Source organism: Miniopterus schreibersii (assembly GCF_964146895.1).
Source record: "Miniopterus schreibersii genome assembly, chromosome: 4".
NCBI lineage: Eukaryota > Metazoa > Chordata > Mammalia > Chiroptera > Miniopteridae > Miniopterus > Miniopterus schreibersii.
Genome location: NC_138105.1, coordinates 29,205,938 through 29,782,653, shown reverse-complemented (window position 1 = coordinate 29,782,653; position 576,716 = coordinate 29,205,938). Strand labels below are relative to the sequence as shown.

The following is a 576,716-nucleotide window of genomic DNA, read 5'->3' as shown; positions in this document are numbered from 1 at the left end:
GTTACAGCAGAAGTTTGCTACATTCCTGGCATAAGGCTCTTGGAAAAGCTCCTCCCCCTGGGACGTTACTATGCTGAACAAGTAGACAGGACCCCAAATCTGTCAACTATGACAATAACTGGCTGTCTTATATGTACAGTTCTCATCACATAAGCTCAACCAAAGTGGTGCCAAAACAATCCATCATTTTGTTTTATTTGGTATTTTAATGCAAAACAGGTCTCCCAAAAATCTATCCAAAAGTTGTGTTTTCCAGCCCTTGGACAAAGAAACTTCTTAGTTGTTTTGTTTTTATTTCTTCTGGAGCCCCGGTAAAGTGATTGCAAGCATGTATTATCTTGTATCTTTTATCTTTACAGGGGCTTTTTCAAAAATTAAAACCTCTTAGCTTTATAAAGTTTGGGCAAACAATCCATAGGCAAGAAAAAGTAAAGTTCGACCACATCTGACACCAGCTATTACTCAAAGAGAAGGTGCCATATACTGCCCAAGACAGATTTATTTCAAAAAGCTCTCATTGGCTCCAACCATTTAAAAGTATGCAAGCACTGAACTCAATGCATAAAGTTCTACAAGCCCATAAAAGTAACCCTCAAACAGAGGCTCCATGAGAAAGGGCCATCCTTGGAGGTTCACTGACCAGAATCCAAACATTATCTTGGAATTCCTGATGCACTGCTGAGCCACTCAGCTGCCGAGGAGGCAAAAGGAGTCCGGCGGGGATTACTGCAATTTTTATGTCCATGAAACCTGCCAACAGTGACAATATAACAGCCACAGCCCTTCTCGGAAAAATAACTCTTTTTGTCCTCTTATGGCAGCCAATAAGTACAAGATATTGACAGGCGCTGGTTCACAAGATGGTTTCCCCAAAGCAAACCATCCTACAATGTGATCTGGAAGTCACTATCACCAGCATTAAGGGGTCTCCCTCTACATCATCAAGGAAAAGGCCACCTGAAACGCAATCAATATAGCCGGTGTGTACTGAGTGTCTGCATGCATGATGCTTTACAAGAAGACTAAGCCAACACAAGGCCAAGAAGTCAACCTTGTCCTAGCTGGTTTGGCTCAGTGATTAGAGCATCAGCCCTCGGACTGAAAGGTCTCAGGTTCAATTCTGGTCAAGGGCAAGCACCTTGGTTGTAGGCTGGATCCCCAGCCCTGGTCAGGGTGGGTGTGGGAGGCAACTAATTGATGTGTCTCTCTCACATCGATGTCTCTCCCTCCCTTCCACTCTCTCTGAAAGGCAATGGAAAAAATACCCTCAGGTGAGGTTAAAAAAAAAAAAAGAAGTTCATCTTTATTCAGCACCTGGTACCAGGTATTCAGCCCAAAGTGCTTTCTCGTCTACTTCACTCAATCCCTATGAAATCTTTGAGTTAGGTATTATTATTCATATACTTACAGAATAAGAAACTGAGGGTCAGAGCAGCTATCCCAGGTCACATAGATACAAATTGTGGTCAAAAGTGGCCCATTTGAAGCCAGGCCTCTCTGTCTGAAACACATAGTTTTCCCAGTGCACCCTGACTTCCCTGAGGCAGGAGGGCAAGCTTCCTCCTTGCCCTGGAGGAATTTATCATGTAGGAAATCTGAAACCTTTAGGATCATAACATGTAGAGTGTTGGAATGAAACGGTTTGGTGATAGGATATAAACAGAGGAGCAGTACCTTAAATATAAAAGAGAGAGAAAAAGAGGAAAGAAAGAAACTCAGTGCTGTGTAGCAAAGAAGGCAGCCTTCTCAAACCTCCCTCAAGGCCTATTAAAATAGATCGTCTACTTGGCAAATATTTCTTTTTAGTGGGGAAAAAAATTCCAGAGAATAACATAGTGAGAATAAAATGTATTTTTAAAACCATCCAATGAAACTTACTCAAAGAGTGTTCACCATATTTCTGTTCTAAGTGGGATCTTCAAACAGGAATGCCCTCGCTGGCCAGCTGACCCAAACACCCAATTCATCAACAAGTTAGAGTTAGCGCAGTAAATTCATAAATTGGCCTTTAAAAAAGTAATACACAGTTTCTTTAAAATTATATAAATAAGATTCATATGCCCTACCCCATTATCTCTGGATAAAATAATAAAATCAAATATCTGAATCTGCTCAGTGGTGACCCCTCACCAAGGTTCAGAACTCAGTGCCACCACCAGCCAGAGGGCAGGTCTGGACGTTGCTGTGCCCCTCGAATCACCAAGGTCTTCTATGGAATCTAATTCTTCCCCTGCCAGGGACACACTCATGCACAAAGGGTCAAATCTACTTCTAATTAATAGCTAAGAACCTTGAGGAATGGGGCCCTACGACTCTCAGTGAGGAAACAGACACTAGGAAACCACAGGGTTGTGACTGAAATCAGGATATTAAAATTTTCTTTCCCAATAGAGTGCATTTCCTCACCCTCCCATGACAATTTCTCTCAATTTCACATTCAGAAAGACTTGTACACATTGATGCCAAGGATGGCTGCTGAATATATCTTGATTATAGAGGTTGAACCGTATGAAATAGTCAATGGTTAACCATTTTTACATGTGAAAATAGCAAGTTTCTATGTACACTAGAATGAAAAATCCCAAGAGTTTCTGGTGTGCTAAGACGTCTTTAAGCAGGACCAGTTCTTTCTCTGGGGGATCCCAGTGTTCCCCTGAAAGATGTCTCTAGGTCCTTCCAACCCACGGTACCTGTCGAGTGTCGATCCTCTGTCTTGGGAAGTTCTGTTTTGGAGAAACTATAAGGCAAAAAAATCCAGCCTTCTTTCAGGGGATAATTCTGAAACCATAGGAAATAACAAGGGGTAAAAAAGGCCTTTTAACTTGGGAAGGCAATAAAAGCGTGTTCCAAAGTGTAAACAGTTTAAGACTCTGTAATACCTGGCTCTTCTACCTCAGCGAAGGCGTTTGTTCCATCTCCGCTGAGGAAAATCTCCGTCAAGACCTTACAGGTGATTTAGCTTCTGAACTAGCCTGGTCCTGTATGAACTCCACCACATTGTATTTATGGACTTCCATAAAGTGGGAGCATCAAAGACGCTTCGCCAGGTCCCCAGGCTGGGCTGGCACCCGGGCCAATGAAAGCAAACGCCTGATCCCGCAGTTCACAGGCCCAGCTGCTCCCGTGCCCCTTCCTGCCGCCCCTCCCGGCCTCGTGGCCCAGGGGGATCTGGTTTTATCCCCAGGAGGCAGAGTACAAAAGCACAGTGTAAGAAGAAAGGAACAGGAGAGGCTGCTCGCCCCCCCGGGCTGTGATGTTTCCAACACTCCGGCTCCCCACAGATCCTCCGCTTCCTACACGCGCTGTTCCCAGCTGGCCTCCTCCACGCGGACGGAGAAGGTCACCTAGGCCCTCTCTTGCCATCGCACAGAAACAACGCATCCTGCCGAGGACATGTATGCGGGGATGCATGCATATGCAGACGTGCTCCCGAGAGCGTAGGTGCCCGGTCCTGCTGCTCTGGGCCGCGCCTGTTCTGCCCAGGATTGCGAAGGTTTGGTTGCTGTTCGTACAAAGGGCAACAGCAAAGAGGGTGCGAGGTCTGGCTTTCCCCGATGAAGGGCTGATCATCGGTGGCAGTAGAATCACAGAAAGAGAGAGAGAGAGATGGCAATTACTAGGCACGTTTTTTAATTACTCTCTCTTTAAAAAATTTGAATCTGAATTAAGATCAAGTCTCTAAATCTAACTGCCAATTCACAGAAAATGGAGAGACATCAAGGAACAGTGCCCAGGTTCGGACCTGGGTAAGTGAACGGATTTGATGGTGGCCACTGTGGAAGTTCTTTTTACCCTTTAGACAAACAGACTACCTGGGAGCACTAGGATCCACTACAATATCCCTGCCATGTCGGCGTCCCCAACTATCTCCAGAGGTCTCACAGTCGGACAGATTTAAAACCATCCCCTTATTTCTTCCTTTTTCCTGAGGAAGAGCCTGCCTCTTTCTGAGCTGGGTTTGGTAGAGTCAGTGCGGTCAGGCTGGCAACATTTCCTGGGATTCCCCTCCCTCTCGGTTCTGGGTTAGAGTTGCCAAAAGAGGAGCTCGAGTAAGATTGGAGAGGCAGAAGTGATGTGTCTCTTTTGCAGTGTAAGTCCTGCTGACCAATGGCCATCCACCACCGTTGCCTGGTCACAGAGGCTACTCAGGGGCAACAGCTTCCCAAAGACACTCCCCCAGCTCCCCTCACGGTCCCACGTCAGCGGCCACATGGGATCATCTTCTCAGATCTCCCTGCAAGCTCCGACCTGCCCACCTAGGCCAGTGCTTCAGTCATTTCTTTAGGGGATGACTCCCTCTCAGATCCTCCAACTCCACTTTCTGGACCTTCCTGCCCCCTGATCCTCCCACAATTGTGCAAGGTTTAATTCCTATAATAAATACCTCAGCCCACACTGCTGCCCTGTGGAACCCTGTGTCATGCACCTCTACCATCTCCTGGACCTGCCCCTGGTTCCCAGGCCTTCCAAGACGGACAGCTCTGATCCTTCTACAGCAGAGACTGTCGAGGATGGGAGAGGCGTCATGATTCCCCACTATTGACCTCGTTTCTCTGGCTATCACCTATTGCACCTCGGTGTTTGTCCTGCAAATGGGTTTCAACCCCTCTCACATCAGATCACTATCTGTCCTAAGACTATATGGGGCACTTACCATTTTCTTTTGTTTAACTGGAGATCATTTACTTCAGCTTTTAAAAACATTTTTCCTAGTACTTTGTTCTACACATTCAGTGTGAATAAAAGATATTTGTAAATTATACAGCCAGTAAGGGGTTAATATCCCTTATATATAAAGAACTCACATGACTCAGGAACATAAAAAATAAACAAAATTTAAAAATGGGCAGAAGATCTGAATAGACATTTTTTCCAAAGAAGACATACAGATGGCCAACAGGCACAGAAAAGATGTTCATCATTGGCAATCAGGGAAATGCAAATCTAAACCGCAATGAGATATCACCTCAAACCTGTTAGAATGGCTATTATCAAACAGGCAAGAGCCCAGCCAGCATGGCTCAGTGGTTGAGCATCGACCTATGATCCAGGAGATCGAGGTTCGATTCCCTGTCAGGGCACATGCCCAGTTTGCAGGTTCGATCCCCAGCGGGGGTTTTGCAGGAGGCAGCCCCCTCCTGCAAACACCACTCATCACTGGTGTTTCTGTCTCTCTCTCTCTCCCTTCCTTTCTCAATAAAGACATGTTTAAAAAAAAAAAGACAAGAAATAACAGGTGTTGGAGAGAACATGCAGAAAAGAGAAGTCTTGTGCACTGTTCGTAGGAATGCGACCTGGTGCGGCAGCTATGGAAAACAGGATGGCGATTCCTGAAAACAATTAAGATTAGAACTATAATATGACCCAGCAATCCCACCTCAGGGCATGTATCTGAAGTATACAAAAACACTAGTTCAAAAAGATACACACCTCCCTATGTTCATCGCAGCATTACCTACAACAGCCAAGATATGGAATCGACCTAAGTGCCCATCATTGGATAAATGGAAAAGAAGAGATGATACACACACACACAGGGATACCAGTCAGCCATAAAAAGGAAGAAAATATTACCTTTTGCAATAATATGGGTTAACCTTGAGCGCATTATACTAAGTGAGTTAAGTCAGACCAAGAAAGACAAATACAGATTATTTCACTTATACGTGGGATTTAAAAAAAAAAGTGAACAAAGCAGAACAAAAACCAAGTCATAGATACAGAGAAGAGACTGGTGGGTCCCAGCAGGGAAGGGGGTTGGGGGGCGGGTGAAGTGAGTGAGCGGGGATCAAGTGTATGGTGGCAGACGGTAGCCGACTTACAGAGGTCACTGCGCAGTATTATATATTTGCACGTTAATACATGTGCAAATATTGAATTACGAAGTTGCACAACTGAAACTAGCAAAAAAAAAAAACGAGGAAGGTGATTGTAAATTTGGCATCTGTCTGGCCTTCCCTATGCAAATTGCACATCAGGATAATCAAATACTACAAGGAAAGTATTCCCGCAAATAAGTGAAGAAGCAGCGTTAGAATTAGAACATCACAGGTCTCGACAATAATATTCACAGCTGCTAATGTCACAAGAGAGACATCAAGTACTAAGAGCATCTTATGAAAAAAAAAACCTGCGTTTTTTAAAAGCCAGTATTATTTTAGCAATACTTATTGAAATATTTATTGATATGATCGGATGTCTGTGTGTTCTTGAAGACAATCCATGAATGGGAGTGGGAGACCGTGAAACAGATAGAGATACAGATAGAACAAAATTGGCCATGAGTTAACGACTGTTGTGGCTAGGAGATGGGTAAATGGGGGTGCATTGCTCCATTCTCTCTACTTTTGTGTTTGTTTAAAATTTTCCATACTAAATTTTTTAATTGATGAGTCTTTGAAGTGAAACGGCCTGGGTTTAAATCCCAGTTCAGCTACCTAATAGCGATGTAATCTTGGGCGCATTCCAGCAGATGTGTGACATCTCTGTAGCTCACCTTCCCCGTCTGTAAAATGGGGATGACGCAATCAGTCATTGCCTCAGTGGCTTGTTCTGAGGAATCAGGGAGGTGATATAAGTACGGTCCCTAGAATAATTCCTGATATACTGTGAACTCTTAAAAGTTAGCTGTTATGACTTACGAGGTCCACAAAATTGGATAAAGCCCCAGCTCAGAGTTTCTGAGTATTTAAACCTGTAAGATTGGCTCCTGAGAAATTGTCATCTTCTTAGGGAGGAGAATAATATAAATCCACTCATTTGTTTCCTTCCACACACAGCAACTAAACAGACTATAAACATTGACCGATCTTTGGGTTTTCACCATTTTGATACTATCTGCTGCTTCCAAAGAAGTGGAGGGGCAGGTCAGCAGCACCCGCGTATCCCCACTCGCCGGGCCTGCTCACTCTCTCCCAACACCACCCCTCAGTCCCTCACTGGGACCTCTAAGGGCCCTGCAGGTCAGCGGACAACACAGTGGACTGGGGTCAACAGCCCTGGATTCTTCCCTTGTGTCTGTCCCTGAAAAGCTAAACCGCCTTGAATAATGGCTTGGTCTTTCCAGAATGTGGGTATAAAGATATTGTTGAGGCTTTTGGAAATCTTGTCTTGAAATTCTGAAGACTGTTAGAAAATTCTCTTGTGCATCCCTTGCTAATAGGAAATCTTCAAGCTTTGAGGGTTAAAAAAAATCACACACAGCCAAGATGATTTGAGTGAGTAGAGAATAAAGCTGTCTGCCTTAAAACCAGATGTAACTGTTAGTAAGGGAGGCTGGTTTTCTTTTAGGAGGCATACACTGACTTTTAAAAACATTCCGAAAGAAGGGCAGTGGCAGAATGCTCGGATTCAACGTAAATAGCTCCTTCAGAAAACGTCTGCCTTAGAAAACTTTCCTTGGGGTATGTTTGCTAACTTTTCTTTAAACCAACTCTATTACTTTTAAATCCCGCCTTAAACGGGATCATAGCCATGTGATCTACAACGTACTTGAGTGTACGGGTTCTGTCCTTCGCGCAGATGTAGCTATATAGGTGAATGTACAAATAAAAAATCAAAATTATTCATATTTCAATTAAACAGCTTAAAGAAACTCAGTACAAGTAGGAGCTAATTCAGTGGTGTTTCATCCTGTGTCAAATGGAGTTAATGTATAGTGTGCCTACTTCATGGGGTTGTTTTAAGAATTAAATGAGTAGTCTGGCTGGCATGGCTCAGTGGTTGAGCATCGGCCTAGGATCCAGGAGATCGCGGTTCAATTCCCAGTCAGGGCACATGCCCGGGTTGTGGGATCGAGCCCCAGTCGGGGGCGTGCAGGAGGCAGCTGATCAATGACTCTCTCACTGATGTTTCTATCCCTCTCTCGTCTCCCTTCCACTCTCTGAAATCAATACAGATATATATATATATTTAAATTAAATAAGTAAATATATGTGAAGTATTTAGACAAACTAGCTCATAATAAATGCTATATAGATGTCCCCTTTTTTCCTTTGAACAATAAAGATAAATTTTTTTTAAAAAAGCAATTAGGCACAGATTTTCAGAGAGGTAAGGGAACAAAAGCTATAATCACTCTGCCTAGATAATCAGTTGTTTTATTAAAAATTATAAAAGTAATCATTGAATGTGTTTAGCAAATTGAAATGGTTCAGAAAGAAAAATAATAAATATCAAAACCTAAAATAAATAAATAAACACTATGTGTTAGCTAATATTATCTTTATTAATATTTCACTGTTTCCATTTCTCAAAAATGTCTCTCATTCAGCTTCATTTTTCATTCATCCTGTCTATGGCAGATGTCGATTCCTATCACTGAGTGCACATACATTTCCAAGGATTTGAAAGGCTTTTAAAGGGTTTTTTCCTATGTTTAGGTAGGCATTCTTATCTAGATAGATAAGCTCATAGTCAAATAAACTGGTTCTACACAAGGGCTCCAGCACATACATTAATCATGGGATAACTACATATTTTTGGTTTTCAGAAAATACCTATAAATACCTATCAATCAGCAAATATTTACTGCCTGTCAACTACACTCAAGTCAACAAGTTAGGAACTGTGGCGATATAAGGGAGGACAAGGCACACGCTTCATCCTCAAGTTTTCTGGTTGAAGACGAGAGAACATTCTGTAAAAGAGGCTGGATGACCTTTTAAGGGAGCACATGGTGAGTGCTAAGGGCCTGGGGGCAGTGAAGGAACCAATATACTCAGTGGAAGAGCAGGCTGGGAGGAGGCAGAGGAGACCCTGCGGACCAGGATAATTCAAATTCTTTCAGGGAAGATGGACTTGAGTCAGAGCTTGAGAGATGAGTAAGATTCAGAAAAGGGAAAAAGGAGGGAGGAGAACATGAACAAAGGGAAGGAAAGATGCTGAGCGGACACTGGGACCACCCTGGCTGCAGCAGGAGAGCCTTGGTAAAGAAATAGTGGTAGAGAAAGTTAGCAAAGGCATCCTGACCCTTGAAGCCCAACCTACAGATTTTCAACTATATCTACTAAGTGATACCAAGTAACAGGGGTTTTTGAGCAAAGCTTTGGCATGAGTAAAGTGGTAACTTAATAAATTTTCTGGATGTGGGATCCATCAAGCCTTCAGTGGTTGAGTTATTTGCAGATATGGGCACTTGTGACTCCCTTTTCTTCATGTTCAAGAATTTTGTGGTCCATTTGCCTGTGTTTACAACACCTTTGATTGGCCATATAGGTAAATTTACAAGTCAAAAATTTATAATCCCTTGGGTTGATATCACTATTTTCCTTATTTTATGGAAGAGAAAACTGAGACATAGAAGTTAAATACCTTTCCAGAAGCCACTCGTTATACATTTAATTTAAATACAGGGATTAAAATCCGGGCAGCCTGATGCTAGAACCATGCCATTGACACCTACACCAAGCAGTTTAGCCAGGAGTGGTGGGGCTCCCAACCAGCCCCTCACTGATGGGCATTCCTCTCTCTGAAATCAATAAAGATATATTAAAAAAAAAAAAAAAAAGATAAGCTTTTTGCCCAGCCGGACCTTGCTCAGCGGTTGAGCATCCACCTAGGATCCAGGAGATCGCGGTTCGATTCCCGGTCAGGGCACAGGCCCAGGTTGTGGGCTCGATCCTCAGTTGGGGGCGTGCAGGAGGCAGCTGATCAATGACGGCTCTCTCATCATTGATGTTTCTATCTCTCCCTCTCCCTTCCTCTCTCTGAAATCAATAAAGATACATTTTTTTTTTTAAATTTTAAAAAAAGATAAACTTTTCTAGTCTTCCTTTTTGACTCACTAAGAGAACTTTAAAAGAGTTTTCTTTGCCTGCTAACTATGCTGACCTATTTAAAATTCAACATCTACAGATGTTGATCAGCTAGAAGGCAAACATCAAAAATTACTTTATATCACGTCACAGGCTTTAGAAAACTGTATACATATAGGCGGCTATTCCTATTAAGTGGAGAATGTGGGTCTCACGGAACTCTCGCAGGGAAAACTCGCGCCCTGTGGGTGAGGTAGGGATGGGGAACTGTCTTGACTCATGTCCTTAATACCGAGAGTAAGAGTTAGCATTTTCAAATGACAATTGAACACAGTTGAGTTTTAAAATTAGCCAGGAAACAAGTCGAATAGGTTGAAAAAAGACTCCTATAAAGGAAATATTGATAAACATTAAAAAGCGAGCCTTGAGGACTGGGGTGTTTTCGGGAGCAGCAGTCAAAATAATACAGCGGAGCCCACCATCCACAGCCTGTGGAGCTAGCCTTCCCCCCACGGCCCCTTTCCTTACTGATAGGCTGGCCTGGTTATCACAAGTTCTCCAGACGGTCATTATTTAGAAGATTCATAAATATGCAACAAGCACTTAGAGGATTCATAAATATGCCACAGGAGAAAATGGAGCTGCATCACTTCCAACCGCCCTGAGATACAGAAAGGAGCGAGCCTGTCTTCCTGGCTCTCCCTGGTCCCGGGACCCCTTCACCCATTCCAAGGAAAGTGGGCAGCCTGAGACACCCCCTCTCTGCCAAATCACCCTGAGAGATGGCAGCCTCCTTGCCTCCATCCAGCCTCTCACTTTGAAGGGCTGCACGCTTTATGTGTGCAGGAAAGCAGGGCTTTATTTTAACCGCGTTTCACAAGCAGAAGCAATGGAAAGAATTCCCGGCCTAATCTTTTTTTTTCCCCTCCCTTGAAATTTGATCATATTCCTAACTTTAGTCATACTGCCTGGTTTCCTTTCCTTAATGGAGTGAAATTTATGTCTGTGATTAGAGAATTGGCTTGGGAAAACCATTTGAGTTTTAAAAGTTATATGTTTTAACAATAATAGATATGGGAACCCTGGAAGAAAACCAGTGTGTTTTGGATGTTAATTCAGACACCATAATGACTTGCTATTTCCATCCACAGTTAGTCGGTAATGGTGGTATTAGACATATTGGAGAGGGAAAAGAATTGAGTCGAAAGTTTTCCCAAGGATAGCACAGTGATAAATTTAAAATTATGGCCTAGATGTATAGCTTTTTGGCTAAGATGTCTGGGATTATTTTGAAAATAAAGAATAAGGTGACGTGCATTAAAAGAGTAGCTTTTCTGGAACTGCATTTACTACAAATATGACCCTTGAACTCTAGCATTCATAGACACATTTTTTAAAAGTACTCAGATGTTCCTTGCTTTATACAATAGATATGTTCCTTAATTCAACCATATTTTTAATGTATTCGGGGGAACTCACTACCAATGAGATGATGTAGTGAGACCTTAAGGGGAAGCAGAGCAAAACTACCCAAATCTGAATGTAAATCCCTCTACCTTCCTGCTGGGGGACTCAGAGTAAGTTATTTCAAATTTCTGAGCATCACCTACAAAGTGGGGTGTTATCAGTAGCTCATTTCAGAGGGTGTTGTGAGATTTAAATGAGATAATGTATGTAAAAGAGAGGAGACATTCATTACATTTTAGTTCCTTCCTCCTTCCCACTCAGTTGTTATGTCGACTTTGGGATCATAGAATGGGGGGGAAAGAGTCCAGACAAAAAAAGAAGAGGTGTGTGTGGGTGGAAAGGAAGAGCTGCTTGGGAGGGGTTTGTGCATACTCGGCAGAACAGCCTCAGTGAAAGAACCCAGGAGCACCACCCATGCCTGACGCACAACCTGCAGCCAGCTTCTCTTGCTGTGAAGGACGCTTTTGCAATACGGATAATTGCCTCCCGATGGTTTTAATTTTTCAATTTCTCTAATCACAGGATACCTATTCATTTATGGAGCTGCTCACAGTTTAGTAAATACATTTTAATTTAAATGCTCTGGGCCTGCAATAGTGCTTATCCCCAAAGAGTTAATAAATATTTATTAATCCATACAGCATGATAGTCTAAAAATATATTTCCAAGATATCCTAAGTATAGCAAAAAAGCAAAACTGAACCTGTGGTTCCTACCAGTTATTTCACATACAAATTCTCAAATCCTTACATAGCACTTTAGCCTATAATATCCTCCATCGTGCGTAGATTTCACAAGTCTAAGTGACTCTTTAGGCTTCTTAATAAGTTCATGAGGTTCAAAATACAAGGTTAAAAACTATTTTAAAATTTTTTCTGGCCCTGTGCAGTGGTTAGAGCATCAGCCCATGCACCAAAGGGTTACAGGTTCGATTCCCTGTCAAGGGCATGTACCTGAGTTGCAGGTTCGACCCTGGCCCTGGTCAGGGCACATAAGGGAGGCAACCAATCGATGTGTCCCAGTTTCACATTGACGTTTCTCTCTCTGTCCCCCTCCCTTTTTGCCTCCCTCCCCCCACTTCCACTCTCTCTAAAAACCAATGGAAAAAATATCCTCAGGTGAGGATTAACAATTTTTTTTTCTGGCAAAGAACTTTCATTTTCTTAAACCTTCACTTGTCACTTTCCTCAAACCCTCAGGTGACTGTGTAAAGATCACTGGCTGTACCTGTCGGAGGTGTGAAGAACAACCCAATCACGCTGAGGTCGTTGGGGCACACTCGCGCACACAAGATGAAAAGTGTATGTATCACGGACCTTCAGGATGCCTCACGAGTAGGTGAACCTGCCAGTGTTGTCTCCATAAACCCAGAGGCCAAACATCATCGACACGGGAGGCGCTCGGCTCATCATATCCCAATCCCGAGCACGGACAGGAACCCAGAGCAAGTAACACATGCTTTAAATCAACTTGAAAGCCAGGGTCTTCTGCAGGTGTACCTTCTTTTGAACAGAGACCTGTGATCATCAGATAAGTGGTGGGAAATCCATGCCCTGCCTTGAGAGAGCTGCCTGATGAGAGAACTGACTTGACTCCATTCAAGAATCTAACTCACCCCATCTCATTAGGCCGTGGTGTGAGGAGCCATCGGGCAATGGGGGGTTTAAGTTCATCCCTGCCTTCCCCTCCATTTCCCTGACACTGACCAATCCAGTAGCTGGGTGCCTGGTTTCCCAGACAACATGTCACAAGTTGTTTTTCATTGTAACTGAAGACTACTGAAGTATGTTTTATCCCACACTGCGAAAACAAATAATTCATTCATGCAAGTTAAAAAATTATAGTCAGTTCAGTAAAGAGAGGGGGAAATCACACCAACTCATTATTTGTGTAATACAAGTCCATACAACCAAACTGTCCCTCATCTTGTTTTAAACTTTTAACTAGTTCTCTTGGCACCATACAGATACATAGTTAGATGGTTTCAAATAGCACCAATCCTCTAAAATAAAAATATTTAAATAAGATTTCATACCAACATAGCTTTATGCTAGCATTTCTGAAACGAACACAGAAAATACCCGTTATGGTCAATTCTCTGCTCCCACTCTCACCAACATCCAATCCATCACCGCCAGCCCCAAATGGCTTTATTGCAGTGGGATCACGTTATAATGTTAACTCACTATAATCCAAGTTTCCAGGCTAGTGGAAAAGCAGCTCAGATAGTCAGTTTTTCTGAGGCAAATTAGCAAATGAAAAGATGCCTGTTGTGAGAGAGCTAAGGGAGTAGGGCAGGGACTGTGTGTGTGTGTGGGGGGGGGTAACTCCCAAGGGTTATTTCCAGACCCCCTTCCACAACTCTGTTTGTATTGCTGCGGGTTTGTCTGGTTTTGTTTCATGGACAAAGGGGTGTTTGAGGTAGTGGGAGGCTATAAAAAGGTGATTGTCCTTGATGCCAAGGCTAGAAGGTCTTGGAGAGTCCGGTTCTGCTCCTTCTGCTCCTGTCTTCTGTTCCTGATGCCTTCAGAGCTCCCCTGGGTCCTTTTCAAGAGTGGCCGGTGCAGGGAACAGAGCAAACATTCTGAACACAAGTCCTGTGGAAAAGAAGTTGTGGTCAATAGAATAGCCTTCCTATGAGCTCCACCTGACATAGAGATCACACTATCCTACAAATACTTCTTTGAAATGAGATTCCCCACTATCCATCCCGTGACTGAATAAGGGCTCATTCGGAATTATGATGGGTCAGGTCCTCAGACAGACACAGTGGGGAGACACAAAGATGCAATGACAGGAAGATGGGACCTGCCCTTGGAAGGGGGTGGCCGAGGGGGTGTAAAATCGAACTTCTCTTTGTAGCTTTTCCCCTTTAATCGAACCCACATGTTTAACGCCGGGGAACTTCCATGTGGCGGGGAGGGAAGGATTATAAAAATGTTCACTTTCATCCTATAGATATGAGAAAACATGAACACGTTGCTGTTACTCGACAACTTTATAGCTGCAAACAAGGCCAGCACGCAGTAAATCAACGGAGGGTCTGGCTGGCGGACGGGCACCTCGCTGCTGCTCCGGGAGGCAGCCGGGCCCCTCCAGCCCTGTGCCAGGCTGCCAGGGCCAGGAAGGCGGGGGGCAGGAGGGGCCCCCTCTGCTCTCAGAATCAACACAGGTTCTCAGCCCCCCGTCCCTCCACAACCTGCCTTCTCTTCTTAAGAAATGACAGCAATCAGGAAATATTACTTGGGCTTGCAGGCTTCTGTCCTGGCCTATCAAACCCACAGAGAAGGCCTAGCAAATTACTGGAAACTGCACTTTGAACTTAGCCCCTGGCACAGAGCCCAGTCAAACAGAGATGTAAAAGTTCCTTTCCTCCGAGGGGCCCCGCACCGGGGTGTCCCTATAGACACTCCAGAGCTGATTGCAACAGGTTGGAATGAGGCCCCGAGCCAGGAAAACAAGCCCTGACCAGTATGATTTCCTACTGCCTGTGTTGTTTCTTAAAAAGGTTTTTTTTGGCTTGTTCTCCCTCGTTTTGTTGGACTGGGTTACAGGCTCGGGTCCCATCGAGGAAAAGACTGGCACCATTTTCCCAAAATGCTTAGTCCATGTTTAGTTGGAAACCCCGCACCATCAGCCCCACTGGTAAGTTCAGTGAAGTTGGGGGGCCGCAGGGGGGAGGGGCCGGTCAGGCTGGTTGCTAAGCAAGTTCTCTGAACTCCCAGGGAATCCAGAAGTAATTAGCTTGTAAACCCAGCAGATCTTCCCACCTCCGACAAGGGAGGCGATATTTCTCTGCCCACTCGACTTCACTGCACGGTATTAAAATAAGCCGCCAACAGGGACTGTTCTGGTCTGAACAGCGTCTGTGGAGCCCGGTCCCATGGCTTTCTCCTTTTTAAGGGGAAACCATCAAAACATTGGCCTCTTTCTAGCTCTGTTCTGTTTCTCTCTAAGAAAACTCAATTTGCACAAGCAAATAAACTGACTCATTGTAAAACTAAGAGGTCAACGGGAGACAGATAAAACTAGAGGTTAGACAGCTGGAGAAACAGACCTGCCTCCCAGCCGCCGTGGGAGCCCCTTGGAGGAAGCAGTAAATCCCCTGGGACCCGTCACAACCTGTGAAGCGAGGGGGCACTCCAGGCCACTCTGTGGTAGATGAAACATTCCTTCCACGAGTACTAAAAGGGAGCTGAGTCCCTGCCAGGTCTGGCCAGCAGTGACCTGGCTCTCCTAGAGTGCAGTTCTTCTAACTGCTCTCTCCTGGGGGTTTTCCATGACATCGGTAGGGTTTCACATGCAGAGCTCAAACAGTGCAGTGATCTACTCCTCCCATAACTTGATAAATTCCCACAATGTGTTTCCTAAAGGCCCATGTCCTTTTTTAAGATCTCACACAGACTGGTAGAGCAGCCTGTTCCACCTCCAAGCCCCCAGCTTCCCCTGTCCCTGCCTCCCTGACCTCCAACTGACCCAGTTCTGCAATAATCAACAGCCAGTGAATGCCACACAATTCCCCCCAAAATGCTTTTGGGGGAAGTCTCAGCGAGGACCTCCTGGCTGGCCCCGTCATAATCTAGGGGTTTCCCACAGCGTTTCCACTTCAAATGTTAACGTTGAACTCTTGCCGGGAATTTGCCGATTGGTTCCCCTCTCCTTTCCTCCCAGGGCTCTGGTAGAAGTAACGTGAGAAAGAACAGCAAAGCCACACTTCGCCTCGCGGCTACAGAAACGGCGTGCACTGTCTCAGCCACGCAGTCCATAGGCAGTTATGATGGCTCTCTCTAAACACGCAGCCCTCGCCGCTCAGCTCCCTCTCAGGCCCGTGTCCTCAGCTCCAGGGATCCAGGAGAAAACACCTAACTCCAATAGACGGCGAGCGTGAGTGGCCACAGCCAGCACAGGAGAGTCCTCGTGAAAATCTGGAAATAGAAGATTTCCACATAAAGGTGCAGCTGGAGGGCAGCCTCTGGTGCTTTGCAGGAGAGGAGAGTGGCGCCTGCCAGTGTCTGAACTACCCAAGAGGAAGGGCCAAGGACGAGCAGCAGTCGGGCACTGGGTGTGGTGGCTACAGGGACGGCCCCCCGTGGGAGAGAATCCCTCCAGTGCTGGAGCATCAGACGGACCCCTTGGTGCACCCCCCCCAGCCCCAGTGGTTCTGATCAGCAGGCCGGGTCAGGCCCTACATGAATGTGACACTGGACATCCACCAGCCACACTGTGACAAGCACCAAGGTAGAAGAAGAGGAAGACGCTGAGAGGCAGGGAAGGCAGCCGGAGGCGGCCTAGGGGATCGCAGCAGCAAGATGCTGTAGCCGCAAAGAGTCAAAAGACAGGCGAGTTCGCCAAGGGGCTGGAGAGGAAAGGGCACCGAGAGCTCTGGTCAGCAGAAGGGGAATGTGGAAGATTATTGTGACTTATTCTGTTAAAATGCTCAAATTCTATTCAAAAATGCAATAAACAAGCACATGTTTTAAAACTTGTGTCGCCCAGCCGGGCGTGGCTCAGCGGTTGAGCGTTGACCTAGGATCCAGGCAGTCAGGGTTCGATTCCCGGTCAGGGCACATGCCCGGGTTGTGGGCTGCAGCCGATCAATGACTCTCTCATCATTGATGTTTCTATCTCTCTCTCTCTCCCTCTCCCTTCCTCTCTCTGAAATCAATAAAGATATATTTTTTAAAAATAAATAAATAAATAAATAAAAATAATAAAACTTGTGTCATGCCAGTACGCCGTTCAAGTGAAAGCATTCTAAGGCTCAGGTTAACCCAGGCTTCTGTCAGAAAAGCAGCTTCATTCAAGCAACCTAGGTAGTCGGCTGCCTGGAGCCAGACAACTAAATCATCGCCATCTACAAGAATACAACCTCTCTATGTACACACATTACAACAGGCTATTCCCTTGTAATCACCTACTTCTTCAATTTCTTAGTAACTTTACTGACCCGAAGCAGGAACATATGTCCTAAGCCACAGAGACACAGAAAGTTGCAAGAGCTGAGGTTCCATTCAGAAACTCAAGGAAGCAAAGAACCGTGGCTGGACCCATCACACCGAAGGCCAGAGCCACGTGGGTGATGACTGGCTGCAAGTGAGGGGGAAATGCAGCCCACTTCCCAGCCGAAGTCCTAGTGCCCAAATCCTCCATCCCTGCTCATTCAACTTGACTACCGTTTTGAGGACAACAGAAAAAAAATTATTTTAATTGCCTTATCAGGAAGGCAATACTAAGAGCCACAGAATAAAAAGGAAAGTAGAAGAGAAGTGATGTCTAGGATTTCCAACATGTGGCTAATAGGATTTCCAGAAAGAGAGAACAGAGACTACATCATGGAAGAAATTACCAAAGACAGAATATGAGAAAATGGCCCTACCTAAAGGACACAGGTGCGGGCCCGTTAAATGAGCAGCACACTGAATGATAAAAGATTTATAGCAAGGCCAGTGTCAAATTGAGAAGTTCCTAAAGGCTTCTGGATAGAGTAAAAGCATCACAAGTAAAGGAGGGATGCTCAGAACTGTTACCACACACCTCAGCAGCAACATCTTCAGCCAGAGACAGTAAAAGAATGCCTTTAAAATTCTGAAGTCTAGGTTTCTATGTCCAGGCATACTAATAACTAACTCTACACCATACGCAGGCTGAGTGGAGACTACTCTCTCTTCTCTCACTGAGCATACCTTTTTTAAGGCCCTCACTTGCAATTATCTGACCCAGGCTGTCTCTTTTAAGGAGCCGCTTTTACCCAGGCAAGATGCGCTATGAGCTTTCCCCATAACACTCTGTGCTCAGTGGGTTTCGGTTCTGCTCCCTGAGTTCAGGATCCCTCACCTTTGATGCCTTGACTTCCTTTACTATTAACCTTGCTGTCTGTGCCCAGCCCTCACCCAGTTGGGCCCTCCCCTCCACACATCATTATAAATTGTTCCCCTGGACCAGGGAGGCTGCATATGGCTCTACATGCGTCCCTCCTGCACACATGGGCAGTCTCCACTTAGTCTGTGCTCCCCTAACAGTAGGTTCAAGACAGGGAAGGTAAAGGGGGGCCACATGGAAACTCAGAGCAAAAGGGAATCAGGGAGTCTGCTGCTAAGAAATGCCTCTGGACTGGAACTGAAGAGTTTGTGCCCTGGCATATTTGAGCCCACCGTGATGGAAGACCACAGGGGCAATCTGAACAGAAACCCTTCTAAGAAAAGTGCATTTGCCTGGAATATCATCCTTGTCATAACTCACAGGATCCTTAAGCCCAGTGGTGGGAGACAATCTCTTTGGAGCTCGGGTTCAAATGAGAAGAGGTAGCCCCATTATGTTCCTCCATCATGTTCAACAGAATGTCCCTAAGTAACAACTTAGGAAGCCCAATAAAGCATCTGAGATGCTAGGACATCCTAGAGAATGGGATTTAAAGAATTAGGTGACCCTAGTGTTCACTTGGAAATGCCCCCAAGCTCCAGTCCTGGTGTATCACCAGCACCACAAACCCAACAGGTCCAAATTCTAATTCATGACTCGCATTCCTAAAACTCTCCTCCTCCAACTTCCTTATCTGTCACCAGCATCGCCCGCTTCCCTTTCACATGATTCTGAAACTGGGTGTGATCTTTGCATCCTTCCACTCCCTCACACTCAGCCGACAAAATCCTGTCAAGCTGAGACCGTCCTGCATGCAGGTTGCTGGCCCTCCTTTCCCAACCCGCCTTCCTAGCTTCACTCCAGCTCAAGCCCCCCTTCCCTCCTCCAAGTCCAAGGTGTCCCATCTACTACCACTGGACAGAGGAATCCAGAGCAGAGTTGCAATCATTTACTGTAACAGAGACCACTAGCTTCTCCCAACATCCATTTTCTCTTCTCTTTTAGTAACAGAACCTTGCCTTTTAGCAAGTCCCTCTTGCTGCTCGGAAGAAAGTACACACTGACCAGCCTCCCCTGCTGCTAGGTGTGACAGTGAGACTGCGGTCTGACCAATGAGATGTAGAAAAATGGGTTGTGCGGGACTGCTGGGAAGGTTGATGGAAGTGAGTTGACTCAGCTGGGATGAACGCCCCTTTTTCCACTCGATCTTCCTTCTTCTGGCCTGCAACACACACATAGTGGGTGGAGTCCAGCAGCCAGCCTGGACCAGGAGGCAACTGTAGAGATGAAAGCCTGCTTGACTAGAACAGGAAAAGCAGAAAGCCAGGAGGGGCCTGGACACTTGACAATGCACGGAGCTCACACGCCTGCCTTGAATTGCCCATCTCCAGAGGCTTTTATGAGGAAGTAACTCTTCTGTGCATAAGCCGTTATTTTGCAGGTGTCTTACAGCTGCATGCAAATCATAACTGACAAAACTTTGCTTTCAAACTCATTGGTGGCTCCTGAATTCCAACGAAACAATGTCCAGACTCCTTAGCCCAGCACCATGGCGATCCCAATTCCGGAACGAAACCTCATTCCCAGCCTTGTCTTCCACTCCTTTCCCTCATGCCACCCATCACCCAGCCAAGCGAAACAGCTGCAATTCCAGAAGCATGACCACCACCAAATGCCTTTAAGAGAACTGTCGGTGTTAGCGCTGAAGGCTCAGCGAGCCTCTGGAGCAGTGGGTATATAACAGTTATTAATCCCCTTTCCATTTCTTAAATATCTTACACACAATTCCCATCTACATGAGCTAAAGGCAGGGCTCCTCTGATGTGAAAAGCACTGGCCTGGTCCAATTTGCATTTTATTTCTCTTAAAGGTAAAGGAACTGAAGCCCGTATGAGTGGGAATTAGCATGCTCGATTGGTCCAAGCCTGGCTAGGACAGGCGGAACGTAGATTTCCCAGCACCCACTCTGTTCTTCCCATTATTTTTACCACTAAGTGATGCACACAGAGGTGCTCAATAAAAACAAAACTAAGTATAGCAAGTTTTCAGATCCCCATATTTCTGCTGAAGAGAAGATGGAATTATACTGAAGGAGGATCACGAGGCCTTCTCAATCCCGGTCAATTCAGGATACAACATAAATAACAGTGGGTCCAAGGTTAATTCCTATCAGTCTGGAATTTTCCAAACACCAGCATGTTTCCCATTCAGACCCATGCCCAAGGGAGCGACTATAATTAGCCCAGAGGCCAGAGATGTGGGATTGTCTACCAGGTCAAAGGATGTGTCTCCCATGGTGCTCATAAAATCCTATTTGCTGGTGTTTCATGCTATTAAAAAATTTCAAGATGTTGGCTTCGCTGGGAAAGCGCATTCTGTTTGGTCCTTTAGTCATCATGAGCTGCAAGTTGAGTTGAAGATGCTGGGCTGTCAGAGCTGCCTTTGGGAGATTGGTGAAACCTTGGCTGTACTTGACTGTCGTAGGAAAGGTCAAAACAAAGAGGAAAGGGCTCACTGAACGTTAGAGGAAGGGACTAAAGAGACTGACAAGTCTCACGCACTGAGGTGGAGTTCTCCCTTGTACATTTAACTGTTTTGAATCAGGGAGAGGGCAAGGAGAAGAGTCCGGGAACCAGAGCGGGGAGGCTGTGGCCAAAGGTGGGCTGACAAATGCAGCTGATTCCTGTGGAGTCCGCCCAAACTTGTGCACAGCCTGACTGCTGCACATGGTGTGACCTGGGGCAAAGGATCTCGCTAAACTGTCCATAAAACGAAGATGATAATATATTACACATTGATGGGGTGTTACATGGAATAAAGGAAGGTGATGCACAGAGCCTAGCACATGGGAAGCACTCAATAAATGTTAGTTATTGTCATGTTTACACCCGTGTCTTCCATTGCCCCTGCTAATCCGTAAGTAACTTAAAAGCAGAGACCATGCCCTTGCTTCTCCACACTGCATCCCTGGCAGAGGCCCTCAGAACTGGTTGATTGACAGGCGCTGTAAGAGGAGGCCCAGCTCATTAGATTATTTATGACAGCATGTTCCTTCCAGTGCTCGGAGAAACTCCCCACAAGCTCTTTATTGGGGAAGGAAGCCTCAGATCCCGGTGCCTTTTAAAGAATATCAGAGTGTCCTCTCTGTTCTCCCATTTTACATATCAAAGGCAAGGGAGGGCCTGCAGAGCCAGGGGTATGACCAGGGACCTAGGCCTGCAGCTCCACTCGCCAGGAGCTGGGCCCTCCCGGAGCTCCGGTCCAGACTTGCGTGGCAGCCCCATAAAACCCGCTCCGCCTGCCTTTTCCTCCCCAGATCTCCGGCTTTTGTCCTGCAGCTCAGTTCACACTAGAGAAGCCCAGGGCCAGCCATGCCTCTCATTTCTACTGATCAAAGTGGGAGCTGTCTGATGCAGAAGCAGGCGCCCTTTTAGCAAAGGTGTTTTTAAATTCGGGTTGGCACAGTCCTCTGGGCTCACCTGTCCCCTACTTTCTGACAAGGTGTGCATTTCCTGGGCGGGCAGAGACTGTCACGTGGCTGTGCAGCAGCTGCCACCGCCCCTGCCGGCTGGGGAGTCAGGTTACCTGGAATGTCGGGCCCCTTCTCCCAGGCCGGCTGGAGGCCGGAAGGACTGGGTGCGGGGAGTGGGGGACGGTGGGGAGACGGGGTGGAGAAACCAGAAACCTGGGAGGAGGGAAACAGGTTTCCTTTTTTAGGGCACCCGTGCTGCCAGTGCACGTGGTTGGGAAGAAATATGCCAGTTACTTTTGTATGTCTTGAAACAAAGAGAGAAGGGGGGGGGTGCTTTTTTTTTTTTTGGCCTGAAAATATATATGAAATGCATACCTGAAGTTGTACTGGGTGGGGACCGAGTCGTTGGCAACCGTGCTGTAATGGGGCAGATCAGAAGGGTCATTGTATCAGCCATGGCTACTGAGGATGCTGGTATAAAGGGCGCATTATGGACCGCACACCTGGCTCCTGCAAAGCCAGGCACTGAAAAATTGTTTTTAAAGAGCCATCGAGTGAGCAATAGGATGAAGTCTTCCGTTGGGTCAGAACAAGGTCGTGCACAATGTACAATTCCAGGTATTGTGCGAGGTGTTCACAGAGCCCCACGTCTGCACAAGTGTGCCTGCCAGCCACGTATGTCTTCGGAACAGCCATCCTTAAGACAAAGGAGGAACAGTTTCTGTCTGGTCTATATAGTGTTTGGAGGAATCAGACTCACAGGCAGGTTCCTCCGCAGCTTTCTTTACAGTCTGCAGTCTGGAAGAAGGGGATGGGAGAGGTCACCCTTGAGAAAGGCAGACACCTCAGAGGGGACGTGGGGCACCTTCAAGATTAAAACTTCACTGGAAAAGGAAGACAAATCAGATAGCCTTTCTGCCGTCCCCTAATACCTTGAGGAGTTCAAAGGTTTTCCAAGCCTGCGGCACTTGGCAATTATAATTACACAGTAAAATACCTAAGGTTAATGAATAACCTCTAAAGGAAGTTACTTCACATAATGACAGCAATTTCTCTGAACTAAATGTTAATAATAAGGCCTGTAATACTATGAGAAGGAAATGGTGGCAATTGGCAAATGGAACTCTGTTGCTTGGTAACGAGAGCGGAGGGCTGAGCAGTCTCCTTACCTCCCAGGAAAGGGGTGGAGTGGAAAGGCTGGCCGGCTGTGCAAGGCGCTGTCCCGACTCAGAGTGGACACGGATGTGGGAGCCCGGTTGGCGGAGAGGAATCTGAGTGGGAATAACTCCCTGAGAATTACTCTGCAGGATGGTGAAGAAGTGGGGTGTAACCTGTAAACACAGCGCAGCCTCCTTCACATTACCTGGTCCAAATCACTGCTACTCAGATAAAACATTGCAGCAAAGTCCAGCCAAGAGCCAGAGCCTCCCCACTCCCCCGCCTCTCGCTTTGGTTTGTTCCAGCAGAGACATACACTTTGATCCTCTGGTTTGTGTTTTCTGTTTTGGAGGAACTGTGGCATTTGAGAGATGAATTAGAAAAGGAATGCAATTAAGACAGCCTAAGAGTTTCCGAAATTGAACTGCAGGCGCATGTTTAGCTGGGTAATTATTGGCAGTGTGAATTGAGAGATCCTAGAGACAACTTCTTCCAGCTGTTAATCAACAGGAGACAGTCCACAGCAAGGGCATTATTACCTTACACCATTACAGGAGCATCTTCAGTGAGAGGCTAAGATAAGGCCCAGCGTTATAAAACCCTGTTTGTTCTGTGGCAGTGGTTCTCAACTCTGCCAGGGTATCACCTGGACAGCTTTTTAAAATGCAGATTCCTGGGGCCCCACTCCTGCACACTGATAAGGCAGATCTAGGATAGGTACCTGGGAATCTGTACTAACTTCTCCATGGTGTTGTGATCATCAGCCAAGTGTGGGACCACTGCTCTAAGCTATGTTAGAAGTACTTTGGGGGGTTAGACGAAAGATAAAAAGTGAGAGTGAATACTTTTTGGCACTTGGAATTTAACATAGTTCAATTATTTCCCTAAGAGAAACTAATCTACACATTTTAAGAAAGAAAACTAAATATATTCATTCGAAGTGCATTGTTTCATCATGTTTTATTTATTTTTTTTAATATATCTTCATTGATTTCAGAGAGAGGAAGGGAGAGGGGGAGAGAGAGATAGAAACATCAATGATGAGAGAGTCATTGAGCGGCTGCAGCCCGCAACCCGGGCATGTGCCCTGACCGGGAATCGAACCCCGATCTCCTGGATCCTAGGTCAACGCTCAACCACTGAGCGATGCCCAGCTGGGCTCATGTTTTATTTTTTAATATTGAAAAGGTTTAAAACGGAATGTCATACCAAAAACAATTGCCCTTCTGACTATACCATCACTTAATTTCAGCATCTTCCTAGGAAGGCAAATAAAATCATCTGCCACAAAAGGCTCACCCGCCCTGGCCAGTGTGGCTCAGTGGTTAAAGAGTAGGCACCAAAGGGTCGTGGGTTCTATTCCGGTCAAGAGTATGTACCCGGGTTGCAGGTTCAATCCCTAACCCCGGTAGGAACTCATGCAGGAGGCAACCAATCAATGTGTCGCTCTCATACCAATGTTTCTCTCTTTCTCTCTCTGCCCCCTTCCACTATCTCTAAAAATCAATGGAAAAAACATCCTCAGGTGAAGATGAACAAAACCAAAAAGAAGACTCACCATATGCAAAGCCACAAAATGGGTGAAGTTTCTTCCCTACTCTTGGTTATTTTTCATGGAGTTCCTTATTAAGAGTTGGCCAATGCGTTCTAGAAGCTGTCAGCAGACTTCCCAGTTTTCCTTCTTTTTGGTTCTCTGATTTTCTTTAAAAATAATAATAATCTTATATTATTTAGCTATGGGGCTTAATGGGTTAATGTTATAATGGCCAAATAACACAAACATATCTTTCTAAAAATGGTTGTGGAGGGACTTAATTCAAAGGAAAGACTCTTGAATAGTAAGATGTTTGGGCCAGATTCCGCTTCCGGCAGTAAAAACGACAATATCTTACACATGGACTGAGCACTGAATCGTTAGGATCTATGCATTTACTACACACAATGCAAGGAATTACACATTAATAAGACTTTCAAACTATGTTCCAAGAGATTAAAAGTCATCCATCAAAATAATTAAAAATAAACACTACCAAAATGTGTGGATTGCCTGAACCATAAGAAATGGTCCCTCGCTCATAAAGAGTGTAACTGACAACTCAACAAAAGCCACTTCCACTTCCCCCAAATTCCACAAGGGTCATTAACATGGTTCTTCATAAGCCAGAAGCAGGTTCATTTTATTTATTGGAAGGATCTTTGAAAGCGATCAATAGTCATAGATAGACAGCAGGTTGACAGCTGGGGTGAGGGGGGTGGGGGAGTTGAGCAAAAAAGAAAAAAAAAGAGAAAAAACTTGTGATTACAGACAACAGTGGTGATTGCTGAGGGGAGGGGTGGGTGGAAGGGTATAGGGAGGATGGTGATTGTTGGAGACTTGACCTGGGGTGGTGAACACACAATACTGGCAGGCACACCACAGCAAGTATGATGCTATTATCACATGCTCCGTAAATGCTCACTAAACGGAATGGACTCTTCCAATATAGTTGGAATCCCTCCAGCCCAGACACCACAGCCCATGGCTGACACTCCCGGGACACATGGCCCACTGTAAAGCCTCCCTTCTTAATGCACAAAAGACTGCAGGTTTTGCTAAAGGTTGAGTCTTCATAACATAAAAAGAAAAAGAGATTCAAATGTTCTTTCTGTTAATTTGATCAATAAACATGGTTAGACCACAAAATTCAAATTATTTCTTGGTTTGACTGGCTGAATATGCTCATGTCTGTTAAAGTGCTTCTGCTAGTGAGCGCCAGGGACCTAGTACTGAGAAGCCTTCTTTTTTAAATCATGCACCTTGAGAAACCTGGATTTCTGAAATCCTGTCAGGGATCATGGGACTCAAATGAAACAGCTTTAAGCTGAGTGGGTTAAAGCAGCAGAGCTCTGGCCCGAGAGCCCATCATTATTCCCCAATTCCGTTAGAGCTAATAAAGGGTTTTCTCCCTTCTGTTCAAACAAACCAAAACGCTCTATGGCCACGCAGCAATGAGTAAGTCCTGCTCAAGCAATCTTCAAGTAAACTGTGTTCCAATATTCCACCTCCCTTGCTCAACAGGATAAATTCTGCCTTTTCCCCTCAGAATTGACAATCTTGTTATTTCAACAGTAGAATTCATAGTATTTATAGTCTGAAATCTTATAAACAGAAACTTCATTTAAAATGGAGATAGGAGGCTGGAAGAAAGAACTCTCATACACCGGTCACTCAACGCACACACCTGACCCCAAGAGGAAGAGATGTACCTGCATCCCAGACAGAACTGATACTACTTTAGTACTCAACAGGAGAAAGAAAAGACTCCCCCCTGCCCAGTAAAGGCTCAGCCAATGCGAGACTGCCATGACTCAGCCACTATACTTTGAACTTTCAGTTTCTTCCACTGGACTCTTCCTTTACAACAGCCCCTCCCAAGTCCTCAAAAAAGCATCCCTCTCCTTTGTTTCTCTGGACTGGCAGGTGGTTCACCAGTAGACCACAAGTCCCGAATTGCAATGCTTTGTTGTTCCTGAGTAAACCCATTTTGCTGGAGAAATAGTTGGCTGTCTACTTGTTAAAGGTCAACAAGTCCTTAAAACCTCTGTGAGGAAGCTCTGATCTTTCAAATGTCCACTTTTAGGTCACTTTAGGCCAATATTACCTCAAGAATTGGGGTTTCTCCTCCATAGACCATGTTCCTAAATTATTCTTATGCCTATAGAGTACTTGTCCCTGCACATACGGTTGCTGCTTAGAGAAAACTCTGAACACTGAGTTAATTTCCAGGTATCTGGGCTTATTGAGCTTGACCTAGATGGACACAGATCAAGATTTTAATGATCTTATATAATTCCTATACCTAGTTCACTTTCAAATTTACTTCCCAAGGACTGGTAGTTCTCTCAGTTCTCTTGGCCCTGGGGTGGGAGTTGGATGGCAGAAGTGGGGGAAAGTGAAAGGAAACTCTTTGTACCTCAATTCCAGGTCCACCCCTTGATTGTGACTGAAACCATCTTCCAGCCACCTAAATCACAATTCTGTGGCTTCCCTGGAATCCACTCAGTTCCACTCCTTTTTTCATTTTCTGGGCATGAGCTCCAGGTCCGCCCTCCTTGAGCTGTCCCTTCTCCATCTCTTTCTCTTGCCATCTCTAAGGCCATCATGTTCCATCAAGCTCCAAGTCTCCTTCCAACTCTGTTCCCCATCCACCTTCCCAATAACCTGCCTCCAAGAAAGAATGATGGGGCTGGGATCACACTATATTTCAGTTATGAGGCATTTGTTGTGATTTAATCAAAATAATATCCAAATTGAATTGGTTTGTACAGGAATGCCTCATTCTCCCATCCTGAAACACAGTATTTGATGGTATTGCACAGAATCAGATGGGAAGTATGTTTTTCCTCCAGCACTGCCATGAACATACACTGCAATATAAATAAACAATGAAGTGATATGTTAAAGATACTTAAACGTTCAAATAAAACTCGGCAAAATTAAATAAACAAGGCAATTACTTTTCAATGGCTACTGCTTGAAGAGTTGTCTGAGCGAGATTCAGTGGCGAGAGGCAGAGTCTGTCCCTGTCACTGCTGCCTCTCAGAGGTGACCGCTGGTGAGGAGGAGTCAAGAAGCCTGCATCCCATGCAGAGCTTTGCTCATAAGTTCCGTTCTTCTAGACTCCTTGGGCTCAATCATTTTCTCAGAGGCTTTGCACTATCTTAAAGACATTTCACTTAATATAATAGAGAAGAGAACAGTGATATGCAACACGTTTCATCAACACACAAAGTGAGTACTGTGAAGGGAACAAAAAAGAGTCTTGCTCACACTCCAAGACAACCTAATGTTTTGCTGGCTTGTATGTGGAATCACCACAGCAAGTTGAAATTCAGATAGTGAACCTCTTCATGCAAGAAGTTCTTAATTCAGGAAACAGGGGTTGCTGAAATTGAAACCAATTTATTTAAAAATGGAAAAGCAGATACAGCCAAGTACTTAGAAGCTAGAACACTCCATTTTTAAGAAGGTTTGGAATAGGATAGTGAGGGAGCTACAATTCTTTGTTTTTTTTATGGTGTACTCTCACTTCAACACTTTGTTTTAATCCTCAAGTTGTTTAGAAAAAGTGCAACAGATATCTGGAGAAACCAACTTGACCCCTATTTTTAAACTTTTACTCAAGATTTAGCTATAAACATAAACATTTAATTGCATAAACATATTTACCTGCACAACACCATATTTTCCTGTCTTCAGGGACCAGCCACCCCCACTCCATACAAGGAGAAACTGTGCCTACCCCTGGATTTGGATGGATGTATAAATCCCATGTCCCTAACTGTCCCATTAAGCACAGGGAGGTCCATGACCCAGGCCCAGGCAGTAGGAGTAACACCCATTCGCTCAAACAATTGGTCCAGGAGTGAGCACCTGCCCAAAGGGGAACTTTTCTGAGCTTTTCTTTTCCAGAGGTCCCCCAAATTGAAGGTGAGAAAAAGAGCTTCCCTTTTTGTGGCATTGCTAAGCCTTGCTCTATAACTCCAGAGCTGCCTGTGGCCATCTCCATTCAAGAAGCCATCTGGAAAAAAAAAAAAAGAGAAGCCCTCTGAAGTGACAGAGAATGAGCTTTGACAACTAAAGAAACCAAGGCTTTAGGTAGAGAAATGGCCAGTTCTAAATCCAGGTAACTCTGAGGTCAACCCTGCCTCTTCCTTCCCTATCCTAAGAATCCTGAAACACTAATCAGAAAGGATATATGCACCCCGATGTTCATAGCAGCACAGCTTACAGTAGCTAAGATCGGGAAACAGCCCAAGTGCCCATCAGTAGATGAGTGGATAAAAAAGCTGTGGGACATTCACACCATGGAATACTACGCAGCTGTAAAGAAGAAGGATCTCGTACCCTTTGGGACAGCATGGATGGACCTGGAGAAAATTATGCTAAGTGAAATAAGCCAGGCAGAGAAAGACAAGCATCACATGATCTCGCTTATATGTGGAATCTAAAGAACTTAATAAACTGATGAACAGAGTAGATTCAATGACATGGAAGCATAGATCAGACTGACGAATGTCAGAGGGATGGAGGAGGGTGGGTGGATGGAGGGGGAGAGAGTAACCAAAGAATTTATATGCATATATGCACAACCCAAGGACACGGACAATGGTGGGGAGAGGAACTGGGGAGGGGGAAGGAACGGGGTGGAATGGGTCATTGGGGAGAAAAAGGGACATCTGTAATATTTTAAACAAAAATAAAATTTTAAAAAAAAAAGCGCCACCAAATTCCCCTTTTGGGACAATTTTTTCTGAGATCAGTCTCTATCACTGCAACCTAATGACTTCTGACCAATACACCTATCTCTCCAACAGGATTGGTTAAGCAAACATATTCATAGGCTCAAAATCATGTGGTCATTAAAATAATGAATGGCATGCAGAGATGATCTGATATATTAAGTGAAAAAAGCTAGTTACAAAACAATATTCACAGTATCAGCTAATTGCATTTGAAATAGCAATAACATTTTAATAGTAGATTTTTTTTCTGGGTGTTGAGACAGGTGATCTTTCTAACCATTTTCCATATTTTAACATTTTTACTTTTATAATAAGAAAATGATACCAAAAGCCAAGCCTTTGGTCCAATCTTTTTATAAGCTTATGTTCAAATTGAAACCTAATCACCCACAGATTCCCTTTGAATTTTACCATGCTCCTCTATTTCTAAATAAGTTTCCTGTGACATGGAGACACGTCCGTCCCTTCTCTTTTTCAGGCACTGGGACTCTAAAAGATGACATTTACAAAGATGGTAAATAATCAGCACCTTCCGCCAACATAGTTTCTGGCTCCTTGGCTAGTGGAGCAAAGCACAAAAGAAACATTTGACCTAAATGAAGTCACTCGGTAACTTTCTAATTATTTTTCTCCATAGTAACACATATAAAATATGAAAAAATGTTTATTCAAGTGTTTTTCTTCTCTTTCATAACTATTTCAAAAAGCCTAAAATGTGTTTTATACCTCCTTAAAAATTTCACCACTGAAGTCTGGGACTTTGCACCAAGAGCCTAACTCCTGATGAAAAGCACTAATGGCTTAAAATGTTGCTTTATTGAATTTTTTTCTAATGAAAATGACTCTGAAATCTTTGGAAGGCGTTTCTAAAATAGTGTCATAAGAAAGGTCAGCGTTTTATTAGACTTCAGACCACAGAAGAACCCCATGGACTTTTTTCCTAGTATAATTTAACCCCTTCATTCGAGAACTTAAGAGCTAGCTCATGGTTTAATAGGTGGATTTAGAGGCTTCTGTGCCTCCAGTAATCCTCCTTTCATCAAAACAATGGCTATAATTAATAGTTATGATTTCGCCTTTCACCTCAAAGGACTTCACACACTGTTACCACAGGACTCATGACACTCACTAATGACGTGCTGCTCAGCCCAGTGGAGAAATTTACAGTCACCTCCAGTGCAGCCATGATGATGTTGCTACAAAGGAGGGTTGGTGGTGACATGACCCGTTCCACTCCCCATCACCAAAGTAATGACTCAGGAACGGAACTCAGTCAGTCGGCTCATTCTGATACCCCAAAGGCTGCCCAGCAAGGTCACATCTTTTCAGTATGTCCCACTGCAGTGTCATCTAGGGGTAGGCCCAGGGCTCTGATCTCTCTGCTGCCTTGACCAAGTGAATGATTTTTACATTTTTGAAGGGTTGCTTAAAAAAAAATAATAATAATAAAGAATATGTAACAGAGATTGTGGTAGCCTGCAAAGTCCAAACTATTTATTATCCGATCCTTTACAGAAGAAGTCTGCCGTTCCCTTACAATCTAAGGCATAGTGACTAAAGTCCAACTGTACAACTTTGGCAATTCAAGCTATAAACATCATCGAGCATTCATGAGCATGTCCTTCAGGAACATGGGAGTACTGCACACATAAGGACACTCCATGGAAGTGCATTTCAGGTATCATCTCACTGTTTTCCAGAGTCAGCACACTGCTCTGGACCGCGAGGATGTGGCCCTAACACAGACCAAGTTCCTGTACTAACATGCATCTATGAACAGTATACATACACGGGTATTCAGCAACCATGGTAATCATCAGCTAGTCCTGTGGGACTAGAGCAGCCCCCACAACAACAGTGAAATGGGGCATAAAAAGGAACAGAAAACCCAGGTCCATATTTGGGGAGACCTACAGGCAAGACAGAACCCATTCAGGTCACGACTGGACCAGACAGAATGCCAGCAAAACAGCAACATGACCACCCAGCTGTGTACCTTCTGTCTAGCCTTTCGGCTGGTTTCATCAGCTGTGTATCTGATAGGAATTCACAAGCCCTACCAATCCTTACCGATAGTGAAGATAACATTAGCAGGTTCCTAACACACAAATGTTTTTTGTGTGAAACATTGTGCTAAATGTTCTCCATGGATTACCTCCTTTAAGTCTCCAGTAAGGCAGGCTTTGCTATCCCCATGTTATGAAGCCTGAGTGGCACACCCCTCATAATGAAAGCCATCTGAAGTCAATCTAGTGACTCTCATGGGAACAGCCTCTGATTCACGTCAATCTTCCTGCCAAGTTCATTGGACATAGATCCCATGTGACAAATTTTTCCATCAAGAATACAGAATCCTATTGGAAACTAAATCTAATAAAATTTAGAAATTGTTCTTGGTTATTCTTATCTTCGGCAAGGACAGTTAAAAAACTACTTAACTACAAAAATGTGCCCCATGCAGTAATGATGCTATTTGCATCATGACTTAATGACCTTTCTCCCCTAAGCCCCCATTGGGCACTTGAGCAGCCTACTAAAGGTGAATGGAAGTCAGAAGAAACTGAACTAAACCCAGGACTAGAACCAAACTATTGGGGCTGTACACACACTTTCAAGAGGGACCTAAGACCAATAGTTGGTGGCTCTGAATGAATGCCCACTGACCCGCCCATTTTCTGTTGTTTCTCCCACTCAGAAACACATCAGCATTCATGCATGTTTTCCCTGCAGCTGAACAATATGGCATTTGAAAAGTGTGGTCCATTTCTTCCTCTGGCGTATTGTCAGTCTTTGCGCTTCCCCATGCTCTTGATGTGCTGCCCAAACGTGACACCTACGACGGTGTTGGGCCTGTTTTCGGCTTCTACAGGGCAGCTTTGCAGTTTTCATGGGGAATTCATACAGGGATTAAGAGCACTTCAGGGACATGGGAGATATTGGGGTTAGCTCCCAAATTCCTATTTAACCCATGGTTTAGCTGTCCAAGGAAACTCAGAGTAACAGCATGAATTCTTGACAAGAAAAACAAACAAACAAATTTTAAAAGGGAAAGAGATTTTCCTCCACCCTCTTTTCTAGACATGAGGCTGGTTCAAAGGAAAATTCTAAAATGGAAAGCTTGCTTTGACAGCCACACCCATCCTTTCCCCACTCCTGTCCCACTTCCTGGTCCTGGAGTGACCCTCCGAAGGCCGTCGCCGCTCTCGGGTGCCCCACTGTCTCCCCACTAACCCACCGCTCCGTCAGGTGCGGGACCACGTCTCACCCCAAGGCCTTCCGCAGCCACTGGCGCACAGTAAAGCCTATGCGGGTTTCTACCCTCCACCATCAAAACTGCCGATCCTTCAGCACTATGGCATTCACCTGGACATAATGGAAGGGGCCATGGTTGCACTTCAGTTGTTTTGTATTAAAAATGGGATTAACACTTTAAATCATTATTTCATCTTCCTTTCCCCCCCTACTTTTTATTATGGAAAACTTTAAACACACACGAAAGTAGAGAGAATAGCATAATGAGCTTGCCATACCCAATAGTACCAACCTCCCGTCAACCGTCCTCTGTCCAATCGGATATGTTTCATCTGTCACTCACCCTCCCCACTCCCCTTCACAGCAGGGTATTTAAAACAAAATCCTGGATACCGGGTCATCTCACCTATATTTAATGTTCTCCCTCATTGTTTTGACACTGGTTCTTTCCTTCCAACTGTTATGGATTTCTAAATATAAATAGTACCTCAGTCTTTCTTCAGTAGTGAAAGATTAAGACATAAAATAAATATAATTAAGTTACATTTAATTACCTCACAAATAAGAGGGATAAAGATTTTGCTTTATGTAAATTACTTAAATCTGAAATATTTCACATTGCTTTTCCCATTACCACTCTAACTCATGCCTATTGCAGTTTTAAGGTTATTACACAAATATGTGTGTATACACACACACACATATATACACACACACATATGTATATGTTTGGTTAATCACAGGATGACACTCAACCAACTGGGCCACTCTGGTCAGGCTAAAAATATTTCTTAACAATATGACATTTTCTAATCTAAACAAATCTTTAACTTAGTGGAACCACTTTCTCCTCCCAAGTCAGTTCCTTTCACCCAAACCCACTTCTGAACCCACAGTTTTTCACCGAGAACACTGCTGTGGGGGGAGCCACGAGCTCAGGCGGCTGCGGCCGTGGCATCTGTGATGAGTGCGTCCTGGTGAGACAACGCACACATACACAACCCCACAGGTAGGAAGGAAGAACCCCTCAGGAAACAGCTGTAACCAAAGAGGACTCAAGAGACTGGGATTCACAATCCAAACTACAATTTAAGCAGATCATCGCAGTATCATAGCTGAAAGCTCTGAGGAGGGGGATTCGTCACAAAGAAACAAGGATCGTTTCAAGATCAGGTTATGTATGCATCTGATCTGAAGTCTGTTGCTTCCAACAAGCATTTGCTCCATGGTTAAACCATGAATCTTAGGCCAAACACTGGTAACATTCCAAATCCATAGACGGTAGAATGGATTAAAACATGAGGCATATTTATACTGTGGAATATTATATAAGTACCCACAACAAAATGGATAAATCTTATATAATATTGAGCAAAAGCAACAAATCAGAAGAATAATTCCTTATAACTTTCTTGAAAGTTTAAAAACAAGCAAAACTAAACAATGCTAGAACAAGAGGGAAAAGAAAGGAAAGGACAGAGTTATGTTGTGACAGTGGTTACCTCCCAATGGCAGGAAGATTGCAGTTCCACGCGGACTCGTGGGAGGGAGGGGCGGGGACTGGATGCTCAGGAGTTGGCCGTGTTCTATTTCTTGAGCTGGATGGTGATTACATAGAAGTTCCATTTTCAACCATTTGATAATACATATGTATTACGCTCTTTTATGAAAGTATCTTATAATTCACCACATAAACTGTTTAATTTTTTAAATTTCAAGATGTTTTCCCATAATTTAATTCTATAAAGCTATAGAGAGGAAAGAAACAGGAGGAAGCTACTAAAATTACTCCCAAGGCAAAAATAAGGAAACTGTGCGTCTGTTCTCTCCTTTAGATTCTAGGGTATACTGGGGCCCATGGTTGCAATTCTTAACCCACTGTAGATGTGAAATAAATATTTGATGATGTTGAGGGCTTAGGTAATGATTCATGTAAACACCAGAAACTGCCACAGAGAATATATTCTCATGGCACAGTTTTAACTGACCAGAGGGATCTCACCGTGATGCAGAATATAAGAAGGTCTCATTAACTTGTCAAGTTTACAGAGTGGGGGAGTTTGTTTCATTGTTGCAAACCCAGTGATTGCAAAATAAGCATTCTCCTATAGGATCAGTGGGTCTGCGAATTAGCACAGCATTTACAAAGGACAATTTGGAAAATTGCATTAAAAAAACCTTCAACCTCGTATCTTTTGACTCAGCAATTGCACTTCCAAGAATTCATCCTAAAGAAGTAGTTGTGGAGTTTGTATGCAAAGCTTTAGCTATAAGGATGTTTGGGACAGCATTGCTTGGAGGGGCAAACAATGGGAAGCAATGTAACTGTGCAACAACAGGGGAGTTTTTAAACAGACTGTGGCCCCCTTCAATGGAATTCCATGCAGCCATTAAAGCTGATGCTGTAGCCCTAGCTGGTTTCTCTCAGTAGCTAGAGCATCGGCCCACGGGCTGAAGGGCCCCAGGTTCGATTGTGACCAAGGGCATGTACCTCGGTGGCAGGCTCAATCCCCGGCCCTGGTGTGTGCGGGAGGCAGCCAATCTCTCTCTCTCTCTCTCTCTCTCTTACCCCCCCCCCCTCACTATCTCTGAAAAGCAATGGAAAAAAATATCCTCAGGCAAGGATTAAAACAACAACAGCAACAACAACTGATGTAGAGGACTATTTTAAAACATGAAAATATACCCATAGTATACTGTTATTTATTTTTAATCCCCACCCAATGATATTTTTTCCATTGCTTTTCAGAGAGAGAGAAACTTCAATGCAAGAGAGACACATCGATTAGCTGCCTCCTGCACATGCCCCTGACCAGGGCCAGGGATCGAGCCTGCCACCGAGGTACATGGCCTTAGTCAGAATCGAACCTGGGACCCTTCAGCCCGTGGTCCGATGCTCTAACCACTGAGAAAAGCCAGCTAGGGCTATACTGTTTTTAAAAATCCAATTATAAAGTTCCCTGTGCAATTTAATATAGATAAGAAATTAGGTAGGTAGGAAGGAAGATGATAGATGATAGATATAGATGATAGATAGATGATGATAGATGATAGATAGATAGATAGATAGATAGATAGATAGATAGATAGATAGATAGATAGATAGATAGATAGATAGATGATAGATAGATGATAGATAGATGATAGATGATAGATAGATAGATAGATGATAGATAGATAGATAGATAGATAGATAGATAGATAGATAGATGATAGATAGATGATAGATAGATAGAGATAATAGATACATAGATAGACAGACAGGCATACAGAACCAACCACCCCAAAACTTAGTAGCTTAAAACAACTATTTTGTTCTCTCTTCCATTTCTGTGTATTGCCCAAGAGACTGGGCTTATGTTAGCCTCGTTTTGGAGACAACCGTAGGGTGACCCTCACCCCACTTTGCCCAGCACGCTCTCAGTGTTAACACTTTGTGTCCAGGCAACTCCCCTCAGTTCTGGGCAAACTGGGACAGTTCTCAGACTGGCTGCCACCCAAAATGACACTCTAGGTGGTGGGATTATGAGGGAAATGTTTTATTTCAATTATCTACATTTTCAACATTGTATCATATCTATATATGCTTCTAAAACAAACAAAAAATTTTAACTCAAACTTCATCACCTATAATTCCAATCATTAACATTAGTTCAGTACAGGCGGAAGCTTACTTTGGTACCCCATATAAAGAACTTTAGTGATTCAAGTAAGATTGCCTGGAAGGTGTTTCAAGCCTCACAGTACGGGTCAGTAGCTCTCATTCTGGCTTCCTGCCCACCCAACTGCAGGCAGTGCTCCCACCAGTAACCTCGTTCACTTGGCAGTGACTTGAAACCAGGTGTGGAGCAGGAAGACTGTTGGGGTAAAAAAAAACCCCAAAAAACCAGCAGTGAGTCTGAGGTGTTTTGGCTCATGTCTGTTTAAGAATAATTAAAGCTGCCCGGCCTGGCGTGGCTCAGCGGTTGAGCATCGACCTAGGATCCAGGCGATCGGGGTTCGATTCCCGGTCAGGGCACATGCCCCTGGTTGTGGGCTGCAGCTGATCAATGACTCTCTCATCATTGATGTTTCTCTCTCTCTCTCTCCCTCTCCTTTCCTCTCTCTGAAATCAATAAAGATATGTTTTTAAAAAATAAAATAAAATAATTAAAGTTGTCAAAACCTAAAATTCAACCGAGCACATCTGAAGATCCAACTGGCTTTATTAAGTGATCATGAATCAGACAGCATCCTGTCCAGCAAGTAGAGGGCGCTCAGAGGGGGTGGACCATTTTTACAAGAAGGTGTGGCAGGGGAGCTAGAAACAAAAGAAAAGAAAGAATTCTCTTTTGACCAGGACACCTTCTTTTGGGGAGAAAGGGAAAGGCAAGGGTTTATCAAACACATTGCCTCTTCTTCTTCTTGGGAGGTGGGGGCTGTGAGGGAGGGGTGGACAGAGCCCATGTGACAGATTTTACCTCATTGGTGTCCACCAGAAAATTCCAGACTGTTTGATTGAGATTATGTTTCTAGTGAAGAGGAAACTGCCTTAATACCTGTAAGTAGATATTAAGTCTAGGTTTGGTATCATGAGCTTTAGCACAAGTGACACCATTTGGGGCCTGTGATTTTGCTCTTTGACAAAGCTTTTTTGGGTGTTTTTTACATCTAGGTTTTTCTATTTATTTAAAATATATTTTAAAGGTACTTTAAAATAGGTTTTACTATTCCATTCCAAAGTAATTCTTTCTTGGTTTAAATTTATGAAATTTTATTTCATGCTCTAGCACATTCGTTCTAAGGCTTCACGTCCTACAGTAGAAGTCCATTAAAAAATAGTATAATGTTTTAGGTACATGGGCTGACTGGTAGGGGCTCCAGATCTTTTATGTAGTCTGGTACCCTTGTTATATACATTCTGCTTTCCCCAATTTGAAATTATCTGTTTTTGCTATTGATTCATTAAGCAGCCACAGGCTACACTTATTTCCTTTCTATAAGGAATGTTCTCATAAGTTTAATAAGTCCAGAATTAAGATAATAAACTTAGCTAGCATCATCCTGTCTTAACAAACAAACGTCAGCCTATTTCTCCCCGCTTTCTGAGTCATAAGCACACGTGTGGGCTCACACACAGGAATTTGTTTTCTGGGGACGTGACTTTCTGCATAAAGATTTCTGCCATAAGAGATTCCCTACTGCCGTCAGAGAAACGTGATAAGAGGTGAACGAGAAGCTGCCCTGGAGATGGGGAGAGAAGCGGACATAATATTCTGGTTCTACCAGTGAACTAGTCATTTTACAGGGGGTGAGTGATTGGACGCTAAAGCCACAGCCTGTTCAGCATCAACTGTTTCTCTATGCCGGTCAATCCCCAGGAGTTCCTGTGCACTGATCATTTTTAAAATAACCGGTTGTTCCTTGCTAACAGGTTGTGGGATTTTTACTCATGTGGCAAGGACACACAACATGGCAAAGTGGACTATCCCCCCTCCAAGGTTCATGAAAGAATTTCATTCTGGACGCATCATTAGCTTCACTGGGGTCATATCCTTGTGGCCTGGGCAACAGAAGGTTAAAGTAGAAAAAGGGTATTTCCTTAAGTGGCATTTGCTCCCCCCTCCTGGAGTTACACTGTCACGTCTTAGAGATTTACTTTCCACTAATACAGAAAACAGGCTGGTCCTCTGGAAAGGAGCAAACAGAGGGACTGTATCTGGTTCCACGGGCCTTGGGAGGGCAGCCCGGGCTTCCTCAGGCCTGGCCCCTCGGCCTGCCCAGGTCTCTGAGTCAAATCCCCTGCCGTTTGCTATGGTTGTAACTAGGTCTGAGCAAGAGGAAACCGATACTTTCACAAGCAAGGAGCACTTTCTCTTTGTTTCACATAAACCGTCTGATTAGCTGTCAGGGGATCAGCCTCACCCCTTTTCAGGAGCGGGGCTGACACAGGAGCCCAGGGGGGCTGAGACCGAAAACACTGACCTGTTTTATAACTCTCATCTCATATGCCCTTAAACTTTGTACAACACATAGGAATCACAGGTAAGCGGGACAAACAGAGACTGTGAAGGGTGAGAGAGCCAGCGGGGAGAAAACTAGAAACCACGAAGAACGACACAAATGTTGGTTTTCTCTATATGAGACTTTCAAGAAAGTTTTATTTTCTTTGATTGAGCTTCGATATCTTGAGATATTTCAAGACCCATATATGCCTGTTTCATAAGCCCATGTAGCCTTAGAGTTGAAAAAGATCTTATAGGTCACCCAACTTAGTATTTCACAAATGTTGGTGCACGCCAGAATCCCCTAGGTGAGCGCGGTCAAAAGGCAGGTGGTCCCAGGTGATTTCATGGCACCCCAATATTTGGGACTCGCTCCTCTAGCCTCAGTTCCTATCGCAGGTAGGCACCTTCATACGGCTGCTGACAAACCAGTCGTTATCAGCTCTAGCGGACAAGTTCAAGTGATGTGAAACAATAGTGGGCAGTTGCTGAATAACAGAGGTTCACAAAGTACCCTAATGTGCCATTTTGCTATAGAAAATTATTATTCAAGTGCATAGGAAATGTATGAATTGTTTTCAGCTTTACTTTTACATTCAAAGCGAGTCTGTTGTTCCATGAGAACATATTCCCAGATCAGGGTTTGCTAAGCATGCCATACTTGGATAAATAGCAAGATTTGTGAAAATCACCCAGGCTTTTATTTACCACACATGCTTTTAATCAACTTGGGTAGTCTCACTTATGTGAATTAGCCTAACAGTAGAATCCTAAACAATTTGATACTTTTCCAACTATTCTTCCCACCTGTAGATACAGACTTAGGGTATTCAATTGAATACAGTCCTTGACTCTGTTAAGCCTTCTATGAATTCTAATAATTATGAGAATTACATTTTTGTTATGTAAATGAGCAATAGCTTATTTTAATAAATGTGAATTCAAGCACATAAAATGAGTGCAGGTGTTTTGTGGTTGCTACTCGCTGATCTTACCACAGTTGTTAATCATTTCAGCAGACAGCCCATCTGTGAATCGATGAGCTGAAAGTGTTTGTTAACATTTGTGCTACCTGGCTGCCAATTATTCAGGCCCCAAGACCAGCAGGCCCCCAGCTGCAAGGCTGTCTCAGAAGACACATATATACGTTGTTGACAAGAACATGACTCAGTGCTGACACTTGCCTAGCTCTTCTTTTGACAATCTACAAAAGATTCTTATTCATTTTTGTTGCTTTGGCTTGATATAAACACAGTAAAAACCCATATGAGACCCACGCCTGGCTTTTCAGTTATATTGCAGATTAAATCACGCCCTCTACCTGACCCCGGAATATGCAGTGGTTTCAAGTGAGCTCTTCCATTGTGACACTAAAAGCCAGTAGCACGGGTGTTTTTTCATCTCCGGACAATGGGTTACAATGGGATTTTACCATCTCAGCACTAGTTGCCTTAACACTACAAGTCCTGGTTAAGCACTGGCTTAGAGCCGAACCTTCTTTTCCTGACCATTGGCTCTCTGGGTGTGCCCTTATAGCTGTGGACCAGGAGAGCCTAGATGCCTGCAAAAGAGCAATGTATTTTTTTATAATGTCCATATAGGACAAAGTCTACTGGCACCAGTCCCCTCAGATTTCTGCCAACACCAGGTGTTGCCTCTGTCAACCCATCTCCTGTCCTCCAATGTGAACTTTGTGACAGCCAGGTATGGTCAGCAAAGCTGTGCTAATAGCCAAGGAAAAGCTCACACAGAAGGTGTTCTCCCAGAGCGCTGGCTTGGCTCTGAATGTGACCTTCTAGAGTGGATGCCTCAGCTTCTGGTGTCTCATGTGGGATACTGACACTAAATCGGGGCTCCTGGGCCAAAGCGTGGGGAGGGAAGCACCAAGCAGGTGAGTAAGGGAATGGGAAGATACGGGTAAAGCAGAGGTTTGTAATAATCCTCATTCATAACTCCTACCCTGGTGTTATGCCTCCTATTACCCTGGTCAAAGATAGTTATCTTTGGGGGGAAATGTAACAGCTAAATAATCAGGCTATTAAACAAACGCACTAACCTGTATTCATCTACTCAAATGCTGTCCTCCTTAGTGGGGGTGTCTGGAGGAGTTATTTGAACAATGCTACCACTGGTTTTTTTATAGTGTACTATCACTTCAACACTTTGTTTTAATCCTCTGAAGTTGTTTAGAAAAAATGCAACCAATGTCTGGAGAAACCAACTTGACCCCCATTTTTAAACTCAACATTTAGCTATACACATAAACATTTAATTGCATAAACATTTACCTGCACAACACCATTATTTTCCAGTCTTCTGGGAACAGCCACCAGAAGGCTCCATACAAGGAGAAGCTATGCCTCCCCCTGATTTGGATGGGTATATAAATCCCATGCCTTTGGCTGTTCCGTTGACCACAGGGAGGTCCATGACCCAGGCCCAGGCAATAGGAGTAACACTACCATTGGTCAAAACTTCATGGTTTTCTTTGGAATGACCTCCAGAGTTTGCCTTTGCCCAGCGTAGTTTCATCCAACCAGATCCTCCTCACACACTGAACTCTTAGTTTTTAAAAACAAAATCCACTGCTATGAGATAGAAATGTATTCTCAGGATATTCATCCATTCATTTATTCATTCATTTAATCAGCAACTATTTACTGAGTACCTACCAGTTGCCACACATTGTACTGAGCACACATACACGAGAAAGTTCCCCACCAAGGAGCACACAGTGCAATAAGAGAGACAGAGTGCCTACAGCTAATTAAAATAGGAGAAGATACATACCATATTCAAGGTATAAAATAAATTCTGCTTCTGGTAACACAAAGAGGGAGCAATAATTCAGGGTTGGGTATTAGAGAATGTTCATTGAGATGGTAAATCTGAATATAATCTTGAGGGCATTAATTCGTCAAATGTCAATAGAAAGAATGATATAATAATTCTAGGTCAAAGTAATGATATAAATAATTAAACCATAAATATGCATAGAGGTAGGGGCCAAGACAATTTAATGAAGGGAAAACAGTCTTTTCAACAAAAGGTCTGAGACAACTGAAAATCCACATGCAAAATATGAATTTGGACCCCTAACTTCACACCATACACAAAAACTAACTCAAGTGAATGGATAGTAGACCTACATGAAAGATCTAAAATTATAAATCTCTTAGAAGAAAACTCAGGAATAAATCTTTGTGCCCTTGGGTTAGGCAATGATTTCTTAGATATGATGCCAAAGGCACATATCCATCAAAGAGCAGATTGGCAAGTCAGACTAAATCAAAATGAAAAAAATATGTGCTTCAAAGGACACCATCAAGAAAGTGAAAAGGCAAACCATGGACTGGGAGAAAATGTTTGCAAATCATACATCTGATCAGGGACTTATACTCAGAATATAGAAAGAAGTCTTACAACTCAATAATTAAAAGACAAATCACCCAATTTAAAAATAAGCAAATGATTTGAATAGGTATTTCTCTAAAGAAGACAAACGAATGGCTAATGAGTATGTAAAAAGATGCTCAATATCATTCTTATTAGGGAAATGCAAATCAAAACCACAATGAGATACTACTTCACATATAAGATGGCTATAATAAAAAAGACAGACAATAACAAGTGTTGGTGAGGATATGAAGAAATTGGAACCCTCATGCATTACTAGTGAGAATGTAAAATGGTGCTGCTTCTTTGGAAAACAGTTTTACAATTCCTCAAAATGTGACACACAGAGTTCCTACCATATGACCAAGTAATAGCACCCACAGGTATATACTGTACTCAAGAGAAATGAAAACAAATAACCACACAAAGATTTGAACACTAATGTTCATAGTAGCTTTATTTATAATAGCCAAAAAGTGGAAATAATCCAAATGTCCTTCAACTGATGAATGGATAAATAAAATGTGGTATATCCATACAATGGAACATTATTCAGTCATAAAAAGGAATAAAGTGCTGACACATGCTACATGCTACATCAAAAACATTATGCTAAGTGAAGAAAACCAGGCACACACACACACACACACACACACACACAACCACATACTGAATAACATTTATTTTAACTATTCAGAATAGGCAAATCTGTAGAGAGAAAAGTAGATTCGTGGTTGCCTAAGGCTGGGATGTAGGACGGTGAGAGCAGAGGGAAGAAGACAGGTCACTGCTAATGGGTACAAAGTTTCTTTTTGGGGGGATGAAAATGTTCTACATGCTCATTACAGTGATAGTTTTACAACGTGTACATATACTTAAAACCACTGAATTGTACACTTTAAACAGGTGAACTTAAGTATGTAATTACATCTTAATAAAGCTGTTAAAAAAAATACAAAGGAGTGACCATATAATTTATCACCCAAACTGGGACACTTTTGAAAGTGCTAAAAATGTTAAACCAAACAACACCCCAGGACAGCAGGTGTAGACAGACCTAGGTTGTCCCAGGCAGGTGGAGATGCAGGGTCAGTCTAGGTTTTAACAACTGCCTGGAAATAGCACATAGGGAGGGGCTAAAAAGAAAAGGCTAGATTGTGGAAAGCCTTCAGCGATACAGTCAGAGGAAAAAGATAACTCTAGCAACAGAGTACAGAATTAACTGAAGGAGCATACAAACTGGGCAGAAAACCAGTGAGAAGATGCTTCCAGAGTCAAGATTAAGAGATGGTAAGCGTCTAAATTAGGACATAGGCTGTAGGGATGGGAAGAAATGGACAAATTTAAGAAATATTTGGGTTAGAAAGTCTGACGACATTTCCTAAAGGGGAGTTCCAAAAACAAAAAAAGAGAATCTTCAGTAATAGCAGCATCCCTGAAATAAGCACAGAGCTTTCCAAAGTCATTACTGCAGATCACATTCTGCTGGTTTTGCCCCCTGCCAACTGTGCGCGTGTGCTGACCGAGCCCTGCATGTGCTCACTGCTTTGTCAAGTTGTTTTGTGTCCAGGGCACTATTTTCTTCTGACAGAGAAATGGAGGAAAAGTAGGTAAACAGTCGTCTGAGTGGGTAAACTGGGTTTGTTTGTTTTGTTTGTTGTGTTGTTTTTTATTAACAGCAGTTTACAACTTAGTTGTCTCAGCAGTTTAAAAATAGACTGAGTGGAAGTTGAGATGGGAGTGGACTTCTGTAGCTATGGTTCTAGGTAATTTTTAAAAAACTGTATCTATTTTTGTGAAATTAACTGGGTTTAAAAATGAAATGATTTCATGATCATGCAAACCAAGTTCTGCCATCCTTATACACCATCGGTAACTGTACCTGAACTAAATTGTAGCTTTCGGCTCATGTAAGTGGCTCGTACAAACTTAAAACATGCCTTAAATCAGATCACCTGAGCACTTATTAATTGAAAGCCAGAGGATATGAGAAAAAATTATTAACTACTCCCCCGACAGATAGGGATCAGGGGCTCGGGAACTAGAAAGGAATGGACTCAGAAGAGAAATCAATGAACCAAATCATCTCCCTGCTTCCAACTTCAGGGCTTCGGAATGAAATCTTTGCCCCAGGGGCTCATGAACCCCTTTGCTTAAATTAGAAGGTTTAGACTCTATTCCCAGAAAAAAACAAAAACACTAGGAATTTAAATTAAGCAAAGTAAAAAACAAATGGACTGTGATTTTCATCCCTTAATACAAGCAAGGGGACAGGAAAGAGAGGTGATGCTGTGGACACTTAGCCCAGACTACCCAAAGGTCACAGCCCTTGTCTTCCTAATCGGAGTTCAGGACTCCTCTTTTCTTACCTTAAATAAACAATAAAGGAGTAATCATGTGCAGTGCCTGAATGGTTTGAGTAAAATTTATGGATATTTAGAAGGTCCCACAAAATAAATTTGCAGACAAACTGAGCTAAAGATGTATTTCACTGTTACTAGTTGAAAGTATAAGGCAAGTTTGCGGAAACAAGAAGGTGACTAGCTGATTTTCATCTCCACCAAGAAAATAGGCTGAATTTGTGTTTAAATATTAGGTTTGGCAAAAGGAAGAACTTTCCATCCGTAATATTCCATGTGACACCAAGTGGTACATGGGAGGCGCTGCCTCTCTCTGCTAGAGACTGAAAGACAAACATGCTAGCCCGCTGGACGGGCCGTCTGCGCATGGGAAGGGAAGGGCATCCAATGGCGGGAGGAACAGAGGGGTCTGAATTCCGTCATGAGGACGTGGAGTGATTAGCTTGAAATGTGGCCATCACTTGGCGCCAGCTTTTGTTTTTGATGTGATTTTTCTATTATCTGGTGACTCTTAACCTAGCAACTAACCAACTGCATGATGAAAAAACTAAAATGAGGAAGAGTTCTGTTTTCAAGGTTAACTTTCAGATTATTACTCTAATGAAAAGTCTAACTGGATTTTTTATTAAATTCAAAAAACAGTCAATGCCAAAATGTATTTTGGAAAATAAACGTGGACAAAGCCCAAAGAATATTCGGGGGGGGGGGAGGGGTTGAGAGAGTCTAGGCTGGTGTGTTACTGGTGCAGGAATGGATACCTAAATCAAGGGACAAGATGGAAAACGTCAACGATATCCAACTATTTATAAGAATGCGAAATATGACAAAGTCAACTCCTCACACAAGGGAATAAGGAAGGATTTGTTAAAATACTGTGGGAATAAATAGATAACAAGTAAGGAAAAAGTCATTTAGATCCATACCTTATCCCACAAAAATAATCTTTAGATGAATTTATGTATTCATTCAACAAACAATATGGAGGGCCAACTCTACACCGGATATGCAAAAATGAAAGACCTGGCACCCCAGCCCCCTCTTAGGATGCTCACTGTATCACAGGGAGGAGGGTAAGTAAACCCCTGGGTGGGCAGAGGGATGTTCAAGTGGCCCATTCCACTGAGGTTGGATGGGTAAGTTTAGCTGGACAGCGGAACAGCAGCATTTCAGAGAACAGATTACTCCAAAGTCCCAAGTGGTCTGTGACGAGCACAGAGTGTGTGCTGGGGGGGGGGGGGGGGGGGTAATGTCAGAAGCAAAAGAGAGGAGAGGGCGCAGCAGGACACTGGGAGGCGAGGGAGTCAGCAGACAGACAGCAGAGGTCTCTCTGGTATATGACCTTTGAACGGTATCTTCAAACCTATGGGGCTACAATGAAGAATTTTAAGAGAAGGGAGTGGCAGGGCCTGACGTGTGGTTTAGAGCTCGCTCGCCAGCAGTGTATCTGAAGTCCTGAGCAGCGCTGGACCAGCTATTCACCACGAGATCAGGGGGAGGGTGCTGGCAGTTTCTGGGCAAGAAGGGAGGAGAGCATGAATTGAAAGCAGGGCGGCAGGGAGGGAGATGAAAAAGGCAGGAGTTATTTAGGGAGTAAACGTGATAGGCCTGAGTTACCACACCTTCAGCATTTTGATCTGAGCGGGGTGGAGGTACCATTCATCAGAAAAGAGAATTCAAGTGGGAGGCAGGTTTGGGAGTGAAAGGTGATAAATGCAATTTTAGACACGCTGAGTGCTGAGTTTGAAACGCTGTGGAACATCCAAGAGACGAGGTTCATTTACAAACCTGTTTTTGTGCGCTTGGAAGTCATTGGGAATATGAGTCATTTATACATTATGTTCACTGAAATATAAATATAGAATGGATACCTCCTATGTTCTGAGATCTGTTCTAGGCTCTGGGCATTACAGCAAAACCCGAGACAGACAAGGGCCCCACATTCTAATGGAATGAGTGGGGTGAGCGTGAGGAGACATACAATTATCAATTATTTATAAGTTAACTATGATAACATATGTGAAGAAAAACAAAGTAAATTAAGAGACTGAAGAGTGACTGAGTACAGGTACAAGGCCAGGACAGATGAGGCAGGCGAGGTGCTCGGGGCACCAAGTGAAAGGAGGCCTGCATTCTTAGGTGCTAACCCTGAACTTGCCTCCTTCAGTTCTGTGTCTGGGGCACCTTCACTGCCTCACCCTAGTCCCGGTCCTGACTATTTATCTTCTATGGACAACCAGGGAAGAATTCATTTGAAAAGCGATGTTTGAGAAGTGAATAAAGAAAAAAGCCAGGTATCCCCATATTGGGGGAAAGAACATTCTAAGCAGAGGAAACTGTAGATGCAAAAACCCTGAGGCAACAGGGTACATGGTGTATTCAAGAAAGGTCTCTCAGAAATCTCACCAAGGGGTGATGTACAGAAGAGATGGGAACCAAGAGAGCACAAATTAAGGGACAAGCCAAGGGGCTGGTCTGTGAAAAAGGCTAAGAATAGGCCTACAGAGAGTGAGGAGGAAAACAGGGGGAGTCCTGTCGCCGATGCCAGGCGAGGAGCTCTCCAAAGAGAGCGAAGTCAGCAGGGGCAATCGCCACAGAGGTCAGCTAAGAGACAACAGGAATGTGTACAGCTGGCAACCGGGAAGCTGCCCTGACTTTGGGGAAAACAGTTTCCGTCTTGCAGAACTTTCCTACACGAAGCCAGTACCTGAATGGAAGTCTTGGTGCACGCTTGGAAACAATCGTCTTTCTGGTATGGAAGGTCATCATAATTCTTTTCGTTTTGGACAAACCCGAGCAATGCAGCAACTACGAATAACTGTTCAATTCTAACACTTTCCAACCAGACATGAGAGTCTTCTAGGAACTGACTGGTAGCTAAAGCCTCTGAATTGAAGTCCTGAGGGTGCGGTGGGGAGGGAGATGGAAAAGGCAGGGGTCGGTGCTGAAGTGGCTGTCCCCGTAGAAATACACAATCTTGTTCTCTGACCTCTACCAGAGGCTCAGGCTGCTCCCATATGATACACTGGAGTGAGGCGCACCCTGAGACTTCTTCGCCCAACAGAATGTGAATGCCCCCAACCTTATCCCTGGGCTAGTGAATGGGCATCATTTATTCACCATGAGCGAGCATGAGGCTGTGGTTCAACTAGAACCAAGACTCTTTGCCAAATGGGGTAGTTTCCTTTTAACTGCATCCCAGGGCTCTAGGGAATTTGTGGCTCAGAGCTTCATCACCGAAATTCACTTACCAACCAAGACGAAATGACAAATATCAGTGAGTGTGTGGGGTTTCACGGTTTAATCAGAATCAGAGAGAGAGACCATCACTGTAATGAATTCCAACAAAAGGCTCATTATGTAAAATCAACAGAAAGCCAAGAAACCAAATATGTTCAAGCTCACACCTGCCCATGGAAGAAGAAGAATAAAAATAATGGTAATAAATTTTATTCCATTTTTTACCATTTTGAAGGAAAACCTATAAAATTAAAAAACTCCAAGCAAAGCTGGCTTTCACGTTTGAATTTGTAAACAAATTTGTTAACTGAACAGCAGTTAAGTGTGTAAAAGCACGAATCCTCCCATTCTCACATTGTGCGTTAGAACAAGATAACTGGAACTCAGCTTAGATTTCTCTGCAAAAAAAAAAAAAATGAAAGCAAGGAAATGAATTATAAGCCACCCCTGCTGGCTGACACCTGATTCTGGCTCTTTTCTGCTCTACAATGGCTGACTGGAATGGAAATGAAGCAGGAATTCATAGCTAAGGGTCAGTTCATGGACTTGGGGCTGCGATGAAAGAATGTACTTGGATAGGAAACAGAAGATCCTTACACTTGGCCACTTAGGAAGCCTCTGGGTGGTAGCCTAGGTAGTAATTAATTCCCAGATCCAGGTGTTGTATGTGTTGTGTAGGTTCTTAGAGAGAGCATGTCAGGGCAGCTTGAGGGCAGGGAATCTGCAGCCACGTGGCAGGTTAGAGACAGTACCTTTTAAGAAAATAGAAGCAGACTATGAGCATTTCACATTGTCAGATGTTTGCATGAGAATTAGAGACCAAACAGACGTCTGGCCTCTTTATATAAATGTATTAACATGTCCAAGACTGAAACGCCTCAAGATTAAAATATTTCAACAATCTTATTTTCTAAAACTACCTTCAAAACCACAGGACAATAATCTGCTTCCTGTGTAATCTGGGCTGAAAATGGAAAATTGTCTGATTGTTATCAGACTGTTTGTCCAATCAGGTTTTTCCTTTGAGACTCGAGGCGGCCAGCAGGACCATAACCGTGGCGTTTTCAACAAAAGCTGGGGCGACAAAAATAGGTCCCGTGTGCCTAACAGTTGGTCGACCTCATTTCAGACTGACCTGGGGTGTGCCCCGTATTATGCAGTGCGCCCCAGCCCCACCGACAGTGGCGTCCTGGATAGGGCCAGGATAATCAGAGAGTGCTCCCGTGAGCTCGCTCGGGGCTCCGCGTGCAGAATCGCCCCCTCCTCCGGGATAGCACAAGCGCGCGTGGGCATCCCGCAGCCTGCTGCCGGACAGACTCACAGCCGCGGCCGCAGGAGCACGTGCGCGGCCCGGGACGCAGCGTCCTTCCCTGGGTGCGACGGTGGGTCCGTCCGTGGGAGCCCAAAGCAAAGCGGGAGGGGACCCTGCGGCCAAGCGCTTTCCCTTTCCCCCCGGTTTCACAGGAAGCACCCGAGACCCCGGAACTTAAGTTCAATGCAGAAAAGGCAAGGGAAGCGGCCTCTGAAAAAGAGATGTTGGCGAGACTTTTCAACAGATTCCTCCGCTGCCCTCCGCCTGAGCTCCGAAGGGGTCCCCGCTGCAACGACGGCTCACCAAAGGGAGCAGGCTCGCTTCCAGCCATCACATTTTTTTATTTTTTTTCTTTCTTCAGATTGCAGAGGCGCACGGGCAGGGCCGTCCAGACCCATTGGCATCTTGGGGTCTCTCCTGGGCCATGCGACCGGGCGGAAGAGCAACAGTTAAAAGGGCGGACGACCTGAAGTCAATGAAGCAGCGCATTTCCATATTTTGAAACAAAGGGGTTGTGCACCATCTGCCCGTGTCTGGGGGCCCCCGCCCCCACACGGAGAGGATTTGCGAGGGATTCAAGTGCACCTTACAGATTAAATAGTCGCTCGGCTGCCTAAGCCTGCGGCCCAGACAAAGGCCGCAGGAGCCCCTTCCTCCTTCCTTCCTGCCGCTGTTCCGCCTGGCTGCACACGCTCAATGCGCTCGGCTCCCCAGTGGCCAGAAGTGGACTTGACCGGAGCGAAAACCCACAAAGGCAGATTCTGGGGGGAGCAGCGGAAGCGCCGGCACCGAGTCAACCCGCGGGTCTCATGGAAATGCAAATGCCGCGGCGTCGCCCCGAGCCCCCCACCCGCCCCTGAACTGCTCGCTCCGCGCTCTGCGCCCAGGGCGCACCCGGGGCCCCGGGGGCCTGCGCCCCGCCCGCGCGCCCGCGGAGGCCGGGCCTGCAAGCTCCGCCGTCGGTTTAATTTCTTTACATCATCACCCCGTCACCGTGGTGTCATCCTCACTCTCCCCAGCGGACCTTCCAAGGTGTCCCTAGCCCTCCACGCAGGTTCCCGCTACTGGCCGAGGCACAGAAATATTCACTCCCCTTCTGAGTTTAAAACAAACAAACAACAAAAATTCCAAAGTTACACAGCGGCGGTTAGCTTTTCCCCCGAAGTATTTACTCACTTAACCTTAAGTATTTACTCACTTAAATCCAGTTCTCTTTCTTTTACCCAGAAAGAACCAGACAAATTTTTTCAGGTGCTAGATATTTTGAGCTTAGAAGGCAATTCTGGCTGATCTGCTGTAAATGCTTAAGTAAAAACAAACCCCACTGGCTTTGGGGTGCTGCCCACCCTCTGTCCCCCTCCCTGACCCCTTGTTTTGCTTTGACTAGATAACATCAGCTTGCTGTTTGTTGTCCACTTTCCCTAAAGGGTAAAGTCAAAGGCAGACTCTGTTCAAACTCCTATACTATACTTAACAGAGGAATAAAGATAAGTATTTTCTTTACAGAAGTAAAAGGCTTATTCAATTTCTTAAAGCAAACTAATGAGTTACTAGTAATAATTTAAGAATAAAAATAAATGGTATTTCAAGGTCACCTGCAAACATAAGATGACTTTCTACAGAATACATATTTGGCTGCCATTTCAGACTATTAGGAAGTGAGGATTGCTATAACTATAACAAATACAATGCAGTAAATATTTATTTTAAAATCCCTTGATTTTGAAAGTTTAAGAGTATATTCATATTTGAACATGTAATAGATGTGTAATTCACTTAAATACAGATTTTTTTTGCTAAAAAGAACTAAAGAAATATTTACACTCTACCATCTTTAATTTTACATGAGAATATTATAGTGCCTCCTTACCCACCTACCAACACACACACGCACGCACGCACGCACACAACCACGCAAGCACACTTTTTGGCCTATAATAAGGGATGGATAGTTGTAGCATTGGAATGAGCTGAGTGGAGTTGAGTTAAATTGGGTTGAGTTGGATCTACTGGACGACCTCAGAATTGCACTAATGGTATTAATGCAATGGCCTTCTGAGTAGTCATCTGACAGATCTCCCAGGGTCCATTTTTCCTCAGTATTCACACAGCACCTGATTTTCACCCAGAGGCCCACCCTCCCCCACTAACAGTCCACTGGTTCACATCCATGGCGCCAGGGCCACAGCTAGTCCCTAGAATGCCTCTGTGTAAATTAAATTTAAAAAACACACCTCTTCCACCAGGCAGATGAAACCCATGCCCAGCACCAGAGCAGCAGGCTTGCCCAGCAGATGGCCAGGGCTGCCCGGCTGTTAGTGGTGGGCCTGCACCATACCCCACCCATCTTGTTTCCTGTCATGCACTTATACCAGCAAATCACCCTATTCGACTTCTCAGGCTGCCCTGAAGAGTCCCAGGAACAGGCATACGAAGGAGTGGAGCTCATGAAAGTCTTGTGCCAGAATTCTTAGAGGTGTTCCTACCTTCTAGTGGAATTGGCTAACTAGCGGCATGTAGACATGGAGCTGCACTTGACCATTACCATCATTGATGTAGCAGAGTCGGCCAAAGGCAAGAGATAGGATCGGAGCGAGAGATTGTGCCTGGTAGCATGTGAGCGCCTGGGTTCAGCCTTGTCTGAATCATTCCCCTTTCAGTTATGTCAGCCAAAAATTCCTTCTTTGAGTAAGCCAGTTTAAGGACTTTCTGTTGTTTGCAATCCAAAAGAATTTTGACTAATACATTGCCACAGTGGGGAGAGGTAAATATCACAGGAGATGAGATTGAGGCCCACCCTCCCCCACTCACAGTCCAGTTATTTATATAACTGAATATATTTGGAGTTTGCTATCAGTGTGGTTCATACTTCTTTCAGTAAGAGGTAAGTCAGTGTAAATCAGCCTTATAAACAACCATTCCACTTCCCCTGGCTCTTCATTTTCAATATACAATACATTAGAATAAAATACAGGAATGGATTTTTACTTCCTTTAGGGGTTTGAAAACTCCTCCCTTAATTCAGAGTACTAAATGGGGGGTTAGGTAGGAAGGTTGGAAACTACCCAAAGGGCTAATCCTCTTAACATGTTTAAGTTTGACTGTAAGTAGAAGACATATGACACATGGAAGTTGGTTTTAAGAAATCTTTTCACACTTATTGAGAAGTTTAATAAATTTCTAACTATGTACCTTAATAAATAAAAGACGGCATAGATAGTGAGAATTTAGAAAATGAAAATCACTGAATAACAATAAAGCTTCACTAAGAAAAATTACAGGGAACCAAATGCATTTCTCACTTGATAACCAAAGGAGGAATTTGTTCTTTGTTCCCAGAAATGGACAATAGAAGATGAATCGTCTGTCAGGGACGTGGTAGGAAGAATCCTGCCTCGCAATGAGAAGTTAGACTGCTTTCCAGGTTCCTTTTAATTTTCCTACCCTGATTTTATGATTCTCACTTTTTAGATGTAGCAGATGTGAACTTGCCCCCAAATTAATTACTGTCTGACCTAGGATGTTATCATCCCTCCCACAGTTATCATTCCTTCATGGTTATCATTATATTACTTTGAATTGTGTTTATTTGAACGTGAAAAAATTACATCTTGTTTTCAATAAAGTATAACCACCTGAATTGTTTCCAGTTTTAGCCCTAAGCTAAGTTCCTGTTGCTGTTTTTATTTAAAAACCTAAGAACAGAGGATTCAGATATGAATGAAAATTAAGAGAAACTGCAGTTCGTTTTTTTCTAGTTCCTGTTCTTTGTTATTCTTGGCTGTGCCGTTGTCTTACCTTGGAAGATTGGGGGAAAGCCATTAGTTCTTTGTTTTGTAAATATTGACTGCTTTTCCTTCCTCACTGTAATGTTTGACACATCTGCTTTCTATTTTTATATCTTACTGCTAGTACACTGACGATAGCTCCATGATTGCTTCAGAATTCCTAGTGTTTAAGAAATGACTCACAGCTAATTCAAGCGCCTTGACTCCCACCTGTCCGGCCTGTGCTGTCAGCCGAGTTTAATCAAATGGAGAAAAGGGTCAGAGGTATGACAACTCCTTTAACAAGTGTGAACAATAACTATAAGTTGAGTACCTCAGCCTTTATAGAACCTCCTTGTGGCTGGACTTCCTGCGCTACAGAGGCCAGAAGCTGAATTCCACATTTCCCAGACTCCCTTGCAGCTTAGGACCTACAAGATCTAGCCTCTGCCAAGCGGACATAACCACTCAAAGGTGGAAGTTCATTAACAACGTGGGCAGTGGACATGGAGAGGGAGCTCAGATCTCCTGGAAAGAAGCAGCTGCCCATTCTTCCAGGGCAGCTGTTTCTAGAGTCCAGCTTCTATAGTTACAGGTTCCAAATGACAGAAAGGAATACTAGGAGTGTTTTCTTCAAAACATTTTTATGTTGGACTTAACATATTTCTCAAGGTTGCTCTGTCCCTATCTGTGCAGCAACCACCCAAGCCTGGTTCTCCGACCCTCCTGAAGATTCTCTAAACTACTTAGTATCTGCCAAACCTGATTAGAGTGAATTCTGATGAATAAAGTACTTGGTAACAGAGGTTGCTTTTCAGGTGAGAGGAATAGAAATCTGAGATTGGTTGTCTGACTTGGTTTGATCTGAAGGTCCTGAGGATATGACCATGATCAGAGGATGGGGCGCAATGGTGAAAGTTGCCTAAACATTGACCTGCAGTCACCAGAAACACCAGAATGCTCACTAAAGGCTAGGTCGTAGATGACCAAGTGCAGCCACTGTGGAAACAGTTTGACAGTCCCTCAAAAATATAGAATCACCATATAATCCAGCAATTTCGCTGCTAGATATAAACCCAAAAGAACTGAAAGCAGGGATTCAAACAGATACTTGTACACCATTGATAGCAGCATTCACAGCAGCCAAGAGCTAACCAAAGCACTGGAATCTGAATCTCTCTGCCAGTTATTTCTTTTCTTTTTTTTTAAAAAAAAATATCTTTATTGATTTCAGAGAGAGGAAGGGAGAGGGAGAGAGAGAGACAGAAACATCAATGATGAGAGAGTTGTCATTGATCGGCTGCCTCCTGCATGCTCACCACTGGGGATCGAGCCCGTAACCCGGGCATGTGCCCTGACTGGGAATTGAACCACGATCTCCTGGAACCTAGGTCAATGCCCAGCCGTTGAGCCACTCCTGGCTGGCCTCTGCCAGTTATTTCTTAATCTGAATTAATAAACTGACATTGAGGCCCTGGCCAGTGTGGCTCAGTGGTTAAAGAAAGCATTGGCCTGCGCACCGAAGGGTCTCTGGTTCTGTTCCCGGTCAAGGGCACGTACCTCGGTTTCGGGTCCGCTCTCTGCCCCTGGTCAGGGTGCCTGCGGAAGGCAACCAGTTGATATTTCTCTCTCTCTCTCCCCCTCCCTTCTACTCTCTCTGAAAAGCAATGGAAAAAATATCCTCAGCTGAGGATTAACAAAATGAAACAAAAAAATCAACTAATATTGAGATTATACATCCGTCTCTATGAGCTCGACTAAGGTGAGTCAGCTCCTATAGAGGGACCATTTCCAGCACAGTGAGGAAGTCAGGTTTCGGTCCTGAGAGTTCAGATTATTATGAATTCATGAAGGAAACACCATCTGGGGAGTCCACTTGATAGACAACCATGTGACCTCCTCAGGTAGCAGCTCTTCTCCTTTGCCACTTTTGAAGCTTTCTGTTCAAACTTGGTGCCAATGCCATGTTGATTCACTATCGTTTGGATTTCAAATCCAGCCTCTCATGTTAATCTATACAAAGTAAGATTATTTATCCATCCTGTACTACACACTCCAAAAAATTGCTTATGATGCGCTAGACACAAAATTGCCCTAAAGCCGGGGGGGGGGGGGGGGGTGTCTTTACACGCATCACAGAGAAAGGATCTCCTGGACAGCTAAGTGAGCATTGCCATTAGGGGTATGCTGTGGATTTCACAACAGCATGTGGCACTGTGCTTTGCCTGGAGTGGCACCCAATAAATATCTTGGTTAATTGGTTGTCACAGCAAACACAATAAAAACAGCATAGCAATCCATAATTTTTGGATATTCAAATTCCCCAGAATTGTCTCCTTACTATCTTACTTCCATCATATGCCTAGTAAGGACAAATTAAGTCAAGCCAATTAACAGGATAAATGGTTCGACATGGCTGAAGGAGACAGGCAGCCTGTGACACACCAGCTTATTCAAGGAACACTGCTCCTGTGTCGGAGCTGATTTTTTTCAGAATCATCAGCACATCTTAACGTGACACAGAGAGGTAATTAATGTACCTTGATCTAAAGTAGGGAGAAGGATTTGGGAGAGGGAATAAGTTCCTTTTTTCTGTCACAGTCAAAACATCTAAGAAAATGAGGGTTTACTGCTCCAAGACACTGCCTGGTGGGATGGGGGAGCTCTTGGGGTTCTCCAGGAACATCTTTCTCTTCTTGTTGCTGTGACAGACTTTCTTCCTTAAAGACACTATATAAATCACTACTGGAGAGAGAATTTACAGCCACAGAGAAGGGAAGGGGGAAAAAAGAACAGTCCTTTACAAATTACAATGAGAAGTCCTGCGTTTTTCAGCAGACTTAGTGATGATGGAAGCAGGAGGCAGCTGGGTAGGAATATGAAACAGATTGTCCCCAAACAGATTTCCCATCTTCATGCTCTGGCTGGGATCCATCTGTTTACCGTGGGATGCAACCCAGGCGGGGACAAAATGTGCTGTTAATAGTTTGGAGGAGGCTGTGAAGCAGGAGGGGAAAGTGAGCCACAGAAATGTCGCCAAGATCAGTTACCTTCTAACTAACCGCGTTTGACCATGTTTCCAGACAGCAGGCCATTCACAGCCCAGTCTTCCCAATCGCTCCTGGGTACCAAGGTTGTACCCAGAAAGAGAAGACATGATTTCGGGAGAGAAAGCCAAAAACACAAGAAACTTAACTCTTGGCATATTTCTGCTTTTGATGATCTCAACTGTGATAAAATACAAAAGAAGAGTAAGAGACTGTAAGTCTCATTTACGTTTGCGAGCAACAGGGAAGAAGAAATGATTGGCGTAATTCACCATGTGATCTGCTCCTTACGAAGTTGTGGGCTTTCAAAATTCTCCCCAAGAGGTAACCTTGAGCAAACCTACATTTCTTCTACTTGTAAGTTTCCCCCATTGGATCATTCCCCTAAGAAGTAAACAACGATTCCACTCGTACATGTCCATACTGCGTTCAAGATGTTTAACCTAAATTGTCCTGAATTTGTAATGAACTTTAATTTTTCACTTGCATCTTTTTGCAAAACAGCATGCTGCTCAGGGAAAACATCTCTGAGAAGAAAACTTTTACATGGAGATTGGAAAGATGCCAGGTGTAATGGAACACTGGTCTGATACATTAACTGACACTTTAATCTTAGTTTCTGTTACCTTTTCACACTGCCCCCTTTAGGCAGTTAGACCGGAGGAATCCACCCCTTTATCAGAAGTCTGAGAACCAGTGGGTCAAGGCTTAGATGCCAGGTATTTGGCAAAAGAGCCAAGGACTATATGACCCATCATTACCACATAGCCTTGTCTACATCAGGGTGTGACTCACATGAAAAACTAAAACATTTCGTCCATCTGGTCCACCTGGAACCACCTGACTCTATGGAATGCTGAACTGTGGCCCACATTTGTCCAACTAATATTTACTTACTGCCTACTCTCCTGTACAGACTTACTTATAATGAATAAAATTATAAGTAGGCTACTTTTCTGTCCTCTGGGAGTTCAGACCTCCCTGAGGTGGTAAGACATACCTCCAGAGAAGTCTAATACAAGCACTTTGTGAAAGCTCTGCCAGAGAAGCAGCATTCAAACTGAAATGCCACCCCCATCCACCTGACTCCCTCATACCATCAGATGCTGTCACCAATTTTTGTAGGTCTCCCTGGTGAGAATAAGCAGGCATTAATCTATCTCTGTTTGATATTTGTCCCAGCACATGGCACAGGGCCTGGCTATTCAAGGCATAGCTCGTTGAATGAATGAAGGACGAAAGACATGAACTCATGCCAGGGTCCATTTTTGTCCTGTGATTATATGAAATTTGGTTTTCGTGCAAGAGTTTAGAGAAGTAGGCCTTGTGGACCAGATGGTCCTCTAAGCCTGGGGCTGCCTGGAATCCTCCTGCCGAGTTTCAAGAGACTTGGGGTAGATGTGGAAGGTGAAGCCGATTCTCTGGTTCTCTAGAAGCATTTCCACACAAATGCACAGGCAAGTCTTTGAGAACCACCCCCTTGACCAGTAGACAGAGAAAGTTAGGGAGAGCTTCTCAGAGGTGCCCAGAAAGTACAGCAGATTACAGACAAGTGTTTGAAAACTACTCCAAGTGTTTGGAACTGTGGGCTCCATGTCAACTCCTCTGACCTTTCAGACAATCCCTCTGACCTTCAGGGGCAGCTTTACGACCTCTGCACTGGTGCACCTCACCCCCTTTACCCCCAACCTCTTCCAAAAGTTGTATAAGTTCCCAATTCTGAATTAAACTCTTTATATCTAGAACACAAAGACTGGCTTCTATTTTCCTGACCAAGCCCCGACTTTCCTACTCATCGAGAGAGTGTGGGTTTGCCCTGCCGCCCACATGACCACACTCACATGAGCAGTGTCTGTCTCTGGAACATTCCATCTCGGTGATTTCAGATTAACTTTCCTTTTATACACACAGAAAAAAGACTTTTTATTTTCGCATAAGGCAACTGATTTTCAGTCAGTGATTCTTTAAGATTCAAGCTGGCTCTGCTTGTAGAACCAATATTCTGTACTTCTGAATAATAATGCGTTTTCATTTCAGGATGAGGGCTTTGTGAGGCATCTCCAGTGACTTCAAACAAATCCATACCTCTTAGCAGCTTATGTTCTTATTCCCATTTCTCAATGGAAAAGCTGAGACATGTAAGAGCCTGTCTGATACATCACATTCCTTACTTTGGAATAACATTAAAAACCCAGTATCATTTGAAATAGAAAGTTTCAAAAATCATGGCAGTTTTTTTTAATAGCCAGCTTCATGGCTATTATAAGGGGCCACACTTTGGAACTGAACTTTCAACTTAAATATACAAGCCACATATATTCAAGTCATTAATTTTAACTATTAGGGATATTTTATTGTATTTTCCTGAAGAGTTTTACTCAAATTTTCCACTTCTGGCATTTCCCAAGGCAATGTTGGTCCCTGTGTCTGCTACAGCCACTAAGATTGTTCACAGATAATGCCAAGCGTACCTGCTCCAGGACCAACACGAAGACTGGCAGTGCTGAGAGCAGAGCGGCCCCTCCTTCCCCGGGTGCATGCAAACGCCAGCGCGTTCTGCACAGAGAGCAATGCGCTGCAGACAGCCTGACTCTCCTGGGTTCCCTTCAGCCTCTTCCCTTTGGGAGCTGCTGTACTGACCACAGATGGCCCGCCTTCCACTGTCCCAGGCCGCACGGTGGCTGCTGGGCTTCGTTTCCCATGTACGCAGTTCGGAGCTCCCCCTGAGCATCCCTGTGACAGCCAGGTCCCCACACTGCATTCACTTCCCTCCATCTGCATTATCCTGAAGCAGGGCCCACCCCACCCCACAGGTAAGGTGGGAAGGGGACGAGGTCTCACATTTAGAGAGACACACAACACAGGTGGGAGCCCCTGAGTGTGCCCTCTCTTAAAGAGCCTCGGAGGTGCATCAGGGGACCTGCTTCCCAATGAGAAGCCTGTCTGGGTGACATGAGTCTCAGATTCCTCTTCTGTCGCAGTTAATGCCAATCCTTAGGGCGCTGGTGAGTGTCCACTGAAGCCACATGCACGGAACACCAGGCACAGTGGCTGGTACCTGCCAACAACCACCACAGTGGAACCAGCACTGGTTGAGCAACAAAATGCTTTCTATGGAAACTGCCCACGGGCATCTTACTGGCTGTGTGACTTGGGCCAAAGCCCTGCACCTCTCTGAGCCCTGGAAATGGGAATTATCCCTCTTCCTGAGCAGCAGTGTCCCCAGTGATGCACACATCCCAATATCCCCCAAACTCCACCAGCCAAGCTTCCACCTTGCAATTCCAGAATCACACAGCTCTCCCTGTGCTTTTAAAACGTATGTATTTGACACACACACACTGGACTTAAGAACACTTTGTAGAAACTGTTCAGCCACAAGCTACCGCTGCTCTTTTAAACCACTAAGAAGACTCACAAGGGGCACGAGGAATGTCGTTGTGAAATCCGGGAGTATGCGGGGGTCAGAGAAGCACCGAGGGCAAACAGGCAGCTGTGCTCTCAGGCGGAATTTACACAGGTCGTCAGGTTTCTGAGTGTGGAAGGGAAAGAAGTTTCAATTGGACCCCGTTCAACAGGACGTGAGCCGGAAAGACTGCTTCGGCCTTGCGATATAAAGAGAAGTTATATAAGTTGAACAAATGCGTCTCTCTTTCAGGAATGTCTTTCACAAGCTGCACAAGCTGTCAGAAGCCTCGGGGAGAGAGCCAGTGGGTGAGATGTTTGCGCAGCGCTCAGCTGAGAGGCACGCGTGGCGAAAGCTCCCTGGACCCATGCCCCTGCCCTGCCCTGCCCCCAGCACACGCACCCTCACAGCGGTGCCCCTAGAAGAGACCACACCAAGGAGACCTCACTGTCCTGTGCTCCTGAGTTCCCCCCAGCCGGTCAGGCCTGGGGAGGGAGGTGGCCTCCGAGGGGCCTCGGTGCTCCCTGGGCCACACCTGTTTGAACAAAAACAGAGGCCCCCCATCTCCACAACGCTCATCCGATCAAAGCCGCATTGTTCCAAGCACACTGGGAAAGGCGGTCTAGACCCAACCCCAGGAATGCCTCCTCCTCAGCAGAAAGCCTGCTTCAGCGACCCGAGCATTCCTACCTCCAAGTCTGAGATCCTTTAGGACTATTCGAGGGAAGAAATTCCAGTTGGGCTGAAGAGATGGAAAGAGTGGGAGCAAAAAGGAGTAAAAATCTGTATAATTTTATTAACCAATGTCGCCCCAATAATTTTTTAAAACAGTAAGAAAAGATAAAGGTCTTTTCAAATCACTTGGCCTGGTATATTGCGCATCCCCACTCTAAGAACTGGATCTTCCTTTACTGAAAATCACTACTGCTTGTGCTTCAGGCGAAATCCACATCTCCCTTTCCAGCTGGTCTTAGTGCAACAAGACAGTTAAACCTATACTAATTTTTCCGTTATAAAAGTCAAGAAGGAATCCCACATTTCCCACCCAAATGCTGTCCAGGGTGGATCTGCAAGCATGTTATTTAAAGGTCGGGTTAATGAGACGAACGGACCGTTTACTGATCTAATTCTTAGCTCCTCCCTCCAAGGCTTCTGTCTCTGTCTGTGTGTCTGGGGGATCGGGCCCATGAAGAGAATTACACCGGTGATAATAAACCACCTGTACTGAGCGCGCCCCATGTGCCGGGCGCTGCTGGGCACCTGCACTTCGGAGGACGCCTCATGCTCACAGCGCTGAGGCTGGCCCTGTACTTCCTTCCTGAGCACGTCCCACAGCTGGCGGTGACACACAGGTCCCCTGCTCGGCTGGCATCTGTGGCCATTGTTCGCAGGGACTTCCACCACCGCTGCTTGGCCTCACAGGAAGTTGTGCCTCTCCTCCTAAAGCAAAAGCTCCACCGCCACGGTGTTTCTACACATTTCTATTTTTATACATAGACACAGATGTGCCTTTCTGGAAGCTGTTTTTCAAGGGATTTGTGCCTCTTTCTTTTCCTGGGCTGTTCTCAGAACACACTGTTGTCATTCATTTTCCAGCCGCATCTAGTGCAGCCTGATGAATGGGCTTTTGAACTGGTCGCCAACTGTGCTCAGGCAATGCTTCCTAAGCGCGGGGAGGGTGTGTGTGCGTGTCTCTGTGTGTATGTGTGTGCATGTGTGTGCATGTGTCTCTGTGTGTGCATACGCACATGCGTGTACCTGTGTGTGCATGTCTGTCTGCATGTGCATGTGTGTCTGTGTGTGCATCTGTGTCCTCCAAATGAAGCTAGGACAGAGGCTGCTATCATGTATAAAAGCACAGGCTTTGGAATCAAACAGGCCTCAGTCAGAACTCTGACTGGCTCCTCTGGGCCCTTTGAAAGAGCAATACTTAATCTCCTTTAAGTCTCATTTGCCTTATCAGTAAAATGGGAATAATGATAATACCTAGCTCAAAAAGCTGTTGTCAAAATTATAGTTTTATATGATAAGGAGTTATCATCACTTGAACAATGCTACCTGCTATTATTGCAATTTTTCAGAATTCTGCTGTGTGCCCTGGCAATTCCACACTTCCGTGGGTTGCCCAGGAAAATCACTTCTTTACACAAGGAGAACTTCACAACGTCTGGGAAGCACTGTCCGTAACAGCTGATCGGGGCTGAATTGCGCCCTCCCAAACTTGGATGTTGAAGCCCGAACCCCAGGAACTCAGAATATGGCTACTTGGAAGCAGTGTACTTAATAGAAAGAACAAGTATTAAAAAATCATGGTGAATATAAATTATCTAAATAACACAATCAATTTAATTAACCTAATTAACATTTACTGACCACTACTCCCAACAACTGCTGAATACACATTTGTTTTCCAGGCACATAGAATGGTCCCCCAGACAGACCATGTGCTGAATATAATATATAATTCAATGAATTTCAAAGGGTTTAAATCTTACAGCATATGTTTTCTGACCACAATAGAAAAGAAATAACATTAGGTCATTATGTGGGCAGGTAATGAAAAAACATTCAAGATAACTGTGTCTAAGAAAAACATGCCATCAAGATTAAGATAAGCAACAAAAAAATAATTCATGAGGAAAAAAAAGAATTTAAAAGATTGGAAATTTTTTGAAAGGGAAAAAATGATAGTAAACAAGTAGAAGGAGAGAAGTTGTATGAAGGAGATACAACAGCCATTACTTTTATTCTTCTCAAAGTGGCCCTAGAAGTGAGACAGCTGATAGCAGTGCAGCTCACTGTGTCCTCTAGATTCTTCAGGACCAATTTTCAGAATATCTAAGTTTAATGGATGTTCCTTAACCTTTTCATGCATGCAGAAGACCGAGGGCTCTTGTTAAACTGCAGATTCCTATTTAATACATCTGACTGGGCCCGAGATTCTGAATTTCTGAAAAGGTCCCTGGCGATGCTGGCCCTGCTAATCTGCACACCACATTTTTTGTAGCAAGTTCTAGAAGAGACCACGTCATAACAGTCTGCCCATCCAATCATGTAAAAATGTAAGTCACATGGTCAAAGCCAACAAGGTTTTCTCATTCCACAGCCCTTTGATCATTCACTCCAAGCTGGTTTTCAGAATGCGCAATTCTTTTAATGTATTTGAACCTTTAGAGTGATTTTTACCGCAAACAAACAAAACAACAAAAAAAAAAAACAGGAAAGAAATGGAGAGGAGATGAGCATGGTGCTGTCGGTTACACAAGGACAGGGCAGGGAGCTGGGGACAATGCCGTCTACCATACCTTCCAGGAGAAGACAGTTATGCGAAGGACATTGGGTTTTTCACATGGCAAATCCAATGTAACTAAAAATACTTAAAATTTGCTCTCATGAAATACATTACATCAAACACTCTTTAATAAAATTGTAAACAAAACGAGACCATAGAGAAAGAACTTATGCACATCTCCTGGAGAGGTATCTGAGGGCCACGAGGCTCCTTCAGGACTTGATGGCCAACTAAGTGAGACTGCAAAAGAAAGCCTTGGAAAGTTGGGGCGCAGCAAAACGCTACACAATAGGCTCTTCGGTCACTAAAAGGCTGAGCCAATGGATCATGCTGTTGTTGTTGTTAATCTTCACCCGAGTATATTTTTTTCCATTGCTTTTCAGAGAGTGAGTGGAAGGGAGGGAGGGAGGGGGAAAGAGAGAGAGAGAAACACTGATGCGAGAGAGACACATCGATTGTTGCCTCCCGCATGCACCCCAGGCTTGGAGAACCTGCAACCCAGGTTCGTGCCCCTGACTGGAAATCGAACCCGGGACCCTTTGGTCTGCTAACCACTGAGCCAAACCAGCCTGGCAACCCTGCTTAATTTTTAGGTTGGTTGCCATGGAATTAAAAAAATTTTTAAGTAATTGGACATGCCAATTGGATTCTTTCCTTCAGGTATAGATTCATTCAACCAATATGTGACAGCACCTCGTGGTGGTAGGCAAGGTATTTCTGCAACAGCATTTGTCTAATCAGAGTTCACGTTCCCCAGAAATCATTCCTTCGCAAGTAAGTTGATTTTTTATTTTAATTTTTTGCTTGTATTTGTAAATAAATTCAGACTTAGAAGTTGCACTAGTACAAAGAGCACCCATATACCTTTACCCAGAGTCTCCTATTGTTAACACTGTGCCCCGTCTTCTTTGTCATTCTGAACCATTTGCGATTTGATGGATGATATCGTGGCCCTTTACCCCAGATGCCTCAGTGTGTCTTTCCTAAGAATAAGGCTATTCTCTACATAATCACAGAGCCCTTATCACCTTCAGTAAATGTAGCAGTGATGCAATGCTTCTATCTAACCTACCATCTGTAGTCCACATTTGTCACTTGCCCCAATAACATTTTTTTTCTTCAGAGCTACATCAGTCTAAGGTCAGGTATTGCATTTAGTTGTCACGTCCCTTTAGTGTCCTTTACTTTGAAAATGCCCCTAGCCTTTCTTTGTCTTTTATGACACCGACATTTCTGAAGAATTCATTCTCTCTTTTTTTAAACAGAATGTTCCCTATGATTAAACTCTAGAGTATGCATTCCTGGCAGGAATTCTGATTAATGTTATCTCCTTCTCAAGGTATCACATCCAGAAAGGATGAGGCTTTTTAAGTTAAAAAATTTTTTTGCATAGCATCTTGGAAGACGTGTTCAACTTTTAAAATAAGCCTATTAATTTGATATGCTTTTTTCTAAATTAAGCAAAATGGTTCTATGACATAAAAGAATTTTTTTGTTTAAAACAAGCAAGCCATCCAATATTTTGTACACATATTTCCTGATCTTTTTTTCTGTGATCTTGTTTGATGATGGAGCATTCAATACATGTAGACTCTTCAATAACCTTCAGGGGTTGTAGAAGGAAAGTGTCCACAACCCACTCTATAATACTCATTCAATCACTTCCAATGAGTTTTCAAAGAGTGTCTTCTTTTTAAAATATATTCGCAATTAAGACATCCAAAGTGAAAATTTTGCATTTGCCCCGTGTCACTTGCTTATTTAATCATAACCTTCACTACATTAAATAAACCATTTAGTGCGTTTTCCAACAGACATTAACACTCATATCTCTGGACTGACACCATTAAGCAAGGCATGATTTCCTGAGACCGCTCTGGTGTGCCGCACGCCTGCATCGCAGAGGAATTCTGGAGAAACGGGCATCCTGACAGCTGCTTTCGGTTCATAGTACTTTTCCTTAAAGAACATTTGTTTTCAATTTGTCAATAAATAATGGAAGAAAACACAGCTGAGGGGCCCAGTGTGATTTCTGTGGAAGGTTCATTTTTGGAAATCTGATAAGCTTATAACCACATATGTTTAAAATCATTCTAGTATAAAATTCAGAAACTTGGAGTGGGGGAATCCTGTTTGTCAGGCAGCTCAGTGTTTATTTTATCTATCTATTACTTAGCACTATTTTCAAACATTTTGTGTTTTTATAAATTTTAGAAAAAAATTTAAGTACATGTTAAACTTGACAATGTTCATTACAAAACTTTAACATGTAGATGTTACTTATTGATAATACTTTAAGATTATAAGTACTTGGGCACATGGAAATGATAAATACATGTGTTCATGATGTCAAATGAGAGAATTTTGCACATGGACCTATTGGAAGCGCAGCAACACGTTAGCACATGTGGGCATATTGGGTGTGGGTATGTTAAGAGGATCTGTCTTACACTATTCGTCTAGAAGGGCACACACTTAGCAATACAAACCAAACACGATATTTTAAAAGGCCTTGAAGATAAAAGATACTCTTCTATTTGTCAATGATCTGGTCAACAGAATTTAATTTTATGTGTACTATAAATTCTCTAGTAGATAACAGTGGACCAGATACTTCTTTATGTCAGACATAATGCTCTGCTTGGGTAACTCAACAAGCAGATTCCAACTGGAAATGAGTTTGTTGTGTGTATTAATCATTCTATAAGGTAGTGTAAGCAACTCAAACCACAGTTTTCTTAAATTAGAATAGGCTAAATTTCAACCACTGGATGAGATATCTAAGAGCATTTGATAAGAATTTACCATAGCTTCAAAAAGTTCTAGAGAATTATCTTTAACATGAATTTTTATCACTATTATGCCTCCTACAGTCCAGTCCATAAAGATGAACTTTGACAGGCCACAAGGACAAAATACAAACTTCACATTAATGGAATCTAAATTTCTCTGAATAATACATTTAGGACTGAAAGGAGTCAAAAGAATCATTCCTTAGTCTACCTATTGTTGTAAGAAAGTAAGGATAAGATAGAAGCTCAGAACCGTCTGTCTTTTGGGCATACGGCTATAAAGAGAGTCCAAATGTATGATCACCCCAATTGTGATCCTAGATAAACATGGCATCTTTCACTAATCTTTTGATAAAGGGTCCCTTTTTGGTCAAAGGATACAAACTTCCAGCTATGAGATGAGTAAGTTCTATGGATCTAATATTCAGCATGGTGTCTATATTAACAATACTGTATTAGATACTTGAAAGTTGCTAAGAGTGTAAGTCTTAAATGTTCTCACCACACACCCCCACACCCGCACACATACCTTTGTGAGGAGATGGATGTGCTAAGTAACCTTATTCTGGGAATCATTTCACAATATATGTGTATCAAATCATCACGTCGCACACCTTAAAGTTACACAATGATCTATGTCAATTATCCCTCAATAAAGCTGGAAAAGCAAATAAATAAATAAAAATTACTTTACTGTGGTCATCAGATTAAATTCCTTTTTTAAAAAAGATTTCTCAAATGCCATTTCTAAAGCCAAGTGGGTGGATACTGGTCAAAATTGAGAGAAGGGAGAAATCAGACAACTCAGACCCAGCCTCGCTGTTATTCATGGAAAGACATATGAAGACATCCTTTGTCGTAGTAGGTATTTTTTTTTTTAGGTTTAGAATTTTTTTTTGCCAAAGAACCACTGAGATACAAATGAGTAAGAAAGAGGATTTCCTTCTGAACACAATTGAGGGAACAGGTGCTGGATAAGAGGGAATTTACCCAACCGCCAAGGAAGGACACACTTCAGATTTGTTAAGGGTTACTCATATTTGTCATCCAACACAAAGAAGCTGCTTGAACCATAAAATAGAAACTGTCAGAATTTGGAGAATGGTCAAGTAGTTAGGAATGTGGACTTAGGAGCCGACCATCAAGTTTAAATTCTAAATTTGCCGCTAATTTGCTACGTGTCCATGGGCACTTAACTTTGGCCTCAGTTTCCTCATTTGTATAATGGGAATCATAATACTTACCTCTAGGGTCACTGCGAGGATTAAATCCACTCGTACTTCCAACAACACCGGGGACAAGTCCTCAAAAATCTTTGTTATTATATTCGTCTTCCCTAGAGCAACACAATATAAGAAACACGTTTGTCAAAGTTTTATTTCACCAAAGATTGGCTATTTGATTTCTTACAGTGAGTCTGATCCAGGCATATCTATTCAGCCAAATTTTCCTTCATGAAGAGCTCTATTATTATTATTATTATTATTATTATTAATCAAATCACTGTTTGGCTTAATAGCAAAGCACACAGCTCCAAAACAGTGCTGCTCTCGTCAGCACACCGCGCCGTGTAGTCTCAGGCTCCACGTGTTTTATGCTGACCTGTCCACAAGTAGCAACTGCGTGTTGCTTCAGCCCTGAAGGCTTTGCACGGCACAATGAGACATTTCGGAGGCTTCCGATCTTGTTAAAGAGGCTGGATGAGTGACCTGAAATTATTCATGAACCACCCTTCAGCAGCATCCCTGGCCATATTCTCCTCTTACACCCTCTGTCAGGAGTTTCTGCGATCGCTCCCTCTGCCCTCACACAGCGCATTCTCTCCTAAATCACCTGAAACGTGCCTGCTGCCCGTGTCCTTTTCAAAGCCAAATGTGGTCTTTGCAGATTTTGTCTGCTTTGGCTCGTGTCAGCCTCCTTTCCGCCAGCGCCCCCTCTTTCCTTCAGAAGGCAACACTCACCCGGAGCCCACCTTCCTCTAACCTTTGCCCTTGCTTTCTTCTCTCCTTTCTCATCTTAGAAATAGGAGTAGTTTCCCAAATCCAGTCCTTGTTGTATGATCTCACTCATTTCCAAGGCTTTGAACAGCCCTCGATGAGTAAGATTCCTAAATCTACATTTCTATCCAGGACTCTCTCGGGAAGCCAATCTTGCATCCCAAACTATCTACAAGACATTTTCAATAAAGTGAATTGCAATCATTTCAAACCTCACCTTTAAAAGTTTATTACATGCACTTAAGTCCCCGGATTCCTCTCCTGGCCGCTCTCCTTCTGCTGGTCATCGTGCTTGAGACCTTAGAGCCACTTTAATCTGCTCCTTCATACCCATTTAATTTCTAAACCCTAAAAGCACTTCCTCTCCAGTGTCCCCACTTTTCCCATTGCTTTAGCTACCCAAGGCCTTTTCGCACAGCTTGATTACAGCGCCTGCCTCCCAACCAATTTCTCTGCCCCAACTATCCCACCCCAACCAGTCTGTCCTATATATTTCCAGTCAATGAGTCTTTCTAGATGATAATATCACTGTCCTGCCCAAACACTTGTCACGGCTTCCCAAACCTACAGGACAAGCATGTCTGAGCAAATCCCAACCTACTTTTCACAATCATCTCCCACATTCCTCCTTGCAAGTCAAAGTGCTGTCCCAGCTCCTCGCCAAAACACTGTTGTGTCCTTGATCGCGGTTCCTTAAAAGGAACACATGCTCCCTTTCCCTTCTCCTCTAGCTAATTCTCCCTATTTCTTCAAGGCTAGTGTCAAGCCCCACTTCGTCCCAGTGCTAGGGTCATTCCACTTCCAACGTCTACCACTCCACCACCTACCTTCTAACTAGCTCGGTTACTCCTTGTGGTCAGGTCCATTTTCACATTTCACTCTTGGGGTTGGGGGGACTTGGGGGCAGAGAGCCATGCTGTCCTTTAGGAAGACCATCCTTGCGGTGGTAAGCAGGATGGACTGGGTGGAGGAGGCAGCTCACAGGCCCGGAAACCAGTCGGTCAGTGATCAAAGGGTTAAGATTCAAGGTGGTGAGGGAAGAGCAGAGACACATTTGCTGAAAAGCTGCATCCTAAATGGGATTTGGGGGCATGGTACAAATTGAAAGATAAAATGTGTTTCTGTTACTGGCTTGGAAAAACACCAGTAAGGCTTTATTTTACAAGAAAACATGGAAATTCACATGGTTTTCGATAAAATAGTGAGAGCATTTGAACAGCCAGAAAAGTCGTTCACTTAGGTTTTTTCTGGTAAAGCTGTTTTCAGGTAAAACTATTGATATTAAACTTTATAGTTCTAGCAGAATTTCGGTGTGAACTCTGCTTTCCCCCTCTTAGTTAGCCTTAAAACAAATATAGTAAAATGACAAATTACATATTTAAATCTGGTTAGAATCCAACAGGACATTCTTTGTTAACGCCCTAGTAATGCCTGTGATGGGAAATTACGATCCAACCCGAGCACCGATTTTTACAGAACATTGTCTTTAAATGATAATAAGCATAAAATTACAATCCTTTTACCATTCAAGTCGTCTACGCTCATTTACTGCTTAATTCAGCTCACGAAGCATAATTATTCAAAATTCTACTTTGGGACGCAGGCAAACCAAACGCAGCGGCTCTGGAAATTGGGACTTCCTTGTTTATGTTTCCCACAGTTCTTCCACGTTAATCATTTCTTCCCCTGCAGGTGAAATGTCCATGACACTGACTTTAGCATCCTGCATCTGTGAGAGCTGGTCTTTTCTTAGAGCTTCTATTGAAAGGTTGGAGGGTGTGTCAGCCCTGACGTCTGTGGCAACGAAATGCAATGTTCTCGCACGTTTCATCTTTTCCTTTTTCATGTTTGCTTATTTTGGGGTTTACTTTCTCATGGTTTCAAAAGTTACTCTACCGAATTCCCAAGTCCGGAGTTATTTTCTGCCTGCGGTCGCTGAAGCGTAGTATTGTTCGTTTGCCATCCGGAACATCCTCCAGCTCTGGGCGGGGGGAGGGGGGAGGGCAGCAGGTGCAGGGCTGTGTTCGCGGGGCGCTGACCCTCAGCAGGGCCCGACAGGGCTTTAAAATAGGATTAGACACCCAGACAAGGAAAAGGTCACACTTGACATTTCCACTGGAAATACCAATGCAAATAGAGCTGATCCTGAGGACATTTTTCTCACCCCCCCCCCCCCCCACACACACACAATGTTAGATAGGCTTTATAGAAAAATGATGAGTTTCAATGAATAGTTCCCTAAAAGCTAAAAAAAAACCCCACAAGTTGGAAATAGGTCCCAATGCAATGACAGCAGCAAACATGAGTCAAAAAGTTCATTTGAGAAATCACTTCTCTTTTACTGACTTGTTATTTTTAAGGGTTCATCCTTTGCTTCTGCATGAGAAGAATGGAATGGATTATGTTGTAGTCAAACTCATTTTATTTATTTTTTTTAATTTAGTCCCTAATCATATCAACCTCATTTCTACTTGCAAATTTTCCCACTTGTCTCCTACATACCTGATGATAGATTAATGATAACTTTTTTTCTCTTGATTTTCTATTTCATATTCAAAAGTATCTGACCAAAGGATTTCATATCAAAGTAAAACTTGGAGGAGGCACCTGAAGGAGGAAAGCTGTCTCAAGCTGCTTCAAGATCTACCAATACCTATTGAAGATTTCCAATGGTTCACCAAAAAGAAGTGATTGCCCACTGAACTCATTGCATGATCCCTTCCACCTCTAAAAGTGTCCTTTTTTATTGGTGCTACCGAGACATGTATGCCCATTGATAATGTCCCCAAAGTCTGAAAGACCAACATAGGTTTATTTTCTCTTTTTTTAAAAAATTGTTTTTAGAGAGAGGAAAAAGGAGAGAGAAAAAGAGACTTGTTCACCTATCCATGCATATATTGGTTGATTCTTGTATGTGCCCTGACCAGAGATCGAACCTGCAACTTTGGTGTATCTGGAGGATGTTCTAACCAACTGAGCTACTTGGCCAGGGCTACACAGGTCTATTTTCAATACAAAGAAATTCTGCCAGGAATAAGTAAGCTGTAGAGGCCCACATGTATGCAGCCACACAAAGGGAGTCCAAGGAAAATGTACCTGCTGGAGAGAGTCAGACTTCAACATATTAGATACGCAGAAAGGGAGGTTCATCTGTACACAAGTCCTTTGTTAAGTTTCTTGAACATTTGACTATGAAAATCATCTAAGTTAATTCTACCACAGAGAAACTAAACCTTTAAGTAAAGAACTGCCCTGACCTGGTAGGGTAGGACAGGAGGGCCTGGGTGTGTCAGTACATCCAAACTCCAAGACCGTCCGATGACCACAGGCTTTGACATTGTCTCTCAGGCGGAGATGATGTAATTTTGCTGTCTCTTATGAGTCAAAGTCACATGGAGCTGCCACCGTGTCTAAATGGTATAAGATTACCTGGGTGAACAAACCTAGTTCAACTGAAAGCAAAAACAGAAATGGGAGTGGGAGGAGCCACCCTCCCCTGGGAAACTGTATGATTCCATTAAGTTATTTGAAATTATAAAAATAACTTCAAGGACGCTCATAAATACCTAAGTTAGCTCCTAGGGATCAGGGAACCCCTATCTCAACCTGCAAGAGCCTCCATAAACCAAAGCAGCACCACGAAGCTTGGCTGGACTTAGCCTGGAACATGACTTACCACATTCTCATCTCACAGCTTAAGTGTAATAATCTAAATTACCCCTTTATCCTTAATGAAATCCAAGAACCTGTCATAGAGAAAAACATTTTTTATTAAAGATTGGCTGTAAGGTCACAGTTGCAATCAAGATTGTTTTTAAACCACATGTGCAATTCAGAATCTATGGGCATTAACTGTAATGGAGACCACGAAGAAAGTGAGAAACAGACGTTAGATTAAGCTGAATTCTGGAAAGCTTCTTTATTGCAATTATTGGGATTTTCCAGCCAAGAGAATCTGTGTGAGTTACCTTTAAAAGTATTCTAATAGCAATATCTAATTTTACCTTTGGCTGTATGCCAAAATAATCTCACCTATTACTAGGTAGCTGTTACTGCTAGGATCCAGTTGAGTGTTGAGCTGAAGACACAATGTTAAACTGAAATGTGAATTGGGAACTTTTGATGATCATATTTTATAAAGCACTTAAAGCAAAATCTCCTAATTATGAGAAAGTCATTTATTTCTCTTTACTAAAGAGCTACAGGACTTTAGGAGAAAATGTAAAATGTGTCTTGGGAGATACGATGAGAGACCAGGAAAACAGGGCCAGATCACTCACAACTGTGAGATGACTTGGCATGGGAAGAAAGTATTTTTTAACATTTCAATATAATGTTTTATTGTTTTTCCAATTACTAAAGCAATACATGCTGATTATGTAATATTTGAAAAATACAAAACTTAAAATCTTAACCTCCATAAGCAACCACTCCTTCAGGACTTTCACTGTGCGTATGCGTGCATGTATAAACAAATATAAACATTCATTTATTGATTTCAGAGAGAGGAAAGGAGAGGGATAGAGAGATAGAAACATCAATGATGAGAGTCATTGATCGGCTGCAGCCCGCAACCCAGGCATGTGCCCTGACCAGGAATCGAACCCCGATCTCCTGGATCCTAGGTCAATGCTCAACTGCTGAGCCACGCCCGGCCTGGCTAAACATTCATTTTAAAAGGAGATTGTACTGTTTATACAATCTCATGCACTTTCCAGTCGGTCTCTAGTTATTTCCTTGGTATCGATTTTTAGAGAAGAAATTACTAAGTTAAAATATATATACATCTGTCATGTCTTGCTCCCTACAGCACAACTGCTTTCCAAAACAACTGTCTATGGTTGCTGCCACAAGCAATGTAGTTATTTTGCTAATATCAGTATTAGATATTTTATATAGACTTGGGCATATATAATGTATAAGTATTACATACATATATTTTTAAAGACATAGTATTGCTTTAATCTGTCATTCTTTGATTACTAATGAAGTTGAAATTTTTTGTTGGTTGAGTAGACATGATTTTCTTTTGATTTATAATAGCCCTTTAGTTTTTTACAACTAATCTGTGACAGTAATGCTTTTCCCAAATATTTTTCTCATTTCATCATTTTACATATGCTTTTTAAACAAATTTTCTTTTATAATTTATTCCACTGCATTTACTACATTGTTTTGTGCTTATGAAGTCCATCCTCATCTGAAAATTAGTTAAATACAATATTTTCTTCTTGGGTTTTTTTCTTCTAGGAGTTTTTGTAGTTTTAATCCTTCTAATATTTATTATAAGGTATAATAAAAGAATAAAACTTTTTTCCCCTCCAAGTTCTTGGTCTGGTCTCCCAACCAACTTGTCCTTTATCCAAGACTTTATTTTTACACCATGAACTGCCATTGTAAAAATGAGGAGCTTTTCCAGAGCTCTCCGTTCCACTGTGGGCTTCTTTGTCTACTCTCATTTTGGTCCCTTATTGAGATTTTCTTTATGGAGCAATAGAATCAGTTTCTGAAAATATGTCACATACATTTAAAAGGAGGGATATTCACTGTTTGAATTATACAAAGGTCAATAATTAGCTGTGAATTCAACTTTTTATTCAAATTTTCTGTCTATATATTACCTACCTGATTTGTCAAAAGCTGGGGGATGGGTATTATTTTCCACAAGAATTCTATGTGTGTCTATTGATGTATTATTTCTAGTATTTTTTACTTTATATACTGATTTTGATTCCCATTATAATGCCTATATAATGCCATGTTTGGACTTCTTTCTCTATAGTGTAAGTTATGATTTTATCAGTGTAAAATAACCCAAAATGCCCATTCTGGTTCTTCATTTTGCTCCATGGGTTTTGTAGTGTTTGTAAATTTCCCCCAGATTCCGACAAGAGGATGGGTATTAGTCTTATTTTTCAGTGTTGCTAAAGACGTTTCATTTTATTTAGGGCCTTTGGATACATGTTTTTCATCAGAATTTAGAAGAGGCTAAGTCAGGTTTAATTTAAAACAGAAACCACCCCAGAACAAAACATACTGGAAGCCCAAGGCCTACCGATCTCTGTTCCGAGCATTTCACATCCATCAGCTCATTTAAACATCACAATAACTTTATTAGATGGGCAGGCCTGCTTTGAGCCTCTGCAGGTGGGGGCAGGAGCACAAACGGAGGGCCCCTTCTTTCCCGTAGCCGGCTCTGTCCCACGCCACAGGCATGTCACACACTGTGGGCACTGCAGCTCCACATCCCAGCTCCATCTATTTCCACCCCCCTTTGCTGACCGGTCGCCCCCTTGGTGGCAGCATCACGGCGCCATTGTCTACCTTGTGAAGACACGCCTGACAAAGGGTCCTGTGCCTGCCTGAAGGCAGGCCCTACTGTGAGAGTCCAGGATTCCGGCCCACGGTCCCCAGACTCTGGGCGGCACCGGCTCTGGGAGGGTGGCCATGTCCCCCTGGCCCAGACTCCCAGCCATGTGGGAAAGGTGAGATCAAAGAAAGGGCAGAGCAGGGTCCTCCGAGCTGGGGGACAGTGTGCCAGGAGAAGGCCAGGGTGCCCAGATCCGTGGGCAGCACTGAGAGTAGATTGTCCCCGAAAGTGGCAGACTGGCCTTGAACCTGCTTTCGTCCGGTGCTAAGCCTATGCTTTCCATCTCGATCACTTATCTTTAACTTATGGGCACTACAGAGGTACAGTGGTTTCAAAAGATGGGCTGCGGTGTTCTGGAAAGGACCTCAGCTTCTCGGAGTTAAAAAAGACGTTAGAGGTGAGAAAACTTCTCAGAATGCCTGTGTTCTTTTGCTGAGGAAGAAAACTGAGCTACTGAATCTCCTTTTATTAGAATTAGACTTATTTCACCCCATTCAAGTTTCCCCCTAGGAACGTAGATTTGGGTAGGCTCACAAGTGTCACCATTACCTTTGTGTTAGAAAAATGTGACTGGAAATAGGAACAACGGGCGCTGCCCTGCCATGCAAGGCTTCCTGCAGATCCCCAGGGAGCCTCAGAGGAGCAGGAACCCCCGTCCCACGGGGCCAATTTCTCACAGCAAATACATGATTCTAAATAGGTCTGCGTCCTGCCTCTCACGAAGGAGCCTGGCCCAGAGCTAACGGGCTCTGGCAGGGCCTTCAGAGCCTGAAACATGTCCCAAAATTTCTCCTTTGTGACTAACAGCAGGCCCAGTGCATCACACAGCATTTGGCATGTACCCACGAAGGGTCCATTAGCTCCTTCCTCATCTGCAAAGCTGTGTGCAGACCGGATTCCTTCCTCAGCCTGAGCTCAGTTAACTTTTCCCCTCCAGAAATAAGTCAGTTTTTTCTCTCATTTTCATGCAGATGCCTTTAAAAAACAAGTCATTGTGTAGTTCCTCCGTTCCAAAGTCACCGCAATTTCTCCATTTCCATTGTTTGACAAAGCCATTCAACTTTCTGTGGGCCTTTGCTCTGGATTTACTCACAAAGGGGCCCTCTCTCCAGCTCACCCCTAAAAGGGCCATGGTCACCTTCACCGGCTGATCTCACCGCCTTGCTGGGTCACCTTTTCCACTCCACCTACCTTAGGACCGAAAAACACTTCTAACACATAAAGTATGTTATGAATTTTAGCCGGAGATAACTGAAGGCTGTAGAGGCTCCAGGGCAGGCTTTTATTCTTTTAGCTCAGGTGGTGGGGAGGGCTGGGTGAGCCCAGGGTGTGGGTGCTTAGCTCAAGCATCCAAAAAGGCCCGCAGGGAGCCCAGGGCCCTCTACAGCAGACCAGCCACCCTGAGATCTGCAGAGAGCGAAGGGGGTCAGAGAGAATGCAGGGGGGCAAAAGTAACCAGGAGAGAGGTGCTTTGTTTACGCCTCTTAGCCCCATAGACAAATTGCTAACAACGACCACACTACAAGCAAATCTTTTCATCGCCCCTTTTTCTAGCCTCCACTGATGACAGCGCTCTAGGCTGTTCTCTCGGAACAGCACATGTGGGCTCCTATCTGATGGTGAGCAGTAGATATCTCCTACTCTCTGAGGGAGCAAAACTTTCTTCAATTTACAAAATTATCATTTAATCAGACACAGTTTGTTCCATTCCGAAAGGTTTTATTTTGATCTTGGTTGATTTAATGGATTCAAGTAACCCAGGACATCAAAAACTTAACCCATGGAAATACCTAGAATTGTTTACTTTTAAGGATCTCCAAAAGTTTCACTTAGAATTAACAACAAAAAACTTAAAAGAAAGGAAAATGAAAATTAAGTTTACAAAGTAAATGGATAGTAGAAATTGCTTTGATAAAAATGCCATTTCTGCAATCGCTTTCATCTGAATTTTTTTCCACCTAATTATATACATGATTCCTTTAATACGTTATTTTTAATTCAGAAGAATTTAGTAATTATAAACTTGGGGTTTTTTTCCCTTCCCTTTTTAAAAAGGTCATTATAATTCAAAATAATCAGGAAGAAACCCAACAACAAATAACACTGAAATATTTTCTTAAAGATGAATGTTACTTCTCTAACATGTTTGGTTTTTGTTTTGTTTTGTTTTTTAACCCTCACCAGAGGATATTTTTTCCATTGCTTTTCAGAGAGTGGAAGGTGGGGAGAGAGAAAGAGAGAGAAACATCGATGTGAGAGACACATCAATTGGTTGCCTCCCTCACGTGCCCCAACTGGGACCGGAGATGGAGCCTGCAACCGAGGCACGTGCCCTTGGCAGGAATCGAACCTGGGACCGTCAGTCCGCAGGCCGATGCTCTAACCACAGGGCTCTAACAAGTTTTAACGAGTAATGTGACATTTTTATAATTCATTTATATTAGACTGAGGATTATGAATCTTTTAAAATTATCCTTTGTTCACTCTTAGTAATTGTAGTCACTGTCATTTTCTTCCCCAAACATCATTAGAGCTTAAAGATCATGTACTTAGATGGCTTTTCTCTATTTGAGCGTAACACAACCCGAGAGGAAGGATACCTGATTCCTCAGCATCTGTCTGCAGAGACACCTGGCTTGTAGTGAATGGTCAATAAGTGTTTTTTTTAAATCAATGAAATTTAATATCAGCTTTAAGCTCTTAACATTTGCTACTCAAGAATATCAGACTAAAGAAACAAACATAAAACTCAGTTCTCCCCATAACTATGTAAATCTACTACCAAAGAATATTTAACATCTTAAATGCCCAACTTATTACTAAGGCATATTCAAATACCAAGGGAATATAATGCATGCCAAAAATAAAGCCTCATTAATTGGGCCAATTAAGTTGCTGACCAGCTTGATGTAGCAAAATGACCAACTGGTATAACTTCCTAACTTTTAGAATGCGGTTGATCTGGATCAATCTAGGAAAAAACATTGGTTTTGTGAATAAAATTATACCTCACTTATCCAGTATTACCAGAAATAAAGCATTTCAGTTTTGTTGACTTTGACCGTTTTTGAGAGAAACCTTCCTAAATCGAAAGTGACCTACATACTTCCCTTCCTTGTTAAGGAAGGTAAATATAATTTAATTTTCTTGATAACTTAGGGATGTCCTGTGAGCATCCATTGTTCCACAGTGGAGCAGGTGGGCTGCTTTCCCCTCACACAACACAATGCGTCTGTGTGGTGTCTTTCATAACACAAAGCTTTCCATTTACTTCACATTCAGTGGAAGGGACTGCACCAGCAAAAGGATTTCCAAGAACTTCAAAGACCAAGTTCAGCGAAGAGAATGAAACTCAAAGATGAGTGGATAAAAAACCTGTGGTACATTTACACAATGGAATACTATGCAGCTGTCAAAAAGAAGGATCTCTTACCCTGTGAGATAGCATAGAGGGGCCCGGACAGTATTATGCTAAGTGAAATAAGCCAGGCAGAAAAAGATAAGTATCGTATTATCTCGCTTTTATGTGGAATCTAATGAATAAAATAAAGTGGCGAACCAAATAGACCCAGAGACACTGAAGCATGCAACGGACTGATGTATATCAGAGGGAAAAGGGGGGTGGGTGGGTGGAAAGAGATTAACCAAAGAACTTATATGCATATACGCATAACCCATGGACACAGACAATAGTGTGGTGAAAGCCTGGGGAGAGGGTGGAAAGAGGTGGGAGTCGATGGGGGAGGGAAAAGGGGACATCTGTAAAACTCTCAACGATAAAAATAAATTTTTTAAAAAAGAGAGAATGAAACTCAAGTTGTACAGTGGCACGGGTGAAATTAAATATTAAGGAATATTGGAAATTATCATAATTCAACAAATGCCTCGTTTATTTCATGACAAAGTTAATATCCAGTTAAGTGCCTGAAGGCAGCTGTTTCTATATGATATTTTACCATGACTTTATTTTTAATTCATTCTGTTACTTTCAATCAATTTTTAGGAATGGGTTTTACTTTTCTTCCTAATCAAAAGGAAGATTATTGGCTTACTGTTATGACTTTCTGTGATTATATACAAAATAATCAGCAAATCTGCTCTGTGGCCTTTATTACCAAGCCTCTGTGCCCTCCTTAAGGTTAACCTCATCAGTAATTTGCTAGTACATTACTTTTTCCAGTGAACGTATAATTTTATCTTTGCATTTACATGTCACTCCCTATAAAAGTCAAAAATAGACATTGCTATGTCAAGTATGTAGAAAATCAGCTTTCCGGGCATGGCAATAAGAGAATATAGTTTACAGCTTTAACATCTATTTAAACTTTTCATAGCATTGCTGTACTCAAATTCTAATATTGAGATAAGTAGCTGTTGACTTCACCGCTATGACTACATAGCACTTTTGTTTGCTTCTGTCCCTTTTTAAAATGTACCTTGCTTTTGTCTTTTTGTTGCTGCGGTGGTGGTTGTCAGGAGCATCGAATACATCTCGCTCACTTTTTTAATAACGGTGTCAGTTAGGGGAAAGCTTCTTTGTCTTTTAAGAAGAATCTTGGCCTCTTGAATCCTAGTCTCTCTACTCTTTTTCAAGTTCATATATAAGCTAAATTCCTCTCATGAAGAGTTGACTGTTCTATTTATGACACGATTCGTTTCTGCAACATTCCCGTGAACAAAAAAGAGAAGTAGTCTTATTCCAGACAGGAGTTTAGAGGAAATAAAATGTGATCAGCCCCTTCATGACCCTGCCTGCGGTTCCGTTGTGATAGACAGTGAGAAACAAATTAAGCATTTCCTTGGCCACCTACCCAAAGGCCCAAAAGGAACCTTCCAATGTCCTCCCCTGTCATCTGAGCAGCCTGACCAATTCTCAGAACAGTACCAGAGCTGAGAACATACTTCTTCGGAAGAAAGAAAAGTGGAAAAAACACTCAGAGTCATTTCCTGAACCTTTTTAAAGACTCAAATGCCACCTCTCAAACATACAGTCACCCTTCTAAAGACAGAGAGAGATCTGCCCCTGCTGATGGACAGATGACTGAAACCAAAAGAAATCCACAAACATGAATGGCATGTTTACATTTCACTCAATGACATCGCAACATCCATCTTCCTTGGTCATTTCCCAATTTTCTAGGCTCAACGAGGAAACCCACTTAAGGGCAAGTTGTCTGGCAAACTGTTTATCCTGCCTGCTAATAAAATTGATCAACAATATCCATTGTTCTTTTAAAAACATGGAGAGAAAACCGTAGCCCGTCTGGCTCAGTGGCTAGAGCATGGGCCTGTGGACTGAAGGGTCCCAGGTTCGATCCCTGCCAAGGACAGGTACCTTGGTTGCAGGCTCGATCCTCAGCCCCAGTCAAAGCATGTGCAGGAGGCAACCAATTGATGTGTCTCTCTCACATCAATGTTTCTCTCTCTCTCTCCCCCGCTTCCACTTTCTCTGAAAAGCAATGGAAAAATATCCTCAGATGAAGGTTAAAAAAATAATAATAAAAGATAAATAATAAACAAATAAATAAAAACATGTATATATATACACACACACACACACACATAGGGTGTCCCAAAAAAGAGTATACACATACTTTGAATAATTATAAAGGCAGTATTTATTAAAATACATTTCATTTTCAAAATTGAGCTATCAGCTGTAAAAATGTGTATACATTTTTTTGGGGACACCCTGTATATACACATGTATACACACACACACACGCACACACAAATGTATCACCATCTTCTCAAAATTATTCATTGGTAAATTTTGCGTGTTTTATGTTGATGTTTTTGAGAGAAATATATTAACCAGTAAAGCACAAATAAAAAATGAAAAAGGTAGAACACATCGATCATCTGTGACACCTACACACACAAAGTCTATGAACACGATCATTCCTACAGCAGGGAAGCCAGGTGACGGAGAGCCTGTGGGTTGGTCTGCGTCCTTCTAGATAATTTGCATGACTGTGAGTTCCTGCCGCTTCATCTACAAGATGGAACCGGTAAGACTTAGTCATGCTGCACTTTCCATCTTGAACTTCCTTTGTGGTGAAGCCGATGTATGTATTTCCACATTGTATGGCAAAGATCGTCCCTTTATGTGACAAACAGTTGCAATAACTTCTCAGGCACTGTCCACCACTACAAATCTTTGAAACAATAGACCAGGCTGCCTGAAATACAGCAGAAAGGTGGCATTCATGTTTAGCCACCACCACGTGTGTGTGTGTGTATACATGTGTATATACAGGGTGTCCCCAAAAAAATGTATACACATTTTTATAGCTGATAGCTCAATTTTGAAAACGAAATGTATTTTAATAAGTACTGCCTTTATAATTATTCAAAGTATGTGTATACTCTTTTATGGGACACACTATATATCTATATATATCCATGTTTCTATCTATTGGTTTATTTATTATTTATAAATAACTCTTGGCCCCACAAGAGGAGGGGCCAAGAGTTAAGAAGCAGTACGGCTGTTAGCATTAAGAATCACCTACAGGAAAATGTAGGGTTGCATGGGTGTGGGAAAGCAGGAGATGGGAACTCATTTGTCCCCCCTCAGGTTGAGGGCCAGAAAACGTCAACATTTGTGATATTGATAACATGTTAATAAATTTCAAAAAAGAATCCCCAAATTGTTCTGTACCTGTATACAGAATATTAACCTCTAGCATGAAATCGGGAGTTTTAAAACAAAAATTTCTAACTTACTCTACTAATTCTAGCAGATATTCTCGGGAATTTGAAGTCAAAAGCATTTGAGAACTGCTATGAAAAATACAAAATCGAAAGTCCCTTCATTTAATCCGGGAAGCAAGTAAAGTCATGGATAGTCTCCCTAATCTTTAAATAAAAAGTGAGTTAGGTTTTAGTGATTCAGGACAGTCCCGGTCATGTGGTTTTATTACACTTGTTACTTAAAATAATTGAGACCTGCTGGAAAATTGCTCTCAGAGAAATATAATAGCACATTTGATTACTATTTTAGTGTAAGACTATACATTCAAGTCAGTTTAATAGTATATTTATACACTTAAATACTATACAGTGAAATCCTGAAGTAATCTCCTATTTCTCTGAAATGCCTGGTGATTGAACAGAAGTGAGTTAAATACGTTCAAATGAATTTCAAAACACACCATTTGTTTTTCGGTTTGCTAAAGAAAAGATATTTTGCAACCGGGATCCACGGGTGTGCTTTATGCAACCCCGAGCCCCCCCCTTGCAGGCAGCGGGCTGTCCCCAGTTTTGCAAAGCCTCGCATTGTTCTTTCTCCTGACGCCGGCTCAGCCCCCGCAGAAGGCGACTGCCAGCCCCAAAGCCATCCGGTGATACAGCCTGGTGCTATCTAATCAAGGGCAAAAGGTCACTTCCGAACAACTGGGCAATAAAAGATTATTTCTAGCGACAAAACAGAGAGGCCCAGAGGTGGGGGGTAGAAAGTGGGAGGGGGCTGGGGTGGAAGGAGGGCAGAAGGGCTGGGCTGGGGGGGGGGGGGCATTGACTCCAGGCAGCAGACGGGAACCATCTGGCTCCTCCAGGCCTGTTCTGAAGACAAGAGAGAAAACCCCCTTTAAAGGGGCCAGTTCACTGTGGGCTGGGCGATTCAGACTTTTTAATGATGTGAGCCCAGGTTTCCCAGGCATAGAAAAACCAGAGAGAGAGAGAGGGAGACACGGAGAGAGGAGGGGAGAAATCTTTTTCCACATAGAAGTCTGAGAAGATGTTGAGTAGACGATGCTTTTCAACCCATCGGATCAGTAAGGTCTCGTGATAAGTACCAAGTAGATGATCCAGCAATTGGTGTTTAATTATTATTTGAAGTTCACCTTAAGTTAAAACACACAGACACGCATAATTTTTTAAAAGAGTATAGATCCTTGTAATGACACAAGTTGTACTCCCTTCTCCCTGCCTAGTTTCTGCCTCACTGTCCCCTCCCCAACCTGCCCCCTCCAGCCCCTCCAAGGGGCTGCCAGGCAAGGAAGGGCCCCATGACATTCCTCCTGAACGCCTTGGTCTGGGGAAAGCTAGGATTAGATGGTGAACCCTATTTCCCCCAGAGTGCATACCAAGTAAACCAGGCCCTCCATTCCCTCATCTGTGATTTTTTTTTTTTTTTTTTGACCACTGAGTAATTACCAGCTGGAATAGAAAGTGACCAGGCAGAGAGAGACCACTTCTGACTGTGTGGCTGCAAACATGAGATCCTAATGACAGTAATTCAAAATTCACAGCACAGGAAGCCTAATCATTTTCAGGCTTTTTTTTTTGGAGGGGTGTAGCATGGCTAACAGACCAGCTGATCTGAGACAGCTCGGGGCGGCCCACGATATGACAGTCACGTTTCTAAATATGACCATGGCTGTGCCCAAGAACTAGAATTTGAGTAGATGTCTGCCAACTATACTAGCTGTGTGGCTGGAAAGCAATAGAGCACTGAGTGTCCACCTCTAGGATGATGAACCTTTGTCCCTTCTATAAGGGACCTTTCCTGTAAGTAGGAAACAGAAACATAGATAAGAAAACTGGAACTTGCTTTCTGACATCTTCATAAGCATGAGAAAAATATCACAAAAGAAAAATATTGAAGTGACATTGTAAAAAATTATAACACAAAGAAAGAAGAACACCACAGGAAAATATAAATGCCACATTGGATGTAAGTAAGTAATGATAATAATAATGGTGGTCAACAACCTCTATTAGATGTCCACTGTGCTTCAATCACTGAATGGTGGTCGGTACAATGGCATTGTCACAGAAAGGTACCCAGGGTCCCTCTCCTCAAGGAGCTTATAAACTAAAAGTGGGTTGCATAACCCCACTTGGAAAACATGTAAAAGAATATATAGATAAGTCCAATACTCATTGTTTCTAATGCTTAAGGAACACTAGAATAAAATGCGCTCTGGATTAGTTGGCTTCCTTTGGTGGATGACTTGGATGGTGAGATGAATTTCAAACAGAATTTTAGAGAAAGATGGAGACATGCTTTGGCAGAATAAAGAAGGCATTGGTCTTTCTAGCCAAGGAAGTTTAAAGGTAGGATGACAAAAATCTCTGTCTGGTCAATGGGATTTGACACTCTAAACTGAACAGACACCAGTTGAAGGCAGTTGGGAGGGAGGGGAAGTGGCTGCTGGAGAGGAAGGCACACCAAAATGTTGCTTAAAAATTGGGAGCTTCAGCTCAGCTGGCGTGGCTCAGGGGTTGAGCATCAACCTAGGATCCAGGAGATTGTGGTTTGATTCCCTGTCAGGGCACAGGCCCGGGTTGTGGGCTCGATCCCCAGTCGGGAGCCTGCAGGAGGCAGCCGATCAATGACTCTCCCATCATGAATATTTCTGTCTCTCTCCCCCTCTCCCTTCCTCTCTCTGAAATCAATAAAGATATATATATATATATTTTAAAATAACTATATAATTTATATACCAACAGGAATTCAGAAGAAATATGTTAGAATATTTGCAAAGCAAATCTATTTGGCCCAGGATATATTAGTTATTGAATTTCTCAACTAGATTTTCTGAAGAAGTATCACCAGTTTGAGAAAATCTTGACTCTAAGATAGACCATTAAAGTGACTGAAAAAGCAGCTACCAAAACAGAGAAATCCTTCCCAGGCAATACAGCAGCCCTCTTGATACTTGATGTCTTCAGCAACTTCTCTTCAAGGCGACTTTGGCTCTGCTGCTGCCCAAAGTACTGATGGTCGTGGCAACAACAGTGAGTCTGAAAGGGACGCAGAAGGTGGCTGGAGACCGGGCAGGCTCTCTTTACCAGTTTCCCAGCCTTCAGGAGAATCTGTGACATTATCACCCCCACCACCACCTGTCAACATAAAGTACGTGGCCTAGCATTTTCAGTAACAAATGCTCAGGTCCTCAAAGAATCCAGCCAAATGGATGATTCACACTCTTCAGGGAGGAACTTTGAAGGGAAGACCAGAGGGACGGGAGAAATCCAGAGAGCTGTCCCCCTTGTTTTCTCTTTCAGAAAGCCCAGTGGGCCTATAAAATACTCTTTCCTCGCTTGATGTAAAGAACTCAGTGATAAAGCGTCAAGATGAGCCCCAGGCAAAGAGGCTGCAGGTCCTACACACACGCAGGGCCTGCAAACCCGCAGCTGAAACCTGTGCCTCTGCCAAGGACCCAAGTCTCTCCAGCTACGTCAGCTGCAGAGAGTTCGCGAAGGAACAAATCCAGGACATAACCCCCTTGAGAACAACAAAAGGGACACTTGTCCAGACATTCATTCACATTGCATCACGCCACTTCACAACTTAAAATGAGCCTAGACAAAGAGGCCTGGTGTTGGCATGGCCCGGAGCTGTGACTCTCATTCCGGAAGACAAGGCAAGCGTATTGCTATTTTTCTGGTTTCCATCGTGTCTGCTCGAATCTATAGCGAGGCACTGAAAGATCTGTTAGACCAAACTAAGCCAAGTCAATGCGAGACGGCCAAATAATTTAAACCATCCTAAAAAAAGTTCTGTTTTGCTGTAAACTGCAAGGAGTCTCAGCCATCCATCAAGGCCTGACACTTTATTCTAGGGGCTTAGCTAAGTGCCTCTTCCTTTCCTTCCCCATCTCTCTCACTGATAACTGGCTTCTAATACAGAGAGTTTGAAGGACTTTTGTTATGTTTCCTGTGTTCACACCACTCTAGATGCTCAAGATGTAAGATAACTTACTACTGCGCAGATACTTACACTCAAAGCTCTCGCGTGAGCAACAAGAATTTTGCAGCTAAAAACATAGATAGATGATTGATAGATAGAAAGATGATAGATATAGCTAGATAGATGATAGATAGATGATAGATAGATAGATAGATAAATAGATAGATAGATAGATGATAGATAGATAGATGGATGATAGATGGATAGATGATAGATGATAGATATATGATAGATGATAGACTGATAGGTGTCAGGTAGGTAGATACAGATGGTAGGTGGTAGGTAGATAGGTGGGGAGACCGCAGGAGAGCACCCAGGAAGAGAACAGGTGCCCTATCTGAGTCTGCGCCTGTGCGAGGGTGTGATTTCAAGGCCTCTCACTGATAAGTTTAATGCCTAAGGAAAAGCCGAGTTTTTCAGCTTGAGAAAGAAACTGCCATTTCTAGAAAGGGAGTTTGCAAAAGAAAAGGTCAAAGAAATCAGAAACAAAAACATTCCATTCTTTTACTATGGTACAAAACCAGCGCATTGGAATACATGTTGCAGGATGGTGTGCGAATGTTCTACACACGTGTGAAGGTCCAGGGGTTGCATTTACCGAATATCAGCAACATGTGTTACAATAATATTTAAAATCTATCAACATGCCTGGATATCAGAAAACAATATGCTGTTGGATCTTCTGAACAAAAGAAAACTAACCCCCAAACCGGGTAAGGTCTTCCAGAAATTCATCATGAATATGACAGATCTCCATAGAAACTCCACCTTGTGTTGTGGTCTCGATGAAATGAGGGGAAAATTAAGTAAAGCAAACACACTTATATTCTGACAGGAAAGTGACAGGAGGTGTCCTCAAAGTGGGAGGTGAGAGAGACTAGGCTCGAGGGAAAGTCCAGCTTTGGAACAGGCACAGTCTATGAGCAGGCAGGGTGTCTTCACTTGTCACTAAAAAGCCTTAAAATTGTATTTCTTTTTCAGTAGTGCACAGCTATTAGGAAACTGGAGATTCGGGCAGATCTGAAACAAAAATTCTCAACTAAATTCAGCCACAGAAGAAATGACGTAATGACCATTTGTCTGCTGGGTGAGGATGATCCAGGTGAAATCACTCCATGGTCCCCCTCTAGCTTCCATTTGGTAAAGGGCAGCATTTAAAAACCTCTGTTTATATTTCTTATAAATTATCCAATCTTCATTAACCGTCTCCAAAAATAGATTACACACAGAAAATAAAGTACCTTCTCTGTAGGAGGGGTGGGGGTCTTACCCCTTTTTTAGGGAAGCAATTCTATGATGATCTGAAAACCCTGAGCTCTTCCCCAAGAAAGAAATGACACACAATTTTCATATTATTTCAAAAGTTTATAATCCCCTGAAGGCTCTCCGTGGTGACTATTCATCTGGTCATTAAAGTTATGGTTTTAAAACCGTTCTAGGGGGGTTCTGGGAGAGGAGGAAAGGCAGAAGAGGTGGGGAGGAAGAGAGGCTCCCCACCACCCCTCTCTCTTTAAGTGGAGTGGCTACATATTAATCTCTTATATACTGACTTTCAGGTAACATTATTTGGTTAAAAGGTTTTACTATTTTGCCCGGCCGGGCGTGGCTCAGCGGTTGAGCATCGACCTAGGATCCAGGTGATCGGGGTTTGATTCCCAGTCAGGGCCCATGCCCGGGTTGCGGGCTTGATCAATGACTCATCATTGATGTTTCTATCTCTCTCTCACCTCCTTTCCTCTCTCTGAAATCAATAAAGATATATTTAAAAAAAAAAAAAAAAAAAAGGTTTTACTGTTTTGAGAACCTCTGAAATGGACCAGGGAATCTAACTCTGGCTGTCATAAGAATTATCTGGGGAGCTTTGTTTTTAAATGATACTTCATTAGATGTCATACCTTAGCATCTGCTATGTATTGGTCTTAGCTCCCTCAATTAGGTGGAAGCCTCCTTTAGAGCAGTATCTATTCATTGGGCTGATAATACCTTGAGGGCCAACAGTGCTAAAAGCTGAGCATAGTTCTAAATGTCGGAGATCCACAGTGAACAAGAAAGATTCCTGTTCTCATGAAGCTTACCATCTAATTGTTGATTCTCCATGGTTTCTTGTATCATGTGTAACATGTGGAAGAAATTCAGGATTGTTATTTACTGACTGGCCAACAATCAGCATGATCTTAGATACTTGCCCAGAGTTGGAGTTAGCAATAAATAAAACAAGGGTGAGTGACCCATATAAGAATGATACAATCAAGCACAGTACAAATTCAAATCACGAATCAGAATAAGCCCTTTCATGTCATTGTTAGGCTAGAAAGATCAAGCCTTGCCCTTCCTATTCCCCACGTGCCATCAAGGATGGATTGAACTCACAACTTAATTTTATAATGTTATTAAATATGGTATGGTTGTATGTCAACAAAGTTAGTAAAGTATTCATTTCTACTAAGGAAATTAACTTTAAATTTTTTATACCCTTCTACCCTCCCCCCATCTCCATCCCCAAACCACGGAAGCGCAGGTCAAAGAACAAAACATCTCTGTATTGTTTTAAGATTGAGAAAAAGAAAAAAGAAAAAAAAAAGCAATCCATTCTTAAATAAAAGACAAAATTATTCTCTTCTCTCTTAACTGTTGATTTTGGTTCCTTGGAGTCTTAGTCTGTCTGGACTGGTATAGCAAAATACCATAGCCTGGGAGGTTTATAAGAAACAGAAACGTGTTTCTCACAGCTCTGTAGGTTTGGAAGTCCAAGATCAAGGTACCAGAAGATTCAGTGTCTGGTGAGAGCTGGCTTCCTATCCATAGACTGTTGAGAAGATCGAATAAGTTCATTCATGTAAAGTTCTTAGAACAGTACCCAGCTACCCCAGCATATGGTAAACACTCAATAACTGTGAGTGATGGATATAATAAAAGGATATAAAAAGAGAGATCTGTCCTTTGAAGGAACTTACGTTACAGTGAGAAAAACAAGCTATAAATAAAGTAAATCATCTGGGAATGAGTATTAATGTGCTTAAGAAAAAATGTATAGCTTCCTAACTAAACATCCAGGAAATGGAGATGACGGGAGAAATGCTAGTAGCTTCTTTGTGAGCAGGAGTCCACCCCAAGAAGCAGGGTTCAAATGCCATGTTTGGGAATAAGAAGCGAAATGACGGAGACCCCAGCTGACAGCCCCATTACTATGCGGCCTGGATTCCTGATGAAGGGGAAATGGCTAGTCTTCTTCAGTTTCATTGAAAGAATAAATCTCAGATGGAAAAAGAACTCTCTTTTCTTTTTAAGGGTGGTAATATCTGGAATACAGGGCCAGCACTAGTACTGAAATTATGAATGTTTTCCAAAATACTGTTTTTGAGACCAAACTAGAAGCAGGAGGTCTGTCTTGTTCCCACCATCACCTCTGGCTTGGGCCACTCCCCTGGCCACGTTGGGCCCCTCACCCTCATCTCAAGAAATAGCCACTGTTTCTGCGAAGCCTCAGCATCTCCACTTGTTTCTCTGGGTGAACTGAGTGAATGCTAATGCCTGCTCACAAATGGGTAGAGCTTGGGCTTACCAAATACTTTTGCAAAATTGCTTGATTATTTAAAATGATTATATTCCCTTAAAAATGACCCTACTTTATAACCTTAAATGAGTCACACGTTAGAACTTCCTCTCCAGGAATCTTAGGTAACGGCGGTTTATACAGGTTTCAGATGTGTCTTGTTTTCTGTAGGGCCCTTGGTTGTTTCGTTGCTGTTTGAAAACGTAATAAAAAATAAGTCAATATGTGCAAGAGTAATGCATAAGGCCAAATATGCTTTTTATTCCCTGAGGAGTGCAGGAGAGATTCAATTGTTTTTCTTTACCACACTGTTACACCTCGATCCTGCAGCCACCATCAGCATTAGCTTCTAACTGCAACTGATTTCTGAGCCAGAAGCTTGACCCTACCTTCAATTTTCCTCTCAACCGAGAACATGCAACAATTTTGCCAACACACAGGGTGCCGGGCTAGCTGTGATCAGGAAGAAGGAAAATTTTTAAAAATCTGAGAGCCCTTAAAGGTGAAAGGCTTAAAGAATCATTTCCATCATTCAGCCTCCAGTTTTAGCTTTTACCCTTTCTGGGCGGCGGGGATGGGAGGGAGGTCGTGGATTTGGTTCATCGCTGCTGTGGCTGTAATTCTCTTTTACAACTTAAAAAACTACTGCGCTTCTGAAGCTTCTGGTCAGGGGTTTTCTGTCCCTAGAGTTTCAAAACTTAGGGCAAATGGTTTTCTCCAACCCTGCTTAACTCAAATCTGAAACAGGAAACTGTGATGTCGTGTCTGGTAAACCATCAAAAGCAGTCTGTTTAAAACAGAGAAATTAAGTGAGCTCATTGCTGCTGTCAAATACCTTAATTTGGGGCAGAACACTTACCTATCTAGGAGTGATTGTAAAAGGTTACTTAAGTAAAATCAAAATCGGTGGCCACTTCCTCCTGAAGGCGCGTTGCTTCAGCAAAGGAGCCCTCGCATCGGAAAAGACGGGCCCTGGCCGCCTTCTGGCAGGAGAGGGAGCGCACTGAGGAAGTCCCTTCGCTTACTACTCAGAAGTTCCTTCGATCGGTGGAACAAAAGAATAATAGGTCTGGAACATTCCTATGGCCTCACTGTAACAGTTCCTACTTGAACACCCATAACTTGGTAGACATCCACAAAGCCCATCGCAACTGCACGCACGCACTCAAGGAAAGCGAGCTATTCCTCCCAGGCTTCGACATGATAAACATACAAGTCCACTGTCTAAACACTCAGTCATCTTTTAAATGGATACTTTAAGTAATCACTTCCTGTACAACCGGAATGAAGCATACACTGATTTTAATGATAGTGACAATAAAGCTGGTTACGTAATTCCAAGCCAGTCACCACGGGGAAACGATGCGCATTCATCTTCAGAGAGAGTTTCTGAAGGGAAATTATTAGCACTATTAATGTGGTTAATGTACAGGGTGGGGGAGGGAGAGAGAAGGAACCCAGCTCTCACAGCAAAGCAGTAGAGATATTTTTTAAGTGTTCCCCCCACCCCAGTATTTTGCTGTAACTATTGGCAATGTCAAACAACTATAGTTTTTTTTTTTAAATAAAAATTGTGTATTCTTGCCACTGACCCTTTACAATTCTTTTTGTTGTTGTTAATTCTCACTCAAAGATATTTCTTTCCATTGCTCTTCAGAGAGAGTAGAAGGAAGGGAGGGAGGGAGGGAGGGAGACATCGACTGATTGCCCCCTGCAGGCACCCCGGGGGCAGGGAGCGAACCCCAAACCCAGGTATCTACCCTTGACAAAGAATCGAACCCACAACCCTTTGGTGCACTGGCTGATGCTCTAACCACTGAGCCACACTGGCCAGCGCGAGCCTTTACACTTTCACCGGTGATTCCAATATTCTTTGTTCTCTTTTTCTTATCAAGCGTCTTCGTTTTCCTCCAATAAATGTGCTTAGCTGGGTAAGTACTGGAAAGCTGGAAAAAAACATGCCAAGTTTTCCCCCTTCTCAACTCTTCTTAATAAGAAGACAGAGCAAAGGGAAGTAAATGAAACAAAAGACCAGTTCTGGTCCTTATCAGAGCGACTCTTTTCTGACATCACTCTGGTCTCTACCACATTTTGGAACCAGCCCCTCTATTCTAAAAGATTCAATGCGTAATAAAAGATAATAAAGGGACAAGACAAGATGAGTGTTTCTACTTCCAAGTTCGCATTTTAGAAGGTAAAGAAAGTAGGAGACACAGGTGGGGAGAGTATTCAAACTGTTGCAGCCCCTCTGTAAGTAGGAAATGGGGAGTGGGACCATGTGTGATTTTTATTGACTTCCTTATGCTTTTTCTACATTTTCAGAAAGTGTTACAATAAACACTTGCTCCTTTCGTCAGCAGTGACTTCTTCACTGTTGAGGGCTTTCCTGTTTCTGGGGCCAGGCCAGCCCCTGCCCGGCTCTGGGTGGAGACCAAGAGCGTGCGCTGAGCCCCGCGCCAGCGCTCAGCCGGCCACCAGCCAGTGGGACAGACTCGCGACCCGATGGAGGGCTGCCTCCCCCTGTGCACCTCTGTGCTCGAACACTGCTCTCCAGGGCGTCTGCACACACTGCCGAAGAGCTGCTCTGCTTTCAAATGATACCTAAATTCTCCACCAAAGCGACTTCTCTCAAGAGCAGATGAGTCAGGTGACATTTTCATGTCACTAGTTGGTGCGGCTTGGAACAAAAAGCCACTGACTTTTGGTTTAGAGTTATGTTCACTCTAAAAATAAGTCACTTGGGGATCGCAGATGTGACCCAGTCTTTAGATTTTTATCAAGAGTTCGGCATACACATTGCACTAGTGGATGTGACGTGTAGGGGCTAAAGTTGAGATGACTTTTCCCAAAGAGAAGCCTCCACCTGTTCTGGCAACAGCACTTGGAAGGAGACTGTCATATTTCTTTAGGGACAGGCCGCCACCACCTCTTCATCCTATTGCTGGGGCCAACATGTGGGGCAGAGAGGTATTTCATAACTGCTGAAGACTAAATAAATTGATTAGTCCGTCAGCATGGCTACAAAAGTAGTTTACAGTTGTTCACATGGAAAATAATACAGTAATTAATAAAAAAGAATACAAGAACAAACTCTGTTTCATGTACTCTCGACTGTAAGCCCACTTTTGCCCCACCCTGTATGTTTCAAGGAGAAGGGTGGTCTAAAAATATTATGTATTCAGAGTGGAGTGTTAAAACCAAGACCCTGTCACTACCAAATATATGTTGAAAGCGCAAGATACACTGTTTTCTCCAACATGCCAGGCATCCAAGGCCCTTTTGGTAGAATATGTGTGGCTAATAATTAAACACAGTGGCAAATAAAAACCTCTTACTTAAGCTGGCATAATTTTAACAAACAGGTAGATTCTAGAGTTGAAGTTACAGAACAGAAAAAATGATCTTGAACAAGTATAAGGTTATGAAAACTGTTCACCTCATAAAACAAAGATATAATACATGTCCCCCAAGTCACATGTGTGGCTTCAAGTGACAGGTTTCTCCAACACCTACAAGGACTGCTTTCTTAGTTAGCTGTTCGTGTTTTATTTTACTTTCTTTTTTTAATTTAATGATTTTGAAGAGAGAGAGAAACATCAATTTGCTGTTCCACTTATGATGCACTGGTTGCTTCTCGTATGTGCCCAACTGGGAATCGAACCCACAACCTTGACATATTGGAGACTATGCTTTAACCAACTGAGCTACCCATCCAGGGCTAGCCGTACATGTTTTAATAACCTTTTTTTCTTTTACTTTTTCAGTTTTGTGCTCAGTAGGGTTACAGTTGTGAGTATGTGAAGCATAGAAATAAAAATATTTATTAATTGTTGCATTATTTTCCACAGGAACAAGTGTAAACCTACTTTTGCCCCACCCTGTGTGTGACCCAGATGTTAATGCCACCTTGCTAATGCTGAGACAGCTATTATACCCATAAAACCACTGCACAGTGTCTAAATCAGGAGCTGACTATGTTCTCCTACCTTTTATCGTCTCTGAAAAATGCAGAGCAAACATTATCTATTGTTAATTACCTGTAAAGTAGGGCTTTAGCCACTTCCCCTGTTTCTAAGAGCCCTGAAGTGAAACCTAAAAGAAGTCACCCATTGTTTTCCATTGTGCAAGGGCCAGGAGCAAACAGGGCTCAAATTGCAGCCCTGAAAGGCCACAGGAAATTGGCATCCCACTAATCTGCACTCAGCTATTCAGAGAAACAAAGCCCGCATTCCTGCTGAAAAACTCACCGGCAGAAACCCAAGGCAGATCTGTTCAGTGGGACCACAGAAGAAACCTGCAGGAATAAAAGTTTTAATTAGAGTGCCATGGGACCTGGCTCCAGTTTCCCGCTCGAGAGGTGCGGGCATCGCTGAGAGTCCCACCCCGTCTTCCCAGTTTCCCCCCAAAGGAGACCTTATCGTGAGAATAATTCCCACCTACTAATCCGAGCAGCGGCGGAGTGGGAGGGGGCGATATAAGGAGAGGCCGAGCGTTCCCCACAGATAGCAGAGCTATGATGAACTGAAGGAGCAAACTCCGAAGCAACTGAAATTTGCTTTCGTGGGTTTGGGCGACATGCATTCCTTGTAAATGCAACCACAGTGCTTCTGCACCAGCGATTTTCAGCCCGTGTGCCACAAGGATTTTTAAAACATGCAATACCTGACTATTTAGTCAGGGGCACTGGCCTCTTTCCCCTTAGATGGTCAAATAAGAAAATGACAACAGCCAGCACAACAATAGCTGTCCGGTGTGAATGAATCAAAAGTCCACCTATTTTTTAATCAGATGAGCAAAAAATATATTTTTTGGTGTGTTGCAGAATTTTAGTAATTAGTTTATGTGCGCCATGAGATGAAAAAGGTTGAAAATTGCTGTTTTGGACCATAGGGATGAGATGCGATTAAGAAATCAGCCGGGTTATCTCTCATACCAAACAATGTAATTTAAAATGAAGCTCCCTGCAAAATTCAAGTATGAGACTAGGGCTTGTTTTTTTTCGACTGGATGCTCCATCACAGCAGAAGTCACAGGCGGAGCACCGATGACATCAGTAGGCGTGGCATATTCCGTGTGCTTACCTAGTGGTCAGCGGAAAGACGACAGAATGAACTGAGGAGTCAGGGAGGTTAGGGTCTGGTCCTAACTTTACCAATAAATGGGAAAATCGTGGTTTTTTTCCTTATGGCAATCTCCCTTATTTATAAAATTAGGCTAATAATTTGGCCCCTCCTTAACTCACAAGTTTGTTGAAATATCAAAGTTTTATAAACCTAGGTACTTATAAAAAATGTTATGTGCAATATACAATTTGCGGTATTACTGTATTTACTCACAATAGTGCTTTGATTTGAGTGATAACAAGTTACATATTATCATAGATGTTTCAAAGAAACATTAAAAATCATTAATAGCTATTCACAATTTAAAAAAAGCACAACAAAAAATCAGGACATTTTAATGAGTGTCACGCTTTTGCCAAGTTTAGCAAAAAGAGTAAACAACAGTTTGGTATCCAGGAGAAAGAGCATTAGCACCTAAGAAGCTGAGAATGGCTCTGGCCTTCTCCAAGACTCCCAAGTCAATTCAATATTAGTCACTCTCAAGAATACTTCTGGCTCTTCATTAAAAAGACCAAGTGGTTTGCATTATGAATAACTAAGAATAGTTTCGTAACATGGAGTCAGTAATTCTAAGCACGACCTTGTCAAGCCTACTTGAGATGTTACAGAGAGGACGCATCATTCCAGGTAAGATGATTCGATGACCTCTAATGTCTGTCTCCTCCGGTGCCAACATTTTACTGCCCCAATTCTTAAAACTAGTCTCTTCTGGAAATTTGAACACCATCACTAATATTACCAAAATTCTCTGCAGCGAATGATTACATAATTTTTTTTAGAACTCTATTTACTAGTATATGTAAAACTAAAATGGCTTAAAGCAGGTTACAGATTATATCAGAATATGTATTTTATTAACATAGTAAATATCCCTCTGGTCAGAAGAACAAAATCCTGATATAGGCTTATATGACTCAGTTGTAAAATGCAGGAAAAAAGTATCAATAAATATTTACTGAGCACCTACCATGGGCAAAGCACCTTTGGAGTGCAGGTCAATCTACAACGTACTCTCAATCTCAAAGAATTACAGTGCAAAAGGAGAGACAAGGCATAAACTTTGAAGAATGACAGGAAAATGCCACTGCAAAATATGCTACATGAGCATAAGGATTATTTTGAACTAAAAGCACTAAAAACAGTACATACAAGAAGAGTGCTCTGACCTCCCCTTTTTCCTGAAAGCAGGAAATAAAACTCCCCCGTGAAAGATGCCCTCCCTGTACCAGGAGGAAAGGAACATTTTCATCATCAGAGATGGGAGCTGAAGCCAGGAGAAATCTGGACAAACAGACCTGTTACAATAACTTTTAACTTCCCTTAGTCTCCCCATGTATTTTAGCTGCTTTTCCACAATTCCCTCTCTTCATTCAACCTGGTATATAAACACTTAGGCCCAGCCACTTCTTTGGGCCTTCATTTTCCTGCAAAGGCTCCATGTACATGTAAAAATCTGTGTGTTTTTCTCCTGTTAATCCGTTTTATGCGGATTTAATTCTCAGGCCCAGCCGGAGACAGTAGGAGGACAGCAATAAAGTTTTGCCTCCTGGACATTAAAAAGTAAACATTAAAAGTAATGAGAAGTGTACACAATGCTGTTACTAAAGAATTTCTAGGAGAGAATATTTTTTTGATATGATTCAGTCAAAGAAAGAGTATTTAAATCCAGCAATACAAGAATAGTATCAAAAGGGTAAAGGCCGTGCCTGAGGTCAGGAATCACAAGTGGGTTTCAGGGACACAGGGTGAACCAATTCCACAGGATAGAGGATTTATCCTGCAGAAAAGCAGGAGAGAAGGGTGAGAGTGCAGGTGGGGAGTCGGAAAGCACAGCTATGGACATCCAGGGCGTGAGTTTTAATTGAATCCCATAGTTAATGTCAAGGGTGACTCCAGGAAAAGAGGGCAGGGCCAGAGGGACAGAGAACACTGGGGCTCCAAGAAGACATACCGTCTGATGAACTGGAAAAGATTAATTTTTAATATGCTTATTTGTTACGCAGTCATGCTGTAGGCCAGGAACATCATATGATAAATGACACAAATGTTTCCAAGTGTAAATCATCATATTCCAACTAGGCAGCCACCAGCAGACACACATTTTCCATTGGGTCAAAAGGACCCAAAATTTTATTTGCACACAAAAATACAGCTCTGTGTTTTTCCCCTTGAGAAAGTGGCCCACAGGTAACATCTGAGCGGCCCCACCGTGAAATCACCACTCTGCACGCAGCGCAGCCCTGCGGTTGACTTAGTCATTTGTTGTGCCATAGGAAGGAGGTGACAGTTACTGCCTGGATGGCTTGTAGGGCATAACCTCAGAGGAACTTCCTCACGCTCTATAGTAGAAAGGAATAAATGTTTGTTTTGAAAGATAAGCATGGGTAAGTAGGAAAAAATGCTCAAGGGCAAATACTTTTGAAAAAAATGCTTCATGAAAGAATGTTGGGTTTTGTTTTTTTGTGGTTTTTTTTCAAGAAAGGCAAGTTCAAGCAGAGCTTTTCTTTTTTCCCCCCCCCCGAGAGTACTGCCTGCTTTTCTTCTTTCCAAAATTTGCCAGATCTTACAATCCATACGAAGCCTATTTTCCCTAAGGATTAAGAGACTCCCCGCAGTTAAAATTTTTACTTAAGAAATGAAGGGACACGGTACCTAGTTCAGTGCCAAGAAGAAAAATATCCCATTATCTACACAGGACAGAAAGCAACGTGGACTTTCACACTTGACTTCTTTTTTTTTTACTAAACTCCTGAAATTAAGCAGTGCCAGCTTCCCTCAAATTCAAGTTATTCTGCTTTATAATGATCACCTCTCTGAAAGCATGTGCAAGTCTCCACATGCGCCACATACCACCTATAAAAGGTAGACAGTTTTAACTCCAATACTACCATTTACAAGCATTTCAAAGTACAAGAGAAAAACCGACCAGTTTCAATCCCAAAGCGATTTGCTCCTTTATTTCCTAGAGCTTCTGCAAGAGTGTGGATTTTACTGCATCCGCCTGCTGCCATGGCGTGTTTGGGAGACGTAACTTAAACTGCCGGGCCGCAGGCGTGGACCAGGGCTACACAATGGAAACAGTCCAGACCTTTTCATCTTTTTCTCATTCCGCTGGTTCCCTGTGAGTTTTCCCTTGAGTAAGTCATTTCATCTCCCTTCCACCCCACATGGGGTCAACTTTCTTTAAACGGAAGGAAAGGAATGAAGTCACCTTTCCAGTCCCTCCCAGGTTTGAGTTTGGGTGGCTTCAAGCTGTTCTATAATCCTACTTCCCAATCACCTAATACCCATGTTCCCCAATTACCTACTTCCTTTGTCCATCATCACGGCCATTTCTTACTTTGACAAACAGAAAAATACAGGCGAGAAGGACAACCAGGACACTGAAGTTGTAAACAGTGTTTTTAAGACACCCCAATGATTGAAATGCAATGCCTGGGGTGGGGGTGGGGCGGGGAGCATGGGGGTATTAATGTTTTTAGACAACTGAGAGGAAGTGGTTGGCTTGCTGAATTTTCTAGTTCTGGAATTTAGTATTTCTCACAACAAAGTCCAGATACAAAATTCACTTTTCTGAGCCATACACAATGAACTCTGGGGAGCTGGGGTGGAAGGGAGAATTCATCATTTAGTTTGTTTGATTTTCAAAGCCTTTGATTTTTCTCTGCCCTCTTGCTCCCTGCCTCAGTCCACTTCATTACTCATTAACTGTTCTGGGAGAGATGTTGTCTAGGGGGAAAAAGGGATTCTTGAATCTGCACGAGTACTAGAATGTTCAGTGCGGAAAATCTGGGTCTCCTCGCGCATTTCATTGTTACAAGCGCTCTCTCTGCCTTAGGTGACCGGAGATGAGTTGATCCCGCACTGAGTCATCCAGATTCCTCCTAGTTCATCTTCCTCAGCCCATCACGTCACACCCTCCTTTCCTGCCAGTCTCTGTGTCCCTGCGCCATTCATCTCTTTGGCCATTGTATTGACTTCCTCCCAGGCCTCCCTCCTCCACCCCAGGGCATTATCCACAGTGCTGCCTGAAGCATCTCCTGAAACTCTCATCTGGTCGTGTCACTTTTCTGCGCTCTGTCCTGTCCGTGACTCCCTACTGCCCACGGAACAGAGCTCAAACTTTCTAAGAAGACAGCCACACTTCCCATGACCACCGCCCATCCTTCCCCCGGGCACCTTGCCCCCCAAACCGACTAATGAATTTGAGATTTTCCCATCATGCTATGATCATGCCTCTGAACTTGTCTGCCTGTTGGATGACCACTCGTTTATTGTGGTTTCTCCATGAAACCTTCCCAACTTGCACAGACAGATGTGGCTGCTCCTCCTAGTGTTCCCACAGCCCCAGTGTCCAACCCATATAATCGTGCCTATCACATGACTAAACACCTGTGAATTGCTAGTCACTGGGATGCCCCGAGATATTGCTGAATGAATGATCAATTACAGCAGTTCTTATTCCCCCCCCCCAAATTGCCAGTATTGTTGACATTAAAAACAGTATCAAAAGCCCTGCAAAACCAAAAATTCAGTTTGGTCACTAATCTCAGCATCTGCCCTTGCTCTGAAGCTTTCGAGAATAAATCTGGCAAGGCAATCAGCAGCAAGCATTTAATTGAGTTCCTAGTCTACGGTAACAAGCACTGTTCTAGGCATTAGATGGCAAGAAATTAAACTGATAAATTTCAGTTTCATCTTTATTTTATCTGCCCTAATTGAATTGTTTCTAGTACTAAAGGACCAAAGCTAAACATGGCCAAAGGCAGACACAAAGAGGAAATTAGAGGTAATTCCAAGAGCAGGTTTATAAACCACAAAGAAACCAGTTAGAACTTCAACTACTCTGTAAATAACTCTGACACCAGCAGCTTTCTTTGTAAAGACAGGCCTCTCTACATTGGAAGTAGAAGGCAGATTCTGGGCGACCCAGAAGAATAAAATGTACTTCTGCTAAGGCACCAAATTGACTCACAGGTTGCACTGCAAATCTGCAACAGAACCGTGAGGTAGGTGGGACTGGGCTCGGGGACCCAGGCCCTCTATTTTCTGACGTGCACCAATGCTTCAGGGAGAGACTGGGGAAGGCAGGGCTTTCGGCTTCATGTACTATTTTGACTGAATTGACTGGTCAATCAATTTTCATGAAGATATTTCCTTTATTCAATAGCAGATTTTGTGAATAGATCACTTGTGCTATAAATGGAGCACATTTCATTGGAAATAAATTCTACTCCACTAGTTCATTCCTTATAAAGAAATCTGACATTTTTATCAGGTCTTATTTACTGGATTTATAATCCATTAGCTTAAAAACAAGTCAAAGTGTCTAAGAACCTCCTTTCCGAACATAAACAGCAGCCTCTAAATTTTCCTCTCCATCTCCACCTCTGGCACTTTAATGCCTCAATTAACAACTCTTCCAACACACGGGCCTGTTTCCGCCGCCTCTTCAACCTTCGCTCCAGAAATCTCGGTACCTCCGCTCCCCATCGGCACAGAGAAAGTCCAGATCTCCCCGGCATTTAAAAAGAGCCACCTTCTAAGACTGCGGCCTGAAGACCCCCTGTGCTAGGCCGCAGCCGTCCGTCGGCGCTCCCTGGAACCCTGCACTTCCTCCTCACGGGGACCTCGGTGCGGCTCGGCCCCCCACGCCAGCAACAGCCAGGCCCTGCGGCCCAAGCCCCTGACCTTTCAAGCTCACCGCTGCGACCTGGCCCCTCATTCTCTGCTTTAACTGCCCCTCTAACCAGCTGCTGCGACGAATGTCTAGGTGAAATCTGAAAAACGTTTAGTAGCAGACCCAAGCTCAGGCCCCGGTGCGTGCTAACGATCAACAGAGGGCCATCCCCTGCTTACCCGAAGGGGGGGGGGGGCAGCTCCCCCTTCCGTCCGAATTCTCTTTCTCTTCCCGTGTTCTTCACCCTGGGAGGAGGGCCTCGCTCGCCCAGGTGAAAGGCCCCTTTGTGCCTTCTCTTCTGTCCTCCCTGCCCACGCCGGCAACCGTGTCCCTTCAGCCTCTTCCTCTCCTTCTCCATTGCCGTCTCTCTCTCCCCACAAAACGGCTCAGGTTTCTGTTATTCTAAACACCCTCCTCACCTGTTACCTGCCTCGACTTCCTTTCCTATCTCAAAAATTCTAGAACAGTCTAAACTGTTATCTTCAAGTACTCACCATCCAGCCGTTCACTCATCCCGGGCAGCCTTGTTTTTATTGCCACAACTTCACCTAAATACCATCCACCAAGTCGAGTTGGGAGTCTCCGCAGCTCCTGACATTTAATGACCAACTTCCATCTTGCAAGTCTCCCGGAGATCTAAAACATGACCATCTCTTGGCGCTCAGGCTTCTTTGTCTACCTCTCAGCTACTGGCCCAGTGTCCTGCCTCTCCCTTAAACACGGGTTTATTCCTCAAGATTCTGTCCCTAGTCTGATCTAATCCCAACCTTTCCCTTAGGGATCTATACCACAGAGTCCCTGTCACCCCCACGTGGATCATAGGATCACTCCCTTCCTTTTCAACTCTAGACTTCTTTCTCAATGACCTGCTGGAAACTCACTGGCATTTTCCAGGGTTTATTCCAATAGAACTCATAACTTTTCCCATCCCACATACCTCCTAAATGAATTCCACCCATTTCTTCTAACAGAATTACCCTTTGCCTGTTCACCTAGTTCTAAAAATTCAGTGTCATCTTTAATTCTTTCCTCCATCTCAAGCCCACATACAGGTAACTACAAAGTCTTATAGATTGACCATTTGTAATACTTCCCACATGGACCCCTCTTCCCATTCCCACTAACCTCTAAGCTAGTTCTGACCCTTAACACCTCTGGCTTTCTTTTTCTAAATTTTCCATTTTAATCTCCCACAATTCTCCTCCACGCACCTTGAATCTAACTCACCTGGGGTGCTTTTAGGACAAACTAAAGTCAAAGCCCCACCTCAAAGACTCTGACTGACTGGCCTGGGGGGAGAGGGGGTTCTGGACACAGGTATTGTTTGTGGTTGTTTTTTACTCTCAGATGATTTGAATGCACAGCTGAAGTTTTCAACTGCTAACCAAACAGGAACTGTTTTCCCAATTGCACACCATGTTTTCTTGGGTCAAATATATTCAGCTAGTTTTCTGATTCCCCTCTATGGCACTTACTTCTTTCCCCAGACTACCATTAGTCCATGGTACTTTAACAAATTTGTTCAATTTTATAACAAAAATTAACCTGAAACCTTCATTCAAACCATCCCAACAACCTCCTTCCTTCCAACCATTCACCATGTGTACATATGCAGCAAGTAGGTGTCCATAAAGTTATTTTATTTTTGACACCTAGAGCCTGACTTCCAGTAAGTAACCTCTGTGAACTTGGCTTTTTCATCTCTAAATTAAAGAAGATGAATTAAATGACTGTTAAAGTTTCTTTCTAGCACTGAGAGTACGATTCTATGATTATTTTATCAAAAGAAACTCTTGGACCACTGGTGAATGATGGAAGCTTCTAATATATGTTCCCACCTTACCCAGTGCAAGACAGCTCTAGGTTCTCTGATAGTTTTTGCAGTTAGAATTACTACCATGTCTAGTATAATTCAACTGACAGGTAACACCAATCTTTTTAACAGGACAAAAGAGAACATTTAGATGTGATTTTGAATGGCTGTGATCCCAACGCAACCAGGATAACAAGACGTACCATCACGCAAGTTCTTAAATCTAGATGTCAAGTTATCACACCATTTACAAACCGATTAAATCAACTTGCTCACCTAAACCTGGCCAGAGGAAGCACGCATGCTCCGTCTTCTAATGGCGTTGTTAACTTTAATATTAACCTGTGAAAAATAATCATGGCAATGAAGTCCTTTGCTACTCATTTCTGGGAGTTAAGTGCAAATAACATATGCAGAAAAGCATTCCATTTCCTCCATTATGCTCAAATACATGAATCAGGAAGGGAAGACCTCCTGGCAGAGAATGAACAGTAAAGGCTAGTGCAGATAGAGGTGCTGGGCTTGCTGCTGAGAGAAGAAAATCCTGAATCCAGGGAGGGTCCCGGCTCTACCCTGGGCACCTCGAACAGTTTATCTGTGTAAGCCAGGCCTCTGTTTCTACATCCTCACAATGAAGACATCAAGCAAAGAAAACAGTTCAAAACTGCCTGATAAAATCACCCAAGAAGCGTTTTTAAAAACCAGAATACCCAGCTCCTCCTCTGGAGATACTTCTGATACAGTAGGTCTGAGCTATGACACAGACTTCTGAAATCGTTAACTTTTTAACTGGTGACCTATTAGTTTTCACACATAGTTGAGAAACACTAAGCAAGACAGACTGAGATCCAGCTCTAGCTCTGGAATTCTTCTGCAAAAAGAATGATGCTCCTAGTAGGTGTTAAAAAATGTAGCAACATGGCTTGGGAGGAGTCTGGGAGAATATTGGAAAAATCAACAAGTTGTCAATTAAGTACATGGCTATTTGGGTTATATCTAATCAGTGAGACAATGGAGGAAACAGTCTTCTGTCAGTTGGCCAAAAGGACTTAAAGTTTTGTTTTCAAGACAAAGATTCTAAACTCTTTCTTGCAATTAAAAAAAAACAACACCCTATATGGTGTAGAGTTTTAGATGAGAACTGTCTAGACACTCTTTTTTTTTCTGTTTGTTTCAGTATTTCAATGTTTCAACAGGGATTTTTTTTTTTAATTTTTTTTTTGCTAAAGAGCTATACGTAAAAACGGCCATGAAATATAACACTCTATTAAGCAAAGATCTAGGAAAAAGGAGACAATTTCAAAAACTAAATCAATCTTCCAGAAATGAATCTTCTGAGTTGCTTCCAATATCAATTTTAGGGTAAAAACACGATTAGTTTCTAACTTGCTTCCTTTCACTTTAAAGACCACTGTTTTTTAACTTTTATTTTTTTAGTCATTAACTAGAATATTCTAGGGTTTGGATTCTGAAAACCATAAAATAATTATAACAGGCTATAATTTAAGGATTCACCTTAGGCCTTCACAAAAAGCAGCATTATCTATCTTTTCACAGTTCATTTTTCTGCTAGGTTACATTTTATAAACTCTGTTGACAGGAAACTTCTCAATTACAGGAATCCGGTATTGGTTTTATTCACAATTTAATTATCTAAATAAAACTCCCTTGAAAAAGAATTGGCAGTCAGAAAATACGCTGGGAAGAAACTATTTAACAGGAAGGTTCACTCTGTCGAGCCGCAGTAGCTGAGGGAGAACAGGACGTGGAATAGAAAGGCCATCCGTGGGGCGTGTTATTTCCACTGAGCAGGATCAACGAGTGTCAGTGGCACTGCAAGAAACTTCAGGCTTGCGGATGCTTTCAGGGCCTTAGCACTTTCAATGACGACCAGTATCAGGTTCAAAAGCACTTATGAGGACACACCCTAGTATTTTTTCCTTCTAGGTTTCAACCATCACAAAGGAGGAAGTTTTGAATCAAAGTGTTTTTGCTTCGCCGCCTGACAAGCCTGCATTTGTCTGCACCTCTAGCCCGTCGCTGCTTCCAAAGGCGGGCCCGGCGCCCTGGCAGCGCACGCAGCGCCCGGCAGGCCCGGCGCGGGGCTGTAGCCTTCCTGCATTCAGCTAGAGCCAGAAGCTCAAACGCCCCAGCATACCTCATGCTCGTAAAAGTTATACATTTCTTTCAATAGAAACGACAGCTTCTTAGTCTGGTTATTGTAACTACAGACAGTCCTCACACCAGCTCCTAATTATACCAAGAGTCTGAATAATAACAGAAAAAAATTACACAGTATTTTGAGGGAGTCTGTATTTACACTTCATTCATTAAGGAGTCACATTCTCAATGAAATACTCAGTATTAAGGAGCCAGTGATAACATCGCATAACTTGAGTGCCCGAGGAAGTTCACATTTTGAAATGCGAGATTATGAAGTAGCCTCCCAAACACGAATATTTGTGTGCTTTCAGAGATTACAGATACCATCTGATTATCAAATGTCACAATGCCAACTCATAGGTTCAGTGGCTTGATGGGACAGCACTGAAATAGGCTTCTATCACTTATGCCTTGTCTGATTAAAACAAAACCAAGGCCTGTTTACAAAGAACAATACTTCTAAAGCTAGGAGCCAAGTCATCTAAGAGATGCCGATCGAAACAAAAAGGCTGGATACAGGTTTTGAAAGCCTAAATCCTGGGTTCAAATTATGTCCTGCTCAAGCCCAGGTAACTGTTCGGGTCTGACATACTACTTAGGCCCAGGGAGTAAGTGAAACCGCGTCTGGGGATTCACTTAAACAGAATTTTATTAGACCAAAAGGCACTAGGGCTAGGTAGTGGTTTTAGCAGACTAAAAAACAAAAATATTTACTTTTTCTATAATAAAGTTTCAGGCCCTCGGATTCCTTATTCCACAGGACATGATTCCACAGAAATAAAGATGGTAGGGCACGTTAAAGACTCACTAAAGGAAACGAAAAGATAGGGTCAGGAATGTTTCTAAAACATCTTTCTGACAATGTGTGCACTCTGACTCCTAGAGTGTCTTATTAAAGCGACAGTGCCTGAGACTCCTAACACGCCTACAGAACTAAAGTCTTTACGTTTTGCTGGTGAAGATTAATTTCTGATTAACCCAAGGGTTAAGATAAATATTTTTAATAACTTCTAGATACAGGCCGTTCCAAGACACGATGACCTCCACAAAACCTCTTGCTTAAAAAACGGCCAAAATGGGAGGGATTGTTTATACGAATTGCAAAACATTTTCACTTTATAGCGACTCACTTGGAGATTTGTTGAAACAGAATTTGGATTACAAATTTTGATGAACGCATTTTCCAGGAAACGTCTAGTTCAAAATTTGAGCTCACCTGTGTCTAGATTCGGTGTATTGAGAGAAATTAAATGAGTGTGCATGAAGAAAAGAGTGAAAGCACATGACCAAAATCACCATAGCAGTACAGGGCAATAAATGAGGAAATCAAGAGACGGTTTCATTCATTAATATATTTCTGCATTATAGTTAACATATGCGCTTTCTTCGTGTCACCTTATTTTCCGTTATGTATTGATATCTTGTTATAGTCAGACATGAGTACATTTCAACAGTTTTTTGCAATAAATATCATAAAATAATAGAGATTCGCATAATAAATATTCTTTACAATAAAAAAGTTTAACAGACTTTTGTCTTAAAAATAGTCAGAATTCAATTTTGTGATTTATACATAAAATATACAAAAAGCACCACAATTTGTGGTTAAGGCAATGAAAACGCAGAAGAGATTAGACTTACTCAGCTGTTAACTAACTGAGGCAAAGGGACCATTCAGGAGCCAAGATCTCTTTAGGCAGCATACTTCTCTGACACCTGCAGATCGATCAGCTATAAATAACAACTTCCGTAAGCCAAGTGCCCTCAATGACAAGAGAAATTTGGTGAAAGGTGTGGGGTGTGGCAGGAAGGTAGCTGAATCCTTCACAAATACAAAGCTAGAGTGAAGATCATCAAGATACAACCAAAATATCTCCAATGTGAAGATTTACATTGTAGAGCGAATCTAACATTACATACAAAAAAAAACAACAAAAAACAAAACAAACCACCTGGCATCTCTAGAATAAGACAATGCCAAAACCGAGGGGAGAGAACTGAGGGGCAAGAAGGCAGTGGTTAAAGGAAAACTTTTATGTTATAACAAAAATATGCCCCCAGTGCTACTTAAGGGTCCAATGCTAGGAAGACGGCACTAATTGGAGAGAGAGTGAATACATAGCTTATTTAAGCAATTAAAGGGTTGCTTCTTTAAACACCAATTTCCCTGCTCCCAGAGTAACCCCATCAAAAACAGCTCTAAATCACTGTCACCTGGGTGTGTGCGGGTGTGTTCGTGTGGACAACTTTGGAAAGTTGCTTGCAGAACAAAAAGGCTACACGAAACCCCAGCCAGTGCCTCCCAACACCCTCTCAGTGGGTGGCAGAGGTTCTTGTCCTGAGCGGGACCCAGTCCATTCTCACTGATCGTCCACGAGAGGGTACCATCCGCAAGTCAAGCCTTGGGAACAGGAGGAGAGAAGGCGGGAAATGGCAAAGTCGTAAAGAACATAAAACCAGCATCGAATGGCATCTTTTTTAACAGCCACAGCTTGCAAGTTAGGAGTTCAGGAGGTCCAACCCACCTCCCAAATCATGAGGGTTTCCCCTGCGCCCGGGAGGGGCAGCTCTCCAGCTTACAGTAGACAGTGTTGGAGTTCTTACATCTGCACCCCGGGCGGTGGGTCCAGTCGTAACACCCCCTACAGAGCTTCAGGCATCCCTTGGCAGGAGGGTAACAGAGCAAGCAAGGTAGAAACAGAGACATGGCTCCCATGCACAGGTACCTAGAGCAGCAGTGTGACTGGGAGCAGGAGCAAGGGCTATCCGAGTACGAGTCGCCCTCGTCGTCGTTGGAGCAGTGGTAGAAGATGCCCTTGACCAAGCACATGCAGGTCCCGTATTCCACCATGCTCTCTGCAGAGCAGAGGCACTGCCGGTCACAGGCCAGGCAAGACGGCAGGGTCCTGGGAGCCGTGCACTCGCCACACTTGCACTTCCCACACTGCTCACAGATGAACTTGTGCTGGGTCAGGTCCTCTTTCAAAGAGCCCTTCAAGTCATCCACAGTTAGCTGCTTGGGCTGGGTCCGGATTGCCCTTTCAGACCGGTGAGCAGGGACAGGTCTTGCTGGCGGTGACCTTCCCAACAGCCCCTGCTCAGAAGACGCACTGCTGTTGCTCCCAGAACTGGCTGCACTCCCAGTGCTGGTAGATCTGCTCAGAATGGGGCCTCGGGCGTGATGTGAGAGTCCTGTGTGTCCCGGGTGGCTCGCAGGTCTATGCTCGTAGTTGTTATTCACATTAATTGGTATGATTTCATGAGTCCTCTCATGCTTTTCTTGTCTGGGGGCTGTTCGAGGAGCAGGTCTTTTCACCACTGATGGCCCTTCCGTGTATTCGTTGCTGCCTCTGATGGCCTTGATCTGGTCTAGGGACAAAATAGCAGCAGCCGGGATCTCTCTGTCATAGTCGAGCCTCTGCCGGCTGTCTAGAGTGGGTGGCTGGGTCACGACCAATGAACTGCCACTGCCATGCTGGTTTGGGGGATCCATGTGTAGTGATCTTGAATTCTGGCAATCAGCGGAAACCTGGCATGCATCTGAAATCCTAAAAGGAAATCGAACATGAAAAAAACAGAGAGAGAAAATAAATGACAGGAAGTATTTTGGGGGGGAAGGGAGAGAAACCCTGTCAAGTCACAAATTGCCTAAAGCACCTGGTAATGATCACCTTCATCAGCGGATTACAATGATGCTGGGGTCCTGGCCGGAGTCCAATCCAAGAGAGGCCGAGGACCACATCATGGAAGAAGAATGTGAGCAAGAGACCCCATGCCATAAAAATTAGGTTATTCAACTTGTAAAAAGTGGAATCAAGAAGTACTGCCTTCCTGTTGGTGAAACTAACAAATAATGAAAATATCCCCTTGTAGGGAATATTGAGCATAGGCACTGGAATAGAAAGCTCAGTATCAGTTCATCGGTGTTCTCCATAATGGAAAATATGCACTTAAAAATGGCTTTGGTGCTGTTGCTTTTCTGCCATTTGTTTGCTGTTACAAGCATTAGATTAATGATGAAGAAATTAGTCAAGGTATACTTCATCCATTAAAAAAAAGATTCCAAACTAAAATGGAGTCTCAAAATAAGAAGTCATTTTCTGTAGCAACCAGGGTTTTCAAGCTAGCTCATTATTAATGTACAAGATGCAAAATGAATATAGACGAATACGGCAGCTCTTGGTGTTTATAGCCACGAAAGTGAGCCCAGAGGCGCAGGCGCACACACGGCTCGAGGTACAGCTCTGTTCATGTTAGAGGATTCACATTTGAAATCACGAAAGGATTTTTTAAAAGTTTAAATAAGGGCTCACTCACATAATGAGAAAACCTTTTCATGCACAAATAAGCGTTAGGCCTTTAAAGCGGCACAGGGAAATCCTCGCCATTTTAATTATCTGCAATTCCTCTAACTTAAAAATCTGTATTTACATGACAGCCTGATTTTTAAAAACATTGCCAACTCTGAATTAACATGCTTCTTGTAATGAAATAAGTACGGCAATACCCTGATAAAAATGAACAGTTGTGTTTCCTTTCCAACAGTAAATTACTTCTCATTTATAATGCATTCTTCATAAAACAAACGACCAAACAGAAAATCGTTTCCGTTTTCAATCAGTGGTAAACTACAATATTTTTCACACAAATTCCTTCCAAAGTCTACAGATCCGATCCAATTCAAGAACGAAAAGAAAAATGCCCATTCTCCACTGCCACTTTGAGCCAAAAAAAACCCCAAACCACCAGCTTAAGGAATTAAGCAGAAAGAAGTCCATTTCATCTAATAACTAGAGTGAATGTCCCCACGCTGTCCTGTATGTTAACTTCTGGGGGTTCCTTCCCTCATTCTCCCAAGGCTCTGCTTCATTCTTCCTGCACTGCCCATGGGAACCCACGGGCTCACAACCTGCTGGGTTCAGCCCCGGAGTCCTCCAGGACTGAAAACTAGCCCGTGGCCACTGCATAGCACTCCTCCCGCAGGCAACTGGTTAACCCGGGGCTTCGAAAGCGAAGAGAGTGTGTCAAAGGATTAAGGCAGGGTTCACTCGGAAGGAAACCCGGTGGAGAAGGCTTTGAAGAGGGTAGGAAAAACCCCAGGCACGGCTGTAAACTGTGTTTTCACGGACCGTGGTCACAAAGTGCCTGCTGGCTGGGAAGGTCAGTCAGCAGATAAAAAGAAAGTGAACCACCTCTGGTCTGAAGCAAGGCCCCTAGGCAGCAGGTACAGCCCCCCCCTCCTCCCCCCACGCTCACATGCTCTGGGCAAACGGTTCGCCCCGAAAAAACACGATCCAAGTCGATACCTTCTCGGACAAGCCCCTCACATCCCAAGGATCGCTGTGGATTCTCCAAAACCAGTCTGTGTCCCCACCGAGGTGGCTCACGGATCCCGAGCGGGCCTGCGGCACCGACGGTACGCCCCGCGCGTCTGCACCTGGGCGCGCAGCGGCCTCCTAAGGCCGAGCACGAAGGCGCGGGGCCGGGGCCGCACCGCAGCGCCGCCACATCGCCTGGCCGGCGGGGGAGCGCGCCCTCTGCGCTCCGAGCCCGGAGCGCTGAATAAATAGTTGACGGAGAGGAAGGAAAAGGAAAAAGTTATGAATGAAAACAAGTTCTCTCCTCCGCTCCAGCGGGCGGGGGGCGGAGGCGGAGGTGTCCATGACTCGAAGGGCGGGCTGCCCTTTAAAGGGGCCGTGGCCTCCCCGCCGCTCCGCGGCTGACAAATGGGCAGAACCTAGGGCTGGGGGTCCCAGGCTGGTTCTGTCTAGGGGGTGACGCGAATTCCGGGGTCTGCCTCCCCGCACGCGCGCGCGCACAAACACATACACACACGCGCACAAGCGCGCGCGCGCTCAAGAGCGCGCACACTCGCTCGCGCGCTCACGGCCCTGCCGGGTGCCCTGCCTGGTGCCCAGTCGGTAGAAGACCCAGCCACAGAAAGCCCGACACCGGCACAAGTCAAGAAGCTCCCGGCCCTCCGGGGAGTAACCCCATAAGCCTCCTCGAATCCAACTTTTGCGTGGAGGGTACCCTGAAACGACGCCCAGGCCAAGGCGCCGCCGCTCCAGGAAACGGGACGGGGACCCTGCATCGTTGTCCTCCGCCCACAGGTTCTCTGGCCCTAGCCCGCACCTGCCGCCCGCCCACCCCATGCTCACCTAGGCCGCGGCGGTGGCGGGGGGCCCAGGTCCCGGTGCGGGCGGCGGGCAGGCGCCGCATCAAGCGCGGCGGGGCGGGCGAGGGGGCATGGCCCGCGCCGCCGCCGGGCAGGAGCGCTCCCCGCGGCCCCCTTCCGGCCGCGGAGCTCACGGCTCCGGCGCACACCGCTCACAGCTCTCTTCGGACGCGCGGTTCAGTAGCATCCACCTCTGGTCTCTTCTCCCGCAGCCCGTCCAAGAACCAAAGGGCAGTCCCCTCGGAGGCCCCGGGTTCCTCAAGCGGCCGGGGAGCGGCGGCGAGGGCAGTGCGCGCCGCGCGCGAACCAGAGGGTTTCTCGGTGCCGATCGCTCCTCGTGCGAAAGGCAGCAGTGGACCGGCGAAGATCCCCCTCCCGGACGGGTCTCGAACCTGCGTCTGCAGCAGGGCCGGGGAGCGCACGCCCGCGAGGCCAAGGCCGCCGCTCCCCGGGGGTGGGGGTGGGCCTTTTTACCCGCTCTTTTAGGGGGGTGGTGAAGGGAGCGAGGATGGGGGGCTCTCTCGGGGGAAGAGGCGGGGCGTCCTCTGGCCCCGCGCAGGTCCAGGCACTGTCCTGATCCGCACTTTGCGCAAGTGGGGCGCCGCGTCCCGGGAGCTCCGGTCCTGGCAGGTCAGCTTCCCTGGCCAGCGCTCACTCCCAGTCCTCCGAACCTCCTGTTCTTCGGCCGAGGTGCCTGCTACAGAGGATTAGAGATAAAAACACATTAATTTCCCTCTTTCCAGGCGCTCGGACGCGGGGCGGGCCGTCCGCCGCCCGCTGCCATGTGCTGGCTGTTGCTGCTCCCTGTGATTGACAGCACGGCGCACAGTCGGCGTGTCAGCAGCGAACCAAAGTAACATGCAGTCTTGCACGTTTTTGCCGAAGTGCTTTTGCCCCTTTGGAATGCCCAGGAGTTCAAACAGCGTTCAAGCAACGCCTCTGCGCATTGGAAATCAATACACAGAGACGGGAAATTCAGGTTTTAAACAATTGCTCCTCCAACAATGCCTAAACAAACACGCATTTGGTCCACACGCCGAGTGCCAGCCCCTCTTCCGTATAAACCACCCTGTTTGTCACACACCCGACCGTTTCAGACTTAAAAATTGTTACTGCTCAGATGGGGGGGGGGGGGGTCGAAGGGACCCTGAGGGCTTTTTTTTTTTTTTTTTTTTTTTTTTTTCCCCAGCGACAGCATTTACTTTAAGAGCACTGGTTTTAGCAGTGGGAAGGTTACTGGAAATTCGAATTGCAACCAGATATAAAGCGAGTTCAAAGAAAACATTCAGTTCCTTGCAAAAGCCAGCATTTCTCACCTAATCTTTCCTAAAACGTCTACGGAAGGAAAGGAAGGAAGTGGCTCTTACCTAACGCAAAGGTTGGAAATTGCTTTTCAGGCACATTTACAGCGGCTGTAGCTGTTCCTTAGCCGGGCAGAGAGCTGTGTCTGCTGCTATCACTCTGCAAACCACTGCGTGCCTTACAGAGCAATCCCGCTCCGGCTCCGCACAATTTCAGCTCCTCGCCTCCACCTCCACCTCCACTCCAGGACACGCCTCCCGTGATATCATGTGTCAATCACACGGGCTGCCCGAAAACCTGGAACAGGATTTCCCCACAGTCGTTTCCTCTCGCTCCATGTACACCAACTTGGAAATGTTGCCCTGCACACGGGTATAATAAACATCCTCTAACAGGATGCCTCTGACAGTCCCGCAAATGCAGTTTGCCGTAAAAGAATACCTTTAAATTTAGTCATCAATCTTCAGTTATCACTCTCAGTTAAAAAAAAAAAAAAAAAAAATACGGGCTCTACCTTTAAAGTTGAATTACAAAGTCATTTTGAAGAATAAAAAGATTAAAAAGTTGTATGTGAAGCCATCGCTTCTGATCAGCTAGAAAGGAAATGTATATTGATATAAAAAAGATGATAATATAATATTACAGTTCCTATTTAAAGCAAAGTACAGAATATGTAAAATCTGAAAGCTTGAAAGATGGACTCCTTACCGCAAGTGTGTATAACAATATGTCATAGAGCTGAAATTTCCTGCTGTAGATTTTATAATATTTGCTTCATCTTGATTTGTGATGTAATTTCCCAGAAGTCAATCAAATTTTAAAATTCCAAATTCCTTCTAATTTGCAATATATTTTTATACTTTTGGAAAAGAAAAAAAAAAAAGCCCAACCCATTTATTTTTAAAATCAGCTAAATGGCAACTAATTAAAATAGAAATAATTTACCAATAAGTTTTATAATTCTTACTGATATATGTATGACATGTCACTGGGGAAAGATCATTTTAATCTGTAGGAAACTTGCTTTTTGTTTCCTTTGAAACTATTGGATTGTAGATATTTATTATCAAAATCACATACTTAATGCTGCAGTTAGGATATCTATATGTGAAATTTAAGGTTCCACAGAGACTTTTAAAAAATACCTGAAAATAAAAAACCCACAGTAAGTGGAAAGGAAACATTTTCTCCTGGTACTACATATAAAAAGTAGCTTAAAGTCTTTGGGAAAACAAAGCAAACAAAATAAAACTCTAGAATTAAATCCCATATAAATATGAGTATTGAAATTTTTAGTTCAAAGTAATTATTGAAATCTCCTTTTCAATAACAAGTGATTCTGTAGAAACTAGGTTTTTTCTCTGCTAAACTTACAAATGTTCGAGCATTAAAGGTGTGCTTGGGAATACCTGTAGGGAACCGAGGGCTCTGCTACGACCATCAGCAAGAAGAAAGCAGCACTAGAATATAGCATAGATCAAGAATCAAGCAAAGAACTACATATTCACTCTTACTATTATAAATTGTAGTAAAATAGATAAAATCAACTTTATTATACATATTTTCTGGGGGGTTTTTCCGTAGATCTCATTTTGTTCTGGGATGTAATGAACTTTAATGATGGATAGGCTTCTTGACCATTATGAACTGATGTGTAATCCTCAAATCAGAAATAGGATATCACATCACGGTATCTTATTTGGTTCTGCAGAACTGTCTTCTCGGCTATCATCACCAGTTTGGGACGTGAGGTCAGTTCACCAATGTGATAAAACCAGGAGAGGGAGCACTGAACATTCTACTTCCACAAATCCTACAAAATAGATTTCAAAGATTCCTATCACAAGTAAACTTCAAACTATTTTGACCACAGACGTATTAAATTACAATTTCCATTAAATTAAGTATTTGTAAATTATAATAATATGTAAAATCTGTGACATTTTATCTATAACGCCATATCTATGGCATGGGTCATATTCTATTTAGAAATAAAATATTATGCTGCACAAATTTGACAAGTGACCCTTTACATCATTTAGCACTAAAATGCATCAATATGTTTTTCTTTAAATACTAGATTACAAAAAAATAGAGACATAACCTTGCCACCCTGGATCCAGAAGACAGTTAATAAAACCTGCCTTCCGTTTTGATTGCCTACAACTGTAAGACTTTGTAGAAATTCTAAAATTTTAGCTTAAAATAGACATTTTTCTTTATTTAGAACATTTAATTATAATGTGCCGTGGCTACAAATAGATAGCTGGAGTATGACATTCTCCTGAGAAGGAAAAACAATGTAAATAAATATCCTTGGGAAAATCTTACAATAATTTTCAGCTTACTATATTAAGATATAGCTGAAAGAATGAAGTGGATGGAAAGTGAGCCCTGACTTGTTCATTTTCATGTGAAAATCAGCCACCTCTTCTGCTGATTTGATTTTTGAAATAAGAATAAAGTAAAATACGAGAGGGGATCCAGCAACTCCACCCAACTGCTAGTGATTTAAAAAAAAAAAAAAAGTGGAGTACGGAGAGGCTTAACTTATTCATTTATCTACTTTATTTGCCAAAATAGCAGACCCATAATGTGTTCCAAGCTCTCGAAAAATAATGCCTTGTTCTGTGTCTGTAGAGTCATGACAATAAACCCAATCTTTTATCTTGTTGAGAAGCAAACAAAAAACTCACAGAAGTTGGTGAGTTCGCCTATAAGTATCTAATAAACCAATGAAGAGCCAAGAACAGAAACTAAGTCTCTCCTTTTAGGGCAATAGTCACTATATTACTACACTTCCCAAGAAAAGCTGGCAAGCACAGGCCATTTTATTTTCAGTTTCCTTTTGTAAACAATCTTTGTAGTTGACAGAAATAGACCAACATATTCTGTAAATTTTCCATAAACATTCTCTTCATTTTCATAAGCGTGATTCTCATCCTGCCCTATTTGAAATACAAATATTCTGTATTAGTTTCAAATTCTGGAGGTGGGCAGACCCGCAATACATTGAGTAAATTACACTGGATGATTTGTAGGGTCTCTGTCAGCTCTATAATCCCACACCTCACCATTTGTGTCCTTTGTCACAGAGACTGTGTTTTTCTACAAGTTGTAGGAAAAGAGAGATATGCAGATGGCAGGGCTCCGAATTGGTGCCTACATGTCATATTCCTTTACAGAGAATCAAAGTGACAAGTTAGACGACTGCATCACTATATAGCAAGGATCTGACTCATTAAATGCACATGGTAAGATTGTATAAGGACACACATTTGCCCTGGTACAAAACAGTCTTCATTTCTTCTCCAGCCAACTGAAGAACAAACACTGTCTTCTCTCCCCCTCCATGATAGTAAATGTTCCCTTCTGAGCCCTCATTTGTTTTTCATTCAGAAGAAAACAGGGTTTTCCATCTCTTCTGCCAATTTAGTTCCTGGAACAAGAAACGGAGTGGCCCTTGTAATGACCACCCCGTGTCACCTTTGAGTCTGGTCAGCCAAAGTTACTAATCCCCCATTTCGATCTCTCTCTACGGCGAGCTGTGTCTTCAGAGACAAGTGCGTGAGAACCTGGCTTCATTTAAACCTGTAGCTGCCCCCAAAGATAGGAGAGTAAGAAAACGAAACCATGTTTTCATTAAAATAAAAACAGCTTAAAAGTCTTGTCCGCTTTAATCTTTAATTCCTATTGAAATAACCTATGCCAAAGGCTATCGTTTGTCCTTTCTACGGGAAAATAAAAGTAGAATATTTATCTGATGAAGTGATTCTAGGCATGTCTTCTATAAGAATGCCTCACGTTGAAAAAAGAAAACACAAAAAACTTACAAGAGGTTGTTTTTTCCAAAGAGAATTGATCTAGTTTTCTTTGATTTGCAGTTCTCTTGGAGCAGTCTAAATATTTCCACTTACAAAAACAGTTCACAGGGTCTGTAATAATCGATAGGATGCACGGATTAAACTCTGAGTTTTTGCTACATCCCTCTTCTGTGTCGGGGTCTATAACTTCAGCTGACATGCCGCATTTTCTCATAACGTCCCCATGTCCACCATGACATGGAATTGAGAAAAGGCCACCGGGTGCAGGGTCGGTTGACGTGGAGTTCACGTCCCGCTTTGTCACTTTCCTGGGTGACCCTCACCTGTTCCTCTTAGCCTGCTCTCTCATCGGTAACTTCAAGTAATAACAATACTTTACCAGCCTCCCGGGTCGGATCACAGCCGGACTCAGCACGTGGGCAGTGCCTTGTAAGCCTAACAGCTCTATAAATTCTTGTAAGTTATCATCGCCTCAAACACGCTGTGTGATGAAGAAACGTTTCAGGCCTTCCTTTCCCGGTGCTTCATCCCCAGACAGTAAATTCTTTTATCTTCCGATTGTTTCGAGTTAATTCAGTTTTACTTTTGTTTTTCTCAGGCTGAACTCCTAGGTTTAAGCACGTAACTGAATGTTGCGTGTGTGCGTGTGTGTGTTGTGGAGCAGCTCTCTGCCAATAATTTCAGAGTATGGGATTTAATGAGCCCTGATCACTTTAGTACTTATCTGGAATTTTTAATCTTTTACATTTTACTTCTAGTTAAGATAAAGGTCATTGCAAATATTAACAGTCACATCTATAAAATTTGTAAACTGTGATTATAGAGAGTGAAAAAAGCAAATATGCGTTTTTTTAAAAAGTAGCTGAATAACAATTTACAAGTTGAAAACAAGTAGAAAAGTAAAAAAAACAGATGATCCTTCCACATATTTTCCAAAAGCACATTCCTGCTGTTTCTTTTGGTGGATAATCTCTTAGAATGTTCATTGTGATCATAAATATGGCAGATATAGTTTCTGTCAACTACCAAAGTACTTTATGAATCTTAATAGTTTGTATTAATTTTTTAAGTTGGTAGCAGAGGTTATTTCATATAGCCAATGCATTTCAACTAAACAAAAACTGGTGAAGCGCCACCTATTGTTGAAAATAAGTCATTTCAAACTTCAAAACCTGGAAAATGCTCTTGAGCCCTGGAATTGGGTATTCATGTTCATCACCGTGTTAGAGGATTGTGCCCAACTGTAGGCTAATGTACGTGTTCTGAGCACGTGCAAGGTGGGCTACGCTAAGCTACGATGCTTAGCAGGTTAGGTGTGTTAATGCATTTTCAACTTACAATATTTTCAGCTTACATGGGGGTATCAAGAGGAAAGCCACCGTAAGTGGAGGAGCATCTGTACCTGTTCTAAGTAACTACTCTGAGTAGGTAAACACCTTTTGGATACATTAGCTCTAATGTATTGGTTAAAAGTCAGTATCCCTACTTCGTTATCTTTCCAGTGATAGTGTAAGTTTGGGCAGGCACAGTGGTTTTGTCTTTTAGATGCCTCCAAAAGCATCCAGAATCAAAGATGATACCGGGCGGTCATTATAAGGGCCACTCCACTCCTTGTTTCAGAAATCAAATTAGCAGAAGAGATGGGTATCTTGTTTTCTTTTGAAAATGTAGAATGAGTGAGGGCTCCGAGGGGAACACTTACTGTCATGGAAGAAGAGAGAAGACTGTGTTCATTCACTATCTTGCTGGGTGCCCACCCTGCTCGCTAAGCCACATGTAGGGGGAAAAATGATCCCTGGGAGTGGCAGGTTGCTCCCATCCAAGGCCATGCACCTGGGGCTTTGGCTCCTCAGGGTTTTCCTGTGTTCTTCCTCTCACCTCTCCCACCATAGGGAGTCTCACAGGCAGTATCCTTGTGAGGCACATTCCTGCCCAGGGCCCATCATGGCCACGTGCATGTTAGTGCTTAAAGTGCTACATTTAAGACCCTAACTTTACCTTTGAATTCAATACTATTTTTGTGATACCTAATACAGGAACAAATCAGAGGTTTCAATCAAGAGACACTTGGAAGTAAAAAGAAAGGAGTTCTGTCCCTTATTAACACCCCCCCCCCACACACACACACAAAGAACAAGTGTAAAAAACAGGACAGTACTGATGATCACATCTGGGAAATAGAATTCCTAGGTAGATCAGATGAAGCCTAAATCAGAAATGAGTGACATTTACCTGAGTATGGGATGCAATTCCTGGGTGACTTCTCCCAGCAGGTAATTAATCTGCTTGCCCCATCTCCGTTTAACCAAGAGAGCATGATATCTACACAAACATGGTCATTATGCTTTACAGTTTTTTTCACGTGGCACTAAAATGCACAAGAAATTTGCCTTTTTTTCCCCCCCGAGCACTGTATAAGCCCTTTCTCTTATGCCATGGCCCTAGTGGTATCTCTACGAAGATGTCACCACAGAAATGGAATATTCAGCCCGGCCGGGCGTGGCTCAGCAGTTGAGCATCGACCTAGGATCCAAGCGATCGAGGTTCGATTCCCGGGTTGTGGGCTTGATCAATGACTCTCTCATCATTGATGTTTCTATCTCTCTCTCTCCCTCTCCTTTCCTCTCTCTGAAATCAATAAAGATATATTTTTTAAAAAAAGAAAAAAGAAACAAATGGAATATTCAGCACCCCTGTAACACAGACCTTTCCTTTCCCATCTTTAACTGTCTGTATTCTCACCGCAGCACAACCCATCGACCATTCAGCGCCATTGCACTGGCCTTGAAATGTGTCATGCGATTTGTCCAGCAGGGAGCATTTTCTGCCTCTAAGGGATATGTATTGAATCATAAAGACTATACCCAGTAAGATGTTTATTAAAAATGAGAAAAAAACAAATGTCAGGAGATGTCATTTAAACGAACGTGTGCTTTTACTTTTTAACACGTTTTGTATCTTGTTCAAGCTTTGTTTTTAGTTTTATACAGAAACCTCCCTGACTAGCCTCTTGCCCCCTGCACTTTCTTTCCCTCTGGCGACAGGTGGGTCAGTGGCAGTCACACGCTTTCTGGAGCTTTGGCTTTGTAGGTGAAGGGAGTGAGGGTGGAAAGGAGAGGGAAAGGACACCCGGGAAGATGGAGAGGGGCGTCTTAACAGGTAAAAGGTCTAAACAGTAAGTCATATTCAAAAATAAATATAGTCCTTTGCCTCGTACACTACATATTAAAATCTAAAGTTCCAAAATGAGGAAAATTAAACTCACAGTAGTTTGCTGTCCCCTAATTATTGAATACAGTCATTCTGGGTTCCACCTTCTACTTTGAGCTGTGGCCTTTGTACTTAATAAGAATCACATCTACCAGGCCTGAATCATTGCAGGTTCCAAAGTGGGTTCTGAATTAATGAGATTAATGAGATTTTTTTACACTGTCCAGGGAACTTGATCTGGGGGTAGGAGTTTTATTAATGAGCGGCCCTGCCCTCCATGACAGTGTGCCATTTGACGGGTGTATTTTCATAAGGCCCTGTGCAAACATCGCTAATTGGCTCCTGCTCGGCGCGGAGACAGTCAGGATCCTGAGCATGCATCTCAGCCGCGGGCCGTGCTCACTGGAGGAGGCTGGGGGCTGAGGCTGTTCCTTACGCGACAGTGTCACGGAAAGGTTATGCAGTTGATGTCGGTTTAAAGGATGTTTCAGGCTTACCTGAAGACATTGCAGGTTTGCTTCCAGACCACTGCAATAAAGGGACGATCTCAATAAAGCAAGTTTCGTGAATTTTTTGGTTTCCCAGTGTCTGTAAAAGCTATGTTTACACTATACTGCAGTCCATAGTGTGCAATAGCATTATGTCTAAAATAATGTACACACTTCAATTTAAAAATACTCCATTGCTAAAAATGCTGACCATCGGCTGAGCCTTCAGTGAGTGGTAAGCTCTGTGCTGGGGGAGGTCATGCCTCGGTGCTGATGGCTGCTGACGGACCAGGACAGTGGCTGCTGGAGGCTGGGGTGGCTGCGGCAATGTCTTAACATCAGGCAGCAATGAAATGTGGCATTTTGGTTGAGTCTTCCGTTCATGAATGATTTCCCTGCAGCACAAGATGTGACTTGATAGTGTTTTATCCACAGGACTTCTCTCAAAATTGAAGTCACTCCTCTAAAACCCTGCCACTGCTTTATCGACTAAGTTTATGTAATATTCTAAATCCTTTGTTGTCATTTCAACAACCTCCGCAGCATCCTCACCAGGAGTCGATTCCATCTCAAGAACCGCTTTCTTTGCTCATCCACAGAAAGCAACCCCTCATCCAGGAAAGTTCCATCATAAGATGGAAGATGTAGAAATGCAGTCACACCTTCAGGTTCCATTTCTAACTCTAGTTTTCTTGCTGTTCCCACCACACCTGCAGCTACTTGCCCTACTGAAGTCTTGAACCCCTCAAGGTCATCCATGAGGGCTGGAATCAGCTCCTTCCAACGTCCTGCTGATGTTGATAGTTGGACCTCTTTCCCTGAATCTAGAATGTTAATCGTAGCATCTGGAATGGTGAATCCTTTCCAGAGGTTTTCAGTGGACTTGCCCAGAGCCATCAGAGGACAACTATCAATGGTAGCTACAGCCTTATGAAATGTCTCTCAAATAATAAGACTTGCCTGCTCTTACTCCAGAACAAGACGTATCAATTTTTGTCCAGAATAGTTACTATACCAGCAGTGTGAGCTCCCTAAAACACTAATCACTTTTTTTTTTTAAACATAAAAACTCATCAATTGCTTCCCATTGTCCACAGTCTCGCATCCCAACCTGTGACATGGCCTTGGGTCACTGTGATCGGGCCCCTGCCTCTCGCTTCAGCCACATCCTGGTCCTCGATGTTGCAGCCACATTGGGATTCCTTTAGTTCCTTGAATGTGCTGAGGTTCTTCTAACCTCAGAAGCTTTGCCCATTATTTCTCCCTCAGTTACAGGATGTCCCAACACTCTATACTGCTTTGCATAATTTTGCACAACGGCAATTAATTATTTATTGACTTTGAGCACTTTGTTGAAAATGTGTCTTTCCTTCTAGGCGGTGAGGCACTCGGACTTTGTGTTCACATCACACACACACACACACACACACACACACACACACACACGGCCCCTGTGGAATCTTGAAGCCCAGTCCTCGGACGTGGGCAGTGAGCAAAGGGCTCCCTCTTAAAGGAAGAACCTAATTCATTGATGAAGAGGAAATCCAAGTTCCTTCTGGGCTCTATAACAACCAAATCAACAAACGACCAACAAGAACTATTTGTATACTTCTCAGTTCAAACTCATTTTTGTGTCTTTTGGGGGGGTCTCACTGTCTCACCAACAAAATAAGGAGAATAATATTTAATAAATCTCTTTTCCACATTATTGGCTCATTAGCATAAAGTCAAAAACATAAGGGAGAAAATGAGACAAATCATAATCTAAATTCCAGATTTGGGATTGTCCCAAGTAGGAAGAGCAAAAGTGACAGGGAGACTTAGTAAATCAGCTGTTTCCTTCCCGATTAGGGACCAATCACAAGGGTCCATGCTTAAGACAGCTTTTCAATCGAACGAGGCTAATCCGTTGATTTCTAACATTGGAGAAACCCAACAGTGGAGTTCTTTGTGTTTCTTCTTTAATGAGTATTTGGGAAAACAATGAGGTGGAGGAAAACGTTCTTGAAGGCACAGAATCCAGTGTCACTTGCTTACAAAGCGACCATTGGGACCCGAGAGGCGATCGACCATCTGTTTTCAATCGTGGGTCAAAATTTCTTTTAATCCAGGATGTAATTAAATCCCTCGTATGTACAGAGATATCTATTTCACATATATAATTCCCTAGATGTTTAATTATAAAGTAGTTGCAATCATTTGCACAAATCAGTTCACATCATGTTATTTTGACAGCAGGTTTACATGTTTTGGAAGGAGCTGTACGGGGCTCTGCTGGGGGGAGGTTGGTGTTTGTCTCATCTCCTTCGTTTTCATCTGCCCACCAGACTGCCTCCCTGCCTCGCCTCTTCATCCAGTAGTAGGACAGAAAGAGGTAATCTGGTCAAATCTATGCGTGGTGGATTTGTAGTTATTCTACCTAGGTCTGGGTTATAAGGGGATTTCTTAAATCCTTCCTTAAAATATGAACATCATTTTCTTTAAACTATTAATCGTATAGGAAGCAATGCTCCTTTAAAAAGAAACCTTAACTCCGAGTAAGACAGGAGAAAATAATAGATCGTAATTCTTCATATTATAACATCTGTGCCATATAATTTCCTCCTGTCAGGCAACTGAGGTGATTTCCAGATGGAGGAAAATCAGAGACTTTTCTTCCTGACTCATTGGCTCTAAACCCACATCACATAGAGTACAGATCCCCTTTACCACCCATGTATTCCATATTATATTTTTGTAGTCTACACAGAGGTATAGAATCAAACAATATAACTAATAAACAATAAACTAATAAGCTGAGGTCTTTGGTCTCTGAAGTAATAGGAAGAAATGGAAATTGCATTAAAATTCCTTTGTAAAGACAAGGTCCTCTGAAAGTCTAACTATGTTATATACATGATTCTTACATCTTGGTGGGGGATCTAGGATGTAAAATTAGCTGTGTAGTCATGACACACATTTCTAATTCTCTCTTGGACACACTGGAAATGACTATTCCACAATCAGTTTCTATTTTCATACTTCCTAGTGATGTTGCTTCACATGATTTAGGTACAGTCACCTCATAAAATGACAAAGGAAGAGAGACCCTCCCATTGGTCTAGAAAGGAGGAGACAAAATATTTAGACTTTAAGCTAAGTCCAGAAGCCAGAATGAAAACTGTTCATTAAAACATTCCATTTCCAAGACCTAAGTTTTATTATTTTTCCTTCCTTTAAAAAAAAAAAAAAAGTCTTTGTCCCTTTTTAGTTTATAAATATTATTCTTATTTTTCTCTCCCCAACACCTCATCTGCAAAACTGGTATTTCCTTAGTACTCTGGTCAATAGCTTTCTAGACTAAGCCATTTACCTTGCCTGTTTGTTTTACACTTTTCCTTCTGTTTTCTCATCAGTCAGTCCGTCACTAATTTGAGAAGAACTTACTGAGTGTTACTGTGTGGCCCTCCAGGAATAACACTGTGTGTAGTGTTATGTAGCGGGTCGTGTAGCTCCTCTATTTTTTTTTTTAAATCCTCACAGGAGGATATTTTTTCTATTGCTTTTCAGAGAGAGTGGAAAGGGGAGGGGGAGAGAGAGAGAGAGAGAGAAACATCGATGTGAGAAAGACACATCGACTGGTTGCCTCCTGCAATCAATCGCCCGACCGGGAGAGGGGATGGAGCCTGCAACCGAGGTACGTGCCCTTGACCAGGATCGAACCCGAGACCCTTCAGTCTGCCCATCGATGCTCCAACCACTGAGCCAAACCAGCCAGGCAGTTCCTCCATTCTTCACAGAGAGGTTTGCATGTCCACTTAATCAGGCTGCCTGTCCTTCAGGCCCTGGAATCTGCATTTCCTTTTCAAAGTAACAGAGCCTGGAAGGGCTCCAACCGGGGGGGGGGGGTGTCATAGAGAACCTGGCCGACCTTTGATGCCAGCCCTGGAGAGTCACCCTTAAACCCTTGGGCTTTCTGAGTGATAGGAGTGACTTTTATTCCTAGAGGACCACATCTGATAATGGATCCTAATGAGGGCCTCGCAGGGGGTTCATCTAACTAGATAATGCAGGGTAGGGCCAGCCCCGCCCCTGGTCTCAGCGTAGGGGGTGGGCCGCTCCAGAAAGACCCATCTTGTGATGGGAGGGTTGGAGCTTTGGGTCCTGTGGCTTCAGCCCAGCCCCTGAAGAGGGGAGGGAGGCTGGAAACAGTTCAACCACAGGGGCAATGATTCGCTCAAAGGCCCCTATGAACCAAGCCCCAGGGAAAGCTCTGACCAGGAGGTAGGTGCCGTTGCACATCGATGCCGGAGGCGACGTGTCCCTGAGGACATGGAAGTTTCACAGTTGGGATCTTCCAGGGCCCAGATTTCACCCTATGCGTCTCTCTTTGGGGGCTGGTTCTGCTCTGCACCCTTTTACGATATAAAACTGTCATTGTAAGCCCAGCACTTTCCTGAGCTCTGCGAGTCATTCTGACAATCACTGGGCCCCAAGGGCTGTGGGCCACCACATTTGTAATCAGCGCCAGACAGTGTCATCAGTCCTGGGTGGATTCATCAGTCCGGAGACTGGCTAGTCCAGGCGGTGGCTGGGAGGCTGGGGCGGAGGTGACAAACAGGAGGCTAGGTAGTGGTGGGAAATCCTCCAGATCAGACCCCAGGGAGACTTCAGGGAGGAGTCAGCAGCATTTGAGATGAGCCTTGGTGTGGATGGACTCCACTAGCTGGAAAAATGAGGAGGAAGCCTGCAAACCAAGTCACCTGCACAGCATCACAGAGCAAGAAAACCAGGTCAATAGAGTGGCCTGGAACAGCACCAATTTATTACCTTACAGTTCGGGAGGCCAGAAGGCGGGCCTGGGGCAGCAGGCTGCCTTCACTCTGGCCGCTGCCTTTCTGGCCTTGTCCAGCTCCCAGAGGCTGCCTGCCCTCTGTGATTCATGGTCCCACATCCCCCCAACTTCTGGTTCCATGGTCCAGTCTCCTTCTCTGACCGTGACCCTCCTGCCTCCCTCTTGTCAGGACCCTTGCAATGATACTGGGCCCACCCAATAATCCAGAGGAATCGCCCATTTCACGTGCCTTAATTTAATCACATCTGCAAAGTCCCTTTGGCCATGTGAGATGACACATTCCTGGCTCCAGGGATTAAGTCAAGGGCCACTGAAGGGCAGGGGTCAAGATTCTGCCAACCACAGCGGTCCTGTTCAAGGGGAGGGCCGGCCGTGCAGATAGGGTGGGGTTATAGATCAGGGCTACACTTGCTGAGCCCACGTGGCAGGAGACAACGGGGAGGCCTGTAGATTTGGTTGTTGCTGTGACTGAGGAAGCATGTCCTGTAGCAGCTGGGTTACAAGGGAAGGAGACAGAGGAGACTTGTTAGGAAGCTGCTGAGTGGCCGTGCAGGAGGTGAGGAAGAGATGAAACAGGGCATTGGAGAGGGGGTAATTCACGAAATGCGGCAACCACTTGGACCTGTGGTTCCAGAGATCAAAGGGCAACTTGAAAGTTCTGAGCTAATAGGAGGTAGAAAAGGCACTAAACGAAGTTTTAAATGGAGTTCACTTGGCAGGAAAGAATAAGATATATTTGAAATTATACCGAGAATACCACGAGGCTGCGGGTCCATCCCGCCAACATCGACAACCCGAAGAGCAGGACCTTGTGGGCAAGATGTTTGAGTCTCCTGCACAGAGCAGATGGTTGAATGTATGGAGAGAACCCCTAAGGGAGAGAGCAAAGAAAAGGGAAACAAAAGGTTGAATGCAAAACTTTAGGATTCAGGGGCTGTTCATACGTTCAGCAAAAAATGATTGTCGTGTTGGAGCGGCCACTTTGTTCAGGCTCTGAGCTCAGTGAGCACTGGGGTGTGAAGGAGACAAAAGCTCGGTTCCTGCCCTCACATGCCCACGGGTCGGGGGGGTGGCAGGTCAGCAGGGGCCGGAGGGCCCAAGGCCGACACAGGCACCGAGCTCACAATGGTGGGGTCGAGGGGCTGGAGGACGACAGAGGGAGGGGGAGGCAGGCTATCCTGACGGAGCAAAAGGGCCGGGAGGTGACAATCTAGGAAAAACAAGGGTGTTCCTGGTCCTGCAAGTTTGGGAAAGCCCGATGGACGTGGAGAACGCTAATGGCCGCGTGGTGCTGGTGAAAGGAAGTGGGAGACTTACTGTCGAGTATGCAAAGCTCGCGGGGCGGATGGAGCCGAGCGCTGGTCTGCAGCAGAGAGGGCCCAGCTGAGGGTAGTGTTATCTGGCATATAGCTGATGCTCAATAAATATTAAATGTACTCTTCTATTTTGTTCTTCATAGTTATAACCTGATTGACTAACCTCAGTCCTTTATTTCTTTAGCCAACAGCTACCAGTGCCCTGATCTGAGCATCGATGAAATGAGTGTATTTCCCCGCAGTTTTCCAGGCCAGCTGCCGCAGAGAAGGGCTTCTTCCTCACACGCGGCTTTGTGCGACTCTGAGCAGATCTCTGGCTTCTGTTCTGAACCGACCCAGAGTCAAGGAGCCTTCTGCTACAAGCCCAACGCGTCACAACTGCCCCGCCTCCTGCTGAAAAGATTCGTATCAGTTAGATCACCCTAAGTTATCTTGTGGTAACAAATGGCCCCAAAATCTTAGTGGCTGACAACACAGATTTATTTCTCACTCATTTTGCAACTGTTGGCCTGTGGGCTGACTGGTTTGGCAACACAGCCTCTTTATTCAATAGCCCCATCTGGGACATTGCTGGGTTGTGGCAGAGGAAAGGGAGGGGGCAGACCATACACCATGTGGTGGCTCTTTAAAGCTTCTGCTCAAAAGTGGTACCTGCCACTCTGCTCACACATCATTAGCCAAAGCAAGACCCATGGCCAAGCCTGATGCCTGTGGGGCGGGATATCAATCTTTAGCAGGAAGAGCCCTGCTCAGGGAGGGGTAGATGGTCCAGGCTGGGAGGAAAGGACTGCTAGGGAAGGCCGGTAAATATTCAGAACAAATAACGCAATCTATCACCCAGGGGAAACATCTTAGTCCTCAGGGCATGCCCCTCACTTTCGATAAGTGTTTTTGTTTTGTTTTGTTTTGTTGCTGGCTGTCACCTAGATCTACCCAGGGCCACCCTCCCCGGGAAGCCTCCCTCTCCATCCGCCCTTCCTCCTGGCAACTAGGCTGCACTTGGCCTTTTATACAGTTTGGACTCTAGAGAATATACCTGTTTCCTAATTTCACCAAAAATGATTTATTTTCATTCTCCTTATTGCTCCTGGATGCTTTCCAGAAGGCAAAGGGAAAAACGCCCCCCTGCAGCTCTGCATCCCAGCGTCTGCATCCCAGCTCTGTTGGGCCGGCTGCAGCCCCGCCACAGAGCCCACACTGCAGGCCGCCCAGTGGCGTGAGATGCTGGGAGAGTTGCATGCTTTCGTATTTGCACAGTCATGGCAGGCTTTTCCTTGTGAAGTGAGTAGGACTGATCATTCCTTTCTCTCATTTTTTTCCTTCTTTATCCCATTGGGATGTTGAAGACAGAACATGACTATGATTGTTCTGTGGTCACTCTACAGTAATTCTGCACAATTGCCAAGAAAAATGATACCCAGCACAAAATCAGTCACCTGTTCCTCTCTCTCATTCCTTTTCAGTCCTCCCAGTGAGTAACGGTCCCCTGGGCCATCACAACACCTGTGGCTTTCCTGACACCACCCTGCCACTTGGCCTTGCCAGCCAACGCACTCCAGGCTGTGAGCCCACCTTCAAGGTGTCACCTCTGACATCCACTCATTCACTCAATGAACAAGTATTTGCCCTCTGCCTAATTTCCCCGGTGACGACCTATGTCCCACTGTAAACACAAACAGACAGATATTCAAAGAAAAAAATAAAAAATGAAAAATCTTGAATGGAAAGAAAGGTGACAGATTTTTGTCTGCAGCTCATCCTCAGAGATAAACTTTGGAGCCTAGTCAAGCCATAGATGGATCCAGATTCCTTTCTTGGTTTTAATCGTTTTGCAACAACAAACTGAAGCAACAGAAAAAGGTCCTCAGGACATGAACACATGGGAAATCGTGAGAGGCAAATCTTGAGGGCCCCCAGGGGACCCCACACTTCTGCTGATCACGTTTCCCTGAGCTAAACCGAAGGTGCCGAACTTCTGTCATTCAGACAGTCTCTTCCCACTCCCAGCTTTCAGATTGACCGAAGAGAGGAAACAATCTGTCCCTCTCAGGGAGGTCTTTTGACGTGAGGGAACCACAGAATATGTTAGTTGGTAAGCAAAATACGTTTTTTTAAAAATAGACGTTCTTCTGGCATGGAGGAGGTAGGAACTAGAGACAAGAAACAAGAGAAGGCTGGAACTAATGAAAAAATACATCGAATGGGGAAAATGTCATGAGGGCATGGTAGGCGGCAGGGCCCGGCCGGGGTGTATGTGGGTGAAGGGAGCCCCCACTCATCACCCACTTCTTTTAGCAGCTTAGGCAGATGGCATGCCTTATTATCAAGACTGGTAGATTTGATAGCACACTTTTTGGTAGAAAAATAGGAAGAATATGGTGTTTATTCTAATTCAAGGTAAATAATAACATAGTTTTGTACTTGGGGCAGGCCAGAATCAGGGACTCAAAGTCAAGGATATGACCAAGAAGAGCAAAGGGGAACAAAAAGAGGGCCATGTACCCTTCACGGGACTCAAGACACAGGTTTCAAATCATATAATCAGCATAGATTCTAAATTATGGCTCAAAAGAGAGTGAATTGAAATTATGACTCAGAAGAACTCAGCGGGACAGTCAGTACGTGCAAATGCTTCAGACAGACACATCCTTGTTGTTTTTTTTAAAAAACACACACACATAAACTTATATTTGGGTCATCCTTAACAGTTTGCAGAATATTTTTTAAATACACGTCACCAGAACTAAATAAACGGAATCGGAAGAGGCAGGAAGAGTTGCATTGTTTCACGGTTCAGAAGAACCACGGCCATTTGTGAGTAATGGCAGGTTGCTCCTTTGTGGTGGCGGGAGACGTGCAATTAGCCAGAAACAAGGCATGTGACAACAGTGAACAGGAAGAGCTATTTCCTGGACCCAAGGAGGGGGAGATGGTGCCTGGACAGCAAGTGCTAAGACTCTCCAGGTGCACCAAAGGACAGTAAGCACACACAGTCCTTCTCTAACCACCGTTATAACCTTCATGATAAAGCACTATACCTCATATGGCACCATGAGTTCTGTAGTACATTTGTTTTAAGTCAGATTGCTTATATAGATGGGGACCTTGCAAAAAAATTGTGCCCTGTCCCCTGTATGCCTTAGGGGTGGCCCTGACCTCAGCACAAATGGTCCCTGACTCAGTGATGCCCGCAACACACTTGCCACAGCTCCCCAACCTCCAGTTTATAAACATTGCTACGTTAGAGTCCTTCCTAGACAATTATGGGGGAAAAACCAGAACTTTGATTTAGAATCAGAAATGTAAAATGAAAACTTTTCCGCAGGGGTGTCAGTGGTCCTCCCTGGGGAAGCGTGGAGGGCGGGGAGCAGGAGAGCTCTGGGCGCGTCCACTTCTTGCCCCTGGGAGCGGTTACGTTCACTGTGATCATTCATTGACTTGTGTATTTAAGATTTGGGCACTTTTCTGTATGCATGTGACACTTAAGGAGTTTAGCAGACAAAAATGAAAAATCACCCTTAGATATAATTAGCTTCTGAAGCAAAATTATTTCACAATGAAGGGTACAGTGGCCTGGGAGAGCTGGAGCCCTAGCGCTGCGTAAGGGTTAACGTGGTGGGTTTCAGGGTCCCTTCAGCCCTTCCTCTGAGCTGCCCCATAACAAGTCAACTTCACAGTTAAACTCAGCTCCGTGTCACACCCTGCTGCAGAAAATAGACATTCTGGTCCAGGTTGTGTCCAGACACGCACTGCAGAGACTGACATGCAGCCTTGGAGGCCTTCCCAGAGGTGGTTCAGAGCGATTATGTAACATGCTAAGTCTGTGTTCCTTTTTCAGGCATAACTGAACCTTTGCCAAAACAACTAATTGCCAGTCCTTTCCCACTGACCCAAATAAAAACACCATAAATAAACTACAGTTCTGGGGGGGGGGGAAAGAAGAAACCACACAACGTGGCGTTCGAATGACATCACAGCCCTCTGTGTGGGACGCCACGCACCCCCTGAAGCATCTGACGCTGAATTTCACCTTTTTCGGTCATTACACCTGTTGAGTGAGTTCCAGGGGAGTGGGAAGAGGGGAGAAATGCATGCAGTTAAAAGAAACCAAAACAACAGCAAAAGAATATTTCTCTTTTGCTGACTGGTTTTGGTCAGAAACAGAAAACAAGGATTTTACTAAGCCCTCGGGTTTTAGGCAAGCCGTGAAGTAGGCACGTGTTCCCGTGCCCACAGGCCTAATGAGACGCAAGCAGGCGACCCGAAAGATTTAATACATTCCTTCCTCCCTTCCCGGTTCCTTTACGTCTGGTTTTTATGGGCCTCTGGTTTTATGGAGGAACTCAGAGTGTTTGCCCTAGACACATGTGTGGCTTCTCTAGGTGAGGTCCCTCAGTTAACGTGGACATGGTGTGACTGTGCGGTGGGGGCCCCAGAGAGAGCCGCTTTCCCCAAATCCCAGTACCCCGGCGTGGTAGTTACAGCACAGCTCTGGGGGGTGAATCCCCAGTTCCAGCTCTCGGCCAGGCACAGGCACCCTCGTAGCAAGGCCAACCGTCCCACGAAGCCCCACTGAGGCCTCGCAGCAGCAGGCTGGCATGGCCAGTGGGGTGTCCGAGTGCCAGCCTAAGGGTATGGAATCCAATTCTTTGGACAAACAGTTCCCTACAACTCTGTATGGAGTATTTACTGTGGGTGAAAACTCAGAAAAAGCCAAGATATGCCTCTTGCCCTTAAGCGATCAATAAACAAGCTACATAAATAAACCAAATACACCTGGAAATGATCCATTTCCCTGATTCACAGATGCCATTTAGAGAAAGACATACCATCAGGTGAAACGCGGTGAAAGCTGAACCTCATCCAGGGCACGCGCTGAGTGCAAGATGGAATCTCATGCGGGAAATTGAGACACGTGTAGAAAAGGAGCGGCACCGGAGCAGAGCCGGGGTGGCCTCAGGAGCAGGACCCAGAGGGACTCCAGAGAGCTGCCCCTGCCCCGCGCCCGCTGGCCCCGGTTACCTCATTTCATTTCCATAACAACGCCTGTGATGTGGATATTGTTATTCCCATTTTTGCAAATAAGGAATTTGCGAGACAGATATTAAGCCACTTTCCCGAGGGAGGTGGGAAGGCTGGTGAGTTAGGGAGCTGGCCTTGGGCCCAGGCAGGAGAGCAGTGCTGGGAAGACAGGCTGGGGACAGCGTCCTGGCAGGCCTACTTGCAAGCCTTGAGGCTTTGGGCAAGTGACATCATCTCTTTGTGCTTTAGTTTCCAGACCTGTAAAATGGGAACCAATAATAGCACTTACCCATGGGTTGTGGGGTTTTTTCAGCTTTGAGCTATAATGAACAAATAACATTGTAAGATATTTAAAGTGCACAGTCGATGTGAGCCCTGGCTAGGTGGCTCAGTTGCTTCGAGTGTCGTCCTGATGCACAACGGTTGTGGGTTCAATCCTCAGTCGGGGCACATGCAGGAAGCCACCAAGAATGCATAAATAAGTGGAACAACAAATCAATGTCTCTCTCAAATCAATAAATAAAAAAATTAAATAAAAAAGCAGAGAACGTGATGATTTAATATCCGTACATGTAGTGAAAGGGTCCCCCATCAGGTCAGTTAACACATCTATCCCCTCACATATTTGCCTTTTTTCTTTTATCTTCTTTTCTTTTTTGTGTGTGTGTGAGAACATCTGTCTATTCTCTTAGCAAATTTCAATTATACAGTACAGTATATTATCAACTATAGTCCCATGTTTTACCTGAGACCCTCAGACCTCCTTCATCTTGTAGCTGAAAGTTTGCATCCTTCTATCAAAGTCTTTGCATTTCCTCCACCAAGCCTCTGGCAGCCACTTTTCTACTCTCTGTTTCCAGGAGTTTGCTTTTTTTAAAAAACTGTTTCTATGAGTTCATTTTTCTTAAGTTATTTTAAGATTCCATATATAAGTGACACCATGCAGTATTTGTCTTTCTCTGTCTGGCTTATCTCACTTAATGTAATGCCTTCAAGATCCATCCATGTTGTTGCAAATAGCAGGATTCACTTCTTTTTAAGCCTGAATATTAGTCCACTGTGAGTGTGTGTGTGTGTGTGTGTGTGTGTGCAAACACACGCACAACTTGTGGGGTTATTTTTAAGTTTAAAAATTATGGTAGACTTAAAGCGCTTAGCAGGTGCCCGGTACCCGCCCTGAGACTGCACAATAGACGTAAGCTGTCCTGTTGGACTGTTCGGCAGGTGATGTGGGACATTCTCCTAAGGAACAGGCCAACCAGGTGATCATGGGGCCCCCTTGGGACGTGCAGATCTCACTAGACGCCCCGTTCTGCTAAAGGTAAGTAACCCTGGGATGAGTCCCTGCCAGCCTCCACGTCTCTCCTCACCACGGAACAGAGGAAATAGCAGGGAACGCTGTTCCTGAGGTAATTCCGACGAAAAAGCACTTGATGGCTATTGTGCAAATTCCAGGAACCCAGAGAAAAACCAACTGCGTCATTATGGGTCAGAGAGAGGAAAGAGGCCACCGGGCTGAGCGAATGTGAGGCCTGGACCTGGGAAAACAGGCTTCGGAAAGTTCAGAACAAACGGTCGGTGCGTCCCGCTGGCCGGGCCCGCCGTCCAAGAAACGGAGACAGAACCAGCCAGCCAGGGTTCCTGAGCACGTCAGTAATGCCTGAAAAGGCACAGGTGGCGGCCGCCACGCAAAACAGCTTCTCTGGAGTGTTCAGATTTCCACAGGATGTGCTTAAAGGGCAGAAGGATGTAACTCCGGGGCCAGGCCGTGCCAGGAACCGGGCGGGGGGGGCAGGGCAGGCCGGAGAGGCTCGTCAAAGAGGGGGCGCGCTTTCCACAGTTATTGCATTTTGTCTTTCGCAACCTGACCAGGTAGATGCGTGTTTGTGTTTCATGTGATATTGTGAAATAATGAGAAATTTGTGTGTTTGGTCTTCATCCCGGTTCCCGGCACAGAGCTCCTAAAACCCTTGTGATCTCCTGTGACAGCGGAGAGGGGAGCCTCTTTTGGATTTGTAATAAGCGCCTTTCAACCATACCTGAGTTTATGCTAATGAGGTGGCCCTAGGTGGGCCCCCAGATAACTTCAGGAGGGGGGCTGTTGCCAAAGGAACAAAAAGGCTGATGATTGAGATCAATAACCAATAGCCAGTGGTTTAATCAATTAGGCCATTTCTGTCCACTTTGTGAATTGCGTCCCTTGGTAAAGAGGAAGAGATGCAGTCACAGGAGAGAGCTAGGGTTTCAAAGCTGATGTGACAGACTTCCACCTGGGAACTTAGAGGTGGGAACCCCAGTTGGACGAGCCACGGGTTTAGAGGCTCACAGGACACAGGCCATTCCGTCCCAGGCCTACGTCGGGTCAAGATTTACTCGGGGGCAATATTTGTGCTTTATCTTGTGCCCCCTGTAAGCTATCTATTCATTGTCTATGGACAGTAGCCATAGCGTTGCTGTTTTACACCCTGCGGCCTTGATTCCTTGGCATTATTAATACATGCTCATCGGACACCAGGTAGAGGTACAGCACGGGGCTGAGAGGTGTGCTTTCAAAAGCTAAGTAGGTGCTCTCCGCCTTCGGGGGCGACCGCCCACCAAGGAGATCACTTCGACAGGAAGGTCTCAACGCAGGAACATATGGGAAGAGCCAACGTGGATGGTGGAGGTGGCCCGGGAGATCGTGGAAAGGAGAGGGAGCTGGAAGTTGGCAGAGCCAGGCACAGTTCCACGGAGAGGTGACCGTGGCTGAGCGTGGAAGGCTCAACAAAGGAAAGGGCCACCGAGGATGAGAGCACAAACCACACAAGGACGCTGAGGTGGCAGAAATGTGGAAGGGGAGCGGCAGGAAAGAGATGAAGCTTCTTGTAGCAGAGCTGGTGACGCAGAGCCCTAGAGGAAGAAAACTTGCATTATTAGGAGGCAGCCAGGTGATTCCAGCCTGAAGAGCTGCACTTTCTTGGGAGGCCGGGGACCCACTGGAGGGACTGCCAGACCCCAGGGCCGTGCAGATGGTTAGAGGAAAAGCAGAGACCAGGAGGCCAGTGCGCAGACCGAGCATGGCTGATGAGGCCTGGGCTTCACTGGGCACAGAGGGAGCAGAAGGGAAGGAAGGGAAGGAAGGAAAGGTCCTGAGTGACACAAACTTCTGTTTTTGAAAAAGAAAAGAAAAATTGCCCATAACCCCACCACTTTGGAGTGATAACCGCTGTCCACACCTTGATTCATATTTTTCAAGATTTCTTCCCACTTATACACTTTCCTTGGTTTGAAGCCTGTTTCCGGCAAGTTACTGCCCCTCTCAGGTGCCTCCCTCAACTGTACATGGACAGTGACCGACCTCACGGAGAGTGAAGTGACAGACGATGTCAGCGCACTAGCACAGGGCCTGCCGCAGTGAGCGCTTGCTCACTGCCTGGCTACTGTTACACAACTTCATTCTGCTTAAATGCTTGCCCAGCAGGGGATACCAATTCATCCAGCCATCTATTGGCTGGTACACCTTTAGGATAGCTCTAGTATTTTTATTTTTTGCTAGTACAAACAATGTTGCCATAAACATCCTTGTACATTCAAGTTTTAAAAACTCCCTTAAAAGATAGATTCCAGAAACAGAGAAGTTGACACATTTTATTTTATTATTATTATTTTTTAAATTTAGTCTTTATTTTATTTTATTGAGTTTTAGAGAGAGGAAGGCAGAGAGAGAGAGAAACATGCATGTGAGAGAGAAATATCTATCGGTTGCCTCCTGCACGTGCCCCACCAAGGGATTGAACCTGTGGCCTGGGTGTGTGCCCTGACGGGGAGCTGAACCTGCCGCCTTTTGGTATATGGGACGACACCCCAACTGAGCCACACCGGCTAGGGCAACATTTTAAAGGTTCATAAGATATTGCATGATAGGAAGGACACCTAAGATTTAGAGGCTGCTTTAAGGAAGAGAATGAATCACAGTTGGCTTAAAGATTCATAATCACTATTGGTAATCAATTGTAAAGGCTTTCAGAGAATGAAGTTCCTCTCTCTCTCTCTTCCTCTCTCTCTGTCTGGATAAGCCTTTGGAATGTTCCAGTGAGCTCCCTACACTTTCTTCCATGCACAGCGTGTAAGCCAGGAGTGCCAAAATGAAGAAGCACTTTGAAAGCTGCATTGTGAGTGCACAATGAACAGGACTATGTTCGTCCCTTCCCCACGCGACCGGCCTTAGCAGTCAAGTGCTGCACAGTGTTGTTATGGGTTGAATTGTGTCCTGACCTCCAGTGCCTCAGAATATGACCTCGTTTGGAGAAAGTTCAAATTCAAGCACTAGCATGGCCCTTACTCCGATACGACCAGTGTCTTATAAACCGGAAGAGTCTGATGCAGAGACAGTGCGGAGGGGAAGATGCAGGGAGCAGACAGCCGCCTGCAGGCTCAGTGAGGGGCCTGGAACAGGCCCTGCCATCGCCTGGATTTGGGACTTCCAGCGTCCAGAATGTGAGACAAGGAGTCTCCATTGTTCAAGCCACCCAGTTTGTGGTAGTTTATTATGGCAGCCCCAGGAAACTAATGGAATTATCATTTTTATTTTTAATTTGGATTAATCAAAATCCTTATTCAGCCTCAGCTGGTTTGGCTCAGTGGTTGGAGCGTTGGTCCACAGACTAAAGGGTCCCAGGTTCGATTCCAGACAAGGGCATGTCCTCGGTTGCAGGCTCAATCCCCAGCCGCAGTCAGGGTGTGTGCGGGAGGCAACCAATAGATGTATCTCGCTCACATGGATGTTTCTCTCTGTCTCTCTCTCTCTTTTTTTCTCTCTCCCTTCCACTCTCTCTGAAAAGCAGTGGAAAAAATATCCTCGGGTGAGGATTTGAGGATTCAAAAAAAACCCCAAAAAAGATCCTTGATTCATGATCCATTGTCATCATTGGACTGTGAATGTCCAGCTTAAATGTCATTATTTACTTGTTTTTAATGAGGAATTCACATCTGTGAGCCCATCTTCCAAACAAAAATAAGACCGGGAAATGACTCACATCTAATCATATGTTCCCCCACCAACGTCACCCCTGTCCTCCCCACCGTCTGCCTGCATCCTCAACTCACTATTTCCTTGCTTTTCTTTCTCTACAGTTTTATTGTATTCCTAAGCTGCACATTTAAAAGATCCAGCAGCTGCTTATAACTATATGAAGGGTAGGTTTTTATTGATTTGACAGAGAGAGAAACATCGATGTGAGAGAGAAACATCAATCGGTTGCCTCCTGTATGCGCCCCAACTGGGGATCGAACCTGTAACCTAGGATGTGCCCTGACCGGGAACCGAACCCACCACCTTTTTAATGTACAGAGCGACACTCCAACCAACTGAGCCACAGTGGCCAGGGCCACGCTGCTGTACTTCGTTACAGTCTTTGCTGTTTTGAAATAAAATGTCCTGATGATGTCACGACTGCTCATTGGAAACGCGCTTCCACCCCCATCCTTCCCATGGCTCCTGCTATTTTAGCTGGAGGGCCCCAGACCCTGTATCTCAGGACACAGGAGCCTCCTGGCCCCCATGCCACGAGGACTTTGGGGCTCACAGCTGAAGGGACCTTCCATCCTCATTTTCTGTCACATCTTTGTTCATGGCAACAAAGCAGCCACGAGGACCTCCTTCCAATGAAGCATTTCCCTCTGGTGACCAACCAAGGGGGTGGAATAGTTCGGCAGCTCGCGTTGCTCAGGTTTCAAAGGGTGAGTAAAGGGAAATGTTAATATGAGTCAGAATTTGCCCGGTGGTTTTGAGTAAATAACCCGAAAGCTGTCTTTCCCCCTCAGGTTCCTGAATGAGAGCTGCGTGCCCACCCTTTCCTTGGGGAAGCCAGGGGTTTGGAGGAACAGGATGGCCCGGGGGACAGAAGACTGAGTGTTGGTGAACCGCCAGCCGGCCCTCCTTTCACTCGGTGACCTTGGACAAGTCACTGAGTCAAATGTGCTAAGAGATGCCTTCTCATTCTAAGATCAGAGACCAGACTGCCTGCCTTCTCTATTCATGCAAAACTCAACCTTGCCTAGTCCTTAAAATGTCTAAATAGGCTCTACGGAGTGAGTCCAGTTTTTCCTCATTAGTCCAGTAAAATCTGGGGGGAACAAGGACTGGTGGCTCTGTCGCACCCATTTTGGCCATGACTCCAGTCCTCACCCCCAGAGCTGAGGAGCCGCACAGATGAAGCTGCCTCAGAGCCTCTGGAGGGGGCCTTCTGGGGCTGGTGGGGGCGGTTCACGTCCCTCTTTCACTCCTCCGGCTGCTCTGGGGCCCAAGGGTTCTAAAGGCTACAGCCGCCATTCTCAAAGGCAGAAAACTGAGGGGCTTGGAGAGGGGATGGGAAGGATGATGGAGGAAGAAAGTCTAACCCGTGCAAACATTAAAATAACATGACCTTTGTGCCATAAGTTAGGGGCTTGGCAGAAATGGCTTATTACGCAGCTGGGGTGTTTGAAATGGAGAATTTGCTGGGCTGGCAGATTAATTCCATTTATGATGGGGAAAGTATTCCGGGACATTAAAGGATTTATTTGTTTGCTAATCTGCTTCGGACTCCAGGGGCCATGCTACAAAATAAGGAACGGGTCAGAAAGGAGAGCTTAGGGAAAGGAGACGGAGTTGTCATCCCCGGTTCCGCAGTAAGTTCTGCTAACCCGGCGCCCGCCGAGGCCGAGGCCGAGGGCCTCTAACACTGCGTTCTGCGGACACGCAGGCAAGAAGGCCTTGCTGCTGCCGGTTGCAGGTTAGGGTGGTCAGCACTCGTCTGAGAGAGAAGCACATGAAAAATGTATTTAGGTTTCTAACACGCTTTAATCTTCACTAGATTTATCAGGAGCAACCACCAATAATTATTTTAATTTAGTGCAATCTCTTCTAATCTGTAAAACCCCTTCTTTCCCTCCGAAACATATGCTTGACTTGCCTTTCCTCCCAGTTTCTTTTTCAGAGACTAGAACCTTCTTTGGGGTCAAGCAGTCCTTTTGTTTTGTTTCCCAGCTCCTCGATAGCGCCGAGGGAGCGCAGCCGGTCACTGGGGACAGAGCCTCAGCCCTGCTGTTCCCTTACCCGGTAGCCGGCGCCTTTGTGTTAACAGGCAAGCTGTTTTCCGCGAGGCATTTCCTTCCTTACCTACCTCACAGAAAGTTCTGCTTTATTTTTAGCACCATCCTGGCTCCGGTTTTGCATTTGTGTGCATAATCCCATCACCATCCCGCTTAGGCTCGGGGCACCTTCCGTGCCAGGAACCCAGAGGCCTTCACAAACGTTCGTCAGTTCTTGCAGCACGCCCACGAGATACTGAGCGCTCCATCCCGAGCGGCATGTTAGTATCCGCATTTGGTGATTTTGACAAAATCCTTTGGCCGCCTCCTTCCACCGGGTGCTCTCTAATGGGTTCACCTCTAGTCCAGTGGGCTGGCCGGTCAAGACCATGGTCAAGGAATGAACCCAAAACGAAAGGAAACACAGAAGCAAGATGTGCACTGCGGTGACAGGAGGCTTGGCAGAGATCTGTCCTCCCCTCCACTGACACAGCTGGGAAGGGACCCCGCAGAGGCCCGGACGGACGACCTCTGGCCTCTGCCCAGAGCGCTGCACCAGCTCCTGGGATTCTGAGCTCCTGGACCACGTCGGGGTTGGTGGGCTCTGTGACAAGGAACCGCAACCCACCCTACGGGTTACCCCAGAAGCTCCTGGGAACCCCTTCCTGTTCTTTGGGTTAGCAGAACCTGGCCTTGTGCTAAAACTTCCCCGTCATATTTTTTCAGGTACACCAACTTCATGTAAGAAAACCTCCCCCAAATTTTAACACTTTACAAATGTTTGGGCCTTTGCGACTTACAAAGTGTTTTAATGTGTTAATATTTCTATTTCTACTTGAATGATCCCCCCAGCTGCTAGGTTTACTAGATATGCTGTTAAAACAGGAGCTCTACAGAGGAGTCAAGTGGTGATCTGTTTTCAAGGTGAGCCCAGGAGACAGAGGGCCGGATGGCTCCCTTGACTGAACCCAGGACGCTTGCAGGAGCCGTGGAAACGGCTAATGTCCTTCAACTCACAGCCACCGGACTCTTTTGCATTTATTCACCCCCCTCAAGTTTCTGACCAGTTCAAGTCATGTGCAGGGGACAGAGCACAGAAGGCCACCTAAGTGTCTTTTGTGGAGATATGCAAATAAAGGAGGATGTTATTTTTTAACAAATTTGGCACAGAAGCTACATGATATTCCTTTACTTACAATGGAAATTGGGGATAAATGTGTAGGCTTTTATATACTAAAATAAAGTTGAGAAAAGATTAAAAATGATATGAATTTAACATAAAATATAAGCATTTGGTTGATGACAGGGAATCTCTGTGCTCTGCGTTCCTGACCACTGACCTCAGTGGGCGCCTCGAGCTACCTGCCTTCTCACTGCACTTTCATGGGCCTCTTCCTCCCTCCGCCCCCGCGCTCGCTGAGAGCACGGCTCCCTGTTGCACTGAGGAAAGTCCTGTTTCACCCAATCTGCCTGCTGCCTGAGCCACCTGCCCTGCTCTGTGCACGCCCCAGGCCCTGGACCTTGTACTCTTCCCTGGCTTTGCCATTTACAGGTCTGGATCTAGCGCTGATTCCTTCGTCTTTAATACGCCAGGAAGGCTCTGGCATCTCAACCTTATTAAACGTAGGCCTCCGTTGCGAACATTTCAGACAACCAACCAAGTAAACTCCACTGCACTTAGGATATTTCATGCAAATACCAAACTGATGATAGGCATGAGAGAGAGAGAGAGAGTGAGAGAGAGAGGCGGGGGGAGATACTTTTGGCTAAAAGAATTCTAAGAGATTAGAAATGAGAGCAGCTCTGTAGACCATCAAACTCACAACACAGTGCTGGCTTCGCATTGCCAACTGGATGAAATCTAAACTTCCCATGTTTGGCAGATAGATGTAGGAGGCATTGTTTGGGAATGGAGGGAAACAAAATTGTATAATTACGGTGGAGCAAGGTTATATACCTTACTTCCAAATCTAAATATTGCTGAGTTTATTTTTATTTATTTGTTTATGTCATGAGAACTTCCAGGAAAGATTTTGAGCATGTGCATTTTAAAGACAATGATATTGTTCAGGAAATTCAGGAAACAAAGTACTTTCCTATAATAAAAGGGCATAAAGCTCACAATGTGTCCTGCAGGCATTAGGGGAGAATCCCTTTCCTGGTCTTTTCAGCTTCCAAGGGCAGCCTGCCTTCCATGGCTCCGTCTTGAAGACTGGCCCCAGAGCATCTTCACTCTCTCTCCCCCCCTCTTTCCCTGATTGATTCTCCCGCCTCCCCCCTTCCGTTTTAAAGGCCCTTCTGATTACATCGAGAAAACCCAGCACTCATCTAGAGATCCTTAGCCACACCTGCAAAGTCCCTTCTGCCACGTCAGGCAACGATGAATTCAGTTTCTGGGGGTTAGGACGTGCACATCCGTGTGTGTGTGTGTGTGTGTGTGTGTGTGTGTGTGTGTTACTCCGACCACCACAAAAAAGATTAATTTGGTTTGGATTTTGTTCTCCAAAAAAAGAGCTGTTGGATCAATCATTTGTGTGTTGTTTTTGGTGGTTAATTTCAGCTCTTGCTTTTATATTTTCCTGAAGTTAATTTTGGAGTTCTTTACAATAATTTGAGAACAATGCTTACTTCAGTTAATCTTATTTGATTAATAGAAGTCTTTCGGTCTATAAATTATCCTCCCTGCAGAGTGTTCATTGTATTTCATTGAATTTGATATACAGTATTTTCATGATTATTTTCCAGATATTTTACTATTTTGATTTCTGCTTTGATTAAAGAATAATTTCAAAATGAATTTTGAATTTCTAAGTAGTTGGTTTTTGTTTTTACATTTCTTTAGTTTTATTACATGGTGGTTATAGAGCACATTCTGCATCATTTCTGCCTTTGCAAATATATTGTGGTTTTGTGTGTGTGTGTGCTCCCTATTATCTAATTAGATAGATTATACAATGAGAGCATGGAACAATTACATTCTCTGTTTGCAGACTTTAAGCATGTATCTAAGTTATTTGTATTCTCTCTATCGTGGAGATAATTTCTACATCAGTTTATAAAGAGATTCTTTATTACTTTTTACAGCATTATAATGTTCCATTGTAATGATATACCATAACCTAAATAACCCCTACTGATAAATTTTTCTGATATTTTGCTATTATTAACAAATGAGGCTGTAATGAATACATTACCATTCTATGGTAAATAATATGCCATTCTGTGGGAATATATCTGTGGAATAAATTATTAATAAATCCCTTTCCTGAGCTTTTCTTTGAATCTTACTAAATTGTTTTATAATCTCCTGAGTCACACTGCCTGTGTGTTTCCTCAATGTTTTTTGAGACTGCAAAGCAGTTGAATTCTAAAATTTTCTTCTTTCCTCAGGAAACATCCCTCCTAACGTGCTCCTGCTCTATTTTGGGGGTTCAGTACTTTGTTTCTCCCCCACCCCCAACCTTTCCCCCAGATTTTTGGCAGTTACCATGCTGCTATTCCCATCTTGGGAATTTCAATCTGTGGTCATTCCTGGCCCCCAAATAATCTGTGGTCCGTATCCATGACTCCCATATTTACCTGTCAATATTTTCATTATGTTGGTGCAAATAGTATTTTAATTGCTGTGGCTTTATGATAAATGTATGAACATATTATTACACGTCAGTTCCTTTCTCACTTAACTGTATTTGATTTTTCATATGTACGTTTCTCATTATTTTAATATTTTTGAAATCAGGACATAATAATAATATTCAAATCACAGTACTTTATATTTTTTCCTCAAAATGACGTTTTTAAATTAATAGTCTTATCATCGATGGTATCTTGAAACCAATGAGGTATTTTCTATCACATCGTATGTACTCTCAAGCAGAGTATGCGTTGAACTTCCTGGATTCTTTTTAGGTTAGGCCAAAATGTGTTGTACCTGATGGATAGCCTTTGAGTATTTAACATCTGTTCCCTAATTTCAGTGTAGACAAACTCGATTTGCCTTTCTTTTCATTACCTTGGGTTTTGTTGTGTGTGGTGTGTACATGTTGACTCTTAAGCCATCTATCCTGAAATGTTTACCATTAAATGTGAAAGGGGAGTCTATAAGTTTCCCAATGATTTTGTAAGCCAATTTAAACCCTGTAACATGTCTCTTTCTGCTCAAATTTGCTGGAGTGAATTCTGTCCCCCCAAAGTCAGCCGCCAAAGATAGAGGCTGCTGGGGATGTATCAGGCAGGGACGTTAGGTTAAAAAGCCTACCCCCCCACACACACTGTCGTCATGAAAACTGAAGGAAGGAAAGCAAATGAATTTGGAGCTTTAGAATTTCTATATTTGGAAACTACTGTTAGTTCAAACCATATCAAATTTCCAAGGGTGCTTGCGTGTGTGCACCTCCCTAAAGGAAGGACTCAGGGAAACGTGACAAAATGAACCGAGACGCTTAATGATTCGCATTCAGGCCAAGGAAGTCATTGTATTCTATCTCTACTGCAACTTTCTATAGCTTTTTCCTGATTAAGATAAATTAAACATATACCCAAGTTCGGTTTTCCCATAAATCCAATAATTATGTTTTCAAAATGGAAAACCTATACATTATTTTTAAAACCTGTTTTATACATTAGAAATAACACAGAACTGAACATTTTTCAAGCTAAGTTAGGGCAGCCAGTATTAAGCTTATAAATACATTTTCTTGCTCATGAAGAAGTAAAAGTTAGAAGCCATTATTCTAAGTTTTGTTGTTAGAAGGAAACATTCATTTCACTATTCAAACTAAAGTCTCTTGGAAAAAAGTGTCAATCTGAATATCCCCCAAACCCTGAAAAACCTGGACCAAAGACAAAATCTAACCAAACACATGCCAGAAAAGCATTTTCCTTCCTTGCTAAAGTTTTCCATGAACTATATTGTGTATCCAATCACAAACAAACCCAAATAACAGGAGCATACACTGTTTTAAGTCCATAAACATGAGACTCTGGAATCAGAAGTAAAAACCCTCATGGAGATGACGTTGGGGTAAACTGTTATTAGTGACATCTGACTCTTCTCTTTTGTGACTCAGAGTTTTACTGGTAGTTGTCAAAGGACACAAACTTCAAATTAAGGACTATCATTGCCTTCTCAATGGTAATAATTGGTTATCTAAAGATATAAAAATAATTGGTTTGTAATAAAGATGTAGTACTCTAAAAATCTTTTTCAAATTCTTAACTTCCAACTCCTTTCTCCCACCGCTCTGCAAGATGTCGCCTAACTTTTGTTAGCAAGAAATTTCTCTCAGCCCTGGCTGGTATGGTCCAGCGCTTAGAGAGTCGGCCTGTGGGCAGAAGGGTCCCAGGTTAGATTCCAACCAAGGGCCTGTACCTCGGCTGCAGGCTTGATCCCCCACCCAGGTTGCGGCGCATGCCAGAGGCAACCAATTGATGTGTCTCTCACATCGATGTTTCTCTCTCTCTCCCCCTTCCACTCTCTCTGAAAAGCAAGGGAAAAAATATCCTCGAGTGAGAATTAAAAAATATAGTTTATTAAACAAAAAGAAATTTCTCTCAACTTGTTTCCTGGGTCCTAGAAGCCTGACCTTTTACTAGCCTTCCTGCATTTCATTCTATCACACCTGGTGCTCCTGATTTTCCAGGCTCGTGGGGTTGGGATCACTGAGGACTGCGTCGGAAGCGCACGGAATTAGGTTCAATGATATGATTGCGACGCTGACAGAACGCAGTCATGGTCACAGATGCATTTTGCCCTTGAACTGCAACATCTTTTAAAAATTATCATGAAATACTTAGGCATACAAAAAGTGTAGACTGTATTACAATCAATACTTGCACCCCCATCACCCACCTTAAGACAGGAAACTTTCCAACTTCTCCCCCAAGGAAATTCCTCCTCAGTATTTGGTGCTTTTCATTTCCATTCAGGTAGTCTTTTACTGCACATCCCACAAACAACATATAGTATTTTGCATGCCTTAAACATTAAATAAATATTCTAAGTATCCTTCTGAAATATTCTTTTTGTTTTTGAGATTCACCTGTTTTATGTGAAGCTCTATTTTTTACTGCTCTAAATACTGCATTGTACGGCTATTCCATAGAAGTCCACTCTTTTATTGGTGGATATTTAGGTTGTTTCCAGTTTCTTACTACTTACAAATAATGGTGCCATGATTTTCTGATTCATTTCCTCATTGAACACAACTTGCCCTGAGATACACAAGAACTGTTGAGTTACAGGGTCTTCAACATGACTAGACATGCCAGTTACTTTCTGAAGTGGCTGTACCATTCATGCTCCAATGGCAGAGTGGGGGATCCACTGCTCCCAATCCTTTGGGATTATAAGCACTGTAGGCAGGGTCTTAGGTGCTGGAATCCTGCGGCCGGGCTGAGGATCTGTTCCTCCAACTGGTGCAACTGCTAGTCATCCCAAGGATATTTCTAGCTCAGATCCATGGTTTGCTGTTAATTTCTAGGCTTTGAGCTTCTGTATCACAAAGGTCTTGTGAATTCAAACCCTGAAGTCATGGTTAGGAGGGTCCAATCAGAGTTCTCAGAGGAGCCTTTTTTCTTCTTTAATCCAAATCGCCGACCATCGAAGAGAGGCTTTTTGAGGTCTCCCTGCCGGCAGGAAGATTTCTTTTCTAGTTGCTTTTACACTGAAGGTCTTTAAAGATCCAGCATTAAGTATGAGGCTCAGTTATAACTTCCTATGTCGTATGGGCTGAAAAGTCTGAGCGACCTTGAACATCTGAACTTCTTGCTGACGGAGGTTGCTACCCTCCTCCCCCAACCCAGCCTGCAGCCCGAAAGCCTCAGTGTCGGTTCAAGCTTACTGTTCTGGTTTTTATTTTATTAGCAATGGGGTTTCTTTAATTTTCATGTTCAGGCCTTTGGAGAAAAAATTGTCTTATTTTCTTGTGCCCTCAGCCACTTACAGGAAAGTTATGCTCCTCTAACAAGCAAAGGGAAAACAGGAAGCACAAAAGTAATTTTGAGGTTCTTATTTCAACATGTAAGCCTTATTTCCTAAGTCAGCAGAGTCCAATAGAATTTCTGAGTGATGGAATGTCCTACAATCTTTTCTGTCCAACATGGCAGGCACTCGTCACATGTGGCTATTGAGTACTTGAAATGTGGCTAACATGTCTGATGAACTAAAATTTTTAATACTATTTAATTTCAGTTAAAGTTTAAACTTAAATAGTTTCATGTGACTAGTGTCTACTATATTTGACAGCAGTTCTAAATAGTAGTAATATTTTTCTTCCCTCAGGTGGTTTTATGTACTAATAAACCAATGGAGTCTGGGAAAAAGCCTTGCAAATCCACTTCTGATAGTACAGAATGAAGTAGTTGGGGCACGAGTTCAGAATATTTGCCACCACAAAACTGTAGAGCCCCATTATTTTGATAATCAGGTATTTCTTGCCTCAATTCTTTCTGGAATTTTCGAAGATCTACAGTGAGCAGGTTTAAGTGCACAGTCTTTCCATTGCCAGGAAGTCAGGGAATCAATGTCCAACAACTTTTCAAGGATATGTATGGGGCACTTAAGCGTCAAGAAATTCCAAGGATAAAATAACCAGGAGTATAAATACACATATTTAGAATGCAACACAAGACAATATGATTGACAGTACAATTTGGTTCATCTTTTAACTGAAAAGTTTATTGGTGACCTGAAAATGTGTACAAGTTAAAACATGAACACTTCATATAATTTATTTGTAGCATTTGATGAAAAAAACAAACCCAAGTCTACTGTTCTAGGCCTGGACTAGGCTTATATTTCCAATTTTTTAAATTTTCAAAGGGTATGACAGTATATGAAATGACTCTTTTAATTCTTTTTTCTTTAATTGCCATAAGTACAGATTAACATGGCTAAAGCAAAAATGCAAGTATGAATTATAATGAGAACCAATACGTTTTTGGAAACAAGGCCACATAAACTTGGCTGGTGCATTTGGCCATTTCATTGTTTGGCCTTAAAAAATAAAGATTTGTAAATATTTCCCACCATGTGTTCATCTACATGCATTAACTTTGTTCTTGTACAAAACTGATGCCCACATTTGGCATTCTGGAATGCACTGAAATGAGGTTCTGAAGTAAGGAAAGCATTTCATGGGATGAAGGAACCAGGTCAAAAATGAAAAAGCTAGAAGTTTGTATTTTAAAACTCAGCACACATTTCCAGATAAAACTGATTTAAACTCCTGTCCAGAGATTTTCATTGTATCTATATGATTTAAAATGTCTACAAGAACTGAAGTACTTTAATTCCAGTCAACAAATTTCAGACATTTTGTTTTTAAAAAATTTCTTTTTTAACACTCTCAACACAAAATTTTAAAATGAAACAAGTTTTCTCTAGAAAGCATTTTTAGCATAACAAATATGTATGTTTTTTCAGAGTGTATGAAGCCCACTCTTCTCTTGATAATCTTCATAGAAACGTCTCAGTGACTCCGGAATTCTGGGTGTCACAGTGCTCAAGGCTTGAGTGAAATGTTTTCTCCTGATGCATTTGGCTTTAATGTCTTCTTCCAACGCCAGAAGGGCAGCCTCTCTACAGACAGCGATGACCTGATGGGAGAGAGAAAGCAATCAGTACTGGTTTCTAGAAATGTAGCATTTCAAATATTCATCTGGTGTAACTTCTACAACTATAAGCACATTGCTAAACTTTATCTTCAAGAGCTAGTCCACTTAAATTTTCAAAAGGATAAAAAGTAATCACCTTCATTCCAAAATGCATTAAGTACTCAGAACCAGGAGCAGCAACATATATAAGATATGGCACTTGCTTATAACTGTAAAGGTGGAGCTGACACGCAGGCACACATGTCTCACGCAGGACGACAAAGGACAAGTGTGTACGTGTGGTGGGGGCAGGGAAGGCGGCACTAGAGCGAGGTCCGGCTCATCAGCACACCTGGCCATAGCACAGAATCGCCACATTCCTTTCAGCCTTTGATGTATTACCAACATGTAAAAGCATTTCATTATGTGCATCTCTTTAATGAGTTCTTAAATCTCGGGAATATCAGATCGAGTTGTCTTCGTTTACTTTGGAGAGCTGCGTTAGAACAGAGAAGTGAGTTCTGTTTACTCAGTGAGGGAAGCTGAAAGAATGGCAGAGAAGGGGGGCAGAGGGAGGGAGGGGAGAGTGGGCGGTGGGGAACCGGAAGGGAGGCAGGTTCAAGTCTTGAATCCTGAAATGTGTTTTTAAGCTCTCTGGACTTCAGACAGCGGAAGCAGGCTGATGGCAGTGTCATTCTAAAGACACATTACTGTGGTGAAAGGAGCTTGTGGGATGAAAAGAGATATTGTGATTTTCAGGGCAATAGGGAAAACAGTGATTGATACTGACTGCGCCCTTCTATCGGTAAATGAAAGAGCCAGCTGAAACGCATTTGTCCAGCCATTCAGCATATTTTCTCTGTTTGTTCACTTACTGAAAAGGGCTCCTCTGCTTATGCTGGGCTAATGGCTGCCAAAGCAGTTCAGTAGCTTTTTAGGGGATTTAACAGCATGTTTAGGGAGCTTTTAAAAAAACATGCATAGATTTAGGTGGCTTTGTCAAATTACGACAATGTAACTGTTAGTTCTGGGCTTCATTAATGAGCACTGAAGTTGGTGGCTACAGTCCTACATGTTAATGCTTTTCCAGAAAGTGACTACCAACTCCAAGGAAAACACAAAACTTCAGAAATCAGCAAAACAACTTCATCACAGACTCTGGTGCAAAAAGAGTTATTTTGAAAATAAGACATGATAAATAATAAGCACAGCAAAAAAGTGTGGAATGCCCAGCATGGTAACCTGGCAATCCAATGGTCCCACTGTGTTCCAGAGACCTTGGTGACCTCCTTGAGGGGCCATGAAGGGACCTAGTGTGGACAGCCTCAACCCTTCTCCCCTCCTTCTGAGCAGCACTTCCATCATGTGGGCAAGAATTTGAAGCAATGGTTGCAAGGCTAAAAAGTATGAAAAAGAATCAGAGAGGAGGCGGCAGAGAGGACCGAATTTCCTGCTGGCTGGTGGAGTCCAGCTGACAGTACAGGAATTCCAGGCTAAGTGGAACAGAGAAGTCATCTCCCCCAGCCAATGCCATGTCTTGCACACTTCAGAACTGGGACTTAGCTCAGAGAGCACTGGACCCAGAGCATCCTGGCTACAAACATTTACTGAGTACCTACCATGTGTGCCAGACAGCTGCTCGTGAATGTGCTGATCAACTGCTATGTGACCAGTGCCCCAGGTTTTGTACAATGCAGCTTGGCTAATTTGGGTTTGTGTGACGTCTCAATGGGAGAATGGCAAAGGGAGTGGCCAGATGAGCTAGTATAGGATTGTGGTGGTGGGTGGGTGGGGAGGTTGGGTTGAGTTGAAGAAAGGACAGGTGACTGCAAGGCTGCCTGGAGCCTCTCAAAGTTCGTGGAATTTGACTCACAAAACTACCCAGTAGGTGGCTAATCCTGCCAGCACATCTGAGAAAGTGAACCAACAGTCCAGGAGGCTTCTTCTTTCAATACACAGTAATCAAACTGAGAGAAGAGGAAATGACTATACTCCTGTAATCACTGGAATCTCAGGTAGTCTGACATGGCAAGGTAGAGGCATGTGGGTAGTGACAGGTCACTGAGGCCTCAAAGGCTGTCCTTGGGGTCAGCTTCCCTGAGCAATTCCTCTTTGCAGATCAGCTTTTCTTTCTTCACATCATCTGTAGATTTTTCCTCTAAGCTATAAATTGCATTTTGCCCTTATGTGGCAGCTTCCATGGCAGTGACAGAGGGGGCCTTGGTAGTGAGATGTGGTCAGAGCAGTCACAGCCACTTTAAGGTTGGATATCTGTAACTCGAGTCCTTTAGTGTATGTTAATGTCTGAGTAATTCCCTATAATATTTAGTACTGGCCTGACTCCTAATTAACAATTCCATCCAATCTGGAAACCTACAAATCTGTGAGATACAGAAAACTTGGACAGAGCTTTGACTAGAGTGCTGAGAAATGTTTGGATTAGACAGAGATGACCTTTAGAACTTTTGAGAGACAATGACAAGGGAAACAGTGGCTGAATCCTGATCCTCGAGGACCTCACAAGAAGGTGTCCTCCTGGGTTTGCAGCTGTTTGCGTTTCTAGGGTGGTAAAAGGACTAACTGAATTCAACACTTTGCTTTGATAAATGTCATCTTGCTTCTTTTTATTTACAAGGACGCCCTGAAGAACCAGTCAATTAGGCAGGCAATCCTTTCCGTCACTTTTATTTTCCTGTATTTGCTTAGCAATATACAACCAGTAACTGAGAGGAAATAGTGCACTACTAATAACTGACCAGTCATGCTTCATCAATCAACATCCACTGAAAAGCTCCTTGGTGCAACAGCGAGTTGAGGCCAGATGGAGGATCCAGAGATGTCCAAGACACGGTACCTGTCTTCCAGTGCTCCCAAACCAGGAGGGATGGACAGCAGTTAACTGCCCTGTGTGGCATGGTGTTAGAGGTACCATTAGCAAGGCAAAAGCAAAGTGCTTTGGTATGAAGAGAAGGAAGAAATTAGTGCTTCATAAACTGGAGTGGGAAGGACAGAATTTAAATATTATACAAGAAAGGAAAGGGCATTCTCAGGAGAAGAAATAAGGTGAGAAAAGAAACGGCAAAGTGGGTAGGGAGTCCAGGGATTACACTGAGCTAGCTGCAGTTGCCAAAATGGAGAATTAAAAATAAAAGAGTAATTCTATCATCAAAATGGCACTAAAAATAATGACAACAGTTTTCAGAAGTCACGTGGGCCACAATGGCAGTGAGGGCTAGTCAATGACAGCCACCTCTAAAGCTCTAAACCCACTTTACAAGCAGCTGATGCACAAGTAGCTGACAGAGCACAACTCCTAAAGTTCCTCTATTTTCCCCATGAAAGGGCTTCTTAGTGAAAATTCCAAAAGGAAAAGTCTTAATACTACTACTGGTTCTTCTCTCCTGATCCAAAGAAGACAGGTCAGAAAGCAAGTATTCTTGGGAGGTCCATCTCATGATGGCAGGTTCTGTTTGCTCTGTGGTCATGATTTTAGCATGAGTGCAAGACCGAATTTCCTAAGAAAGGCACACCTTTTCTGCTTGCTCTTGTGGCCCAAGCCAGCATTCCCCCTGAGCTATCAGTGTCTTACAGAGGAAGTATTTCTGATCAAGTAAGTTTTAGGTAACAGTGTCTATACTGTTTCCCACAAAGCACAGTAGAATTTTAAAGATCTTGTGAAGCCTAGCAATGATGATCTGCTTAATTTTCTTTAACCCAGAGAGTTCTGTTTCCTACAGAACTCTCCTTGGCCCTGTCCTTGGCAGAACAACTATAAATGGCTATCATTAGGGTTACTGGTTATCCTCAGCACACTCTCTGAGAGGTGCTAACCTACACCAAACAATTTAGCCAAGGCACAATGTGGCTTTTGCCTATCTCAGACCTTTGTTCTTTTGCTCTTCCCTATTCCAGAACAGAGAGAAGAGGGAAAGGGCTGAGCAAAAGACAGAGGATCAGTCTGTTTAACGAGGTCAAAGGGCAGTGGTCACAGTACACACTTGTGCTCAGAGATGTAAACAGTCAATGTATATTTGTTGAATTGAACTCAACGGTTCTTTAATTAAAAACAAGTTTTCAAAAAGTGTGTGTTATATGCATCTTTCTCATATCTGGCCCATATCCTCTAATATTTTCACTTACGTTTATTATGGCCTAGACTTTGTCAGTTATTCTGAAGCTTTTGGAATGATAAAATCAGTAACAAAAATTGCTTAACACTGTGATGCATAAATATACATCATGTATGAACATGTCATCTTCAGCAATGTCTCACGTGGGGCACTACTGGGACTCCAGCTCTTCCCTAGAAGTAATACAAATGAGGACTTCTACCAGAAATGTGTGTTACTGAGAGACGCTTCCTTAGGTATCAGAATTTGTTTCACAGGGACAGAACATTTTTGCTGTGTTATCATGGGGTAAATCTGCACTGTAATTGAGAAAGATTCCCAAAAACTTACCAATAATGCAGTAATATGTATACTGGGTTAGAGGACTGAAATGGAAGCTCTTAAAAAAATGTGTGCAAATGGTGATCTCTCCCTCGTGATGAAAGTAATCTGGCTCCCATTAGTTGCCGAGGGACTTTCTTTTCTGTATTAAACTTTGAAAAGGCAAGGTCTTTTCAGATGAATGTGCTAATACATCTCTGTTTGGGAAGGAATACTACAGAAACTGAATAAAAGGGCCTTCAGTTTAAACCAAGACCTTCTCATTACTCTTTAAAGCTTGTAAGAGAAACTAAAGAGATGAGTGTATGTATATGTATCTACCTCTCTATAGCAGACACGGGGACCACACAGCTCACCTTCTGCTGGCATCACATTCAAAAGCAGATGGAGCTGGGGACCCCATGGTGAGGAGGTCAGCCAAATTTTTCCCATGAGGGCACAGAAGAACCTCTCTGAAAAAATGTAGCTGAATTGACAAATTTGAATCACAGACTGGAATGTTAAACTAACCCATTTACAAAGAAAACTCTGGGCACTTGAGCACCTTAACTTCTCTGGCAAAAAGGGTTTTGGAAGCTTTCCCCAACCTTCACCATCTTGCCCGCTTCCCAGAGGCTGCAGACTACATCATTTAAACAGATTATTAGCCAACTGCCAGTTAGGGTGCTTTCTGTTTAGCTGGCTCTGTAAAGCTAAGTTTTATTTTGTGTTCTTTTCCAGTTTTGACTAATATATTGACACCCAAACTTTAAAAAAATATATGTGTCTCACTGCAAAGGTGAAAATACTATCTGTTTGGGGAAATGACAAAGGAGACAAAAGACTAGCAATGGCTCAAGGTCTCGCTGTCAGAGTTAGACTAAGATATGTTGTTGTTTCTGTGGCCATGACATCCATTTATTTGGTGCCAATGTGCCAGCAATTCTCTTTCCATTTGTTCAGCAGTAATAATAGGCCTGTCAGATATCTGAAAAATAACATAAATAATAGAAATCCTCAAAACAAAGTCACTGAAAGAAAAAGTAAATGATTGTTTTCAAATGCAGGAAAAAAGTAGCTCGGCAATGCAAGCACAGGACACAGGAGGGCGGATTCATGCTGGGCCGGCCCTCTGAAAAAGCAGTGCCTGGAGGACCACCACTCAGCAATAACTGGATTATGGGACAGCCATGCTTGTGAGGGGTGGGAGCAGCTTCCCTGGACCAGAAGGCTCTTGACCACTGAGCCTTTGGGAAATCTAATTACCTCACTTTTAGACGAAAAGGGTAAAAGAGGCAATTGTGCCAAATTCTGAATGCCATGAAGAATGAGAACAATGTCTTACTTCAATGTGGAAAAAAATGAAACCTCTTACGCACAGCCCACGGTTCTTCCCCATCCACAAGACAAGGAATGCTGAAACAGGTGGGCCAGCTTAGTAACACAGAAGTAGGCGCCCTGCGAACGTGAAAACCCATGCACTTTCTAAGCCGGTGGTAATCATTTTTGAAAACAATGTGCTAAAGAGCAGTCGTCAAGGCAGAGAATGTTTAGGAAAAATGAATCAACAGGTGGGAAGACCTGCAAGCGCTGCAGCGTATTCATCCTGTGTGCAGCAGCCTGCCCCACGTCCTTCTCGTGTCAAGGACACCACCTTCCCTGGTGCACTGAGACTAGAAACCCCAATCGACCTGAACAGTTGCCTCCACATCCAGACAAGGCCTGGGTAGTAGTGCACTTCTTTTCTCCTGACTGTGAACAGACTGAGACAACAGCAGCAGCAGAGCACCTTAGAGTGACGTGCAGGATGTAGGCCGGCAGACGGGGGTGGGGTGAGCTGTGGGGGGTGTCTGGGGGCTGCTGACTTCCAAAGGGGATGCCTCACCCTTCAGCACTAAGCTCCTCGCTCCCTCTGAGATGACCTGCACCCTCCAAGGCGGGTTAAAGTGGCAGGGAAAGCCTGGCTTGGTTCTATCGCCTGCCCTGCAGGCACAGGTGCCCTCAGATCTGTGGCTGAAGAGAAGGCTTATTGACAGGATGACCCTAGGTGATGAGGACGGAGGCTGTGGAGAGCAGGACTCATGCCCCTCTCTAATCAGCACACCAGTGCTGCTGAGAGGTCCACAGGTAACAAGTGTCCCCTATGCCTGGGATCTATGCGCATAGGACATGGCCTGCACAGCAGAGTGTGAGATGTCGAAGGCAGAGCAGAGGGGCCGGCTGCCCCGGGCACCGCTGGCCCACGCACAGGCAGAGCTGCCCTCCCAGCTGCTCCTGCTGTCTGGTGGGAGGAAAGTGGCCCCAGTGAGGCCTAAATGTGCTTTTCACCCCTTTGTATTTCAAGTGCACTAAACAGCTTTGAAGAATCCACCATAAGAAATGGGCTGCAGTGCTTGAAAAAGTCTTAGGTATTTTCAAGACAGTGGTTTTGTTGAAAGCGTCCTCTGTCTGAACACCTGTGACCTGTTGAGCCTAATTGAGCTGCAGCTGGCTGGGACATTATGTGTCAGCCACGCTCGGGTCCGCCTTTCTTTTCACGTTCCCAGCCAGCCACCTCCTTCCCTGTGTGGGGGCGGATTAGGAGCCTGCACTGAGTGGTGTCCTGCTGCTGAACAACCTGCACCAGTGTGTGGGGAGGAGGCTACCTGGGAGATCAGGCGCTCATTCTCCTGGCCCCACTGAGACCTGCTCAGAGGTGGCTGAATGGCGGGGCATGAAAGATGTGACTGCAGGAGCGCAGCTGCGAGCCACAGCATGGCAGATGAAGTCCGATGGTCACAGGCGCGAACCAAGAGGCTACCTAAACTGCCTGGAAAGCAGCTCAAAGGGAAAATGCAGACTGAAAAAGGGAATTCAGGGGCAGAAGCAAGAGGCCCTTACTTGAAAGTCCTGTTATTTATTTGGTTTTATTGTTGTTAGTTTTTCTTTTTAACATTTATCTTTATTGTTGAAAGTATTACAGATGTTCCCTTCCCCCCCTTGATTCCCCTCCACCTGGCCTCCTCCACACTGCTGCCCGTGTACATGGGTTATGCATATATGCACATAAGCTCTTAGCTTAATTTCCTCCCCACTGCCCCCCCTTTCCCTCTGAAATTCCCTAGTCTGTTCCATAGTTCTATGTTTCTGTTCCTATTTTGTTAAAGTCCTTTAAAATGCCACCTCACGGAAAATTTTTACATCATGAGGCTAGAAGTGAGGATTTGGGAGGACACATTTAAGAAATTACCTAGCTATTGCCCTTGGACTATATACATTCCCTTGGATTGTGTGCAAAATAAGCTGCTACTGATGAATCCTTCTGGGATTATGTTGGAGTCACACCATCTAGGATGCCATACACAGTAGTGAGTCAAAAGAAAACAAGAATTTCTATAGCCCGCCCGGGTGCGGCTCAGCAGTTGAGCGTCGACCTAGGATCCAGGTGATTAGGGTTCGATGCCCAGTCAGGGCACATGCCCGGGTTGTGGGCTCCGTCCCCAGTCGGGGGCGTGCAGGAGGCAGCCGATCAATGACTCTCTCATCATTGATGTTTCTATCTCTCTCTCTCCCTCTCCTTTATTCTCTCTGAAATCAATAAAGATATATTTTTAAAAAAAAATTTCTGTAAAGACACATTCAAAGGCTAATGACATTAGAGAATAGGGGGAAAACCCTTGGATGCCTAATTTTTACTGATTTAGTTATTCTGAGGTCACTAAAAATATAGCTGAAGTATATGAACATCCCATGTATAACCCTTCATTATTATTGGCATGGAGAAGCCCATAATAGTTTACACTTTTTAAAATTTACAAATGAATCAATCATTCCACCGAGCTCTGGGGCTGGAAAGATTGGGAGTTTTTATTCTTACTGCTTCTAGAACCATAAAAAAATAAAAAGGAGTATTTTTAGTTTAGAAAAGAATACAATAACTGGTATGGAAATGAGGAGGATAGGAACAGGGGGCAGGGAAGGAGAGGGATGAGAGGAAGGACGAACAGATGCTAGGAACCCCCATTCATTCATTATTCTGGAAATCTTTAAGACAACTAGCAGGTTCTGGGCCCTGGGAATATAGCAGCCAAGTCCCTTTCCTGGAGCAAGGTGTGCGAAGCCCTGGCTAGTCCACTTACTTACTCCCCAGGTTCAGAGTGAAGGTTTCACTGGGAGGCACTGCCAGAGGCAAGTTCACCCCCTTCCCCCTCGTCAAGCCTGATGCTTTAGGGTCACTTGTTTTATGGTCTGGTAGCCACTGGTACTATTCCCTCACATCACAACTGTCAGGATGTACAGTTATTTGCGGTAAATGTCTGTTTCCCTTACTAGACTAGAAGTTCCTCCAGCCTTGGCCTTGCTCTCCTTCCCAAACATAACCAGGTTAGCATGTCCCTTGACCTTTGGGAGTCTACAAAACAGTCTTCTGCTGAGGTCTGCTATGAACAGAAATATAAACTAGTTTTTGCTTTGGGAAAAAATACATACACGTACACACTCAGCTCCTGGTGAGACAACTAACTGCAGCTGAGATTACAGTCTACTATGGACTAAAAAAGCAAATGTGTGGGGCACAATGGCCAAGCTATGACCAGAAAGCTACTGAAGTCATGGAAGAGGGAGCAAACTTTGGGTAAAAGCACCTAGGAAGGGGAGAACTCGAGGCTGGCCCCCAGACAGAGAGAGAAGAGCAAGACAGGGATGTTCTTGGGAGAGGAGACCAAGCAACGTTCTGCTGCTCTTGGACTCCTCTCCAAGTCTCCAGGGTGGTGGAAGCTTGGGAGACAGTAGGCTGGGGTGTTAAACCAGTTTTAACATACCCCATGTTCCCTTATCTCTCAGCTGTCCTCACTGCCCCCTCCATCTTGGCCCCAGTCAACACAAAAATGCCTCCTTTAGCTTCAGGAATGCCCTGGGGAGCCTTCTTTGTCTAGCTTGGGATGCTGGATTCTTTGAGCACTCACAGAATGGAGCATAGTCACGTCCCACTTAACTATGAGGACAGTTCTGAGAAATGTGCCATGAGGTGATTCTGTCGTCGTGTGAACATCATAGAGGCACTTACACATGCCTGGATGGTATAGCCCACTCATTACACACCTAGGCTGTATGGTGTACCCTTTGCTCCTAGGCTACAAGCCTGTACAGTATGCTACTTATTGTAGTGAATGCTGTAAGCAACTATAACACAATAGTAAGTATTTGTATATCTAAGCATACCTAAACATAGGAGAAGTACAGTAAAAATGTAGTATATAAGATAAAAAATGTAGAAGGCACTTATTATGAATGGAGCCTGCAGGACTGGAAGTTGTTCTGGGTGAGTAGGGAGTAAGTGGAGTGTATGAGAAGGCCCAGGATGTTATTGTACACACTGTAGACTTTACAAACACTGTATACTTAGGCTACACTAAATTTATAAAAAATATGTGATTAAATCAAGCACAAGAGAAAATGATGCAATGAAGAGATGCGGTAAACAAGAAATGTATGAGGCTGGCTGTCACCAGTGTAACATGACATAGTGTTTTACAGAAAACACTTTTTATGTAAATAGAAAGAGTACACACTAAAATAATAAAAATATAGTATAGTGAATACATAAACAAGTAACAGTTGTTTATTATCATCAGCAAGAATTATGTACTATACATAACTGTCTGTGCTATGCTTTTATAAAACTGGCAGTGTAGTAGGTTTGTTTATACCAGAGTCACCACAAACACACAAGTGAATGTGTTGCGACAGCTACAATGTCACCAGGCAAAATCAATTTTCAGCACCATTATAACCTTATGGGACTAGTGTCTTTATGCAGCACATGATTGTATTTGGGGTTAGCACATAACGCAAAACTTTTATACCCAGCCTTTTTTTTTTTGGGGGGGTGGGGGTGGATGTATAATCGATAAATAACATATTAATTTTAGATGTACAACATAATGATTCGATATATGTATACAGGTGGGGCAAAAGTAGGTTTACAGTTTTGAGTATGCGAAAGTTTATTCTTGTATTATTTTTTATTCTTGTATTTTTTTCCATACGAACAGTAAACCTACTTTTGACCTACCCTGTATATTGTGAAATGATCACCACAATATAATATCCATCACCACACAGTTACAATTTTTTTCTTGTGATGAGAACTTCTAAGATCTACTCTCTTAGCAACTTTCAAATATACAATAAACTAATATTCACTGTACTCCCCATGCTGTCTTTACATCCCCAGGAGGTATTTATTTTATAAATTTTTTAACGTTTGACCCCCTGCACCCATTTCACCCACCCTACTCTCAGCTCAACCCCTTTCTTCTTTTTCATTCTCCAAGCAACTACAGGCTGGTCCAGCCTGATTGGCAGCCTTGCTTCATACCCCTAAGGTCATTTTAAAGAGTAGGGCATGGTAATAATAGCTATCAGTGTTAAATAGAAAAAAATGACTCGACAATTTGTAGTTAGCTAAGGGGCATCTGAAAATAGGTCCTGGTGAGAAACATGGAGTATACTATTAGCATGTGACAGGGAGTGAGAACACAATATAATTATCTTACACTTATTTATGGATGCCATGCTCATTGACAATAGTATTGTCCTAAAAGAAAGCAAGCTCTTCTTTTCTCCTAGCATATAATAAATAAAAATGGATTTATAGTAAGTGATATCACCTTCAAATAAGATATTCTAAAATACTCAGGATATATTCACATTTCTTCTTTATTTTTCCACTTTTCAAGGAGGTCTCTGCTTCTGTTGCTTATAAGCCATTTGTTTAGAAGCTGACATTACATTACTTCGTTTTAAATTCAAATAATAAAGCAACATTATCTTACTTGTTACATGAACTGGATACTATTTCAAGTAGCACTTCACCATATAATAGATTCTTGGCCTAGGACCCATGAATATCTAGATGGATCTAAGAATATACTGAAACTCATGAAAACTTTTATATGTATTTTTCTAGAGGGTTCAAAGTGTTCAACATATTTCATCATATTCTAAAAAGGAAGCATAACCCCTAAAGGGTTAAGAACCACTGAACTATAGTAACTATATTTCAAACCTTAAATCCTATGAATGCTTCATAATAATATCTATCTTCCCCTTTCCAGGTGACTTAGGCCAGAATGCAATTTGGCTATAATTAGCATAGTATAGGAGTTACACAGTAGGGTTGGTTAATCACAGTAAAGGCAGGTAGTTTTTGCTTTCTTAGATCTTCCTCTTGGGTCCTAGAAAAATTCAACAGCTGCCCCTATGTATAACTAAGTGCTATTGAGGTTTTTATTGACACAAAGAGGAACCTAAAGACCTATATCCTATTTCATTTAGTTAAAAAAAAGCTAGGGTAATAAGACACTAAGACTGCAAATTTCAACACACTAGTTAAGGAATGCAAAGGCAAGTTGCTAAGATAAGATTAGAATTTACAAGTGGCATGGACTGTGTGTGATTTTAGTTAACCTGTAAGTGAGATTTTAAATTTAAGTGCATGTCGGTTTGTTGGTTTTGAACTTTGGAAATAACATTACACACAAGGTATTCAGAAACTGAGGGACTAGTTTCCTTCTCTGCAAAATTATATGGTCTGTTGTCTTATAAGGAGTGACACACTTTGAGCTTTATTTCCCATGTGTCCATTAAAAAGGAAAAAAAGGGGCAGGGGGAATCTCTAATTTTACTAATTTGAAGGCCAGTAGTGAGATATAGCTCTTGCCTTTTAACAATAAAAAAATATGTGATATAACTTAAAAGAAATTACAAATACTTGTAAAAATCAATCATTGACATGACAATCATTTTCATTACAGTTACTCTTAGGCCAGGTCAGGATGGAGAATCAAGATGACTCGGCTTATGAAAGCTTTAACCAAAACATGCATGTTTTCCTCTCCTGATCATTAATTTCACCATCTTAATGATGATGAAACCTAAATATTTCTTCTTAACTACTGTTACCCAAACTCCCTTGCAAGAACTGTAATGAGAGAATAAGGTTTGTGTCAAGTTCAGCAATTTTAAAAAAACCAGAAAGTCTCCTAAGGAAAGATTTTAAAATGTCTACTTGTAAAGACTAAACTAAAAATGATGAGAAAGGCCATAAGAACAATCCACAGATATGGAAAGGGTTGAAGAAAAAGAGGGTAGATGAAACCACTTGTTGATAATAAAGAAATCATGCTTAAAAAATTTTAATTGAGAAGGTGTATTAAATTATTACTTGGTGGGATTGGTTTGGCATCAGAAATGCAGCAGTTGGTATATTTAAAGAACTAATGGTGAACTTTTATTTTATTTTTAAAATATATCTTTATTGATTTCAGAGTGAGGAAGGGAGAAGGAGAAAGAGAAATAGAAACATCAATGATGAGAGAGTCGTCATTGATCAGCTGACTCTTGCACACCCTGACTGGTGATTGAGCCCGCAACCTGGGCATGTGCCCTGACCAGGAACTGAACCACAATCTCCTGTATCCTAGGTTGATGCTCGACTGCTGAGCCACGCCCGGCCGGGCTAATGGTGAACTTTTAAAGTATAGATTACCTATCTAGTTTTTAAAATCTAAGGTGAAAAGTTGAGTGAATTTGAATGTGTATATTTAGTAAATATCAGGACTAAATCTACACATTTCACCTCATCATTTTAATCTAGGTGAGCTGTCATCAGATTTCTAACCATTTTTTTAAAAAAAGGGGGCCTCACTGGAAAGAGACCAGTAGGTATTTCTAACTGAAGAGAAAATCTGTTTCAGAGATGAGTCAACTGGACACAAGGGGATTCTACAATAGAAATTATTTTTCAGTCTTAGTCTATGTATTCTCTATCATGAATGATAAGATATACACACAAAACCACCTTATACTGTTGAAAAAGGAGAAAATTGCAGCAAGTACCAAGAATTTCCTCTGAAGGGCTGTGTTTTCCCTTTTGGATACCTAGTCACTAAGCTTCAGATGCACTATACCTTGGTGACAAGTACCTCCAAAGTTTTAGCACACAGGCATCTAACTGGAAATAAAACTGTACCATCTATCACACGGTGTGTTCAAAGTGTCTCCTGAATACATTTTATAATTACAATAAAGACTATGAGCCAGGAAAAATTCTGAATTACTTTCAGGTCTTGCCGGCTCTCCCCCATCAACTCTGTTCTCTTTGAAAAAAAACATATCTACCTTCATATGTATGTATATGTGTGCATACACGCACATACACACACTCTCTCACTCACTCATTTGCAGATGCAATATAAATTCATGGGCATGGCGTGAGTCTGAGCACTATACTAAACTACATTTTACCATCAGTAGTTCCGAAGCCCACCATTTATGAATCTTTTAAAAATTAACTGGGCTGTTAAGATCCCATCATTCTGGCAGCAACCCAGCATAGCTGTGCCTTTAACAAAAGAATTCTGTAATAAAACGAGATTTTACATGCTGAAACAAAATATTTTAAAACATCTTTCTGCTGATTGCTCATTTTGGTAATATCTGTGGAATTTAAAACCCCCACACACATACACAAATGTTCCCATAGAAGATTATGTAAGTTTTGGGTTAACCTCAGAATTATTAAATTTTTATATCAATCTTTTAATGAACACTTTTGATTTACTTTCTTTAAGAGGAAACCCAAGTTCTGAAAAGACTTTAAGGCTATGTGTTCTTTAACTGCCATAACAAACACGACCAGGCCAATTTTATTCAAAGGGGAATCCCAGGAGTTTTCGCACAGTGTTTGTGAGTGTCTCTGAACAAACCCAGTGTGAATCAGGGCTGGGGCGTGAGGGATTTATTATAGCGTTATGATGGCCTAATGGAACCTAAGGACAGGAGAGTGTGGCTGAACCTCAGCAGACCGCTGGAACCAGGGGCTGAAATGCTGTCAGAACCTCCACCTCTGCTTCTCTCTGTTCTTCAGATTTGTTCCTCTCACCACAGGGTGGTTTTTCTTGCATGGTACAAAACATGGCAAGGCAATTTCTAGGTTTTGTAATTCATAGCTTTAGCCATAAGAAGGTCCTCATTTTTCTGTTCCAGTAACCAAAATGCCTATGAAAGTCTCTGATTGGCCTAGTATAGTCACTGTGGCTGGGGAAAAGGGTACTATGATGGGGACCAATTGAGGAGGGTCATTTCCTCTGCACCAAATCAACTGTGTGTGTGTGTGTGTGTGTGTGTGTGTATGATCACCCTGGGGTGACATGGCAACACTGTAGTTTTTTGGGGAAGGTGAGGAGACTGGAAGTGGAGATGGTATGAGGCAGACCTGTGTTGGCTGGTTGGGGGAACAACAGATGACATAAAAAGGGCCCTTTATCAATTTCTCTGTGTAGGTAAACTTTGTTGCTTACACACTGTTTTTCCTCTCAAATACTGTCATGGCAACACATTACCTCAAAATGTTCTGTTGAAAAGGTGTCACTTTGGAACCTGTGCCCAGTGGGGCATGGGCCCCTGCTCCCTGCTAGTCACACTTCCGGCATGTGCCTAGACTGCTGCAGTGGGGACAGTTGTTCCTAGCTGCGACTTCCTTGGGCTGTGCTGCTCATTGGCATCCAGATAAGATTTGGGGCTGTACAACTGGTTTCCAGGTTACACGTATCATCCAAACAGGAGAAGGTTGAAAAGCCTCAAGGGCTACCAGTCAAGTTCTCTCAATTGATTATGGAATCTACAGGAAAAATTAAAGCTGTTCTTTCTGGATGATGATTCCAGTACAGGTCATGGTCAAAGTCAGAAGTTATCTCTATGTTATATACATTTTCTTTCTTGGCAACTGGAGCAGCCTCAATGAACATCAGAAGAGAAAAACAAATGAAAACTCAACTTTTTTGTGTGGGGTAGGGATCATAAATAGCTGATAGACTACAAAGCTCAAGTCTGGAGCTACTTAGTTTGGAAGTTTGTAGAAATTATATTTGGAGACAGTTCCCAAATTCAATTAAAACTGTGCATGTAATGAAGTGCATGTTGGCAAGGCAGAAGGAGGCGCAGACTGCAATGGATGGCATTTCAAGTGTGCAGAGCTCTGACTCTGTGCTACCAGGCTAAGCCGCTGGGCAAGAATCTGAAGTGTCTGTCACAACAGTCCCCCTCCCCCCATCTGTAAACCTGCCCAATTCCTACTCCAGAGAATAGAGAGGGGAGAGAGACAAGATTGAAATCCTTAGGGAACATTTAGGGGAAGAATACTATCTTTTTTCCCCATCTCACTTTTTTTTTTAACTAGGGAAAATTCAAACATATACAATAGTAGAGAGAGGAATGTACAGTGAATGCCTATTCACCTGTTACCCATCTTTAACAATGATCAACACACGGCCAGCCTGGTTTTATCTATACTCTAATCCTCACTCCCAACACTGCACTAAACTTTTTGAAGCAAATCCCAGAATCATAATATTTAATCCATAAATATTTCAGCATATAGCTCTAAAAGAATGCTTTTTTTTTTTTTAAAAAGCATAACATCATTATTTCACTTAAAAATAGCAGTTTCTTAATATTATCAACATTTAGCCTTAAAATTTTGCCAATTATTCATAATTGTACTTTACAGATAATTTGTTCAAATTGGGATCAAAATAAGATCTACACACTGAGTTTAGTTAATATGTCTCCAATCTAAAGGATATTTCTCCCTCTTTAACCATACAATTTATGCAGAAGAAACTGGATCATACGTCCTATCTAGTTTCCACGTTCTTTATTTTCCAACATCGTCCCTGTGGTGTGATTTAACATATCCTCTGTCTGCTGCATTTCCTGTACACTCATACTAAGATCTAAAGGCTTGAGCAGACTCAGGTTGGATTTTTTGGGACAATACTTCACAGGTGATATAGAGATGCATATGATGTCTGGTTGCCCTTCTTTTTATGGTTTAGTAGTCACTTATAATTGCTCATGTCCTTTTACATCATTAAGGGTTGTAAAATGGTGCTATCTTATTTCTGTTATTCCTTCTTCATTTATTGGCTGGGATATATTTATTCACTTATTTTGTGGCTGGGAAGCTTTAAACACCCTCTTGCCACATTTTTAGATAAATGTTAGCATACTCTTCACACTTTTCTCTACCTTGCCTTTTCAATTAACAATTGAAAATCACTTTATAGGTTGTAGAGAGCTATTTCTCATTCCTTTTACAGCTACATGGTTTATTCAACCAGGTCCTCAGTAATGGGCATTTGAGTGGTTTCCAGTCTTTTGTTCCCTTTAAAGACTTATTTATATGTCAAACAAAGTCTAAAGGAAGTCAAGTAGGACAAAAGTCAAATTCCAGCAAAAAAGAAATAACCTGGGAAGATGCTCCTACTCCCTGTAGCATGGGTATAATTCCAGAATCTTGCTTTTCCGACCATCGCTTGTTCCAAATTTTAGAAAAGGTGTTAGAAATCCCATTTTCTGGCTCCTTTTGCCTGTTCTTAGCATTTTTCATGTTGCTTTGCTCTAAGCAGCCTTTTGAGACCTTGGCCTCTGGCAGCTCTAGTCACAGCTCCAGAATAACCTGGCTTTTCACTGAAGTCTGGCTACTGGCGCTGTCTCCCAATGTCATGGCCTCTGGTGCTCCCGCTGCTGCCAATACTCTGCTGCAGGTAAAGAAATGGCAACGCTCACCGGGCTGCTGGTGGGACAAAGGTCAGCTCAGATTCATCTCCTAAGCTGTCAGGAACAGTACCATGGGCTGGGGAAGTGAGGATAGGAAAAGGAAATTCAGGACTCCTTATTTATCCTGGTGATTCAAACCAGTGTGGTTGTCCTGCATAAATTTTTCACATACATGGTAATGTGCTTCTAATTCTCAGAGGATCATACACTCACATGCCACAGACAATTCTAATGTCGATGTAGTGTTCTTAGCCCCTGGTTTCTAGTCTTTACTTATGACCTCTCAAAGAATGAATCTACAATCTACTCTCCGTCTTCAAATACCACTCCTATGCACATACCTTTGAAACATTCATCTTTAACTCAAGCATCTCTCTGGGCACCTACAGCACCAAGTGTCCAACACCAGACAAGCCATCTTGACCTGAAAACTGCCTGCCTCACCAACTCATTCTCAAAGATACACCCTTCTCCATCATCCAGGCTCAAACACTGGTAACACATCCCTTTTCTGTTGCTTCACACCACTTAATCTGATTATGTCTCTTGTTTTCTATATTGATTTACCTGGAGTCATGTGAAAATTCAGAAATAATAGTCCTACTCAGAAGGGGCTACTGAGTGGAGAGTTCGGGTGCAGGGGACTCCCTAGCAGCTGTGCTTGGTTCTTGGCTGCACCCTGGGGACACACAAGAGATGAAATCCTGTTGGCCTGCTGGTCAAGAGTAAAGATGTGTGAGATATATTGAATATATGTAAAGCACAAGCCTAGGAGAACCAAGACCCCAAAGATCACAACAAATCATCTCTGATGGACAAGTGGAGTTGATTTCGTGCGCCTGGGCCCTCTTAGGAGAGAGAGTGATCACATGTGAGGGGGGCTTAAACCACATCCAGGCAGCAGCACTGAGGGGCTGGGTGTGAGAGCCAGAAAGAATGAAGGCACGGGTGAGCTGTTGTTCCAGCCCTCCTGTCTTCGACAGCACCTCTTGGGGAAAGGTTACAACTGTTGAGCTCATGAGGTTCTACAAGCAGAACCAGGACCCATGCTGCAGGAGACATGTTTTTGCTCAATAAAAGAAACACAAATAATTTAGAAGCTGGCCGAATATGGGGTTAGCTCTAGAGACAGTGAGTAAATGACCTTATGACAGAATTTTATTCAAGCACTGGAAAAAAAGTTTGTTTGCATAGAAGAAAAGAACTTTCAATATGCTACCTGCTCCCTTAACTTGTCCCTGCACACCCACCCTTCCTTCCTGCTTCAATGGGTTCCTAAGATGCATCCTATTTATGCACTGGACTCAATTCCTTCTTCCCTAAGTGAAGATTTGCTGCTGTATGTGTCCTCCACATAGGATTAACTTTTCCCACCAGCATAAAAATATGTTGTAATGTCTCATCTTAAAAACATAATCTCTCCCTTGTCACAAATCTGCCACCAGCAGAACTTCTGGGAGAGTTGTCTTTATCTGCCTTCTTCCATTCGAATTCAAATCAACCCAGTGAGACTCAAATCCTCCACTGAACTGCTCTGTCAAGATCATAATCCAATGGTCAGCCCTCAGTTGTCACTTTACTTGGCCCAGCAGCATTTGGTACCAATCACTCCTCTCATTTTATCCAGGTGGACAGAACACTCCACTTGCTTCACACCAGCTACACTGGCTTCTCGGCTGTTCTGAAACATGAAAAGCTCAGTTGTATTCAGAGCATCTGTGCTTGTTGTTCCCTATTCTGGAATTGTCTTCCCTTGGATAAGCACTTGCATCGCTCACTGGCCTCCAGTCTTTACTCAGATGTCACCTTTTCAGTGAGATTTCCCTGGCCAACTTACTGAAACCTGGTGCCTCCTCTCCATAACCTGTTCTTGCTTCCCTGCACTGCCCCCCACCCCACCTCCACCCCACTGCTGTCTAATAGATGATACTGCAATTTATTTTGTTGGTGGTCTCTTTCCTCTCACAAAAATGAAGCTCCACATTGAGCACTGACTTGTTTGTTCACTTTGCTCACTAACATACACCAGTGCCTAGGAACCTTACTTGGTACACAGTAGGTGCTCAATAAATATATGTTGAATGAATGAATGAGAACAATGAAGAAAGAAGGGGAACGAATGACGACAATACTGTCTGATATTGGACTTATATTGACTAAAGTTAGGACTTTAGTCCTCACAATTTGGTTCTGACCAAATGTGGAATTTATGCCTCAGAGCAGGTGCTGTATTGAACTTTACATCATATATACTCTGTAGGCAGATTGTTCTGACTTACAAAAGTTAAAACACACCTCTCCCACAGGCTGCAGAACCACTGAGCTTTACACTCATGTTCTAGAGTCAGTCCAGCCAGCCTTGACACCTAGTGATTTGAAGTGTGCTCTTGGCCAGCCTTCCACAAAATGGGGCTACACTAAATACCTAGTAACGAAATAAAAATAGTAGAGATTAAGTAGAGATTAGCACTAAATGGAATGTTAAATAAAGTTCTCAGCTGTGATACTATTTTATATTTGTAAATGGCTGAAAATAATTCCTAAAAGTACTTGAAGTGTGAATTCAGTCTGTCTTGCCCCCACCCCCGCCCGCACCCTCTTGAGCACCTCTTCCCAGGGCTCACCACAGAGCTGTCTCCAGCTCTGAGAACTCCACCAAACACTGAGCTCTGCAACTGCTGCTCAGAAAGGCTTCCTGACTGCCTGGTCAGGGGACATCCTGGGGACTGCATGTGCTTTGACACTGTTCCCAAGGCCCCTCAATGGCTGCCCGACCTGCCAGTCAAACCCACCAGGGCAGCACTCCCGTCAGAAACTTAGATCAGTCAGAGCTCAGCTCTTCCATACTTTCTTCTGCAAAACCACCAGCAGAACTTCATCCACATTCCTGGTCCCCCAAGTGCCCCAAATGACAAGTCAGTGACAGGGTACTGTAACCAGCACAAAATGTGATTTACGAAGAAGTGACACTTCTCACAAGCAGACAGTCTGCTTTCTAGAGCTATGTTGAGAGATAGAAAGTAAGGATTTTGTAATAAAAAACAATATGTAAAAAAAATTACTAGTTATTTAAGTCAAAAAACTTTGCAGTTGGCTTTGATTTCATATATTCAAAAGTATAAAATCAAAAGTAAGACAGATACATTGTAATGTAAGAACTTTAAGTATATATTAATTTATCTTCTTATTTTAAATATTTTACTACTGTTAGCATTTATGTACCTAATGCTAAGTAGATTTTTAAAAAAAAATAAGAATTACTTCAGACTATTTAGATCTAAATATGTAGATCTTAAGTCTTTGAGGAATTCAAATGCAATCATTTTAAAGGCTAGTTTCAAGATTCAGTGTGATAAAATAGAGTGACTTTCTAGTATGCTAATATCAGACTGAAATACAAAGATGTGGCTACAAACTGACGAGCTCTGAATCATGAGAACACTGAAGCCAGTGTTTCCTGTAGGGGAAGGAAGGGCTGTTCTACTCCGGAAAACTGAGGCACAGGTCATTGTTCTATGCTTTTGGGGAGCAGGGGGCTTAAAGACACCTCTAGGGGGGCACAGAATTCAGAAGGGGGAATAAGGCAACTACATCAGTGCTTATTTAGAAAGGGAAGTGAAGCAACTGACCCGTGAGAAACATAACATGCCGGAGTGGAAGGTAATACCAATGATGATGAAAGCAGTTACCAGCACCACCGCCACTGCTGATGCCTCAGTGCTCCAGACTTCCCCCATCTAATTTATCCAAAGGTCCAACCCACTTCCCTCACCATCTATAAATGAAGAATGTGACATGTAAGAATTTAGGTAAACCTGCCCATCTCACAAACAGGTAAGGGGTGGGGTCCAGATGTAAACTCATGTCTGCCTGACTCCTCTGCTCCGCCTACCAAACCAGGCTGCCCCCCTGGGAGCTCAGATGAGGAAGAGGAAACACCTACTGGGCACTGAGAAACATCACAGAGCCTTCTCCTCAGGAACGGGCTTTAAGGGCATGGAGTGTGAAGGTGGCTGGTGGCACGGCCCTCCATGTGGAGGAACACTGCTGAGCAAGGCACAGTGGCACAGGGGACTCTATCTAGGGGCTCAGAAGCAACCCAGGACTGGGAGAGTGGGGGAGGAGGTGTCCCAGACTGCTCCTGACGGCCCTCCTCGGTCTCCTCGGTCTCGGGCCCTGAGGAAGGCTGAGAAGGAAAACAATAAATGTGTAGGGAGAGAAGAGGTCCAAGAAGTGGGCCCTGGGGGACACTCAAGCTCAGTATCATACCAGGAGAGGGGTCTGCACCAGAAAACTGAGACAGTCCACCTGGAAAGCAGGCGAGGGTTTCGGGAAGAGGTATGAAGCCTGGCAGGTGCAGCAGGAAGGCAGGACAGCTGAGGACCTCAAGGTGGTTACTGGCTGGGAGATGAGGAGAGAGTTGTTGAGATCAGCCCAGCGATGGAAGAGGGAGGGGAAGGCCCGACTCCAGGGCTGGAGAAGCGAATCAGGCGTGAGGACAGGAAGGCAGTAAGTGTGCCAGACTTTTAAGAACTTTGGTGGTAAAAAGGAGACAGGTTGTAACCAAAGAGTAACAACGATCTACGGAAGGTTTAAAAGGAATACACTACCCCAAAGAGGATGTAAAACAAGAAATGGTATTTCCAAAGTTAATTTTTAATTTCCTGAGTTCACTGCTGTAAGAATTTCAAACTATTCTGGCACTCACATCCTGGCATGCGTATGAACTTAATTGTGGAGATAAATGCAGTAGCAGCTCTGACAGAAACCAAAAATCCTCTGTAAAATTACATTATGTCCCCTTCAAATTTCTAATCCCCCGACAATTTCAACTATCACATAACTGTTACAGGTAAGACAGGTGCCCTGAAATGTAGCACAGAAAAGTTTGTTGAATGGAGATCAGCACACAAAAAAACCCGATAACACATACAATAATGATTACTCAAAACCTTCAGCTCTTCTCCATTGTCAAGTACTTTCCCTTTGTATTCATGTTTTATTTGCTTTACCTTAAGTCACCCCCTAATCATGCTGACATCTACTACTGATGATTATATTAGACCTAAAAGTGTTCTTAAACAAATGAAAAATACTGACTTCCATTCCTGAAAGTCCTGCTTCCAATTTTCAGGAGGAAATTAAATAATGTATAAATCAAACACTGGGCCTGAGCCCAGACAGCTGAACATCGTTTTGTCCTTTCAAGGCAAAGAGGAAGTGTCTGCTATGGCAGGGACATGCCAAGAGAAATAAAGCTTAACCTCAGCCCCATGTGAAAGTGATTTGAGATAATCGGGGGTGTCTGCAAATAGGTTAAAAATGGGACCACATACTAACAGGGAACTTTTTATGGAAGTAAAAAAATGTATCAGATCTAACCCCCACCTTAAAAACAAAATAGGCTGGGAAATGGCATGGCCTTAGAAATTCTATCAAAAGGCAATAGAGGAAAGGGAAAGCAGACAGGGAAGACAGAGCTGACAAGTCAAAGGGAAATTCAAACGTGTTTCTCGCTCACCATTTACTGTAGGTTCCCTATTTGATCTCTTTTTAATTGTAATTGCCAAACTCAAAATCATGTACCTATGAAAAGGGGGAGGGGAGGAGAAAGGGCAACAGGTGGGGGAGAATATGAATAGTGTGTGGGTAGAGTAGTAGATAGTGAAAAATTATTTAGATTAGGGGCCAGCAAACTTATTCTGTAAAGGGCCAGACAGGAAATATTTAGGTTTTGTGGAGAATAGTTCCTTCGGTCACTACTCAAATCTGCCCCGGTAGTGTGACAGCAGCCGTACGCAATCAGTAAATAAATGAGTGGCTGTGTTCCAATGAAACTTTACGAACAGTGAAATGAAAATTTCATGTATTTTTCCTCTTCTTTTGATTTTTCTTCAATCACTTAAAAAATGTAAAACTCTTTTTAGCTTACAGGCCTTACAAAACCAGACTGTGGGACATGTGTGACCTGCAAACCCTAGTTTGCTGACCCCTCCTTCAGACAGTTAACTGCGTTACATAGAATGTTCCTATAAAATTGCGCTTACTCAAATTTGGGATTCTGGGTAGGAAAAAATGCTATTCTTCTATTCAGTAGTTGAACAAATAAGATGGTAGTCATGGTAGAAAGAATTTATTTTGAAGAAATAGGAGATTCTCTAACTCTGTATAACAAGATAAGCATCTCTACTTTTTTCTAGTAGGGTACTTTAAACTAGCATGAAATCAAAGCTTATGCTGTAAGAAATTTTAAAGCCAAATGCTATACACCATTAAAGTGTAGTATTATTCAGGGATCAAGAATGATTTAAAAATATTATCCCTTTTATCAGAATGTAATGTTTTATAAACATCCTTGGCATCATAATGCTACTCTGCAATGACACAGACGTTTCCATCATCACCTCTATAGAAACCAGAGGGCTGGTGATGGAGGATTTTCTGGTGGAACATAGGCTTTACAGACCACAGGTGATAAAAACTTTAAAGCACCTGACTTAGACTTCCAGAAACAAAAGAAATAGAAACGTGCAAGGTATCTAGGTTCAGAGTTTTTGTGAAACACAGTAATTTTTACATTAAATACCCTGTTCTGGAGCAAACACTGACCTTCCCTTTCTGTGCTATGAAAAACCTTGTAAAACATCCTGGTAGGTGCTCACAATCTTGATATAGGAAATATGGCATTCTCCCCTTCCCTCCCTTCTGTCTTTCTCTTCCTCTTTTTTTCCCCCGGCTGTTATCTGAACAATCAAGCCTTCAGCAGGGAACTGCCTCCGCCACTCCAACCCTTTGATAAGCCCTTCATGGCGCCCTTCCCTCTGTCCACTGGAGTGGCTACATGACCCCACCGGTCCAGACAGGTTGTATTGTAAAGGGCAACAATGAACCAAGGAAGGTTTAAAAAGGAACAGACTACCCACAAATGGTTGTAAAACACGATTGTCTCCAGAGCTGTATTCTTATGGACCAAACACTCATGGGCCAAAGGGTCCAGATCAATGTGCAGTGCACACATAGGCTTGTTTTCAAGAACTTGGAGCACACTTTTTTATTTGCTAGCAAGTTCTGGTCAGGAATGCAATCCTCAATTATAATACTGTTTGTATAAGGAAATGGAATTCTTTCAACAATGATCTGTTTTGTGGCGGTCGGCTTTATGGCACTGTTTCTAGGAATTCATTGTGGGGAAAAACTGCCTTACCGTCCACAAGGAAGTGACTGAGGTTGGAGAGGAGGGAGAGCCACAGAGTGGAAAGGCGGCCTGTGAACAGACTGTGAGGACAAGGGTGCATTCAGAGAGTTGCCTTTTCACTTCCTCTCTCCTTCATTTCCTTCCATCCTGCATGTACGTGTGTTTCAATAGACTCTATTTTTTAGAGGAGTTTTAGGTTCACAGTAAAATTGAGTGGAAAGTACAGATACTTGTGCCCCTACATACACACAGCCTTCCTCACTATCAATGTCCCCCATCAGAGTGGGACACCTGTTACAACTGAATCACCTAATTGGGTGATTGACACGTCATTATCACCCAATGCCCATAGTCTATATCAGGGTTCATTCTAGATGCTGGACAGTCTATGGGTTCGGACAAATGTATAATGATATGTATCCCCAAAAGAGTATCATACAGAGTAGTTTCACTGCCCTAAAATCCTCTGCGCTCTGCCTATTCATCCCTATCCCTCCCCTCAATCCCTGGCAACCACTGATCTTTTTACTTCTTCTATGCCTTTGCCTTTTCCAGAATGTCATATAGTTGGAAATATATGCAGCCTTTTCAAATTGGCTTCTTTCACTTAGTAATATGCATTTAAGTTTCCTCCATGTCTTTTCATGTCTTTTTAGCACATTTCTTTTTAGTGCTGAATATGCCACTGTCTGACGTACCAGCTTATTTATCCATTCATCTATTATAGGACATCCTGGTTGCTTCCACAGTTTTTGTATTCATTCTTCTTTTATTATCTTTCTTCTGTTTTAAAGTGAAAGTATGTCAAAATAGGGTCTTAATTAGCAACCCAAACAATCCTCAAAATAGCTACGAAGAAACTGAGGCCCAGAAGTGAAGTGACTGGCCATGGCATTGTACCCTTCCTGGTGCATTTGTCTGAGCCCAGCCTGCAACACCTATCAGGTACTAAACCTGCTGCTGTCCACATAGGCTACCTGCAGGTCTAAAGATCTGCTAGTGTCTGGATTACGATGTTTAACCCAGCTCTAAAACACCCCAAATGGTGCATTTCCCCTCCCTGCATCCAGTACTATAAAAGAATGTGAGTCATACATACATCTTCAAAATCTTTTTTCCAGCCATTTGCTTATTATTATTAGAGACAAAATATTTAGGTAATGATTTAATCTTCACAATGACTCTAGGAAGTAAGTACCATCACAATAACTAGGACATAGGAGAAAACTGCTCAAGGCCAGAGAGCTAGTAAATATCAGAGATGGGGTTCAAATCCAGGTTTGCCTAATTCCAGAGGCTGAGTTCTCTCTGCTATACTTTAAATATGTATATATATTTTATATATATTTCTTCTAGTTGAAGCTTTAAAGAACCTTATTTATTTATTTATTTATTTATTTATTTTTTAAACCAGAGATCATGTGAATTCACTGTAAGGGAATAATTAATACATTTCAGATTTCTTTACCATGGTCCTAAATCCTGGGGGCTATTTCAGTGTCCACAAGATGCAAGGTGCCATTTATACTATAAGAAACATAATTTAAAATTTCTTCTCAAAACTTCAGCACACCGCTCACCCTAATGTGGAAACATAACTAATTATTAGAATGTACATATCCAAGAAAAATAATCAGTATTGTACTTAAGCATTTATCACATGCTTTATAATTTTATAGTTTCATAAATAAAATCTAAGGCATAAACCAATTAAGTCAGTTAGCTAAGACCATAAACTGGATTGCCACAGGGCTTTCCTTTTTCTCTCTTGGCCCCAGAGAGACTAAAATAACGAAAAGGCAATTTAAAAGAACAAACCAAACAGGAACAGAAGAGGTGACCAGAACTTTCTGCAAACACTGCTTACAAACTCATCTGTACCACCTGCAGGGGACTCATCACTCGGTTTCTGCAGCCCCAAAAGTCATTTACCAGAACTGAGAAAGCACAGACTCAAGGGGAAAGATGAGATATTACACAGAGTGTGAATGACTGTGGCTATTTACACTGAACTGGACCATGCAATGAGGTGAGAATGGTAGAAATTGGAGGAGGTTAAAAAAAAAGACAGGGAAAAAAAAGACAACCATCTAAGGACCTGAGGAAAAAGTACTCCAAAAATATTAAGGTGAACATAATCCAATTAAAATACAAGCTGCCTCCAACACATTTGAATGTGAAGGCTAATATATCTGCACAGTTCAAGAAATAACATCAAACATGCTCAATCACGCAGCATATGAGTTGTTTCTGACCCATCCAACAACTGACTTTAGGATTCTTCCTGTTGCTGAAAATCATGACCCTCAATAAACTGCATTTGACCAAAATGTCTCTGATCACAGAGCTTCCAGTACTCTGGTGAGATCAAGTGACGGTGCTGCAGTCTAGATTCTTACCTCAAGTTCTTTCGTATAAAAATGACATCCTGTTATGACGACATGGCCTCTCCAAACACATGAACTATTCTAGCAGGGAGTCCAATTATCATTTCCAGATTAAATCAGTGCCTAAAGCACTTGTACCAGAGAATTGGGTAACAGGATATGATAGAGTTAAAAAAAATTATATACTCTTTTATATAATTAATCTGAACCATGCCCAAACCAGAACTGATCCAAACTTGTTATCGTCAAATATTGAAACTCATTCAAATATTGAAACTCATTCCAAGGGAAAAGGAGGTAAGCGAAGTCTCTCTGCAATGAGTGTCTTGGGGAGTACCTGGGACTCATAAAAGCAGGTGTTATTGTAGGGAAGATGCAAAGAGTTCAGAAATTCCAAAAAGAACATGCACTACTGCTTCTTTCTGGAGAAAATTAAAGACTTTTCAGTGTAGTAAACTTTCACAAAAAATGAAATGGCATGCATTCTGTCTTTCACTCAACAAAGGTTTATTAAGTACAAACTGCAGGCTAGGCACTGGAAATCTTTTTTTTAAATCCTCACTCGAGGACATTTTTTCCCCAACGCCTTTTTTTCAGACAGTGTGTGTGGAGGGAAGCGGAGGGGTGGGGGGGGAACACATCAACGTGAGAGAGACATCAATTGGTTGCCTCCCGCACATGCCCCAACCAGGGCTGGGGATCAAGCCTGCAACCAAAGTACATACCCTTCCTTGGCTGACCCTTCAGTCCGAGGGCTGACGCTCTAACCACTGAGCCAAACCGGCCAGGGCTGTTAGTATTCTTTGATCAATCAATTCACTCTAAGATTCTGATGACTTACTGCTATATTACAAAGCTATTATTTCTGGAAAAGGGAAATGCAGAAGGGCAAGCATTAAAATAATTGAGAAAATAACTGAGCTACAACAAGTTTATATACCATATAAATTAATTCTTTGTAATAATGAATATGAGACTAGATTATCAAGCAGGTCAGGAAGTAAGAAAATGCTATAGAAGCTTAACTTGGGCAAAAATCTTGCATAGACAAGACCACCAACATGATAGATCTTGACCAAAATAGGAATTATATAAAGCCAGGAGACTAATAATGGATTACTTGTCACCTAAGTATACTTAACCTTACTTTTTTTTTTAATCTAGAAAACAGTATTAATATACAGCTTCTCCCTTCTCTATGCAATAGATCTGTATTAATTAGAATTTTACATAATGGACTAATTTTCAATGGAGAGAAATTCAAACAAAATGAAGACTAGTCTGAATGATCAACTCCATTAAGATGATCCATATACACCTCAAACTCAGTATGTTTAAATTTTTAAGTTTGGATTTCTATATATTATTTTTCAAAAAAAGGGATCAGACATTAGTATGTATTTACTATGCATAATAAAGAGTAAGACTCAACCTTATGCCATGTTCCTTAATATAGATTCAGTAATACTATGGGTTAAATAAAAGATTCATGAAATAGACTCAAGTTGAGGCTTGTGAATCACTGAGTCCAACTCCCTTCTTCAACTTTCCAGCCCCCTGCCTACAAAATCATTTATATCTACAGTCATCCTCAATTCTTTCTCAATAATGTAAGAGAATGAGGACTCACTCCCTGTTTTTGCTCAAGTAGTACTAGATATTGTCACCACAGAGGACAAAGTTGTTAATGGTGAACTGGTGTGGGAGCCCAGGACTGGACAATATCCCCTGTCCAGATACCTGTCCGTTCTGCAGCTGCAAAGGGCAAAACAGCACCAAACCTCATCTTTGCGTCGCCCAACCAACTTCTCTACTGAAAGAATAGAGGAGGAGCATTTGACCCAGTGATTCCACTTCTAGAAATATATCTTAAGGAACCCCAAACACCAACCACAAAGAACTTATGCACCCTTATGTTCATAGCAGTGCAATTCACAATAGCTAAGATTTGGAAACAGCCCAAGTACCCATCACTAGATGAGTGGATAAAAAAGCTGTGGCACATTCACGCCATGGAGTACTATGCGGCTGTGAAGAGGAAGGACCTTTTGGCCTTTGGCACAGCATGGAGGGAACTAGAGAGTATTATGCTAAGTGAAATGAGCCAGTCGGAGAAGGACAAGTACCAAATGATCTCGCTTATACGTGAAATATAATAAACAAAATAAACTGATGAACAAAGCGGATCCAGTAACATAGAAGCTTGGAACAAACTGAGGAATCTCAGAGGGAAGGTGGGGAGGGGTGTGTGGGTGGGAAGAGATTAATCAGGAAACTTGTATGTTTATGGGCATTCCCCATGGACGTGGACATTGGTGTGGGGAGGGCCATTTAAAAAAAAAAAAAGAATAGAGGAAGAGGAGCTCTGCTTATGCAGATGTGCTCCACATAAACACTAAGTTTCAGGGACATATTTTACTAATTAAGCCAATAATTAATTACTGCTTAAGAAAATAATGGTCTAGTTGAAGAAAGATACATGAACAAATTTATAATACAATTAAGTACATGACTAGAGAGAGTTTTCTGGAAGAAAACTTGGTAAAGGACCTAAACAAAAAATGGTCAGGAGGCTTTCTGAAGCAAGAACGCCAAAGCCAAGAGGAGTAGGAGCTAGGTGAACAGGATTGGAAAATTCTACAAAGAGACAGTAAAAGGACACGTTTCTTTTTCTGTAAAATGAGTACACTAATTTTGTACCTCATAGAATTGTTGTACTAAATTGGATAACTTATGTAAAGTACTTATGTCTAGCACATAGTAAGTGTTCAACAAAATTGTGGCAAACATTACTAATATTAGTATATTGCCTGATTACTGAGTGTATAACAAAGGCCAACAGAGAATCTGGTGGCTATGGATTTATTTACCATTTTTTCCAACAAAAATCATTTATAACTTGACTCAAGAGGAAATCACTGTGAGTGGTCTAGGAGGCTTATACCTCATATGTCCTTTTAAGCTTCTACTGGCGGATATGCTCCTTTTCTGGCTGCAACTTGTCTCTAACTCCTGAAGTTCCAGCTCTTCTGGAGCATTTCCCAGAGAATAACTGAAGCTGATAAGTGGGGTTCTGCTGTGAGATGACTGTAAGCAAAGCAACCCCAAACTATTTTTGCTGGCCATTTAGTATCCAATATTGGAGACTGAGAATGATATTGTAAACAGCAAACTGGCAGGAAGGAACAAGGAGGGAAAGTTTATAGCTTTAAGACATAGTTGTGTATAACCAAGTTTTGCAAATAGCAAAATCTGAAAGATGGACTTTGTGTGAATTTAGTAAGGAAAGGTCTACTGAACTCACAGTGGTGTTTTCATTATATCCACACATGTAGAAAATGGGTTATCTGTCAAGAGCCATCTTTGAAAAGGGAAAGCAAAACATTTGCCAGCAGATGGAAGCTCAACAGTGTCACCCTCACTACTGGTATTACCTGAGCATCATGACTGAGTGATGAAATTTTATGCTGCCTTTGCTGACTGGTAGAAGTATATCTAAGTTGATAGGAAAGTTCATCCTTGCCAAAACCTCAAAGAATTCACTGGGTAGTACAGCACGTTAGTGTTAACGTCATCATGACTCTTAGCATGTAAAGTAATGATTATTCTAAACCTTTAAAAACTAGTATAGCCCTAGCCATTTTGGCTCAATGGTTAGAGCGCTGGCCCTCAGACTGAAGGGTCCAGGGTTCAATTCTGGTCAAGGGCACATACCTTGGCTGCAGCCTCAATCCCCAGCCCCTGTCAGGGTGTGTGCGGAAGGCAACCAATCAATGTGTCCGGTGTGTCTCTCTGACATCGATGTTTCTCTTTCTCAGTCTCTGTCTCTGTCTCTATCTCTGTCTCTGTCTCTCTCTCTCTGTCTGAAAAGCAATGGAAAAAATATCCTTGAGTGACAATTAAAAAAAAACAGCTAGTATAGGTAAATCTTATTCATGTTCCAATGAGAAAACCAAAATGACCAATATAATTTTGGGGGCATTAAAAAAAAAAATCAATGACATATTAAGAATAATGCCAACAGTAGAATTTTAACTGTAGGACCAGGATGACTCTCCAGTATAAGTTACAAATGGCAAACAAAAAGTTTAAATTTCATTGGAATGTGTATCACAGCCTCTCAAATGAACAGTGGGTCTCACGTATCCAGGGAACTTTGTCGTCAGGAGTGAGGAAGCTAGCCAGAAACCAAAAGAGAGTAAGAGGAAAGCTCAACCCACAGGGAGCAGGATATCCTTCAAGCCATGCACCTGGCATGGAAAGCTACACAGAATAAGGCCACAGTGACTGAGCGCGACCTAAATCAAGCGGCAACATTCACATGAACCCCTCTGGGTCCTGGCTGGCAGGATTTCACCAGGGCCCTCAACTCTTGACAACAAAAGGATCCTCATTTAAATAGAACAGAATGAAGAAAAATAATAACAGATGGAGATTTTTTAACTGTTTCCACAGGTGGAAAACCAAAAAATGATGAAGAACTGAAGAACATCCTCAAGCCATTCCAACTATTATTTTCTTGCCAACTTGGTAAGGCACAATTTTCCTTAAAGGTATGTTAAGTAATGGTTTGGCCTAGAAAGTAGCTACTGAGTGAGGGGCTTTTCTGGGGTGTAACAGTCACTCTCCAGCATAGTCCTGTAGTTCTACAAGGACAGAATCAATCATACTAAATTCAGGCACATCTATTCCCACTGGGGACACAACTCCATGGCTCTGCTTCTTCATAGGTGTCAAAAGCAGTGTTAGAGAATGACTGAGTAATAAAAATGAGGGACTGCTCTGTTGATTTTCACATGCAACTTACTTCTCATGGTCTTCAAGATAAAAACGTATCCTCTGAATTGAAATGGTAATCCCTGCATCTGCTTTTTAGGTTGAACATAAGAAGATAATAATACCTCTAGCTGTGATTCAGAGTGTTCTTCTAATTGTACTTTGATCAAGCTTCAGGTTAAAATAATTTGCCTGCCAAGATATACACTTGCTCAAGGTTTTAATTCTCAAAATTACAGGTAGAGATATAAAAGGTAGAGTTTTAAAATTGTTATTTTCCTCTTTTAATTTCATAAGCTATGTTTTCTGCACTATTTAGTTGAAGAACCCAAAAGGAAAGGACAATGGGAAAGCAGCAGGAACTTAAAGCACAAACACACAAGATTTGTAACTATTTCTTCATTGTATTTCTAAGCCTTACAAATAAATATTAAACATTAACCAGTTTACAAAATGTTTGGTTAGGAACTACCCTTTCCCACAGCAGGCAATAAAAGCAGTGAAGTTGGCATTTTTAATGCCTGCCAACAACAAATCATTTTTCAGACTGAAAAGTTATGGCCATGCTCTATTATTGTGAGTTGTACATTTTCATGGTGCGCAGACAGGTTCAATTCTGATGTGACAGACATCCCATAATGGCCACACTATACAAAAACTCAAATTCTCATAGAATTGCTATCTGTTTTAATTCTTTAACCTCATCTTTTAGTTTTATTTACCAAAGAAGATTGTATCTGGAAAGCTATTTAAAACTATAAATCTGTCAACAGTTTCTTTTACAGGGGTGACATGGGAAAGAGAAAGGACAGTATTATGAGGGACAAAGGATGTATTACCAGGAGCACTTGAAATGCAAGCTCCCTACCCCAAACACAGTGCTATCTGGAGGCTCCAGATTTGCCTCAGCTCATGAGTACACAGGAAAAGAAATATGTTATTAATTTCAAATTTAAAAATATCAGGGATGTAAAACTGGAGGTTCCAACCTTTATTTGAAACCAAGGCACAGACATCTCATTAAAAATGAAACTGTTACAATCAGATAGATGCAAACTTGCCAGTGTGCATTTATGGCCTGTATGCCCAGGCCAGGTAGGCAAGCTCACCATACAGCAGCAATGCCACAAATGCTCTGATTCTCACCTTCATGAGACTGTGGGTCCTCAGGTTATAATTCTGAGAAATAAGAATGAAGCGAGCCATGTGTTCAGTAGCAATTTTAGCCAGAGCAATAGTTTTTAAACTGCTCTGGAGTCTCCAAGGTGCCTCAGAGGTCACAACAGGAGGGAAAGGTATGTAGGTGGGACAGACCCCAAGCAAAGAGGATTCAGTCCTATCTCTTTTATATAGGGTGGGGCAAAAGTAGTTATAGTTATTCATATGGAAAATAATACAATAATTAACAAATAATCAATAATAATACAAGAATAAACTGTGTTTCCCATACTCACAACTGTAAACCTACTTTTGCCCGACCCTATATAATGGTCTTCCCACATATGATTTTATTTGAGGGAAGGGAAAAGTTCTGCTACTAAAATCTTTAGAAACTAATCATCAATATAAAGTGGAAGAATATACTGGTAGAATTAACATCCTTAAAATGTCCATACTACCCAAAGCAATCTATAGATTCAATGCAATCCCTATTAAAATACCAATGGTATATTTCACAGATCTAGAAAAAATACTCCAAAAATTCATATGAAACCAAAAAAGACCCTGAATAGCTGCAGCAATCTTGAGAAAGAAGAACAAAGATGAAGGGATCACAGTAATAATTCCAGGTGTCAAGTTATACTACAAAACCACTGTAATCAAAACAGCCACGTACTGGCACAAGAACAGGCATATAGATCAGTGGAACAGAACAAAGAACTCAGAAATTGACCTAAGTCATTATGCTCAATTAATATTTGACAAAGGAGGCAAGAACATACAATGGAGTAAAGATAGTCTCTTCAATAAATGGTGCTGGGAAAATTGGACAGGTATATGCAAAATATTAAAACTAGACCACCAACTTACACCATAGACAAGAATAAACTCAAAATGGATAAAAGACTTAATGTAAGTCATGAAACCATAAAAATCCTAGAAGAAAACATAGGCAGTAAAATCTCAGACATCTCTTGTAGCAATGTTTGCTGAGATATCTCCTCGGGCAAGGGAAACAAAGGACAAAATAGCCCGGCCGGGCGTGGCTCAGTGGTTAAAGTGTCGACCTAGGATCCAGGAGATCAGGGTTCGATTCCCAGTCACGGCACATGCCCGGGTTGCAGGCTGCAGCCGATCAATGACTCTCTCATCATTGATGTTTCTATCTCTCTCTCTCCCTCTCCCTTCCTCTCTCTGAAATCAATAAAGATATATTTTTTTAAAAAAAACAAAACAAAACAAAAAAACAAAGGAGAAAATAAACAAATGGGACTGCATCAAAATAAAAAGCTTCTGCACAGCAAAAGAAACCATCAACAAAATGAAAAGGGAGACCACTATATGGGAGAAATATTTGCCTATGATACATTTGATAAGGGGTTAATTTCCAAAATATATAAGGAATTCATGCAACTTAACAAAAGGAAGACGAACAATTAAAAAATGGGCAAAGGACCTATAACTAGACATTTCTCCAAAGAGGACATATAGATGGCCTAGAGACATATGAAAAAATGTTCAAAGTCACTAATCATCAGAGAGATGCAAATTAAAATGACTATGAAGTATCACCTCATATATGTCAGAATGGCTGCCATCAACAAATCAACAAATGACAAATGCTGGCAAGGATGTGGAGAAAAGGGAACCCTAGTACACTGCTGGTGAGAATGCATGTTGGTGGAGCCACTATGGAAAACAGTATGGAGTTTCCTCAAAAAATTTAAAATGGGACTGTCATTTAACCCAGTGACCCCACTTCTAGGAATATATCCTAAGAATCCTGAAACCCCAGTCAGAAAGATTATATGCACCTCTATGTTCATAGCAGTACTATTTGCAGTAGTTAAGATCTGGAAAGGGCCCAAGTGCCCATCAGTAGATGAGTGGATAAAAAAAACGGTGGGACATTCACACCATGGAGTACTATGCAGCTGTAAAAAAAAAAAAAAAAAAAAAAAAAAAGGGGGTCTCTTACCCTTTGAGACATCATGGAATGACTTGGAGAGTATGCTAAGTGAAATAAGCCAGTCAGAGCAAGACAAGTACCACATGATCTCATTCGTATGTGGAATCTAATGAACAAAATAAACTGATGAAGAAAATAGATCCAGAGACATAGAAGCATGGATCAGAGCTGACGAATCTCAGAGGGTAGGGAGGAGGTAGGGGAAATCAACCGAAGAACTTATAATGTGGTGAATGCCTGGGGGGGAAGGGGGGGGAGTGAGGGGGTCAATGGGGAAAAAAAGAGGACATCTGTAATACTTTCAACAACAAAGATAAATTTTAAAAAAGAAGACAGAAAAGACTAATGCTGGTTCTAAAACAAAGCTTTCCTGGACAAACAGCTCTGGATTGAAGTAAAGAGATAGAAGAACATATGCTCATTTTTTGAGACAATATTTTGCTTTTATAATTTCCAAGTGTAGTTGATGTAATCTTCACCTACTAGTCTTTCTTATTGTTCTCAATTAAAAAGCAAAGCCAGCCAAATAGTTTCAACCTGATAAGAATGACTTTTTCTAGCCAGCTTATATAGAGAAGCTGAAATGTTTTTTCTGGAACTTTTCTCCAGTCACCCTGGGAATTGCCTTCACCACCCTCCAGTGCTGAACTGCTTCTTCCTGGATCCATGTCTTTTCCTTGTTTTTGGTGGAACTTACCCACCATCAGCTTCCTAAAAAGAGGTGTGTGGGACAAATTTGTTTTACATCTTTCATGTCCTAAATGTATTTATTTTATCTTCACATTTGGTGTCACAGTTTGGCTAGATACAGAACTCTAGGGTGAAAATCATTTCCCCTCAGAAATATAAAAGCATAGGAAAGCACAGCTCTCCTATCTTAAGGCTGCTTCTACAGCTGCTGCAGAGAACCTTGTGGCAATCCACATTCCTAGTCCCTTCTTTGTGATGGGTTGGGACTGGACACTTGATAGAGTTTTTCAATCTAGAAACTTAAGTTCTTCAATTCTTGGAACAAAATTTGGAGAGTTTTCTCTCTGATTTCTCTGTTTGCTCTTTCTGAAACTCCTATTAGTCATATCTCCAGTTCTCCAATTCTCATCTCTGCGTGTTTCATTTTCTGTGAGACTTACTCAACTTTTTCCAATTCTTCTATTGTATTTTTAAAAATTCTACCTGAACATTTGATAACTTCAATTAGGGAACAACTGGATATTCCTTTGTTGAGCCTCTGGTGCTTATTTCATGATTGTACTATCCTTTTCTTAGCTCTCTTTTAATCTGCTTCCTCCTTGTCTCTATTTTCCCTGTTTGTTCTAGACTACCTCCTAATAGAAGCTTTCTTCAAATATTGGTGATGCCTAGTTTTCCATTCATATGTAGGAATGAGGCACTAAAATTACAATAGGAAACTTTGTGTGCATGGGTTAGGCTTGTCAGCTGGTATAATATAATTTGAAATCAGAGAGTGTGATGCTTCCAGCTTTGTTCTACTTTCTCAGGACTGCTCTGGCTATCTGGAGTCTTTTGTAGTCCCATATAAATTTTAGGATTGGTTGTTTTATTTCTGTGAAAAATGCCATGGGAATTTCAATAAAGATCACATTGCATCTGTCGATTGCTTTGGTAGTATGGATATTTTAATAATATTAATTCTTATAATCCATGAACATGAAATATCTCTCCACTTATCTGTGTCTTCTTCAATTTCTTTCATCAATGTCTTTCACTTCTTTGGTTAAATTTATTCCTAAGTATTTTATCCTTTTGATGCGATTATAAACGGGATTATTTTCTTAGTTTCTTTTTTGATTGTTTTTGGTATATAAAATGCACCGATTTTTGTATATTTTGTGTCCTGCAATTTTACTGAATTCATTTATTAGTTCTAACAGTTTTGGGTGGAGTCTTTAGGGCTTTCTATATATAAAAATCATTTCATCTGCAAATAGTGACAGTTTTATTTCTTCCTTTCCAATTGGGATGCCTTTTATCTCTTTTCCTGACTACTTTCTCTGGCTAGACTTTCAATACTATGTGGAACAGTAGTGGTGAGAGTGGGTATCCTTATTTTGTTTCTGATCTTAAAGGAAAAGCTTTTAGCTTTTAGCTTTTTGCTGTGGAGTATGTTAACTGTGGACCCCTGCTTTCTTAATAGGGACAAACAAGAAAGAATCATGGTCCACCAATGTTATGCTTTGAACTCTTCTAATATGGGTAGAATTACCAGAAAATAATTGTATTTTGCTGCTTTGTACCTACCAGGATATATTCGATTAGATATGTTTTCAAGAGACATATCAGCAAATTGCTACTATTTAAAAATCCTCAATTATCTTCCGAGCAAGATTTTTAAAACTGAAAATACAGTATATATGAAAAAATTACTTTCTTTAAATTTCTGTCTTACTGTTTTACAATGTGGGCATATCTATGTTCTTTGTGGCCAGTTTCCCCTAAGACTAGCTCTAATATTGTTTACATGTAATAGGTAGTGCCCGGCCAGCCGTGGCTCAGCTGTTGAGCATCGACCTAGGATCCAGGAGATCACGGTTCAATTCCCAGTCAGGGTACACACCTGGGTTGTGGGCTCAATCTCCAGTCGGGGGCGGGAGGGAGGCAGCTGATCAGTGACTCTCTTATCATTGATGTTTCAACTCTCTCTCTCTCCCTCTCCCTTCCTTTCTCTGAAATAAATAAAAGATATATTAAAAAAAAAAAAATAGTAGTAGTGCAATGTAAGAGTCACAAAGTGGATATAAAGCCTCAAAATTGTAAAGAGAGAAAGGTTCAATGAAATGATTTCATTCAACAAAAGGAAACTAAAATACAAACGGGTCAAGACTTGCCCGAGGTCATAAAATGGCTTAGCAGAACTTAGAGAATGAGACTCTATTAGATCACTGACAACATATGTGATAAGGTCTGTGAATTAGAATGCAAAAACTTCTTTCTATAATATGTACTTTTTCATTTAAAATGCCCCTCCCCTTGTCTATAACCTCCTAGTACAGTTATCCTGTGTTTTAAAACATGGCTATATAGTACTGCCATTGTGTAGTGTGTGATCTGCATTTAAAATGCCACATGTGCCCAAGTTAAAGTTGCTCCTGTTAAATAGGGAGACCCAGTTTCTGAGGAAAATGTTTTTCTATTCATGCAGGCAGAAATATTTGATTCAAATACACTAGTATAATGTTCAAAAGAAAAAGGATGGTTTTCTTCATGGCTAACAGCTCTCTAAGGGAACAATTCTCCCTTGCCATTAAAAGTTACAAATCATCTTTTAATAAACTATAAAAGGACAAAAATGAGCTATTGAACAAATATGGTAACTCCTATCTATAAACTTTTATAAAGCATGAATTGATTCCAAATAGATCTCTTTTTACAGAAAGAATAAATTTATTACCTTATTAAATATACTTTGAAAGAAAAAAATAATAATTCACTAAAATTAAAAATTTCTGCTCTATGAAAGACACAGTTTAGAGAGTGAAAAGATAAGCCACAGACTGGGAGAAAATCTTTAGAAATCGCAAATCTGATAAAGAAGTGGTATCCAAAATATACAAAGAACTCTCAAAATTCAACAATAAGAAAACAACCCAATTAAAAAATGGGTAAATTATCTGAACAGACAGCTCACCAAAGATATACAGATGGCAAATAAACATATGAAAAGGTGCTGAATGCCATAGCCGGTTTGGGTCAATGGTTAGAGCATTGGCCCTGAGATTGAAGGGTCTTGGGTTTGATTTTGGTCAAGGGCATATACCTCGGTTGCAGGCTCAATCCCCGACCCTGGTCGAGGCACACTCGGGAAGCAACCAATCGATGTGACTTTCTCACATCGATGTCTCCCCCCCCCCCCCCCGTTCCATTCTCTCTGAAAAATCAATGGAAAAAATATCCTTGGGTGAGGATTTAAAAAAAAAAAAAGGTGCTGAACATCATATGTCATCAGGCAAATACAATTTAACCTGGAAATACCACTACCCACATATTACAGTGGCTAAAATCTAAAACACTGACATCAAATGCAGGTGAGGATATGGCTCAACAAGAATCTTCACTCACTGCTTGATGGGAATGCAAAATGGCACAGCCACATTAGACAGTTTGTCAGTTTCTTATAAAACTAAACATATTCTTAGCAATCACACTCTATTCACCCTTGAAAATATCTCCGTAGGGTTAAAAAATGAAGTAGACTAGACACTGCAGGAAGTTTTTGATGCTAATTTCATAGCATAATTGTCTTTATGAAACTCTAAGGAAGCCATAAAGGAAATGTCAGACCAGCTTCTGTGGCTGGTGCATGTGTGCATATTTCATGACCGTTATTATCAATTTGTTTATAACAAGAAAGTTCATTTTGAATTGACAACTTTTGGATTCATCTCCCCCCTAATCTCTAGTTCTGAGATTTAAGCTATGACATAGGGCAAAAATTTTTTTTAAATGCTGGGGACTACTGTTTTATTATATATAAGAGTGTTTGTTTGACCTTTTATATTTTTAAGGATTCTGGCAAGAAGTTAATGCTGGGCAAACTAAATTCAGTTCTTGCTTTTAAATATAAAACCACTCCTTAAGGATTCTTTTGAAGTGAATAAAAATATGCCAAGGGGCTACTTTTGTTACTATTGAAAGAATGTCTTGTCCAAGTGCCAAAAACAGTTTAAGTGATTTTTTTTAAAAAATCCTGAAGAAAAAGAGAAAATAACTACTTTATGATTTAGAACTTCCACAATGATAAAAGTGGCATGTGCATTATACCTGATGGTTTCTTGCTCCTGAATGAAGAGGAAAACTTTCCTACAAATACAAAAACAAAACCCATTTTCCAGATTTTAACAGCAAAAAGAGAGCTAGCCATTATTAAAGAACACAAGAAATATTATTTGGAGGTTAAAAACAAACAAAACAAAAGGAGAGCCAATGCAAATTTTAATTTTCTGCTTTTCTTTCTAACCTAAGGCAAGGTTAGAATCTGTGTTTAAATTTCCAAAACTTAGTGGAGGTTATATTTAATAATCATTTAACAAGTACACTGCATTTCTGAACAATCACTTTATAGAGTTTAGTAACATTTTAATAGAATGACATCTTTGAGAACTCAGAGTAACTGTCACGTAGAGATATCACTATCAAACACCAATTACAAACATGCAGTGCTTCTGTCCTCAGCATTAGATTTCTGAGCCTCACCTAAACACTTGGGTTCAATATTAACCTAAATGAAAGGGCGTAGTAATTAGGTATGCTTATTTCCTAATCCATTCCAGTAGAAACAGAAACCCCCAACTTTCTAAAGTTGCTAGGTTCACTCCTTTTTCTTCTTTCTACTTAACAAACAGGTTAAGAAAAAAAAGAATTAAGTTATACACAAGGAACTAGAAATTATCTTAACAAATATGCTGGAATAGAAATATTATGCAGACAGTTTGTAAAGAAACAACTTTATACACTTTAGAGTATATATCTTTAACAAGGAAAAAATAAAAATAGGTCTTACAAATGTTTATAAATGTAAACCAGCTGAAAAAATGCTGCATGCAACTATGAAATGTGGTTTAAATTTCAAGAACACACCATTAAAGCCAAAAATATGACATACACATAAAACACTCATTATGAGTATTCATAAAACTTAAGGCAACAAAATATGGAAAAATTTCAAAAATTTAATATTAGAGATTAAATTGGGTTTGTTGATTATAAAAAATATAACAAAAATGGTTTATTGGGCACTGGCTATGTGCTCACTAGGGTAAGCACCTTATATACATTATGTCACCTAATGTGGACAACAGGTCTATGAGGTAGAGGCTTCTCTTATCCTTATTTATGTATAAGGAAACATGGTCACAAGTGAGGAAGTGGGCAAGCTTGGCATTTGGATTTAGATCTTTCTCATTCCATAACCCATTTGCTTAACTAATGCAGTTTCACATTGTACGAAATGTTCTTAAAAGAAGAAACAGTTTTCACATATATTGGTGGCATGATTTTTGTACACAGATCAATTAGTATTATTAGAAATTAGCCTTCTATCTCTTCAAATAACCAAAAAAGATCCAACTGCACCAGAACCTGCATGAATAGCATGCTTTGCATATCTTTTTTATATCATAAACTCCTCTCAAGTTGATAGAACCCCGCAATCTTACCACTTTTCATGATGAAAAAGCACAGATGTGTAAAAATGCTGGAGAACCAGCATGAGTCAATAGAAACCCTGAGAATTTGGAGGAGAAACCAGGTGGATTGTTAAAATGCCCAAATCAGCATGACTCCTGGCCTGAGTAAGTCTTCACAGATACAGATTCAGTCCGGGGGCCAGGCTTGGGGACTAGATTATTCGGTAGGTCTTGACTAATTTGTTGCCTTGATATACTGCTTCTCTATAAAGGGGCTGCAGTCTTTGGTTACGAAATGCTGTATGAAGTTTGTTGCCAGCCAGCCTCTCATTCAACATCCATTTCCTTTCTGACTAATGCTTCTTGTAATCTGACAGCAGTTTAAAGCACCTGGCAAGGAGTCGGTACTACAGGTATGGCAGCACAGGGTGTTCTGGAGGATGACTTGCTTTGCTGTAAACATCCGATCCAAGATAGCCCTCAGGTAAGCTGAATTAAGGTTCTTTTATTGCCAATTTAAGTAGGAGGTGAAGTTTGGAAACACAGAGAATGTTTACACCTCCGTAAACTGGAAGTTTTAAAAAGAATAACAAAATAAACAACACTATAACTTTGAAACTTGTACTTACTTTCCTAACAAAGAGTTCAGGCAAAAAGTGGGCTGCTACATATTTCCTTTTTTTTTTTTTTTTTTTGAGAGCCAAGGGGATGGGGGAAGGAAGCAGAGAAGGGGGGAGGTGGAGAGGGAAGAGGTATGGGGAGGAGAGGGGACGGGGGAGGAGGAAAGGGGAGAGAAGCAAGGGAGCAGGCAGGCGTGCCAGAGAAGAGGCAGAGGGGCTATCTCTATTTTATAACACTTTTTATCCTAATGCCTCCAGAATCATAGCTATTGAACTTGACTAGGTGTTCTGTTGAAAAGTGGAAAACCCAAACGTCTCAGGTGAAAAAAGTTTTTTTAAAAATCACTGGGCCTGGGAATCTCTGAGGAGGTAAAATTTCCTTTTCCATTAAAGTAGAAAATTGTTGAAGTTTGCCAAGGCGAATTTTTATCAAAATCTCAGTTCTGTGCACTAGAGTCTTTCACGGTTCTCATTCCTCTGGTGCCACGATTAAGATCTCTAGGCCACAGTAACAAGTATTTGCGGACACTGGCCAAGATTCCAAGGTCCCAGGTTTCTTAGAAGCATGTAGATATTTTACAAATGAGCAAAATGAGGTTTCAAAGAATAACTTGTCCAAAACCACCCTGAAATGAGCTATAATTCTATTAGTCTTCTACTCAATTGCAACATTAAAATTCTTTTTTCCCCACTAACAACTATTGCCTCTCTTGGAAGTTGAATTTTGAAATTTTAATATGTGAAAAAAAAAGCTATGATCACCTATGCTATTTATAAAATGTATAGATGATACCTGGCACTTAGATATACTCTCAAGTTCACTTAATGAAATAAGCACTAAAAAGAGGATCACATTCAATAGGCAAATAAACATTCAACCCCAGTTTTATAGATATTAGCTTTCAGCCCATGCCAGCAAATTCTACAGAGAGGAAATCATATCTCTAACTTGTCACCCTGTCCCTAAGCACAGGGCATGCGGGTGATGAACCCAGCTATGGCTTTCATGTGCATTTATTTGTGATTGTTGTTTTCCTGTCGGTAAGATAAAAGTTTTCCTAAAGTAATTAGGATAATTTGATAAAAGACAAATGAAAAAAATGGAGTGGAATCTGCTACAAATAACTTAAAAAAATCAAAGCAAAAGAAAAACAATAGCTATAACCAAAAAAGACTTATTATTTCCTCTTGAGCTGAATTCCCATCTGCTTTTAAATGGCAACATGTTTTTCCATTAACTGGGAGCTACAGCCAAGCAGCCAGAGACAATGAGGTCCTGGCTACAGGGGAGTGGTGGGCGCAGGGATGGCTGAAAGATGCTGCCTGCCAGCCTCTAGGGAGGCTCCCTAGTTCCCGCATTCCTCCTCCAGCTGGCGAAAAACTTCCTCTTGGGGCTCTCCTGAGGATTACAGAAATGCTCAAATTCTCTGGATACCCTCTCTAAGGAGAGACAATGGAGTAACTCAGAAGGGTGTAAGGAGCTACTTCAAACACTGGGCCTGTGTAAGCTACAGAATAAGGTTGACTGGACAAAAGAAAGCACCAGATGGGAATATTTTAAAAAGTACCTCCCTAGCCCAATCTTTAAAAGTACCACCAGTATCATCTCCATTCCAATCATCTTCTACAACATTTCAATAAAAAATAAAAAATACTATAGCCCTGGCTGGCATGGCCCAGTCGGTTGGGCACTGTTCTCTGCACTGCAAGGTTGCCGGTTTGATTCCTGTCCAGGGCACATGCCCAGGTTGTTGGCTTGATCCCTGATAGGGGGCACTGCAGGAGGCAGCCGATCGATGTTTTGCTCTCACATCGATGTTTCTATCTCTCTCCCACCCCTCTCCTTTCCTCTCTCTCTAAAAACCAATAAAAAATCTTAAAAAAAATACTCACTACAGTTAAAATAAACATTTTATGTTTGTAAAAACATACAATTTCCTCATCTCTGGCTTACCTGGCCAAATTCTTGTTCATATAGTTAACAGTGTACAATTACATAAAATTAACTTTATATAATTTTGGTTAATCTACTCTCCTATGAAGATAATTAATTGAACTGTGTTTTCATTTTTATACCAAAAGTGGCCACAGAGACACTCTCCAACTCTGAAAAAGAGGCTGTGCCTATAGCAGAGTGTATTGCTACAATGTTAGAGGACTCCTCTTATGACAAATGAGAACAAAAGACTATTTTCCCTAAATATAATTTTAAAAATCTTATTTTATTTTTTTCAGTTTAAGTGTTTATTAAATATGTACTATGTAGTAGGTTCTCTGGTGAAGGATATGGCCTTAGCCTGGGGAGGAAATAAATTAGTGGTAAAGTGATGAGTCTATGGGTGTCAGGCGACTGAGGTTCTGGCTTTGAATTTGTTTTACTACTAAAAAAAAAAAAAAAAAAATCAAACTAATTTTAGCTCTCCACATTACATTACCATTTTCATTTGGGGGGGCGGGTAGATGAGATTTTATATTTTATCTGAAGCTAATTTTATCTCTTACATTTCCTATTCATTAATTTTATGACTTTAAAAAAAAATGATAATAGCTCTCAAACAGGGTACCCCCAAAAAAGACAGCCCCCCAAAATATGATACAAACATGTCTTATTCAAGTTGAAAACCCCAGACCTATTAAGATATAGCTCTGGAACAAAATTTCTATGAAGTTGTAATAATATACTGATTCTTAGGACCGCAGTGGGATACCCCTTCCCCCTACCCAAGCATTGTGGGACACAAAAAATGTAATTCAAAGATGAACAGAATTTTCTGCTACTTTTCCTGTGACTATTTTTAGAAGATCTGATATAAATATTAATCAGAAATGAATGTACTTGTATTTTAGACTAAATAAGGCATGCACCACATAAGAACTAGCAAGCTGGTACAGTAATTCCTGGCACTACCTGAGTTTCTTCCTTTCAGCCAGACAGAACCTCACTGGCTTTGATTTTTGTTTTGCCCTTCTCTGTTACTTCCATAAATTACTTCAAAGTGAGAAAGGCACATTTATACCTTGCTAACTACTCTTCCTCCTCACTCAGTTCAAGTGAAAGATTTATGGTGTCTTCTTGCTGTTTCCTGTAAACTGAAATATCATGTACATGATGCCAACCCGTGGTCTCACATCAAAAAGTGAACTCCTAAAATGCGGCAGCAGTCAGTCAGCAGTAGCTACATGTTCATTTTAACATAATGGATAGTCATGCCAAAGAGATGCTCATTAATTGGGGCTATTGTTTCAGACAGGACTTAAAAGTAAGTGCACTTCATCTGCTTCTCAAGCTACTTTCTACATGGCTTCCCCCTTGCCCTGCCAGTGCAACTGAAAAACCTAAAGGGGGAAAATAAAATACACATAGTTCATACCTGAGGCAAAACAATGAGTACATTTGGAATCTACGTGGTAGTTGTTATTAGCTATGACTGTACTCTAAGTAAAATTTCACATGTAAATTAACCTATGTATTCTCTGAGCACCACTAACAACCTGTAATGTGTTAATCTCTGGGTTTTACAAAAGAGAGATAAAACAAACAGCAAGCAAAACCGTCCTAGTCTGCTAGATAATTCAGAATGAAAGAATCTACAATTTCTTTAAAAATATATCAATTTCCCAGTACAAATACATATCAGTGGTATTCAGAAGATATTTCTGTGCTGAGTTTGTCCTTTTCTTAAGAAATGCATGTAGAAAGATGCACAATTATTTTAATGGAATTGTATTTTGTAAATAAAAACAGCCTAAGTAAACAGTTGCTAAGGACAAAAACAACAACAACAAAATGAAAAGTTTATCTGCCATATTTAAAACTTTCCTATTTTCACAGAGTTCTGGCTACTCTTATTGAGTATATTCTCAGTTAAGGGTAGACTGTCCCTTTTACAGTTTTTATAAGAGAATCTTTGTTAATCAACAAGTAGACTGCGATAATTTTCCCACATGATAAAAGATGATAATGATACAATCTCTTTGCCAAGTCTTTTGAACTTCAGAGTGCTCTTATGATATCCTAATTTCACTTTTATGATCTCTATGAGAAAATAGTAGTCGGCTGTATATCTTTTCCATTTGATAGGTCAAGAGATCAAAGTTTAGAGAAGCTGCTGTATTGGAAGCTGCTGTATTAAGAAGCTCCAAAGAGGACTCCTGCTTCCATCCAGTCCAGTGTTCTCACCACTAGATCATGCTAATTCTCTGAAGACTACATTTTGAGCAATAACAGAAGCCAGGTAAAAACAATCAAGATATAACAGAGGCTGGGTAAAATGCAATTTCATTTAGTGATCACCTGTCATGCCATGCATTTGTTTTAAGATTTCTTAATATAGTTATTTAAAACAGTTGGCATCAAGCAGTCTTTTTCCTAATGACCCCAAGCCACCGCTTTTGTCCCACCAAGATATTTTGAGAACTTTCTTACCTCTGCTCCTGAATATGTGTCCGTTTGGAGGATGAGTTCATTCAGATCAACGTCCTGATTGATTGGCATAGAGTGAAACTGCAGGTTAAATATCTCCTTCCTTGTTGCTGCATCTGGTAAAGGCACATAGACGATTCTATCAATTCTTCCAGGACGCATCAAAGCCTGGAAAGAAGACAGGGCAAGGTGGATTAACCAGGCTTAGAACTGACATTCCATGTGGAATGCAATTCCATCTGGAAAGGGATGTCCAGAATCTCATGAATAACCCTCTATTATTCATAATTAGTAAATAAAACGCCTACTATAGATTCTGTAATCTATTTTCAAGATTCAAATCAGTAAACAATGTTCAGGGTACTTTTGAAAATAGAAAAGCAGTATTTATGAGAGGCTTTTTGCTCTTCAGCAACTGTTAGGTCAATAAAAGATGACTATTGTCTTTTAGGGGAATGCAGATACGACTTGCATTCATCATATAAAAAGTTTTTTTGGTAACTTGCTGCAGTAACTCTTAAAAAATATGTGTTAAGCTGCTTCAGAGAGCCCTTAAAAAAGCACAGCTCTAATAAAAGACTACTTCTAGAACTGGATGTAGTCAAATAAGCTTTCCTCATATTTTATTGGAGGCTAATGCCTAAATTATCTTAAAGCTAATCAATTCAACTATTTAGAAATATTTATTAAGCATGCATTATATAAAGACATTGTTCTTGGTACTAGGAAATAGCATAAGATAGATATAAGTGAAACCAACTGTGGTGATGGCTACACATGTCTATGAATATACTAAAAACCATTGAATTGTATAGTATTTTAAATGGGTGGATTTTATGCTATATAAAGTATATCCCAGTTAAGCTAGTAAAAGAGATATGGGTCTAAAAAATATGTGTGTGTGTGTGTGTTGTGTGTGTGTGTGTGTGTGTGTGAGAGAGAGAGAGAGACAGAGAGAGACAGAGAGAGAGAGAGAGTAGAGGGGATGGGTAGCTTTTAGTTGGGGAAATGAGAGAAAGCCACTCTGGGAAAGTAACTGATGCAGATACCCAAAGGAGTCAGCCATACAAAGATCTGGGGGAAGAGCATTCAAGGTAAAGGTACATCAAGTGCAAAAGCAAGAATGATTGGTATGTTCCAGGGAAACAAAAAACCCAATGGGGTAGAAATAGTGAGTAAAAGGGAAAAAAGGTAGGAAATGAGGTCAGACAGATAGTCATCGATAGATTGTAGGCTTTAAAAAAACACGGTAAAGAGTCTGGATTGCATTCTACTTGTAACGAGAAGCTACTGGAAGGTTTTAAGTAGGAAGGTTGAAAAGGTAAGATTTACATTAAAAGATCACTCTTGTGGGAGGGTCAACATCTAAAGGTCTAACATATATATAATCAGAGTCCCAAAAGGAAAGGAAAGAGATGATGGGGCAGAAAAAAAATTTGAAAAGAGCCAAAACTTTCCCCAAATTGGTAAACAAACATAAATTTACATAGTTAAGAAGCTCAGTGAATCTCAAGCAAAATAAACACAAAGAAAACCACACCTGAACACATCATAGTGGAACTGTTGAAAACCAAAGATAAAGTCTTGAAGCTGCCAGACTGAATACAGGGAACAAGAGTTTGAATCATAATGACTCTCAAAACAATGGAGAGCAGAAACCAGTGGAAGAACATCTTCAAAGTGCTGGGAGAACAAAAAACGTCATCCTAGAATTCTATTCCCAGTGAAAATATCCTTCAATAATGAAAAAACCCCCACACAATTTAGTCATTTTCAGATAAAGAAAACCACCACAGAAAATGCTAAAAGGAAGATTTTCAGATTGAAGGAAAATGACATAAAATGGAAAATTGAATCTTCAGGAACAAATGATGAATGTTGTAAAAGAAACACTCCCAAAATGTAGACTCTTTCCACCTCCAAAATATTACAATTGTTGCTGGCATAATCAGAAATGGCATTTCCTAAAGATTTAAGAGACACTAACTTATAAATAATGAAAAACAGCACATTTTTATAAAGTGTCCAGAAAGAAGACATGATAGTAGTAAACACAGAAACTAAGGAAAATAAGAACTCAGCATGAACAACTTCTAATTAAAAAGAAGGAAAAAAAACAAGACACTGAACATATACCTAGGGCCATACATAAAACATTACAAGAAATGCAAACATCTAAACCTAACATGATTGCTCTGTGGAAATTAGTTCTTAGGGAATGTGATAAATTGTCTGCTGTCTCTGACCCAGGAGTCTCATGTCTTTTGCCAGTCTCTATGATACTGTATTATGGCAGTCTAGCTGATTAGCTTACAAATAGGGTAACCTTTTTTTAAGATATGAGAAATAGTGTTTATTGACAATTTTATTATTCTAATGTTAGTGCGCCTATAAAAGAAAGAGAAAAATTAGAAACATAAATCCAAGGAGAATTATCTTTACTTTTTATTTTTAAATTTATCTTATCATGTTCATGTTTAGAATTCCAACTAGATTGTTAAAACTCAAGGGTCAACACCATTATATCTCACACCAGTGCTTCATAAAATATTCTATGTTAACAGGTTTAATAAAAAAAAAAAAAAGGCTTCCCCATTAAATAAGTTTGGGAAACACTGGGTAAAATGAAATTAAACAGGTTTGTATACATAGAAATTTTTGGAGCCTATACTAGTGGATATGAAAAATCAAGAGAGGACTGTAGTAGTCTATAGAAATTCTATCCTAAATTCCAAAATCTAATCACAGAACATCTCAAAAGCTAATATCCATTCTCACTTCGGAAAATGCTGTTGTATAGTTCTTGTACATGTCACAATATCTAGAACATGAGTGTCTACCAGATATCTTTTAATTCTTAAGTTATACACAAATTAGCAAGCAAGCCAACTAACAAATATGTAGTAAATATATTTCCTTTGTTCAAAAATACATATTTTAATTATTTTCAGACTCTTCTCCACCCCTAGTATTAGTCCACTGGGAGGAAGTGACGAATGACTGGCTTTCTTGAAATGTACAATGTCATAGAATTCAATCATGGGAATCACAGCTCCCCACCTAAAACAAATACAGGATTCAGGAAATTAGGATGAATCCAGTAAATATATATTTCCAAATTATTAAAAATGTTATCTAAGACAAATAACATTAATATTAAATAGCCCTTAAGTGTACTATATTTCACTTAATAGTCCTCCAAATCTATCAAGTGTACCATATTTCACTTAATAGTTCTCCAAATCCTGTGAAGTAAGTATTGTCATACCCCATTAGGAAAAAGAAAATGAGGCCTAAGATCACCCAATAAATGGAGGAAGTGGGTTGAAATCAGGAATCTCAATGTTGAATCAGTCCTTTTTTACTTTACTATATACTTTACTATATTTACAATATGCAGCTCTGTCAATGGACAAATGAAAAATATTCTTGTTCTGAAATATGACATAGATAACAAAATAAATGTAAATAATTCTTTCACCAAAAAATTATTATACATCTACTATGTGCTAGACCTTGTTTTAGTGGTTGGGGATACAGCTGTGAATAGCTTGAGGTATAGCTATAAAGTTGAGGTTATCCTTTTCACCCTTCTAGAAAAAGTCATATTCTAGGCTATTTTAAACTTTCCTTTCTAATAGCTGAAAGAACAACACACCAAAGGATGTATCTACATCATTGAAACAACACTCAGCATGCATCTGTGCTTTCCCCTCCAAGTCCTGGGACAGTGCAGGGCTGAGCACACTTTGATGACTATAACATTGTCTGGGCCAATAGCCAACTAAGTTTTTCTTGGCCTGATCGTGTCAGTGAAATTGAGCTTAAAAAAAGAGCTCTCCTTTCTGTAGAACCCTAAATGAATTAACACCCTTCCTAGAATTTCTTTTAAAATACTGTCCTGAGATATTAGGGTGGAAGAATGATGGTAGGTTCAGTATGATGGTAGGTTCTGTTATTTTAAAATCAACTCAAGACAGCTCTCAGTGAAAAACCAAGCCAAGGCTTCCTAATCCTCTGAACCGTCAGGCCTCAAGGTCACAGATATTGTGGCCTCTACATTAAAACTCTTTTTTAAAAAATCATAGGGAAAACTGCCTTTTCAAGAGAACTTATTCAAGACATTGGCAAGTCTCTGCATCTCTATTGGCCCGTTTTCTTATGTGTAAAAATGAAGGTGGTTTTTTAATGAAAGGCCTATGTGCATTTGACAAGAATTCCCCTCAAAACACACATGACAAAACATCCCCACACAATTTTACAAACAATTCTATGGAGTTCACCTGAAATCTGCTCGTGCACCCCAGACTAAGAATCACAGTATTTGATGACCTTTCAGCCCCGATTGTAAGACTCCAAAACTGCATCTTACCCAATATCATGCCCACAGCTTATATTACATGGTCATTACTGAAAATGTGTTCTTACTATTTTAGTAATTACACTAATTAATTGAATTAATGCTATTAACTTTTCTTTTTCTGACCTTTACAAAAATAACTCAAAAGTATTTCTGGTATTTCACATTAAAGATTCTTATTGATCCAACCATATACTACAGTTATAGGACTGCTGCCTTTTCTTTTTAAGAGATCCTGAAATTCAACACCTGTAATTTCATATTGTATCAATGTTCAAATATAATTTAATTAGCACAGAAATACTTGTTCAGACCAAAGTATTAAAAGTCAGGCCTCATGGCTACCATTCATCTAAAATGATCAACAAGGGTGTGTGTGCAAGTGTGGGGTGTGCCTTCCTCCTGAAAAGAAAAGCAGCACTGAGTCTTTATACTCTACTCCAATAAAACCGGTATCAGAGTCTCATGATTCATGGAGAAAGCAGTTCCAGAAACTGGGAAGAGAGGTGGATCCTTGGTAACAGTTCTGATTTATTTCAAAGAAACCTTAACTTATTATAGGCATCTCTCTCTCATACTAAATTCAACTGATTAACAGCTGTGGTCAACGATACCTCTTATACCGCTCTTGAAACATTCATTTCTACTCCATCTTCTTTATTATATAATTGTGTCTTTTTACCATCTGACTGTCGCACCAGATTGGAGGCTATATGTAATAAAAGGTATATATTGTTTTATTCCACACTGTAAATTCAGCAACAGCACAGACAAAGCACTCAGTAAATGTTTACTCAATGAAGTCAAGGCAACACAATCTCATCTAGAATATTATAGCTACTGTGGCTAGTTGTTTTTCTGCCTGCAATTTTATTCTTTCCTTCTCCCCCTGTCTGTAGACAGCACTGCTAAAGTGATCATTCTAATTGAAAATACTGTAATTTCCTATTTTCTAACCATTAATGAATGGCACCTCAAGGAGAAAAGTCAGATTCAAGCATGATAGTTTGGACCTAATTTTGGTGTAACTCTCTGACCTTATCTGCAGCTACTTCTTTCTCACCCCATGGCTCCCAGTGCACCTAAGCACTTGTAGCTAGCCAAGCCCACCAGGATGCCTTCCGCCTCCTTGCCTCACATATCCTTTTCTCTGCTCAGAATGATATTTTATCTCCTTAGCCTTTAGGCAAGCTCCTCCTCTTGTTCAAGTCTCAGCTTAAGAGTTTTCTATTTTATATAAACTTCTATGACTCTTCCAAGTATATAACTTATAATATGGCATACAGGTTAAACGAGAGGGGGGGGGGAAATAAGCCTAAGGGGTTAAAATTAAACTGGGTTAAAATTCTAGCTCCACTAATTTTTGTTTTTTATGTTTTGATTTATCTTTATTGTTGAAAGTATTACAGATGTCCCCCTTTTCCCCACATCTAGCTCCACTATTTATTAGCTGCATGTCTGGACAAATCATTTAAACCTCCTGGTACTTTAAAATCCTTAATAGTCCTAGTATTTACTCAGAGAATGAATGTATGAATTGAATGATATAATCTATATCAAGTGCTCAGCACAGTGCTTGACACATGGCATGTATGTTTTACTTTCGATGCCATTATCACTATTATTGTTCCTGTATATTTATTCCCAGTACTTGGCTGAGCCCCTTGAATACAGGGAATGCTAGTTGTCTTTGGATCCAATACCTGGAACATGGTAGATGTTAATTTCTTTGAATGAATAAAATAATAAATGTTCTAAAACTGTGAAGTTAGAATGCTGGTAAAAAAAAGTCAGGTTAAAATACAGATTCTTGATTTCTATTTCTAAATCTCAATGTTTAAAAAGAATTGCTATTTAACAACTCTCTACTTGCCTCTTCCTCTCCTGCTTCTTTTCATAGCCCTTGAAATGCTCAATTCATAGCCCTTTCATAAGAGGAAGGAGAATTTACAGGAAACTGCTCGCTTTCTTCAACAGAAATCTGATTGAGGGATCACTAAGAGAGGTGAAATATGAGATCTACTCTCAGCACATTTCAAGTGTACACCACCATGTTATCAACTATAGTCACTATGTTGAACATTCAATCCTCAGAATTTACTCATCTTATAAATGAAAGTTTGTACTCTTTGACCAACATGACCCCACTTCCCCCTCCTCTTAGTCCCTGGCAACCACCATTCTAATGTTTCTATAAAATTGGCCTTTTTAAGATTCCACATATAAGTGATACTATACAGTATTTGATTTTCTCTGTCTGGCTTATTTCACTTTAGCTGCTATCTTTTAAGGCTTAAATTCTTAATGTTTCAGGAATACAATTTCACAATATCTTTTATGTAAATTAGTAATCTCTAAAAGTTTAATTAGACTGAAGGAAGATTAGCTTTAGAAACGAATAAAATAAGCAATATTTAGTAAAAACCATGTACATCCTGTTAAGAAACACTCTTTGTTATATATTACTTTTGGAGTAATGAGAAAAAATATAAATTGTACTTGAGTTGGAGGAATTATCTGCTGAACAGATATTGGGAAACAGAAACAGGTTTTACATAAAATTCGAAAAACAAGATCCTAAATACCCACATATTTAAAAGTAGCTTGAAATACTAACTGATCAGCTTTTTTGTGTGCAAAGCACTATTAGCTATACAAAGAAGCACATGTCTTGGTCCTTACCTTTAAGAACACATTAAAAGTGAAGAATAGTCAACATACAAAGAGTTAAATGCAGTAAGTTTTAATATACAGGCTAAGACCTTAGTAGAAAAGATGACAAAATACATGAATAATTTCCACTTTAAAAATTTAAAGATGAGGAGAGAATAAAATTTTGCAACCTGATGGATACTGCAATACTGAAAGGCCAATTATTTAATGATAAAACCAGCAATATTTACCTAATGCATACATAAAACATTTTTAGAAAGGCAGAAATAGTTAAGAGGTGAAGCTGTTAGAGATCAAGCTAAATTACACTTAAGCAATAGGCTCTGCTAAACCAAGGAACCTAATTTTTGTAATTCTTCTCTTATAGCTTTTAGCTTAGTAAACCTTTTCACACAAAAATCATTTGAGATCTTTTAATTTTATAGTATAACTGAGTAAGTAGTAATAATATAATCTGTATGACACGTATCATCCTTTAAATAAGCAACCCTTTTGAAATGGGTATGTTTGATACCATGGAGAATATGAAGGAAAGAATGTTTCCAAAAAGCCAAGGAAGTGAGAATTTTATTTGTATTTTTTAAAAACATAAAATCATTATTAGTGTAGTATGTAACTGTCTAACCTTAAAATTAAGTTATTTAGCTGGTTCAGAAAATAAAAAGTGAGAATTTTCAAGAGTTGAGATTAACTGATTTAAGACTTTGGAAACAAGGAATTTCAAATGTCCTTAAAAAATCTAGAAACCTTTCCCTGACCCAAATGAGCTGGGCCTTGAGAGAGAAGAAGGAAATTTACCAGACTGAGGCAGCGGGCAAAGGCACAGGGAATGCTACATACAAAGAACTAAAGGGGCAGCAATGCACCAGCCATTCCTGGGCAGGCAAATGTTTATTGTAGTCACACTGTGAGGCCAACCTCAGAAGGCAGCACCAGGATGGATCACAGGTGTGCTGAGACATTGCTTCCCCCCAGGTACAGTTATTTCATATATGGTACGGAATGCCAAGGTCTTGGGTCTTTGTCTCACAGTCCATAGGAAATTGTGGAGGTTTTTAATAGGTGAAGAATAGGCCTGATTTTCTGTTTAAGAAAGTAAACAATTCTGCAGCAGTGTAGGTGGCACAGGAATGAAGTGGAAAGCTAGGGTTAAGAAGCACAGATATACGGTGATGGAAGATGGTTGATTTTGGGTGATGGGCACACAATCCAATATACAGATCATGTATCATATAAATGTATACTTGAAACCTATATGATCTTATTAACCAATGTCACCCCAATAAATTTAATTTTAAAAAAAGAAAGCTAGGACAACCTTGAGTCTTAAATTAAAACATGAATATAACAGAGGCAGCGAGCCTGAAAAGGAAGATTGAAGAGATATCTTTGAACTAGATCTGCCCAAAGTTTTCAACTTATAGGACACTTCCCCTCTTAACAATGCCTCTCCATTGTGCAAAGGAAGATAAAGATAAAGCAGGATTTCTTCTAGATAGATTTGTATTCTGCAGAGAGAATAATATTTGCCTAAAATTTGGATCTTACCATATGCTAAGACTATATTTTCCAACTGTTGGAAAGGCTTTTCCAACATTTCCAATCATATTACAGCTACCGAGATACTCAGTTACTCCTGGAGTTGAGGAGGTTTTCAGTGCTCTGTTGATTCACGGAGCATTTGAGTTCTGCAAACATCAGCGGAGTATCTTCTATGTGCCAGGCACAGGATTAGGTGCTACAGTTACAACGTTCTTTGTCCTTTGAAAAAGAATTCTTTAAAAAAGAGTTTCTGCATGACAACACCTGAGCATGTGTTTGTATTAACACAAACCAATCCATCAGTCTGTAGGCTACCTGTCTAACGTGGGGCTTGCTCAGCTCTGTAACAGCCCGTGGCGCCGTGCAAGAAAAGACTTGACGCATTGCACGGCAGGTGTTGAGGACAATGTGCCACAGTAAATGGCAGCGCTTGATGATGAGCACAAAAGAGTGAAGAAAACAATTCAACACACACACACTCGCACATACAAGTTCTTTTACTAGAATGATATATTCTTCACCCACTTCAATTAAAGGGCCCTTTTAGGGGTGGGGAGGTGAGTGAAAAGGGGAAGGGGAATATAGTTAATAAATATTGTGATAAGTTTGCATGGTGACAAATGATTACTAGAATTAGTGGGGTGACTACATTTTAAAGTATAAAAATGTTGAACAACTATATTGTACACCTGAAACTAATATAACTATACTGTATACCAACTATACTTAAATACAAAAATAAAGGGCCCCTTTTCAAAGCCAAAACAGTATTTATCTAGAACTAATCCTAATTCTTCCTCTTATAAACAGTGAATCTGCTTTTTGATAAGAGGAAAACTGAAAACATTGCAATTAATCTTTCAAATATCTGTATAAAATTTGCTCAGAAAGGTTGGGGGTTCCTTACATGTAGACAGGGTGAAGCAAAAGTAGGTTTACAGTTGTTCATATGGAAAATACAATAATAATAATAATAATACAAGAATAAACTCTTGTGTTTAAAATCCTCACAACTGTAAGCCTACTTTTGCCCCATCCTGCACATTAATTTTTATAACATTTAAATATAAATAAACTCATAGGTTCTTAACAGGGGTGGAGGGTGAGGGGTGGTGAAGTGGGGAGGAACTATCTTGTCCCCTGCTTATTTCTCCAGCATCCTCTCCTATTATTTGACTCCTCACTGCTCTGTATGTTTTACCAACACAGAATTCCCTGTAGTTCCCAGAAAACACCACGCCCTTGCCACCCCTGTGCCTCTGCACGTGCTGATTTCCGTCGGAACAGCACTCCACCCACCCCTGGGCCATGCACTCCAGGCAAATTCTTCCTTCAAATCACATCTGCATAACACAAAGGAAGACTTATTTTATTCTCTATATTACTTCTAAACACAGTTCACACATCTACCGCACATATTACATAGACTATAATATTTGTTCACATGTCCAAATGGTCCACTGGACTGTAAGGTATTCAAGGGACATCTATTTTTCCAAATTAAAACAACAGTTCATCAAAATGTAAGGTGTCACAAATAACAAATAATAACAAAACTGAGGTAGAGAGAGGTTAGGCAACCTGCCCAAAGTCACACAGTAAGTGGTAGAGCGAGGACTGGACCAAAGGCGGTCTCACCAGAGTCTGTATTTCAGCTCTGCAACAGAAAGCACCTTATTGGATGCTCACAAAGTAAAGCAAAGACTGCACTGTAAACACAAGCCAGGGTCCTTGCTTTGTCAGTCATGAGGGCAAGAATCATTTTTATTTAAAGCAAAAATATTTTTTCTTAATTTGATATGAGGAGAATTAGAGAATCACAGGACAGTAGTATCACATATTTCTTCTATTTCTAAACTGCATTTTCTAAGAAGACTGAGGTCCAGAGAGGTTCAATTAATGTCAAGTCATACATGGTTAAGTGACAGAACTTAGTAGTGATAAAGTACTGAGCTCCTACGATATGTTCAGAACTGTGACGAGTGCTTTACTATGGTAATTTGTTCTCACAAGAACACTCAAGAGATACTTTTCTACCCACTTTATAGGAGGTTAAGTAACTGCCAATGGTCAGAGGGGCATTAAGCGGTAAAGCTAGAATGAGAACTAAGGTCCATTCCATGCCCCTAGATCTCAGCAATGAACCTATATTCCACTACTCCATACTGCCATGACATGACACATTTTGGGACCCAGAGTGGCGCCCTCCCCCTACTCAGCTGCTCCACCTCCACCCCCCATACCTCCCATCTAGGCAAATTAAAATATTAGTAAAGTTTTAGTAAAAATTGGGGAAAGATGTCTGTAAATCTGCCTTTGTTAGTGAACTGTGCTAGTTCCCCACTTTCTTATAAGAAGGGCTAAACATCAGAAATGGAAGTTATGTGTGTGTATTTCCCCCCATTTAAAATAGGAGCTTAATAAAGAAACACCTTTAGACAAGGGAACAATTATATGTAATGGAACATAGAACCGGATTCTCCTGGCAATTAATCACTGAGAGCAAACCTATAGGCTGTTTCTGACAGCTCCCAGGGCTTTGCTTGAATTGTTGGATAAGATGTGCCTGGGCTGGCTTGTGAAAGAGATTCTATGTTTAAAGCCTTTGAAGGTATTTTAACATATATTTACATTTACCGATGTGTGTGTGTTCATTCACACTGCAAACCAATTTTGCATATATGTATATACGTGTGTATGCAAGTATTTGGCCCCTATGTATGAAACTGCGGAACTCGTTTTATTGCTCAAAAATGTAGAAAGAAATGAAAGAGACCTTCCTTTCCAGTAACAGGGAGCTATCTACCACTTAACAGAGATACTTCCTGTTTTTAAGCAGTTGGAGAGGCATGATTTCCAACCCAAATACTTAGCTTGGCAAGTTAGTGCTGTGTTGATTGATGCTTTTATAACGACATTTATTCCACCTTAAATATCAATATGAAAAGAAAGATGATTTTTTTTTTTCTCTCAACTTTTTTTGAAGGTTTGGGAAAATAGGAGAGAGAAGAGAGGAAAGGGAAGAAAAATATTATAAGCAGAACAGCTGGATTACAGAGGTTAGCACAGCTCTCACAGATGTAGCTGAATTATCTCAAACCTACTCTGAGGGTGGGAGAGGGCAGTGGTTTCTCTGTAAGAAAGCAAAAGAGAAAAAATGGAACTCTTGCCGATTATTATAAACCTTTAGAGCCTGAGAGTTGCAACTACATTCTCTAACAAAGCATTTCGATCCATCTTTCACGTGGGCCATGGGATTAATACTGCCTCAGGCATGAAAATTAAAAGGACTGTCTATATAAAAGGTCTCAAACAGGCAATTCTGCTTTAATGATTTTTTTTTTTTTTAGAAAAATGAGAGTTTTTGTTTTCCATTACTCAATATTGCTCCTTGAGGTCAGTTCAGTATCTTCATTTGCTTTTTTTGTTTTGTTTTGTTTTGTTTTGTTCTAACAAGGAAGATTTCTTGTAGGAATAGCAAAGTGCTGGCCTGGTTTTCATGATTTCAGAGTGAAGGTAAGAACTGACATTTACACTTGATATTATGTTTTTCTACATCTTACCTAACTTTATATCAGACCAGGTATTCTCCTGATCTAGGAGCATTCTCTCCAAATCCCACCTTGTCCTGCAGAAGTGGAACATGGCACTCTATCCCAGCTCTAGGGATCCTCCATCTCTACTGTCTGTGCTTTGCCATCAACATTTAAACATGTTCAGTGACATTCTGCCTACTAACATCCCTGTTCCACACCTCATCCTGTCTTAGCTCCTGACCACCCTCTTTCGTCCCCTTGCAGAGCTAGTTTTTTAAGCTCTAGCTGTCCCCAGTTTCTCACTTGTCACTTATCTCAGCTGACTCCAATCTGTCCCTATCACTCCATCAAAATGACTTAAGATCACTGCCGACCTCCAGATTATTAAATTTTAAAAAACCCCACAACACAAAACTTTATTCTGCCTGTATCTTGCCTAAACTTTCAGTAGAATTTAAAAAGCTCATTTTGTTCTTAAAACACTTATCTTTGCCTCTGAATCTCTATGTCAGGGGTGGGGAACCTTTTTTCTGCCAAGGGTCATTTGGGTATTTATGTCATTCTCGGGCCATATAAAATTATCAACTTAAAAATTAGCTATGAAAAAAGCTCCTAGATTTACTGAATTTTTAGTGCTGATTGTGGTTGCTTTGGCAGGGCCAGACCAAATGATTTCTCGGGCTGGATGTTCCCCACCCCTGCTCTACATGATCCCTCTTATTTCTCTGAATATTCTTCCTCAGCCACCCTTGCTGGCTATTTCTCCCCCCACTCTACCTACATTTAAAGGTTCAGGTTCTTTGGAGCTTATGTTTAACATTTTTCTCTTGTTTTCCCTTTTCCATCCATTCCTTTCACTTTAATTACCATCTATAAATAAATGATTCCCCAAGTGATAAATGTGGACATACCAGGTCCACATTTCTCTACTGAACTCCAGACTCAATTGTTGACCTTCCTAGTTGACATCTCTATTTGATTACCACAGTATATCCAAATAAATATATATAACACAACTCATAATTTTCTTCTCCAAACCTGTAATATTTCCAGGATTTCCCATTCTCAGTAACCCAGAAACCTAGGAACTGTGCATCTTCTCTCTCATTTTCCGCTTTCAAAACTGTCAGATTCTGTAAATTCCAAATAAATATCTCTATCCATTCAGTTCAGTTCCCACCACTTGACCCACTTTCTCCTGGTTATCCTTGTGTCTACTCTTGTTACATCCCTCAAAGACTGTTCATATAGAACGCTGGAATGGTGAAATGATTTTTTGATGCAAATAGTGATTGCTGGCCGCTTTCCACCCACATCCTTAATACCGTCAATTGTTTCCCATTGTCCACAGAAAAAAGAACATACTATGCTCTGTCCAACCTGTCTTCAAACACTGAGCTCTCTGAGTAAAATAATCTCCTGTATCCCACTTTTTCTTTTTCTGGCTAACAGTCTATTCATTCTTTAGATTCATCTGAAAAATCAAGAACTCAGGGGAAGCCTTCTCTAATTTCCCAGACCAAGTGAGATATTCTCCCTCCTCAATGCTTCCATAGCACTTGCTGTTTATATATAGCACTGAACACCTACAATTATTTTCTCATACTTAAAATTATTCAATAGAAATGCTATATACCAGACATTGTGCTGGTTCTTGTAACACACATTATTTCATTTAATCCTTGAACAACCCTGAGAGGCAGCTAGAATTACCACGTTTCCTTTCTTGCTAGACTACAAGCTCCATGAGAAAGGGGGATCATATTTGTACCACTGACTCCTCCATTTCCATACCCAGCCAGGAATATCTTAAGTGCTCAATAAATCCTGCTGACTGACTACCAGCAGTTTTCAAATACACAAACCACAACAAATAACCTCCAATCAGCTTATCTAGTAAATCAAGGTTATATAAATGTTCTATGTCATATGGCTTATAGTGAAAAAAAAGTGGCTTTATGTCAATCATATCTAGTTTCAAATCCTTACTTTTCATTTGGTAAGTGGGTAACATTTACTATCCAAGCCCTTTGGCTTCTTTGAGCCTCATTTTCATTATTCAAAGATGTGGTAATTCTACTACCTCTCAGGGTTGTCCTAAAGATCAAATGAGATAAGGTATATTAAAAATATGAGCACAATTTCCAGTACATAACATGTACTAAATTATTCAGAATAATCTGGTTCTGCGCATTCATTTTTTCAGCACTTTACCATTCCATTGTGTTTTGCTTTGCAAGGTTTCTATAATAAGAATTATCATCTTGTTATTTGTACGTAGTATCTCTTTTTCTCCATTTACTTTTAAGACTGTTCTATCATTAGTTTCACACAACTTAATCGTGGTGTGCCTTATGTAACTTTATGTATTTCCTTCTTTGGGTTTATTAAGATGTATATTTTTCAACGTATTTGGAGGTTTTCATGACCATAATTTAATGAAATAATTTTCTGCTCCCATACCCCCCATTTACTTTTAAGCACTCCAGTTACATAGAATGGCCTTACAGGTTACAGGGATTCTGCCCTCCCCCTCCTCCCACCCCTATATTTTTCTTTCTGTGCTTCAGTTTGGATAGTTTTATTGCTATGTAGTATCTAATGTGTTGATAAATCCAACCAGTGAATTTTTGCTTCAGATACTGTATATTCCAGCTCTATAATTTCCATTTCATTTATTCCATAGCTTCTCTTTATCTCCTCTGAACTATGCTTTCCTTTAAATCCTTAAATACATGTATAGTAGCTGTTTCAAAGTCTGCTACTTCTAGCATTCCTATGAGTTATGGTCTATTTCTGTTGACTGCTTTTCCTTCTAATTATTCAGTTTTCTTATTAAAGAGATATCAGATAAGACTGAGGACAGAGGAGATGGTACTGGAAGTTTGAAGAGAGAACATATGAGATGGTTGTCTAGGAGAGATGGAAAGTAAATAGACTGGGAATAAATAAAATGTTCTTATCCAGAAGAAACCGAGACTAAGAAAAAAAACTGCGGTGCCCTAGCTGGGTAGCTAAGTTGGTTAGCGTGTCGTCCAGATACTCGGAAGTTACGGGTTGGATCGCTGGTCAAGGTGCATACAAGAGTCATCCAATGAATGCATCAGTACGTGGATCAACAAATCAATGTTTTTCTCTCTCTCTCTCTCTCTTCCTTTTTCTCTCCCTCCTCCCATCCTTTCTCTCTCTAAAATCAATCAAAAACAAACAAACAAAAAAACCTGTGGCACGTCAGTTTAAATATCTTCAAGGAGCTTCAATGAAATGTTCAGATATTTTTTCAGGGGGAGGTTCTAAAATAACACAAAGCATCTGACTATTGTAAGTAATTTCAAGAAACTGAAAGGAGCTCAAAAGAAAAGGATTAGAAAAATGAGCGTGATCGCTGTACACAAACAGAATTGCCATTACAGTGCTAGAGATCTATCCAAACAGAATACAAAGGCTGCCCATTTATATTTTTTATGATAAGTTTTAGTTTCCTGAAAGAATGTTGCCCAGACCCGCAGACTAGGAGTCCAGCTCCACAAAATGCTCCCCAGCCTTTAACCCTTCCCTGACCGCCAATCAATGGTAGGAAGCTGCTTCCTGATCTCTGCTGAAAGGGGAGTTAGTACCTCTAGTCCTCCTGTCACAAACCTAGGAGGCAAATCACCATCAGACTTGGATATCAGTTCAAGTTTGATTAGAGAGTTCAGGAACTTTCGAAGGAGTACAACATAAACAGTAACAAAAATGTGGGTCCCTTGGCCTTTATCTTGAAACAGAGTGTTCTCTTGGCTCGAGTTTCCTCCGTTTACCGATCTATCTGATCCTGTCCTATACTACCCCTGCTCCCTGCCACGCCCACATGGCCTTGTGTTGAAAGAACTGGAAAAACTTACTGCAAATTATTCTTTCTTATAAATCCTGCTCGCCAAATATCTACATATGAAAAAGCAAAAATAAACAGTCTATGAGCATAAGGAGTAAAAAGGCCCTATGAAGTAAACATCTCTAATATTTGGGAGCCTTGTTTTGCTCAGTATGGATGCTTAACCTTAGTCACAGCAACAACACTCAGTTGTGATCATGAGGAAAGTCTCCTGACGAGACCATAATAATACTCTCTCAAAGATTGAAACCATGCATGGTTGTTGTACCAATAACATTCTAACACAACAGCAACTACATATCAGAATATTAGTGCTTAAAACTTTTGGTGCCTGAAAATGATACCTTTCAGAGCAAAGAGAAACATGTGCTAAAACTATCCCAGAGCTTTATAGGAGAATTTGAAGTTTAAAATAACAGACACACAAGAAAGTGTTATATGTTAGAAAGAGCCATTTCTGACATCATGTTCTAACTTATTTTACCAGATCTATAGAAGTGAAGAAAAATTCCGTTATTCTATTGGCTCAGGAAGTATTGCATTTCCTACAAAAATCATGACACAACTGAGTTCAGAGGAAAAGTAAGTAAAAACTGGAGCCCACCTCTGACCCAGGACCCTTTAGCTCTAAAACATATGAGATTTCCAATCTGATTATACCTGTGGCATCACAGATCATTATCTACTTAAATTCTGGCAAAGAAAAAGGTAAAACTCTGGATTGGAGTTGTCCGATAGAAAAGCAATGTAAGCCATATATGTAATTTTCTAGTAGCTCCATTTTAAAAGATTTTTAAAAAGGTAAAATTACTTTTAATAATATATTTTGTTTAATCCAAAGTGTTATCATTAAAATGCCAATGTAAAAATTATTAAATATTTTACTTTTTGGGGGGGGGCATAAAGCCTTTGAAATCTGGAGTATATTTTATAATTTAAGCACATCTTGATGTGGACAAGCCCCATTTCAAATGCTCAATAGCCACATGTGGCTGGCTACCAAACTGGACAGGCAGGACTATTTCCAAATACATACCAAATCATTAGAGCAGTAGATAACTACTAGGAAATTTATAAAACAAATTAACCAGTCTCATTGACTTCCTTCACAGGAGAATCTTTGTCTTGCAGAGACTTCTGTTTATCTTTTTTTAATCCTCACCTAGGAATATGTTTACTGATTTTTTAGAAGGAAAGGAAGAGGAGGGGGGAAAGAGAGAGAGAAACACTGAAGTGACAGATAAACATCAATTGGTTGCCTCCCATACATCCCCAACTGGGGATCAAACCTGCAACCCAGGTATGCGCCCTGACCAGGAATTAAACTAAAACCTTTTTGGTGTACAGGACGATGCTCCAACCATCTGAGCCAACCTGCCAGGGCGAGACTTTTGTTTATCTTAACTGAAGATAGGATCAATCTTCTCATGTTGCCAAATGATGAGTTTCCAATGAATCTCAATTTTACCTAACATCATATTTGAAATAAAATATTAGCCTCACCAGATATCTAAGATGATCAATTTTGTTAAGTTAAAAAATGAGCCCAGCCAAATGGCTCAGTTGGTTGAAGTGCCAACTAGTACAGCAAAAAGGGTGCAGGTTCGATTTCTGGTTAGGGCACAGACCTAGGTTATAGGTTCGATCCCTTGTCGGGGCACACACAGGACAACCAATTGATGTTTCTCTCTCATATCGATGTTTCTGTCTCTCAAATCAATAAACATATCCTCAGGTGAGGATTAAGTGCTCATCAGTAGATGAGTGGATAAAAAAGCTGTGGTACATTTACACAATGGAATACTATGAGGCTATAAAAAAGAAGAATCTCGCCCGACCGGGCGTGGCTCAGCAGTTGAGCATCGACCCAGGATACAGAAGATCGAAGTTCAATTCCCAGTCAGGGCACATGCCTGGGTTTCGGGCTTGACCCCTAGTCGGGGTCATGCAGGAGGCAGCTGATCAGTGACTTTCTCATCAGTGATGTTTCTATCCCTCTCCCTTCCTCTGAAATCAATAAAGATATATTTAAAAAAAAAAAAAATCAATAAAGATATATTTAAAAAAAAAAAAAAAAAGAAGAAGAAGAATCTCTTACTCTTTGTGACAGTGTGGATAAACTTGGAGATTATTATGCTAAGCAAAATAAGCCAGTCAGAGAAAGACAAATATCACATGATATCACTTACATGTGGAATCTAATGAACAAAATAAACTGGCGAACAAAACAGGTCCAGAGGCATGGATGCATGGAACAGAAGGACAGATCTCAGAGGAGAGTGGGATAGGGGAAATGGAAAGAGATTAACTAAAGAACTTATATGCATATGTACATAGCCCAAGGACACAGACAATAGTGTGGTGAAGGCCTGGGGTGGGAGGGGATTGGGTGGTGGGGGGAAAAAGGGGGGGAATGAGGGATATCTGTAAGATTGTCTACAAAAAATAAATTTAAAAAATGAGTAAATTCATTAAAAAAATTAGCCATTATCTGATGAGGAAGGTTTAGCTTATTAACAACCAAAGGATCACTGATAAATACCACTAGAAACTAGAATCTGTTGACAACAGAGGTATGCTCCAAGTAAAATTTTAATTTGTTGTGCAGTTACTTGCTCCACTCAGTTTTAACTCTAGTATAGACTTCTATTAGAGACATTAATTTTAGAGAAAATGAAGGAAACCTATAAACTACGTAGACGGTTACTTATCAGGAGAAATATGTAATGGGATTGTATTGTTCCTATGACACTGGGTCCCAAACTGTTGTCATAGACTTTACAATACAGATTCAAGATTTTCAATTCATTTGAGTTAAATAGTTCAGAGATATGAACAAGTGTCTATTTATTACGGCTTTACATTCATTTTATTTGATGTACTTTATTTTTAAAAAATATATATTTATTGATTTCAGAGAGAGGAAGGGAGAGAGAGAGAGAGATAGAAACATCAATGATGAGAGAGTCGTCATTGATGGGCTGCCTCCTGCACGCCCCCAACTGGGGATTGAGCCCGCAACCCGGGCATGTACCCTGACGGGGAATCAAACCTTGATCTCCTGGATCCTAGTTCGATGCTCAACTGCTGAGCCACGCCCGGCTGGGCTACATTCATTTTAAGAAAAAGGCCAAGGCCTTTGTGTTAGGTGTGACTTTTAGAAATATGTATGTATGTATTAATGCATATATCATACACACATAAGTAAAATTATATTTTAGCCTCCAAAATAGATATTATGTGTTTGTTTTTCTATACTTATTTTTACATATACATAAATTATGGGTACATATATCATCATAGGAATTAAAATATGGAAAGAAATTATGTCAATTGTTTTTTTTTTGCACTGATTTGGCACACTAAGTGCCAATATGGGGAATGGAGATTTATTCATTCTTGTAACAGATTTTGCTATGTTTGGATGTCACAGACTTTGCTGCTTGGATGTAGTGATGGTCACAGCTGACCATTTCCTAATCACTAGCACACAGACATTAAAATACAAAAAAAGCCCCTAATATTACAGTTCCTTTCAATTCCCATTCAATTTAGGGTGATTTCAGCGCTTAATGCTAAAACTTTGTAAATTGCTGTGGCAAAAAATATTCCCATTCCCAAGCTTCTGAAGTTGGAAGCAGCATAATATAGAAAGTAAACCCATGTATGCGTGTGTATAAAACTACTGCTAGGTAAAATCATCGGCATTAAAAGGCAAAATTAATTAGTTAATTAGCCAACCAAATAAATATTTATCGAAGATATTGCCCTGGCCTGGAGGAGCTTAGAGAATGGGGATGACAATTTCAATTCAAGATGATACCTCTTAGAGAGATATGAAAATTTTGTTCTTAATGGCAAAATGTGTACAACTAACTTTTCTAAACAAAATAATTATAACAAAAACCTCTCAACACTTCAAATTACAGAAAGAGATGGGATTCACTTCAGCTCAATAAAACAGAAGAATTCTCTTTTTCCTAGTATCAGTTACTTTTATTACACCTGCACCCAATCCAGTACAAATAGCAAAAGAATTTCTTCATTTCTCCAGTTTCATATTTTCTGTAAGATTCACTATTGTACATTGAAAACCAGGCCACCGAATAAAACTAAATTTCCTCATGGGAAGAAAATGAACTAAAATCCCCAGTACACCATCCTGGGCCTGCACTCCTGCTTCTTGAAAATGAAATACTTAAAAAAAAAAAAAAAAAAGAAAATGAAATACTTTATACAAACTTCCTCAAGTGCTTGAACACATGTCCTCCTGACACACAGGACTTCAAATTTTATTATCTTGGGCAGAGGCAGTCTGATAGTATCAACTCAGATTTGATCCTGAGTCCGAGGGAGCTGCAGCTGACCTCTGCAGCAACAGCTGTGAACAGTTATACCATTTCCTTGTCAGTGAGTAAGTCTACATGGGTTTACTGCCCAGTATTAGCAACCAGGGATGTAAGGAGAGAGAAAAAAAGTAAACGCTGAAGAGTCATGTGCTGCAATCCTCCAAGATAACTTTCTTTTTTCTTTTTCAATTGATTTTTTATTTTTTGGAGAGGTAATGGGAGAGAGAGAGAAAACATCTATCGGTTGTGTCCCGTAAGCACCCGGACTGGGGATCAAACCAGGAACCTACGTATGTGCCTCGACTGGAAATCAAACCTGCAACCTTTTGGTGTGGTGGAGGACACCCCAACCAACTGAGCCAGACTGGCCAGACTGTCTGGCTTATTTTTAAAACCCCTAGAGTTGATCAGATAATACTCCTTAAAAAAAGTGATTATTCCTAAAAGTAGCTGGGGGAAAGCACCAATATCCCAAGTTAAGGGTCTGACACAATGCCCTCCCTCCACCTTCCACAGTAACAGTACCACTCACTTCAGTTGGCGGCCTGAGGGTTTTCCTTTTCATATTTTTTTTAACCAAGAGAATTTCTCCTTTACATATACCTAAAAATAAATTGCTGAGACCAAATGAATGGAAAGAGATGGTCTCCCTTTCCTGAAATTCAGCAGGAGAATGTTCAAACCATGACAGTTCTAAACAATGAATAAAACTAAACAGTCTTAAAGCTGCCACCTGATTCCGACTTTGCCAGCACTCTTCTGCATCACAGTGCTGACTTCTCTCCTGGGCTCTGTCAACAGCTCCACTTCCTCCAGCCCCTTCACCTCTCTGACAGCATTACTTTTATTAAGGAAGTCGCTGCTGAGAAATCTGACCCCACACCCCTGAAAAGGAAGGCATTCACTTCAGCTACTATGGAGCCAGGGATGGCTCAGGACTCATGAATGGGCAGGACGGTGGGATGGGGATGATAACTGGCATCTACACCAAAAGTTTATTATTAACCACCTCTTACATATGAGGAAGTTCACAAGTCATACTGTTAATAAGCAGCAAGGTTATGCACATTCAGTTTATTTTAAAAATCAAAGTAACTACACTGCTTTCTCTAAATAGAAAAGTGACTCATATTGTAAACAATTTCGACACAATACTGATTAGCATTCATTAGAAAGTAAAAATCACCAAAATGATGGTGCTATTAACATTTTAGGGAACAAGTCTCCAGACCATTGTAATGCACATTGTTTTACATAAAAATTGTGTTATTTATGACTGTTAGGAACCAAATTATTTCCCAGTAAATATAATACATGGACTTCTTTTAATGTTAATACAGGGTATCCCAAAAAATGTATACTACATTTTGAATAATTATTAAGGCAGTGTTTATTAAAATACATTTCATTTTCAAGATAGAGCTATCAGCTGTTAAAGTGTGTATACATTTTTTTTGGATATCCTGTACATATAGATATCTATCACCATTTTAATAGTTGCCCATTACTCTGTTATGTACATGCAGCATATATGTAATATTTACTCCTCAAAGCAACTCTTTAAGATAGGTAGACACCATTAGTCTTATTTTACAGATTCAGCCCCAAAACAAATCCTACAATGAACATTTTAAATTAACATCTTGGACTGCTTGTCTTAATATATCCTTGTTCTAATTCCTAAAAGTACAATTAGTAGAACAAAAGGTGAGTCCTTTTGAAGGAAGCTGGCAAGAACAAAATTATAACAGTATGATAAGCATGTAAATCATCTCGGTAATTCTCACATTTAACCAAAGGCAGAGGGATATAGTTTCATCTCCTTTTTCTCTTGATAATAAATTTATTTTTGGTGATGCTAAATTATGTGTGCTTGTGTGTGTGTGTCTATATATGAGTGAGTGTGTGTGTGTGTCTATATGTATATATATATAAAAAGTGCAGTGGTATTATGTGGCCTTGCTGCTAAGGAAACCTCACTTTCTACCTAGAAGTCTGGTTGTCAGGAGTGCCCTGCCAGGCATTGCTGAAATGGTAGAGACAGTACTAAGCCTCAACAATAGAGCACAAACCTCCAACACACAGAGATAGCCCAGCAACAGTGGCAAACCAATGGCTCTTTTTAAAAGCAGAACACTAAGAGTTCTTTCCTTTATCTGTCATTTCCAAAGTCTTACCAATCCCATGTTCAGTATCCACCAATGGCTCATTTTTAGTGGTAGCTAATTGTATCCACCTGAACCCAGGCATGACTTGTGCTATGCTCAGAAGTGTGTTTAATAATAGTTTTGTTGGAGTGCCTTCTTTTTCCTAAATTAAAAATACATTTGTAGATGTGGGACTACACATATGACTTTAATCAAAAGAAGTCTAAATTTTAATAAGATATTTTTTCTATTAGGGCACAATGGAGGTATACTTGGATGTATTTGCATAAGCATGTATGAAAGAAATTCAGGAAAAGGAAAAGGAAATTTAAAAGACTTAACTCCACATAGGATGTGTGTGCCCATTAGATATTGTTGCTCAGAGCTTAGCTTGAGTTTTTATGCAAGATTCAACCTGCATATAGGAAATGGTACCAAAACTCCAAATATTGGTAACATATTTGATAAATACAACTACCAAAGCATTTAGTTTTTAAATAATGAAACTACCAGCTTTATAGGTGTATGAAGTAAAAAAGACTGATGCTGGTGGCATAACTTCAAATGCTGGAAACTTTGAATAAAAACTCTATAGTGTACATTTAAAATAATATTTATTTAAGTATATCCATGAGAAGTGGTCAGCCCTAATAAAATTATTTTCAATGAAAAAAATGCCATAAATTATTTTGCTCTCATTAGAACATTCTCCTGAATAAGCCACATGATCTGAGATTTCCTTTTATAGAGGAAATCTCCATCTCTCAGAGAAGGTAACAGAATAAATAAAATGTGAAGGAACTAGAATTCAGCCTGAGAAACATTATGGAAAGAGGTGAGACTGGACAAACTCAGAATGTTTCAGTTCTTTATATAAAATAAATTCTCCAAGGCATAGAACAAAAAATAATGGAATAAGGAAGACAGGCAACACAAGGAAAAGGCGGGTGATGTGAGGGGAGTGTGTGGGTAGAAGGTTTCACATGTGATCAGAAGATCTGGGTTGTACACAGCAGAAGAAGAAATAAACTGAGAGGCTGTAAATCAAAACCTTGTGGGGGGAATTCAGGCAGCCCCCACAGGCTGTCAAGAATAAGTAACTGGAGCCTGTCTGGTGTGGCTCAGTGGTTGAGTGTCAACCCATAAACCAAGAGGTCCTCCTGGGTTCAGTTCCCAGTCAGGGGACGTGCAGGAGGCAGGTGATCGATGTCTCTCTCTCTTCTCACTGATGTTTCTACTTCCATATCCCTCTCCCTCTCTTAAAAAAAACAAAACAATAAAAACATATTTTAAAAAAATAAATAACTAGAGAATATAACTGAGGTAATAGAAGCCAGGGGACTAGGAATGAGGTAAGAGTAATCAATATAGGAAAAAAAAGTGTCCTTCTGTCCTCACCTATTTTTGGTATTTGATTAATTTAAGCTCATGGTAAAAGCACAGCAAAAACAAGGAGTACAGAAATGTGTAGTGGTAAAAGCAAGGATCCGGTTTCCTCTTCCAATCTACCAATTTTCCTTCACATAAACCATTTTCTTCCAGACATTTTCTGTTCTTAGGTAGATATATCCAAGCCTGTCCATTAAAAAGAACAGCAAAACGGGATTATCTTTTCTTGCTCGTTAATCTACTGGTCACAAATACATTAGTCTTTTGCTCACAACATCTTAAAGATACCATCGAGCCATCTGACAACCACAGAGCAGGTGGGCAGAGTGCTTCACAGTGACCTAAGGTAGCAAGATTTTCAAGATTCATCCCCATTCCATTACTCATTTGAACTTATAAGCAAGATTACTAGTGTGGGTAAAAAAAATTATTAAATGGCTAACGATTTCTCAACATTAACTTGTAAACAGTATAAATAGAAGTGAAAAAATATATCACTATCATTGACTCTTAGCTATAAGCCAAACCACATACAGGGTGGGGCAAAAGTAGGTTCACAGTAGTTCAGATGGAAAATAATACCGTAATTAATAAAAAAAATAATACAGAAATAAACTTTTATATACTCACAACTGTCAACCTACTTTTGCCATACCCTGTAAAAAAGGGCAGTTTCCAATTGTGTGTTGTGACAGTCTCTACAAAATGGAGGTCTTCATGATCTGCTGGACTAGATGGTATAGGTCCAAAGAACTGAGGATCTCTACTAGTTTCTTCCTACAGTTCTTAGTTCTGTCTTACAAGCACTTTCTAAGGCCTTTGCTAGCTTGCTGATAAAACTGGCATTTGCCACAGAATTTTCTTCTCCCCTCACCAAGCATGCCATGGAAAGTTTTAAAAATAGTTAAGATAGGTATTCATAACCTGGTGCTCCTGGATGAATGTAAAGGGACTGTGGAACAGATTGAAAACACAAGCAAGCTTTCATGTTTATACGCATTTTTACAGGAAAATGGTCTTTAAGATGAACCAATGGATTTGTCTTATTTATGTCTCCCAGGGCTTTTTCCCGCAAGAGAACAGAGCAGGTATTCAGCAGCATATAGTAGGTATTTAGTAAACAGAGAATGAATTGTATTTATCCTGTTCATTTACATTTTTTATATTGTTATATATTTTTGTATCCAGTGCCATACTTATAAGATGAATTTTTCCCACAAGTATTCCATTGATTCAAAACTCATCTTTCAATTGTACTAACCTATGGCGGTAGCTATGTTCTTAGTACTGTTTGTACATAATTTATGGAATGCCATTTAGTAAAATTTGTGACTATGAAAGGTGTTCAGTTTGCCCTGTAGAGATTATAGAAGTGAGGATTATAACGATACAACAGTTAACATCTATAATGCTGTTAAATGCTTTATAAACTATCATCTCATACAAGCTTTATCTTATATAAGCTTCATAATCTATGAAGTACGTATTGTTACTATCACAATTTTACATATGAGACAGTATTGTCCAGGGTGAATCAGCTACTAAGTAGAGGTGGGATTTGAACCAAAACAAACTGCCAAAATTCATAATCTAAACCATACTACAGAAAAATTATAATCATGAATATTACAAAATTGATAAAACAGAAAAACAGCAAAAATAATCTTGTGAAGAAAGAGAATGTCCTCATCCATTTATTAATAACACATATCTCAATGGGTATTTATTGACTTTCTCAGAAAAGAAAAACAAACTTCAATATATTGGTAATTCTTTGCCTAGTTCCACCAGTATTGTGCTGATAAACATTTAACAACTCCAGAAAAAAAAAGACAACAAAACAGTGATTTGCAGTGACGGCTGATTTCCATGGTATACATACTCCTATAACAGCTACTGACATATGAAAACCGATTTGCAACATTCCTAAAATTTTAAAAGCAGCTCTTCCAAAGTGGCAAGAGCCAGTTTTAACACATCACTGGCACAATTCTAAATGCATCCAAATCAACACAAAGTGTTACCTGAAAGGCAGTTTTAAGTAATGATTACTCTCATGTAAATGTTTTCTTTTAAATCCCATAAGATAGCAATAATTGCAGCACATGGCATCACTCACATAAAGCGAGAAACAAGATTTTAGTTTCCTATCAGCAAAAGAACCTGTTAAGAGGATAAAAAGACAAACTACAGACTGAGAAAAAATATTTGCAAGCCGCATGTCCAATAAAGAAGGATCCCAAAACACAACACAACAGTAAAATAACAAATAATCCAATTAGAAAATAGGCAAAAGACATGAATGAATGTTTCACCAAAGCGGTGATATGGATGACAAATAAGCACATAAAATAATGTTCATCATCATTAACCATGAGAGAAATACAAATAAAATCTATGACGTGGTATCACTGCACACTTATCAGAACACCACATGTTGGCAAGGACAAAAACAAACTGGATTTCTCATACATTACTGGTAGAAATATAAAACGGTAGAGCCATGCTGTAAGATAGTTTAGCAGCTTTGAAAAATAGAACTAAATATAAATATATCATGTGCAGTAGGCAGAATAATTCACATCCTTCTCTGCATGCTGCTGTTGTTATTAACATTGTGTACGGGGTGGACAAAGGTAGATTTACAGGTGTGAGTATGTGAAACAGTTTATTCTTGTATTATTTATTTATTATTGTATTATTGATTTGTATTATGTAAATCTACTTCTGTCCTCCCCTGTATATTCTTATTCATTTTTTTAGATAATCTGTGACTCAGAATTAACTCTACCAATAGCTTTGGAGGTTATAAGAACACATGAAATTAAAACAGAAACACTCACTTTTTGCTCAGCAAAGTATGTCTGCTCTTCAAAACATACTTGCAGAGCATTGGAAATTACTTGGTAAAGATTAGCAAACTCAAGCTTCATTTATTTGCAGACCATTTTGTTCTCAACCATATAGGCTCTTTGTTTAACTAATGACCAGTGTTTTTATTGCCTTTCTGAAAAAGTACAATTTATGATTATGGTTTTGGAGTGGAATCTGGCCAGTGTATACTGTTGTTAGATATTAGCCAATCAACAGAATTAAGCCAAAAAGACTCTTATCTCCATATTTTTTCAATTTTTGAGGTACTCTATAAAGTTTAGAATTGTTCATGGAAATTGGTAAGTCTTAGGTAAACTTAGTGATTAACTGGCTTACAAAATATTTAAAACATTTAAAGTTACTCCCTCAAATACAAGGATGTTCACACTATAGCTACACTAGTATTTCCTGACTTGGTAAAGAAAACAGGCAATGACAGATTAAATTTCAAATATATCTTCAATATATTTTTTGGTTCACTTTATTAAAGTTAGCTTATTGTTCTTTCCTTATGAATTCTTAAAAATCTTCCTCTCAGGGTACTTGGCTCTCTAAACCATGCCTTTTTCAAGTTTTACTTTGAAGGTAGAGCATTCACTACAAAAAATATGATTTAAAATCATGGAATGAGAAATTCATGTGAGGACACTGGATCCTTATTATTATATTGAAACTCAAAGCCTATGATTTATTTACTTTTTGAAAGTAACTGACATCTTGTCACAGCTATCCTGCCTTGGAGAGGTTAAAAAGTTGTTCAAGTTCCAGAGCAAAAGAGAAGCCTCTAAACTGCCAACACGCAACGTGTCCGGACAAGCACTTTCTTTTCCAATGAAGTAACAGGCCTGCTTTTTCAGGGCAACCAAACTCAAACAATGAAAGGAAGGACTCCAAACCATGAGCAAGGACACAGCAAGGGCCAAGCTATGGTGCACACAGTAACAATCCCAACTGGGCAACCTTGGGAAAAGACACGTTTTCATGTTTTAATAGCTGACACATACATTTGTCCCTCAGGTCCCTCAGCTGTGTTATCAGTTTATTGCCAGTATGCACTGAGAAGTAACACAAAGGGCTGTTCTGAACATAACATTCCCTTGGGCTTCTAAGATGGTGTCAAAGAAGTGTGGAGAAAATAAATGTGCCTCCTCTCAGAATACTGGGAACATATGAAATGGCTATGGTAGAAAACAAATTAACCCATACAATGTGGACTTTCCTTTTGAAACTGAGTCACCAGTGCTAGGGTTTTATTTCTTCATTTGATTCAGGGTTGGTGTGTATGCACTAAAGCCCTGGGAACTTAAGGTCATCTCTGAAATAATCATAACATGTAAACTGCTATACATCTCTTACTTTGAAATCTGGATAACAGAAAGACTAAGGTCTTGTTCCACATATCAATAAAAAAGGAGAAAGATATAAGGACACGGAATTAACAAAAGAAGTTCTATGGTCTGCAAAGGAATCTAAAGATGTTTTTCATCCTTTAGAAAAATAGTAAATTATATATATGCTAAAATGTCTGAAAAATTCAGTCCAGGAGAAAACCAAAGTCTGGTTTAGGTAAATATTCCACACAAAATAGACTACATCAAGGCAGACATTTTTATACATTTGACCATAAGGCTAGTGGATCTATATGTAGCTTTAGATTTGTAGGAAAGACAATAAATAAAACATTAGAAATCTGAGAATATAATTAAAAAGCTTCTATAACTTATTATACTTAGTGTTTATAAGAGTATTTATCTCAAATTAAAATTTTAAGGTGTAAAAATTAATGCAGTTATTATCTATATAGAGTTCTCTTTTTGTCTCTTATATTACTGCTGTAATTTCTTCCACAAGTTCAAAATAATGATGCTATTTTATTATATAAATAATGACTCTGAAAATCACTCAGTCTTTGTGGGTCATCTAAATCCTGAAAGTTCAGTGTGTGTAAAAGTCCTTTTGTATGATGTAAACTTTAACATTATTTTATATTTCAAGTCTGAACAGATCAGGATTTCTATTACTGCCCCAAACATCTGACCTTCCTTTCTTCCACCACTCAGTGTCACCACTACTATCTATGTCTTGAATCCACAGTCCTAATTTCACGTGGCCCTTTATCTATGTGACAGGAGACTACCACAAAAATCCCAGGATTCCAGTTCACCCTCATCTCCTGGATGCAAACCCACAAATGTCAACACATTTCCTAACCTGTCTCTTCCCACCCCTTTCTTACTCTATTCCATAGCAAGTAACAGAAAATATATTAAAAAGTGCAAATTTTAACATACCAATCTCAGGTGGGGAAAAGATCCAGTCCTAGGGTAGGAAGATTTTTGAGCTTTTAATGCTCCTACCTAGTGGTGATTTTCAGTGTTGTGTAAAGTCCTAGCTTCAATTAAATATGTCTATCTGAGAAGAAACAAACTCAGAAGCAGAGATACAATTCTCAGGAGAGGGTGGCAGGATCCCTTCAAACGGGGCAGTGGGCTCAGCAGGGTTCGACCAGGAAGCCAGAGACCCAAGGGAGACAGGATGACACTCTAACGAGGCAGGTATGCATGTGCACATGTGTGTACAATACATGTGCTCACCACAGTACCAAACAAACTGGGCACATGACATAGGGAGGAGGCTCTGAGCAGTTGTACACTTAATGTCTTCAACTTGGTTTCTATTATCCTCTTAATGTACAGTTATGTCAAAGGCTTCAAGATTCCAGAGTTCTTTATTGTTTGATGTTATTTAAATAGAATTTGTAGTTCAGCATTCAAAAACTTACCTTATAGAGTTAGCACTTTTAATTTTATATAAGTTAACACCTGAATCTCTCTTCGCATATCCATCCATGGAAGTAAAGTATATATGCTTAGGAAAAAGAAACTAGAGTGAAACTAATGGACATGGTTAGTGAGTCTAACAGGGAATTTAATATTTTTGCCTTTTTAATCTTATTTGTCTTTATAATATCTGCTACATGCAAATGTCTATATTCTCTTACCCTAGGGATGGATTTAAGCATAGAAATGAATATTAGAGATAAGTAGGAAAAATATACAATTATAATACTCACTAATGGTATGCATGTTATCTGAGCTAATATCGTCTAAAAAGGCACAAATACCACCCTAAGTTTTTTGTATTTAGTGGACTGGTGGGTTGTATTATGTACTTCAAATGTATTTGACTACTTATAATAAACCCAGGTATGGCCAATATAAAGTATGCAAATCCAAAGGTTTTAAACAACTATTTCAAACAACTAATGACTGTAATAAAGACTGTTGGGCCCAGCTGGCGTGGCTCAGTGGTTAAGCATCGACCTAGGATACAGGAGATCGCAGTTCCATTCCTGGTCACCGCACATGCCTAGATTGAGGGCTCGACCCCCAGTGTGCAGGCGGCAGCCAATCAACGACTCATCATTGATGTCTCTCTCTTTCTCTCTCTCTCTCTCTCTCTCTGAAATCAATAAAGACATTTCCCCCCCAAAAAGAGACTGTTGGTGTTCTTGCTTGTAATTTTAATAAAAAAACAGGAGGAGGAAACTCATTCTTTTAAAGCAAGTGCGAATGCTAATACTGATAAGATCATCTTCAGTGAAACTAAAGGACAGCATTCTTGCCTAATATTATTAATAATCTTCTCAACTCATTTTATTTAGCATTTTGTGTTTAAGAGAGAGCTTTGTACTGCCAGAAAAATTATTTCCAAAAATCTAGAAATAGTAAAGACACTATGGCAAGAATCTTACTAACACATCAGTGGTGGGAATGGAAATTACAGTGACATTGTTTCTAATACTATGAATTGGTAATGAACTTGGGAAATCTCAGAAGTATGCTTCGGTAATTTCATTTTACTATCCCTCATCTGATCTTCATGCCTGGTTATACCTGACCAACACACAACAAGTAACCAAGATCCTTTTATGCATGCACCGTATGAAATTTTAAAGTTCATAAACAATGGTCTAATGTGGGGAACAATTATGTGCCCTTTCTTTTTGTGTAAAATGCTCAGGAAAATTATGTTAAATTACTTAGCATTAAAAAAAATCCAATCTGCTTCCATGTGAAAGAGGTGTTTGGCATTCTAAATAAACAGAGTCTGCTGGTGGGGTGGGGTGGGGTGAAGGTTCAGGAGTGGGGGTGGTGAAATAAATTACCAACATTTCCAGGTTGGGAAGGGAGTGTTGGTTTCTTTTCAGGTCAGACTGGCTGTCGCCAACAATCCTGACAGGAAGAGTTATTGGAGTGATGCTCTACCTGTGATGACTGAGGGCCATGGAGACAGCGGAACAAGAGGGAAATCGTATCCTAATGCCTGGTAGATCACCACCAAAAGAAACCTGTTATCTGGGCTTTGTTTTGCTTTATTTTTCTTTTCGTGGGAAGATTAAGATTCTTATCTTAATAAGATATGTTGTTAAACTTGAATTTTATATGTTTGTAATCTAGATTTTCAAACCAGAACTGTGTACCTGCACATACATAATAAACTCATAATCCCTCTCTCTACATGCACTATGTTTGGAAACATGTGCTACTGAGATTCTTCCATCCAAAAGGACTGTTAACTAAATCTGACATTTTTAATGGAAGTTTTAAGCAATTTATTTTAGTATCAGATGAATTTTAGTGTGTATCTTATAAATTAGCTTCGACAAGACTCAACTGAGTTCTCAGGATAGCAAATAACTATGAGAAAAGGGAATGTTTTGGATCAAGTCTTCTCTATGTAAAACAAATGGTTTGACATATTTATTTGTTTATTTTTTACTTGACTAACTGGCATGATGCCTTAGTGATGACAGAAGTGTGTAAAGTACTCATGCTTTTGTCCTACTTTGTCAACATGTTTAACTGCTAGAGTCACCATTTGATATCGATCATTAAGCTATTATTAGCTTAATCTTTTTAGAAAATAAGAGGGAATGAATAAATGGAAGGGTTTAAAGTTACTTGATAAAGTTTTTGCCTTATTTTCCATATTTGCTATTTAAAAATAATATTATGGGGGATAGCCTAAAAGAAAATCTATGTATAGATGGTAATTAAGGAATATTATTCTAATTGTAAGAGATCATTATTTTTTGTTACTACTTCTACTACTGTTAATAAGTACCAGTCTGGCCTAAGAACCTAGAAATGGAACTGTTTGGTTTTGTCATAACCGTAAAACTAGGAAACCTCATGTCTAAGGCCATGCATTGATCATCAATTTTGAATTAACAATTAAAAAATTTAAACATTATTCAAAAGTCCAAATAAGTGAACTTGTTAATTGAATGCAACTAAAATAATATTTTTCCTTTATATTTTTTTGAATTTTTCAAATCCCTTAGATTTTATATAATTCATTAAGACAGATTTGCTTTTCCTTATAGAGAAAAAATATATATTTTTAATGGTCCAGTGTTACTGCAATGCTAAATATCTCCTTTTAAAAAGCTACTGTAAATGCACCACTAAGGTGTCAATTAGTTTTTCTTTAGCCCTTATATCTGAACTTGTTCTTTCCTTGCTAACCCTACTGTTTCTTAGGTTAGGAAAGCCGATGACTCTCTCTGGCATTCTCGCACTCTGAAATCCCCAAAGCCACCCAAGAACAAACACTAAATTGCATCAATTCTTTAAGATTTCCAAGAACCACTTATAAAACATGGTAAAAGATAAAATAAAGCAGACTATGAGTTATGTATTAACATGGCAACTATACAACCCTGTTAAGTTACCTTATAAAAAGAAATTTGATGATTAGTTTGTCCCTCTAAGACGAGTCCACATAACAAGACATTTAATATAAGTCATTTCAAGTTGTTGCTTAATAAAGCCTTATGATCCAATAAAGAGCAAAAAATTAATTACTTTCTTACCCTAGGAAGCAGTGGAAAGTAAGCTGAGAGGCTGATGGAAGAATACTTGCCCTATTCCTTTTAATCCACAGGGGACACTGGTTCTGATGCCATTTAATCTCTTTGTCCCCCTTTACATTTTAAAGCCCTCTTGGCTTAAAAATGTAAGTTTGTGTGTGGTCTGTTTTCAGGAATGATTAACACAGAGTATACATGTGTTGTTCTTTCCTTATTTAGGTAAGTGATGACATTTCTATTCTTCTAATTTTTGAAGCATAATTTAAAGATGTCAACTCTGGTTTAAATTTTGATGAACTATAACTCCGTATTTTATGTCCTTTTTCACATTTTAAAAAACAAAGGTATACTGCATATTAGAAGTTGAGATCAATCTTCTTTGCTTTTTCTCTGACCTAGTGAACCTTGCTAGTAATCGTACACCAGAGAACAACTTTGAGAACAATTTAGTCTTATTAAATGCTTTAAAATGTTTAATAATTTATTCATTGGCTGTTAAATGAACATTACGCTTTTTTCTTATTTGTGGTACTTTAAAAAGAAGCTTGCTATTTACTATTATGACATTCAGCACCTAAAAGTCTATTAGAAATAATCAGTAATAATGATTATCTTCAATCTATATTCTCTGCACATTGCATTGTAGGTCAGTTTCTCATATAGGTAAATATATAAAACTCCTGAAACATTAGGGAGTGTTTAAAAAATAAAGACTTTAAGAATACTGTTTTCAATTTCCTAGATGTTTTCTGAGTACACTGAAGTCTGGAATATTTATTTTAAAGCTGGTAGCACTGCATTAATGTCACTAAGGATGCTAAAGTGTACTTACATGAACAATAGCCTATTGAAATCAGTACCAGGCAGTTTAGCTTCAGTGCTCAAGTTGGGTCATTCTTACTGTGTTAATCTGCAAAATTTATAATTCTCCCCCCAAAATCATGTTTCAGCACAGTTTTACTAGAAGCTTCAGGTTTCCAAGACAATGTGTATTCACATGGAGTTTACTGGTATCCTCAGGAGAATTAGTTATTCAATGATTGAGCAAGCAAAACATATAAAAACAAATGAACAATGTACTTTTTCAGATAAAGCCTAGACTTATTTCTTATTTACTCACATGAGTACCTTAGAAATATTAGGCAAATATTCTTTATGGTTAAATTTAATGACAAATTGATATATTCTTAAATGGACTAGTTTATTTACTTGACAAACAGCCTAATCAAAGATAGAATAAAAAACTGGATTTGGAAAGAAAAATACATTGACTTAAAAATATACTGAATTCAAATAGAGTTAAAAAGTAAGGATAAAATAATTGAACTTTTATGTAAATGAACAGTATTTTAGTTAAAGAATGCAAGCCTGAATGCTGGTGGTTGCACTTTTAATAATGGGGGTCTGGGTCACTTGAACTAACCCTTCTGCTCCAAGTAACTAGAAAAACTTAAGGAAAACATCTAGTTGAAGAAATCAGAGAACTGACAAGTAATAATGCAGTCAGCACCTGAGAGAAGGAGGGTGACAGAGATGGGTCAGCGTTTCACTTGGGAACAGCTCCAAGTCCTGGAAGAAGAGATCAAGAGATAGGAAACTGGCTGCCCTTTCAACACACTTATGGATCTAGGAAGAGAGAAACTGGAGTTCGAACCCACTGAGGGGAGTCCAGGTAGGAACACAGGGAGGGCAAATTCTCCTTACTGCAGTGATGAGGAGCTTCTGTATCTGCGCTGTCCAACCACAGTGCTCCTCAACCACATGCAGCTCTTGAGCACTGGAAATGTGCCAGTGGTAGAGTGAAGAACTCAATTTTAAGTTGTTTTTAATCTGATCAATTTTAACTTAGGTAGTTACATGTGGCTAGTAGCCTCTGTACTGAACAGTGCATATCTGTATGAGGAGATGTATGAGTTATGTCCATTGCAGTACTAAATATTACATCAGAAACTCCAGATGGAGAAAAGGGAAACCTTTAAAGCATTTAATAGAAAATATGATTTGGGGTGTACAGAAGGATTTCTTTAAGGGGAAATAAAAAACACAAAAAGAAAAAGACTGATAAATTTGATTACATTAAAGTGAAAAACTCTCCTACAATACAAGTCCACATAAAACAAAGTATAACCATAAGCAGCAGGACTGGGAGTGGACATCTGAGGTATATAGGACTAACAAGAAAATAGTAATTAGAACACAGGAAGACCTAGAAGTAAAAGGAAAAAAAACACTCATAGAAAACAACAAAAATAACAAAAGATATAGTATTTGGGGGGGGGGGTCACAAAATAATCCCATCTTTCCTATCTGAACAGAGCAGGAGATGGGAAGGAGTGAAGGAAAGGGGGGAGAGGGCAGGCAGGAGTGGGGAGGGAGAGCTCTATGAGGGCATGAGAACATAGAGGGGTAAGAAATATGTACATCAACAGATCAGAATATGAATTTTCTTCCTGAAAATGCAGTTTGTCAGTATAGCTACAGGAGCTTCCTAAGGCTCACCTCTGAATCAGATGTGCTCACCTACCCAGGCACTGGGGGCTAAGCCCACAGAGCAGACCCATGAAAACTCTGCCTCTAGGCAGTTCCAAAAAAGAAAAGAGCCCAGAAAGGGGTTGAGGTGGACATGCTGGTTCCTTTGTCCAAACCAATCAGGTAAGATACTCCTCACAGAAGTGATGCTTACATCGTGGAGCTGGTAATACTTGACAGATAAAGGCAGGGTTTCATTTCTTCTGTGTATGAAATCACTTGTACGAATCAAATAGTAACTTCACTTTAACTTTTAAAATGATTGACTGAACACAAACAAACCACACCTGTCCTTTTTGAACTATTGTCAAACTGCCTGTAACTGATACACGCCTGCCAGAAGTTAGCAGTCCAAAGTGCTGCCTAGACAGCAAGATGAGGGCATTTTATTAGAGTAATGGGTGAAGAGTGACATCTCTGTGGAATTTTGCATGGAAGCAGTTTTTTAAATTTCTGTACTCTTCACAAACCCACATGACAAAGAGTGTACTTTGTAAAAAATATGAACAACAAAATGCTCCCACTACTACTAGACATTACAGAAGTCAGGATTCTAGCTGATAAACCCACCCATAGTAGCACCTGACTTCCTACAGGCATAGTTAATTCCTCTTTCATTCCTGTGAATACCGGCATTATTAACCCCATCTGCTAATCTAAGAAAGGAAGTCCTTTCACTGAGAAGGAAGAGTAGAAGATAGAGGTACCTTCAGGCCCTTTCTCATTCTGCTACCTCTATTAAACGCACACAGGAAAGATGGAAATCTAACCAGAAAAGTGATACTTCAAAGTCTTTCATTCATCTCTATGAAATCTGGCCACGACCATGAAATCAGATGAGGTTCGATACAGAAAGCATACTGCTTTATTTTTTGCTTCGATCATTAGTGCTGAGATAGAAAACTGATGAAATAAAATGTGACACATATTTTTTTGGAATTAATTCAGATGCTGGTCTGATGCCAAAAGTGCTATTACTGAAGCAGAGCCATATCCACCACTCCAACCACTCTATGCTGGTGCACACAGCATCGTCAGGAATGTCCCTTCCTCATCTCTTAAACCACACCTTACCGACCGGTCACAAGTATACATGTGTTTCTGTGTCTAAACATTGCTGACTGGTCATGAGATAATTCGTGTCTGTACTTACATTAATTTAAGTAATTTTAAACACCTTGCTGACCAAAGTAGCCAGTCGCAAGGGTGAGTTATGCCTTGAAATAGCCAGTCAGCACGGTTAACATGGGAAGGAGAGAATAGTCAGTGTTATTATAATACCCTGGAACTATTACCAAGGAACAGTATATTTCCAACATTCAAGTGACCTTAATAAATGGGTAAGATTCACACAAATTGGGATCAAACTAGTAGAAGATCCAGGCATCAAGGCAGTGGCGGCAAGGGGAAGGCAGAGACTGGGAACGAAGGCTGGGGCAGCCGAGGTTGGCGACTGCAGAAAAAACAGTGGCAGGAAGCTTGTTCAGTGTATGGCCACCCCGAACACTTCATTTTCATATTTGTGTGCTAAGTAAAAGTTTCTGCCTGTGGTTGACAAATTGATCTGAATGTGACCAGTGTAAGCTGGGGGTTAATGGAGATTTCTGGGGATAGTTAGGCTGGAAAAGCCAAGTTAAAAGAAAAGGCACCTAAAGGTGCTAACAGAAAGAGACAGAGGCTCTTGTAGGAAACAACTTAGGAGGAACTGAGTGAGGGTGTCAGGCTGAGGAGGCCAGGCATTCTATAAGGGGGAAATAACATGTACAAAGGCAAAGCCACAAAGATATGTATGCAATTACTTTTCTGAACCAAAGTATTGGGAGCATAAGACACTATTAAGTGTCTCTTGAAGATCTTAAGATCCCTCCCTACACGGTGAATTAGTAAAATGAAGGGAGAATGAATGGTACATAAAGATGTGCCTGAGGGCTTAGAATTTTAATATCCAGTAACCAAGTATGTAATACTATTTTCTAGATCTGAAATTTCAAAAAATATTTAAGTAAAGCATATGCTGACACCTGAATTCTGAAATTCAGGAATTATATCAAGAAGCCAATAAGCAAGCCTGGCCAGGAAAATCAGGGTGTGTTCCTATTTAATATTATTTTTCTGCTACTTCCTATTAATATGGTTTTGCAAAGGATGGTGCTCAAAAAAAATCTGGGAAGTGCTCAGCAATGTCCACTTTTTGCCTCTGCCTGTTTTATTGCTACCATCTGAATGATCCTTCTTTCTCTGATATTACTGAGTGGATCACAATGAGACTACCAAAAAGACAAATACAAGACTTTTCTTTCATATAAGGAAAGGACTAGAGAGTGTTTGTACAAAAGTCCCATCATTTCTTAACCTTTCTCCAACCATTTATCATCTGCCTCTGCTCACTTGCTGAATTAACCTTAATCAACACAAATAATGTTTTTATGAAGCTGTGGATAAAACCGGCAAACATCCTTGGAGAGCAGGGAAAGAGTAACCAGGGAAGAAAGATGACAAAGAGTAGTGAGAGCCATAACCACCAAATATGTTTGGTTCTTTAGTGTTTCATAGGTATTATCTCATATACTTAAAACAAACCTGTAAGAGGATGTGGGTTTAGGAATAATCAACAGAAATTCACTTGATAAACCTGCAAATTTAAGGATTTTGTCAAATGCCTCAGTATCACGGAACAAGAAATAGCTGATTTACAGAATTAGGGACCCAATACAACATCTAGTATTCTACAACCATTTGGACGCCTACCTATAAACTGATACCTTTAGATTTGATAAACAGGTAAATTCTCAAAACAATTATATATATATATATATATATATATATATATATATATATATAATTATTATTTTTTAATATATCTTTATTGACTTCAGAGAGAGGAAAGGAAAGGGAGAGAGAGAGATAGAAGCATCAAGGATGAGAGTCATTGATCGGCCGCCTCCTGCACGTCCCTGACTGGGGATCGAGCCCGCAACCCGGGCATATGCCCTGACTGGGAATCAAACCCCGATTGCCTGGAACGCAGGTCAATGCTCAGCCGCTGAGCCACACCTTGCCGGGCCAGAATTATATTTTATGGTCAGCATTTTAAGACAGAAGTGATCCAAATAGACTTTTGGAAAAGATCATTAAGTTTCAAGGTAGGAAAAAGGCTATGGGGAAAAATAGTGCTAAAGTGGAGATAACGTGTAAAGTCACAGTGAGATTCCACACTGCCATAAACGTGTAGGTCATGCTGTATCTGTGACTGGAACAGCTCATGAAGAAAAATAAGAATGACAATCCTTCTGCCAAAGATTCTGGTTCTTATTTTGAGTATACTGCAGAAATGCTATTAATATTTTAAGACTGTTAATATTTTATGAGTTACTGTTTTTCTTTAAGGATATAGATGTTTAAAAACAAATATGATTTTATGATAGTTAAATGTCAGAACTAGAAAAATGGTTTACAGTTTTAATGTTATAATAAAAATCATTGGGAAAAAATCACTACAATAGCAAGCTGTAGAAAAAACTTTGTAGGAGTGTATCTGTACTATTAAGGAACAGATACTAGAATATATAAATCTTCAAAATTGTAGATTATTAAATTCACATGGACTATATAATATTGTGTTCTAGTTATTTAATAATTGGAGATAAAAGTGAAAGATTAAGAATAAAAGTAATTTCATTTCCTTTCTTTTTTTCCTTAAAATCAAGAAGCATAATATTTAAAGGCCAGAATTCGGCCTCCCCACTCCTTCCCCTTAGGGCATAAAGAGTTGTGGAGGATCATTTTAACTTAGATACAATTATTATGTATAATCAGCAATAAATATAATTTTGATGCCAGAATTTTTTAAAACTTCAAACAGAAATATTAAAAATTTACTAATATTTTTAATAAATTCAAGACTGTACTGTCTCCATACATATTCTATTTACAAAGAGAAAATGATGTACTTTTAAATGAAAACCTCATATATTCCTGGTTAAAAGCAGAATTCAGCAATCGTAACACACTGGCCACTCCATGTCCTTAATGTTTTTTTCTTTATAAGTGGTTTCACCACTCCAGAATGAACTTAGGGAATGACTACAGATGCAAGTTAATGCAAATAACTTAATAAAAAAGGGAGATGAAGAGTAGTAAAAACTTACAGAAAAAGTGATTGTGGGAGATTTGTTCCAGAGGGCACAGTAAACACACATGCACTCTATAACAAACAGCAGTAAAAACCAGGTAGTTGAGGCCCAGCTTCTCCCTTTTGTGGTCATTTATATTTTTGAATGCCTGGATTTGCTGGCTACCTCATTCACAAAGCAATGATAACAAAGTAGGCATTTAGAAGATAATAGATGTGGCTTCTCCTCTGTCTTTCCCTTCATTTCAAGGCATTTCTCCTTTCCTCTTTTCTTTCCTCAAAAAGCAGTGTCTAGGAGCCAGGGCAAAGATAAACTAGTCTTTTATGCAGCTCAGTCTGCCTGCTCTCTTCTCTCATTCCAGGAAGCGCCATTCATCAGAGTTTTGCAGGCACACATTCCTCCGACCACCTCCCATACCAGTACCCCATTCTTTGAAATGCCAAAAAATAGCACCACCTCCCATACCAGTACCCCGCTTTGAAATGCCAAAGAATAGCACCACCTCCCATACCAGTACCCCATTCTTTGAAATGCCAAAGAATAGCACCACCTCTCATACCAGTATCCCATTCTTTGAAATGCCAAAGAATAGCACTTGGTGTTCTCCTTATGACTAAGGTAACTTCTTAGGAACAGCCCCACAGACTTTATACCCTACACCCCTAACAACAGATATGTTCATTTCTTTTATCACTCTATATCATGAATACAGTTTTCATTATTTTCCTTTTATCATCCTAAAGGTCAATATTTTGTAAGAATGAAACCTTCAGGAAAACTACAAGCTACGACTGAAGGCATACAATCAGACACTCCAACTTGAGTTCAAATTTAAAATGATATATCTTTTTGTTTTATTGTTGACATTATTACAGATGTGCCCCCCCCCCCCCCGGCTTGGTCCCCTCCCCACCCAGACCCCGCCCTCTCCTCACTCTGGCCCTAATCACATTGTCTGTGTTAAAATGATATATCTTCTAAAAGAGTATTAGATTTTAGAAAACTAAAGTTTACAAATTAGAAGAGTATGTTATCTTTGAAGAAAAGAAGGCACCCCAGCTTCGACATGTCTACCAACTTCTACTAGAACAGGTTATAGTTATTTACTAAACTCTAACGGCTGTCTTAAAGGCAGAATATAATAATAATGTCAAACTGCCTCATAGTCTGAAAAGCCAGTATCTTTCAGAAGTAAAAGTAAAACTTCCATCCTTAATAATTTTTATTCTACTTTTCCACTGCTATGTTAAAATCATCCTTTACGTCAATTATTCTGTAGTCACAATGTTCATCTAAGAAGATGAATCAATATATTATCAGTACCAATAATACATTTATCAATTGTAAACTAAAATGAAAATGCATGAATGCTCTGCCTCCAAAATAATTCTTACAGCAAAATTCCTAGCCTATTATGTTACTATTAAAACCTAAGGAAATTTTGGTATTACACTATTATTCATGAATTTGTGACTTTGAATGTTTAACCATATTAGCTATAGAAGATTCAAAGTTTGGCATTTTGATTGATATTACAAATTTGGTCTAGTTTCCAAAAGAAAATAATAACCTGTATGACACTATGATACATTCCTTAAATATTGATGTTCTGACTTCACCTAACAAAGATCCCTTTGAAACTTATCTGGAGAAGAGTTCTGATAATTTGTAGAGAGGCCAATACAACACTTACCGTCTAAGTTACTTTTAAAAGTAAGAGCTTATTGTGGCACTAAAATAATTTTTTATAATTTTATAACAATGAAACAGGAACATGTTTTTATCTTAGAAAATCAAAGCATACAAACTGTAAGACCTCCTACACGTTTAAGAAAAGATTTCTTGCTCTGATGTCCTGAGAGGAAAATAGGAACATCTGACACCGAGGCACACTAAGGTCCTAGAAAAGTCAGCAAATATTTGAGTGGCTACTATGTGCAAGGCACTATGTTAAGAACTGGACAGTATATTCTAGAGAGCAGCCGATACCACTAGAAAAGAAACTGTCATTAAAATCTAGAGCTAGGTTCTGGCTGGAAAAAGCTACCTTAATTAACTGGCAATTGAGTATCTACTATTTTCCAGATGTTAAACTAAGTATTATTGGCCTTATTGGTTGTTATTTAGGCTAGTGGTTTTAAATAAAAAATATTATTTTCCTATAATAAAATTTATAAAGGAAAATTCAGTTATAAAATCACGTAGTTTAAAAGGATAATTTTTTTGTAGTTTATAAAGGATTTTCATTTAATACCTACATTTCAATTAGAAAATGATTAAGCAATTTTGAGAGGTAAGCAGAGTTGGTGTCATTTCCTCAATTTGATGAAGAGGAAATTGAAACTGAGAGTGGCCTGGTGGCTTGCTTGAGACCACAGAGTCTAATAAATGGCAAATCAAGGACTCAAATTCAGACATTCTGACAGAGCTCACATGACAGATGGCTTGGCCCTAGGTAATACTAATCTAGGCATTAAAGAAATTTAGTTATAGCACAACCAAATTAATTTCTGTAATAACTAAACTGTATATCTAAAATGATAAAACAAAAGCAAATGCCTCAATGTTTCATAGATTCTCACGCTGTAAGAGACTATGAGGTGATCTTCATAAAAGGGCAAGAGAAACCAAGGCCAATCGTACCAACTGCCCCAAATCACAAGTGCATATGGGCAGAGCTGGGTCTAGAACTAAGGGTGCACTTAAAACGACCAGTGGGCCCAGTCTGTTTTATAGGCCCCTCAAGTTTAGAATGGCTACTAAAATTTTAGGAAGGTTGTAAGAAACAGAGGGAGAAGAAAAAGAGGGGAAAGAAGATGTCAGGGTGGGAGTGCAACAGAGACCCTATGTGTCTGCAGAGCCTCAAATACTGACTCTGGGCCTTATCAGAAAAGGTTTGCTGACTCCTGTGAGATACTGAGACCTAAGAACAAAAAGAACACCATCTCCCAGAGCCCTGGTATATCAGGTAATGATACAATCTTAAAATATAGTTAAACTTCTTTATAAAGGGGGAATTAGAAACAGTATCCCTTTCTCCTTCAAAACACTGAAATGTTTTAAGGTAAACTGATTTCGGGTCTTAAATACCTGTATTCTCAGTAATTTTTCTGTTTGGAGAATCATGGGATTAACTACTTGTCTATAATGTGCAAAAACATAAGAACCAGAATAGAGAATTCTAGTATGAATACCAAAAGTAAGAATTTACCTTGCCTAGGTAATCCCTTCCTCAAAAACCAAATCAAACTCTGGCCTACGTCAGCAGTGACCCTAGATGACTTCCTACTATAGTGCCAACCACAATGCCTTTTAAAGTCAAATGCCTGTCCCACATATGAACCTCTATAAATATGAAATGTCTCCTACCACCACAGTGGCTAAAGAGTTTTTTGTTGCTCTTGTTGTTTTTAAAAAAACACTTTAGTTCCAAATGTACCTGTAAAATAGCTAAATCAATGGTTATACTACTAAATTCTTTATTAGCTTTCCCTTTCCTTTGGTATCACATGCTCAAAACACCTTCTATCCTTTCTGATAAAATTCCCCTGGAAAGAACACTATTTCAAGTTAATGATTTTAACAGACTGTCCAATGCTCTATAAGCACTAATTCTTACAGCAGTTGCAAGAGGGTGACATTTATGATGTGTGCGTGCATGTATGAAAAATTGTGTCAAGTTCCATTCCTGATATGGAGATACTAAATAAAGTCCTACTTAGACTGTGTATCATTTAGTGATTTGAAGTTAGCAAAAAACCACATTTAGTTATTTAGGTGTGGAAGCCACCTGTCCACTCCCATTCTGCCTCCTCCAGATTGCTAGGGTCTGCAGGAAAAACTGCTGAGGTTCTGGTCTGGTTAGGTACACTATTTTTAAAAAGTTCCTCAAAAGGTATTCATTCTTTTTGGCTTCTTACTGTGTTTTATAGCCCTGGGCCCAAGGACAGAGCTATATAGACAGGACATATAGACAACCTAAATACATCCGTGAAAGAGAATTGGTTGGGGGCAGGGTATAAAACCGTAATACTGTTCATTGGCTCCCTCTATTTCATAAGCTCAAAGGCCATGGAGGCATTTTCACTTGCAGGTTAATGGAATGGAGTGCACTGCAGCTGTGAGAAACCTGCCTGTAGGTACTGATGGAAGCACGGGGCCTGTGGAATTACAGACCATTCTGTACAGTTGCAGCAGTACTGTTTCTCTAGTAGTCTTCATTGTAAACATAGTATATCAGTCATGTTACGGGTTTAAAAGAGGTAAGGAGCTATCATTGTTAATACTGTTTTATAGGAAAATGTGAATTTGGACAATTTATACAGATGAACAATTTTAATTATATTGTTGATAGTATTACAGGTGTCCCCACTTCCCCCTAACTTTGCCCCCCTCCCACCCAATCCCCTCTCCACCCCAGGCATTCACCACACTATTGTCTGTGTCCACGGCCTATGGATATATGCATATAAATTCTTTGGTTAATCTCTTCCTGTCCCCCCAACCCCTACCCTTTGAGATCTATACAGCTCAATTTTGAGAACACAGTTCCTTCTTAAGCCTATCTACATAAAACAAATGTGAAATCTACTAAATATTTTTAGAGATGAAACACATAGAACTTTTAGGAAATGAAACCCAAAAGTATAAATGAATAAATTCTATAGGAAACAATGGAGCTTCTCTCAAGAAAATAGAAGTCTTACACAATACAAAGAATTAATGCCTTATGTTTAATAAGCAAAATTCCAGAGTAGTTCACCAACTGGGGTATTGTTCAAGTATGTGAATTGGAGGTATGCTTGTTTTTTAAGTCAAAATTCACTATATTTACTGGTAGGCAGGGCAGAAACCTGGGGATCTGCCATGGATTTATAGAGGTAGTATAATAAAGAGTAAGTATCCTTAAAAACTAATTTCAGGATTTTGAATGCTTACAGAGAAAGTTCTGTTTGCTCCTATTTGTTAATAAACATTCAAGTAATTGTAGAGATGACTCAACAGGATTTGATGACCTAAGAACTATCGTACTATACTTTTCCCCTACAACTAAATTACATAAATTAAGAGAAAGAATGTTTCAAAAATAACTCCAGAACACAGTCTATGAAGAATAAGAGCTAACAATACGTCAGGATGGGGAGACAGAGTGACCTTCATACGTACCTTGGCTGACCCTGATAATATGCCTAGGAAGCCATGGACTCATTATGGTGAGAACATGGGAAAAGGTAAGGTCAAGCACGAGGAGGACCCCAGGAGAAAGAGACTTACATGTTCACTTTAGAGTTGTGCAGAAAAGTGCCAAAATCAAAATTAAGTTTTTCTCCTTCCTAAATTACAGACTTTATGCTTCCAACACTACCTCTAAATATTTATTACAGAAGTTGAAGTGAATTCTCTCAGGACATTTGTTTTTAAATAATCACCGATAAGAGACCAGGAATGGAGATAGAAGTCTTTTTAAAACACAAGCTCTTTTCTACAGTTAAAAAGTAAATGATGACACAATAACATGATTACAGACACTAATTTGAAGGTTTATGAAGAAACCTTTTACTTAAGATGTAATAAACTAGCTTTCTCTGAAGCTAATATGAGGTGCTTTTTTTTTTTTTTTAAATTTCCAAAGCTTTTGGATATGTTTAAAGTTAAATCAAGTTCCCACATGAAATATTAATGCTCTCATTTTACACTGGTGGGCATGTTTTATTTCAACAAGCAGCAACACGCTCTCACTACAGTAGCTCATTCCAGCTGGGGGAAATGAAAGCGATTTAGGAAAAGCTTAAAGAAGGTGTGTGTTCCTCCTCCCCCACCTGCCACAGGCAGGGGCAGTAAATGCAGTAAGAATCTGGGCCCCTATGCCCACTCTTTCGCTTACCAGCTTCTGCTGATGTACACACTGGCTTCTGGAGCTCAGCTACTGAGAACCCAATTTTCCTAATCTTCAGTCTCTAGCTCAAGATCACAACGGTCCACAGGCTCCTGCTCCTCTCTTAATATTTCCTTTCACTCCCAGTCTGGGTCACTGGCTGCTTGCTTCCTCCATTCTCACTAAAGATGAAAACCCATGCATTTGCCATGGGGCCTTGGATATATGTTCATCCTTGAATAATAATACGCACTATTGCTTATGTATGTGTTTATAATGTTACAGATCTTGCTGTCGGCCCTTTTCAATAATCTGTATCATGTTTTAAGTTCTCTTCGTGTGGCCTCAGTACTGGAAAAGAGAACAGCACCTGTGGGAGCCACTGGGAACGACCAGCAAGGGCTTTGCTCTGGCCTGACACTCATTTAGTGTCCTGTGGAACACAAGCATTTTCACAGAACATCTACATCAGTCAAAGCCACTCTGTGACCATATGGATCAAGACAAACAAAAACCACTGCATGATCATGTTTGAACACAGACAAAATATGAACACTGTCCAAGCCACAAAAACAACCAAACACTCCCTATTCTTCCCTCCTTACAGATAACTAATCATAAAATTACCTCTGCTCCCTGACAGTGTCCACGCCAGAGCAAAGTCCAACCTTAAACTTGCTCTCAAATCATCTAAGAATTTACAAGCTCAGATTTTTTAAGTCCTTCTGAACATCCTCAGGCTGAGATGCCCCACAGTTCTCCCCTGCCTGCAGTAATAAACCCAGCTTGTCCCACTATGGGTGTGTGTGGGGGGGAGGGGGGAGTATTGGGAGTGTCTCTGGCTGGAGGGTGCTGTCAGTACATTTATTTTATTGCTTCTGACAGCTACAAAGTGTTCTAGAGGGGGCATCTCTTATATTTTATGTAGCCATTCCCCTAGTGGTAGACACTTAAGTTGTCCCCAACACGACACTATCTGAGACAATTCTGCAATAAACATATGGAATATATATTCCATTAAAGACCTGAGCTATGTTTCACCGGAATGTGTACACAGAAATGGTACTCCCGGGGGACAAGGTATACATACACACACTTTACTAAGGACTGTGAGACTGCTTTTTGAACTGGCCACATCAGTCTGGATTTCCACCAGCAGTGCCCAAGTATTCCCATGACCCCAATCTTCACCTACATTTTGATTTCTCAACTTACTTTTCAGAAACTTCTTCCTAAATAGATGGATGTGAAGTGGTGTTTCTGCTATTTTAACTAGCATTTCTCTAATTGCTTAGAAGGTTATACATCTCTCTTAATACACTTGGCTGTTTAGGAGTTTTCTTCCATGAACTGTCTAGTAGTAACCTTTGCTTTCACATACACTGGTTTTCCTTCTTATTCTTGGATTTGCAAGCATTACTCATACAGTCCACAGATTTAACTCTTTGTAGCTTCCGAAGTTGCAGATATCTTCTTCCAATCTGTCACTGTTATGGTAATTTTGTTTATCCTATAATTCACCCAACAGAAATCCTTAGTTCTGACATGGTAAAGCTACCAATAGTTTGCGCTTTTGGGGTAGGGTTTAAGAAGCTCTTCCACATACAAAGGTCACAAAGATATTCTCTGATATTTTCTTCTATTACCTCCATAGTTTAACCTGCCATCGTAGGTCTTTGTTCTTTCTAGCATTCATATAGTACCACAACATGAGGGAGGTCCAACCATGTTTTGTTTTGTTTTTAGCTATAAATTACCTTTATAAAAAAGAGCAATGGTTGCAATTAACAAGGGATGATAACCAACATTATATTTTTCTCCTAAAGATATAACCATTCTTTAATATGTGCCTTTAAAGAAAAAAAAGTAAAGATAAGCCCTTAAACTGTATTTATTCCACTGAATTGTAAGGACTTTTTACTGAGGTACTTTAGAAACTACTCTGTGTCCTTCTCATTACTTAACCAGCATAATACAGGTGACTTCCACATTAACTAAGTCTAAGCTTCCGCATTAACATGGTCTAAGCTTTTAAGATCAGAAACTTCTGTGCAGTGCATTTTACAATGAAATATACCTAACTATGAACAAATAAAATAAACATAACTATGAATAAAGTAAATATAACTATAATATTTCTGAGGGAGGGAAGGAAGGGAGCTGAAGGTTTTTGGTAAACCAAACAGCAATGATTTGTAAACCAGTCTTTCCAAGAATCTACTAAGCAACACACCTCTTTCCTACTTTGGGTCTGTTTTTGAGCACTCGTTTCTGTTTCATTAGTCTGTTTCCATGCCAGTTCTATACTGCTTATAATATAGATTAAAATTTTGTGCAAAAAATCAGTCTTCTGAGTATATTTCAAAAGAGGCTTAGCTATTAGAGTTTCTTTTCTCTTCATTATAGTTGTTTATTGAGTTCGTCCAAATATCCTATTATCATTTTAGTTGGATTTACATGTGGTGAGAATGGACATCTTTATGTTATGTGCCCCACCAAGGAATATGTTAGAAGGCTTCAGTTATTCAGGTCTTCATATGTCCTTCAGTAACATTTTAAATTCATTCTATAAAGTTATATATTCTGGGGTTAATGCATTATAGTTTTATAATTTGTGACTTATTAATTACTACTAATGTGGAAAAGCAAAATTACTTATTTGAAAGTGTATGACTTGCTTTTGCTAGTTCTAATAGTTTCCTCACATAGACATCATGTAATCACCAAAGAAGGACTGTTTTGTTTGTTTTATTTTTCTCTTTTACCCCTCCTCCCTCTTCCTCTGTCCATCTTTCTTTTACTTCATTTTTTTTTTTGATTAGCCAAATCTATATAAAGAATGTCTGTACTAACAGTTATATTTCTTGTGCTTTGTCTAAAACTTGCTTAAAGTTTTAGTTTTGATGTTTGCTATAGGTATAGTATGTAACCTTTATCAAGTTTGTAGTTTGCTTCTATTCCTAGTTTATTCTACATTTTTAGTCATAAACTGGAGTTAAATTTTATCAAGTACTTTTCAAGCATTCTTTTGGATAAGTATGTAATTTTATGTGTCTATTAAGTGTTTTCACCATTAATATAAAGGATTTCATTGATTTTTTAAATATTAAACCATCCTTGACTTCCAGAGATAAATATTATATTTTTTTAAAACCTACTGCGGGATTTAGTTAGCTAATATTTCATTTAGAATTTCTACCCTTGTCACTGTAAGTGAGATGGATTTATAATTTTCTTTTCTTGCACTGTTCTTTTGTTGTTGTTGTTTGTTTGCAGGGGCGGGGGCTGGATGGATATATGCATGAGATAGGAGCACATCCCCTAGAAGTTTGGTAGAAGTACCTTGTAAAACCTATTCAGCTTGGGGATGCGTACCTGTTTATTCAGGTGTTTGTGTGTAGAATTTAGGGAGAGATTTGATTATCATTTCCATTTCTTTGACAATTATTTATCTATTAAATTTTCTATTATTACACATTTACTTTGTTTTTAGCCCAATGATTTCATAAGGTAATTAATCACAAATAGGTTTTGGCCAATCAAGTGAGTTCAAATAATTCATAAAAACTGGTACCAAGACCTCATACCCAAGACCCCAATTTTAAGCTCAGAGTATCTATAAAAAATTATCTGTCTAGCAGAAAGTTCTATTCTTAGCCTCTAGAAACAATTATCTGTCCCTATGTGGATAGCACCTGGAGAAATATGGCCTGACAGGACTATAGTATGGTAATGGGGAAAATCGTCAGAGCATTTATAATTCAAATATAGGAAATAGTGCTTTCCAGAAGTAAGAAACAAAGAAAATTTGAACCAAAGAAAATTTGCTGATGGCCCCATAAAATGGGTGGAAGGTTTTGCCTTTGAACCTGGTTTTTCAACCTATTTCATTTCAATGGTCTAAATCAATGTTCTTCTTCTGCTAGTAGATTATAGGAATATAGAGAAACTGGCTTAGGTGTAGATTAAAGAGGCAATAGATGGGAACAGTTATTAGGAATACACTTTGATGGCTAAGTTTAGGATTTCTGAATAATTAAGGCTAATGAAAGCCTTCAAAGTTAGGCAGCTAATTTATCACGTGGAGACTATTCTCATGGTCTCTACTACTACATTATTTAATATAATCTTGTATGTACTAACCCATAGGCCATAACAGGATTTTTATAAACTGTTAGGACAAATGCTGACGTGCATCTTACTTTGTTTATCACTGAACCCAGGCCAAAAGGCACTAATTAGAGTAGTTCTGCTACACAATGTTTATATACTAATTACCCCACTTCCTAAACCAAATGTTCCAAGAAGTACTAAGAATGCATGGCAAAACGCCACTGGTTGCAGAATCAAGTATGCTACTTTACAGACAAGAACAACAGACTCTGAAAGAAAAGAATAACAGAAAAGCTAACACACGATATAAAGTGTGGTGAACAAGACTGTATTTTCCTAAAGAGGTGGTGATCATTATTATGTTAAATAGCATAGATATTTAATTTTAATAAGTATTGAGATTTCCTAATTAAAATGAAAATATAAATTTAGAAACAAAGACTGTTATATGCAATAAAGGTTAATATATTCCATATAGTTCAAGGCCCATACACACACACACACACACACATAAATAACATAAACACACACACGTATGTATTTCACAGTCAAGACATATTTAGGAAAATATTAGGAAAAAGTCCATGGAAAAATACAAGTTAGTATTGCAAAACCCTATTTTTGAAATTCAATTATTCCAAAGCTGAAAAAGATGCACAGGTTTCTCACTTTCAAAGAGCTTGCAGTCTGATTGGGAAGATGGACAGTTAACCAAGCAAACAGAATATAGTGCAATAAATGCTACAAAGTGGTGGGAGATAGTAGTCCATTGAGCATGTAACTCTTGTCTCAGATTTTAGTGTGAGACTGACAGTATGTGTGTGTGTGTGTGTGTGTGTGTGTGTGTGTGTGTGTGTGTGTAAACAAATAAATAAATTTTAGAAGGAAGAACTTTCTGGAACTTTCCTATCTTATCTGTCCTCTCTCCCTGGATGTATAGATGTTATACTGTCTGCTTCTGTAGTACTTATTCTCTTGCCTACCTCCTATCAGTTTGCCTTCTTTCTCTTCCCTAATTTCTTGTGATTTTGCCTCATCTATTTTTTACTTCCCTACTTGGCCATGATATAGAACAATGTACACTTATGGTACTTTTTTTGCACTGTTAAAAAATTTGTCCTGAAAAAATAAACTGATAATGTTGGACATAACTATAATAAGAGGCTTATGATGTACCAAGTTGTTCTAAGCACTTGAACATGCGTTGGCTCATTTAATTTTCACAAAAATCATTAGGGTACGTAGGCATCAATATTACTTCCATTTTACAGATGTGGAAACTGAGGTACAAAGAGGTTAAGTTACTTTCCTAAGGTCACAGAGCTAGCGAAAGGGCTTGTCTGGAATATCATCCCTGCCAGTGAGGTTGAAGTCATACTGGTTTAATTGAAAACAATAGCTACTATAAATTCAATAATTATCAGATACTGTTCTAGTCCTTCTAATCATTCTACAAATGTGATCTCATTTAATCCTCACAATGACCCTATTAAACAGGTAGATTAATAACTTCATTTTAAGGATAAGAAAACTGAAGCACAGTGAGTTGCACAAGTCACATAATTTTAATAATAAAAAAAGGGGGGGGGGAGAAAAACGAATTTTGAAAACAGAAGAAAAATCCTAAACTAAGTTATCTTTATTGTTACATGACACCATATTCCCTTGGTCAAGACTCTGGAGAAAAACAATAGTTCTATGCTTCAAGCTAATAAATCTGACTCAATGCAATGTCATCAGTCAAAAGTGTTTCCTGGTTCTTTAAACAAAAAGAAATAAATAGACTCTGCCTTGTCATTTTTCAAATGTGCTCAGTAATTCAGCCAATCACCTTCTTTCAGCTGACATAAACTCAAAGTTAATTTTTATTCATTTTTACCTTCTCAGAATTATCACAAAAAAATGAGGTAATAGCACATCAAAAAGAGAGACAAAATGAACTCTTTGTCTCCATGTTTTCTAACAAAAAGCACACATATCTCATGAGTATCTTACAGTAAACCTTTATAATTATCTCCTTTTATGCAGGCAATGCTGATTTAGATATATAAAAACAAATAAATAAAAACACACTGATTTTTTTGTGTGCTACTATAAAATTACAAGCATCAAAAACTCCTTCAAAAGCTTTAATTCACAATCTAGTTCCCTGAATCTGGGGGAAGTAAATGTCTCTCCAATGATGGGGAAGCTGTCTTAGAATGCTATAAGACTTACTAGACTAGTTCAAAAGCACATCAAAATTCAGATTAGGAAAAGGAGGTAATTAGTGCCTGCAGCTTTGTTTAGGGTTATTAGTGCCAAGGACTGTAGTCAAAGAGCACATGCAATCAGTCCTTGCACATTATAATTAGATGATGGGAAGGACAGAGCTCTACATCATAACTACTAAAAATACCACAATCATCAGAAGTGCGAAAAAGAACCCATTAGCTTTCCCCACCAAATCATGTTTCCAGCTCTGCGATTTGAGCTGTGGGACCCAAAGCTTTTCTAAGCATTCTCGAAATTTTTTACAGTGAATATTTTAAATTTGTGCCTACCCACTGTTCCAACAATGCACAAAGGCCTAGGGATACACTTCCAACCAGGTCCCAGGACCTGAAGGGATTGCATATGTTAGATGTGAAATGGTAAATATGAAGGCAGAACTATTTCCTCTGCACTGTACCTCATACTTCTGACAAGAAAATAGAAAAGAAAAAAAAACACTTGTGGAATAAACACAATCCAAATTATTTCTCAAGTTTCAACTTGGTCTTTGCTGCTATTTGGTTATTCTTTTATGAGCCCATTCACCCTGGCCTCCCTGGCTAATGTGAATTCTTTCTCTGCCCCCGCTCCCCTCTTCCCAAAAGCTTCAGAGCAAGTCTCCTGTTGGCTGAGGGCATCAGGTGCTAACTTTTTCATGGACCTTGCTCATGACCTCAAATTTCCTCTTTTTTTAGATCCATTATTTTAAATTACAAGAAAAGCTAAGTTGTGCCCATACTCCTCCTCACCATTCCCACCTACCCCAACTCCACACCAGACTAACAATTTGTGAGAAAGCCTCTTAATTCTGCTACCTCCAACTCTGAAAGACTATACATTCTCAACTATGTTTCTCTTATCTCCCAGAATGTTTTCAATTCAACAAACACTTTTAAGCACCATTTAGACATTGTTAAGGACCTACCCAGGTGCTAAGCACTGTGTTAAGTAAGTACTCAGACACCACTAACTGAGACAGTGTCCTTAAGTAACCCAGAGACAATCTTCCCTTTGTCTTCGAACACATACTTATAAGTATCTTCCAAACATCTCTTGGTCTTCATTCCATCTGAAGCTGATATCTCTATCTAGTAATAATCCATCCCAAGTTCATAGTCCAATTCAGGTTGTATCCTCATGTGCTTTTCCTGATCATTCCAACCTGGAGCAATCACTCCTTTCTTTGTTCCAATCATCTAGCACTAACCAGAAAGTAAAGTATACTGGTAGTTACTGTCTCTATCTCTATTTTATATTATGTGCAATATACCATACATATCTGCTTAAGAGGAAAGGATGGTTTAGAGTTAGAACATGGCTCAATACCAGGCTCTCTCTCTGTTTGGGATTATATGACCTTGGACAAGTTACCTGGATTTGGGGGTTATTTGTGAGAGGACTAGTAACTTAAAAATAGGACACAGGTTGGTATTAAATATAAATTCTCTTCTCCATTTAACACTCACTTATTGAAATCTTAGAGCACGTGAATATAAAATGGAGAATTTAATAAACCCATATTTCCAGGTTACTCCTTTTATTTTCATATATAAGCAAGGATTGAGAGAGAAACATCAATGTGAGACACTGATCGGTTGCCTCCTCATAAGCACCCCGACTAAGGAATGAACCCGCAACCTGGGTATGTGTCCAGACATGAAACTGGCGACCTTTCAGTGCACAGGACAACTCTCAGCCAACTGAGCCACACCTGCAAGGGCATGATAAAGAAGCTTTACTTAGAAGAAAATGAAAACCACTCTGTCTTTTCTCACAGTAAAATAACTGTGCTATATCATTAATGTGCCAGGCTTTAAATATTAACCTATTATTACTTTAGTTAGACAATTATTTCAGATAACCAGCAATCCTGTATCACACACATTTTTAAAGGTAGCTGGATATTAATTTAATGTATCATTTGAAATGAAAATAAAAAGGTAAATAAAGACTTGCTTTTTCACTTTCCCTTTATCTATTATTATATAAGAAAACTCCAGGGATGAGATTAAAGATGGTGGCAGACTGAGTGGAAGCTACACTGACACTTCTCCTGGGGCCAAATTGGAATTTCAACTAAAATATAGAAAACCCATCCTGAATAATCAACTGCAACGGAAGACGAGCTGCAGAGCACCCTCATAACCAAGGAGAAAAAGAGGAGACTGCATAGAGACTGGTCGGAAGTGCGGAGGTGCCAGAGGGCTGGCCGGGGTCACACAGGCAGCAGCTGAAGGTCCGGAGGGTTATCTCAGCTGTGGGGGGTTCCCACTGAGGACTCTGGGGCCTAAACCCCAGATTGGACTTACCATCCAAGAACATAAGAGCTGAGAAAAGTGCCCACATAACATCTGGCTGTGAAAAGCAGCTGGGTTTCTGTCTGCCAGGGAGAGACGGCTGAGGATTCAGGCACCCTCTTAAAGAGCCAAGGCACAAAGTTTCATGTGCATTTGAAGATTACTTTGTATTGTACACAGAAAATCCTACAGACTCCACCAAAAGAACTACTAGATTTAATAAACGAATTCAGCAAGGTAGCAGGATACAAAGTAACACCCAGAAATCAATGGCATTTTTATACACCAATAATGTACTATCAGAAAGAGAAACTAAAAAAACAAACAAAAAACAACCCATTTACCATAGCAACAAAAGAATTAAGATGCTCAGAAATAAACTTGACCAAGGAGGTAAAAGACAGGTACTCAGAAAACTACAGGACATTGCAAAAAGAAAGAGAGGAAGATATAAATGAGTGGAAGAATATACCATGTCCATGGATTGGAAGAATCAACATCATTAAAATGTCCTTACTACCTAAAGCGATCTATAAATTCAATTCAATCCCTATTAAAATACCAACAGCATATTTCACAAATCTAGAACAAACACTTCACAAATTTATATGGAACCAAAAAAGACCCCGAATACCATGGCAATCTTGAGAAGGAAGAACAAAGTTGGTGGGATATCAAGTTATGCTACAAAGCCACTGCAATCAAAAACAGACTGGTACTTGCACAAGAACAGACATATAGATCAGTGGAACAGAACAGAGAACCCAGAAATTGACCCAAGCCTTTATCCTCAATTAATATTTGACAAAGGAGGTAAGAACATACAATGGAGTAAAGACAGTCTCTTCAATAAATGGTGCTGGGAAAATTGGACAGGTACATGCAAAAAAATGAAACTAAACCACCAACTTACACCATACACAAAAATTCAAAATGGATAAAAGATTTAAATGTAAGACATGAAACCATAGAAATCCTAGAAGAAAATGTAGGCAGCAAAATCTCAGACATCTCTCGTAGCAATATATTTGCTGAGACATCTCCTAGGGCAAGGAAACAAAGGAGAAAATAAACAAATGGGACTGCATCAAAATAAAAAGTTTCTGCACAGCAAAAGAAACCATCAACAAAACGAAAAGGTAGCCCAATGTATGGGAGAACATATTTGCCAATGATACATCTGATAAAGTGTTAATATCCAAAATATATAAGAAACTCACACAACTTAGCAAAAGGAAGACAAACAATCCAATTAAAAAACAGACAAAGGACCTTTGGATACTTCTCCAAAGAGGACATACAGATGGTCAAGAGACATATGAAAAAATGCTCAGTCACTAATCATTAGAGAGATGCAAATTAAAACCACAATAAGGCATCACTTCACACCTGTCAGAATAGCTACCATCAACAAATCAACAAACAACAAGTGCTGGCGAGGATGTGGAGAAAAGGGAACCCTAGCACACTGCTAGTGGGGAATGCAGACTGGTGCAGCCACTATGGAAAACAGGATGGAGTTTCCTCAAAAAATTAAAAATGCAGCTGCGTTTTGACCCAGTGATTCCACTTCTAGGTGGATGCAGGATAGATGGGATCAATGGGGGGGAAAAGGAGGACATTTGTAATACTTTCAACAATAAAGATAAAAAACAACAACTAAATAAATAAATAAATAAACGAGACTGGAGATTTCAAAGGATTTAAAGATAATAAAAGACCAAAATACAAAAATCAATTTCATTTCTACATATCAGCCATTAACAATCTGAAACTGAAATTAAGAAAATACTTCCATTTTTAATAGTATCAAAAATAAAATCATTGGGAATAAATTTAACAAAAGAAGTGCAAGACAAGAACACTGAAAAATGTAAATCATCATCAAAAGAATTAGAAACCTAAATAAATAGAAGCAAAACCATGCTGATGATCAAAAAAGAAAACTCCACACTGACCTCTGAAATTGTTTCTTCATTAATAAACTACATAAAGGAGAACATGAGGCTAGATTAAAAACTAATACTAAAGTTTAATAGTTTGAAACACAATAGAAGCCCCATCTAATCATCAAATATCTTATCCTCAACATTTTTTAAGTTTAAAAGCAGAGGAATAATCTGCAGACATGACTTATACATATTAGGGAAGATTACAAATGAAATTCCATAGAGCCACCTGGAAAGTATCTCCAAGAAATGATTAATAACTAAATAAATAATTTAAACGAATTATTAAGAAAGATATTATGATTTCAATAGCTAAATGAGCAAATTTACACGAGAAAAAACAAATGATTAATAAATATTAAAAAACAAATTTTTTAGATACCATTTTCACCAAACAATTAAAATATGGCAATAAACTGACTCTTATACACTATTGGTTGGAATGTAATACAGTACAAAATTTCTGGAAAGTCATTACCAATATGTAAAAAAGAACATTAAAAATATTCATACCCTAACCTGATAATCCCATAGAATGTAACCATTAAAGATACTGTTTAGAATAGCTTTTAAAAACATGAGAAATTTACACGTTTATAATGTTTAGTGAAAAACGAAGAGTATAAAATGGTCGATTTTGTTTCAATAATTTTTTTAAATGCCAAACAAAGATCAGAAATATTATTACTGGTTATCTGCATAAGCTCAGAATACATTTTTTCTGTTTTGTTTTATTGCATTTTCAAAACTTTCTGCAAAGAGCATGTTCTTGCTTTATAAATATATAAAATATATGTATCTATATTCTTATTATTGAACCTGAGTGTTAGAAATTCTACTTTAAGAGATTCTAATAAATCTTGAGGTCTTTTAGAAGCCTTAGAAAGGTTTTATTAAAATGTAAATATTTTGGGAATTGTAACACAATAATAAGCACTTCTCAATCTCACCCTATATTTGGGGTAAGAGGTAAAGGCAGAGTTGGGAGGAAGGACAGGAGAACTTTGTGGGGTGACAGAAGGAAAACAAAGAGGTTAGAACCTTAACATGCCTACAGATGGCCGGGTGGCATGATCCTGGCTCATTCATGATGAGACCAAAGTCAGCTTCAGCTGCTACTACCACTTGCAGCCAGGCCTGGGATTATCCTGCAGCAATTTCAACTGATCCAAACAAACAGGGATACTAAAGCCTTGGGTACATATAAGACAACAAACTTCTTGTGTGTAAGGTGGGTTATTTTTGTCTCTGATGCAATAGTTCTTTTACCAAGGTCTGCTGAAGTATTTCTCACAATATTTGAGAAGTTTAAATTTGTGTTTTCATTTTGATAATAATCTCAAAAATTGAAATGCTAAATCAATAAGATGAATACCTTACTAACCTGATTTCAGATTCTAAATGCGTATTTGCTGTTTTTTTAAAAATATATTTTATTGATTTCAGAGAGAGGAAGAGAGGGGGAGAGAGAGATACAAACATCAATGATGAGAGTCACTGATCAGCTGCCTCCTGCACGCTCCCTACTGGGGTTCGAGCCCACAACCCAGGCATGTGCCCTGACCGGGAATCGAACCGCAATCTCCTGGATCATAGGTAGATGCTCAACCACTGAGCCATGCCGGCCAGGCTGTATTTGTATTTTTTGTTATGTTGGCACCAAGCTATCATGAAAAGTGACAGCGTTTAATTAATGATGTTTCATCAGCTTCGTTTTGTAGGTATATTCTTAGAAGCCTGAGGAAATTTTTATCTTTAAAATGTGTCCACGCCTTACTTAAGTTTAAGAAACATAACTGCAGATTTAAAACTATAAAGAGAAAAATCTGGCCAAGGACAGGAAAAAAGCTACTAATATATATCTGCCTCTTTATCCATCCCAACCAATTTGTTCATATTATATTATTCAGCTTATTATTATTATATTAATAATTATAAATTCCTGTTATACTATATATTGTCCTAAGTACTTTCCATCATTAACTCATTTAATCCTGTCAAGTTTATAAGGAGTTTTATTCTCCTCCACTGAGGGGAACATAACTTGTCCAAGGTCACAGAGTAAATGAGTGGTAGAGCTAGACCCAAACCCAGGGAGTTTGTATCCAAAACTTTTATTTCTATAGTATACTCCTTCTTATAAAAAGTGAAAGGAGCTAGATAGCTAGCACCTACATATTAAAATTTGAAATTAATGTTAGCTGGACTATGGGCAAACAGAGCTAGGCAAGGCTGATTAAGAAGGATAATGTTCTTAGCCATAGTTACAGTTCATAGATTTATGAAATTTTGAAATTCATGGAAACAAAAAAAGCAGTCTAACTCTCTCCTCCTTGACTAGATGAGGAAATTCAGTGGGTTTATTGTGACTATTCCTTGAAAATTAAGAGCTATTTAGCCGATTAACTCTACATATCCAAAAGTCCCTTAACCACCCAGGATTTCATATCAAATGCATAATTTAATAAGTTGGACTGAATAATTTCTAAGCTCTTCTGCAGCTTCAAGTTTTACTGTTCTGACAGTAGATATTTTTAAAGTAAAAAAATCAGCATTACTCCTCAATTGGATATAAAAACACAAATCTAGAAATAAAAGCAAAAATATGAAGCCATATGATGTCAGACACAGAAAAAATTCTTATGTTTGAGCAGAGATTAGCAAATATTTAACCCATTAGTTTAAGCTTCCATTGTCAAAAGTTTTTGGCTTCCTATATTTGATTATTTTCCCCAATGTGAACATCTCTCAAACTGAATCTTAGTACTAGATGAAAAATTAAGATTTCCTTCGAAAAAATTCACTTTATAGTCAACTCTGGTAGAATACCTCTATTAAAAAGGCAAGCCAGTATTGATCATTGGTTAGAGCGTCAGCCTGAGGACTGAAGGGTCCTGGGTTTGATTCTGGCAAGGGCACATGCCTCGGTTGCAGGCTCAATCCCCGACCCTGGTCAGGGCACGCATGGGAGGCAACCAGTAGATGTGTTGCTCTCACATCAATGTTTCCCCCCCAACTCTCTCTAAAAACCAATGGAAAAAATATCCTTGGGTGAGGATTAAAAATAAATAAAATAATTTTTTCTTAAATTCACCAATTTTAAGTACACAATCCAATGATTTTTAGCAAATTTATGGTATTGTGTAACCATAATGTAGTTTTAGAACATTTTCATTGTCCCAAAGTTTTCTTATGCCTGTTCATAGTTAATCCCCTGGCACCTCTCAAGCCCAGCCCCAGGCAGCTACTGGTCAACATTTTTTGGTCTCCAAAGATTTGCCTTATCTGTACATTTCATGTAATTTATTAGTCACTTTTACATTAAGAAGAATTTTTGTAAAGCCCAATATACTTTTTATAAGACTCTGAATAGAATTACTCTTAAAATCAAGTGAAAGTAAAAATCCCAAATATTTATTTGAGATTATAACCATTTTGTCCTTAAGGCTTTTCAGAGATACTAAAAGAACTTTCAAACTTCACATTCTCATTGCCATTAAAAATACACTTGGAGCCCAGGTGGTTTTGCTCAGTGGTTAGAGCATCGGCCTGTGGACTAAAGAGTCCAGGGTTTGATTCCAGCCAAGGACTCAATTCCTAGCTCTGGTCAGGATGAGTGAGGGAGGCAACCAATTGATGCGTCTCTCTCAAACTGATGTTTCTCTCTGTCTCTCTCTCCCTTCCACTCTCTCTGAAAAGCAATGAAAAAATATCCTTGGATGAGGATTTAAAAAACACATTTGGAATTCCAGAATCATTAAATAAATAAAAGCACCATTTTTCATTTGCATCAGTATCACACCTAGAAAGAAGCAAACTGTACATGGAATCTCAACACAGTCTATTTTCATACTAAGTGATTGCTAGTTATGACACCGCAAAGTGCTGCTAATTATAAAATAAATCAGAAGTACTCAAAAAACTCTCAAAGGCAAATTAACCAAACAAAGTAATGGAGTGTTGGCATAGAGACCAAAAAATATACAAAAATTTTAAGCAATTTAATAAATCTTAATCACATATTTAATGTACATAACTACATTTTTTGCTAGTTATGGGGGACATAATAAAAATATGATAAGATAGTTTTCTACCCTTCCAGAGCTTAGGGAAAATAAACTGGACACATGAAATAATTAGAATTTAAAATACAAAATAAGTGTCAAAATGTGAAAGTCAGAATTAGGGCTAAGAGAGAGAGTGGTGGGCTAGAAAGATCACTAGAGGTCACAGAGGAGTGACTTGAAGTGTGGTTCAGAATTATGTCAGAGACCAAAAGGGGTGATTTTCTAAACAGAAAGAACATCACAGTAAATTTGCCAAAAGAAGAAAGTGAATTAGCTCAATAAGGAACAAGTCTGATCAGCACCGACAGTATAGGTGGACTATGATATTTGGCTAGAGATGAGAGGGTGAAAAACTAGGTAAAAGTGGCAGACTTCAAATATCTCCTCTCACCACTACACCTCTAAAGGCAAAGTTGTAGAAGTGTTAGATGAGGTCTAGAAAGGAGGAATTATAATAAGTGTGCCTGGAAGTTAGTAACGCAGACTCTACTTCTGTGTAAAACAAGATAGAAGTCTTTGTCCTGGCTTCATCTATTAACACTTGGATGTTTCCTTTCAAGGGTTGTGTAATAGAAGGCAGTCCATTAGGTGAATCACCCAGGAGTTGGCACTGCAAACAGGAACAGCCTCCCTCCCCTCAGGGACTGAGGAGCCCAGCCAGAACTTCCAGTCCATCTAAATCTATAAGATCGGTGTTAACGGGTCATGAGGAACCGCCTGTTCATACATTTCAGGAAATGATGTGAAACTGACACTGAGGTTTTGCTACACACTGGACTCTGCTCAACACTGAAATCCTAAACATGACCTAATTTAGTATCCTGCACCCTGTAGAGTAGACAGATAAAGAAACTGAGTTCACATTGGTTAGGGGCTGCAATGGATGTACTGATAAGTGACAGAGCCAGGCTTCAAAGTCCGGTCAGCCTGACCCCTAAGCCCATGTTCTCTTACTTTACCACTTTGTGTCTGTATAGTATGCTTATTTAAAGCCTTTCAGATAACATTAATAGTTGCTACTTTTTAATATCAAGTATGTTCTAGGTTCTTATGTAATGAATAAACATTATCTGTGTAATAACCCTGGAAGAGAGTAATTGTATCTCTGTTTTACAGATGATTAAGTCACGACCCAGAGAGACCTAGTAATATGCCAAAGTTAAAATAGTTAGTAAGTGGAAGAGCTGGCTTTAAGTTCAGGTATGTCTGATGTCAACTCATTGCTTCTTATCCCATACCACAACTCCTTATTGGGTATGCATTTTAAGAGATTTTGTTATTTACACATGGATATCTAAACTTCCTTATATGTCTCTTTGCATTTTCTGTTTATCTGAGAATTATAAATTCTGAAATACTCATTCAGGAACATAAGTAAATAGTATGGACATAAGTTCTAAGACATTGGTAAGCCCATTGATTTTTATTCCTTTACCCTTTAATATTAAAGATATTAATAAAATAAATCCAATGGACTAATAATTTGTTCTTTTAAAAACATATGCCACTGTCAACACCCACTTCTCATATGCCCACTCTTTTTACAATATTTCTGATGGATGGCCTGCTATAATTGACAGCCAGTTTCTTATGTTAAAGAGAAAATTTGCTTATTTATAACTTATAAATGGTTCTGACATATGAAGTTAGCTGAATCTGTTTATAAGTCCCATTTTCACATGGCAGACTTTTCTTTCGTGTACTTAAAGACAGAGTTCAAGTTTTTTACCAGTCTCTTACAAGTTTCTTACAAGTTTTATGTCTTAAGTCTCCTATTAGACTCTAATTTTGGGGCTAAAGAATATATCTTATTAAGCCAATTTTGTGATTGGTAAATACAGACTTCATAGTTTACATATGATATAAATCGTCATCACTTAATCAATTCAACAAATATCTGTTATGTATCAGGCACTGTGCTAAATTTTTGTGATATGAAGAGATAGTCCTTTCCTTCAAGGAGTGGACAATACAATGAGACAACTGAAATATTAAAGAAAACAACACAAAAAAACTACTTTATGCATAGAAGCAGACTAAATCTCTGCCAGGGTAGTTAGGAGACCTTAAAGGATGAGTAGAACTTAGCATTTCTTGTTCACAATGATATGATAACGATCTTAAGAGAATCTTGTAGGAAGAAGAACAGTCAAAGAAGATACTGCAGAATGAGAGGTCGTCCCAGAGTGCTACCGAAGGAAGCCTGGAGCTTGGAAAGGGCAGTGTTTACATTAGTAGGATTAGGTGATTAGCAGTTAGGGATGAACTGATGTAAAAGTGATAATGCAAGAACCTGGCCACAGCAATTTGAGTTGTCTGTGTTTTCAGGAAGAGGTGTGCCTTTATTTTGCCTGCAGTAAAACCGGTGACTATGGGCAAGTCTGTACTCCACCCAAAGTGAATCACTTTTTCAAGGATGTAACTGAATGTTGTGTTTTAGCTTTGCATTTACAGGTGAGGCTGGGTAGCTTCTTTACTACCATGTGCAGGACTTGGATTTTTCTCCAAGAAGTAGAACAACTTGGTAAATAGAAAGAAGGAAAGCCAGTCGTTTCTCCCATGAGTAGATTAGAATTATTCACACCTGTTAGATTCATCTTCTTAAAACACTATTTAATTTCATTTTGCTCCTTTTCAGAGGATCACTATTTATGGAAAAATAAGGGTCAAATGCTTTATGCTAGAATTCTGTCCTTTAGTTGTCTTCGAAATCTTAGGAGAGTCTTAAAGATTTTGAGAATTGCTCCCACTGAAATTGTTAACACTCGATTTCTGATCCATTCTCCTGTTCACAACTGGACAGAACCAGGAGGCTGGGCTCAGGCTCAGGCCCAGGAACTCCAGTGGGACATGGTCCTCACTCCTCACCGGGCCCAGGTGCTGCTGTCTAGCAGTGACCATCTCCCTCACCCCCCAACTGCTCCCAGGAGTCTGCTTCAGCAAGCTCACCTATTCCGTAGCCCAGGTTCTCCTCTGTACTCCTGCCTCCATTCTGCCTCCTCTTCTTCAGAAAGGTCCTCATCTTTCCCAACCAACTACCTCCAATACTTCCATGATTCTAAGGAACACATTTCTTCATCTTTTAACATCACAGAAATCAGCATGTGTCTTGTCATCACATCACAGCTAAATTGGCTGCATTTTCTTCCTTAGTAGTCTATAAAGTAATGGTGCACCTTAAGATCAATGGCTTCTGGACTGTAACACTTCTATGACATGACTTCCATCTGACTTGGCCCCTCTACGTTATGTGCGGTTGAGTCGGCTCCAACTCCTGGCAACCCTATGAATGAGTGATGTCTACAAGGTCCTCTCCTCAACAGCCCTGCTCAGCTCCTGCAGACTCATGCCCATGGCTTCTTTTATGGAGTCAATCCATCTCATATTTGGTCTTTCTCTTTTCCTGCTGCCTTCTATTTGACCCAGCATTACTGTATGTATCCAAAATACTCCCCCACAGAATCATGCCTATTTTATCAAAACTGCAATTGAGTGAGAAATGAGACTTTTAAAAGCAACATTTGGTAGCTCCTAAATAGGTCAGAATATCACATTAAAAACTTGTTAAAACCTTTACATAAGAAAAACTACATGACATATTATCTATAAATCCTTCAGAATTAGCTTCTCAGAAACACTAGCTATAACCAAATAACAAAGATACGCACTTTGGATGGGGCGTGATTTACCCAGAATGTGAAAGTGATGTGGTTAGAATTATTCTTCATACCAGAGTGTAATGGACAGAACACTGGACCCTAGTACTCAAATAATGCCCTCTGATCCATGTTACCTCACCTGAGAACAAGAGGGTTAGAGGTGATTTAAGTCCCTTTCAACACTTATCCTTTGTGTTTTTCAGTATTGATATTTGGATACAGATCCACCTTTATTGGGGGGGAAAAAAGAAAAAAAACGGGATTCTAAAATCAAGGACACTATTTTAATTTTAGCAGCTGAACTTGAAACTTGTTTTGAGTTATAGAAACCTGCTCTTTCTCTTGAGTTGTGAGTGATGAGACGTTCTGGCACTTGGACCTGGCATTCTTTCACTTTCTTGCTGACTTCCTTCCTCTGATTGCTGTAGACAGGTTATAGCAAGTAATGCTCTCTTTAGGAGAGATTTATTGTGCTCTAATGTTCCTTGTGTATTTCCCTCCACTGACATGATGCAACAATGAGCATGTTTATATACTGCCTATGTACTCTGTATTTCTCGACTTGAACTTCTTTGGGGAGCTACTACATAATAGGTGTTACCACACCCAGAACTTCACTTGTCAAGGAGAAAGATGAAATACTGAAAAGATGTTTTATTCATCTCTACTATTGTTATGTCTCTGTAAATTAGTAGCTTAGTAAAGTCCAGTCTTTATACTGTGAGTTTATATAAAATCATATTGGTAGAAAAACTGTAAGTCTCTTCTTCCCCCAGCCTGACATGAACACATACAGAAACACCACCTTTGCTCTGAAATTCCTGATTCACCTTTCGTTGCAAATACATTGTCACAGACTAATTCCAAGAGGATTCCCAACTTTTAAATGTCCAAAAGAAATAGGAAACTATCTGGTCTGAGATTCAGGTTTATTTTTTCAGCCAAAAATGACGTGGCCAAGTCATTTTATTTTCTCCAAGCTTTAATGATCACATGTGTCAAGTGAGGATTTGGATGGTCAGTGATTTTCAACCTATTTTCTGCCTCAACACACCAGAATGATCCTACTCAGTCTCAATATCCACAGAGGCTCACTACCCTGGTAATGCTACCGTGAGGGGGAGGGGGGATGTTGGAGAAAGGCTTCCAGGTGCACCTGACAACCCTAGAGAGGTTTGTGTTTACAGGGGTAGTCACTCTAATCCCCTTTCTACTCCCACTCCCATTGCCACAGGCTAATAGGCCCAAAGGTCCTTTCCAGCAGCAGTTTCTGTGACTATAAATGGAAAGTTCTCTTTCAACATGAACATATTTCATTATTTAAGTTGAATAGGTTTTGTTCTTTCTTTATGGGCACTTTTTTTCTTTCAGCATTTTAAAGCTATCGTTCTACTGTCTCCTGGCTTGCACTGTCTCTGACAATTCCTGTGTTCCTGTATTTAACATGTGTTTTTTTTTAAATGTTTGCTTTTAAGATTTTCTTTTTATCATTGGCTCAGCAACTTCATTATGATAACCCTGGTTCTCTTGTTCTTATCTTGCTTGATTTTCTTTGTATCTGCTTATCCTGCTTATTTCTGGAAGCTACTTTGATCTGTTGGGTGATACTGTTAGCAAATCTGAACATATGTTGGCCACTTCTTCAAATATATCATCTTTGATCCTCTTCCCACTCCACCCCAGGAATTCAATTTCACCCATGTTAGAACACCTAATAATGTTTCACAGATCACCGAGGCTGTTTTTTTCTGTATTTGTTTATGGTTTCATTTTGTTTTTTTTCCACTTCTCTCTGTGCTTCAGTTTGAATGGGTTCATTTGCCAACAGCTTAATATGTTCACTGATCTTTCTTTTGCAGCATCTAATCTGCTGTTAAACCCATTCAATGAACACTTCATTTCAGATTTTGTATTTCTCAGATCTGTAAGTTTCATTTGGTTCCTTTTTTTTTTTTAAGAAGTAAGAGTATAAACATGGTATTTTAAAAGGTAAAAACAGTGGGGTTACCTAAATGAGTAGAAAGTGGCTCATCTTGGGGAGTAGAAATTTGAGAATGGGGAGGAACGTACAAGAGACATCTGTTTTCTTTGTAGCCTTGTACTTCTTTTTGAATTTTAAAAATATGATAAAACTAAATGAAAGTAGATATAGAAAAATATAGCTATGCATACATATGTTAAATGATTTTATGAGCACTATGATCCCTCTCTATCTTTGTCTCACCATAAAAGAGAAATGTTTGCATTCTGGGAAGTAATGGAATAAAGTATCCCACAGTTTCTCTACCTCATACTCCTCAGTGATTTCTTGGAATGCGGAGACTGAGGAGAGTCAAGCATAAGTGACACTCTGCATAATCACACTCAGTTCCCCTCCCAGGACCAAAATCTTATCCAACTGTCAGGCAGCCTTTAAGAAAATTGTTGTAGGTAAGATATTTTTGAAATAGCTTATGTTATTGCAAATAAACTAGATGGTTAGCTCTCATAAACAGAATCTAACAATAATAACAACATAGGAAGCTATCACATCATCTGTTGTGGATTACAGATGGCTGCAAAATTCTTCCCATTCCTCCCATCAAGGGGTTGATTCTATTCTCACTCTGATCAAAACTGGGGCAAAGGAATTAGGTAAAGTGTAACTTCATAGGAGGGTCTTCAGAGATCTGCAGCTTTTGCTTTGCTGGGCTAGAAACGCTCTGTCTAGAACCCAGATGCCATACCATTAGGAGCTGGTGCTGGTAGAGCGGCCACGTGGAAGAGCTCCCAGGTACTCAAGGTACTCCAGGAGAATGCTCCAGGTGAGCCAAACAAATGCTGAGCTACTGTGACATTCTAGGCCAGTCAAGCTTCCCTTTAAAGAGGAAGCTAGGGCCTGGGCAGGGTGGCTCAGTTGGTCAGAGCATCATTCAGATATGCCAAGGTTGCAGGTTTGATCTCTGGTCAGGGCATATACAAGAATCAACCAATGAGTGAATAAATAAGTGGAACAACAATTTGATGTGTCTTTTCCTCCACCTTTTCTCTCTAAACTCAACAAATAAAATTTAAAAATAAATAAATAAATAAAAGAGGAAGCTAGGACTGGGCTCAACTGCCCACTCAGATAAGGGAAGAGCTAAAAAAAAAAAATACCTGAATGATAAAAGGAAAATTAGGGACATTTCTTTGATAGTAAGACACATATGTAGTTACTATTGTGAGAATTAAATAATTAAACATGTAAAATATTTACGACAGTGCCTGACACTTCGTAAGTGTTCAATAAATGTTAGCTATTATAACTACTGGCAAAGAAGTACCACAAGTTTCCCTATTATTTCTCCATCTGACGTCGGCTATCCCCTTGCTTCAGTGGGCGATTTGTCCAATCCTGGATTCCTCTTTCCAGTGTGCCTATACATATCCATCTCTACGCAGATGTACACCTTGGGGCCACATTGATAATCACTGATTTCAGCAAACAAAAAACTTAGTTTTCAGTACTACTAATTATGAAATTGAAAAATATAAATCAAAGCAGGAGAGAAAATTTCTTATTTTATTTCCTGTCTTTTAGACCTTTATTTTTTCCCCCACAATTTCACTTCCACAGTATCCTTCCCAAGTTTCTTTTTTTTCCCTTCATTGATTCTGTACATTTTCTGAATTAGATAATTCCAATTCTTTTACCTAGGATTTTACTGTTTTGCAGCAAAGATTCATCCTATCTAGTTTTAGCTCTATCTCACTTTAATCACCTTACTCTCTATTTCCCCATTTCTAAGCATGCAACTCCTCTAATCACCAAGCATAGTGACATCTCGGTTATAACTTGGGCAAAGTATTAGAAAACAGTATTTTAGACTGTGTGTGTGTGTTCTATTCTGACTTCAATTCTATCAGATCACAAATTTTTGCCAAGGTGGATACCTTTTATTGGTAATCAAAGGAACACTGCCATCTTCCTGTCCCACTTTAAAAATACACAAAAGTTTAGAAAAGGCTGTGGTGGTGGTATCAGAGGACCAGCCAATTCAACTCTAGTTACTATAGAAATAATAGTCATTCATTTTGCCAGAAAGTTGGAGGAATCAAGACATACAACTAATGGTACATATTAAAATATAATAAGGCAGTTGCTACAGGCTGGCTAAGGACTGATTCCATTATCTTTTGCTCTTTCTGCATTCTAATCCTTTCACCTTTCTCGCTCACCTCCTTCCACAAATCATTTTATAACTACCCTCTCTTCACTACTCCCTGGAAAAGCCTCATTGTTTAATTTTAAAAGCATTTCTTCCTCTCTCTCTCTCTCTCTCTCTCTCTCTCTCTCTTTCTCTTTCCCCACCTCTCTCCCTTTCTCCAAAAACGTAGAGTTCTGGTCTCAATCAATGTGCACATGTAGCTCTCAATAGTGCTAAGAAGGAACTTGATGTATACTTGAAAAAGAAAATTGAGATTGTTGCCTTCTCACATGTATTCATGTTTAAATAGTTGTAAAGGATGTAATTTCCAGAGTACTATAAATATTGAGATTTTAAAATAAGACCCTTATATCAACTCTTTCCAAAGTATTCAGGAGATTTAAAACCACAGCGATTTAATACTACCATCCATTCAAAACTAGCTTTGAGAAACTTTACATTGCTTTCTTTCTCCTGAAATTTGTATTTCTATTCCACCACCCCAAGAAAACTTCTTTCCTTCACTGATCATTTTGTAATAATTCTCAGAAATAAAAATATGTATATACATTAAAAAACTTTTAAATCATACAAACATAAGGTTCTAAGTATTAAATTTCTTCTGGGCTGAATTAGCATTACAATTATTTATGTACAATTATATATATTAAAGATTTAGGGGAAATGTTAGGGATAAACAGTTAACATTTATTGAAAATTCATTTCTTAATGAGGCAGATGAAATTATCTCATCAGTCTTCTCCACCACAATGAGTTCTTGTAAACATGGAAGACTATTACTTATTGGAATGAATTCAATTCTTTTTCAATTCAATTTCATTTTTTTAATGGAATAAAGTATAGAGAGACCTTATTCATATAAATAAGTGAGAATAAAAGAAATTTTGTTAGTACACCCCTCAATTCTTTTAAATCTGAGTTATATATAAGATGACAAACAAATGACAACTGAAAGTCTTTTTTTCACTGCAACTCCTGAGAAAATTAGAGTGAAAAAGGAAAATACTAATTATGATGATCTCCAGAACACACTTAGAAAACTGGTACTTCAGAGTCATCCATTCTCTCAAACCTTTACCCATATTTCCCATTTCCTCTCATTTGGTGCCCCAGAGGTTTTTAAAGAGGAGTCTGGAAAGGGGAAATCTCCACTCTCATCACAAGTAGGTTCTCAGGCAGGTCAGTTTTTGGCACTGAAAATCTAGAAATGGGTTTCCTTAATCTACCATTCCAATGCATACTGTGCATCTCCACATTTGAAGTCTCCTGGCTTAAAGAAATTAACTTCAAAATTGGTCATGTTGTATTTAAGTGTCAGCTAAGATAATTGAAGAGTGAAATTATAACACAAATATATAATATTAATAAAACAATCAAGTTTTTCATAAAATGTTTCATATGTTGGAGCTTCCAGCTGACAAGAAGGAAAAATGGCCCAGGACAGAAAAGGGTCTAGAATTGTGGATCAGTGCCAAGGAGAGATTGACTCCAGGTTCGGTGAACAATGTGACGTGACAACAAGAAAGCTGTGTTAGCAACCCCTCAATATATGTCTCTAGCAACAGCAACCACCTCAATCGCTGTGCACTTGCTGGGGTGTAATAACGAAGCAAAAATGAGAGATCGGGTATCGACCCCTGTGATCCCAAAGAATAAAAGCGTAAGAGCCCATGTTTAAGCAACACAGCGGCGCTAAGAATATCACAAGTAAGAGGGAATTTCTGCCTTCTAGGAGCTTACAATTTAGGGACCCACAAATAAGACAAATAGCAATTTAAAGCCATATACACTAAATGGTCAGCAGACATTCTAGAGGGAATGTCCTACAAGAAGTTGGAAGAAGGAGAAAATACATTATCCAAGGCTGGGAAAATACCTTCTCTCAATGCGTTTTCTAAGCAGGTCAAACTTTCCACAGGCCCACCTACTAAAACGAGACCAAAACTGAAAGACTTTTAAACTGAAGACTAGAAGGACATTTAGAGCTATTTATAAACTAGTATAAGCATTTTCATCAATAACCAAGAAAACAGGTTTCAACTCCCTATGACGGGAAAATTAGACACAATAGGTACTGTATGAACAGACTTTTTCCCAGTGAAGTTCTTTTGTTTCAAAAACTGACTGTAAAAACAAGTAATTTTTTTCTTCTTACTGAAACACTTCTGCTTTTAATCATATCTAACACTTTAAGACAAGTTAAAGAAAGGAGAGAAAATACCCCTTATAATTATGGAGCTTTATAATTATTGTGTGGTTTGCAACAGTCGCACTTACAAGGCATCTTCCTTTTTCAACTAACGCTGGAATCTCTCTAGATATTAAGTTATTTACCAGCTTCCCTTGCATCTGGCACCCAGTGCAGGACATAGTATATAAAACTATAATCTGGCCTCAGATAATAACAGAACAAAAGTCAGGGAAAGCATAATTAGCATTACTATATTACTCAGACATGTAAATAAACCGAATTAGATCATGTATACAGCTTATCCTTAAATTAATTGAACTTTGCTTATCAAGATAAAAAACTATTAGAAAGAATATTAAAAAGTAAATAAAACCAACAGATATAGCTAAAGACTTATGAAGATGTACTCTTTCCACAATTTCTGTCATGTCTGTAAGGCTACAGTATAATAAAAACAAAATGATTTCAACAATTCCTAGAGCAACCAGAAAAACTGTCAATCCCATAGGCCTGGGTTATACTTGAGCTCCTCCACGGGTTTTATTACTTACCTAATGGCAAATTGCCTAACACTTTCTTTCCCTTAGTCTCTCCACTTGGAAAAAGGACCTCATAGTATGTCTTGGCAAATTAAGACAACTGGCCTGATCTTACTGATGAGAGAGTAAACTAGTCTTTCTAGGAGTGCAAATAAGAAATTCCTGAGATACATATATAAAATGTACTTTCTTGACTTGAACAGATTAAACTAATATTTAAGAGTTTATATAAGCATATTTATTATTAAAATCTATAGTAGCCACTATGTGTGGCTTGGTTTAGGTACAATCCCCCCTGCCGCCCCCCCAACCCTAAACCCAGATTTGAGAATGTAATAAACATTCTCAAAAACTGAGTATTTGCATAATTTAATTTTTATGGCTGCTAGCTCTAATTTTCAGTATAACATATACAAGAACTGCAGAATTAATTATAATTCTCAAAACCCATAACCCTTGGTTTACTACCATAGAATAAAGTTACCATACATTTTTTAGTAGTATTGGTAAAGTTATTAGTAGGGATATACAGGTCCTTATAGTTTTCCCATAATAACTATCAGAGATTTTAGTCATTAGTAGTTATGATCATAACAAGCTGGAGTCAGCTAAGCACTCTCTGAAAAATAATATGCCTATATAAAATAGGTCATCTACCAGCATTTAAGGAAAAGGAATGAAGTATGTGTGTGCCTGTGCATGCTTCTGTGCGTATATAAAGCAAATCATATGGTAGGGTAAGTGGGGGGAAGGAAACTTGTTGCTGGGTCAATATTGAGCCATAAATAAGCTAAATGAAAACCTCAGAGAAAATAATGTACATGTGTATAATAAAGGACAAAGAGCTTCAATCTTCCATCTTCCTGTTTCTAGCTGAACACTTTATAGCCTACCCCTCTTCAAATAGACTCATATCAAATCAGGCCAGTTAAAAAATAAAAAAAGGTTAATCTTCAAGTTAGGTAATCAGAACATTCTAACAGGTATCTGCCAAAAAACTGGAAAAGCCCCCCTAAGAAGCCAGGTTCCTGCCAATGGATGAGAACCATATGCATAAAACCATGATAGATTCCTTAAGATCTCAGAAACTCTGTGTAGAGGAAGGGACATTAACTGTGAGAGTAAAGGAGAAGTCACCAGGTTTCCTAAAGAAGTACTTAGAGCTAATGTACAATTCATTATAGTGATAACTAATGACAACTGTGGATGTATTCTGTATGACAGGAGGAAAATTTTCAACATTAGCATTAAAAGGAAAAAATAAAACAATGAAAGGCATAACAACTTAAAATTTTAAGTGTTAAAGTCAGGTATTTACCCATGATATTTTAATATTTTTTTCTTTTTCTGAAGCAAATAGCTACTGTGTTTCAAGGGCTCACATGTAACAGGCTCTTAGCCTAATGGTTCAGATGAGTTACTGCATCTAATCCTCCAACATTTCTGCACAGGAGGTAGTATTCCTATTTTACAGATTATTATACAGTGTCTCAAATCACACAGTAAAGGCCAAATTACAATTCAAATCCAGCTTCAAATGATTTAAGACCCATTTATATTGTAGATTATTTTAAGGGAAAATGCAGCTATGGGATCCTGTAAGAAGTACTTTTCATAACAGCTCTTGGTTTTTTAGCTGTTGAGAGATTAATGTTGAGATTAATGCCCTCTCAGTATTAATGGTAGAAAGAACTACCATTCTCCTAAATTAATGGCCACAAGATGGTAAAGTTTACAGCAGATTACCAAAGTTAATATACCTACATAATAAATTGTTTAGACATACTATATATGTATTCCCTAGAAAAATCATAATCTAAAGATGAAATAAAATTACTCATATATATAATTTTTAAATTACAATATATCTGATTTATCCAAATGCTAAAATCCATCTGATGATATTTAAATCAAATATATTTATTTATATGAAAAAGACTCACCAGGGTTTTAAGAGTGCCAAGAACCATTATAGACTAGACCATGGATAAAATGTAATCACTGCCCTCGTAACTATCAAGGATGCATGCATGCATGCATACATAGAAGCATGCATGTATACATTCATTCTCCCTTACATTCCACAATGAGTAACTCTAAGAAACAGGTATTTTCTAAGTGCTACTCAGTGCTATTTAGCATTTAAAAGCAACTTAACACTTTATAGTAATATAGATACTTAATGCTAAACAGTCAACTGCTGAATTCTTTTGTTGAATTCTGCACAAACATATAACCTATATTCAGTCAGCTTTCCCGAATATATGTAACATTAAGTAAAGAGGAAGAATGCCAAGAAGTCTTAGATGATAGCATGAGCCTATCCATTCAAATAATCAGCCTAAAATTTAAAATACAAACCTGCCAAGAAATGATCTCCAAATATATTTCCCCTCATTTTAGAAGGGACCAAGTTTGCTGCAAAGAAAGTAGCAAGTTATTAGACTGTGCTATTAAATGCCTAATGTCCAACTTTCACATAAATGGGACACACATTGAGTTAAACAGAGGACCTGCATTCTTCATTGCAATTCCTACCTCTAACTTCAGACTGCATTTGTATAACCTGGGCCAAAATTTAATGTTTTCTTTTTCTTTTTGATAAATAGTTCAAACTGTTTTTAAAAAGAAGAAAACTATAAAAGAGGGGAAAAAAAACACTGAAAATTTATAGGGCCAAAGATAGTTTTCAGTGATTATTCTCAAAATTCAAATCCAAAATTTGCAAATTCTTACATGTATGCTAAGTGACTGAACCACGAAATCATTTTATGCTCGCTACCTCAATTCAAAATTAGAGACAGGAAATTATGTTTTTTAACTTCCTAATCACTACAGCAGACATTTAGCACAATCAACCCTTCTTCAAAATACCCGGGGCAGTAGGGAAGTCCCTGATTCCCAGAACCTTTTAAAATCTGTCTCTTCTACAGAATGGAGTTTTAAATATATGAAGACATAGCTGTATCTACATGTATTTTTCTATTCACCAGAATAAAAACATGCTATAGTCCATATCTGTTGTATCTAAAATTATTTACAAACCATGAGATTCCAAAATTGTATACTCTACTCTAGATGTGATCTGACTAGGACAGAGCACCAGAAAGTTAGTTTACCCAATCTAGATGCTATAGTTAATGCCGTCTAAAATGACACGAGCATTTTTTAGGAGGTTCATAACAATGTTATATTAAACGTGAGCTCAAATTTCCATGTCCCACCAAACAAGTAATGTCTCTTTTATCCTACATGTGTTTAATGTGGTGATCGTAAATGCAAAATTTGAGGCTTGTTTTCAGTAAACTCCTTTCTGGGGGAGGAATGTTAATATATAATATTAGGATTATTTTTCATATTGCCATAATATAAAGTTTAATATCTCACCAAAGTTTACAGCAAAGGAAGTAAATATAAAGCAATGTGATAATCAGCAATCCTTTAGAAACTATAAAGTACTCAAAGGGTTACTTTTTTAAATAGATTTTAAAAAGAACCGAATTTAATTCAGCATTTTTCAATTTAGAGATTTATAATGCCTTTGGCACTGCAAGAAAGGGTTTTTGTTTTTTTTAACTCATCCTCTGAGGAAGTTGTTATGACACAGAACAGGTGTGAAGCTCTGACTCAATAAATAAGCCTAAACCATCATCCTATATCAATCACTTAGAAGCTATTTGCAGTATTTTCTATTATGATGTTGGATTGTAAGTAAGAGAGGGAAACCAGAATTTTAAGTACAAAATCCATTAAACCATGTACATCTAACACTCCCAACCACTGAAACTGAAAGCAGATTCTATTTTAAAAATAATAATAATATAAGAGTGGTTGACAAAAGACGGATTTCCTCACTTAGTCATCCTCCTGTATTAACAGCTTAATTTCCTACCCGTCATTTACTCAACCAAATATTGGATGTTCTGTAAACAAGTTTGTTTGCTTTGTATAACAGAGACTGAGGCAAGAAATGAAACCTAGTACAGTATTTCTTTTCCTGAAACAATTACCAAAATGTTTAGCCTTCAGGAGCTATGATATGCCAAAAGGGTGAATTCCTTGATCCAGCAATGGCCTGTCAGTTGACTATTTGCCTATTCCTGGGGGCTCTTTGAGCACCTGAACAATCCACCTGTGATTTACCACATTACTCTGCAGAGTACTCAACACAGGGCTGACAGAGTGGGGCTATTATTTTGACATAGAAACTTGACACATCTTGATGGCAATAAACAGGGTACATTATCTTATTTTATGCTTTGTGTGTCATGAAAAGACAGAATGTGAGTTCTTCAACTTTAGCCCCATCCCTACTGGATATCTATTTATCTCTTTGTGGCACAGTTTTTAAAATGATTTGTTTTATCCTAGAAACTTATTCCTCTGATATGGCTGAAAAGCAATAGATCTCAATTGAAAAACAAGAAAAAGTTATTATTAAATAATAAGTTCACAAAATCTAATTAGAATGTATAAGCTAAATGATTCAGAAAATTAGTGACCACTCACAAAATTGTTCTCAGACTGGTAATAAATAGTGCAATAACGTGTCAATTTTTGTAGAACATAAAATACAACGTAAGTTTTGTCTTAAGTGAAAGATAAAAGTCTCAATGGTTTTAAATAAAGTACATTAATTCAGGTGTTACTTTAATAATCTGACACCTTAAAATGTATTGAGTATCTTAACTCTCTTAATATGAATATTAAGTTACCAATAAAGTATATTCTTTATTATTATATATTGGTAAAAGCAGAATTCATACTTTTACTTCCAGCTTTTCTGAATCATAAGTCTGTCAAATAGATCAGATTTTAACCTTCAAATGTTAGTGCTGCTTTTCTCAAATCTTTAAAACTCATCTGACTCCAGAAAGAAAGAAAAAAAAGTTACTGTGCCCAAGGCTAAAAAAAAACCAAAAAACAACAACAGAAAAAGAAGCTGGTTAAGAGAAGTCTATTAACCCAACAAATTCACTACTGGTTTTAAAAAATCTTTTTGAATGGCCTTGAATGAGTACTAATTCTTTAAAAACAAGACAATGATTGCTAGCAAAGAGAGAAAGGAAATACAAAGAGAAAGTTGCCAAACTCAAAGATTTTTAGGTATTTCATTTTTTAATTTATTTTTTTAAATTTATCCTTACTGTTGGAAGTTACGATGTCCCCCCCTTTTCCCCTCATTGACTAGATCGTTTAGCTCTACATCTCCGGAAAGAATCTGTTTCAAAGAAAGCAAGTTATTGTTTGTCTTAATATTTGTAAAATCTGTTTCTTTTCCCACTTGTAAAGCACTATAATATTATCAAAACTGAAAGAGAAAAATACCTAATAAAAATTCTAAAGGAACACTTCAGGTGATTAATATAGAGAGTATTTCCATTTCAATGGTAAGGTTTGAATTTTATAAAAATCAAGAGTTCTTTGATCTCTCTATCTATTTAACTCTAGTATCCTAGGAAAAACGGACATCACACTTTTGTTATTATTACTCACTAATGGTCTAAAATATGGTTCCTAGTCTATGAGGTGCACACTCCTGTGGTTGTAGACCCTATATAAATACCAAGTATTATCTAAAAAATGAATAAATAACTTGCACATATTTTTCAAATATATGTATATGGCGCTGTGATTACAAAGATAGAAAATCATTTAAAACTGTTACATAGTTCTCAGTAGTTTATTTTTCCCCCATAAAATACTGCTTCAATTACATTGAGGAAATTTAATTGCAATTATGTGGAAATCCACAAACTGTCTGAATACTAAAAACTAGTTCCATAAACTCAAAGAAGTTAAAATCTGATGGAATGAATTTCTAATGAGCTATTTTAAGTACTGTAGATGCCTTATAAAGATGGAGAAAAAGTACATTTTTACAACTAAATTAGAATACCCAAAGACATGAGAATAAGTATACTTGGAAACCATATGCTTAAAAAAAGAAGAGATCTGTCAAAAGCACTACTATTGTCTTAAGTAAAATATAGGCAGTAGCATTGTAGACAGATATGCCAACCCTGAGACCAAAAAACCCAGCTTTGCCACTTACTAGCTGTGTGACCTTGAGCAAATAAAACTCCTTGCATCTCAGTTTTCTCATCTATATCAATAAACTCATATTGAATTTAGAAAACCATTTCAAGAGGGCAGGTATGAATATAAAGTTTACATATACTTGTACACTATAGGGTGAAAGTAGTACAGACAAAATGAATGATTAAAGGCAGTACAGAAAAGATTAAGTGAAGAAGAGGGTAAAGAGTAACTAACTAAGGTTGCCTTCTATGGCACACCCCTAGCTGTCGTCGAATATCCACATTTCCAATTTTCTTGGAAATAGTTATAAGGTTTCTACACTTCATTTTAAAGTATAAACTATTAACTCCCAAGGAGACTTTGAAAAGTTAGGTGTGAATACTGTAATTACTAAAGCAATTAATTCAAAAACATACAAAGGAACATAATAATAAAGGCATTAGATGAATTGAAATGGAGTAGTGAAAAATACACGAATAATTCAAAAGAAGGCAGAAAAAAAGAACACAGAATGAAAAACAGGGACAAACAGAAAAGCAATTAAATTACAGAACTAAAACCAAACATACTGACAATTATACTAAATGTAAATGGTATAAAAACACCAATTAAAAAAACCTGAGATTCTCAGATTAAATGACAAATAAGACCCAACTAAATGCTATCTATATAAAACTCAAATGAGATAAAGTAATAGATATGTTAAAATTAAATAAATGGAAAAAGATATCATGCAAACACCACCCAAAGAAAATTAGAGTAACTGTTATAATATCTGACAAAGTTAAACTTTAGAATATGGAGAATTACCAGGAATATAGGAGGCAATACATAGATATGTATGCATTTAAGAAGAGAGCATCAAAATACATGAAACAAAATCTGACAAAACTGAGAAAGAAATAGATAAATTCACAATTATACTTCAGGACTTCATTATTTCTCTCTCAGGAATTAATAGACCAAATAAAAATCCAGTAAGGATACCAAAGACACAATCAACACAACTGACCAAAGTGACCTAAATGACATCTGTAGAATACTATACCCAACAACAGCAGAATACATTCCTTTAAAGAACACTTTTAGAGAGATATCTATACCATTTGAAGGAAAGTTTCAAATGAATAATCTAAGTTTCATTAAGTATTTTTTAAAAGCAATAAAGAAAAATCAATGCAATCACAACCTAGGTCTTTGAAAATAGCAATAAATTTAATAAACCTCTCCAAAGAGAGAAAACACAAATTGCCAGTATTAGTAAGAAAAGAGGAGATTTCACTCAGACTCCCAAAGATACTAAAGGGTAAGAGAAAACAATGAACAACTCTATGGGTATGAATGACAACTTAGATGAAAACTTAAATTCCTTGAAAGACACTAGCTTACAAAATTTTATTAGGAGAAAATACATAATCAGCATAGCCTATTATCTATTAAAAGTATTTAATTCAGCCCAGCTGGGCATGGGTCAGTGGTTAAGCATCGACCTAGGATCCAGAAGATCACAATTCTATTCCTGGCCAGGGTACATGCATGGGTTGCGGGCTAGATCCCCAGTCAGAGGCATGCAGGAGGCAGACAATCAATGACTATCTCATCATTGATGTTTCTCTCTCTCCCTCTCTCTTCCCCTCTCTGAAATCAATAAAGATATATTTAAAATTTAAAAAAAAGTATTGAATTCATAGTAAAACAAAAACAAACTGCAACAAAGAAAATTCCAAACTCAGATGATATCAAAGGAGAAATCTACCAAATGTTTAAGGAAAAAATAATATTAATTCTAAACAATCTCTTCTAAGAGAATACTTCTCATCTCATTTTTTAAAGTATTACTGATATAAAACCAGATAAGAAAAGGCAATTTTATGCAAATATCCATCATGAACACTGATAGAAAACTCAACAAAATATTAAAAAACTGAATTCAGTAACATATGAAAAAATATGACATAACTAAGTTATATTATTCCTGTGAATGTAAGACTGGTTTAACATTTCAAAAGCCATGTAATCCAAGACTATAACAGTGTAAAAAAGAAAATTTCCATAATCATATTGATAGGTGTAGGAAAAGCATTTGAAAAAATTTGAAATCCATTCATGATTAAAAACTCTGATCAAACGAGAAATAATAGGGAACTTCCTCAATCTGTTAAAAGGCATCTACAAGAACACCAAAGCTACCATAATACTTAACAGTGAAATACTACATGCTTTCTCATTAAGATTTGGAACAAAACATGAATGTCCACTCTCAGCATTTCTATTCAGCATAGTACTGGAAATCTTAGAGCTGTATGTCAAGAAAAGAAAAGAAAAAACACACCAAGTGGAAAGGAAGAACTAAAACCGTTGACATTCATAGACAGCATGATTGAGCACATAGATCCCAGGAAATTTATAAAATACCTCCTAGAACCAATAGTGAGTATAACAAAAGTAATCAACACACAAAAATCAATCATATTTCTAGATACTAATAATATACAACTGGAAGACAAAACTAAAGTAAACAATACCATATATAATACCTCAAAAAAGAATTACTTATCGGGGCATATGAGGCGGCAGATCAATGTTTCTCTCTGTTTCTGATATCCACTTTCTTTCTCCCTCCTCCCTCTCTAAAAATCAATGTGTCCTTGGGTAAGAATTTTAAAAATTATTTATTACTTAAGCATAAACTGAAAAAAATATGTGCAAGTTCTCTGTGCTAAAAACCACAATACACTGAAATAAAAGAACATCCAAATAAATGGATAGACAATGTTCATGACTGTGGAGATTCAATATTGTTAAACTTATAAATTCTCCCCAACTTGTTCTATAGATTAAAAAAATCTCAAATAAAATCTAACAGAATTTTTCAAAGATATTAACAACTTGAGACAACACTTTATACAAAAAGGCCAAGGAACTAGAACAGCTAAAACAAATTTTGAAAATGAGTAACAAAAAACTGGAAGACACATATTACCTGACTTTTAAGTCCTATAATAAAGCTTCTATCATGACAATGTGGTTTGATGATAGGATAGAGAAATGACCTGACCCCTCACCCATACAAATATGATCAACTGAGTTTGACAGAGTTATACAGACAATCCAGTGGGAAAGGATAGTCTTTTCAACAAATGGTCCTGGAACAATTTTGTATCCACATGCAAAAATGGACCTCTATTTATAACTCACATTTAGATATAAAACTTGTATCAAAAGTGAATTACAGAATTCAATGTAAAATTGTAAAATTTTTACAAAAACAACAAAGGAGTCTCTTCAACAAATAATGGTGAGTAAACTAGATATCACATTCAAAAGATTAAGTTGTAGCCTTACCTTATGCCATATATAAAAATGAACTTCAAAATGGATCAAAGACCTAAACATAAGGCCCCAAACTATAAAATGTTTAGAATAAAACAAAAAGGAAAGTCTTCATATATCATTGGATTTAGCAAGGATTTCCTGAAATGACACCAAAAACAGTCAACAAAGTAAAAATAGACAAACTGGACTACGTCAAAATCAAAAACTTCTGTGAATCAAAGGACAAATGAATAAAAAGACAACCTACAGAATGGGAGAAAGGATCTGCAAATCATATATCTGGCCCGGCTGGGGGGTGGCTCAGTGGCTGAGCATCAACCTAGGATCCAGGAGATCGTGGTTCGATTCCCAGTCAGGGCACATGCCCAGATTGCAGGCTCAATCCCCAGTCGGGAGCATGCAGGAGGCAGCCAATCAATGACAACTCTCTCACCATTGATGTTTCTCTCTCTCTCCCTCTCCCTTCCTCTCTCTGAAATCAATAAAGATATATTTTTTAAAAAAATCATGTATCTGAAAGAGGCTAATATCTAGAATATATATAAAGAACTCCTACAACTCAACAAAAAAAAGTCAGATTAAAAAATTGGCAAAGGACTTGAATGTTTCTCCAGAGATGACATACAAAGGACCAAGAAGCATTTAAAAAAATGCTCAACATCACTAATCATCAGGGATATGCTAATAAAAAACCAAATGAGATATCACCTCACACCTATTAGGATGGCTACTACTGAAAAAAAAATAACCACCCAGAAAGTAACACGTGTTAGCAAGGATGTGGAGAAAGTGGAACCCTTGTGGACTGTGGGTAGGAATATAAAATATGTAAAATAGTACAGGTACTGTGGAAAACAGTATGGTAGTTCCTCAAAAAAATTACCAAAAAAATTACCATATAATCCAGCAATTCTACTTCTAGGTATATATCTAAAATAACTGAAAGCAGGACCTCAGAAATATTAAAGTTCAATTATTAAAGAAGCACATTTGTACTCATAAAAGCACTATTCATAATAACCAAGAGGTAAAAGCAACCCAAGCATCCACTGACAGATAAACAGAAAAACAAAATGTGGTATATACATACAATAGAATATTATTCTGCCTTATAAAGGAAAGAAATTAGGACACAGGCTACAATACAGACAAGCCTTGAGGACATTATGCTAAGTGAAATAAGCCAGTCACAAAAAGACAAATACTGTATTGGTCACATTTCTTAACCTGTTTATATCTCAGTTTCTCATCTATAGATCAGGTATGATAACTGTATTTACCTCAAAAGTTAAGATTCAATGATTAAAATACTTAGAGCAAAGCTTAGATTTAGGGTATGATGAATTTGAAATGCCTTTGAGATCTCTAAATTGGCAGTTCATTGAAGAAATCAGAGCAAAAGTCTAAGCTGAGTCAAGTGCAGTCACGTGATACCTGAAGCCATGGATGTGAATGAGATTGCCCATAGACACACAAAAAAAGAGGGGGTGCTAGCACCCAACCTTTATGAACTATAACACTTTATGGCTAGACAGAGGAGAATAATTATGTAAAGGAACTAACAGGGGACAGAACTAAAATAAAAACCAGGAGATTATTGTGTCACGTAAAACAAAGTAAGGGAGTGATTCAAAGAGGAAGGAGTGGACGGTGACAGTGAATAAAGCGAACAACAAATGAGACTACTAGTTTTTCTTTATCCTTTAGTAATAAAACCCCTCAATTCAAGCTGCACACTCAGCCAATCAAAAATTTATTCTGGTCATGTAGCTAAGATGGATCATATGGATGTAATTGATACATGCAGCTTAAAGGTTATGTCCTTAAAGTGAGGGAGCGAGCTTTCCTTCCTCATCTCCTCATCCTGTTCACCTAAATGAGAACCCAACTGACAGAACAGTGAGTTTTTTTACCATGTGGCCTAAGAAGATGGTACAGCAGCAAGATAGAATCTAGAGTTTCCAACACCAAGAAACCATCGCAGCAGTTGGTGGCTCTGCTGTCTTACATTACTTCCTTTAAAAGTCTCTTACTTGAAGATGCCTTAGAATTTCAAAATTCACCACAGCAGATTTATGAGAAGGGGCATATAAGAAGAATAATGCCAACATATTTTTAAACAAATGGTACAACATGTACATTAATAACATAAGAAGTATGTGATCATAAAAGCATATGATACTTTTCTACAGTTTGAAAGTGATCAACAGGCTTTTTAAATCTTGTATTTGGAAATTCCTACAGGTGAGTCTCTGTTTTGCTGGGTTTTAAGAGTAAGAGCTGAAGTAGAGAATCACTGTAAATAATTAGGTTATTTCCCATGTTAATGACAGGAGTAATGAAAAAGAACCACTGACCTAGAAATTAGACACAGGTCTAGTCTGATGTCTGTTTGGGCAATTATTCAAGAGTTTAACAAAAACTATTTCTTTTCAGTCACCAAGAAGAAACTTCAGTACAATTTTATTGAATTCTTAGTTATCATACTTAAGTATAAGGTTAAAGTTACACAACTGATTTTTATATATTTTACTGACTCAAACTAAACAATAACATAAAAACTCTAAAAAAGATCATCTGTGTTCTAAAAATAATCTCCAAATTATTTCTTTACAGGAAATTTTGGAAACCCTGCATCTTTCAAGCCTGGAGAGAATTATTGAAAGCTGGATTCAAAGTATCAAAAAAAGTTTTAAGCTATGAGAACAAAAAGTAATAATTATTTACTAAATCTGTTTCTATGCTAACCTCTGATGTTTCTACCAACAATTTCCAGCAAACTACCAGGAAGATGCTTCTTTCTCAAACACAATATGTTTTTTTCTTAGTAGCTGCATTTGTGAACTAGATGCATGCAAAGTTAATAAACAGAAGGAAAAGCAAATACAGAGCTGGTCATTTTAAAATTATATTCTTTAGAGGTTTAGGGGTATCATTTGTGGAACACAAAGAGATTTCCTTCTCTTACAGCATTCCAGGACATCACTCTTTCCTGCCTACCAGCAGACAAGATTATACTTGTCTGGAATGTCAGTGAAGTATTTATACAAAGGCAGTTTTTCAGAATCTTCTTACTGTGAACACAAAACAGGAAATACAGTAATACCATCAGTATATGTTAAACATTGTTTAGTATAAACTGTGTTTCTCCCTTAATAAGTACTAGGTTAACCTCCAGGAGGAGGAGGTGAAAATGCGTATGTCGATAAACACATACCACTAGTTATTTGCAGCCGGCCAGAGGAAAGGTTCAGAAAAAAAAACTCAATAAAATTTGAAGAGTTTGCCAAACTATGTTTTAGTGTTATACTACTGCCTCTAATAAAAACTCATTTCTTTCAAATTCACAGGGGCAAATAAAAGTATTTTATAAAAATTAATATTTTATTGAATGAAAAATATAGCCTAATAATAAGTTGATTTAATTGAAATTCTGATTCCGAAGCAGGAAAAACAAATTTCTATATAAAGTGCCCATCCATCAAAAACACCAAAAAAAGCATTTCATATTCTAAAATACATTTTTCAATGTTTCACTTTAAAAAAATTTTATTTACCTTCCATATATTAGCAGATTAATACAATTCTACAAACCTACCTATTGAAGAGTTTTGAAATTTATTTACAAATAGATTATAAACTACAGCTGGTATCCCAAGAATAACTGTTACAGACACAAATTTTATGGAAGATAGAATGCACTTGGGTTTGACTGCCCCCTGCTGATGTGCAATTTCTAAAACTACACAGGTTGACTTTATAAAATTGCGATTTTTAAAAAATCATTTCTAGTCAGAAATTGGTTTCAATTTCTTAGTGAAAACCAAGGACATTTAAATATTTAACCTCTGTGTCTTATTTCCACTCAATGGGCAAATACTTGTGGAATATCTATTATCTGATGCTTATCAAAAATATTTCATCTCTCTGACCTAAAAATATTTACATGTTATTAGCTAAGAAAAATCTGGAAAAGAGTAAACTATTAGAGAAAATCAATAACTAAGCTAAGTGATACTGAGGAGAAGAAAGCTAGAGAAAAAAAGATTGGTAGAGCCAACTTAGTTTTAAAAAACCAACTTAATAGAAAAGGTTTGAAGACAGACAGCTGAGAAAAGTAATGAGGATGATGTTAGACAAATAGGAAGGAGACAAAATAAGCACACTCCTGGAGGAAATAATGACAAAGAACGAAAAGAACATGTGACACCAGAAGACTTAATTCCCAGGAAAATAGATAAATGTTCGGTGAAAACGGAAAATACTGGTGAGGTGCTGGAATCCAACTTTTTTAAACTAGAAAAGCCAGAATGAAGAGCAGGACTTGAGGCAAACAACAGGGAACATGAGAGGTTCCCTAGCACTACAATAACCTGGTTAAAGATATTCCTTTAGAAAGAGTACTAGAAGGAAGATGAAATGGAGGAAAAAGAGACTGAAGGAGAGAAAGTGGTTAAGGGCACAACTGTAGTATTCCAACGAAAGAACTGAAATAGAATGGAAGCAATGGAAACGGGAAAGAAAAATAAAATTGAGATAAATTTTGGGTTAAAAAAAACTGGGTGCCTGACTGGATTCAGATTTTGTGCAGATCTTATGTCATACTTATTGTTAAATTCAAATGACATAAAAAAGGAGCAGTGCACAAAAAGTTAACAGAAGGGGAAACTGTAATATCATTGGAACTAAAGGGGTACAGAGTTTCAACAAGATATGGGTAGTCAGCAGAATCAAATCTGTGAGTTCAAAACACGTTAAGAACCCTAAGCAGCCACTGGATTTTTTTATTTTTGGTTCCATATAAATTTTTGGAATATTTGTTTTATATCTGTGAAATACATCGATGGTATTTTAATAGGGATTGTGTTAAATCTAGATTGTTTTGGGTAGTATGGACATTTTTATGATGTTAATTCTTCCAATCCATGAACATGGTATATGCTTCCACTTATTTGTATCTTCTTCTATTTTCCTTTTCCAGTGTCCTATAGTTTTCCTATAGTAAGAGTCCAGGTCTTTTACTTCCTTGGTTAAGTTTATTCCTAGGTATTTTTTGTTGTTGTTGTTGTTGTTGCAATAGTAAATGGGATTCTTTTTAGTTTCTCTTTCTGAGAGTTCATTACTGGTGTATAAAAATGCCATCTATTTCTGGATGTTAACTTTGTATCCTGCTACTTTGCTGAATTTATTAAATTTAGCAGTTTTTTGGTGGAGTCTTTAGGGTTTTCTATGTACAATATCATGTCATCTGCAAATAATGACATTTTTACTTCCTCCTTTCCAATCCAGATGCCTTTTATTTCTTCTTTTCTGATCATTATGGCTAGGACTTCTAGTACTATGTTGAATAAGAATGGTGAAAGAAGATATCCCCATCTTGTTCCTGATCTTAAGGGAAACACTTCTAGTTTTTGCCCATGGAGTATGATGTTGGCTGTAGGTTTGTCATATATGGGCTTTATTATGTTGGGGTCACTGATGACATTCACAAGTTCACTTGTAATAAAGGAGTAGAGTCAGGAGGAAATAGAGAGCTGAAAATTTTTTAAATTGAGATCAGATACAGAAACTAAATGGAGTAATTCTCTTTAAGGGAAACACGTCTGTCTCAGAGTAGAGGAAAAGAGGCGCATGTAAATAATAGGACAGAGCTATGTTTAGTTAAAGATGGGGATACACAAGGAGGTTCATGGCAAATGGTCTCAATTATCTCTATAAATCAGTTTCCAAGCTCATTTTTCAAAAAAAGAATGATAGATTAATATTCACAAAAGACTTGGAAAAATTTGGTATCACTTTTCTACCCAGCAGTCCAATTTTTAGTGGAGATGTCCAGTCCCCAGGGATGGCTTCATCTGGCCAAGGCTTCTCATTTTTCTGTATCTGTCTAGAAAAATCTGTGTGCTATTTCATAACAAAGTTCAAAGCTGACCCACTGTTGACATTGCTTCCTACACATATAAGCACAGTCCCTCCAAACATGGGTTATGTGAAGACATCTGGAATTAAGTGTGGAACTCAAGAGCAGACCATATTCATATGCCATAAGTAAATGTGGTCATGGTAAAACCTCATGGAAAAGTCATGTGTATTCTAAGATAACACAGTAACTTGTTTTAGAGTCACCCAACAAAATCATGAAAAACTAAATTTTGTGCTACATTTTCTTTGCAAAGGAATTTCTATTAAAAGAAGTGTAATACTTGAAGTTAGATTTCAATTAATTCATTTGCTTATAGAGCAAATCATTTGTAATGCTTCTGGCCCAAATTCACTATCTTGTATCACTGAATTTTCAGTTTTAAAAAATGAGTATAAAAAAATAAAGTTTCCTCTCAAAACTCATATTCACAAAATAATGAAATAAACATCGAGATGTGTAGTGGTCCAATAAGAACATAATTTGCTTATGGGAGAGTATGCCAGTTATTTTGAGGCAAAGGACTGATTCTTCCTCAGGACTGAATATTCCAAATATACAATAAATTGATATGAGATGTTAACACTAATAGACATTTCCTAGGAAAGATTTAAAATCATCAAGAACTAATAAGTACTTGTAGAATGAATGAAAGTGCTATACTGATTATATAACAGACCAAACTAAGTTCTCTATACAACAGACCAAATTAAGTTTTCTTTAAAGTTAAACAGGAAGGGATCTTATTTCCTTTTAAATTGGAAAATATTACATAACTTATTAAATATAATTTTAAAAAAATAACACAGAATTAGCCATTGTTTTCTTCTTTGAATACTATCCTCTAGTCTTTATATAAATTAATACATTTTATACAATAGTTATATTTTAGGTATTTTAAACATCTTTCAGTAAAACGGAATTTTCCCAGGCAATTGCAGTTTGTAAAACAAATATAGGTTCCTGTGATAAAAGATTTCCCTGGAAAAAAATTAAAGAAGAAAAAAAGACAAAAAAAGACAGTGGTCAATTTTCAGAAAGTAAAATAGTCATGATAAAACAGGAATGACAATTTTAAGCAAGGAATGCAAAGCAGGTTCTAATATACACTGCTGTAGGTCACATCTGGATGAAGAGTAGACGTGATTTCAAAACATAACCCACAACCAAATACGCAGGCTAACAAATGTGTAATTAAAAAAGATCACATGGCCCTGGCCTGTCTGGCTCAGTGGCTAAAGCATCGACCCATGAAACGAAAGGATGGCGAGTTTGATTCCCAGTCAAGGGCATGTACCTGGGTTATAGGTTCGATTCCTGGCCAGGGTCGGGGTGTGTGCAGGAGACAACCAACTGATGTCTCTCTTTCTCAAAAAAACAAAACAAAAAATGTAAAAAATAGCCTCAAGTGAGGATTAACCAAAAAAAAAGATGACATGGCCAAAATAATAACTTTATACTCTATTCATTAAAGGAGATCAGCATAAATGCAAAGAAAGAAAAGTTTACCAATACGTCAAAATCTTTCTTTCTGGTATTTTCCTGCATTAGTTATTACTGCATTAGACATTAAAAGTAGCAGTACTGTCTGTGGCCAGAGGAGCATAGATAGAACAAACATATGTATCTCAGAGCAAACCTAACTGTCTCATCAACATACCCCGAGGAAATAGTTACTGAATTAACTATTCATTTAGTGAATTAACATGTTCACTACAACAGGTACATTTTATTTCTTTTTTTCTTCTTTTTTAATCCTCACCCGAGGATATTTTTTTCCATTGCTTTTCAGAGAGAAAGAAGAGAAAGAGAGAGAAACATCAATATAAGAGAGACACATCAATTGGTTGCGTCCGGTATGTACCCCAACTGGGGCCAGGGGTCAAGCCTGCAACCGAGGTACGTGCCCTTGGCTGGAATCGAACTCGGGATCCTTCAGTCCGAGAGCCAACGCTCTAACTGCTGAGCCAAACCGGCTAGAGCAAACAGGTACATTTTAAATTTACAGACTGGAAGTAGAGGGTGATGTGTGAAATGAGTGAGGCAATAAAACAACAAACAAAAACCAAGTAGGTAGTTGGGAGAATACAATGGGCGCTGGGCCAGGAATGAAAGATAGGGTGATGGCAGCCCTGACAGTAACAAAGCTAGTTTAAAATAAAAATCAAATTTGCCCCCTACAAAGTTTTGTAAACAATCAACCTTCAATGTTATCCTTTTAAGAACTCAGAAGGAAAAAAGTTCATTATACTCCAGGGGGACACAAAAAGGCCTGTGGAATCTGACTCATTTAAAACAGTCTACTTGGACAAAGGTTACAGAAAAAAGTATCTTGAATCTGACGACAAAGTAAATAGCTGTAAGGTGGTACATGGGCATGGCAAATTCATGATGATGCATGGAGGAAAATGAAGTTTAGAAAACACTCAACTAGCTGTAGTATCTTTTTTCAAAGACAGAGTAAGTAGCTGGCTGGGCAAGAGTATAATACATAGATGTATAGCCCAGGCTGGCACTCATGCTAAGCAGATGAGTTAGAACTTAACACTGAGGCTTCCTTTAGGCCACTGCTCTTCCAATTTAATCACAGAGGCAGTATCACAAAAGTCTTCATTTCCAATACATGACTGTGCCAGCCATGGCAGGCTCAATATCCCTAGATGATAAGATTACCCTCTGCAATGCCCCTCTTCTTCCTCCTTGCTGTGGACAAAAAGGGGCCACATGCTAAAACTGACAAGCTCAGGGAAGGCCTGCATGGTGGCCTTGCAAACTCAGAGACCTAATATAACCACAAAGGATGGTCTAAAATTAAAACCTTTTAACTAAAAAGCAGTTTATGGTGACTAGTAATGTCCTAGGCTGGTATCTTCCCTAACAAAGGTCCATCTTTACCTTAACTGAGCCTATCTATTGTCTTTTTGCATCTACGATAACATATCATTCGAATGTCAAAGTAATTTCATTTTCCTGGACCCCTCAAAGCACAGGCACCAATCTGCCTCTGCAGAGACCACAAATCCCCTCATTGTTATTGAGTTAACTGTTGACTCTTAACTATCCTGCACCCACCTACGTTAAAGAAGTGTGTCTATCATTTTTACTTTTTATCCAATCCCAGAGGTTTCCCCACTTTGCTTTCTCCCACCTCCCTAATCTATCACGGATGGATTTTATGTAACCCACTTAGATCTACTCTTTTGATTGTAATGTATAAAACAAAGTGCAAAACTGCCATTCTCCGGAGCATTCTCTCAATCTGTTGAGGTTTTGGCTTCCTGGCAATTGTCAACAATTTGGCACAAATAAATTCACAAAAATTCTCCACAGGTTTGAATGATTTCTTACATTAACATCACCTAACCAAGAATCAGTAGTCTGTCCCATGATACAGCTTTTCCTTTCTCTCTTCCGTGCATTAGTATTTACTGAGCACTTAATATGGCCAGACACGGTAAGAAGCACAATGACACATCAGTGAACAAAACAATGAAAAAATCTCGAATAGAAAATTCTAGCGCAACAATTGTTTAAAAATTAAAATAATGCAATGTAAAAAATATTATATGAACCAATAAAGTATGACTTTTAAAAGTACAATACTATTTCTGAGAAAATCAAGGCAAATGCTCGGGAAATTCAATAAAGGTGAAAGTAACTGTTAATTTGGTATAAGTAGAACATCTTTTTTTAAAAAAAAAAAGGGACACTGAGGGTGCCCTAAGTTCTCACCCTGTAAAAGCCAACATTTATATCAATATAATGAGGTTTAGATAAGAGACATCACGGTACTCCAATCAGTGAACTGCTCCCCAAGAAAAACATTTGCCCTAAAACAAATAAATAGCAAATTAATGCATACTGAACAATTTTATATAAAAGTAAAATCATTCAACTTATAGAAAATATTTTAATTCTTTAATTAACTGACTTTTTAAATTAACTACTAACTACTGGTACCAACCTAGAAATCTGGATACAGTCAAAATTACTGAGGAAAGGGCAAAATGGTAGAACCACTGTAGAAGGAAATAAGGCAGTATCCGCCCAAATTACAAAGACATTTACCCTTTAACACAGCAACCCCACTTTACAACAAACCTGCACAGGTACCAAATAACACCTGGACAATATTATTCACTGAGGTACTGTTAGTAATGGCAAAAGACTGGCACCAGCCTAAGTGTCCATCAGTAGGCAGATGATTTATATGTAGTTCTGCACCCATGTAGCCCACAAAAGAATGAGGAAAACACTCACATACTGTAAAGGAATGATCTCCATGACAGACGAGCTAAATGAACAAGCTAGACAGTGTGCAGAGTTCCCTGCCTTATGTATATTTGGGAGGGGGGATGGGTACTGGAAACAATGAATATACATAATTTGCTTGTACTAGAAACAACATTGGAAGAAAGAGTAATAAAAATGAAGTGAGAAAATAGGGGTTGGGATGCAGGGGGAGGAGGAAGGTATCACCATGTGTATCTTTCCATACAGTTTTGATCTTTGAATCATGTAATATGTACATTACCTATTCAAAATATCACGTATTTATTCTTTAAAAATAAAAAATGTCTAAAGAATATACAGAATATAGGATAGCATGAAATTTATTAGTCTTTCTGTTACCAGTGAAACAATTTATTTTACACATTACCACCTCTAAGATATCGTCAAACTTTGCATTATTCAGCTCCAGCTGAGAGGCAATTTCTTATCTGAATTTCTCTCTATACTAACTTCATAGCTCTGGCTGTTCCCTAAATTAAAAACAAAACAAAACCTCTAAGAAGACTTTTAGTGGTGACAGAATGCAGATCTCCTGTCTCCACCAAGAGACAACTCGTTCTTAAACATGTAAACAAAGGTAAAGTGACTCACTATGATTTGTGACTCCAAGATGCATTTTTTTTCACCCTCTCCTGCTTTATAGAAAGCATGACTTTTTTCACAGCATGCATTCAGTTAATTAACAGGGTAAGAACAGAATGGAAGATAACATCATTGTTTTAAAAAAATAAGATCTGCAATATTTTTTAATATAGTAAGATTAAGAAGATCGATTACACTTCATCCCCAACGTCTGTTTTTGTTTTAGCACAATGGATGGAATATTATTAAATCTCTCTGAGGCCTTATGCCCTACCCCATACACTACTTCCATGAACCTCAATGGTAGTTACGGCTATGCCCTAGATCCTGGGTCAGGATCCAAAAGCCTAAATCTCTAGAAGGCAATGTAAACATTCTTTGTTAGTCTCTAACTTGCCTCCCATAAGTCACTTGGTGTGTTTGTGTTTATCCATGTGTGGTTACATATACTTCTTCCTACTGCAAATTATTGTGATTGAGTGGACAATGACAACTTGATGAAGTGTACAAAAACTCCATCTGTGAAATGAATAAGGGAATGCAGCTGTCAGTTAAGGGTTGGACAATTCTTTTAATTCTGAGAAAAGTTTAGTGTCAATGCAAATTACCAAATACAAATTAGCCAATACCCATCTGACAAGTTCAAAAAAAACACCTGACTTTCCAGATGTGTTAGACATTAAATAAATTAAAAATAAATACACTGTGAAGGTAAAAAGCCAAACAAACAAAATTTCTCATGTCCTTCTATGATGAAATAGGATTGTTTTCCATTTCTCTGTATCATGAGATCACCATATTGTCTCCATGAACATTTTTCAAAGATTGTTTGTTTACCATCTCCATAAATCCCCAAAAGTCAATGTCTAAAGCTGCTCTTCTCTCATTAGTAATTCAAACAAAACAAAATCTCCGTATAAAATACTGTAAACTTCACATGGCTATTCATTTGGAAAAACTCCCATCAGGATAAAAATCTCAGCTTCAACACTGACTTTGGGGCTGGATGATACTTAGCTGTGGGAGCTGTCCTGTACATTACAGGACATGCAGCAGCACCACCCCTGACTATACCTCTTGGTTGCCAGTATCATCACAACCCAAAATGTCTCCAGACATCACCAAATGTCCTTAGAATAATCAGGTTGATACTACTGCTATAAAACCCCCCCATTAGAAATCTTTAGGAAAAGGATAATCAGCTTCCTGGAAAGCTCTGACATTCATTGCTTGATGTAGAAGCTGGTTCTAATAGTTTTGTTTGGTTTACATAATCTTTTGAGGCTTTTCGTATTTGCTTCTATATTCTATCCTAAACTTTCATTCAGTCAAAATTCTTATTAAAACCTTTCTAAAAACTAGAAACGTCCTAAAAAAAATGCTCAAATTGTACTCATCACTGTATATGCCCATGTTTTTCTTCTCAACTTTGACCAAGACAACATAATATAAACCTTCCAAATGAGACCCAAAGTTGGGGGTTGTGAACAGCTAAATATGGAAACTAAAAATTAAATCCAGGTGATGAGCAATTTGATTACTGACACTCCTATTTGATTCATTAACATAATCATTCTTCCCAAAGGTTGAACTGGTGAGAATTTTGCAAGCTATTAAAAACTGTTTATAGCCAGATTTAAAAACAAAAACCTAGATACACGGCTGCACCATACTAAAGGCTATCACTAATGCAGGGGGAAGTTTTAATCCCTGGGGAGATTGTCTGGGTAAGTGAGCAAGAGACTCTAGTTGACAGCAGAGATAATACAATTCAGTTCCAGGCCAAAGCACTGTATTTGTTTTTGTTGTTTTCCTCCTGTCCTATCAGCAGCCTGTCTCCACGGATTTGTCTGGGAAAATGATAAATAGTAAAGCAAGTCACCCTCTCCATCCATCTAAATCATTCTCCCAGCAAAGACCCCCAGCAAAGCTTTGGAAAGGACCATCTTTTAAAATATACATTTCTATGTATAGTAAGTTACCTCAAACCAATGAAAATAATGCATATGCAGAGAGAGATGTATTTATACAGAAACGTAATTTTTCTTTGTTCAAAGCACATTAGAGAAAAAAGGTCAAGGGCAATCATCAACTATTTGTAAATATGTAAAATAGAAAATATAAATGGTGAATATGATGAATGGTGGGGCATGGTGAATGATGCCCCACCAGCCCCTAGTAACTAAATTACAGTAGATTAGTTACAAGCCAGATTTGACTTCCAAAAGCCATCTATGTACTAGCCTTTCGAAATGTAGCATTCAAATTATCCTCTAACTCCAAGAAATAATAATCTAAAGGTACTATACAGATATCAACTTCATCAAAAGTAAATGGCAAATTCATACTGCAAAATTAAAGTATCAAGAAGCACATAGGGAAAATCTAAATAGAGCTTCTGTGCCCTGGGGATAGTTTTAGAAGAACCTTTAAATGAGGTTTTTTTAAAAATATATCTTCATTGATTTCAGAGAGAAGAAGGGAGAGGGAGAAAGAAATAGAAACATCAATGATGAGAGTGTCATTGACTGGCTGCCTCCTGCATGCCCCCCACTGGGAATCGAACCCTTAACCTGGGCATGTGCCCTGACTGGGAATCGAACCTTGATCTCCTGGATCCTAGGTGAATGCTCAACCGCTGAGCCACGCCCAGCAGGGCTGGAAGAACCTTTAAAACACTGGAAACAGGGCAAAAATGTTAATGCTTAGGAATCAGATAAAGATTTTTTTTTTTTAATTCTCCATTTTTAATTTTAAAAAAAAAAATTTTTTTTTTAAATATATCTTTATTGATCTCAGAGAGAGGCAAGGAGAGGGAGAGAGAGATAGAAACATCAATGATGAGAGAGTCATTGGTTGAGCCCGCAACCCGGGCATGTGCCCTGACAGGGAATCGAACCCTGGTCGCCTGGATACTAGTCAATGCTCAACTGCTGAGCCACGCCCAGCAGGGCTGGAAGTACCTTTAAAACACTGGAAACAGGGCAAAAATGTTAATGCTTAGGAATCAGATAAAGATTTTTTTTTTTTTAATTCTCCATTTTGTGTTAAGGTTCTACCTTCTACATTTTGTGCTTTTAGCCAACCACTCAGGAAAAATGATTCCATATCACTGTTCTCTGATGGAAGAGAAACTGAAATCTGAATGATGGGAGTAATTAAGTTTTACGAGATTGAAATGATACATAAACACATGTGGACTATAAAAAGTCACATCTTTGAATCAAGGATGATCTTAGGCAGTATTACTGCCTAATATGGAGAGCACCAAAGTGACAGAACCTAACATAAAACTCACAAGAGGACTACATCTCTGACTGGATTTTAATCTCAATGATTTGAGGAACACAGAAAAGCAATAAAAATTAGCAATTCAGCTCATCAATTTTTTGTTTTGTTTTTCTTTATCTCTTTTTTTAGGAGGACTCTATAACTTCTTTTCGACAATTATAAAAAATAACTAAATACCAATATTAAGCTATCTTATAATTTAATGTTTCTAAAACCAAGGAGAAAGACCTTTCATTCAATGGGAAGTTCTCAATAATGTTGGAGTCCAGAACTCTGAATTCATTCACCAGTCAGTCATTCAATAGATATTAATTTAACGCAATATTTGGTATTAATGAATAGTACTTATAAGATCTTCCTATTATAATAATAAGAATTATAATAAGAACTCACATTTATATAATGATTAAGTATGTACAAAACATCTTCATTACATTATTATAACTGACCTTTCACTCTTTCCTGGTTTTATGATGTACTATAAAAGAAGAAAAGTTGAATTTGTGATGAATAAGAGGATGGAATGACAGGCAGCCATAGGGAGTCACTTGAAAGTTACAGAATTAAATAGAATACTAAAACTTAAGTGACCCTAATTTTTCAAGACTAGTTCTCTTTTTCATACACCACCATGAAACCTGAATATGTCTTTTTCAGAATGCTAACTCCTTCACTGCCCTGTGGTTTCTCAGTCTTTCATCAAATCAAAAGCTTAATTTGCCCTTTTCACTGTCCTATTAAATGTAAAATCTTAGAGCCACCCCAAAATTTAAGTGTCTATGATAATAGCAAAGTCTCTTACTAACCAGAATACAAGGATTCATAGGCCAAATATTCAAAATATTTGAAACACCAAATATTTTAAACTTTACAAATCTTGTTGGTGATTATGTGCATGCTTATATGTGTCTATATAAGGCCTAATAAATATGGGGATAAGAAAGGTAAAACGAAAGAATCCATGTCAGCTTAAAATCGAAAGGCAATGGCTTTGGATTCATAAGTCGCAGTAAAGACAATACATTATTTCTCACGGCTCTAAAAAGGAAAAACGCATTAAATGGGGCAAAGTATTCATTCTTGAATAAGTGAACATCTGAATTTAGAAAAACTAGAAGTGAAGTGTATGTAAAGGGCTGCAGAATAAAGCTATCTCAGTTTCCTGGATAACATGCATGCTAACCCTGGTTAGACATGAAAAAAATCAATTACAGTAATAAAAAGTTCCATATAACAACCCAGTCCCTTTAGAGTCATTTTACATAATAAAGATGTCCTTTGGGTAATACCTTTATGCACAATACTTTTATTTTAAAACATTAGAAACACCAAATATTTTAAACTTTACAAATCTTGTTGGTGATTATGTGCATGCTTATATGTATCTATATAAGGCCTAATAAATATGGGTATAAGAAAGGTAAAACGAAAGAATCCATGTCAGCTTAAAATCGAAAGGCAACGGCTTTAACTTTAAGATGACAGACAAGGTTTTACCCTCCCATGCACCTCTTCCTTTTGTATAATGCTCTCCTCAGGTTACCTAGAAGCACACTACATTAAGAAAATTTAAATTTTAAAACTATATGGTGTAAATGTTAGAAAATGTAAAATTTTAATTTTTTTATATCTTTATTGATTTCAGAGAGAGGAAAGGAGAGGGAGGGGGAGAGAGAGATAGAAACATCAATGATGAGAGCCTCCTGCACACCCCCGATTGGGGATCGAGCCCGCAACCCGGGCATGTGCCCTGACCGGGAATCGAACCCCGATTGCCTGGATCCTAGGTCAACGCTCAACCGCTGAGCCACGCCCGGCTGGGCTAAAATGTAAAATTTTAAAATCAAGTAAAGTGTAGTCATTTGGTAACACATCATGACAATACATAAGAAACTGATGAACTGTAGGATAAAGAATATAGTATTTAGAGAGATAGTAGCCCTATCTTACAATGGTGCCTTTATCGCTTAACTTTTGAACCACTACAAGCTATTTAAACTCTCTGAACATCAATTTTCTCATCTCCAAACTGTAAATAGAAATGCTATTTTGCAGGGTTGTTAAAATTACAGATGATGTGTGCCTGCCCAATTATAAGTGGTGATAATTCTTATTAGCTTAGAATAAGATTTCTGATTCCCTTCATGTATTCAATTTTGTATATTATTTTACTTTTCACTTCAAGTATCATACCTAAGAAAAACTCCTGCAATGAAATGCATAAAAGCACATAACATTCACTTATTCATATTTATATAGGTAGATCTGCCTATAATATTCCATATACACATTATACTTTTGTTTAGATTACATTTTTACTTCTTTGTTTTCCATGAAGAAAATCCTTGCCTCTTATGAGAACATTTGGCTTTTCTCACTGTCTGAAAGAATACAGGTTTAGGTCACAAACATGAATGTGAAATATCAACTCATGGAAACTTGGCCGCAGATTACTGTTCTCCTTACTAATTTTGCAAACTATGTAGGCAGGGCAATCAACTATCACCAAAACATACTCACAAATGTAATTGAAGGAAGAGAAGTTTTATAAGGAATCATTCTTAATTATTTTAATAGTGATTAAGCTCACAAGTATATTACTTCAAGGCCATCAGAATAGTTAACATAAGCTTTAATCTTAGTGTGCATTTTTCTATTCAACAAATATATAATTCAACTACCCAAACTGTCTACTAAACATTTGTCACTCTCAAGAAAAAGCTATGTGAACAGTGTAAACTGGTGATAAAGTGAGGAGGTAAACATATAAGAAATATTAGTATTCTCAGTGAAGAACATATAAAACAAATTGAAAAGATAGACAATTTAGCTCAGCAAATTGTTCTCATTTTGAATAAGCAAATTACAGCTGACATGAAAAACTGAGGATTTCCAAATGCATTAATGCAGCTAATCAGAAGAACATGTAAGGCAAGTCTCTTCCTACTAACTGCTTATCCTGTATTCCAGCACTTGGATACATCAGGAAACAAAACAAAAACCCTTGTCCTTCTGGAGCTTATACTGCAGCAAGGGGAGATGAACAATAATAAACACTCTAAATAAATGGACTGTATGGACTGATGTCCAAGAGGTGCAGTATTATTATTGCTTCAGACAAATGAAATCTGTCTTATAAGTATTTCCTAGCTCTTATAATTCTTTAGCTTTTTGCAACCTGTGTTATAATGGTTATAAAAAATGTCAAATATTTTTGTAGAAAATGCTTGCTTTTGCCTCTTTGTCACCTATGACATTGCCTGGCACATAATAGGTGTTCAATAAATATTTGGTGAAAATAGTTTTCCAATCTCTGCTTAGTTAATCTAATTGCCTTAAGTTTTCATTTCAATTTTCCTGGGAGTATAAATGTATGTAAATTTATCATCTACTTGCTAACGCTTACTTTTTCAATTCTAAACAACTCAAATAAATAAAACAAAACATAGCTACGGTGACACACAAAAATCCACTTCTCCCTTCCTGTTTACTCCCTCTCCTTTTTTCTTTCCCCTTCTCCCCTATTTTTTTAAGTGAAGATTGATAAACTGAAAAAAACTACTACACTGGCTGAGGTATACCATAGTTTTTACGAGAGGGAACACACACAGCACTACTAATATTGCACAATTACTGAATTAAGGAATGCGTTGGTATCGAGTAAAATACATGTAAAGTGCTTACATTTAACTAGAATCAATTGGCTATCATGTGTAAATCACCCAGTACATGCTTGGTGATTTGGTGCATGTACTTAAAGTGGGAACAATGGGAAAAGGGCAGTCATTAGATAGGTACATACTATGCACCTATCTAATGACTGCCCTTTTCCCTATGTTCCCACTTCTTCCCTACCCATACTTACATAATCTACACTTACATTTAAATCATTATTTGTTAAATAAATTATACAGTAGGATACACACACACTCCTATTATTTTTAAAAGTAAAGCCAGTTCCCTCTCATTTCCTTAAGCTGTTCATCCTTTGGTTGGAGGAGAAGCCTCTAAAAGCAGTAGAGCCTGCACTCAAGCAACATTTCAGGTGAGCATCTCCATCTTGTGTCAAAAGATAGTAACTGCAATGTCAAATTTACTGTAAAGCAGAGAACACGGATGACAGGGTGAAGACTATGAGAATTAAGATTTATTTTTTCCAAAACTACTCTGATGTATATGCCAGTGTAGTACTGCAGACAAGGTTTAGATGGTTCATGCTTTATGATTATAATACTTTAAACACACCCCTTCAACACACACACACACACACACACACACACACACACACACACACTCTATCAGAATAAAATGCCAGGCATAAAAATAACACATTATTGTTAATATTCTCTATGCATTTAAAAAATAATCAAATTAGCCTTTCTATTAATGACTTTAAAACATTCAATACATGGCTTCATATTTAGTTATTGGCTACAGTAAACATTAGTTCCCAAATACAGGAATCTAGGGGCATTAACAATATAAGGTAAGCCCGGCCAGGCGTGGCTCAGTGGTTGAGCATCGACCTAGGATCCAGGAGATCGCAGTTCGATTCCTGGTCAGGGCACATGTCCAGGTTGTGAGCTCGATCAATGACTCTCTCATCATTGATGTTTCTATCTCTCTCTCTCCTTCTCCCTTCCTCTCTCTGAAATAAAAAAAAGATATATTAAAAAAAAAACACAATATAAGGTAAGAAGCTTTTTCAAATTTAGAAGTGAACTGACTTTAAATAATCACATAGCTAGACATTTCTGTTCTAACTCAAAATTATTTTCACATTCATTGAAGTTTTTAAAATAGCATATTATAGAGACCAAAATATTATAGGCTGATCAGACATCTGTGAAAGGAGAAAATATGCAGCTCAACAAGTTTTCCTTTTCCAAAGAGTAATAAATTTTCAGTGAAAAATTTAAGTGTTCTTCAACTGTCAACCAAGGTTTTTATTACACAACAGCAGCCTTAAGGCTGATTTATAGCTTCCCCCACCCTTTTCTGACAATCAAGTGGTTAAAAAGAAGTAATTTTTGCACACCTGGATAATATTTGCTTGCTTTATAACGTGTTTGAAGAAATGAACTTTTCAGTAACAAGAAAGTTTGAAAAGGTGGTACCTGAAAAATCTTAAAAAACAAAACACCTAAGAAATATGTTTAGTAAATAGCATCCTTTTATGCACATTTACAGTCTCTGTTATCCATGTCACACAAAAAAGAGGCTTGTAGTACATGAATGATATGTCAGGGATTATCTAGTATATTTTTGACAGGAACAGAAACAGAGGCCCAGAGAGGCTAAATAAGTTCAAAGAATACAGTGTTAGAAGAGAGCTAGAATCAGAACCACAACCCTGAATCTCTCTCTCTATCTCGATTCCTCCATTGCCTGTTTCTCACTGTCAATTTCAGGCCTTTCTTTCACATTTTGCATGTAACATTCTAGTCCCTAAAATCTTTGTCACCCGTCCCATGTGCCAATCTCACTGTCCTCTAGACTCTCTTCCCCAATTATGCTGCTTACATTATGTAAAAGCCCCTCTCCAATGCTATGCACATTCAAAAAATTCAGCCGAATGCTAAGATTTGCAAACAGTTTTGCCCAAAACATAATAAGCACAATGTTCAAAGATGAAAATTACACAACTCCTCATATAATACTTCTAGTATCACAAATTCATGAAGCTGCAAATATAAATACAAAAGTGGAGGCAAATGATGAGGAAATTGACTACATATTTCAGCCCCATTTTAAAGCTAAAAGAAAATGTTTTAAATACCTATAAGGTTTAAACCAGATTAATGTTGAATATACTTTAACAGTATTTAAAGCCTTAGAGTTAAGAAGTTTATCTAAGTTTCATGAACGTAATGTCTTGTCTACTTCCATCAGAGAAAACAGAAAACATTTCTTTACCCAAATATGTATTCTTAAGGTAAATTAGGTGAATTCCACTTTCAACTGTTCTTCTTCCATAAACAATCTTAATCACCCATTTCTCTTTAGGAGCTCTCTTTGGTAACTCTTCAAAAACATCCATGACTATCTCTGTGCCAATTAAATGTTCCTTGAAGCTCACTTAAATTGGGGGTCCTGGACTATATTATGTTAAACTATTTTTCAAAAGTCTGAAAGCTACACAAATTCTCCTTGGTTTTTACAATAAATAATGTCTCTACTACTATCAATGAATATAAGAGACACATAGAAAATGGCAGACACAGGATCCCACACTTGACAAATTGGAAAGATCTATCAAGTCTAATAAAGTGAATTTCACAAGAATTAATTTTCTATTCTCAAGGCCTGAAGCCCCTGCAGCTGCTGACATGGATGCTATTGGGAAACCATCTGAACTAAAGGAAAAGAAATCTTTGGGAAACATATGAAAAGTAAGAAAATCTAGGTCCTGAACTTGAAAGAAGACCTCTAGATGTGATCGACGTGATTCAATTTCTAAGGCTTAAATTAAATTAATAGCACAAGCCCAAGGCAGGGAAGCTATTTCTTAGCAGAAAACTGAGGAAAGGTCTTGACTTTTTAGTTTTTTCCTGTTTTGTTCTTGAGGACTTTGAATTCAACAGCAGCCCACAGTGTGATGCAGCTGGCAAACAAATCCTGGAATGCGTTAGCAGAAGCACGGCATTCAGATTAAAAGCATGACATGTCTCAGTAAGCTCTCTGCTAGTCAGACTACAACCTATCATGGTATATTCATTTATGGATGCCACAATTTCATAGCGAAAGGAACAACTGGACAACAGTTCAGGAAAGAGAAAAAAAAAAGAGTAAGAATGCTAAAGATGGAATAAGAATATCACATGAAGTTAAACAAGACGTCAAGCGTAAAGAAGAAAAAACTGGTGGGTACGGTAGAATGTAAACATAAGACACATAACAAACAGTTTTCAAAAATAAGGAACAGCCATACACAAGAGAGATTAAAAACTGTTCTATATAGCACCTTGGAATAAAATCAGGCTGTTGTGTAGAAGTTATAGGGAGACAAACAGCTGCTGCTTCAGTAGAATAAAGAACTTCCTAATAATCTGAGAGACAGATGAAGTGCCTATTTCATGAGTTAATAGGTTCCCCATCAGTGTGGGTAAGCAAAGGATGGAGAAATGATGGGTAGCAACTGTATAATGGGGTCAAGACATGAGAAGGGTAACTAGACTATCAAGACTTCCAAGTTCTCTCCAGTCTTGAAAAAAGAAGTTTCAGAACTTGGTTACCAAGGGCAATACATCTTATGTTACTGTTCTTTCTCCAACAGAAGACTAAACGTATTATATGCATGTTGACACCATCAAATATTATTTACCAAACAAATATATTTAAACACAGAATTTTAACTTCTCAAAATTTAAATATCTAAGCCTGAAAATCTCAATGATGACAAATACTGAAAAGGGCATTCGACCTACAATTAAAAGCCAAAAACCAATGAATATTTACCTTATTCATATAATAAAAAACTGCATTTCTAGATTTACAGATCTTAGTGAGTCATTCGTTGGAAAGAACAATTATTTAGTCCTATAAAATGTATTTTCAAACATCAAATATTAAAAGAACTTCCAAGAAGAGATGAAACATGCTCAAAAGAACAAGAAGTGAACAAGAAGTTAATGCAGTCTTCCTACTAGCGTGGGTGTACTTTTGGCTGAGCATTATATTATTGACTCATATAATTTATATTCAGAAAATGTATGCAATATATTTAAACAATCTTTAAAAAATTTGTAGCTCATGTATGAACAACACACATTAGTCTTTACTAAACTTCTAAAAGCTTACAAGGATAGATGAATGACCACTAAACTTTTTGTATAAAGGTCCAAATGATAAATAATTTAGGCTTTACAGGCCATAAGTCTTCCACTGTAACTACTCTACTACTAGAGCAGTGTAAATGCAGTCATAGGCATTAACAAATTAGTGTGGCTGTATTCCAATAGAGCTTTATTTATAGGGATTAAAATTTGAATTTCTTATTTTCACATGTCACAAAATATTATTCTTCTTTTAAATTGTTTCAACCATTTAAATACATAAAAATCATTCTTAGATCATGGGGTATACAAAAACACGTAGTGGGCCGGACCTGGCCGATAGGCCACAGTTTGCTGACCCCTAGGATAGACAGTCTTTATCTTACCAATATTGAAATAAGATAGAACCCATAGATGCATATAACCTCTGGCTCACTTCTCTCATCTTTCCTAACTCTCCTCCCCAAAGCTGCAACCCTTACAGCTGCTGCCATAGGAGATACAGTAAAACTACTTCAGAGTATCCTATAAAATGATGGTAAAGCTGAAATTGGAAGATGACCTTGGAGGCAGCTTCCCAGGTGTGACCACACTGCAGCTCACCTTCTAACCCCAAAGACTCTCCATGTCATTTTGATAAACACTGTTAAAGATTAGTAAGTATCCTTTCCTTAAATACCTACAGGAAATAAAAAATTATAATTCATTTAGACTTTTTATATCTGTTAAGTCAAGCAGCTTGCTTTTCAATTCTGACTTAGCTGAGAACATCCATGTTAGAATAGGACTTTTAACTTATAAATAGGAGGGCAAAGAGAAAAACTGTCCACAAGCATACTTGTAACCTTCCTTCTGAAGGAATGCTTGGAACACAATTCATTTGAAAATTGGAAGCTACATATATTTAGCTTCTCATCTGCTGACATTTCTAAATTAAATTTTCCATGTAACAAAGATATCTATAAAACCAACTTTTACTTTGCAATATTTAAGAAATAAAAATATTGTGTCACACTGAATTCATCAAGCACATTTCTTCTTCCAGAAAAAACTGAAAGGAAAATTAATGCCGGTTTATTACTTCCACGACTTAAACATACTTAGAAAATAATTCTGAATCTTGAATATTCAAGGCCTCTACATAACTTCCAAAATTTTTCTTAATTGAGCAACTATTTCCATAGATAGCTTAGAGCACAATATTTAAAATTCTACAAATTTACTAACTTGAGAAAACTAGGTTTATAGGTTAGGGATAATACTTATAAAAATAATCATTGAGAGCCTATTACATACTAGGAATCAGTACTAAAAGTAACCAAAGGGCCGCCGAGCCAGCGTGGCTCAGCAGTTGAGCATGGACCTAGAATCCAGGAAATAGTGGTTTGATTCCCGGTCAGGGCACATGCCCGGGGTTTCAGGTTCAGCCCCCAGCAGGGGGCAAGCAGGAGGCAGCCAATCAACGAATCTCTCATCATCAATGTTTCTATCTCTCTCTCCCCTTCTCTCTGAAATCAATAAAAATATAGTTTAAAATTAAAAAATAGAAGTAACCAAAGGGCATAAATTTTAAAATATTCATAAAATTAAACTATTTTGAGGCTGTTTAACACCTAGAAAAGAAATGACCATTTTTCCTTAATATTCAAAACAAATGCATAAAATGTCAGGGATTGGACACTATACTGTTCTAGAAGGCCACATAAGCAATAGCCTAACAGAGAACAATATAAATTCCTAGAGTTTGGGCATTTAACTATTATTTGAGCATCAGTAATTTAGATGTTTGCTGTTCTAAAGTCCCTTGATGCTGAAGAAATCCAGACCATCATCAATCTAAAGACAATGTGTCTACTTGACATCACACAATCTCATTAATCTTCATCTGTCCTTCATTTCTTGTCATTCTCTTACAAAATGGACACTTGAGGCTGCAACTTCTCTTCACTCATCTATAAGCTGGAGGAGGGGGAGTGGAAGGGTAAGAGGTCTATGGAGACTTGGAGATACCACCAGAGACCACAGCAATCACTTTACTCAGCCTAGTGTGCTATAGCACAGCTAATGGGTTTGACATGTAAATATGACATAACAGGAAGCAGAATAATGTGATCCTTGTGCTGTGTCTCACTTCCTTTGCTGAATCCCCAAGAAACTCTAGTTTTAGTTTCCCCAGACTACATGAAACTGAAATATTGTCCAAAAAAGACACTAACTATGCACAACATATGGGTCACATAATGGTATTGATTTCACTCCTCTGACAGTCCAAGAATTCTCCCTGTTCTAACATACTAACTTAAGGTCATCATGACATAGAGGTTATGGGTTGACACGCAACAGAATTGTAAAGTATGCTAGCTACTTTACAAGGCCAAACACCTTAATTAAATGTAGCCACAGTTAGACTAAATGCATTATTTCTTTAACACTAGATTGGTCTCTTTTCTCCCCTTTCCAGTTTTAGGCTAAAAACAAAATCTCTACCTTTCAGCATCAGCCCATGACATTTAATTCTTCTGTTGCCTGTTCTCTTCCTACTACAGTTTCCTCCAGACAAGACAGGTGGTAAAAACTATGCCTATTCATTTCATAACAGGAGATTGTTTTGTTGGTTTTGTGTGTGTGTTTTGTTTTCTTTCAATTGTCTCTAAGACTGTTTTGTTTCTACCAGCACATTCAGGGCACTTTTTAGACACCATGTTCTAATCATACATGTACTGAATCTTTTTTTATAGTACTATTACACAATATACAAGTACTCTATAACTGTTCTTCAGAGGAAAAGAATCTGCAAAGAGAGGCAGACTTTTGATACACCATATATCATCTGAGTAGTAACAAAAGTACAGTTAAGAAAAAAACTCATTTTCCACATGCATATGAAATTCTACCTGAAATAGAAAAGGATTAAAATATTTTTTATAAAAACCTCTGATTATTTAAAGTGGTTATTTTGTACAAGTACAGAATAGATGCTGAACATTTAGACCATGTTTCAATGAACTACATTCAAAGTTGTCCTTGAAAGCACAGCGTATCATTTGATGTCACTGAAACCATTCTTACAGATACTTTTTCCCATTCACCAATTTTATGTTTCACTGCCATTAATTTTATTTTCATCTATTACAAATTAAACATTATAATTTTTCAATTATTTGAATAGTTAATTAAAGATTTTTAGCCTCCCTCTTATCTAATGAAAATAAGTCTTTGTATCTAACTAGCAAACGCTTTCAACACCTTAGTTTAAAAATTAATTGGTTAAAAACATAGACTTCTAATTTTTAGAAACTAATCAAAGTATGCCCTGGCTGGGTGGCCTGGTTGCTTGGAGCATCATCCTGTACACCAAAAGATTTTGGGTTCCATCTCCAATTAGGTACATATGGAAGGCAACTGATCAATGCTTCTCTCTCACATAGATGTTTCTCTCTCTTTCTCTTCCTCCCTCCCTCCCTTCTTTTCTCTATAAATCAATAAACATATCCTCAGGTGAGGATTAATTAAAAAAACACAACTAATAGAAGTATATGTGTGTATACATATATGAAGTATGCATGTATGTACTCATACATGCATACAGACACATTCATACACACAAATACACATACATATGTTTGCACTTTGAAGACTCTTGAAGCAAAGGTTAATTAATCAAGAAATGTTAATAGTGTGAGTAAAAATATCGGCTCTTAAAACATTTATTTTGTACAATTAGGTGTTTTTAGAACTCGGGCATTAAAGGTAACATTTTATAAAGGATCAAAAATATGACCAGAATTTGGGCAAGATATTTCCCAAACTTTAATTTCTCAAAGTCTGTGAGGTTGAAGACTGTCACTTATGAGTTGCTACTAATGAAACACAGCACCTGCCTTCTGGGGCAAATATTAGCAGGCAAGAAAAACAAAAACTATGCAGAAAATCTAAAATGTAAAAAAGAAGAACCACTTCCATCCCTTCAATCTCGCACTCTGGAGAAAAGTTCTGCCCAAAATCTGATTGAGCATTTTCTCCAGGAAATTTAAGACATCCAGACCAAAGTATCCTAGAGAGAATGGAAGTCATCTAGTTTGGGTTTTTGACTTCTCAGATGAGCCTGAAGAAAGGCCCCAAACCTTAGAGTGGCCCAAGAATAATTTCTCATATCTAGGTTTATCTTAAAAATTTCTCAAGGTCTTTTGTATCAGGTATGGTAAAAACTAGGATAAATTACAGCTTACTGCAAAACACACAGTTGGGGTTCAATTTAGCTCTTACAGAGAGAAATATACGCAAAACAGATTATAAATCAACAATTCCATTGTGGTAATAAATAAGTTTTACAAAGTGTTACACATATAAAGAACATGAAAAAATGTATCCTTTCAAAAAGGAATCTAAATTCCTTCATCCTTTTCTATTTTAAGAGAGATTGCATGTATAATTTAAAGACATATCTCTGGATAAGGCAAGGCAGAGATATCCCACATTTGAGAAATGACAGCAGATTCCACAGAACAAGGACGTTTCAAAGGAGCTGATTTGTCGCCAGTCATATGACAGGCAAGGATAAGCTGGTCTCTGTTAGAATTTGTTCTGTGTCCAGAAGAGAAATTAAGTAGTGGTAGGGGAAAGAAGCTGAAGAGCACTGTGGTAGGAAGATTTCTAGTACAGCCAGCCACAGCCCCCTGGTCGACCCACACCTTCTCCCCATCACTCAAATGCTAATCTAGGTGCTTTAGGGGCTTTTGCAAATATAATTAAGGTAGTGAATCAGTTGACTTGAAGGTGGAGAGATTTTCCTTGGGGGCCCTAAACCTGACCAGGTGACTTTAAAAGAGGTAGCTTTTCCTAGCAATGGAAATTTAAACCATGAGAGGGATAAGATACGATAAGAGTTTCTCCACTGCTATCTTTGAAAAAGGAAGGGGACATGTGGGTGGTCTCCAGGAGTTGAGAGTGGCTCCCAGATAAAGCCAGTAAGGAAATTCAGTCTCTAGGCCTATAATCACAAGAAGTGAATTCTGCCACAACCATGTGCACTTAGGAGTACCAGCTCCTGATGAGAATGTAGTCCTGCCAAAACCTCGTTTTTAGTTTGTAGTGAGTCCCTGAGCAGACAGCTCCATCATGCCATGCCTAGATTTTGAGCTGCCTACAGACACACTAATGCATGGGTGGTGTGCAAAGCTGCTAAATTTGAGGAAATTTGTTATGCAGCAAGAGAACTAACACAAGCACTAACCAGGCTGAATCATACAGCTTTCTTTAGAGGAACCCAGAGAAGTTTATGGTAAGCTCAACATCCTACTTCAAGAAATGTATCTAACACTGAGGACATATAATATTAAGAAACCAAAGAAGAATGCTGTTAGATTAGTTGCAGGGAAGGAAACCTGAGAAATTTTAGAACTCATTAGCCATGAGTTATGTCATAAAAATACAAGGTAGTCTTAACAGGAAAAAGATTATTTTTCTATATTTAGCACCTTTATTTGTGAAACCAAAAGGTGAGATTAGGTCATCTTTACAGGCTCTTTCAGCACTTTCTATCTATAACCCTTGGTCACATACAGTCCTACATTTTTTATAGGCATTAAAGAAACCTGGGAACTGACCCAGAGCCCACAAATGCTCAGAACTTACCTGGCTTCTTATAAAACACTGCATCAGAAAAAGAACGATTTATTCAGGTCTAAAGCTTTCTTACCTGTATCGACTAAAGGGTCTTTGTCACATAGCAAAATACCAAAGTAAACGAAAGCAAGGCTTTCTTTCCACATAAAAGATCCTTTTATATCTCTGAAAGAATCATTTTTTTAAATGCCATTTATAAAACTGAAAGTCTGTGTACATGTGCACAGGGTGGGAGGAGCGCATAAGGCCATATAATGATAACAAAAAAGAAGAAATTGGTTCAAGCTCTGGGAGTAAATTATTACTCTCAATTTAAATCCTTGTTTAAAAAATTATATGTTCAGTCTAAGTTAGACACTTAAAATTTAGTTGGCTCCTTTATTAAACTATGACGTGGAGGGAAGGTGTAGCAATAGCTTGAAAGGGCTGATTTTGCACCTATATAGCTTATTTAATGCTACAGTCTAAGTAAATTCTTAGAAAAGTAACATCCATTGCCATTTTATTCTAATTACTCTGAAATCAACAGTTAGGCCAGAGTTTCTAGAAGGTTGTTAATAACAACCTAAGTCTAGACTGAACACCAGAAATTTATCTTAATATAAATGGAAATGTTAAAAAGTTCTCAAAAAACATCAGACGAAATAAAAAAGAATCACAGAACTTCAATTCTCTAGGGAAATATACGGAAAGTTTGGTATAACCATGGGGTAGGGGAAATTCAAGGGGTTGCAAACAGTTTCATTAATACCAAAACCATAAGCAATAACAACATAAACAAAAGATTTTCTCTGTTCTCTTCATTTCCTTAGTTTAAAGCTTTCAGTATCTTCTAAATGAAAAACTGATTAAGAAGTAATCTGACATAAAAAACATAATCAAATGATCCAGTTCTTGAATTTACAACACCCACATGGCCTTCTTTCTTACCTTGTCTATCCTATCTGGGCGGTTAGTAGCTGCCAAAACCGTCACATCCTTTAACTGTTCAATGCCATCCATTTCCGTTAGGAGCTGAGCCAAAACACGGTCAGCTACATTCCCAGCACCTGAAGAACTGACATATAAAAATACAGTTTTAAAACTCTGTTTACCTATCCTCAAATACTCCAATATTTTAAAAATATTGTGCATTCTCTAACAAGGTAAATTATGTTTGTTTCAAAATATAAAATGCATGCTTCATAATTCACTACTTATTGAATTATCATATCCCAAAACTAACTATATTCAAATCATTTCATTTCCTATATCATCAAACATGTTCATTTTCTCTCTAATAATTACATGCTACATGAATGTCAAGTATAAAATATCTGGGAAGAAAGATGTTTATTTAAAAAGAAGTGGATAGGGGACATCTGTAAGACTTTCAACAGTAAAGATAAATTAAAAAAGAAAAGAAAAATAAGTGGCTAGGTATGAGAAATATTAAGGCGACACAATCAATAAAGCTGGTAAATTGAAGTCCCCATGGAGTCACTGGGGGAAAAGAACTCCAACTGTAAACATGTTGGGTTTAAAGTGCCTGTAGAACATCTTGAGATTTAGACATAAAAGAAAGAGGTCTAAGGTAGAAATATATCTCTTTAAGTCTTGCCATAAAGATGGTACCTGGAGAGATAGAAGTAGAAAAAGATCACACAGGAAGTGTATAGTGAGTGAAGAAAAATACATGAATAACAAACAGAATACTAACAAACATAATACTAAACCAATATTTTAGAAGGGACGTGTATTAGTTAGCTCAGGCTGCTATAACAAAATACCACAGACTGGGGGCGTAAACAACAGGCATTCATTTTCTGTTTTGGAGGCTGGAAGTCCAAGATCAGGGTGCCAGCATGGTTGGGTTCCGGTGAGGGCACTCTTCCAGGCTTACAAATGGCCGCCTTCTTCCTATCCTTACATGGCAGAGAGAAATAGATAGCAAGCTCTCTAGTGTCTCTTCTTATAAGGACATTAATCCTACCATTAATCCCACCACACCCACATGACCTCACAAAAGCCTAATTATATCCCAAAGGCCTATGATCTAGAATGTTTTAGGAAAATCACTGCTTAGCACTTCATTAATTCTTTTCGGAGCTCTCTGACAGGTGAACGTATTACAAAGCTTACAAATGCTTCTTTATAATGAAGATGATGATGCTTCTATGTACATAAATGCGGGTCATAAAATTCCCCAAGACAGTCGCAATGTTTAATTTTTTTTAAATGACACTAAAATATGGTGAACTGAGACTCCAAGAGCAACCAGCTGAGTGAACTCAATCTCTAGGTTCTCTGTGCCTTCATTTTCGTATTTAAAAAATCAATGTCTGGTGCTTCTTTTGTAGACACTGTGCTAGAAAGCTGAGATAAGAGGATGGAGACATTACTGTTCTCTAGAGGACTTTATAATCATTGGCATGTATAAATAAGGAAGTTACATTAGATAATATATCCTTCCAGCTTGAGAATTCTGTGATTGTATCATGTACACCTAAATAAAGTTATTTAATTCATTATTTTTAATAAAAATATCCCTATTCAGAAACTTATTACTGACACCCCTAATCAGGCTCTTCTAAACAGAAAGAGGTGAACTCATACTTGTCCAATTTACTATTTGTTGTAGGAGGAAATGGTGGCTGTAAATAACGTGGAAGATGAGGTGAAGGGAATTCTTTGGATTCCGATTACCCACGCTGCCTTGCACTTTATTTCCACAGATCATTGAGAGCTAGCCGGAGAATAGCACAGTGAAAATGTTTTATGGACTGAGAAATATTCTTGGCTGAATTTCAAAGCTGCAGTAGGAAACAAAAACCATAAAACTGACATCCTAGGAAATCAACTCCCAGAAAAAGTTTAAAAACAAATGTGTAATCGCTAACATAATAAAATGATTTTATAAAACTTTATTATCTGCTAGAGATAAGCAACATGACACAGGAGGAAAATGTTCAGCTGTAGAAAATATTGAAGCAAGACTTTCCCAAAACATTAATTCTCTTTTCCCTTAAGAGGTCAAGCCACTTTCCAAATTATTCATATTCAAAAGTCATATGTGCCATGGACCAAAGGGACTTTATATCTTAGAACGGGTCAGCAAACTATAACCACACACCAAATCCGACCAGCCGACTGTTTTTCTATTTGATCATACTCGCTAGAGCCTCTTTCACACTAAAGCAGCGAAGATGAACAGTTTCAGTAGACTGTATGGCTCCCAAAGCAGAAAATATACACTGGCTGGCCTGTTAGAGAAATCTCAATGCTGTGATGGTAATTAGTACACTGATTTTTATTTTTCACAAAAATGATATATTTATTTCCTTTTCAACTCTTCTGATAAAATACCATATCATCTCTTCATATGATTTCTAAATTATAAACCAACATCTCAATTATCCGATTTTAAATTTTCAATGTTTTTCTAGTATAAATTTTTAAATGTCATAGAGTTCCAAATGGGCATCTTAATTTGTTTCTTAAAATCTCTCTCCCACACCCCCATAGTCATTATTCAGGCTTGGAAGAGACCTAAAAAAGACCTAAAGAAGGCTAGCCAAAGAAATACTACTCTGAACACAAGCATTACCTATGATGATTCTCTTGGAGATATAAAAATGCAAGCAAAGTTTCATTTTAAAGGCAAGACAGATACAAGAGAAACTACCTGTCCTATGACAAAAATAATTCCCAGTTCTTAGTCAAATGCTGCAACAGTCCTTGTCTGAAAGAAAAGTCAGACCTTTCTTTAATCTATATGCTATAGTACTTAGCACAGATGAAACACAAAACAATATATTCATAGAACTGTTATATGTCATGAAACTATTAAAATAAAAAATCTGTTATACACTTTCGATTTCTTCTTTTGAGCTGTTTTCTTCAGCATCTCTGTTTAATATTAAAAGTTTACCAATGTGAAAACTATGCATACCAGAAAACAGGCACTGAATTTTAAACCTGAAACACAGATATACAAAATAATAGTGGTTAAAATTTTTTTTTAATATATCTTTATTGATTTCAGAGAGAGGAAGGGAAAGGGAGAGAGAGAGAGAGAAACATCAATGATGAGAGAGTCACTGATTGGCTCCCTCCTGCATGCCCCCTACTGAGGATCGTGCCTGCAACCCGGGCAAGTGCACTGACCAGAAATCAAACCTCGATCTCCTGGATCATGGGTTGATGCTCAACTGCTGAGCCAAACCAGTTGGGCAGTGGTTACAATTTTTAATAAGTGTTTTTTGTTAGAGTTTGTTAAACATAGCAATATTCTTTATATAATTAGATATTTTTTACCCCGATATAAATACACCCAAATCTTCATAGTGTAAGAGGCTGTTCAAAGGGCAATAAATCAGAAGACATGAGCTCTAGTCTTGTCCAGGTGACAAAGGAGTTATGTGCCTTTCTCTTAAATTCTAGGGGCTTCTGTTCCTTCTGAAGAATAAAAACTTGTACTAGATGACTTCTAAGAATTTTTCCAGCTATAAAATTTTATGAAAATTTTAAAACCGCCATAAAAATCACATTAAAACAATTTAGAACCCTTTTGAAAAGTGTCATTTAGAGAAATAATGCCTACAAAAATTTCTTGCACAGTGCTTAGTGTCATGAATTCACCTGAAATCGGAATATGCTGCAAAAGAGGCTGCCCCATTTCCTGACCATTACTTTAAACTCCAGAACTCTTCTCAGAATGCTGCTATGCCTGGAAACCTCATTTACAAGGAGAGCTGGCTCAGGACTCCTTACTGTTTTCCCCAGTCACTCCAAGTGGAAACCCATTCTGGACTATTAAGTGCAGAACCAGCCATACAAGACACCAGTCACTGATATCACATATTCTCCAATATCTCACAGAAGATACCATTGTCAGTCACCTTTTAACTGAGCACTTAATCCTTTCCAATTTTCCATATCATCATTTTTTTTACATTCTAGTCATAAAACAATATCCCAGTTTTTTATTTAATAGCATGAGTTTTATAAAACAGAAGAGAGCATCTTCTCTTTTGCCCAAATAATAATACTATCTTTCTTCTATTTCTAAAACACAAACTTTTTTTCACATTTAAAATTTCTGAAATCAAGATGGCTCCTGTAGTTGGTATTTCTCAGCACCATTTCATAGTTTAAAGATATACTTTTCTTCAGTAATGGTACACAAAATAATAACCTTTCAATCAATGGCATCTTAAATGACACCTAAAGAATACTTTTTCTAATTTCCAAAATGCTTGTTTCCTCCACCAGAATATAAACTCTGTTGGGCAGGATACATTTTTATCTCTAGCACTATATGTACTTCTATATATATGGAATTATTATTATAAAAACATATCTGCAGAAATTATAAGAAACACAGAAGTTTTTAAGCAGTTACAAAATGCCAGGTACTATGTGATACACTTTACACATATTTAATTCCAACAACCTAGAATTTGTTACTATTAACTCCATTTTGCAAATGAAGAAACTGTGGCTTAGAGAGGTTAAGAAAATTGCTTTAGGTCCTGTTCACTGTTTTATCCTCAACACCAAGCTTGCTGCTGAATGAGCATTCAATAAATATTTATTGAATGGGTGAATGAATGCACAGTTAGACAGACAGGGTCATTACTAATGTACCTCACTGAGAAAATGAACAATAAATACAAACTTGAAAGGTAACTTAGTTAACTACTTAGACCTGGAATCCTGGAATCTGTGGTGTGGTGGTGAGTCAAAAAGTGGCTCAGAGTATCTGCTCTGGAGTACCTGAACTCAAATCCCAGCTCCACTACTAGTGATACATGACCCAAGTGAGGTATTTACACATCTAAATGCCTAAACTGTCTCACTTGTAAAATGGAGGTGAGGCTACGACCTGTACCTCCTGGGGGTTGTTGTGTTTTGAAGATAATACAGCAAAAGGCCACAACACGTTGAGTGACAAAGGGAGTCACTCCAAACAAAGGGAGTCAAGGTTATTTGGAAGTTAATTAAGTAAACAAGATGGGCCTCACCAGCTTATGACTTTAAGTTCCAGAGATATGTTCCCAGGTCTAAATCTCTTCTAGTTCTGCTTGCAGTTTGGTACTACCAGGCAATCAGTATCAGTTGATGAGCTTGATTCAGGATCAGTGACAGAAGAAGTTGCTCTAGGAGTCTCCAGGTTAGCTAGTGGCCATGTCCTCAGGAGGCTTGGCCAGGAAAATGCAGTACATGGGGCTCCCCTTACACCTCTTCACTTCTAGGGACAGGGATGCTGCCTAAAACAAGGTTGACTGATGATTTATTGCCCAGCTTGCTCTCCTCTCCCACTATAAACCTTGAAAAATATAAAAAGTTAAGCTAGCTGGAGGTGTGGGAGAACACCGAAGCCAATTGTCAATTGTTTAATATCCTACTTTGCATTAATACAGGGGCCTTTTTGTGAGTTTTTTCTTTACATGTAAAGCACTTAAAAGTTTGTGGTGCATAGTAATAGCTAATATTATTAGCCCAGTATAATGCAAATCCCTTCCCTACCTCAGTGCCTTACTTCCTCCCTATTTTCCAAATAGCTATGCTACTTTAACAGCACTTTCAATTTTCCCAATTATTGTGGAGATCACTGAAGCACTTTGCAAAAGGAATCTTATATTTTCTCCAACTCCCAATACAAAATAAAACAAAAAAATCTTATTCAGAGCAACTGTAATTTAAAAGGGCATGCAGATAAAGAGAAGTAAATATAAGGTTTATTTCTCAAGTCACAAAGAAATTTAAATGAGGCAGGAAGGAGGAGAAAATAGTGGTTGTAATTAGACACTTTTATAAGTGTGAAAAAAATCTGTCTGAAAGCACAAATATTTCTAAAGCTAAGCAAACAGTATGTCAAATAATTGGTTTAACATGCACAGGATAGTAAGGACTAGTATGTATATATCATAATCTCTCTCAATTTGTAAGACTTCTTAAGTTTGGAAATTAAAACCTTGATAAAAAGAAACAGCCTTCTTACACACTGCCATTTTTGGACTAGCCATATGGGTTTTATCTAAATGTTATTGAAAAGAAAGCAATGACTATTCTACAGCCCAATATTATGTAGAAATGCCACCTAGTCTATGAAATTTTTTATTTTTCTATGTTTTCCATTTCTTTAAAAATGCATAAAATTGCTTTAGTATCTTGAAAAATTTATACTTTTGGTATCCATCAATAGCTGTTTTTTCAGTTTCCAGAAACTGTTTAAACAGCTGAAGAACAAAAACATACAACATACATGTAGAGGTTTTATTTGTTTGTTTTCATGTATTAGCAATCTAATTAGATAAAGCAATCACTTTCTAGGCAATGTTGGCCCATCACAAAATTAGGAAAAAGCAAAAACAAAACAACTACCCTGAAAACAGAGTATCACTCTATGAAACTCTTATGGCTATAAAAAACAAAGTATATGAGACTCACGACAACTGAAGTACAAACAAAACTCTCTACTTTGGACCATTAGGATTACATTTGCTTATAAGTCTCATCTTTGTTTTCTGAAATGTCAAATAACTTTTGATCCCAAATTTTCCATACAAAAGAAAATTGCACAGAATTCGTTTGAATACTTGATTTGAACGAGCCACAGAAGGAGGGAAGTACACAGTACAGAATATGATGAACACTATTAGAGAAAATGATAGCTGAAGGCTGCAAATTAGCATCTCAAATACATTAGCAAAGTCCTACTGAGCCAAATTGCCTGCAAAAACAGGATATTTCTACCAAGTGCCTAGCCTGGTTTCTCACACCACTTGATTTCAAAAGCATTTTATGAGATTCTGCTACATATTCTACCTCCCATCTGGTTCATAATTAACAATGTATCCCACCCTGTTCCTTTTCAGGCTCCCAAAACAGATGTCCCCAATGTCACATGAATGTGGCAGGTCACACAGCTTCGGCTAACTTCTCTGGCTTCTTTTTCTTCTTTTGTAGTTAAGATGAACTTGAGCTATTTGCAACCTTTTGTGCCATCTCACTTCAGAAGTAATAAAAGGACCCAAGCACTTTAACTCATAAAATGGAAAAGACTGGCAGGTATTCATTCACAGGAGATCAAACGGGTGGGTGGAGAGCAGGACAGGCTCCCTGCTAACAAGTTTCCTAATGACAGTTCAGACTCTCATTAGATGAGGCAGATAGGCTACCAAGGAAGGGAGTAGCAATGCTTCTTATTGAATTTACTCCTGGGACTTACATGGTACCCTCTGCCATTACTGTAATTACCATCAGCAAACTTTTACAATCAATATACACATCAGGAAGTTATGCACAAAGCATATGCATTAACATTCTCCAACATGAAGTATTTGAACATATTCCTTAAAGGACTTCGAAACATTTATACAGAGAAAAAAATCATACCTGTAAATAGTTCCGTGATATGTGTGTATATGATTATATATTTAAAATATTATAATTCTTTTCATTGAGATTCAAGAACAAAACTATTAATACTAAATTTTATTCCACTGTACCTAATTATATTTTCAGACACATGATTTAATCCAGAGAATACTAAAATCTGTGTAATAACATCTTTTATTATAATTGTGTTTTACTGTATCATTATATTATTCTTAATTGAGCTTTGTTTATAGTTTTAATCATATAGTTATAACAACTCAAATTTTGAGAGTGCTAAAGGTTCCTTTAGATAATAAACTATAAAAATTAACTCAAATGTCCCAAATGGATATCAGTGTGTGTGTTTTTAATTGTATATGAAATTGTATACATGAAGTAATTTAATGGGTATAAGAGGAAAAAGCTACATAAATTGAAAAATATTTTCTTTTACGCCAAATGTATACTAATAAATAAAATTGGTATAAGAAATGCTACTTATACTGTAACTGCTAATGTTTAACAGTAGTCCTATAAAATATCGCTTACCTGCCCCTTTCAACCGCTAATGCATCCAGTTCATCAAAGAAAATAATGGAAGGAGCCACCGCTCTTGCTTTACGGAAGATCTGGTGGGAAGAGGAGTGCCACGTTAGTAAAAGATCAACAAACTCCAAAAAACCTTTTCATTGGTTTTAGAATGAAAACTGTTTAGAACTGAATCTACTATGTACAAGACAATCAGCCTAATCATTTTGTCTACAACCTATAATAGATGGATACAAACTACACACAGATAAGACAACAACATGTATCCATAGAGTTCTGTCTGTAGGAGGCAATGTGGTTAAGCAATCAGACAATCTCGCTAAAATCCCAACTGCACCATTTCAGCAGTTGTGTGACCTTCAGTGAGTAATTTTACTTCTCTGAACTTCTATTTCCACATCTATCAAATGCAGATAATAATAAATGCCAGTCTCAGAAGATTACTTTAAGAACTATATAAAAAAAAATAATGCCAAGCATTTAGCACAGTACCTAGAACATAGTAAGAGCTCAGTAAATGATAGGTATTATTAACTATAATAAATACATGTTTAAAAGAAAAACCATAAATGTGCAAAATTAACCTTAGCTTAGCATATAAAGTACTCATAAACTCAAAGCCATGCACCTTGTTCATGTCACTAAAGACTTTATGGGAAAGGAATAGTTGATGTAAAGCTGGGACAAGAAAAATGGCCAAAACTTGGAAGAGCATCGGCTGGTTAGACCAGAAGTCAATCAGACTATCAACACCAGAGACTGGCCAGATAGTCATGAGGGTGACATGTGGAAATGGAACAGAAAAAGTCTGGACAGGCAGAAAGAAATCCAAATGTGAGTTACCTGAAACCTAGGCCCCCATTTTCTTATCACAAGTATCATGACCGTAAAAATACAAAACAGTTACCAAAACAATAATATTTATAAACATCACCTTTTTCATTTTAATCAATGATGGTGTTATCATTATTAATGAATGTTTATACAATTATCATCATCTATATTTTAAAGGAAAAAAAGTAACTTAAAAATTTTTCTCAAGTGGAAAAGATAGTGTTCCAATCTATAATACTCAGGTATTTCACAAATGGAAACTATCCACTCCACTGCTATTTGTGTGTTCTTGCCCTTGCCTAGCTTCTGTAAGGATACAGGGTGCCTATGTGAGGCAGGCCCACCTCCACATAGGAAAGTCAAGACTTGTGTTCAAACTACTGTTTTTACCCAACTCCAGCACCTTGATTTTACATGAATTTAGCACATGTAGCATCTGGAATATGAAGGAGTGGCCCATCAGTCAGGCACAGGCTAAATAGGAGAGTACAGTGGAATTTTCATATACTAGGCTTACTTGATTGAAAAGACTACCTAGTTTAAAGGATTTAAGTCTCATTCTGAGATCACATGTTCTTTATAAGAATGAACATGTCCTTTTTAAAATGAAATGCTGGTAGTTGTTAAAAAAATCTTTATTTGGTAAAACTAAAGGGTGGTACTACTATGAGGCTTAAAAACAAAGTATTTAGATGATCAAAATTGCATTTTTAAGTAATAAAGTAATATGTGCCTGAAGAAAAAACACACCACTAGAATTTGGATTTCAAAATCTGTAACCCAAAGCAAAATCGAAACAATACAGAGGACAAAAGTATGGTTCTCCTGTGCAGAGTTCCACTATGAGGCATCATCTTCTTACCTCTCTAACAGCTCTTTCAGATTCACCGACATATTTACTCATTAATTCAGGCCCCTGTGTGAGAAGAAAACAACTGTTCAGTTCTTTAGAAATACAACCACGAGAAAAGAGCAAATACATAAAAGAAGAAAACGGGGGGAAAATAACAAAAATCTGCTTTTAATTAAATTAGTTCCTTTAGCATGTTTATTTTCACTGGGTGTTACTTGTGTCTCAAAAACTAAAGCCATCCCATGTTCCAAAAACTACACATTGATACAAAGGAAAGGCTATGACCATAAATATTTTGTTCTCTGTCTACCCAATGCCCACATTTTCACCCTATATTACAGTCAGTGCTAGGCACTGAGGATGGAGTGGTTTAATCTGGAAGACCAGCAAAGACAACACCACAAACTCCCAGGCCAAACCAGTGGCTGTTCTGAGTGGGTCCACTTGTCAGTATTGAAGTCCACTAGATCAACAGACCTCAGGGCTACTCTTCTTATGACTCCACGATCACCCCAGGAAATGGAATGGGAATCGTGGAGTTCATGACGTGATGTTACAGTATTTCCCTGAGTGTTGCCGCTATAAACACTATTGTCAAGCTCTCTGCTCTCACTTGACTTGGCCATGTAGACACTGACTATGTGTATCTCCAGAGGCAAACACACTCTTCTCAGCCACTGCCCTGACCATGACAGTGTCACGTTGTGACAATGACTTGTCATCCTCAAAAGTGTCTATTTACTCAACCTCTGTCTGAATCTTCCTTAGATATCTACCACTTAGCACTTCATCCAGGTGATGGGAAATCTCTTTTCCCTTCTTGTATTTTAGAAAGGGTACCAAAGATTAAAAGAGTGGACTTTTTCTAATAAAATAACAAGCCATCAACAGGAGAATCCCTTATAAAAGTGGCTGGTCTCCCAGTGATACACTACATATCACTGATTCAAAGATGTCCTTTTTTTTTACATTTAACATTTCTGAATTTTGACATTTTTTCTTTCTTAAATACCTAAAATATATGTTGTATAAAAACAGTAGACCTTCTTTTTTACTGAACACCTACCTACTTTCTCATGTTACATAGTCATCACATCACAAGAAGTCACAGGATATTTTTTAAAAAAACAACATCCTGCTGTCCTAAGAACTACAAATACGTCCTTCAGATACTGGTATAATGGTTATCCTACAATGCCAGATGTCCCTCTCAGCTGTGGGAACTTTCTCTCACTATAGTCATTGTTCTTCCCAGCATCTGGTTTCTATTGACACCCATGCCCCACACAACTCCAAATTCAACAGATGCTGTGTGTGCACATGCACATTTCTCTCTCTACAAACACACATACCTTATTTTGAACAAGATTCATTTCTATCCTATGCAAATCACGGGTCCAGACATTAAGAGGATGTATCTAGACACTGGCTTGAGTACTTCCTAAACAATTTATATCAATTAAAAAAACCCTGATTGATTGAAGAAGACTGGCAAACTCTAACAGAACGTCAACTAATGCCACAAATTGGTACGGGTGATATTTAGTTTCAGCTCAGACACCATTTCACAAAGATAATTACCATGTAGTATGACAAGTACTAGGTCAGAGACATGCATAAGTGCCACTGAAGCACAGAAAAGGAACTGCTTAGAGTCAAGGATGCTCCTAGAGAAAATAACATTTCAGGTGAGTCCTCAGTTGACTTACTCTGTACCTTCAGTAATAGGAAATACATCAGGACCCAGGAAGAAATCAAAAAGGTCTCTGATGAGCCCAGATAGACGACATGATGTGCACTTTAATTGTGGAAGAGCCCTTAACGTCTTTCTTCAGAGTTCAACAACTTTTCAATGATACACAAGATGACAAACTGGAGAACTGGTAAGAATTTAGTCCAGGTGGGGCATATGACATGGGGAGAATGGAGCAATCAGTAAGGCCACTTAGAGTGGGAAGAAGGGGGCATGTCAACCAACAAGTTCAGATTTTATCCTATAAGCAATGAGAAGAGCCTTAGGGGAATCGATAACAGGAGTTTTATGGAAAGATGATTGTAGCCACTATATCAAGGATGACCTGAAGGAACATATGAGGCCAGAAATAGAGAGAGACCACTTATCAAATTCCTAAACTAAGAAAGGTGAGAAATTATGAGAATTCAGGTAAAACAACAGAATGAAAATTAGAAGATAGCCACAAAGTATTTAAAAAGATAAAATCCACTTAATTTGTTGTGAACAGAAAGACACAGAAGTGGGAGAATAAAAGGTGCAGAATAATTCACATCCGACTCAGTTCTGTTTTGATGCTCAGTGTGATGACTCAGTTTGTGGAGGAAGAAGTATGCTCAAGATATCAGGTGTAGCAAGTCTCAAACAGAGAGCTCATTAAAAACATTTCAACACAAAATGATTGAAATTAAAAATTTTGTAAGCACAAACGTAAGTAATAACATTTACTGAACATTTACTATGTATCATGAACTGCCTCAAGCACTTTATTGTATTAATTCAGCTATGATTCTTCAGTCAAGTGCAGAATCACTACAATGACTTTCTATCTGTGCATGAATTAAAGATCCACACAGAATGAAAGGCAGGAAAAATCACAAACAAACACCTAGCACCTTACCTTTTTGCTGGCATACAGGGGAACTGAATTGTTCATTTCTGTCATTCAACAAATATTAAGTGCCTACAATAAGTTTGTGGCTTCAGAGGACAGATTAAACATATTCTTAAAAAATAAAAATACAGTGAGGGGAAAAAATCATAACTAAGTAGAGAATGTCATAAAGAGAAGCAAAAATAAAACAAAGATTCCTTCCAGGTAAAAGAATCATGGAATAATCCTGAATAGCAATGAGATCACAACTGTATCAGATCACTTAGAATGGCTAAATCACTACAGTTACATTATTTTCTCAGGCATTACTCCATAGCCTCTCAGTAAGTCGTGTGCATCACTAAGAGCAGGAAAGGAGAGCCAAGGCAGCTGTGTGGATCCCAAGAGTGTGGACTGCTCTGCAGTGGATAAAGAAATAATAATTCCAGAGTTCTAAAGGAAGCATAAGGCAATCTTAGCACTCAGTTAGACAGGAGAGAGCTAATAAACTAGAACATAAAACTAGAAGCTACCAGAAAGGAAATGGTCAGGTATAATAGAATGCAGAAAGGAAATTTCTGGAGTAATATGGAGTTTATTGTCAGAAAAGGAAATTCTCCTCCTCTTACTCCTCATCCTTTACATCCCATTAAAAAATGTTAAATTTATTCTTAACTAAAGGGCTAGATTAAATCAAGCTGCAGACTAGATGTGGCCCAAAGTCTATACAGAAGGTCCTTGAATAATGGCATTTCACTCAACATTGTTGTTCTTTATAATATTGATAAGATTCTGTAGGAATTTAACTCCTGTTTATATCAATAAGCCTATGTTAAAATTGGTTTCGTTATATATCATTACACTTAAAGTCCCAGGACCTATCTATAATGTTAAGTGAGGACTTACAATGGTTAGCTGATCACAATCTAGATTAAAAACTAATCAAAAATATCAATAACATGATTGCTGAGTGAAAAACCTGAACTTCAAAATATTAAGAAAACTGATCGAAACATTAGGGGAAAAAACAAATGATACTTAAAAAGCAATTCCAGCCCAACTGGTGTTGCTCAGTGGTTAGGCGCTGACTCAAGAACCAAGAGGTGCCCAGTTCGATTCCCGTAAGAGCACATGCCTAGGTTTCAGGCTTGATCCCCAGTAGGGGGCGTGCAGAAGGCAGCTGATCGATGTTTCTCTCTATCTCTCTCTCTCTCTATCCCTCCCCTTCTTCCCTCTCTAAAATCAATAAAAACATTTTTTTAAAAAGGGAATTTCAAAATATCTCGTAATGTTTAAGATGACCGATAACAAGAACTTCTACTTCAATATACAAGAATATTACTAGAGTACTATTTACACCAAAAATTAAATCTGAAAAAAAATCTAAAATTTAATTAATATAAAAATGAGTAAATAAAGTATAGTGTCCTCATAAAATGGAGAACTACTACTGTCAAAGTGGGAATGAAAGGCTAGACTAAGCAGAGAGTTGTAAGCATAAAGACCAGCAAGAAAGTGTTATTCAGTCAAATGCACTGTCTTACACATTTATAAACAAGAGTCAGAGAGTTCTTAATGTTTTGCCAGTTTTTAAAGGTCATGGAAAAGTTGTACTTTTCCCCACTGATTATTAAGATAACTTTTGCATGGTTTCACCTCGCATAATCATTTTTACAGTCCTGCATTACAGTGCAAAATAAGATCTGCACATTAATAATATATAATAAAGCCTGGCTGGTGTGGCTCAGTGGTTGAGCATAGACCCAGGAATCGAGAGGTCGCGGTTCCATTCCCGGCCAGGGTACATGCTCAGTTACGGGCTCGATCCCCAGTAAGGGGTATGCAGGAGGCAGCTGATCAGTGATGTTTCTCTCTCATCAGTGTTTCTATCTCTCTATCCCTCTCCCTTCCTGTCTCTCTAAAAATCAATAAAAACATACCTTAAAATAATAATAATGATGATAATATATAATAGAAAGTCCAGTGAACCAAGCAGGTGCTATTTATTTACATATGATAAATGACACTTTTACCCAAAGAGGACTGTGGATAATAGTTCAGAAACTGAACATAAAATGAGAAACAGAACCCCACTCAATAAATAAGCTTTAGATAACTAGGACTTTATTGGGGAGGGGGTTAGAGAGGGGAAAGTGAGGAAGGGATAAGAAATGTTTATGCAGAATTTATTCAGTTTAGGGTGACTAATTAGGCAAGTGTGGCCTGATAATAATCAAAAAGGAAATTGCTGATATCCACGTTGTTTGTATTGTATTATTATCATGTCAACTCTGTATTACTATTGTTGTTCTTATAGAAACTCTCCATAAAAGTCTAGGGCACGACTTACAGTAATCCAATGAAGACATTTCTTTAAGCAGGCAATATGTTCTGTGCATTTATAATGCTTTCCAATTATCTGGCTTAATTGAAGGGAAGCAGTTAGGGAATCTGGAGAAATGATACTGTTCTCCATAGACTGTGGTTCTAAAAAAAAAGATGACTTGAACATCAGTGCCGGAAAGTACAAGATTACGACCATTTATGATCCCGGAGAACAAAATCCATAGCCTGCTAGTGATAACAGAAAGATCAATGTGTATTAAATATCTGATGTATAGGCAAACAGACTTGATATTTTGGTGAAAATGTGGAAATATGGTGTATAGCCTCAACCACTGAAGGGTCATTCCTCTACTACATAGAGGTGGGCCACAGGAAAGTTGTGGAGAAGAAATAAGGCTTTTTCTCTACAAACTGTAAAACAAAAAAAAAGGGGGGGAGCCCGGCCGGGCGTGGCTCAGCAGTTGAGCATCGACCTAGGATCCAGGCGATCAGGGTTCAATTCCTGGTCAGGGCACATGCCCGGGTTGCAGGCTCAATCCTCAATGACTCTCTCATCATTGATGTTTCTATCTCTCTCTCTCCTTTCCTCTCTCTGAAATCAATGAAGATATATTAAAAAAAAAGGGGGGGGGGAATAAAACATTTGAAAATCTAACCTAAGAATTTAGCACTGTGAAAAATGTCTGGATTGGAATAATTGACATACTACCAACAAGCTATAGCAGTAATGAAATACTTCAGCAGGGCCCCTGAAGAACATGTGATTTTGTACAGAACTACATACTGATAGATATTATCTGGGTGGCAGGCCTGCAAAATGCAACCCTAGCAGCTAAAGTGATATGTGACATGGGTCCAGAATTCTCTAAGAAGGTCAAGGCAATATCACTAAGGAAGGTTATTTTGAGTTTAAAGTTCAAATTGCCAAAAATCACTGTATTCTGGCACACAGAGTTGCAAAAGATTAAATTCAGTTTCAAAAATATATACATTTTATTCTAACACTAACACAAAACTTAAGGGAACCTAAACTGGGCTGCTATATTTTTCTGTTCCATTTGCAATCAAATATACATCTAAACATAGAAGCAGCAACTAGCATCAGCTAATATAAAATCTTGCTAATATCTATCATTCCCTTTTCTGCTTACAACAGTCCTCTGAGGTAGCTATTTTATTATCATAACTTTATGGAAAAAAATATGAAGTGCAAAAAGGTTAAGTAATTTACACAAAGTAACACAGCTTAGTAAACAGCAGAACGGGGATTTAAGTCTCTTAACTGTTCATTATACCCGACAATTAGAGAAACCGACAACAGGCAGAAAGGGTAAGCAACATAAGCATTACATGAGCTACTCACAGAATGTTAGAGGAAGGGCACTAGGAGTCATTGAGTCTAACCTACCTCACTTAAAATCTGAGGAAAACAAAGAGCTAAGAGGCTAAGAGAAATGCTGAAAGCCCTGGAAGAGTTAAGTGGCAGAAATGATGGTAAGAATGCAGGATTTTGGTTCCCAGACTACTACTTTTTCTAAAAACTATGATGTCCACTGTTTTCACCAAGTCCTTAAAAAAAAGGGAAATGTCCCCTTAAGATTTTACATAGTACCAGCATTTCAAATTCAAAGATATTTGTGGGAGCAGATCAAGTGGCAAAGGCAAAGTCTAAATCTCAATAAATAGCTGCTAGCATGGGTACATATAGTATGGTCTGTGAGGCTCACATTTGCTTATAAGTCATTTAACTCTTCAAAAAAGTAATATATAAATCCCTAGATTAGATCAGGTCAGTGAGACTGGATAAGGTTATTTCTTTTCCAATTTTACCTGCCAGATAACTATTGTGTGTCAGTTCTGCCACATTCCACCTGCCTAGATACCATGTGCTTCACTGATAACAGTGATCAAGAAAACTACCAAAAGGAACTTTATTAGTTTAGTTAGGGGTAGCGTTATTTTCTGTTTCCACAGCTGAGATCAAGTGTTCAGGTTTACAAAACAATAGAAATAAGATAAATGCATGTAAAATATTTGAATCTAGTGTGAACTAAAACTGACTTACCTTTTACTGTTTCATTATTTTACACCATATCAGTCACAAATTTAAGGGCAATATTTACACCTCATGCTCTTGCAATTTTGCCCCTTTAATCTACTGGGTTTCTTCCAGTCTTCCCAAGGGCTTTTTAAATGTGTCTGACACCTGCCTGTTGCTTTTGGCTATTACTATTCAAATCAAGTTTTTATAAGTTCTAAAATGTCTGGGGAAGGCAAGTTAACCTACGTGTTAACTATGGTTAAATGTTATGGAATATGCTCATAAAAACCCAAACTCACATGAGATAGAATTACATATATGTAAGTAAAGGATCTTGAAAATTAAAAACACCAAAAAAAAACAGCATCAGCACATACAGAAGGCCATTTTGGGAAAGCACTTCAAAGAGTTTGAAAACAGGCATTACGGACCAGGCCTTGGGTACGTAAAAACCCTAAAAAGTGACAAAGGTTGGCAGGGAAGGGTAAAGAATTCAAGCTGTTCCTCCAAAAAGTATAATACAAACCTTCCCCACAATTCATTCACTCAGAAGAAAACAAAGAAACAAACATTTTTTCAGAACTTACACTGAGGACACCATGCTGACTCCATTTAAGCTAGCAGTAAAGTGTACATGTACACATGCCCATAAAAGCCCTTAGTATATTATTCCTGACTCTCATCTCGCTCAACCTCCTTCATTATCTACAATACACAATCTTAAACACTGGGTTGTCAACTTCCACACTTTTATCTCTAGAAATGACCATTCTCTTGAGCTATAAATCCATATTTACAACAGCCTTTGGGACCTATCTACCATGTTGTTTTAAAGGCATTTCAAACTCCATGTGTCTAAATCCCAGTTTAGTATCTGCTCCCCCACCTCCAACCTGCTTCTCTTCACACACTAACTCTTCCCAGAGTTAGGGCATTTCTACCTGCCAGTTGTTGGAAATAAAAATTTTAATCACCTTTGGACTCCTCCCTTTATTTCTCAATTTTCATCAATTGAGAAACAATTAATCATCAAGATTCTAAATGTTACCAATTTCATTACATCATTTGTTTAGTCAAGTGTCTCTCTCATTAACGTATGGGCTGATAGCAAGGAACCATCTAGTGCATCTTTGCTTGCCACTGACAATGCCTGACACATAGAAGGTGCTTAATGTATAATCTGAAGTTATTGTTGCAATGTAAAACATTTATAAATATTTTTAGTGTTACAGACATAAATCTGTAATATTTATTTCAACTCCAACTAAATTCCATTTTTAAAAGACTGAAAAGGAAGAATAATCTCTCTCAGCTGGAATCTATGAATAAAAAAATTAAACCAAATCTAAAAGCATTCTTCTCTTTCTAAATCTCCCTAGGTCTTCTTAGATTTCAATTGCTAAAGGGTTGATTCCAGTTCATATTATTGTAATTTTTTTGCTTTTAGCCAAATGTTATAGAATATTTTCATATCAAGACATTTTTCATATAGCAATTTTATCAATTGATAAGAGTCTCAACTTTAACAGCTTATACAGTGTATAAATAATGCCAAATTTAAGTAAATCCAATCTAACGTCTACAGAACTTTGTGATACCAACAATGGTACATTAACTATTTGTTGTAAGAATAACAGGTTCCTCTTCCCTAACAGCCATTCAGTGATAAAACTAAGTATATGTCTTTACTTTGTATTGATGCTAACAACTGCCAATTTAAGTGTATGGGGCCCATTAGACAACATTATTGGGCGAAGTCGAGGGAACTTCTAAAGTTAAAAAATAAAAACCCTAAAGGAAATTAAATAGAAACTCAAAGGGTCTCAGACTCTCAATGAGCCCAAACAGCAACAAACCTATAGAAGGAGAAGAAAGAGTTAAGGTTCACAAAAGGAACAAAACTGAACATAGTTCCTGGTGAGACTCTAAATTAGAAGCTGTACTCAAGGTGAAAGAAAAAATAACCAAAACTCTAAAAGAAAGTATTCTTTAGAATGTTGGGGTCTGGGTCTGGGGCCAGAACCAACACACATCTTTATAGGCTTCAGCTGAGAACGGCAGTGAAACAGGCAAGCTCAGGGCAGCCTCAGTCCAGGTTCCCCAGCCAACTTCCTCCCAGGGCTTTTCTCAGTAACTTTCCACTACCATCTCGAACAGAGGGATAAAGAATTGGAAAGGTCTCCTCCAATGTCCTCATCCAAGGAATCGACAATCTTCCCCATGGTTCTCCTTCCCTGCATTCCACTCATGTTGTATGGTGCAGGACACCACTCTGAGCCAGCCTTTAACTTCAGTTACATTCACTGAAAGTCTATCATATGCCCGGATATGTGATACTGACTTTAAAACTCTTTTATTTAATTAACAGACTTTTTTGGAGTGTATAGGGGGATAAAGTTTAAGACTTACAGAAGAATTGAGTAAACAGTACAAAGGATTCCCATATGCCCACCCCTTCCTCCTTCCACACACTAAGTTTTCCCATTATTAATATATATATTAGTTTGGTACATCTGTTACAATTAATAAACCAATATTGATGCATTATTATTAACTAAACTCCATAATTTATTCAGATTTCCTTAGCATTTATCTAATGTCCTTTTTCTGTTCCAGGATCTCATCCAGAAAATCCTAACATTATATTTAATTGTCATGTTTCCTTGGGCTCCTCTTGGCTGTTTCTCAGACTTTCCTTGTTTTCGATGGGCTTGACAGTTGTAGGAGTACTGGTCAGGTATTTTATAGACTGTCCTTCAATTTGAGTTTGCCCAATGTTTTTCTCATGGCTAGAAACAAATTATGAGTGCTTAGAAAGAAGGCCAAAGAAGTGAAGTGCCATTCTCCTCACAATACACAAGGCACATACTATCAACATGACTAATCACTGAAGATGCTGACCTTGATCACCTAGCTGAGGTGGTATTTGCCAGGCTTCTCCACTGGAAAGCAGCTCTTCCCCACACCTGCCTTCCATATCGAACTCTTTGGTTGAAAGGAAGTCATAACTATATGCAGCCCACACTTAAGAAGTGGGGTCGTTATACCCCCCAAAACTTTTTCACCTACCTTTTTAATATAGTCCTCTCAAAAAGCCTATATAAATTAAAAAACAACAACTGAGACTTAGAGAACTTGTTTAAGGTTACAGAGCTAAAACTTAGTACTAGGGTTAGGAAGCAAAGCCAAGCCATCAGAACCCTAGCTTAGTGCTTTTCATTGCAACACATTCAGTATCAAAGGCACAGATCACATACAATTAGGTAAATTTTAAGCTCCATTTTATTTAACCACTAGTCTTTTTCCATGCACTTCTATTTTATTTGTCAGGTTCCTGTTTCTTTGGCAGGGATTAACCTTTCTTATTAACTCAACCAACTCCCACTATGAAGCCATGCTATTTTTCTGTTTTCTTTGTCCTAGAGAAACAAAATTATTTTTAAACTGGGTACCAGAAACATCCATCTTTCTATTTCTCTGAAGCTGCCCTGTGGAAACTGCCTGAACCACCTTCTCCAGTAATTTGGTGTAATTAATGAAAAAAGCACTGGACACTAGTTTTATTAAACACACACACACATAAAAGATCCTATAATACAGTGGGCTCAGAGCTCAGGCTCAAGAATCAGAAAGTCCTGAGATTTAGTTCTATCACCACGACTTTGACCTTGGACAAGTCACTTCACCTTTTTAAGCATCATGTCCTTATTTGTAACCCTAGAAACCAATCTTAAAGCTTTCGGGATACAAAAGAGGTATCTATGCAGTTTTCCATGCAAAGTGTGCAAAATGGAAGCTCTCTGATTTATAGACTAGCCTACAAACAAAAGCTTAAGATGAACTTGGAACTTACCAAGTTTAGATTATCTTGTACCTTTGATAACAGAATAATAGGGGACCTGGTTAAATAAAGAAAATCAATTGTTTTACATTGTGCACTACTTTGAATAAAATACAGATTTTCCTGAACATAGGATGTATTTTGTAAAATTCTTCTCTGAGACAAGTATCAGAAGAAAATCTCTCCCAAAAGTAAAGGGAACACTAAGCTCATTACATTCTTGTACTCACCAATACAGCTAATAAAGGAGTCGCTGAAAATCCCTGTCAGAGGCCTAACCACCCTTCTTCCAGAATCAGTAACAGTTGTTCATAAAGTAAAGCAGCCCAGCTATACCAGGGTAATTACTCTACTGTAGCACTCCAGACAAAAGCAAGAGAGAAGCAGAGAGGAAATTTCAACTGGAAAATATTTTGGCGTAATTGACCCAGATGACAAACTAAACTTAAGCATATGTCAAGTGCTACAGTCTGCAGAAAAACACATACAGATGCCAAAGGATGCTAAGAGCCCAGACAATTGGCCAAGGTGAAGTTTTAACTCTGAGTAGAGTGTATATCTTTTAATCACTATTTAGAAAAGATGCACACAGGAAGCTAAAGGGTTCTTCCATAAACTCAGAGAAAGACTCAGTCTTTCAATTCTTTAACTTGGGAATTAAAGGTAATTAATTATCACTGGAAAAAGTGTTAGGGAGCTTCTCCTTTCAATGTATCTAAAACACCTGTGTTTCCCAACTAGCTAGAAAATCCCTGTATCTAACTACTTTTTTCTGATTACTTTCAAAATGTAAAGCCTTGTTACTTCAAAAAGCTCAAACTTAATGATAACACTGAAAAACCTTAGAAATCAAATGTATATGTTGGAACCAAAAGGCAACTTTTTCCTCATAGAAAGACAAAACTAGAAATAATACAATATGCATTCCCAACTTTTTTGACTTCATCTCCTTATACATAAGCTACATGACAAAACTACTTTAACTCTTCTCACAAAACCAGAACAAGATGAAAGGACCAAAGAAAATGCAAAAAAAATCAAATTAGTTTTTCACATTCCCAGCTTTTACTTTTGAAAAATTTTAAACATATAGGAAAGTTGAAAAAATGGTAAAATGAACACCCATTGTTTATTAAATATATCCTCCATCCCCAAATTCAAAAATAATACTGTGAAACTTCACTAAAGTCTACACTGAATAAAAATCCACATTAATAAAAATTGTAAGTAGAATGTGATAACCTATACTATAAGTATGAACTAAAATTATTAAGAAAATTTCTTATCATCACTTATTTTTGTGTGTGACCTAAAAGAATTAAAAACTTAATTAAAAAGCTGAACACGTTCTGGCTGGGTAGCTCAGTTGGTTAGAGTGTTGTTTCGATAAGCCAAGGTTGTGGGTTTGATCCCAGGTCAGGACAAATATAAGAATGAACCAATGAATGAATGCATAAGAGGAACAACAAAATCAGTGTTTCTCTCTCCATCTTTCTCTCTCTGTCTCTCTCAAATCAATCAATCGATAAAATTAAACAAACAAACAAAAAAGCTAAACAGGTGGTTGGTTATTTTACATGAACAGTGTCCAAAATAAACGTTTCAAAGAACCTTTGCATCATTTTCTCACAGTGAAAAAAGACAAAAGTGAAACTATCTAAAGTTATGAAAAATTTCATATTCAAAAATAGTAATAAATATATTTTTGAGTAATAGTAGGATAGGCCAGAAAGCAACTCTGGTGGCATCTGGAACTGTTATCTTGGGTCATGAAATGAGTGAGGTGCTAGCTTATAAGAAAATAAACATGTTTTTCCTTAAGATTCAAGAGCAAATAACTATGAAATAAGTCATTATAAAATAAGGTTTAGATTTCTAGTAAACAGAAAAAATTCAAAGTTTATCACATATAAGTGTGGAATTACGTGATAAAGTAGGCATAGAAAAATGGAGATAACAGTAAAAAGTAGAAAATGTAAGTAAAATGGCCATGTCCATTACCGTAAGAGGACAGGAACCAAAGAAAAAACATTTCTAGAAATTTCAAAATCATTCATTACTCTAACATTGAAAACTGTGGTTGCAATTCAGCATAATTAATCATAATGAACATGGTCTCCTTCTCAAATCTTCATGATCCAGTATCTTCCACACAAAAAGAGGTTTAAAAGTATGCAAACAGTAGGGATTGTGAAGATACTGATGCTTAAAAAGTAAATAGGTTAAACATATCTAATTATCACGCCACCAAAATTTTCAGAAAAGTAAAAAATTGAACACTCTACTATGAAATAAGTTTTATGCTTTCAAGCTGCCAAGGATTTCAATGTTCTAAGACAGAAAATGTATTTTGTTATGAAAAAAAAGTCTCTGGTGATATCAAAACATTATCATGTACCTCTTCTGAAATGAATTTGATATTTAAATACCTATTTTTGTGGTAATGTCTACAGAAATGAATTTAAGGTTTTATGTATGTATATTTAGTAACTGGATATGTAATCGTGTTCCATAAAAATTAATAACAAAATTAATATCTGGTCCTAATGTAAATGTAAAACTACATATCAAATAGGATTATCTACCCCAAGTAATAGGGCAATAGGGCCAGGGTGGTGAACAAATAAAATGTGTGTGTGTGTGTGTGTGTGTGTGTGTGTGTGCGCTTCAGAATATAAACAGTGTACATATATTATGACTGCAAAACTCTTTTTAAGGAATCTAGTTTTACCATATGAAGTATCTGATTTCTTTGAAAATTCTATGTTTGTAAATATTAAATTCACAATCATATTTATTTATAATTAAGTCTTGGATAAGCAAAAGTGATCAATAAAATTTTAAATGTAAAAACTAAAGAAGACTGGTTTCCATTACATGAGTATAAAATACTGAGAATCAAGAAACTAAATAAAGCAGTCTTCTACCCACCTGATTTGCTGATGTCACACACTAATTTACTAATCTATCATCTCCCTATATTACATTGCCATCAACCTCACATGAAAATCAGCTACTCCTTAGGTTGCCTTCTCATGTTCTCTGAAGGGAAGGAATCAGAGGATGGGTTCTATGGGGGCTAGAATAGAGAGTCGCAATTTAAAAATTTAACGCCATACCTTTATGGCTAGGAAATTCAGTCCACTTTCATTGGCCAAAGCCTTTGCAATCATCGTTTTAGAGCATCCAGGTGGCCCATACAGAAGAACTCCTTTAGGTGGCTGAACACCCATTCGGGTGAAAGACTCTGGATGTTTCAAGGGCCATTCCACAGCCTGTTTCAATTTCAGTTTGATATTTTCCAGTCCTCCTATATCTGACCAGGATACCTGTAAAGCAGAACATTTTCTAAACATAAGATTGCCAGGACAAACAGAGAACTTAAAAAAAAAAAAAAATCAACAAGAGAAGTACAAGAGAAGGAACAGAGCATTTAAAAATCAGGAAGATCCTAAAAAGAAATTCCAACAATATCAAGATTAATTAGGAGTGCATAAAATGTAATCTGCATATTACTGCAGAAAAACAAAATGTTTCTGCTTGCAAGTCTTATATAAAAAACTGCTTAAATAACTGAACACACTGTTAGGTCTATCTTCTATTCTAGATGGCTTTTAAAATTTGGTTTCAGCCCAGGCGGGCATGGCTCAGCAGTTGAGCATCGACCTAGGATCCAGGAGATCGAGATTCAATTCCCGGTCAGGGCACAAGCCCGGGTTGCAGGCTCGATCCCCAATGACTCTCTCTCATCATTGGCATTTCTATCTCTCTCTCCCTCTGCTGCCCTCTCTCTGAAATCAATAAAGATATATAAAAAAAAAAAAAATTAAAATTTGGTTTCATCTGTCTGAAAATGGTTTGTATCAGTGACCCAAAGTCTTATCTATATATCTATATTTCTTTTTTAGCAAACACTTGCAAATATATTTCTATTGGTCCTTATGGAACATATCATTTTTTCTGTGTTTAGTATATTAATGAAATATCCTCGAAACTTGTTCCTTTTTTCTCAACTACGAACTATCCCCCAAACAAGATAGCTCCTTACATATTACTTAATAAATATGCATTAAGAACTGATTAGGAAATAGAAAAATTAAACAGAATACAGACTTTAAAGAACTTAGCAACTATGAGTAACATGCACATAAATAACAATAGTACAATGGAATGGATCCTAAGCACAGTAACAAAGAAACAGAAAAGGACTTTGGGAGTTCCCAGGAAGAAAAGATTCCTTCCAGCCAGAAGACAAATCTGAAAATCCAACTCTTGAAGTATGGATGAGATCTGGAAATACGAAAATAGGGAAATGGTCAGGTAGAGGCCCAAATAAAATGATGAAAGACTCAAAAGAAACTGTGATGCAGATGAGAGAAAAAAAATTTGAGGGAGGGAAGTAAAATTAGAAAAATCAAATTGAAGTGATACAGTGGTAGAGGTCCCTGAAGGCTAGATGGAGTTCAAGAATCTCTTTATTCACATAAGAAGTCTTTGAAGGTTTTAATCTAAAAAGTGATGTGGTCTGACCTGTGCATCAAGAAGATTCTCTGACAAGATTCATTAGAGGATAGATAGTGCAGGGAGATCAATTACTGACCGATCACAAACATCTTTAAAAACAAAAAAAGCAACTTGAACTAGGGTGACCATGTGCAGATGATGATGAGGAAGACATACCAGAAAGACACTGCGTGTCTGCAGCAGAGGGTTCTGAGGGTGGAGTAAGAAACAGGGAGATTTTAAAGGAGAAGTTGTCAAGACAGACTGATAGAATATGGACCACAGAAAAATGATCTTCAGGAGGAAAAATAAACAAGATAGATTTTTTTTTTTATAGAGTTAAAATGCAGGACAGGATAGTCAAAAGATGAAAACTGAGCAGTTGGAATGTAAGCATCACAAATGGAGCTCTATAAAGAGGATGGGACTGGAATGTTTGATTTCTGAAATCTCTACATACAAAAAAAAGAGTCCATGAGATGCAGTAAAATGGCCAACCATGAGAAGAGAGATGTGGGTGTTGGGCCCCACCTACATTTAAGAGGCAAGAGGAAATGAAAAGGAAGAAAAGTCAGAAAACAAGCTACAAATCCAAAAAATAGAGGGGTTGGTTTGTTTGTTAATATCACAAAAAGATTACTTTTCCCAAATGAACTTGCATAGTTTTTTTGTTTGTTTTTTGTCCACAGAACCAGGAGAGTGCTCTATTACCAACCATAATCCTAAAATCATTTAATTTTTTTCTAAATTGCTTTCCTGGGGTTTATTTTAAGAAGAATTATTAGATTAAAAGGCATGGGTGGACATTTTTAAGTTCTCTTGATGCACAATGCCAGTTCGTCATCCCAACCCCTTCATCCATTTTAACAATAATTAATGAGATTTGAAGAGGTGGTGAGAAAGAAAATGGAATCAAGGGTAACAGCCAGGACTAGGCCTTTGGGCAACTATGTAATTGAGAGTTACCTTAAAAGAAAAAAATGGAACAAGTTTGGAAATTAAGGACTTCATTTCCAATTACTGCACTGTGGTTGGAATTTTTGAGTAAAATAAATTAAATAAACTTCAAGAAAAATATCTTCTATGTGCTGGACTTGTCTTAGGAACTGTAAGAGCACAAGGATGAGAGAGATAATATTCTCAAAATTTTGTAATCTAGAGAGGAAGTAAAGTATCCTAAAAGACACAGTCTTTGTCTAAAGACATAAGATATCTTCACAAAAATTAATACAAAAACTACTAAAAATATATAAAATGGTTTTACAGTGCCTAAATATGTGAGATGGTGAGGACAGTGATTTGGAAATTGTTGCATATATATAAGACATGGCCAAGGTGTAGGGATGTGAAAATAATAGTAGTAATTCCCACCTCATATGATTATAAAGATAACTGATATATAATAAGTACAGCATATAAAAAATTATAAAGGACAATAGAAGAATTATCTGTTTTCCCAACACCTAAAAGTAATTAACCACTGTGAATATTATGGTGTAGTTACTACCTTCTAGCCTTTCAAATACATGCACATGCAAGTATGCATGTGTGTGTGTGTGTGTATGTTTTCAATGAAATCATAATGTATTCACAATTTTGTATTCATATACTTCTCATATTCATACAATCCCCCGGATTATTGTGAGAATTAAACAGCACACTATCCATTAAATCAGCTGCACTTATCCAGGCACACTGTACCTATTTACTAAACGCTAGGTATTATTTTATTAAAGGTCTGAAACAAGATTATAATAGTTATATTCTGAAGGACTAGTGACAAACGATAAAGATCAAGCCATCACATTTGTAGTTCCATGAGCAATATTTAATTACGATAATTCTTCTATTCTTTTTCCCTTTGTCTGATTACTACATTTCTTTAAATAAAGGCAAACAAGTCTTAAATTTTAATTCAGCACCTGGGTGCCAAATAAATGATGTCTTTCTATAGCTAAGATATCAGCTCAAAAATTAATATATATCAGTTTAAAGAGCTTACAATTGCAATTGCACAGAAGAGTCATAAAGCATAGAAAGTCATGGGAAAAGTTAGTCTGTAAGAGAATAAATACCAGCATGAAATCATAAAATCCTAGAACTAGAATAGGAATTCAAAAACTAGTTGGTTCACTATCCCATCTTCAGTCAGTATTTCATCTTTCAACAAATACTATTTTATGCTCTTCTAAGTTTTTTCTTAATTCTACAACTCTCTCTTTTACTAAGTTACACTATATCATAACTGCCAGAAAATTATTTCTACATTCTAACCTAAACCACTCTTGCTAATAGTTGGGTCTTTTCTTTCTTATTTTGTCCTAATGAAACAGTGAACAGCTGCTCACACATGGCTTTATAACTCTTTGAATTAGTAATAAAGTTAGAAGTGAAGGAACAGCTGTCAAACAAGCACAGACAGAGCAGTGAGATAAATTTCCCAAGGGAAACGTACCCCTCCCAACATCTTACAGCACTTTCTAGACAAGAATCCAACAATACACACAAAAACTCAACTCAAACTGCACACCCATGGAAGCCAAAAGACCTGAAGATCAGGTTAAAAAAGGAAAACACAAAACCTTTTATGGACAAGTTCCAAGGGGACAAAATAAAAATTAATGAACTGGATTGCAGACATTGGGAGAATTACTATGAGAGGAATTCAGTAGCTCCAGAGGGGCTGACAGTGTCTTTATACATCTGTGAGTCTTCTTGTTCGCTAGGTGCCAAGTTTTACACTGCCAGAGACAAAAATTATTTTAAAGTGTTATTTTTATAGAAAATATTGCAACAAAGAGTACTTTTCATTTTGTTCTTTCATGCTAACAAGTCCCAACATAAGGACAAGAAGCCAGGCAGCAGCAAGTGGGTTGGAGCTTGTTCCAAATTCTCTGCTAAGCCATACACTAACTTTTTAACAATTCAAATGTTTAAAGTACATTGATTTTGTTTTGAAATCATAAACATACCAAATTACTACAGATACTACATAATGCAGAGAGAAGTAAGTTGAGAAAACCCAATGTCCAAGATCCAAAAGGAAAAAAAAATTTCCAGATGCTTCCTTAATGGAGAAAAAGCAAAATTAAGAAGCAACAGTGTTCAAAATGTGTTCTTAGATCTAAATGAAAATAAGTGAAAGCCTTTAGCTTTAGTGAAAAGACAAGTATCTTCCCAGAAGCTTTAAAAATGTATTCTGTGGAGAATTTTTTAAAAACAGGTCAAAGTTTCAATTCTACTATGGAGCCATAAACCATCTAAAGCATCCCCCCGCAATTGATCAAAATTAAAAACTTCATTCAAAATTCAAACCCCACCTATCTGAGGAGTCTGAAAAGTCAAGGCAAGTGGGCGGGACATGAGGCAAAGGAAAACATGGAGCAGTACCCAGCACAGAAGGTGGGGAGGGGCTGAGTGCGCTGTTTTGTCCTAGTCTTTCCCCTCTGAGCTCAGTTTTCCACCTCTGCTAGCTTCACTTCCACTTTGCATAGCAAGCTCAAGTTGAAAATACCTAACAGTTTCACAGGTGAGAGCACAGAGAGCTAAAAGAGTAGATGAGCAACAATGTAAGAAACTGTACACCAAAACTCTGCCACTAATTGCAAATTGCCACCGATCTGGGTGACCTTTATCTTAAATAAATCACATTAAGAACCTCAATAAAACATTATAAAGACTAAGGAAGCCAGATGCTCCTATAACTCCTAATTCATAAGGGAAAACATTAAGATAAAAAAGAAATTATTCAAGAGGGGAAAAAAGGCAGATATCCCAAGAAACATGGAAAACATGATCAACTTAAAGACAAATATTTCATAATCAATTTAATGATTATATTGAAACCTGAATTTAATTTCTAAAATATCACTATATTACCATCACACTTACTATGAGCTGTCTTCAGAGAGCTGGCTATACATGAAGTCAAACCTTATCTACATATATATTATTATCTAAATAAGCCTCCCTTAGATCACAAAACTTTAAACCTTAATTCAATTTAAGAATTCTTAATCATTTCCAAAATGAGCTTTTTAAAAACTATTTTTGCCAGATGAACAAATACAGGAAAAAAAATTTCATAAAAAATTGAAACTTTAAACAAGAAAAAAAAAACAGCAGTAATAATTAAAAAAGAAATTAAATCTCACATCATGAAAATGATATAAAGCTTCCCCTAAAAAATTCTCCATATCTCATTAAAATATTTTTTCTAATTTAGCAAATGCATTTGTGATCAGCAGAAAATGCTTTGATTATTTAAGGAAACTGCTTAGTAACCCCTGCATTCTTACTATGGCACAGCAGAACTAGAAAAAAAAAGGAATGTGGATAAAGGAAACGAAGGATACAAGAACAGAGGAAAGAGACAGGGACTTCTACCGACTGACCCCCACTCCCAGGTGCCAAAGAAGAAACACATCCCTCAAGTGAATTTTAGATCAACCATACATAATACATGACCAAATGTCCCCAGACTGAAATAAATCATATAAAAGGCCCAGAAAATTTGTTTTAAGTAGTAAAAAATTTAAATTAATTTTGTTCTAATTATTATTCTTTGGGAATTTGTGATACGTGTGAATGATCGTCAAATGAAAGGGATCTGTTATAAAAGTATGTATCACCAGGACCTTCCTAACACAGTGCCTCGTACATTACAGATGCTCATGGTTTGGTAAAGGGATAAATTAATGGGCAGACATATACTTCTCTGTATTATCTTTAAAAAAAAAGCAGCAGAAGAGAAGAAATGTAGAAATGGCAGGGGGACAGCCTGGTAGGAGGTGAGATGAGAAAACTAAGAGAGTTAGCAATATAGCAGCACGTGTCGTCAGAACTAGTGAAAAGTGTCACCAACCTGTGAAAGTGTACATGGGCATACAAGGGCCAAAGAGATGCTCCAAGTTTTTGTTAAATAAGAGGCAGACAAGAGGCTCCTCTCTGTGAGAAAGCTGAGCCAACTCATGTAAGCAAATTCCTAAGCAGCTCTGACTCTGTATCTTAAGATACAAACCAGAAAGGAAGTTCCCATATGAGGCGAAAAACCAATGCTGGCCAGAGCCAACATGTTGGGGAAAGAGGATTGTTACTGATGTTTTAGCTTGAGGGCAGAGGTATGAAGAAAAGTCCTGCCCAGCCGGGCGTGGCTCAGTGGCTGAGTATCGACCTAGGATCCAGGCGATCAGGGTTCAATTCCCTGTCAGGGCACATGCCCGGGTTGTGGGCTCTATCAATGGCTCTCTCATCATTGATGTTTCTATCTCTCTCTCTCCCTCTCCTTTCCTCTCTCTGAAATCAATAAAGATATATTAAAAAAAACTAAAAAAAAACTATTCTGGGGTAAAAGTTGTCCAACTTTTATCTTTATAACTTCTCATAAGTATGGAGCTTCATGTATTACAGGTGTCAACAAGAGATCAGACTCTCATAGGTGTAGTTGAAAGAGGCTTTAAATCAAATATCCATTCATTTATTCATTTACTCACTCACTCAGATATATTCCTCTTACCATTTATCATAAGCATATTCAATGAGAATGACAAAGAATAAAGGAGATGTCAGAAAACAATCCTTACGGCACAGTCTTAATAATGGTCAATATTTAGAAAAAGAATGCAGGATTTGTCCTTAAAATTAAACTTGTCCCTGGATGCTAAATGTGCTACACGTAATAGCTAGGGGTATGAATGTTAGTGGAACAGGGCCAGCTTGATAATCAGGCCTGAAAGATGCTACGGGAAAATTCTGCAGAAAAAAGTTGTCTAGAGAAATTAGACATTTATCATAAGCATATTCAATGAGAAAGGTCAAGCAAGTCTCAGAGAACTATGACAGTCTAGGTGGTAGATAGTTGAGCAAAAATTAACTATTCTGGGGTAAAAGTTGTCCAACTTTTATCTTTATAACTTCTCATAAGTATGGAGCTTCATGTATTACAGGTGTCAACAAGAGATCAGACTCTCATAGGTGTAGTTGAAAAAGGCTTTAAATCAAATATCCATTCATTTATTCATTTACTCACTCACTCAGATATATTCCTCTTACTGCAAAAGCCTGTTATATTTTGGGTGCCTAGCTAGACTCTAGGAATAAAGGTAGAGCATACAGAATGAGGAATGAAGAATGCACAAGACTGACATGGTCTCTTGTCGTGGAGCTTACAGTCTGGAAGGAAAGGTAGACATTAAACAAATATATTAGTAATTACTTAATTTAAAAACTAGAAAAAAAAATACAGTGCCCTACAAGAGCACATAACAGGCTTTCTAGACAATCTGACATTTTGCAGGGACATCAAAGCTGAGTGGGAGTGAGGCCAACTAAAGAGAATGAATGAGGCTGAACCCCTAATACTTACTTTTAGTTCATCTTGGGGAAGGAAGAGATACATATGAAAATAATGGCAGTCATACTTAAGAACCCGACTAAGTTTTACTCCAGATTCTAATCTGGTAAAAGAAATCTGTTTTAGCTTTCCTGATTCATCACTTGACGGGTTACTGTTCTACATCCTGGCTGCTTTTCCTTACTATCTCTAGATAAATCTAAAGTTGTGCACACTAGAGATCTAGACACCAATGAAAAGAGGAAGGTTGTAGATTAATTAAACATGCGTAAGAAGAGCCACTGAGAACAACTTCTGCATGTAGGCAGCACATCAGCCTAAATTCTGGTTAAGTACTCATGAGGGGCTGGAGGATTTTTAAATTAGATAATTAAAGGCTCAAAATTAATATTATACCCTTGTCAAGCTGTAATAAGAATGGAAAACAGCCACAGTCAAATTGAGGGATATTCTACAAAAAGACCTGACCAGTAGACCTCAAAACTGTCAAGGCTATTAAAAAACTGAAAAGAATTAAGAAACACTGTCAAAGCCCAGAGAATTCTAAAGAGACAGATAACTAAATGTAACGGAATGGCCTAGATGCAATCCTTAATTAGAAAAAGGACATTAGGGGAAAACTAATAAAATCCAAAAAAAGTATGGAGTTTAATAGGGTGACAGTGTTCAAGAAAGATTTGACTCAGAAGGCCTGGGTTGCTCAAACCCTGTCCATTCCAAAGAAAGGCCAAACTTTAGGACAGGCTCTTGGCAGGCACCTGGAAGATAATCGCTGGGCCTTTTTAATAGGAGTGTTTTTGTACACATGAGGCCTTGGGCTGTGCTGTACCAGTTTGACCAGGTAAGTTTACCCTGACAATGTGATTTATGAAACTTTTTTTTTTTTTCCTGCTCCAGGAAGGGCTGGAGTCTAAGTAGCTAAGGTAAGACATACAGGTGCTGTATACCTATGTTCCTGGCTTGTAATAAAACCACAGACACCAAGGTTCAGGGGAGCCTCCCTGGTCACTAACACTTAGCACATATTGTCACACATGATTTCGGGGAGAATTAAGTGTAATTCTACTAGAGAGAACACCTAGAAGCTTGTGCCAATTTCTCTTGGATTTCACCCCATGCGCCTTTTCCCTTTGATGATTTTTTTCTGTATCCCTTCACTGTAATAAATCATAACCAGGAGTGTAACAGCTTCTGAGTCCAGTGAGCCCTCTAGAGAGTCTTCATGCCTGAGGGTGGGCTTCAGGATCCCCAATAGAGACTGACAGATAATAAAATTATGAACAATTTATAATTCTCTAGAACTAAAATCCCCAACTAGTCCCTACTGTTCATCTACAGCCCTGGACATTAGGGAAAACTTTATTTCAGGCTTTTAAACTTATCTACAAATTTCTCTTGGTCTTATAGTGAAGTTCACAGGCACCTGCTGATTTTCAGATGAAGTTCAATCTATCTACCCACTTCCCCCACTTTCCCATGATATCCCTTTCTACCTTAGAACATTAGTCTTTCTATTGGATCAAAACCAGGTAAGTTCTTTTTTTTTTTTTTTTTTTTTTAATTCTCACCCGAGAATATGTTTTCATTGATTATAGAAAGAGAGGAAGGGAGAGAAAAAGAGAGAAACTTCGATGTGAGAAACATCGATTGGTTGCCTCCCACACATGACCCAACCAGGGATCAAACCCGCAACCTTTTTGATGTACGGGACGACAGAGCTTCCAAGTCAGGGCCAGAAAGTTCATTCTTAATATACTTTAAAAAAAACACGAAAAACAATGGAAAAAAACTGCAAGGAATTTATCTGAAGAGTACATAAAATTCTGACACAGAAATTTTAACATGGGACACTGGAACATGTCCCACCCTGTGGCTTGGATGTAAACCATTAAATAAGAAACTTTTAAAAATTGCCAAATACAAATCTCTGCTTCTGGCCAAGGAGTAAAAGAGAAAAGATTAGCCATTTTGTCTTAAAAAACAAAACACTAACCAAAAAACCTGAGAGAATATATAAAATATTCAGGACACTAGCCATCAGGCAATGAAGGAAAATGACTGTTGAGAAAAGGGAAACCAAATGAGGTGAACGCTATGATTGCGCTCAACGAACTGCCTGGAGAAAGGTCACAGGTTGCAGCAATGCAGGGGAAACTCAGGCAGAGCCCATGGTCTCCCTGAGATTAGAAGACGAAGCCAGGAGTATGGGTAAGCCAAAGTCGCTGGGCACCACAGTGCAGAGTATTAAGAGACAAGAGAGGTACACAGAAAGAGAACTCCTGAGATCTGTAGAGGGTATCCACCAAATATTCAGTTATCAGTGCATGAATGTGAGAAAAACCAAATGAGACCAGAAAGAAAAAATAAAATAAAATATAAAATAAAATTAAAATAAAATAAAATAAAATAATAAAATAAAATAATAAAATAAAATAAAATAAAATAAAATAAAATAAAATAAAATAAAATAAAATAAAATGAGGCCAAAGACCTAAAAGAAATAGAAGAAATCATGTCTGGCTCCCAACAACCAGAGTACAACCTCATAATTCATAGGGCATCAGGTGAAAAATAATGGCCAAATTTTTTTCAAATTTGATTAAACCTCTAAACCCACATACAAAGTATCATCAGTGAACCAGCACAAGAAACATGAAGAAAACTACCAAGATATATGACAATTAAATTGTTTAAAATTAGTGATAAAGGCCTGGCTGGTGTGGCTCAGTTGGTTGGAGAATCATCCTGTGCACCAGAAGGTGGTGGGTTTAATTCCCAGTCAGGGCACAAACCTAGGTTGCAGGTTTGACCCTGGTCAGGGTGCAAACGGGAGGCAAACCAATCAATGTTCCTCTCTCTCCCCTCCTACCTCCCTAGAATCTATTTTTAAAAATTTAAAAAAAAAAACACAAAACAGTGATAAAGAGAAAAATTTAAAAGCAACCAGAGGAAAAATAGATATATTCTACATAGAAAAGAAAGAAAATGGAGACAGCAGATTTCTTTCCAAAACATAACGCAAAAAAGAAGAGGGTGGAACAAAAACTTTAAAGAACTCGGGGAGTGAGGAGGGAATGTCAACATAAATTCTTTATCCAGTGAAAATATCTTTCTAAAACAAAAAGAGAAAGACTTTTTTTTCAGACAAACAACTGAGCCTGGCTGGCATGACTCAGTGGTTGAGTGCTGACCCATGAACCAGGAGATTGCAGTTCCATTCCAGTCAGGGCACATGCCCAGGTTTCAGGCTCCATCCCCAGTAAGGAGTGTGCAGGAGGCAGCGGATCAATGACTATCTCTCATCATTGAAGTTTCTACCTCTCTCTCCATCTCCCTTCCTCTCTCTGAAATCAATAAAAGAAAGAAAAAAGGGAGGAAGGGAGGAGGAAATAGAACGGAGGGAGGGAGGGAGGGAGGGAGGGAGGGAGGGAGGGAGGGAGGGAGGGAGGGAGGGAGGGAGGGAGGGATTTATGATCAGCAAACCTGTATTACAGAAAATATTTTAGTAAGCCCATCAGGAAGAAAGAAAATGATACCAGATAGAAACTTGAATCTACACAAAAGACCTGAAATGGTACATACATTGAATAAATTTAAAGATTTTTTTTTCCTTATTATTTAAATCTTTCAAAAGGGAATGCTGTTTAGAGCAAAAATGATGACAATGTACGATGGGGTTTACAACATCCGTAAAAGTAAAATACACAACAGCACACAGCAAGGAAGGGAGCAATGAAGTGGACTGTTTTAGGGTTCCCATACTATACACGTGATATATTATCACTTGAAGGTAGACTATGATAAGTTAAACATGTCATAAGAAAAATTAAATATTTTGAACTAAATGGAAATAAAAATACAACATATTAAATGAGTGGTATGCCGTTAAAGCAAGGCTAATGGTTATTTACAAATAGCACTGAATGCTTACAGCACAAAAGACAGATGTAAAATCACTAACCACAGCTCCCAACTTAAGAAACAAGAAGAAGAAGAGCAAATTAAGCCTAATGGGAACAGAAGGAACTAATAAATATTAGAAAAGAAATCAATAAAATCAAAACAAAGAAATTTTTTAAGTTGATAATTTGAAAAGATCAATAAAATTGGTCAACCTCCAGCCAGACTGGCTATGAAAAAAAGAGAAGACACACTTACCAGGATCAGAAACAAAAGACAGGACATCACTACTGATTCTGCAGACAGTAAAAAGATAGTAAGAATACTATGAACAAGTCTATGTCCATCATTTCTACAATTAAGATGAAATGGACCAATTTCTCAAAAAATAAACTACTAAAATTCATTCAAGAAAAAAAATGATAAGCTGAATAGTTTTATATTTACTAAAAAATTAAATTTTACTTAGGCCTTCAAAGCAATAAAAATTTCAGGTCCAGAGGATTTCAATGGAAAAGATTTAAGGGAGAAATAATACTAATCAAAATAATACTAATTCTACACAATTTCTTTCAACTAATAAATGAAGAGAGAACACTTTCCAACCCAGTCTATAATACCAGCATTACCGTAATACCAAAAACAAAACAAAACAAAAATATTAAGACAAATATGTCAGACAAAAACATTAAAAAACTATAGGCCAGTATCTCTCAGGAACATATTCTTTTTACCAACAAAATACTAGCAAACAGAATCCAGCAATATGTAAAAGGATACTATATCAAAGCCAAGTGGAGTTCATCCAGAAATACAAGACTGATTCAATATTGAAAATCAGTAAGTGTAATTTACTTTATTGACATAGTAAGAAAAACCATGTGATCATTTCAATGGATAAAGAAAAAGAATTCAACATCCATTGATGATTTTCAAAAAAAATCTCTCAACAAACTAATATCATACTTAATGGTGAGGAAGGGAACAAAGAGTTATGGTTTAATGGGTAAGACGTTTAAGTATGGGAAGAGGAGGAAGCTTTGGAGATGGACTGTGGTGATGGTTGCACAGCAATGTGAATATAATATACTAAAGCCACCAAGTTATACACTTAAAAATGGTTAAAATAGTAAGTTTTATGTTATGTATATTTTACCACAGTTAAAAAAACAACAAACTTTTCCCGTTTATGGTTTTCATGGCTCCAACCTATAGTTGGAGTTTCTAAAATGCTATGGTTATACACAGAAGAGCAGGGTTAACCCTACTGGGGGAAAAATTAATCAAAGACATAAATATAAAAGCTACAACTATAAAATCTAAAAGAAATTATAGGGAAAATCTTAGTGCCCTTGGATTTTGCAATGGTTTCTCAACTATGATACCAAAAGTACATACAACAAGAGAAAAAATAGATACATTGGACTTCATGAAAACTAAAACGTTTGTGCTTCAAAGGACACTATCAAGAAAATGATTAAAAAAGAGACAGCTCACTGAATGGGAGAAAATATCTGCAAATCATATTTATCTTATATCAGTATCACAGATCTGATAAAGGATTTGTATCTAGAATATATACAAACCCTTACAACTCAATAATAAAAAGTCAAATAACTTGATTAAAACTAGACAAATCACCTGAATAGACATTTCTAAAGAAGATACTTACAAATGGCCAACAAGTAAATGAAAAGCCACTAAAAATGCAAAAACCACGATGAGATACCATTTCACAGCCACTAGGGTAGCTATAAGAAAAAAGACGGGTAGTGACAAGTGTTAGTGAGGCAAAGGATAAATAGGAACTCTCCATACACTGCTGGTGGGAATGTAAAATGGTGCAGCCACTTTCTAAAACTGACAATTTTTCAAAAGGTTAAACATAGAGTTACCAATGACCCAGCAATTCCACTACCAGATACATACCCCCCAAAACAGGTATGCAAACAAAAACTTGTACACAAATGTTCGAATGTTCACAGCAGCTTTATTAGCAGCTTTATTCGCAAGGGCCAGAAAGTAGAAGCAATCCAAATGTCTATCAACTACTGAATGGATAAATCACATATGCTATATACATACAATGAAATATAATTTGGCATAAAAAGGAATGATGTACTGCTTCATGACACAACATGGATGGAGCCTTGAAATTTTTATGTTATGTGAAAGAAGACAGTGGCAAAGAACCACATATTTTGATTCCATTTATGTAAAATGTCCAGAATAAGCAAATCTATAGACGTAAAAAAGATAAATAGTTGCCTAAGGATGGAGGGAAATGGGCAGGTTGGGAGATGAAGGGTAAAGGGTATAGAGGTGTTTTCTTGGGAATGATGAAAATGTTCTAAAGTTGATTATAGTGATGGCAATACAACCCTTTGAATATACCAGACCACCAAACTGACCCTTTAAATGAGTAAACTAATATGTGAGTTATATCTCAATAAAGCTGTTACCAAAAAATTATTTATATGGAAAGGTAAAAATTATTTCTGAAAAATAAAAACCACTATGAACCAAAATGCTTCACAAAATATTCATTCGGTCATTTAACAAATTTTTATTTAGTTGTTACTACTTGCCAAGCAGTGGAAATATAAAGGTGAACAAGACAAAAGATCCACAAGGCATACATGTGTATTTTGTGTATGTGTATATCAGGGATCACATTTCAAGATCTTTGGTACCCGAAAGATCAGAAATAATTTTTCAGGCAGAGGAGAGGACTACATGTGCAAAATATAGAACTCTGGTAGGCAGACAGACGTGATTCGAGCAAGGATAATGGGCTAGGTACAGAAGGTCACCAAGGTGAAAAGCCCTGGATGCCTAGCAAAGGACAATTATAGGGTGGGACCTCATCCCCAAGGTGACCTTTTTTCCCCTAGCATATGGCTGGTCCTGCGGTTTGGACCCCCTGACCTTTCCTCCCTAGAGATAACATCTAGGCCTCAGTTGTATTTCAGCTTCAGGCCCAGAAAAGCAACAAAACCAGACAAGGCTGACCTTAGCGCCAGCTGCATTAAATAATGAGCCCCTGCCCCAATCAGTGGAGACCTAGACCCTGAAAGGACATACCTGGAGAACTGCTGAATGTTCTACTGAGATCTTCCCCTGGGACCTCCCCTAAAATCTCCACCCTTAAAACCCTTAGGACAGAGGACCCAGTGTGCTCTCCCTCCAGGCCTTACCCTCCCCAACCCCGCAGGCGCATTACCGTAACCTTCCCCATTCCCAAGCTCCAAGGGCCCTTCTTTTGTCTCTATGATTTGTTTCCTAAGCCCATTTCTTCTACAAATTACTTTTTCACCTCTGTGATTTTATAAATAAATGTTCTCTTATAGTTTGAATCTTGGCTCTGAATTCTTTCCTAGCCAGAACTCAAGTACTAAGGTTGCTGAACCCAGGTCCCTTCTGACCCCATCAGTCCAATACCTGGTGCAATTCCATCCCTGCCAAAAGAATGGTTTAACAAGACTAGAGCATAATGTAAGATGAAAGTGAAGGAGGCATGAGCCAGGTTAGGAATACCAACTTAAAAGGATTAGACTTCATAATAGAGATGATCAACAGGTAGTTATCCTGTGGCTTTTAAACCTGGTCAGTAATTTCTTTTGGAAATAAAAAGTCCTGGGATGAAAAGACTAAAGGGTGAGATCAGATGAGTGTGCAATTACCCCATTCCTATAGAAGGGGAGGTCGTGAAGAAGTGTAGTACCACAAAGAACCACACTAATCCTACCAATAATCTCCTTTCCTCCAAAGGAAAATCTGTGTTTTTAGCACTCATCAAGTTTTATTGAATTCTGATCAACTACACATACAAATGCAGCATTATTCAAAAATTCCTCAACATTATTTATAAATTCAAAAGAAGACACCCATAAAAAAAACACAAATTAAGAGTTTGCCATTTATAATCTAAATGGAAGGGAGTTTGATTTCACCAAAGTTAACCAGGATCAAAGCTAAGAACAGAAATTGGTGATTCTAACACTAACTTTTATATCTCCTCATTTCTGCTCCTATAGAAGAAGCCTGAAAAAAGGTATAAAAAGAAAAGTGGAACAAAAGAGTTAAGGTTCTAAAATATGTAATAAGGCTAAAACTACAATCTTGATTTTGGCACAGAGTATTTCCTGGTTAAAAGTAATCTACTTTCCCAAATGTGCTTTCCTGTTCAATTGTTATTACTTAAAACTATAAAAATGTACAAGAGAAGTTGGCAGGGAAGACTGGGATCTTGGGAGTGATAGAAGACACTCTGCTGTCTAGACAATAAGAACCCAAATCAAAAGAAACCAAATTCAAAAGCCCTGCCAGGAGCCAATATGGAATTAATAGAATTTCCACAGGTTGTACTATCTATTCCAAAAAAAGCAATCTGTTATTTAAGAAAGCATCACAGAAACTCTCAATCCTTTGAATCTATAAAAGAAAATATAAAATACAGTGCTGTTTTTAAAATACAGAAACTCAATTAAATCTTTCTAATTATCCTGAGGGTACATGAAGAGTGAACTGTAATTATCATCAATTAAACTATTTAACTCAAATCTCTGCACCAGAAAAGTAATGCTAATGAGCTCATCCTATGAAATTCAACTGGCTGGTCACATTCTGATGATCTCCTCTCATCTGAAAAGGTGCCAAATGAAAATACATCAGTAAATTGTGAATATGTAATTAGTGAAACAGACAGCCTTTTGATTATTCATATAATTAAGAAGTTTGCTACTTTCTAAAATGGGAGTAAATAAGGAGTGTTTGTTTAACTAATGACATAGTGGTATACACTCAATGCCAACTACCTGGAAGTTTAACCTGGACCTAAGTTTATAAAGGAGTTTGGGGCCATACATTCCTGAGGTTCTGGTTGCAGTTCACATTACAAAAGTAGGTTCACATGAAAGTAGAGCCGTATCTTTTTATTGGCTTTTAGCTTATTCTGAACCAAATGTCCAAATTCTGAAAACTGTAATCCAAAGGCAGTATCACACGTATAAAGATGGATTATTTCCAAATAATAAGGGATAACCTAAAACTACATAAAATGAAATAGGGAAAGCCTGGGGGGAGGGGGGACATTAAGATGCATAAATGAATTAAACTTGATGGCAATTAATTTGTATATATTTGGTTAAGAATGTTATTTATCAGTAATAATTGCTAGGGTGTATATACAATGATAATGTACAAATACAAATATTAAAAGCGTATTTTTAATTTACCTTAATGAGATTTTTTAATAGATTAAGGAAACAACATGTTTCTGCAGAAAATATAAAGGACTATTCTATATCCTTCGAGAGTAGACAGCTTAGCACTATTACAGGCATCTTAATTCCAAAAGTGTTATATTCACTGAACAAAGAGTAAGGGTTAAAATTCACCACAGAAATCAACTTTTATGAAATATGAAAAATATGAAGAATGTCACATGTGGGTAATAACAGACTATATTGTATTTTGGTGTAGAAGAAAGGTGACATACTTTTTCAGGTATATCTGAAATGGACCATCTAATATATTTTTTTCATGAAAAATTATATTCACTCATTCATTCAACAAATACTGACTGGACATCTCTTATGTGCTAGTCATGTGCTAAGTACTAAGGATAAAAATAAAAAAAACCTCTGCTCTCATAAAACTTAAAATCCATTAAAAGAATCATCCAGCTACACCCTTTATCTAAAAACTGAACCTTTTGACCACCCGAGCATGGCTCAGTGGCTGAGCATCGACCTAGGATCCAGGAGATCGAGGTTCAATTCCTGGTCAGAGCGCATGCCTGCGTTTCGGGCTTAATCCCCCGTTGGGGGTATGCAGGAGGCAGCCAACTGATCAATGATGACTCACTCATCATTGATGTTTCTCTCTCTCTCCCTCTCTCTCTCTGAAATCAATAAAGATATACCTAAAAAAATAATAAAAATAAAAAGAACATTTTTATAATAGTTATTTTTCATTTCCTTTTTAAAATCTCCATGCATCTAAAAATTATCCAGTATTATTCCTCATAACAAAGAGGATTTTTTCAGTCAAGAAAATAAACTCTAGCCCGGCCAGTGTGCTCAGTGATTGAGCATCAACCTATGATCCAGGAGCTTGTGGTTTGATTCCTGGTCAGGGCACATGCCGGGGTGTTGAGCTTAATCTCTGGTGGAGGGCATGCAGGAGGCAGCCGATCAATGACTCACATCATTGATGTTTCGATCTTTCTCTCTCTTTCTTTCTCTCTCTCTCTCTCCCTCCCTTCTCCTCTCCCTCTCCCTTTCTCTCTCTGAAATCAATAAAGATATGTTTTTTAAAAAAAAGAAACTCTAGTAGAAAGTAAAAAAGGACTAAGGTAAAAAAAAAGATTTTGTTTAAGCTCCTCATTATTTAAATTTTTTATCACATGATTATAAATTAGAACAACCTTTTTGAAAAAACAAACAACTTTAAAAAAAAACACATATTTTAGTCTGGTAAGTCAACTTCTAAGAATCATAAATGCAAAGATTTGGACACAAATATGTTTATAACCATTTTAGAGAAAAATAAAAAACCTAAATATTTGAGAATGGAAGGATAAAACAAATTACAGTTTATCCACAAAACTCTATTATTCAGTCACTAAAAAGGTGTCAGCCAATAAATCTGAAAATAAAATGTTTACCATATAATTTTAAGTGAAAAAAGAATATAAAATTATACCTTAAAATTATATTAAAATATCGCTATGCACAGAAAAAAATCTTAAAACTCTCTTGGAACTATAATAAAATATTAACAGTTGTTATCTCTGGGTGATAATTTGAACTTTCACAATACATATTAGAATATTCAAAGATTCTAGGAATTCCTGTGGTAAAGAAATACATTTGGCTTTAATCACCAATTAATTGTAAAATACATTTGACTTTTAATACACCAACTGGTATAATCACCATTTCAGAATGTCCAAAAAAAGGAAACATTAATTTAAGTAAGTGGCTAACACTTATGGTCTCCTGAAATTAATAATGTATTATATTATAACTGGCAACATTCCCATCTTAAGACATTTCTTTCAAACTTAAATATAACTAGGCAAGTGTGATTTCAAGGTTTTAATTTCACACACTAAAATCTTTTCTCAAAAGATGTTGAATGCTCAATTTACTATTAAAAAATGTTCACAATTAACTAGCTACTTGAAATAGGTTTTCTATAGCAAAATAAGCATTAAACTTTCTGCAGAAATAATTTGGAGATATTTTTGTAGATGTAGTAGCCAGAAATCAGAATGGTAAAGTTTAGGAATCCAATTATAGAAATGTTGACTTCTCAGGAAATTTTTTACAATCTGAAGTGAGCATAAAAAGCAATATAAGAAAGTCCTTTGACCAGGGCTAACCACGCCGGAGCTCATGAGTAACATCACAGGACACCATGGCCCAATGCCAAACCATAAAGTGCCAAATGGAAAATGGCACAAGTCCATGGATTGTAAATACTGTATCAAAAGAAAATAAAGGAAAAAATCTTTCATTAGCGCAATTAAAAATGCAGTTACAGTACTAGTTCCTGTGATGAATAAATCAGTTCAGCAGGTCCAAGAGCTGACAGCCACTGTTTAAACACATTCTCCACTAGCAGCAACTTTAAGTTTAAAACCTTACTATATGTTTCCCAAGTTCTTAAAGTTTTTTAAACACTAAAGTGTTTTTGGATGGCGTAGTTGATTTATAACCCTATCATCTGAAATTTTCACATGTGGCATTTTATAGTTAGGCATCTACCTGACCCATTATATTATGCAACAGTAGCCAATAAAATATAGATAAATACTGCAAATAGAAGTATTCATACCAATGTGCCCAAACTTTAGACCATAAATTCCAAAGAAATGAAAAGTTTCTACTAACCCAACATTAATCATTCATTATTTCATAACCCCATTTGTCAAATTATTCTTACTAAATTAGCATGTTCTGCTACAGAGCTTCTGAAAAACCCCAAAGGTAGGCTATAAGTTCAGTAGTGAATTTGAAAATGTTTCAAAAAGAATTCAAAACCACATTAAGTAGCCTAAAGTAGCAGGTAGGCCTTGGGGATATTCCTATCTCTAGGGCACTGTTTACAAAACAATTGCGCTCTGTAAGTTAAGAAGTATCTGTATCACTTAGCTTTTAGTGGCTAAAAACAACAGACACATTATTTCTGAGGGTTTGCTACTGGGTGGTTCTTCTGGTCTGGGCAAACTTTGATTGGGGTAGGATAGTCTAGCGTGGTGTCACATGTCTGACAATTGGCTGGATGGCTGGGCTGAAGGGATCTCAGCTAGGAGGGCTCATCTCTCCTCCACATGGTCTCTCATCCCCCAGGAAGCTGGTACAGGTTTCTTTACATGGGCTAAAGCAGAGTCTCAAAGAGCAGCAAGAGCAGGCAACCCCCAAGTGCTTTCAAGTCTGCTTGCATCATGACTGAATATCCTATCAGCCAAAGCAAGTTATATGGCCAAGTACAGATTCAAAGGATAGCAAACTTGACTCCATCTCTTTTATGGTAGGAGCTACGAAGTTGTAGTGCAAAGGGCAAACACACAGTGATGGGAAGAATGTGTGGTCATTTTTTGCAACCTAAAATGCACAGTCTCTGCTCCACACGGTACATGGCAAAGTAAGTTTCCATAACAGCTCTTTTGACACTTCATAATACATATTAGTGCATCAAAAGACTCTGAGAAGTCCTGCAGCAAAGAAATACAGTTGATTTTATTTACGCCAGCATTTCCCAAACTTATTTGACCATAAAACACATTTTTCAAGGAATGGTCACTTTTAAAAGTGCAAACAGATCCACTGATTTCTTCTCATTATACTGTTCCACAGTCTACTCCATTGACTTGCTATCTTTTGAGTCTTTCAGTTTTTATCTTTTTAGCTTACAAGTTTAAAATGTTAGTTAATGACCAAGAAAACTGTGAATACTGACACGTCTATACACAATGAGGCACAGGGTTTAAAACTAGGCCTGACTCTCTAACAAGGCTCTAAGTTTTCAAATAGCTGTAATGTTACGGCTTTTACAAGACTGTCTCAGCAGTAATAGGATTACCTCAAAAGAGAAATTTAAATGGCAAGATATTATAAAGGTAAAGGGAAAGAACAGTCCCAAATTCCATTCTTCTATCAGAGCTCTCCTAAAACTGACGGACAGCAATCTGTTAACTTTCCTTGAGCAGCACTGAGACACAGACATGCTCCTTACAACCCAGGCAAGCTTAATGGCCCATCCTCTACCTCAATACAATGCAGGACACACTACCAATGCTTTGTTTCAATGTTAACTTTCCAGAAATATTAATATACCAGGCCCACTTGGGACATGGAGGACATAGCAGATGATCCATGCACCAAAGGTAACTTCTTGCCTTTATGTTGATTGGACTGGAAACTTTGCAAAGACTGTCCATGATAAAGTATATGTACGTAAAAGGGCCCAAAAATCCACTAGGCATCATTAGTAGAAGACATCATTACTAGAAGGTATTTTTGTTCTAAAATTAGTCTACTTGACATATTCTGATAAAACTAAACATGCAATTAGTATACTACCCAGCAACTATAGTCTTTGGCATTTCTTCCACAGAAATGAAAACTTACGTTTACACAAAACCTGTACACGAATGTTCATAGCAGCTTTATTCATAATAGACCCAAATTGGAAACAGCCCAGATTTCCTTCAACAAACAGGCCAGTGGTTAAACTATGGTACATACATATCACAGACTACTACTAAGCAATAGAAAGGAACAAACTATTGATACACATAACAATTTGGATGCATCTCCAGGAAATTATGCTAAGTGAAAACAACCTAATCTCAAACTGCTCCATACTGTGTAATTCCATTAATATTTCTGAAATGACAGAATTTTAGAGATGGGTGCTGAAACAAGGTGGGCAAAGCAAGGGACCACTGTAGTGGTGGAACTTTTTAGCATCTCAAATCTGGCGATAAGATACACTATCTTTACATCTAATAAAACTGCATAGGTCTAAATATACACATGTGCATGCACAACACACATAAATGAATACAAGTAACACTGGGAAAATCTGAATAAGATAAGTGATTACAGCAATATAAATATCCTGCTTGTGATACTATACTTTAGTTTTCCAGATGTTACCATCGGAGGAAACTTGGTAAATGCTATACAGGTTCTCCCTATAGTATTTCTTAGAACTGCACTGAATCTACAATTATTCCACAAAAATTTCGATTAAAAAATTTTTTTTAAAGTTCAGCCTAGGAAGGTAGTTTCCTTGGAGTCTCAATTTCTTTCAGAGTTTAATTCAAACAGTGTGGCTTGCATGGGGGTACAAATGACTTACACTTGGAACATCAACTGCAACTTCTCTCATTGCACTGGGCCTGACGTCATTCATTCCCTGCAAAAAATCATTCAGAGTAATCTTCACCAATGCAGCCACCTTGCTGTCAGGGAGGGTAGGCTGTTTCTTCAGGACCCTCCGCAAGGCATAGAGACCTGCAAAAAGAAAAGTAACACAAGATTTATCTTTTACCCATAAATACAGACTGAACCATTACCATTAAAAATAATAACAACCCCAAACCTCATGCACATTATAGCATTTCAAATGTGTTGTGCTGGGGGAGGGGCAGGGTGGAGAGGAAGATGGAAGAATGTGGGGAATACAGGCAAAACTCCAAGTGCTTAGTTTGGCAGAGAAAATACAACAAATTGATATGAAATATGAAAAGAGAGATACTTTACAAACGTGAAATAAAATAAAACTTATTTTAAAAATCCATAAAAAGACCATAAAGGTTCATCAAAATAATTTGTTTGGAGAATTTCCTTTAAAACGGTAAACTATTAAAATAATAATATGTCTTTTGCCTCTGTACTTCTTGTCAGTATATTCAAACCAGAGCTACAAGTTTGGTAAGGTACTGGTAGAATATCTTAAAGGAAATACTCAGTTGGCAGTTTGAAAACGTAGTTTTGGAATTCAAGAGGGAGCCAGACTTCAGAGTTATGTGCTATTGTAGGATGGAAGAGATCTGTAAAGGGATGCTGGTGAGGGAGCAGGGATGGAAGAATGAGGGCTGGAGTCTCAATTTCAGGGCAGCCCATCATCTGAAGAGCACAGTAAGAAATGGTGGTTTAAAAAGAGAGAGAGCATTACTAGAAAGAGATGGAGGAGTAGAATCAGGATAGTAAAATAGTGCAGGAGCCAAAAAGGTGATCCACCAAGTCAAACTGAGAGAGATCCAAAATAACTTACAAGAGACTACGGTGACCTAGAAAGTAAAAGATGCTATGTCCTTTTTTTCGCTATTTGCTTAGAGTTGAAACACTGACAGGACTGACTGTCCCAACCTCCTACCTCCACAACTAAGTTACCAGATTTTAAGCCCTTTGATACGGACCTCTAGTCCAGAGGGCAGCAGTGTCCCTAGGTGCTTTTTGCGCTAGGGTCTTTTTAATGAGGGACCACTACATTTGTGTTCCAGTACACAAAGAACTTCCAGTTTGAAGAATTTCAGTCTCAGAGACTTCTTAGAACTCCAGTCTGAATATATGACTGCCCTGGGACACTAGTTAGCTCCATCATTTTAAAATGTCTTTTGTCTAAAATGTTATGCATCAGTGAATTTTTCCTAAATTAAAATGATACCATAATTATAATTTTACTTGCTTTCACTTACTTGAACTTTTATAGAGAAACAGAAGCACTGATGCAAGGAAGGCAGACACAAACGTCCCCAAACAAAGGGTTGGATATCTTTGACTAATAAATAAAAACCAGTGAATAGTAGAAGACACTCTGAAAATAGACCTATAGCAATCTTTCCTTGGAAACTATCAATGTGAGTCTCATATACATAGAGGTTTCTGAGAGAATAGGCTAACTGGAAAAAAAGCTACCCAAGAGGAAACTGAGGATATATGGAAAATTTCACTATTTTCTAAGGAAAATTTCTTGCACCATCCTCTGCTATCTAAAATCTACAAGTCACTTATGTAGATCTATCTCACAAATGCCCATTTGGTGTCTCTGACTTCCAAAATGTTGAAAGACAATTCTTCACATCTCTTTTGCATTTCTGCTTATCTTTCAAGCAGACGCACTAACTGCCTCTAATCCAGACTATCTGTTCAAGGATGTTTGTATACAGGAAGACACAGTCTCCCTCCAAGGCAAGGGGCAGACATGCTTACTGACCATGACAAAAGATTCAGGTTCCCTAAGTTCAGGGTTCTCCTTCTGCAATGCCACCTTGGATGTCACCCAGCCCACTCTGTGTCACTGTGAAAATTGAGGCTTGGGAAACTGGTGCAAATGCTGATGCTCTGGTTACTTCTGCTTTTGTAAGTAATATTCTGTCCTTTGACTCTAACCCAGGAATTATGTGTTCTGCAAGCACTTGTGAAACTTATTAGCTTGCAAGTAGGGTAAAATCTCAGACCCTTCATAGCTCTTGATACAAAAATAAAAGTTTATGTTAAATCAGGTTGTTCTGCTGCCTACATTCTTTTAAGTTAAATGGTGCACAGAAAGCTAAATAAATAAAACTTCAGTAATAAGGTGCTCTGTTGTATTAAATAGCACATTGGTAGCCTGAATTTAAGCAGTTTCTAAAATAATCTTCCATAAATGTAAGTTCTCAAAAGACCAGAAGAATCTTACTATTCTTCATGTCCCAAGTAACTATAAGGCAATACTTGCCAACATTTCTGTTTTAGAACAGATACCCCACTCGTACCAGTACTGAATACTAAAAACTGAAACAAGGGAAGTGGTCTAATAATTATTCAGCCACATTTATGTCATGTAAGCATAAAGTTTGACAATAAAGGAGACCAATTATTTTCACTTGAAGAAGACGTTTAGGAAGAGCAAGAAATATGTTTTTTAAAAGGATACATTATAATATAAGTAGATATAAAACAACAAAACCTCTGAACTTCCAAATACAAATTATAGAATTTAGAGCTGAGCAAAAACTCGAGGTCTATAAAGATAACAAGAGAACAGCAGTAGTTCCCAGAGCAGACAGAAAAGGCGAAAGATGAAGACGACTTGAGTTTTCAACAATTAAGAAATAGTAAACTACAAAGATTGAATCTGTGATGAACTCAGCACAGCTTAACATATCCAAATGATAGGTAAACATATTTACATAAAATATATTAAATGTAATATGAAAATTTGAGTGATGTTACTAAAGCTGTACTTACAATAGTGACAGACACAATACACATTATTAGGAAAGAAAAAAAAGGATGAAAGTTAATCACATGCTCATCTCAGCTCATGTCAGGAACATCAAACCCAGTTTAGTGGGGATTAGTGAAAATTTAGTCAACCCTCACAGAAATCACTTAGTATATTCCTTTATTTCACAAATGATGAGAAACTAAAAGGTGTGTCCAAGTTCAAGAAGTTAGACTTGAAAAATGAGTTGAGTTAAACTGCTAACATGGGAATTAAGGACAAAGAGGCAACAGAGTATTCCAGGCAAAGGGAACAGCATAAACAAAGGCCTAGGAACAAGAATGAGAGTAACAATTAAGACTAAGAGGCCCTGTAGAACAAGACAAAACCCCTGGTCCTTAAAGAGTTCACTCTTAGAAATGTGAAAGAACATGTTTTAAGAACACATTTCAAATAAACCTAAATCCAACTTTACTGATTTGTGTGTAGATATGTAAGAAGATAAAGTATGGTAGACTGTCAGAAAGGAACAAAGAACAATGTGGAAATTACAGATTTGCAAAAGCTGTCAGCCATAGGCTTTCAGGTGTTAAATGAATATCAGAGCTTGCAATTTTAAAGATCCCTGGAGCCATCCTATTAATGCAACCAGGTCTCCATGGTCCTATATCTGTCACTAGCTCAGGTGTCTCTTTACATAAAACTGCCTCTTTGGCCATCAGTTATCTCATTTATTAAATGGAAAGATTAAAATCTATTTTCTCTAAATTATTTTTTCAGCTTTAAAATCCTGTGATGCTAAGGTTAACTTATTGGACATCAACCATTCCTCAAGAGGACACATTAGAATCTGTGCCAAGAAATTAAATATTTTTAAATACACATATTTTTATAAAGCAGAAGTAAATAATTATTCAAAGAAGCAAATGGACACATGCACATCATCATGGAATATAGCTTAGAGCAAGTAATCTATGACATTTCCTTTCCTTGCTAAGTTTAGTTTTTAAAATGTAAACAAAAACAGAAGCAATACTTCCCTGTTCTTAAAAATCTTTAAAACAAAAAACAGGTGTATATAATTAAATAATAAATGTGTCATTTTGTTTTCATTATTTTATTTTCCAATGCTCTCAAAAGCTGAGAATAGAAAACAAGATGCAATGAAGAGAAGAAAAGGCAAAATGCCCCAGGCAAGTCTAATGACAACACATTCCCTTCCAGTGTATGACATGTTCCCCCTCAAGCTCCACATCACCACTTAGATATAATCCTTTCCGGACAAAAGCAATTACTCTAAATTCATGCTCTTCAATAACATCTGTTCCAGATTCAATCAACAAACACCATCCAGCCACACACATAGGGAATCCCACAATTTTACACTCAATGCTTGCTAAATTATGTTATGTTTGAGAGTGCAATTAAATTCCTTTATTAGAAACTAACAATGAACTTCAATGGATTCCAGGAATAATAATGCTTTTTTAGAATTAATACCTACCCTACAATTATATGAAGAAGTAACAGGAAACATGGGCATCTGGATTTCAGATTTGAACTGTAAAATTTAAACATAAAATTTCCTAATAATATACTCATACTCAAGAACATGAAGTCTGCAAGCAAGTACAACAAAATCTAAGGTTCCCTTTTTAAAGTGTACTTTCCTCAGTATATCAACTCCAGGAAATTTCTGTTTTATCTGGAACCTTTACTCTCCCTCAACTCACTATTAATATAGACAAGGTGATAAGTAGCACTAGATAGGTTACTGGGACAGTTCCATTTCTCACTACTCGTTCACAGAAAAGAAACAAGTAGAATACCCTCAAAGTGGGCACTGGAGTTTGTGCTTTATCCACATTAAAAGTCACTGGTGTGCCTGGCTAGCGTGGCTCAGGGGTTGAGCATCAACCTAGGATCCAGGAGATCGAGCTTTGATTTCCAGTCAGGGCATATGCCTGAGTTGCAGGCTCGTTCCCCAGCAGGGGGCGTGCAAGAGGCAGCCAATCTATGACTCTCATAATTGATGTTTCTCTCCCTCTCCCTTCCTCTCTCTGAAATCAATAAAAATATATTTTTAAAAAGTCATTGGTGTAACCTCAACTGATCACAGGAGCCAGTTCTGTTCTGAATCCCCACCACTTTCAAAAGTTGCTTTTAAACGTAATGGCTCACTTGCTGGAAGGCACACTAGTCTCATGACATGAATCTTGGGCAAAGACGTCCCACACAGCTTGAGCTTGGATAGACCTGTAATCTGTCCTCATCTGTGAAAAGGGAATGCGCTACATGATTTCTGAGGGTTTCTAGTTCGAAAACATCAGAATTAATTCACTTTGCCAGCTTCAACAAACTTTGCTAAAAGTATAGCTTTTAGTTTCAAATTTTTAATATCAAATTATTTACTTAACTGGTTTAACAACATTATTAACATGCTGACTTTAAAAAAAAAAAAGAATAGTTAATTGTAACACAATTCTTATGCCAAGAAAGGTTAAAGATCTACAGCTTGCTGGACCAGAGCAATGCCCAGGTAAGAGAGGAACCAGGAAAATGATGAAGGAATATAGTGTGATTTGGAGAGGCAGGGCAGGCCAACTATGTTTATCCCTTTTTATAAAAGGTAAAAAAACTCTAAATAATAAAACACCATTAAAACTGAAAAAGTAATTGACAATCACTATCTCTGTTTCCACAACTTTCAATCATTCCTCAATTTATTGCCATGTAGCAGGGAGCCAAGGACTCCACTAGAACTACTCTCACAAGGTAACCCATGACTTCCCACTTGATGTCACTGTGGTCTCTAACACTGTGGATCCTGGTTCCACTACTTATTTCCTAAGTGATCTTGGGAAAGTTCCTTAATTTCTCTGACCTAAGTTTCCTCACCTAGACAATGAAGAAATCTTGTAAGGGAGGCTGTAAGAAATGCATTAATGCATGTTAGGTGCTTCAAATGGCAGCTGATACACTGCAAGTACTCCATCAGTGGTAACTAATACTACATTATTTCTAGTTACTTCCTCCCTGAAATCTCCCAGCATTTGAGTCACCCCTTTCTTTGAGTTATCTTTCCATCTCTCAAGCCATTCCTCAGTCTCCATACTAGATCTTTCTAACAGCCCAACCTTTGATGGTGGTGCCCCCCCTTCTCTCATTAACATTCCAGACCTTCCCCAACCATTCACAAACACCTAAAACACTGTACTATAATTACCTGTCACACCCAGCACTTCCCTGTACCTCATGGCCTCTAAGAGAAGGGGTCCAGGTTGTCTTAGTCACTGAAGTAGCCCCAGCACCCAGTGCAGGGCCTGGCTCAATAAATGAATGGATGACTGAACTCTATTCACTCTAAGTGATTTCATTCACTTCAGTGTCTTCAGTCACCATCTATCTCACTGATGACAACTCCCAAATCCTTATCTCTAACCCAGACTCTGCTGTCTACAAAACCTGCAATTCAAAGGCCTGCAGCTTAGAGGATAGAAATAATAGAGGGCTGGGAGGTGGGATAGAGTGGCAGAAAGAAGATTCTGCAATAGTCCAGAAATAAACAATGAATCGTTCAAAAAAAATTTTATTTCTTAGAGCTCAAATTCTGAATACATTTTGAAAATAGTTGACAGGATTTGATAAAGGAAAAGAAAAAAGGAATCAAGAATAACTCTTAGAAATAACTTATTTAGATAGACTGATTTTAGTTTTTGACTGTTTTAATTAGATAGAAAACCTTTCAAGTTTTATACTTTTATAGTCTTGGCAAGACAACTCAAAGTTTCCACTAGCAAAGTAAATGGTATATATCACTTAGAGCTTAAACAGAATCAAAACTACCACCTGTTTTTCTGAAACAAACCATTCAGCGCCAGTCATTTCCAAATTACAGCAAAAGTAATACTAAGATACCCAATTCACTGACAAAAAAAAATCCATCTCTTACATAATATCCATAATATTTATGCAGTAGGAAAAATCCCAACACCACAAATATAACTATCACTATATTTCAGAATTACAGAACTGAGGGGAAAATTGTTTTATGAAATGTCATACTACATAATTACTGCTTACTTATCCAGCTACAATGAATAAAAATATGCTCCCTTATAAAAAACATTAACTAGAGTGGTAATCGTGCTACATACATCAATTTAGTTTTGTTGCTCTAATGAAGGCCTATAATGGACTCATGTGCAATGAGGAAGGCAGGGAAGGGCAGAAACTGTGACTCTGGTTCAGCAAAAAAATCTGTCAGGGAGGCATCCCCATAAAAAGCCATATCTATCCCTAGCTTACATACTCTAATTGATGGGCAAGACCTTCACTGATCCAGATTCAGTAAAAATCACTACTCTAGCAAGGCAAAGAATTCTGCCAGATTTCCCCAATGTCTCTTGTACCAAAATAACCATGAATATTTCATAAAATACCAGGAATACTGCCAAAATTCAAATAAACTTCTACCAACCAGAGAAATGTATCAATACATGTAAAATACGAAACTTTCTTTTTAAGAAAGGCCCTACTTAATTACCAAGAGCCTGATGAACCATAACATCTGCTGCCAGATTTTTTTTTTAAAACCTCATAAGAATTCTTTTTTTTTTAATCATTATTGATTTCAGAGGGAAGAAAGGAGAGAGAGAGAGAGAGAGAGAGAGAAACATCAATGATGAGAGAGTCATTGATTGGCTGCCTCCTGCACGCCCCCGAATGGGGGTCGAGCCCGCAACCTGGGCATGTGCCCTGGCCAGGAATCAAACCCTGATCGCCTGGATCCTAGGTCGATGCTCAACCGCTGAGCCACGCCCGGCCGGGCAAGAATTCTTAAATAGATATGTTATCCCTATTTAGCAGGTGAGGAAACAGAGATCAAGAGGTTAAACAGCTTGCCCAAAGACGCCAGGCTAGCTGATAAAGGACAGCTGGCATGTGAACCTATATCATAAGCTTTCCACTAAACCCCACTATGACCCTGGACTTCATTAAAAAATACTGAATTTTCACAGAATCAACATTTTAATTCTAACTTAGAAAACACCACTGGAAGAATTCCAAACATGGTAGAAAATGTTAGAAAAAGAACCTCTCATAAGAGTTAAGTACTTTGTACATAGTAGATCCACAATAAATTGCCATTAAAATAAGCGAGTAACGGATGGGAGGGAGGACTAACAGCTATAAATATCTCAGAACTCTGGTATAAGACAGATAATATTTTCCATCTTAAAAATTGTTATGCTATAGTCATTAGTTTTATTGTTACTAGACCGACTTCAGTGTAATAATGATAAAATCATTGTTTAAGCATGAGTTTTCATTCTTCCTGTTTGGTGATTCTGTCTTATCAAGGCCCAAATATTTGGTATGAACACAATGAAATGATGTGTAATCAACAAAGATGCTAAAGATAAATTCGTACTGAAGCAAATACTTCCTTTCTCTGTAAACAAAATGTCTGAGTCCATCTCTTGAAAAAACCAGCACTATTTATACTCACTCTCCTGAAATGACACAGGCAGCCTTAGAAGGACAAGTTTATAATAAATCCCTGTATTTGGACAACACTGTTGCTAAGCATCTTCTAACATTCAGCAGAGTTTATATAAGTCATGTCTCTGCTACATAATTAGCATTTCATGCTTTCCAAAAAAGTGTAGTATGCTTATCTAGGTTGTTAACTTAAAACATTATAAATTTTGAGAGAATTAATAAAAGGCTATGCAACTAATTAATTAGAGAGGCAGTCTAATCCCAGGAGGAACACAAACACAGACATTCAGTGTCAGGATGTGTCAGAGTTGAGTTTGTAAACAGCTTGTCCACTTGAGATAAAACATTTCAAAGTGCAGTTGCTCTCTGCTTACAAAGGTGAGCTACAAAACATTAGGCTTTTGGACAAGTCATGACATATCAAACCATGCTCTAGTGCAAAAGTTAATAATAAAGGAAACATAACATTTGAAAATAAGTTTCACAGCCAACCGTCAATATTACCATTATATCTGCTCAGATAATAAGAGATCCAAGTGTTGAAAGCAACACTACTATAGTATTTCCAACTTTCATATCATTATGGTAAAAGTTAAGGAAACTATTTAGTGACACTGGGAAGACCAGAAAGCTGAGAGTAAGCACACTGCAAGAGGCTGTGTCACTATCTATTCCAGGCTGTGGAGGAGACTGTGAACCTTCCATCCTCTGGAAAAGCTCACACAAGCAAACGTATACCACAGGGATTCTGACCTTTTGTATTGGCATCCCGCAGCCTTTAGATTACAAAAATAAGCAGGAACATAGTTTATGTAGGTTTTGTGAAATTCGAAATCACTTCACTGTATGTGATTACCAGGTATCTGTGCACCACGTTTTGTTAAAAAGGGCAGAGCTTCCCCAACTAGAAGGCAGTCCAGAAAGAAGAAAAACCATCAGACAGCCAACACCCAAACGCTCAAAGAACACACAGGTCCATAAACCTTAAGGAAGCAAATGTTCCAGGAAAAACATGTTTATTTGTATTCTTAATTGTTAATTCTTAACTGTTTCCTTAACTGTGGCTTTTATATCTTTCAGAATTGTCATTTTTAAGTTTTATTCAAAACCACTATATATACCTACAGGACAAACATGGACACTCGTTTTTTCCTAGAGCAGGAGAGTTAAATGATATAGTTTGGAATAATACATTACTGCCACATAAAAACTCTGGGAAGAAAATCAAAACTATCAGAAGTAGTCAGAGAATTACATTCCCTAAATTTCACCCAGTTAATTAAGTCAGTTACAGATAGAAATGCAAACTTCCTGCATCCCACTGGGACCTACTGAACCAGTATGAGGGTGTCCAGAATTGTGTTTTTAACAAGCTCCACAAGAGATTCTCACACAGGTTTAAACTGGAGAATCAAAGGCCTAAATCAGGAATTCAAACCGCTCACAGACAAGTGCAGGAATGGCTGCTTCACAATCACTTAGGAAACAATATAAATACTGTTTCCAGTTCCCCACCTCCCTTACTCAAGTATGAGGTGGGAGTGTGTGTGTAGCTTCCCAGGTGAACATCACACATAATTAGGTTTAAGAACCAATGTCCTGTGTCCTTGGCTCTTGAAGTGTGGTTCCCCAGACCAGCAGCAGCAGCAGCTAGGAATCTGTTAGACAGTCAAAGACACCAGCCCAGACCTACTGAATCAGAAACTCAGGAAGTGGGGCACACTGGCCATCTATTTACTAGGTTCTCTAGATGACTCTGAAACATGATAATGTCTGAGCGCCTTGGCTCCAAGTGATCTGTCCTGAATTGGGAACATGTGAAAGGAACTGGAATCCTATGGAGAAGATTAAATCTCCTCACAGATCTGGAGGTCAAGGTGTCGTACTTCCCAGATGTGCCAGTGGGCATTCTCAAGCTGTCCATTTAAGCACAGCATGACTTCGAACAATGAAAATGCCTCCTAAAAAGCACTGGTTTAAAGCAAAACATAGTTAAAGTCCAATCAGAGCTACGGCTGAGAAATCTTATCTGTGGAAAGTCAACAAGGGCTGGAAATGCTCAAGTGAACCGCAGCAGTTATCAAAGGTGGCACAGAGTAAGTCCGCATTGTTTATGGCTTCTATAAACAGTAACCACTGTTTCCTCAGCACAGAGCAAGGATTTCTGAAGGCAACAGAGGAAAGGAGATGAAGCTCACCAGAGGGTTAAAACAAAAAATCAACTCTGAGGTTAATAGACATTTTTAGTAGTCTACCAAGGGGAGCGGGATGGTAATTACATCTCTCAGCTTTTACATCCACTTCAGATCAAATCATTCTTGGGCACCTATTATGTACCAGAAATCATTAATATTGCCTCCAAATATCAAGATGTCATCATGACTCTTTTTTAATAAAACAATGATTCTAAATTTGTGTGCAACTCTAAGGTCAATGCAAAGACTGTGACTGCTTCTACTTGTCCAAGGAAACTTATTTTGGGGGGCGGGGGCACCAGTCCCAACTTCCCTAGGTGGTTATTTTAAAACACTGAGAGTCATTCAAATCATCCCCTAACTCCTCTAAATTTAGGCAGGATGCATCATGAAATGTTCATTTCTTTTTATTTATAACTAGGATAGTGGTTCAAATTTATCATATGGCTGAGTTTTTTCTTGCTATGCTCAATGCACACATCATAATTTATGGGGATGCCCTTGTATGTTCAGTAAGTGGGATATACACTTATACCTGTTCTACAGCAGTTGAGCATAATTCTACTATTTCTAATGCTTATAGAATTTGAGTTGTTTTATCTTGCCTTCTGAGTTACACTATTAACCAATTTTAAAATTTACTCAAGTCCTTAATCAAAAATTATAAAATTATTTCAATGAGAATATTAAGTTAATGTCACCATCAATATTAGTCTGCTTTGTTGCATTATTTCTAAGAACACTGTGGGAGAATATCTCGGACAAAGAACTGAAGTTAGGTCATTCAGACAAATAGTACAAAAGAGAAGACAATAAGGGGCAGAAAGGTCCAATGTAGGAAAGTGACCAAGGCAAAGTTTAATGAGTCACTTGAGTATTCTTTGTTGTTTTTCCCTCTCCTTTTTCTAATTCTTCCTGTCCTTCTTCCCCAACCTTCTCCCTTATATCTAAGGAATGTCATATTTACAAGGGCGCTTAGATAATGTCTACCACAATACCCTCAGTTTACAAATAGAGAAAAATATGGCTCAGAAAAGACAAAGAACTTGCCCAAGAATACAAGCCTGATTTCAAAAGCAGGCTGTCCAACTCTCAAAATCCATTTTCTACTATACTTCCCTAACTCTCTAGAAAATCCCTTGCAAAAACATTCTAGCACAATGCTCTTAAATTCTATTGTTATATAGCAAGAGGACAACACCACACAATACAACATATGCCAGTATTTAAGACAGTATTCACAAAATCACATATTTTCCCTACTGGACACTTTAATTATAATACTCATCTTAAAAAAAAAAATTACCCTCTCATAATCTGATTCACTACTAAATTAGGGGAAAATAAAAGACCAATTCAATACCTGAGCATCTGAAATTATTAAGTCCCGTTAACAGCAGCCAATATTTACTTACTGCGTCTGCAAACCAAGTACAATTTTTATATGCGTATCTATCTATCTATCTATCTATCTATCTATCTATCTATCTATCTATCATCTATCATTTATCTTCAGGTTGGAGGCCTCTCTCCACCCCATCTTCTGACCCTTTCACAATTTTTCAATTAAATGTAACATAGTTAGGGATAGAATTTCTCAAATTTTCTCGCCATTTCCATAAAGTTCTTGGGGTAGTACAGTGCCTGTGAAAGTAGATGGTCCTACTGACAGCTAGTATGTGACTTACATTTTCACTTCTCCCCTGAAAGTCTCAGGATACAACTTAATTTCTGGACTATACTTACCTGTGAAAAAATATGGATTTTTTCTATTATGTATATAAATTGATTCTACCCTTAGTTTCATATATAAAATAAATTTCAAAGCCTTATACCACTCTAACAAAAGTCTGTTTTATGACTTAATTATGAGCATGGATTTGGAGTAAGATGAACTTGAGTTTAAACCCTAGCTGAGACCTCTTGAGTCCATGATACTCATAGGGCTGGTGTGAGGATTCAAGGAAAGGATGTTTCCTCTTCCATACCTTCTCAAGCCCCTCATTCTGCCTTATAGAACTCTTTTACTTTTTCTTTAGGTCTCTTTTCAGATGTCACTTTTTCTATAAAACCACAGCATTTCCTTTCCACAAAGGAAATTCACTACATTTTCCATAGTTTTTTGAGTATATATCTCACTGTGTGTATTTACAAATCTCTTTCCTTCATCAGACTGTTTATGGACAGTAAGAATCCCAGAGCCTTCTAGAGTGTGTACTTAAGTCAGAAACTGTCTGATAAAGGAGGTTGAAGAATGAGTCCTTGCCTAGCTGGGCAAGTCCAAAGCAATGCCTACGTTAAGTACCCCAGAGATACTGCAGGTTCAGTTCCAGACAACCCCAATAAAGCCAGGATCTCAATAAAGCAAGCAGCAATCCTTTAGCCGATGAAGGGGCTTGTCTTCAATTTGTAAAAAATACATCTGTGAGGTGCAATAAAGAAATGCACAATAAAATGAGATATGCCTGTAACCCAGATTATCACCCAATGGAATGAAGGAAACAAAGTTATCCCGATACATCTGTTTCTTGGTCACCAGGGAATTCAGTTCCACGATCAAATCCACCATTTCTTGTGAAGCACAAGAAACTAGACAGAAAGGGCCTTGCCCTAGACCATAATGTACCAAAAGAATGTTTATATTTGCCTTGTGTCTACATAACCTGTAGTCTCCCCTATTGTGAGCCCTCTAATATGGAAATCAAGATAATGATCAAATAGAATAAAATAAAACTGATTTTCTCCACCAAGAATGAGATATTGAAAAACTCCTAAGAATCTCTAAGGACTAACAGAAGGGTCTTCAAAGCCAACTAAATTAGATTAGCTATGAATCAATGACTTAGAGGTAAAAGTTACCTCTATTTTTCTGTACTAAAGTTCTAAAATAACTAAATTTCCAACTCAAGAATTCAATTTTTTCCATTACCTACAAGGGTTATTATTTTTTAATTATTATTTTTTATTATTTTCATTTATTATTATTTTTTATTATTTTAATCCTCACCTGAGAATATGTTTTTTTAATTAATTTGAGAGAGAAAGGAAAGGAGAAAGACAGAAACATCAACGTGAGAGAGAAACATCAATCTGTTGCCTCCCAAACATGGATTGAACTGGCAACCTAGGTATGCCCTGACCAGGAATCGAATCTGCAACGTTTTGGTGTACGGGACAATGCTCCAACCAACTGAGCCACCCAGCCAGGGCAAGGGTTAAACTTTTTTTAAGTACCTTATGATAATATTAGATAGGTCACAAACTGGAACAACAGAATCTACAACTGAAAAATATTCCTCCAAAATTTAAAAGGGCTTAGAAACAAATGCTCATATAAAAAAAGGAATAAATGTAAGGAGCCTAAGATTACTCCACAAACCAGAGATGTTTTGAGACATGTGCCCAGCCTTCTTTAGAGAGGACCAAAAAATAAACACATGCTTTCAGAAGGAAAAAATTAAAAAAGTCATCAGATATTTTTCAATAAATTCTTACTTGCCAGATCAAATATTTCAATAGCTTATAAAAACTGCCCCGATTGGAATACCTTTCCATGGTTGAAATTACTCTGAAAAATTTCCCAAACATTAAAAGGTGTTAAGGGCTTCCAAAGTAACTACAGTTATGCCATGGTGAAATTCTTAAAGAGCCAACTGATTAATAACAGCCCTTAAATGTTTTCAGACTTAAATATCACCACCACATACTCTGAGGCATAGAATTCTTTGGTTTCACTAAGTACTTTATAGCACTTCAACAAATACAAAGCTGATCCTTAAGGAAAATTTTGATCTTTTTGCAAGCACCCTAATTTCCATAGCACAATGTTAATAAATACTGTCTTCATTAAAACTGCCATTAATGCATCCGTTCACGTGCGCGTGTGTGTGTAGACTTAAGAAAAGTCTGAAAGGATATGCTATAATAATGATTATCTTTAGGAGGAAGAGTTAAGAGTGATTTTTCTTTCTTTTTTATAGTTTCCTGAATTATCTAGATTTTTTCAATAAATATTTTATGATTAGAAAAAAATTACCTCTTATTTCTTATTTTCATTAAGAAATAAGGTATAAATTATCAGTATGCAAATAAACCAGTCATTAAGTCCCTCAACATAGACTAACTATATAGCAAATCACTCTCACCTGATTCATTACACAAGGCTTTCAAGTCTGCTCCAACATATCCATGAGCATTGTTTGCCAACTGTAGCAGCTCTGCTTCAGTAAGTACATGCGGTACCCTTCGAAGTAGTTTCCGAAGGATATCTAGCCGGTCTTGAGCATTAGGAACTCCAATCTCAATCTCTTTATCAAATCGTCCAGGTCGGCGGAGTGCAGCATCCAAAGCATGAGGGCGATTTGTGGCCCCAATGACTAACACCTGTCCTTCACTTCCTTCCTAACAAAATAAAATAAAAACCAATTAGTTATTCTTCTAAAAGTAAAATATATACCCCTGGCCAGGTAGCTCAGTTAAGAGCGTTGTCCCGATACACTGAGGTTGAAGGTTCAATCTCCAGACAGGGCACATATAGGAATCAACCAATGAATGCATAAATAAGTGAAACAAATTAATGTTTCTTTCTCTCTCTCCATCAATAAATAAAATTTTTACACATTAAAAATGCCACATTTTCCAAAGTTTAGCTTAAATACTCCCTCACCTAGATAGTTTTCCAATATTTACCTTTCCATCTACCACAAGTATGTCTCTCCCACATCCAGCATCTTACCAACACTGTTCTATGAATAACACCATATATAACACCCTATCATATAGTTATTTTATTTAAATGTTTTAAGTTGTCCTTTTCCCCTACTTGAAAGCAAAGATTATGACCTACAGATTATTCAGATAGAAGAGATCTTTTACAGTTGTCAAAGAGATCTTCTTCACATAGGGACTATTTCTTTTTTAATTTGGTAATTTTTTAAATTCCTGAAAACATAACCGACACCTGAGTACCAGCCACTTGACTATGTATGGACTTTTACTCTCTGAGAATGAAATTATAAAGCACTATAATCAAAGCCCTGGCCAGGTGGCTCAGTTAGTTGGAGCATTGTCCCATACACCAGAAAGTTGCAGGTTCAATTCCCAGTTAGGGCACATACCTAGATTGCAGGTTCGATCCCCAGTAGGGAAGTGTATGGAGGCAACCGATCTATGATTCTCTCTCACAATGATGCTTCTCTCTCTCCCTCCCCTCCTCTCTCTAAAATCAATAAAAACATATCCTCAGGTGAGAATTAAAAAAATAAAAATAAATATGATCATGAGCAGCCAGCTATAGAAATTACCCAACATTCTATTCAGAAGACCCAAGAGTACCTTCATAGAGACAAACTTAACTGAAATGTGATTCAAAGAAAACTCAAACCTAATCAATTACATTGGATGTACCAACAGAAAATGCATAGATTATAATGAATCAATGAATTATGAACTTAGGAAACAAATACAGGCCTTTAAACATCTTCAGACTAAAACATCAGTGTTACATGCTTTCAGTCCTGCCCAAAGGCAAGAACACCAATCCACAGCAGGCCAGCCCCAGGGGCAGAGGAAAAGGCGGCTGTGACTCAGTAATTGAGATATTCCAACAGTCTTTCATCTGACTTACTACTCACCAAGAATTCTAATTATAATACAGCTCTCCATATATATTTGCCTTTGGGGTGCAAATAGAGTCATCCATAAACCAAGATACTTGGTCAGCTTAATAATCATATTTCTCTTTTCTTTTTTTTTCTTTTTTTTAAAATATATCTTTATTGATTTCAGAGAGAGGAAAGGAGAGGGAGAGAGAGCTAGAAACATCAATGATGAGAGAGTCATTGATCGGCCGCCAGCCCGCAACCCGGGCATGCGCCCTGACCGGGAATCCAACCCCGATCTCCTGGATCCTAGGTCGACGCTCAACCGCTGAGCCACGCCCAGCCGGGCAATAATCATATTTCTTATTATAAAGAAACAAACTGGAGCCTCAGTTTATGTATCAGTCTTGTGAATATTGTTATTGTGGATCAGTCCTCAGAATCCCACTATCTCCAAAATACTAACACTGGATTCTCCAGCTTTATAAACTGAGAATCAAACCTGAGTGAGACATGATGATCATATCTAGGCGCTGCCCCAAGACTGAGAACCAGGTGATAGTCATATCTAGCCTCCCCCAGATAGCAACCCTTCTCTTGTGTTACTCTTAAAATCATAACACACTGTTAGCAAATAACAGAGACTTAATACCAAGTTTTCACATTATTTTTGCATTCAATTTCTACCAACAGGAAGTAAAAACCAAAAAGTTCTAAAAGTCAAGTTTTTAATATGCAAGTTTTTAATTGGGCTTACATACTTTTAAAATTTTATTTAGATTCTAACATGGTCCTAAAAAATAACTTCTTTATAATTCTACATAAGTGTATTCTTCTGGTAAATGACTGTCAGGAATATGTATCTCCCTTTCACAATTAGCACATAGATTTTATTAATATGAGTCTATACACCCTGTCAGAGAATCTGATAACAAGGTAAATTTCTTTTACATGTTGTAAAAATACATTTTCTTTTCTTTCCTTTCACTTGTCCCCAAAGAATCAATTTATACATGGGTATATAAGACTTACTCATAAAATTGCTTTGTAAATTCCCTTAAAATTTAACCATTAAATCTTTCTTACTGATTTTGCTTCAGATTTTTAAGTTAATAACATTTATTACAAAAGAAATCCATTGTTGTATATTATTTTATATGCTAGAGAAACATGCCAGGTTATACTGTCCTAGCAGTTACTAAGAAATCTGCCAAAGAAAATTATTTTATGGTCCTTTCCTCTAGTTTTTATGGCTAACATTTTTCCCTTATCATAGAATTCCCCAAAACTAAAGACATATTTCACAGTTTTTACTACAAATAATTAAGAATTGACCCCTTCCTACACAGAATCAATACTGGTGCTGTACTTACTGAACCAATACCATCCATCAGTGTGAGGAGTGAAGCTACAACTCTTTTTTCCACTTCATTCTGAGCCCCTTCTCTTTTTGGACAAAGTGCATCTAGCTCATCAATAAAAATAATTGATGGGTGCCTAAAAACAAACAAGTAAAACTGAATTATCTAATATGCATTCAGTTTTTAAATTTGATATATGATAGTTCGATTAAAAAATTAAAACTAAGTAGTTTTAATTTTATAAATGAAACATGACATGTCACATTTAGGAAAGGCAACAGGGTGTTAAACTGAAAAATCTTAGATGAATTCTAGCCCAAATTATTAACTCACCAAAATTACATTCTAATGGATCTGCCCTCAATAAAAAGAGCACTGAGAACAGTCTACTGCTTAGGAGATGAGGGTATATGCCTAGGCAGAACTTTCCCAATAACACCCACTGAGTTGTTGTGCCTCAATTAATTCAGAAGCTGAGGCTAGAGATGTTGTCCCTGGGCACAGGTTTAAAGCCCAAGGGAGAAAAAGTAGAAATACTCTGTTTTTTTACCTATTAAAAAAATAACTTTTAAGATGGTCAATGTTCCTATAAAAAGTTGTGAATTCTCTCATAAAAGGAAACTTCACTGCCAGGAACATAACAATGATAACAAAAATATACTAAGCAATAAGGTATACCCTGGTTCTCAAACGTTCAGTATTAGGACTACAGACTACTTATTTCATCTACTATCACTGGAAAAAAAATACTTTAAAAATAGAAGTTCTTTTGATAAGCGAGCAGTAATTATGTTAAGTTGAATACCAAAACGACAGAGCACAGCCATATTATAAATAATATTACATTAGACCAAGTTATATACCACATTCTAATGCTCCTTGCAATGTAACATAGTAGACTAATTTGAGGCACAGTATTCAGTAAGAATTGTTGTTAAAGAGCAAAAAATCTGTCCCTTCGAAGCAAAGTAAAATAAAACAAAGTTTTAAGCATAAAGGGCTACTATAATACAGTCTACTAAGGGAACTAGCTATACTGACTATGCCTAAGTACCCAAAAGAAAGAAAGTCATAAATATTTATGTTCAAGCAAAGTCATGATATCAAATAACACTGTCTTAATTCTTTTACCTTATATAATTTTTTAAAATTGAAATGTAACTGACATATAACATTATATTAGTTCAGGTATACAATATAACAATTTAATATTTGTATTTTGTGAAGTAATCACCAGTCTAGTCACTAGGGTGACATCTGTCACCATGCATAGTTACAACACTTATTTTCTTGTGATGAGATCTTTTAAGATCTACTCTCTTTACAACTTTCAAATATGAAATAGTTATATTAACTATAGTCACCATCCTGTACATCATATGCCCATGACTTATTTCTTTAATAACGTGAAGTTATCAGATAGAAATAGATGAGATAGAATGCCATTAGACTTACAATCTACTTCTAGTGCTACCACTATTAGTTCTGTACTATTCTTTCATGCTTAGTATAAAGTGTTGGTATCTCTACTTTGATTAATACAGCCTTAACTACTAATTTCAAACATCTGAAAATATAGAATACCGCAGAGTGGCTTCAGCAAATATCTGACGTAATCTTGCTTCAGTTTCCCCATAGAATCTGCAACAAATAAAATACATTTAAAGACGAACTCTGACTTTCCAAATATTTCCAGAATACTTAAAATTAACTTTCAAAAATTATTTTCTAAAATTAATTTGTATATACATTAAAGAGCAAATTTAAAACATTTCAACATGTGAAACATCCAGACAGAATACTATGCAGCTATTTTTTGAAAACCGCATTCAAGCAGAGAGTCTCCAGCAATGAGAGGAGAGGACCCCGCAGCAGGTAATAGATCGTTAGTCAAGATGTCTCAGCACCTGAGCCTCTTGCCTTCAAAAAGGAACTACCCAAAGAGAAAGACTTTGGAAACTCAGGGCTCAGAAGTGTCTGCAGGACAACTTATTTCAAGCTGTGAATCCAGAGCTCTTCAATAAACCTAATAAACTTACAGTGGCTTTCAGACTGATAACCTTCTGCTTTGCGTGGCTTATGTTGGTTACCTACATGCAACACAAGAGAATAAAAAGGGCCTCTATGAAGCTATTGATAGTGAGGGACACAGTCACATGAAGATAAAAACATCAAAATGGGAGGTTAATAGTGCTGGTTACTATGGATGGAGCTATATCAAGGGCTCTGAAATTGTCAAATGATAGACTCTATAAATGCACATCATGTTCCTTGTTTTAGAATATGTTAAAGAGGAAACAAGATAGCAGTTGCAACCAGGCCAGTAGAGTCAATTTTGTCCTTTCAAAGCTGCAGCCATTATCTCATTTTTTTCACAAATAGCTTCTCAATATATTTCTTTTATTAAACTCTTTTATAAAACTGCCATGAGAATGGAAGTCATTTTTTGTTCATTATTAAGATCTACATAATAAAAGTACCCAGTGTTGTTAAATTTGCATGGTGTTTTTAATATTTTAAGGTGAAATGTGCATTTCCAACTATTGTGAGGGTTTATTTTTCTTTTGCTATTTGCAAAGGTAATGTTTATTTTCTACCTGCCATAGAACCTATATCTGTAAAGAAAAATAAATAATTGTAAAGTATTGTAAAGCATGCAGTTAACACTGAAGACAAACAGTTTTTAGAGTCACAGATGGTTAATATATTTTGGTTTTTCATTTCAGCTAATTTTGGTCCAGAGTTTTAATTGAAAAGATACTCCCACTTATCTACTAAAACAAAGATTAAATGGAGGAATAACCCAAAGTAAGTATAGTTTTTCTTTAAAAAAATAAGTATGTTATACTGAGGTATGATGTTTTTATTTGACTATAACTGTTACCTATTTTAGTTTTTGTAAATTAATGCTACAATGATATGAGAAACATAAGATTAAATGTTGTTATAGTTATTTAAAAACCAGAACTACTCAATAAAGAAGGCCTCCTTACTGTTCTGGGTTTACCTGATATAATTTAAATCTTTCTGACAAGGGTTCTGGACCTGTTTCATTTCTAGATATTTACTTCATTCTCCAAATCATTGTAATTGGGGCTTAATAATAAATCTTATCTCTGAAATTTTGTTTTATTTATTACTACCAATAATAACAACAGCATAGGCAGAGTTTATCATCATAATGTAAGTTTTTAATTTCCAGTACTTTACTGTGGTGTTGCAAAATATGTAAAAAATGCAGTTATGTCTGCTTTGTAGATATTAAAAAGCTCAGCTGAATAATCTACAGGCAACTAAATCAAATCTTTACTATTGAGCCCTAAAAAAAACAAATTTAAGAAGTATATTTAATAATATTGTTTATTCTATTAAATCATGCACCTACTTGCTTATAATTTCAGGACCATTTATTACAGAAACATAGGCTCCAACTTCATTAGCAATAGCCCTGGCAATCATTGTCTTTCCAGTACCTGGAGGGCCATACAGTAACACTCCTCTAGGGGGAGGAATTCCTAGAAGAAAAAGAAGAGAACACTGGAGTCAGCATTAGTAGGTTTCTTGTGTTGCCATGACTTAAGGCATGAGTTAAAAATATAAATTTACCTCGCATCACAAACTAAAGAGTCAGACCTTCTTTATTCTGCCCAGGAAGATGTATAACTAGCCCAATCACTGATCTCCTCCAGCAATGACTGATTCTCTCTATATAGACGCAACCTGTTCAGGTACTTCGGTTAAAAACTGGCTGGACACTCACACTGTTGCCATGCCCCATCCCACATTATCAAAACAAAGTCCAAACAACAACAATCACATAAAGCAAACCACCAATCCCAAATTATAGCATTTATACATTCCTAGGAAAATGTCAATCCAAGGGTTCGTATTATATATATATATATAAATTCACAAAAGAGGAAAAAGCAGAGAAAGAGATGGTATGCACCAAATACATGCAGAGAATTGGGCAGTCACCACACAGAGGTAGCCCTGAGGTTCCTAGGAACCAAGTCACTCCCTTAACCATTTGCATCAATACAGATATCCGCACATAGCTACATTTCCTAACCAAGAAGTTTTACCCAGTGTATCTGAATATTTGGCTTATTTCTTTAGTCATTACAGCTGATCTAGCCTGACAAGGCACTTATTCTAGACCCAATACAAACAACTGTGAAAGTATGCAATTAAAAGAGACGAGGCTGCCCGGCTGGCATGGCTCAGTGGTTGAGCAGCCTATGAATCAGGAGGTCACAGTTTGATTCCTGGTCAGGGCACATGCCCAGGTTTTGGGCTTGATCCCCAGTAGCGGGTGTGCAGGAGGAAGCCAACCAATGATTCTCTCTTATCACTGATGTTTCTATCTCTCTCTCCCTCTCTGAAATCAATTTAAAAAAAGAGAAAGAGACAAGGCTACAACTAACTCATTACAACCTAAAACACCTAGGACGCCTAGCACAGAAAGCTCACTTAACTTGGCATCTCCCAAAGCAACTCATACCTCCTACCACACCTACCACTCAGGAAAGAAAAATAGGAAAATAGGGTGAGCAATTATTAGATAAGTGGAATGAGCCAACTGCTTTTGACTTGGAACGCTTTTGGTGCAATACACTGAAGAAATCATACCATAACTCTTGAATAGTTCAAGCTGCTTGAGAGGAAGTTCAATTATTTCTCTAATTGCTTTCAGCTGACCACTTAAGCCTCCGATCATGTCATAAGTTACTTTGAATTGGTTGTCTTGCTCTTTTGAATTTGCACCAATTTTTGTAAAATTGACTCTTGTTGTCGAAGAAATGAAATAGAAAGTGTCAGTGTTGCACTTTGCTCCCAGACTGGCTGGCTTTAGTAATCTCTCTTCATTGATAAGGTACTCATTTCCTTCTCTGGCAGATGCAAAGCTACATTCAAGACCTGTGACTTCCTCTAGCCCAGGCCCACTACTGCCACCAGGACTCTGTGTGACATCTGACAAAATGTCACCAGCTCTATTTATCTTTCTGTCATCTACTGGTTTGGGGGGAGTACTGCTTGATGGTGGGACCCGAGGCTCTTCCAGATCCAACTGGCTTAGCTGTAAGGACATATCCAGGGTACTGGCTTCTATGCTGGACCGTTTAGAGGCCATTCCCTCAGCATCAGTATCAGAATCACTCTGAAGCCTTCTCAGTATCATGCCGTCTGCCCCTTTCACTCGCAGCACTTGCAACTTGCATGGTCGTCCATAGAATGTAATATATAGAAAGTTGCCTGGTAAAACAATCTTGCCATCTAGAAAACAATTTATTGAATATATATATGTGTTAGCACAATTTTTCACCCATTTAATGTTTAAATAGCAATTTGTTTCATCTATCAACAAATCTACCTGACTGAAAAGAATAAGTCAAAGATGGGATTAATAAAATAATTGTTACGAAAAATAAAAGCCCTAATATTCCCCTATGAGGGAGCACTATTTGGAGAGCAAAGAAAAACAAGATGATTCTCTGAAATAGTGAAGATTCTATCAACTACATTAACAAATAGCCAGGCAGTCTACATTTGATAATACACTAACCCAAAATAGCACACTTAAACCAACACGCCAAGATAATATTTCTCACTGGAAAGAGCAAGAGCTCAAGGATTCAAAGTCTCAGTTTTTCCACTGACTTTGTCCACAGACACACTGTATATTCTCTCCATTGCTCAACTGCCAATCAATTAACTGGGGAAAAGAACCCCACATCCCTATCTTAAAAAGACATTAATTCATTGAGGAGAATATTCTCTATGCTATTTTGAAGAAAGCTATTAAGTATACAGACCTCAAAGACACAGTACTTTATTTGTTGCTGCCTTGCTTCTTAAAATTTAAAAAACTGTTTAAAATATGTCTCACCTAGTTTTCTCAGAAGACAACCAGCCAATTGTTCTTCATTAATATCCACATTTTTGTCACTGTAAAGGTTTGGGGTGGGGAAAATAGAAATAAGCATTAAGTACACCAGAAACGTAAATGTAATATAAAATAACACATGCGTAATTGTAATGTAGATGTAATCAAAAGCATAATTAGTTTACAACATGGAAATTATTTATACAATTTTGGAATGACTTACAAATTTCAGATAGTTCTTATAGCCATGAAAATCTCATTTGCAGTCTGATGCCCTAGTGGCCTAAATCAGTGTTCTTCAAAATATAGGGTACTATCCACTAGTGGATCATGAAATCATTTCAGTCAATCCTACCTAGCACTTTTTTTAATAGAATACAAACATCAGAGTATATCACACACAGAAAGGGTAAATAATGCTTTGTAAAACATTATTACACACATCTATATACTCACTGTAGACAGGTACACACGTGTGCATAAGTGCACTCTATGTATATATACTATAAATGTGTAAGTACAATGAATCACAATGAAAAATGTTTATTTTTTTATTGTGTGTCAGTCAAAAACATTTGAAAACCGCTAGCCTTAATTAATCCCTTACCAAACTTGCCTAGCTTGGTAAATGGCTTTTATCAATAGTTTATTTCATTCCCTTTGTATAATTTATAAATTATCCTTCAGGAAAAATAAATCCTATATAGCACTTTATCTAAAGAGGTAGAAATTAAAAAAAGGAGAGTGGTACAATGGAAGTTTATTCTAGAGCAGAGGTGAAGAATGTCCGTATATGGCCTGTGAAATTATTTGGTCTGGCAGGCAGGACTTGAATTCAATAAATCTAGAAGATTTTTTCAGAGCTCATTTTTAAGTTGATAATTTTGTATGGCCCATGAATGTTGTTATAAATATCCAAGTGAGCCCAGCCGGGCGTGGCTCAGCGGTTGAGCGTCGACCTAGGATCCAGGCGATTGGGGTCCGATTCCTGGTCAGGGCACATGCCCGGGTTGCAGGCTCGATCAATGACTTTGTCATCATTGATGTTTCTATCTCTCTCTCTCCCTCTCCCTTCCTCTCTCTGAAATCAATAAAGATATATTTTTTTTTAAAAATAAAATTAAATAAATAAATACCCAAGTGGCCCTTGGCAGAAAAAAGGTTCCCCACCTGTTTTAGAGAAAGGGCATACCTGAGAACCCTTTTTTGACGGATAACCAGGAAGGTCGCTTGTTTGAGTACAGGAAGCAGGCAACCCTAAAAATCATGGTGCTTGTATACAACCATGTCCTTGGAGAACATGTACATTTTCCCTCCTTCTCCATGTGTAAGCAGCCCGCATGGCCTGTGGCCGTGAGCTTGCCAGACACCAGTGGAGGGGAGGGCGGAGCTCAGTAAAAGGTTTTAGCAGGCCCATCTGGGCCAGATATAGGCTGCATCCTCCACTTTCTCAATAGCAAAGCCAAGAGTCGATCTTCATTATTTGCAAAATTTCACGTGTAAATTCACCTACTTGCTAAAATCTATTTGTAATCCCAAAATTAATATGAGCAGAGCATTCCCAGTGAATGTGCATAAGTAAAGTAGGCAAAAAATCTGAGTCACACAACACTTTCTTGTTTCAGCTCTCATCACAGATGACCAGAGGATGGTGACTAGAGATGGTAGGGGACAATGCAGTGTACAGTGAAAATTCATACTCTGGGACCTGTGGGAAGGGGTCTGAATCCTAACTCTGGCAGTTGTTAGCAACGTGACCTTACTTCTGAACACTCCTCTCTTTGTAAAATAAAGAAAATAAAATATACCAGAATGAGTTGTTTTAAGGATTTAAGATAACAATCTATATAAAATATATATACTTGCATATTTATACATGTTAAATATATACATATATGCACCCCTAGAAGCAATGGCTTAGTATTTGCTAATTCAGTGTTTGGGGCAAGTTTGTAGAACACACTACCACAAATAACAAGAATTAACTGTGTATTCATGTGGTGGAGGGGGGAGAATACAAGGAGAAGTTTTCTTGAATCAAATGTATATATAAACTAGAAAGGAAATTATACGTGTCTCCATTAATGCTTAAATTTATTTGTTTACAGAACTCTGAATCGAGTTATACTTAAATTGTTCCTATTTATTAAACTTTTAATAGAAGGTATTTACAACAGTAAAAACCAATTTTGCTTTTAAAAAAGAATGGGTGCAAATAAAATCATTTCCACTAGAAGGAGCTCTAAACTTACTAATGAAATGTTTCAGCTACAGCACAACTGAAGGATTTAAGCAGCAGATTAAAATTACTGATTTTTTCTTATTGGAAATCTTCTGGTCTTAAGCTCTTCTTGCTGCCACATTTAAAACATAAGATTTTTTTAACAAATAAAAAGTTTAAAACCAAGCTTCCATGGAAAACCTATATAGTCCCTCCATAGTAGGTAATCATTATCAGCTAAGAGTGCTGTGCCCTAGAGAGGGGTCATCAAAACTCCAGTCAAGTAAATGCTGTGCCTACAGCCCTGTTTGAAGTCAGTCTGGAGAAGAATCCTGTGCAATCTGAACAGTAGCACTAACCAACCCACACAAAAATGGGCAAGTTCCTGACTTCTCCTCACTGAGCCTGTTTCTTCATCTGTGAAAAAAGGGTAGGTATGGATACCTTGCAGGATGTCTAGAGGATTAAGTGAAAAGAAAAAGGAAAAAATGTGTGCATGCACACGTGTGCTAGTACACAGCTGGTGCTCAACCCATGTTGTGTTCCTTTTCCTTTCTGTCTTTTATCATTTGTTAAACGTTTGTTAAGTGCTCTGAAAACACTTTCCTGTTTTTAAAGGAAATAATATGCCAAAGCTCAAGGCTGTGCTACAAAAGTAGCAAAAGAGAAAAAAACATTTTAAAATAAAGCTAGATTGGAAAATGTTCTGTGATTCTTACACTAATATAAACAACCCCCCCCCAACTGTTACTAGTGTGATATTAAAGTAATCGAAAGATGCTTTTTTAAAACAAATTAAGTAAGATTTTTATATGCAGACCAAGTCAAAATCCTATTAGATTCAAAATATCCAAGAGGACAGGAGATAAACTTTAACAATATTAATAGGGTGCTTTAAACAACTAGTCTTTAGTGAAGGGCTATTTTAAAATCTGATAGAAATAACTGTTTCACTAGATTGAATAATCAATTGAGATAAAATATACAATCAGGTACTTTGCTTGAGCAGTCTTAATTAAAATTTGTTTCTTGCCTACTCATAGTAATCTACTCCATTCCTCATAGCTGTAAAACACACAAGAAGCCCTGAATACAATGCAGACCAACATGAAAAACATGGTTAATACCCATCAGTAATAATTCTCTTACCTAAAGTGTCAGGGCATGCTCTAATCACAGGAACTAGAGAGTCCCTCGTCCCTAAGTTATACAGCACTTGTCTAGCTTGTGCTGTGTACTATGGGAGGCCACTAGCCACTCACATGTGGCCAGTCCAAACTGAGATATGCTATAACTGTAACATACACACTGGATTTTGAAAACTTAGTTCGAAAAACAGAATGAAAAATATCTTATTGTTTTTTATGGTTATAAGTTAAAATAAGATTTTATACATATTGGTTAAACAAAATATTTAATTATAATTAATTTCACATGTTTCTCTTTACTTTTTAAAAGTGGTTACTAGAAAGAGCAAAATTACGTATGTGGTTCACATTTGTGACTCATATTTCTACTGGGTAGTGCTGATTCAGTCACCAAGGAAAAGGAAAAGAGCCAAACCTGAGTGCCACATCCATTTCCTCAGCCTGTAGCACAGCACCCAAAAGAGGCTGGACATGGATGGTATCACCAACTCTGACACCTACATTCTTCTGTGCTATTTCACTCAGGCCAACCTTGCCTCCAGGAAATCCTGATACAGGCCAGGCTGTATAGACCTGCCCAGGAGAGAAAATAAACATTCACAGAATATCAGTAATTTATAAAGCAGAAAATTAAGCACAACCAAGTACATGAATCTGTAACCCCGAAAGGAGTTACAATCTGACACAAGTTGCAAAAAATTTTTATAAATATTACATTTTTGTAAAGATTAGAAATGACCCCATAGTGAAAATGATGGAAGATCTGAGAGGTGGGGATAGGAAAAGAGACAAAGGTGAGAAGAAAATGAGGTAAAATCCTGAAGGTAAGCTGACTATCAGGTAACCCAGCTTGGAGCATGAACTACATCTAGGTAATAGCAAGCAGCCCAGCAGGAACCTGGACCTCATCAAATGAATGTTAAATTCCACAGATGGTGGGCTGAGTTCATACAGTTAGTGTCTTTTCTTCCACAAGACACAGTAAAGGGTTTTAAAAAGTATAAGCCCATGTCCTAGCTGGTTTGGCTCAGTGTTAGAGCGTCGGCCTGCAGACTGAAGGGTCGATTCTGGCCAAGGGCACGTACCTCATACCTCGGTTGCAGGCTTGATCCCTGGCCCCTGAAGGGGGGGAATCAGGAGGCAACCAATCGATGTGTCTCTCTCACATCTATGTTTCTGTTTCTCTCTGTCTCTCTCCCTCCTTTCCACTCTGAAAAAGCAATGGAAAAAATATTCTCGGATAAGGATATTATTAAAAAAAAGTATAAGCTCAGAACAATGAAAAGAATGGGAGGTGTGACATCAGCAGATAAGAGATTTCAAAGCTTTTCCAGAGGGCCCCTAGTGGATGGAGAACACCAAGTAATGAAGCAGAGAAGATATGGCAGAGGCAGAGCAGGGGCTGGCAGCAAAAAAAGCCAAGCTGCCAAAAAATAGCAGCAAGGAGAAACACAGCTGAAACCAGGGAAGGTAATCAAATATTTGTATAAAAAAAGAGATGACCTTCATACCCCAAAATGGTATTTCTGTAGAGAAAGTAACAGACTGGGAAGAATAGGACGATAGAGTATCTCCCAAGGAAAGGCCTCCCAAGGAAAGGCCTCTCTCTCCATTATGACATTTAGGGGCTATATTCCCACTGTAATCACAGACATCAAAGGAGGAGAGAGTTTACATTGGTGGGAGGGTCTTTAAAATACAGTTTTCATTTTTGTCTTGCTTGTGTTAAAAATTACAATCAAAAACCTCTCAAATCTTTCCAAACCAAGGAAATAACAAGGACTCTTACCTCTTGTTTCCCATGTAAACTAGTAAGCAGCACTGGTCGACCTATACATATATTTGCAGACTTCATAGTGCCAAGTCCAAGTTGAACAAGGGAATTCTGGAACTTTTTAGGAACTTTGTCATCTACCAAGAAGCAAAAGAAAAGAATTTTTGTACTGTTTTGTAACTGAAGTTAAGGAATGCTTTCTTTAGGAGGAAACAGAAATCCTTTATCCACATAACCACATGAATGCACTTACCACACTCTGGAGAAACTACTGTTGCAACCCTTCTTACTTTAACAAACAGACTTAAAACCAAACCTTCTAGGGATCCACAGACAGTATGAGTGCTAACTAAAAAAAAAAAAAAAAGTTGTTTTATGGAATCGGTATTAGTTTTCATTAATTAAAAAAATTTTGCTTGGCCCAGTGTGGCTCTGTTGGTTATGCATCATCCCATGCACCAAGTGGTTGCCAGTTTGATTCCCAGTCAGGGCACATGCCCAGGTTGCATGCTGGATCCCCCAGAAAGGGGCATGCAGGAGGCAGCCCAACGATGCCTTGCTCTCATGAATGTTTTTCTCTCTCCCTCCCTCCCTACCTTCCTCTCTCTAAAATTAAAAAAAAACAAAAACATGTATTTTTAAAAAATCTTAAACTTCATGAAGAACTTAACATACTTGCAACAGAGAATCTCTAAGCTTTCCTTTCCACATTACACATTCTAAGTTGAGTTGGTTACTGGTACTCAACTGGGGAGCTGGTCCATCATCTGGCTCTAGAGGATTAAGTCACATTTCCACTTCTGACCCACGTAATAGCAATCAGGTATTTCTCTTCTCTGTTCCCAAGAATACATGAAGAAGATAGTAACCCCCTGGGTAAAGACTCTCACACTGACTGAAATGACCATTAGTGATTTCAACTTCTGGCCAAAGAAGGGGCCCAGAATTCAGCACAGTTGGCAATGCTTATGAAAATGATGTGCTAACATCTCCACCCCTTCCCACCCAGCCCCTCAAGCTGCACACTTGATTAGCTGTCCCTCCTCTGATTCTCCCAGCACCTCATGCTGCCAGATACAAGCACTTAGAGGAGGGGTGGGAAACCTTTTTTTCTGCCAAGGGCCATTTGGATATTTATAACATCATTCATGGGCCATAAAAAATTATCAACTTAAAAATAAGCTATGGCCCTAGCCAGTTTGGCTCAGTGGTTAGATCATTGGCCTGTGGACTGAAGGGTCCTGGGTTCAATTCCAGCCAAGGGCACATACATTGGTTGCAGGCTCGATCCCTGGCCTGCCTGGGGAGAGTGCAGGAGACAACCAACCAATGTGTCTCTCTCACATCAATGTTTCTCCCCACACCCCCTTCCACTCTCTCTGAAAAAGCAATGGAAAAAAATATCCTGGGGTGAGGATAAAAAAAAAAAAAAATTAAATATGAAAAAAGCTCCTAGATTTATTGAATTTGAAGTCCCACCTGCAGTTGCCTTGGCAGGGCCGGACCAAATGATTCTGCAGGCTGTATAAGGCCCGCGGGATGGACATTCCCCACCCCTGACTTGGAGTCATAATATTCATGTTTTACGATCTGACTTTCTCCCAAACTATACACTGCTTTGGAGCAAGAATTGGTCATATTTATCTTTGTATTGCCAATACCTAGCAAGATATCAAATACAGCAGCTGCATAATAAATATCTGTGAAATTAATGAATGCAGTAGATGAGTACACAATATTGTTCTTTTCAGCAAAAATCCATAATATACTTGATAAAATTTTAGCCTGCCAAAAACTTCATTATAAAATTACAGACATATACCATAATCATATAATCAGTGTTCCTTCATAATTGGAAAAACAGCTCTTTTGTCATTAAAAAGTAATTAAATCAATGAAAGCAAACCAAGAGGTATGTCTGATTTACATTATTCTCTGCCACAACAAAATAACTTCCCTACATATTTATTCTCCTCCAGTCATCAGGTGAACAAAGCTGGAAAAACAAAGCATTTCACGGAGCTAAGATTAACAGTACTGAGTATAAAATAAAATGAGCATATTTCATAATATGGAAAGCTGAAAAGAAATTCAACTTTCAGGCCTCTCACAAAGTTTACCCATCAGTAATAGCAAAGCATCCTATCCTGTTGGATGACCTCATAATGTTCAGTTTCTGCCACTTCTTTCTTTCTGAAGGTGAATGATTCCCTTGTGACAGTTGCCTCACAGGTATATCAATCCTCAACAACAGGATTCTAGGTTTTCTTCTCTTTCCACCATCCTATCCTGCACATTTCCCATGTTCCAAGGATTTGACAAACCACAGGCTTCTGGAAATATCGCCATTTCCTCCTTATCACCCATGGAGATCATGTTCAAATCCCATGCACTGGCCTGACTTCCCAAGACATCTCCTTGTATTCTCTGCTTACAACACACAAGTCTCTTCAAGCTGACCTCCACACAGCTCCCATCACCAGTTCTCATTCCTCAAATACTTTAAAAATCTATCTCGAGCCAGGAGAACATGGCTCAGCAGTTGAGCATCAATCTATGATCCAGGAGATTGAAGTCTGATTCCCGGTCAGGGCACAAGCCCAGGTTGTGGGCTCGATCCTCAGTGGGGGTGTGTGCAGGAGGCAGCCAATCAATGACTCCCTCATCACTGATGTTTCTGTCTCTCTCCCTCTCCCTTCCTCTCTCTGAAATCAATGAAGATATATATATCACGAGCCCTAGCTGGTTTTGCTCAGTGGTTAGTACATCAGCCTGTGGACTCAAGGGTCCCGGGATCGATTCCGGCCCAGGTCACGTACCTTGTTTTAGGGCTTGATCCCTGGCCCTGGTTAGGGCTTGTATGGGAGGCAACCAATCGATGTGTCTCACATCGATGTTTCTCTCTCTCTCCTTTCCTCTCTCTCTGAAAAGCAATGGAAAAAATATCCTCAGGTGAGGATTAAAATACATATACATATATGTATGTATGTGTGTGTGTGTGTGTGTGTGTGTGTGTATGTATATATCTCGACACCACTGTCCCCAGTAACTAACTTCACTTATTGAGTGCTTATGTGCCAGATTAACTAATGAGATAGGAAAAGTAATTTCACACAACCATCCATACTTCATGTGACTGACACTACACTACACACTGGAGATACAGAAGTGGACACAGTCCTTGGCTTCACATAGCTTACAATCTAATAGGATAACAGAGTTAATAAACAGTCATTAAGGCCTGGCCAGGTGGCTCAGTTGGTTGAAGCATCATCCCATGCACCAAAAGGTTGCAGATTCTATTCCAAGTCAGGGCACATAACTAGGCTGCAGGTTCCATCCCTGGTTGGGGCAAGTGCGGGAGGCAACCTACTGATGTTTCTCTCTCACATCAATGTTTCTTTCTCTTTCCTTTCCTCTCTCTCTAAAATCAATTTAAAAAAATATATCCTCAGGTGAGGATTAAAAAAATTTACAACAGCCAACCAAATAACTGCACAATTATAAACTAAGATTAATGCAATAAAAAAATGACAGAGTGCTGGAAAGCCTTTAATGTGGGATCTGATCTAATATGGAAAAATAAGAGAAAGCTTCTCCAAGGAAGTAATGCTTCAATTCAGATCTGAAGGAAGAGTAGGAATTAACTAAATGAAGAGGACAAAAAAGATAATTCTGAGCAAAGAGAACAACATGTCCAGAGGTCGTGGGAAGAAGGGAGCACTATACACCAGAGGGAAGAGGACAAACAGAGAGAGTGGTGGGAGACAAGCCATGTAAAGAAGGTCAAGACCACCCAGGGCAGCAGGTGATATCAAGCTGTTGGTCTTTATTCTGACAACTGCAGGCCAGTGAGGGGTGAAGAGAAGGGTCATGACAGGATCTTCATTTAAAAGACCATTGCAGCGGCAGAGCAGAAAGTAAATGGAAGGGCTGGTGTAGTAAGTGGTCCAGGTGAAAGAGGACGGTGTCTGGGATTACGGCTGAAACAAAGGCAGTGTGGGAAATATTGAGGTGATAAGCAGGACTTGGTGGTGGACTGAATATGGGAGATGTAAGAGAGGTATGATACATGACTCCTAGGTTTCTGAATATGAATTCTTGAGGTCAATCTTGAAGTACCTTTGAAAAAATCCAAGAGAAGAGATATAGCCGAGTGCTATTTCAAGTGTGGTTGGCAAACTATTTACTTCTGGTTCCTGATAAGCACAGAAAATGAGAATAGATGTCCAGAAGCTTTTATTGCATTTTGACAAGAGTAATTTTACATGTGTTGAATATAATAAAAATTTCTATTTTTTAACTTATTTTTCTAATAACTTTTGTTATTAATCCTCACCTGAGAATATTTTTTCTGTTCATTTTTAGAGAGCAGAAGGGAGGGAGGAGGAGACACACACATCAGTTGGTTGCCTCCCCTCAAATCCCCACCGCCAAGGATAGAACCTGTAACCCAGGTACTTGCCCTTCATCAGGAATGGTACCATTCAGACCCCTGCCAAACTCCCCAGCCCCAATACTCAGGCCACCGCTCCAACCAGTGAGCCACAGCAACCAGGACTAGAAACTTATTTTTATTGTATTTTAAAACAGTGCTGATATGTGGCATATCTTAAATTTTAAAACCTTCCCTATAGAGTTGGAGAACCATTGATCTACAGCAGTGATTTTCAACTGGTGTGCCCCCAGAATTTTTAAAACATGCAATATCTGACTATTTAGTCAGAGGCACTGACCTCTTTTCCCTTAGATTGTCAAATTTTAAAAAAATGACAACAGCCAACCAAACAACAGCCCTCCAGTGTGAATGAATCAAAATTATACCTATTTTTCTGTCAGATCAGCAAAAAGTATTTTTGGTATGCTGCAGAATTTTAGTAATTAGTTTATATGTGCCATGAGATGAAAAAGGTTGAAAATTGCTGGTCTAGAGGACAAGTGAGTCAAGACTGAGAAATAGTATAAACTAGAACTATAAGTCTCAAAATGCTGAGGGAATACATGGGAAAACTCTGGGCAGTGAATAAACTTGCCAAAAAACGGTTTATAGAGACAAGAAGGGTTTTAGACTAAGAATTGAGGGGCTTCAACATTCTTTTTAATCCTCAACAGAAGATATGCTTATTGATTTTAGAGCGAGCGAAACATGGGTAGTTGTTGCCTCCCCACACGCCCCAACCGGAAATGGAACCTGAAAACCCCGCAACCTTTTGGTGTGCGGGACAACGCTCCAACCAACTGAGCCACCAGGCAGGGCGAGGAACTTCACCATTTGGAAGATGAGCCAAGTACCCACAGAAGGAAGAGGAGAGAGTAAAAAAGTCTGACAGAGGCGTCAAATGAAGAAGTGGAGTGCTTCCAGTTGGAGGAAACGGTGGCTCATGGCCGAAGCGGCTGGAAGGTCAAGTGCGGTCAGCGATGCGCCTGTGCGGGCCGTGAGGCCGGTCCGTTGCCGGGGCAGCTCCAGGGGACACCGGTGGAGGTCGAGCAGGCTCGAGCCCCGGAGCAGAGTGGCCCCCGGGCTGCGGGAGAAGGCGGCCCCTTTGAAGACGGCGCCGAGGGCACTAAGGTTGACGGGGGAGGACAGCCGCGGGACAGGACGGGCTGTTCCCCCGCCCCGGGGGACGCTGACTCAAGGACAAGAGCTTAGCTCTAGGGCTGCCTTTAGGGTCCACGGGAGACAGACACACGTCCTGCCACCGGTTCACTCTGACCCACTTTTCAGGGTTTTGCCGATCAAAGACTTTTTGGGCAAGCCCGTCCTCCCAGCTCCCGGGAGCGGAAGACTTGGGGGACGGCTCTAAGGTCACACACTTCTGGGCTCTAACGTGTAGCTGAGAAACCTGCAAAATGGGCACAACTAACCCCGCACCCGCGTCCCAGGGCGTCCGCGAGGCTTAGACTTGAAACGGACGGACATACAATGAAGCGCTTGCCCCCGAAACCAGAACCTGTGCAGTGCTGCCAGAAGCAGCCAGCTTTCCGTCCCGAGGGCGCAGGGACGCCCCTCAGGAAGGATGTCCCCACATCTTGACTGAACTGGGCTGTTTCGTCCCCTATACTCGCTGGACAGGTGCAATGTTGCCGTTAAATATATCGTCCATCTTAAGTACGGCAAAGTTGTCTCAAGTGCAACTTGGCAATTCAAGGCAATTTACAAAAGGGACCGTTGAGCTGGTCATGGAAAGGGCACTTGTGCCTTCTCCGAGGCGCGCTTGGCCCCGAGCCCCTTACACCTCGGCCTCGCCCACTCTTCACAGCGCCGTGCCTCCAGCCCGACCTCCCGACCTCCGTCCCCTCAGGTGGCGTCCCCTCGGACTCCGACCGCCCTCCCACCACTCTCACCCTTTTCTAAGAAGTTGATCACCGCCAGAGTCCCGGTCGCCGCCGCGAAGCCGGTTTCGGCAGAAGCAGCCGAGGCCCCCGCAGGAGAGCGAGCCGCGGAGGGCGAGGGCGAACCTCTGTCGGAGCTCCGGTTGGGCCGTTTTCGGTTCTTCTTGGAAGACATGATCCGCAGGCAGCCTGGAAGTTGAAGCAGCTAAGCCGGCTCAACGTGCGCGCTTTACTACGGGAAAAACTTCCGGGGCAGAAGTCAGAGAGGCTCCACCCCCCGCGCCGTAATTCCCCAAGTGAAGCGCAAAAAGGGGCGGGGAGGAACCGACCATCTTCAGAACCCACGGTCTTTGAAGAGGTCGAAGAGGTTCTTCTGCAAAGGAAGACGGATTAGGTGGATGGAAGCGTCAGTTAGATTGTACATTCCTGAAAGACAGGTTTTTTTCCTATCTCCGTTCGCTTTTCCCATCCCTGAACACATGTGCGTTGAATTACACTATTGTGGTGAGGGAAATACTGGTGGGAAGGTTTCTCCCCGTTTTCCTGGAGACGGGCAAACTCCTGAGAGGAGCTCGTGGACAGGACTTTCGAGATCTCCTTGGTATTGCCCTGCAAAATGGTAAGCCCAGCTCAACTCTGGGAGTTGTGCGGCACTCTTCTCAGGTTTACGGTAGCGCCTCCTTTCCGCAGCACGGAGGCGGGGCGATTTGGGGGTAGAGCGAGCCGACAGCGTGGGCCGGCGCGGGGATGTTACCTCTGCGGAGTAGGGGCTGCCTGCGAGCGGTGCTGGTCCGGGTCGGCGGCGCCTGGCTCTCGGCCCGGCCGCGCGGCACCTCAGGCAGCCCGGGTGGCGCGTGGGATTCCGCCGCTGGAGCCGGCTTGCTGAGGGGCGAGGTGGACAGGTTCGGGGGCGTCTCGGTGCGGCTGGGCGCGCTCGACCGCCTGGACGCCGCCGCCTTCCAGAGGGGCCTGCATGGCAAGTGCCTGGGCCGAGGGCCCCCCGATCCCCGGCTGCCAGCGAAGTAACCGGGACCCACACGCCTGCGGGGCACCGAGCCCAGAGGGCGCGCGTGATCGCACCCTGGTTCCCCTGCCCTTTGCTGGGAGGTCTCTGAGGCGGTTGGGGGAAATGGTGACGATCCTAGACTCTGCCCCAAGTTTCTGGTCCACCGTATAGCGTGTGACTTTCACCTTGATCAGATTCTGTAAACCACCTTTTCCCCTTCGGTGAAACCGGGTGAGAGCAGCGCAGGGGGGCGCCGAGGCTTAAAGTGGATAAAGGGCTTGAAGTGCTTAGCACGGTGTCGCCCAGGAGACTTTGACGGTATCATCACTTTATTACTCGCTGTTCTGCCGGGCTCCTTGCCCAGACTCTCCTACACGTGGTGGAGCAGAGGTTCCTCGTGGTCATATTTGCACTCAGATCAGACCAGGGGCTGTGGCGTTAAGACGAGTTCGCCTGTACTTAGAGGACAAGGCTTTTGTGATTAATCAGGGAGGATGTGGGTGGCTTGTCTTCAGTGAGAAAACTCCCCTCTCTCTGAACCTTGAGTTCAGTGATAAGAAGGAAAGTTTGGAAGGAAGAGCCTTCACTTTGAGAGAAGCAGCCTTGATTTGGTGGAGCAGCCTGTTTTTCAAACTGCCCTGAGGCTCCTTATCAGATTGAAGGCAGAACACAGAATTGCAGCCAGGGAAAGATGCTCACACTAACAGGAGCTTCAAATAATCTCATTCCTGTTGAGCAGTATGGCAAGTGAGCATCTATGTGAGTATAATCGAGCTGGTTTTTAATTTTTTTTTTAGAATTTCTATAAGAGTTTATTTGAGCCAAACCGACTACGTCGGGGAGCAGGACCCCAAGTGCTCCTATTTCTTTATTCATATTCCCAAACGACTTATTTCTTCTCATTTTCTCTCCTGCTTGTGAATAATTGCTGACTCCAGCAATATCACCAGTAGAAGAGTCAATGTTCATCCTCTAAAAAGTATACAGACATGTGGCCAGATACAGGTTCTTACTGCACACACTTGTCACTTGTCAGTGACCAATCAGGTAATCAAGGCCCAGGTGACCTCAGCAAGGCAAAGCAGAAAGGGGGCTGGCTGGGTTTTGAGACACACCCAGATTTCAAGTTCCAGGTTCTGTCATTTGCTTTCGCCAGGCATTTAGGCATTCCACCAGCAAAACGATTTGTCTCATAGGTTGCTTATGTGAATTACACCAGCCCAAATTACTTTACTGGATAGATGTGGTGGTCCAAGATAAATTATATGAAACTTATTTATAAAGTAGGAAGTACCATATACTTTTTTTAAAAATAAATTCTGTTGCACTTTAAATTGCTAGACAGTTTTAAAAACCTTACAAATACTAATTCACTTAATCCTCAGAACAACCCTGGGAGGTAGGGACTATTCCTCATTTTAAAGATGGTGGTACCGAGGCACAGAAAGATTCTAACTTCCCCGGCTCTAGAATCTGTGCTGACTGCACTGAACTGCCTCCAAGAGCTACTGCTGGTTTTGTTGCTATTGACTCAATCAAAACTGAATGGCACTGCCTATAAAGAAAAAACAAAATAATCTGAGGATCACATGTGCCCTGTGTCTGTCACTGTGTTAGCCACACTGTCTTTACAGAATTTTCTAGAACTTGTATACATTATTTAAACCACCTGAAATTTATAAATTTTAAAAAAATGATGACAGAACTCTCAACGAGTAAATAGAAGGCTGTAATACTCATTTATAAAGATTAAAATGTAGGTCTTATAAGGAACATTAAAATGGCACTTTATTTTAAGTCAGCTGATTTGTTCATTCTACGACTATTGAGGACCGATTATGTGCCAAGCATTGTGCCTGGTGATATGAATATAAAGGTCACCTCTGTACTGACTATTCACAAGGAATTCAGTCTGGTGGGAAAAATCACTTAAACAAGGTGGTAATGATAATAAAACATGGTACTTCCCACGCTGCTGGTGTGACCAGGACATTTTGGGACCCCCACCCCCATAGATAACTAGTCTGGGAAGCAGATGCTTAAAATGGTTTCCTGGAGGAAGTGACATCGTGGGATGAGTTTGAATGTATTCCGCCCCTCTCACTGGCAACCACTGACATTTTATCTTTGACATTTCAGCTGCGATACAGCAGTGGCGATCGGAAGGCAGAATAGCTGTCTGGCTGCACGTCCCCATCCTGCAAAGTCGATTTATTGCCCCGGCCGCCGCGCTGGGCTTCTGCTTTCACCACGCGGAAGCGGACTCATCCACGCTGACCCTGTGGCTGGGAAAGGGGCCCAGCAGACTCCCTGGATACGCGACACATCAAGTGGGGGTTGCAGGTCAGTTTCTAACACAATAATCAGTGTTAACTTTTTAGAGTTCCCCCAATTTCTTCTGACAGCTTGAGTGATGGTTTATCCTCATGGAAAATTTTGATGAAATGATTATCCCTGGGACTATTGCTAGTGCTTTGAAAGGAAGAGGGCAGCTCCGAGCACAAGCAAGTTCAGTCTTTAGTTTTCCAAAGGATGTGTTTGAACATGTTTCCCACAGATATTTGAACTTCACCACTCAAATAATAACACTGAATGGGGACCAGGGAATAAATTCATAGTGGTAAAACATATTAGTACTAATTATGTGAATTTGTAGAAAAGATAACTTAGATTGGATTTAGGATAAAGCAAACCAGCTTTTTAATGGTTTGAACATTACTTCTTAAAGTCATTTACATTATTGTGCCAAACCGTTGTTTAAAATAACAAAATATAAATATATTATAGAATTTCAAAGTTGCCGATTAGCTTCAGAGACAGTCTTGAAAGGCCTTGGTTTAGGTTAAGACTGGTTCTCAAATTGTGAAGTTCATCAAAATCACCTAGAAAGCTTGTTTAAACAGATGCCAGGCCCGACCCCCAAGAGTATGATTCAGAGGATCTAAGGTGGGGCCTGAAAATTTGCATTTCTAGTAAGTTCTCTGCTACTGCTGTTCTCTTTGAGAACCAGGGTTAAGAACATTCCTAGATTTCCAGAAAAACTAAAATAGTAAAGAATCCTTATGACCTAAAATAAATGAAAGCAATAACACATGTTAATTAGTAACTTAATAATAATTTTATTTGCCTTCATATAATTTATAAGTTTTTTAAGGTAGCGTGCACCTTTGAAATCATTTAAAGAAGTTATTCAGGGATGTCTAATGTTTTCTCTGTCCATGGTCTCAGGTACAGACACTCGGAAACTTTCCTTTCAGCTCTACTTCATAAGACTACTTGAGAAATTTGATGACAGCCTCACACTTCATTAGAAAGTCGTACAGATGGTTGTCCATTCATTGGTACAGACTAAGAGTTTCCAGTCATTACTGCAGAATTGGTACTATGTGCATAAAGAGTGTCCCACGAAGGACTTATTTCTATCTAAGTACTATATTTTGTTTTGAAGTTAAGATATACCATAGGAGTTCAGGGAATGAGATTCTGGAATTTGACAAAAATCTTGAATAAGTAGAATTTGAAGTGGTTTGGGGGGATGGGGACAAGATAATGTAAAAATTTGCTCTAGAAAGGTACAGAGTTTTTTAGGTGAAAATAGTTGACATTTATCACAATAAGCAGCAGAAGGTGGGTGTGGCTGGTGGAGGGGATCAGGACCCAGAATATGCGACTTTGGCGTATTATTTTGAGCTGAAGACAATGGAGGAACAGGAGGTACAGGAAGGTTTCTCTGCCTCCCCCTTTCTACCTAAAAGTAAGGTATAAGTTTCTTGTACCAGAAAGGAGAGAGCATTCTTATCACCTGAGACAGGAGTTGACACCAAGAATAGTCTGTTCAAACTAACTTACTAACACAACCCTTGTATTCCATTAGTTCCCCCCATATGTTTCCTAGCCATTTTCCCACAATTTATCTCCCCTCATCTAAACCCTTTTTTTTTTGTCTTATCATATATCCACAATTTATCATATCGTTCTTGGTTAAAGTGGTCTAACTGCTTTTCTGGAATTGTCTATTATATCACTTCACCTCTACCCCAGGCGACACAAAAATGTTAACACCAAATAAAATTTGTATTTTTCCCTATTAATCTGTCTTCTGTCAGTTTAATTCACAGGACCCAGACCCAGAACCTAAATGAGTAGAAGAGAAATCTTTTCTACCCTGCTGGTGTCTGCCTGAGTGCCTTTAAATCCACTGGCTCCTCTCCCTTTATGCTCTTCCTCAGGGCTTTATTTATCTCACTCTTTAGAGCCAAGGTTTCTGCTCAAATACTTCCTCAAAAAGCTCCTAATCTTCCTGTCTAAAACAGAGTCCCCCCACGTCAGTCCCATCATTTGTCCCTTTATCCAGCTGTTTTCCTTTATAGAACTTATCACAATCTGAAATTATATTATTTCACTTATTTAATTTCCCCCACAATAATATAAACTCCATGCAGGCAGGTATTTTATCTCTTGTTCACCACTGTATCCTCAGGTTAAAGACAGCATCTGGCATGAAGTCAACGTGCAATAACTATTTCTTGAACGAATGGTTGGATAGATCTTTAGTTGGAAATGGCTGCCCTCTGAGAACACAGCTGTAGTGTGGTGAAGGGGCCATGTTGCTGTGACAATGTCTGCTGGAAACCAGGCCCACTGGATGTCAATCTTAGAGCTGCATGAATGTGGGCAGTAAAAATGATGCCATTAGTCATGGGATTATTGTGAGGAATACCTGGGGTAATGTACATAAAGCACTTGGCACAGTCTCTAATGATAATAATATGCTAATAACCTCTGTTTAATCTCTGATCTCTTTAGATTTAACTTTTACGTTGTGACCAGCAGGGGTCGCTCACACTGTGCTTTAGGGCTGCTGAGTTTATCTTTGGAATTTTTTGCTCATGTTTATATTGAATTCACTAGGGAAAAGTTCAATTTGAATAATCACAAATTATTAAAACTTAAGAGTAGGTTTCCTTGGCATTTCTTTGGCATTCTGTCCTTTGTAAAATCCAATTATAGTTTACGTTTCCTAATAGAGCCAACATTAATGTTAATTATATCTCACTTAGTGGTTTTCCTTCTTACTTAAAAATACTTTGTTTTCATTTCAGAGAAAATTGCTCTTCCTTGTGCTACACACACCTATCCCTTTCTATATTTTATCTCCAGATAGCATTTATCACCTTCTCATGTTCTATATTATTTATTTTGTTTGCTATCTCCTTTAGACACACACACACACACACATACAAATTATGAACCCTGTGAGGATAGGGAATTTTGTTTTGTTCATCATTGTATTGCTATCACTCAGAAAAGTGCCTGACACATAATACTACATATAGAACCTATGTGTGTTATATACAGAAACTCAGTAGTGAAAGAATGGATGGAAATATAGAAAATATCTTATTAACAGTATTTTCCCACATTATGTAAATACAATGTTTTTAAATTATATCATTTAAAGGAACCTAATACAAATCATTGAAGTATTATAAAAGACCCAGGATTGCCCAGAGAAATAGAAAAAAAACAACTATTTTTGAGTACTAACACCTAGCCAAATATTTAGTGTGCTAGTCAGTGCATATGATGAATGAATAAATAAAAGGAATGAACTAGAACTTAAAACATATATAAAAGAAGCAAGTGTTCCAAAGGAATATACTGGTGTGTTTTAAAGCTGTGTACATACGTAGTAAACAAATTTAAGTGGCTTCAAGGAGGTCTTGAACTGAATATTGACATGTTTAAGATTTGGATCACCAGGGGACACAACCCATGTTCTATACATAGTGATATGAGGAATACAAATGAGAATGGAAAAGTCAACTCATTAATTCAATAAATATTTGTAAGCACTTAAAACTGTCTGGACACTAAGCTAATACTATAAAAGGATAAAAAGATTAATTTAACTGTGTATCCTCAGAAACAGACAATCTAGAAAAGCTTTGCAGACGATTATCCTACAGGGCAGCATATGCCAGATCCATCACTGGTTAAAAGAACCTGGGTAACCAAGCCACCAGCTTCTTCTTGGAGAGAGTACATCTTCATGGATGAAGTGGTATTGAATTAGGCCTTCAGGATGGGTAGGATTTTAATGACCATAGAAAAGGATATGGGAGTCTTAAGATGAATGAAATTAGTATTTTTCAATTATCTTTTATTTTTTTGCCCCCAACAGGAGCTGTATTTGATGAAAATACTAGAAAAATATTGGTAGTCCAAGATCGAAATAAAGTAAGTCGCTTTTGTTTATAACTTGCTTTCTAAATGTTCAGTTCTCGCTAGAGAAAAATAAAATATTGAAATTTTTATATGGTCAAGGAATTATAGTTTAAAAGTTATTTCTAAGCAGTTATGGATCATTTGGCCATTCATTTAATCCATAAATGCTTAGGCAGGCCTTGAAAATGTCAGGGTAACCTCACTGTCACTCACTATTTTATGGCTACAGGAAAATTATAAATGGCTGTATTTAATTGGGAAGACAACTTTGTTTTCTAACAGACTATCAAGACCCTCTTCCATTCATCCAACATTCATAAACTCCTACTCTGAGCCAGGTGCTGAACACACAAAGATTAGTAAGACAATACCCCTGTTGTCCTGCATCTCACTACCTATGGTGAAAGCAGTCATACAACAGATGGTAACAATTTACTTTGCCTTTAAAAAGCCCCTAAAGAATTCTCAGAAGAGGTGACATTTAAGTTGGGTCTTAAAGAATGAGTAGGAGCTTACCAGGAAAAAAGGGGTAGAAAAACAGACTGAGAAAATTAGAATTTCATACATAATGGCACAGAGTTTAGAAAGGAGCTGACTTGGTGTCTTAGTCCGTTCAGGCCACTATAACAAAAATACCGTAGGCCGGGTGGCTTGACAGCGAACATTATTTCTCACAGTTACGGATGTAGGAAGGCCAAGATCAAGGCGCCAGCGGATTTGATGTCTGGTGAGGTCCCACTTCCTGGTTCATAGACATTTGTCTTCTCACTATGTCCTCACATGGCAGAAGGGACACTGGAACTCTGGGATCTTTAATAAGAACACTACTCCCATTCACGAGGGTCCCACTCTTACAACAGTCACCTCTGAGAGACTCTCCCTTATAATACTCTCCCTTATAATCACATTGGGAGTTAGGATTCAACATATAAATTGTGTGGGACGGGCATAAACATTCAGTCCATTGAACGCAGTGTGGAAAGAATGGCAAAAAGTTCATTGTGGCCAGGAGTGCAGGCAGTGGTAAAATATGTGACCTGAGAGCTAGCCTGGGAACAGAACGTAAAAAGCCTTGTATACCAAAATAAGAAGTCTAGGCAACCAGAACCAACAAAGGTTTTTAAGAGAACAAGTGTTTTCATGATCACTCAGGAGTAAAAAAATGAAAGAGAATAATTATTTTGGTACTTTCTCAGACTTCAGTAAATATTGGTGGACAGAGTCAAACATTTTCCCTATATGTTTTTAAGTTTTAAACAACTGTTGGCAATGATAGCTGAAAATAGTATCACACATTTCTCAGCAATATTATCTAAAAGCATTCTCATAGTTATAAGTAACTTTTGAAATTTTAGTTACTGCAGGATCTCTGGCTCAAACTGAGTTTTATCAAAAGAAATTTATGGAGTATATTTGAGTATTTTGTGCCTGGCCCTCAGTGAGTCCCCTCTTCTTCCTCCTGCCTTGCAACCTGTTGGTGGAGCCTAAAAGGGAGTCCCCTGGCAAAGCAGAAATTGGTTCGCAGGATCCCAGTTCTAGCATCACTAGGCACAGTATGGAGGGTGAGTTTAGAGCTGAGAGACAACCATAGCATCAGCTTATTAGAAATACACATTCCCAGGCCCCACCCCAGACCTGCTGAATCAGAAACTCTGGGGATGCTGCTCAGCAGTTCATGTTCACAAGCCTTCCAGGTGATTCAGGTGCACGGTCAAGTTTGAGAACCGCTACACTAGCACACTGGGCACACTAGCACTCTGGGCTCCAACTCTTCCTTTGCTGACTTGCAAACCTGCCAGTGATTGGCTCTTTCAGAATGAGAATGCATGCTTTTCAGAATCCAGTCATGTCCCTGTGCTTCTGGGCAGCTGGGACTGGCAGAGGCTAGAGACAAACTCAGATTACATAGGACTTTGGATTCTATGTGGGTTATGTAGAAATGATACTATTGGGGCTTCAATTTTTTTAAAGATATAAGCAGAGATCCGAGAGCAACAAAATATGAAAACTGAGTATTCATGTATAGTTCAGTGTTGTCATAAAAAATATAAAGTGTGCCTTAGCTGGTTTGTCTCAGTGGTTAGAGCGTCAGCCCGCAGACTGAAGGGTCCTGGGTTTGATTCCCACGCATGTACCTCAGTCACAGGTCGGATCCCCAGCCCTGGTGCGGGCGTATGCAGGAGGCAACCAGTCACTGAGTCTCTCTCACACCAGTGTCTCTCTCTTTCCCTTTCACTCTCTCTGAAAAGCAATGGAAAAAAGATCTTCAGGTGAGGATTAAAAATATATGTATATATACATATATACATACATATATATACACACACACACACACACACACACACACACACACATACATATAAAGTGTGACACTAAGTCATATTTAATTTCTGTATTTTGGTGTTAGGTGGAATTTAAGCATAAATGACAGCTATTAACCATAAATAATTAGCTCTCTTTCCCAACATCTGAGCCAGTTCGCCTCCTTTAAGTGCCTCCCTCTGCCCGGACATTGCTGTTCAAGCGTTTCTTGTAGAGGAAAGTTTAACCCTCACCACAAGCATACGCACACACTCAGACACAAAGCTAAAATGATACTCAAAATGTGTCCTTTTTCCTTTCCTACCCATATATTCCAGTCCTTCACCCAGCCCCATGATTTTGAGAAATAAAAGATCTAAGTGGCTTGATTTTGTAAACTGGGTGTTATAAAAAAGCCAAGTCCAGGCCATGGACCTGTTCGCTCACTCACTGGGCATTCCTGAGTTCCTGTACTGACTGCATTGTAGGTTCTGTTCTAAACACTAGGCAAACATAGTGAACAAAGCAAAGTTCCTGTGTCTGGAGCTTATATTCAAATGGATAAGATACAAATAATCAGCAAATGAATAAATAACATATAAGGTGGTGGTGTTAAGAAAAATACAGCGGTACAGGGAGAAAGAGAATGGGCTCGCTATATTATGCATCAATTTTTGTATGCCCCGCACCTAGCACTCAGTAAATCGTTGTTGAACAAATAAACTTATTAAGAGATCTCTGTGGCAGCTTCTGTCTCATTGGTAACAACAATAATATTGTAGCTAATGTATTTTCTAAATACCGTGGCTCTGAATTCTGAAAAGTGAGAATAGCATTAAAACTAGAACAATGGAAATAAAAGATAACCAAATTTCTGTCACCTGATCGAGTTGGAGTAAAGGAAGAACATGAAGGTCAAATAATGCAAGAGAACCAAAAAGACGAGGCTAGCAGGGCCATATCCTTTTTCTAGGTTCTGGAGATATGGCTGAAAGAAATTCAGCCATACCTGGGGGTTCTGTTTACACAAACTCCTGGTTCGGGTTTCAGCAGCCACGCCCAGGGAAGTTTCTGAAGCTAATCATCTGCTTAGGGAAACAGAAAATGTCTATGAGGTTAGAAAAATGAAAAAAAGAATCAGAAAATAAATCATTCCTATTCACCCATCCTAGAAACCCTAAACAGACTGAGTTAGTCTTCAGGACAAGCTTTAAAAGAAACAATGCTATTAAACTTGAATTGCTTTAAGAGAGAAAATAACTCTGAAAAAATGCATTAAAAATAATACCCCTTGTTGATATCCAAAATGCCTATTTCTTAGGCTAGCAATTCCTAATACCGAGGAAGAAGGGGTTTCAGAGTGATAGATGGGACCACCCTTATGTCATCCAGTCTTCTCTCTTCCCTTCTTCCCTCCACACGGACACCCTCCCAAAACATCAGACTTTTAACTGGCAAATGCAGAGGAAAAATTTGTCATAACATTCAACATTCTGAAATATGGAACTACTGTGAATATGGTTTAAAATCACACATTTTCATACCTTTTGTCATGTGTAAGAATCCGATACACCTGAGGACCTAGATGCCACCCACTCAAAGCTGGAGGGGTCATATAAGTGAATGTTGGGTAGCACCCAACAAGCATGAGCACTTTGAGAATATTTCTTTTAGAAGTGAGTGGAAAATTCCTTTTGTGAGATTAGGGGTAGAAGGTTCATGGAATTTTACACTTGAAGCATAGAGATGTTGTGTCTTTTTTCACAGGAAGGGAGAATGAAGATGAAAATAGATAATAAACTCAAACTGACATTTATCAAAACTCGTCCTTACCCCTTCCTCAGTAATTTTTCCCTCATGAAACAACATAGTGGAATGACAGAACTTTAGTAAGTCATTAGCATAACCCACAAGTAGCAGGTAGATACAAACACATTTGCTAGCAAACTTAAAGTTCAGTTAAAATTCACGAGCCCTGTGGAAGTCTCAGCTACAAATTCTGGTTGGGTTACACAGAATATTCTAGTGAGGTCTGAAGAAAAGAGCAAGAAGTATATGAAAAAGCAGCAAGTGGTAGTTAAGGATTAGTGAGAAAATAGATAATGAATTTTTAAAATTTCTTGAAAGATGGATAGCATCAGGCAGCCTGGATTTTTACTGAGTTTACTACACCCTAGCTGTGTCACCTCAGCAAATTATTAAGTCTTTTTATGCCCTCAGTTTCATCACTTCCAAAATGGGAACAATAGTCCCTCATGGGTTACTGTAAAGTTTAAATGTAATTTTTTTTTTAATTTTTTTATTGATTTTAGAGAGAGGTAGGGCGAAAGGAAAAAAACATCAATCTGTTGTTCCATTTATTTATGCATTCACTGGTTGATTTTTGTATGTGTCCTAACTGGAGATCAAACCCGCAGCCTTGGCCTGTCAGGACGACGTTCTAACCAACTGAGGTACCCGGCCAGGGCTAAATGTAATTCGTATAAAAACATTTAGTGGTGTCTTTAACATAATGGACATCCAATATACATCACCTAGTATTTGTTTTGGTGATGATGATGATGATGTTGCTCAACCCAATTAGTGGGGAATATTCTTTAATATTAAAAAAGAAGATATACTCATCTCTCCATTGATCTGATCTACATTAACCAGGTTTTCAAACCATCTAACTTGGGCCTTTCTACCTGCCACTTAGACTAACCACAGGCTGAAGCTTTTTGCGGGGGAAGGAGGAAGCTTTTTTAAAACAAGCTCTTTAAAGCTAACTGGTGCCAGAAAATGTCACAAACTACTCACCAGCATAAAAATATACTTAATTTTTCCATAGCTAAGGTTTGTGAGATAAAGAAAATCAAATTTGTGTGAGCTGTTTTCAGTCCTTATATCTAGCATGTTCCCCCTTCCAGTAAGTTCGTATCTCCAAATTTAATCAACAGTCAATCTCTAATTATTTGTCATTAAGTCTAGGTTAAAAAAGAAGTTGGCTTTTATTGTTTTGGGGAAGCATTTGTATCTCTTGTTAGAAATAGAATTTATTGTGGTCAAGTCCAGTATCCTATTGGACAAAAGACTGCATCGTTTCTATAAAAACATAGCTTCTGGAACCATTTCAGAATGGAACTCCCCAAAGGCAGTGCATTTATGTAGATATCCTTAGAGATATCTTTCTATATTAATAAAATAAAACATAATATGCGTTGTAAATTAACCTCAGGTCTGAGCCAGACACAGAAGGGTGGAAAGCCTGAATTATGTACCCACATAATCAGCAGTCTGTGGAAACTCTGGGAATCGTGCCACTGGTCTCCAACCTAGCATAGTTGGGAAATGACACACTCTTAAAGAAAGCACCCATCCAGGAAATGAGAGGGTCACAAAGCACACCAGGAAAAGGTCCATAAACTTATTTTATGAATGAAGAGTAGAAGGTGTCCTGGCTCCAAGCCGAAGCGCCTTTATGACTCTCACTCTTCAGCTTCGATCGTGGTGATGGGCAGGTGTAACAGACCTCTAACAGGAAAAATACTGTCCCATGCCATTTCATAATTATTTTTAATCAATTTTCCCCATGTTTATCCCCATTCCAAGATCAGGTCTTCCCACCTGCCCCTCCCCACCCCCAAAAAAGGTGCGCCAAAAAACCCCCATAAACTTAATCAGTTTTATTCACACTATCCATGAAATCATTAACACAGAGAACAAGAGAAACCATAAGGTTAATATATCTGATTAGACACACAGTACAGAAAATAAATGTGAAATTAAAAATAGTATACTTCAGTGATTACATTTATACTGTATTTTCTACTTATTTATAGCAGCATCTGTAAGATTCCTCTATTTGTTAATAGTTAACTAGCAGCAAAATTTTTTAAATTACACAAATTCAGTAGATGTTTCCCTTCACTGTTTCATTCATACAGAATTTATCACATTAACCAAACAAAACCACTTCTATTTCCCAAAGAAAACAGTGGGAAAAGAATTCATAAATTACCAGTTCCCCCAAAAAGAAGGGAGGAATGAGGAAAGAAACTGGAAAAAATTTACATGCAATTACCCAAAAATACTCTCAACAACCTTGACCAATACGGGTGAGTATTGTGGGCCTCCATGTATGTGTGTTAGTGAGTAAAAGCTGTGTTGACTTTTATTTTCTGACTTTATACTGCAGTTGAAAAACATGTGGAAGTTCCCAGGGGGCCTGTCAGAGCCTGGAGAAGATATCGGTGTGTATCTTACGTGTTTTCAATGGGCCTGAAAATGTTGAGGAAATTCATGTGTTTACTTCTTTGCTCTATAGTTCAAAATAAGACTAAATTTTCAAACTGGTTCAGACTAAGTAAAAAAATTTCAAAGAGGTTACCTCAGGGCTAATATAAAATTAGCAACAAAACTTGTAACATTAGAACTTATTTCCCTTAGTATAAAAAAATGCCATCAGGAGCATACACCTGTTTTTCTCGTTAAGGCTGCTTCTAGAGTGACTTATTTGAAAGTGAGAAGTGAGAAGCTGTGGATATACATCAGTAAAGCTTAGCATTGAGGACTATTTTGGATATGACTAAAATTGTTGGAATTAAACTGTAAGAAAATACAAATTCTTGACCGTTTCATCACACAAGGTTGAATAGTAACTTTTAAATGAACTTTAAAACAGGTATTATTTATAAAGTCAATTATAGAGCAGTTGTGATGTAATTCTTCTCTTCTTGAAAAATTTATCTACTATTGTGAATAGTCAGAAGCCAAAACATTGTGAAATATCTCAGATGAGAAAGTCTCACATGAGAGAGGTAACTCCTTAAAACAATTACTGAGTTCAATATTGAAGACAGGGAAATTTGAAATAAACTAAGAATTCTCAGTGTCACTGATTTTATAGGAAATAGATGAAAATATAAACTGAGTTTTCCTACCTATGCCTTACACCTCTAGTCAAATACAGCCTGTCATAATAAATCAATAGATAATTCATTTGATACCAGTATCATTTCCCCATGAATTTTTCCTCAAAATGCATGTCCTTGTTCTCTTTAGCCAACATTTATGTGAACAGTTTCCTAAATTATCTTCAGATATTTTATATAAAAATGTATACATATCTGAAACATGATTTTTTAAAATGTTACACAGATTAAAATGCCCTATACATAGTATACAGCCAACTGTTAACAACCAGTAAGAAAATTTATTACATTCAGATAAACCCTAGCAAATTCTGGCTTTTAGGTACTTATTGACCCAGATTCTGCTGGGTCTTCTGTTGAAAAAAAAGAGGATTTGGTAGTGGTGTGAGTGCGGGAAGAGAAAGCCATTTATTCTCAAACCTAATTATCTTCCACTTTCCTTATGTGATGTATGAGAGCACGTGAGCTAGTGAAGCTTATGTTTGCATCTTCACCCAATCCACACCCGCAGGAAGCAGGCTACAGGTTAGCTTCCTCTCCAAGGAACTGACTTATTTCATTTGCATTCATTTTTCTGGGTCCTCTGAATTTCAGATATACTTATATTTAAATGTACATGAAGAAACACATTTCCAAGTCAAATAGTTAGGTTTAAGTGTACTCCAGAACCCTTCAAGTCCACATAGTTAAGAATTTACTACTTTTTAAAGTATTTGTGCTTGTCACAACAACCCACCCATCCAGAGATCATAGATACACCTCAACCATGTGGAAAGAAGAAAAAAGCAGCAGTTGGCATTCACCATACTTTCTTGGCATAGTATAAATTAAAGCTTTGCCTCAGAATGATAAAACCCCAAAAGCAGTTGGAAATGGCAACTGACAGTAGAGGCCTGAATGACTATGTCTATGCGTGGGCATTTCTGTTCTGTAATACAATACAATACCAGATACTTTTAATGATGAAGCCAAAATGTCCAAGAATTATTTGTTTTCCTTAAACCCTGTATTTAGGAATATAATATACTTTAGGAATACTGCCATCACCAATGTGCAAGCATTCATACTGGCTCATAAGTAGTAAACACAAATTAACTGGGAAACACACCTGTTTGCAGTCCTTCACTCTTTGATAATAGTAGATAAATGAAGCACTATTGTCCATAGTATCTAAAAAGAATTAAGAGGAGCATATACAAAATGGAATGCAATCCTAAGGCTTTAATATACTACCCTAGGAGTACAAAGGTCTACATGGTAAAAAATAGAGAAATTGCCTTCCTAAAAAAATCCCATGACCCTGCCGGGGAGACCCCCTGCACGGCCCAAGGACTGAACCAGCTGCTGGTCCAAGTTCATTGGTGCCCTACAGTCAGAGCGAAACACCAGGAAAACCCACATTCTGCACAATTTTTCCTATGATTTTATTTGATTTCAACCTAATCCTATCATTAAATATCACAAAATAGAAATAACAAATATAAACTCCATTTCATTATTGTCCTCTAACTAAACAAAACTCTATGACGTATTTAAACATATCTCTCAATCAGCAAAAATAAAAACATAACCCTCTTGGTTTGTCCTATGTTCTCCAAACCTGTAACACAGTAAATGGTATTTCAGTTTAGCTTACAGTACATTAAAATAACAAAGGTACAACAGAGTAAAGCACTTTATCCAGATAAAAAATTCAAAGTCATGGGTAAAATCTTTGGGGAAGAGATTTCCATCTTGAGGTGGAAGGGCTGTCTCATGCCCTGGACACAAAAGCACTTACTTGCCCTTCCAATATTTCATCTAGCCACTGCTCTGCTGATTCAAGTAAACAGACTTCCCAGGAAACACTGATTTGGGGTCCACTGCTCTGGTGACTGCTGAGCAGGGCTGATTCCCCGACTGGCCCCATCCGAGCTCCATGACATAGAAACAGGCTAGAAGGGGAACTAACTCTTGACTACTGGTACTAAGAACTAGACAGGAACCCCCATGTTTAGTTTTCAAAGTGTTTAAAGAACACTTAACCAATAGTTAAGTGAGACCAACCGATGACATGTAAAATTTAAGACTAGTGCCAGAATCTTTAACAGATTTAATAACAAATATGGATTCTATGCCAGACTGAAGATTATTTTTCTTAGTGAGGAAATTTTCCTTTTTTAACATAAATCCTCTTATGTTTTTAGTTTAAAAATGTAACTTCTAAACATGTGTAATCTGTGGCAAATGTCGAATATAAGGGGAATCAGCATGTAATTTTAAAATGGCAGACAAATGGCTTACATTTCAGAGCACCTTGCTCCTCCTATGCACACTCTGAGCTGTTGCTCAGGGAAAACCAGGGTGTAGCGTACCCAGGGAATTGGGAAGACAGTCCGGGGCAGAGCACACAGGAATGGAGACAGTGTCCTTGCCTTCCTCTTCCTTGCCTGTTCTTCACCAGTAAGATTACCAAGGTTACTGACAAGGCAAATATAATTTCCTGTTTGACAAACAAGAAAAGGGGGGCGCTAAAGGGCCTTTGAACAAAAATCTATGCAACTATGGTGCTTCCCAGGAAACTGGTGAGGAAGGCAGCGGTTTTCAGGGCTTCTGAGGGCGCTTTGGGAGACAAGGACGCATCACAGAATTCGAGGAAGCCCACTGAAGGGGTTCATCTGGATAGTTAGAAAAAGCAGCCACCAGAATATGTTAATGGCAGTCAAAATCCTGCCTCATAAATTTGCGTGTTATCGGAAAATCACCCTTCTAAAATGTGAAAACCCTGTTGTATTATACAGTTCTGTATCTCGCAAGTTTTTGGAAACCTCTGATGGAGTGACTGCAGCATCTGTTAGAGGAATGACTCTAAGTTCTTTGGAATCTCAGGAAACAAAGGAACTGCCCAAAATTCCCAAATGGGATGACATGGACTGGATAACTAGAGGAGCATAACAAACAGGTCGCAAAGGCAACTCCTCTGTGGTTTAGAGGCCTGACAGTCCCACACGCCCACCCCAGATCACAGGCAGAGGTCTGCATCCCTTCACAGTCTCTACACCCACAGCCCTACATGTTCATAGGGAAGAGTGGATCGCTTTCTCTCCACACTGACAGGTACAAATTCAGGCAGTGCTGGTGGATGACCACGAACAGGTAACAATGAGGAAACATGTAGGAACAGTAACCGCAGCTTTGCAACCTATGTTTTCACCTTTTGGGAAATAGAGCAGGAAGAGGTTAAAAATATGTGACCCCCAAAACATACAGGTGGGTAGGCCCCTCAGTAGCAGCCAAAGAAATATTCACTATTTCAAAAGCTTCTTAGGTGTACAATAGTAAGAAAATACTTTGGTATTTCAGGGTGTCCAGAAAGCACAGAGTTTATATTGAAAACTTCACTTTCTTGAAGGTTTGCTTCTGAACCTTTAGATAAGGCACTCTAACTGAAAACCTGTGGTGACTACTTTCTGAAAAATCCTCATTGGTTTGTACATCTTTCTTTCACGCAGGAGACACAGCAGTTCGAGAAGTTTTTGAAGAGACTGGTATAAGATCAGAATTCAGGTCCCTCCTGAGCATTCGGCAGCAGCACAGCCACCCCGGGGCTTTTGGGAAGTCGGACATGTACGTCATCTGCCGCCTAGAGCCTCGGTCCTTCTCCATCGAGCTGTGCCCGCACGAGTGCCTGCGCTGCGAGTGGATGGACCTCGCTGACCTGGTCAAGGCCGCCAACACCACGCCCGTCACCAGCAGAGCTGCGCGGCTGCTGCTCTACGGGCACAGGGAGGGCTTCGACAAGATCGACCTGACCATGGAGCAGCTCCCGGCCGTTTACACGGGCTTGTTCTATAAACTCTACCACAGGGAGCTGCCAGAGAGTTACAAAACAATGATAGGGGTGGATTAAATCAAATTTACACGTAAAAATTTTAGTAAATCGTACATGTAGATTAATGTGTGCCATGTTATAACAGTGGTGCACATTTCGGGTTAACTAAATATCTGACTTTAATTTTCTAATGTGTATGATTTCCATGAAGAAAATTTGCAAGTGTGCACATTTTTAAAGCCTCTTTTCGAATGGAGCAAATGTATGGAAAAGATTGTAGCACTAAGTAAGCGTTACTGGATAAAGGCAAATGCTATATAAAAGGTGGAAGTTTATACATCTTTCCAGGAATTCTTGTTGTTTTTCTTTACTAAAGCAATGGTTACATATTTTACTGTTAGATAAAAGCTTATCTAACCAGTTATACAAACTGAGCAAATCGTGCACACATTTTCTTTTTCTCTCATTAACAAATTTCTAAAATAGACCTCTTCGTTCATGTGAAACGAGATCAGATGGTGCCATTAAGATCAGCTCTTAGCAGACATTGGAAGGAAAAGTATGGCTTTCTGGCCAGGTCCTGTTTTGGGTCCAAGTTTATACTGCCCAGTCCGCTTCAATGCCACATACCAACTGGAGTATTTCCTTGACCGGTAAGTATTGTAGTTATTGGATTCCAACCGTTCAAAAAAGAAACACTCATCCGTAACACATTTCTGAAAGAAAAAGGAAGAGTCAGTAGTTGTTATTGCTGCTATTATTATTATACTTTTCATATTAAATATTTATGACAGTCCCTGCCAATTCTGCTCAACCAGCAGCAGTGCTACTGGGTTCGTCAGGACTAGCAAGACAGCAGGCCAGACTGACACAGTCCATCTCCACGGAAGGATGCAGGACAGCTTCCTTCCCTTCGGAGGCAGCCAAGGACCCTTTCTGTAGCCACCCACAGGACGGGTAGGTGTTAGGTAGCAAGGGCACACAGATGGTGTAGGAACCACACTAGTTCAGACTTGAAGTACCCCACGCACAGAGCTTTCAGGGCTGCCCACAAAGGGGTACACCCAGTACCAAGAACCACACTACACCCAGGACAACCCAAAGCTATGCTTCCAGCCATACTCATCCCAATCCAGAGGCAGGGTACCAATCTGGTCATGTTGACTTACCAGGGTTCCCATGAAACATTTATCCCAACTGTTTATAGAGGGGAGAGAATAGCTAGCTAAACAATTGTTAGATATGGAAATACTATTCCAAGTAATCAAGTCTACTAGGCTGCCACATGATGTTCAAAAATCAACTTCATGCCCTGGCTGGTGACTCAGTTAAGCATTATCCTGGGCACCAAAAGGTTGCTGGTTAGATTCCGGGTCAGGGCACATGCCGGGGTTGTGTGCAGGAGGCAGCCGATTGATGTTGTGCTCTCACATCCATTTTTCTCTCTCCATCTCCCTTCCTCTCTCTCTAAAAATCAATGAACTATTTTTAAAAAATCAACTGCAGCCCAGCCAGGGCATGGCTCAGCAGTTGAGCATCGACCTAGGATCCAGGCAATCAGGGTTTGATTCCCGGTCAGGGCACATGCCTGGGTTGCAGGCTCGATCCCCAGTCGGAGGCGTGCAGGAGGCAGCCGATCAATGACTCTCTCATCACTGATGTTTCTATCTCCCTCCCTCCCTCTCCTTTCCTCTCCCTGAAATCAATAAAGATATATATATATTTTTAAAATCAACTTCACATGGTAGCAATGATGATATATATTGACCTCTGGGTCGGGAAGGAATCAACAAATGATTTATGAACTTTAAGGGAAGAAAGGAAAAATCATTTATTTTTTATATTACAAGTATAGGTAGATGAATAAACTCATATAGAAAGCCATATAATTTTACACATATTTCTACCTCCACATATAAATACCACATGCACACAAGCCCATGGCTTTGCATTAATGAGTGCACCAGATTGCTGCTTATGTCTATACACCCAAATCTAAGAAACTTCAGGACTGGGAAAACCCACATTCAAAAGACTTGAATCTTTTCCCACATTCTCTAGTTCCAAGATAAACTAAGCAATGGCACAAACTGTCAGAAAAAAACATAAATCAATAAGGAAAACAATGAAAAGAACTGGTGTAATAACCGAAATGAAAAGTAAGGCTCTAAGAGAGACCATACATCTCAGGAGGCTAAAGTGAGGGTGGGGTAGCAGGCCCTGTCGTCAGCTTCTGGTAGTGAGAATTTTACTGGATGTTTACTTGGCTTTAAGTTTTGATCACTGTTATGAACTTTTTAAAACTGAAACACAAACTCATCTAATTTGCCCAGTTTTTTCGCAACAAATTAATGAAGCAATGTCCTTCTGATGCAAATAAAACCCAGGTAGCCTTGCAGCTCTGTGTTGCTCAGAAAGACCCGGATGTGGTAACAGTGGGCACATCCTGGAGTAATGGGGCATCTAGAGTCCATACTTTCACTCTGTCTCCTGTGAAATGTATTACGCTTCTTGTGTTGACAAAAGTTAACCTGTGTTCCGTTGTCAGTTTTCAGCACCACCGATAAAAACCTTCCTCTTTCCCTATTCCAGGTTTGAGACCAGGAGTGGACGTGAGAGGAAATAGAGTGAAAGGAAAAGTCATAGCAGTCATAAAGATAACACCGAAGGTTGTTATTGAGCGACACAGGCTAGCTCCCCAGAGGCAGACCTGACCCACATCCTCCCGTCATCAGGACACTGATAGGTTCATTTCTGGTGTTCTGTCAACTTCCAGGGCGCCCCACCTTGCTGTTGGCACTCCCTACAATGCTTGGCCTACAGGGATGCGTACCATGCCAATAATATTTGCCTTCTCTGCCAGTTCCTACTATTTCAGAGAAAAGAAACAGTACCAGGGATTAAGTGGACACTACATCATGGAACCCACAAACTGTTTTTACAGAGGTTACTTGTACCTTTACAAAAACAGTGCAGAAGGAAGGAAAGCTTGCTTCTGTGCCAAATGTCCAGACACGTAAGTTTACTAAACAACTTCTATGCACTTGAAAACAAACTGCAGTGTTTTTTCAAATGGGTGATAGGGCAAAATTCGCCTCTCAAGAAAAACAGGCGTTTCACAGCACCATGTAAGTACAATTTCAATTCTCTCCATTCTCAGTTACAAATCATCTTTGGTGACTGTGACCTCAATGTTTCTGTTAAAAGTTGATGCAATACAAGTTCTGTTAACCTTTACAAACATGTTTATAGAGCTTTTTTCCTATTCCCAATGTTCAACTGCTTACCATGTCAAACCTAAGAGAAAAGGGGGGTCTCTGGAGGAATGACATCACAGAGGAAGTGGATAAGTAGCTTCTAAGGGCTATGACATGTACCTTGCTTCAAGGCCCGATTTTATGTAGGTTGTGAGCTGGGAAATCCCTTCATTCACAGTTACTGACTGCTTCCCTGTACATCATTTTACATAAATATCACAACAATTCTGTGACATCATTCTCATAAACTCATTAACAAATGAGGAATCTAAAACTCGATGCTCTTACTAACTTATTTCAGATTTTGGACATCCTTTGCCCATGTACCTATCTCAGACCTTTTCATCAAATAAAATTTCCTTTATTTTGGTTTATTTTAATTTAAAAATAATGTTAAGATATAGAAAGCACACGGTTCAAATAGTACATTTATTCATTAATGTTTGTTTTTGTCTTCCGGGCACTGCGATTAGTCAGTGAGCAAAGCTGAACGAAGATCGTGCCTTTGTGCCACTCCAGTTCTAGCAGGTGGAGATGCCCAATGAGCAATGGGCGTAACTGAGTGACTTGTATTCCAAAATAGAATAAATCCTGTGGAAAGAGAAAAAGCGAGCAGGATAAGGGGATGGGAGTGGGAGCAGGGGGTTGTAATACTAAATAGCTGTCACAGGAGGCTCCATTGAGACATTTGCGCAAATACTGGGAGGTGAAGGAGTTAACCATCCAGACTTGAGAGCAGAGCATTCCAGGCAGAAAGGGGACAGCGGATGCCAACGCCCTAGGCAGGATCAGGCCAATCAGGCCTGCAGTGTGTGAGGTGCAGCAAGGAGACCGGGGTGCATGCCGCCAAGGGTTTGAAGGGAGGGAAGTCGGACATGAGGTCAGAGAGGAAACAAGATAGGATATTGAAAAGCTATTGTAAATAGTCTTGGAAAATGGGAAACCACTGCAGGCTTTTGAGCAGCGAAGTGGCATGACCTGACATTTTCCCAGGGTTACTCTGGCTGCCAAGACCGCACTGGGCAAAGGCAGATGCAGGGGCACCAGTCAGAGGCAGATTCAGTATCACAGGCAGACTGAGTGGGGACTCGGGCCACAGTGGTGGCCATAGGGATGAGAAGCTGTCTGCGTCTCACATAAGAGAATTCCAAATAACTTATGTATATACCTACCCCAAGGAGATGGAGCATAACCCCACATTCCTCAATGCGGACTGTGTACAATGACTTCCCTCCAAAGACAGGATAGAAATGGGGGGAGGGGGGTAAGGCCACAGTTCTCCCTGCCCTGTGCCACTAGGTCCCCGCCTGCTGCTAAATATTAGATCTGGACCTTAGGGTCGTTTCCCCGCGCTGTTTTTTGGGATGCTTATTCTTTTACAGCACTCTGATTTTGCAGATCTGGCTTATGAGGGAGTTTGCTCGGCACGAATCCAAAAATGCTTTTGCTTACACCACTTCTGAGAATTAAAAACAGACACAATGTAAGTATCAATGCTGACTATTTCAGAACAAACTCAAACACACAAATTGTGAAAAGTTAAATAGAAATTTGACCTTAATCTTGTAAAAAAAAAAAAATATATATATATATATATATATATATGTTGTGTAACATTTTATAAAATTGGTTTCTAAAGCAATAATTCTTATTAGGCAGTAGCCTTTGCACTTAATGGCATTTTCTCTCTTTAAAATGATATACATTCCTCTTTAATTGTTGCATTTTTCCGACAAATTTGATGAGTATATATCATCAATCTGGATAAGTGAGCCCTCAGAAGTCCAGTTTCCCTACTTTACTTTACATGTGGGCTTCATAGTAAAGGCCCCTCAAGTAAGAAAGTTATTCTATAGGTAAAAAAGTATGTTACTTTTACAGTAATTAAATGTATATCCTCAAAGAATATAAATAATTTTTCATATTTCACTATCATGGATCAACACAGGTTACACATACTTGAATACTTATTGAAATGTTTTGTTCCGTTACCACAGTCTACAGCATTTTATAGAAAACAATGTGGAACTTTCTAGCAGATAAAGACCAGGCATTTTTCCATTTCAAAGCTAACATTGAGGTTGTTTGGTGACTTAAACTCAAAACTACAATTACCTCACTATATGCAATTTTTTCAAAAATCCCCAATTTTGTGAATACTTAAAAAATCATAAATCCTAATATTTGTTCTGGACTTCTGTTGCTCATAGCAACAGAATTTATCCTGCTGTGGAATGGAATAAGGAGTCTGTTGTGGATTAAAGAACTCCACGTCTGCATCCAAATATAGGCTCTGGCAGCTAAATATAGTTACTCTTTGAACTTTTGTATTTTCTAGCTTCGAAGGGGGACAGACCCTTAAGAAATGTTTTCAAATAGTGAGAAATCCTTAGCCTGATGCATTTATACCATTAATACATGAAGGTGTTGGGGGGAAAAATGATACACAACTTAGTCTTTTTTCAGGCCCTCTCAACTGGAGGTAACCTATCTCACATGGCTTAGAAATCAAAATGTTTTATGTAGCCAGAGTGCTCTCTTTCTGAGGGGAAACTGGCATGTTCTACAAATCACTGCAGGAATCCCACACAGGGATGAGCCCCAACACAGCAGTCCATCCAGAATGGAGCCAGGTAGTTGAAGAGTAGGAAGAACCATGCCTTTGGCAAGTGCAAGTTCATAATTGCAGTTTCTCCAGGTTAAAGGAGCCTCTACATCCCCAGATGATCACTACTGGTCACAACACTGGACTTATACCAACTGTAGCCAGTGTTGACAGCTCAATGCCTCTGGGTCTCACTCAGAGAGAAATCTGCCACTTACTGAACCACCAACAGCACCTCCTTATTTTGGGGTATATGACGACTTTCTCATCTAAAGATTAACACCCAGACTGATGTGAAGGAGATAGGATTGCCGCTGAACAGACAGGGCAGCAGGCCACCCAAATGGAGTGGTTAGATTAGCAATTAACCATGAACTGGCCAGGTATAGATCTTATGATGGAAGCTGGAACCATGATGCCATTCCTCAGAAGAAACTGATAAATTCCAAATTTCCCATTTATGTGGAACAGCTGTAGCTTTTCTCTACAAAGGAGTGTATGATAAACCTCTAAGCATTGCTAAGTTCACTCTTACTGTATCGACTTGGAGGAAATCTGCTGTAGGGAAGAATTAACACACATCCAAGGAGACAGAAACACATTTCAGACTAAGTAAAATGCCATGACCTTAATCTTGTGGAAAGTCATGCTTAGCTAAGGAGGAAAAGAGAAAATTTATTTTAGAGCACTTTATGCTTCTCATGGTACAGAATCAACAGTTTGGAAAGTTTAATGCCTATTTACCAAGAAAAGATATCAGAATTCCCTGAATTCTAACTTGAAGAGAATTCTGTAAGAATGAGAAGACAGCTCAGTTTTCAGGTCCATTGTCTTAAATGTATCTCCTCTTTTAAGGAGCCCGGCAGTTTCAGAGACGCACTTCAAAGCAGAGTAGCTTCTGTTTTCATCACTTTTGACAACTGTGGAGCTTTTTATCATTACAAACATACCTACTCCAGACTGTGTTCTTGAGATAAATGAGCCCTCCAATGGCTACCTTACAGGGTACCATCATTACCAGGTTACTGGATCTTAATCTCAATGAGTGGACAACCACAGGGTAACACTCTCAAATCACTCACTGAGCCAGATTAAGACATAGAAAAGGCTAGAGCTTTAAAAGCATTTGACAAGGGTTATCCATAGCCAGTTATGATGGCCGGTGTGTACACCTCCTCCCTTCCTCCACCACCTTCACTGTCTGACAGTAGTCAAACCAACACTATTGTAGAAGCCACAGTGATTCACACCATGTGTGACTTGTCACATCTGGAGGTGAGAAGAGTAGGGGTAAACCCTTCTTCCTCTCCCTCCAAGATCAAAGGCATCCAAAATTACCCATTGATTCACCGTCCTGGAAATATTCAAAATCTACTTTGGTAGAATCCCGAAGTATTACATCACCCCTTGAGTTGACAACTGACCGGTAGGAAAAAAAACAAGAACAGTGGAAGTGAAAGCCCCAAGCAGTCCATCTTTTAGAGCTATTCTTCATTTATAAACATCATCCATTCCCGATTTAACTACCACCTTGATGCTGATGACTCCAAAGCCATATGTCAACCTCTCAGCTTCAGACCCATCCTTCCAGCTATGTAGTGAACATCCTCACCTGAGTTTCTCTTTGGCAACTCAACCGAGATAGGTCTACACCTTTCCCTAAAACTTGTTCTTTCCCCTTTTTCATCTACCTTCTCATCCAAACCAGAAACCCAGGGGCCATATTTTACTTTTTCCCCTGCTATACTCCTAAATATTGTCCATCTCAGGCGCTACCCCTTGACTCAGCCTCTCTACCCTGCTACTGGCAGGTTTCCTCATCGACTGCTTTACCCTGCCTATCTCCACCAGTCTTGGCCATCGCCTAGGAAGTAACAATTTAGAACCTATTATGTATTAGACCTTGATGCTGGCACTTGATATAAATGATCTAATTTAGTCTTCACATAAACTATGAGATAGGAAGGATTATTAGTGTCTCTGCTTTACAGGTAAGGGAACTAACTCAGAATCGTTTGTCCAAGAGCCCACAGCTAATCAGCGGCAGAGCCAGCCTTGATACCTAAGACAAGAGCCCACATTCTCAAACAGCGCTCCCACTGCAAGGGTTTGAATGTCAAATTTGAAAGAAGAACCCTAACACTGATACTCAAAAGTCTGTATGTCCATCCCACTGATCTTCAAACAACTGCACAATATAAGGATTTAAAAACAAACAAAACTGTAGTTCAACAGCTCTGCAGAGAAGGCAGTGAAAGCAGTGAGCCAGAGCTCCCACTCCGGAGTAAAGGATGCCTGGAGGCCCGCCCAGGCTCTGCCTCGGGTGAGCTGAGTTTTCTTCGTTCCTTTATTACTCCCTCAGAACTTCAGTTTCTGTATCTGTGAAATAAAGAGCATGACGCTCCATATTTTATAGGGTAAATGGATATTAAGTAGTATAATGCTTGTAAAACCCTTAATAAAGATTTAATGAGTACCAAACACTGGTACATTGACAGCGTAAAAGCAAACGAAGACACACACTACAAACACAGAAGCGTTACTCACAGAAGCCAGTAAGCGGCCGTCCTCCTTCATGGCGAGGTAGCGGTTGGCACACACTCCTTTGATGGACACCACCCCTCTCTCTTCTGCTTGGAGTTGTAGTTTGACTAGAAGCAATGGAGAGAAGTGACCTTTGCAGCATCACAGGAAAAGGAGCCAGCTGCACGCTCACGCAATATAAAGACAGGCAGTCCGCTCGGGAAGGGGGGAAGGGGCCGCGACCAGTGAAATTCCCGAGGGTGAGGCTCCGTCCACTGGAGGGAGCGCCTCCAGCCCCCTTCTCACTCCAGGTCAACTGTCTCCCCTTTATGTGCAATTAGCCTCCACTTGGTGGATAACTGCTTTTTTTAAAAAAAGGCATTATTTGAAGAAGACATAAAAATGTCAACCACTTGTGAGACTTTCCATGCCACAGCCTAAGTTTAAACTCTCAAAGTTCTTTTTAATCAATTCTTCATAAATAAAATATAATCAGATTGCTCACTATTATCTTTTGGTTTATATTTCCTTGAGTTTCAGCACGTCTTACCTTGTACCTTCCCCTTCTACACCAAAGCATTTCTTTTTCTTTACAAAGGGAATGTGATATATAGCTTTTTTCCTTCTGCAAATATCTAGTCAAAAAACAAAATGCCTATGCTTAATTTGCTCATACAGTGTGGAGAAAGATTTTCAGGATGTAAAACTGAAGAGGCTGGTCTGTTTTACTGCATTATCGATTTTAAGCAGATTGTAGGAAAACAACAAATAGATATTACTTTAGTATAATGATAATGCCACATAGACAAATCATCTAATTCAAATAAAAATGAAGTTAAATTTTCCTGTTTTGCTCTTCCTGCAAATTTCCAATTTGCATTCTATTCTGTCTAGAACAGCATTCGCTAAAATGTACTTGGCTAACAGAGGCTACATAAAAAAAACAGGTTCTGGGGCCAAATAAATTTACGAAACAACTATGTTGTTTTTAAGAAAAGCACTTTAGACACAAAGATCCAGGCAAATTGAATGTAAAAATGTGGGGGAAAATATAAAATGCACACCCTAAGTGTAAGAATGCTGGTATGGCTATCTTAATATCAAATGACGTAGACATCAAGGCAAGTAGTTTAACTAAAGATAACAGGGTTATTTCATGATAACAGAGTCAGATACATCAAGAAGACTTAATAATCTAACTGACTTTTTATTAAGTTATTTGTCTTTTTATCATTGAGTTTAAAGAGTTCTTTATTCCAGATACAAATTTCTAATCAGATATATGATTTGCAAATATTTTTCCCATCCTGTGGGTTGTACTTTTACTTTCTTGATGTTGTCCTTTGAAGCATAAACATTCTTAATTTTCATGAAATGCAATTTACCAAGTTTGTTCTTTCATTGTTTGTGATTTTGGTGTCATATCTAAGAAAGCATTGCCTAAATCAAGGTCAAAAAGATTTACACCTGTGCTTTCTAATCCACTTTTAGTTTTACCTCATCCATTTAGGTTTTGATCCATTTTGAGTTAATTTTTATATGTGATATGAGGGTCCAGTTTCATTCTTATGCGTGTGGATATGTCCAAACTGACAAGATCACTACGCCCAAAGTCTGTAGAACGTACACAAAGAATACTCCCAAGAATAAATTATTTCTGGACATAAAACAAGTCTTGATACATTTAAAAGGACTGGAATCACACAGAGTATTATATTATAAAGGAGTAACAAGATAACTAGAAAATCCCCCAAATATTTGGAGATTAAGCAATACACTTCTAAACAAAACACAGATTAAAAGAAATCACAAGGGAAATGAGAAAATATTTCTAATTATCTGATAATGAAAACTCAACATGCTTAAAGGGAAAGTTATAGCGTTAAAGTTGATACTAGAAAAGCAAAAAATTATGAAAACCTAGGCATCTACCTTAAGAACTAGAAAATGAAGAGCAAATTAAGCCCAAAGTAACAGCAGAGGGACTACTTACTATGTAAAATTATACACTTGAATATATTATGTAAAATTATACACTTGGATAAATTAATAGGAACTAATCCCAAAGTGTTGATAGTCATTGGGAAGTGATGAAACAAAAATAATATTTTCCTTTCATATACTTTTTGATACTAAAAAGTTTTTCTTGGTTGAGCATATGCTTCTTTTATAATAAGAACATGACAATTATTTTAAAACAATCTAAAATAAAAAACCAAGTGGGTGCCATATTAAACATGACAATGAAAAAAATAGCATCCCTGAGTTCCAAGAGGGAGAGGAAATTTCTCAATTAAAGGAGATGTAAGAGAGACATCAATCAAAAGCAATGTGTAAACCTCATTTGGATCCTGATTAATGCAAACCAACTGTAAAAATATGTTGTAAGACCACAGGGGGCATTTTAAATACTAACTGGCTATTTTGTGCTTCTAAGAGAATTTTTCCCTTTGGGACAGTATGGATGGACCTGGAGAATATTATGCTAAGTGAAATAAGCCAGGCAGCGAAAGACAAATATCACATGATCTCGCTTATACGTGGAATCTAACGAACCTAATAAACTGATGAACAGAATAGATTCAATGACATGGAAGTATGGATGAGACTGATGAATGTCAGAGGGATGGAGGAGGGCGGGTGGGTGGAGGGGGAGCGAGTAACCAAAGAATTTATGTGCATATATGCACAACCCAAGGACATGGACAATGGTGGGGAGAGGGCCTGGGGAGGGGGAAGGAACGGGGTGGAATGGGTCATTGGGGAGAAAAAAGGACATCTGTAATATTTTAAACAATAATAAAATTAAAATAAAATAAAAAAAGAATTTAAAAAATTTTTAAGCATGAGAATGAAACTGATTTTTTTTAAGTCCTTGTCTTTTAGAGATACATATTAATCATTTATATATCTAATATGTACTACTACATACATATCACTTATATCATGATTTGTATAATCATTTTTAAATGATTTGGTGAAATATGATGTCTAGGATATACCTCAAAACAATCCAATGGCCAGGAAGGGGAGAAAGATCTAGGGAGGTATAGATGAAACAAGATGGGCACTGTGATAACTTCTGAAGCTGGGTGACGGGCACATGGGGGGAGGGGGATTCCTTGTGCTGGTCTTTCTATTTTTGAATATATATTTGGAACTTTCTCTAATAAAAAGTTTTGGGGTTTATAAGAGAACGGAAAGTAATCAAAGGCAGATCATTGGGCAATTAGTGTTAAATTTAGGAAGCAATGTATTGAGGGGTTACTTAGACCATTACAGCTGCTATAAAAAAAAATACCATAAACTGGGTGACTTAGCAATAAACACTTATTTTTGACAGTTCAAGCGGCTGAGGAATCCCAAGATCAAGGAGCTGTTAGATTCAGGGTTCAGGGTCGGGTGAGTGCGCTTGTCCTGGTTCACAAACAGCCATCTTCTCTCTGTCCTCACACAGTGGAAGGGGCCAGGGGGCTCGGTGGGTCTCTTTCCTAAGGACACTGATCCTGCTCATGAAGGCTCCTCCCTCACGACCTCATCACCTCCCAAAGGCCCCACCTTCTAACACCATCACATTGGGGGCTAGAATTTCAACATGTGAATTTGGGGGTGACAAACATTCCATCCATAACAGGAACACAAACTACGTGAATGTTTCAGAGAGTCCTTAAGAGACTTCGTGGGTCAGCACAGCGTGAAATCTCAGCGGGTACTGAAGGGCACTGCACAGTGCAGTCCAGTGAAACTAAATCCAGTTACATTCAAGTCAGCCCTCAGTTGTCGCTGTTCCGTGTTGGACGGCTTCATGGGGAGGAAAGATACAATAAAATAACCCTACTTGAGATTTGGAAGACTCTCACTAAGCAAAGCCTTTGGATCTGACAACACAGCAAAGGCATAAACCAAAGATACATGGGATTTATTTTTGACCGGGGGGGGGGGGGGGATAGGGGGAAGAGGGTCTTCTTAAAGGAGTAATTTTAAATATTAAGTACCTCAAGATAGGGAATGAAAGAAAATATATTCCATTTCCACATAAAGAGTACACTGTAAAATTTTCCACGTTTCAGGAAATGAAACAATATAATGAACAGACGAGCTAGCAAGACTATGTTCTGAAAAATGGAGGATGACATAATCCCCAACTTTTCTGAACCTTTAGGACGCACTCCCTCCTCTGCCAACCACGGAAGCTGGTTCTCAGCCAAGCTTCTGGAAACAGTATAAGTCATCATTTATATTTTCATTCTTAAATGTTGCAGCCTTCCTTTTCACCTTGTGTAAAAACTAGCCCTTCCTTTAATATTTTGAACCAGGTTTTATGTTATACACTTAAAAAGCATCTGCCATAGATAGCTCTCCAAAAAGAAAATAAAAGATTTCCTCCATGTTAATAACATGAACCCTGCCATCTAAAAAGTGCTTAATAAATGCCTATAAAATAGGCAGTATAATGAGACCCACCCTGAGGCTCAAGCTGACCTAGGCGCCAAGGTTACCACCTTCTCTGGAAAGCCTTCTGTGGTCGGTCCTGTGGCAGGCAGTTAGCCAGATGTGAGCAGAGCAAGGACAAGGGGCCAGTTACAGAAGGTCACCAGGGCAGAACCTCCCAGACACCTAGCAATGGAAAAAACTGGTAGAGCAAGTATTGGAAATAAGGTATTGTTAAGTTAATCAGAACCTCGCCCCTAACACACCTTCTCCACCAGAGAACCTCTGGTCAGGTGGTTAAGCCAAGTGGTAGAACACCCCCCACCCCCCACCCCGCCCTTAGAGGAGAATGGAGAGGGGAGCCCCTTCTAACTTCCATACAGGGATGACAGGACAGACCCTGATAGGTCAGTTTGAAGAAGAAAGCAATTAACCCTTCCTCTTCAAGTGTACTTTCTCTTTGCTTGCCCAGTAAATCTCTATCGAGTTTGAGTCTTGGCTCTGAATTCTCTCCTTAGCCAGCACTCGAGTACCCAGGTTGCAGAACCCAGGTCTGGTCTGACCCCACCAGTCAGACACCTGGTGCTGTTCCCGCTGCCTACAACAGGTCCCTCCTGCTCCCACCCCTCAGTTTAGGATGGGAACCCCTCCTCCACACTCTCCTGTGGCCTGCTTCCTCCGCTCAGATGTTTTATACCTTCCTTGTCTGGCCCTCCCTGCCCGTGAGCTTCTTGAGGGCAAGGAGCTGAGCTGTCCACCTCTGTATCTGGTTTGCACATGCCGGGCACACAGGAGTCTCTAGTGAAGCTCAGGTGGATGAAAGCAGCTGGGATGGGGCAATGGGCATGGACAAAAATGGGTCACAAGCTACCCTGACAAGCTCATGGCAGCCTTACCAACTCAGAGACCTAAAGTAACCACAAACGGTCTGAAATTTAAACTTTTTAACTAAAAGCAGTTTATGGTGGGTAGTCATGTCCTAGGCTAGAATCTTCCCTGACAAAAGTCAATCTTTACCTTAACAGAGCCTATTGTCTTGTGCATCTAGGATAACACACCTTTGGAATGTCAGGGTAACTTCCCTTTTTCCAGACCCCTCAGGGTACAACCAATGCATCAGAATAGAGACTACAAATCCTCTCATTGTTATTTTTACCATGTTAATTGTTGACTATTAGCTATGTAAAAGATGTATCATTTTACTTTTTATCCAATCCCAGGTTTCCCACTTTGTTTTCTCCCACCTCCCTAATCTATCACTAATGAATTTCCTGTAACCCACTTATGTCTTCTTTTTTTATTGCAATGTATAAAATAAGGTGCGAAGACACCATCCTTTGGAGCACTATCTCATTGTGTTCAGATTTTGCTTCCTGGCAATTGTCAACAGTTTGGCTCAAATAAACTCACAAAAATTCTTTACAGGTTTGAATGTTTCTTATGTTGGCAAGGGTAAAGAAACAATTGCAGCAATGCCTTCAGTGTCATGCTAGAGTTTTATCCAGGTGCTACTGTTGGGGGCAGAAATATTAATCATGCCCTGTTGACCATGATTGTAAGCTGTAGTTATAAGAAATACTGGTCATGTTCTGTTAACTGTGATTGTTCTAATTAGAAAAAGCACTTCCTAACCGGCCTGGGAGTTCTGCACCCGGGGACACTCGGAATGTGATCTATTCTCCTTAACTGCCTATCAGCATGGAAAGATTAACGACCTTGTTCCCGAAACAAAGGAGTCCTGGAGGCACCCCATTGTTTTGCAACACCACCCCACCTCTACCCCGCAGCCCACAATTCCTGAACCTGTAAACCATTATTCCCATTCTTACTCCTTTCTGCCCACTTCCCCATGTAATCTTCTACCCAATATAAGGAACTAGTTTATTGGGGGGGAGGCGGTGACAGCAGATTTCATGTGGACAAATCCTGCTACTCTCCCATGTTGCCAGCATTATTGGAATAAACGCTCATATCATGACTCAACCTTGTCTGCTTAATTGGCTGAAGTAGCAACAGGAAGCCCAGACCCACTGTGTCCGGTTTCACTATGAGACTACAGAAAAGGACACATCGATGACCAGGTGGAAACTCTCCAGGAAGGATGAAGTCTGACTAAATTCTGAAGGTCAAGTAGCAGATAATCTCATGGACAAGGTCCAGGGTAAGGAGACACGGGGAAATGGTATTCCAGGTAGAATATCACTGCAGGACTGCGGCATGAAATAGCCACACATGTTATACACAGGCAGGTCCTGGGCAGCCAGAGCCATCAGCAAAATCCGGCCTGAGCAACTCTACAGGTCCAGGTTTCCAATTTCCTCGCCAATCAATCACAAGGCAGAAGGACGGAAGGAGGACCTGAGTCTACAAAAGGCTTAAAACTCACACATTTTAAACAGCAAAACTAAAGTATTTAAGGATACCTAGCAATGTCATGAAACTTAAGACATTCAAAGGAGTGATTAAAATAAAAATCTGTACACTTTTATTGGGGAGGGAGGGACTGGTATTGGGACAGGGACAGAGAGAGGCTTTGGGGTGTCAGGCAAAGGTTCTGTTTTCTGACCTGAGTTATGGTTACAAGAATGTTCACCTTTAATAATTCATTAAAGTACAAATCTGTTTTAAGGGGTTTCTGCATCTGTGGTGTATTTTATGTTTTTAAAGTTTTTTTTAAATTTTTTAAAAGGGCCACACTAAAAGATCTTTCTAAATTGGACCTCAGACAAGATTTCACCCCCGTGATTTCAACGAACTGGAGACCACCCACTGTATTTAGTTTATGGACACACAAAAGTCAACAATTTTCATAAGCAAAGACTTCTGGTAGCTTTCTAATGTTGATAGTAAATCCAGTAACAGATGAAAATAAAAAAAATAGTGTATTATCCAAGTTTACACTTCAACTTCTTTTTTCTGTTGCAACATAAAAACAAAAGCTATAAAACCACAAAATTGACCAATCTCACCAATAGGCAAGATCTTAATGGTCAATTAATCCCAACATTACACAATTACATCTTAAAATCCATCTGTAACATCCCTGAGAAACAGGTGTCTAACTTTTACTTGAAAATCCCCAGCAAACTAGAATTTACAGTCTCGCCACAGTGATTTAGGTATGTAAGCAAAGGAAGAGAAACTCCAGTCACCATAAGGAAACCACTCAAATGTTCAAGTGCTCAGATCCCTGGCATGCGACATGGTATAACCAAAAAGCCACATTGTTATTTCAATGTTACCGCCATGGCTCAAAACAGAACTCCTTTTTTGGAATTTTCTTCATAATTTTCGTCGTTTTCTTTTGAATATGCTCAAGGATGATAAATCTTAAAATGAATACCAGTTTGTAGGCGCTAAAAAGGACTTCAGACAGCATCCACTGCACCCTCCTCACTCATAAATAAGGAAACTGACATCTAGAGAGGTTTGTCCCTGGTAAAAAATAGGACCTTGGAAACAGTCAAGTCAGGGTTTCCAAGTATGGTGAATACCTTTATTCATTCATTCAATAAACATGTACTGGTAACAGCTATGTGCCAGGTACTGTGCTTAGCAATAGGAAGCACAGAGGAAAATACAGCATCTCTTTGACCTTGAAGAGCATCCAGTATTGTCGAGGAGACGAGGGATGGTACACCGACAAATAACTAGACAGGCTCAATACGTAAGTACCACGAGAGAAGTATATACAAGCTATTGCAAGCTCTTGGAAGGTACACTTAACCCAGTCTGGGAGGCTTCCCAGGAGCAGTGACAATTGATGGAGACCAAAGGAATTCGAAGGAGTTTGTCAGGAAAAGAGAATAAACCTACCACCAACAAAGGACCCTTGTGTGTATAATTTCCAAAGGAGAAGAGGCGAGGAAGCTTCACATCCCAGGAGTGGCAGGTACTCAGGTGTGGAGAGCAGTGTGAGGGTGGAAGTTTGATGTGTGAGAAGGGATGGGACGAAGAGAGCATGCAGGGACAGCTGGGATGCAGAGAAGGGAACAAAGGGAGGGAGGGAGGGAGGGAGGGAGGGAGGGAGGGAGGGAGGGAGGGAGGGAGGGAGGGAGGGAGGGAGGGAGGGGTGCAGAATGAGTCCAGGTCTCTCTGTCTTAAAACTGGGACATTACTGAGACAGGAAATCCAGGAGGAGGGACAAGCTGGCAAGAGAAGACAATGAGATGTGTTCCAGTAAGACACAGAAAGTCTGTGGAAATTATACAGATTTCCAGAAGACATGAATCTGGAGCTCAAAAAAGAAATCTATGCTAGAAAGGAAGATTTGGTGATCATAGCACTGGCTGCCTTGGGTGCAGAGGCTGACCTAACCCAAACAGGGAGATACACCATGACTGAAGAGTGTGTAGAAGATGCAAATTCAAAGGCAAAAGACACTCCTGGGAGCACCAACATTTAAGAGAGGAGTAAGAGCCTGGAACAGAGCAGTCAGCCCATGCCCGCGCGGGAAGGGATGAACATACACACTGAGAGCTGCGCACGTGAACACACAAATTTGGAAACTAATGGACAAAACTGTTATTCTCTGCAGACGGTACAGTTTTCTACATTAAAAATTAACAGACTAAATGCAACATGATGTTCTGGACTGGATCCTGGAATAGAAAAAGGACATTAGTGGAAAAAGTGGTGAAATCCAAATAAAGTCTGTAGTTAACAGTAATGTACCAGTATCGGGTGTTTTATTTTAGTTTTGACCATGTACCAAAAGAAAGTGCCATTATCTAAGAAGCCAAGCTTAGGGAAAGCTGGGTGAAGGGGATGGGAACGCTGCAAAATCTTTGCAATTCTTCTGTACATCTAAAATTATTCTTAAATAAAAAGTTTTTAAAAGTCAGATCTCTGACCAGTGGTTCTCCCTCGGGTCTACAGCATGGGGAATATCTTTGTGAACCTCTTCAAGGGCCTTTTTGGCAAAAAAGAAATGGGTATTCTCATTGTGGGCCTGGACGCTGCAGGGAAGACCACCATCCTGTACAAACTGAAACTGGGTGAGGTCATGACCACCATCCCCACCTTAGGTTTCAATGTGGAGACCATGGAGTATGACACCATGGAGTATAAGAACATCAGCTTCACCGTGTGGGACATGCGCGCAGGACAAGATCCGGCCTCTGTGGCGCCACTACTTCCAGAACACACAAGGTCTCATCTTTGTGGTTGACAGCAATGACCGAGAACATGTGAACGAGGCCCGAGAGGAGCTCATGAGGATGCTGGTGGAAGACGAGCTCAGGGATGCTGTTCTGCTTGTGTTCGCAAACAAGCAGGACCTCCCCAACACCATGAACACAGCCGAGGTCACGGACAAGCAGGGCCTGCACTCTGCGCCACAGGAACTGGTACGATCAGGCCACCTGTGCCACCAGTGGGGGCAGGCTCTATGAGGGACTGGACTGGCTGTCCAATCAGCTCCAGAACCAGACGCGAGCCGAACGCTTCTCTTCCCCCCTCACTCTCTCCTTCACCCTTGCTTTCCTCTCATGTGGCATATGTGGCATATGTGCCCCTGTGGTGTGAGTGCCAGAAGCTGTCTCCGTGGTCGGTCCCAGTGTGCTCCATCACGCTGTACATGTGCAGACGCAGTCTACAACCAGGTTTTTATTTAATGAAAATAGTTCATGTTTCCAATGAGGCAGTTTCTGGTATTCCTATGCAATATTACTCAGCTTTTTTAATTGTAAAAAGAGAATCAACCCACTGTTTAGTACTTAGAAGGGATTTTAGGCACCTGGGGCCTCTAGGAAGTTGCTGTGAGATCAGCTCAACGCTCCTCCTCTGGGCTTTAGATCTGTGTTGAGATCCATTTTGGTGGTTGGTTTTTAACCCAAACTCAGTGCATTTTTTATAATAGTTAAAATTACAAGGTAAGAGGAGACACTTGAACACAGAGAAGGGAGACATGTGCCTAGTGTAGGTTCTGCAGTAATGGCTTGAGTCCAGTCCACCTGTGGAGCATGCAGCGGGCGAACCAGCCACAATACATTCTGCATGGTCACTTACGGCCCGATTGGCTCTCACTGGGCCATCGCATCCCATAGTGTTTGTGCTTGTACCTGTGCTTACACCACTGCCCAGGGGATGCACTGGGGGCTGCAGCCACCACTCACAGACCCGTTGGAGGGACCCCAGCCTTCCCTTTGGTCATTGTGGGTCAGCATAGGTGCTCTGATGGGACCACTCTGGTCAGAACAGGAGCCCCCCTCGCATGGTCCCCCCTCGCTCGCTCACTCCAGGTTGCCTGGGTCTCACCAGCAGGAGCACAGACAGGTGGCTGGTCAGCCCCCGCTCGTCTACATGTGCTTTCACTCCCTCAGCCTGCAAGGGTCAGATTTGACATCAAAACAACCACCTCTACTTTTTTCTTTTGTATTTTGATAAACACTGAAGAAGCTAGAGCTGTTAAAATTTACCTTGGGGAAAACCTCAGAACTGGCTTATCTGGTGTTGTGGAACCTCTTACTGCTTTCAATACACAATTAATAATCAACTGTTTTGTATACTTGTTTTCAGTTTTCATTTCAACAAACAAGCACTGTAATTATAGCTACTAGAATAAAATCTCAACTATTAAAAAAAAGTTTTTAAAGTCAAAATAAAGTACAAATGAACTACTAGAAATAATTTAGCAAGGTTGCTTCATATAAGCTCTGTGAACCTACTTTTGCCCCACCCTGTATACTAAAATCAACTGAACTTCTGCAACCCACAACAAACTGTTAGAACATGTAATTACATTTTAAGAAGATACCATTGGGGATAATAACTAAAGGGTACTTTTATGGAGAAAGTTATAAAACTTTATTGGAAGTCATTTGTAAAAGACTTAAAAGGGAAGCAATGCATGCTTAGAAATGGAAGGAGTCGATATAGTTACAATGTCACTCCCCTCCACTTCCAAAGAGTCTATAAATATGATGAAACCCCAAGAAAGCAGGCAAAGGTAGAAAACCAGAACAAAGTAAAAACCAAGTGATGTCAATCTCAGGTGGGACCTTCAAAGACCCCTTGAATGTCCAATGGTATGAAAGAGATCAGGTAACATATGACTGAAAAGCATTCACTGGATTTAACCACAGTAGGAATTTGGGAACAGTGAATGCAAACAACTTTTTCAAGAAGCTGGACTGAAATCAATCACAGAAATTAGATTGTAAGACTCAGGAAAAAAATACCATGGCGCCAAGTGTGTGGATTTTGGAAGCAGGCAGAACTGGATGCAAAGCGGGCTTCACCCCTCCTAGCTGAGCTCACCTCCTCACCTGCACAGTGGAAAGTAACTGCCACTGCACAAGGCTACAGGGAGATGCGAAGACACCAGATTTCTCCCCGTACGTACAAGTTTTAGTGTACAGTAATCATCAGATATGTGGGCCTTCTACTCTACCTGCTTCTTTTCCATTTCTTTGTTTTGAGAGTCAAGGAATTACATTCTTTGTTAGGGAATCTTGTACTTGATCAAGGACGTGAGAATATATAGAAGAGAGCAAGTGTGACCTACATAACTTGGCTGGGGCATCTTTTAAAAATACGTCATTTATGCTGCATAGAATGTGTTCCCAAAGCAAGGTGGATTCCTTACCTATGGCAAATAAATTTAGTTTTACATTCTCCAGGGAAATAAACTAAATGGTACTTACTGCAAAGAAGACGTAGACCTTACGCAATTTCTCAACCTATTATCCTGTGTTTATAATTTATTCATTCAACAAAGCGGCATCGGTTGTCTCTTGTGTCAAGAACTATTTTAGGAGCTAGAAATACAACCGTAAGCAACATCTGCAACGTCTCTGTGACAACGGTGTGGTGTTTATTGCTTGGGCCAGCATTAATGTAATTTCTCATTTAAGTAATTTGAAGCCGAAGCAAACAGAAACTCTCAATTTAGTACCCGGAGGTAATCGGAAAGCAGTAGCGCAATCCCACATTCAGAGTTCACTTTGTCCGTCTACTGATGAAAAACGCTCATGTTTCCCAATGTCCTCATCTCAGAACACTGCACACATTTTAAGTTCTTACTCATTCAGAACCACCTTTTCATTTAAAACTGAGGGATAGAGTGTGTTAGCTTTCCAATGGAATTATGTTTTTAAGTACAAATATAATTGAGTTGGGTTAGTAGTCTGCTTGGAACTGAAATTCCCAAGTAACTGATAACTAAATTCTAAGGCATAACTCATGGGTTTCTTTTCTTCTACCAGGAATCATCCAATTTAATGCTGGACCAGGTACTGAAAACTTGAATGCGCAGAGAGCTGACAAAGGAGCCTAGGTAACAAAAGAAACACATTTGCTGAAAATGAAAACCTTTAAATTTCCATATACACATGAAGTACTGGAGTGAATCAGATGACTATCAATGATCAGCAATCTAAACTTATTTCTCTCTTTTTTCCTTTTGTGAACAAAGCACAAATATGACTAACAATCTTCTAGTCCTTCTCATTAAACTTTCAATTTTTATTATTTCCTTTGTGTCTCATCCAAGAACCCAAAACCCAGAGTCCATTCTCTTCACATAAAAACCAGCTAAAGTTTATAGATAAGAACATTAGACACACAGATATTTCATTAAAATCCTCACAACTCCTCAGTTTGCAAAGAAGGTTAAAAGTGGACATAATCTGAAAGAAAGAAAAAGAAGAAGAAAGGAAGGAAGGAGGGGAAGGACCTTAAAAATCCATAAATTCCTTCATTACTTCTTAATCAGGACCTGGCTTTATGAGTCCATTAACTCTTTCTCTGTGTCAGTTTTCATATCCTTAAAGTAGAAACTGTTTTTATTATGGGAACCAAGACTTTTGATGATGACAAAAATGTTTAAAATAGTTTAAATATAAATAAGTGTAATATAATATGTCTTAAAGGCCAAATTTCTTGCCATAATTATTAAACTTCCAAGCCATACCATTTAATTTGTGCAATTTTTTTAAAAAATTGAAAACGTACAGCTGATTTATGCCAAAGACAGAGCTGTTACAAGCGATTCCAATCCACAAAAACCTAGAGAAATCAATTTCTTCCAATACTGTCTCTTCTGGATTTCGTACTTAAACTACTCAAACTCACTCACGTGTTTGGGCTGGCTGAGGGGCAGATCAGAGCAGGCGTGACAGCCAAATACTTGGGACAGCAGACGATTCCTGGTCCTTCTAATACAACTGCTGTTTAAGAATGGCAATGGCTTCTCCATCTATGGTAGCATCAGATAATGAAATCAGACTGATGGCAAGAAAGAGGGAAAGACTACTTGGCATCTTGTGACGCTCCAGACACTCCAGGGACAATGCAAGGTCAGAGCAGAGCTGAACACAGCAAACAGAACTTCAAAGACAGAGAGAAAAGGAAAGAGCTCACAGTCCCAACGCTCAGCAGCTGAGTCACAGCAGGCTGACAGGTAAAGGAAACACCTTCCCTCACCCTTTCCGCAGCTGCCAGGGCTCCAGACAGAATCGGACTATCCAGTGTCTGGCAGAAGCCAGAAATGCTCCGCCACGGAGGGCACTTCTTGGCCAGCTTCATGGAGATCCTGTCATTCAGGGAGGAAAATTCCAGCAGCGTTTGGCAGGGGCATTTTCTGGCCAGAAGAGCTGCAACACTGACACTCAGTAGCCTAGACTTTGGGACCCCGCACTGTCACCACAAAGCAACTCGGAGCGTACGCATCTGTAATACCAGCTTCCACCTACAGCAGTCATTAGCCCTGTGCAAGTGTTAAATGGTCTTTTCTTCCCAGAGGCCAGCTGCTGGACAAATGTTTCTAAAAATAAGTCAGCCAACGGAATTATAGAAATGAAGACCAGACTGGCGGTTGCCAGAGGTGGGATTGGGAGGATGAGTGTGGCTACGAAAGGGGGAACTTCAGCTACCCTTGTGATGGCAGTTCTGTACCTTGCCCCTGTCGATACCAACACCCTACCCTGGCTGTGGTACGATGCCACAGCATTGCAAGATGTTACAGCTGGGGAGAAGGTGAGTGGGATCTCCCTGTATTATTCCTCACAATTGCATGTGAACCTGCAATTACCTCAAAATTTAAAAAATTAATTGCACAACGTCAGCCAACTAGTTCAAAAATCTCACCTAGCTTACTAATTAACATTTGAAATATGTGCTTTGAGAGACACAGAATTTTTTGAGAAAATACAAGCCACGTAATGTAAAGAAGGTAGGTTCCCCTAGGTAACATTTTTACTATAACTTTAGTTTCCACAGTAGCCTCTGAACGCTTCCACCAGAAGGCGAGGGCACGGGGGCAGAGGAAAGGCTGACACTCAAATACCACTTTCACTACCTGTCACCATATAAAGAATTAGGTGGTGAAAGAGGGTTATGTAAAGAAAAGGCACAAAGATTGTTTGTGCCTAAATGTCTGAATGTCTACAAGTTGTTGTGTTTTTCACTAGCAAACAACTCCGGAACTGTTTTGGTGCCCCCAGAACATGTGATCGCTGCGTATTTCTCTGTATTTCTTACCATGTTTACTGAATAAATAGGCCCTTCAGCCCCTGGGGCAGGAATCTGTGCCCCTTATGAGAAGTCTTGAGCATCCTGGAGCTAGAGGTGGGAGCCCCGGGTGTGACAGCTGCTCTGTTGTCTGCGGAGACCAATGCACACAGGCCTGGGAGGGAGTTGTATCCTGATGCGGAACAAACTGTGGGAAGTCTGGCCTTCAGTCAGGGTTGGCCACTGCTAGAAGCTGAGAAATGCGTTCACTGAAAAACAACTCCTGAGGCTTCTACATCTTAGTTCTATATACAAATCAATTTTCGAAGCATCCTTACCTACCCCTTTGGTTTGTCTCAGAGTAAATGGACTTTAGCATTCAAGGAACTGTGGAAATCCTTATGCTAAAAGTAGGGTAACAAACTCCAAGGCCTGGAGGGGTCATGACAGGAACATGCAGCATTGAGCAGTTAGGGGACAGGACTCAGAGGAGCAGGGGACAGTGGGGTCTGTGCTCAACTGCAGAACACATATCCCAGCTCATAGGGCCACCATCGCTCAGCACCAGTGCAGAAATTTAAACCCTGTCACACTCTCTCTCTCTCTCTCTCTCTCTCACACACACACACACACACACAGAGTCTGTGAAGGAAATCTGGCCAGAATACCCTGAAGTGAGAAGCAGCTCAGAACAAGTTAACAAGCAAAATATAAGCTGCCTCAAGCAAGCACCCAACATGCCCAAGCGATGGAGCGCATCCTGACTACAGCCTCTTGGCGCTTCTTTCTGTCCTTCTGCGATGCTTCTTGGACGACTGCGAGAGCCTGAGTTTTCTGTCCAGTGAAGTGCCCAGTGGCGATAATGCAACCAGCCTGGTTGGTCGCCCGCCGAACCCTGGGGGTGAATGCCAACTCGCTGAGCTGTTTGTGTTCCCGGCGCTGCCCATTCATCTACAAAAAGCACACAATTCAGGCAGCTCCAGAACAGAAAACAGAGCCGCAAGTGTGTTCCCCAGGAAAGGAGGAGCTAGGGGGGCAGCAGGGCCCAGGGAGGGGGGCTTCCCAGTGTTCCAGCCATTGAACTGCACTCTCTTGGTCATCCCATTTGACTGGGGAAATCATTAGGAAAACACCTTTCAAAGCCGGCTGAAGACAAGAGCGGTTTTTACTTGACTCTCATGAAAATAGTCGGGCAGCACGTCCCTCAATCAATGACGAGCATTACTGCAGCCTCCGCTGTGGAAAACCCTGGCTCCAGCCAAAGCTCAAGGCCCATCTCCAAGACTTCTGAGGAGGCCCTCCCAAGGAAAATTCTCCCGGCACCCTGCATGGCAGAGCCGCCCAGCTCAGGGAGCCTGGAGCCGGCTCCTCCGCCTCCAAGTCACCAGTTAGAAGCAGGGACCGTCCTCAGTTGTGCTGAAAATCCAAAGGGATAAAACAGGGTTTCAATAGGACAGGATCGCGGCTCCAGCCCAGAGCGCAGCTGCTGTGAAGTCCAAGTTAATAAAGCTACATGGGCCACTGAGAGTTGAGCTCTTTAACACAGGACCCTCGAAACTGGGGTTGGAAGCTGGTGGGCCAGGAGAGTCTTCAAAAATGCCTGCCATTTCCTTACAGAGTACCCCAATTGCTGAGGTTGAACACTATCAAGGGTCTCACAAAAACACTATGCCTTTGGAATGGAAAGGAACAGCATCAAAACCGTGCCTGGGAATTGCAGAATATGCCCTTAAACTTCCTGAGTCAATGCCTTTCTGTGTCTATCAGTTTAGCATGCTGTCTCCTCACATAAACAGGAAGCTAGTTTTTCAATGTCCTGTTTTAAAATTTTATCTGGTCCAAAAAAGTTATAGATTTAAAAGTATATACATAACAGCTTTCCTTTCCAAGTTGCTTATGCGTTTTGTGTGCTCCATCTACAGAAGAAACAGGTCCGCTCCCTGTGCAGTGTGAGCAGGTAGGCCCTCACTCACCCCACCCACTACTGACAGCCTAACAAATGTCATAAAAATAATTCATGAAGCTGAGTTCTGCACCTCTCTCCATTTCATACATAAGAATATACATCCTTTTATTTTTTATTTTTATTTGTTAATCTTCACCCAAGGATATTTTTTTCCATTGATTTTTTTTTTAGAGAGAGTGGGAGGGAGGGAGGGGGGAGAGAGAGAGAGAGGGAGAGAGAGAGAGAGAGGAAGATTGATGTGAGAAAGACACATCAATTGGTTCCCTCCCGCACACACCCTGACCAGGGCCAGGGATTAAAGCTGCAACCCAGGTACATGCCCTTGACCAGGAATCAAACCCTCCACCCTTCAGTGCACAGGCCAACGCTCCAACCACTGAACCACACCAACCAGGGCATACATCCTTTTATTTGACTTTCTTGATGTTGTTCATTTTAGTTTATAAAAAGTATGAATTTAACTTAAGTTTTGCTTCTATTCTGCTAACAAACACTATGAGACACTCCCTGTGTGTGAAGCAAAGCACTAGAACCCAGCCCCTGGCACCGCCAGTAACAATGAAACCAGACTGTGTCGACATGCTGCCCAACTGAGCCAGAAGCAGTGCAATAATAAAAGACAGTTCAAGATTTTTAAAAATTAAGGGATTCCATTAAAGGGATCTAATTTCTAATCCCCTGAAACATCCGATTCCCCACACTTCCTACCTGACTCTTGAAAACACAAAGAGCAACAATCAACTCCTTCCACTTTACATCCTGTCTTCAGGTTTTTGCCCTGGGGCCACTTCGCCTCCTCCATCCCCTCAGTGTTCTAAAATATTTGTAATGTAGATGGACTTAAGACTCTCTTATTAGGCGCTTTCCCTCCCCATGCTCTGATTCTGGAGGCTGGGTGACATACAATAGTGGAAAAAAGTTGTACCAATGGAGTAGGGTCAATAAATGAAAGCCTCAGAAACACAAGCAGGAAGGTTAGGTTTCCTACAATTAGAACTATAGACTGTGGGCTCTTGAAAAAAAATGCATCAGAGACTGAAAGTGGCGTTTAAAGAAAACCTACCTGACAGGCTCTGCAGGTGTTCCTGTGTGAGATAACAGGGATGTGGATTCTGGTGGCATTGAGGGTGCAGAACCAAGGAATAAACACCAGGGTTTCCTGACGCCTGGATTTGGGTTTAAAAAAAAAAAAAAAAAACACCAAGAAGGGGAAATAAATTGTGTTTAGGTCTTCCACTTAGAAATATGAAAAGTGACACGGAATAACCTGGGGAGAAAATTGATAAAATGAGAACATCCAATTTATGGCCCAGCACCAGCTCCACACTCATCAAAGAAAACCACCAATTGCTCGTTTGACTGGAAGGGAAGTTAGCAGATTCGAGCTCACAGAGTGATGTCCATATGAAGGTATTTTCCAGACCGTAGGGACTTGGAATCTGGATGTGGCAGACTTATTTTGGTGGCCGCAGTGAACCACACCTCTTGACAGTCACACTTCGTGTAGCCTCTCCCATACTGACTCTAGTCTTGGGCTGGGTTGACTGAATTCGGTGAATGGGGTATTAGCCAACATGATATAAACAGCGCTTCGACATGGAGCTTGCACACTAGGAACCTCTGCTCTTGAGATCCAGCAACTATGTAAAGAGGCCCAAGTTAGTCTTATGGAGAGAACACATGGAGAAAGAGTCTCAGGCTCCCGGGTACCCCTGCCTAGATGGCAGACAGGCACATAAAGCCATTTATTCCCGTCCCAGCCACGACATGTCTGTAGCTGCAAACGAAATCCCAAACTAGTAGCAGAAGAACCATCCAGCTGAACCAGTCAATCCATGGAATCATGAGAAATAACCAAATGGTTATGTCAGGTCATTACTTTTGGAGATGTTTGTTACATAACATATCTGAAGCACTGGAGGACAGATGAGACACAAGAGTGTCAGAGGGAGAGTCAGTACACAACAGCCACAGCTAACAGCCAGTAAGGGCTTCCTATCTGGCACTACCATATGCTAAACACTCTGCCTATGTTATTCTATGTCAATACTTACAACACTAACACAGTAGCTATTACTAGCTAGTATCCCTACTTGGCAGATGAGGAAACTGGTATTTAAAGAAATGAAATAACTTACCCAAGATCCTACAACTAGAAAGGCACAGATGAGACTCAGGGCTACCTGTCACCTGCATGAATGTGAAAGATGAAGCCCTGAGAATGACCTTAATAGAGGAGTGACAAGAGGGGGGGGAGGGCTGAGGGTAGGGCAGGGCCAGAAAGAACCACCACTTGACTATAGTTTTGCATTTTTTCTCTAATTTCAAGAATATCTGTTCAATACATTTCAGTTAAGGAATTAATTGTTGGCCCCATTTAGAAAGCCAGTTCCTCACCTCGGATACCAGCAGTGTCTCCCAGAGCTACACTCGGAGTCCTCTCTGGCTAAGGGAGTTTCGCCTCCCATGTCCATTGCTTTAAGGTCACTCTGGCCATCTCTGGGGCCAGGTTCGGCATGAAGTGCCCTCTTTTCTGGGTTCATACTCTTCCTTGGGCCATGACTACTTCTGAGGACTTTATCAGCCATTCTTCAAACTCATTCTTTGAGCCTCCAGCAGAATTTGATTCAGCTATCCTTAGAGCTTGGCTCTTAGAAACCACCTAGTCCAGACTTTTCAGTTAAAGGCAAGAAGTAGAGCCCCAGGTTGGTAAAATGCTTGCCCACAGTCACCTCAGGGCCTGGGGTCACAGATCAGCCTCCTCTCTGTCTAGACTATGAACCACACAGAAGCATGTGAAGCGTGTCACCCTGTCATTTCCTCATTTGTCATCTCAAGGAATCGCTGGTTGAACCAATGCTAAAATTGTGCCTTGTTCCAAGCAATGAGTTGTGTAGAGATGCAGAGGTGGGGGACAGCAGGGGAATAAATGAAAATACCAACAAGTAAGAGGTCTTATCTTCCCAAAGAAAATCGTCTCATACTATTTCTTCTTCTTCCTTCTAATGAAAAGACAAAGAGTTCATTGCTATAACTTATAAAGTTAAAGAAATGTCACGAGAGTGCACAAGTAATAAAGCAAATAGCTTCTGGCTCTAGTATTCACACTTCCCTCCCAGAAAAGGAGCCTAAAATCACAATTACTGAATGTCTTTCCCTCCCCTGGGCCAGGAAAGTGCGTCACGGTGTTTTCTTTTGCTCCTTTCGAACCTTGTCAGATTTGGAAATGCTCCCTGAAGACGGCGCCAAGTGCCCCATGCAACTATGACTTGGGAGTTTGAATCTGAAAGTCTGTTTCAGCCGAAATCTTCCCTGCTCGGCCTCAAGTGGGTATTTGGTTGGTTCTCTCTCCTCCTTTTCCTCTTCTACTTTCTGCTGCCCTTACCCTGCCTGCTCCCTTGGCTTCAGTTATCCTTTCTGCTTCCTCCAGAAGATACGTGAGGCTATGTAAGAGAGACCAGGCATCTATAAAGGCATCCACCACTGCCTCAGCGCTAGTTTGGAGGAACTGCCACAAGAATAAAAGATTATTCAGTCTGGGCATAGTCTTCCAGCTGGGCAACATAAGGGATTAACTCCTGGTGTGCATTTTTTCAGGTTCATGGAAAGAACTTTTAAACCAGAAGGATGCTAAGGGCTGCTGGTCACCACAGGCCATTGCAGCCACACTGGGGTCCGGCCAATTCTTCTGAACCATTTTCAGCTGGGATCAGGCCTCTCCCTCGAGCATATGAAACCTTTTTCTGGCTTCCTTAATGGCATCTACAACTATTACTTCCCTGCCACCAAGCTAAAGCCTTTCCTCCTTCAAGGTTCATCCCCTCTTCCTCCTTGGTGCTGCCATCCACTGATGGGTCACTGTCACTCACTGACAGCTCTGGGATCTGGCACCTGACATCTCGTCATCATCTTGAAAGACGTCATTGTTCATACAGAAGACCCACCAACAACCTGGCCTCAAAGATTCTTGGTTTATTCAATCCAGCGACATGCACTGCCCACTCTCGTGGCTGTGTCATCTTCCAGAACTGTTCATTCCCCTTAAGCTCCAACTCGATACACCCTCTTGACCGGCTGCTGGCTCTTCAGCCTCATGACTTCATGGGTGCTGACTCCCCCACTTTATCCACCAGTTCTGAACCTCCGAGGCTTCACTTCCCCATCAACCTGAGCTCAGGGGCATCATTCAAGCCTCCCGCTTTTTCATTTCAGCATTTCTAAAGCCGAGCGCCATAGAACCAGCTGGTTTCTCTACCCCTGCACATGCAGTTGAACAGACACAGTGCAATGCACCTGGGAATGATAGTCCTCCAGGCAGGTATGATTAGGGCTATGGGGTCCCCACCCTCAGGTGGGCTCTCAGCAAGTGCTCCGCAACCGTGAGCACTCCCCAGGTCTCTTTCCCCTCCCATTCTCCCCAGAGGCCACATAAACTGGCCCCATGCTCCACAGGCTGCCAGGCCCACAGCCTTACCCCTCTCCCTCCTACTTCAAAGAAAACACTGATCACACAGACAGAAAGTCCCTCAATGTTCCCAAACCTGAAAACGTACCCACTCACACTATGCCCGCCACCCTAAGCTCACCATCTAGTGCAACACATTCATCTTTTTTTTACAGCAACTAAGTCTCCAGACAGTTTGTCATTTGGTGCCATTTTGCTATAAATTGGCACACTGAAATCTGTGTATCGGGTGGGATTCTGGCATGGCCTTTAGCTTCTCAGTGGGCAGGCACCTTGCACCCAAGGCACAGAGGTCAACGATACCCAGTCAGGAGACTCAAGTGTCCAGGGTGCAGGCCCAGGACATCTGCAGTGCAGGGAAGGACCCTGCCCGTGGCCCTTTCCTTCACACCCCAGGTAGCTCCCAGGCTGGCATCTGCTGGCCACCCTGCCTTCCTTCTGCCCCCCAGGACTTGGCAGGGGGCTCAGACAGCCCCCCCGCTAAAGTGCCCCTAGTTCTGCTGCTGCACTGCTGCTGATGGATGTCATCTTCCTCCACAAGGAACGATGCTTTGACAGAGCAACAGGCATTTCCAACCACAGACCAGAATATGACTTAAAAAAACAAAACCAGCCTGTTCCAGGTAATCAGACTGCAGCCTCCACGCCCCTCTGCTGGCTGGTCCTCAACGTCAGGCTCCGAGGCCAGGTCAGCTCTGTGATGAGAAGAACAGGAGGCCTGTGGAGCAGCTGGCAGAGACCAGGGATAGCCGTGACCCTTTCCGGGACCACGAGCAACCACAGCTGACATGTCTCCACATGTGAGTAGCACTGTGATCTTGGTGGGAGTCGTTTTGTTTGTTTAATCTAATAATGTCCTTTCTTCTGAAACAGGACCATCATGCTTGTTTTCAGAAATCCTAAAGAAATGAAACTAACCCACACATGTCAGAAGAAGAAAAAGGACCAGGAGAAAGAAGCTAATGAAAATCAGTGTGGGGGAGATTCCTCAAAAACCTAAAAATAAAACTACCATATGATCCAGCAATTCCACTTCTGAGTATTTATCCAAAGGAAAAAAAATCACTATCTCAAAAATACATCTGCACCTACGAGCTCACTGCAGCATTATTCACAACAACCAAGCGATGGAAGCAACCTAAGTGTCCATCAATGGATAAATGGATAAAGATGTGGTATATGCATACAGTGGAACATTATTCAGCCAGGAAAAAGAGGAAATCCTGCCATTGGAGATGACATGCATGAACCTCGAGGGAATTATGCTAAGTGAAATAAGCCAGAAAGACAAAGACATATGTGGAATCTACTTTAAAAACAAACTCAGTGCCTAGCCGGCGTGGCTCAGCAGTTGAGCACTGACCTATAATGCAGGAGATCGGGGTTCAATTCCCAGTCAGGGCACATGCCCGGGTTGCGGGCTCGGTCCCCAGTGGGAGGCGTGCAGGAGGCGGCCGATCAGTGACTCTCATCACTGATGTTTCTCTCTCTCCCTCTCCCTTCCTCTCTCTGAAATCAACAAAGATATATTTAAAAAATAAAAATACAAATAAAAAATAAAAAACCAACTCAGAAACAGAGAACTGACTGGTGGTGGTCAAAGGTGGAGAGGGAGAGGGAAGGAAGGAGGGCAAAATGGGTAAAGGTGGTCAAAAGGCACAACTTCAGTGATAAAATCAGTCAGCCCTGGGATGTGATGGACAGCATGACTATAGTTAACAATGCTGTACTGTGCATTTGAAAGTTGCTAAGAGAGTAGATATTAAAAGTTCTTGTCACAGGAAAAGAAAATCTGTAACTATGTGAGGTGACGGATGTTAACTAGACTTAATGTAGTGATCAGTTCACAATATAGACAATACCCAGCCATTATGCTATATACCTGAAGCTGATACAATGCTATATGGCAATTATATCTCAATTATAAGAGGAGGAGGGGGAGGAAGAGTAGGAAAAGAGGAAAGAAGCTAGACTCCATGTTCTCTGGCAAACACCAGTCATGGAAGGAGAGGCCTACTTAGGGCCTCAGTGGTAACCTGGGGACCAAAGCAAAACTACACCTCTCAGTATGAATAGGAGGTCACTCTAGTGGCTCTATCAGGAACTCTCTAGCCCATGTCCTTGGGACACTGCAATGAGTAAGTTGGTCCTATCCAAGACAGGGCCAGTCTAGAATGTATGCCATCAAGAGCCCTATGACTGTTAATTTTATTTGTCAACTTAGTTGAGGCATGGTGCCCAGATATTTGGTCAAACATTATTCTGGGTGCTTCTTTGAAGGTGTTTTTGGATGAGATTTACATTTAAATAGGTAGACTCCAGGTGAAGCAGACTGTCCTCAGTAATGTGGGTGGGCCTTACCCAATCATGTGAAGGCCTGAACAGAACAAAGACTGACCTCCCCTGAGCAAGAAGAAATCCTGCTGGCAGATGGCCTTTTGGACTTGAACAACATCAGCTCTTCTCTGGGCCTGACAGACTGCCAGCTTGCAAAATCACATAAGCCAATCCCTTAAAATAAATCTCTCCATTCTCCTTCCCCTCCTCCTCTTCTTTCTCTTTCTGGAGAGCCATAATAGAGGCCTCAAAATTGAATTGCAGGTCACCAGGTGATGAACGTCTGTCCAGTTACAGCCCAGGCAGCATCTCCATACAGGAGGGCTTGTCCATGGACCTTGCTCCTCCCAGGTTAAAATCCTCAACTTCCAGGAAAGATGTACCATATATCCTTGAGTCAGGCTTCCATAAATATTCCCTGCAGCAGGACTTGTAAAAGGTTCTGCCCGCTGGCCTACCTAGAGAGCAGAACCATGTGCTTTGATGATCAGCCATGGTGGGCATTAGGCTCCTTCTAGAAAACCAGAAGTGCCTAACAGGAACCACCACCCACTTCTGGAGCTGACACCCATGGGCAAGGCCAAGATCCCCCAGAATTCTACAACATAAGCTCTACCGTTCTGCATCATTAGGCAAGCCAAAAATAATTTAAGTCTGGAAAATATTCAACATAGGTGTAACCAAACAGAGATCCCAACTGGTTTTCTTTCTAATCTCATTAAAACACTCAAAAGAATACCTAACTTTGAGTAATGTAATTTCCTGCAGTGCCTTCCAAGAAAAATGAGTTGAACTGCAAGATGTATATGTGAATAACTAACTAAATTCTCCTGCTTATGGGGATATTAGCTATATTGGGTCAAGTGTCTCCTAAAATTTAGAGTTTTGATTTAGAGTAAGAATCTAAAGTATCACTTTTTGGTGGTAATTAATAACAGGGTCAGCTGTCTGGTAATAATACTTTTAGGTCATGATAATAAACCCATATCATCAATTTTCTTTATCTTACTGTTTTACCTTTTAGAGAGAGAACATAATTCCAGTTCATTAAAAGTGATACGGTCCTCGGGTCCTGGCTTAAAAAGCCCAAACATGAAAAAAACTAGACTCCTGGAGAAAAAGTACTTCTATTTATTTATATTGATTTGAGAGAGAGGAAGGGAGAGAGAAACATCGATTCGTTGTCCCACCTATTTATGTATTCACTAGCTGATTCTTGTATGTGCCCTGACCGCAGATGGAAACCGCAACCTTGGCCAATCGGGATGACGCTCCAACCAACTGAGCTACCCGGCCAGGGAAAGCATACTTCTTTTGTAGAAGGTTGTCAGGAGAAATTTGGTCAGATATTCCACTGAAATCAACATATAAAGCCTATGTAGGTTACTACTCTTCCATTCTATTATTACCCAATCTACCACTTACTGTGCTATCTTTTCTCTGTATTCTCAAGCCTCTTAGAATTTTTCTTCCCAAGGACCTGCATATCAAGCTTACTACCTAGCTATAGTTTCCAGAAAACCAATTTATCCCACTTTTGATATCCATGACAACCACCCATTTGCTGGTAACTCCTTTTCTTCAGAATTCTTATACTTTCAACAGCACCCACATCTGTAAGCAATGTGTGTACCAGGAGATTGGCCTGTAGTGTTTCTCTGAGGAGAGGAATTACATAACCAGGGCTGCTCTTAGGAAAGACTGTCCTGTCAAAGAACAACAGCCAGTTGATTAGACGGTGTGTGGAGCTGAACTGCATCCCTCACATCCCAAATTCATATACTGAAACCCAGCCCTGAGGGCGTCAGAAAATGATGTACTTGGAGACAGGGCCTCTAAAGAAGTGATTAAGTTAAAATGGGGCCATTAGGGTGGGCCCTAACCCAATCTGACTGCTGTCCTTACAAGAAGAGGAACTTTGTGCGAGTACACAGAAGGACAGCCATCTGCAAGCCAAGGACAGAGGCCTCAGAAGAAACCTAACCTGCTGACACCATAATCTTGGACTCCAAGCCTCCAGAACTGTGAGCAAACACATTTCTGTTGGAGCCACTCGGTCCGTAGGATTTTGCTATGGCAGCTGCAGCTAACTAATACAGACGCGTCGGTCAGAAGGCAGCTGCAACAGTCAGGACAGGACCAGAGCAGCTGCGGTAAGAATGCCGAGCCAGCACGCATGAGGAGGTCACCAGGAGTGACATGCACGGGCTGGAGGGAGGACAAGGAAAATGAAGACTGGAAATGTACTCCAAGATGGAGCTGGCTGGCATGGAAGACAGAGATGACACTTAAAAATACAGGAAGTTGCCCGGCCAGGGTGGCTCAGTGGTTGAGCAGCAACCCATGAACCGAGAGGTCACCTGTTTGATTCCCGGTCAGGGCACATGCCCGGGTTGCGGGCTCGATCCCCAGTAGGGGGCGTGCAGGAGGCAGCCGATCAATGACTCTCTCACAGATGTTTCTTTCTCTCTATGCCTCTCCCTCCCTCTCTCTCTAAACCAATAAAAACATCTGAAAACATTTTTTTTTAAATAAAGAAGTATTTTCTTTAAAAAAGTACAAAAAGGGGGCAAGTGATTTCAAGAAAAGAGTTTATTCTAGATGTGTCTCTGGATGTGTGTAAATGCTCTTTTGACATCTCTTTGTCTATCTTGATCTTTATTTTCTCACATAGTAGAAACTCAAACATTACTGGTTGACTCACTTGGTGAAGAAGATTAAAATAAAATAGGTCTAAGTTTTTAATCTTGCACATGTCCTTAAAAAGTGAGCCTATCTTAAAGTTCCTGGAAAGGGCTAACTATATACTGTAGATACATTTTTAGTTGAATTTATTGGGATGTCATTGGTTAATAAAATTATACAGGTTTCAGGTGTACAATTCTATACTGCATCATCTGCTTACTGCATTATGTGTTCACCACCCCAAGTGAAGCCTCCTGCCGTCACCATTTATCCCGCCTGCGCCCTCTCCTACCTCCCCTCCCCCTCCCTCTCTGGTGATCACCACGGTGCTGTCTGTGTCTATGAGCTGTCAGAGGGGAGGGGGTTGGGGGACTTCGTGAAAAAGGTGAAGGGATTTAGAAAAAACAAACAAGCAAGCAAACACAAACAAACCACCTTTTTAAAAGACCCTTTCCGTTACTCTGCGTCTCTGCATGCCCTCAGCTCCTCCTGCATTTTGGTCCTCCAGACCCCACTTCCAAGGTTCCCTCCATTCTTCCAGTGTTTACCCTCGCCCACATCCTAACTCTCTCTGCTTTTGTCTACGCCGCATAAAAACCCCTGAGTTCTTCACAAAGCAACCCTTAAATATCAAAAACCTGTTTTATTCTAAATCATGGCAGAAATATTTTCTAAGTAAAAAAAAAGAATGCAATAAAGGGGTGGAAGAAAAGATGGCAAAGTCTCTGAGGAAAGCCTAAATCATTTGTTAAAATCACTATTTCTGTTCAAATTTCTGCTATACTGTCCTTCTGGAATTCTGGCCATGAACCTGTATCCTAAACACTAAGAAGTCTGCAGCTCGCAATTCATTATGTGCTGCTGTCACAGGCAGAGGCTGTGTTTTGAAAGCCAACAGCGAAAACTATTCTCTTATCGGGAAAGTAAGGATAATGATACTTGCTTCACAAGTTTGTAATCGAGATTAAACATACTATTTGTAAAGCTAACATACAGCATGTTTTCAAAAATTTCATTCATTCACTCATTCATTCATTCATTTTCATTCAATAACTACTCAGTAAATACTGAAGTCCTAGGAATACAGTGGTGAAGGCCAAACAACTGGCCCTTCCCCTACTGCAAGGGACAGGGACTCTGCTATTCACTATGGCAATCTCCCTAGGTGTCTGGCCAAGGCTGGACAGAGTGCATGACTACTTCACGGCTGGCTTTAATACCCCCCTTCCAAAATGATCTGTGGCCCATCCTGTACCAGCTGGAGGTGTCCCTGTAGTTCAATATTTCTTAACCCAACGCCTGCTGTGTATGTCGTCTGTACAGATTAATATCCTCTATGAAACCAGTTAGCGACACTGCCCTCCCAGTCTCACTTGCATTGCATTCCCATTACAAAATTATGGAGTTTACAGTAATGTATGTAACAACTTCTAAACTTAGAAACACACTCAAAATAGAATATCTCTTTTCACATAATTTTTTGACAAATGTCTTACCCCAAAGAAGATAAAGAAATACAAACAATTTTATATTTAAAGATTAAATCTGACTCAAAGGCTCTCCAAACTTTTGTTTCTAATAAGATGAAAAGTGACAAAGGAGGACCAATCATGCAAAATGCAAGATTATACCATCCCAGAATTAGAATTTCCAGGACCAAAGGGACCTTCTTCTCTTGTGTCCCCATCCAATTTAAGCAGTCATCCAGACAGTGAGTAAATGACACTACACTCCCCACAACACACACACACACACACACACACACACGCACCATCTTCAAATGAGCCAAGGCTAGAGACAGCTATGAGGAAAAAGGTCATATGACAAGGGAGAATAAAAAAGAAATCTAGGCAAGAAAGTAACAAAATTAATTTTAAAGTTTATATAAATATATAAAGAAGATATACAGCAGGTGTTAGATTAAAAGATATACACTATTAGCCAGTAGAGAGATTTAGTTTATAATTCAAAACACAGACTATTCAGCAAGTGATAACATTTCAAAAAGTAATGTTTTAAATGAAGGTATTATTTGACTCTCTTCCTGTCTTCCTTTCCTATTTATGTAATGACCACCTAAAAACCTACGAATTGTTTTCTATTTGCAAAATGATTCAGCTTAGAGGGGAGTCATTGGGCGATTTCTCCCACCCATCCTTGCAGACATCACATCACAAAGACTATGACTCACTTCGTCACACAATTTCTGTCCTTTTAAGAGTTTTCAGATTGTTGTGATGAATACTGACTGGCTCATAAATCTGAATGAACAGCAGGGTGAAACGATGTGTGTCATTTCCTCACAGCCAAAAAGGATACAAACAATGGTCCCAGACAGCTCTTAATACCAATTTGTTAAATGATTCACTGGTTTGAGACTTGAGAGAGAGAGAGATTTACGGATTAAAGTGTTTTATTCAAGTATGGATTCTTAGATCTTCATTCCTGAATTAGAGGATTATTACTAGTTCTGGAATTAGCTAGAAATACTGATGTTATTCAACAGCTGAAAAGAAAACCTTCCACAGTAAAAAGTAAGCCTAACAAATGACTGTGTTTTATCTGTATTGCTTCAAGGGGTCTGCAGAGAGAACTACAATGATGCCATATTCAATGCATCCATTCTGCATGCCTCATACTGAAGTATTTAAGCTTATTATTTACAGTTCTAGCTCATTTGACAAAGAGAGATTGAACCTCCTCATGGGCCTCCGCCTGGTCCTTTATTCAGCAATGGAGCGAAGGGGCTCCTGGGACAAGTAATTTCGTCTCAGGCCCTCAGAGCAGAAGAGTACATGACTGCCAGGTAATGTGGTTTGAATTTCTTTACAAAAAATCCTTACCAACTAGGAATTTCCAGTTAAACACAGGGACATGAAATTAAAACACATCAAGCTCTTTGAATTTTTAGATAGCACACAGGGAAGGAAAGACGGGCACAGGGTGGCGTGAAAGAAATGGGGCCCAAAGCACAGCTGGGACTAACAGGAGAGAAGGGGACTGAGAGGACTTTTGAGTTCAAGGGAACAGCCCAACTAAAGGCTCAGGGGAAAGGAGAATTTGAGAAGAAGGTCAGAGAGGAAGTTCAAATACTTTGCTCATTTATTGGGCACATGTTGGACTTAAACATTCTTTGAGTGGCCACTGTGCATGAGGACAGGAAAGTCAAAGACCAAAAGGAGAGATCAGAAGACTGCTGGGTGTGGGTGGGGGGGGGGGAGGAAACCAGGTTGATGTGGTGTAACAGAGCCAGGGAATTCCCAAGACAGGGACAGGCAATATAGTGCCAAATGTCAGAACAAAGATGACAAATAGGATACAGACATGTGATGAAACTGGAACACACTGGGGCCCAGAATGACTTAAGCAGAGTCCAGAGTTAAAAAGAGAAAAGCTGATACAATGATTCCAGGATAATGGCCACAAGAAAGAATGAATGAGCAATGCACGCGCACCTGAGGAACTTTACATCACACAGGAAGTCATAAAACTCTGAAATGCTCTTTAAAGAAAACAGAATTCCTCATGAGAGTTTTCAACTTTCCTAAAAAATGATTCATCTTTCTATAAATTAGCCTAAGAAATGCTAATAGCCAGCCTCTGAGATCCCCAAATATTTCACAAATATAACTTTTTACATATAATCATCTTCATTAAGACTGACCAAGTGTCTCAATGCACATGTTACTACACCAAGAGAATGATAATCCTCCACCAAGCTGTTCCCAGCATGGCCCATGAGTAGTTATTCCACAGGAAGATCCACACAGAACATTTCCATCACCCACTGACATTTAGTGAGCACTCCATGAGTAAAAGGTACAAGCCTTTTATGATGTTATTTATATGGAGAAGTCATGGTTCCTACCTTATTAAGGTGCCAGCATCTTCTCGAAGTGCCCACATTATGAACAGAGAATAACCCACTCACAGAAGCTAGCCAGATCATGACTACTCTACACAAAGTCCCTTTAAAAACACACATGCTTCTTCCCAGTTGGCGTGGCTCAGCAGTTGAGCAACAACCTAGGATCCAGGAGATCAAGGTTCGATTCGGGGTTAGGGCACAAGCAGGGTTGCGGGCTCGATCCCCAGGAGGGGGCGTGCGGGAGGCAGCCGATTAATGACTCTCTCATCATTGATGTTTCTCTCCCTCTCTCCCTCTCCCTTCCTCTCTCTCTGAAACCAATAAAAATACATTTAAAAACAAACAAAAACACACACACTTCTTTCTTGTCTAATTTGAGTTATTGTTTATTATAAATTTTAATTATAAATTAATGTATAGTTTAATTATAAATTAAACCCAGAAGATTCCTGTCAACAGTTCAGTTATACCTGGAACATAACACTCAATATTTATATACCTCCTCTTCATTGTTTTGATCTCCAGAATATCTTGAAAACCTGTGAACCTTTCATTTCAGAATTCTATGGGATAATTCCATCTAGAGGGTAAGTTAACATGGAGAAGTAAGTAGCCCTTTGAAAATACTAATACACAGACAGCGGATTTCTGTAAATGAATGAGTAAGCTTTAAGGACACACTGATCAACTCAAAAGCCACCCTGTGCAGGAAGGGTGACAGATGGGATGAGGCATAAATTAAACACTGGATATTGGCTGTCTGTTGCCTTCAGGTACTCCAAATTTCCTCAAACTAAAAATATCCCTTAGGATTTTGAAGGGAATGGTCTGGCTTCTAAGAACCATAGTCCATGGCTCAGTGGGTGAGGTTCTCTGGGAGTCACCACTTTTTAGTCCTTTCCTACATTCCTGTGGCTGCAAATAACCTGGCTTAGAGGGAGAGCTGGAGAGCAAAGGAGAATGCAGTAGCCAACCTAACAACAGATACAACAGGGGACGCTGAAAGTCATGATGCCACAACTGCCACTTCCTACCATACAATGAAAATTTTACACTGATAACTGTTGTACCGAATTATCTTCCAAACTACCAAGCATTAAACATTAGGAGCACTGACGACATATAATTTAAGTGCGCGATCAGGTCCCTGAGTGCAGAGTGCAGAAAATGACAAGCTCAACAACAAAATAGAACAAAGTATAGTTGTTTGGCTAGAACACGGTGATGAGTTTTAGGTTTGCACCTCAACACGGGGATCTGCTTTCTCTACCTCTTCCCAGGCCAGCCTTCTTACAGACGCCTGGGTGCCTCAGGACAAGGGGCCCGAGCAGGGCGCGGGGAAAGCAGCAAACACTGGAACTGGAAAAGCACGCAGAGGCCACGGCACAAGGGTAGTCACTGTCCTGCTGCACAGGCATCTTGTGGTTTGTCAATAACAATTCTAATAATGTGAGACCTTAAATCGCCTTTTCTTTTCTAGTGTAATCCAGTCAATGGTTCCACTTCTGAGAATCAGCGTGGAGATGAATGAGGTCAATTTTACAATAATAATGTACAAAGGATGGTTCTTGTTTTGATTATTACATCTGTAATATTTTATTTTTAAATTAAACTTCCAAATCATGGCCATCCATTTAAAGTGGTAACATAAATCAAAATGAAAATACTTAGACGCTGGTTGTTACACCACCATCAAAATCTAATTACATAATGGCTGCTTTATAAACACAGCGAGGGCCCGCAGGGCATGTCACAAGGGGATACTGCCTTCTCTAGGCTGAAGTCACTTGGCACCACACTCATCTTTCAAGGCTCCTAAGGTGTGGTAATATCCATGACTCATGAATTGTCCTTTCATTGCTGCACCGATTACATGATTTCCACCATCAAATGAGCTATTAGATTCTTACTTCATTTGTTTACTGCACACAAATAGCATCACAGTAAATACCATGCTTATTAAGGCAAATCAGTGGGATCCACTTGCCAGATATGACCCAAAAAGGTGGGGGGAGAGAATCTGGTGTCATGAACTCAATGGTTCCATTTATATAAAGGAAGAGAAATAAAGATGGCTTTATCTACTACCCCAGGAATCCAACCAGAGGCAGCCTGTGGACTAGGAAGAGGGGCTGGCTGCTAGTATCCTGAAACAGAAGACCCTACAAAGGGGGACCCAGAGGGTGCTTGCTCTGACTGAATAGAAGAGAGCAATGAGGCAAGGGGCCAGGTGGGCAAGAAGCTCGTTCAGAGGATCTAAGAGAAAATAGGCAGGTGAACCTCGGTATCTTATTCTACAAAGCGAGATCAGTGAACCAGAAGGTCTGAAGCCTCCCTCTGAATGTCACGAGTGCATGGTTTTATGGTCGAGGCTGCATGGCGACTGTGCCATGGCGGGGGCAGGCAGGGTGTGAGGCCCACCAGGATCCATCCTGGTCCATAGGAGTGGGAAGTGGGAGGACTTCAGCCTTTCCCAGTCTCAGTGTCCTCTTGGGCCTGGAGGCAGAGGAATGTAGCGACAGGCAGTCACCTCCTGAGAGAAGCCAGAGGGTAGACCCAGCATTTCTAACTACCTTCACTCTTCCCTCAATAAGAGCATCTGGAACACATTTAATGCTAAAATGTACACAAGCAGCATACATCTCACTATACTCCACCGCATGTTGTACGCGCTACTCAGAATAAAATGTTCTGTCTCCTGAATGTCTTCACAGGGTTCACGGCTATGGAGAATACACTTCACCTTACCCATTTCCATGGACGTTTGGAAGAGGCCTACCGAAATATCCAGGACGCCCAGAGGAAGGCGGGTGTACGGCGCGCTGGGGGACCAGACTGTCACCACAACTTGCTTTCATCAAGACGCTCACTCAAAGACGGTTCTCCCAGGACTAGGAGAAAGGGCAGGAATATGGGCCCTTTTGAGTGAAACCACACAAGCAAACACCCAGGTGAAGCAAAGATGAGCTGCAGCCACACTGAGAAGTGAAAAAGGCTGGGTTCGGTCATCTACTACCTTCCCCTTCATGTCTGCCTCTGTCCCCCTGTCCTGTCTCTTCTTCAGTACCTGAGCCACGTCCCCCACACTTCACTGGCACCCCACATGTATGCCAGTCTTCAAAGCATTCCTCCAAAATTCCAGTCCTTCCGGTCAGCTTTTGGGGAAGAAACTGCATCACAATTTAAGTCACACTAAAAATTAAAACCTGGTAATAGCCGAATTCTTCCTTTCAAAGGTGTTTGTATTTTAGAAGACATCAGGACAGAAAGATTCAATCCCAAAGGAATCAATCCCCAGTGACAGGTTTTTCTGGTCAACTGGATAAAACAGTTTCAGGAATGGGTTTTTCACACAGGTCTAGACATCTGAGCCATAATCAATGGGAAACGGTGGCAACCACTAACACTTATCCATGTATGCTGGTCAGTTGTGTTTGCTCTGGGAATTGGAGACGTACCTGAGAGAATATTAGAGCATGTCCACACTCACTTTTCCTTATGTCTTTCCCATTAGTCTCCTCCTCTTTGGCCAACTATTGACACGCCTTTGACATGCCAGCAAAATATACTGAACTTAAACTTATGTCCATGTTGGGCTACACAGAAGTGGCCTAAATTCATCATTTTCAGGTCTATATTCTTGTCAGTCTATAGCCTAATAAAAGGAGATTTTTTAAAAAACAGTACTCTCCACAAATCTGGGTAAGTACTCTCCTCTTCACTTTGATCATGTCTTTAGCTAGTCATCAAGTTGGCAGGGATTCTCAACCTTAGCACTGTTAACATTTGGGTCAGAAAATGTTTTGCTGGGGTACGGAGGTATCCTGTGGGCTGTCAGATGTTCAATATCTAGCCTCACCCTCCAGATGTCAGTGGCACCCTTCGGGGTATGACAACCAAAAAGGTCTCCAAGCCTTGCCAAATGTTCCCTGGGGAGCAAAATCACCCCCACTTGAGAACCAGAGTTAAAATAAGATGACAAAAATGACAGCCCAACCCACATCTGGGAAGAAAACAGTAGTTTTTACAGGGCTGGTAATGTGGTATGCAATTTAGAACTGCCCTCACTAATGAGCTCCTACACTGTTATTCTAATGGAAACCGGGCATCCAAGGCTTCAAAGAAAAAATCTGATTCCGCAACGAAGTATCTGAGGGGAAAAAAGAGGCTAAGAGAAGGCCCAATGTGAACCTAATCTAAAGGAGAGTTTTTCTGTCTTCTAGTCAGATAACGGGCTCCTTTTTTTTTTCATGAACAGTTTGTGCTACTGGAAAATTATAAAACTAACTGGGACCTATATTGCAACTTACCCTCATCAGCTGAGCCAGCCCAGCAAACAACTGTGGAACAGGTTTCAAACATGCGAGTTATCAAGATAGAGAAACAGCACTAACCCATATATTGCCTTATAAGCATCTTTTCAGTTTGTCTAGATAATGTTAAGTGGCTGATAAAATTTTAAATTATGGCAGGCCTGAAAAAAAATTAAGGACCTGCACCTTTTGCTGGTTGCCACTTTAGAACCCATGAAGACTCAACTACTCTATTTTTGTGGTTGTTGTTCTACTTATTTATTGATTGATTCTTGTATGTGCCCTGACCAGGGATCAAACCCACAACCTTGGCACATCCGAACGATGCTCTAACCAACTGAGCTACCCCGCAACTACTCTAAAAGCACATTTCCCTGTCCTTCATCTATGCAGGTTTGGTTGCACAGCTTTCCCTGCTTCCTCCCCCTCGTTTCAGAGTGAATGACATTCATTAGCTTCAAAAGATAAAGACTAACTTCTACAGAGTGGAGCTCTGGGATCCTGCTGGACCTTTCTCAGGTAAATAGGGGATCAGATTCCACCTGAAACCGCTGAGGTAAGGAACGCCAGACAGCGTTTAACACAGGTGTTTTACCTACCCTACAGGATTAGTTAAAATATGTCTGGACCCTATTTCTGTCACATCAATTCCAATAGTGTTATTAATCAGCCTATTTCATGCCTTTTTCATCCTCTGCTCTAGACCAGCGCCATCAAAGTGTGTCCCAGGTCAGCATCGCCTGGGAACTCCTCAGAAAAGCAAATGATCAGACCCAGGTCCAGACCTAAGGAGTCAGCAACTCCGGGAGTCCGGGTTCTGCAATGGGTTGTAACAAACCCTCCAGGTCGTTCCCCTGCAGCCTAAAGTCTGACAACCAATGATTTCCGCAGTTATTTCTATAACCATAAACAGGTTATTTTTCAGAACACAAAAGTGTAGACTGGCAAACATACTTGACATCATAAATTCTCACGTGCTCCTCAACCCTGATGCAAGCTAGATGCCATCCCCGCTTCAGGGAGGGGACACGGCTCGAGGTCCCGAAGCTAATCACTGCAGGTGGAAGATAAAATTTTTGTAGTTTTTCTCACTATTGAAACAAAGATCTGCGCATTTTATTAACCGATTCCCTGGCTTTTTTTGCTCTTTTAGCTTTCGGCAATTCGGGGGGGTGGGGGGGCAATGGATGGGTGAGAGCTGCGTGCCAGCTGCCTGGGTCCTACCGGATCGGAATTTTAGGACGCGATTCCGAAAGGTGTTCTTCCAAAAAAGAAAGTCTAATTCCGCCGCGTCCCCTCGGTCTTCGCCCGGGGGATCGCGCGCGTTTGACAGAGAAAGGGTCGCGACTTGGGGGCAGGACACATCTCTCCTCGCCGCTGGCATCCCCGGCGCGACAAGCTGTCGGCGAGAAGGGAGCCGGCCGCGCGCCTTGCGGCTCCGCGCCCAGGGGGCCGGTTTACAGGGAAACTGGCACCCCAAAGCCCGAGGGGCGCTTAACCCGACACCGCAGCCCGGGCAGAAGGTGGCGGGCGGTGAACCTGAAACCGTGAAGGGCCGCGAGGAAAGAAACCGCAGTCCCACTGGGTCCAAGTGAAGAGAAGGAGGAGCGCGCAGGCTGGAATGGAGCGGCGGGGGCACCCCAGGAGATGGAAGCCGGGGGAGCTGGAACCGAGGGGGGCACCCCAGGAGATGAAAGTGGTGCTGGAATGGAGCGGGGGGGCGCCCCAGGAGATGGAAGCCGGGGGAGCTGGAACGGAGGGGGCACCCCAGGAATGGAAGTGGTGCTGGAATGGAGAGGAGGGTGCACCCTAGGAGATGGAAGTGGGGTGAGGTTGCGGAGGCTGGCATGAAGCAAAGTGGAAGCCCCAGGAGCTGGAGGTGGGACGGGCCAGAACTTACTGTGCGGGTCGCTCTTCTCCCGGACCCCGTCCACTCGGCCGTCGGGGTGGATGCGCAAGAAGAAGCCCCCGTTTTTACAGTACAGCCGCTTGGGGTCCTTGAAGTGGCCGGGCGGGAAGGCGCCGCTGCCGCCGTCCTCCGGCAGGGCTGGCAGCGTGGTGATGCTCCCGGCGGCCATGGCCCCACCGGGGCCCTGCCGGGGTCCCCGAGCCCCTGGCGCCGCGCGGGGAGCCGCCGCCCCGCGGCCCCGGCCTCGGCCTCGGACCCGCTCCGAGGCGCGGCCCCGGCCCCGGCCCCCCAGCCTCCCGCCCGGCGGCGCGCTGCCGCGCCCGCGGGTCCCCAGCCTCGCGCCGCTCGGCCCTGCCCTCTCCGCCGGCCCCGGCGCGCGGGCAGCCGGGCGGCCCGGGAGCGGGGATTTGGGGCTCGGAGTCTCCGCGGCCGCCACTCTCGGGAGAGCCGCCTCCCTCCCGCTGCAGCGCCCGGGACCGGTTGCAGCCGCGGGCACCGCGTCCGCCGCTCTGGCACGGCCGGGCCGTGGCGTCACATCTTCTACCTCTCCACCCCCGACACCCACCACCCCCGCGGCCGCTTCCGCCCTCCCGGCGCACCGCCCCCTGCCCGCTCCGGCCGCAGCACGCAAGCGCCGGAGGTCGGCCGCGGGGGGCCGAGCGCGGCGGGGGCGGGGAGGTGCGGGGCGCGCCGGGGCTCCCCCGGCTGCTTCCCCCGGGTCGCCCCGGCGCCGCGTCGCCGCACCACGTTCGGTATCTCTGCGCGCGGCTGAGCTCCTGCGGCGCCGCCAGCCGGACTCGACCTTTCCAAGTTTAAACGCAACTGGCTCCCCCGTCCTTTCCCAGCGCCTGCGTTTCTGTGCGGGGAAACTATGTCCACCCCCAAGACGTAGAGAAAGCAGAATTGGGGGTGGGCTCCTGTGTCGGAATAGGTTTTGAACATCTCCAATCCCCAGAAGAGAGGGGGGAGGCGCGGGACACACACTGTTCAAATTGCAGGCACAGGCTGAAGTCGTTTGCCAGCAAAAGGAGAGAAAGAGGCCTGAGTTGGGGAGCGGGCTGGTTGCTGAGAGGAAAGGTTTTCCTTTGCCAACCCGCCCTCAGGGAGGCAACGTGGGAAGATGAAGATCCTTATCCTGATAGCCGCGTGTTACTGTCTCATTCCTCAAGTGTCGCTAATCCTAGGCAGGACAGTTCTGTGAAAATCCCGAACTACAGAACTGAAGTTAGTTGCACTTTGGTGGCTTTCGGTAGAATATAACAGGCACTACAGATTAGTCAAATATGCGCCCATAAAACTCCATATACTGAGCGCGCACAGTGTGCAGAGCCTTTGGTAAGCGCGGTGGGAGACGCCCTGCGGAGGTGGGATCTTCTGGCTCAGGGACGGAGACAATGGGGCGGGAGCAACACAAGGACCACCGGAGAGTGTCAAGACCACAGGGGAGTAAAATGAAGTGAGATTTTAGCCGAGGGGTAAGGCAGCTTGGGGGCAGGCAGGGGTTAGGGAAAGCTTCCAGGAAGAGGTGAGAATACAGAAGTTCCTCTATTTAGGAACATGTTTGGTTTCAAAAATCACCCATGAGTGCATTTGTTCATAAGTCTCCTAGAGGGGCTTAGCTCCAGATGCATGTCTAGGATGTTCATTAGGAGTAATTTGGAGCTTTCAAACCAGGCATACTATCGTCTGGGCTGGTGTATGTTCTCTGCCATCTCTCTCTAAAATTGGCAGGTTTCATCTGCCTTGAAAATCTGTTAAGACAGCTCCCTTCCAGGTGATCTCTGTAGGCATCCCAAGGAATGCTTACCACTACTGTAGCCCTTGAGGAAGAGAGTGAAGAAATAAAATGGAGTCATTATAGTCAAGCTGCTAAGTTACTAAAATCAAGTAGGCTGAGGCAGGAGGAACCAAATCTATTCCTGTTTTAACTAGCCTGGGAACTTAAACTGCTGAACTTTCCAGTCCCATGTCATCAAACCACCAGACAACCCTCTGATTACCCCCCAAAAGACTAAGGAAAGAATGTTCCTGTACCCAGACCACCCGACATCCATTATGCAGACAGCGGTCGTCTAGAGGATCACCGTCTTGGTCCAGTCCAGAGACTAACAACGCAGGACTGATTCTTCTCAAGAATGTACTTCTTTATTTATTATAAGAACTCTTAGCTTTTCTCTCTTGTTTGGAATATTCTGGGTATTGCCTAATTGTGTTTCTGGTTTATACACCCTAAGGCTCTTGGATAAATCTTTATCATTTATTTCTAGCCAAAGCCTCCAGACGCTTTTTGAGTTCATTCAACACACTCATCAGGTTACCAATTATCTTGAAACAAAGCATATTTGAATAAGCCTTGAACACTGTGTTGCAGAAACCTGAATATTCCAAGAGCAAAGGAGTAAGATCTAAGTCAAAATATTTTTTAACAGGATCTCCAACAGTGGGGCAAAGGTGTAATGGCCACCGTAACAAAAAGGTAACTTCAGACTGCAAGGCAAAGCAGGCAACTCCATAGAATATAACAGACTTTATTGCAGGGTATTTTACTTGAAGGAAAGATTGGGTGAGAGCAGAAGACTTGGCCTAGCAATTTTGCACAAATTATCCTCTGCTAAAGACTCCTGTTACTGTAGAGTTTTTATAATATAATTCAGGTACTAGCGATTGGGAAGACAAAGGGACAAAGAACGCTGTAGTGCCAGGGGCCATACCTCCTGGTGGTCATAGTATCTCCAGGATATTTATATCCATTGTCATGCCCTACCATATGCTACTAACAAAAATATTTATGGCTACATTTTAAGAAACAGATAATCATAAACTGGAAAGCTTTGCTATGCTTGCTAAGGACAGTGAGGTTGGTCATAGCCTGAAAGGACGAAAAGATGGAGATGGCTTTTGTTTACATCTACATTTATGCACAGTAGTATCCAGAAATTTTGGGAATAGCCACACACTGTTAAGTAATGTGTATGCTAATGGCCCACAGATCTTGTGGAACTGCATTCCATGCACAGTAACCCCTTGTTTCCTAGTTCCTACCAAAACCAGGAGAGGAGATGTCACAAGAAATAATTAATTCAGCTCTGGGATTCTAGGTCTCCAAGACAAACAGTATTAATTCCAAGAAGACATCATTAAGACAGTTGTCTCAAGTTCTTAACCAGCCCCTCCCAACACTCACTTGTACACACACAGACACTATTCTTAGATGCAATCAACTCGCTCTCAGCTTAACCACTAGCACTCAAATTACTTACATTCTCAATTTACCCAATTATAAGAGTGAATAGGAAAATAACGATAATTCCGAAAAATAGAACCAATAGGAGAGTTTTTTAAGATAAGGAATACAGAGCTCATTATTTAAAAAAACTACTAGCCCAACCGGGCGTGGCTCAGCCATTGAGCGTCAGCCTGGGATCCAGGTGATCGGGTTGGATTCCCGGTCAGGGCACATGCCCCGGGGTTGTGGCCTCAATCCCCATTCGGGGGTGTGCAGGAAGCAGCGGATCAATGACTTTCTCATCACTGATGTTTCTATCTCTCTCCCTCTCCTTTCCTCTCTCTGAAATTGATAAAGATATATTAAAAATAAATAAATAAAAATAAAAAACTACTAGGTTCCAGTGATGACTATTTAGGAACTATAAAGGGAAGAGGAATTTCCCTCACAATACCAAGATAAATTATGTTGGAATTAATAAAAATTGCTCATAATTTAAATAATGAAAAGTACAAAAATTTAATGACAGCTTAAAAAAAAACCACAAGTGTTCCTGGTTGAAAACATATAGTAAAATAATGTAAAATTTTCCTAACCACATTTTAAAATTTTAAACAACACTAGTTTAAATTCTTGCACAATTTTAAAACCATACAATATTGTAAAATTTATTCAGATAAATAAACATGAGACTAACAAATTCATTTCTTAAATTGTAGGGGGAAATGTGAAAAACTTTTAAAGGAACAAAAAAGATTATTAAATCTCTTCAATGGAAAACCGGGCATTGTCTAGGTTATCTGATTCTATGGGCTCTCTGTGCCTTCCATTGTCTTTGAGCAACTTTACAGCTCTTTTAAGTTGTAGATAACTATCATGGACTAAATTGTGTTTCCCTCTAAATTCCTATGTTGAAGCACTCTAACCTTCAATGTGGCTGCATTTGGAGATGGGCCTTTTAAGGAGGTAAATAAGGTGTAATGAGCTCGTAAGTTGGGGTCCTAAACCAATAGGATTGATGTCCTTATAAAAAAAGAGTGCACACAGAGAAAAGGTCCTGTGAGGACATAGCAAGAAGACTGCCATCTACAAGTCAAGGAAAGACCTCGCCAGAAATCAACCTTGCCAGGACCTTGATCTTGGATTTCTAGCCTACAGAACTGTGAGGAAATAAATTTCTGCTGTTTAAACCACCCCATCAGTGCTATTTTGTTTTGGCATTCCTAGCAGACTAATACAATAAACAATAACATGCAGATGAATTATGTCTAGTGGAAGGACATTTATTCCCTGCTGTAATGGTTAATTTTATTTGTCACTTTGACTGGACTAGGTGATGTCCACATAGCTGATAAAACATTATTTCTGGGTGTGTGTGTGAGGGTGTTTCCAGGAGAGATTAACATTTGAATCACTTGAGAGAGTAAAGAAGATTCATTCTCACCGATGCTGGTGGGCATCTGAATGGAACAAAAAAGCAGAGAAAGGGTGGATTTTCTCTCTCTTCCTGAGTTGGGACATTGATCTTTTCCTGTCCTCAGGCATCAAAATTCCTGGTTCGCAAGGCTTTGGACTCCAGGATTTAGACCAGCAATCTCGTGATTCTCAGGCCTTCAGCCTCAGACTGGGAGTCCCATTCTGGGCTCCCCTAGTTTCAGTCTTTCAGACTCAGAGTAAGTGAAACTACCAGCCCTCCCGGTCCTCCAGCTTGTAAGTGGCAGATTGTGGGACTTCTCAGCCTCTGTGACCACATGAGCTAATTCCTATAATAAATCTCCCCTTATATATTTTTGTATCTAAATAGACATACAGCTATAGGTAGATATATATCTTATTGGTTCTTTTCTCTGAAGGACTCTAATTAATGTACCTCCTCTACCTAAGGAGTAAGCCAGTTTTGCATCTATTTATAAATTCAATTCAGCATTCCTTATGCCTTGATATATGTGGCTCATTGAATTCTCTTTCAAACCCGTTGTCACATCTTATCTGTTTCCTCATTAATTAATGAGATAGTTGAAACTCTCTATATGTATAAGATACAAATTTTACGTATTCACTTTCAGTCTTCATGAGAGTCATGATTTTACTTCTTAAACAATGAGAGTAATGAGGAGAAACTTGCCCTTTCAGATGTTAACAGGTATTAATGAACCTGTTGTATATGAAACATTGTGGAATTGACGCATGCAATGATTAAAGGGTCAATGCAAGGATTAAATCTTCAGATGTATCTGAACTGATTACATAATAAGCTGCTACCGAAACAATATTTTTTAAAATTTTAGTATCACTAGTAATAAAAAATATGTGTCATATAATCAAAAAACTCCCCAAAAGAAAGAGCCCAGCACCAAACAGCTTCATTGATGAATTCTACCAAATGTTTAGAGAATTAACACCACTCCTTCAGAAATTCTTCCAAAAAGAAGAAAAAGAAAGAAAAGGAGGTAACACTTACTAAGTCATTGGCACTGACACCAAAACCAGACAGACATCACAAGAATACAAACCTGTAGAAGCTGATAGACTGATATCCTTTATGAATATAGATGCAAAAATCCTCAGCAAACTACGTCAAACAGGACGCGGCCACAAATAACAAACAGAATGTAGCAACATATAAAAGGGATCATACATCATATCCTAGTGAGAGTCATTCCAGAAATGCAAGGTTGGTTAAACACAGGAAAACCAGTCAATGTAAAATATCGTAATAATTATAGGATAAAGGATAGAAGAATACATGACCATCTCAATGAACATTTTAAAAGTATTTGGCAAAAATCTAACACCCTTTCATGATTTAAAAAAACAAACCAAACAAAACCTAAACAAACCAGGAATAGAAGAAAACTTCCTCAGCTTGACAAAGGTCATTTACAAAAACCCACAGCTAACATAACATTTAAAATGTTAAAAAATGGAAAATTTTGTTCCTAAGATCAGGAACAAAACAAGGATGTTCACTGTCATAGTTTCTACTTAACATTATAGTGGAAGTTCTAGCAAGGGCAGTTGGACAAGAAATGAAGTAAGAGGCACCCAGCTTGCAAAGGAAGAAGTAAAATTCTATTCGCTGATGACACAACTTTATACATAGAAAACTCTAAAGAACACACACACACACACATACATAACTCTCAGAGCTAATAAATGAGTTTAGTGAGGTTGCAGGATACAAGATCAAGATATTAAAATCAGTTGTATTTCTTTACACTAGCAAAGAAAAATTCAAAAATAAAATCAAGAAAATAACTTCGTTTACAATAGCATCAAAAAGAATAAAATATTTAGGAATAAATTTAACCAAAGAAGTTCAAGACTTGTATACTGAAAACTACAAAACATTGAGAGGAATTTTTAAAAATGTAAATAAATGGAAAGGCATCCATGTTCATGGATTTGAAGGCTTAATATTGTTAAGATAGGAATATTCAAGTTAACCTAAAGATTCAATGCATTCTTTGTCAAAATTCCAACTTCCTTTTTTGAAGATATTGGCAAGCTGATTTTAAAGTTGATATGGACATGCAAAGGACCCACAATAGCTAAAATAATCTTGAGCAAGAAGAACAGATTTGGAAGACTTGATTTCAAAACTTTCTACGAAGCTACAATGTACAAAACAGTATGGTACTGGAATAAGAATAGACTTATAGATAAATGGAATAGAATTGAGAGTCAAGAAAGGAACTCTGACATTTATGATCAAATGATTTTCAACAAGGGTGTCAAGACCATTCAATGGGAAAAGAATAATCTTTCCAACAAATGGTGCTGGGACAACTGGATATTCACATGAAAAAGAATGAATTTGGACCCCTTCCTCACACCATATAAGAAATTAACTCAATGTAGGTCATAGACTTAAACGTGAGAGCAAAAACTATACCGCCCTTAAAGAAAACCAGGTGTAAATCTTTGTGACCTTGAATTAGGTAATTGTTTTTATATATGACACTAAAGACACAAGCAACAAAAGAAAATAGATACATTGTACTTCATCCAAATTAAAAACTTTTGGACACCAAATTATACTGTCAACAAAATAAAAGGACCCAGAGAATGGGAGAATATATTTACAAATCATATACATGTCTAGTTTTCAAAATACATAAAAATTCTTACAGCTCTAAAATAAAAACACAAATAACCCAATTTAAAAGTGGGCAAAGAATTTGAATAGATATTTTTTCAAAGAAGCTATAAAAATAGCCGGTAAGTACATGAAAAGATGTTCAACATGATTACTCATTAGGGAAATATAAATCAAAACCACAATGAGATATTATTTCACATCCATTAGGATGGCTATAATTTTAAAGACAGAAAATAACATCAGGATGTAAAATAACTGGAACCTGTATGTATTGCTGATGGAATCATAAAAAAGTGTTGCTAATGTAGAAAAGAGTCTGGCCGTCTAGCAATTCCTCAAAAATATAAGCAGACAGTCACCATATGACCTTCCGCACTCCCTGTCTTATCCTTCCCACTAGACACGTACAGTAGCAGCATTTGTATCTTGAGAGAAGATCTCTGCTAATTTTGCCTTGCTCCTCAAAGCCAGACTCTTGGGCATTTTAGTTTCCAGTTCTTCATGAAAGGTGAAACCGAAATATACACTGAGTATGGAAGGATGCGGGCCAGGAACTGGCCACCTCATGGGACAGGAGAAGCACGGATTGGTTTGGTGCGTGGTCCCCACGTGTCCACAGGGCACACTGAGAATCCTCCATTGGTAAGATGTTCCTGGACTTTCTCATGCTGCTAAGTCTTATCATTGGTTTCTTATTTTTTTAAATGTATTATTTCTTTAAAATGAAGAAATATTTTTAAAGATGAGCTTAAGGCTATTTTCTTTTTAAACATCTTTATTGATGACTTGAATTAGATTTATTTTCATTTTTTTATTATTCATTTTTAATAAGTTAAGAAGCCCACAAATACAGTATCTTTCTGAAAAATGGAAGCATTACAGATAATGGTCACTTTCCTCTTCTCCCCAGATGAAAGCATTTTTCTCATTTGGTGTGTGTCATCCCAAATCCTCCTGTATGTAGCCATAGAAAAGATTTAGTATTGCTTCGTAGGCCTGTGTGACCTTGCTTAATGCTGTAGACATAATGTTGTCCTTATCTTTCAGCCACTTGTTTTTTTACTCAACGTATATCTTAGAAATTTTTCCATGTTAGTTAAGTATAAGCTACCTTGTTCTCATTTTAAGTGCTATAGAGAAGTCCAGAGTAATACATTCACTCACTTAACCATTCCCTGACTGATGTATATGCAGGGTGTACACAAGTTTTCGCTGTTGCACACAGGGCTGCAGCAACCATCTTCATACTCGCCTCCATGTGCATATATTTAAGTTTTTCTCCAAAGTTGTAACTAGTAATAAATTTATTGGGTCTCTGCTTTTTCAGTCCTTAGAGACAACGCTAAATTCACCTTCTGAGTGACTGTACTGAGTTATAGTCCCACCAACAGTGCTCATACTTCCAAACAGGTGCCATTCTCGCCAAACTTTTAGCATCATGAAGCTGAGAATACTATGCATTTAGTAGCATACATAACAAAATTAAAAATTAAAAACCTTCCTGCATGTTAGAAAGGAATAACATAAAATTAGTAATAACATAGATTCAAGGGAAGATGTTTTTTAAAAAAGGATAAATTGGACAAGTATAGCATAGTGGAATCTGGCTTGGAAAAATGTCTTGTAAAAAAGATCACATGCCAGTTTAAATAGTCAATGTCCTGATGTCAGGCCTGTGATCCCCAAGTAAGTCTATACCTCTAATTGCCTGTGATCCGAAAATAAAGGAGGTCATTTCTGCTGGTATAATGAACAACAACACATGGTTAGTAGAAGCCAATAGGTCAGATAATTGCAGAACAAGCTAACATAGCAGAGCTTCATAATTGTGCCCAGATGATAGGAGGTTACAATTCCTCTGAACTTTGACCAGATCACATCTGGAACATTCACATCTCAAGGGGCTATTTCAAGACAGGGGAACACTGATTACCATAACCATGTATTGTTATCATCATGCAAGTTCCCGTGTACCCCCAGGTTCTTTTATTCAAAGACTGATAAAAGTGCGTTCTAGCAGGAAGTTAGAGCAACGCTTCCTTCAGTTCTCCCAACAGAGTATCCATTCATGATGGACTCTTCCTTTGTTAGCCTTTCTAGATACAGGAGAAAGGACCATCCTAAAGTCCTTCCATATCCACTGTCCTAAGATTCTTTGTCCTAATTATTTTCAAGATTCCTTGAAAATACTTGTTTCCCCAGAAATGTTCCCAAACATCAGTAACTTCAACCTGACCATAAGTGGTCAAACAGCAATGTGTGCCAAATTTATAACTAACACAAACTCCAACCCACCAACACTGGCTGATTAGAGCCAGTATGTGTGTCCAGAGGAGAGGACTGAGTTTTGTTTTTTCTTTCGTTCATCACTGAGAAAGCATCAGCTTTGTCTGTAGCCCAAGTTTACTATACTCTCAGCCAAAACGATGATTTTGTAACTCCTCAGTCAATGACCTCAAGCCTGACCTACAGCCGTCATCTCCTGGGATGAAAAAGGTCATTCCAACACCTCAGGCCCTAGTCACTAGGAGGGTACAAATTTCATCTCAAATTAGTATTCTCAAAGTTAAGGTCTTCTCACAAAAGTAATACAGAAAGAATGAGTAATGATGTTTAAAAAGCTGGAACAGTTGACTGGATTTAAAAATTTCAAATGTTTTTTTCAATATTCCTTCTATGATAGGAAAATGCATTTCATTAATTTAAACCCTCCAAAACACTATGCTGTCTGAAAAGCTAATATTATTATTAATTTTTACAACTATATGAATGTTCATGAAGATAAGCACAAAGAAGAAAATATTGCTGTAATATCCCCAGCTAGCAATTATTGCTAACATCCTGCTGATATATTAGTTCCCCTTACCCTCAGGGGATGTCTGCCAAGACCCCCAGTGGATGCCTGATACAGTCCATGGTACCGACCTTCATATACAATGTTTATTCCCATAGATATACACGTACCTATCATAACATTTTAATTTATAAATTAGGCACAGTAAGAGATTAACAATAATAACTAATAATAAATTAGAACAATTAGAACAATATGCCTCAATAAAAGTTATGTGAATGTGGCCTCTCTCCTATAATCTGATAACCTAGACAGCTACTGAGTGAGTAACAGGTGTGTGGGGATCACTTTACAGGGTGGTCAACACTGGACAAAAGGCGCGATTCACATCCTGGGTGGGACGGTACAAGATTTCATCACGCTATTCAGAAAGGTGCATAATTTATAGCTTATAAATTGCTTATTTCTAGAATTTTCCACTTAATATTTTCGGACTGTGGCTGACCATGGGTAACTGAAACTGCAGAAAGCGAAACTATGGCTAAGGAGGGATTATCATATATCCTGCATAGATACCTGGGTAAGGATAGAGATATAGAGATAGCTTTATTTTTGTTTGTTTTTACAAAATTGGGTCTTACTGGACACACTTTTGAAACATTATTTTTCATTTACCAGTGAATTATGAACATTCCTATATGTTATTAAGTATTTTTTCTATAACTTTAGTCTTAGTGCCATCATATTATTCCACTACATGGATATACCATAATTTATTTAATCCACTGTCTGTAGACACTCAGGTAGTTCTCACTGTTTAAATGATCTTACCACATAATCCTGATTGCTTTCTTAGGACTAGTTCCTTGTTTTTATTTCCTTCTGATTTCCATTTTACAGGACTCATTGCACTTGTATTTGTTTATGCACCGTTTATAAATGGATGTAACGTAATTTCCAGCCCTTCATACAAATAAATACTTTTGATTAAATAAATGAATGTTTTAAGACTTTGGGGTACATTTTATCAAGTTGGCTTGAAAAAGTTGCTTTAATTTATACTTTTTCCAAAAGCATAGTGAAAGTCTCTCCCACATTCCCTCTACCTTTAGACATTGTCTTAAATGCAGCCTTTGGACAACTTGACATGCAAAAAAAATGGCAGTTCACTTTGATTTAATTTGGATTTTTAAAATTATTATAGAGATTGAACTGTTTTTCATAAGTTTATTGGGCATTTATGTTTCTTATTTTGTGATTTGTTGGGCTTAGGTGTGGAAAGTGCCATGTAACAGTCATTCAATATTAAGGAACAGGATTTCAATGGTAAGGAACAGTCATTTCAATGTGATCTAGAAAGTGCCGAAAACACCAATGTTCAAAGTGCCAATTTCTGGTGTAAGTTGCCAGATTTACAAGAAGTCACTTTAGGCTATAAAAGCATCCAGGATTTTGACTTCTAGTCTGGAAGGGAAAGATTCTCACCTCTGCACAGAAGTGGACCACAGGGGTCCCCATAGGGGTCCCTATGGGCTGGGTATTTGGAGGATTAGAAAGGAACCCCAGGTAGGTACACTCACCTTTTTTGTTTTAATCCTCACCTGAGGATATTTTTTCCATTGCTTTTCAGAGAGAGTGGAAGGGAAGGGGGGGGTTGGAGAGAGAGAAACATCAACTGGTTGCCTCCCGCAGGCACCCCAACCAGGGGCGGGTATCGAGCCTGCAACCAAGGTACGTGCAGTTGGCCGAAATCGAACCCAGGACCCTTCAGTCTGTGGGCCGATGCTCTAATCACTGCGCCAGCTGTCTAAGGCAGGTAGGTACACTTACCTTTCAATTGTCCTTTTCTACTCATCATTCTCTGTATGTAATATGCATTTTTAAAGGACCAAAAGATGGACTATACATTGACTGTTTTTCTTAGTCAATTATTTTTAGTGCTTAACTTTATTTTTCCTACTAATGTATTTGTTTTGCCTCAGGGTTTCCTATTCATTTCTCTTCCCCATTTTCTAACCCACTTAGACTAAACCCCAGTGTGCAACCCTATCCACCTCACTGGTATTAATACTCTTAATGACATCAGTGTGTAGGCTGCAAAAAGTATCTCACTTTTAAAAAAATTTATTGATTTGAAAGAGAGAGAGAAACATTGATTTTGTTGTTCCACTTATTTATGCATTCATTGGTTGCTTCTTGTATGTGCCCTGACCAGAGATCAAACCTTGGTGTATCGGGACGATGCTCTAACCAACTGAGTTACCTGGCCAGGGCAAAAGTATCTAACTTTTGAGGGGAGTTAGTCATGCAATTTGTGTGGCCCTGTCTTCACTTAGTCAAGAAATTTTTAAAAGCCCAAACTACATCACTCATACAGAGCAAAATGATACATATTTCTTTATTTTTTGCAGTTGATGAATAGTATCAAATCTCTTGAGAATCCACAATCTACTTCGCACCCACAAGTCACAGGTCATTGCTTCTGCTGGGTGGTGGTGTCAATGCGAAGGGTCAGCTCACTCTGAGGCTTCCAGAAGATGTTCTTGCATAATGACATCTTCAAAGAGTAAGTGTAAGCTGATACTTCAAGTAAAAGTGCGCTTTCAACATCACTGTTCACACATAAAATGAAGAGGGAGCCTAACAGCAATTCGTTATACTGAACTCAGAGTCCTAGAAGGAAAGCCTATGCGTGCAAGGCATGGACGTTACATGGTTGAGAGGCTGCCCAGGGCATGTCGACAAGGCCTGCTACTCAAGTAGATCCTGGGTTCTCTCAGGAAATTCTACCACATTGCCTTGATCCTTTAACTCTTTCAACCTCTGAGACCTCTCCCTTTTTCTCAAACTTCCAACAAACCCCTGCTCTTAGCTGACTCCTTGCTTTGCTCATTTCACTGAATATAATGGAATTAATCAGAATAGAATTACCTCAACCCCACCGTCCAACAGCCAGCCTGCCTGTCTGCAACTGCCCCATAAGCTCCCATAAGCTCCCTGCCCTGCCCTCTGCCCAGCTCCACCTAAGCTGAAGGATCTTCTCTAGCATCACTTTTCCTCCTTTCTACTAGTCATGCCCATCAACATAAAAGCATGGAGCTCCTTCCTGTCTTCAAAAGAGCCCCTCCCTTGCCTTGACCCCACCCCCTCCCCCGATGCTAGCCATTTTCTGCTTCCCTGTACAGCAAAATTCCTCAAGGGTTGTCTAATAGTTTGGTCTCTTCCACTTCCACCCATTTGTTCCTCTGTTTTAAGCCTTTGTTTTCATCTAGTGCTTAAGCAACTGTATGACAACAAAAGCAATTAATACAAAAAAGACTTCACCCACATTCCACGAGCCTAAGACATCGATGATTCCTTTTTTTATTTGTGCTCCTTTTTATATTCGCTCATTGTCTAATGTCCTTTTTTGACCTGCTGCAATCACAGTCCAGGAATATTTTTACATACTACTTCCCTTAGTTAACATTATCATTTCCTATCTTTCTACATTATTTACAGAATTCATATATTAAAATTAAATTTCATCAAGTGGATACATGAACAATTCATTTCACTATCCACTATTTTGGGCCATTCAGATGGTCCTTTGCCATTGTTACAAATACTGCTGTGGTTAAGCACTTCATGCACATAATTTACCTCAATAACCTTTGAAACAGAAGAGATATTCTGTGAGGGAAATCATGGTAATAGTCTGGGATTGAAATCCTATAATTATCTCACACAATAACCTTTGTGTGAATTGTCTGTATGTTGTAGAGGAGTCATTTAAAATGTGGTATAAGTATCCTATGAAGTAGTGGCTGGTATTCTTCCACAGGACACCCCCTTATCTGTGGCTTCACTTTCGGCAGTTTCAGTTACCCACCATCAAGTATAGTCCAAAATATTAAATCGAAAATTCCAGAAATAATTCTTAAGTTTTACATTGTACTGTTCTGAGTAGTGTGATGAAGTCTCTCATCATCCAAATTACTTGTTCAATGCTTCTCCCCTCCTTCCACTGAAATGAAATCTTTAGAAAATATAACTACTCACATCCTCCCTATTGCCCACACCTTGAGTTTGGATGAGATAATAATAGGATTTCAATCCCAGACTATTAGCATGTTTTCCCTCACAGAATATCTCTCCTGTTTCAAAATCCTTAACAGAGTATAATCCCCAGTGAACTATCATCATCCATTCAGATTCAATTGTAAACATTATAAGATCCATCACTCATTATAGTTTCTTGAACTTTTTGTCTTCTTTATCATGAAATTTTATTTTCATTTGGTTAGAGAATTTTATCGAAGGTTATATGGATAAGATATTTTAAGAGCCTTTATTTTATTTTATTATTTTATTTTTTTATTATTTTATTTTATTTTTTCTTATTACCAAAGCAAGACATACAAAACAATGCAATATTGACAAATGTATGGGAGGAAAAAAAATTTCCCTCTACCCTCTCAGGTTGTGCATCTGGAGGCCTTAGAATTAAAATAACAAAAGAAAGATTAACGGGAGAAAACTTTATTTTCTTTATTGATGTTAATAACTTTATGTGTAAGGGGGTTTCACAGAAAAGAGGTGAAAACCCAAAAAGGCAGCAAGGCATGGGGATTATGTACCATTTTAACAAAGACTGATAAATTGTGGAGAAGTGATTAGACAAAACAAAAGGGGGTTTTGGCACCTATCAGTGGTAAATGTGGGAAGGAGATTAGGAAATACATGAGAAATAAGACTTCTCAGTAAGGCAGGTTATGCAGAGAAGAATCATAGTTCTCTTCCTGGAGAGAGGAGCACTTTTACAAATGGAAATTTGTATCACCTTTACAAAGGGGAATTTATGCCCTGTGTTTAGGCAGAAAGTAGGAGGACAGGAAGTCCTCCTTGTGTCAGCTGTGTCTCAATGGCCTTCATCTCGAAATAATCATATTCCAAAGTTGTATATTTGGGGGTAGTATAAAGCAGGACATAGACTATTCATAACTGGGGCCAGCTGCGTGGGTGTGGGAGCTATGCAGTCCCACAGAGCCCTGCATTCAGAGGATCCTGTACTTGGTTCAATGCTCTGCTGTCACCAAATTGAAATACTTAATTTTTGAACAAGTGTAGGGGAGGAAAAAAATTTTCCCTCTACACTTCCAACTCTTGGTTGAGGCCCTCTGTAATAAAAGACATTTAAAAAAGGAAAAAAACACACAGAAGTTTATTCAAATGTATACCTCATGTATACATGGGAGATGCCTTTGGAAAAATGAGTAACTCTTCAGATGGTCCAAGCCATCACCTTACATACCATTTTCAGCTAAAAACAAATGAAAGACGTTGGGGGTGAGGCCAGTTATGGGAGGGGACCAGGAAAAACAAGATAAGGAGGGTAAGGTTTGTTAGGCAGTCTGTGCCTTCTCCAATGATAGGATTCTCTTGTGATCCAGACATCCATCTCATCCTGGAACTGAGAGAAAGATACTTAGAGATGGAGATTTCCTTTATAAATGTAAGGCCCTTACATTAGGGTAATTTGTATTCTGTTTCATAGCTTCTCCTGTGTCTGCTGTTGCTCAAAATAATTAGCTCAAAATTATACTGATGCCAAGAAGCATATTTTGGGGTGGCATATTCTGATACCCTTTACAAGAGTTCCTGCATTTTCATTTTGCTTCTACATTCCTTTTTAGAAAAGTGGATATACGTTTATATTTTTATATATTTTTAAATGAAATCATATTGTGCATATTTTACCTGCCTTTTTTCAGCTGAAAATTTTGTTTTGTATATCAATGTGGTATATTTTCAGCATCATTTTTTCCCCCTATAGTGGAAAGAAGGGAGGGAGGAGGAAGAGGAGGAGAGAGAGAGAGACAGAGAGAGAGAAGCATCGATGTGAGAGAAACACATTGATTGGTTGCCTCCTGCATGCTCCCCGACTGGGGCCAGGGATGGAACCTGCAATCCAGGTATATGCCCTTGACTGGGAATTGAACCTGCAGCCCTTCCGTGTGGTAGCCAATAATCTAACCACTAAGCCACATGGGCCAGGACCAGCATCATTTTTTAAAAAATATATCTTTATTGATTCCAGAGAGAGGAAAGGAGAGAGAGAGAGATAGAAACATCAATGATGAGATAGTCACCAATCGGCTGCCTCCTGCACGCCCCCAACCGGGGATTGAACCCGCAACCCAGTATGTGCCCTGACTGGGAATCAAACCCTGATTGCTTGGATCCCAGGTCAACGCTCAACGGCTGAGCCACGCCCAGCAGGGCATAATTTTTAATGGCTATATAATATTCCATTGTACAGATGCACCATTAACTTAACTGAGTACTTATTATTGGACATATAGCTTATTTCTGGCTTTTCAATATTACATAATCCAGGAATTTGGGTTAATAGCTAGACCTTGGTTAAAATACCTCCTCTATCCCTTACCAGCTGCGTCATCTTAAGACAAATTTGCTCATCTATAAAGTGGAGAAATAACAGAATCTCATAGTTTTTTTAAAGTATCAAATGAAATACTACATAAAAAGCACTTAGTACCTGGTACATAATATTTGCTTATGTAATTTTTCCCCAGTTGTGAAATGGGAATACTATAGTGTCTCTCTCACACAGTTCTTGTGAGAATTAAATAAATTATTATATGTAACATGCATATAATCAGCACTCAGTAAATGTTAACAATATGATTGGTAATCAACATTAACCAATTCAGAGCTGATTGATCGATAATGAATTATCAGTTAAAAGACCCAAAAATTGAAAGACAAATTCTGAATATTTATTCACAAACGGACAAAAATGCTTAAAAGAGTTTGTTGTGGCTTTGTTTTTTACAAATGTTTCTTTGACCCAAATATCTGAAGCCAAGAGGAACTATGTGGCCAAGCCTCGGTTGACTCTGGTGAGCTTCTGGAACAGGCTGGATAGCTGCACTTTTTATTTAAATTACCAACCATGCTATTAATTCTGGTTTCTAAACCAGAATAATATTCCCTCTTCAGCTGTGTTTCCTAGAACGAAGAAAAAGAACATTTGCCTTTTACAGGTTCCATATTACTGGGTTTACTGAGCTGCCAGATATAGTTGGAACCAAGTTCTTCATCTTTGCGATTCTGCGCGAGCGGGAGGCCCTCGGCACCCGGGGCCAGTGCTCACTGCCGCCCAGTTTAAGCACCCTGGGCAAACGGAAAGGGTTTCTCTTCTCAGCCCCGCATCCTGTTCTCTCTCCCAGGGTCCAGACCCTGCAAGTCCGGACTTGCCTCTGAAGGGCCGCCCCCGGCGAGGCCGAGCCATCTAGGGATTCCCCTACTGAGCCTGAAACTGAAACTCCACAAACTCTCATCTTGGTTTCTCTCCACATTCATTTTCCATCTGCCTTTCTGGCGCACGTCCCCCTCTTTAGCAAACTTTCTATCCTTCAAGTGTCTCCAATTTGGGGCCCGCACTTCCCCCGCCTCTGGCCTTGCTGCTGCTCCCTGAGGCTGGGGCAGGGTTGCGCCCTCTCTCCTGAAACCCGCCTGGCTCCGGAGGCTCTGTTATTCAGTGGGAGCTTCCATGGCCTCAGGGAGGATTAGAATTATTAAAGCAGAAATGCAAAAACAAAGGGAGACGTTTCGTGCCGCGTCTGCGGTTCAAAAATAGATTTTTGAAACCCACAACTGAAACAATAGTTAGGGAAGGAAAAAAAAAAAAATCAGGGCTTTTGAGAAAGGAAAACAAATTTTTTTAGCTCCAAAAAGTTAGTTTGAAGTATCAATAGAAAAATTCCCCCCAGTGAAGTTTAGCAGAAACCATACCTTGTGAAGTAAGTAGGTGAGGAAGCAGCCCCGCCAAGGCCAGGGAAGCCACGGAGGAAGGAGGCGTGTGGGTCAGAGAAGGAGCAGGCTCTGCTGCCTTTTGGGTGGGAAACCCGGGGGGTCACCTGAAGAAAATCTACTGGAAAGTTTTCAGAATCCCAAGACTGAAAATGTCCTAAGATGTAGCTCTGGGATGGGGATCAGTCTCGAAGCCCCACACAGAGCCTGGCACAGCGGTACTTCTTGCCCACCCAGCAAGGGACAGAGCCAGTCAGTGCTCCCCAGGCCCTGGGGGGCAGGGAGGGTAAGAGAGAGGGAGGGAGAGGAAGAGGGAGAAACAAGGATGTGGAGGCTACATCTGGGAATCAGATGAGTTCTCAGTTATATCTCAGCTGATGGGGCCACCTGAAGACCAAATGGGACAGCACATCTGTGTCCAACCCGTGTCTAACTGCTGACAAATGGAGGCCGCTGGATGACACAGTGGTAGAGGACAGCTACCCAGAGCACTGGCCCAGAGCTGCACACCTTGGAAGCTCCCTCCAGTGGACACCAGTGGTCCCACCTGGCAACTCTGTGACCAGAGCACCATCCTCAGCGGGAGTGGTGTTGGCTAATAGCTCCTGGAGCCACCCTTCTCTAGAGAACAGCCCTCACCAGGGACTGCTCAAAACCCACCCCACCGTCCAGGGAGCCAATGACTGACATGGGGGACGAAAGCCTGGCCTCAGCTTTGCAGTACCATTCACACTCAGGGCTCCTGCAAGCTGAGGCTGGATTTCGGGAGAAAGCTCAGGTGCTTAGCTTCTTCTAGGGCATCGTGTGGTCCTCACTGCCCCACAGCTCTCCTCTGAGAGCATCCCTCAGTCTGTCCCCCTGCCTCAGGCTCTGCTTCTAGAGACTCTAACAAGGACACACCCCAAACACAGATGCCACTCTGGGCAGATTGCGGGGTTGGGGAAAATTTTTGAATGGCTAAGTGTAGTTATAGAAAAGTTTAGACTATGCCATTCCTTCACACCAAAGGTGACAGTCTATGAAGCACTGGACCTGCTAGACCTGTAAGGTCCTGACCATCCATCTTCCCATCAGAAGTGGGAGGCGCAGAGCCAGGCGAGGCCTGAGGACTGCCGGGAAGGACAGACAGGACTCGCTGCCTCCCGTGAGATGGCCATGAACAGGGGTTGCCAACCTGCCAGGAAAGTTGCTCTTCTGTCTACACCCCATCCGCCACTAACATCCTGGAGGTGGTCTCAGGATCTTCCACAGAAGATGCTCCAAGTACCTCCTCCTTGATCAGAACAACTACAGGAGCTGAAACCTATCTGCCACTTGATGGTGGTGGTGCCTGAAACTGGGTGATTTCAAGAGAGCTTAATACTCCATTTACAGAAGTCCGAGTAGGGTTAGAGGAAGCCACACCCCACCATACCCTGGAGTTGGTGACAGTGGGAGCAATTACAACCTCCAGTCTGTGGGGCAAGGAGAGCGAGCAGGTACCAGGATCCAGATCTAACTGCCACCAGGAGCTGCGGCCTGGTGGGGGCTGCGGGTATGTACAGTGACCCTGCAGGGAAGGGACCTGAACAAGTCCCTGACTTCATTGTCCTCCTAAATGCAGCATCCTCCTAATGCTTCCTGTTGGCCAAGCCCAACTGGGGTCCAGAAGCAGAAGCCCCTTTGGTGCAGTCCATGCAGACCTGCGGCCCCCGGCATGAAGCAGGACAGCTGGTGGAGGAGGGCCACAGGAGGCACCAGGGGAGATGGACTGTCTAGGGCGTTGGACAACTGGAGGCACAGCTACTACCTGGGACACCTGGGCACTGACTGTGTCCTGCTGAGGCTGAGTTTGTGTCAAGGACCAGAAAAACCTGGTATTTGTAAGTCATCCATTAAGTCTGTTAGCGTAAGTTCTAGAATGATAATTAATAGCTAGTATAGGACAGGATCAAAGCCAGAATTACGTTTCCAGGCAGAAAACCCTACCTTGTGTGGTCAGCGTCAGTTTCGTCTTCTTGTTACTATCCCATCTTGGCCCTCAGGGGTCAAGGAAAGCCCTGCCCAGATATGCTACATCAGTTCCTGTTCTGTGGCCTCTACTGGCCTGTGGGATTGGGCACCCTTAGCTAATTAAGGGAGGATTGAGTTTAACCTTTTGTTATGTGTATATGTTCCACGAGAGCCCAAAAGAAACATTGCTCCTCTGACCTAGAGGAGAGTAAGATTGATTCAGTTTTGCCCAAGAATCAGAGTTTTAAGTAAAACCCAGGAACTTAATAAGTGTAATGACATTGACATACGGTTGGGACCATTTTTGCCTCTCTTTCTTGGTTGTGTTCTGGACGGGGGCTGCTGGAGGGCTAGCTCCAGGCGGGTCAGGTGGACGAGCCCCCGCGGCCCCCTCCCTGTGACGTCTCTATGGGCCCTCTGCCCTAGGCCTGCTGCAGACTTGGGGCTTCCGTGTCCTGAAACACTTTTGTCCATCCTATTTCTCTTCTTTCCTTCATCACTGAACCTCTTCAAAGACTCGTCTACACCTGCAGCCCCTTCCTGCCCACTGCCCTGCCCACTTCTTAAACCATTAGCAGTGTGACTTTTCCTCACTCTGTTGGATGTGAGTGATTACCTTCTAACTGAACTGTTTTCGGCAGCTCCTCTCTCCTGGTATTGTCGTTACTTCACCCTGCAGTGTTCTTGTCTTTGGAGCCTTGTCCACTTTCCCTGGTGGATTCTCTCTGCCCCTGCCTTTTCATTTTTCTGCTCTCCAAACACAGAGGTCTTTCCCAAGTTCCTTCCCCAGCTCCTGCGCCAGGCACTCCCACTCTCCAGACGTCCTTCAGCCAGCGTCCACTGCTTTAGCTCAGCTACCACGGCTTTGAGTGCGGCTCCTGGACCTAGAAACTCAGCCTCTACCTGGATGCGAAGCCCTCTCATTGCCACCTACCTGGTGGACAGATCTACCCACACGAGCAGTCGGCATAAACTAAACTAGTCCACGTCACACTCACTGTGCGTCCTGGAAAACGGTTACTTCTTGGTGACTCGCCTTTCGGCGCCTGGTTCAGTATATGGGATTTTTCTTTGTTCAATGGCTCCCTAGAGGCTTTTCTGTCTGCAGCTCTGCTTCTTCAGGAACTGTCCCATCCTACTCTATGGCCGCGGTTGCACAGGAGTCTGCTTCTGGCCTGTCGTGGGTTCGAGGGTGGATCAGGGTGCCGTGAGGGGCAGCGGTGTTCAGTGGGTAATGGCTTGACCCTGGCTGGCAGGATTTCAGTTGCTGGGCTCTGTCCTCTAGTTAGAGATAAACCTCAGGACACAGTAGTGACCAGCTGGCCCTGTGAAAAAGCTCTTCTGGGGGAGGAAAGGTGGCATCAGCCTGCATGGTCCTCCTACAGATGTGCTGGCATTTGGGTCCCTGCCTCTAGTTAGCACTATTGCTCCCAGGGCTGGGTTTCAGCCCCCCCTGGCCCCCGTATTTTGTGAACTTTCTGCCTAAGCTAGTTCAAGTTTACCTTCTGTTACCTGCTGTAACCAAGGGTAACCAACACTTTGAGCTCCCAAGTTCTTCTGGTTACCAACCTAAAAGTTCTGCTTTGGAAACACCTCTGGCTTTGTGTCCTCTTGTCCCTTTCCACTGCCCCCCTTGTTCTCTGGGCAATGCAAACACCCACTGATCAATCTCTGTAGCTGCAGCCTAACCCACAGTCTGTCTCTTTTAAAAGTCATTTTCCTGAGCTGCTATTGAGCATGCCACGCCCTTCCTCCAGATCCCCCGAGGACGCTGCGCTGTCTTTGGAATACAGGAGAATTTTCTATGGGTGGCTTCACCTTCCTTCTCAGCCCTCTCCCGCCCTTGCCCGCCGGCCCCGCCAACTCCTCGCCACTTTTCACTGGGCAGCCGAGAGGAACGACTTACTCACAACCCTCCGCATGTGGCTGTGCCCGTGTCATGGCTCATGCTGCAGGTTTCACATCAGTCCTCCCAGCCTTTCTGCGTCATTTCTATAAAAACCTCACCATCCCGCAAAGCCACGCTAAATGACACTTTTTCCACGAGACTGTTCTGGTTTCCGAAGGAAAATGACGTCTCTTGACGGCCTCTACCGTTGAATGCCTCATTCATTGTGTTTATTCAGCTCCACTTTGTATTGTAACCGCTTGTGTGCATAACTGATTTCTTCCATTAGCCTGGTATGTTCCCGAGGCCCGGTTCTTACTTAACTTGATAAGCCCGGAGTCACAAGCCACTTACTACAGAGACGGCATTCGAAACACATCTGCTAAAGATAATTGAATCAAGAAATAATGTTCTCCGGATAGACTGGGCACAAAGTTGAGTGTGTGTGTGTGTGTGTGTGTGTAGAGGGAGAGACAAAGAGAGAGGAAGACATATTTGAAGAACTGAATTAACTTCCACAGCACAAATGAATTCAAGATGCATACAATCTGGCCAGTGATGCCAATTTTGTCTGGTATTGCTATTTTTGTTTGTCACTATGACAAAACTGATTAATTTTTTTTTTTAATTTTAGTTCATATTCTATTTAATTTTCTTCCAAGTTTCTATGTATCTTATTTTTATTAAGTGTTACAATTTTATAATTCACTTTCAACTTTAAAAATAATCTAAAACATACCTTTTGGCTTATTACATATGGTTCTTAACAATGTAAATATAATAAAGGCAAATTGTGCTCTTAGTCAAAGTCAATAAAAAGTTTCAAACCAAGTGTTTCCGATTAGCTTAACTGACTGCACGCTCTCGGTTTAATATTGCAAGTGATGATGGGAAATGCAGGGGTTTATATAACATAGTCAGTACTTACTTATTCCCAAACTCTTTCCATTTCTCTCCTGTAACATAGTTCAGGATATGCAGATCCTTTAAATGAGAAGTAAAGGGAGTAAGCACTATATTCTGGGAAAACTTTCATATTATGAAAAATAATTGCCCACATTGCCAGGGGGAGGGGGGAGGGGGAGGTGGAGAAGGGTAGAGGGGGTAAAATAAGCAAAACTAAATAAATAAAATCTTTTGCTTAAAATCTCTAAATAGCATGTATCTTTCCTCTTCATTCGAGTATTAACAGCGATTTTTCAAGGGAAGAAAACCTTTTGCATAACAAAAATATTAAGCAGGTCATCATGGGTCACTAACAGAACTTTTGACTGTCAGCATGAACAGCATCCACGTGGGGAAATGTGCGCACATTTCATTTTGGTGAGGTGTGCTGTTTGAAAGTCTTGGTCTCATTTCCTGTCTGAGTGCTTCCCTCTTCAATGTCCACCCAGGGCAGGCAGTCAAGTAAAAAGCAAGAAACCAGAAAGCAGGCAGAATCATCGGGAAGATGAGCTCTATGATTGCCGTGCTGCCAATCTTAGGAATGCTTGCTCCAGATTAGAGGAACAGCAAGCTATAAAGAAAAAGTAGTTTAAAAGAATCTGAACCATGACATAATGTCCACATTGCAGGGGAACAAAACCCTTTCCCCCACCTTCTTAGGGTCTCCAGCTGGGCCTGAGAATTAAGTTGACATAATACAGATTAACAGGAGAAAAACACAGATTTTTACATGTATATGGAGCCTTTGCAAGGAAAATGAAGACCCAAAGAAGTGGCTGGGCCTAAGTGTTTATATACCAGGTTAAACAAAGAGAGGCAACTGTGGAAAAGTAGCTAAAAATACATGGGGAGACTAAGGGAAATGAAGAGTTACTGTAACAAGGTCTGTTTGTCCAGATTTCTCCTGGCCTCAGCTCCATCTCTGGTGATGAGAATGTTCCTTTCCTCCTGGTACCGGGAGGGCATCTTTCATGGGGGAGTTTTATCTCCTGCTTTCAGGAAAAAGGGGGAGGTCAGAGCACCCTTCTTGCATCTACTGTTTTTAGTGTCTTTAGCTCAAAATAATCTTTATGCCCAATTGGCATATTTGAGGGGGCATATTCTGCTACTCTTCAGTCTCAATGTGGATTCTAAGGGGAGTTCACCTTGGTGGGTTTTTAAAGATGACCAACTTTAGGGAAAAAGGACCTTTAGAGGAAGGGATATAGCGTAGAATGTGGAACATTCTCTTGCTTGTGTTGGCTCTTCCATGTTGGTCTCTTCCAGATGATCAAAAACAGAATAAAGATAAACTAAGGACCAATAACTAACAGCGGACTACGTCTGTTCTGCATAGTTTTCTCTGACCCAAGAGCCCCTCATAATTATCCATCCCAGGAACAGGAACTGCAGCTAACCCCCGAATCCTTTCCTTCTTTAGAATGCATTGTTTTTTCAAAGGGTTTACCTCTTTCTTATTTTTACTTGGGCTAATAATAAAAATTAGGTTATGATATCGTATGAAACACCAAAGCAATGGGCAGGGGGAACAACACAGGAGTCAGCCAGATCCCCAGTCTGGTATGAAACATTTTCTGATAAACCAAAAAAAAAAAAATTAATAAGCACGCTGATTACTGGAAGTGGACTGCACTTCAGGTTACGGCTTTTCCTCTTTGCATGTTTAATATACAAAATGTGTGCTTGCTGCAGTATTGGTCTAAGCAGGACCCCTTAGGAAGGGGACACAGGCCAAACACAGACCAGACACCCCGTGTCCATGGCCATCTGACAATTTGTTTTGTTTTGCCTTCTTTCCCCAAAGGAGATCTTCGTAAACGCTGAGAGAAGAAATCATTTCTCATGACCACTGACTTCTTTCTCCTAGCTGACTTTTGGAACAACTTGAAACTTGGAAGTCTCAGATGAGATTTCTGAGGGAGGTACAGCATGTTACAGAATTTTACTTCACGGCTGTTTTGATGACAACAAGAACAGCTGGTTAATCACAGAAGACTGGGGAGAAAAGCTGCCTTTTAGAAAATGAGATCGCTAGACCGCTTTTTCTAATCTTTTTTAAAACGCCAGCTTCAATCGAAAGCAACAATTTTCAATGTAGAGTATATTGTTAGTTTTACAGAAAGGCAAAAACAAAAAATGCTTAACATTTCCAGCCTAACTGAACAGCATCGTAATTCCAACGTAGCCGTTTTGATTATTTAGAAAATAATGTGATAAAAAAATGTACATATCACAGAGTGGTTTTGGTGATGGTGTTGACTTATGTTTGGACGACTCTTTTTCTATTTATAAGCACTTTCAGGTACCATGTCTTTCTGATCTTCACAGCAACCCTGTCTACTAGATAGTTTCCAACACGGAACCCAAAAGAAAGTAGTTGTTTATCCTTGTAACTGGGCAACGAGGAAAAAAATGAGCTGAGAAATAGCATATCTGATAAAACGTTCATTTGGTGATAGTTTTGTTTGTTTGTTTTTTGACTTGGGAAAAGAGATTAGCACAAAACTTAAGCTGGAGTAGCACAGATTGGCTGAGGAGCTGGTAATGGTAATGGCTCTGAAAGCCGAATTGGCAATTGTAGAGGCCCCAGTAGCAGCCTCATGGAAATGCTGCTTGTTTTCCAACATTTGAAATTGCTTTAAGTCTGTGTTCCCTTAACCTATTTATATTACAACTTCATCACAGTCAAGAATTTTCTGAGCTTGAACAGTGTCCATTTCTTTTCATTCTTTCTTTTTTATTATACTTTCCTTTTTCCTCTCTAAATGCTTTAAGGAACTTCTTGCCATATTTGCTATAGAAGTGGGAGGGGAAAAAATGTAGATTTCTCCTCTTCTTGTTTTATTGATAATGGGTACTGAATACTATTTTTCTTTGAATTGCCTGTGCATAGATAAAACAGTCTTAATAGGATTAGAAACTATTATACAGTAATTCTTGGAGAGAGTATAAACAATTAATTTGTGCTTTAGAGAAAAAAAAAACCCCAAAACTGAAATTCCAGGTGGTGTTACTACTGTGAAGAATCAGTAAAATCCCTTCACTCCACACATCAGAAATATTGAGAAAGGGGAGCAGTTAGCACCTGCTTGAGATTAGAAAGATGAAAATGATGGCAGTTTATTTTTGGTGATTTTCTTGCATATTTATTTTCAAAAACTGGTGGAAAAACTGAACAGAGAATTGAAGTAGAAGTTACAAGGAAAGAGAAGCTGCAAAGTGTCACTGGACAAGTTGACTGCGTAATGTGTTGTCATTTTAAAAATTCAGCATCCTGGTATTATATTTTGGAAAAATCTTTTAACTGGAGTGTTAACGCTGGCACTTCTTTCCTGATGGACACAAGCAATTGCAACCGTCTTTCATCAGCTCCAATTTCGTCTCTGTGTATCTGAATGCACCAGAAATGTTCTCTGAGTCAGACACCCAATGCGTTTGTGTAGAAACTTTTGGCGAGTACATTGTTTAGAAATATTTTGTTCTTCCCCATTAATCATTCAATCGGTTTATCAAATAAAATATTTCGCACATCTATAAACAGGAAATCCTGTGTGTAATGCCTTCTCCTGGTCTGAGTCTTCTTGTATTCTACTTCAAAAGCAACCCCTAGCAGTCAGGCGGCTAAACAAGCACCAGATTCCAGAAGTCAAAAAATAAAAGGCTGGAATACAGGATTAACTCATTAGGCTGAAATACTAAGGAAACCAGGCCAACCACGTGCTCGTTTTCTGTCCCATGGCCTTTCGTAATTTCTAATCCTTTGGCAACACACAGAGACAAACACGCACATAGAGGAGCTGCTGGAGAAAGTAGAAGGAAGCCCTTCCTCCACCTGCGTCATGCAGAGGAGCCGCGCCGCTCCCTGCATACATCGGCCGCAGGGGGACCGCGGGGTTCAAACGTGCCTGGGCATGTTCGGGACATGGGGCCTGTTCCAGCCAAGCTCCCCACGGACTCCCCACAGCCCAGCGGTGGAGAGGGTGGAAACTGCCAATGAAACTACAGGCATCCCCACTCCACAGAGATACACAGACACTGTTATCATGCCTACGTTTATTACAGCCACGTCTTCTCATTTCTGCACCCGCACTGCGTGCCCACACATAGGGATTATTGTATCTAAATAAACCGGACTGAGACCAGGAGCAGTTGTGTTTGTTCCCTCTACCATCATCTTAGAGGTTAAGTGATCTATCTACTCAGTTCTTGAGAGGGAAAGAAGCTCTGAAGATTTTATAATTGCTTATTCTTAATAATTTTAAGTGCTGCCTCTATGCCTTAGTGTCTTTCTAAATGATATCTCATTGCCATGAAAAAGTGAATGTCGTCAACATTCGAAGTCTTAATACTCGGAACGCAGCTCTTCACACAATGCCCTGGTCTGAAGCTGAAATTCCACAGGGCTGTTATCTGTGTGTGTATAGCAGTCGCACTATTTCACATGGATTTATATAGAATAGTATACTATACTTTTGTAGGAATTGTAGTAAAGAACGGTAAGAACTGCATTATAATGTAGAGATTGTAAGCAGTGAAGGGTTATGGTCCTGGCTTTGCCCTTTGGCATTGCTTTCAATCTGGACATCTCTGAAATCTGGGGGAGCGGAGTGTTGCAATGGCTGTCATGAGGGTCACCTCTATAAACTTGCTACCCTGCTTGCTACAGACTGTGTATCCCCAGAATTCACATGCTGCAATCCTCACCTCCACTGTGATGGTGTTAGGAAGTCAGGCCTTTAGGAGGTGATGGGGTCATGAGGGTGAAGCCCTCATGAGTGACATTAGTGCCCTTATGAAAGAGACCAGTGAGACACATCTGTCCCTCCTGCCACGTGAAGGCAGTGAGAAGTCAGCAGTCTAGGCGGGAAGCTCTCACCCGATATCGGGTCTGTTGGCTCTTCGGCCTTGGCCTCCCCAGCCTCCAGAACTGTGAGGAATGTTTCTGTTGTTTATGTGCCGCCCAGTCTATTAGGTTACAGCGGCCTGAACTAGGACATGCCGGTGTCGCTTCGCTGAGATGAGAAGACGAGTGTCCCGGCTGAGAGAACCTCGGGGCCCAGGCTGCAGCCCTGATGCTCCCCGGCGATCAGACACAGCCGAAGCCAGCAGCCAGCAGCCAGGGTCCAGGTATTAGGGAGTCAGGCCTTGAGGAGGTGATGAGTCATGAGGGTGAGGACGAGGCGGACAGTCACCGCAGTCAGGGCTCCGCGGACGAGCCATCCAAGGAGCACCCTCGTGAACCCTAAAGACGCAACCCGAGGAGGGGGCTGTGGGCTGCGGAGGTTTTTTACAGACACATGGTTTCTGACAAAACTTCTGTTAATAAGGGTCAGGGAGGGTAGTCTCTGATACTTACTTCATGTTTTATAGCCCTCTTCGATCTATAGCTTTTTTTTTTTTGTAAATTACAAATGCAGTACTTTATGATAAAACTACAAATGATACAAACATGTTAATATAGAAAATAAAAATTCCAAACAGCCTCACTGTGCAGGTATGAACTGACTGCTGCTTAGCTGCCCAAATACCCTTCTCTACATGACAGGGAGACATCAGGGCCCAGGAGCTGAGAGGGCAGATTTCAAAGTCAAATCTCAGCGGTCACTTACTAGCTTTTGTGACTGTGGGGTGCAGAGCTGGCCCCTCAGGGCCTCGGAACCCTACGTGTACAGTGGGGCAAATGACCCACCTCATGTTATTAATGTTAGGGAACTAATAACAGCACACACAGAACACTTAGCAGAGGGCTGTTTGCTGAGTATTATCAGTTACACGAATAAGTAGACACTGACACATACGAACCCAAGGGAGTGTGTCTGCACGTGTAGCTTTATCTTTACGCAGTTAGAAGCACAGGACACATACTTGTGTGATATGATTTCTGGGTTGCATCTTTGTGACGTGTCCTCCACACCTCCTTGGCCAATCTCTGACATTTTCCTCTGCATTTGGTGGGATTTTTCTGAAGCTTGTCCTTCACATCCCAGATTACTTGCACCTGTGTCAATTTTGCTCCTTGCAGTTTCAGATGAATTCATTATTTCTTTAATGGTGTTATTTTTAATGAAGTTAAACGCATATGACATCAACTCCAAAAGAAACTCAAAGAACAGAGTGACAACCTCCCCGCATCCCTGTCTACCTGGTCCCCAGTCCCACCTAGAAGCTATCTCTTTTGCCATTTTCTTGTGGGTTCTTCCAAAGGTGTGTGTGTATAAACAAGTTAACACGAATAGACAGTTTTACATGAATGGTCGTGTTCTCTAGCCTGTCTCCCAGGCCTTCTTTATAAAGATGGAGGACAGCTTGCGTGGTTAGTACCCAAAGATCTGCCTCATCCTTGTTAATGGCTGCATGTTCCAGTGTATTAACTGTCATAATTTATGCAGCTGGTCTCCAATTAATGGACATTTATGTCATTTTCAATATTTTACTATCACAAACAATGTTGCAATAAATGATCTCATACATGTCATTTTATACACATAGGATTTTACACATATTTTACACACATATGACACAAAAGATAAAGTCCTCCTATAGTGATTTTTATAGATATTGCCAATTGCATCCCATAAAAATTGCACACTTGTTTTTTTTAGTTTTGTTTTGTTAATGCTCACCTGAGGATATTTTCCCATTGCTTTTCAGAGAGTAGGAGGAAGGGGGGGAGAGAAAGAGAGAAACATCAATGTGAGAGAGACACACTGACTGGTTGCCTCCCGCACATGCCCCAACCGGGGGCAGGGAGCAAACCTCCAACCAGGGTACATGTCCTTGGCTGGGAATCGAACCTGGGACCCTTTTTCGTGTGGGCCGACACGCTAACCACCAAGCCACATCAGCCAGGGTGCACGGTATTATTTTTGCCTTTAAAAACCAACTATCTACATGTAATTTAATTAATCTACAATTTAATTGACTGTAGGTAATTCGTTTATACTTTAATATCTAGTTTTCATTGTCTACATTTACTTTAACTGCTTTTTCCCTATATTCTCTTCCCTGAGCTATAAAATATTTGTAGACTCCTCACTATAAACATATTCTTTGTCTTACTCTAGAGCAGGGGTGGGGAACGTCTGGCCCTGCCAAGGCAACTGTAGGTAGAACTCGAAATTCAATAAATCTAGGAGATTTTTTTATAGCTAATTTTTAAGTTGATAATTTTGTATGGTCTGTGAATGATGTTATAAATATCCCAATGGCCCTTGGCAGAAAAAAGTTTCCCCACCCCTGCTTTAGAGTATAACACCTTCTCAATTTTGCACTTGAACTTGAATCCTGATTGTCTTCTTCTGGGATGAATTTTTCATGTCTTTTGCATGTACCATCCTTTTCTTTTTAAAAAGTTTGTATTCAGCGTTTCTTTCAGCAAAGGTGTTTTTCTGAGTACCAGGCTCAGCCCCAGATTGGCGGGGAAGTTTCCCGACTCCCTGCTCCGTTAGCAGGGGACTAGCTGAGCCCTTCCTTCTGGATGGGACTTTGCAGGCTGGTGGTTGACAGTCTGTGTTCTTGGATTTGCCAGTTGACTGTGGGCAAAACAACTGTTTTCTTTCTCTGTGTCATTAGGCTGTGGGCACAGTCAAGGCACCGACTCCCTGGGGACAGCGCTGGAGCACTGATCTGTCCCCTGCAGGAGACCCTGTGAGAACAGAGAATAGCACCTTCATTAGTGAGATGATCAGTCCTAACTGACTTTGGCCCCTCACTTCCACCCTCTCCTTCCTTCTCCCAGCCACTGGACGCGGGAGGAAGGTGGAATTTCAGTGGCTCAGCTTAGGCCCCAAACTAGCCGGTGTAAGGAAGAGAGTTCCCTTTTGGACTTCTTACCATCCCCAAGCCCCATCTCATCAAACTGCAGGCAGTTTCAATCTCTTGCCCACCCCTTAACATGTTTACCCCAGTCTTTGCTGCTATTTCATTCTCATTGTTCTTGGCAAAAAAATGGAAATTTATTTTGGTCCAAACAATACAAGCTTAAACTTAATGAGTAAAATATTAGTTAAGCTGAAGGAAAATAAAATTTCCCCATCCAATATTTGGCCTGCTTTCAATTAGGTAATTTGATTACAAAAGTCTTAAAAAGCAACAGATGAATTTGGCACTTGTTTATTCCAAAATGAAATATGTCAGATCTTAGGATCCTGTTCTTTTATTTTATTGAATTTTATTTATATTCAACTTACTCCACTATTATCAATAATAATGACAATGGCAAACATATATAGCACTATGTTCCAAGAACTTCTAAGGATTTACATGTATTAACCCACTGAGAGCCTGACACACAATGGCTATGCTATACATAAAGCAGAGATGGCTTGAAAATCTGCATTAGAGCTTCCTAATGGCCAATAAAAGAATGGAAAGATGCTCAGTTACATCACAGTGACTATAAGATAAAAATAAGCCAGTTTTTCAGGAGGAGCCCAGAAAAATCCTTGCTTCTGTGAGCCAAGAGAAAATCCTTCTGTGGTTCTTCAAAAAAAAGAAAGAAAGAAAAGAAATGTGTAGAGCATACCAATGTGAACCTTAATTAATAGTTGGGTCCATAAACTATTTCCTTATAACTTTCTTCAGTGTAAGCAGACAGCTTAACACCCAAGCTTAGTTACTTAAAAGCAATTTTATAAGAGGCCAACATGATAGAGACTTTTCTGCAAACTGACTTGATCCAGGTATGACATTTAGAGCATTTTGAGGAATGGATAACCCATTAGGAAATCCTTCACAAATATGATTTTCCAAACAGATTTTATAATTATGAGGCAGCACAGAATTCAAAGATATACTCTGCTAAATAACCAACAGGCAGACATCCCATGTTATTTGAGGATAGGATCACAAACTTCAACAGCCAGCCAGCCAGCCAAAGGATTTATCAGAAGACTCAGCCAGACATATGCCTGTTCACGGAAGTGGGATTAAGGAGTATCTGCCAACAGGCCTGGCGTCTTTAAACACTCTTGTGGTAGACTGCATCATTGGCCTCAGTTCTTCATCCCTTATTATAACTTGAAGCTTGACTTATGACTCAGCAGTTCCTCCCATTGAAAGTGAGCCTTGCTTTTTCATTGGCTTGGGCAGAAGTAAAAGTAGGTTCTGAATCCAGACCCTAAGAATCCTGCATATTTCTGCTTACTCTCTCGCACCTATGCCATCACCATGAGATAAACTCACTTTGGGTAGCTGCTGTCCCTTTAGTCTGGGCCTCAGAATAAATACACGCTGAACAGAGCTGTCCTGACCTACCTGTAGACCCACAGCATGAGACAGAATGGCCCCGCCGCTTCACAGATCCATGAGCAAAATAAAGACTTTTGTTAAATGCCTCTGGGATTTTTAGTTGTTACACAGCAATAGCTGACTGTTGTAATTGTGCTAGGTCATTTCCAACAGCCAAACAAATAGAAAGTGGAGGTCCCAAATTTTTATCCTATAGAATATGGCAATGATAATTTCGCTTGGAAAGTTTTTAAAGCAAGTTTACCAAGCACCCACTTTGATCATAAAAATATAAGAAAGAGATAAAATGTCTATATATCATTAAACCATGTAATTCTTGGTGAAGGCTTGAATAAAATAATAGTAGCAACTATATATTTTTTAGAGGCACAGGGAATCCAGGCATCCCACAAGGCACATTAATCATCTCACTTCCCTTTCCCCAGTTATATAAGGGAGAAGGTAGAAACATAAACTCTTGTCAGTATTCTGTTGGCCAACCAGTGGCTACTTAAGAGTTAATTTGAAAATTCCCTTTAAGTAACAAAATCTTTGGTTGTTTTTCCCCCTCCATTCTATTATTAACTAAAGAGGCTTGGAATGAAATTGACACAACTCTGAGGTTTGGAAACCACACTTGTCAGTTCATTTGCCTATAGAAAGAAGACTTGGTACCTCTACTTCCTCTGGCAGATATTTTCTGGGCTATGACAATTTTTAGTAGTTTCCTTAATTTCCTGTCTTTGAGAACTGTCAGTGTTACAGTGCCTTTGTCGCAGTGACTAGAAAGGATGATGTCTAGTCAACTGGCATTCTTACCTGAACGAAGAGTGAAGTCAGAGTTAGTTTGGGCTTCAATGAACTTACCTATTCAGTTGAAGGTACTTAGCCTTTTGCATTGTTGTAGATTGAAAAACACGGGCACGCGCTTTCTGCAACGCCTACCAAGAGCAGTCTACCCCCACCCCTTGAACCTTGGCTGTTCTTATCATTTGCTTTACCAAGAGAATGTGGTAGAAGTGAAGTTCTGTGACTTCCTCCCTAGACCTTCAGCTTCTGCCTTGGTCCTCGGAAAAGGCTGCTCTGAGACTGACATGTGGGGCAGCCAGTCCAGCCTCCTGGGCATGAAGCTGCTGGAGAACCAAGTGGCCAGTCCTACTGACAGCCAGTGCCTGAGGCCACCCTGGCCCTTCCAGCCCAGTGGACCTGCAGCCAAATGCCCAGGCAACCCAGCAGAGGAGTGCCGAGCCAAAGGACAGAATCGAGAGAAACAGTGAACGGCTGTTGGTTTAAGCCACTCGTTTGGGGGTGGTTTATTACACAGAAATGCACAACTCCTAATTTTTCTTATTCCTGGTAGCAATAGTGGAAACCAGTAGGTAATTTGGGAAAAGGTAGTGAGCTAAGGAGAGCAGGCAGTAATTTCTGCAAAGACTGATCACACCGCTTTACTTCACAAACAGGAAAGGGGGTAAAGAAAGCGTCATTGCCGATTAAAAGAGACGCGTGACTGCAGATCAGGTAGGTCGCCAGCAAGGTGCCCTGCCATGGTGCCCTGGCGACCGCGCAGGTATCCTGGTAGTCCCAGTTTGGACTGCAGCCCGTCCTGAGTCTGGGGGCGCCTCCCCTGGTCTCCCCGGAGCACGAGAGCAGGGGGCCTGTGAGCAGCTGGGCCAGGACGCGCTCACGGCTTCCCTGTCACCGGACGAGCAGGAGCCAGCTTCTCACCGCCTCCCACGTTCCGAGGAGATGGAGGCTTCCTGATTGCCTCCTGCGGCAGAACTGCAGGCTAGAAAGCCATTTCATTGCCATCTAGAATCCCCTGCTTGGCAACACATAAACACAGAATTTATTAAAGAAATATGTAAAAAGTTAAGTGCTAGATTTGGAATAAGGAAGCCTAGGTCTCATCCCACCCTGCCATGGAGGACACTTCTGTGCCTCAGTTATGTTGCCAGTAAAATGGGAACAAGTAACCAGGAGCCCAACGCCTGGCAGCTGTTATTATCCCACAACAAGGAAGCGAAGTTGAAAACGTGAAGATGTGGACCTTTTTTGGAGTGATTCAATTTGGAAAATTCAGTAAGAGAGGAGGGAAGAAACAATGTATTAAAACAACAACAGAGAAAAATATTTCACTCTTAGAGGAAGTTCTTAAAGTTGTGCTAAATATAATAATGTACTAAATGGTGCTGAGCTAGTATCTTGAACATCTAGTACTAAAAAGGAGCTAAATGATTTACTAAAAAGTTTTAAAGAAATTAAACAGGAGGGAGAAAAAAGCCAGAATGGCTCAGTGTGCCTGCAAGTTAAAAATATTGCTTAGGAAAAAAAAGATGCAAATATAGTACAATAAAACAACAAAGAACTATGGAAGAGAAATGGCTTTATCACTAATTAGCTATGTAGATTTCTCTGGGCCTCAGTTTCCTCCTCTATAAAATTAGGAAATTGAAGTGGAGAATCTAAAAAACTTCCTTCTAGTTATTAAGAACAAAGCAGATTTTAAATGATGTTGGTTTTCTTTGTAAAATAAATAAACCTTAGATGTAAGAATACAAAGCAGAGTCCACAAGTGGGTAATGGAATGAGGAGGAGTTCTGGAAAGGCACAAATAGATTTCAAGGGAATAGATTGCATGCACAGAGCTTATGAAATCGGCGGCAATGCTCAGCTGACTCAGTTCTAAAGACGTGACCGTGGAAGCAGAGGGGTCAACGCTGACCCGTGTCGTTTAGCATATAAACACGATTACAAAAGGAAGCAGAGATTTCCCAGAACCTCACAATATTGTAGTCATTTCTGGAAACCAAAGGTCTTAAAAATATTAATAGAGCTACAGAAATAAAAAAAAAGAGTAATAAAGTGATGAAACTCTGGAGCCTATGAAGAAAGAAAGTGGGAAACAACTAGATTCACGGAGCCTGAGAAGGCCATAAACAAGGGAGAAAGGAGGGAGAGTCTGGGGTGTCTGCGTGGTCACAGCAATTAAGAAGTTATTGGCAACAATATAAAAGGAAATTAAACCGAGCTTAGGAAATTCAGTTTGATGACTGGTGAAACAGATTACAATAAGGTCTGCTGTAACTAAAAATATACTAATTAGCTAATTCTCTTTGGCAAGGATCCTGCTATGGGAACTCGAGGTTCTGTTTTTCTTTTATTCTAACTTTTTACTTCCCAGAATGTAAAGTAATTATAAACTAAACGTAGCCTCAAAGAACTGGATTAAATCTCAGAATATTATCTGGCCAATTATTACAGATGACACCTCAAAACAAAATGGATTTTATAGTGAGGCTCGTTTTCAGAGAGTTGCGAGGACAGTTTCCACAGCACCTTTGATAAACAATTCCAATATTAAATGACCTCTAGTCAAACATCATCCTGATGTCTCATCAGATGAACTGTTATTATAGGTTCACATAGCTTCTTTCCTGTGTTCTCAAGTGCAGGAGCCTGAATATCTGTTCATCTCTTGATAACTCAGTTTTCCCAAAGCACAAATCATAAACATACGGCTCAGCTCAAAAATGCTGATGAGGTGAGCTCACGCCTGTGATCACTGCCCACGTCATGCAAGAAGAACCCGGCCAGCACCCCAGAGCCCCGCTTGTCCTTGTCACCACTGCGCCTCCCCACAAACATAACCACTATCCCAACTTCCACCACTGGTTTGTGTATGTCTGTTTCTAAAATTTACAAAAAGAGTTTCAACCATATATTCTCTCTGTTTTAGTAGCATCTTTACGTTGAGATATACATCACACAACATAAACTTCCCTTTAAAGTGTACGCTTCAGTGGATTTTACTATATTCTCTATGCTCTGCAACCATCAGCTTTATCTCATTCCAGAACATTTCCATTCCCCACTGCCCCCCAAACACCCTGTACCTATTAGCAGGCCGTCCCATTAGCATGTTCTCTTTTGTTTCTGGTTTCTTCTGCTCAGCATTGTAAGATCCACGTGCTATGTTCAGTAGCCAGTATTTTTTTTTACTAGAGCCTAAGAAGTAAAGTACACTGTTTTTTTAATCTCATTTTTGTTCCACACACAAGACTAGTGGTTTCGACGCTGGTTACACACAACTATCAACCGGGGGAGTTAAAAACATGATGCAAAGGCCCCACCCCAGATAAATCAATAACAATCCTGGTGTGGATGGGGTAGGCTGGGCATTAGTAGCATTAAAAGTTCTCTCGATGATTCTACTGTGTAGCCAGGGTTAAGATCTAATACCAACAGCTTACCTAATCGGAAGACTTAACCTGGCCAGAAGGAGGCACTAATTAAAAGACAGATTGTCCTGGGCCTTCAGGCACCCTGAACTAGAATCCTGAGAGGGAGGGTCTGGGAATCCAAATTTTGACAAGTGGCCCATGTGCTTCTCATAGAGCAGTTTTAGAAATACTGCAGGAAACTAATAATTATTTCTAAGAAAATAAATGACTTCATCAACAGAGGTTTCTATTGCTTTTAAACAAAAAAACACAAATGCTAATTTAAAACATTTTAAATACATTAACAAGAAACTATTTTAATGGCTATTTAATTGGAGTGACGAGGTTAAAAATATATTTCATCTGCCTCATTTCTTTAAATTTGATGTTAGTCCAGAGTGGAAACCTATTGGGAAGTAGCCTTTTCCACCTCCTGCTCTGAGGTTAGCACAGGAAACAGGTCTACTTTTTTTAGACATCAAACCAGTCTCAATGCTGTCCAGACTGTGAAATTCCCAATTTGCCTTTCCTTCATAAGTGGACACTGTACAAAGAGTCTTTGCATCACCAGATAAATGCATTGGAAAATTTAAAAACGCAATAGCCAAGAAAAACGGCAAACAAAATAGAAAAGCAAAAAATTCAGAGAAGGAAACCTTGGAATAGTCTGAAATAGACTTCATTACCTATTGTAATATAATGGTAACAGCTTTGCACACGGATGTGTAAGAACATTTTGTTAGAAGCTGGGGTTGCGGTTGTGCCATCGGCATGTATTCCTGCGGCTGCTCCTGGGACAGGGGTCACACTTGGGACAGTGCTCTGTGCATCCTTAGCTCCTGCTGACGAGCCACTCTCTCTACTGAAGGCTACCTTCCCTCACTGCCCTACTGCATGATTATAGATATGACCGGGTCATCTTTCACCTTATCAGTTGGACATTAACAGTAAACTAGGTTTGGTTACTTAGCGTGTTATTCAATACATTGATGTTGTCATATAGGGTGTCCCCCCCCAAATGTATACACACACTTGGAATAATTATAAAGGCAGTGTTTACTAAAATACATTCATTTTCAAAATTGAGCTATCAGCTGTTTAAGTGTGTATATGTGTTTTTGGGACATCCTGTAACTGTCTGAATATACTAATGTAATTTAAAAATAAAATTTAATTTTAGGATAGTTTAGATGTACAGAAAAGTTGTGAAAATAGCTCAGAGAATTCCCCATATACTCCACATCTAGTTTCCTTTATTATTAACATCCTCTATTAGTATGGTACATTACAACTAATAAGCCAGTATTGATACATAATTATTAACTAGAGTCCATACTTTACTCAGGCTCCCTTTGTTTTTGCCTGATGTCTTTCTCCTGTTCGAGGATCCCATCACTCTCAGTCATCATGTCTCCTTACGCTCCTCTTGGCTGTGACTGTTTCTAGACTGGGCTTGATTTCTTCATAACCTTGACAGTTTTGAGCAGTGCCAATCAGCTGTTGCAATGTCACACACTAATAAACTTTTAAAGATAATTTATTCCTAGAGTCAATTAGTGCATTAGAAAAGTCTGACGTAAAGCAGTTCTAAAAGGAAAAAAATCTTTTGGAGGTGGTTCTAACTATTAGAATCAACTCAAATGGACTTGAATAACTGGGTTCACTACCTATAGAGACATAATAATACAAGACAGAATAATTAAGACTAATTAGAATTATTGTCATTTCTAAAAGCTGGATCTTAACTTTACAAATTAGTAAGAATTGAAATTGTTTATATTCCTCTGGGTTCCAATCTTATCTCAAGTTCTGTTTTTTAACTTGTCGCATTTATAAACATGTTCATGTATTGAAAACGCATACTTGACATTTTAAAATGTAGCACAAAACTCATTCCCTCCTAGTAATCTATCATATTTATTTAATACTCCCCATTGTGGAATATTTGGTTTGCCTCCCTTTTTATAATACTATGACCATTTTTGTACAGAACGACTTACAGCTGAACCGACTTGCATTTCCTCCAGCAATGTCCGGAATGCGTGCTTCCCGCGGGCTCGCCAGCCCTGAGCCTGACCTCTCGGGGCTTCCTACTCCACTAGGAGGGCAGGCTGCTGTGAAGTTGCTCTGTTATGCACAGGATAGCAGGAGCAAAGTGCATTTTCCATGGCTCCTTGTGTAAAATGTTTCTCCTTCAAGTGGAATTTAAATGCTAACTTTACAGATGAAATTAGATGGAGAAAATTTTATTTACTAATATGCCCCTTAGGATGAGCTATTCCTTTTGGAAAACGGTAGTTTGTAGTTGAGGGTGGATGTGGGAAGAGTCCTAGAGACGGGGATGATTTGACTGAGGCAGGCAGAGGGCGTTGAGAGGCAAGCCCGAAAGGAGGGGCAGCGAGGACACAGGGACAGGTCAGCACTCCATATGACATCTGCCCTCTGTAACTTACTCAGATCTTTAACGAAGTACTTCCCTAAGCCCACGAAGAGCTTGAAATGAATGGGTGGATTAGCTGTAGATACGAAGATTAGAGAAGCCGAGAGTGGTGAAAAGAAAGGAAAAACAGACTGCCACTAAAACATAGACAACAGAGAGAAGCAAGGGTGTGTGTGTGTGTGTGTGTGTGTGTGTGTGTGTGTGTGTGTTTGGGGGACACAATAAAATTCTCAGGAGGCCTTCTGATAGCAGAGTTACTGGATTTAAGATTTGGGTCAGGTTTACCAGAGTTCAGGGCAACCCCAACTGTTGCCTGGGTTATACATATTTACACACTTAAAATAGTAAACTTCTAACAGTCTGTCCCATTTCGTGCTGTCATTTGAAATGCTGTTGTTCTTGTAGGAAAAACATATCTTGTGTTCAATAGCTCCTTCTCCTTTTTAACAGCCACTAATTTATTTCCCATCCATGATATCCTGGTTTCTTTGGTTTTATATTTTATATTCTGGTTTCTTCCAGATTCATATTTTATATTCTACTTTTGAACTCACTCTCACTTACTGATATGGCTGCAATGATGATCGATCTAAGTTAATACTTTTTCAAATCATTAAAAAAAGTTATGTCATTCTCTATTGTATTACTCCTGGTTGACAATAAAATAAGTCACTATAGTGGTTTGAATCTATAACGGGCCACTTTTGAAACCCCAACATTATAAGCATCATGTATTAAAGTTTTTGCAATCAATTTTAGTCTGGCCTCATCATTATAATCTTCTAAGAAGCATTTTAAAACATTTTTAAATGTTTCAATTGAGTTTTACTATCACTCAAAATCTGTCAGAGCTTTAAACTGGTAAGAAGAACCATAAAATTTAGAGCTGGAAAGTATAATAGGGAGGTCTTCCTTCAGCTTTGGTTTAAAGGTAAGATAATAGAGGCAAGACACCTTGGATGGCCTTCCCAGGTCACAGCGAGTTAACACAGCAAGTTAGGGGCAGAGATGGGGCTCTGACCACGTCTTTGCTGACCACCTCCAAACCTCCAATAATGTAAAAGGAACTGCCTTTTACTTTTCCTGTCCTATATTCATGCTTACCCGAATAAAATCATCTCACCTTTCATTCTGTGGACTTGAAAGGAGCAGGTCCAAATTTTAAGAATATAAGAGTAGAAGTTTGCCACCTACAGGTCAAAAGAAATGTAGGTTTTCCAGAGTTCAGTTCTGACAACCCTTATGAAGCAAAAGTGTTTTAAAATACTTCTTTGGAAGAGTAGCTCTCAATACTGTACAGGAAACTGTCCTAAAGGGATGTAGTCTTTATTATCCTCACTGTTAGAGTGACAAGTTTCTACTGTATTCTTTTTTCAGAGGAATATGGTGCTACAGTGGTGGAAAAGATAGAGCACAGAACAGTATGAATCCATCGCTAGCAAGGCATGAAAATGTTTCTTAGCAACTGAGAGAGCCGCTCTCTTTTTCCGTTGGCATTTCCTGCTCACTAAGAGATATCGGAGCAGGCAAAGAAAACCATAGCATGATGTAGGGACAACTGCATAACTATTTGGAAAAAGTTCTTTTAGAGTTCACGCTGTCTACTAAAATAAACTCCAGATGGACTAAATATTTAAATGTGAAAGATGAAGAAGACCATCAAGTTATCAGAAGTCTGTATAGGTGACTTCAGCATAACCTTGAGGTTGGGAAGACCTTTCTAAACATACCACCAAAGGAAGAAAATCAAAAGAAAATAGAGAAATTTTACAAATACTAAAAAATATAAAGAAACACGACTGCCCTTCCTTCCTCACTAATAATCAAAGACAGTTTTATTAAGATGAGATTGCAGCCCTGGCCAGCGTTGCTCAGTTGGTTGGGCAACATCCTCTGCACCAAAAGGCTGCCGGTTCGATTCTGGTCGGGGCACAAGCCTGGGACGTGCGCTTGATCCCCTTCGGGGGCGTGCAGGAGGCAGCTGGTCAATGCTTCTTTCTCACATCGATATTTCTCTACGTCTCTCTCCTTTCCCCCTAAGAAAATCAAAACTCTTTTTTAAAAATTTCATCATCGCTTAAAAAAAGATGAGATTGTATTTTCACCCACATTCCAGACAAAATTTTTAATAATAATATCTTTCATTTGCAGAACCTTTGGAAGAATCTGGCAAAAATATCCAGGAAAAGCTAAAATGCCTACCTATTGAATCATTATCTGTCTCTAGGAATTTATATAAAGGATATAATTATGGATAAGAGGAAAGATTCAGCTACAAATACATTTTTTATTTATTATTATTTTTAATCCTCACCCGAGAATATTTTTTCCATTGCTTTTGAGAGAGAGTGGAGGGCGGGGAGAGGGAGAGAGAAACATCGATGTGAGAGAGATACATCGACTGGTTGCCTCCGCATGCGCCCCGACCAAGGCTGGGGATAAGCCTGCAACGGAGGTACGTGCTCTTGGCCAGAACTGAACCTGGGCCCCTTCAGTCCACGGCTGACGCTCTAACCACTGAGCAATACCAGATAGGGCTACAAATACATTTTTTACAGCCTTGTTTATAATGGTGCCCAAGCTGGAACTGAACTAAATGTCCGATAGGAAATGGGTTAAATAAACTATAGTAGGTTACTGTGCTGGAATAATATATGCCACTGAAATTATTTTACTGAACTCTATATGATATTGGAGAAATTTCTTAACGTATTATTTGACAGCAGTAGGTAATATGGCAGTGTGTTTAGTATGATCCCAATTGTGGGCTGTAAAAAACATACCTACATCCACACACACAGAAGGGGCTTTGGAAGACCATGCACCAAATGTTAATGATTACCTTGGTGTATATGGCCGTGGGAAGAGACCAAGAGTTTCCTCCAAAAATGTTTTTGAAGAGTAACAGAAAGCAATAAAAGATGCATGTGTTAAAAAAAAAAAATCTCAGGATGTAAGTGTGAATAGGGTAAGAGGAAAAGGCAATCAATCCACAGTTAAAGATAAAAAGGTCAAAAGAATGGGGCCTGGCTACGTGGAGACAAATAATTAAAAGTGTTAGGAAGAATGAAGGTGCCAGAACATGCATAAAATTGGTCAACGATAAAATCAGATGCAAAGTAAGGGCTTGTCCACCTGGTCTAGGAGCCTGGGAGACCACCGCAGACACGCAAAATGGATGCCTGCTGCTTGCATGACAGGGATTTTTTCATCCCAGGAATCAACCTAAGAGTTAACAAATTCTCTAGTCTAAATAAATACCTACACTGTCTTAAAAACTCCAGAAAAGCATATTGCTAAGTGGCAACAGGTGAAAGCTCCTCTCATTTAAAAATAACAAAGACACTAACTTTTTTAGAATGGCTCACTGAAAAGTATTTCAAAATGTGTGAGGAATGTCACTAAAATATATTACTTTGTTAAAAGTCTCAGCGTGACCCCCTGGGACTTTTGAAGCCATTAATTACTCACTTACGTTTAGGGGCAGCTCTTGGCTCACTGGTTCATGCTGTTGTTCTACTCTGAATGGCTCTAGTTAGTGAGGGGGAGCCATGGGGATCAAGGCGGTCCAGGGTGTCTCGGGCGCAGTGCCTCGCAGCACCGAATGGAGGGTTTTCTCTATCACAGCTTCACACGCCCACGTCCTCACGGGGGAATTAACTCCTACTAATCAAACTCACAGAGAACTGTTGGGTAAACTAAGATGCTAACTTCATATTTATACTTGTGACATAACTACTAGAGGAAACAGAATAGTCATATGAACTGAACCAAGAATTTTATTCTCTCCCGACTTACAAAATCTGTATTAGAGTGAGACTTCTAGTTTCAAAGGAAAGTATTACAAGATTTAACTAAGTAATATATGCAAATTCCAACTTCACAAAAACCTATTATATAAAGTGAGCTGAGCATCTACATTAATTAATATTAGTGGCACACATAATCTGTGCAATATTTTAACAAAAACTAAGTGTTAATAGTATATAGGAAAGTAAAAGTGTCAGTATCTACTGAAGTAAAATGATATATTTTTAAAAACGGATCAACACTCACCGTTCTTATTCTAACTTTGAACAGAGACAAATATGTATAACTGGAATGATGATCTGTGTAAGGTTTTCACATGACCACATCTAAGACAACCATTAAACCAAAAACGATATTCTTTTACCCAAGTATGAGGATAATCAAATTACATCCTCTAATACATATAAATTAGGCCTATAAATAAACAAGACATTCTCGTTTCTTCTCATTTTGTTGTTGTTACCATACAGGGGAAAAACCTAACTTCGTATCACTATTAATGCTTAAAAGTATAGATTTTGGAGACAGATAAAATCTTAGTCCAAAATCCAGCTCTACTACCTAACTGGCTGTGGGACCCTGGGCAGGTTTCCTACCTTACACAGCTCATTTCTTCATCTATAAAGTGGAGAAAATAGGTGCTGCAAAGATTGAAATAATGTGTTATGGGCTGAACTGTCTCTCTCTCCCCCAAAATTTTTATGTTGAAGTCTTAACTCCCAGAACCTCAGAATGTGACTGTATTTGGATACAGAGTCTTCAAAGGGTTCATAAGTTAAAAAGGAGGTCTTTAGGGAGGGTCCTAATCCAATATGACTGGTGTACTTACAAGAAGAGGATATTTGGACAAAGGCAGGTACAGAGGGAAGATGTTGTGAAGACACAGGGAGAAGATGGCCATCTACAAGTCAAGGAGAGGGGCCTCAGAAGAAACCAATTCTGCCAGCACCTTAATCTCAGTCTTGTAGCTTCCAGAATTGTGAGAAAATACATTTCTGCTCTTTAAGCCACCCAGTGTGTAGTACTTTGTTATGGCAAACCTAGCAAATTAATACACTATGTAAAGAATTTAGAACAGAGTCTAGAATTTAATTATTACTATTTTCCCAGAACTCTTTTAATATTTAATTCCAAAAACTATACACACAATTCAGTCTTTTTTTATAATAATTTTTTAATATATCTTTACTGATTTCAGAGAGAGGAAAGGAGAGGGGGAGAGAGAGATAGAAACATCAATGATGAGAGAGTCATTGATCGAGCCCACAACCTGGGCATGTGCCCTGACTGGGAATCGAACCCCAATTGCCTGGATCCTAGGTCGATGCTCAACCGCTGAGCCACACCCGGCTGGGCACAATTCAGTCTTTATAATGATCAACTATAGGTAGCAAAAGTCTTTGTTGGGATAGGCAGTCCATGTGGGCTTTGGGCATCCCTGCATGTTCTTGTTGGGTACTGAGTGAGCTCGTTTTCCAGGGCATTTCTTGGATGTTTTGCAGTGAGCAACCTTGGAGACAATATATCTCCCTCCAAAAACAGGCTTACTTCTGCTTACTATAAAAGTTGTGAATCGCCCAGGCCTGGTGTTCCTCTGCTGTAACACATCCTACCATGTATGCAGGCATTCGTCATGGGCTCTTTATGTCACCCCTGTGGGACTTGGGAGCACGGGGGACCAACACAAACCAACATGAAGCTCTGGCTGCTATAAAGTCTTTTGTCTCTGACACAGGAGTCTCATATCTTCTGCCAGAATTCCATGAAATTTTAACAGGCTAACTTGTTATCTTGTAAACTGGGTGAAATCTTAGATTCTGCACAGTTCTTGAATTTTGACTGACAGAGTAATGGTTTTCTGGAAAAGATGAGGGTCTTAGTGGACTGAGTTAAGAGATATAAGACTCCCTGGGATCCAACAGTGAATGCTTTCACTCAGGTAGTGGGAAAAGGGAAGGGGAAAGGAGAGGGGGCCCCCACTGTCCTACCTGCTAAGAAATGTTTGGAGGTAAGCAGTGGGAGGTGAGATTAACACGAGACACCCAAACAGTGTGTTGGTTGTTGCTCACTCACCTCAGAGTGTGAGGAAGAAGGATGTTAACACGGTAACAAAGGAGCATGCCCCAGGGCCCGGCAGAGATAAATTTGGCTATGAAGTCAAGGGGTCCCCAAAGCTGAAACAAATGCTGTCCGGAATGAGGAAATATAACTTTGAGTAGACATGATACAAGTAAGTTAAGCACAAGTTGGGCAGCTGATCAAAGCCAAAAGTAAATGCGAAGTGTTGATAACTGGCACGACGCTGTTCTCTCCCTCTATACCTCTCGATACCTCCTTCACCCTCTACTCTGACCTCTGCTGCTTTATGGAGAAAACATATACAGTGCTCAGTACTATCCATGGTTTCAGGCATTCACCAGGGGTCTTGGAACATATCCCCCATGGACAAGAGGGGACTACCATATAAATGACATTCTGGTGGTTGACAAGTTAGAAGCCTGTCTCAATGGCCCCAACTGTGGCCATTATTTGACTGTGGCATTATCTACAGCTACCAGCAGGAGTTGCTGATAACCTCAGACAACACTCAGAACCCTGTTTGCCAAGTTTCTCGAGACCATCTAGACAGAGGCATAGCACTCAATTCCTCTGGGAGTCAAACAGACCAATGCTGGTCCTTGTCCCCCACCACCACCAAAAAGGAGATTTAACACCTTAAGATTTTTGCTCAGTACTGAAGACAGTGCATGATGACTTCAATGACAGCTCCCACATGTGAACATGTACAAACACAGGAACCAGGAAAACCTTGCTTCAGTCTTGTTAATCATATGCTTCTCTTCATGTCTGAATCACTCTGGATTTGGCCACATATGGAAATTGAGGCTGCAACTACTTGGTGACGCTAGCTATGTGACTTCATCAAATCTATATAACAGTGATCCGAATTATGTTCAACAAATCCTAACATAGAGTGACCCAGACCTGTTGGGGTTGTGCTTGTATGTGGGGAAAATGGGCCACGGAAGGTCCCTCCATGAGGGATGGGGGCTGCTGTTTGGTTCATCTGTTGCTTCCTGGAATTTTTTGGCCATGACACCAAAGATCAGCAAGTCAGTCAAAACCCCCTTGCATGGGTCATAATAGATAATTGGTCTACATTCTGGCCAATAAAAAGGCCTATTGGTCCTTGGAATTTACAGCTGACTAAATTCAAGACCCTAGGGGACATGACTGAGGTTTATGCTATAGGTTGGCTTCGTCTGCTGTCCGTCTGTTGATAGTAGCCTTAATTGCTAGAAGACACCAATCGAATGGATTTGGTATTGACTAAGCAACCTACCTGCCAGATTAATCAGAGCAGCCAATAGAGTGGCATACTCACATGAAAATTCAAGTTTGGCCAAGAATGTGTCAGGCTGAGGAGTGAATCACTGGAAGAGGCTACCCATTAAGGGCTCCGAGCAACACTGCACGTTTCTGTGTATGCGATGAATGCAGGGACCTGATCTACTTTTACCCAGTCCTTTTCTCAGGCTGGTGTTAACAGTGAGCAACCTTGAGGCACAAAGTAACAACTCCCCTTGGACAAAGTACAGGATTGTTTCTGCTTATTACAAAAGCAGTGACTATCCCAAGCTCAATGTTCCTCTCCTGCAGCACAACCCATGGTGTATGCAGGTTTCCACTACTGGCCTGGCCCTTTGTGTTCCTCCTGTGGGACTTAGAGAAATGGGGATCTGACACAAACCAATGTGAAGCTCTGGCTACTGTTTTTGCTGTGAATAATAAAAGTCCTTTGTCTCTGACCAAAGTGTCTCATGTATTCTGTAGCACCCCATAAAATAGCAACAGGCTAACTTGTTAGTGTGTAAGTAGGGTGAAATCTCAGACACTGTACAATTATTGACAGGCAGCGATTATTTTCTTCTTGGGAATAGCTAGCATTTTAGGCATGATGACTTGGTTACTAGAAAATTTATTAACATGATACATTACAAAAGATTATTTCCCAAAGACTTAGCCAATAACACTACAAAAATAAAAAGCCCTCTGACTCCTGTGATTTTATCTGTGTGTGTTCTAGTCCAGTAATAATTTCACTGTCTGTCTGAAGTACTAACAGTACTAAATCCAGAGCTCGGCGCCATGCCTCAATCTTTGGTGTAACAATGTCATAAACTCTTGGAATCTGTTCCAGTTTATCTGAAATGTCTGAATTGAAAACTCCACTATCTAGTTTACTATATTCATTTAAGATGTAAGAGGAAGGTGAGCCAGAGTCTGTGGCATTCTGTAGATGATGCTGAATGAAAGTCCTGGCTTCAAGTTCTGAGGAGTAATTGGCAGTGTTAAAAATGAGAGTTGAAAGGTATTTGTGCCATCCATCTGCCAGGCACTTAAGCACAGTAGGTCTGTACAGTGCGAGAGATAAGGCCAACCAAGAGGAAGTATTATGAAGACCCCCTGAACACACTTGGTCTCCTTTATTCAGAGGCTGCTCTGCGAGAATCTGAAGATGGCTAAGACACAAAAACTCAACAGCACCACCTCCAAGGAAGACCTTTTGCTCTTTCAGAGCACAATGCAGACGATAGGCACAAGTCCAGAACCTATCCTCTTTGGCTTGCATCTGTGCAGTGACTGGGCTAGTGAGCACTACTGTGACCAAATTAATCCCTTCTGTTTTCAAAATGATTGCCATTCTGCTGATCCCATCTCCAACATCCAAGGGAATGCTTCTCCAGAAGGTGACAGAGACCCCACTGCCCACGGAGTTTTCATTCACTTGTGTGATGTAGGCTACCTGCACTGCTCCTGAGGCCTCTGCAAAAGCCTGCATCACGCTGCCGTTCACCGACCCAATCACCAACTGCTTACTGTGCACACATTTTTCAATTAAGTGTTCGGATACGGCTCCTTGTACTAGGACAAGGTTCACATTAAACTTGATCAATACCTGTAATACATGATTTGACCACAGTTCTTCTGAGCTGTCTTGTTGAAACTTCTTCGTGCTTTCTAACACTGTTTTAACATTTGCAGACTTGTTAAATCCCAGGTGGCGATAATTCTCTGTGAGGTCACCCTCAATGAGAATGACCCGGAGGGGCTGATTCTGTAAGTCCTCGAGCCCAGTAGTACTAGACATTGATACAATAGTGACATATCCTGGACACACACAAGACAAAGTTTCGGGTAAACCTGGCAAACAGCAAGTGAAGACTCTTGAAATGTCGAACGTAAATGGCACTGTGCGGTTGCCTCGGCGCACGCTTGCATTCCAGTGCTGCAGCCGTACAGCTCCTTCCACCAACCTCATGCTGCTGTGATCTCCGTGACTCAGACCCACTGCCAACTCTACCACATCGCCACATCTGTAAGCCTGGGGAGCAGCCGCACCATGTTGTTCTAGAACTCCATCTGGTTTGCTTGTCCAAAGATTACTAGCCACCCGATTACAATGCCTACTGTGGATCAGCACTGACTGCCTGCAGCGGCTGTCTGCAAGCAGGCTGTTTCTCAGAGTTTGAGGGGTTTGCGACGTGTTTTTATCTGCATCAACTGTAGCCTGAGGTCTAAAAAGTTTAGCTGATTTAACAGGTCTCCCAGAAAGACTGGAAATGGTCAGTGACTGAGAGGCAACATCTTCAAGATCACACTCTTTCAGTATCAAACCAGTATCTGAAGGGATTTGTAGAAAGGGACATAAACGGACACTCAAAGATTCAAGTCCAGAAAATGTCTTTGTTTTGTCTATATGGTCAAAGACATTGTGGAGAGGTACTTCAAGGAAAGTGACCTCTTCAATGCAAGAGTTCAAGCCTTCTGACATTCCAGACACAATTAATGACGTGGGGATGCCCAGATGAAGACATTCCTCAGCAGCACTGCTCCAAGCACCGACGAGAAACAGAAGAGTACTGGTCCCATTTCTGTACATGTTATGTTGTGCTTGAACTGCCTCACTGAGAAGCTGCCCCACTGCACTGGACAAATCCAAACTTTCCAGAAGCCTTACTGTCGAACTGACTACCACACTCTCGTGACTCTCTTCATCTACAATAAATTTGGATGATTTCACTGGGCCTAGGAAAGTTCTTCCTGCGTCTGCAAAGGCTGAAAGTTGCTGAAGTCCCACGTGCCTTCTTTTGTTTGTGACCCTGCGAGCCATCACTGTAAGTCATCATCTGCAAATAAAATAAAAACTTGGAGCTTTATTGAGTGCAATTCATGGTTATAAATGCTCATAAAAGATCACTAAAATATAGTCCCTGCCTTTGAGGAGTTTCTGGTAGGTTCAGTTTCCATTACATGTGGTCTGTTCAATGACACAGTATTAGGATATTAATGATAGCGGCATGGGTGCTGGAGGAGGAACACTCCATCCCACAGGGAAGAGGATCAGGCAGGCAGCAGGCGCTGTTTCCAGAAGGCAACGACTGAAATGACTCTTGAAGAACGTGCAAGAGTCAGCAGGCTGAAGGAGGTGGCAATAAATGCAGGTACGTGAGAAAAGTGAACGCTAGTTAAGTAACATACACAAAATCTCACAGGCAGTAAGTAGAAGGTATGGACTAAAACCCAGGCTTGTCTAATGCCAAAGTCCATGCTATTAACTACTATGCAATACTGCCCTCTGGCTGCCCTTCTATCCAGCATGGCAGTAGCCCACCCTCTCTTCTGCAGAATCTTCCACTCCTCTCCCACTTCCAAGCCTTCCTACCTTCTCCCAAGCCTGTTCATACTCTTAATATGGATGTGCCCATTTTTTTCAGGTGTCAGAGTCTTTGTTTATGCTTTCCTTTTTCTAACTATGTCTAAATTACAAGATGTTGTTATATGAGTGGAAAAGTCATAGAGAATTTAGAGCAAAACGAAAAAGTCATGGGCAATTTCCAACAGTCTGTATTTAATTTATGTGAAAAAAGGTTTCCCAAAGGAGACATAAAATTATTTTAACTAATCTACAAGCAAAAATTGGTATCAAAATAAATATTCATGAGATCTGTTTCAGCACTTGAAGAATCTATTCCAGTTTCAGTAATTGTTTTTTTTAGGTCTCAGCATTCCTAAGTTTAGGAGAGCTCCTAAATTATTTTGAAGAGATTACAACTTGCTATAATTAACATAAAATAAAAACTTAAACAAGAATTCCTCATCTTCTAAGAGGCTGAGTTAAAAAAGGCAAAGACAGTGAAGGGGATGGTGAAATAGATCATTTCAAAGATGAAAAGTACCTCCAGCAACTTTTCTTGGCACTGAACTGACACAACCTGATCATGTTCCGCTCTGGATCAGCACATGCTTTCCACAAACAGCTCTCATCACTGGGATCCCTAACAACTTTACTTGCCAGCTTAGTGTTTCTTTAACTTCCTAAGTGTGCTAGAAGAGCATCAGACTTAGTACTTCACTGGGATTCTGACACCAGAAAAAGCATTCTTGTCTTAAGGTCGTGCCTAGTCTTGTCTGAGGTACTGGCTTAGAATAGTAAGATATGCAATGCTTTTCAGGCATTGCATTTTTTAAAAAAGTAAACAGATATAATTAGACATAATTATATTCTGACAGACATAATTAGGTTTTTTTCATCACGTCAGAACCAACAGTTTGCCTAGCTCCAGTCTATTCCCAAAACAACAGTCTGGTCATACCACTCCGCTGCTTAAAAACCTCTAATTTAGAAAATAAAGTCTTTACTCCCCTGTCTGACTCAGGAGTCCCTTTTTAAAATTAGCTCAGATCTTTTCAGTACTCTGCTCAAAATATTGCAAAGCCTTCCCACTTCACTGGAGTGAAAGTCAAAGTTGTTACATTTTCCTACTAATGGGCACTCCTCCCTCCTAGTGTATCTCCTACTCCTCTACCCCCAGACCACTCTGCTCCTGCCTCCCTACTGTTCCTGGAACTTGCAAGGCAGGCTCCCTACCCCAGTGTTTCTGTTCTTACTGTTCCCTTTTCTGGAATGCTCTTCCGCAAGGAATCTATTGGGGACAACCTTTAGATATTTCCTTAAATTTCCCCTTACAATGGGGCCTACCTGAGCACCTTATTCAACACCGCAAACTTTTTCCTCTACACTCTGGAGTCCTTTATCTGCTCTATACTTTCTTTTTTCCGTAACACATAACACCTGATAAAATAGTACATAGTTTACTTATTTACTTATTACTTACTATCTCTCTCTGTTGGAAAGTAATTCCCAGGAGGGCAATTTTAGTCACTGAAGTATCTCACACACCCAGGATATTGTCCAACTATTGACAAATGAATGAATGAGTGGTTTTCACCATATTTGCTATCTTAAATATAAGTATAAAACTGAACCAAGATTAAAGAGATGCTGCTATCAGTATTCCTCCTCCACAAGTGTAAGGTTCAAGCACCTTTGGAGTGGACACATTCCTATTTGGCACTGCCTTAGTTGAGACCCTTTGATCACTTCCAAAATGGTTCCTCCTTCAGTTGTCAGAATTATTGTTGAAAAGCACAAATGTAATCAGATCATTCCACTGCCTAAAATTATCTGTTTATCTTAGAAAATAAAGTCTTCACTCCTTAGCTTGACACAGGTGTCCCATAACCTGACTTCAATCTAATTTATAAGACTCATCTTCAGCCTTTCCTTATAAACCCCATGATGTTGCCACACTAGAACACACATTTATTTTCACTTTTGTACATGCTATACTCTGATTTGAATATCCTACCTTTTCTTTACCTGGGCAAATGCTGTATATCTTTCATGACCCAAGGTAAATGCCACATTTTTGAAACAGCCTCTCCAATGCCCCAGTGAGGATTAGTGCCTCCTTCCTGTGTTCCCGAAGCACTTTCTATGCAAATCTACTAAAGCCCTTAGCACCCTGAATTACAACCATTGTATTTATGTCTGTGCTGATCTCCCCCACCATTCTGTGAGTTCCTTGCTTTTATTCATCTTATACTCTACACGGGGTTCCTTCTGAACTCACCAGTTAGCATTGTACATGACATGCAGACAGCATTAAATATGTTTTAAGAGAAAAATCACCTCTCCATTCCTACCAGGGTGTCAGAGGTCCACCTCAGTTCTCTCCCCACCCGTTAGCTGGTCCCCGACGAGCTAACTGGGCAGAATCAGCAAGTCCGGCCCTCTGCACAAGAATTTGCTTTGGTTTACAGCAGATATATATGGACTTGTAAATCTCGGACGTTACCGAGTCAAACGGATTATGTGGCCACCAGTGTCGACGAGAATGCGGATCTAGGCTGGATGTGGTTGGACCGCCGGCCAAATCTTGGGGTTCAGCCAATGGAATGGCTGGGGGTGAGAGTGTGGGTGTAGATGTTAGAGAGCGATCCTGGGTGGCACCGAAGCCCTCCCCCGCAAATACACATTAGAACACAGCTATGACCTCAGTCCTATGCAGGGAGGCTTCTAGGGCACCCTGAGACCCACCCTGCCCGCAACCCCGCTCCTTCAGACCGCGCCGCCGCCCCGCGCCCCGAGCCGGAGCCCACCGCGCGGGGACCCCTGCGAACCAGGGAGGAGGCAAGTGGCCGATGACTCAGCCCCGGGCACCGCGGAGGCTGAGGAAGGTCCAGCGGCGCATCCCCTCCGCCTCGGTTCATCCCGCCGGCGGAGAACCAAAGCTGGGCCGATGCACCCGGGCCCAGGGGCCCTCCATTCTCACCCTTCCCGGTGCGAAGCGTAGGGAGCGCAAACAGGGGCTCCCAACGACTCCACCAAAGGCTCGGAAGTCCCTGGAAGCAGCTCGCTACTAACCTCGCTCGGTTCTCCAGCTCCACCGGGGGCTCCAGGGCCCGCTTCTAACTGACAGGTTCTGGGGGGACACAGACACGCCCAAGCGCGTCGGGAATGACGCCCCCCGCCCCGCACGCAGTTCGCGCATGTGCGAAAGGGGCCGAGAGGGGCGGGCAGCTGGGCCTGGTCGCTAAGAAACCGGACGGAAAGTACCGCTTAACGGTCGACGGGAAAGCCAAACCGTAACCCTATTGGTAGATAGTGGAGAGGGGGCTGGCCCCAGGGCGTCCTTTTCTGGCCATTGGGTGAAATGACTGTCAATCAGTGGGGGCTGAGTGGGCGGGGCTGCCTGAGGTTGGCAACAGCGGCCTTAGCAACGGCTTGGAGGCGGAGAAGGCTTATCTTGGAGTCGCCGCGGGCGAAGGAGGCCAGGCTCGCAGCTGAGGGCGCCTGTGGGCGACATGGTGAGTGCGCAGCTGCCACCTCTCGCTAGGGCTGGGGCTAGAAAGGGGCAGAGGTTCCTCCCCGAAGCAAGGAAGGAATTGTGTTTAGCTCGTGAAATGTATTATTCGCCTCCTTTTCACGATCCTCGAGTGTCCATAGTAACCCTTCCTCTCGTTGCCAAATAAGCGCGCTGTCCGCGGCTCTAGGGGCAGAAGAGCGGTTCCCCAATTGAGTTTCCCCCCCTCAGCCCCGCCAAGCGCTCGCACCTCCAGTCTAAGACAGGTTCCCCGTCTAGCCAGGAAGGACTTCAATACAAAGAATAAGGTGCTAAAAACAGCTGGAGGGCCTGGGCCTCTGGGAAAGTCTGATGAACTAACTGACCAGGGGCCGAGGACCAAGGAGCTCTGCCGCGGCCGGGGGCTGGGCATCCCGAAGGCTGCGGCCGGAGGCTGGGCATCCCGAAGGCTGCGGCCGGGGGCTGGGCATCCCGAAGGCCGCGGCCGGGGGCTGGGCATCCCGAAGGCTGCGGCCGGAGGCTGGGCATCCCGAAGGCTGCGGCCGGGGGCTGGGCATCCCGAAGGCCGCGGCCGGTGCACCTGCAGCCCGGGCCGCGGGGCCTGGGGGCTGCTTCCCCGCCCGCTGCTTCCTGCCCCGCAGCGGGGCCAGAGGTGGAACCGAGGCCGCAGGAGCGGCCGGCGAGAACGCTGACCTTGTTTGCCAGGAGAAGATGGCACATAGCAGGAAGATGACCCCGCACCTTCCCTGCACATGTATAATCGGCCCAACATGTATACTTACCCAGATCCCGGGAGTAGTTTTTCACCTGGAGAGTGTCGTTTTCTCATTTCTCAGCCTATGCAATATAGGACAGCATGCTAGAAGGTAGGAAAGGGTATTATGTTCCAAGCAAGTAGATCCCACCACATAAGGTTTATGATAAGACACCTAGGCATAATGGAAGTCAAGGTGGCCTTCAACGTTGCTTTTCAGATGCCTCAAGTTTGGCGATTGTATTCCGACATACCTACTCTTCTAGCATGCCTGCCTTTGCCTCTTCTCCTTCTCTAAAGCACTAATTTGAAGGGAAAACCTAATTGGTAAAAAGAAAAAAAGAAAAAAAGAAAAAAAAAAAAAAAGAACCAGGCTTTCCACCAAGATATCGATAACTAAAGCAAAAATATTAGCAAAAGGAAAAGGGGCAAAATGTTGAGGTTTCATTGTATAGTAGCGAAGAGGATACTACAGTTACTATACTTAGTTCATCATCAATTTCAGCAATTATTCTGGTTCTGGTAACTTTTCCGCTCACATAGCTTATCTTTCACCCACATGTGTATTTATTACAGGCATCCAACTACCGCACAACTTCAGACCAATGGAAGAAAAGAGCAGCAAAAATTGAACTGAATGAAACTCAAAAACAAGAAATTAAAGAGGCCTTTGATTTATTCGATATTGATGGGTCTGGAACCATAGATGTAAAAGAATTGAAGGTCCTAACATTACTTCTAATTCTAAAACATTTAAGAAACTGTATTTATTGATGGCAGTCTTGTAAATCTCTAACAGTAGCCTTCTGAAAGCTCGATATAAAGTCCCTTCAGTGCAGATAGCTGCCTCACACTAGCAAGACAGTATCTGTTAAGGATCAGTGTGGTGATTCCGGGGATTGGGGGGAGGTAGAAGAGGGCATAGAGGGGATAAATGGTGATGGAAAAAAGACATAAGTAAACAAATAAATAAATTGGCCAAAGCCCAAGGTGTGACAGTGACATGTCCTGAGGCCCATTAGGATTGGAAGCCCTGCTGATCTGACTCTAGGTTTATACCTTGTCCATAGTAAAAAAAAAAAAATCAAAAAAAAATCTAGTAATTAATAGGTATTTTTAAAGCTAGGAATGAGGTTGTGGCATATTATAACTTAATTTGTTTCCTATTTTAGATTGCAATGCGGGCCTTAGGATTTGAACCAAAGAAAGAAGAAGTTAAAAAATTGATAGCTGAAATCGACAAAGAGGGGACTGGCACCATTAGTTTTGAAGATTTTTTTGCCATAATGAGTCTAAAAATGGTATAGTAGTGATTGTGTTTTTCAAAGAAATACAGTCAGAGGTTTCATAGAATTTAAAGATGGTTGGGGTTTAGACAGGGAGAGCAAGATTAAAGATGTTTTCAGGGAGTGATGATGAAGACCGTCCAGTGTGGAGAAGAAGTTTTTTACTAGGAAATAATAGGGTATATGGGTGAAGAGAACAGGGCCAGCAATGTGAAGCCTGGAATTCCACAAACATTTACTGAGTGCCTGTTTTTGCCAGGCACTGTTCTGGGAACACTGAGTGAAACTACTTGTTTTCTTGGAGCTCACATTTTTGTAATGGATCTTAATTAGGGGGCTCAACAAGAAATACACCCTCTTTACCACCTCTGCCTCTTCCACTTCAGTAGACCCTAAGTGCAAATACCTAGAGGGCAGATGTGAGTGCACAGGCACAAATTTAAAAGGCAGAGCAGTAAGTGAAGTCAGAGCTCAGTCACCTGGTACGCGACTGCTCTACAACTCAAAGACCTGTAAGTCCAGCTTCATGGAATAAATAAATGAAAGACTGATAACATTTAACTGTTTCTATTTTTAAAGAGTGAAAAAGATGAAAAGGAAGAACTGTTGAAGGCTTTCAAATTATTTGATGATGATGATACTGGAAGCATAACGTTAAACAATATCAAGAGGGTTGCTAAGGAACTAGGGGAAAATTTAACAGATGATGAACTTCAGGTAAATTTTACTTATTTTTATGACTATAATTTACGTGTGTAATTATATACAATTATTTATATATTTGAGTAGTCTTAATTGTACTCATAAATACATTTAAAATAAAATTTTGCTCTGAGTATATATTGGAATATTCATTCGCATCATTATTCATTTTTAATAGAGTTCACACATCATATTTACATTTTGTTTTACAGGAAATGCTTGATGAAGCTGATCGTGATGGGGATGGAGAAATAAATGAGGGAGAGTTTTTGAGAATGATGCAAAAGACCAGTCTTTATTAATACTGCTTTTTATTGTTCCTTCTGGAAGTTAACAAATTTGTATTTGTTATACAGTTCCATAATATCGGAGTACTCATGTTCAATTTTCAGTTTATTTGCACAAATTGGCCTCTTGATGTCTAAACCATGTGTGAAGTTACATGTTTCTACCAATATATTGTTAAATCTACAACATCAAGAGCAAAATGTAATGACGTCCTTGAACCATGAATCCAAGAACAGTATTAATTCCAACTGCTATTTTTAGAGCCCAGGGTCCAAAGACTTATAATTTTTTTAAGTTTAATGAAATTGGCCCCACATGCAAATGAATTTGGAAAACAAGCCATTACTTTCCCTATTATTTTCTTTTTGTGCAACTCTTTAAAAACTAATGAACATTTGCTTTTTCAGCAGTTATTCAGATATGTAAAGTATTGAAGTATTAAATAAAACTGTCAGGCAACTACGTTATTTGCTACTTTTCTTCCTATGAAGAAATTCAAAGCTGTACTTGTATAACTCAAATTGACCCTGTCAATTAGCATTTATTTCATAACCCTGTCCTAGGACAGGGATTTTAGCTGTTATTACTTGGAAGCTGGTAGTATTAGCTCCGACTACATAAGAGAAAACAAAAGTTCAGAGAACTTAAATTTTAAAATTGCTCAATTACCCACAGATACTAAATAAAACATGGATTCTAAATTTTGTATCTTTGCCCTGGCCGGGTAGCAGCAGCATCTTCATACGCCAAGGTTGAGGGTTCGATCCCCAGTCAGGACACAGACAAGGATCAACCAGTGAGTGCACAAATCCGTGTGTGTGTGTGTGTGTGTGTCTTCCTCTCTCTGAAATCAAAAAAATTTTGTATCTTCCATTATACTGCTTCCCTCTGGGTAAAAACTCTCATGATAAGTATATTTTCTAACTCATTTAATTCTGTGGCTTGTAATTTTAACTGTCTTTGTTTCTGTGAAAGAGCCAATCTGTTAGGAAAGGCAGTCCCCTGCACGCAGGCTTTTGATTCCCACTGGGCCGCATGACAATGGGCCTTGGGCCTGGCACACATCCTTACCAGGGAGTTTTCCCAGCTGTGCTGGCCTTGTGGCCACGTCTGAGGTCCAGTCTCCCCGGTTCAGACTCAATGTGCACTTCCTTGTTCTGCTTAAGCATGTGTGTCATGTGGCACCTGGCAAGCCCCCTGCTGTATCTATCCCCTTCAGAGAAAGGGTGGTCTGCTGCACAACCAGAGGGGTGCTTGCAGGCCATTTGCCCTGTGCGGGTGCTGGGAGAGGCCTGCTGACCCTAGAAACCCACGCTCATGGCTGAAACTGATCTCGCACTGTCCCTGCTCCCTCTGAGTAAACTGCTGCTCCCTCCAGTCCTTGACTGCTTTGTTTTCCTTGGCAACTCTGGCATGAAGCTGCAGGGACAGAAGTGCTGAGACTTCTGATCCTGATCATAGGTGATGGATGCCACTTGCGGGACACACACTCTTCCTAAACCCAATTAATGGTCTTTGGAGCAAGAAAGGCTTGAAGAAAATGTAACTTTAATTGCCCCACCTGCAAAAAAACAAATCTGATTTAAAAATGGTCAGAGAACATGAACAGAAGGCATACTAATAGTCAACAAATGGAAAGGTGCTCAACTTCACTAGTTATAAGGGAAATGCAAGTCAAAATTGCAATGAGATCCCACCTCACGCCTGTTAGAATGGCTGTTATGGATAAGACAAGCGCTGGAGGGAATGTGGAGAAAGGGAATCCTCACTCCCAGGATGTGACATTTCTGTGTCCTGACTGAAACCCCAGGGTATATGTCCTGACCCCCTGACCCCTTCCTCCTGGCTTGAGCTCACATTTCAGTCTTTGCGGCTAGGGGCAACTATATAAGCTTTTGCTCAGCTTTTTGTTCTCTCAGATGCTGTTTTCTGCTGTGTCTTTTGGAGTCTCACCCTGGACACCTGTAACGCAGGAGTTGGCCAGGGGGGTAGGGGAGGAGGGGACTTGGATCACATTTTTCACTGCGCTTGCATCCCTGCTCTCTATAAAATTTCCTCCCAGATCCTAGACACTTTGGCTGCTCTCAAATTCCAACCTGTTTCTAGTGAATAGCTATGTTTGGTTTGGACAAAAGAGGTTGGATTCAAATCTTTCATTTCATCTCATTTTCATTCACAGATTACTGTGACAGCTCCTGAGGGCTTGCTATGTGTCAGTCACTGCTCTCCCTCCTTCACATGGATTTTCTTATTAAGTCCTATGCCTACTGGATATTGTTATCATTCTGGTTTTACAGATGAGGACAGAGAGTTTAAGGGACTAGTTCATCATCACATGGACAGTCAATGGCTCATCCAGAAGCTGAGCTAGGCCTGCTGCTCCCTGCTGGGCTCTGGACCTCTGCTCTGCTGCTCATCACTCTTGTCCAGCTGTTACCTTCACACAGAAGAGGCCAGCAGCCCCCATTCCCAGGGGCAGAGAAGCAGGAAAGTGAATCTTTGTTGTTCAGAAAAGTGAGTGAATTCAGAAGTAAGGAAAGTAATAAATCTGGAGAAGTGAAATCGAAGAAAAAGATGCTTTTAAAAAATTAAACAACAGAATTAAGTCTTTGTAAATTCAATAGCAGAGAGTCATGCTGTGGCCAAGAGAAGGCAGTCAAGATGAGCAAATAGCTTGTAAGAAAGAGATGATAGCGATAAAAGTTATTACTTGATATTTTATAATGGGCATTGCTCCCCAAATTATTGTCCCTTGCTTTCTTAGTGATGGTTTAGTTTCATCAGAAAGTTTTAAGTCTAAGTTTAAATATTTGGTAAATGAATGAAATAGGGAAGTAAAATTCTAACATTAGCAATGTTACCCACTGAGATCAGTGGCTTGGTCGCAGGAGATGGAGCATGGAGGTGACACCACTAGAGGGCGTCGAGGTTTTACCTCAGTTTGGCGAGCGAAGGTGTGCTCTGATTTATGCTTATTTGATCAACATAAGTTAGTTGGATTTTTTTTAAAGATCACAATTAAACATGTACTTTATCAAGCATAACTTGAGAAAAGAATTTATAGAAATTGTATTATTTTTAAACACACTTCCTTGGTAACTACGTTAATGAAAAGTCAAAAAAATTTCACTTCAACGAATCTGGCACTATTCAAAATGTAAGCCATGGTATTAGCAAGGGAGCAATACATTATCTGAAGATTTTTAAAAAACATTTTCCCTTCCTACCTAATTTTGAATATGTCCTACATTTCCCCCTGACTATATAAGAAAAGAATTCAATTGTTTCATATAAAAAATGACTAAAAAGAGACTCCCTAAACTGTTAATGATGGCTACTTCTGGAAGAGGACAGTGTGACCTGGGAGAGGGTGCAGGTGTTTGCTTTTCAGTCACCATGCCTACATATGATTTGAATTTTTATGAACATAAATTTTATAATTTAAATAAAAAGAAGTAAAAAATTCAACTGCGTTTAAACACTAGGTTAGGAAGCTACTATGAAAATAAACTAGAAATACAAGTTCGAGTTTATATAGCCTGCTTAATATTCGTGAATACGGTGCCCGAGTGAAGTGATAAGCATCCCATGGTACTACAGCAACAAGGAAGGAAGGGTGTGGGCCACCCTGTACGCGTGAGCGCCTCTTGCATTGTGTAACAGACAGTCACGTAAAGGCTCTGAAGTCTTCAAAGATGAAATGCATTTAATTTGTTCTAGCCCCAAATACACAAGTTTCATTGAGAACGGAACACTTTTCATTCACACATAACAAAAGAGTTAACAACATGGATCTATAGACTTAGTTTGGGGGGAAGTGACATATTCAAAAGAATTAACTTTATATAAACAAAGAAACACCCATAGTCAAACTAAATTATGTTTCAGAATAAGGTCCTTTAAATGGACCTTAAGCTAATAAAAAAATACATTAGTACTGTATTACATTCTTTCTTTCTGTCAGTTTCTTTAATATATCTTTATTGATTTCAGAGAGAGGAAAAGAGAGAGAGAGAGAGATAGAAACGTCAATGACGAGAGTCATTGATCGGCTGCAGCCCGCAACCCGGGCATGTGCCCTGACCAGGAATCGAACCCCGATCGCCTGGATCCTAGGTCGACGCTCAAGCGCTGAGCCACGCCCGGCCGAGCTCTTTCTGTCTTTTTATTAGATATATGTAAGTGCCTTTTACTTATCTTGGAAATATATTGTGGCTAAATCAAATATCAAACCATATAAGAATTATGAAGTAAAAAACCCTATAAATGTAAGTAGCAACCCCATACTGTTCCTTGCTAAATACCCCTGAACTGCTGTGTCCTGAGGAGTGTTCAATGGTGAGATGCAAGAAGTGTCATGGCCTTTGTGTTTTCACTCTAACTCAATCAAAAGACCCTCTTCCTACCCAAAGGACTAGAGTTACAACATCCCTTCCACTAACCCAGGAATCATCATAGAGGCATCTGGCCAGAGGACACAGGGCACACAAACGTTTTGCCAAGCAAGTGGAAAGGAGAGATTATTTTAGGAATACTCTTATCAAGATAGGATTTAAAATGAATTTTGAACAATCAGATAAGCAGGAGCCTTCCCCCCCCCCTTTTTTTGGCAAATAGAGATAAGGGCTCTGATAGAGATAAAGCCACAAATGAGAATACTTTGAGATGCGCTGTAACCCAGAAAATGAAAAAAGGTATTAATTTAAGAAAGGGTAGAGAGCATTTTCTTACCTATGGTTTTCTTAGCATGCAATGTGTATGTGTGTGCACCTCCCCCGCAACTGTGCATTTTTGATACATATGTAGTATGGGATTATGTATAAGTTGTTTTTTATTATAATTCCTCAAAATAAGTTCAGTCCTCCTCCTTTAAGTCCTTTTATTTACCTATTTTTCATGAAACATAGGTTAAAAAATTCCATCAGGTATCTGAAGTGGGTTGGCACTTCCTAATTAATGCAGAAAAATTCTTCACACCAACTATGTAAAACATGATGAAGAGCACGTGTGACACATGCTTATGTCTGTCTGGATCAGTTAGACGCGGCAATAAAACTTAATCTTAATGTCTTTGAATATTTCCTACCCACTGTTTCCATATTATTTATGGAATCCTTCATGTCATCCATTTTTCAAAAATTCAATTATTTGGCTTAATTTGGAAATAGAGTATAAATAACTACTAGTTCTCCTGCTGTACATCTATGCTGAACAGTAGTAAAAATCTTACAAAGAACAGTAATGTCCTAATTAAAATCTTTCAGCCAAAATTAATTATAATCAGTAAAACCTCCATTTTAAAGCTTCTGCCAACTTCTCAATTGTTTCAGAAAATTTCCAGATCAGTAGTCTTTTTTTTCTTATATCCTTTTTTTCAAAAGTGGAAAATCTGCGCTCTTCTAAGTAGGGCTGACACCTGTGAGTAAGTAAAATAGGTAACAAAAGCATTATTATTTGGAAATTTGGGGGAGAAGAAAGGTCTGATGGGTTCAAATGTGCTCGTCCGCAATTGGACAGGATTTGGATTCCTTCAGGCTTAGATGGTAAAGTTGGAGACAATGTCTCTATAGGATGTAATTAACAGACATACAGAATACACTAAGAAAAAACACAGAAAACTAGATTCTGAACCTCAAGTCACTGTTTTACTAGTTTGGACACTTTGGCCAAGTCACCTAAACGTGTCTGGATTTCGCAGCAGGTACGAAGGGATCCATCTGAAAGCACTGTTGTACCGCTGGAAACCCAGGTGACGCGAAAAAACATCTATTTATGAAGTAAGTGAAACCCACAAAAAGAATGTAACAGGCACCGTGCATTTACCAGCCAGACTTAAAGGATGCAAACAATTAGTTGAAATTGGCACAAATCTCATTTCTTATTAAGAAATAAAACATTTACAGATATAGTAGAAGTTCCTCTCTTGCCCCCACTATCATTTTCCCCTCTCTTCTCAGAAGTAGCTGGTGAGCGTCATTTCCAGGCAACTGTCTGTGCTTTTACACACACGTATATATCCCTAAGATTATAGACTGTAGTTTCAGGTGTGTAAGTATCCTTTTACAGCTTGATTTTTTTTTACTTGACATTATATTTTTGAGATTTATTTACATTGATACATGTTAAATCAGTTCATTTCAACGGCTCTATAGAATTCTGTATGTGAACGGTTTATTTCTCTACAGGAAGGTGGACTGCTGTGATATTTTTACTATTAGGAAAAACACTATAATGAACATCCTTGCATTTCCCTCATACACCTGTATAAGCTTTCCTAGGATAGCCACTGTCTCAGCTCGGGCTGCCATAACAAAATGCCATGGATAGACCAGGTGGTTGTAACAGCAGAAGTTTACTTTCTCACAGTTCTAGAAGCTAGGTGTCTGAGACCAGGGTGCCAGCATCGTCAGGTTCTGGTGAGTGCCCTTTTCCTGGCTTGTAAACAGTCACCCACTAGCTATGTCCACATGGCAGAGAGAGGGAGAAAGATCCCTCTAGCTCTTCTTATCCTATCCATTCAGGGCCCCAACCTTTATCACCTCATTTAACCTTAATTACCTACTAAAGACCTATCTGCAGACACAGTCACATTACGAATTTGGGGGGGCACCATTCAGTCAGTCCACAGCAGTCACCTAGTAGTGTTGAAATTGCTGGGTTGCAGCAAATCTGCATCTTCAACTTTTTTAGATATTTCCACAATGATCTCCAAAGTGGTTGTGATACTTTACACACCCAACAAGTATATAGGTACTAGAATATGTTTAACTAGAAGAACTTTAAAATCCCAAATGGAAGATAGAGAGTATAATCCTTCCAAACTGCAACCCCTTTTTCCCAGATAGTTGGGGAGAGTGTTCCAACTACCTGTCTATTGGCCGCTGCCAGTCAGTTCTTTCATTTGTAGCCATGCATGGAAACCACACACCTACTCAATCCAATAGCACTGCACTAGTGGTCAGTGACGTGGACTAGAACTATCCGATGGGTTCAGAGTGACAGTCGCTTGAGTTTTTGCCCCGAGAAACCAGGTCTCGATGGCTGGATACAAATCAAGTTTCAAGTCCATAGCAGTCGAGATGCCCAGGCTCCAAATCTTCTCTGGCCCACTTGTGAAAAGCCAGTGTTCTTTGACACTAATTTTTTTTCCCAAATAGGATATTTAATTTTCCTTAAAAAATGGTTTAAACCACACTGTGTGCCTCCCTCTGTCCCTGCCTGTGCCCTCACTTAGCATTCTGCTTCCTCGTCCCCAGCACTCAGGAGCCCCGTGTTCCCTGGGCTAACAGAGTCCTCCCCATGCAAGCACAGGGAAGTTTTCCTTGCCCCCCAGGGCACGTCTGTGAACTGAGCAGAGTCTGATCAGAGAAAGAGACGGTTTCTTCTGTCTCAACCATGTAGACAGTCTATGAATCAAAAGGGATTTCTCAGGGTGAGTTAAACAATCTACTTTCCTTCCCGTATGTGTCACCATTTTTCTGGAAACTCTTACTTACCAGGTAAAACTGCACTTAGGGAGGTTCTCCGACAGCTTAATCATGTTCTTCTCTGGACCCCACAGCGAAGCCAGGAGGGGGGAGTGTTTGCCCCTCTCATTTCCGCGGCAACAGCCTCAGGGCCAAATATAGGACCATTGTTTCCCTGCAGGACCCAACTGAGCGCTGAGGAAAACCCCTGTTAGTCAGAAATTTTTCTTTAGGAGGTCAAGACCTTTGAAAAATTAATGGAAAAGTACCAAACAATACTTTTCTTTACACATGTATTTTTTTAATGCTGTGTTGTTCTTAACTAGGGAATTTTATGTCTGTGCGTCATCATGAACCCGTTTTCCCTTCACTGTCCCTTGCTCCCTCTTTCCATGTCTGTCAGTCTGTCCATTCTCATTCTTTCCACTGTAATATGATGCCTCGCAACCCAGCAGGAACTGGAAAAATAGTTTAAAACGTAATCCATGCAACCAGTTATGAATAATCCCATCATCTGGGTGGCTTTCCGAGGGAAGCACCAACACACCCCTGCCTGGGCAATGCTGTCAGTCCCTGCATCCCCTGGGGAGAGGAAAGTCCTCAAGCAGGGGTCAGCATGGGGTGACAGTTTCCCAGTTCCTCCTGGCTCAGGTCTTTATCATTTAATCTCAAAGACTGTGAATTTTTAGAGCATTTCTCTTACATGCAAATAATATTTGTTCCGATAAACTGCCATTATCTCCGGCATGAAAATTCATGTGCTGCCTCCCTTGGTGAAGGAAGAGGGCATGTGTCCAGGCCAGCTGCTGGCAATGTACAGAATATACGTGGAAGACGTGGTTTAAGGTTGCTGCAGCCTTCAGAGAAAACCTGAACATTATATCGGGCTGCTTGACTTTTGATGGCTACAACCTTAATTTCTACCCCTTAGGAGCTGTTGTTGATAGCAGCAACAGTAAGAAAGTCTTACTGAAATGTTTATTAGTTGATGGTTTCTTTAGATGTATAATACTACATCCCAGATTCTATAAGCTAGGAGATTTTACTATGATTTGTAAACTACTACTAATAGTAGTTTTTCTATGGATCCCAAAAGGAAGAAACAGTCCGTGCATTTCAGGTGAATGCTGAGGGGCACTGGGGCCAGCATGGTGTCCACACCTCCTCCAGGAGCTGCCTGACCCTGGGACCCCACCCTCCCCCTCGCCTCCTGACAGCTGGTGGCTCTCTCACTAGAGCACCTGTGGAGTGGCCAAAAGTAGTGCCAGGCTCTAGACACGTGCCCACCTCTGTAATTCAAGGACAGGAGTATTTTGATCTGTTTCAGAGAGAACTGAGTCACTCATGTACCTGTGGGAGCATGGACGTATCTGGCCCTTGGGCACATGTAGCCAGGATCGAATTCTTCCGGGGCCCTCTCCTTCCCTGGCTCGTCCCAGAGTCTCTCGGAATGTTCCTGCCCTCCCACAGCACAGCAGCTATCAATAATATGTTTTACTGGCTATAATATTTCTACGAAAATAAGTGATAATTTACATGATCTTTCTTTTTAGCACATTAGGCTCTTATGAGATGTAGGCTATGGAGAGAAATGGCTTTCGGAATGAATTTAAGAAGAAAATTCTAGTTATAAACAGAAAGGTCATATGTCTATACTAAATAGCTTAATGTTTTAAAAATGAGACAGAATTAATAAAGTTTTAACTGAGTAAAAGAGTAATGTCAGTTCGCATGTTATTGAATGTCAGACACCTCTCAGAAAATGATGCTGAGCGCTTGTGTTAGGAGAAATCTGTATCAGTTGAAGCCAAGGTCAGGGAGCAGTTAGATCTCTGAGCTCTGAACTAAGAATTATAAGTTAATGCATTTATTATGCCAATTTGGAAGAAGTGGAACATACATATACTTTCTACTACCTCTCTTAGTTTCTCCAAAATGAACTTTTATGATCATCTTCTAACAAAACATGATCACTACTCCTCCACAAAAAAAACGGAGATTCTTCCAAAACATGAGTCACTGTGAAATGGGAGGGTCTCCCCTTGAAGACGGGAGAGGAGGCTGCCCCGCGTCCTGACTTGGAACATGGGAAGGGTTTCCCACAGGAAACGTGAACAGAAGGTGTTGGATCTCAGGAATTCTAAGCTGCCTCTGGTCCCTCCAGCTTTCTGACTGGGACTTATCCAGCAAGGATCACCAGCCAAGTGAGAGGAACGAAGCACTGGTTTATTAACCTACATAGGCATTTTTTAAACTCCTTGATTAAAGGTTTTGGTTACTCTGTGATGGAGAACTCATCCTTTTTTTTTTGTCTTTTTTTTTTTTTCAGAGAGTGTGCGGGAGAGACAGAGAGAGAGAGAAACATCGATGTGAGAGAGACACCTCGATTTGTTGCCTCCCACACGAGCCCCAACCGGGGCCAGGGATCAAGCCTGCAACCCAGGTACATGCCCTTGGTTGGAATCGAAGCCCGGACCCTTCACTCCACTGGCTGATGCTCTAACCACTGAGCAAACTGGCCAGGGCAAGAACTTCTCTTGTGCCTGATACTATAGTGGAATTTCCTGCTGCCTTTTCAAATATGAAACATGGGTCAGGTATGTCTGGGAAGAAGAGAGAGAGAGAGAAACAGACAGACAGCCAACTCCAAGTCCGTGAACCCAAACAGTCATGTGGGAGAGGATGACAAGGCGGAGAGACAGTGGCAGGCCCTCACTGCCTATGGATACAGCGATCCTGCCCACTTAGGAAAGGGGACCCAATAAACCACAGGCTTTAACCGATCGGCTGCTCCTCTTCCTTTGGAAAGAGCAACAAGGAGAAAGGGCCCTGGAGACAGAGAGGAAACCTCAACAGTGGAAGGTAATGCGTTTTCCCTGTGCTCTGCGGTGTAATCCGTGTCATTCGTCTAGAGTATGTGGTTAAAGGGGCTGTTATATGTTTGCCGAAAACATCATACTATTGTTTCTATGGGGAAAGGTGCTCTGAGTTCTAAACAACTGACTCATAAATGTACTGGACTGCAGCACACGAGCAGACTTAGCAACTTTCCAAATGAACGGTGTCTGCAGGAGCCGGGGCTCTGTCAGCAATGACCCAGCAGTCCTCCTGAGTTCCACAGAATGAGAGTGCAGATTCATTGTCTTCTCAGACTATTCCAGCAAACACATGTATTTCAGTAAGTAACACAAATCGGAATTAATTTAATCACTTATTAAGCTAACAAACAAAGGAGAAATTATTCTAGACCTAACGGCATTTTTTCTGGTTTAAATTCTACCACATTTCTTCACTGTATTGAAAACGATTGATCAGTTAGCTTTTAGTCTATTATAAACCCCATCCCCAAAATTCAGTGGCTTAAAACCAGAATGACGACTCATGTCTGTGAGAGGTAATCTTTAAGGCTTCTTAAGGCCTAGGCTCATAATGGTACCTTGTCTTTTCCATTTCGTTCTATTGCCCAAGGCAAGTCACGTGGCTAAACCCAAAATCAAGGGGTGGGAAATACATTCTGCTCATTTAGTGGGAAGAATTGCAAGGTTTATGGCAAGAGGCAGGGACACAGGAAGAGGCAGAGAATGGGAGCCCATTATGCAATCTACCACAATGATCATTGTCCAATGAAATTAAATTAGATACAGCTACTTGACGATTCAGTTCACTTTGTGAGTATATGGGGCTAGGGGTCAGGGAAAGGGGAGCAGGGGAGCTTTGGAGTGGTATGTCTTGCAAAGGCACCATGCCTGAACTGAGAGTATTTTAAAACATTTGACCCACTGGTCCTGCAGAGGGAGCTGGAACCCTCTCTCTCCATCTCAGAGCTGGGACAAAGCCAGCCAGGAACTTCCCATGAAGTCAGGTTAATGGGAGGTGGATGCCCAACAGAGGCAGAAACACGTCAGGGGTAAGTGACTGAAGGAAATAGGGACACCTTACCAGTTTTGAGGAGTTCCAGTTAATTGGGGAAGTCTTGAAAAGGGCCTTGAGGGGCCAGAGTATGACTGTGGCTCATTACTCTTATCAGGGTTACACAGAGGAAAGAATTATGGAGTAATTGGTTTGGTGACTATGCTTAACTTTTTAAAAAAATTGATTGATTGATTTGAGAGAGAGGGAGAGAGGAACATCGATTTGTTGTTCCACTTATTTACGTATTCATTGGTTGATTCTTGTATGTGCCCTGGCCAGGGATCGAATCCCCAACCTGAGCATATCGAGACAACACTCTAACCAACTGAGCTGCCCAGCCAGGGCCACTATGCTTAACTTTTGTTCGGAGGAGGTATAAATATAAAAGAGTTATATTTTCCTAACTCCTGGTAGTTGTGCTAAATGAGCACACACACACACCCCCTCCCCCTACCTTTTCTTCTAGTATTGGCTTACTAAGATCTTGGCCAGTTTATACAAATTTTCAGCCTATTTTGGTTGTTAGAACAGCCTAATTGTGGCATTTAGGACTCAGTCCTGTTCTCGGACTCGATTCAAAGTTCATCTTCTTTCTCTAGCTCAGGCTAGATCTGCATGGGCACCCATCTCTTCCTCCCTCCTCTACCTATGTTTCGGTTGGGGTGGGGAGGGGCCGAGCTGAAGGCCTCTTCTGGGTTGAGCACGACTACATCTCTGTTCAATGTCTGCACAGGCTGAGGGGGAGGCTCCCATATCCTCTCCAAACCTCTCAGCCCCCGTTCAGGTCCCATGGGGGCCAAGCACCATGCCCACTCTGGAACCAAATCCTGTTATGGGGATGAAAACGCTGGTCTCCTCTTAGAGGCACCCTAATCTTTAGAATAAATTCCTGTTCGCCCCTTTCCTTTTCATTGGCTTTGGGGAGTGGGGAGCCATGCCCTTTCCCGCAGTTCTCCCGGGGGGACCAGGCTGGGGCCTGGGCTGGGCAGTAAGGGCCGCTCAGCTCGGGAAGCTCGGGAGAAGGGCCGGCTGCAGCTTTCTGGCCTGAAAAGCGGGCGCACTCACCGACTGCTGGCTTCAGCGTGGGGCCCTCCCTGCAGTTCAGGGGCAACAGGAGAAGCCTCACTCTATGTCCTATCAGCTTCGGACTCAGGCAAGACTTGCTTCCAAACCGAGTTCTGCTACTTACATAGAGTCTCATTTTCTTCACCTGGAAACTTCCCAGGGTTATCGTGGCGATAAAATGAATGTCTGCCCTTTGGCTCTCACGCACGAGGCGCCGGTTCCATCAGTTGCCTTTCTCACCATCCCGTCCCCCTCGCGCACCCTCTGAGCCTTACCTGCAGCCACCGTTGCGCATGTGTGGCGCTCTGTGGACAGGTATAAATGTATGTGTGTGTGTTTAAAATCTAGGCCCCCTCATATTTTTGACCCTTGAATCCATGATATTGGTACAGAAAAAGATATTTGGGACGTAAATCTTCCCCATTCAGTAGCAATCATCTGTCCTAAGTTCGTGTATGACTCATCAAGCCGTAGTTACTGAGGGTATCAGGTATGGACTTTCTGCTTCCTGCAGCACCTCTGTGTAGGTGTGTTATTACCAGAAACCCTCCCGAACGCTACCCAGCGCTCTACAGAAATGACTAGGATGAAAGAAAAGAAAGATTGAAACAAAGAAATGTGATTGTTTTTATGTTTTACCATCAAGAATATCGTTTTAGCTAAAATGAGACCATCCAAATGAGGATAAACAAATTTACATAAAAAAGAAATTTTGATGCTGATTTCTAAACTGAATGGGGTTTTACCTGATAAAATCTACAAAGCAGAATATTTATCCTCAAAACATCAGCTGCACATACTCATTACTCATGCTTTCACACCTTCAAATATGATAGATTTTTAAAAAACTAAAAAGGTTGAAAGCTTTTTAGGATACCTGGGCTCTATGTTCAGACAGAGAAGAGTTAGTGCAATTATTCATTCAACAACCATTTGTTAAACTACTAAGTTAAAGAGGCTCTCTGCCTCTTCTCTGTTGCTTTAAAGTTTAGATCTTAGCCTAACGGAGGAGGCACGAAGTAAACAAACTAACAAAATCACACTTCAGTTTGTTCCTACTCGCCTCCTCTGTCTCCACCAGCTCCACCAGCTGGGGACACCTCCAACAGTACTGTGACCATCCCCACTACCCCAAAGCAATCTTAAAAAGATCTGTTGTATGTGCTCGCAGGAAAGTCTACAAGAATTAAGAGAAATCTTGAATCATTGCTTCTCAAAGTTTCACCAACTACAAAATCTATACACTATTGCCCTGACTTGTCATATTAACCCCTTTAGCAGTGTCTTCTCTAAGTCACATTTGGTAGAGACAGTGAACAAATACACCTACACTACCTGTGGTCAGGTTCTGCTTCCATTTACAAGTGCACACGAGTGAACACACACACACAAGAGACGGGGCAGAATTTGTGTTTGATCTCACTTTTAGACAGAGGATATGCTCACAGCTATGGTTGAGTTTGACTAACATAAATGACTTAAATAGTTTTGACATACCAGCAAAAGAAGTTCTATGAGTTTTATTCAGACACGTAGATTATGGCCAAGGCGTCCTAGTAATAGATGTTGAAATTAAAGAGTCTTGGAAGTCACTAGTCCAAATCTCTTATTTTACTGATAAGAAAGGTTAGGCCTTTCACTGTGTCTAGAAAAATTTGAAAAACACTTAAACAGGAAGAAAAACATCACTGGGGTCCTATCTAGCATACCACACCCTTCCACGTTGTCTAGTCGTACAAGGATTTGAGACCAGTCTTTAAGCTATTTGATAACTTAGTAAGTCTTAGAAAACTTACAGTAATGCAAATAATTCTTGTCCACAGAAATGCAAATGAATATTTTCCTGTGGAATATAATTGATTATGGCCTTGTGGATATTAACCGGTTTCCCATCCATCTGCAAATTTATTTCAGCATTGCTAACCACATATAGATGTGTGTGCTTGTGAACCAGTAATATTATCTTACTGGTTCCCTCATTAATTAATGTTGAAATAAAATCACAACCACCGTCTCAGTTCCCCAATTAGCATATCAAGGGACAGACTGGCCAAATAGTCTAGAGTTTTACTTGAGGGGGGGTTGTCCAGATATGAAGGGGAAGGGGACAGAGCTTGCTTCTTCTTTGTCCAGATGATTGTGGGAAAAGAAAGAAGGCAGTAAAAGGCAATGGTCAGACCCAGGTCCCAGTGTTGGTTACAGAACAGTAAATAAATAAAATTCTGTGGTTCCCTGAACCCAGCCTGGTCTCACTGAATCGGTCTATGAATGGGAGTCCCATGCACACTCAGGTTTGAAAATCACTGTTCTAGAGTCACAAAATACTTTGAAGCTATTAAAAAGGGAGAAGAAAAATGGATTAAAGTAGGCAAGAGGAAAAAGCCCTCCAACCCTGATCTAGTTCCAATTCAATAGGGAATAACCCATAGAAAACTATACCTGTGTTTTTGGTGTAATGGCTTCAAATACAAGTATAGTTCAGGCAGGATTATCTTGTATTTCGCTCACAGAAGCTACCAGAGAGTGTTTTCATGTGGTTCTTGAAGCATAGTGAAGGCCTCACCTTCGATGCTGTTTCTAACAAGAGCTGCAGACGCCCCAGCGCCTCTTCCAGGAGGAAAGAATTCAAGTCAGGATCCTCTCCAATGGGGACCCGTTGATTTTTACAATTAACAAAGAAAAATTGTTATATGAGATCTGTTGGTTGGTTTGGTGATTCAGAACTTAAACTTAAAACACTAGTTCTAAGAGAGGAGTTGCCCCCAAGCTTCACCCACCCTGTAGAAGCCAAGCTGTTTCACGACAGAAAATAATGTATCCTCACAGAGAACTGCAAAGAGACAAACTGTGGGCAGGGCGCAGGGCCACCCCGTGGCATTCGGGACCAGGTAAAGCTGAACTCTGCAGAGCACTGACTGCACCTCTGGTCTTAAAGCTTCCCAAAGCATCAGTATAACCAAGTTAATTAGATGACAGAAGACTTGGACTCTGTAGATCAACATCAGTCAACATTAGGTGCTTCCAAATTCTTGGGTGTTGGGCTCTGTGTTCACTGTAGGGTCAGTGGGATTCTTTATATTGTGTCTTTGTGTGGCTGCGAAAACCAGCTGCGTTGCTCAGTATGAGCATCAGACCATGAAGATAAGAAACCCCTTAGCCTTTACTTAGGGTATTAATTACCTAGGGCAGCCAGAACAAAGTTCCACAAACAGGGTGGCTTAAAACAAAAGAAATTTCCTGTCTCACAGTTCTGGAGGCTAGAAGTCTGGAATGAAGGTGTCAGCAGGCCTGCGCACCCCCTGACACCTTGAGGGGGTGCTTCCTCGCCTTTTCCTGGTTTCTGGGGGTCTGTGGGCAATCTGTGGCTCTAATTGCAGCTCTAATTTCTGCCATCATCGACACATGGCATTCTCTCTGTCTTCATGGCCATGTGCTCATAAGGACATCAGTCACATTGGAGCAGGGCCCCACCTAATTCCAGTATGGCTATATGTTAACTAATTACATCTGAAACAACTCTACTTCCCAATAAAATCACATTCTGAGGGGCTAGTCCCTTGACTAGCGGGTGAGGCAAGGGGCCTGTAATAATCCAGGCTGACAGGCTTAGCACTTTCCCACCTTCCACAGGGCCTCACACTCTGGCGAAAGGAGGGAGCAAATAAAGCTGGTAAGGAAGGAAAAACCTAGACGAAGGAAAGAGAAGGTCCAGATCAAAGTGGGGCAGACAAATAGAGCAAGAAAAACTAAGAAAAATCGCCCTAGCTGGTGTGGCTAAGTGGTTAGAGGGCCCACCCTGAGAACTGAAGGGTCATGAGTTCATTCCCAGTCAAGGGCAGGTACCTGGGTTGTAAGTTTGATCTCTGCCACAACCAATTGTGTGTGTGTCTCTCTCCCCCTCCCCCCTCTCCCTCCACTCTCTCTAAAAAGCAATGGAAAAAATATCCTTGGGTGAGTATTGACAAAAAAATAAAAATAAAGGAAAACAGAAAAATTGCCTTAAAAAATTTTAACACTACACAGAAACAACAGAAGTCCTTAGAACAAAACATCCTTCTGATAACCAGGAAAACTAAATTCACATAAAAACAGGTAACAGAAAAGTGTCAAGGTCAAATGCCATACAAGGACACTATGTTCTCTCAATACAAAGTCCTATTTGAAAATTTTTCACATTTTGTGAGAATGAATTAAACGATCATTTTTGCCACCTTAAAATGCCATGAGGAGAAAAAATTCAAAATCTCAACAAACTGCTTTCAATTTTGACATAATAAAGCATGAGAGAAAAAAGAAAATGAAATACTTTGTTAAAAATATTTGAAACACATTTAGTTTCACTAATCAACTTTCAATTGGTGACTACTAAAATTATTATAATACTCTAAATTTTAAATTATTTTTCAGATTTATTCTTGATCCCTAGTTGTTTTTCTCATTTGGTTTTGGCCTTGATTTCAGCCAAATATTGACATTAACTCTTGCCCTTCAGCATTTGCAAATAATAGATATCAGTGCATCTCAACCCTGTAAGATTTACTGTGTGAATGACAAAAGAACACGGATTCTCAGAGAGCTGTTTCCTCCCAAAAGGGGAATGAAGAAGGAGTTGAACTCTGTACCCTCAGCCTCTCTTTCTAGGCTCATTCATCAGATTAAGTCTTTACCAATTATCTACTGCTATTTAAAAGCCATCTGAAAATTTTGGGGCTTAAAGTAACAATTTTATCTGTTCATAATACTGTGAGTCGTACTTACTTTAGCAACATATATACTACAATTGGAAAAATAAAGAGAAGACTAGCATGGCCTCTGCCCAAGGATGACATGCAAATTCATGAGGTGTTCCATATTTTTAAGGGGTCAATTCATCAAGAAGATTTAACATAACAATTATAAATATATATGCACCCAACACTGAAGCACCTAAATATATTAAGCAATAGTAACAGATCTGAAGGGAGAAATAGACAACGATACAATGATGGTACAGGACTTCAATACCCCAATTTCAGCAATGGATAGGTCAACCAGACAGCAAGTCAACAAGGAATGTTGGAGTTGAACCATACATTAGACTAAATGGACCTAACAGACATTTATAGAACATTCTATCCATCAGCAGTAGAACATTCTCCAGGATATAGATCATATGTCAGCCACAAAGCAAGTCTTAGAAAATTTAAGAAGACTGAAATCATACCAACTATCTTTTCCGACCACGATGGTAACTAGAATCAACAAGAGGAAAGTCGAAAAATTTATATGTATGTGGAAACTAAACAACACACTCCTGAACAATCAATGGGTCAAAAAAGAAATAAAAAGAGAGAAAAAAATCTCAAAACAAATAAAAATGGAAACAGAGCACATCAAAACCTAAGGGATGTTGCAAAAGCAGTTTTGAGAGGGAAGTTTCTAGCAATAAGTGCATATATTAAGAAAATAGATCTTAAATAACCTAATTTTACATCTCAAGAAACTAGAAAAAGAAAAACAAATGAAGCCCAAAATTACCAGAAGGAAGGAAATAACAAAGTTCAAAGTGGAAATAAATGAAATACAGATCAGAAAAACCATAGAAAAAATCAATGAAACTAAGAGCTGGTTTTTCAACAAGATAAATGAAACTGACAAACCTTTAGCTAGACTAAGAAAAAAAGAGAGAAGAGTCAAATTTATAAAATCAGAAAAATTACAACTGATATTACAGAAATTCATAGGATTGTAAGAGACTACTGTGAGCAATTATAGACCAACAAGCTGGATAAGCTAGAGGAAATGAATAAATTCCTAGAAACATACAACCCATGATGGCTGAATCATGAAGAAATAGAAAATCTTAACAGAGCAATAACAAGTCAGGAAATCAAATCAGTAATAAAAAACCTCCCAACACAGAAAAGCCCAGGAGCAGATGGTTCTCCTGGTAGAGCAGATGGCTCTACCAAACATCTAAAGAATAATTAACACCAATCCTTCTCAAACTCTTCCAAAAAATTAAAGAAAAGAGAACAATTTCAATCTTCTTCATTTTGTGAGACCACATTACCAGGATACAAAAGCCAGATAAGGATTACAGAAAAAGAAAACTATAGAACAATAACCCTGACGAATATAAATACAAAAATCCCCAACAAAATATTAACGAACTGGATTTAACAACATATTAAAAGGACTAGAAACCCTGACCAAGTAGGATTTATCTTTGGGATGCAAGGATGGTTCATTCAAGATACACAAATAAATGTGATACATCACATTAATACAATGAAAGATAAAACCATTTGATTATCTCAATAGATAAAGAAAAAAATATTTGACAAAACACATCTTTTCATTATAAAATCCCTCAGTGAACTGGGTGTAGGAGAAACATACCTCAACACAATAAAGGTCATATGTGATAATCCCACAGCTAACATCATACTCAATGGTGAAAAATTGAAAGGTTTTCCTCTAAAATCAGGAACAAGACCAGGGTATCCACTGTCACCACTCACATTGAAAATAGTATTAGAAGTCCTAGCTAGAGTAATTAGGCAATATATAAAATAAAAGACATCCAAAATGGAAAGGAAAAAGTAAAATTGTCATTATTTGCAGATGATGTGATCTACATATGGAAAATCCTAAAGACTCAACCAAGAAACTGCTGGAATTAATCAATGAGTTCAGTAAAGTTGCAGGATATAACATCAACATACAGAAATCAGTTGTGTTTCTATACACTAATAATGAAGTATCTGAAAAAGAAATAAAGGAAACTATCTCCTTCACAGTAGCATCAAAAACAATAAAATTCTTAGGAATAAATGGAAGTGAAAAATCTGTGCAATGAAAACTACGCAACTTTGATAAAAGAAATTGAAGACACAAATGGAAAGATATCTTGTGTTCATGGATAAGATAATTAAATACTCAGAAACCTAAGCATATATGTTCTTTTTTACAGGCAAAAGGAAAGAAACCATTATTTGTACAGTTGATCCTGGAAAATATATGGAGTTTGTATGATGCTGTCTTTTAAATGCCGTCTTTTAAAGGTTAATATGGTTAATGTCCATACTCCTCAAACCCATCTATAGATTCAACACAATCCTTATCAAAATCTAATGGCATTTTTTTACAGAAATAGGAAAAACAATCCTAAAATTTGTATGGAACTACTATAGACCCTGAAGAGCCAAAGCAATCCTGAGAAAAAAGAACAAAGCCAGAGGCATCATGCTTCCTGATTTCAAACTGTACCACAAAGCTACAGTAATTAAAAACAGTATGGTCCTGGCATAAAAACAGACACATAGACCAATGGGACAACCCAAGAGCCCAGAAGTAAATCCCTGTATATACTGTGTACTAATATTTGAGAAGGGAGCCAAGACACTAAATGGGGAAAGGATAGCCTCTTCAACAAATGATGCAGGGAAAGCTGGATAACAACGTGCAGAAAAATGAAACTGGACTCTATCTTATACCATTCACAAAAATTAACTGGAAATGGATTAAAGACTTAAACATGAAACTCAATACTGTAAAACTCCTAGAAGAAAACACAGGGAAGAAGCTACTTGACACTGGTCTTGGCAATGAGTTTTTGGATATGATACCAGAAGCTCAAGCAACAAAAGCAAAATTGACAAATAAGACTACATCAAACTAAAAATCTTCTGCACAGCAAAAGAATCAACAAAATGAAAGGCAACTTGTAAAATGGAAAACAATGTTTGCAATTCATATATCAGATAAGGGGTTAGTATCCAAAATATATAAAGAACTCATACAACAATAACCACAACAAAGATTAAAAATGGCAGAGGAACCGAACAGTTATTTTTCCAAAAAATATATCCAAATGGCCAACAGATACACAAAAGATGCTCGATTCCACTGATCCTCAGGAAAATGCAAATCAAAACCACAATGATATATCACCTCACTCCCGCCTGTTAGAATGGAAACCATCAAGAAGACAGGAGATAACAAGTGCTGGCGAGGATGTGGAGAGAAGGGAAGCCTTGTGCGCTGCTGGTGGGAATGTAAATTTGTTTCAGCCCCTGTGGAAAACAGTGTGGATGTTTCCCCCAAAATTAAAAATACAACCACAGTATGATCTAGCAATTACATTTCTGGATATATATGAAATGAAAACAGAATATTGAGAAGATATCAGCAAGTCCATGTTTATTGCAGCATCATTCACAATAGCCAAGGTATGGAAGCAACCTGTGTGTGTGTCAAGGGATGAAAGGATAAAGAGGTTGATACAATGCACTATTATTCATCCCTAAGAAAGAAGGAAATCTGCCATTTGCAACAACATGGATGAACTTGAGGGCATTATGTTTAGTGAGATAAGCCAGGCAGAAAGACAACTACTGTATGATATCACTTACATGTGGAATCTAAAAACGGCAAATTCGTAGAATCAGAGAGTAGAATAGTGGTTACCTCTGCCTGGGGGTAGGTGAATTGGGGAAATGTTGGTCAAAGAGTACAGTCTTGCAACTAGAAGATGAATAAGCTCTGAAGATCTAATGCCCAGCATAGTGATTATAGTCACTATGTAGTATATGCTTCAAAATTGCTAAAAGACTCCATATTAAATGTTCTTACCACAAAAAAAGAAATGGTAATTATGTGATATGATAGAGTATTAGCTTAAGCTATGATGGTAGCCATATTGCAATATATAAATGTGTCAAATCAACACGTTGTACACCTTAAACTTACACAATGTTGTATTAAACTATATCTCAATTAAAAGTACCGTGGGTCATCAATTTGCACTGGACCCAGTGGGGTCTTTCTGCTGTCCCCGTTGGGTTGCATGTGTAGCTGCAGGCACCAGCAGCTCTCTGGTCTGAGGTGGGCTCTCTTGCATATCTGGTGGTTGGTTCTGGCTGTTGCTGGGCCCTTCTCTCCTGTCATCTCTCATTGTTAAGAAGTCTAGTCTGGGCTTCTCTATGCAGAGGCCGCATAGAAGGGACTAGAGCAGACGGTGCAAGGCCACTCGAGGTTGGGAGGTTCAGAAGCCACAGCTGTCACTTGCAGTGATTCTGGGGTGAAAGCATGTCACTGGCCAGCCCGGACTGAAATGAACCCCACCTCTTGGTGAGAAGTGCCTCAGCCACACCGTCAAGGGCCTGGGGAGTGAAGACTCATTGTGCTGGGTTTTGCACACAATCCTTCCAGATGAGTTACAGGAGCAGAGAGAGGCGGGTAGTGGGACAGGAATGGGGCCTTCTGCAAATGGACAGGGACAGCAGGGGTGAGGGGGAAGGTCTGCTGCCCCACCCCCACAAATTGATGCTGTAAGATAGATTCCCATCACCCTATGAGTATCAGTTTCACACATTTCCAGAAAACAACTAACTCGAAAAAACATTATTCTCTGCTTATAACTACAACTTTAAGTCTTTAAAAACCTAATCAGTAAATATATTGAAGTGATTCTAGATTTTTAGATTATATATTGTTAAGCTTTTGTATTGTTATGAAAGCTTAATTAAAGAGAGTTCAAGCGTATTTTTCTCTTGCTGTGAGAAGTCAGTCAGTGCATATGCTCGGCGGTGAGCTGAGATTTCCACACAGCAGAGTTTGTTAAACGTTGGCACGATTAAGGGAAATTTCAGACTCAGTTTTTCTCTTCAGGGCTTTACTAATTGGGGATCTTCCATCTTTAGATGGTTTAAATGATGGCATCATGCCAAGGAAGGGGATGGATCTTTCTCGCCATGATTCATTTTGCCTCTGCCACCGCGGGGCCGGCCCGCTTCCTCCTAATGGGCAGGGCGGCTCACCCATCACCGCCCCAGGGACCCGGCTGAGGAGCGAGAGGAGAGGCGGCCCGGGTCAGGGGCAGCGCCCGGAGCGCAGGTCGCCTGTGCATCGCGGACCCAGGGCCCCTGGGCCGCCAGGAGGTTTGCCCGACGGCCGCTCCAAACTCTTCCCTCTGGGAAGCCCGGCACCTACGGGCGAAGCCGGCCCAGGAGCGGGGAAGAGCCTGTCTTGAACGGTGGGGCCTTGGTTCCCCGGCTCTTTGGTGTCAGGCTGGGCTGCTGTGTGATCTGGCCCCGGGGGTGGGGTGGGGTGGGGACTGGCGCCACCTCCCTCTGTGTTTTCACCTTCTGTTCTGAATCAGGGCCGACTGCAAGGTGGCAAAGCGGAGCCCAGGTGGGAAAGGGAGAGGCAGCTGCCTCACACCCTCGGCCCTCCCCCGGCGGGGCTTTCCTGGCGCTGGGCTCCTGTCTCAGAGCAGGGAAGTGTAATGACAGAAAAAGGCCTCTTTCTCTTTGCTGTGGCCTTCCACAATTTATGAGAAGCTCCTGGTGATTAAACCCCAAGATTGTTGGCTTCTCGCCCAGCTGGGCGTGGCTCAGCGGTTGAGCATCGATTGGGATCCGGGCGATCAGGGTTCGATTCCTGGTCAGGGCACATGCCCGGTTGTGGGCTTGATCCATGACTCTCTCATCATTGATGTTTCTGTCTCTCTCTCTCCCTCTCCTTTCCTCTCTCTAAAATCAAGAAAGATATATTTAAAAAAAGAAAAGAAAAAAGATGGTTGGCTTCTCTAATTCAAATAGACTCTCTGTTCAAACTAGGAGAGGAGAGAAGCTCCTCTCAGGGCCAGATTCTTGCACCCCCCCTCCTCCTGCCGTTTCCGTAACTCAGGCATAATTCGCACCAAGGAGTCTCCAATCAGCAGAAAGTTCCCTTCCCCTCTCCCCTTCAAACAAACTTCTTTTGTACTCTTCATAACTTTTGCTCTAAGCATGTTTTACAGGCTTGGAAAAAATACTGATAAGACACCTCCCTAGGATATCTGCCGGACCATCTCCTGGAAAGCAAACAAAGTATAACTTTTCAACACAAGCTCCCTGGTCTCTGCTCAACTTCAAGACAGCCCCACCCCATCCCTTCCTGGTCGTCTAGCAACAGCACTTGCTTAAAGCCCCAGGCTGTCCTTTGTTTCTTGCCCTTGCATTGATTAGCATGCCTCTGGCCCTTTCCCTTTGGGAAAGTAAAATAATCTTCCTCTCTGCATCTATCTCTTCTCTTAGCTGTGAAATCTCTCATAGCCCCGCGTTACCGGCCAAAACCCTAACAGGAAGCAGTGGGAAGAGAGGTGCCCAGAGGAGCTGCTGTCATCTGGGGGCCTGTCTACACGCAGGGTGTCCCAGAAAGACTAGCCCCACTGTTAGTCTCTCGTCCTTTTCATTTGTGGTAACAATGGGCAATGAGTCTCTTTCTCTCTGTTCCCTACCTTTTTCCCTCCCTTCCATCTCTTTTACTTTAAAAAAAAAAATTCTCATGACTATTCACTGTGAAACTGGTAAGAGCGACTATGATCGAATGAGACTGGCATCCACACACAGCTCAGCTCAGGGATATTCACAAAAACCATTTTAACCGTGAAAGTTGTCAGAAGTGTGACTCAGGGCGTCTTCTTAACTGTGCAAGGAATTCTGAATTTTGCATGTCTTTTATTCTGGGTACACACATGCATACACACACACATAACTTTTAAAACACGTTTCTTACTGAATCTTGGAGAATCACAGCAAATTCCTCAGAAAAATCAGAATTTGGATATACTGCATTTTATGTCTTTACCAAAGACTAGCTGATATCCAGTCTGCCACGTTCAAAGCTGTGACTCGGGGGAGAACATTTGCTGCCTGTTTGCAACATGATCTTCAGTCAGTGGGAGATTATAATCACTGCTTTTGACTTAACGCTTCCCTTCTGGGCTGACATTTATGTAGCACATTTGTATCTAAACAGTTCGAGGGAGAAAGTGGGCCCCTGTATAAACGGATGAGGGGAGGCGGAGAGTCACTTGTCATGGAGGAGACTCCCAGCAGAGCCCACCCCACACACGACAGGGCGCAGAGGAGCTCCTGGCCACCGGCGTATAGTTAAGTAGCAAGATGATAGCATAGAGGTGTTATGGGTTTGGGGTTCACTTTGTAGAGTTATTTCCTAATAATGTTTTGGAAAGGTAGATTCCAAATTCCCAGTTCACCAAACCCCTTATCTTCTACATCAGGCAAAGTGTCCTACACACTTGAGTCCCTGGCAGGAGTCCCTGTAATCCCAGCTCCCCTCTGTGGTCGGAAGAGGCACCCACCCGGTGCTCATCTAAACATCGCGCCCTTGCAGGCCTCATTCCTCCCAGGCTCTGTTCCTGTCCTCCTGACTAACACGTCCAGAGTCACGCGCCGGTGGGTGGTAAAACCAGGACTTGAGCCCCCTAGTCTTCCTCCAGACACATGACGTCATGTTGCATTTGCGTCACGATGTCAAAGCACCTTGTGGAGGGAATTCTACTCAACTCATACTTCAAATTGATGGAATTTTAAGGCAAGTGTGCTGAAATGTTTCATGTTGTGAGGCAGATTAAACGTTCATGAAATAGAGCAAATCCCACGGTAATTGTGTTGAGGGCCTCACTCCTCTGCTTCAACAGCTGCAGTGGCGGACCTGGAGAGTGTCATGCTGAGCAAATAAGCCAGCCAGAGAAGGCCAAGTATCACATGATCTCACTCATATGTGGAATCTAATGGACAAAATAAAATGACGAATAAATAAGTCCCGAGACGTGGAAGCATGGAACAGACTGACAGAGGGATACACATCATGATTGTAACTTTGAGGGAAATCAAGCATATAGAGCTGTCCGCTTGGTGACTCTGCTCCCTCTCTCTTCTCCTTCCTGCCTAGTAAGCAACAATTTCTTAATGTAAACATTTTATTCTGTATTTCTATAGCATCACCAAACTGTACTCCTCCTCATGATCCGAAATTCATGGGGTTGGCTTGCTTCTGCTCATTTGCCTATACTACCTTTCCAGAAATGTCCCTCTCACACTGTGTTCCCTTTGAAAACCTACCCATCCTCCAGATCTGTCCAGAGAGAAGACCCACCACCCAACAAGACAGTGTAAACAACACAAATCCACACATAGTCGCGTGTTTCTGTCAACGACTGACGGCACATCACATCTGACTTTGGAAGCAGAGCAGAGGTGTGTGGCGGGCTGTGCCGTCGAGGTCTGCGTAAGTGCCTCTATGGTGTTCCCACAATGAACAAAGTCGCCTAACGACACGATTTTCAGAACGTATCCCTCTCATTAAACCATTCATGACTGTATATACCACCAAACTTCCCAAAGGATTCCCAAGGAACTTGAAAAAATTCAAAATAAATGTAAAACAAGACAAATGAAAGAAAAAAAATTGCTCAAGTGTTTGGGTTGCTCTTTTACCTCAGCAGAGTTCTTAATTTGGTTCTTAGTTTTTCTTAATTTAAAAGACAAAAGGAAGACATAATTTCTTATCTGATAAAGGAAAGTAAGCTTGTTTACCTTCAAGACTAAATCATTCCAGATACAAAATCTGAACCCTGTGAAACTACATGTGAGCTCCTTTAGTAAGTGGGAAGAGAAGGGGAGGGGAGGGGAGCCCAAGACAGGGCCTTGACTGCTTTGCTGAGATAAATTCACGGGCCCTTGCTGGAAATCCCAGGAAGTCCTTGCATCTTATACCCAGGCTCTTAGACATCACCTGCCTTAGATATCAGAAATTTTTTATGGGTTCCTCATGCCAGCACTGTGGGCACTACAGAGAGTGCAGGGCACTGTTGAAATGACTTCACGTCACAGGGCATTGATTCTGTTCTGCCACGGACCAGCTGACTGGTCTTATCCAGTTACTTAGCTTCTCTGATGTTTCATTTCCTCATCTATAAAATGGGTACAATAATTGGAAAAATAGAACTGAAAATTACCAACCACAGTGCCGACACATATTAGGTAGCAATAAAAGATATTATTACTATTACTAGTTTTCTGAAAACAAAAATAGCCCAAAAACAAAACAAAATAAAAACCCCAAACCCAAACAAACAGACCAAACACCACCAACAAAAACTTGTCCTCCCCCCGGCTTCTCTTTCTCTAATATAAAACTCCGCGGGGTTCCTCAGGCCCCGGGAACCTTGGGTGACCCAGGTGCTGTCTACTGTTTTATTTCCCACCTGCCTTTAAACGCTATTTCCTCACTGTTTGCTCTCACCCACACTTCAAAATTTGGCTCTCCTGAGACTTCATCTTCACTGTGTCGAAACTTCCAGACCCTCAGTGGCTCTGTCACTGTGTGCAGCATTGGCAGCTTCAAGGGACCCTGAGATCTCCCTTCCCTGACGCCCGCTGCTCTCTTGTCCCCTCCTCCGGCACTTTCCCCGCGTCTCTGTCCCGGGTGGTGCCTGCCCGCGGAGCTGCGCTCAGACCTCTGCTTTACTTAATCTCTGCTCTCGCCGAGTAGCTTTATCGACAAATATCGTTAAGGAGATGCCTCCCAAATCTCTCTTTCCAGACCAGATTATTCTCCAGTTTCCAGTCTCAATCTATTCTGCATACCAAGTTAGCATTCTTTTAAAAACTGTTCTCATCACACACGTCAAATAACGTCCCACCTCAAATACATGTGACTTCCCAAGTTTTATTCGAGAAGAGATAACCTGCTTTGGTCGTCCAGAGTTAGTTACTAAAATTGGATTTAATTTGCCCTTTTAGACTTACCTACAACTAATTATTAAGATTGATATGTATTAAAATAAAAATAGCCTACTCATAATGCTTAGAAGCCCATGACGTTTTTAGACCCTAGCAGCTATTCCCTATCTGCCCTTACTTTCCTGACTTAAAAAGGAAGGACAAGCCAATTCTACAACTTCTTTCTGGCATATCAACTTCCCTCAACATCAATCCATTTGTTAACCAAGGTTCTTTGTCCAACTCCATAGTACAGCGTGGGAGCAAGCTTGGTCAATCAACACACCAACTCCTCCTTGGCCACAGGGCTGGGCATAGGGCCCATATATGTTCAATTAGAATAAATCCTAGGACCTGTGAAGATGTTCCTGAAAAAAGAGTCAGGATGGGATCACCTAGGCTCAGTGGCTCTTCAGGTGAAAGCTCAGGGAGGATGGTATTATTTAGGGCTGTGCAGAGTCAAGACCCACAGCTTCTACTTTCCCCAGGTCCCACTCAATTGCTGTTGGGCTATTCTTATATCTTCAAGATAGAATGGAGAACAGAGTAAGGAATGAGTCAATATCAGGAGCTTAAAGAAAGCAACAGAGAACTCTAAGTAAGACTTTTTGGGAAAGTGACTCTAAGAATCCCACAGATTTATACACTGTTCATTATGACTAGTAGGGGAAGAGCTGTGAAGTCTTCAGAGTTCAGAGGAAAGAATTTTACCAGCTTTGTCAGCAAGGAAAATTGTTACTGATTTGTATTATCACAGTTGGAGTTGAGGCAAAAATTTCCTCTCTAAATTCCCACAAACATAGGAAACCAGGTTTTAGTTTATAAAAACATGAACACTTCTGGCTAAGCCAGGGAGAGATGAAGTGTTATGCCTGACCCTGTTTATTAAGGGACCTCTCTACTTATTCTGACGAAGTTGAAAATGGGACATAGGGCAGTGATCTCTCTACAGGGAGTATCTGGCCTTCTGTGAGGGTTAATTTTATGTGTCAGTTTGGCTAAGTCATGGTACCCAGAAATTAAGCCAAACATTATTCTAGATGTTCCTGTGTATTTTTAGATGACATTAACATCTAAATCAGCAGACTTTGAGTAGAGCAGATTACTGGTACTCCAGAACATGGGTGGGTCTCACCCAGGCAGTTGAAGGCTTTAATGGAAAAAGACGGACCTCCCCTGAAGAAGAGGGAATTCCGCCTGCATGTCGCCTCTGGACTTGGCCTGCAACTCGGACTCTTCCCCGTGTCTGTAGCTTCTCCTTCTACCTGCAGCTTTGGGATTTGCCAGCCTCTACACTCATGTGAGCCAATGCTTTAAAACAAATCTTTCTCTTTCTTTAAACATGCATACATCCTGTTGGTTCTAATTCTCTAGAGAATTCTGACCAATACCCTAGTCTACATAAGTCTGGAAACTTCGGAGAAGAGTGAGTTCATGGTGTCCCGGCCCTGACTCGTCTCCTGTCCCGCCTCGAGGGGCAGCCCCTCCGGACACGGCCTTCCCCTCGGGGAAACGCTGGAGGCCTCACCCACAGGCAGGGGAGCCAGACATAAGGTTCGTTCCAGTGGGTATTAATTTTGTAGTACAACGTGTGATTTCTTCTTATGAACTAATTTTAACACTCTCCCAAAATGAAAAAAATAAAAAAAGAAGAGGGTAGAGGAAGGAAGGGGAAAAGGGGTGCGAGTGGAAGGACACAAGTGAGAGGGCAAAGACGAGAAGGGAGGGAAATCACTAAAATGAACATGAGGTCTTTTAAAAAAGTCTAAAACAAGCAAAAGCATCCTTCCAGGATGAATCAATAGGTTAGCCAAGCCCTTTTCTAGTAAAATGATATTTAATTGTAAGAAAAGCAACCACAAAGGGTTTTTTTTTCTTTTCTCGCTCTCTCTTTTTAAAAAAAAAATTATTTATGATTCGTACATTGTCTATTTCAAAGTCTCATTTAAACTTTCTATAGTGAATCATCCCCACTTCATATTTTCTTAGTAAGGGTAGTGAATCACTCTTTTAAAACATTGTAAGTACTTAATGTTCCTTAGCATTCTACACTTAATAAATTTGCTAAATGCCACCTTATATGAATATTGCAAAATATCATTATAAGATCATCATTTTCCATAAAACTGAGCATTTAAATGAGATATAAAGGGACACTGTCTTATTGCTGACATTCCTGAAAATATATTAATTGTTTACAAGATCAAGAAGCAGAATAGCTTAGTATAAAACGTCCTGAACTAGACGCCCAAAGACCTAGACCCTAGTCCCAGCTGTCACTACCAGGGCCATCTTAGGCAAACCTATCTGATATCTCTGAACCTCAGCTATGGCCTTATCCATAAGATCTGAATGTTGTTATGAGCATTAAATAAGAGAGTTTATTTTATGTGAGAGTGTTTGCTACAGAGAGGGATTCATGTATGCCAGGGATTTTCAACCCTTTTCATCTCATGGGGCACATAAACTAATTACTAAGATTCTGTCACACACCAAAAAATATATTAATATTTTGCCGATCTGACAAAAAATATGTATAATTTTGATTCATTCACACTAGATGGCTATTGTTGTGCTGGCTGTTGTCATTTTTTTTATTTGACAATCTAAGGGAAAAGAGGTCAGTGCCCTTGACTAAATAGTCAGGTATTGCATGTTTTAAAAATTCTTGTGGCCGCAGGCTGAAATCGCTGGTGTACACTGAAGCCGTGTAGGGAGGTGTAAAACCAATAAGGTATATGCAGGGAAAACACATGGCGGAGGAGGTGCGAGAGTCAAGAGACACTCAAGGGTCTTGCCCAGGAGTTCTGGGCTAAGAGCAGGTGGCATGAAGACCTAAGGTCCCCTCTGGGCGTGGTTTTCCCTGTATCCCAGGCCGGGGTGTGTGTGTGGAAAGTGTGGCTATACAATGTGGCTGAACAGAATAAGTCACCACTGGATGGGGCCACGAGGCTTGGGGGGGTCCATGTTCTTGATGATGGCAGGTGGCAGAAGGGATCCCTTCCCTTCTGGTGAGGGGCCTCTGGCTGGCAGAAGGCCCAGAAAGCTTGCTTTTAAGGGAGTCCCAGATATTTCAGGAATGTCGCCTTGGAAGGGAAAATCCTCAGTACCAAGAAAGCCGTGTGTAGATAAAATACACATCTCTCTGAATTGTAGGACGGATTGTGTAGTAAAGGACTTAGCATAGCGCTCGGCACACTGCAGGTCCTCAGTGAGTGACAGCTGTCATTATGTTGACTGTTACCATTATCATCACTGTCAAGTGGGAGAAGAAGGTGGAGAAACTAAAGCCCCTGGTGGAGGAGGGCCCTCTGTGGCTTATTTCTGAATTATCCCAGAAAGGATTTAAAGACATTTGGTTTTCTCTGGATGAATAGAAGTATCATAAAACTGATCAGGATCATATCATGGGTCTGAATCATATAAATTACACCTGGGGGCAGGGCAGGTAAGGAGGAGGTGGGGGCTCCCAGAGCTGCACGTAGGGGGTAGGAACTAATGACCCCCACGGGAGTCCACGTGCACCCCCTGCCAGAGCCCAAGGGTGGCGCGCATGCGCGCGCGAGCAGGCAGGGATTATGTGAGAGCGCCAGTGGCCTGCACTCACTGATTCCTGCTAGTGGAAACAGTGAGAAGATCTCAGGAGTCCCTCCAGAATTCAGGCACCGAGCTTAGCACGTTACCTATTTAACTTGCTTCATCCTCATGACCGTCTTCTCTTACATCGAATGGCCGAGTCCTTCCTCCCATTCGATGTAGAAGGCAGGGTGCAGACAGCTTAGTGGTTTTCCCAGCTGGCACTGACACCCAGGGCAGTCAGTGCCCCCACCATGTGACTGGGGGGATCGTGGGGGCCCCTTTCTGTGCCTTCCCTGCTGCCAGCACAATGGCCGGAGCAATTCTGATTCTGCTGCAGCACTGACCCGGGTGTTTGAAGTGGTTTCTTGGGAGCCCTGGTCACCGTTAGGAGTCCCCGTCGTCGTCTCTGAGTGTGGTCAGGGCGGCCAGGCCGTGAGGGTGTGAGGGCGTGTAATTAGGTAGCCTGTGCTTTCATTGGCCACAGACCACTTGTGCCACTAAACGGAGGAAACAGGGAAATTAAGAGCACAGCATGGTACAGGCGCTAAATGCCAAAGTCAGAATTCTTGGTGGTCTCCCCCGCCCATATTCTTCTCAAACCTGAGTCCTTTGACCATTCTCTGCAGATTTCATACCTCAGACTCCCACTAACCTTAAGCATATTTCCTCTGCTTTAAATTGGATATTTTTTCTTCATTTAAAATAATGTATCTAAACTTAATAGTATGTCAAAATACTGACTGTAGTAATGGTTTCTCCAATGCTGCAGTCTATAAAAACCCAGCCAAGCAGGAAAAAAAATGACTCCTGTTAAATTGGCAAGATTTATATCCTTTTTAAAACTAAAGAAGAAAGTTAAATTGGGATCTTCGTATTCTTGTTTTTCATTAATTCTTGTTTCAACATTACAGAAAGTAATGGAAAGAAAGTGTCCTTTAAGCATCTATCACTTCAAACATATTCATCTTTAATTAGAAATATTTCCAGTTAACCAAAATTAGGTCATACTAAACTTTCCAAAATATTACACTTAAATTTTGGTTGACTTTTGACATCTCCATACTATATGTATACAAGATGAAGAATAATCCTTATCATGAATTTCAGTAGCCTTTATTCAGAATACAACTCCCACATTTACTGTAGTTCCCAGTGCTTCCTCTGCATGTTCATCAAAAAATGACTTTTGAGGGAAATGGTCAAGGACTGTATGAGCTGTTTACCAGGCAATCACCCACTCCATCCGCTGCTGGTTAGGAGCATTAGCATTTCACAGGTAAAAAATATCACTTTTTCTGATTGTTACAAACCCTGGATTCTGAACAGGAAGACTCAGAGCAACAGAGTATTGTTGGTAAAGGTGAGATGCTAGAAACCATTGTGGCGCCTTTCACTTCATGACTTACCCCCACTTGGTTCACTGCTGTTGCAGGAGCTATGGTGCCGCCTTCACAACTTTCCGCTTGGGTGGAATTCTATCTGTTTAATCAAACCGAAACACACTGTAGTGTCAAGGTCCTTGTACCTTAAAAGATTTCCTTCCTATTATCTTGTTAACCCATTGCATCATTCAGAAGAATAAATACCCCAGCTCAGCACACAGGAAATGTAACAAAAAAATAAGATACATACATGTATGTATTACGCACACACACGCACAAAATAGAGGGTCTTCGAAACAGAAAAGTCAATCATTGATATTTACCTAGTGTATTTAAAATGATAAACCCTGCTAATTAAAATTTGGACTTTCCCCCTCATTTTTCACAGACAGTAATAAATAAGATATAATCCTGAATTTGTGCAGAATTGTGTAGCAGGATTCCAAATTCACTTTCACATGCAAGGAAAATGTTGCTTCTTTGTTCCTATAGCTGATCTCATCCTCCCAGTGAGCCCGTCCTGCTGGATGGAGAGGACATTTAGACACACCAACAACTGGTGATTTAACAGTCCTCTTTGGGTCTACATTTCAGTGTATTCAAACATGATATGATACCACTAGCCTCAGCTGATTTAAATGGTTTCTTTTGGGTGATTCGGGTCTCCATAAATGCTCAGACCTTCAGAATTTTTTCCCTTCCTTTCAGGTAGCAGCTGGGGGTGCCAGAGGCTTTCCCATGCTCTTCGGGGCATCCCTGGCCACGCACTGGCTGGCATCCTCCAAGACCTGGCTGCTCAGCTTCTGCCTCCGGGCAGGTGGCTGGTGGCTGCTCCTGAAGTCTGACGCCGGTGTGACTGGTCTGTGTTCTAGGAGCCTGGTCTGAGACCAAGGTTTCCCTCTGGTGACTTGCCCCTGAACGTTGGCTGCAACCTGGCTTCAGAGCCCCGCAGCTCTCGCCTGGGGATTTCTGCCAAGGTGGACATCCAACACCACCGCTTCCTTCTGCAGCCCTCCTCTTGCCCACAGGGACTTCTGAACGCTCTGTGCTACCTGAGTGCCAAGGGCAGCCCTAGGGGGCCAGCTCAGGCTCTGCCTAAGCCACTGCAGCCAGTCCTCTCCACCGGCACAGACGGGAGTTGGCTGTCCAGCCCCTCTAGCAAACCAGCCTCTGCTGGGCCTTCAGCCAAGGGGAGCGGCCAGGGCTCCCCTCACCTGCCTGTCTTCCCCACCCATCTCGCTCACAAGTGCTTTTCACTCTCCTCCTCCAGCTTTCTAACCCTCCCTCCTTCCACCAGACCTCAACATCAAGTCACCAGATAGGTTCCCCCCATGTTAATAGGACAACAGTTTTTAAATAAAGTGTTTTATTTTTCAAATGAAATGGGGCTTTATTGTTTCAACCAAAAAAAATAAAAAACCAACAGAAAACAAAACAAAAAAAATTCTATTTGGGTTTTCAGAAGGTAAACCGTGACTCTTTTTCTTTGTACTCCTGCCACAGAAAGTTCCAATACACAAGTCCCCACCCACTCCAACCCCAGCTTCCTCCGCAGGTCCCAAACAGGAAAGCCCGCTGATCCATTTCCAGAAGATGCGAGCCGAGTTCCATGTGCAAAGGGGGCTGCGGTCTCAAGGGTCTCTTACACCAATACATCGACAGAGGAATCCCGCTCTCTTCTGAAAGGCAGCTGGGCTTCGAACTGGAGAGACCCCTGCTCACAGGCTCGTTCCAGCATTTCTGTGGAGAATGAAGAAAAGGCTTTTGAAAATCTGACATCCGATAGAATTGCTGTTTTTTGCCTTATTTTATAGGATTGTTTCCTCTTTCATTTCCTGTTTGGGCATCCTAATATAGCTTATGAGCCTCTCCATATTAATATGAGTTAGGGTTCTTTTAATCAAGAAGACTTGAAAAAAATTCAACATCCTAGAACTCTGCATTTGGGAGATGACCTCAGACTTTATCACTGAAATCAGATTTTGAATTCATTATTTTGAGCCCAATATGAGGTTTTCGGTAAGTACCTAAGACTCTGTACATAATTCCTTTGTTTAAAGAAAACCCCATCAAACCAACATTGTCATTTGATTTTCTGTACATCCCTTAACTCAGGAATTTTTAAAGGAGTTCCTTGAACTCCCTAGAATCATACACAATATTTTGTATCTGCATTTTTATGGGAGAAAAATTTTAGCTATCATCAACTCATCAAACTGGGGATTTTGATTCCCAAACAGATTTAGAATTTCTTCCGTGGTTTACACCTAATAATATTGAGCAGCCAACAGTTATTTGAGAAAAGTAGACAGAAATGAGTAGGTCCAAAAGGTCCTCATTCTGAGTAAGTTATTCATTTGTTAAAGTTAAGTACCTGTAGATATGTAAGTTTTCCTTCACAGGAGATGTAAAATCAAATAAACTGACTCCTGTCTCCCACAGCCTCTTCTTGCCCACTGGACAGAGTGCGAGCTCCTAGGATGACACAAAATGTCATTGACAACCTGACCTGGCCCTGCCCAACCTTTTCACTTCGCCCTTACTCTGTTTTAGCCAAACCCAATGACTCACTTTCCTTTGGATCTTTCATGCATTTTTAAACCTTTCTGTCTAAAAGTCCTCTGTCTGGCAAACTCCTACCTATCCTTCAATGCCTCTTCTCTTTCCAAGTCAGTCACTGTCGGAGCACTTGCATGTGTATCTGCCAGAACAGTGGACACATGGGGTTGCAATGGTTATTTCCATGTCCTTACCCACTATTAACAATGAATATCCTGATGTGGGGACCTGTAGTCATCCCATATCCCCAGGATTGAGCACAGAGGAGACATTCAACAAATATTGGTTAAATCAGTAATAAAACAAGAGGATTCAAGAGAGTCAATAAAGGACTCTGGCAGAGGAGAGGGGAAGGTGGCTCAGCGTTTGGACAAAGAGATGACTTCATTATATTCTCATGAAACTCTCTAGACTGATACTTCATTGTCCCAGCAAAGATGTTCCCTCACGGGATGAGTTATGGCAGCTCAGGCCTCGGGGCAGAGAGGAGCACCCTCTGCAGGACGCCTCCTGCCCGCCCTCTGCAGCCTTGGCCCTTACTGTCCCCTTGAGTTTCCTGGCTTCCTACTCCCATTACGTCCCCAGTCACTACATCACAGCTCACCCCACCCCATTACACACCGCACATCTCTTCAAAAACAGGCCTTTGAGGAGGACACTAGTTGAGTAGCTCTGGGCGCTCTCTGTTGAGCTACATCCTATGGAGCTGCATGTACAAGTATACAGTTTGCAAAGCACTGTAACTTTGTCACATATAGCACCTCATTTGATCCTCACTTGGGACTAGTTTTCTCAGGTTAGCAGACGTGGAAAAAAACAGAGCAACTTCAGTGGTCGAAGGTGAGGCACCTGGATGAGCCGACCCTGGAGTAGGGGCTTTTAACTCTATGTGCACTCGGAGCTCACATTAGATGATGTGTCCTCAGTATAACCAAATAGTAATAACAATATTTTTGTTGTTCTAAAAGTAGTAAACAGATAGTAAAAGAAATAAAGACCATAAAATGAAATGCAAAGGTATCCTTCCCCACTCCATCCTCAAGAGTCCATTCCTACTCTCCCAAGGTAACCACCATGAAAAGTTTCTTTGTATCCTTCCAGGTATGTCCTCATGTGTATACATGTGCATACATATGCATACATACGTGTTATAGAGAAACGTTTCATATAAGTGTGCACAACTAGAAATATGCAATATATGGAAACACATTTACATACAAATTATAAGACCATTAAAATATAGAACTATAACACCTAAAATAATGCTTACATATGTATATAAATATACATATATAAAATAATTATACATAAAATCCTACCTGTATGTGTTGTTTGTATGTGTGTGCATACGTGTGTGTGTGTATATCTATATGCATATGCACATACATACATAGTCAACCACAGACATAGCACTGGATGTTAGGGGCATGACTGGTAGTGGGTGCTGGTGACATTACTTCTGATGGTTTGCCAAACTGAATGGAGTGAATCTGGCAGCAGTTATTTTGTTGGTAAGAAGGTAGCTCCCGGGAGTGCCAGGCTTCCTGCTGGCCCAGGCTGGTTTGGTCACAGTCATCTTCCTTAGGAAGCTTGGTCTGTGAGTCCCCTTTTTCAGTGACCCTCAGAAGTTGCTCTGCTGTGGCAGCAACTGTGACAGATGAACTCCAAAACTCATCTGCTGGTTCCGTTCAAGCATGTCCATCCAAGTGCTCCATGGACTTGTCTGGAGTGGTAACTGACTGTCTGTTGACACCACCAGGTCTCCCTGCCAGTGACTGGGGTGGGCAGTAAAGACAATGAAGACGCTGTCTTGGTCATCTGCAGAGACCCCACAGTTCAATGAGCGCCCGTTGCTGGCCTTTAACGCCGTATCTCACCTGCAAAGTCCCCACAGAACCCTGTGGAGAGGTAGACGCCCTTTCTTACTGAATAGTTATCAAGAACACCCTCTCTTCTAGATACAATTTGGAAGTAGACCATTTATTTTTGGAGTTTCTAGCTTCCTTTTCTATTCCTCATACCACTTTTAAACTGGCGAACTACAGCAAGCCACTAGGTGTGATTTCTTTTGGCAGCTGGATTATTGTGTGTGGGGGGTGGCCGTTTTATGCTTGGAAGCAGAATATATGGCATGCGTTAGCTGGCAGAGAGGAGTCTAAGTAGGTGCCATAGTGGCATCGATGCTCTAATGAAGTTCCAGGTGGAAGAATCATTACCTTCACCTGTGTTTGGAGGGAGCAGAAGTTACATGGCCATGGGTTCCGGTCCCGTTTAAGGAAGAACTTCCTAATCTAAAGTTTTCAAAAGATTGAACAGCCACTCTGTAAGGTGATACATTCTTTAGTACTGGAAAGATTTGAACTATCCTGGACAGTAGAGTGTCTTTGGTGGTTTGCAAGTTCCCCGACATCCCCTAAGAATGTGCTTCGGTGACAGCTCATGTCTAAGGCAGCACCGTCCAATCGACCCTTCGGCAGTGACAGCCGCGCTGTGTCTGCGCTGCGCCAGATGGTAGTCGCGAGCCACAGGTGCCTACTGAGCACGTGGAATGTGGCTAGTATGGCAGGGGACTGCCTTTTTAAAATTTATTGTTTTATCTTTGAATTACAGTTTACATTCAGTATTATTCTGTATTAGTTCCAGATGTACAGCAAAGCGGTTAGAAAATCGTTTGCAGAGTGGTCCCCCAGTGCTTCAAGCACCCACCAGGCCCCATACATGGTTAATTCTAGTTGATTTCAATTTAAAAAGCCACATACGGCTAATGACTACCATATTAGTCCAGCTCTAAAATCCTATCATATTTTTCTAGCTCTCACCATCCTTGTCTATCACATCTGCCGACCAGGACACTGCATATACAATTGCTCTGTTTAGATTTAGGACACGGTCTTGCTTTAGAGGAACTGCCTCCTGAGAAAGACGTAGAAACCCGTTTAAAAACATAGACTCTGTGGAATACAGAATAACAACAAATAGCAAATAAAATATTGCCAAACTAGAAAGTGCACACAGACCATCTGTTGCGTGGCCACAGTGCAAACAGGGGTGTTTCTAAGAAGCATGAAGGTGTGAACCCCGCCTGCCTGGGCGCAGCTCTGCGGCGGGCAGGGCTGGGCGCTGCCCAGGATTCTTCCCGCAGCCACAGGCTCGCGGGCAGCGGGGCTGCTTCCCATTCGTCCTAAGGGAGAGAGAGATTGAGAACCTGATAACGCAACCTCAGCCTGCGTCTTCCTGCTCCGGCCGGAGGAAGCTGTTTGAATCAGAATTTATCAGCTCAGATCTGGAAGAGGCCTCAGAGATTATATAATCTAGACTCTGTATATTTTACAGAGAAGAAAACCATGCCCGAGGCCCAGAGCAGCCTGGGGACTGGCGAAGGTCAGCCGGTTATTTCATAGTAGCCTATCTCGTTTGTGGAAAAACAAAAACAGCGAACATGGAGTAAATAACAAACAGCGCCCCCATCTAAAGGGTAACCTTTTTCTGAAAAAAACGAAAACAAAATAGTGCTTTCCAAGAGCCGAGGAGAGCGTCAGGGGCTCCATCAGCAGCTCGCCCTGGGCCGGTTCCTTCCTCTCCGGTTTCTGGAGGGAGGGGCGGCGGCTTGATGCGAACCTGGGGTGAGGGCTGGACCCCTGCCGCTGGTGCGCCCCTTGGCCGAGGCCGCGCGCCCAGCAGCGCCCGGAGCAAACCCGCCCCGCCGGCCCCCTCCCCTCGCCTCCCCGCGGGCGCCGCCCCGCCCGCCCCGCTCGCCGCGCCCCGCGCGTCCCCGGCCGAACGGCGAAACCTAAACAAACAAGGTCTATTTTCAGCGTGTCTTCCTGAAAACCATACTTCACCCACATGAAACCAGCTCGCATGTTTCAAATGCCGAAGGCTTCTAGGTACTTTCTGAGCTTGCTCTGACTCATGTCTTACCTACATATTTATCCTCAATTTAAAGATAAAATAAAATAAAGCAGAGAAATGAGGGCTCCCTTTCAACATGAACCGACTCGCTTCTTCCCACATCCTCAGCTTTTCTCCATTACCACGTAAAACTCTTTCTTTTTCCTTGAAACGGGTATCGAATTCAGATAACTCGCCTATCTGGAAGATTATTTATGGAGCATGCAGACTTCAGAAGTTAGCGACCCAATAAAAGGTGCTGTCACGACACGTGCTGCGATCGAATCAGTTTACTTTTCATAATGACTGACAGGTTTTTTGATGTCACTTGCCCATACAAAACCCACAGCTGGCTTCCTACTGGGATCCTTTTGGATGAACTTCACCTCCTAAGCCTGGCAGTCCGGCATTAATGTCTCCTTCCCTCTACCTATCAAACCACACCTGCAGCTCGGCCCAGCTCCGCTCCAGCGCGTCCCCTCTTCAGCCCGGTCATCCTCCCTACCATGCTCTTCCCCACAATTCTTCTTTATGGTCCTCTTCAGGCCTTCCTTGCAGACCACTCCATGCCTCCTTCCCTCTGCTCAGGACCATCACCTCCTCTGAGAGCAGGCTTAAGGCTGTTTCTCTGCTAGAAATCTTCCCATCTAAGACCATGGAACGCCTGTTCTATCTCTCGTCTACTCTGAGAGTCACTGCACGTTTTGTTTTGAATTACTTCTATGCAAAAAGCTGTCAACCTTTAGACTGGAGGAGATGGGGGTAGGGCAGACTGCACACATACGAGCTGGCTTTCCCCTGCCATTCTCTAGATGTCCTCAGACTAGTTCATACTGGCTGAGTGACATGTCCACCACCACACAGGGCTAGAAGTCACATCTCCAAGACCACTGCTCATTTCACCACACCACACTGCCTTTTAGATTCGTATCTGTGTTATACTAAACACTGAGGAAAATATAGTGTTCTATAATACATAAAGAAAATGCATAACTTCACGTTTCTATTGCTAAAAATAATGGCTGTGGCAGAGACTGCTGGACCGTGGTTCCCAGTCTCCCTAGCAGTGACATGCAGCCACAAGACTGAGTTCTGGCCAATGGAAGGGCTGTAGATGTAATGTATGCAGCTGCAGACCTGGCCCCTCAGAACCGCCGGGCACACTGGGATGCCCTCTCCTCTTGCTCTGCTGCTGGATGTGAGGCTCCAGGGTGACCTTGGAGGCCAGAGTTGAAGATGGTGGACCAATAAGATGGAAGAAGCTTTCTCCTAAATCAGCACTTGGAAGACAGCTGCCTAGTGCCTCAGAGCACCCACTCTAAACTGTGACGTGAGCAAGAGACTGCGATGTTAATAGGAGACTGTGTTAAGCCACTGAGATTTTGGCCAGCATTCACTCGAACTAATACACACCTGTTAATGAATTCCTACAATATCCCTATGAACTAGAGAGTATCCCATTTTACAAGTGGAAAACCAAGAATGAAAGTGGCCACACTTATCACGTGAGGCACGGCAAAGATCTGAACCCGAAGGTCTACCTCATTCCTCAGGCCTGTGATGTAGATTCAACTTGAGGACTTTCATGGGTATGAACCATTTTATGCATCCATGTAGAAATGCTTCAACTCTGCTCACCACCGGCAGATGGCAGTAGCAGCTGCCGGTTGTCACTGAATTTATGAACGAGCGGATTTAGGAATTTCATAAAATGCAATATAAGCTGTATGTGCTCTGCTGTCTTTTCTCTGGTGAGGCAAAATTATATCTTCTTGAAAATTATCATTGCAAGTTATTTAAACTCTTGGGCCTCTCCTCTAAAAATGAGGAAGTTGTCCTAGAATCTGATAATCAATACGTTTCTCTCAGATTCTGATGGTCCATTGTGCACATGTGAAAAAACATGACCTGCTGACCTTTTAAAAAAAGTTATGCTTACAATTCACACTGGGCTGTCCCTCTCCCCATAGGAGAGAGGCTGGGTAGTAAGTTATATTGTGATTACTCTCAACAATGGGTCCACGAGGCTAAAACTGAGGCCAAATTTAAACTTTTCCTTCTTTCCTTCCTCCTTCCCTCTTTTTCTCCCTCCCTCCCACTCTCCCTCCTTCCTTCCTGCCTTCCTGCCTTTCTTTTTTTCTCTACATTTAACATTTTTCTCGAATGAACACATATTATTGTATAGTTTAAATAATACTGAGAAAAAAGAATGACACACAGACACTCAGGACCAAGCGAGCGGTGTGGAGGACCTGCTATAAAGGAAGGCAAGAGAGTGGAATGGCTGACAAAATAGGCTGGGTCGAGGGGTCCTGGGTTCAAAGCCCTGCCCTCCCCTCACTGACCGTGTCAGCTTCGGTCAGTTTCCTGGCCTTCTGGAGCCTGTTTCCCCGTCTATACAGTGGAGGTCGGGTGAGACAGCCGCACCCTAGGGCTTTCTGAGGATGAAACAGAATATGAGCCAGAGTCTGGGGAAGGGGATGGTGATGACAGGGTGACGTGCGTGCATGAGGTTACATTAAAATGGTTTCAGTTGACAATAAGATCAGAATAAGCAATTGTATGTTAATTATTTCCTCTCATTTATCCCATCAGCCTGAGTTATTTCCCGGTGTGCACGCAGTTTGGCTCCCCTAGGTCATCATTTCTTCCCCAAACAGAAGGCACGTCTCTATTCTGCAGCGCGTCTGGCTCATGGGCACAGGAGTGTAAGTGAGTCAGGGCTTCTTGGGCGAGGAGTTCCCACCGCTGCTTGCTGTGCGCCCAAGAGCTCACTTTAGCATCACGGAGCAATCCGCAGCCCCGCAGCGGCCGCAAAGACAGGGAGGCACGGCTGCCCAGGGAGATGCCATGTCATCGCAAAAATACGGAACTGGGGACCAGAGGCTGCCCGGAATACTGCGGTAGCCACTCACCACACGTGGCTATTTAAATTCAAGCTAGTTAAAAGGGAATACAATTAAAAACACACCAGCCACATCTCAAGTGCCCAGCAGCCACATGGCGGCTGCCCTACGGAGCTCTCCTGGGTGCTGCTGCTCGGGAGCTCCACAGAGAAAGAACTTTCAGAGCCAGGGCCTTCCTGCTAAACACTTCCTTTCTCAATATTAATTTATGCAAAAATTATTAAATGCCATCTATGTGACATATTAATGGCTACCATTTATTAAGCATTTAGTATGCATAAGCATTATGCTAAGCCCTTTGCACACATAATTTATCCAATTCTCATGCTCTGAAAGGCCGGCGTTATTAATTATTATAATACATATTACTAATAATTACATCAATTACTATAATTATTATGCATTAATAATTATGATTAACTTGCTTTTTAGAAGAAAGGCTCAGAGAGGTCAAATAACTTACCTAAGGTTTCCAGGCATGGAGGAGCTGGGATTCAAATCCAGCACTTATCTAGCTCAATCGTCTTGTGCTTCACCCCTAGGCTCTCTGGCCATTCCCCTTCTCAGGCCTCTCTAAGGCACAGTTTAGGAGCTGTGGAGATAAGCAAATGCATGAAACAGGAGCTACCTTCCGAGCCTTTCAATCCAGTGTGGGGAATAAATGGATAGAAATATACATAACTAACTGTAGTTACAGAGCAAGCCCTGTTAAAGAAGAACAACAGATATGGTAAAAAGAAATATGGGCTGGGCTGGAGATAGGAAAGCCAGTTAAGGGGCCATCACATTATCCAGGACATAATCAAGATGGGTGTGGGAGCTGAATAGTGGAGACTGAAGAATTTGAAAAGCCATGAGGAAGAGCACAGTATTCAAGGACCATTTGGATTTGGGGAGAAGGGTAAAGGGAGATGTGGTTGTCAGTCTCTAAGATGTCCTGCTCCCCACAGTGACCCTCCCCTCCTGGTGCACACACTTGGTGCATCCCTCTCACCCGAGTGCTGACCTGTGAGGCCAGCAGGGTGTGGTGGCCGGATGGCGTGTGACTTCCAAGGCTGGGTCACAGAGACAGTGCAGCTTCCGCCTACTCCCTTGGTTTGCCCCCTCTGTGGGAAGCCTGCCACCATGTTGTGAGGCCACTGAAGAGGACCCATAGGAAGGTCCCCATGGGGGTGAATCTATGAGACATAGTCTGTGCTTATTGTTTTTAGCCACTAAGATTTGGGGTGATTTGTTACATAACAATAGATAGCTAATAGAGAAGGCATCTGATTACTTTGTGATTTGAAGCTTGGGTGATGGTGGAGCTAGTTATCCATTTTCCTCCCTTTCATCATATAATGCATATAGTCAAGCCGGTTTGTGACCCAACCCCATATGGACTTCCATTCAAAGAAATAACTGTCTGGAAACAGAAAAGTACACAAGTACTAATCCTTTATCATGGTCTCTGCTGAATGTGCTGCAGGGGGACTACTTTCAAAACACTTAGCTAAATTTCTTTAAAATCTCACTTTCCCATTTGTCCTCAATATTGCTTTGATATCAAATTAGTGCCAAAATTTATCTTCAAGATCTTCTCAAAACACTACACCATGAACTCAAGCCAAGCAGGCTTTCGTTGCTGCCATCTTTGACCAGAGTTTTATTATGAAGATCTATCTATAGGGGAGCCCAGGAACCATCCCAAAAGCAGAGAATCCTCTTTAAAAGGGAAAGAGTGGGGAAGAGAGAGTGAGAGTGCCCGCGTTGTACCTACTAATAGGCCCACAAAAGTACCCTGGTTTTCTTCTCATGTGTCTGTTCACCAAAGAAACCTCTCAGGAGGCAGCCAGGTTCAGGTGAGTGCACTGACCACCTGTGTGACCCTGAGGAGGCTGAATAGCATTTCTCTAGCTCCATTTCCTCATTTGCAAAACGATATTATCTGCTCACTGGCTTGTGGAAGGATGGAATGTGTTAAAGTGCATAAAGCAACTCCAGCCACGCTGACCACATTGGAAGCCTTCGATAGTTATCAAAGCCTAATATGTCTGAATTATTGAAAACTTGGTGTCCTTAAATATTGCACAAAGGGTAACTGATTTCAGATGCCAGGGATGCTCAAGTATCCTTCCAAAAAATGCTTTTTTGCTTCTTTTGATATTTTTAGATGGCTTCTTCTATCATTGTTAGCCATGACCTTGGTGTGGCACTGAATAGTGTCTATTGCCTCTGAACACAAAAGCTGCAAGCTTTTTAACTCTGACTTATATCATGTCATATGAGACAGATAACTTCTACCATGGATAACTTTCTTTATTTTCCTGCACATTTGTTTCTGATTCTGAATATAGATAAGAAAACCCATATACTACAACTGTTGAATTTCACTATCTAGTGTAAGCATTCAATTCAACTCCATAACTAGTTTTGAGCCCCTACTATGTTCTACAGTTTTAGGCACGTTGGTGGTATATATGTACAAAAATTCAAAGATACCTGACCCCCACGGAGCTTTATTCTAGTGGGACAATACAGAAAATAAACTATAAACACAGCATATGAGTAAATTATATAGGCTATTAGAAAGTGATCATTATAATGGTAAAAAAATAGAGTAAGGGGGATGAGAAGTGAGGTGGCAGTTTGCTCTATGATGAGGCTGTCAGGGTGGCCTCATGGCCCTCTGGGGAGCTTGAGCATGGAAGTGACAGGATCTGACAGGATCAGCCACATTCCTGTAACTGCTGAATGTTATAACTGTAGGAGGGGAGTGTGGCAGTAGGGGAAGTGGTCAGATAACAGAAAGATTTTACTTTTCTCGGTAGTAGTTCAACTCAGTTCATATGTCACTAAGATGCTGTAAGTCTTCTGCAGCTGATGGACATGAGTATACTCATTTGCCCTCTGGTTCTGTAGCTTTTCATTAGATTAAAAACAAAGAGTTATTGATTCTCAGATAACAACCAACCAACAAAACAACTTTCTGATACTCTAAGAACAAAGTTATAACACATTATCTTACATATTTAAAAAATGCTCGTATACCATAAGTTCATTTCCTATCCATTGGGGGGAAAGCTACCTTTAAACACACATGGTGGTCGTGAGTTTTGCCTCAGATCTTCAGTTCTAGTTCTGATTCGACCCAAAGCGGAGCAGCCCTTCCTAGCATGCCTCTCTCCACTCCTGCTCCTTCCCACCATGGCAGTGTGTAACTGTGGCGACAGTGTAACCCATGGGAAGGAGGAGAAAACTAAGGTGGCCATCGTGACAGGCCTGAGAAATGGATCCTGAAAATAAACCATACATTTCCAATTGGATTAGCTATTTCTTCTTAGTAATGTTCCTTACCTTCAAAAAAAGGAATAAAAGGTTGGTGAAAGCTTCCTTTCATTGTAGCCCCTTCTCCCAAAATGCATAATCACATTTCTTCTCCTTAGGGCCACAAAGCCACCCTGCTACGCAAACCTTCTCCATCTATTAGCATTGTTGGGGCTACATGCAATAGTCAGGCAGAAAGACAAATATAAATATCAAGTCAATATGCCAATGGATTGTACAGAAGTTCTACTCATCTAGATCTAGGACGGGTACTTTGGGCCTTTCTTCCTCTGAGGACAATCCACCTGTAGATGACTCTTTCCACAGAGCCAGAGTAAAGCAGATAAAGCTGTGACCTAGAGAGGGAGGCCTTGGTGAAGGGAGTCCGGCTGGAAGGAGAGCTTCCCTAGATTTCTGGGTTCTCTGCATTAATCCAATGCTTCTCCCATTGTTTTGAGAGCCTTTAGGGGAGTCTTGGCAAGCCCTTTGGATATGTGTCTAGCTGTCTTAGGACACTCTTCACATTCATCCATCCAGTTCCTCTTCCAAGACGGAGACCTGGAACCCCTCCCTTGCTTCCTTCACTCTCAGGGTCATCCAGGGTTCCGGTGCAGAAGCAGAACTATGGTGCACATTGTGGTCTAGGGAATTCACTGTAGGAACTGGACCTCGCACGATTATGGGGGAAGTTAGGGAAGGAAAAGCCTGAGAAAATCAGAGAAGAATCCCTGCCCAGCCACTGCAGTGAAGCCTGCGGGAGCCGCCGCAGCGGACATCTGTGGAAGTTGTTGGCTGTTCGAGGCAACCACCTCGGGGAATCCTGGTGGCCACCTGGCGGTGGGCCTGGGCTCTCCAAGGAGGGAAAGCTGGACATACTTCGGGAAGACTGAGGAAGAGCTAGAATCACAAGGAGAAATTCGAACTGACAAAAAAACCCTGGAATTCATGTCTCTCTCCCTGCATCTGACACTAATGACCAGCAGGAGGTGGGCACCCTGAGTCTGAGCTGTCCACGCACCAGCCCAGCACTTGGGGACGCTGAGGGAGGAGATGGGCAAGAGCTAGAGGAGCTGTGGGCTGGCCACTGCCCAGGTGACCAACAGGTCAGTGATGACAAGAGGGCTGTTCTTCCACTTCCACTTTCCAAATCGCAGCCAAACGGCTCTTGTGGCCACCCCTGACCGGAACCACACAGAGAAGGAAGTTTCGAGGAATGTAATTGCAGTTAAGCTGACAGAACACAAAATCAACATACTCTACATAGCAATGAATTCCAATCCTTACAGATTTCTCAAATATCTGTCTTCCTTCCCTTCTCTATGACTGCTGCTCTAGTCCAGGCCCCAACCTCTCCTGGCCCACCGGCAGAGCAGAGAGACAAAGCAGGCGATGAGTTTTAGGGTCCTGGTTGCAGGTACTTCAGAAAGTCATCTGCCATGACAAGAACTGCTGCCTGCCTACCGAGCTCCTTGGGGCAAACAGAAATCTCTGCAACACCCTGGAGTTTTTTGGCTTCATCGTGACTGGCCAATATGTGTCCTCCTGCTGACACATGTACCTGTGTCCTCACTGTTACTCTGAAATGTGCAGGAGCCAGAAAGGAGAGGGGTAGATAATAATGACAGCTGGCACTTACTGTTCTGGGCCCACAGGTATACAGTATATTCTTATCCTCACAACAACGCTTCAAATAATACCTCCATTTCATAAAACAGAAAATTTAAGTTCGTAGCAGGTAGTGAATCACCCGAAGTTAAACTATTAGTAAGTGCTGGGCTCAGACTTAGCCCTGGGGTGTTGGTTTCCAGGGCGGAGGCTCTTTGCATTGTGCCAAATAGCCTGGACAGTCTGGTCTCCTGGGTCCGGGAGAGCCAGGCTGCCCTGCATCTCGGGTTTTCACAACCACCAGTATAGTATATCTTTTAGATTTGGGGTTCCTGTCAGGCTGGGCTGTGGGTTAGGGGCCCAGCACAAATGCCTCGTGAGCTGAACACCTGCCATGAGTGAGTGAAGAGACAGAAGCTCATGGAGGGAGAGCGGGGCTGCAGCAAACGGAGGACATGCCCCATCTAAGGTGAGTCAAACCCAGCCAACGACTGCCGGGCTGACTCAATGGATTTGCTAAAGACAGTGCGGCCTCGACAGGAATTTGAAGATGCCATGTGAGCTACGGAGACACTGACCAGAGGCACTCGGGGCTGCCTGGAGACCTGTGCTGGGTTATCCAGACTCACATGTGCCATCGTAGGCTCCTTGGGAGCTGGCCCAAGTCTGAGAGGGGGTGGGGGGAGTCACAGGTCAGCCATAGCTGGGTGGCAGCTCTGGACTCCGGAGGCCAGCAGACCATAGACTGTGCTGCTGAGAATCAGGCAAAGCTGAAAATCAAGACACCTGGGCAGAAATGGACATGAAAGGAGCCACAGCGAGTGACTGTGTGGGTGACGGTGAGAGAGTGAGTCAGTGGGTGAGTGTGCCTGCGTGTGAGGTCGGCACAGAGGATGGTGAGCCGCAGGAGAAGAGGGAGGAGAGTGCTGGCCGATGGCAGCAGGAAGGGGAGGGAGGAACTTGGGGAGGGCGGGGGCGCGAAGCCTCGGGCACCTGTGTCCATGGGCACCTGCACCCATAGCATTCGCGGCTTGTCCTGTCTGCCCTGTTATTTCCCCTGATACGTGCAGGACCAGCAGGTGTTAACGCTCATCAGGCCAGAGCTGGGCAGCTGCTCGGCCAAGGCAGATACACTCAGGAATGTCTTGTGGCTACTGCTCTCACCAGAATTTCTTTCCTAACAAGTTATAAATTGTTCCTTGTTACCTAACTACTCACAAATGTCCTGGCTTGGTTTGGGCATCTCAGAGACCCCCTGGACCAGACACACAGTACAACACAAGCCATTCCTGCCTCCCCAGTAAAGGACCAAGGCCTATGGGGAAGGAACCAGGATGGTGATATTGGCAAGCATTTTGACACAAACTGAGTAAATTCACAAAACTGCGGGGACAAGAGTGTGGACACAGCAGGCACAGCACAGGGAGACCGTCGCAGCCTTGGAGGGAGAGTCTGCCCCAGAGCTCCCCAACGCAATGACCCCCTTTCTCTACCCACTTTGTTCCTTCAGGAGGCCACAGGAGGCAGAATGCATGTTCTGAAACTTCTTTTTTCCACTTGGTGAGAAAAATTATACGTGAGATGATGCTCACATGGTGGAGGTGCAGTTTTCACATCATGAAAGGCAGGTGCTGAATGAGCCCAGTGCAGGCAGCACTCCTACGCAGAAACTAGCAGCGAAGGGCCCAAACCTGGCCGTGCATTTCGCACATTTAGAGGGTGGGCAGGGAGGCCAGAGACCACCTGGGAAGCACCCGGCTGGCCTCATGGAGTCCATTCCAAGGCAGTTTCAGAGTCCCGCTGATGTTTCGGAAAATATACCATCATTTTATTTCATTTGGAATTGTTCTTTCCAGATTTTAACAAACCCCCTTTCCCCAACTCCCATCTCCATCTCCATTAAAAAGTATTTTTAAAAACTCAATGAAGGTGACAGGAAGATAAGGGGCTTAGTCTTAACCTCTGGAGTGAGGAGTCTTTCCAAGGATGTGATGAAAGCTGTGGGCCACACCATATCAATGCACAGGCCTCCAAAATGCAAACCTTTCCAACTCTTCCCAGGACGAAGGTTCCCAACTTGCTAGGCCATTAGAATCTCTGGGGACTTTAAAAATACAGTCCATCTCCCCCAGAACAATGAAATTGGTGTAGCTCACCGTAGGGCCTGAGTTTGGTATAATGTTAAAGAATGCTTGCGGTCAGGGCTGAGAATGAAAGCCCTGGGCCCTAATGTACACAAGAAGACCAAAGGTTAGGAGACAAGAAAGCCAAACACGATATACCTCTGAAACACCCACCTGGAAGGACCCACTATAGGAGGTGCAAGAGACCAAGAGGGCAGAAGCCAAATGACTTGCCCATCTGGCTAATTCCAGATTATTCTTGCTTCATCCCCCCCTAAAAACAAAACACCTGCTTTGAACTCATGCCGTAAGGCCCATACCACCAGCAAGCCTGCTTTTTCAGTCCTTACACTGCACCCCCAAGGTTGCTTTCCCTCATTTCTTGAAATGTGAGATCTCAGTTAACTGTCACTCATTTCCTCCATCAGATCTTGCGCCTGATAGTTCCTGGTGATTTAAATGTTTGCATAGATAATCCTGCTGATACATTGGCTTGAAGTTCCTTGACCTCGTCTGTTTCAAAGATCTTATTGACACCATTTCTCTGCCACTCACATCCATGGTCATATCCTATTAGACCATGTCATTACCAATCACTTTTATCCCCTTATGACCTCAGTTCCAGGCATCCCACCCTCTGGTCACCTCCTGTCTTTCCAGCTTATTCTCTCTAGTCCTCAACTCCAACAATCCTCACCAGTTAGAACTTATTGATCCCACTAAGGGTGGACTCTATCCTCATGTCATCACTTCCCTCCTCTTCCACCATTATTGTCATCTTCACCTGGCCAAGGACAACCAAGGTTAAATCTGCCTCTGCACCTGCTCTGTGCTCACTTGCCCAGCTGAGCTTGGCTGGGGAAACCCATACATCCATGCATGCCAGCTGCTCTCACTAAAAATGCACGGCCGTCAACCTCAAGGGGGGCCATAGGGCTGCGTGATAACCTCACCAAATCCTCCCACTGTTCATGTCACATCTTACCCTCCCTTCCAATACCTCCTTCTCCATCCGCATTTTCAGCTAATGACCGTGCTTCTACTTTCTCCGAGAAGAGAGCTCTTCACGCTCTCACCACCACATCGACCCCCCTAGCTGGGTCTGTGTCCATATACTCAGTTTTCTCTGCCGTCACACTGGAGGAACAACCTGTGCTCCTACCTAAGGGTGAGCCCTCCACCAGGGCACTCAAGGACATCGCCACAGCAACACCCCACTCCTGCGTTATCATCAGTTTTCTCATTTCTAACAGACCATTTCCATTAGCATAAAAACAGACTATTATTTTTCCCTCTTAAAAATAGCTTTGACCATCCACACCTCTCAACTACTACTTTTCTCTGTTCCCCTTTACAGCAAAACTGTGAAATAAGAATCTCTTCCTATTGGCTGTTTTCTTTCCTCCCATTCTCTCTTATGTGCACTCTGCACTGTGTTTTTGGTCTCACTCACTCACTGAAATAGCCCTTTTCAAGTTCACCAAGTACTTCCACAGTCCCATCCCCCCACCTCCTCCGAGGTCAGTGGGCAGTCGCCTGCCTCTTATTTCATCCGTCAGCATGTCGCCGGGCAGATCGCTCCCTCTCTTTGCTTGGGCTTCCACTCTCTTGGTATCTCGGCCTTGTCAGTGTCCACTCCTCAGTTCCCTGTGCGGGTTGCTCCTCATCACCTCAAATTTTAAACTTTGAAGTGTCTAAACTTGAGGTTTAATTCTCATACCTCCTCTTTTCTCCATCTACTCGAACTCCCTTGGTGATCTCACCCAGCTTCTCAGCATTGAGCACCACATGCATGCTAATCTCTTCAAATTTATGTGTCCAGCCTCAAATTCTAGACTGTCCATATACCCGCTCACTAGACATCTGCACTGGCTGTCCCCCTTCCTGAGACCCTTCCAGCAGGTGTCCACCGGCTTCCTTCCTCACTCCTTCACCCATACGGACTTCCTCCTGCTCTCTCCAAAGAGCAGCACCTTCTCCAACCCCACACTCTTGATCTTCCTCTGCTCTTTCTGTCCTACACAATTATCAATAATACACCTTATAGTTCAGGTTATGATCCATCCATTTTCTGTCTCTTTCCACCGGAATATAATCTCCACGAGGGCTGGATTCTTGGGCTGTTTTCCTGGCACAAATATTTGCTGACTGAATGAACGATCCCAAACTCTAGATTCTGAACATCAGAGGAGAAAACATAGAAAGTGTCCCTACTTGCATGCCAGATCACTAACAAAGAAAACTTGGGTCTTCTATAGACTCTCCCCATTTGCCTCTGAGGGCTGGCAGCTGAAGTGAGCCCGCTGGGACCCAGTGACTGGGTGGAAAGCCTGGGTGGGGGAGCTGCATCCCTTGGGAGGGATGCTCCACATCTGTGCTGGGGATGTACCTTTCCAGTGTTCCCAGAGGGGACCTTGCAGGGCTTGTCCCACAGATGCTCCCTGAGGAAGAGACCACGTAGTCAGTCACTGCTGGAAATCACAGACGTGATGGCACATTAAACAGTCAGGCAAGTCCTGCAATAAAGGAGCCTAGTTTAATGCTTTTCTGGTCATATTCAGCCATAGACTAATTTTGTTCATAATGCCTTACTACTTACTTGAAATACACTTTTTAGAAACTCCAGTTAGAGTAGGATGAAGCGCACTGGAGGTGAGTATATAAACAGGACCCGCAGGGAAAACATTCCTCTCCCTGCACATGGCCAACCCACTGCAGCTCCATTTGTAACCAAACACTGAGGTTTGAGCAGTTAAGGAAAGAAAGAAAGGAAACAGGAAGAAGGAAAGGAAGACTGGGAGCTGTAGTAATCCGGGCTGGATACAGTAAGCTCAGGAATACTGTTCCGAGAGAAACACCCACCAGGCTGCACTGTCAGAGAATGACTTACACAAGCTGGAGTTGGGGGTTGCCTTTTTAGAGGTATAACAGATATTGGTGACCACCTGGGGTCATCGTGGTTGGAGCAGCGAGACAGGGGAGGGGAAATCACACTGGTGCTGACTTTTAGTTTACAGGCCATCTCTTGTTACAGTGAACACCGAGGACAGGTTTGAAAGGAGATGCGTCTTAATTAGACACATGCACCCTGCAGCAGCTGTGGGAAGAGGGACAGGTTCTGCTATGTCTGCCATGGTGCAAAGGAGTTCTGCTACGAGTACTCTTACACATGAAACCCTCAAGCTTTTTCTTCCCACACTTGTGCTGAAAGCCTCCTCTGGTTCCTCCACACTCCACCTCCTGAGTCATTTCCTAGCCACCTGTTGTTGTAATGTGTGCGTGTATTGGGGTGGAGTGGGGTTGGGGACAAGGTGTAGGGCCTGGGAACCATCCCAGCTGACCATACCCGGGGCAGCTGTCACCACATTTAAGAGCAGATGTGGCAAAGAGCTGCAAGGCCTAGAGAAAAGCAGAACCAAATGTCGGTATTGTTGGAAACTAGGTCCTATAGGAAAATATTAAACCGCATGGTGTCTTTGAATATGTGGAAGCTTGTTTCAGGGTGTGAGCCATCATGTTGCTGAAGCAGGATTTAGAGACATAAACTAAATTAGAAGGTGTATTTGCCAATTTTAAGAGTATTTTTATGGATTCCAATGCTAAGGTCCAAATGAAAATTCTAATAGACAACTTATATTACACAGTGGAGGACTTGCAGGTGATACTGACTGTGGTTTCGCAAGCCAGTTGGAAGCAGCTCTTTCACGGGTTCCCTCTGCCCTCTCTGAGTTGCTTCTCTGCAGCCAGGACAGCTGATTGTTACAAAGTGTGTGTGGGGAGGGCAGGGGGAGGCTCAGTCTTCCACATTGTCTTAGTGGCGCCTCCTAGCATCTGACTTAGCTGCACGCTCCAGCCTTCCCTTATCCACCTTGGGAGGACTTTGCTAACTGACCTCTGAAAGAACAAATTGTATATATGACTGAATATTAAAACAATAAAGCAGAGTACTAGATGGGTTTATAAGCTAGAAATCTGTAAAATAATATGTAATATGTGTGGTAGATTGCAGCAATGGCCCTGATTTTGCATGCCTCCCTCTACCCATCTCCTCTGGTGGCACCCTTCCATGCTGACTCGGGGCTTGGCCAGGTGACTTGCTTCAGCTAATGAGACAGCAGTAAACTTGACACAAGCAAAGACCTGGTAAAAGACTTGCTGTTTCCACTTTCTCCCTTGGACCCCTGCCAGCACCATCAGGCTAGGCCTAGGCTGGAGGGATGTAAAAGCCATGTTAGGGTGAATTTAGTTGACTACAGACACATGGATGAGCCCAGCCAAGATCAGTTAAGCCTACCCCAGATCACCAGAGCTATTAAGCCATCCCCTAGACAGCTGAGAAATAATAAATGGTGGTTGCTTTTGGCCACTGTATTTGGGGTTGTTGGTTACACAGCACTAGCTAACTGATGCACTGTGTTGCTTCCTAGGCGCTTCAGGAGTTCATCTGCTTGAGGGATTATTTCTTAAGACTCTCCACAGGCTGCTTTTGGGAGCATGTTGAGGTGTCAACAAACACCAATTACGTGATTCAGGCAAAACTGCCTGCCACTTGGCTCTTCTCCCCTAGAAAGAGAGCAAATATCTGAAGAGGCATTAAGTAGTATTAGGGACAGAGGGCGGTAGCTTTGTCGAAGCTTATAAACTGCATGCTCTTATTTACTTTAGATAAGTGACCCAGAGGGTGTCGTAATTGGCTGAGTGGAACATGTAGATAAACTATTGAGTACTAGTGAGATTATTGATGCTAGAACTCTGTTAGGGAGAAGATGGGGATTGGCTGTCTTGGTTTTCCAGAGATTTGGAATCACATGGACAATATCACCATCATGGCTCATAATTATCAAGCACTTACTCCGGATATTGTGCTAAGTGCTTTACATGCCTTATCTCATTTCACTCTCATAATTACTTTATGAAATCGGTACTAGGTACTATCATCTCCACTTTATAAATAAGAAACTGAGGCTCAGAGAGATTTTCCCACGGTCAAATTGCTCTTAAGTCATAGAACCAGGATTCAAACTCAAGCAGCCTGACTCCAAAGCCCATGCTCTTGATCTCTCTACTATGTAAACAAGATACATACTTTTTAGGGGAGGAAAAAGGAATTTCATCTAACTCTCTCATTTGGCAGATGGGTAATTGAGACCAGAATCTTTGGCATGGAGATTCTTTGGCTCACATGGATTGAGGGAATTCTTCCCACTCTTGGCTCAAATTACCACAAGTGAACAAACCCCAAACTGTTTTGTAAGGCTTCATCTGAGATTAACCTCCACAGGTAGGCATGTCCGGGGGGGGGGGAGGGCTAGACTCTAGAATTCTCTCCCCTCTTCTTCTCAGAGGAAGAGGCACCTTTGAAAATAATTCTTCTGCACAGAGAGGGAGCTGTTTTATTTTCATTTCCACAAAAGTATCATATGTGCTAGGAAGGCCTTGCTAAAACATCTGCCCAATAAAACACAGCTGAAGACCAGCCCATTTTTTCATGGATTAAAAAAATAGAGGAGAATGTGTGACTAGTTGATAATAAATACTTGAATGGATGAATTATAAATGAACAAAGACACCCTCACTATGCACAGACACACAGGGACTCAAGCATATAGGACATGCAAATTTGTAACCAGAGCCCAAGTCCGTGGCACCAAATCATTCATGAGAAATGGCTGGTACGATTTAATTTTGCGCACTCTTTAAAAATCAAAAATAGTGCATACACCGTTTTCCTGAGACATCACCTTATTTCTGTGACTTTCGTGAAATTCAAACTCAAAGAAAGTTTAGCGCCATTTTATCCCCATGCAACTCATCTCTTCTATAACAAAAGAAACCACTGGCCCTTGCCAAGCTGGGACATGCATCACAAATTTTAATGCCTCATCAGAAACCTGGGCAAGCCAATGCCTTCCCCAGTCTCACATCCTCCCGACCTGGCCCACACCTCTGCTGATGGCAGCGGTCTGAACCGGGTGTGCACGAAGGCCGGTCTCCTCTCTGCCTCCACTAACCCAGCCTCACGACCGTGCTGAGTCATTTCCTTACCATTCCGGCTGTTAGCAAAGGCTAATAATGCTGCACCATGCAGATCGCAGATCAAGACCGAATACTGAAAAAGAAACTACATAAATTAATTTTTAAAGCGATCATCAAAAGAATTGCTTTTCTGCAGGAAATTTCTTTTTAACTGCTCAGGCATTTGCCTAGCTTTTTGCTCAAGTGACCACTTCTTTGTTAATTAACAAATGCTTCTGATTCACTAATGGAAACAGTTTGTCTTATCTAGGGTACACATGCAGCCTTTTCTGCGTGGATGTAGCTGTAGGGAAGTCACCGTCTGTTTTGTAGAACCTGAGTTATCTGTTTTCGCGATGCTTAGGTTAATAGGCTGTGGGTGGTGTCCTCCCATTTTGGTGCTCACTAAATCTTGTTTTTGCAAGAGTCAGGGTTACGCCGGTGATTGGTTTCTGGCTATATCCAATTATATTTCTAGTACATGCCAACAATAAGTTAATGAAGTCATTCATTCGTGCGATCAATCACTCATTCATGTATTCAGGAGACAAATCTCTATTAAGTGCCTTTCTGTGCTAGGCATTGTCCTGGGCCCTGGGAAGAGAGCCATGAGCAGGACAGTTGCATGGGGTGTTGAAACCACACTGTGACAGAAGGCAGTTATTTGAAAGGGGGAAAAAATGACCAAGGAATTTAACTCAATATTATCAAGATAAATTTGAGTGCAAAGCCTAATAAAGGAATTCCACCAGCATGTTGGATGGCTGACGTTATTACTATTCTGTAACAATTCTCCCATTCAGTTTCTAGGGTAGATGAGCTCAAAGGTAACTATATTGCTTGACTTCCATATCTCACTAGTGTCCTGCACTAATGTGTGTTTTACCAAAGCCTCTCCCCAAACTCATCTAAGTCCAGACTATGTCTACTGAAGCTTTGGTCATACGCCGCTAAGTGCCTGTTCATGGGTTTAATTACCAACGAGATCTCAAAGACAAAACTGTTTCATGAACCAAGGTTACACTTCTAACTCTTGCTAATCATCACACAGTCATGGGTCACCAGCAGCAAAAGTGCAACAGAAATGATAGAGAGAACCCAGTGCGACTGAAAACTGAACTTCAGATGCACATCTGTCTGATCTCATTCAGTGTCATTTTCGCACATAAAGACCAGCACGCTTTCATTTCTCAGGCACACGTGTAGGAAGGTTTGCCTCCTATCTCCAAACAGCAGTGACCTGACAGGGTCTGGAGAAACAGCGAACACACAAAGCAGATCCAGGGCTTCTGGCCACGCGGTGCTTCCTGCTCATTGTTGTCAGTTAGGAGCTGTATTACCTTTCAGATGGGCGCGTTTTCATGGTGAGCGCTGAGCAAGGCCTTCCAGAATCCTCAGCTTCGAGATCAAGAAAAAAATTCCTTGAAAGCAGTTCAGTCACCTTGCCTCCTAATTTTCAGAATGCTGTTTAATCCACCAGTGACTAAGCTGTAGGAAAAACCTTTTCTTGTTGTTATGTAAAGGAAAATGTGGGTGGAGGGAATGAGGTCTGCTCCGTGTCCACCTCGCAGCGTGGACTGTCAGGGGAAAAAGAAATCTCTGCTCTCCCCAGGTAGGGATGTGAGGTTGCTCCGAATTCCACTTTTGGGGAAGTCCACCGTGAAGGTGATGTAAATTCTCAAGTAGCAGATTGACTCAGCATGTTCCTAAGCCACAGACCTCTTGGGTGACGTATGGTAGGTGCACGTCATTTGCCCACTTGCTCTCCCTGGCGACAGGGAAAGCGTGTATTTCCCCCACCCCGCGCACAAAGCGGAAGTGTGCCGAGCTCCCCTGCCGGCTGCGGCTCCTTCACAGTTCTGACAACCGAGCTCTTCTGCAGCGGGTCGCGGCTGCTCACCCCGCTCCTGTTGGTCACTCAGGGCCCTTCGGGTGCTTATAGTAACGGCTACTGGTGGTCCTTCTTTGCCTAAACACTTTTCCTACTTCTCGACGAGTCAGGAAAGTTGTTTTACATTCAGACACCTGTTTAGAAATCAGCTGGGATTGTCAAAGCTCTCTCCACGAAACTGCTCAATGCTTACGCTCCTACTGACCGCAGGGGTGGCAGCCACATCATGACACTTTGAATGTCTGATCCACAAGAGAACTTTTTCTTTTCACCCTGAAAAAGGCAGGGAACTAACATTTAATGGGTCCCTGCTAGGAGCCAGGAACAGTTTTCAGGGACTCACTTAAGTTATATTCTTTCTAGGCAGAAACGTTGTCATCTTTTCCATGAAAAGACTGATGATTTTTCCTCAGTGATAGAGTCAGAGAGGGCAGAGTTGGTAGAAGATGCCCAGGAATGTCCGTCTTGGGCTTCTTTTTCCCAATAAGTGACACGTGATTTCACATCATGGCAGTGACAATTGCCACCGTTCTCACGGTTCCCACGTCAAGTCACTGGTCCCAGCGAGGACAGGAGTCACTCTGGGCCATCTCATCACCTCCTCAATAGAACCTTGGTGTTTAGCATTGGTCAGCACATCGCCACACCTAAGTGCCACCTCAGGCAAGTTTCCTAAACTCTCTGTGCCTCAGTGTCCTCCTCTCTAACATGGATGACAACAGTAGTTACCTGAAAAATGAGAGGATTCGGCGCTTATTGTACGTTTTTGAATCTAAGTTGCCATTGAATCTATGAGGCAGTCTGGTTTCTGAGATATCAACATACAAAAATGCTGCCCGAGAATAGATTAAAAACAGTAAGAACTCGGAGTAACGCCTGGCACGTAGTATGTGTCCAAGAAACGTGACCTGTCCATAGCTGTCAGTAGCCTGGGCCACTGTGCAGGAGCGGGTTTGGCAGACCCCAGGGGGCCTGGCCTGGCCTGGCGTCCCTAGGGGAGGCAGAACGTGGGCACGAGAGGCGACCCCACTACTCTAGGCCCTGTAAGCAAGGGCCCCATCAGTCATTTAAAAACCTTATTTTTCTAGCAGGTAAACCTTTCTTCCAACCTAAACCTTCCACAGGATTCAATGTAAGAAACAGGTAAGAGGATTTTTGCTGATTTAATCAGGGGAGGGGCACAAAGCTCCATCAGCTTCTGCCCCTTGGCCTGCAGGGCAGCCCCTCCAAGGAGCCTTTTAAGGGCAACAATGTCACTTTGTTGTCACAGTTAAGGTAATGAGTCTCCCCAAACTCTAACAAGTATTTGTCAATCAGCTACTCCAATCTTGTCAAATTTCACCATATTGAAATGTCACCTTACTTGTGGCATTTCACCAATGAAACCCCCCTTGAGCTCTCTCTTGGGACACCTCCACAGAATGACAAGTTCAGTTTAATTAACTATTATTGCATGTCAGCTACAAGTTTATGGGAAACATATTTTCCAAACAACCTCTTCCCGGATTATTCATAGAAAATTTTGCAGATTAGGGAAATAAATGAAAATAGAAATGGTCTACTCGGGCATGTTTCCTCCCTGGTGGAACCTGCTCGTGTGTGCAAAGGAGGAACTAACTGCACGGAGGCTTGCTCAGGGGCCCAGGGTTGTGGCCACTCAGAGAGCCCTGAACCCGAGAGCTATCTTAAGAGAGCTCCTTCTAAGATAAAATAGCTCCTTAGAAATTCAGAAAGTAAACATAGGATATTCCCAAATTATCTTCTCACCAGATACTAAGCAGATATTGTCTTTATTACACTTTCACTATGGAACTTACAGTTCCATAAATTAGGAAAAGGCAAAGAGAATGGTTTGTTTTTCTGTAAAAGGATCATTTACTCATGCGAAGGGGGATAATATCCCCTCAGTTCAAATACCACTTAACAGAGGTGCTCTCTACCCCTTAGAGAGAATATATTAATTCACTTTACTTTATTATTTAAAGCAGAGACTAGAAAGCCTTGCTTAATAAAATGATTACAATTAAGATATATTTTTAAACAAGAAACTAGAGTGGAAGAAAGCAAAGCTAGAGAGAGCACAGAACTCTGGAGTAAATGAACAACAAAGAGGAGGGACTAAAGAGACCCAGAGAGAGCGAGGGAGAGGCAAGAGAGCACGAGGGGGGCCCTCCGAACTCCCCGGGTCTGTGGTGCCTCTGCTGAGGTCACTGCTCTCGATGAATACTGTTGACCTGCAGCCACCTTGCTCCTTACATTTCTAAGGTCTCCATTCTAAATGTTGACCTGAACACCAATCCCACTGAAAATGATTCTTTGAACACAGCAGCGACAATCAGCGCAGTGGTTGTGAGAGCTGTGCGAAAACCCAGTCCAGGGCCCGAGGCCCCATCCCTGTGACCACATCAGAGCTTCCAACTGATACGCATACAGATGGCAGAATTTCAGGACCTGTGATGACATAAATGTGGAAATCCCAAAACAGTGAGACATCCGTCTCTTAATTTCAGGAAGTTTGATTTTAGTTGACTTCTTTATAAGCATGTTTCTACTGATTTCCCCTCGGTGTCCATGTTAGAGTTCTGGGAGCTGATGGGAGCAGAAGATGAGTGGTCTGATGTCCTGGTTACCATGAGAAGGCTTGAAAAAATGTGGCAAACCAATAATAATCAATTAAATAAATGTAAATGACTTAATCATACTCTGGCCATTAAATTGTCAAAACACCTGATTTCCTGATTGATTTTTTCCAATGCTATTTAAGAAATAAAATGTTTTTCTAAATGGAGGCCCTGGACCACCAGAAAGATAAGCAGGTGGGTCCTACAACAAATTAAGCCTGAAACATCGTTGGAGGTAAAAATGACAAGACTGAAGCTGTCCTACTTGGGGCACCTCATGAGAAGGCAGGAAAAGATAATGCTGGGAATATAGAAGGCAGCAGGAAAAGAGGAAGACCAAATATGAGATGGATTGACTCTATAAAAGATGCCACGAGGATGGGTCCACAGGAGCTGAGCAGGGCAGCTGAGGACAGGACAGTGTGGACCTGGCTCATTCATGGGGTCGCCAGGAGTCGGAGCTGATTCAACAGCACATAACTCACATTCAAGACTCAAATGATAGCAGGAGTTTATCCACTTCTTTCTCTCTTCTTTCGTGGATATAAAACGCCAGAAAATCACTGTCAGCTCTTTCCCTGCATCAGGTTGTCACTGGGTAACATAAATAAAAGGTAATTAGGTATTCCAACCCAGATTGGAAGCTGATTACTTAATCAACCAAGACAAGATATACATTTACATTCTGGATACCACCAGGAATAATTTTGCAAAAGGACTCCATGCCTTACCTCAAATCCTCGTGCAGAAACATCACCATCGTGATCTCACCCTTTTACGGGGTCTCACGAATGGCACAGGCCCTGCTGTCATGACAGTGGCACTGGCTCCGGAGAGGAGTGGTCTGGCTCTGCAAGAAGTTCCCCCAATGACTTCAATGTGTCATTTAACTTTTTTGTGCCTTGGTTTCCTCATCTGTAAGAAGAGAGAACCATAGTTCTACTTTTCATGTTACTGCTTTAAATGAGATGATGTCTCTAGAGCATTTAGCTCTAGAAGTGTTTGCTCTAATAACTATTAATATTATTACCTCTTTGATTGGTCCGGGTCTTTTCCCAGAGGAGAGACCCCATTCCCCTTTGTCAGCAGCAGGAGTTTCTCTCAGGGGTGACCGTGTTTCAGTTTAAAGGCTGTTTCAGGGCAGCCTTGGAGCCCCGTGAGCAAATCTCACAGTCTTTGTTCTCCTGCCTCCACTTTGCTAATTGGTCACACTCGCTTATAGAGCTACCACGTGCACTATACATGAAGAATTCATATTATGAGAATTCAAGTAAAATAAAACACTAAAGCTTTTAGAGAACGCAATTGACGATTGAAGGCTCAGATGCCATTTCAGGGTTCTGCAGTGCCCTGTCCCTGAGTGTGGCATAAGATTGCTTGTATGTATATAATAATTCTACATCACATCCACTTTTGCTCTAAAACAATGGTGTTCGGGGGCCTCCACTGCTGCAAGGGCCATTGTCTATAAACTGATTAAGTCATGCTTAACCGTACATATATTATAATTTTTCAAAAAGTATGTAGCTAGTCTTGTGATGAATTATTATTTTTTAAATATATTGATTTCATAGAGAGGAAAGGAGAGGGATAGAGAGATAGAAACATCAATGATGAGAGAGTCATTGACTGGCTGCCTCCTGCACGCCCCTGACTGGGGATCGAGCCCGCAACCCCGGGCATGTGCCCTGACCGGGAATCGAACCCCGATCGCCTGGATCTTAGGTCGACGCTCAACCACTGAGCCATGCCCGGCCGGGCTTGTGATGAATTAAATGCAAATTAATTTGAAAGCTCTCCTGAATTCATAGTTACCCTTGGCATTAGAATTCCTCAGCTAAGAGGAACTCTAAACCCATTTCTACCATTTACTATTATGGAGGGTGAGACGTTTTTTATATTAAACAGGAGTTCATGCTATAAAACATAAGATTCTTAGACACAATAACATAAAAACTTAAAATCTCTGTATGGCAAAAGACGCCACAGAGAAAATAGTTTCAACACGTTTAACATATCGTTAATAGAGTAGGAGCTCTTACAAGGAAATTGGAAACAACCCAACAGATGGGCAAAGAATATGAACAACCCTGTTCGCAGAGACAGAAATACACTGATAGCAAAGATATGAAAATATGCTAAACTTAACTATTGATCAAAGACAGACAGACAGAAGAGAAAAACTTTCTGCCTTAGAATTCTGGCAAATATTGAAAATATTCTTAATATATTGATGAGATGGAAGAGGAAAAACAACTTTGTTGGCAGGAGTACAAACTGGTAGGGCATGTTGTAAGGCAATTTGGGAAGCTTCTATCAAATGTTTAAAAGGATACGAATTTTCCACTTAGGAAGTGAAACGGGGCTGGGTATCTAAGGGAACATATTTCACATGTGCTTGAAGTACAGATGTTTAGGATGCTCGCTGCAGCACTGTCTGTAGGAGATAAGAAGTGGAAAGAGTTTAAATGTCTATCAGAAGGACAGTCTACAATGGAATATTAACCCAGCAATTTAAATGTGACAGCCCCATGTGTGAATGATGTGTGAACTGCTGTCCCTGACATATTGTTGAGTGAAAAAGGAAAGTTGTAGAATATGTACAGTAAGATTAAATTTTTATGTAAAACACACACACATTTTTCTATGCCTATTATCTCTAATATGTCTTATTCTATACATCTCTATCTCCCTATATAATTCTATTTCCTTCAACATCTATATCTACATATATTCCTCTATATTGTCCTATGTACATAGAAAACTAATCTAGAGTAATACGTAGTAAACTTTCAAGAGTGTCTCCAGGGAGCAAAAATTAGGGAAAGAAAGGGAGTCATTTTTATTTTCACTTTATACAATGACATGTTCTTTGAGTTCCTTGTTTTATGACATACGTGTTTAATTTTTATAAATATAAAAATGAAAAGTAGTAATTCTCAAAAAAATTTTCCTCATTCCAGGAAGGGAGTGTCCAGAATGAGGGGCACGTTCGGCTGGCAGACCCCTTCCCGCGATCGCGCGGCTGCCCCCGGAGCACATGGGGAAGGTCCCTGTTGACGAGCAGCTCAGCAGACGCCTCAGGAACAGGACACAGCAGAAACCAGCGCTGTGCTCCTTTTTGTGACCGAGTGTCGGGGGCTGCAGGGCCAAGCCTGAAGATGTTCCAGCCACCCATCACCAGGGGCAGGCCGTGGACCCAGAGGGAATAGGTTTCTTCCATGGTCGATATTGGACAGGAGGCTGGGGGAGCCTGGAGGACGTGTCCCGTCTTGTGATATGGGGTCGGGGGAACCTGGCTGAACACTATGGAACTTCCTGTTCTTTTCCTCCATCCTGTGCCCGCTGGTCATGGAATGAAGGACATCTAATCTCTAGCCTCACTGGTGAGTGTCACAGTTGCCTAGAGACGAGACAAGCCACCTGATTGAACACCTTTGGCATATAGGAGTGGTACATATTATAATAATTTAATGTCACTCTAGACACTGGAGGCCTCTCTTCCCAGAGTTTGCCATACAGGGCACCTATTTCTACCCATGAGGGCCAAAGCAAGTGGAAACAGAAACGGGGTATATGACACGCAGGGGTCCCAAAGAAGAGCCGTGAGGACAGGGCAAAGGAGTTGGGCACAAGTAGTGTCCGGCACAGTTCCAGACCTGGCCCAGCTCTCTGCACACAAAGCCGCGAAGTAGCAGCATTCATGTTTGGATGTCAGCTCCTCTTCCCTGCTCTGCCTGGCTCCAGACTGTCCTCCAGCTCCCTGGCCCATTCCTGCCCCGAGTAAGCTGGTCTATAGCACAGTCTATTAGAGAAAATTCCTGAAATATGTCCATGAATCCCCTTGGGTAGGTGACTAAAGAATCCTGCTTGCGTGATGACTTGGGTTCTAAAGACTGCAGGTAGCAGAGCCACCGGTCCTTCGAAGGCACTCAGGTAAAAGAAGCTGGGTGCGGATAGTGTGCTGGCTGCTGGCCTGTGGCTTCTGGCCAGACAGCTGCTCCTTAGCGCCCCCGTGCACGAAGTCGGGGCCGCCCTGCTCTGCACAGAGGCGGGCACCTGCTGAGGAAGCCCGGAGCGCAGGGGTTGGAAATATCTGAGCTCGGATGGCCCATGTGTAAAAGTGGGAAAGAGTTTGTTTTTCATTCTCTCTCCCTTCCTCCATCACCCCCTTTTCTCTCTGTCCTTAAGAATAAATCCTTTATCCTAGTCTTGCTCTTTACCTGGATGCAGTGGGTCGCTGTTCAGGGGCAAGTGTGACCACTTCCAGACAGAAGTCAGTGGCTTCTGCTCTCGTGGGACATACTTTTCTAACAATCACTGCACTGTACAACACTGCACAATAACCGCCACAGAGCTTATGGGGGAGATGGGATGGGCCCCCTCATTCAAACACGCATAAAAATGATAGGAACCTAATAAAAAATACAGTTGTTTTATACGGCAAATGATTAAGCAATACATAAATACTGCAATAAATATGGCCCTTGATCTAGAACAGGACCTGAAGCTCAGAAGCTGAGTGCTGGAAGGTTTGCAGTGTCTGAGCTATTGGGAAATGGCACGTGAGGGTCCCTGGTGGAAGAGTGTGCTACCAGATGTAGACGGCTGTGGCTGGTCACACGTGCCGCGACTGGGGAGGCCGGTGGGTGTTTTGTGTGCACTTGAGGCGTGTGGGTGTTTTGTGAGCCCTCTACACTGGGTCAGCCGGATGCAGGTTCTGCATTCACCTCGAGGTTCTTGCAAGAGAAACTGTGCAGAAGCAAACACAAAATTCTGTTGTACCCAAACCGTTCCCCGGCCGTGAATCACGTTGAAATAAATTCTTTTTTTAAATACAAGTACTATGGCAGAACTGACTGAATCTAGATAATAAAAATGATTACGATTTAAAAAGTAAAAAGCTAGTAAGACCCCAGTGAGACGATGCTGTGAAGGTAGCAATAAGGTTAACATTACTGAGCGGAGAGTACACGACGCAGATAAACCCACGCCTCCTTGTTCCCACTTGAAGGTCCATCTCAACACAGTGAGACATTCAAGCGAAATGCAAACTGGGCTCCATCATTTTGAAACATATCTTGAATCCTGGGCAAAGCCTTCTGAGCTCCAGGGAGAAGCCATTACAACACACACCAGGCTCCTGGAAAGTCCTCTCCTACACTTTATCCCTCATATCCCACCTCACGGAGCAGCTACACTAACCTTCCCACCCCCCCTTCCTCAGGATCCCTTGTCCCCTCTACCCGCATCCCCCGAAGCCCAGCAAACAAAATCCAGCCTTGATTGGTTCTCTGCCTATCACCCCTCCCCTCTCTCCCACCTTTTTTCCCAGAGTAAAAAGTCCATACCTAGGGGTGCTACTTTCCAATATTGCCTGTAACAAATCACCACAAAATCATTGGTTTAAAACAACATAGATTTACTCTTTTACAGTTCTGGAGGCCAGAAGTGCAAGCGAGGCTTTCTGGGGCTCACACTGAGGTGTCGGCAAGGTTGATTCCTGGTGCAGGGACTCTTCTGGGGACAGCTCGTCTTTCCAGCTTCCACGCTGCCATGCTGGCTGCCTTCCGCTCGTGTCACTCTGCCCTCCGTCGTCATCTCACCTCCTTGGACGCTGACCTTCCTGCCATCCTCTTCTGATCACACTGGGCCACCTGGACGACCCAGGGTATGCTCCCCTCTCAGGATCTTGAACCTAATCACAACTGTGACCCGTGAAGGTGACGTAGTCAGAGGTCCCAGGAATTAGGACGTGGACATCCTTGGGGTGCCATTGTTCAGTCCACCACACTGGTAATGATATTCAAGGTGCTCAACAACTGCCAGGTCACTTCAGGCGGCGGGTCTGACTCTTGGAAAGGTCTTAGGTCACACACTGGTTCAGGACCCCAGAGATCCCGGCATGCTGGGAGGTGTCAGGTGGGACTGGTGCGTCTCGGTGGCACTGAGACACTCCAGAGCGGGGAGGAGTGATCTTCAGGCAGCGCGAAAGCCTTTCCACCTTTCACAAGCAGTATAGCCACACCCGTGCGCTCTGCCGGCCAACCTGTCCTCGCCTGCCTAGGCTTTGTAAATTGTCCTCCAACTTCGTCCCCCCATCAGCACACAGATCTCCTGGGGCCTGATCACGGCCTGTACTTTAGTCCTTGTACTTGGAATGTCTATTTAGGCCTCACCACAACTCTGTGATTAGATTCTACACTTGTCTTCCTTTTTATGTTCCAAGAACATGCCCAGGGTCATATGTATTATTAACTGCCAGGGCCTGGGCTTGAACTCTAGCACTTTGATTTAGAAGTTGAGCTCCTAACCGCCATGGTTAGGTCTTCAAGGAGACCCACATCTCTTTGGGCAGATCAGGGAGACCTGTGCAGAGACGGTCAAGGCAGCATGGAGGTGCCCAGCGGTAAGCCCTGGTCCCTACGCATTTTAGAGGTTTACACAGTTCCCTCCCCCACTGAACTGAATGGTTACGAGGAGGACTTCTTGCTCATACAGTACGAAATCTAATCTACTCTGTATGACCAAACTCAATAGATAGCCCGCAATAAAAGCAAGTCCAAACTTCAATTTATCTCGGCTACATAACATCCTAGAACAAAGTATGGCCGTGAGCATGTAATGAGATAGAGGAATAAAGTAAGTCCGGAGTCAACAGTTTTGTTTGTAAGACCTAACTGACTGTGGCACTACTTCTGGCTAGAATATTCTCTTCATCCTCCTCAAACACAAAGAGTAGCAGGGACAGGAGGAGCAGCAAGAGGAGCCTGATCAAACCACTCCTGGGCTGCGAGTCTTTCATTCACCTCTAGCTGGTCATAGTTAGACGTGTGCTGTTAATGACAGAAGAAATAATATCTAACAGAGATTAAAAAGAAAAAAAGAACGATTTGGGGGGTATTTTTTAATTTTGCTGTTTGAGAAAACAAATCTTGGTTTGGACAGGAGTATTAGCACCTTTCATTCATTGAATTGAAGCATTATATAGAAGAGATGAACATGAAAGGGTATTTTTGAAAATAAAATTAGAGTGAAATCTTGATTGAATTTCTGTAGTCCCTTAGAATCATTCATTCCAAGTATAAATCAGATTGTTAAGTAAAATGCTAGAAGCCGAGATGAATGCTATTTGAAGACGCTTTGGGGGAGAGTTGGAAGCAAATTCTACTTCAAACCCTTTACCTTCAGTAAGAACCTGAAATATTCTTGCTAATTTGGAAAATACCCCTGATATTTAAAATTTCCTAAAAGATAGCTCCCCTCCTACCTTTATGATGGAATACTGGGTGATTTCAGTCAAAAGGCATAGTTATTACCCTAAGAAAAAGTCCTGCGAGAAAGCACAGGCGGCCACCTTAGTCATTACTGAAGTGCCCTTATGACTGTCAGAGGGAACAGGTAAGAGGCTGGGGGGGGCAGAGAGAGAGACATCAAAGTGTTTTTGTTTACCCCTTTGAAGTCTTGTGGCACCTACTGTTTACTATGCACACTTTTCAACTCATGCTGAAAGTTGGAATTCACCCGTGCCTCTCTTTTCCTGTCTAAGGTGCAGATGGACCACATTCGTGGAGTGGGTCCATCCCTGCCCCCACGTGTTCGCACATGCACACGCACACCTAGCCAGTGGAAAAGAAAAAGGGTTACTCACATTCATCCACTTTACAAAGATTTCCAGGCTGCGATGGGAGGGCGTTAGCTCTCCCTGAAGGATGAATAAATACGCAGCTCCACTGACAACCTGATCACAGTCAAACAGAGGTGAAAAGTGAGACCCAGGTCTTGCTCTCCTGGCGCTTCTGAGACTCAGTCCTGGCAACATGCAGCGGGTAGTCATCTGCCTGATGGTCATCTTCTCAGGGGCGGTGGCCCGTAGATCCAGCCTCCAAGAGCAAGATCGCCTCATGATCAGACTGCGCCAACTTATTGATGTTGTGGATCAGCTGAAACATTATGTGAATGACTTGGTAAGGCTGCGTTTGTCACAACAAAATTTAAAGCATATTCTTCAGTTACTATAAAGGAAGCTTTTTGACTTACTGAAATAACTCAGAACTCATTTCCTTTTGCTCTAGGACCCTGAATTTCTGCCAGCTCCAGAAGATGTAAAGGTAGGACCAGTTGAATTTATTTGTGAAGATATGTTTGATAGACGTTTTTAAATCCAATTTTAAAAGGCACTAACATGATTGCTTAGGAAGAATATGCTTAATTTCAAAGAATTTGGAAGTTTAATAATTGATAAGATAGTTCTTTCTATTTTTGGTCAAATATTCATTAATTTACCAACCAGCCAACCAATAATATGTGACATAGCTTATAAAATACATTTTTATCTCCAAAGAGCTCTAAGAGTACATCTCAGTAGTACCGGTGAGGCAGAATAACCAAGCAGAAAATAAATCTATCCTATGACCAGTTTCTGAACAATGACTCACTAATTACATTGTAAGAGGCCCTGTGCATAAAAGTTCTTGAGTCCTCTTGCACACCTGTCTAAGAAATACAGATACACACCATAAGAAGCTGAATTTACCTCTAATAACTAGAAAGAAAGAAAGAGAGGAGGAGAGGAAGGAAGGGAGGAAAGGAAGAAAAAAAGAGAAAGAATAGATTACAGGAACAGCATGGAGCGTGGAAAGGAAGCCGTCTTGTAGAATAGAATTCCCATATACCTGGCTTCAAAGAGTCTCTCCTGCGGCCTTCCGTGAGATCTTTTGAAAGGACCATTTTCAGCAGCTCGCTCCATTCTCTTAAGCCATTTAAATCCATCAGTCTGGGAAGAAGAGGCCCAGCATTCAAGTGCTCTGTGTCTTCACTAACTTAGCCTGCAGGTTTGATATCCTCGGGATATAAATGCAACTGGGGAAATGTTTTCATTGTCACAGACCTTTAACTGCATAAATTAGAATAACTATAAAAGTGCTGCCAGTAATTAGGACATTACAGAACGGGAAACTTACAAAGATACATTGCAAAGAAAACAATTATGGTAAATGACTGTGTAAAAGTTTAGAAAGTGAATGAGTCACAACTATTGCTTTTCTCTAAAATTCACTCTCTAGCTCGGAACATAACCACTCTCATTCACCAGGCCCTTATTTTCTAATAAGTAGCATCTAAAATGAAAGTAGCACATTCAGTTTATTGGAAAGACTTTTCTAATAAGTATGAATATGTCTTAATCAATGTCCTAATGATCAAAACATAGAACATTTTTCAGCATCTCATGCCCTTTGTTTCACTGCTGTGGTTAGAGTTCTTTCTGGAGTTTTTGAGCTATAGTCTGTAACTTGCACGGTGAGAAATAAGAAAGATACCCCACTTTCTAGCTTGATTGACCTAGTGGTAGTTTCTTTATAAGCTTTGTTAAGGAGAGGTGCTTTTTATCTTACATCACAGTTCGAGGAGTTGTCTGGGTGACACTGTGTGCACCTGGTGACTGGACTGAGCAGTTCTGGCTGTGATTCTAGTGAGTGATGGTATAATCGAGATCGGTAAGCTCTGCTGGCAGGCAGACTCAGGAGGCAAGAAGAGAGTTTAAGGCCACCGTAATGTTCTACCAAGTTTTTCAGAGCTATCATCAAAGCAGGGTCTATAAGAGACTTAAAAAGATTAAAAAGTTTAATGAGAATAAATTTTTGCAGATAAATGTTGCTATGTAGTCATTACCTAAGATCTCTAATTGGTCTGGCCAGGCATCTTCCTTTCTCTTTCTAATTATAACCAGTGGTCCTGAGCTGCTGGTGACTTGTACCTCCCCCCAGGCCCCCAGAACACCTGTCCATGTGTGGAGAAATATTGGGCTTTCACAGTTATGTGTGTGTGTGGGGGGGGGTTCTATTGGCATCGAGTAGGTAGAGGCCAGGGATGCTGCTAAACATTCTAGAATGCACAGAATTATCTACCCCAAAGTGCAAGCAGTGCTGCTGTTGAGAGGCCCTGATTTAAACCCAGCATGTATGTTAGGTTATTTAGTCTCATTAGCAAGACTTCCCAGTGTGAATGGCCAGGGCTTTCTTTGGGGAAAAAAAAAAGTAAGTAGGTTAAAAATAAGCTGCCAGAAGGCAAATATTTTTAAATATTCAATTGCAAAATGACAAAGCCTTGTGTGCTTCCTGGCCGAAGCAGCCCTGGCTGGATGGCTCAGGGCTGAGGATAGCAGTGCTTCGGGACTTCTCTGGCTTTGGACCCACTGTTCCCTCTGTTCTGCAAAATGCATGTAGAACAGCTGAGTCTCATGCTTTCATGTGTTAAAAGACGAGGAGAGCCAGGCCTCGCTACCCCAAGGCACAGCACAGGAAAGGCAGGCGCCTGCTCCCAGGTCGTGGTGCCACACACGAACCGGGGGTCATCCGGGAAACCCCTGGAGTGGCAGGGCTCCCGCGCTACCTGACAAGCTTCTCTCCACGCCTTCTCAGCAGCAAGCGTCCCCTTACTGCAGCGAGAGGCAGCTTCTCCACCTTTTTCCTCCGGGGCTGCCATGGATACGCATCTGGAGTCAAATCCAGCAGTGCCTTGTCCTCACCAGGAACAGCTCTGCGGCTTACAGAAAGCACAGAGCTTAACCCTGCAGTCCCCCGACACAGGAGGGCATGAGACGGAGCCCGGCCCCGTCGGCGTTAGTGGCAGTGTCCAGGCTGTCAAGGCCATCATCACTGGTCTGGACCGCTCCTGGCAAGGGTAGCTCAAGGGGGGCTGTTCGGTGGGGCCCCTCTACTTCTTCAGAACCTGATCTCCTTTCAACACACATGTAAATGTTAACTCAGCAGAATGGGCCTCTGTGAGAAATGCTGGTTTCTCAGATCAGCACAGATGAAGCAGTTAGCGTTTTCAGTTTCAGCTGGAAAATTTACCTCTTTAAATATGAATATCATTTTTTTCCAGTAAGTTAAGCCGGTTGTGGTCAAAAAGAAGAGAAAAGAAAAAACTTCAACAAACAAGAGCATGTGGTTTTCAAGGAAAAAAAAGTGCTAAAATTAACATTTATAAATAGTTTCTATTAAATAAGCATTTTGGCAAACATGGGAAGGACACTGCTGTGCCCTCATGAGAGGCAAGCTGCTCCGATAGAAGGAAACCAGATAAGCTGGTTCTCGGCTTGTGGCTCTGTATGCAAAGCGAGCCCAGTGGGGCTGTGTCTTCAGGTGAACGTTATTCATCAACACATCCAAACCGGGTGTGCACAGGGGTTGGAAAATGCAAAGCAGGCCACTTGCCGTTTTCAGCTGGCTGTCCAGGAGAATCAGGTGGTGCTGTAGGGACCAAGAGGCTGGGGTTTCTGGTTGCACAGCAGTGGCTTCCACACCCATCAATGAAGTGAAGACAGGGCAGCTTGGGGGGGAAGCGGGGAGCAGATAGCATCATATGTACACACTGGCTGAAAGAGAAAAGAAACTTGGATACAAGTTCTTAGATCAGCATTAAAATGTTTTTGACAGGTCAGTATAAACTGTGTTCTTCCAATAGGTTTCATTTTCAGTGCAATTTCTAAGATTCTGACTTACTCACTAGTTGTTTGACTAAATCAAGAGCCACGTTTCGATCCTTGTTCTGTCCACTTCTCCAGCCTCTGAGACTATGACTTATTCTCTTACTGCCTGAGGAGCCCTCTTCCCTCCCAGAGGCCAGGCGAGTCTCAAACTCTGTTCCTTGGCTGCTTAGTTCAAGCAGAATCCTACCCTACCTGACCTGGGGGTGCAAACAGCATTTTAGAAAAGCTAAGTGTGGTCTATGTCAAAGGTAATGAATCCTGGATGGGCATGATTCCACCAGAGGTGGGCACCCACGTCCCTTCCCCAAAGGAAGGGCTTTAACTCCTTTACTTCATTTGTCAACTCCTCAAACACTTCCTGGGCACTCCACCAGAAACAGGTGAGTGCCAGGTGTTGGGGCATCGGATGCTATGGGATGTTCTGTGTACATCGTAGAGCAAAACAAAAGACAAATGAAAAGATTCTTAATCAGACCACAGCACAACTCACACCAAGCTGCCGTGGGTCAGTGTGACTTTTAGGGCCTCATATTTAGAAAATTCCCTTACAAAACACAAGCTTCCGCCCACCGCCCAGACCTCAGGCACTGTGAATAGAGAGGTGTGGAAAGTGGGACTCCCTCCGTCTCCTCAGCCCCCAGGGTAAGTGTCTGCTGAAACTGATGCGACACAAGACACTGTCTTACAAGTAGGAAGAGAGGACTGGGAAGGACATGCTTACTTTCTGAATAACTTTGGTTAACATATCCACACATTATTTCTCTTTCAGAGACACTGTGAGCGATCGGCTTTTTCGTGTTTTCAGAAGGTCCAACTAAAGTCAGTAAATACAGGAGACAACGAGAAGATAATTAATGTGTTAACTAAACAGCTGAAGAGGAAGCTGCCTCCCACAAATGCAGGGAGAAGACAGGAACAGAGACTAGTAAGACTGTCCTTTGTTTTCCTTTTTACCTGAACTGATTAAGTATATAACTTGTGCACACACACGCGCACACACACCCGATCACCCCTGTAGCCAGAGCCCCAATGTCTTCCTGCCAGTTACACTTTATATACAGTGTTGTTCTGAGACGTGAAGTCTCCCCTCCTAAGCCCACAGGCTTGAAAGTGCCCAGAAACCCAGGTCGCTAACAGGCTAACAGTCCCGAGCCTCCGAGTATGTTAACACAGCTTCCCACGGTGAGGGAGTCGCTGGGCAGAGAATCCGATTTTGACTTAGGAGTTACAAAGTACTTTCCTCTCATCCTATGGTCACATATAACTTGTATTCTAATGAACAGGAACTAGATCCTAGCTTTCCTGCAAGAAAAAAGACAGCTTACTAGAGAGAGACCAGGATAAATCTCAAACTTGGCCTTCCTCTCTTAAAGATTATTACTGTCCTGTGCAATCGCAGAGTCCGTACTTGTTTCAATGGTGGGCCCCATTATTTGACTGGAGATTTCCAACAGTCCCCAGTTTGGGCGGTCTTGAGACCCTTGTGTATAGCTCTTCCTTTGCCAACTCATGAGCAATGCTGATCCTCTCAGGAGTGACATAAGCATTAATCAAATCCAGTGTATAAACACCTAAGATAAATTACTCCTCAGTTTTTAAACCAGTTCTCTTTCCTTCAAGGAATTTCACATGTGATTCAAATAAAATCTTAATTACATTGTCAAAATGATTTTTATTTCCTTTGGTTGCTTGGCCAGGTCACAATGTGAAAAGTATCCCTCTCAAACTTTCCTGAGAAAGAAAGGAGCTGAACATGTCCTTGAAACCCAGTATCAAAGCAGCATGAAATGGTGGTGCTGACACTGAGCTTAGAAGCATCCAGTTAAGCACCTGCATTTGACAGATGGGAAAGGGACAACAAAGAGGCTAGGTGATACGTCCCTTACAAAGAGTAAGAGCCAGAAGGAGAACCCCCTCCTATCCATCCCATGTTCCCACCCCAGCGTCAGACTGGCATTTGAGATGCTAACTACCAAGCGCAGGCCTGGTGTGAGGGCGCTCAGTGGGAATGAGGGTAAATTAAGCCAAGAAATATTTCCAAAAAGAAATATAAGCAGACAACACGCATATGAAAGATGCTTCCATCTCCCTGTAATCAATCAAATGCGAATTAAAACAAGGAAATCCTATTTTTTTCCAATAAAGAATTATAATGCCCAATAATGGTAAGAATGCTCTATGTAAATAGAAGTAAAACTTTGTACAATGTATGTCAAAAGCCTTAAAATTTTAAATCCCTTTAATTTAGTCATTCTACTTCTAGAAACTTACCAAATAAAATATATAAAGATGTATATAAAAAAATATTCAGAGATGTTCTTTGAAGCATTGTATAAAATAGAGGAATGTTAGAAGCAATATGTGCTTCCCAAAATAGTAATAGTTCAATCCTATGTTGGAACACAAAGCTACCACTGTGTACCATATTTTTGAAGAATATTTAACACACAGGAAAAGCTCATGATATCTTAAGTGTAAAAAAAAGCAAATTACCAATCAGTGTAAATAATAGAGAAGCAAAGAAAAAAAATCACCGGAGGGTATGTATCAAAACATGGCTGTGGTTATCTCTGAGTGTGGGATTACAGTAAGTGATTTTCCCCATTACTATTTTCTGAACAATTTTATGTGTTTCTCAGTTTTTTGAGTGAACATGAATTATGTCTCTAACTGGAAAAAATAAATTTTAGATGAATGTTTTATTTAATAGGAAAACAATTTTAAAGAGGAATGTTACTTTTTCATTGATTTCTAGGTGTGCCCTTCATGTGATTCTTATGAGAAAAAACCACCCAAAGAATTCCTAGAAAGACTGAAATCACTCATCCAGAAGGTACCACTTATATTATGTTAGATTTTCTACCTCAGTTTTATCCAGATCGCGTCCCGTGTGGGGTTACTCATGGTACACTGTTTCCACAGATGATCCACCAGCACCTCTCCTAGAGCATGTGACGAAGGAAGGTTCTTGGGGACCTCGCTGCAGCTGGACACTATGTGATGTACTCTAACACAGCAGGGACATTCGCTTCTGGGGATTCCCAGTGGAGGAATGAAGAGGGGAAACTCAGATAGGTGTTCAAAGTCCGGATCATTTCCCCCATGTTGCTATGCAATACTTCAGTTTAATCCATGTGGTCTGTGTTTGCCCAACTTGAAAAAACTGTCTACTGATTGCCTATGTTATGGATTTCGATGACTTCTAAAATTTTTATTTAACTGCCCAACTATCACATTTCTTGGTTGGGGAGAAGCTAAAATTTTTAACTGAAAATACAGTTTGGGAATGTATTGATCTTGTATTAACTTTTATCTTGATTGCCACAAAAAGATAATCATAAGTCTCTGATAATCATAAGTTAAAAATGATGCACCATAATTCAAGCTGAAAAATATAGAACCATAGGGTCAAAACAGCAAGCTGAAGTCTAGTCATTTAATGAAATGAAAACTGAGTGTTTAAAAATGTATATCTGAAGAGTTTACTTTTATCTCAGAATGTCTAACATATAAATATATAATTTATTTATGTACCAGAGGGGTATCTTTACCAGATGGCTACACAAAAAGTCTTACTTCCTCATTGGGATTTATCAAATATTTAAATACTATAGATATGAATGTATTTATGGAATAGACTCTTTCAGTCTTTTTTTCTTTAAGTGGGTTTAATAGTACCTTCCCAACTCAAGTCCCTTTATGAGCTAATACTGTGCTTGTGGAAATGGCAAATAAAATCTATAGAGGGACGTCCTTCAGGTGGTCTTCTGGGACCAGACAGAATTTTTAAAAATACTGTGGCTAGCTCTCTTCTGAAATCATTACAATGATTGCATGGTAGTGAGCTAATAACTCCAAATGCCCATTTCCTTCTTTCTTTCTTCCTTTCTTTTAAAAATGACAGACAATTTGTGTCTGTATGTTTTGCATCAGGTAAATTTAGTCACCTGTAGAAAATCAAAGTCAGGCTACAAATCAAAAGTTCAGAACTCCTGTCCACACAGAAAGCAGACTTGGGCACAAACATGCCAGTCTTCCAACCATGGGTAGTACAAACAGGCAACCTGCTTGAAGAGCCATTTCCTATCACCCCCAGCAGTTTATTTAAGTTGGATGTTAGAAACTCTAGAAAAATAAATTTTCATGGAGACTTTATAAGCTACTTGAGAATCTTATTGTTAAAATGGCTGAGTGCACAAGAAGATGTTGTATGAGAAATGCTTTATGCTCTAAGAAGAAAAATTACCTACTTAAAAGTGTTTTAGAAACAAGTACTTTTATAGTTCTAAAAGATGTTAGGAACGAATTATGTCATCGGATCTCCAGGAAATGTTTGGTCATCAGAAACGAGTATCCTGATCTAAGTGTGAAGGTGTTATTGCAAAGGAATACTGTAGGTATGTGCAGGATGACGGTGCTGTGCGTCTAAGGCCTGCCTCGGTGTGGGATGGTGCCAGGCTGGGTTGTGGGGTGAAGCTGGGAAGCGGGCCCGAAGTTGACTTGGGAAGAGGGAGTCTTTATTTCTCGTTTCTGGCTTTCTAGTTGTTGACTTCTTTGACACTGTGATTTTATATTTAAAATAATGTATTTATTTTGGTGTATTTACTGTTAATAAGTCTCTGTTCTAATCTGTTTGACCAAAGATTCTATCTTCAAAGTAAAAATAATTTAGTGGGCTGTTGGCTAAGAGCCTTCCCGAACCTGACTTCAGAGCCTCGGGCAGGATCCTCCCGGCAGCCCTAGAAACGGCAGTGCTTGGAATAAAGAGGAGGAAGGATTGGGACCTGAACAGCCCCACCTGCTCTGTGTTCAAGACTTAGCCAGCTCTCCAAAGCCACATGAGGCTGGCCCATAGCATTACTGTTCACCGATGACAATGACACAGGAGACCTGAACTCTTGCTGGCTGTGTCACTTGCTTACATTTTTCAGGTTTCTCTTTCCTATCTGTAGAATGAGGCTGTTAGACTTAATTTCTAAGGTCTATCCCGCCTCTTTCTTTAGAGCTTTATGTGTCTGAGTTGCTAAAATTCTGGATAATCCTAGAGGAGCATTTGACCATACTTCTGAGTCAAACTTTCTGCTGAATCTAATGTTCAGCTGATCAACATTATTTCAAGAGGATTTGTAGCAACACTCACTGTGGGAACAAGGAAAGTGTTTTAAAAAAAGGAAGGAAGAAAGAAAGAAGGAAGAGAGAGGGAAAGGAAGAAAGACAAGCACTGCTGTAGGTCCCAGGAGTTCAGGGAAATGAGGCATGACTCCCACTCCTTTCTCCTTTAGCTGAAAGTGTCTTTTCCCAACCCTTGTGTAGAACTGTAGCATTATTATCTATATATTGCTCTGTTGTATTGACATTTGCATCTGAAAATTTAGTTTTAATATGAACTATGTACTTTATAACTTAATGATTATTTATTATATATTTGGTTTTAAATGTTTATGTTCATAGCTTCTTATTTAAGACCTGGTCATATTAAATACTACCCAGTCAGCACACTGTCTTTTGTGATTCCCTGGAAATCCTTAATTGAATAGTTTTGGAAGAAAATAAAAATGATCGTTAGTTTCTGGGAACTTAGTTTTTACGTGTATATGCTAAAGAACATCCTCTCTCCTCACGCACGCCACTGAAATGGCACTTTCCACATCCTGTCCCTACCTTTAGGATACCATGACCTCTGCAGCCCTCCCAAAGGTACGGCAGGTCTGGGCAGAACTGAAGATCTTCCCGATGCCCATTACTTTTGTGCAAACCTCACTCCTCATGTGCCCTTTTCTTATTGATGACTGTCATCTCGTGAACAAGCCTCCATGTTCACCAAAGACTCAGGCACATTCTTTTCCTTGAATCCAACATTTGCCACCAACCGGGTGATTTCAGTGCCCACGATGAGGGTTCCACCCACACGGTAGCTTCCCAGAACCTGAACTGCCTGCATCTTTTACTCATCCTTGGCCGTTCCCATTCCCAGGTGCCAGACTTGATCACTTGGAACCACTCTCTGTCTGAAGTCTTTACATACATAAAACCATGGCCTTGCTCATCTCTTCACTCTCACACACTTGCTTCTATTCCATCAGTCCAGAGACCTCATCAAACAGCCAGGCCTCCTCTATCTGGCTTCCTGGGGTCGCTTTCCCACTTCACTCTCAGCTCTAAATACTCACCTGCTTCAACATCTGTCTCCCGCTACTCCAGGGCACAGGTTAGTTGGGTACCACCATGCCTCGTGAGGAGGAGAGAGTTCTGGGTGTTCACGGTCAAGCACGTTGAAAAGAGTCTATACCTGTCTATACTCCCTCACCTCCTACCCACTTATCAAACCACCATAATCTAATTTCTGCCCACCCACACCCTACTACTGTATCATTAAAACTCCCCTTTCTCTGGTCAACAATGGCCTCCAATGACCCAGCTTTCCAAAGTGTCTAAGTCATCATCTCACTTGTTCTTCATGGCTTTTGCTACCTTTGATCACCCCTCTCTCTGCCCTGACTGTGGAGGCAACTCCTGCTCCTGATCCTTCCCCTCCCTCTCTGACGGCACATCACAGGGTCAGCTATCGGCTGCTTTCCTGTATCTCCCCCTTGGAAGTCGGCGTTCCTGAGGATTCTGTTCTTGGCTACCTTTCTCTTTAAATCTTTTCCCTCAACAGTTGGGTGAGTTTCTGTGTTTTTAATACCCTGCTATGTGTTATTGACCAAATCTATAGATAAAGGCTAATTCCTTTATCTGCTAAATCCCAGACCCATATATCCACCATCTCCCGGGAGATTTCCATCATATCTCCCAGGCCCTTCACCTCAAGGTGCCAAAATGATCTCACTTTCCTCTACTTTCACCACTTCTGTTCTCCAATATCCCTAATCTTAATGATGGGAACACATCCCCCAGCCTCCCAGACTCTGCCTTCTCTCTCATACACCATAACCAATTGGTCACTGGCCTTTGCTGTTTCTCTCTCTTAAACCCAGCCTTTCTTTTCTCCTCCCTCTGCCATCGCCTTAATGCTGGCCCTCGCAATGGTCACAATGACTTCAGATTGGATTTCTAGCCTCTTGCCTTCTCTTCTTCCCAATCTATGTCTGTGTGGCCACCAGTGTGATATTTTATAAAACCCAAGTCTGGTCACAACTTTCCCTTGTTAAAACCTTTCACTCTCCTCTGGAATAGAGCCTAGGCCCAAGGCAGGGCCTGCAGAACCTGTTGCCATCTGCTCCGCTCAGCTCCCGGCCTCTCTTCACCTTGAACTTCACTCGCTAGCCAATCCAACCTACTTCTAGTTCCCTAGACCCACCACATTGTTTCATTCATCCTCCCCTTTGTCCCTGCTGTGACCTCTCCCAGGAATATCACTCCTCTGCCCCTTCCTTACAACTAGGAGACCCTCATGTGTCTGTCAATAGTTAACTTAGTCATGACTAGCTCTAGAAGGATTTCCACCACCATCCCTCTATCTGTGACAGCGTTAATCTCTCCCCACTTTCAAAACTTGAGCATACTTTGATTACTAGGCACAATATGATGTATACAAATTTAGTGATTTATATGTCTGTTTCCCTTGGCACAAGGAACTGTGTTTGGCTTGCACAGTGCATCATATATGGTAGATAACATATAGTGGAAAACAAACATTTATGAAATTCAACTGAATTAAACACAAAATATATGATTATGCATTGAAATTCTCCTCGCATCTCTTTCTCTTACACATTGAATCTAATTATCACCAAAGCCAGTGATGATGGCCAGCTATTTTCAAAGTATTGCTAGAATCCAATTGCTTGTCACCATCTCCAGCTTCCATTTTGTCTGAGGCCACCACAGTCTCTGACTTAGATGATGGTGACACTTTCCTGAGTAATTTTGTGCTTTTGCTCTTGCCCCTCACCAAAATCTGTTTGCAACAAAGCAACCTGAATGATCCTTTTGAAAACTAATCAGAATGTGTCACCTCTTGGCTCAAAACCTTCCAACGGCTCCCATACCACTTGGAGCAGGGCATGAGTCCTATAAGGGCTACTTGGTAGCATCCCCTCCACCCCTCACCTCCCTAACCTCATTTTCACTTTTCTCACTCAACTCCACACACACTGCCACCTTTTCCTTCTCCCAGTACCCCAGGAACACCACCATCTAAGGCATCTGCCCTTTCTGTTCCTTCCGTCGGGAATGCACCTGCCAAATGTGCACGTGGTCCATCCCTCACTTCCTTCATGTCCACGCTCAATGTTCACCTTCTCCACCAGGTACTCTCTGATGACCACTGTATTTTAAATTGCAACTCCTCTCCCAAACACCCCTTCTTTATTTTCCTCTGTAGTACGTATAATCCTGGACATACAGATTTTAGAAATTTATGAGTTTATGGTCTCTGTCCCCACTAGAAGGTGAGCTCACTGTGGGCTGAGATTTGTTCTGTTTTGTTCACTGCTATATACCTGGCACCTGGAACAATGCCTTGGACATAGAAAGAACTCATCAGATATTTGTAGGAAGAATTGGTGGTTCTGCAGTGGCTGGCATTGGAATTCTTCTACAGGGTTTTAATTCCCAACACACAGTCTGCCTTCTCTTTATTATGTAAAGGGTGCACTATTGCTTTTTCTCTTATAGCTTTTCCCTGATATCTGGGTAGCACATATTTTCTGCAACTATTCCCCCATCGTCTTATCAGATATAACCAAGCCTCTTATTTTTTAAACTGGCCTTCAGTAATCTAAAATTTGGAAGATTACTTTGGGACAGCATGGATGGAGCTGGAGAGTATTATGCTAAGTGAAATAAGCCAGTCAGAGAAAGACAAATATCACATGATCTCACTCATATGTGGAATATAATGAACAAAATTAACTGATGAACAAAATGGATCCAGAGACACAGAAGCATGGACCAGACTGAGGGATCTCAGAGGGAAGGTGGGGGTGGGGAAATGGGTGGGGAGAGATTAATCAAAGGACTTATATGCATATATGCATAACCTATGGACACAGGCAATAATATGGGGAGGGCCTGGGGGTGGAGTGGATGTGGGGTGGAGGAGGTCAATGGGGGAAAAGGGGGAACATCTGTAAT

The 576,716-nt window shown here is 40.7% G+C and overlaps 7 protein-coding genes and 2 pseudogenes across 15 annotated transcripts; 5 read left to right on the top strand and 4 right to left on the bottom strand.

The window, feature by feature from the left end:
- Positions 1-101,306: 101,306 nt before the first annotated feature.
- SPRY1 (sprouty RTK signaling antagonist 1) lies at positions 101,307-109,971 on the bottom strand. 2 transcript variants are annotated; one of them, XM_081135986.1, is made up of 3 exons: positions 109,787-109,971; positions 108,403-109,116; positions 101,307-105,789 (listed from the first exon to the last, which is right to left on the bottom strand). In XM_081135986.1, exon 3 carries the CDS (start codon positions 105,732-105,734, stop codon positions 104,775-104,777), a length of 960 nt encoding a protein of 319 aa, XP_080992112.1. In that variant the 5' UTR covers positions 105,735-105,789; positions 108,403-109,116; positions 109,787-109,971; the 3' UTR covers positions 101,307-104,774. The 2 variants fall into 2 exon arrangements, with proteins under 2 accessions (XP_080992112.1, XP_080992113.1); XM_081135987.1 differs by lacking the exons at positions 108,403-109,116; positions 109,787-109,971 and adding an exon at positions 107,548-108,001.
- Positions 109,972-143,118: 33,147 nt separating this feature from the next.
- AFG2A (AFG2 AAA ATPase homolog A) lies at positions 143,119-378,734 on the bottom strand. Of its 3 annotated transcripts, XM_081135502.1 has the most exons (16): positions 378,501-378,734; positions 372,171-372,292; positions 370,797-370,954; positions 367,016-367,074; positions 365,758-366,402; positions 364,511-364,640; positions 362,710-362,766; positions 361,138-361,261; positions 358,310-358,565; positions 343,612-343,766; positions 321,599-321,808; positions 307,655-307,708; positions 305,959-306,038; positions 297,976-298,102; positions 189,771-189,935; positions 143,119-144,063 (listed from the first exon to the last, which is right to left on the bottom strand). In XM_081135502.1, the coding sequence occupies exons 1-16, from the start codon at positions 378,661-378,663 to the stop codon at positions 143,887-143,889; spliced, it is 2,682 nt and encodes an 893-aa protein (XP_080991628.1). In that variant the 5' UTR covers positions 378,664-378,734; the 3' UTR covers positions 143,119-143,886. The 3 variants fall into 3 exon arrangements, with proteins under 3 accessions (XP_080991628.1, XP_080991630.1, XP_080991629.1); XM_081135504.1 differs by lacking the exon at positions 365,758-366,402 and having other exon boundaries at positions 378,501-378,699; XM_081135503.1 differs by lacking the exon at positions 321,599-321,808 and having other exon boundaries at positions 143,120-144,063.
- LOC308555588 (small integral membrane protein 8 pseudogene) lies at positions 362,929-363,368 on the top strand (annotated as a pseudogene). Its single transcript has 2 exons — positions 362,929-362,965; positions 363,030-363,368. The product of its transcript is annotated as a small integral membrane protein 8 pseudogene (transcript).
- A 445-nt stretch (positions 378,735-379,179) lies between the features above and the next one.
- On the top strand, positions 379,180-397,089 carry NUDT6 (nudix hydrolase 6). Of its 4 annotated transcripts, none has more exons than XM_081135334.1 (5): positions 379,180-379,464; positions 381,634-381,837; positions 385,679-385,734; positions 392,201-392,255; positions 396,428-397,089. In XM_081135334.1, exons 1-5 carry the CDS (start codon positions 379,236-379,238, stop codon positions 396,823-396,825), a joined length of 942 nt encoding a protein of 313 aa, XP_080991460.1. In that variant the 5' UTR covers positions 379,180-379,235; the 3' UTR covers positions 396,826-397,089. The 4 variants fall into 4 exon arrangements, with proteins under 4 accessions (XP_080991460.1, XP_080991463.1, XP_080991461.1 ...); XM_081135337.1 differs by having other exon boundaries at positions 379,198-379,390; XM_081135335.1 differs by having other exon boundaries at positions 379,198-380,253.
- An 86-nt stretch (positions 397,090-397,175) lies between these two features.
- Positions 397,176-442,116, bottom strand: FGF2 (fibroblast growth factor 2). Its single transcript, XM_081135343.1, has 3 exons — positions 441,550-442,116; positions 405,157-405,260; positions 397,176-397,463 (listed from the first exon to the last, which is right to left on the bottom strand). Exons 1-3 carry the CDS (start codon positions 441,725-441,727, stop codon positions 397,278-397,280), a joined length of 468 nt encoding a protein of 155 aa, XP_080991469.1. The 5' UTR covers positions 441,728-442,116; the 3' UTR covers positions 397,176-397,277.
- LOC308555587 (ADP-ribosylation factor 1 pseudogene) lies at positions 414,443-415,089 on the top strand (annotated as a pseudogene). The gene has a single exon. The product of its transcript is annotated as an ADP-ribosylation factor 1 pseudogene (transcript).
- A 43,076-nt stretch (positions 442,117-485,192) lies between the features above and the next one.
- Positions 485,193-493,923, bottom strand: BBS12 (Bardet-Biedl syndrome 12). Its single transcript, XM_081135406.1, has 2 exons — positions 493,797-493,923; positions 485,193-490,215 (listed from the first exon to the last, which is right to left on the bottom strand). Exon 2 carries the CDS (start codon positions 490,197-490,199, stop codon positions 488,058-488,060), a length of 2,142 nt encoding a protein of 713 aa, XP_080991532.1. The 5' UTR covers positions 490,200-490,215; positions 493,797-493,923; the 3' UTR covers positions 485,193-488,057.
- A 189-nt stretch (positions 493,924-494,112) lies between these two features.
- On the top strand, positions 494,113-497,727 carry LOC308555948 (centrin-4). The gene is made up of 5 exons (XM_081134755.1): positions 494,113-494,239; positions 495,566-495,712; positions 496,162-496,290; positions 496,855-496,992; positions 497,190-497,727. The coding sequence occupies exons 1-5, from the start codon at positions 494,237-494,239 to the stop codon at positions 497,277-497,279; spliced, it is 507 nt and encodes a 168-aa protein (XP_080990881.1). The 5' UTR covers positions 494,113-494,236; the 3' UTR covers positions 497,280-497,727.
- A 66,231-nt stretch (positions 497,728-563,958) lies between these two features.
- On the top strand, positions 563,959-570,584 carry IL21 (interleukin 21; the record flags this gene model as incomplete). Its single annotated transcript, XM_081135232.1, has 5 exons — positions 563,959-564,111; positions 564,220-564,255; positions 568,408-568,563; positions 570,394-570,471; positions 570,561-570,584. Exons 1-5 carry the CDS (start codon positions 563,965-563,967, stop codon positions 570,582-570,584), a joined length of 441 nt encoding a protein of 146 aa, XP_080991358.1. The 5' UTR covers positions 563,959-563,964.
- Between the last annotated feature and the right edge of the window lie 6,132 nt (positions 570,585-576,716).

Coding starts and splice junctions, on each gene's coding strand:
- SPRY1 (XM_081135986.1), bottom strand. CDS start 105,734: ATGGATCCCCCAAACCAGCATGGCAGTGGCAGTTCATTGGTCGTGACC.
- AFG2A (XM_081135502.1), bottom strand. CDS start 378,663: ATGTCTTCCAAGAAGAACCGAAAACGGCCCAACCGGAGCTCCGACAGA. Junction 367,075..370,796: donor GAAATGGATGTGGCACTCAG/GTTTGGCTCTTT, acceptor AAACCTTTACAG/TGACAAAAATGTGGATATTA. Junction 343,767..358,309: donor AGCCTTGTGTAATGAATCAG/GTGAGAGTGATT, acceptor TTCTTTTTGCAG/GTCTCTATGCCTTGCGGAGG.
- NUDT6 (XM_081135334.1), top strand. CDS start 379,236: ATGTTACCTCTGCGGAGTAGGGGCTGCCTGCGAGCGGTGCTGGTCCGG. Junction 385,735..392,200: donor TAGTCCAAGATCGAAATAAA/GTAAGTCGCTTT, acceptor TTTATACTGCAG/TTGAAAAACATGTGGAAGTT. Junction 392,256..396,427: donor AGAGCCTGGAGAAGATATCG/GTGTGTATCTTA, acceptor TCTTTCACGCAG/GAGACACAGCAGTTCGAGAA.
- FGF2 (XM_081135343.1), bottom strand. CDS start 441,727: ATGGCCGCCGGGAGCATCACCACGCTGCCAGCCCTGCCGGAGGACGGC. Junction 405,261..441,549: donor GGAGAAGAGCGACCCGCACA/GTAAGTTCTGGC, acceptor CATTGCTTCTAG/TCAAACTACAACTCCAAGCA. Junction 397,464..405,156: donor ACGGCCGCTTACTGGCTTCT/GTGAGTAACGCT, acceptor TTTTTCTTTCAG/AAATGTGTTACGGATGAGTG.
- BBS12 (XM_081135406.1), bottom strand. CDS start 490,199: ATGGCTCGCAGGGTCACAAACAAAAGAAGGCACGTGGGACTTCAGCAA.
- LOC308555948 (XM_081134755.1), top strand. Junction 495,713..496,161: donor TAGATGTAAAAGAATTGAAG/GTCCTAACATTA, acceptor TTCCTATTTTAG/ATTGCAATGCGGGCCTTAGG. Junction 496,291..496,854: donor CCATAATGAGTCTAAAAATG/GTATAGTAGTGA, acceptor CTATTTTTAAAG/AGTGAAAAAGATGAAAAGGA.